Source organism: Muscardinus avellanarius (genome assembly GCF_963383645.1).
Source record: "Muscardinus avellanarius genome assembly, chromosome: 1".
NCBI lineage: Eukaryota > Metazoa > Chordata > Mammalia > Rodentia > Gliridae > Muscardinus > Muscardinus avellanarius.
The window spans coordinates 95,291,396-95,868,111 of NC_137786.1; the positions used below are offsets into that span (position 1 = coordinate 95,291,396).

At 37.8% G+C, this 576,716-nt stretch overlaps 1 protein-coding gene across 3 annotated transcripts; it reads left to right on the forward strand.

The window, feature by feature from the left end:
• Positions 1–49,604: 49,604 nt before the first annotated feature.
• On the forward strand, positions 49,605–447,719 carry FER (FER tyrosine kinase; the record flags this gene model as incomplete). Of its 3 annotated transcripts, none has more annotated exons than XM_080719602.1 (18): positions 49,605–49,811; positions 79,939–80,112; positions 80,720–80,819; positions 98,282–98,465; positions 103,739–103,876; positions 104,428–104,547; positions 122,175–122,297; positions 128,112–128,301; positions 176,277–176,390; positions 187,445–187,648; positions 197,399–197,521; positions 278,652–278,708; positions 285,053–285,168; positions 288,180–288,274; positions 343,338–343,461; positions 429,393–429,547; positions 446,154–446,276; positions 447,577–447,719. In XM_080719602.1, the coding sequence occupies 18 exons, from the start codon at positions 49,605–49,607 to the stop codon at positions 447,717–447,719; spliced, it is 2,490 nt and encodes an 829-aa protein (XP_080575728.1). The 3 variants fall into 3 exon arrangements, with proteins under 3 accessions (XP_080575728.1, XP_080575729.1, XP_080575730.1); XM_080719603.1 differs by having other exon boundaries at positions 176,277–176,369; XM_080719604.1 differs by lacking the exons at positions 49,605–49,811; positions 79,939–80,112; positions 80,720–80,819; ... (3 more) ...; positions 122,175–122,297; positions 128,112–128,301 and adding an exon at positions 154,000–154,131 and having other exon boundaries at positions 176,277–176,369.
• Positions 447,720–576,716: the final 128,997 nt, after the last annotated feature.

Genomic DNA, 576,716 nt, shown 5'->3' on the forward strand with positions numbered 1-576,716 from the left:
GGCTCTGACTGAGGCTGGGCATGGGGGAAACAAATGCATCTAGCTCTATCAATGCTCTACTTCTTGATCTGAATTGGTGATTACAGTTTTCCTAGTATAGTAATTCATGAAACTGCATCCTTATATTTTTATGCCACTTTCTAAAATGTTCTTCATTGAACAATGGAAAGAATTTTAAGTAAACTATAACAGGTTCCAAAAACTTCTCCTAAACTTTTAAACTAATATTTGAAAGATCCTCAAGAATTTTTAGTTTCAAGCTGGGAGCAATGGCATTTAGCTAAAATCACAGTACTTGGGAGGCTGACACAGAAGGAATGAGATTCCAGGTCAGGCTCAGCAACTTAGTGAGACCCTCAGAAACTCCGTTTCAAAATTATGAATTTTAAATAGGGCTAGGGGTGTAGTAGCTCAGAGGTAAAATACCCCTGGGCTTAATCCCCAATACTAAAATAAATAATAAGTAAATAAATAAATAAACAGATAAAGAACTTTTTAGTGTCAAAATGTCCTCATTTTAAAAGCTTTTTGAAAGCTAAAATATAAAAGAACATTTGGGAGGCTGAGACAGGAAGATCACAGTTCAAGGCAGCCTCAGCTACTTAGTGAGGACCTTTGCAGCTCATTGAAACTCTGTTTCAAAATAAAGAATTAAAAAAAAAAAATAGCTCAGAGGTAGAATGACCCTGGGTTTCGTCCCCAGTACCCCTCCACACACACAAAGCTAAAATGGTAAAAAAGGAAATCAACCAAATATATCCTATCTTTGCATAGAAACTTAGTTCATCAAAATCAGTCACCAAATTCACCAGTCCTAAAGGCGATCAATCAGTCCTAATTTTTTTTCATAATGTTACTATACCTTTGCTTTGAAATAACTTATGCTTTACTTGCTCAGTGCTAACTTTTAAATTTTAAACAATAAGGCCACAAACTGTGAGGAGAGTATATTATGAGAAAAATTCAATTTAGTTAGGTGGCATTATTTGAATTTAATAGTTGAAAATCCAATTCTTTAAAACTTCTTGTATTAATTAGATATTAACAACTTCTAAAACAAAATATAAAAAGGAAAAGAAATGTACTTACCATTGACTTTCTACTAGATATTAGATTGATATCAAGAAAAGAAAAATAACTAATATAACCTTAATATAATTCAGTGATTTTCAACCAGAGACAATTTTGTTCCCCAGGGAACACTTGGCAATGTCTAGAGACATTTTTGATTACCACAGTGGATATAGCGGTGATAGTAATGGCATCTAGTTGATAAAGTCCAAGAATTCTATTAAACATTCTATAATACATAGAAAAGCCAGCCTCATTGACGACAAAATTATTAAATAACACTTGTTTAAACGCAGTAAGGGAGAATTTTTCTAGGACCATTGCAATAGGTGTAGGGATCACTGCAATGGGATTTTGCAGTAGAGGAGAGACACTGCCAAAGAGTAATGTAGGGGTCAGTGAATGGAATGGAAAATTACCAAGAGGAAACTTCAAGGGAGAGGAGAATTCTTGCTAAACCAACCTAACAGGATTCTTGCTAAAGATAGGCCAAGGTAATCATAGATCATCTGGGGGACTGTGAAGGATGTCCTAAGCATAGGGAAAGTAAAGAAAGAGGAGAGAGAGAGAGAGAGAGAGAGAGAGAGAGAGAGAGAGAGAGAGAGAGAGAGAAAGAAAGAAACAGTCTGACTCAGTCTTTATCCTCAAGAAAATCTAACAAGTGTGGAATAACACAAACAACTCTTCATAATACAATGTGTTAAATAATCATAGATATATTCACAGGATATTATGGGAACAAAGAGGAAGAACTCTTAGTTAACCTAGGCATAGTACTAGCTTTCTATAGTACTATGCTTATGTTATCAAGATTATAAATTTCTTTTTTCATTCAGAATAAAATAATTGTTAAAGCAACTTTCTATTCATAAACAGGAAAGAAGAAAAAAAGTAATGGATATAAATACATAGTAGGTGCCTGAAATAAAATTGGGGTTCTGTGAACAGTACAAATAAAGAATAAGATATACAATCTTTTTTGAGGCAGCAAAGTGGTGGTGTGTGGGGGGGTGAAGCTGAGTCATCCTCAGCCCTGTTGTCTACAGTGGCATGATCTCCTGGGTCCTTGCTTCCCCAGAAAGGGTTCAAATGGAAAGCATGAAGACACACAAGAGATATATTTTATGAAATGGGTATATAGTTTAAGAGAAGGCTATGATAATAAAGTTACACTTCAGAGAAAGGGTCTGGAGTCCATTTTCTGGGAGTAGAAAAATGGCATGAGTCTTCCACATGGGGAGTCTTATATTTCCTCTGCTTTATATCTCCTTTTTTGTGTATATGCACTGGGGGTCCTTCCTTTATTCAGCCACAGCTTGTGCCTGTGCCAAATTCACCATGTTGGAAACTTTCCCATGAGTGTCTAAGTGGAAGGTGGTGTGTATGTGTGTGTGGGTGGGTGGGTGGGGGATGATGTTTAAAGCAACAATGTAAACATAACTGAACTTTGGGCCAGTTCAGAACATAGCCTCCTGACATCAGTTGGGTTCTCTGCCTGCAGCAGAGGAATCTCCCTATGTTCTTTCCTGAGGGTTTGCTTAACTTTCTTTCAGGTCCATCTTGATCTTGCTGTGACCTGCTCAATCCTATCTAGCTGCCTAACACTATTACCATCAGATGGTTCTTAAATGACTGTTGTCTACAGGGACGGGGAGGGGAAAGAGGAGATGAAGAGAATTGAGTGGAAGAAAAGGTATAAGTATCAACAATTTATAGGTTGGATTGGATAGGATTCACTTTTTTTTTTTTTTAGCCTAGGCATGTGTTTATTTGACCAGGCCAGTGTTTAGGTTTCTTTTTCTTTTTCTTTCTTTCTTTCTTTCTTTCTTTCTTTCTTTTTTTTTTTTTTTTTTTTTTGGTGGTACTGGGGTTCCTGGAAGCCCTTCTACCTCCGGGTTACACTCCCAGACCTATTTTTATATTTTTGAAACAGGGTCTCTTAAACCAGCGTGGCTGGCTTCGAACCTGCGCGATCTTCCTGTCTCCGCCTCCCAAGCGCGGGGTTACAAGCGTGCGCCACCACGCCCGGCTTGGTTTCTTTTTCTTTTAATCTCTGTGTTTTTATTTTTAACTTTTTTGGTAGATTCTTCTAGTTCACAAGTGTGCCCTCATTTAATCATTGCAAAGATTTAGAATAATAGTATTACTCTTTTAGGAAGTAGTTAAGGAATAAACACATTCTGGAGGGGGAGAGATACTTGGGAGACCAGGAATTGATGTGCTAAATGACAACACAACTGCTTCATCAAGTGCAATCAAAAGCTTTGAACCACTTATCAATTGTAAAATTAAGAAGAATAATGTAAGATCCCCAAAGAAGTTAACATCAACAAGAATCTAGAGAAGGTTGCAGCAGAGTAGAAGTTGGAATCAAATACAGATCTTTGGTTTGATAAAGAACATTTTAAGCAAATTAGTTATTTGTATTTAATTTACAAGCCAATGAGAGCCAATGGTAGATGATAGCATTTTCTTCATTTTGTTTTTCTACTGGGGATTGAAATCAGGGGAATTCTTCCTCTGAGGTACACCCCAACACTTTTTTTCAATTTTGAAAGTCTCACTAAATTGCTGAGGCTGGCTTATAACCTACAATTCTGTCTCAGCCTCCCAAGTACTGGGATTACAGACATGTGCCACCACGCCCAGCTTCAAAAGCATCTACTTTGATCAAAAGGAGTTAGGAATAATTTACAGGGGCGCTTGCTACATTGAAGGACCACTGGGACCAAAATTGGCCTCTTGGTCCTTCTAAAGGGGGCGAAGGGGAGAGAGATGAGCAAAGGGGAAGTGAATAACGTGTTAAGTTCCTCCAATGAAGTTCCTCTATTGGTGTTTACCAAATACTCCTTCTCATACATGCTATTACCTGGCCTGGAACACAAATTTGAGTCCATCGGCCTCATCTTTCGGGTCTCAGCAGAAATAGATCTTCCTCAGGTATGCCTTTCTCCTCACCCCCTCTCCCTCACCTCCATCCCTTTCCAATAGGGACGTCCTGGCTATAAGCTCCTAAGGAGCTAGCGAGTGAGCTAGCTAGCTAACTAGCTAGCTAACTAACTAACTAACTAACTAACTAACGTGTTCTGTAGTTAAGTCATTCACAGCCGGCCTCCTCTCCCAGGTCGTGGCCCTGCGGGCGTGGCTGACCCAGGCCTGGGTGTTCACCCAGCGCCTCGCAGCCCCCATGGCAGGCAGCGCGGGTGGCACTGGCTGCCTGGGGGGCTCCTGTGTTCGGTGATGCGCACAGGACGCCCCCAGCAATGACTGGGGTTCTCATGCTCTCATTTAATTTGGAAAACCCTCTGCCAGTACTCAGGCCCGCGGAGCTCCTGGCCGCTGCAGGAAGGAGGCTGCGGCGGGCGGGCCGCTCACCCCAGCCCGAGGCGGCGTCGGGGGCGCAGGTGCGCGCTCCCGCGGCCCGGCCCGCGCCCCGACCCAGCCCTGGCTGGCGGCACCAGCGAGGCGCCCGGGACCCTAGCCCGCCGCCCGCGCGCGCGCTCTAGGACGCCGCTCTAGGACGCCGGCGGCCGTCTCTCGGTGGTCGGGCTGGGCGGGCGGGAGGCCGGATCCCCAGCAACAAAACCTCCAGACGCCGGCCACCCGGCAAAGCGCGCACTCTCAAGGCTTCGGACAATGGCTCGGTTATATTATTATTGTTGTTGTTATTATTATTATTATTATTATTATTATTAATTATCCAAAATTCTATCGTTCTTTGCTGCGCGGCAATAGAAAACACACCACCACTTCTCGATTTTTATTGATTATCTTCCACTGATTTCTTGCGTGTTTCCTGTTTTGATTCGGCCTCTGGCGACCGACACCTTCCTGCGGCTGGCCGCAGCTTCCTACCTTCTGGGCAGAATGTGGTCAGGACTTCCCTTATTCTCCATACAGACATAACAGGGTCTCAATGGGATGGATAATCGATGCCTCCGTTACCTACACTGTAGCCAACGCAGCTAATTCAGAAAGTTATAATTACATAGCGACCATGAAGAGCGTGAGAAAGTTAGACTATAACTTTAGGACTAAAAACGTGAAAAATGAGTCATTCTTAGGACTGAAAGCACTGAAAGTGCAAGGAACCCTGTTGGATAACTCGTTACTTGAGTTACTCTGCATGGAAATGAAAATGGCAAGGGGAAAGGGCATGTATATTTCTAAATATACTGCCATCAATAAAAAGAAACTTTAATGGCTGGGTTTATTGCGGTTACACGCAATAATTCTTAAACGTTATCCAATTAGAAGTTTCTACATTATGAAGGCAATTTAGAGGATCATAGCAAGTGGTGAAGTATGACGCCTTCATGGGCTTATTCTTTATTCAGAAGCCTTTAGTGCTTCCCCAGGTCTTTAAAACGAAACCTTATTTCATTCATTTTTATATGACTAATCTTGTAAATACCATTTCCAAAATCAAATGTGTTCATCTAGATATAGGTAAAGCATTCTTGCAAGGGCAGAAAAGAGAAATGAAAATTTAGCTAAACAGAAAAAATATTTGATGTCTTTGACTAGTTGATAACCTGAAGGAATTCAGTTTGTCAGAAAAATCTTAGAGCCGTTTCAGAATTCTTATTAATGAGCTTATTATATAATCTATTTTAAGAATCTGCCTTGACAATCTTTTATTCTTAGTGGCTCCCTCTAATAACTTCCTCATTTTATTGCTGTATGCATAATGATGTTCTTTAGTATATCCAAGAGAGTTTTTGATGTTGGAATAGGCAATGACTCAAGTTTCACTCTAGCAGCTTGAAAGAGTGATAATGAGGTATTCTCCTTTTTACATTTATGCTCCCCTTCCAGGCGTATAATTTCATTTAAAACTTGATATTGTTCTTTTAGATTTTTTTATTCAATAATGAATGCAAAGCAATGATTGTTCCCCTAAGAACAACTTTTAAGTTTTCTGAGAGCTGTGATAAGAACTTCAGCAGCACACTCTCAAAGAATCATTTGGGAATTTTAGCACAATATGCTTGAAAGCCAGATAAAAGGGAAGGGTCTAAATTAAAATGTGTAGATGAAAATCTATTATCTGGTGTTAAGTCAGTAGTGATTTAGTGGGTGGCAAATAGAATTACAGAAAGAAATGTGAAGATCTGGTTACCTGAAGCTTGTATTAGTAGCACTCAACCCCAGCTCCAAATTTGTAGGAAGAAATACTTAGACCACAAAGACAGAAGGAAAAGGATATTTAAACTGGGCAAGGTGGTGCACGACTTTAATCCCAGTATTGGGGAGGCTGAGACAGGAGGATCACAGGTTTGCAGCCATCCTCAGCAACTTAGCAAGGCCCTCAGCAACCGAGTGAGACTGTGTTGCATAATGAAAAATAAAATAGGGTTGGGGTGTAGCTTAGAGGTAGAATGCCCCTGGGTTCAGTCACCAGTAACAAGCACACACTTGCACACACACACACACACACACACACACACACACACACACATTTGAGGATGCGAAGCACAAGAAGAATAAAATTACTAATACTATTACTACTACTACTACTACTATTACTACTAGCAAATAACATTTATTAAATGCCAAGAAGTACCCTGATAAATATTTACATGAGCTATGTCATTTAATCCTCACAACAACCCTATGAAGTTGGCTCTGGTAAGTAATTTCCCCAAAGCTATATAGCTGAGAAGTTGAGTAGCAAGTTTCCAAACTTAGGTTTGTCTGACTTTTAAAGTTATAAAGAGATTTTTTTATATTAGCTATTTTTTGAATTTGGAAGATCTGATCATTTTGTGTTGATGTTGGTCTTCCTTTCTTCAGAATCACTTTTCTACCTCTGAATCAACAGATCTAATTGACAAGGCAATATAGATAATGTGGCTTTGGTGTTTGATCATTCAGATTCAAATCTCCAATTACTATAATAAGCTGTGAGACTGTTAATCTCTTATTTAAACACTCTGTGCCATACTTTTTACATTTATAGGAATAATATTAATGCCTTACCCATAGGGTTTACATAAGACTTAAATGAGACATTGTCTATAGAAACACTCGTTACATATCTGAGTGTATAAGTTCTCAGTATATGTTGGTTATACTTATTAAGACCCAGTAGTGTATATGGTAAGATTTTCTGACTGGAGCCTATGAAGAAGATGAGCCCCAATTCCCATTTTCTATAGGCAAGTGCTCTACCACTGAGTTACATCCCCAGGTGATCTTTTATGATTTTAAGCTCTTTACACATATTGGTGAACTTCTTTTCAACACAACTCTGTGAAGTTCTTTGTATTTTTCTCATTTTATAGATGGTGCAATCGAAGTATACAGGTTATGTAATCTGAGTAAGATCACCCACCTATAAAATGACTGAGCAAGACTTCAACCCAAGCAGCCAGAGCTTTCACACCTAACCATTTCTTCCAGAAAAAGTTGCCTCATTGCATACATCTATATTAAGTAATTTTCCATACAATTTTGAGGCACTCAGACTCCCTGAAGTCCCACTATAAATCCTATGATAATCTGCTACAAACAGCTAATCTCTCTTGTGCATTTATAAATAGTGATTACAAAAATATAACTTATAAGCAATATTTTATTCTTTTTTATTGCTGAGTAGAATTCCAGTGTGTGTATTTCCCATAATTTTGTAATCCAGTCATCTGTTGATGGACACCTAGGTTGGTTCCATAGTTTGCCTATTGTGATTTGTGCTGCTATGAACATGGGTATGCATATGTTACTGTAGTTATCTGATTTCAGACCCTTTGGAAAAATACTCAGGAGTGGTATAGATGGAGTGTATGGTAGATCCATTCCCAGTTTTCTAAGGAGTCTCCATACTGATTTCCATAGTGGCTAAACTAGTTCGCAGTCCCACCAACAGTGTAGAAGAGTTCCTATTTCCCCACATCCTGGCCAACATTTGGTATTTGACTTCTTTATGGTTGCATTCTTATTAGGGTTAGATGGAATCTCAGTGTAGTTTTTGATTTGCATTTTCCTGATTATTAATGATGTTGAACATTTTTTGCATGTATCTGTTGGCCATTTGTATCTCTTCTGGCATTCACAAGAAGATGGAAAGACCTGGAGAACATTATCTTAAGTGAGAATAGCCAAGCACAGAAAGAGAAGGGACATATGTTTTCTCTAATATGCTCAAGTTAGGGAATATTTGGGATACCAAAGTGACTCCAGATAATGGAGGAGATCCTCAGTGGAGCCAGGGAGAAAGGGTGAGGGATGAAGAAGGCTAAGGTTCATTAATGGAAATGCTACCCATGGAAATGCAAATATCACATTGTTAACCTGGACACTTGGTATTGGGAGGGAGGGAAATGGGGAGGCAAGAGGTGGCACCAAGTACTTTGTGAATGTCTGCCATTGTCAACATGCTCTATATTAAAATGTGAGACTATAATGCACCAATAATAAAAAATCAATATTTTAGAAAAAAAATAAATGTAAAAGGGTTCTATGTTTTGAAGTAGAAAACACCATACAGAATTCTCACTATCTGTCCCCTGCTAGTAAGTCATTAGCAGTTTTGCTATAGCTGCTTGTAGTGAAATCTGTGTTATTGATTAGCACTACTTCTTTTGAAGAGTGCTTTTGTCCCATTTCAACTATGTGACTCCAGCAGAAGCTGCCATGTTCTTCCTGATTCTGGGATAGTATAGATACTTAATTGGTCTTGTAACTTGAAGGAGGAAAAAATCAGAGTCTTCTGAATGTTTCAAACTGGAATTGGTAAGATTTGTTCTCTCTTCCATAGTAGCAATTGTAAATTGTCCCATAGAGACAGTGAGTGTATTTATACATACATATAGGAAAAGAGAGAATAAGAAAAGGTAAAATAAGCTTGGTGTGGTAGCACATATTTGTAATCCCAGCATTTGGGAAAGGCTGAGACAGGAGGATTGTGGTTTGTGGCCAATCTCAGCTACTTAGTGAGGCCCTTTGCAAATCAGGGAGATTATGTTTAAAAGATGAGACTGGAGATGTAGCTTGGAGCTAAAATGCCCTTGGGTTCCATCTCCAGTACCACAAAAAAAAAAAAAAAAAAAAAAAAAGAGAGAGAGAGAGAGAGAGAACAGAGAGAAAACGAGTAAATCTTGGCTGCCCAGGCTCTGCTTGAGTTGTTTCTGCAGCCCTTTTGTTTGCCCTGTTTGCCTAAATTCCCTTGTGTTTGAGTCAGTGTCTGACCTTTGCCACCAGAAAATTTCTAACACACTTTTAAATTCATCACTGTAATGTTAAAATTGAGTCAGGTGGGGGGTTGCAAAGGAGGTAAACACCAGCCAAGTTATTAAAGGCCTCTTTAATCAACTGGCACCTTCGGGTGAGGTCTGCCGACCATGAAGGGACCGAAGACCAAGCCACAGAGCCATGAGGTCAGCAGAGTAATGGTCGGTCAGCAGAGTCATATGGTCAGAGAGGAAGTACGGATATTTATAGAGGGGGGGTGTCTTGGGGTAGAGCTAGCAGTGTGGGAATGACAATTCTTTGGTGACATATGGAGTCTCATGGCACTTGGCGTCTGTCTAGCAGTGTCTGTAGTCTTGCGACACCTAGAGTCTTGTGATATCACCACTTCTGGCTTTCGGGGTTCTGCCTCCTGTCCCTGCTACGGGGTCCCATGGGGGAAAGGAGGGACCCAAACTATCAATCACATTAAAATACCAATTACATATTATACTATAATTATAGTTACTATTTTATTATCATATTATGATAGGGAGAATTCTAAGATGACCTGTCCATCAGTTTACACATCTGATATAGTCTCCTCCCCTTGAGCATGGGTGGGATTTGTGACTATGATGGTATTGGGAGGGAGGGAAATCACTGCTATGATTACATTAACTTCTATGGCAGAGATGTAAATAGTGTCCCCAATCAGTTGACTTTGAGTTAAAAGAAAGGAAGATCATACTGAGTGGTCTGACCTAATTATACAAGCCATATAAACCTGAGTCTAGAGGTAAGAGACAAGGGAAATTAGAATTCATAGCTAGAGATTTGCTTTCTTGCTTCCTTTGAAGAAGAAGAAGACCACCAAGAATTCTACATCTACAAGGGACTGAATTTTGCCAACAATCAGAACTGAGTGTGGAAAAAATTCAGAGCCCAAAATGAGATTATCTCCCCAGAAGACCCTTTGATTGCACCATTGTGAGATCTACATAGCATAGTTATATTTTGCCTAAATTTTAGATCTGGAGTTACACCCCCAGCCCTTTTTACTTTTTGCTATGGAACAGGTACTTAAGAAGTTGCTGAGGCTGGCCTCGACCCTGAAATCCCCTGGTTTTAGCATCCCCAATACTGGGATTACAGGCATGTACCAATGTGCACAGTGCACGTTATATAATAACATTTAAGGCTTATTTACATAGCATATTTTTAAAATGTAAAGTTTCTTTTTCTTTTTTTATTTATTTTTTGTTTATGGTTCTGGGGATTGAACTCAAGGGCTCTCTACCACTAAGTTATACCCCAAGTCCTTTTTTAAAAATTTATTTTTATTTTATTTTTGCTGTACTGGGGATTGAACCCAGGGTCATTCTACCTCTGAGCTATTCCTCCAGAACCACTACCTGCTGTCTTACCTCTCCTCTAGTCCTCTGATACTGCTAGGTTTAGTGACCCCTGGATTTCAGAACTTTTTAGCTTACATGTAAGTAATAAGGCATTGGTTTTTGTTGCAGCTCAGGGAGTGGGTTTTTTTCATTGTATATAGAAAGGGGTGATAAAATAATTTTGGGGGGCTATTGAACCCAAGAGCATTCTACCTCTGAGCTACACCTCCAGCCCTATTTTTTATTTTTATTTATTTACTTTTTGCAGCACCTCCGAGTTACACCCCTCAACCTAATTTTTATTCTTTATTTTGAAACAGAGTCTCAGTAAGTTGAAGAGTACCTCACTAAGTAGTTGAGGCTGGTAATAAACCTGCAATCCTCCTATCCCAGCCTCTCAAGTACTGGGATTACAAGTGTGTTCCACTATGCCCAGATATTTTTTTAAATTATTAATAATAATATCATTATTATTTTTTGTGGTACTGGGGATTGAACCCAGAGGAATTCTACCTCTGAGCTACATCTCCAAACCTATTTTTTATTCTTTATTTTGGTTTTTTAAATTAATTAATTAATTAATTAATTTATTTTTAAAACTTATTTATTTATTTGTGATATTGGGGATAGAACCTAGGGACATTCTACTTCTGAGCTACATCCGCAGCCCTATTTTTCATTTTTGATTATTATTTATTTATTTTTTATTGGTGCACTGTATTCATACATCATAGTGGGATACAAACTTTTGTAGACATACATGCACACATCGCCCAGTCAGCCCCCACCCGATCCCCACCCCATTCTCTCCCCATCCCTCCCTCCCATGCTTGGCTTAGTGGTTGACATCTAGTATTATAGCAATTTATCCAAAATTAAAAATGATAATCTCACATAACAGTTTCATTTGTCTGATACCAAGCTTTTGATGACTTAAAGATAACATTTCAATATTTGTTTTTACTTTCTTTCTTACCAGAGAATTTTTTTTTCTATTTTTTTTAGGTGAAACTATCATATATTTATATATTTATTTTTCAGAAAAAATCTATCCTAATATGGAATATGGACTCTAGATACCCAAAATCTTGAAAAAGAACAAAGCTAGAAGATATATATTTTCTGATTTCAAACCATATAAAGCTATAATAATTGAAACAGTGTAGTACTATTCTAAAGGCAGATATATAAACCATTGGAGTTAAATAAAAGCCTAGAGCTAAATTCTTCCCTATATTGTCAAGTTATTTTTGACAAGGTTTCCACGAACATTTGGTGGTGGAAATAATAATCTTTTAACTAAATATTGTTGAAAAATAATAATTACATGGAAAAGAATAAAATTGGACCCTTACCTAATCCCATATACATATATTAACTCAAAATAGATAAAAGATCTAAATATAAATCTTAAGACTATAAACTTTTAGGAGAAAATCTGGGTCATAAAACCTCACAACATTGAAATTGGCAGTGATTTCTTGGATATGATTTCAATGGCGCAGGCAACAGAAGAGTATACAAACACCCTAAAAAATAATTTAAAAAATTGTATATCCAAAGACAATGTAAACAGAGTTAACAGTTACTAATAGAATGGGATAAAATATTTCCAAATGCTATATCTGAAGGTATATTAATATTCCAACTAGAAATCCTAAAAATTAACAACAATAAAGGCAAACAATACAATTTAGAGATAGGTAAAAGACTAACATAAATAATGAATCTCCACAGATAACCAATCTTAGTTGTGTGTTGGATGGAAACTCTTGTTTCTCTGGTTCTGGTGTGTGTTACCTATTTCTTCTTTGTAGTTAATCTCTGAGTATTTTCTCTAGCGCTGGTTTTGAAGACATAAATTCCTTCAGTTTCTGTTTGTCATGGAAGCTTCTTATTTTTCCATCTAATTTGATAGAAAGTTTTGCTGGGTAGGAAATTTTTGACTGGAAGTTGTTTTCTTTCAGAGTTTGGAATATGTTACTCCAAGCCCTTCTGGCTCTCATGACTTGGTTTGGGAAGTCTAGAGTGATTATAATTGGTTTGCCTCTGAATGTCACTTGGCCCTTTGTTTTTGTTGCCTTTAAGATTCTCTGCTTGGCTTCCACATTGGTCATTTTGACAATTATGTGGCATGGGGATCCTCTTCTCCGATCCTGTCTAAAGGGAGTTCTATAAGTTTCCTGGACCTGTGTATCAACCTCTTGCTCTATGTTTGGAAAATTTTCTGCTATTCCTTGAAGAGATTGTTGATCCCTTTAGTTTCACTTTTTTTTCCCTCCTCTATTCCAATTATTCTTAGGTTAGCTCTCTTAAAATGGGCCCATATTTCTCCAATATCAGATTCCTGCTGTTGGATATTTTTTTCTAGATTAGAAACTATGCGTTCATTTTTGGAATGATCATCTTCTAAGAGCGAGATTCTGTTCTCCATGTAGTCTAATCGGTTGTTTGTGCTTTGAATTGAGGCCTTGACTTCATTAATTGCATCCTTTATCTCTTTTTGGCTCTCTCTGAGTTCTTTTCGAAGCACCTCTATTATTTCTACAGTTATTTTCCTGATTTGATCTTCTAGAAATCTCTGATTTTCTGTTTTATCAGGTTCTGATGTGGTGGGATTGTGGGCATTCATTGCTCCATTGTTATTCCTCTTTCCCATGATTTCGGAAGTTTGTGCCTTCTCTGGGTTCTTCCCTTGGGTCACTATGACTTCACTTAAGGTGTCCTGGATCTCGAGTCAGTAGTATCTCAGACCCCACTACTCCTTTACTGGGTTGTATCATGGAGTCTCCGACCCAGAGAGTCGATAGAGGCTGCTTTAGACTGGGGGGGGGGTGCCAGGTTGCACGTTCTCCTATGGTGTGATATCTCTGCCACCACCACTCCCCCACTGGGTCAAGTCCCAGGGAGTACAGTACTGGGATTTCTCCTCTGTGGCCCACAATTTGACTCACTGTTCTTGAGTACGCAAATGTAGCTGTACTGGACTTGGTGAATTCGCTGCTGCTGCCGCCGCCGGTGGCAATATGGTGCCGCTGCTACACCCTCGGCCATGAGGCTGGCGTATTTCTTCTTGGTTTTGAGTTCCACTCTGAATCCCTGCAGCGTGTGCTGAGCTCAGCCACTGGGAGCTTTAGATGCTCCCTGTGCCGAGAAATCCCTCCTGGCTGTCCCGCAGCAGCTCACCTTGGCTTGCTGTAGCCGTCCGGTGAACTTGCTGCTGCTGCCGGCAGTAAAGCCCTGCTGCCACATCCTCGGGCGTGAGGCCGGTGTATCTCCTCTGTGGCTCTGAACTCTGTTCTCAGTCCGCTTTCTCTCTGGAGCCTGGTGATTTTTTTTGTTTTTCTGGTGATGGTGTTTTCTGGCTATGAAAGGCACTGATTTTGTGGTAATGGAGATTAGTTGTTAGCGGGGCTCTTAAGCCCCGCTTTTCTCGGTCGCCATCTTCCTGGAAGTTTCTTTATTCTTTATTTTGAAAGAGGGTTATCACGAAGTTGCAGAGGGCCTAAGTACCTGAGGCTAGTCATAAACCTGCAATCCTCCTGTCTCAGCCTCCCAAGCACTGGGATTGCAAGTGTGTGCTACCATGCCTGGCCTTTTTTAAATTCTGAAACAGGAACTCACTAAGTTGCCAAAGATGTTTTTGAATTTGTGGTCCTCCTGTCTTAGCCTCTGAAATAACTGGAATTGTGGAAGGTTTTAAGTTCTTTTTTTAAACAAAAATTTCCCCAGTGGTTAATAATTGCTTTATTTTCCATCTGCTTCATATTTTACATACTCACGCTTAAAGTCATTTCCAAATTGTCAGAACTCTAATAAACCTCTCTATGTGATGGCAAACATCAGGAAACTAATTGATGCTCTTATTTCCTGGGAGACATGAGTTCTGGAGACTTCTGCTCCCCTGTCACAATCTGTACTGGCTTTTGCTTAGTCCTGTTGTTCCGTTGTTACCCTGGAAATTTCTTTTGTTTTCATCCTGGGTACTCCCCTTCCCTTTCTCCAGTGTTGATTCCATGTCTCCATCTCTCTTATTCTAATCCCTCCTTTTACCTTCCTGAGAAACTAATCCACAGGAAGAAAACTGTTTAAGATATTGTATGTCTGAAAATATTTTTATTCTGCTCTTATGCTTATTTGATTGGTTGGCTTTATATGGAATTCTACATTATATCTAATCTCCCTTTGAAATGTAAAGATAATGCTCTATTTTCTTCTATCTTCCAGCATCACTATTAAAACGTCCAGTATCATTCTATATTCTCATGCCTGATCTTATCTGCAACTTGATATTTTATTTGAATTATTTAGGGAGACTTCTTTATTTCAACTGTTTGGATATTTTAGAATTAAGTGCTTTTGTTTGAGTAACTTTCATTTTATAAGGCACTTATTAGATCCTTTTCAGTTTATGAACTCAGGTCTTTCAATACTATGAAAATATCTCTACAATTCTTTCTAACTAACCCACCACCTTTACTTTTTCTTTAGGTCAGATGTTTGATCTGGGTTGATCTTGAGTTTTCTTTTCTCTCATTTTCAACTATTTCTTTGTTGTTGTTGTTTTGAATTTTTCTAAACTTCAATTTATCATCTGAGTTGAATTTTAAAATATATTTTTAATTTAAAAAAACTTTTTTTCTGTTTATTTCTTTAGAAAAATTATAACCTGTTTTGCATTCATCAATATCTTTCTTCTGTTTTAAGGAATATCACTCATAGTTCTTTGAAATTTTCTTCTTTTCTCTTTTTCTGTTTTCTGGTTCTGCTTTTCACACTGCAGGTTTACTCAAAATTGAGGTGATCTCTACATGTCCCTTCATATTTAAGAATGAGGGAAATGGTGGGCACCACGACACACCTCTGTACTCCCAGTATTTGGGAAGCTAAGACAGGAGAATCCCAGGTTTGAGGCCAGTCTCATCAACTTAGCAAGAACCTCAGCAACGAGCAACATCCTCTTTCAAAGTAGAAAACTAAAAGAGCTGGGGTATAGCTCAGAGAGAGAATACCTCTAGGTTCAATTCATAGTTGTTGTTTTTAAAGGGAAGCTAGCTGCATGATCGGAACTTAAGGATTGGCAGATCTCAATTTTATGTGATTAGGCAGAGAATCTGACCATTTTGGAAGACCTTCTCAGTAACTTTTAAAATATTTTTCCTCCAGCAAGTAAGTTTCCCTAGAAATACTCCCATGTCCTTTCTGAGTAATAAAAACCTAGAGACTTCATTATAGAAGTGGGTAGGAGAAGTCTCATGGTACAGTATATAGATCTTCACTTTTCTCCTTTACCTCAATATACAAGACACCTTACTCCTCTACTATCTGAGTATTCAGATATTTTGATGTCTTGAGACTAGAGGTTTTTAGTTCAACCAGCGACCACCATTACTGGATTGAGGTAAAACACTGTGTTACATAACTTTCTGGTGGACGAAATTACCTGAGTCTGGTCTACCTACTCCTTAGGTAAGTATATAGATTCCAAACTGTATCCAAATAATATAGATTTCCAACTATGTTATTTTCAGCCTCTCTTCTCACTCATGCCCTCAGGGATCCAGGAATCTAAGGGTCAGGACCTGTGTTTATATTGTGCCAAGGTGTTTGGAGAGGGAGCAGAGATAAAGCCTGAGTTCAGGACTCCTTGTTGACCAGATGCACTGATCTCATTCCAAAATATAGATTCTCTGAACTCTTTCCAGACTTTCCAAGGCAGACTCTTTGTAAGTGAACCTGGGACTCTGTATTTGTGAAAAGGTCCTCAGATGATTCTGATTATACCATATATGGAAGTCATTACTCTAGCACTCCCTAATGCATATTTGATGATTGTAATTGACTTTGTAGGCACAATGAATCAAGAACAAGGGAATAAGGGAAAGAGAAGGTGAATTTTGAGAAAAGAATGGCTTAAAAGGGGATAGGCCTTGGATGAACTGGGTGCATTTTGAGAGGACATATGTTGAAGAAGAGTGTGGTGGTAATATTTATCAGGCCAAGGAAGCAAAGGAACCAAGATTACAGTGCAAACACAGCCAGCCTCTGCTTGGAAGGGATGGCTGTGAGATGTTGATGAATTTGATATCTAGTTTGAAGGCAGAATAGATGTTTTCTTCTTTCATGTCTATTTCACCTTTCATCCTTCCTCTCCCCTTATTTTTTTTCTTATACATATTTGTAAAGTAAGAAAGTCATAACTATTTTGAAATTTGGAAGGTAAAAAAAAGTCCTGTAGGAAACTTCATACAAATATGACCTCTAGTAATAGTATTCATCTGAGAGAATAATTTTCAAAGAAATTTATATCTTCTAAAAGCAGACTCTGCAGTATGTATAAAGACAGACATGATTTCCATACTGCATGCCTCATCACTATCTGTTTTATGAGAGGTATGTGCAAATGGTTAGGTATGAATTGTGGATTAGAGAGCAGAGAGTTATAAATCAGAGGAGTTGGCAGAGGGGAAAAGAGAAGAAACATAGATCAATGACAAGGGAGGCATAAGCAAGGACTACTAAACTAAGAAGGCACAGAGCCAAGATTTCTCTCAAAGCCTGAGACATTTTTAGAATTTTTGTTTGATTTTGGCAGTGCTGAGGATTGAACCTCAGGGCCTTGTTCATGCTAGGCAGTAGGTGAGTGCTCTACCACTGAACTACAGCCCAGCCTGAAAAAAGTTTAAATAGGAAAATAAGGGAGGGAAAACATGGTATGAGGGATGCAACTCCTAACCAAAGAAAGTGCAAAACTTTAAAAATATTTTTTATTAATCACCTAGGTTTTATGTTCACATTATTGTATCCAATTGTCTAAGTAGGGAATGTCATTAAAACAGACATCATTTGCTATTTGGGAAAATGGAATATATACTGACGATTTATTTGCCTACAGCCAACATAGTACAATGGCATTTAAAAAATAATGGTAATGCCTGGTATAGATTTAAATTTTAGTGAAAGAAGACAGATCTATTAAATCTTATGTTAACAACTTCAGCAGAGATACATATTCTTCCAGACCCTGTGGGAATGGTTAGTATTTTATGAAGCCCATAGATCATCTAGACAGGAAATTATTTCCTTTCCTTCTTCCATATACTCCCTATATTTATAAAATGTAAGGACATTTTTTTACAACATTTTTGGAAGCAGGTGAAAAAAGTATGTTAAATATGTCACAATGCAAAGTGATAATTGGAAAATTTTAAACTAGATGTACTATAATTTTTCCCTCAGTTTCAAATATAGTGCAGAGATTTTTTTGCCACATTCATTTACTTCAAGTAAATTCATTAAAAAAATTTTAGCATGATGTTTGGCATATGGAAGACAATTTAAGTTTCTAGAGTGAATAGGTGTAAAAATGGAGATAGCTTATGGAACTGGAAATATTCTGTTTTCAGATAGAGTCCTTAAGTATGTGCAGTGGGTTCCTGAAAATATGTAAAAAGTAATTCTCCAGCCACATCCTTTTAGATTTATATTTTCTTTGTATAAAGGTAGGGAAATCCTAAGGTTTTGGGGAAAGGTATGCCTTGGTGAAACAAAACTCCAAAACTGTATTTAGCTTTCCCAAACCATTTAACACACAAACTTTTATTTATTTCATTCACACTGATATCACATATACCACATTTAATGTTTTCAGAAAATTAGCTTCTAAGCCAAGTGTGGTGGTGCATGCTTGTTAATCCCAGTACTTGAGAGGCTGAGACAGGAGGATCTGGGTTCGTGCTAGCCTCAGCTACTTCGTGAAGCCCTCTGCAACTTTGTGAGACCCTGTTTCAAAATGAAAACAATAAAAAATAGGCCTGGGGGTGTATCTTGGAGGTAGAATGCCCTTGGGTTAAATCTCCAGTACTGCACAAAAAAACAAGAAAAGAAAAAGAAAAGAAAATTAGCTTCTATTTTAAGAAGCTTTAGTACAGAGGCTTACTGTGTATGTGTGTGTGTGTGTGTGTATTCTACAAAATATATACCAAACATTACCCAGGTGTGGTGGCTGGTGCACGTCTATAATTCCAGTACTTGGGATGCTGAGACAGGAGGATTTCAGTTTTGAAGAGAGTGTTAGCAAGTAGTGAGACTCTCAGCAACCTAGTGAGACCCTGTTTCAAAATGAATGAATCAATGAATAAATAAATAGGGGTGGAGGTATAGCTTGGAGGTAGAATAATTCTGGGTTCAACCCCTAGTATATACATATCTAAATACATATATACATATATATATATATCACACATTAACTTTTTCATTTCTGATTCTACTAAAATTTATTTGTGGTTCAGCCATAGTGTATCATCTAATGTAAGAATGTTTTGGAAAATACATTAAAACAAACAAACAAACAAACAAACAAACAAACAAAGATTATATCCCTTAAGTTCATTGTCTCATATCTCAATATTCTGGGCATAGGTACTGTTGAGAAAATATAATTAAAAACAAAAAATTCCAAGCCAGAAATCTCATAAAAATAGAGGAAGCAGACACTTCTATCACAGAATAAGCATTAAGCCAGAATATGATTCATGTCATAAGCAATTTGCTAAGAGACTGTAAGGATAGAAAGATATCTCACCATTTGTACAGCAAAGCAGATTCTATACATATTTTGAACATAAACTGTAACCAGTCATCAAGTAAGAGAATTTAAAACAATTTCTCACATACTAATTATATTTACTGGATAGTTGGGGGTGACTGAGTTAATAAGCTCTATCCAGAGAAAAAACAAACTTCTTACATATTTGTAACAGGAGGTAGTTTCCAGCTTGAAGCAAGGAAGGAAAAGGAAGTTGGACAACTGAGGTCTTGGAAGCGCTGAGCTAGAAATGCTATCTCCCTGTGATATCTCCCTTGATGTTTGCAGTTATCTTAAAGAAATGGTTCCCATTTTCTTGGGAAAGACATTCCTAGATCTTACATCTGACAAAAAAAAAAAAAAAAAAAAAAAAAAAACCTATCTAGTCTTCATAAAGATATATATATATATCTTTATGAAGACTATCTATCTATATATATATAATTTCAAAGATGAGAAAGTACTTAATAGTTCATCGTTTTAAGGCAAATGCTGTGAGAAATAGAAAAGGGAAATCACACTCCCACTTTCAACAGAACAGCTTTCCAACCACAAGTGAGCTGGTAGAATTAAGCCTCTCCCCAATCCTCGCAGGCCAGTTTTATTTAGAGGCAGGGTCTTGATAAATTGCCAGAATTGGCATCAGATTTGTGATTCTTCTGCCTCAGCCTCCCCAGTAGCTTGGATTTATAGTCCTGCTTCACCAGCGGCCTACTAAGCATCTTAAATATTTGTTCTTACACCATGTTTTGGTTTTTTGGGCTTTGAAATAGTAGACAAAGGTTCAACTTAAAGTGTGTTTTTTTCTGTGTAGGGCTGTTCACTATAGTCAAATGAATAACCCTGTTTAGAAAAAAATATTCACCACTCTTCTTTGGCTCCCACATAACTCATACGTTTTTGAGGGAAAGGTTGGATACAGGGTTGACGTTAGATTTGCTCCAGGCGAATAATGTGGTTTCAACCCTTGAATGAGACAGAAAGCCTTAAAAAGCACTCTAAAATAACAAGGGAGGGTCACACCCTCAAACAGTGACGAGCACCTATCACACAGTTAAAGTTCACCTTGTAACCTTAGTTCCCATTTTACTCATTTTCCACCAAATTATTTTGGTGTCGTACGCTTGCTTCAGAAACAGCCTCACGGGAAGAGCAAGTCAGTCTGGTTTCTTCACGCATTCTAGACTCAGGAAGAGGTAAGGAAGGACTTACTTAGAGGGGACGGCTCCCAGGACCTGCGGTGCATTTTGGTAACTTCTCTAGACAGTCTCAGGCACTGGGAATGCTGGGATGAGGCACTGTTATTGCCCTCAGAATGGGCTCAGAATGCTTTGGGGGAAGCCGAAAACCATTTTAAAGGAATCCGTTACCAGAGATGCAAGTAAAATGTGGGAATGCACGGGGAAAAAGTGACTCGAGGGTGCAGGACGTTCTTTGGGTGCTGGCGGGCGGGCAGCGCAGGGCCGGGCGGGCCGGCTCCCGGGGCAGCAGCACCCCGCGGCCGCACTGCACGTTCTCGCCCCCGGCCCGGCCTCCGATTACTCCCCGGCGGGCGGCCCGCGGGTGGTCCCTTCCAGGCGGCCCCAGCTTATCACCCCCGGCCCAGCCACTTCCCGGCCCGGCCAGGAGCAACTTCCAAAGTTTCCTGTGACGCCTCTGTCCGCCTCCGGCCCCATCCCACCGCGGCAGCCCGGGTCCGGAGCGAGGAGGCGCGGCTTACGAGGCGGGACCCCGCCCGGCCGGGAGCGGGCAGGAGGGCGGCGGCTGCAACCCCACGCCCGCGCCCGCCACCGCCCGCGCGCCCAGCCGGGCTCCGCCCCCTCCGGGCCCTGGCCAATGGGCCGCGCCCGCCCCCTGGGAGGTGGGCGAGGAGGGGTCAGGGGCCCGGCGGCACCGCCCGCCCCCCGCGCTGGCCCATTGGCTGAGTCCTCGAGGGTGCCCGGAGACCGGAGTGCAACGGGATTGGCCACAGAGGTTCGTGACAGCGGCGCCTATTGGCTGCGGCAGCCCCCGTGACGCGGGGTGGCGACTGGCTCCCGGGTCTGAGGGGCTCCTGCTTGTCAGGTTCTAGGTAGGTGCATTTCACGCCGCGGGCGCCTGGCGCTGTTGCCCGGGGCAACGCCAGGGGCGGGGGGAAGGAGGCGGGAAGGCCAGCCCAGTGCGGGGGCAACAGACTCTGCCCGCAGGGGGGCGCCAGGATTCGGCCTTGGGGGCAGGGGCTTCGCCGAGGGTTCTTCCTCCGCCCTCGGCCACCCCCATCCCCGCCCCAGGCTGCGGGGCCACTCGCCCGCCCTCCTGCCCGTGGCCGAACATTCCTTCTTGGGGTTAGGACCTCTGCACGCCCGGCCCGCAGGCGCGCCCCTCCCACCCGCCCGGACCCCGGGCCGAGGGGGCGGGTGCGGGGCTCGGGCTGGGCGCGCGTGGCCCCGCCCCGTCGCGGGTCGGGGGCTGCGGGTGTGGGCGGCGCCGGGGGCCGCGCCCCTGCTCCCGGTACCCTCCATCCCGGCGACGCCTTCCAGTGGGCACCCGGCCCCGGGGAGTTGCCCCCACCCCTCTCACCGCGGGGCCCTGCAGTCTCCCTGCAGTCTCCCTGCAGCCCCCTTCGATCCTTCCTCGGCTCTGCTCCCCGGGCCGCTTCCCCCGCGTGTATCCTCCACCGCCCCTTTCTCCCGCATCTTGCTTGGAAGTGTCCTCCAGTCTAATCAAGTGATAGACCTAAGTGTGAAGTACCATCAGGGGTCATTTCTGTGCTCTGGGGCCATTTAGGGATGGGAGGTGTCTGGAGGCACCTTGGTGTCAACTGCCCCGCCTTAGAGTTTCCCTTAAGATCAACTTTCTGAAACAGTCATTAGGTTGGTGTTGGCGAAGCCCTGGCACTTATTGCACAAATTAAGGAATTTGTATGAGTTGATGGTTTTGTACACTTGTGATTTTACTGTCCACTGCAGTGCTCTCCAAAATACAGTAACGTGTTAAGGTTGGGGGGTAGCCTTTCATTCTTGTTCACCTTATGGTTTAGAAAAATAAGTCTTTAAATGTGTGTGTGTGTGTGTGTGTGTGTGTGTGTGTGTGTGTGTGTATGTGTGTGGTACAGGGGGTTGACTCCAGGGACATAGTACCTCTGAGCTACACCAGCAACCCTTTTTATTTCATAGTTTGGAACAAATTCTTGGTAGGTTGCTGAGAGCCTTGTCGGGATTATAGCCCTGTACCACCACACCCAGCTGAAACTTTAATCTTCTATATTAAGAAACAACTGCATATATTCATAGTGGTCTCAGTATCATTTTGACATAAGCCACTCTAAAGGCATACTGTTGTTTTTACTTTTTTCAGATATTTATATTAAAAATTTTAAGTGAAATCATGGTATATAAAAGTGTAATGGACAAATCAATGAGGATAGACAAGAACTATTTTAGTTATTAAAGAATAGAAAATACTTTTTAACCCACATGTGGAATGAGAACAGGATTTTATTCATTCATTCATTCATTCATTCGTTTATTCGGTAGTAGGGGAGAGAACCCAGGGGCATTGTACCTCTGAGCTACACCCCCAGCTCTATTTTTTAGACTTTCTGTTTTTTGAAAAAGGGTTTCACTGAGTTCTGAAGGGCGTCACTAAGTAGCTGAGACTGTCCCCAACAGCGACCCTCCTGTCTCTGCCTCCCGAATGCTGGGATTACATGCGTGGGCCACCATGCTCCACTGATAACAGGATTTTAAAAAGAAACTGTTGCAAGCAGGATGTGGATTCTAGTACTTCGAAGGCTAGGACAGGAGAATCACAGATTCAAGGCCAGCCTCAGCTAGTTAGTGAGACCTTGTTTCAAAATAAGAAAATAAAAAAAGGGGCTGAGATGTAATTTGGAAGCAGAACACTATTAGGTTCAATCCCCAGTACCAAACCAAACCAAAGTATTGCAAAATGTAATTATTGTGCAGAAATGTGTACTTGTAGTCTTGGTATACCTTTGTTGACTTTATGAAGACTTTTATTTTTAAGAGCTATAGGTCTGTTAGTCAATGCATAGGAAGGTTTAGTGTATCTTTTATACAGAAAAGTTTTTCTGCTAATACTTTGCATCATGAGATCTATGCTTCCCGAGGTATTGGGAATGTATTGAGAGTACATAGGCATACTTGGACACCCTTTTTTTGTTTTCTTCCATAAAACTTTTGGTGAAGATTTGTTTCTCTTCTGAACTGACTTGCTGATTTGGCAGCATTAAATATATACCATCTAAAGAGGATTGCCATGGCAGGCTTGTAATTTCAGTACTTGGGAGGCTGAGACAGGAGGATTGCAAGTTTGAGGTTGCCCTGCCATAGCTTAGTCATACCCTGTTTGAAACAACAACAACAACAACAACAACAACAACAACAACAACAACACACCAGAAAGAGGATGGTGATATAGTTCAGTGGTATAGATCCCTCTAGTTCAGTCCCTAGTCGCCCCCCCCCCCCGTGTGTGTGTGTGTGTGTGTGTGTGTGTGTGTGCACGCATTCTATGATTATTTAATGTCCAGTTAATGCAGCTTCTGCATTGCTTTAAAGGTAGATGTCATTAGTTTAAAAGAAATAATTCAGTCTTTTGGTAGACAAATAATTTTCTTTCTCCTTCCTTCCTTCCTTCCTTCCTTCCTTCCTTCCTTCCTTCCTCTCTCTCTGACTTTTCTTTCTTTCTTTCTTTCTTTCTTTCTTTCTTTCTTTCTTTCTTTCTTTCTTTCTTTCTTTCTTTCTTTCCTGGTCTGGGGATGGAACCCAGGAGCATTTGACCTATGGGCTATACCCCCTGTCCTATTTTTTATTCTTTAATTTGAAACAAGGTCTCACTAAGTTGCCAAGGGCCTCACTAAGTTGCTGAGGCTGTCCTGAACCATGATCCTCCTGTCTAAGACTACAAAATGCTGGGATTACAAGTGTGTGCCACTATGCCCAGCTTGGAAAATTATTTTCATCTTCAATATATATATATATATGTATATATGTATATATATATGTATATGTATATATGTATATATATGTATATTATATAACTGTTGTCTGTGAACATTTCAGATTCGTCAGTTTTTTTTCAGTATTTTAGAACAATTTGAAACTATGCAGCAAGCTGGGCGTGGTGGCACATGCTTATAATCCCAGCATTGCTGAGACCCGACGATCGTGGTTCGTGATCAGCCTCAGCTACTTAGTGAGGCCCTCTGCAACTTAGTGAGACCTGGTTTCAAAATAAAGAATAAGAAATGGGGCAGGGGGTGTAGTTCAGAGGTCGAATGCCCCTGGGTTCCATCCCCAGGGGCATAATAAATAAATAAATAAATTAATTAAATAAATAAAACTATGCAGCAAAATTGTAGTACCAGCAACTTATACAGCAATAATGTATTTACACAGTTGTTTAAGTAAGAGAAGAAATGAAATGGTGATCAAGTCAGAGAAATCAGCATAAATATATATCAAATGTATGGTGCTTATTTAGTGCTTATAAAAAGTATAGTGGTTTAATTACATCAAACTATTCAAAGCAATCTGTAAGTAAGTGGGAAGTTTTATTTGTAACCAAGGTTCAGATGAGTAAATTGCATTTTGGTAATCAGAAGAAAGGAAATCTAATGAAATTGTTATACAAATAAAAAATTTAACAGTGGACTCTTGTACTCATATGTTATATTTTTGTACTTGATTTATAAATCATCTTTTAGTGGAAGGCCAAGGGATTATCAGTTATACAGTGTTAAGGTAATATAACTTAAATTGGGTCAATCTTATGTAGTATTGGAGTAATGTATTTTTGTAATGGAGAAAAGTTTACAAATGTGAACTATTTTTAAAAAAATGTGAAGTACTTTTTAGTAAAATTACTTCATGGAGACTGGAGAAAGTAGAGCGATTTGTCAGTATTTTGATGACAACTCAGATTGTTGTCTCATGTTGATAAAGGAATACATTAATGTAGAACTGCAGTTTATAGTGAAGGAGTTTAAATGAAAATGGGCATAAATTCACATGTTTATGATATTTGTAAGTTTTTCATACTTAGGAAATTTCTGAACTCTTTATATATGTCAATTCTTTTCAGTTTCAGTAAATTTGTTTTCATACCTATTTCAGTTATATTTCTTAAATATTGAAATTAAGAGACTTATTTCAGAATTTATAGGTCCCTAGATTGCCTTAGCATGCATATGTATAGTTAACCTATCATGCAAGTGAGATATCAAAGTGAATAAGCCAGTTATAGTTTTGGAACATTAGTGGTAGGTTTAGTTATTCAGAAATAATGAGATGGTTAAATTAAAAAATAAAGAATAAAAGCTCCAGTTTTTTACCTGTCCCCTTCTTCCTTTCCTTTCTTATACCTTTTCCTTCCTATTTATTTGACTATATAAATAAAATGCTTTAAAGGCAATTGAAAAACTTTAGAAGAAAAGTCACCAATAATTCTACTATAGTTAATGTTTTGGAAAGTAACCAAAACTTTTACTCTTCTACCACACACTGTCAGTCATTGCAATTTATGGACTTCATTGTAGTGTATGTGCATTTGCATCTAAATTTTCAGGCCTTCCTGAATTTGAGGTTCAGTTATACTATATTAGAAGAGGGCTCTCCGAGGTCAAGGAAGAACAGAAAAGAGGACAGATGAGAGCTAGATCAAATAGGTCAGTATTAACCACATAAGTGTAAATATAATTATATTTTACCAAATGAAACTGCTGTATAGTTGAGAAAATGTGGGCCCTTTTCATTTTTTTCTCTGAAATTTAAAAAATATCTAGGTAATATAAAGTTTAATAAGTACTTTTCTATAAAATAGTCAGATTTCTTCATTTATTGGATGTTGTATTTTTACCTTTTAAAATTTGATGTTATGTGTGACTTGGAATTATTTCTTAAATATTCATATATAAGCTGGGCGTGATGGCGAAGACTTGCAATCCCAGGATTTGTGAGGCTGAGACAGGATGATCTGGGTTAGTGGCCAGCCTCAGTTACTTAGTAAGGCCCTCTGTAACTTAATGAGACCCTGTTTCAAAATAAAGAATAAAAAATAATGATGGGAATATAGCTCTGAGGTAGAATGCCCCTGAGTTCCATCCTCAGTACCGCAAAAATATATATTCATATATAATTATCAGTCTATGACTGATTTTCAGACTATATAATCAATTTTCACAATAAGCTTAATAAATGATCTCTTTCTTTACTAAGTATTAATTAAAAGATGGGGAATTCTAAGGTAGGTGTTCCTTGACTGGTTGGAAAGTACAGTGAGACAAAGATACACTTATTGGGGTCACATAACCTGGTTTCAGTCCCAATTTCTTTTTTATGAGATCTTGGGCCAATTTCTTAATCTCTTTAAATAACAATATCTCCATATATTAAATGGGCTTGATAAAAAATTTCCTTGTAAGGATGCTCTGTAGAACAAAAAGAGATGCTTTAGATAAAATGCCTAATTTTATTAAGTGCTAAAATTCTTTATTCAGTCTTTAAATGGTAGCATTAATTTTTTTCCCTGGCATTAATTATTTCACTCTCCTAAAAGCACTTCAGTTTAAGATACTGGGGATTAAAATAGTGTATATTGAATGACATTTGCATATGTACAAAAAGTTATAAATATCTCAGATGATGTGTTCTTTTAATAGTTCTGAGATTACTGTATCTCAGTAAGAATGATCAGAGATTTACTTTACATGGGTTTTGAGCCTAGGATACATCTTTTTGTTTGGATTCCTGATTTATTTTTCCTTCACTTAGATTATCATCTGTAGTTGGATGGTTGCCTTAAATTCTTTTCATTTAAGCCATGAGTATTTGCTTAAAAGTGGTACAAAAAAAACCTAAAGATTATTTTGTTAAAGATCAACCTAGGGCTTACCTTGACATTGAACCATATTAATCTGTTTAAAACCTAATTTTCAAATTTAATAATATTCTTAGTTGTATATTTTCTACCTCCTGATATATAGGATTTTTTTTAGAGATTTGTACCTCACACATATCCCTATATTAATATGTGCTGTGTAAGTATGTGTTAGAATTAGAATTCCTAAAAACAATTTAAATGTACAGACTAGTCTGAAGTTACTGGGTATTCTCAAGCAAGCATTGAACCGAGTTAAGAGTTAGTAGTTTAAACATCTAGTTCTTATTGGATCATCTAGCAATAAAAACTTGTGATCAAGTTAGTATTTCTCAATAATTTTTCCCCATCCAAGTACAAGGTATTTACATCTGTGACATACTCCAATGTGCAGCTTCCTAGCATGCTAACTATAATTTCATGCCTTCCTTCACCACTCAAGGAAGCATATCAGAATACAGGTGTTGAGAATAACATCAGCATAGGTAAAACTTAAATCTACTTTGACTTACTGAAGAATGTGAGTCTTTAAAAAAATGTGTTTACCTATTATTCGTAACAAATATTTGAACCATGCCTTACAATTCTATAGTTGAGACCCACCACTGTATCTCTCCAGTTTGAATGCCCCTCCAGTTTTTCCTATCATTCTTGTAATGCTATTGAAGAAAAGATTACACTAATTTTATGTAACTGATAATAAAGATTCCTACTTTTAAAATTAAAATATCTGAAACATTTAAAAATCTTTGAATAACAGCATACAGTTTTTATTGTAAACAATATAACACTAATTATTATAGGACCATTGAAATAAGTTTTGCAGTATAAGTTATTTCACTTGGAGAAAGATTTCATAGAGGGACTAATAGTTTTAGGAGATGGAGAAGTTCTTAATACTAGAGTTTTTATATTCTAGTCACTTAGTACGTAAAAATACTCTTTACATTGGCTCAGTCAGAAAAGTATCTTTAAAATTAAATTGTTTATAAGAGAATGCTTTTAAATCAGTGGTCCTATGTTGAAATACAGTTAGAAGTGAAAATTTTACAAAAATATGTTCAGTGGAACATTGATAGTTCCAAGTGTTTTTTCCTGAAACCTTTGTGAATCTAAGGATATAATAACCTTCATAAAATGCAGTCAAATTTAATGGATAAGTTTAAGTGATTCCTTCAAACTGTTAGAAGGTTCTGTCAATAGGACTCTAATCATTAAAGTTGTTAGATAGTTTTTTGCTTCTAAAATGAAGGCTGGAGAACTTTGTATTACATCATTAGCTCTACGCGCAAAGGATCTTATTCTTGAACCATGTGTCCTAGGGTTTGTGAACAAAAGAACATTTCTGGTTTACTTATAAAACTTCCTGCCTTGTCCTAATTCTGAAGATGAGTCCTTGGTCACTGTGATAACTCATCACTTGCTGTTGTTTCTTGATATGTTTTCTCTTGGAAGTCACTTTTGTAGGCTGTGTCCTTTTGCTCTTTGGATATCTTGTGCTTGGGAGGATTTCCCAAGCTTCTTCTGTCAGCTGGTGGGGGGTCCTCATATTAATTTACTTAACAGTACAACGAAAAGTACATTTGGCTTTTTTTTTTTTAAGCAGTACTCAGTTTTGTTAAGAAATGGGTTGATAGCCAGTCTAGTAGTTAAGCTACCTCTTGCACCATGAATATATTTATCCAGGGCATTGCTTTTCTTATAGATTTTATTTCCTTTCAAATCACATGCTTCCTATGTATAGGCATATACAGGTTAACCATCATTTTAAATTTCACTAAGGTTTCATAGATTTTGCTTTGCTAGAAGTGAAGGGATCTTTCTTTCTTTCTTTCTTTCTTTCTTTCTTTCTTTCTTTCTTTCTTTCTTTCTTTCTTTCTATTTTGGTGGTACTGGGGTTCTTAGAAGCCCTTCTACCTCCGGGCTACAGTCCCAGACCTATTTTATACTTCTTTTTTATTTGGAAAAAGAGTCTCTTAAGCCAGCACGGCTGGCTTCGAACCTGCGTGATCCTCCTGTCTCTGCCTCCCGAGCATGGGGATTACAAGCGTGCCCCGGCTTGAAGGGAACTTTCTTAAGCATCACCTTTTTGTTTGTTTGTTTGTTTCACTAAAGTCTACAGTATATGGTGCACTTCCTAAAGTGGCAGATCTATTAAGTGTCACATTTCATATCCATTCTGAATTTACTCCAAGTTTATATATTTTGGTTTAGTACCATCACTTTGTAATGCCTCTTTACTTTCTTTTTATTGAACAAATTGGCAGTAGTAGAGTATAATTAGGTATGTTAATCAATGTAGGTGTTTCAAATAATTATTAATGATAAATAACTTGACATAACTTTTAAAAATTATATATAAGCAGTTATATTGTCTGATGCATAAAAATCTTTATATTTACATACATTAATAAAAGCTTTATACCAAACAGGAGGCTGATTTTGATTTCTTCCTACATGCATACACACACACCCACACACATGGGTTTTTTGTTTTTTTCTTTCTTAGACATTTTAACTTCCAAGCTGCCAACAGTTTGTTAAAGTTTTAAAGTTACATAGATTCACATGTATAATAGAGGCTAGGCACTAATATTCTTTAGTGGTTGCTAAAAGTGCTAGGAACTTTTTGTACATTTCTTTCAATTTTTTTGGTAACCCTAAGAGTTGGATGGCTCATGAGTGTGTGTATGTTCTGAAACAAAACTTAGGTCATACCATTTGTTCAAGGATCTATAAAATGGATTTGAACTCAGATATTTCATATGCTAAACCTGTAATAGATGTAACTGGTGAAACTATATAACTATGGCCAGCTCTAAGCAGTCCTGGATTTAATGGTGGTTTTAACTGTTTGGGAGTGATAAAGTTCCATGTTGAAATATTTGCAGTGTTGCTGAGATCACTTCCTCCTGCTAGAAGTTAGACCTCAAGACCATGGCAGACTGTCAGTGACTACATCACACTTTGGCCTTATTCTCTCTTTGAGATTGCCCTATCCTATAACTTTCATGAAGTGATAAAGTGTTGTTTCTTTTTAAAAATATTCTCTCGATGAAGTACTCCAGCTGCTGTAAGAGAAGAGAAAGTAGAGGCCTAAGAAAAGTGGTGGATCTTAGCCAGAAAATAGACTTTTTTGAATAAGTTTCAAAATGTACTGTTGAATTCAGTGTCTTTGGTCTGAATATGAATCTACCACACCTTCTTGGGAAACAGAACTTAATTTGTAAAACATTTTCTTTGAGTGTTTCAGCTGTCTTAGAAATTCCCATGGTCTTTTTTTGGGTAGATTGTTTAAAAATATCAGAGATTTTATATTCATAAATCTTATCTTCTTTCCCTTTCTATCCTCAAAAATAATAAATGAAGGGGTTTATTAATAGATAATACTTTCTTTTTTGTAATAATGGGGATAGAACCCAGGGGCATTCTATCTCCAAGTTATACCCACAACCCTATTTTTTAAAATTCTTTTATTTTGAAACAGTGTCTCACTGAGTTGCAAAGGGCCTCACTAAGTAGCTGAGGTTATCCATGAATTTATCCTCCTTTCTCAGCCTCCCAAATGCTGGGATTACAAGGGTGTGCCACCACACTCAGCCAATAGATTATACTTTCTATAAATTAATATAATTTTCCACATATCTTTAAATATTAACATAAACAATAGTATCCTAACTTTGCATATGTGTATGTGAAAAAATATATATATTCACACACACACAACACACACACGCACACACTTTTTTTTTTTTGTATTGGGGATTTAACTCAGGAGTATTCTACCACTCCATACTCAATCTGATTTTATTTTGAAACAAGGTCTCCCTGAGTTGCTGAGGCTGTCCTTGAACCTTCAATTCTCCTTTCTCAGCCTTCCAAATTGGGATTATAGTCATGCAGCCATAGCCTCCAATGGGCTATGTGTGTCCTTTTCTGACAATTTCATAATTAGTTATAAGAGTTACTAGTTATTCCCAAGCTAGACCTTGGTAATGGCCTCTTTCTCAGGTTCTGACTTCTACTTGTATTTTGATCCTGTTTTACCTTGTAATGGAAATTGACATTCCAATTTCTAAATGCTTAGCTTAGCGATACTTAGCTATTACATACAGTAATATCATGATATTTGAAAGAGGATGGAAATGGTGAAGAAATGCACCTGCTCTTCAAAGTAGCCTATGTACAAAAAATGCAGATGTGTTTTATGTCAGACAAGAGGCAGGCTGTTACATAAATGGTACAGAAAACTGGAAGACACATGATTCTTCCATTTTTAGTCATTCTACAGATGTTCAAGACTACTCACTACATGTAGGAATTTAACTTACAGCTACCCATAACTCTTCCTAAGACAGAGTAGTAAAAAAAGCATAGGTGTTAAGCCAGACTTGCCTAGGATTTAATTTATGCTATTAGTAATAGTTATATGAAATAGTTATATGAAGCTAGCGTGAACCTGCGATTGTCCTGTCTCAGTCTCCCAAGTACTGAGATTTCAAAAGTGCACCCTCACGCCCAGGTTATATTTTTTTATACCATTCAGTTGCATGAGACCCAAACCCTATTCATACATATGGAACTGAGATATCCATAGTTTTCTCTTGTGTTAGATATACTCTCATGTAGGTGTGTTTTATTTGGAACTCTCTTGAAAAAAATTTTCTCACCTTACAGAATGCAAATCTTTCACTTACTATTAATGCATTTACTGTCTCTTTTCTAACAAAAACAACAAACAACCCAAGACTTTAAAAAAAATTCATCTTTAAATGTAGAATCACTGGGTAATTTCACTCAGTTCCATTTTAATAAACAGCCTCAGAGTCTAAGAAATAAGCAATAGGAAGAAAATAACATAAGGACAACCAAATCTCTTAATTGGAGAAAAAAGGGGAACAATTCAGAGATTTTTAGTCCATGATATATACATACTTCATGAGATAGGGGTGATAAGGACTTTTTGCTCTGGCAATGGAATAACATTTTTGGTTTGCCAACATGGCTATCTCTGGCTCTGCCACCTTCAAGAATCTTTGTTCTCTTTCCTCCTGATCATAACTAAGATAGATCCTGAAAGAGATTCCCGTACCGAAGACTTCACTGCATCAGTAGCCAGTTTTCTATTAATAAGGGATTGGGATCCAGAAAAGCATCTTTGGGAGCAAGTAGTAACAAGACTTTGTTGGAACTTAGGTAATTTAGCTCTTTTGTAAACTTAGTAAGTTTTTTATTTTTACTTGATCAACTTTTCCCAAGTAGCCAAAACTCACACCGTAGTCCCTCGATCAAGCCATTGATTGGTATGTATCTAATTAAACAACTTTGCCATTACCCAAAGCCAGTGATTCTCCAACAGGGGATAGCTTTTCTCAGGGGACTTCTGACAATATCTGGAGGCATCATAGTAGAAGGTATATGCAGGTGCTACTGGCATCTAGTAGAGCCACATATCCCACTAAACATCCTACGACAGACAAGATAGGCTTCCACAACCAACATTACCTGGTTGAAAACCTTGGTCACATTAAGGTTGAGCAACTGTGTGAACCTAGGCTTATCAGTCTTCATGTTGGCATCTGCCAGTGGGTCATTCAGAATAACTGCTTTAGGTGATGATATACATCTTATTTGTCCCTGTTTACAGGGCACTCCATTCTTGGATCGTCATTTCTAATGGACACATATCTTCTTTGCTAGGATTCAGGGGTAGGAGCCTGCAGCATTAGGCTATGTCTACCTCCCAGATTTAATTGGCATGCTATTTTTGTGTAGTTAAAGGCTCTAATTTTAATATAGGGATATTGAGTTTTCACCTTGTGAATTGCAAAGTTATCAGTCATTTTGGGCTTGTAGTGACAGAAAGGGTTTTCTTTTTAATAAGACTTGGCTCTAAGTGTTCCTCTTTTTTGAAGAAACATTGAAGCATAGAAGCCAGCATACCAATATCCTAAAATCTTTTACTAAGTAACATACAATCTTTTTCTTAATAGGCCCTTAATCTGATTTACATGAGCAGTAATTTACCAGCTGTTTTGCATATTAAGGATTACTGACTTCTCATCCTACAATAGAGGAATACCATGTTCTTTTCATTTTTTATCTTTTTTTTTGTGGCACTGGATATGGAATCCAGGGGCATTCTATCTCCTGGATACATGCCCAGCCCTATTTTATTTTTTATTTGGAAATAGGGCCTCACTAAGTTGCTGAGAGCCTCACTAAATTGCCGAGGATGGCCATGAAGCATGATCCTGCTGTCTTAGCCTCCCAAGTAGTGGGATTACAGGCATGTGCCACCACACCTGGTGTAATTTTCTATTATTGACTCAGTTCCACATGTTACTGTGATCACTAGTATCACCTGGTTTCTGACATAAATTTTTACATTGTCAGGCTTCCTTTGGAACTCAAAACATGACAGCAACCTCCATTAGAAAATAAAATCAGTCCTAGCCAGGCGTGGTGGCCCACATTGGTAATATTAGTGGCCTAGGAGGCTGAGGTAGGAGGACTGCAAATTGAGGCCCACCTGAGCAACCTCGTGAGACCCTGTCTCAAACCATAAAAAGTGCTGGGATATAGCTCAGTGGTAGAGTGCTCCCTGGTTCAACTCCAAGTACTACAAAACAAGCAAACAACAACAACTTTGTCCTCCTGTTTTTGTTCAAGCCCCAAACCTCAAAGTTCTCCTTCATTCTTTTCTCATACCATTCTTTAGCATATTGCTTGCTTCAACCAAATTCTGAAATCTAACTAGTTCTCACCACTCCTACTTTGGTCATCCTGGTTCAACATTATCTTTTTTCTCTTAGATAACTTCAAATAAAACTCAAAAAGTAACCTGTCATCCTTTTTAAAAGTAAAACATCACATTACTTCTTTGCTTAAAATCTTAGTGACTTCTTATGTAACTCGGAGTAAAAAGCCCAAGCCCTCAAAATAAGCTACAGGGTGTGGTTCTGGCCTCTCTCCTTCAGGCAGCATCTTTACCACGGTTCCTGTTCTCTCCACCACTCACCCCACAAAGGCCTCCTGCCTTGGCTTAAATAGCTGCTTTTGTATTCCTTTTTGTTTAGATATTGGAGATTGAACCTACATGCATTCTACCTCTTGAGTTATTCCCCAAGCCATTTTATTTTTTGTTTTGAAACAGAGTCTCTAATTTGCTGAGGCTGTCTTCAAAACTGTGATCTTACTGTCTCAGCCTTCCAAGTACTGGGATTACAGGCCTGCATCACCATGCCTGGCTGCTGGCACTTTTGTGCTTACTGTCCCCTCTGCTTGGAATGCTCTTCTTCCCTATAGGACTCATTTCCTTATCTCCTGATGGTCTTCTTTTTTTTCCCCTCCATGCTTATGACTTTTCTTTTTTCCAGTTTTTTGTTTGCTTCATTATGTTTATCACCACAGGACACAGTGTATTTTACATGTTTATTTTATATTTTGTTTCCCCGCTCTCACCTCCATGGAGGCAGGAATTTTTTATTGTTTTGTCATATAGGAAGTTGTATGGCATACATCTTAGTAGTGTCTCAGCAAGTATTTGTTGACTGAATTAATAAATAAGAAAAAACGGTGTTTCCTTCTGTGACCATAAAGTCTGAAATGGAGACATGCCTTGCTTGTAAGCTAACAAGTTAGCCTACCTTGGTTTTATATTCCTATACTAACACATGAGCCCTGGTTCAGAGACTGAGAGTTTCTTATAGCCAAAGCAGCAGCCAGAGAAAGATCTTGGCGCTAGTTCCAGATACCGGTCCCTATGACAGGCCAGTGTGATGAAGGCTAGATATTTACCTACATATGCAATGGCTTTGTCTCTTTGGAGTGGAGCCTTTCAATTAGGAGACTCTATGCTTACATAGGTTGCCCGCATATCTGCTATCTTCTATTGCAGGGAGAGAGATTATACATTAAACAAATCTCCATGGGAGAGGGGTAAGGTTTCTTTAGGTTTATTATCCTAGAATATAAGTAAATATCTAGTAAAGGAAAGGAGAGGGCTTAATTTCTCCAGAGCTTGTTGGAGGTCATCTCACCTGGGGGACTTCATTTGTAGCTTCCAAGTTTGACTTTTATGCAAATAGCCTTATAATAACCTTTGGTCAGAGGGCCCTGACTATAGGAAAAGAAGAAATCCAGAAAATTGTTCTTAAGCAGTAATTCTAAATTCTGTCAGCTACATTTGTTCACATTTGAACTCAGATTTCGGGGAAAACTTTGCAGAATTTTACCCATTTTTCTTTCCATCTTTGGCTTTCTCTGGGTTAGTCCATTATAAAATAGACATATAGGTTCTTTCAGTTTATCAACAGCAACTGAAAAAGAACTTTCCTTCCTGGTTAATTCCTGCAGAAATATGGCGGATATAGCTTAGTGGTAGAACACTTGCCCAGCATGTACAAGGTCTTAGGTTTCAGCCCCAGCATCTCAGAAAAAAAGTTGGGATCCAGTCCCCTCAGTCTTATCAGTCCAATTGGGGTCACAAACCCATTCCTGATCTACTGCCTGGGACAAGGAATGTGCTGCTTTTCCAGCTCAGGGTCCTTTACCTCCTGCAGGAACTTCAGAGTGCCAGTGATTAGTGCCACACTGAGGACATGGATAGAGGATAAGGGAAAGATGGTTTTAACAAGAGGGAATTGAGACGCTGCTGCTAAAAGAAAGGGAGATACATGCTTCAGAGTAAAAAACAACAGTATACATTTATTATTTATGTGCACCTGCAACTCATTTTGACAAATTTAGATTATTGTTGTATAGAAATTCTTGTCTATTTTTATATTATATTAGTTATGAACAAGAGATTTTCTTTGAAAATATGACTTTACATTAATGTAGAATCATATCTAAATTTATTATATTTTTAGATATTTGGTTTATCAGAATTGGAACTTGAAGAATAAAGGGGTAAAGGGGTATTGCAGAAGTAGGCAGAGTGGTTGTGGGAAAGAGAAATAGGGCTCCTGAGAACAGTACTCACTTTTAGAGCCTGTGTCATAGGGTGCCACTTGCATTCTCTTGAGAGGGTTTCTGTACATATCTATATCTGTATCTATATCCATTGATAGTCTTTTTTTTTTCAGTACTGGGGATGGAACCCAGGGGCATTCTACCTCTGAGCTACACCCCCAGCCTATTTTTTATTCTTTATTTTGGAACAGGGTCTTACCAATTTTCAGGGGGCCTCACTAACTAGCTGTGGCTGGCTATGAACCTGTGATCCTCCTGACTCAGCTTTCCAAGTACTGGGATTACAAACATACACCACCATGCCTAACTTTCCATAGGTTCTTTATTTGTCGATTCAACCAACCATGGATCAAAAATTGTCTTTAAAAAAACTATCTTTACTAAACATGCACAGACTTGTTTTTCTTGCCTTTACTCCCTAAACAATACAGTATAACTGATTTTATAGCATTTGCATTATATTAAGTATTATAAGCAATAAAGATAACAAAGAATATGAGATGATTTGTAGAGCATCATGTGTGTATATCATGTAGATGATGTGTATTTACTTATGTAAATAAAGTGACATTTTATATACATCATGTAGATCATGTATATATACATCATATAGATTATGTGTATTTACTTATGTAAATACAGTGCCATTTTATATGAGACCTCAAGCATCTACAGGAGTCCTTGAACATGGATACTGGGGGACAGGTATATATTTGACATCAGTGATGGAGAGCCAGTGAAGCTATGTACTGTGGCATGTAATCCCAGTACATGGGAAGCTGAGATAGGAGGATCAAAAATTTGAGGACAGCCTCAGCAACTTAGCGAGACCCTGCTGCAAATTATAAACTAAAAAAAAAAAAAATAGGCTTTGGTGTATAACTCAGAGGTTCAATCCCTAGTCTGTTCTCCCCCACAACACACACACACACACACACACACACACACACACACACACACACACTCCCTTCCCTCTCTCTCGCTCACAAAGAGAGCCAGTGACCAAGAAACCTCTATGAAGATCCCTCAACTTCAAGGACTGAGGGAGAAACAGCCAATTCAAGCACCATATTTTGGCATACTAAAGCATTTGAATCCTTTCCAAATCTTCTTCAGCATTTGACATTTTTTCTTACATACAATATTCTTTAGGCTGTAGTAATAATTTAAGAACCATAGTTTCTTGTTTCTTCTGATGTGCTTTAAACTTTAAGTTAGTTATATGTTGTGAAAATGGAGAAAAAACATGAATTACCACTTCGAAACTGGAGGAATAGTGTGGAGGAGAAGGTAAAAATACATTACACACTGGGGCAGTTGTAGAAAAAACAGGGAGAGACTAAGCAGTGGTAGACAAGTTAGGCAAATGTAGTATTATTTTTTCTTTAATTTGGTGAAAATGAACGGTCATAGAAAATTTTCAGTAATATCTGACTTATACTTCATGTTTACATTTTTACCTTTCTCATTAGTGAACAATTCTGACTCCTTCAATTTCTCCTTACAGCTCCTGTCTTTTGGCTGGACCTGTGACCATTCCTGTGAGGCTCCCTGTTTGTTTTCTCAAGTGTGTCTTCCTCATCCTTAGTGTGTAATGCCTCAGCACGGACCTGCTACTTTAGCTAAGACATGACCAGCAATGAATTGTAGTAAGGTAGGATCACTCTGCTGTTCTTAGTAAATTACTAAAAACATTTTGTTTTGGGTCCAACAGGGTAACAATTGTAACTGGGTAACAATTTTGACTTGTCTTGGTTTTATAATTGTTATTGATGTTAGCTTATTCTCCTACCTAAGCAAGCTATTATTATTTTATATGTGTTATTCTTTGCTTCTTATTTATCATAATGGATTTTATCTCATTTGTGATAGAGTTTCTTAACTAATACTTATAATTAGCAGAATCTCAATTCATATTACTTATTCAACCATTTTGTTCACAGTCCTATATTTTGAATTGCCTGGCACCAAACTCAATTTATCATATTTTTCTTCTTGAAAACTAGGTTTTCATTCTATTTTCTGTATTTCTGTAATTCCAAGTAGATTCTGAAATCCCATGAGATTAAACTCATAATTAATAAAATGTTATTGTATATAATTTAGGTTCAGGAGAAAAGGAAAATTATTAACTAGTACATATTATAATTTTGTCACATGCTGTATTTCCAGCACAAATAATATTTCAAGTAGTATAATTAAGTCCCCTTGGTAAAATAACCAATTCTATGGGAGTTTTCTAAAAGTTTTATGAAATAACTGGTTTGTACTTTTCTTTCCTTTTTGTTTCTTTTTGGGTGTGTTTCTGGGTGATTGAACCCAGTGGCATTCTATTTATGAGTATACCCCCAGCCTCATTTTATTTCTTATTTGAAAACAGGGTCTCACTAGGTTGCTAAAGGCCTCACTAAGTTGCTGAGGCTGACTTTGACCCGCAATCCTTTTGTCTCTGCCTCCCAAGTACTGGGATTATAGGTGGATGCCTCCATGCTTGGAGTGGTCTGTACTTTCACATGGAGTGTTAAGCCTCCTTTCCTTTGCTCTCTTTTAAAAAGAGATAATTCTTTTGATTAGTCTGAAGTCTTCCCAGGCCGTTATTCAAAGTTTTGGAAGGTAATTTTATTATTATTTTATTATGGAGACTTTCTAGCATCCTGTTTTTTTATGAATAATAATGTCATTCTTATTATATTAATGTATATTATATGAAGGTCATTTAAAAGTGTCTGATTTGTCTAAACTCCAAGGAAGTTTATTATCTTTTGGTTTTGTGGCTTCATCAGAGCATGCTTATATTCAGCCTTTTAGGTTTGATATTTTAGGTACAAACTAAAATTGAATAGATATTGAAATAAATATAACTCTGTCTTATTTGTTTATTCTAAATTAATGAGTACTCTTGGCTTTTTTTTTCTTCTCTGAAGAATTATTAAGATGTATTCTGGCTAGGTGTGAGATGTTGAGACAGAATTGCTGATTTGAAGCCAGCCTCAGCAAATGAGAGAGGCTCTCAGCAACTTAGTGAGACCCTGCTTAAAATATGAAATAAAAAGTGTTTGAAGTGTAGCTCTGAGGTAGAATGTGTCTATGTTCAGTTCCTAGTACCGCACATACAAAAACAAGTTTTCTCAAAGGAGACACGTCAATATTTATTATTTCTGCTTTATGTGAGAGGCCTTGGCTAGATGTTTTAAACCCTCTGAGTTTTTCTACTTTACTTGGATAAATTTTGAGTTTTAGAGCTGAGAGGTAGTACAATACTGGGATTTAACAGCTGGAAAGGACCAGGGAGACCATCTCTTTCCTCTCTTTCAGCTGGCACCTAATGAGATTCTGTGACCTGCCCAGGATCACTCAGCTGGTTTTTGTTATTTTGGAGATAGAGCTATTTCCCATGCTTCAGTCAAGCTGAAATCCTCCCATGCTTTCTACCTTCTCACCCATTCAAAGTTTCATTTTGACAACTACAGAAAAGTTGAAAATAGGCCAGGCGTGGTCACACATGCTTGTAATCCCAGCATTTGGGAGGCAGAGACTGGAGGATGGAGGTTCACAGACAGCCTCAGCTACTTAGTGAGGCCCTTTGCAACTCAGTGAGACCCTGTTTCAAAAACTAAAAATAAAACAAGTCTTAAAAAAAATAGGGCTGAGGGTGTAGCTTGGAGGTACAATGCCTCTGGGTTCCATCTCCAGTACTGCAAAAAGAAAAAAAAAAAGTTGAAAATATAAGATAAATGAACACCCTTGTTGGTTTTCATTTGGGTTTACTCAGTTAACATTTACCACACTTTCTATTTATTTATATATTTATATGTATTCAAAACCACTTGATGCCATATTAAAGACATGAAGATAACTTAGCATTTTTGGTATACAGATCCTGAGAAATGTATAATTTCCTGCATAGTCAAAATACTGGTATCATATATAAGAACATCAACTTAGAAATATTTTGTCATAGTCTGTTTGTGCTGCTGTAACAAGTTATTTTAAACTAGGTAATTTATAAACAACTGAAATTTACTTCTTACAGTACTGGAGCCTGGAAAATCCTAGATTGAGGTGCTGGCCGGTTTAATGAGAGCCTGTTCTTTGTAGATGGGTTGTCTAGGTGTCCTCACAGGGCAGAAGGGATGGAAGTGGGGTCGCTGTTCTCTAAAATCTCTTTTATTTATTTATTTTTGTGCTCTCTTAAGAGCATTAATACCATCCATGAAGGTGGAGACCTCATGGCTTAATCATCTCCCAAGGAGTTTACCTCTTACCATATTGCCTGAGTAGTTAAATTTCAACACATAAGTCTTAGCCATATATTCAAACTATAGCAATGTTTAATGTAATAGTCCATGTTCAGGTCTCTCTAGTTGTTATTAAACTTTTCAGTTGTTTTTGTTTTGTTTTCATGATGCTGAGGATTGAACCCAGGACCTCACAATGCTAGGCAAGTGTTCAACCACAGAGCTACATCCTTAGCCCCACCCTCTGCCCCCATTTTGGGGCTTTTTTGATCCAAGATTCAGTCAGGTACTATGCCTTGCATTTGGTTCTTACATCTCTTTATTCTCTTAGAGACTCAAACAATCCCCTGATTTCTTTGTTTGTTTATTTTTGTTGTTCATGATTGTATTTTTTTATATGAGATAGCATTTGTATATACTTAATGTCTCTTTTGGGAATTGCCTGGTCTCTTAGAACATTATTCATCCAAAACTTATTTGCAATTTGCTTTTTCCTTCCAATTCTCTTAGGTTGCTAGAGATAATATTGTCATTCCCAAGGTTTTCTTTTTTCTTTTTGAAATATAATTTCAACTTTAAATATACATTAGATAAAGTTTTTTTTTTTCATTTGGTTGCATTAAATTAAAGATAAGGAAACTAGGAGATTTATGTTTTATTTGATTCATTGGTGATAGTCAGCAATTGAAATTCAAATTAAAAAGAGAAGTCTACAAGAGTTCCCCCTCATTGCCCATCCCCACCTTCTAGCCATTTGGTTATATCTAGGAATATATATCTAGCCACTGTGAATATTGGAAAGGCTTTATCTTTGAAAAATTCACAGTTTGAAGTGAGAAATAGATTAAAATGCAAATGATGTATAAGCAAGTTAATAGAATCAGCTTGGCACACACAGTAAGACAAGATTTAAGCACCTTCTGTCTCTGGTACTTGTGTTGAGCTGTATTTTCTTTCATGCAGTAAGTATTTTCTTTCTTCCTTACTTGCTTTTGAGTCTCACAGATTTGGTTGGTTTTCTTTAATAATCATAAGATATTTAAGAACTAGTATACTTTTTTTAGTAGGAGGAGGGAAGTAACTTTTAAGCAGTATTTTTAAAGAGGGGAGAATCAAGCCTGGCATGGTCACACACACTTGTAATTCCAGCACTTGGGAGGCTGAGACAGGAGAATCATAGGTTCAGAGCCAATCTGGGCAACTTAGCAAGGCTCTCAGCAACCTAATGAGATCGTGTTTCCAAATTAAAAAAAGATTGGGCTGTGGGTATAGCTTGGAGGTAGAATGTCTTTTGGTTCTGTCTCCAGTCCAGAAAAAAAGGAGGGGGGGAGGTGGAGAATCAGGTGTTGGTTGAGAGGGGAGAAAATATTTCAGTGAGAAAGGGACTACGGTGGATGGTTTAGGGAGATCTGTGGAGCCTTCTCTCCCTTTGTTCCACTCAAGCTTGCATTATACTGCTAGTGTGCTTTTACTGCATCTTGTAGAGATTTCTTCCTTTACCAGTGATTGTTGTATATTAGAATTGCTTCTTCTCTTCTCAAATAAGCTCCCTGAGGTTGGGATCAGAACTTTTTTTTTTCTTTCTAGTGCTGGGAATAGAGCCCAGAAGCTCGCACATGCCAGGCAAATTCCCCTACCTGTAGCTCCAGTCCTGTGGCCAGTATATTTTTATCTCTGCGTATTCAGTATCGCAGAGTGTCTAGTATGTTTAGAAACTTAGTAGGTATTTATATGATGAATGTATGAACAAAAGTAAAAAAGAAAAAAATACCTTTGGTGAGCAACTATAATAATGATTGGTCTTGCAGTTAGATTGATTTATTACTGAGGTGCTCATTTAGAGCTGAATTAGTTGAGGGGCCTGGATTAAGAAGTAGGGCTGAAATTATTCCAGTTGAAGCTTGAAGCATTCTATTAGAGGGACAAAGATATCTATTATGGGAACACATAGCTATCATGATACAAATACATTTGCCAAGCTGGCATGGCGGTGCATCCCTGTAATTCCAGTACTTGGGAGGCTGAGACAGGAGGATCTCAGGTTTAAGACCAGTGTGCTGTAACTTAGTGAGACTCGGTCTAAAAATAAAATAAGCTGGGCATGGTGGCACACACTTGTAATCTCAGCATTCTGGAGGTTGAGACAGGAGGATCATACTTAGTAGACAGCCTCAGCTACTTAGTGAAATCCTTTGCAACTCAGTGAGACTCTGTTTTAAAATAAAAGACTAAAAATAGGGCAGGGAGTGTACCTTAGAGGTAGAATGCCCCGGGTTCCATCCCCAGTATTACAATAAATAAATAAATAAATAAATAAATAAATAAATAGCACTGGGTTTAACTCAATGGTAGAACATCCTTGGGCTCAGCCCCCAGTACCACAGCAAATAGTTGCCTCTGCCATTTTCTGAGTAAATGAATATATTTGAATGAGAAATAATTTTTAATGTTAAGTTCTCAATAATTAGAAATCTTTTTTTGTTTTTAGAATCATAAAAATGTTATCTAGGGGTTCTCTTAACATTAATTAGTGGAATTATAAATGTAGAGAAAAATTGAGACAGTAGTATAATTGTCCTGAAGAACCCATCACTCACCAAGTTTCAGCAATTTTGTTAATCATGTTTTATCTACAAGAATGAGGTATTCTCTGCCCTCCCCTGGTACTGAGAATTGGAAACCAGGAGCATTCTACCACTGAGCTATATCCCTAGCCCTTTATTTAATTTTTTTTGGTTTGTTTTTGGTGGTACTGGGGTTCCTGGAAGCCCTTCTTCCTAGGGGCTACACTCCCAGACCTATTTTATAATTTTTTATTTGGAAACAGGGTCTCTTAAGCCAGCGAGGCTGGCTCCAAACCAGCGCGATCCTCCTGTCTTGCCTCCCAAACATGGGGATTACAAGCGTGCGCCACCACGCCTGGTTTTTTTTTTTTTTTTTATTTTGAGACAGGATCTCCCTAAGGTGCTGGGGTTGGCCTTGATCTTGCAGTCTTCCTGCCTCAGTCTGAATCATTGGGATTACTGGTTTGTTTCATAGCATCCAGCTGGGACATTCTACCTCTGAGCTACACTCCCAACCCTCTTTATTTTTTATTTTGAAACAGGGTCATTCTACTTCCAAGCTACACTCCTATCCTTTTTTACTTTGAAACAGAGTCTTGCTAAGTTGTCCTGGTTGACCTTGTACCTACAAACCTCCTACCTCAGCTTCCCAAGTGGCTAGATTACTGGTATGGTTCACAGCACCCAGCTGGAGTTTATATACTTTGTTCCTGAACTATACCCGTAGCTCTTTTTATTTTTTTAATTTGAAATGGTCTGGGTAAGTTGCTGAGGCTGGCCTTGAACCTGAAATCCTCTTGTCTCAACCTCCCAGGTACTGGAATTACAGGTGTTTGCCACTGTGCTTGGTTTCTTTGTAGCATTTTTTACTTCATGATTTTATACTCAGTAGGGCTTTCCTTTGTGGAGCCTAGGAATGCTGTGCACCCTTCCTCAGTATCCCCAATGAGGTGTTTTTTTTTTTTTTTGTGGTACTGAAACCCAGGGGTATTCTACTGCAGAGCTACCCCCCAAGCCCTACTTCTTTTTTTATTCTTTATTTTGAAACAGGGTCTCATTAAAATGCAGAGGGCTTCACTAAGTGGCTGAGGCTGGTGGTGAACCTGTGATCCTCCTGTCTCAGCTTCCCAAGTATTGGGATTACAAGCGTGCGCCACCATGCCCAGCTCCCACTGAGTTTTAACCAGTTTGTATTTATGTATCTGTATTTATGTTCCAAATGCGGGATTACAAACTTGTGCCAACACTCCCAGCTTACTAAGTGACCTTTGAGCGAATTAATTGTATTATTACTGCCTGTTCACTTGGCTTCCCTCACTGTCAATTGTTTGGAGGCTATAGTTTGGAGGCAAATTTTATTTATCTTTATATTCCTAATAGTTATCTTAAATGGTTACCCAATACCTATTGGTTTATATCAATTCATTAAAGAAAATTTTCCTGTTAATAGTTCTTCTCTCCTTAGTTTTGAATGCCAGTTTTCAAATATAGTTTTAAAATAAAAATATTACAGTGAAAAGCAGACACATTGTTCATTTGTTCATAGAATTCCAAGGTTTTTGTTTGATGTTTCTCTCAGGGGAAGCTTGTCATCCATTAGTGTCATTCTCCTAGGCTGGCCAGGCCAGTGTTGTCTTACTTTTATTTAACTTTATTTAAATTGAGCTGGAAAAACTCTTTCAAATCAGGACGACATAGGAGGGATTTAAAATACGGTACTATGTCCATGAGGCAGCCAAGGTCAGTATGTATTAGTTGGTAATGAATGATAACTGTCTTCATAGCTAAGTGTTGGTGAATATTCATTCCTACATATTTAGGTGCTTCTGAAGAAATACTGCACTTTGTATTTATGTAAAGTCAGGTTTTCAGTTGTTGGTTGAGGTCATTGCTTGCTCAGTGGCTTTTGGATTTTGTTTCTGTCTTGCTGCTGGCAACTTAATATTTTGTTCAAACAGAGTCACTCTGTTTCTGACTTCTGTCAGTATTGAAGCATGTAAAAGGTAAGAAATACCTCCATATAATTAATTTCAGTCTTTTTACTGCTTAATGATTTTATAGTCTTTATCATTATGTAAGCATGTTCTGATAATGTAACTTGAACCATAAACTGATTTTTGATAGTTTTATTAGTCAAGGATTATAAATTCAGGTGCTGTTAAATTTTCTTCTATTTTGTGAGAATATCTTTTGGGGAAAGATTGAAGACATTCCTATTTTTATTATGTAGTTTTTGTTCACTTACTTGCTGATTTTTCCAAGTTAACAGACATTCAGTACTATACTTGAATCTCTTCATCAGTGTTAAATGCCTTAGCCTTCCAAGTACTGGAATTGCAGGCATGCACCACTGTGAGTGGCAATTATTGAAACATTTTTGTAAGAGTAGACTTAAAATCCTCATCAGATAATTCTGGCATCTGATTGATCTTGGTGCTGGCACCAATTGATTATCATTTGTCCTTCAAGTTATAATTTTTCTTTGTTCTTCAAATGATGACTTCTGATTAAATCCATGATAATTTATGTACTATGTTAGGAGACTTAAGGCCTATTTCACTCACCTTGTTTAGCTTAAACATTCTACTTTTGTGGGTCATAATTCCAGTGATGGTTTAATTTTTCACACTGTTGTTTTGGTTTGCTTTGTTTACCTGGTTACACTGGGACTCCCAGGGTCCTTGCTTATTTGATCAGAGAAAGTAAAAAACTCTTAGGTCAAACCATGGGATGTTTATCAGTGGAGAAAGAATGTCCTTACCATGCCATGTGGGACATGTCTTTGGGACAGGGAGGAGAGTCTTGGACCTATGGCTTTTGGGATTAGACTTTCTACAAAAGCTGGGTCCCTCTTGCCTGTCTGCCTTCCCTTGTGATGTCTCTGGGAGGGATGGAAACCTCTGGGCCTCTGAAGACAAAGAGGTGCCTTAGCTCTTCTTCCTCAGAATATCTTCTGGATCTGTTAGGGTGGTATTGGGCACCAGTGTTTTCTCTTTCTTTCCTTTAAAACTGTGCTGTGCAACTTAGGGCATTAAATTATTCTTTGTTTGCTTGATGGTATATTAGAATTTTTGTTTTTAAAACCCTTTTTAAAAAATATTAGTTATTGGTGGTAGGAGATTCTGAGAGACTATTTCATGAACCTTACTTTACCCAAAATTCTAATAAATACTTTCATCTATCACCTTTAAATTATTGACTCTCAAATTTGAATCTTTAGCCGTAATATTTTACTGAAGTGTTTATTTACAGTTGAAATAGTGGCTCCATAGTTTTATTCCTCTATTTCTATTGACAGCATCATCATTCTTTCTTACATTTTTTATTGTATTGTCTCTCTTTTGTTTCTTAATCTATTCACCAGGTTAAGACTGTTCTATCTTAATTCAGTTGCTAGTGTCAATTGTAGATCCTTGATTCTCAGTCTGTCTTGCTTCTTAACTTGCCTTTTTTCTGTCTCATTTTATCCCTTCAAGCTGTACTATACCCAGCTGTCAGATTAAATATATTTCTATGTCTTTCTCTCTCTTTTCATTGAAAATACCCATAGAAGAATGTACAAATCACAAGTGCTCAGCTTGATGAATTTTCACAAAATAGACATACTTGTGAAACTAGCACAGCAAATTTAACTTTTAAAAATACCAATTTCATGATGTGGACATTCTGTTGTAAAAGCCAGTTAACTCAAAGAGTTTGAGCTTTATTAGTTTCCTGAGCAAAGATATAGCAAGAGATCAATTGGCATGTAGTCTCCCACTGCCTGGCATATATAGCTTGACTTTGGAGACATTGCTTTCTTTTTCTTTTTTTTCACCACATCTGACTCTTTTGGACATTTTATAATCTAAATCATGGGTATTTTTTAAGTCTTAGCTCATATTTTGCCAATACTAGAAAATTTTCTGGAAAATTCCAGTTTAGGCCAATTTTATCTTTTTCTTAAATTTTTTTTATTTTTGAATAGGTGATATTAATATATTGCTTAGAATGCAATTCAGATGTACAAAATCATATACAGTAATGTTTACCTTCCACTCTAGTGTCCAGCTACAATGTGTTCTTTTAGAAATAGTTTATGTGTTTAACAAATGATATTGATGATCTAGAATTAGAGACAGAAAATATGTTTCTGAGCCAGGTGTAGTGGAGCATATTATAATCCCAGTAACATGGAAGCTGAGACAATAGGATCACAGGTTTGAGGTCAGCCTGGCCAATTTAGGGAGACACTGTCTCAAAATAATAAAAAGGATGGGTTGGGAATGTAGCTTAGTGGTAGGGGGCCTATTATGGTTAGATATAGAATATCCCCTGAAGGAGCTCATGTGTTGATGTTCAGAGTTGATACAACTGAGTCATGAGGGTTGTAATTTCCCCAGTGGACAAATCCATTGCTTAGATGGTGAGCTCAGCAGGGGAAAGTGTGGCTGGAGGCGGTGGGGCCCTAGGGTGTGGCCTCAGGGGCTGTGCCTGTATCCATGAATCCCCTTGCTTGTTTGTTCACTTATTTCCAGTCTCCACGAGGGGAGAGCAGAACACTTGCTCTCTCCCTTTCTGCCTCCAGCTGCCATGCCCTGAGCTTGGCAGGTATAACTTACTGATAGGGACCCATCCTTCCACTAACTTGTATGGTCAGGTTTCTTTGCTCATAGTAGTGAGAATGCTGATGGAGGGAGACAGTGCCCCTGGTTCATTCTCCAGTACAAGGATGAAATGAAGGAAGGAAGGAAGGGAGGAAGGAGAGGTGAGGAGGGGAAAGGAAGAAGGAAGGTCGTGTTTCTGAATTTCTTCTAATAGGATTCAAAAATTCATTGCTTGAAATTCTGGGAAACTAGAGAGCAAAATAAATTCCACCACAGTTTTAGGATTTATAGTCAGCAAGGAGGATATTTTAGGGAAGTTTATGATAATTCAGCTGTAGAAGTTATGTTGCCAAGATTTTTAAAACAATGTTTTTTTTTGAGTTAAACTATAGTTTACTGTAGTCTATTTACTGTTGCCAGTAACATAACGCCACAGGCTGGGTGACTTTATAATGAAAAGTAGTTTATTATGGCTCAGCATTCTGGAGGTTCAGGGTCAAGGGGCCATAAGTGGTGATGGCCTTCTTGCTGGCAGAGATCTGAGGTGGTTTATATTCTAGACTTTTCCTTCTTCTTATAAAGCCACCAGAATTCAATCATGGACGTTCCACCCTAATGACCCTATTTGATCCTGATCACCTTCCAAAGGTCCTAATCTTAGACAGCATAGTTGGATTAAATCTCCACCTTCTTAGAATCTCACAATGGTGATTAAATTTCAACATAGGAAGCCATGGGGGATACATTCAAACCATAGGCAAATGATAACATTCATGTACTAAAGAATTCACCCATTGAGACTGTATAGTTCAGTTGTTTTTAGTACATTCACAGAACTGAGCAGCTATTACGACAACCAATTTTAGAACGTTTTCAGCACCACAAAAGGAAATCTTAGCTGTCTTTCCCTGTTTGTCACCAAATTCGCCAGCCCTAGGCAGCCACTAATCTACTTCCAGTCTGTAGATTTGCCTATTTTGGACACTTCTTATGCACATAATTATACAATATGTGGTCTTTTGTGTCTGGCATCTTTCACTTAGCTATTTTCAAGGTTCATTTGCATTGTGGCCTGTATCAATACTTAATCCTTCTCTTTGCCAGATGATATTCTATTTTATGGATATCATCGTATTTCATTTATCCATTCATCAACTGACATATATTTGGGTTTTTCCTATTTGGTGGCTATTATAAATAATGTTGCTTCAAGCATTCATATACAAGTTTTTGTGTAGACATTTTTGGTTTTGATTTAGAGAATAGGACCTAGGGCCTTGCATTTGCTAAACACATGCTTTACTACTGAGCTACATCCCCAGTTTCTGTAGACATTATGTTTTTATTTCTCTTGGGTATACACCCAGAAATGGAATTTTCTGGGTCATATGGTATCTGTTTTCCTTTTGAAGAACTACAAACTATTTTCTATAGTGTTTGCATTATTTTACGTTTCTAACACTTGTTATTATATCTTTTTTATTACAAATCATACTTGAGATTCTTGACTTTCTTAACAGTATTAGCCTTTTCTATGTTTGAATATAATTTATTTAGGTCTTTGAATATTTCAACAATATTTAGTCATTTTAAGAGTGAAAGTTTTTTTATTTTTAAGTTTATTTTTCTAAAGTTTTTATTCTTTTATGATACTGCTATAAATAAAATTGTTTTTTAATTTTAATTTTGTATTGTCAGTGATTTATGGAAAGGCAACTGATTTTTGTATATTGATCCTATATTTTGTGATATTACTAAACTCATTTATTAGTTATAATTTTTATTGTATTCTTTAGAATTTATGTACAAGATGATGTCATCTACAAATAAAAACAGTTTTACTTCTTTCTTCCTAATCTTTTATTTTTTTATTCATTATAATGCCTGGATCCTCCAGTATAATGTTAATAGAAGTCAGCAACAGAGTAGGCACTCTCATCTTGTTCTTGATCTTAGGAGGAAGCATTTAGTTCTAGTGATTTTTTTTTTTACTCTAAAAAGAATGGATCATAACTTTGCTTTGAAGACTAATTTTCTTTTGATTTAAGATATTTTTCTTATGTTTACATACACAGATATGTGCTGATTAGAAGGCTCACTTGTGCAGTGTGGAGGATAAGCAGTGCCTTACAAAAATGGGTTTTGGGAGTGACCTGAAGAATTCACATGAAGCTGTATTAAAATTGCAAGACTGGGAATTACGATTACTGGAAACAGTGAAGAAATTTATGGCCCTGAGAATAAAAAGTGATAAAGAATATGCGTCTACTTTACAGAACCTTTGTAATCAAGTTGATAAGGAAAGTACTGTCCAAATGAATTATGTCAGCAATGTATCCAAGGTAAGAAGAATAATGGCATTTGTTATGTGTAGCACCACAGTTGCTCTTAACACAGCAGCTAGAACAGACTATTGAATGACCATACACATGTCAGCTTGTAGGGCTCTAAATTTTCTTTGAGTACAGGTTTAGCAGTATCCCAGGAATTTTTTTGGTACGAGGAATTGAACCTAGGGAATCTACCTCTGAGTTACACCCCCAACCTACTGGGATTATAGGTGTGTACAACCACGTCTGGCTTTATCCCAGAAACTATATATGCTTATTTTCATTTTTTTTCCAGTTCAGAGTACATTTTAATTTCTCTTTGATTTCTTTTTGACCCATGTTTTCTTTTAAAGTCTTTAATTTATAAGTTAAATAATAAAATAAGTGCCTTACAGAAATGAGTTTTTGAGAGTGACCTGAATAATTTACATGAAGAATTCCTATTTGTCTATTTTTTTGTCTTTTTTATACCAAATATATATTTGGTACTGGAAACCGGACCCAGGGGAATTTTATCTCTGAGCTATACCCCAGCCCTTTTTAATTTGTATTTTGAAATAGTGACTCACTAGGATGATGAGAGTCTCACTATTTTCTGAGGCTTTTCTCAAATGTGTGATCTTCTGTCTCAGACTCCCAAGGGGTGGAATTACAGACCACACCTGAATTCCAGATATTATTTTGTTATTGATTTTTAATTAGTTCCATTGTCTTCCAAAAGCCTATCTTGTATAATTTGCATGCTTTTAAATTTATGAATATTTGCTTTATGGGTCAAAATATGATCTGTCTTTTTCTGTTTGCTTTTTGATACTGGGTATTGAGGGACATTCTACTTCTGAGCTACACCCTCAGCCCTTTTTATTTTTTATTTTGAAATAGGGTCTCACTAAGTCACTGAGGCAGTGCTTGAACCTGTGATCCTTCCATCTCAGTCTCCCAAGCACTGGGATTACAAGTGTGAATCATCTATCTTGGCCTTGGTCTGTCTTGATAAATGTTTCTTGCACACTTGATAAGAATGCATATTATGTGTTGTTAGTTGTAGAATTTCATAGATGACAATAAGGTAAAGATGGTTGATGCTGGTGTTCAGGTCTTTTATTTCTGTGTTAGTTACAGATTTTCAGAGAAACAGAACCAATAGAATAGATATTTACATAGATGTTTGACAGGGAATTTATCATGCAGGATAGGTCCTATAAGCTGATCACCAGGAAAGGCAGTGATGTACCTCAGTCCATGTAGGAAGGCCAGTGAACCAGGGAGCTCATGTTGTACCTCTCAGTCTGAGGCCAAAGGCCTGAGAATCTAGGAAGGGATTAGTTAAGTCCTAGGGTACAGAGGCCCCAAACCTGGAGTTCTGGTATCAAGGGCAGAAGAAATTGGATTCATCAGCTCCAGAAGAGAGTAAATTTGCCCTTCCTCTTTCTTTGTTCTAGTCGGCCCTCTGAGGATTGAGTGATGTGCTCACACTGGTGAGGATGTACACTCTTTATTCACTTGATTGATCCCAATGTTCATCTCTTCCAGAAGTACCCTCGTGGACTGAGAAATAATGTCTTACCAGCCAGTGCCCCTTTTTGACCCAGTCAAATTGACACATAAAATTAACCATCTCAGTTTCTTTACTCAGTTTTATACACGTATTCTACCAGATTATTGGGAGAGGGGTTTTGAAATTCCTGATTGTAATTGTTAATTTGTTGGTTTCTATTTGCAGTTTAATCAGTTTTTCCTAATTTTTTTTTTTTTAAAAACACCAATTAACTCTCAGGTAATTGGGTGCATAAATGTTTAGAGTTTTTATGTCTTCTTTATAAACAAATTAATTTGTTTATTAGGTGAATAATCCTTAGGATTTTTCTTATGCATTCATTTCCTATATTATTGTGAAATTATCTTTCTTAATTTTTATAATATTCTTTGATATAAATCTATTCTGTCTGATATCAATATAATAACTCCAGCTTTCTTTTTGTTAATATTAGGATTGGATGTATGTTTGTTGCTGTGCTTAAAGTGGAGTCATATAAGTAGCATATAGTTGAGTCTTTGTTTCTTAATGGGACTCACTATCATTTAAATAGTGTGCTTAGATTATCTTTACTTAATGATATGGTTGGGTATTAATTTGTTTTCTCTTGTTTCTTTCTTTGTTCTTATTTCCCTTTTTCTCATTCTTTTGGATTAAAAAATTAAATTGAAATAAAATTTATTTTTAACTAATAAAAGTACAACAATTGTATATACTTATATGGGGCAACATGATTTTTTGATACACTTATACTTTGTACAGTGTTTATACCAGGTTAACCATATTTATTTCATCAACTGTATTTACTTGTTTCTTTATGGTGAAAACATTCAACAGTGTATCATCATCATGTGTAGTCACTCCCTTGCAGCAAAGCACTCCAGACCTCTTAATCTTTTCTAGCTGTAATTCTATATCTACTGGTCAAGCTTTTTGTCTCTCCCTCCTATGCTCCCCAGCCTCTGGTAACTACCATTCTACTCTCAACTTTTAGATTCCGCATATGAATATGATCAGGCAGTACATGTCTTTCTGTGTCTGGCCTTTTTCACTTAACAGTATGATCTTTAGTTCTATCCATGTCACACACGACATGATTTCATCTTTTTGTGGCTTAATAGTATTCTATTGTGTATATGTACCATGTTTTCTTTATTCATCAACTGGGTGGACCTCAGTTGACGCTCCTATTTCTTGGCTATTATGAATAGTGCTGTAATGAACATGGGAATGCAGATATCTCTTCAACATACTGATTTCATTTCCTTTGGATATATGCCTAGTAGAAGGAATGCTGGATCATACGGTATTTCTATTTTTAACTTTGTGTGTGTTTGTGTGTGTGTGTGTGTGTGTGTGTGTGTGTGCATGTGTGGTGCTGGGGATATTTTTTAGTTTGCAGATATTTTCTGCCATTTTGTACATTGTTTCTCTGATCTGTTTCCTTTTCTGTGCACAAGTTTTTAGTTAGATGTAAACCCATTTGTCAATTTTTAGCTTTGTTTTTTGTGCTTCTGGGTAAAAAATACCCCTCACCTGTTTTAATGTCTGGAAGCATTTCCCCATTCTTTTTGTAGTTTTCTAGTTTCTGATCCTACATTTAAGTCTTTAATCCATTTTGAGTTGATTTTTGTAGCTGGTACATGATGGGGGCCTAGTTTCATTCTGCATATGGATATCCAATTTTTCCAGCCCTATTTATTAAGGTGATGTCCATTTTCTACTTTGTGTCGTTGACATCTTTGTTTAAAATAAGTGTGCTACAGATGTGTTAGTTTACTTCTAGGGTCTCAGTTCTGTTCCATTTGTATTATTATTATTATTATTATTAATTATTATTATTATTTTGTATTGGAGGTTGAACCCAAAGGAATTCTACCTCTGAGCTACACCCATTCTCCTATTTTACTTATTTATTTTTATTTTGATATAGGGTCTCATTAAGTTGCTGGGGGACCTCACTATGTTCCTGAGGGTGGGCTCAGACCTATAATCCTTCAGTCCCAGCCTCTCAAGTACTGAGATTGCAGGAATGTGCCACTGTGCCTGGCTCTATGTCTATTTTTATGCCAAGACCATGCTATTTTGATTACTACAGCTTTCTACTCTATTTTCTAGTCAGGATATAATGCCTCTTCTTTGTTGTTTTTGCTCAAGATTGCTTTGGATGTTTGGATTTTTTGTAGTTCCATACAAATTTTGGGATTGTTTTGTCTAGTTCTGTGAAGAATGCCTTTGGTATTTTGGTAGGGATGGTGTTGAATGTATTTAAAAATTTTATTTCCCAGCGCTTGGGAGGCTGAGAGAGGAGGATCACACAGGTTCGAAGCCAGCCCCAGCCACTTAGTGAGCCTCTCAGCAACTTAGTGAGACCCTGTTTTCAAATAAAATATACAATAGGTCTGGGAGTATAGCCTGGAGGTATAAAAGCCCCTGGGTTCCACCCCCAGTACCACACACAGAAAAATTTCTGTCACCTTTGTTTCCTTGTTACCTATAACTTTATTATGCTAGATTAGTGGTTGCTTTAGGGATTATGGTATGTATCTCTCTTTTTCTTTTTTTCCTGCTGTACTGGGGATGGAACCCAGGGGCATTCTGCCTCCGAGCTACACTCACAACCCTATTTTATTCTTTTGAAACAGGGTCTCACTAAGTTGCAAAGGACTTCACTAAGTATGTATCATTTCTTCATCTTCTTGTACCTGAAAAACTTACCTTTTTTTTGGTCTTATGTCTGCTTTTTAAGGGGGGAGGGATTGGTGAACTTAAGGAAAAAGTAGTTTAGCCATTTCCAAGTTAAGCATGAGCAAGTCATAAATAACTCTAGTAATTCAATTTTAAATCTTTTTTATATCTTTCACATCTGAGCTCAGGGCCTTGGGTGTGCTAGGAAAATACTCTACCATGGTCCTGTATCCCAAACTCTTCTTGTTTTTATTCTGAAACAGGCTGAACTGGAAATTACGATCCTCCTGCCTAAGCCTCCCAAGTGGTTGAGATTATTGGCATGTGCACCCCACCCCAACATGAGTGCTTGTGTGTGTGTGTGTGTGTGTGTGTGTGTGTGTGTGTGTGTAATTTTTTTGTCCAGTTGTTAGTTTAGTCAGGAGGATAAATCAGTTCCCATTTCTTCAATGTGACTGGCAGTAGAAGTCTTTTAACTCGTGATTTTTATGTCTTTATTTAATAATTAAAACTTACTATACAATTTCAAGAATAAAACTCTTCTATGTCACCTTGATTCATCAGGTAACATTTTGTCATATTTGCCCTATGGTTCCCTTTAATCTCTCAGCATAAATACATAATAGTATTTTTTTCTAAGCCATTTATGAGTTAGTTGAGAATATCATGTCCCTTTGTTCCTGAATACCTGTGTATTTTCTAAGAAGATATGTACTATTTAATGATAAAACTATAAAAGGCTAACATTGTTACGTGTTATTATTAAAAATATATTGGCCAGGCGTCGTGGCGCACGCTTGTAATCCCCGCGCTTGGGAGGCGGAGACAGGAGGATCGCGCAGGTTCGAAGCCAGCCTCAGCTGCCTTAAGAGACCCTGTTTCCAAATAAAAATATAAAATAGGTCTGGGAGTGTAGCCCGGAGGTAGAAGGGCTTCCAGGAACCCCAGTACCACACACACACACACACACACATGCACACACACTGTGTATATGTATATATTATATCCAGTTTTTGTCAACTATCCTAGTAATGACTGCTTTTAACATTTTTCCCCCCATTTTGATCCAGGATGCAGTCTAGAAAGACTAAAAAGATTTACCTAATTTAGTTGTTCTTTTCTCCTCAGTATTCTTTATTTTAGAACACAAACATGAGAACTCACACTCTGTGATTTGGTCATTTTTATTCTTTTACTTCAAAGTATTTAAAGTGTGTACATCTGTCTTCAATCCTATGGCATGGTTTTTGTGTGGTTTTATTTCCCTTTTTGTTCTTGGTGTATGCTTCTGGAGGAAATATTGGTAGATGGAGACCTAGGTAGCATCTTTGTTCTCAGCTGCCTGAACTCTGTTTCCCATCATTCGTTGGGTACTTCTTACTTCTTAGCATGATAAATATTCTCGGTTCATCTTGAATGTTCCTTTTCATAGTGCTGGAATAAACTCCTTACCCTAGGAGATCTGGTTACATTTAGTTGAGGATATTTGAGTATTCAACCGATTTTCTATGTATGGAAATTTAGGTTTCACATATTTTGGAATTATAAGTAATGTAGTAAACGTCATCATGCAGATGTATTTTTGTATTATTATGGGTATCTTTAGGATAAATTCCTACAAATAGGATTTTTAGGTCAAAATGTAAATGTCCATGTAGTTCTGTTATGTATTTCCAACATAAATACAAAATTTTCTATAGATTTTGCACCATTTTGCATAGGCACTGGAACTATATGAGGGTGCCAGTTTCTGTTTAATCTAGGTAACAGTATTTGTTTCCAGATGAGTTTTTGTTTATTTGAGAGATGATAAATGATATCTACTGTGGTTTTCTATTTCTCTAAAAGTGAGCACAATTAAATACCTTTTCATATATAATTGTTATAATATGTAATATTATATACAAATGTATATGTAATGTATATATTTTTGTTTTAAAAATGTATATATTTTTGTTTTCAGTACTGGGATTTGAACCCAGTACCTTGTACATACTAGTAGGCAAGTGCTTTACAACTGAGTTACATCCCTCAGCTACCCAGCCTAGCCTCAACCTTGTGATCCTCCTACCTCATACTACACCAAGCAGCTAGGATTATAAACATAAACCACCCCTGGCTCTTTTCATATATTTAACAGCTGTTTTGAAGAATTTGTTTTATTTTATGCTGCAGATAATTTTTACTTTGTGTTTTCTTATTCATCTACAATTATACCTGTCCAAATATAGCTGATTCTGTTTTGAAACAGTACGTGATAAAGATCCTTGCATAACACAGTTTATTTGAAGGGTGATACTGCCTTACCTTTTAAATACAAAAGGGATGGAAATATTAGCAATACTCCTACCACGTAAGAATAGAAAGTAATGAAAATTTCCAAAGGTAGTGCTACATGCCTGTAATCCCAGTATTTGGGAGGTTAAGACATGAGGTTAAGACAGTAGATTTGAGGCTGGCACATTGTAATTTAGCATGACTCTGTTTCAAAATAAAAAAATGAAATAGACTGGGGATATAGCTCATCGGTACAACACCCTTGGGTTTAATACCTAGAAACCTTTCCTCACCCAAAAAGTAATGAAAATTGCTTTTTAGAGAACCAGACTTTTTTAGTAATCAGATAATATATATGACTTTAACTTGAGCCTGTAAAACTAAAGATTCACGTGTTATATATTAAGACAGCAATTCTCAAGCCTGGGTGTAGAGTTAATTTTTGTAAAATGCTTGATTTGAAGACATGAATTTATTCCTACAACTGATATGTTAGGGAATAATTTGAGCTTTATGGGAATTTTTCCTATTGTGAAACTATAGAAAGCATTAGTTGAATGCAGAAAACTATATCAACCAACCCAAGTTGCTCAGGAATAGTATCAGGAACATACCTCAGCTCTTCATGGGCTGCCCTTGTTTACTCCTTTGTTATGAGCTACACTCATCTACATGTGATACTGCAACTTTCTGTTCAATTACAGATAATTCTTTCTACCACTTTACAGTTATACAGTTATAAGTTGTAACTCTTCTAAAACCTACTTTGACAGCAAACTTCAGGTCTTTTCAAGGTAAAGTGCCATGTTTATTGGAGTTATGTATTTCTTAATCACTTAATGTGTGTGAAATTGCAAAGCTTTTATTAGGTTGCAGAGTTTTTTTTTGTGCATCCCTGATTTAATTTTTTTTTTGTACTGGGGATTCAACTCAGGGGCATTCTACTTCTGGGCTATGCATGAAGTCCTTTTTATTTTTTTATGTTTAAAATAGGGTCTCATTAAGTGACAGATGACCTTACCAAGTTGCTGAGGCTGACTTCTAACCTGCAACCCACCAGTCTTAGCTTCCCAAGTACTGAGATTACAGGCATGTGCTGCCATGCCTGGCCCCTGATTAATTTTTTGAGTGTTATGCTTCTATTCCTATTTTTTTACAAGCCCTGCAGCTTTTACTGCATGATTTTACACAACTTGGTGATTATTAAGGACATAAATATTCTGTTACTGCAGAACTTGTAACTTCTGTTACATTAGAATTACTTGGGAGTTTTAAAATATTGATGCCTGGACCCCAACAAAATCATATTAAATCTGAATTTCTGGTTATAAGGCTCAAGAACTAGTGTTTTAAAAAGGTTCTTAGGCCAGGCGTGGTGGCACATGCTTGTAATCCCCGCGCTTGGGAGGCAGAGACAGGAGGATCGCACAGCTTCGAAGCCAACCGTGCACACTGGCTTAGGAGACCCTGTTTCCAAATAAAAAATGTAAAAAAAAAATAGGTCTGGGAGTGTAGCCCGGAGGTAGAAGGGCTTCCAGGAACCCTAGTACCACCAAAAAAAAAAAAAAAGTTTCTTAGTAGCTTCTTATTAGCCGGATTTGTGACCCTTTGGAGTAGGGAGACCAGAAAGCTTTAGAAAAATGCAGAAAGAGAAATTCTTATAAATGGGGAGTATCTAAGGTTTTTCTTACACTTCTGGATAATATTTGAAAACCGTAGTTTTAGGGAAATTTAATTTGTTATTTTCTGGATTTCCACATGCCATCAGATTTCATTGACTCCAACATTTTTACATAATGACCAAAACCATTACTTTTATGTTATTGTATAGGGAAGAAACTATACATTTTACATGGAATTTTAATGCTGTGTTTTAAAAAAAATCAAGCAAAAAGAAAGAAAGCAAGTAGTTGGAGGATATGGTCTGTAGCAAAAAGTTATTTATGACAGCTATTATTTAGGTATTTTTCAAGCTTGAGTCATCTTGTTGATTATTTTCAATGCTTTACTATAATTATAGTGCTAGTAGTAGTTTGTTCTTTTACTCAGTGTTCCAGAATAAATACTTTTTGGCATAAGGAACTCAGAACACTTAAATTACTGCCTGTTTGGGGAAGACTGATTTACCTCACTACACATCATTTAGTTCAAAGGTAGAAGGCAAGAAAGGACATGATGTTCTTTTCTAAAAGATACATTTCCCCCTATATTTAGTTTTTCCTTCTTCAGAAATGGAGTACAGAGTTTACATTCTTTATATCATATATTTATTCAAGCTTAATGGGAAATATTGACCTCTATTGGTTTCCTAAGCATAAAATAGATATTTTACGTCTTTTATCAGCCAGGTGTGATGGTGCATGCTTCTGATCCCAGTACGTGGGAGGCTTAGACAGGAGGATCAAGGCTAGCTTCAGTAATGTGCAGACCTTTGCAACTTAGTGAGACCTCTGTCAAAATAAAGAATAAAACAGGGCTAGGGGTGTAGCCTGGAGGTAGAATGCTCCTAAATTCAATCCCCAGCACCAGACACAAAGAAAAAGAAAAGATTTATGTCAATTATTTTATAAAGTTGGGATTCTATATAGTATAGTAACAGCTATTTTGGGGGGGAGGAGATGGAGAGAACAGAATTTTTCAAAACTGAATTATTCATTTTTATCATGAAATAAAGGATACATTTATTTTGGCCAACAAAATAACAGCATGAATACATTACTTATCTGGGCAAGGTCGTATATGGCTGGGTCCTTAATCAACCTCACGTGAAGATAGGTGATTTACTTCTCAAGGATGACTCTGGCGAGTTTCCTTTCTGGTTTTATTCTTCCTCAGAAAAAGGTAGCCTTTAGGTTCAAAAAGAACAAATGTAATTGAGGACCACTGGGTCTAGGGAACTGAAAAAAAAGTATTGGGGAGTCGGGTGTGGTGGTGCACACTTGTAATCCCAGCATTTGGGAGGCCAAGACAGGAGGATTGTGGTTTGCTAACAGCCTCAGGTACTTTGTGAGGCCCTCTGCAATTTAGTGAGACCCTGTTTCAAAATAAACATAAAATAAAATAGGGCAAGTGGTGTAGCTCACAGATCAAATGCCCCTGGGATCTATCCCCAGACCCGCAAAAGAAAAAATATATATATAAAGAATTAAAAAAAATAGGCCTGAGGGTATCACTTGGAGGTAGAATGTCCCTGGGCTCCATTCCCAGTACTGTAAGAAAAAAGTATTGGGAAAGAAAAGGTATTATGATTTATTTTCTAGCCTGATCTGTGTTTAGATATTTAGGCTGTCTTAAGAAATAGCAGTAGTGGCTCTTACTTCTAAGATTGGGCAATGGCTGAGCTATGCCAGATCAGTGTATTTGGTACCATTCTTTAGAAATCAACTATTGAATTTGGTTTTATTTATTTAAAAACATTTATATAGGTATTTCTTGGTCCACATATAAAATTTTTTTCAGTACTGAGGATGGAACTCCGGGACATTCTACTTAAAAGCTATACCCCGATCCCTATTTTTCATTCTTTTTTTTTTTTTTTTTTTTTTTTTGAAATAGTTTCTCACTGAGTTGCAAAGGGCCTCACTAATTAGCTGAGGCTGTTTGCGAACCGCAATCCTCCTGTCTCAGCCTCCCAAATGCTGGGATTACAAGTATGCGCCACTATGTCCGGTTCACAAAGTATTTTTATTTAAATTCATTTTGGTTATTATGTTAGTATTTTATACTCTCTGAGTTTGCAGTATAGTACTGGAAATAAGGGGCTTACATTTCAACTTTTTGTTAGAAAGTCTTTACATAAGAAAGTGGAATTCTCCTAACACAAAAGGTCATTCTTAATTCAGATGTTTCATATCCCACCAAGTAACTTTAGTATTTTGGGTTTTTTGGGGGGAGGGCTAGGAGTCAAACCCAAGGGCTTCATTCATGCTAGACAAGAGCTAAGTTGTCCTGACTAGCCTGGAACTTGCAATTCTCCTGTTTCAGTCAACTTAGCTAGAATTAAAAGGGTTCAGTGGTACAGCTCTTACTTAGCCACCACGCCTAGCTATAGGTGAAATTTTGTAGTGTTTGTCTTTCTGTTTCTGGCTCTTTTACTTAGTACAGTGTCCTTTAGATTCACTTATATTGTCAAAATTCAAGATTTTAAAAATTTTTTTGTGGCTCAGTGATTTTTCATTCTCTACTGCATTTTTTTAATCCATTTGTTATTTGTTTCTGTGATTTGCCTGCTATGAATAAACACAAGATTAATATGAGAGTACAGACATCTCTTGAGCATACTGATTTATATATGCCCAGAATAGAGATTGGTACATTGTATGGCAGTTCCACTTATAATTTTTTGACAAAATTCTATACTGTTTTCCATGATGGATTTTCTCATTTACATTTTCACTAACAGTCTACAAGGGCTCTCTTTTCTTTACATCCTTGACAATATTTGATATCTTTAGTCCTTTTTATAATTGCGATTTTAACAGTTTGTGGCTTTGATTTTCATTTACTTGATGATTATTGATGTTGAGCACCTTTTCATATGACCTGTTGACCATTTGTGTATCTTCTTTGGAAAAATATGTATTTAGGTCCTTGGGACATTTTTAATCCAGCTATTTGGTCTTGTGATGTTGAGTTGCATGTATTTCTTATATATTTTGGATACTAATCTCTTATTGGATATAAGACTTGAAGATATTTTCTCCCGCCATGTAGGTTGCCTTTTCATTTTGTTTATTGTTTCACTTGTTGCATTGGAGTTTTTTTGCTTGATAAAGTTTCACTTGTTTAATCTACTTTGAGTTATTTGTTATGTGTGGTTGAAGGGTGTAATTTCATTCTCTTGCTTGTGGATATTCATTTTCCCCAGCACTGTTTACTGAGGAGACTATCTTTTATCCATTATATATTCTTGGTCCTCTTGTGAATGATTAGTTTTCAGTGCATGGGTGGATTTATTTATGGGTTTTCTGATTTTATCCGTTGGTTGTGTATGTCTGCTTTTATATTGGTATCATTTTGTTTTGATTAGTACAGCTTTGTAGTACAGTTTGAATTAAGAAAGTATAATGCCTCTAACTATTATTTCTCAAGATTGTTTTGGTTATATAGAGTGTTTTCTGGTGCCATATACATTTTGAGATTTCTATTTCTATTTCTGTGAAAAATTTGGTATTTTTGTAGGGATTGCAATGAATCTATAGATTGCTATGGAAGGTATGGACATTTTTCAAATCTGTGAAAACAGGATATCTTCCATTTATTTCTATTTATTTATGTTTTCTTTAATTTCTTCAGTATCTTACAGTTTTCAGTGTACAGATTTTTCACTGCCTCTTTTAGGCTTATTCATATTTTCCTGTGTGTGTGTGTGTGTGTGTGTGTGTGTGTGTGTGTGTTACTGGGACTGAACTCAGGGACATTCTACCTCCAAGCCACACATACCCCTAATTTTTTTATTTTTTTTAAACAGGATCTTACTAAAGTTGCTGAAAGTCTAAGTTGCTGAGGCTGTCCTTAAACCCATGACCCTCCTGTCTCAGCATCCCAAGTACTTAGATTATAGGGATGTGCCAGCATACCTGCCTCATATTTGACTATTTTTGTGCTACTTTAAATGGAATTGTTTCCTTAATTTCTCTTTTGAATACCTCATTGTTTATATATAGAAAGTCTACTGATTTTCATACTGAATTAATTTATTGATTCTAATATATATATATATATATTTTTTTTAATGAAGTCTTTAGGGTTTTCTGTATATAAGATTTTGTTAAAAGCCGAGCATGGTGGCGCATGCTTGTAATTCCAACATTTGAGAGGCTGAGACAGGAGGATCATGGTTCTCCGACAGCCTTGGATACTTAGTGAGGCCCTTTGCAACTCAGTGAGACCCTGTTTCAAAATAAGAAGAATAGCCAGACGTTGTGGTGATTGCTTGTAGTCCTAGCATTTGAGAGGCTGAGACAGGAGGATTGCTGTTCATGGCCAGCCTCAGCTATTTAGTGAGGTCTTCCGCAACTTAGTGAGATTCTGTTTCAAACATAAAAGAATAAAAAATAGGGCTGAGAGTTTAGCTCAAGGTAGAATGCCCATAGGTTCCATCCCCACTACTGCAAAATAAATAAATAAATAAATAAATAAATAAATAAATAAATAAATAAAAATAGGGCCAGGATTGTAGCTCAGAGGTAGAATGTCCCTGAGTTCCACCCCTAGTATTGAAAAAAAAAAAAAGAAAGAAAGAAAGAAAGGAAGGAAGGAAGAAAGAAAAAAAAAGAAAAAAGAAAAGATTTTGTTAACTGTGAACAGTCACAGTTTTACCTATTCCATTCTGATTTGGGCTTCTTTTATTTCTCTTTCTTGCATAGTCACTCTTAGACTTCCAGTACTGAACTGGTTAGATGTGGCAAGAGTTGGCCTCCTTGTCTTGTTCTTGATGTTAGAAGAAAAGCTTTCAGCTTTCCATTGTTGAGTATGATGTTAACTTGTCATGTTTGCTCTTTATTATTTTGAGGTACATTTCATATATACCCTATATGTTGAGAGTTTTTAATTATGAAAAGATGTTTGTTAACATTTATTTATTTATACATCTTGAGTCATCTTTGTATCAGAGATAAATTCCACTTCATCATGGTGTATGTCTGACCCTTCTAATGTGCTATTGAATTAAATATGTTAGTATTTTTGTGCGTGTGTGTTTATTAGGGATATTGGCTTGTACTTTTTTCTGGTAGCATCCTTGTCTGGCTTTGATATCAGGGTTATGCTGGTCTTTTTGAATGAATTTGAAAGTGTTGCTTTTTCTGCAGTGTCTTGGAAGAGTTTCAGAAGGTTTGGTGTTATTTTCCTGTAAGGATGTTATAGAATTTACACTGAAGCCATCTTGTCCTGGGTTTTGTTTGGGGGGAGCTGTTTGATTATTGATCCCATTTCTCTACTTGTTATTGGTCTCATCATTCAGTCTTGGTAGGCTGTATGTATCTTAGTTTACATATACTGTCTTCTAGTTGCATTATTTGTAGACTTTTAGCTCTGTCTCCTAATTTCAGTGTTATTCCTTGGCCCTTTAGTTTCTCAATGTCATCGTGGTTTTTAGGAACATTTTATTTCTATTCAAATTTTTGGAAATAATTTACATAGCACTAAAGTTTTCTGATTCATGAAAGTAAAGTTATTCTATAGCAAAGTATTTGAGTTTTTTGTTTTATTAAAATATTTGATTGATAATTGGTTTATGATAACCATGGACTCTATGGGTAATAGTTTCTGAATTTTCTATCTGTAAAATTTAGGATTCATCAGGAAAACAACCTATATTGCATATTTCAGTAGACAGAATTGGATTTGGGAAAAATGTTCAAAAGTTTTGTAAGAACCAAAGGCAAACCAGAAGGGGGGGAGAGAGAGAATCCACAGGAGAGTATGGGCCTTCATCCTACCCTTTAGCTCTCCTCATCAGAGGCCAGTTATCAAGAGAGCACACCGGGAAAGGGCTGAGAATTTCTTGGAGTATCAATTTTGGTTGTCTATATTTTTCTTTAAAAAAAGGTTATTCATTTCATTTATTCTTCCAGATTTTTTCTGTCAGAGTTCTTATAGTAATTTATTATGAATCTATGGTTATTTCCCAATTCTTAGACCTAATTTTAAATGTTTGTTTCTTTTCCTTTTTTCCTGTAGTTATATTTTCCTTTTTTTATGTTTTCAACACTATTATATATTCATTTTAATTGATAGTATTTTGCATCACATTGTGCTTTTTGTTTTATATTTTTGCTTAGAACTCAATTTTATATCATTTGAATGTAACAATTACTGTGTCATGTTCACATTTTTCTGTGAGAAATTACTTGTCTTTTTTTTCTTGCTGAACATTTAAAGGAGTTTATTAAAAAGAAATACAGAAGACTGTTACAGCCTCATACTATTCAGGAATAGCATGAGGGGGTGGTTCAAGCAAATTTACCGAAATACAAAATATGAATTTACCGAAATACAAAATACAAAACAGCCTTTTATAGATACTACATCCTCCCTCTTGCTCTCCTACATAATTCTGATGTAGGTAAAGTCCGTCCCTTAATTTTTCCTGCCTAACTCTTGGTTTACATCCAGGTTTCTCCTTTCAGGAAGGTCAGTTCCCTTCTCTGTCCTCTTAACTAGATATCAGTTATTATGTAAACCTGTCTTAAGAATGAGAAAGTCCTAGCTCCCACTCCTCTTTCCCCTTGCTAATTACTTTTAGTAAGGGTACTTTACATTATAATAGCTGCCTGATTCCTGGCAGTAACCAATTCCTGACTTGCCATTTCCTCTTACAACTCTGAGCTTCATCATCTTTAACCCTATTTTTTAAAATGTATTTATTAATAATCAGAGCTTCTTTCTCAAATCTTCCTAGGCTATTCCCAATACTGGTATATTACCTCCTCCTTCTAGTAATTTCCTGACACCTGTCAGGTCAAAGGTAAACATAGAAAATACATTTTGATTTTTACAATTCTTATTAACAATTTACATGAGCTTAATCCCCATCAATTTTTCCCCTATTTTACTACATACATGTACCTCTAGCAAAGGAATAAGGATTTCGAGTTGGTCTGGCTTCTTCAGGCTGAACAGGGGTGACATAGGCGGGGCCCAGGTTTAGGGTACATGTATGCAGTTTGGTGGTGAGGGAGTCATATGGGTGTGTGTCTTGTGTCACTACGGCCATCTAAAGGGCTTCGATGTTCTTGTTTGTAATACCATCTGAAGTTTGAAAGCTTCAAGCCTACAAGAAACAAAACTCACAATACAGTTTAGCAGGCATGGCCTAAAAAGCAAAATGACAAGGAGAATGAGGAGTTACAAAGGGCATAAGCCATGCCATCCATGATAAGCCATATATTAATCTTGGGATGGCTAGTAGCAGCAGCCTTGTAAACCTTTAGGGATGATGGAATAAGAAGAATTAAAACAGAAAACCGACCAGCCTAAGGGGAGATGTAAGTCTGATGCTGGGACTGGACTGTCTTTGCATTCAAGATTGCTTGGCACGGCTCCCATACACAAACAGTCTTGCAGGACAACTGAGGTTGGAATGGGATCTTCCACTCTTTGAACGTTACTCTTAGAATTATAACCATGAAAACTTAAAAATAATGTTGAATTAAGATTTGTCTTTTGATACCCTGTTCTGTTAGGCCGAAACCAATTAAATGAGAAGCTAAAACTTGTTTTGTTGACTTAGGCTAAAATACACAAAAGTGAGATGTATTTAGTTTATTTTGTGCCATGTGAATCCAGAAATTAGTACTGTGGAGACCTGAAATAGGCTTTACGGTAATTTGAATAAAGATTTTAAATTATTTGATTAGTACCAGGTCACCTGAACAAAACCTAAGTTTCCCCTCCCCCTCTGGCACTGATTGGAGTTTACTTAAAACTTGCTGGTACACTGGTACACTGCCAATCAGGTAACGTTGTTATCCAGGACTATGTCTCAGTCAAAAAAAAACAAAACAAAATCTAAAAGTTCCACCCGGCATATGAGTGAAACCAAGCTGCCAATCTTCACCTGGACATGTGCCTCTAGATTGCTTGCCTGGTGGACTTAACAAGCTATTTTGGAATTAATTTCAAGGCAAATTTCGCATCCCTATAAGATACGACTCCTTCTCCTATAACTGTTCTCCAGTAAACAACCTTGAAGCCAGTTTACAAGAGGTTGGCTTACTAGAAAATTACTTTCTTTTAATTAATAAAACCATCTTTAGATATGCAAACAAACATACCACAAATGTTTTACTATTTATTTTAACCCTCTGATTTTTATCCTGGTCCTTTCCTTTCCATTTTGTACAATCTTAGGATAAACCTTACAAAATGCTTTCTTATTCTTACAAAATTTCCTTTCTTTGTATCTACCAAAAACTTTACACCTGTACTCTTATTACATCTGTCTCTTGTTCTTACATACAAGCTAACCAAAAAGGAATACCATTTTATAATGTTGTTCATATATCAGCAATTTAAAAATCCATTTAAAAAGGTTTTTTAAAGTGTTACCTTAAACCTTATGAAGTTAAGAACATTTTAAAGCATTGCATTTTATATTTTCCCACCTTAATAAGTTGAATTGTAGATTACCATGAAAAATTGAGACATTAGGTAAATACCACTAGCACCTTTAAAACCTTAATTTTGCTAAAGGAATAAAATTAATGACAGTTCATATCACATTTGATCATTCAACTTAATATCTGTATTATAGATTACCACAGAAATACATGACATCATATAAGCATCACTAGTGTCTTAAAACATTAAATTTGTTAAAGAGAAAATAATTTTATTTAATCACATCTCACAGAGGTCTAATTGGACAGCTTTCTTAGAAGTTACCATTTTAGCTAAGACTGGTTGAAATAAAAAACTTGGAGCAGTAATTTTAGTGAAGCCAGCAAAAGAGAAAAAAACAGTTGGTTTCCTGACATTATATCTCCTTTTTAACAGAGGAGCTGGAATCTCTGGTATGGCTAAGAATGGGAGAATTGAAGGTGACCTGAGGAGGCAGCAGACTGAATGTTGAGTAAAGAGATGGTTTAGGGCTGGCCTGATAATGCCCCCCACCCTGAATAAACTTTTGGACCTTGGGCCTTAAATCTGGCCTTAGTCTGAGATCTCACTATGATTGCCTAAGCCTTTTTAGTCTTAACTCAGGTGGTGGGAACTTTACTGGGAACCTGGATCTGGGGACCCCAGGTCCCTCCAGACCTGGGGGTTCTCAGACTTTTAATGGTCCCCTTTGCACTTTGAGCAGGGTCTTGGAGGTCTCTTTTTGGCCTCGTGGTTGAGGGAATTTATTCCAGAGGTTACCTTGCTCTCTACACTTAAAATAGACTTGAGCTTATGCTTTTGTGTTCAGCCAGAATTCTTTTATGGCATTTGCCCTTCTGTCTCTCCCTTTTCAAGTCCCCATTATTGTAAACCGAATTGGCAGTTTGCAGTAGTGATTTTAGGTTACATTTATTTGGCTCCGACACCAGTTTGGGAGTTTTTCCTTTATATCTGGTTTGGACTAAGTTAAGACTTTGCGAATGGTCTTCCCTTCTACTGGGTAAAGAATTGACTAAGAATGCCAGCACTTATTGTTGAGTTAGTGATATAGCTTTAATCTCTGCGTAAGGACATGGATTGAACTCTAAACTCTCCTCCCAAGTTGGTACAAGGGGACCAGTAGGTAGAGCTTATTGTAGGCTAGTTTGGCAGCACTAAGACCCTGAGGATCCCAGGCTGCTGAAGCAGTACCTAGGATAATCTGGTTTTACTGTGGCTGGGTTTGAGTGACAAAAAACCTTTCCATTTTGGGACTAAAAGTTTCCCAATTTTGGAGAATGCCTGCAAGTGGAAATCTGGCTTCCACTTTGGATTGCTGGGATCCCATCTAAGAAAGAGAGAGTGCGTGATTGGAGAGTGCATGTAAGAACACCCTCCTCCCTTGAACTCCTACGAACTTTAGTGGCCCAGCCTGGGGTGTCTGGCTGGGTGCCTGTGTGCCTTGAGCATTGAAAGTGGCCTCACCGTCCACCAGAAAGGCCTCATGGGCATGGAATTTTGCCACTTTTTCTCCTGTCCTGCCTCTTGCCCTTCCTCCTGTGGGTCCCCCTCTCTATCTGGATGAGGTTTTCCAGATGAAAATATTGCCGTTCTCAAAAATCTTATTAATTTGTGCCTCTTAAAATGTTCCCCACCTTTGGTGGGCCTAAGGATCCCAAGCTGACAGGACATTGGGAGTGGCTCCCTCCTGAGCTCTTTCTTTCTTGAGGACTTTCTGATGCAAATAGAGCTGTCTCTGCCTGCTGAATACCATACAGACAATGCCTACTGGGTGTGGTACCTTCCACCTAGCAGGCCTGCCTGACTGTTATCTAGCAGAGACTATTAACCCACTGGCTTTTTCCTTGAGCTCTCAGAGATGCTTAGCCATTCAGGCTTCTAACTGCTGCTGGGGCACACAAACTGCCAGAGTTTACAGACCCATGGGGTGCACCCTGTCATCCTGTGAGCTGTTGGGATCTGTGTCTGTCTACTGAGTGCAGCTTGCAGGGTATGGCCACTAGAGGCTAGTAAGCTTGCTTGGCTTATTTCCTTACAGCCTGTTCCCAACTGCAGCTGCAGGGAAAAAAAAAACACTTCACTGCTGTTTAGAAATGGGTGCTGGCTGGCATCTCATGTTTGGGGAGTTTTCTGGAGGCGGGCTATGGCCATTTCTTTTTAGATTTAACAGTTTACAGGACTTTCTTTTAAAAGAGTGTCCCATCTTTGATGGGGGCAGAACGGACGGGCACTCATTGGGCCTACCAAGCTTACGCTATTTAAAGGATTTGCTTCCTGGAGGATATTTGACTATGGGCTAGTTCCTTGGCTGGAGGGTCCCCACAAACCAGAATTGCCTCCCAGATGCCAGATGATCCATGGTCATTCTGGGGGAACTCCTTGTCGCTCCAGGAAGGTAAATACCTTTTGGGGTGTAGTGGTTTTATCATAAATGGATGTTATTTTTTTTATAAAATGCTTTTTTAGCATCTATTGAAATCATCATGTGATTTTTTACTTTGGTTTCGTTTATATGATGAATTACATGGATTGATTTTCGTATGTTGAACCAGCCTTGCATCCCTGGGATGAAGCCTACCTGGTCATGGTGTATGATTTTCTTTATGTGGTTTTGAATGCATGCTGCTAGCATTTTGTTTGGCAGTTTTGCATCCAAGTTCATCAGAGATATAGGCCTGTAGTTTTCCTTCCTTGAACTGTCTTTATTTGGTTTTCGTATTAATGTGATTTTGGCTTCATAGAATGTATTTGATAGAATCTCGGTTTTTTTCTATTTCATGAAATACATTGAGGAGCATATGGATTAGCTCTTCTATAAAGGTTTTGTAAGAGTAATATCGAAGATGGTGACAGAGAGACGCAGCGTTTCTCACTAGCTGAAGCAAATTAAGTTCAACTACTTAGACAGAAGTGTCTTAATAAAGAAAAAATTAAACGTACGATCCAAAACAGACTTGGGGAGTATGGCAGAAAAAATCCAGCAACTGAACTGCAAGATTCACCACAACACAAAAAGAAAGCAGATAGTGTGCTGAAGACTTGGTGGCCGGTGGAGGGCAGGCGCAGGCGCAGTTGGCCTCAGCGCCACTGGCCCAAACGGGACTTTTGGGTCTTTAACATTCCCAGAGAAGCTCTAAAGTGTGAAAGTGACCAGAGAGTTCCAATACCTGAAGTTGCTAGCAAACTGGAGCTCCTAAGCTGCACTGTTCATCCAACAAAGGCGGCCCCGCAGACATGCCCGGAGATCAGCAGGGACCAGGAAGTGGACCTGCTCACCGCGGGAGCGAAAAGTCAGCAGGATACGGGAGAGCTGCCAGAGCTTCAGAGCCAAAGATTGGACTGCCAGCATGAATTCAGAGGAGCCACAGATCCGGCGAGCATGCAGTGAGTACGATATACGTGAGTGCCAGTATGCGCAAAGTGGGCCAATTCAACTCAGGGACCAAAGAAGAGCGCTTAAGGCACGATACCTGCACGGGGCCACAAGGGGACACTCCAAGCAAATACAAGATTCATCATATATCAGCAAAATAGTAGGACTATTAATTTCTTTTTCTTTTTCTTTTTTTTTTTTTTTTACTATTTTTCTATCCTTTTATATTTTATTTTTTACTATTGCGGTTTGGTATTGTTTGTTTTACTTTTTGGGTCTTTGGGTTTGTTTTGGTTTTTGGTTTTCTGGGGGAATAAATTTTTTTTCTGGGGGGGATAAGTCTTTTCTAAAGTCCGAATACAAAGACTGGGCTAAAAATAATACCCACTAATGATGGGAAGACAGCAGAAAAGCAGACCTGAGAACTTTGAAAATATGAGAACTAGGAATAATGGAGAAATGACAGAAATCACGAATACTGACCTACAAGAAATGCAAGAAGGGGAGTTCTGAATCTTGATCTACAATATGATGAAAGGATTTATTCATTTATTTTATTTATTATTATTATTATTATTATTATTATTATTTATTTTTTTTTTTTTTGGTGGTACTGGGGTTCCTGGAAGCCCTTCTACCTCCGGGCTATACTCCCAGACCTATTTTTACATTTTTATTTGGAAACAGGGTCTCCTAAGCCAGCGTGCGCGGCTGGCTTCGAACCTGTGTGATCCTCCTGTCTCTGCCTCCCAAGCGCGGGGATTACAAGCGTGCGCCACCACACCCGGCATGATGAAAGGATTTAAATCAAGTTGAGAGGAGATGAAAGATGAATTAGAAATGCTAAAAAAGAATCAGAAAGAAGTTTGGAATGAAATGAAAGAGTCAATAAATGAAATGAATTCAGCAATAGAAATAAATTCTGGAAGATTAGATGAAATGGAAAGTAGAATATCACTGTGAGAAGACAGTTCATCCAACACCGAAAACACAGTCAATAGTATGCAGAAGTCATTACAGCAACAAAACCTAAACATACAGCAAATTTGGGACAACATGAAACGCCCTAACTTATGGATAAAAGGCATTGAAGAAGGGATAGAGGTACAAACCAGGGGCATCCATAATCTCTTCACAGAAATAATTTCGGAGAATTTCCCAAAAATGGAATGAGAGATAGATCTTCATGTTCAAGAGACATACAGAACACCATTAAGACAAGATCAAAGAAGAACCTCCCCATGCAACATAATAGTCACAATGACTAACATAGAGGCCAAGGAAAAGATCTTAAAAGCAGTGAGAACAAAAGGTCGGGTGACATATAGAGGCAAAACAATAAGAATCACCCCAAACTATACAACCCAGGTCATGAATGCCAGGAGAGACTGGTATGATGTGATCCGGACCTTGGAAGAAAATAGCGTCCAACTGAAGCTGCTCTATCCAGCAAAACTACTATTCAAAGTCTACAGCGAAATAAAAGTGTGTCAAGATAAACAAAATCTCAAAAAAATTTATGAATTCAAAGCCAACACTAGAGAAAATACTTAAAGAAATAAACTATAAAGAAGAAAAGACTTCTGGGAAGATGGCGACCGAGAAAAGCGGGGCTTAAGAGCCCCGCTAACAACCAATCTCTATTACCACAAAATCAGCACCTTTCATAGCCAGAAAACACCATCACCAGAGAAACAAAAAAATCACCAGCCCCAGAGAGGAGGGGGTCTCATAACGGAGCTCAGAGCCACAGAGGAGATACGCCAGCCTCACGGCCGAGGACGCGACAGCAGCGCCTTACTGCCGGCGGCAGCTGCAAACTCACTGGACGGCTACGGCTACAGACCAACGCACTCAACAGCTCACCAGGCTCTAGAGAGGAGCGGCGGACAGCGAGCCGAGGTGAGCCACTGCGGAAGAGCCCGGATAGCGAGCCGAGGTGAGCCGCTGAGGAAGAGCCTGGCGGGATTCAGCAGATTTTCCAGTGCAGGTAGCATCTAAAGCTCCCAGTGGCTGGGCTCAGCACATGCTGCAGGGACTCAGAGCGGAGTTCAAAAACAGAGAAGAAATACACCAGCCTCACGGCCGAGGGCGTGACAGCGGCGCCATATTACCACCAGCGGCAGTGGCAGCAGCAGCGAATTCACCGAGTCCACTACGGCTCCATCTGCGTATTCAACAACAGTGAGTCAAATTGTGGGCCCCAGAGGAGAAATCCCAGTACTGACTCCCAGGGACTTGACCCAGTGGGGGAGTGGCAGTGGCAGAGATATCACACTATAGGAGAACGCGCAACCTGGCACCCCCCCCCCCCATAGTCTAAAGCAGCCTAGATTGACTCCCTGGGTCTGAGACTTTGAGATACAACCCAGTAAAGGAGTAGTGGTGACTGAGATACCACAGACTCGAGATCCAGAGCACCTTAAGTGAAGTCATAGTGACCCAAGGGAAGAACCCAGAGAAGGCACAAACTCCCGAAATCATGGGAAAGAGGAATAACAATGGAGCAATGAATGCCCACAATCCCACAACATCAGAACCTGATAAAACAGAAATTCAGAGATTTCTAGAAGATCAAATCAAGAAAATAACTTTAGAAATAATAGAGGTGTTTCGAAAAGAATTCAGAGAGAGCCAAAAAGAGATAAAGGATGCAATTAATGAAGTAAAGGCCTCAATTCAAAGTACAAACAACTGATTAGACCACATGGAGAATAGAATCTCGCTCTTAAAAGATGATCAATCCAAAAATGAACGCATAGTTTCTAATCTAGAAAAAAATATCCAACAGCAGGAATCTGACATTGAAGAAATATGGGCCCATTTTAAGAGAGCTAACCTAAAAATAATTGGAATAGAGGAGGGAAAAGAAGGTGAAACCAATGAGCGGCTATTTCCAAATAGGTGTAAAAGTACAAATATAGCAGGGTTAGCCTGGGTATTAATTATCGGGAGGGGGGAAAGGAAATGAGGGGAGGGAGAGGGCACCAAATAAAGATTAAATGTGTAACATTTACTTTCAATAAAAATAAATAAATAAATAAAGGTTTTGTAAAATTCACTTGGGAAACCATTTCATCCTGGGCTTTTCTTTGATGGTAAACTCTTTATTGCTGTGTCAATCTCGTTGATTGCTCTTGGTTGGTTTAAATTTCTTATATCTTCTTGATTCAGTTTAGGCAGGTTGTGTTTATCTAGAAAGTTGTCAGTTTCCTCCAGATTTTCCATTTTGTTGGAGTATACTTTTTCATAGTAGTTTCTTATAATCCTCTGGATTTCTACACTGTCAATAGTAATATCTCCATTTTCATCAATTATCTTTGTAATTTGGGTTGATTCTCTCTTTTTCTTGGTTAGTTTGGCTAGTGGTTTATTGATCTTGTTAAATTTTTTTTGAGAAACCAGCTTTTCGTTTTGTTGATTTTCTGTATTTAATTATTCTCTATTTCATTGATTTCTGCTCTGATTTTAATAATTTCCTGTCTTCTGCTGGCTTTGGGGTTAGATTGTTCCTGTTTTTCAAGAGCTTTTAGTTATTTCCTTAGGTTATTTATTTGATTATTTTCTGTTTTTCTTATGTGAGCACTCAGTGCTATGAATTTTCCTCTTAATACTGCCTTTAAAGTGTTCCAGTTGTTTTGATATATTGCATCTCTATTTTTGTTTGTTTCTAGAAATTTCTGGATGTCACGCCTTACTTCTTCTATGACCCATTCTTCATTCAGCAGTGTGGTGTTCAGTCTCCACATCTTTATGTGGTTTCTCTGGGTTTTCTTATAGTTGAGTACTAGTTTCATTCAATTATAGTCTGAAAAGACACACGGAAGTATGTCTTATTTTTTGAATTTGCCAGTGTTCACTTAGTGGCCCAGGATGTGATCTATTTTGTAAATGGTCCCTTAAGCAGCTGAGAAAAATGTTAACTCTGCTGTAATTGGGTGGAATATTCTATATGTGTTTGATTAATGGTGTTCTTTAGGTCTGAGGCATCTTTACTGACCTATAAGATTGGTCTAATGATGTGAGAGGTTTGTTGAAGTCTCCCTGCATCTGTATTGGGATTTATGTGTGACTTAATGTCACAAAGTTTGTTTTATGAAAGTAGCCGCACCTATTTTGGGGGGCATAACTGTTGATTATTGTTATTTCCTCTTGCTGGATCATTCCTTTTACCAGTAAAAAATGACTTTCTTTGTCTCTTCTAATAAACTTGGGCTTGAAAGTCTAAGTTGTCTGATATCATAGTTGCTATTCCTACTTGTTTTCGAGTTCCGTTGGCATGCATTACCTTGCTCCAGCCCTTTACCTTAAGTTTGTTACTATCTTTACTTGTAAGGTGTGTTTCTTGCAAGCAGCAGATAGATGGGTTCTGGCCATTTACATTCAGTGTGATTATTGAGAGATGATTTTTAATTCCTAACATGCTGAGATTTTACTTCTGTTTAAAATATTGTTTATTCTTCTTTGCTTAGTTGTCTGCTGGATGGAAATTCTTGTTTCTCTGGTTCTGGCATGTATTATTTATTTCTTCTTTGCAATTAATATATTTGAGTATTTTCTCTAATGCTAGCTTCAAAGATATAAATACTTTCAGCTTCTCTTTGTTGTGAAATATTTTTATTTCCCTGTTTAATTTGAGAGATAGTTTTTTTGGGTATGAAATTTTTGGCTGAAATTTGTTTTCTTTCAGAGTTTGGAAATATGTTACTCCAAGCCCTTCTTGCTTCCAGAACTTGGTTTGGGAAGTCTAGAGTGATTCTAATTGGTTTACCTCTGAAAGTCACTTGGTTTTTAAATTTTTTGCCTTTAATAATCTCTTGGCCTCTGCTTATCTTGTGTAAAGGGGTTTTTATAAGTATCCTGTACCTGTGTACACAATGTCTTGCTCTATGTTTGGAAAAATTTCTGCTATTACTTCTTTGGAAAGATTGTTGATCCCTTTGGTTTTACCTTCTTTTTTTTCCTCTTCTATGACAATTATTCTTAGGTTAGCTCTTGTAAATGTACTTAATACTTGATTTACAAACTTTTGAACTAAGTTTGTCATTGTACTCTTACGTTTGAAAAGTTAGGAAATAGACAAAATTTTTTCACCAGTCAGTAGTAGTTTTTATTAGTCTACTATAGTTGAATTGTTACTACTTTGACATTTTGTAGCTCTTTTTAAAAAATAGTTATGATAAAGCCGGGTGTGGTAGCACACGCTTATAATACCAACATTTGGGAGGTTGAGACAGAAGGATTGTAGTTCACGCTCAGCCTTAGTTACTTAGTGAGGTACTCTTCAACTCAGTGAGACCCTGTTTCAAAATAAAAAATAAAAGTTAAGGCTGGGTGTATAATATAATTTTATAATATAAAATATAAGGCTGGGCAGATGTAGAATGCCCCTGGGTTCCATCCCTGGTACCGCACACAAAAAGGATAGTTATGATATAAATTCTGTTTAGCAAATTTTACTGCAATGTTTTTTTAAAATTGTATAGCTATATTTATCTTTGATTATTTTTTTTTTTGGGACGGGCTATAAGAGTGATGTGTGAATGCTTGTTTCTACCATCTTGTACTCCATTAAGATATATAACTAATGCACCAATTAAAAAACATAAAAAACAAAATTAAATTTAGGACTTTTTTGATGCTAGGGATTGAACCGAGGGCCTTACACATATTAAGGACATACTCTACTACTGAATTATATCTCAGCCCCTAAACTTCAGCTTTTTTTACTTTTTAATATTTTTAACCTATATATAAATTTTAGTATATGTGAGTTTTACTATTGGTAAAATATAACTATAAGGTAAATTATTGGCAAGCAAGATTTTGTATAATAAAGCAATTTCAATATCTGGAGATGGTCTACAGTATGTTATTTAGTAGGCTACAAAGAAATATCTTCCAACAGTTTCCCTAAACAATAAAAAATTTATGCCATGGTCATCGCCATGACCATGGTATGAAAGAGTTGGTGTTGCAGTGCTACATGTCTTCAGCAAATATTGAAGTGTACAAACGACTATTGTTTGCTTCATTATTAACCATTCATTAACATTTTCTTTTTGAACAAATATTCTAGCCAATGATCTAATTTATGTAATATGTCACCCCAACATTTTCCTGTTCCTTTCCATCATTCTTTTTAGGTCCTTGTTTCCCTTGCATTGCGTACTTGTTTTATGAGTTGAACATAGACCCATTTGTTTTCTCTTCATTATTACAATACTATCTAATTATGGGTTAAAATTAAAACACATTTTTATGGCATATGTTTAGTTCATGGTTTTAATCTACTTTCCCTCTTCCTTCCCTTCTTTTCTTCCTCTAATGAATATTCAGTATCCACTGTTTGAGACATTACAGTAAATACCTGAAAAAGTGACCAAAGAGATATGATACTGCCCTCATGGAACTTCCATTCTATTTTGGGAGACATTCAAAATCCCTGACAAATATACATGTAGGTTTTTTTTCCCTGGTATTGAGGATTGAGAGTCAGTCTACCTCTATATCCCTAGTCCTTTTTTTTTTGTTTTGTTTTGAAATAGGATCTCACTAGGAGGCCATGATTTTTCTAAGTTGCTGAGGCTGGCTGTGAATCTATTCCTGTCTCAGCCTTTAGTAAAGTGAGAGAATATTAGGGGTTATTATTGTCGGGGTTTTTTGATGATATTGGTGATGTAACCCAGGGGCCTTCTACCTCTGGGCTACATCCCAGACCTATTTTTCTATTTTATTTTGAAACAGGGTCTCACTAATTTGCCGAGAGCCTGTTTGAACCTGCATGATCCTCCCGTAAATTGCTGAGAGCCCCTTTGAACCTGTGTGATCCTCCTGTCTCAGCCTCCCATGTACTGGGATTACAAGTGTGTGCTTCCACCCCAGCACTTATTAGGGATTATACTTACATGTAATTTAGGTGACTACTAAAGGAAGAGGTGAATCTTGCTATATGAAGGAGAGGAACAACTTTCAGGAAAGGATTGAAGCTTGTTATGTTCAGGAAACTGAAGAAAGATCAAAGCTCCTAGAATTTATTTAAATAGATAAAAATGACCAAAAAATGAAGCTACAAAGATAGAAAGAGGACAGGTAATGGGAGACATGATAGGTCATAGACAGTGATTGGATTTTTTTTTTAATGCAAAAGAAACTCAGTTTAGAGTTTTAAGCAAGACAGTAATATTAATTTCTTTTGCTATTTTAAGGGCAGTGGATTGGAATGAAACATGAGAGTACAGCATTTGGGAGGTATGGTAATAGTCTATGCCAGAGATAATTATAACCTCCAAAAGGGGTGATGATGGAGATGGAGAAAAGTGGTAGACTTGGGAGATAGCATCTCAAGACTTGCTGACAGATTACTCTTGTGTTGAGTTGTCCCAGTGTCAAGGGAGCAGGGACTTTTGCAGGAAGAGAGGGAATTTTAATAGCAGTGTTGGGGATGGATAGGGTCAGATTTTTCTTAAAGCTAGAAGATAAATGGAAAGTTTCAGTAAGAGGTATATGAAGGGTTTCCTAATCATAGAGCATGAGTTTTTGAGGGCACAGGATTCGGTAGACAGTGGCCAGGCTTGGATGAGGAGATACTGGGGACAAAATGGATTTGAGTCAGAGTGGTAATACTTGCTTCAGGATCTCTGGCTTCCTGGAGTGACTACAGTGAAAAGGACTATTAAGCAGGGTAGGATGTGCCCTTCTGGGAGAGCAGGGCAATCTGACCTAATTGTGTGTTTTTTAATGTTGGTTTCCAAGAAGGCTTCTTGTCTATGCTGCTAGGATTCCTGAATAGAATCACAAATGCTTATTGCTACAAAGTACTTAAAGAATATTTACTTTTTGAAGGTAGGGCAAGAACATTGACTTCTCTCACTTTTTTTTTTTAAATTGTAGCCATAACATTCTGTACACACCATAGATCATTTTCCCAATATCATATTTGTAAGGTGAAAATATTGGATAAAAAAGAAAAAAAACACAAGTTATTAAGACTATATTTTAAATCTGTGTTTGTATAGTTTTTATTATTTGCTTCTTTGTTAAATTTTAGATTTTAAGGGAAGGGCTGCATTAGTTTTAAATTGCCTTGTGGTATGAAGTAAATATGAGTTCATAGTCCACATTTTATGTTCCATATACATGATAGCATTTCACAACTAAAAAAGATCCCCCTACCTAAACAAATGTCTTTAAAAGTTGTTATTTATTTATTTTTAGCTTGTATTGCAGTAGATGAATATAAGACTATCAAGTTAAACCTGAATCAGGCTCTAAGAATTTGCTTTTTTTTAAGATTATAGCTTTAATTTAGATTCTTTTAAAATTTTGTTTTAGGATGAGCGTGGTGGCACATGCTTATAATCTCAGTAGTTGAGAAGCTGAGACAGGAGAATCACTGATGTGAGGATAGCCTCAGCAGTGTAATGAGACTTTCAGCAATCTAGCAAGATCCTGTTTCAAAACAAAAAATAAAAATGGGCTGGGGTGTAGCTTGGAGGTTAAGTGGCCCTGGGTTCAATCCTTGTTGCCAACAAAACAATATTTTGGGGGTTTAATATTCTATTGTAAAATTAACAGAAAGATAATAATTTTATTCTTTAATAGACAAAATAACAGTATAAAATTATCCTTTTAAATATCTGAACTCATATCCTACCCTTTTTATGTCTTTAATATGGGTCTTCTCTGACTCTGATAGATCTCTAGTAGTTGTTTCTGAATGGAATTTTGAAGGCCTATAATGAAGAACTTTCCTTTGTTACTTTTTCAGTATGTATAGGTTCCTAAGTCTAATAACAAATGATTTGTTCTGGTGTTCTTCATATGCCTACCTTCTCCAGACCTGCTATTATGTGTACTTTGTTATTGAGGCAATGTGTAGTGTCCCTTAGGTATATTTTGCTGCTGATATTTATCTTGTATTTATTAAGAAAAAATAAAGCTGAGCCAGGTGTGATTGTACACATCTGTATTTGGCTGACTGAGACCAGAAGTATTGAGGATTGGAGAACAGCAGCTCAGCAATGTAGCAAGACTCCCGGAAACCTAGCATGACCCTGTTCAAAATAAATAGAAAAAGACTGATGGTGTAGCTCAGAGGTGGAATGCCCTGGGTTCAGTCCCTAGTAAACACACACACACACACACACCACACACACACACACACACACACACACACACACATACACACACACACTCACTCTCTCTCTCTGTCTCTCTTACTAAAAAAAAAAGTTATAGATAGAAATTCATAGAATATGAGCATTTAAAACAAAGACAGCAAAAGAAGAACAGGTACCTGAGAAAGAAAATAAGGCTGGAATGCTGGGAGATAGGAAAGCAAGCTATGCAAGCCAAAAATATAACATTTTCGGGAAGAAGTGAGTCTCCAGGATCAGATGCCATGGAGAGGCAGGTTAAGATGAGATGGGAAAATGGTTGTTCATTCGACACTTAGGAATTGGTGACACTAAACTGGGGCATTTAAATGGTGTTAGCCAAACAGTACTTCAGTGTGTTGGAGGAAGTACAAATGTAGACTTTCAGAGTCCTTTAATCCTTTTCCTGGTATTCTATATAGTCTCTGGTTATTGAATTTTGAAGTATTTTTGGTTGAAGATGCTAAATATGAATTATTCATAGCTTATTGCACAACACCAATAACCCTGTAATTTACATTAATATAATAATTTATATAAAAGTAAATATGTAACATTTTTGGACAATTACTGCTAAGTGGGGCTGGGTGTGGTGGCACATGCCTGTAATCCCAGTGCTTGGGAAGGTGAGACAGGAGTATCACTGGTTTAAGTCCAACCTCAGCAATTTAGGGAGACCATTAAAAATTCAGTGAGACCCTGTTTCAAAAAATAAAAAATAAAAAGGGGCTGAGGAGTCAGGCATGATGGTGCATACTTATAATCTCAGTACTTGGGAGGCTGAGACAGGTGGATTGCAGGTTTGAAATCATCCTCAGCAATTTAGCAAGACTCTCAGCAACCTAGCAAGACCTCATTTCAAAACAAAACAAAACAAAAAAGATAGGGGGTGTAGTTTGCCTCTGAGTTCTGTACCTAGTACCAAACCAAACTAGACAAAAGAAACAAGTTAAATGGGAACCTTTACTAAAAATGCTAATTTTATTTATTTATCTTTTAAAGTCTTGGTTACTTATGATTCATCAGACGGAACAACTTAGTAGAATAATGAAGACACATGCAGAGGATCTAAACTCCGGACCCTTACACAGGCTCACCATGATGATCAAGGACAAGCAGCAGGTGAAGAAAAGTTATGTAGGGATTCATCAGCAGATAGAGGCAGAAATGATCAAGGTTTGTCTTTCCATATTGAATTTTTTCTTTAATTAAAAAAACAACTTGATGATATTTTATTGTTTGACTTATAAAATTTGTTTATTCATCATTTTCTGACAAATAGATATGGTGTCTAATAAGTGATATTTTGTTGCATATAAAATATATTTGATTATATGGTGTATTGTTACTTTATATATTCCTAAGGATAAAATGCTACCAATTAATAATGATACACTGCTTTTTTCATTACTTACAACATTTATTTTTATTAACTGAAATAGCTTTGAGCCTTTAAAAATATGAAATATGTGTCATGTACATTATGCGTAAATAACAAAGAGATAGGGAACATAACTTAGTTAAGGCTTTTCTAAATTTTTTTTACATCCAGAGTTTGTTTTTTGAGGACAGTTTTTAAAAACTATAATTGTGTTTTTTAATGGAAATTTGTAACCACACAAAAGAAGAGAGATTAGTTACATAAATTCCCACCTGCCTGTCACCCAGATACTTAGTTATTTCCCCTGTAGTTGTACCCACTTTTTCTTCTATATTATACGATTTAAAGAAAATCCCAGAAATCATTTTACCCATAAGTATTTTAATTTTATTTCTTTGACAGGTTACAAAGACAGAATTGGAGAAATTAAAATCCAGCTATAGACAATTAATAAAAGAAATGAATTCTGCCAAAGAGAAATATAAAGAAGCTTTAGCTAAAGGTATGGCAAAATTATTTAAAAAGTTTGTTTCAATGATGTCTATTTTTGCCATTTGGAAGTTATCTTTTTAAGTAGTGGGAATGATTTCATTTAGAGCAGTTTGAATATTAAAAGCCTCAAGATAAATCAAATAGTTGTCAAACCAGGTAGTAAATAAACAACACTAATTTTTGTGTTTTAAATGATTCCAAGTGAGCCGGGCGTGGTGGCGCACGCTTGTAATCCCCGCGCTTGGGAGGCAGAGACAGGAGGATCGCGCAGGTTCGAAGCCAGTCGCGCGTGCTGGTTTAGGAGACCCTGTTTCCAAATAAAAAAATGTAAAAATAGGTCTGGGAGTGTAGCCCGGAGGTAGAAGGGCTTCCAGGAACCCCAGTACCACCAAAAAAAAAAAAAAAAAAAAAAAAAAAAAAAAATGATTCCAAGTGTTTTTGAATAGTTCATATTATGAAATTATCTGGCATTTGTAATAGAATGCAAGGAATGTATAACATTTTCTTTCTAGCATTAGATTTCTTTATTTAATTACAGGATATTAAGAAAAAATAATGCTTTACTTGTTTAGAAGTTTAAAAAAATCTTTTTACTCATGGTATTTAAAATTCATTAAAGCCAAAAGAAATTTGTGTGTCCATGTTGTCATAGGCTTTTTATTTGAAGACTTAGAAATAAGTAGAAAGAGAAGCACGTTATTTATGTTTTAAAACAGATTTATGACTATGGTCTCTTATTAACTACTTTTATAATTCAATATCTAATTTTTAAGTCTTAGATTTTAGTAGAAATTAATAATAGATTATGAATAAAAGCTTTGCTATTTCTATAATTGAACAATATTTTTCTTCTGTTTAAATGTGCTACAAGTCTTCATATTTATAATTTTAGAAAATTATAAAAGATGATTTTTGTCATTAGAAAAAAATTCTTCCTAGCTAAATAAAAACTTTATTAGAAACTTTCCACCTTAGTTCTTACTTAGATTTTCTTTTTTACTAATACACTTTCCCTTTGCTTTTTATTTGTTATTTATTCTTTGTCATTTTGTAGAAATAAATGAAGTAAAGAACTCCATTTGGTATATCTTGCACAATGACATTAAGCTGTTCTTCCGATAGACTAGAACTAATAGGTCGGAGGTGTAGTTCTCCCATCTTCCCTCACTTTTCCTTTATTCCTTCTTTTCCCTACTCCTCCTGGATTACTTTTCCCTTAAATATTTGTTTTTGTTTTGCAATACTGGGGAATGAACCCAGCGCCTCAGGCATGCTAGGAAAGGATTTTACCACTGAGCTTTATCTTCACCCCTTTTTAATTTTATTTTGAGACAGGATCTCTCTAAGTTGGCCCAGTTGACCTTGAACTTTTGATCCTTTTGCCTCAGCTACCCTACTGCTGGCACTACAAGTGTGCACCACCATGCCTGGCTTCCTTTTTCTTCTTTTCTCTGTTTTTGTTTTGAAGTGTTGGACCTATGTCTTCTTCAAGGAACTTCAAGGTTTCTTGTCTGATTTCCAAGTCTTTGATTCATCTTGAATTGACTCTTGTGCAGGGTGACAAAGTAGGGCTTATTTCCATTTTTCTGCATATTGTTAATCAGTTTTGCTAACACCACTTGTTGAAGAGGTTATTTTTTTTCTCCAATGTTTGTTTTAGGCTCTTTGTCAAAAATCAGTTGGCTGTAAGTGTGCAGATTTGTTTCTGATCTTCTATTTTGCTCCATTGATCTATGTATCTGTTTTTCTGTGTCAATACCATGCTATCTTTATTACCATGGCTTTGTAGTATAGTTTGATGTCAGGTATTGTGAGGCCTCCTGCATGGTTCTTTTTATTGAGTGCTACTTTGGCTATTATGGGTTTTTCATTATTTCAAATGAATTTAAGGACTTTTTTTTTTCTATGTCCAAGGAATGACCTTGGTAATTTAATAGGTATTACATTGAATCTGTAGATCACTTTTGGAAGAATGGCCATTTTGATGATATTTATTCTCCCTATTAAGGAATATAGAAGATCTTTCCATCTCCCAAGACTTCTTCAATATTTTTTCAGTGTTTTTAAATTTTCTTTGTAGAGATCTTTTTCCTCCTTGGTTAGGTTATTTCTAAGTATTTTTTTTTAATTGTGGGATATCTTGAGTAGAAGTGTTTTTCTGGGTATTTTAAAGATTAAATTTATGTTTGGCATACAGGAAAGCTTCCAATTTTTTAAGATTGATTTTTATATCCAGATACTTTGCTGGATTTGTTGATCAGTTCTATAAGGTTTATGGTTGAGTTTGTTTGGTTTTCTAAGTAAAATATTATGTCATCTGCAAGTAGTGGTAGTTTTAGTTTTTCTTTTCTTATTTGTACTCCCTTCAAACCAACTAATAGCAATAAAAAAGATGGAAGTAGCAATAAAGAGCCTACTATCAAACAAAAGCCCAGCACCAGATGGTTTTCCAAGTGAATTTTATAATACCTGTATAGAAGAGCTAATCCCAATACTCCTCAATATATTTCATGAAATTCAAAGAAACTGGATTCTCCCAAATGCATTCTATGAAGCCAGTATCACATTGATACCAAAACCAAATAATGAGAGCTGAAGAAAAGAAAAAAACTCTAGGCCTATACCATTGATGAACTTAGGCACAAACTGCTAAACAAAAATTAGCAACTTGCATTCTAAATCACCTCAAGAAACTCAGACACCATGATCAAGTAGGGTTTATCCCAGGGATGTAAGGCTAGTTCAACATGAGAAAAACAATCCATGTAATGCATCAGAAACAAAGACAAAAATTACATGATCATTTCAATAGATGTTGAAAAAGCATTTAACAAAATCCAACACTGATTTATGCTAAAAGCCCTGCAGAGAACTGGAATACATGGAACATACCTTAACATCCTCAGGGCAATATACAATAGGCTCACATTCAACATCATATCAAATGGTAAAAAACTGTGAGAATTCCCCTAAAAACAGAAATAAGACAAAGATGTCTATTATCACCACTTCTTCAATATAGTAATAAAGTTTTAAATAGTTCTTATACCTTGTCCTTATAATTATTTTTATTAATTTAGATCCAAATTAGACACTATAGTAGGAAGACATTGAGTCTGAAGATGCTACTTTTAATTTGTTAAAAGAAATAAATTATTTCAGTCTTCTGCATTAAAGTATGTGAGTTTATATGTGTTTATCTTTCTAAAGTTATTAGCAATATTATTTTTCTACTTTCAAGATTTTGGTTTTTCTCATTAAATCTTGGAAGATACAGGCGTGTGTGTGTGTGTGTGTGTGTGTGTGTGTGTGTGTGTGTGATACTGGGGATGGAACCCAAGGGCATTCTACCTCCGAGTGACACTCCTAGCCCTACTTTTTATTCTTTATTTTGAAACAGGGTCTCAGTGAGTTGCAAAGGGCCTCACTAAGTAGCTGAGGCTGTCCGCGAACCATTATCCTCCTGTTTCAGCCTCCCAAATGTTGGGATTACAAACATGCACCACCACACCTGGCTAGATATAGTTATTTTTAAAATAAGTGCTTATATAACTTTTATACATGAGATATATGAATTTTTCTTTTTTAATCAAAACTATTTATACTCATAGTGAAATAAGTAAGAATTGAATTTTGTATTTGAAGCATTTGTTTATTTTTGTTATGGGGCTAGGGATGGAACTCAGGGCCTTGGGGATCCCAGGTAAGTGCATTACCACTGAGCTGCACTTTCAGCCCTGCTTTAGCTGCTTCTTAGTTTATGGAGATGGGTATCATTTTGTGGAGTTACTTACTTTTCATAAGGATGACTAACTGTGATGGTCAAATTTTTCAATATTTATAGACTGGATGTCAGAACTTCATTCAGGTAGGCCAAAATAGGCCACTGCTCGAATGAGCCCTAGAGACTGTTAGGAGCTAGGGATTTGGCATCCAGAGTCATTACTTTAGATATTAGGAGGCCTGGGTAAAGCTATTTATATACCTAGTCTGACATGGAGCATCAAGTGGGAAAAAACAAGGCCTTGAGAGTTAAGACCTGAAAGTAAATCCCTGTACTAGGAATAATTTATGGATTTGAATCAGAACTGGGTCGAAATCTAGGCCTTAGTTCTTACAACTGGGGATTCAGCAGCAGTAGTAGCTCAGCAAGTAGCTTGGGTTACTGTTCAAATACCAAACTCTTGACCTCTGTTGTACAGATTGCACTAAATATTTAACACTTTGGGTGTTAAATTTGTATTTAAAGGAATATTAATTTAATGTTCAATATAATGTAAAATGTAAATTCATTTGCAATATGAATGTTGTATTATATTATTTTAATTCCTTTTTTTTTTTTTGGTGATACTGGGGTTCCTGGAAACCCTTCTACCTCCCGGGTACACTCCCAGACCTATTTTTATATTTTTATTTGGAAACAGGGGTCTCTTAAGCCAGCAAGGCTGGTTTCGAATCAGCGTGATCCCCTGTCTCTGCCTCCCAAGCGCGGGGATTACAAGTGTGTGCCACCACGCCTGGCTTTCATTTTAATTCTTTTTTGGAAGAAACCCTAAACACATTATTTGAGGTGTGCTGTGGAGAGAGAGAGAGAGAGAGAGAGAGAGAGAGAGAGAGAGAGAGAGAAAGAGAGAGAGAGAGAGAGAAGGTATACACAGTATATAATATATACAATAATGTAGAAAATAATATATACAGTGTATATGTATTATATAGTCTTCAATTGCTTTGATCTACTTACTTCAAACATTAGTTTATTGATTATTATAGTGTATATAAAAATACCAATATAATGTTAGCATATTAGTCTGAAATGAATAGTTTAGAGTTGCCTCCCATTACATCAACATACATTTACTTTAGATACAAAGACTCTTTGATAGAAAGAAGGTGGTAAGTGGATTCCCTTAATTACTATCACCAGTACTACCAATTACACAAGTATTCATAGAGTTTTTCATGGCCTATGTCAGTATCTTTTCTCCTATAGTGAGAAAATCACTTCTTTGGAAGATTAATAAAAATCCATGTTCCTCTAAATGTACCTCAGAATGAATAAGAAGAGTGCATCAAACAGAAAGAGAATCGTGGGTGAAGGAGTATGGCTCCCACAAATCAGGTGATCAAAGTGAGTTGGGATGAACCACAAATGGAAAAAATCCTGGACAGGTGCAAATTTAAAAGTTAAGACGCCAAGTTAACATAGGTAGAAAGAGGATAATTGAAGAAGTTGAGGTAATTGAGATTAAGTGTCTCAGGCTAGTCTGGGAAGAGTGTTCTAAGGAGCAGAAAGGAATGAAAAGGACCTATCAACACCAAATAAGAAAAAGCAGTAACTCAGGAAGCAGAAGGTAGCAACTGTGGGAAATTCTCCTACCCTCTTCCCGAGGCCCAGGCTCTCAAAATATAGCAGTTAATCCAGTTCTTTTTCAGCACTGGCTTTGATTTATACAGATTGAAAAAACATCCTGCCCTAGTCCAACCCAGGATCCTATCCATTGTCATCCGTGCTCCTTTGTTTTAAGAGTTGCATGAGTTTATTCACATTGATATATTTGAGCTCACTATTTTTCCCAATTGTTCACATTGTAGGAAATATCCCTCATCTTTTCCTGCAGTCCTGCATGCAGGCACTTGTGTATATGCCATGTAGCACATTTTCCCAAAGTGAACAAAAAATTTAAAAGCAAATGTAATGGATGCTAATTTTACAAAATTCAAGCAATTCCATATTGAACCATATGGTATTGAACTAAGCGAATTTAAATATGGTTTTGCTTTGAAGTTTTATAGTTTACTTGAAAACATGCTCAAGTTTCACAAAGAAGTTTAATGTATTCTGATGTAGCCTACCTAATTGATTGTGTATGGCTAGAATTACATTAAGGTTATTTACCACACTGCAAGATATCTATGATATATGTCTGAGCCCCTTTTTGCATGAAAAGAAATGCAAATGCTTCTCTTTCATCATAAATTGCATTCAGGAAAAAGTAAAAAATTATACTTGTTCATGACAGTGAGTTTGGAGAAACTTGAAAGGAGCTCTCCTCATTCTGTCTTATAATAGGAGTGGGGAAACAAACTCTCTTCATTATTTTTCTTTTTCTATGAGAAACAAAAAAAAGTGTTAAGAGATTGGTAAAATCCGTTATAGTTTACAATCCCTTACCCTATGTAGACAGAGTAAGAGGTACTTGCTACCCTATGTAGACAGAGTAAGAGGTACTTGCTACTGGTACTGTGAGGATTCTAATTCAAAAGTAAATTTTTATGTAATTGGAAGGTATATTTTCTCCAAATTGCCTCTTCATTCATTATGAATAGCTCTATATTTTATAGCCAATTAAAATTGATTAGATCCTTTGAGTTGCCTCTTTAGAGTACTTTAATTATGAAAACCAGTTTGAAATGAGTCCATCTTTGAAAGAGATGGTTTAAGTTTATGTTTAAATAAATCCAAAACTTAAAAAATAAAGAACTTTTTAAAGGCTCTCCTAATTTCATCAATGTAAGTTCATTCAGAATGGCAGCTGTCCTTCTTATACAACAATTTAACCATCAGAATAAGGTATGGGTAGTGAGTGGAGGTCTTCTAGAAAATATTCAGGAATTTGAATTTATTTCTTGGTTCAACATATGGACAAAATGCATTTTGGAAATAGATGTTGCTAAAGGTCAAAGTAGAGTGCAAGCAATGGTTGTTGGCCCTCAGTCTATTGAAGTGACCTGTGAGTGAGAGGTTTTCTCTGTTTTTATATCTAGTCATTAATACATGATATACCAGCAGCTATCTTATGGCATGAATGCTTTTCACTTCAGGAAGCTTAATATGATTGGAACTTTGCAAGGTCATTAAGAGTATTGGTACTCTTAGTTTTTAATCTAATTTTCATTGGGTTAAAGCTGTGCAGAAACTGCAGACAGTTAAAATATCCTCAATAGATGCTGAAATATGAAGAATGGAACATGCTACCATATTGACTTATATTCTTTATATAAACTAAAAATAGAGTAAAAGTACAATAATTTCATTTGTCCCTACTTCACTTAACATTTGTTGAATTAGCAAATATAAGTTCCATGCAGAAATTAACTTAAGAGAAATTATATTCTTTTGCTGATTTTCTTTAACATTTTTAAAGTAAACTCCTTGGGAATAGTAGTCTTGGGCCTAATTATTAGAAAGATGATATCAGAAGGTAATATTGATGACATAAACAACATAACCTAAATAGCAGATAATGAAATTGTAATCTTTTCATAACTTTTAAGTTTTTAAAAATTATTTGTTTAAATTATGTTTAAAATAACATTTTAATTCATGCACTTAAGAGCTCTTTATTGGGATTTTGCTATGTGTAAATCATTATTTTTTGAACCAGGGAGTTGTAGATAATAAAACAAAATTCCTTCCTCCATGAGAATGACATTTTAGAGTAGAAGGTAACTAATTAAATTAATAAATGAAATATACAGTGTATTATGTGGTAATAAGTATGATAGATGGATAGGGTTGGGATGATAATCAAGTAAGCCTCTTTGAATAATAGTCATTTAAAGGAAGAATAAAGGAAGTAATGGAGTGAACCATGTGATTATTTGGGTCAAAGAGTACTCGAGGTGTAGGGAGTAGCTGCTTATGTGGAGAACTGAGTTGACTTGGAAAAAACATGGAGGGAAGAGATGAAAATTGGAGGAGCAATACCATGTTAACATGTGAGAGTTTTCCTTACAAGGTACTTATAATTACAAAGGAAAAGAAAATCCTAACTTTACTGTGTAGAGATCAGGCATTGTAATACTTGAGGCAATTAAATTGTAAGAAGAGAGTTTATTTAGCTCATGATTCTGGAGTTTCCAGGCCAGTAATAGGTAGCCTGATTGCTTTAGGCCTCTGGTGAAGGCACCGGATAGCAATGGTGGAGAGTGTGTGATGGAGCAAACCACTTACACCTTGAGCCAGAAGGGAAAAGACAACTCAAGTCCTGTAATCCCCTTCAAGAGTTGGCCCCCACCTCTCAAAAGTCCTACCACTTCTCTGGCCATCCAGCCTTTAACACATGGACCTTTAGGGGAATATCCCAGATTCAACTATAGCACTTAGATAATGCAGAAATGCATTTTTTTTTCTCATACTTAACTCAAATACAGAGGAGGGTTGTCTAGGGTTGGAGGACAGCTCAGCCATTTTCAATGGGTGGCTTCCATCTCTTTGTCCAAGGAAGTTGCTCTGTTTTCTTACCATCTCCCAATCTGGATATTGTATTTGTCTTCTAAAGTTGCCATAACAAAGAACCATTGTCTGGATGGCTTAAACAACAAATTTATTTTCTCATAGTTGTGGAGACTAGACATTCAAAGTGTCAGCAGGGTTGGTTTCTTCTGAGACCATTTCCATCTATATAGTATGCAGGTCCTCCTACAATCTTGCTTTTCTTAAAAAAACACTAGTGATATTGGATTAAGGCCATAGCATATGGTCATTTTAAAATGATAGTTTTCTAATTATATTATAGTTTTTGTTAATTAATTTTCTTTGGTGGTACTGGGGATAGAACCCTTATAACTCTGGGCTACACTCCCAGACCTATTTTATATTTTTATTTGAAAACAGGCTCTTTTAAGCCAAAGAGAAGCTGGCTTTGAACCTGCATGATACTCTGTCTCTGCCTCCCAAGTGTGGGGATTACAAGCATATACCACCAGGCCCAGCAGTTAATTTGTTTTTAATGTAAGGAAGTGCTTTTCTTTCTGATCTATTTTTAAATTCATAAAATACTTTACCATATCATTGTTAACTCATGAATTAATTTTATTCATACATTGCAAATCTTAACTAGAATTATATTATCATGCTTATATTTGGCCAATGGGGACCACTTCATTACTAGTTCCTCTGTCCAACTGATATGTTCCTATTGTTCGTCAAGTGTGTATTTTCTGGTTCATTTTATATTTATGCTGCTCCATTTCTTTAAGGAATTATATTTCTTTTAAGTGCAAAATGGTATTTAGGAAACAATATCTGGTGTCCTGAATATACTCATTGCTACTATTGTCTTTGTTGTAGGTCCTCTCAGTGGACAGAGCAAGGAAATTATCTAACATATACTCATGTATTTCTGTGCCTTTTTATTGACTTATTCATATTAGAAACGAAGGGTTCATATTGATACTTCCAATTGCATTCCAACATCATAAAATTCATTCCATCTTTTCCTTTTTACATAATTGCAACTTCTTCCTCTGACAGTGAGAAACACATTAGCTGTGATTTACAAAATATTTACTTACTGGCTCAATGCTAGAATCATAGAAAATAAGTTTAGTACTGTTAATCCATGCCTGTGAACAAGGGAACTTGGGTATTTTCTTAGGGCTCTGTTTCTCTTTAGTCTTCTATTGTAGTCAAATATTTTTTTCAAAAAACAAAAAATTCTTCCTTATATTAAAGCAAACTAATAAATGTAAAAAGAACCTTAGGATTAGAATGTTATAATTTTTCAAGTAGATTAGTTCTTTTTTCCTTACTCCTTTTAGTGTTCTTATGTTTTTTACTAGAAGTATATTTGCTTCTGTTGTATCCCATTTTACTGTTTCTCCCCTTCTCTTATCCTTGTTGATTTTATTTCTAAATAAAAATTTAAAAGTCAGAACTGTACAGAGTTTCTTGAGTTCTCTGTATATTCTAGATATTAGTCCTCTATCGGAGGAATAGTTGGCAAAAATTTTCTTCCATTCTCTCGGCTCTTTGTTGAGGTTCTTGATAGTGTCCTTTGGTGTATAGAAGCTCTTCAGTTTCATGCAGTCCCACATATTGATCTGCCTGTTAGTTTCTTGTGCCTTTGGGGTCTTGTTGAGAAAGTTCTTACCTGTTCTTATGTGTTGCAGTGTTGGGCCTATGCCCTCTTTAAGGAGCTGCAAGGTCTCTGGTCTGATTTCCAAGTCTTTGATCCATCTTGAATCAATTCTTGTGCAGGGTGAGAAAGTGGGGTTTATTTTTATTTTTCTACATACATATGGCTAACCAGTTTTGCCAGCACCATTTGTTGAAGAGGCTGTCTTTTTTTTCAGTGTCTGTTTTTGGCCCCTTTGTCAAAAATCAGTTGACTGTAAGTTTGCAGATTTGTTTCTGATCTTCTATTCTGCCCCACTGGTTTATGTATCTGCTTTTGTGCCAATATCATGCTGTTTTTATTACTATGGCTTTGTAGTATAGTTTGAAGTCAGGTATTGTGATGCCTTTTGCATGGTCCTTGTTGCTGAGAACTATTTACAAAATTATATAGAGATCTGTATCTTCTTTAATTATTTTCCTTAATTTCATAAACAATATTATCATTTTGATATTCTTTTACTTTGCTTTTCTGTTTAACAAGAGATAAAAATCACAGTATTTCATCACATAGTAACTTTCTTTTCTTTAATAGCTGCATAGCACCTCTTTGTAAGGTGCTGTGCAACCATGTTGCTATGTATAGACAGCTAGCTTTCTTTCTTTCTTTCTTTCTTTCTTTCTTTCTTTCTTTCTTTCTTTCTTTCTTTCTTTCTTTCTTTCTTTCTTTCTTTCCTTTTTTGTGGATCTTGGAATGGAACCCAGGGGCATTCAACCTCCGAGCTATACCCCTGCCGTATTTTTTATTCTTTATTTTGAAACCAGGTCTCACTGAGTTGCAGAGGGCCTCACTAAGTAGCTGAGGCTGTCCTCGAACTGCGATCTTCTGGTCTCAGCCTCCTGAATGCCGAGATTACAAGCATGTACCACCACACCTGGCTTAGACAGCTTATTTCTAATTTTTCAATTACAGATTTTCCTTAGTTTCTCATAGTATCATGTCTTGATAAGCCCATCATAAAATTAGACTCAAACGTGTCTTTCATACAACTGCCCTTCCAACATCATAGCTTAGAAACACAACACTTTGTAGAGTATCAGTTACTTATCCTCCTGGGTGAATCCTTCCCTCCCCCCAAACAGCCCTTGGTCTTTATGAGTGGGACAGTGAGAAATGGTTTACAGAGATTATTTTTCTACTCATTGGTAATGAGTAGAAAATTTAAGGGATATTTTCTGCCTTGTTATGTTGATGGTGTGGATTTTTAATTTTTGTTCTTTATTGTTTATGGATGACACATAGGAGCTTCAGAATTGGGTTGCTGTTAACCATCCTGGATACTTAGAATTTCCCCATTCACAGCTTTTTTACATTATAGAATATAGATTTGGACATAGTATATCATTTCTTTTAGAGGTTATTGAAAAAGTATAGGTTAATTGAATCTAGAAATTGCTATATCCGGGAAATGTTATTACCCTGATTTGGAGATCTTGCTTATTAAACTCACTTTATTTTGAATTCTATTATAAAATATTACTACTGTAGTCCCCCAAATGTTTAAAACCTGCAGTGAATGGTCAATAAATATTTATTGACTGAGTCATCAAATTTTTTATGCTGGGAAATTCACTAAAAATAGTGCTGGGAGTTGTGGTGCACACTTATAACCCCCGTGCCTAGGAGGCTGAGACTGGAGGATCACGCAGGTTCGAAGCCAGCCTCGCTGGCTTAAGAGACCTGTTTCCAAATAAAATATAAAAAATAGTTCTGGGATTGTAGCCTGGAGGTAGAAGCGTTCCACCCCCATTACCACCAAAACAAAAAATTTAAATTAAAAAATTTAAAAAATAAAAATAAAAATAAAAATAGCAAAGTATGACATACTCATTAAAAATTCTTTAAAAAGAGCTCATGAGCACAAAATTTGTTGTTATTGTTATTCTTCAAATTCTGTGCTTTAATTAGATTTTGTTATTAACTGAATTATAATTTTCAGCCATTTGATCTTCACCTTAACTTAATGAATTCGGAAGGAGAGATAATTTAACTCCTAGGTTTAAAAATTGGAGCCAAAATTTATATTAAATTACTTCTTTGGGGATACACAACTAATTATAGAAGCTGAGACTAAAATTAGTTTAATATTGTTTTTGTCAGAACATCATTATGTAACATAGGTAGCTATTTCATTGTTTTCACAGGTCATACTTGAATTTGACTTATATGGGAAATGACATAAATTGTATATTTAAGTCCAAGTAACTTAGTAGTTAAAATGAATTCCTGCTCATTTTCTTATTACTCAGTGTGCCTAGGATAGCAATTATAGAGTAATAAATACAATTTGTAAAATTGAGGAGGAATATTTCATAAGGAAGGAAAAATGTAAGATGGCAGAATGTTTAGTTATCTGGATCAAAGTAGATTCTACTGTAGGAAATAATCATTTTGTTTAAAAAAATTAATCACTTTTATTTATTATCAGGAGGGTTTTCTACAATGGTATTCAACAAATTATAAACACTTCAGAAGTTTGTAATAAAAATACTTGACTTTCTAGACTAGCTTAATGAGTAGTTTAGCCTGTCTCTTGTAAATGTCAAACTTACATAATTGAGTTTTGCTGGCTTTGTAACATTGTTTATGGCATGACATGTTGTATACACACTCTGTTATTATAAAACATTAAACAGATTTGTCAACAAGTGGTGGCAAAAAATTATAATTCAATCTCTGTCTGAATTTCATTATGTGGAGGAGGAAAAGTTGGATGTTTTCCTTTCTGTTAATTGACACATAGAACAATTCCATATCCTGCTTCATTGCCTCTCATCATCTAAGAAAAAGCATACAGCAACGACGATTCTTTGCCAGTAAGAATCTGCTCATGCTATGCACTTTGCGTTACCTTTAGCCGGACGTGATTGTGCATTCCTGTAATCCTAATACTTATGAGGATGAGATGGCAAGATTGCAGGTTTGACGCCATCCTTGGCAATTTAGCGAGACCCTGTTTCAAAATAAAAAATAAAATAAGACTGGGACTATATCTGAGAGATAGAACACCCTTGGTTTAAACCCCGGTACAGAAAGCAAAAAAAAAAAAAAAAGTATACTACTGATATGAGATATTCTGAACTAAATAGTTATAGGCCAAGAATTGTGTTAGAGAGAGTTCTACAAGAATTTTGTTAAGTTAAAGGAAATTTAAAGTTTAGATGAGGAATGTATCTCAGGAGGTAGAATACTCTTGGGCTTAAGCCCCAGACCAATTAAAAAAAAAAATATATATATATAACTGGTATATGTTGAACTAAATAGCTATAGACCAAGAATTGTGTTAGAGAGGTTTCTACAAGAACTTTGTTAAATTAAAGATATTTTAAATTTTATTTGTAACTTTGTTTTTCACATTAACATTTTTGGGATTTACTTATATAGTCTTCATTGGATCTTAAATATTTATTTTAAAACAAAGCAGAAAAAGGACAGAATCCTTTAACAAATTATGGCAAGTAAACATGTTTTAAAAACTCTGTTCATACCTTCAAAGGAAGAGGGAAGATAAATAAAGATAGATTGATAGGTAGTGAATGTCACATTATACCTGGCAACCAAATGCAAAAGTATTTAAACTGGACAGGACCTACCTTCTCTCCAGATCTTACTAAAACTTAACCTGAAATTTAGTTTTATACCTCAAGGTGTTTTTGAAGAATTTATTCTTATTTTTTATGTAATGGATTCTTCATTAGACTTTTTCAAATACTTTTTTCCCCTTTAAGTCTTATTGATAATTACCGATCAACTGTTGATAAGTAGATTTTGGCTACTTTTTGTTCAGTTTGTATCATATACTATGCATAACAAAGAGAAAAACTCTTTTCTTTTATTCTGTATTATAAAATCTTCGTGAGCTGAGTGTTGCATATTTAGTGAATCATTCTGCACCAGATAGTAAGACAGATGGGTAGTGTGCAGTTAAAAATCTGTGCAAATAGGAAGACAGATGGGTGGTTTAAGTGGCTTAACTGTCTCCATGAAAATATTTTTGTGGAGAGTATGACTCCTGAAGTTAGAATGAAAATTTTAAGGAATTAATTAGGAAAAGTTGAGTTCATATAAGAAAGCAAACGTTATTAAAGCATGACATTAAATATGGAATTCATTGCATTCCACTAGTCATGCCTTTGGAACTGCCAATAACAATTAACAAATTAGAACAGAGTAATCAAGTATTCTTGCCTGGCAAGTATTTGCTTTAATTTCTTACTATGAATATCTAGACTATAAGAAATATCCTTATTACTCAAAACTAATTTATTAGGATAATTGCACATGATCTTTTGAACTGATTTTTTTTGGCAGAAGTAATTTGTTTAATTTCAACTAACAGAAATAAACTAGTTTTAAATATAGTGATTCACAACAAAAGACAAAAACTTTCAACTGGGCTTCAGGAAAGGCAGTGATATGGCTACTCAGGCAGTTTCTGTACCAAGCCTTAGTGAACTTTAACTCTATTTCAGCCATCAGTATCATCTAGCTTCTAACCAAAAGATGGTCCCTATCTGTCCAGGTGTGCATCTTGGATCTTGAGTGTTAACTTCATATAGGAGTCTCCTGATTTGTGTAATGGGGGGAACAGAGAAGATCATTTTTAGAGGAAGACTTCAGGACTGGCTGTATATTTGACAGTTGTATAAACACTTGGGGACTTTTAATGAATAAATGTATTTCTGCAAGAATGCTAAGAATGCTAGCAATATGCATGGAGAAAAGGCTATATATTTAATTCTGTGAAAATTATTATAGCAACTGAACATGCAGGAGGCTATTTTCCACAGAATGTTAAAATCACTCATGATTAGACTTACTAAAGTGACTTATTATTTGCTAAGTTAATCAAATTATTCCAAGTGAATATGAGTTAAATTCCTCTAGAGATTTATATTAGCTAAGACAAAAAAATTCTTAGATTCTGATGAGCTTTCTTAGAAATTCAAAATTCAAATAAAATAGAATTGTTTAAAAAGTCTATTGGGCACACCACATAGTAAAACTTATTTCATATTGAAGTAATATATTTAAATATAGGATTATTATACAGACTCATAACATACAATGTATCATTCGGTGGGTTGCAATCAAAAAGTGTGGAAATTTATTTCTTGAGTAGCTAAAGTTTAGTTGTTTTCTGATTTCCTTTAGGTCCAAACTAAATTAAAATACTTGTTCCCTGTCTGCCACTCTAGTGTTAGGTAGAACTTGTTTCCATTCAGCAGTGAAAGAGGTTAGGAAAGATACTCTGGTAAAAGAATTATTTTCTCTTTGAGAAGTGCTCGATGGTATAAAGTGACATAGATCATCTAGGGCAACATTTTGTGAAGTATCTTGGGCAGTTATTAAACCCTGTATTTAGGAGCCAATTAGTAATAGACTGTGATTGAAGAATTATACTCTGATAAATAATTATGTCTATCTCCCTAGGAGAGGTCATATGGTTACAGTACTTGGAAACACTAGAATTTTTTTGGTAGAGACATATTAGTATGCTGGAAAGTTTGTTTTCTTTTATATATATGTAGTTCATATGCCTCAGAATTATTGGGGGGCAATGAGAAAGGCAATTCAAATGTTACTCTTCCATGGTCTGTTCTGGGGGCTCTGAAGCCTTCTCTCTGCAAAAATCCTTACTTTTTTTCTGCTTTTTTCCTGGGCTAAAGATACTCTCATATGGGTTATATGCAGATATTCAGCCTAAACAGAACAGTAGCAGTCTCTTCATGTAAAAAATTCTTTTTTCCCCCTTTGTTACTGAGATTAAACCCAGGGGCATTGTACATTTGAGCTATTGTTTTAGCCCTTTTTTATTTTTTATTTTGAAACAGACTCTCTCTCAGTTGCTGAGAGCCTAAGTTGCTTGCCATCCTGAGTCTCAGCCTCCCAAGTACTGGAATTACAGACATGCACCACCACACTCAGCTCTTGTGTATAAATTCATAGCATAATATTTATTTCTGAGGACTGGATTAATTTCTAGAACTTCCTTGGAAGGAATGTAGAAATCAAATATTTTAAAAAGTTCTTAAATCTAAATTGATTAGAACCATTGAGTTGATTTGTACCAGAAGTTTAAGATATGCTTAGCATTTTTATTTACATATTCATTCACTTATAGGGGCAATATATAAATTTTTCTAAATGTTTTCTTGTTAACAAACTATAAAGTTATTATCCATCTACATCAAGACTAAATTGCTCAGCTTGGTTTTCAAGTCATCCAGTACTTGGAATTGTACTTATCCAGACATTTCCCTCATTTCCTCAAAACTTGCGCTCTTTCTTTGCTTTGCCTCTATAGCATTGCTTATTCTTTCTATGTATTCACTCAATATTAACAATTTGCCAGATTCCATGTCAAGGTTTTTTTTCTTCCTACTGAGTGAGTTCTTAATGGTTAGCATAGTTTCTAATAGTGATCAGTTAATAATACTAATTGAGAGGGAGGACCTATTGTCTATTGTTTTGTTCCCACTTTTTCCATGCATGCCACTTTTTCTTTCTTTCTTTTCTTTTCTTTTTTTTTTTTTTTTTGTAATACTGGGGATGAAATCCAGGGACCTTCTACCTCCAGGCCACACCTCCTGACCTACTTTTTGTTTTATTATTTCTCATATGAGAGTCCTTTATTTTTTAATTTTTATTGAAGAACTGTATTCATACATCTTACTGGGATGCACAATGGTGAAGACATACATGCACACATCATCCAATTAGCCCTTACCCAGTTCCCACCCCATTCCCTCCCCCTCCCTCCTTCTCATGTTTGGCTTAGTGATTGACATTGGTATGTTTGTTAAAGTACATTATGTGCATTAGAGAGTTTCCCTCTTTTCCCTTCCCATCCCCTCAGTTAAGTGACCTAGTTTGCTCATCTATAGTATCTCCTTCTTTGTCAGAGTTCCTCCTATGCCCCATTTTCTCCCTAGCTTCCACATATTAGGGAGAGCATCTGATTTCTTATTTTTTGTGACTGACTGTTTAGAAACAGGGTCTCACTAAGTTGTTGAGAGCCTCACTAAGCTGCTGAGGCTGGCTTCAAACCTGTGCAATCCTCTTGTCTCAGCCTTCCAAGTATTGGGATTACAAGCATGCACCACCATGACTGGCTTACATGTCACATTTTTAAAGGTTGGTTCTCTCCACAAAGCTTCCTCAGACTACCTTTGTTTTTATTAACATGTCAAATATAGACCTCAAAATTTAACATTATCCACAGCATTTCTTGATTTTTTTGTTATGTAACTTCATGTGCATTGCTCTTCTGGTTTGGTATTAGCTCCTTGAAAGTGAGAAGTATCTTTATCTGTATTTTTTTGTGTTGTACATCTACTTTGATTTACCAAACATTTGGTGTACATCAGCCCCTTCATAGCAAACTCCTTGCTATGTATTTGCAAATAAATAGTACATTGTGTAAAGTTGAACACATAGACTGTAATTAGTAAACTTTTGTTGATTATTCATAAAATATGTGAAGTAATACAGTGGTAATCCAGATTGCCCATAGTAAAGTTGAAACCTCTTGTTTTATCTTTTTGCTAACTTTCTTCAATGTTTTCTCCAGGAAAGGAAACAGAAAAGGCCAAGGAACGGTATGATAAAGCCACGATGAAACTTCATGTGTTGCATAATCAGTATGTATTGGCATTGAAAGGGGCACAGCTTCATCAGAATCAGTATTATGATACCACGCTTCCTTTGCTTCTGGACTCCTTACAAAAGATGCAAGAAGAAATGATAAAAGCTCTGTAAGATGCATTTCCTATTCATCATAAAATCTCTTCAAAAGTTATTTCAATGTATTTTCTTTCTCAGTTAAGCTTTTGCTTTGTGAGCTTTGTCATTACCCAGTCCAATAGGTATCTCTGACCTGTTTTACCTTGGTTCTTCTTGATTTTCTTTTCCGATTCCTCAGTTTGTGCACAGATCCTAAAACCTACTAGCTAGCCCCAAGAATGGCCCTCACTTGTTTTTGTTTTATTCCAGTTAGTTGGATATTTAAATGAAAGAATAATCTATTAGTTGACAAGTGTTAAGAAATGAATAACTACCTCCACAGGTTTGAACATTTAAAAAATTTTTTATTTGTTTATTTTTTGGTGCATTGTAAACTTATATCATTGTGAGGTACAGGATGATAGAGGCACACATGTACACAGTACACATTGGATATTTTTATTTATTTATTTATTTATTTATTTATTTATTTATTTATTTATTTATGGTACTAGTGGTGAAGCCCAGGGGCTTTCTATCTCCAGGCTATACTCCCAGACCTATTTTATATTTTATTTGGAAACAGGGTCTCACTAAGTTGTTGAGAGCCTCACTAAGTAGCTGAGGCTGGCCTCAAACCTGTGCGATCCTCCTGTCTCAGCCTCCCAAGTGTGGGGATTAGAAGCATTCGCCACCATGCCTGGCTCCACCTTGGACATTTAAATCTTGAAATGAGAGGCTTTAAGGAGAGAATTGTTTTTAGAAAAGAATTTTTATGGTTTATTTGCCAGCTTATTCTTTTTTGTATGAAATTTAAAAAATGTTTATTGAGATCTTACTATATATAAATTATATTAGTTGGTGCTTTGGGATATAAAGATGTGCAAGCCACAGTTCTTGCTTTAAGGAGCTAACAATATACTTTAATCAGTAAGTACTCACACACACATTTACCCTATTAATTGATTTATGACAAAAGAAAAAGTTAAGTGCCACACTTTGATGGACTTAATCTCCTTTATTAGCTGTTTTAACACTTTCCTAATAATTATATTCAGTTTTCTTTTGCCTAAAATATGTATAGGGGGATTCTTTAATGTTAAGAGTTTATGTTCATTAGGAGTAGGATTAGAAAAGAGGAAAAGGAAATTGGATAATAACAAAAAAGGAGAAATACGTGATTAGGAATATCTCAGCTGGAGATAAAGTTCATAAATCATGGTGAATTATGAGAGCAGGAATTTGGGACAGTTAAGTGCAGGATTGTGTATTCTAGTTAATTTTTCTGTAATTATATGAGCTCTTAGGTTTAGTATGTTTTGAAATATAGCAGTAAATTAGTTTAAAGATGATTATGAACAATTTTAAATTTGATATGAGAAAGCCTAAGTAGTGAGCAAATTAATAGATGCTAAAGTATCAAGGTAGAATGATTTTAAAAAACACATTGTGCAATGTGTTGTAGTTTACAAAGCACTTTCACACGTACATTTGCTCATTTACACATTTTTCTGTGCAGTATCTTGAACATTTAAGAAGAACAGGTTATATTTAGTATATCCGTGAAAGATAAATCTGTCCTGTCACAGGATCACACAGCTCAAAGTTGTCAGGTATGGAACTTGAAGCTAGATCTTCTGATTAACTCGGCATTTTTTCTTTGAAAAAGATAAAGCAGTTGAATAATGTGCTCCCCAAATTCATGTGCACTTAAAATCTCAGTTTGACCATATTTGGAAGTAGATCTTTGCAGTTGTAGTAATTAACTAATGATCTGAAGATAAAATTGCCCTGGAAGTAGAGCATCCCCCAAATCCAACAACTAAAGTTGCGACAAGAAGCAGAGAGGACTCAGAGGGTTGCAAACATGGAAGGCTGTGTGAACCTGAGGCAGAGACTGGAGTTAGAATGCCCGAAGCCAAGGAACACTTGGTGTCTCCAAAAACTGGACATTTTTATCCTATTAGAAATGTTCTTTTATGTCAGACTTTCCAAGTTGTGCTGAACACTATATTTCTAATTTTAATAACTATATAGGAGACATGTTTAAATTTTTTCTTAATATATGATCAACTGATATTAATTAACCTTAATAAATGGCTTCATTGTTGCTTTGAAGGGCTTCCTATGCCATAACAGATTTAGTGCAGCTACTTATCCTTGTGTTATATTCTTCCATTTATATATAGATATTTCAGATAAAAGATATAGGTTCACAGTATTTCATAGGCAATGATGACTTCTAGAACCTCTGAAATTAGGAGATCCGATTTGTTCTTTGATGCCTTTCAGACTCTACTTGACTTACTTTTGCTTCTCTTTAAAAATATGAAGAAAACTACATTTATACACTTGATGTATAGGTAAGATTGAATTTTAGATAATCTCTATGTTCTTAACAAGGAAATGAAGTGTTTTTAGTCAACCTGAATATTTAAACTTCTCATTGTTAAAGTAGAGAAATAGCAACTTAAAATTATTTGCTAACAAATTTAGTTATTTCAACTTAATTTTGATTGAGGGAAATTTTATTTTTTACCATCATTTCATGAGTCATATTTTTCAAACCATTGACATGGATTTTCAATAACAGGGATTTTCATCATCACTATAACATTTTTTTTGAGAAAGTTTCTTATAGGATATTATCTTTACTTTTTTCTTTTGAGGTACTGGGCATGGAACCCAGGACATTCTACCTCTGAGCAACACCCCCAGCCCTATTTTTTATTCTTTTTTTTACAAGGTTTAACTGAGTTGCAAAGGGCATAAGTAGCTGAGGCTGTCCTCAAACTGTGATCCTCTTGTCTTAGCCCCCAAATGCTGGGATTACAAGCATGAGCCACCACACCTGGCATTATCTTTACTTTATAATACATTATTTTATATCTAGCATTTGAAAAATCTAAGTATGATGTCATCACTATAATTGAATCCCTTTGACAAGTACCCATTCCTATACTCTTGGGAGAGTTCATCCCTCCCCATTTGTTTTAAGGGTCAATATTAATGACTTTCTTGTCATAACAATATAATGCTTGCTTGCCTCACTATAATCATTTTAATCCCAGGGATATTAACTAAATCTGTATTTAAATTTTTCTGCATCTTCTTTTCTTCAAGTTGTGTTTGTCAGGTGATTTCTATAGTCATTTAAAACTAATATTGCTTGAAGTAGTTTAAATCTTTCTTTCTTTCTTTCTTTCTTTCTTTCTTTCTTTCTTTCTTTCTTTATTTCTTTCTCTAGTAGTGGAGATATTGAACCCAGGGGAATTCTACCTCCAAGCCATAACCCCAGCCTTATTATTTTATTCTTTTCTTTCTATATTTTTATTTATTTTTTAATTTTTAAATTTTAATTTGTATTTTTTTTTGTTTGTTTTGATGTGGATCTTATTGAAAATGCCATACATTCAGACAGTGCTTGGTGCTGTCCCCCACCCCATGCTTCCCATTTTACCCCCTCCCAACAATGAGTGTCCAGATTAACCATACTATATTCATACTTATACACATATTCAAATGTAGCTCCTCCATTAATCAACCTCAACCTTCTTCCTCTCCTACACTTCCATTCTATGTTCAACATCATTAGCCATCAGGGAGATGCAAATCAAAACTATGCTGAGATTCTATCTAACCCCAACCAGAGTGGCAAGCATAAAGAAGTCAAATAACAACAAATGCTGGTGAGGATGTGGGGAAAAAGGAACTCTTACACTGTTGGTGGGAGTGAAAACTAGTTCAGCCACTATGGAAATCAGTGTGGAGATTCCTTAGAAAACTGGGAATGGATCCACCATATGATACACTATACTTCTCCTGAGTATCTTTCCAAAGGGGTTGACATCAGAGGACTGCAGTAACATATGCATACCCATGTTCATAGCAGTACAATTTGTAATAGCCAAAATATGGAACCAACCTAGGTCTCCATCAGCAGATGAATGGATTGCAAAATTATAGAAAATACACACAATGGAATTCTACTCCTCAACAAAGAAGAACAAAATCATGTCATTTGCAAGAAGATGGAAAAACCTGGAGAACATTATGTTAAGTGAGATCAGCCAAGCACAGAAAGAGAAGGGACATATGTTTTCTCTAATATGCCCAAACTAGGGAGTATTAGGGATACCAGGGGGACTCTAGATAATAGAGGAGAAACCTCATCAAGTAATATTTTTCTATTCAAAATAGTTGAAGGGATTTTTGCAAGTAATGATTTTGATATATGAAAATGATTTTATTTAAAAATTTTTAAATTGGTGCATTATAATTATGCATAAGAGTAGAATTCATTTTTATATCAATGTACATGCATATGACATGATTGATAAATTTATGAATAATAATTTTAGATATGAAAAAGAAACCATGCTTTATTTTTATCTAGGTATATATAGGATAAGCTTATTTAGCCACACTTGCTGTTGAAGTCATTAATAACCAATGACACATTTTTATAGCATAGCATTTTTAAGAAGAGGACCTCAATTTTTTGACAGGATTTTTTTTCCTTTTGTACTTATTAGATCTTTTGCATTTATGAGGCTTATAACTTTGATGATATTTTTGCTACTGACTGGAGATCAGAAAAAGAAATTTAGATGTCATTGAATATATAGAACCAGTTGAACTAAATACTATATATAAAAAAGAACAAAGTTCCAGGAGCAAGAGAAGAACCAAGAAGTAGGGCATGTGAGGAATGTCAGACACTGGAAAGGAATATTAATGAGACAGAAGTTGTTCATAGTTCTCTCTATGGAATCTAATATTTCTATGAGAATGCTAAGAAGTAGATAGGTATCAACACTGGCTCTACATTTTTGGACCAGTCAAATACATATTTGAAAAAGTAGTTCCTGATTTTAATCACTTATAGTAATTATAGATATAACATATAGATAGCCAGTGTCTATAATTATATAAGCACTTTATTTTTATTTTTATTTATTTTTTTGGTGGTACTGGAGTTTCTGGAAACCCTTTTTCCTCTGGTCTGCACTCCCAGACCTATTTTTATAGTTTTTAATTTGGAAACAGGGTCTCCTAAGCCAGCACAGCTGACTTCGAACCTGCGTGATCCTCCTGTCTCCACCTCCCAAGCGCAGGGATTATAAGTGTGTGCCACCATACCCAGCTTAATCACTTTACTTTATTCTTCAGGTGAATGAAATAAGGTGGTTCTTGAAACCATTGTGTGTAAATTCTGATAGTATTTCTTATGTCTCTTGTTCTGAATCATTTTTGGGTCTATGTTTCTCTTGATAAAACTATAAAATGTAAATTTTTTTTCCAGAAAAGGCATATTTGATGAGTACAGCCATATTACCAGTCTTGTTACAGAAGAAATAGTGAATGTCCATAAAGAGATTGAAATGTCAGTTGAACGGATAGATCCTAGCACAGAATACAACAATTTCATAGAAGTTCACAGGTATGATATTTTCGTTCATGTTTAAATATATGAAGTACTATTTATTCTACCAAATAATTTGAACAAAATTAAAATAAGAAATAGCTAAGAGTTTACTAGGACATAGTTTATTTCAGATTAATTTGTCTGCTTTTAGCTTTCAAAGACTTTTCAAGGTTAATAACTATTTATATAATTATATTAAATTTTGTTAGTTACTATATCATTGCTTAAGTTCATATTTAGCCCATGAAATTATATTTTACATGAGTTTATATGTGCATTAAACTTTCTCAGGTACCAATTACTTTTTCCATGCATGCATCTCATTTTATTGGTATTAAAATTGTGACAGGGATAAAGCAGGTTAAAATCTGTATTCTGTAAATGAGGAAACTAAACCTCAAGTTACATGACTAGATCTTTGATGCCTTAGGGTGAATTTATATTATTTGTGTTTGCTTTGTTAGCATAACTTTGAATAAGAATCAATATTTTGCTCATGGTGTGTACTAAGATATATTTTGGTAGAATACTAATATTTATCAAAAATTTTTGGCATACTTTACTAGAACAACAGCTGCTAAAGAACAGGAAATTGAGTTTGATACTTCTTTATTAGAAGAAAATGAAAACCTTCAGGCAAATGAAATCATGTGGAATAATTTAACAGCAGAAAGTTTACAAGTAACGTAAGTACTTAGAAAATCTGTAAACTTAAGTATCAGTGTTATTGTTGCTTTTTAATTGTGCTTCATGAGATTTAAAATCCCCAATATTTTACAAGTAATTAAAAGTAAATTTGTTTGATCAGAGTGAAATATTTTGGGAAATATATCATTATTATTATTTTAGTAATTCTAAAAATAAAGTGTTGTGTAATGTTATGTTAATTTGTCTAATTATTGCTAATCTCTTATACTGGAACAATGCTTTTTTCTTTTTAAAACGTATGTTTTTCCCACAGTACTTGGACTGAACCTAGGGGTACGCTAACATTGAGCTACATCCTAGTTCTTTTTCTTTAATGTGTGTGTGTGTGTGGGGGGGTACTGGGGATGGAACCCAGGGGCTTTTCTACCTATGGACAGCATCTTACTAATTTTTCCAGACTGTCCTGAAACGTGTGATCGTTCTGCCTGAGCGTTCCAAGAAGAAGGGATTAGAGGTGTATGTCACTGTACCTGGCAAAATTTAGGTCTTTAATTCCATTTCATTGTCAATACTTACTGATAGAGCTGCTTTGGAAATGAAAACACAACATGCTAGACATAGGAGGAAAATAACATCAGAACATTTATTATTTATTTATTTATTTATTTATTTATTTATTTATTTACTGAGGATAGAACCCAGGGGCATTGTACCTCTGAATTACAACCCAAGTGCTATTTTTTAATCCTTTTATATTTGAAACAGGGTCTCACTGAGTTTCAAAGGGCCTCGCTAAGTAGCTGAGGCTGTCTGCGAATTGCCATCCTCTGGTCTCAACCTCCTGAATGCTAGGATTACAAGCAAGCGCCACAGTGCCCAGCTTATATCAGAACATTTAGTACATTTGACTTTGTAAATTCTCTTGAAGCATAGGTGTCTTTTATTATAGATTTAATTCAAACCCTCAAACCTGCAAACCTCCTCTCTCAGCCTCCCAAGTACTGGGATTACAGGTGTGTGTCACTGTGCCTAGCGTGTTTTACAAGTCTTTTGATGACCTCTACCAGGAGTGGTATCATGGTCTCTGTCTCTCTCTGTCTCACTCCCTCTCTCTCTCTCTTTTTTTTCTTTTTGGTGGTATTGGGCATTGAACCCAGGGGCATTCTACCTCTGAGCTACAACATAGCCCTATTTTTTTATTCTTTATTTGAAACAGGGTTCCACTAAGTTGCAGAAGGCCTCACTTAGTAGGTAAGGTTGGCTGTGAACCTGTGATCCTCCTTTCTCAGCTTTCCAAGTAATGAGAATAAAGCCTGTGCCCCTATGCCCAGCTTTATCATGGTCTCACTAACTATTGACTCTGACCATTAACATTTACTATGTCAATTATCTCTAAACTACTAGTTCTTACCTAGGCATATTTTATTTTTCATGGGACATTGGACAAAAATGTGTGGAAATTTTAGCACTGATGCTCCTAATCATCCTGTGCTGCAATGGACAGTCTCCCACAGCAAAGAATTGACTGGCAGTAGTATCAGTAGTGCCAAAGCTGAGAAACCCTGTTCTAAACAATAGAGTTGGGCTCATGTCACAAGATGGCTGGTAAAAAATTTTTTTTGGTGTGTGTGTATGTGGTGTTGGGGATTGAAACTAAGGGCATCCTACCTCTGAGATACACCCCTAGCCTCATTTTATTTTTTATTTGGAAACATTGTTTTGCTAAGTAGCTGAGAGCCTCACTATATTGATGAGTCTGGCTTTGAACCTGTGAACCTCCTGTTTCAGCCTTCCAAGTGCTGAGATCACAGGCATGGGCCACCACTCCCAGTTTTTCCTTAATTTTTAAAATCACTCTCTTGCTGCCAAATAACTTATTTATCAGAATAGTTTTACTGTATATTTAAAATTGTAAGCTTCAATAAGTTTATACTTAAAATTGATATTTTACTTTACTAAACTCCAAAAGAATGAACATATAAATAATACGATGTAACAGAGTAAAATTAAAAATAGCCACCTATTATAAGCTTATTTACAGTCAGAGATTTTGTAATCAAAGAATTTGTTTTATTGCTTTTTGGGCCATAATGAAAATAGAATTAGGCTAATAAATCACTTTTTCTTAATTATGGTGATAAAGCAAATAACAAAATATAAATTAAGATAATAAATCTTGATCATGTTATAGAAGATTTAATTGTTTACATTTTACTGAGGTAACATTTTAGCCTTATTTCATTGAGTACTGCCTGTATTCAGGATTAATTTAAGATTATGGTTTCACCAAGAATTTTATTTCAAGCAAGAATTATTAATTATATATCAGTATATCTGGTGGTGTTAAAATCTAAGATAATTCCATTAAAACTTGTATATAGTTTGAATGCAAGAGAGAAAGTAACACTTTCTTTTCACTATATAATTAGTACTTTTAAGGCTGTACCTTTTCTTCCTGAAGGCATTAGTATTGTTAATTTAGTTGTTGATTGTGTTGAAATACCATTTTAATAGATAAGACAAAGTTATATATAGTTCTTAGAAAATAAATACAAATGACTAATAATTCTATAAAAAATAACCTTGATGGTCAGTTAAACAGATGTTAATTCAAAAGAAGGAGGCCATTTTACTTACCATATTGACAAAGATTAAGTAAATGGGTAATATACTGTTTTGTGTAAGGCATGAAAAAAATCAGCCCTCCTATAAATTGTTGGTAGAAATGTGAATTGATATAACCTTTTTTGCCCCTAATTATCCTCCTTTGCCAAATTATTTTTATGAAACTGGAAAGATTACTTAACCCCTTTAATGATAGAAATCTAATGATATGTTGTACATGATAAAATTATTGTCTTTACCTATCTAAATATGTAACACAAAGCATTATATCATAATCTCATTATTTATACATCAGTTGTACTTATGTAGATGTTTAAAGTAGGAGAGTTAAATTCCTACTTAGAGGATTTTTTTTTGGACAATAATTTACTATGTGGTTAACACTGTCTCTCAGCTTCCAATAGCTATTAGCACTGGACATAAAAAATTATGTACTTCCTAACACACTTGCTTTTAGTTTGCATTACCTTTAGGCTTGAATGTGAGGTAGTTTTCTTGTTTTCTTTTCTATAACCACTCTTTTTCCCCTTCACCAGTCCTCTTTTTTGGATCTACCTTCTTGGCCTAATGCCAGAAAAGGTATTATATGTAAGGATGTACTATAAATAAGGATTGGTTTTTTAATCCCACATTTATTAAAATTATGTATGCAAATATTTCTTCTCATCTAACCACTACTTAATTGAATAATTTGGGACTCATTAATTTTAGTTTATTAAGTAACTTTAAAAAGTCAAGATATAAAAATTTGAGCATTAGAACAAATATTCAAGTACTTATTGCGTAATTTCTATTTTTTGTTAATTGGTGCATTGTAGTAATACATCTTAAGGGAGTATAAGATGGTAGAGGTATACATGAACATATCACTCATTTAGCCCTTCCCCAGTTGCCACCCCATTCCTCCCCTCCCTCTGCCTAATGTTTGATGTAGTGATTGATTTTGTTATGTTTGTGAATGTTCATCCTATGACTCATTTTTGTTCTTCTTAATGGCTGAGATAATTCCATTGTGTACATATACCATAATTTTGTAATCCATTCATCTGTTGATGGACATATTGGCTGTTTACATAGTTTGGCAATTTTGAATTGTAAGTATGTGAACATATATTAGTTTGGTATGAGAGGAATAGTTTGCAAAACTTTTCAGCCATTCAGTTGGCTCTCTGTTGAGGTTTTTGAAAGTTTCCTTTGCTGTACAGAAGCTCTTCAGTTTCATGCAATCTCACATATTGATCCTCCTTTAATTTCTTATGCCTTTGGGGTCTGTTGAGAAATGGATTACCTGTGCCTATGTGTTGAAGAGTTGGACCTGTTTTCTTCAAGGAGCTGCAAGGTCTCTGGTCTGATTTCTAATCCTTTGATTCATCTTGAATTGACTCTTGTGCAGGGTGAGAAAGTGGGTTTCATTTTTATTTTGCTGCATATGGTTAACCAGTTTTGCCAACACCACTTGTGGAAGAGGATATCTTTTTTCCAATGTCTGTTTTTGACTCTTTTGTCAAAAATCAATTGCCTATAAGTGTGTGGATTTGTATTCTGCTCCATTGGTATCTGTGTGTTTGTTTTTGTACCAATACCATGATGTGTGTGTGTGTGTGTGTGTGTGTGTGTGTGTGTGTGTGTGTGTGTTTTGCTGGAGATTGAACCCAGGAACATTGTACCTCTGAGAATCCCCAGCCCAATTGTTTATACTTTATTTTCAAACAGGGTCTCACTAAGTTGCAGAGGTTAGTCACGAACTTGAATTATCCTGTCTCAGCCTCCCAAGTACTGGCATTAAATGCATGCATTACCATGCCTAGAAATTATGCTGTTTTTATTTCTATGGTTTTGTAATATAGTTTGAAGTTAGATATTGTGATGCCTCCTGCATGGTTTTTGTTGCTGAGAACTACTTACAAAAATTTACAAAGACCTGTACCTTCTTTAATTATTTTCCTTAATATTATAAGCAATTAATATTGACATTAATTTTGATTAATTAATATCAAAATTAATTGATATTAATTTTGATAAATTTTTGATAAATTAATTGATTAATATCAATTAATATTGATATTAATTGATATTGATATAATTAATTTTGATATTCTTTTACTTTGGTTCTCTCTTTAACAAGAGATTGCATTTCTTTGTGTGGAAAAGTGATACTTGGATTCATAGTGCATGAGTGAACAATATCTATATAGCCTGAGAACCACATCTATCCTGTTGCCTATTTTTGAGCAGTTAATGAGTAAGAGTTTTCATTATTAAGTAATTAAAAACATCAAAATAATTTGTAACACATACAAATTATGTGAAATTTGAATATCAGAATATATGAGTAAAGATTTACTGGCACTCAGCCATGTTCATGCATTTACGCGTGGTCTGTTAGTGGCAGAGTGAAGCAGTTGTGTTGTGACAGCTTCCACATGTGGCCCTTGCTTGCTTTCACTTTGCTGCCTGGCACAATAGAAATCAGAGTGATATAGTTATAACAGCAACAAATGGATTGCCACAAATACGGATATACTGTAGCATTTTATTTACTTTCTATTTTCAGTACATGCCTATTGCATTAGAACAAGAAGAGAAAATGGATTATTTTAAGACACAGTAGATTGTTTTATTGTTTTTATTATTAGAGTGGGTTATTTTGTTTCTGAATTAAATGGCAAAGCATTGTGTTTATTTTGCAGTGACAGTGTGATGTGCTTAATATACTTAATTAAAATGATAGGCTCATGAATTGATATTAGCATTTGGTGGTAACAATCTCTATAGACATTTCCAAAGATGAGGTATATAAAATCTCATTAAATATTTGAGAGAATGTATAGTTGATTTTGATCATAAGTGCCTACTTTGAACTGCAATGAAGAGAAGTATTATCGTTAAATGATTTCCGTCTTTCTCGTCTGTACACTAACGTTACAATAACTTGTTTCTAATTATTATTATATTTTGAATTTACCAGTAAAATATTTGTGAATATTTATTTTCTGTTTTTATACATAATATAATTGATTTTGTTTCTTGGCGACAAAGCCTCAAACCTTTGATCTCTAAACCTTTATGGAGAATGTTGCCTTCTGTTACTGAGGATGACACCATCTTAGTCCATTCAGTTTTGTGAATCAATTTGTATCCCTGTTGGCCAATTTTTGCAATATTCTCTCACCTCTTAAAAAGAATCTTGATTTTACCAAGCTGTTTTTGGCTGTTATCACTTACAGTCTTAACTAAAGTTTGCCTCTGGTTGAATATTCACTAGAATTTTGGCAGGCTGTGTTCAGGTAATTCTTTAGAAATAAATAAGCTGAGAGATTTAGAAAAATGCAAAAGAATTAGAAGGTAGATGCCATTTTAGGAAGACAGCTTGAGGAAAATAAAGATGGTCTATTGAAGAAACAAATGGGGTTGTTGGAATAGAGATGGATTAGGCTGGGTATTTAGAGGTAATTGTATTTAACAGAAGCTCATAATTTAGCTTTCTTGATTAGGAGTCACCTGCTGTTTAATCTGTTGAAAAGCTCATAAAGATTTGTGTTATTGTATAGAAAGTCATCCATCAAGTGTTATGTCGCTGCCATTATATTTTAAGAAAGAGATGGCAAGAAATAGCTTATTTCTTCAACTTATGATGCAGTTATAAAGAAAAAGAGATACTAAAAAAGTTACTTGAGACAATTTTAACCCTTATTCCATTTTGTTTTTAATTAACCCAAATGTCAATTAAATTTACAGTATTGGATATTTTATTTAAGAAATATAAATGAGATAATTTGACAAGTCATTTATAATTTTTAGGATATTGTTTTAAAGAGTACTATAAAACTTAGATAATGATTATTGATGGTTAAAGGATAAAAATATTGTATAAATTCCAAAAACTTGTTATTATTCACAATAGATGCTTAGGCTTTTGCAGCTTTCAATAAAAGTACGTCTTTAAAAATTATTCAATTGAGAGCTGGGTGTGGTGGCACATGCTTGTAATCCCCGCGGGTGAGAGGCTGAGACAGGAGGATCGCACAGGTTCGAAGCCAGCCTCAGCTACTGAGTCCGGCTCTCAGCAACTTAGTGAAACCCTGTTTCCAAATAAAATATAAAATAGGTCTGGGAGTATAGCCCTGAGGTAGAAAGTCTCTGGGTTCCACACCCAGCACCACCCCCCCCACACACACACACTTACACACAAAGTTATTCAGTTGAGCTACAGTGAAGTCGTAGCTGAGTGGTAAAATGCCTGTCTAGCATTCACAAGGTCCTGGGTTCATCTCTTGCATAACAAGGAAATAAAATTCAGTTAATACATTGGAGATCATAAAATTTATAAAATTATTTGAAAGGATACAGAATTCTCCTTCTTTGTATAGACACCCTTATTGCTACCATGCAGGGTTAATTCATGAAAAAAGTTTATATATCTTTCCAGAATGTAGATATAAACAAAAGTGTTGGTCATCATGTAAATGAGAGTTATTCTATATAAACTCTTTTGTTTTTTGGTACTGATTTAAACCCAGAGACATTCTAAGTTGAACTCCATCCATTTTTGTTGTTTGTTTGTTTGTTTTGAAACAAGGTCTTGCCCAGTTTCTGAGGATGTCCTCAAACCTGTGTTCCTCTTATCTCAGTCTCTCAAGTACTGGGATTACTGGCATATGCCACAAAACCTGGAAGCACTCTTGATTTTAAATTTCTGAACATAAATAAAATTTTTTAATGGTGCACAGTGTTTTACTGCTTGCATGTTATATAACTTAATTAATTTGGCTATTTGTTGATGGACATTTAGGTTGGTTGCAGTTTTTTCCTTTTGCCAAGGGTAAATCCAGGTTTTGTGAGACCTGAAACTTGTAAAACTGAGGGAGAAAAGCATCATTAGCACCATATTTACTTTTGGCTATTGCGATTATAAGCAGTGCCTTAATAAATAGCTTACTGAGGCCCGGGTCGCGGGACCCTGGGCCCCGGGCCGAACTGCGCGTAGCACGCCAGACCCCTGGAGAAACCAGGCCCAGTAAGACACTGGGTTCTGGGCGGGGGTCGCGGGCGGGGCACGCCAGATGGGGCCCGGGTCTCGGGACTCTGGGCCCCGGCCGAACTGCACGTAGCACGCCAGACCCCTGGAGAAACCGGACCCAGTAAGACGCTGGGTTCTGGGCGGGGATCGCGGGCTGGGCACGCCAGATGGGGCCCGGGTCGCAGGACTCTGGGCCCCAGGCCGAACTGCGAGTAGCACGCCAGACCCCTGGAGAAACCAGGCCCAGTAAGAAGCTGGGTTCTGGGCGGGGGTCGAGCACAGGGCACGCCAGCTGGGGCCCGGATCGCGGGACTCTGGGTCCCGGCCGAACAGCGAGTAGCACGCCAGACCCCTGGAGAAACCGGGCCCAGAACAGAAAAAGATAAAGAAAAATATCGGAGAGGTGGTAAGAAAGCCGTTATGGATGCCAGGACACTGGAATGCAGACAAAACTTATCTAAATGCACTGGAACTTATGGAAAAATTCGCCGTGAAAGAGGACTGCTATTTCTCTATATTGTTAAGAATCTCAGACATCACATATAAGGAGAGAGTTTAGCGGAGACCAAGGAGAAATGCGGTGTTGAAAGAGTTCTTCGCGATGGTGGTGGAGACTTGTATTCAGGAGAAGCAGAAACCGGATCTTACCAACTTTATTTTTTTGGAGAAATTACACCAAATGTCGAATGCTACCATCACGCATGCTTAGGAACACTGGACAACATTCAGAGTGGAAAAAGAGCCTGGGAAGGATTTGAAACGGTGGAGGCAGTGGCAATGCCAGTGGCCAATATTCGGGGGAGGCAGAGATCTGATACATTACAACTGGAACCTTTGAAATAATAACCACAGAGACAGTGATCGGAACCTGCTGAGGGGTTAGGCGGGCGCCGGGGCCAGTGGCCGACATCGGAGCTTGCTGTGAGGCAAGGCCACTACTGAGGCCTCCGTGGCCGGGATTGGAACCTGCAGAGGGGTTAGACCGATGCTGGGGCCAGCAAGGCCGGCATTGGAGCCTGCCATGATGCAAAGCTTGTGCTAGGGCCTCCGAGGTCGGGTCCGGAACTTGCTGAGGGGTTAGGCTGGTGCTGGGGTCAGCAAGGCCGGCATCGGAGCCTGCCTTGAGGCAAGGCCGGTACTGGGGCCTCCGAGGCCAGGATAAGAGCCTGCCGAGGGGTTAGGCCGGTGCTGGGGCCAGCAAGGCCGGCATCAGAGCCTGCCTTGAGGCATGACCAGTGCTGGGGCCTCCAAGGCCGGGATCGGAGCCTGCCGAGGGGTTAGGCCGGTGCTGGGGCCAGCGAGGCCGGCATCGGAGCCTGCCGTGAGGCAAGGCCGGTACTGGGGCCTCCGAGGCCAGGATAAGAGCCTGCTGAGGGGTTAGGCCGGTGCTGGGGCCAGCGAGGCCGGCAGCGGAGCCTGCCATGAGGCAAGGCTGGTACTGGGGCCTCCAAGGCCAAGATAAGAGCTTGCCGAGGGGTTAGGCCGGTGCTGGGGCCAATGAGGCCGGCAGCGGAGCCTGCCTTGAGGCATGACCAGTGCTGGGGCCTCCGAGGCCGGGATCGGAGCCTGCCGAGGGGTTAGGCCGGTGCTGGGGCCAGCGAGGCTGGCATCGGAGCCTGCCGTGAGGCAAGGCCGGTACTGGGGCCTCCGAGGCCACGATAAGAGCCTGTCAAGTGGTTAGGCCGGTGCTGGGGCCAGTGAGGCCGGCATCGGAGCCTGCCGTGAGGCATTACCAGTGTTGGAGCCTCCGAGGCCGGGATTGGAATCCTGCCAAGGGGTTAGACCGGTGCAGGGGCCAGTGAGGCCGGCATTGGAGCCTGCCGTGAGGCATTACCAGTGTTGGAGCCTCCGAGGCCGGGATTGGAATCCTGCCAAGGGGTTAGACCAGTGCAGGGGCCAATGGCCAGCATCGGAGCCTGGCCTGAGGCAAGTTCACTCCTGCGGCCTCCAAGGTCAGGACCAAAGCCAGCTTAGGGGTTTGACCGGTTCAGGGGCCAGCGAGACCAGAACTGGGTCCTCCCATGAGGCAAGGCCGCTGCTTGAGCCAGCGAGGTCTGGATCAGTCCACTGAGTAGCCAGGCCACTACTGGGACCATCAAAAGTGGGATTGGTACTTGCAACGCAGCATGCACAGAGAAATATCGCAGAAAATATAAATCAGACGCTTCTCTTAATCAGCAATAACTAGGAGGAACAGGGCAACAGGAAGAGTTTGAGCTATAGAAAGGGCCCTATAGTGAAGCAACTAATGTGACCAATCAGAGGGTATGTAATACTGGAGGATGGAGCCTCTTTAAAACGCAGGAGGTACATAAACAAATGTATCAAAGTAAATCACCAAAGAAGTGTGGGATGGAGGGAGGGGGAGGGAATGGGACGGGGGCTGGAGGAGGGCTAATTGGATGATGTGTGCTTGTATATCCTCTCAAATCTTGTACTCCAATGTGATTGATATATGACTACAATGCACCAATTTAAAAAATAAATTAATTAAAAAAAAAGGAGAATAAAAAACCTCGTTACCTATTACGAACTACATATTGAACATTAGAAACCCAAAATAAATATTAACTTTAACATTATTTTTCTTTGTTATCAAAGACCAATAAGTAAATGTAAAATATATATTTCATATTTTTTCTCATTTAATTTTTTCTGCCTTTTTGTAATATAATCTCTAATTGGGCCAAATAAAAGAGGAGAAAAAAAGGAAAAAAAAATAAATAGCTTACTGATATTTTCTTTATTTTTTATTTTTGTATTTTTATTGTTACATTATAATTACATATAGTGTAATTCAAAGTGATACAAACATACATGCATATATCAGTTGGTGTATATGAGATAAGTTCTATGAGATGGAATTGCTTAAAACAGAGGATATAGCTGGGCATGGTGGTGCCCACTTGTAATTCCAATACTTGGGAGGCTAGGACAGAAGGATCAGTTTCACAGTAAGCCTCAGCTACTTAGTGAGGCCCTCCACAACTTAATAAGACCTTGTTTCCAAATGAAGAATAAAAAAAATAGAACTGGGGGTTATATCTCAGAGGTGGAGTACCCCTGGGTTCAGTCTGCAGTAACACACACACACACACACACACACACACACACACACACACACACAGGACTGGGGTTATATCTCAGTGGTGAAGTACCCCTGGGTTCAGTCTGCAGTAACACACACACAGACACACATACCCCAATACCCCCAAACAGAGGATATTTGTTAAGAGGGTAGACTCAGGATTGAAGGTGCTTGGGCTCTAATACCAGCCCTTCCATTTTTCCATCTCTATTACCTTGGCTCATATCCTTATTCTCTCTGTGCCTCAGTTATTCAGATAAAAAATAGTTTGTTGTAAAAGTTATATAAATTCTTAAATAGCTTAGTTATTATATAAATTATTTCAAATTCATTTTATAATATTTAACTGGTTTGTATTATAATACCATGAAATTTAAAAATGTAAAGAATAAGCCATTAGAACTGTTCTGTTGTATTTGCATATATATATATATATATATATATATATATATATATATATATACACAACGACAGTGCATAGTACTTTGAAATTTGCAAACTTCTTATATATGTTATCTATATGTAAAATATAATTACTGGGATATTTTTCTCTTCACTTAATCTACTGTAGTTTTTTTATTTTTAGGGGGAAGGATAGTGGTAAAAAAAAAAAAGAAAATTTATGTTTTTATACACCTTTATTCTTTTTTTTTTTTTTTTTTTGCTTTGGAGTCTATCCAATAGAATAAATTTCCTGAAAGCAAACTTGTTTAGTATTGTACCCAAGTGTCTAGCATAGTGACTAAGAGCATAAGGAATGTCCATGGTGAAGACTTGTTTAAATGAATAATTGAAGGCCTGAGAAGAGAGGTGAATGGAAAATAAACCAAGAAAAGAAGAGAATAAGAAAAAGTGGTATAGGAGAGAAACAAAAGATAGAACAGAGGAGAAGGTGATAAAGAGAGGAAAAGAGTTTCTTAATAAATTTGGCTCTGATGTAGCACAAGTAAGACAGCTGTGAGAAGCTGGTTCTTGGCTCTGTACTTCAGACGGGGTAATAGAAGGTGGCCATGGCAGGTTCTGAGGTAAGGGCCCTGTGTTCTACATGAGGATTAAATGAGCTAATATATAGGTAGCGTTTTAGGAACAGCAAAGTATTATTGATTCCGTTATATTCATCTAATAAGTAACTTAAAGCCTAGGTTGAAATGTAACTTTCTTGAGAATAATCTCATTTTAATATGGTAATACCTTCTTTGTCTGATAGTTACAATGTGAAATATTCTACACAAGTAAATTTTCCAATTAACTGAAGCCCATATCTCCATCATATTAAAATATAATTTTGCTAGATTTAATTGAAATATTATGTATATATGTGTGTGTATATATATGCATATATATACATATATATATGTATATATATATTAAAGGAAAGCTCTCATATATATTTGACCTTTCTCTGATAATTGTGGCCCATTATTATAAACATCATTGATTTTGCATTACTATAATATAGTAATGCCCTCAAAAACCTATTGATATTTATCATGTGGTTTAACTCCAAATAAACAACCTGGAATGTTTTTTTTTTAAATTAATTTGGTAGTCAGGAATTTAATCTAGAGGCTTCTACCTTTGAGCTATAACCCTAGTCCTATTTTATTTTTTATTTTGATACAGGATATCACTAAGGTGCTGTGGGCCTCACTGAGTTTCTGAGGCTGGCCTTGAATCTGTGATCCTCCTATCTTAGCCTCCCAAGGACTGGGATTATAGGCATGTCCCACTATGCCCAGTTCCAGTTGCTATATTTTGAATTCTTTTGATTATGTCTCATAGTTTTTCTGCTTGTATCATCTCTATTACATATTACTTAATAATTAAATAATTAAATTCATTATTATAGAGATTAAAACATTATAGATATACATAAACTGATAAAGGCTCTTTTGGCCTTAAGTCATTTCTTATCTAATCCCATACCCCTCAATTTGTTAAAATTTTATTTTGTGTTTATTTGGTTATTCTCCTATGCACTCAAACATGAACATACACCTAAATATATATACACATATAATGTTAGTCTACTTGGACTGCCATACATACTATCATATGCTGGGTGGCTTAAGCAAAATAAATTTATTTCTCAGAGTTATGAAGGTTGGGAAGTCCAAGGTGAAGCTGCCAACCTCTTCAGTTCCTAGGGAGGGTTTTTTTCCCCCTGACTTATAGACGGCTACATTCTTTCCTTGTGCTCCCATGAACCTCTTTTTTGTGTAAGTGGAGAGAGAGGGAGAGGGGAAAAAAGGAGGGGAAGAGGAGTGGGGGGAGGGAGGAGGGAAAAGAGGTCAGGAGGGAGAGAGGGAGAGGGAGGGAAGGAACAGAGAGGGAGAGAGGAGAATGGTTCTTTTTTTGTGTGTGGTTCTGAGGATGGAACTCAGGGACATTCTAACTCTGAGCTACACCCCAGCCTTAGTCTTTATTCTCTATTTTGAAACAAGGTCTTACTAATTTTCAGAGGACCTCACTAAGTTGCTGAGGTGGTCCACAAACCACAATCTTCTAGTCTCAGCCTCCAGAATGCTGGGATTACAAGTGTGCGCCACCATGCCTGACTGGTTCTTCTTATAAGGGCATTAATTCCATCATGAGGACTCCATCCTCCAGGCTGTATCTAATCATAATTACATGCCATAGACTTCATTTCTGAATACCGTCATCAAATTGGGAGTTTGGGCCTGAAAAGGTGAATTCTGGGGGGGGACACAGTTCAGACACATATACATATATAGGCACTTTATATATACTGGAACCAATATTGTTTTTTAATTTAAAACTGTGTCTTAGAAGAATCTTATATGTACCCCCTTTCTTTAGTGAATATGTGCTAGCAATTCTTTTTTTTATACATTTATTTATTTATTTTCAGAAAAAATCTATCCTAACATGAAATATGAACTTTAAACACCCAAAATAATCTAGAAAAAGAACACAGCTAGAAGATGTACATTTTCTGATTTCAAACCTTATAAAGCCACAATAATAGAAACAGTGTAGTGCTGCTATAAAGGCAGATATATAAACCAGTGGAGTAAAATAAAAAGCCTAGAAATAAATTCTTCCATATATGGTCAAGTTATTTTTGACAAGGTTTCCAAGAACATTTGGTGAAGGAAATAATAATCTTTTCAAAAATAATGTTGAAATATAATAGTTACAAGAAAAAGAATAAAATTGGACCCTTACCTAACACCATATATGAATATTAACTCAAAATAAATAAAAGACCTAAATGTAATCTTAAGACTATAAACTTAGAAGAAAACCTGGGTCATAAAACTTTACAACATTGAAATTGGCAGTGATTTCTTGGACATGATTCCAAAGGCACAGGCAACAAAAGAATAAACAAACTTAATAAAAAAAATATTGTACATCCAAAGACAATGTAAACAGAATTAAAAGTTACTGATAGAATGGGATAAAATATTTCCAAATGCTATATCTGAAGGTATATTAATATTCCAAATAGATATCCTAAAAATTAGCAACAATAAAAGCAAACAATAAAATTTAGAAATAGGTAAAAGACTAAAATAGATAATGAATCTCCAAAGATTTTTATATGACCAATAAACACACTCATTATTGAATATCACTCATTATTATCATAATATAACTAATCATTAAAGAAATACAAATAAAAACTCTAGTGAAATACTACTTCACATTTTTTAGAATGGCTATGTAAGATGAATTACCCTGTGCTCCAGCCATTCTCCTTGAGTTTGTTTCTATCTTTACTTGTAAGGTGTGTTTCTTGTAAACAGCAGATGGATGGATTCTGGTTTTTAATCCATTTTGCAACTTTATGTCTTTTTATTGGGGAATTGAGGCCATTTACATTCAGTGTGATTATTGAGAGATAACTTTTAATTCCTAACGTGTTAAGATTTTATTTCAGTTTGAAATACTGTTTATTCTTCTTTGCTTAGTTATCTGCTAAATGGAAAAAACTTGTTTCTCTGGTTCTGGTGTGTATTACCTATTTCTCCTTAATAGTTAATCGATTTGAGTATTTTCTCTAGCACTGGTTTTGAAGACATTAATTCCTCCAGTTTCTGTTTGTCATGGAAGCTTCTTATTTCCCCATCTAATTTGATAGATAGTTTTGCTGGGGAGGAAATTTTTGGCTGGAAGTTATTTTCTTTCAGAATTTTAAATATGTTACTCCAAGCCCTTCTGGCTTTCATGACTTGGTTTGGGAAGTCTGGAGTGACTCTAAGTGGTTTGCCTCTGTATGTCACTTGGCCTTTTGTTTTTGATGCCTTTAAGATTCTCTGTTTGGCTTCTACATTGGTCATTTTGACAGTTATGTGGTGTGGGGAACGTTTTCTCTGATCCTGTCTAAAGGGAGTTCTATAAGTTTCCTGGACCTGTGTATCGACCTCTTGCTCTATGTTTGGAAAATTTTCTGCTATTACTTCTTTGAGAAGATTATTGATTCCTTTGTTTTCACCTTCTTTTCCCTCCTCTATTCCAATTATTCTTAGGTTAACTCTCAAAATTGGCCCATATTTCTTCAGTGTCAGATTCCTGCTATCTGATTTTTTTTCTATGTTATAAATTATGTGTTCATTTTGGAGTGATCATCTTCTTGGAGTGAGATTTTATTCTCCATGTGGTCTAATTGATTGTTTATAGTTTGAATTAATGCCTTTACTTCAGTGATTGCATCCTTTATGTCTTTTAGACTCTCTCTAAATTCTTTTAGAAAGTCTTGTATTATTTCTACAGTTTTATTCCTGATTTGATCTTCTAGAGATCTCTGAATTTCTGTGTTATCAGGTTCTGATATTATGGGGTTGTGGACATTCATTGCTCTATTGTTGTTCCTCTTTCCCATGATTTCAGAAGTTTGTGCTTTCTCTGGGTTCTTCCCTGGTCACCACGACTTCACTTAGGGAGCTCTGCATCTCGAGTTTGTGGTAATCTCAGCTGCCATTACTCCTTTACTGGGTTGTATCACAATGTTTCAGATCTAGGGAGTTAATCGAGGCTGCACAAGACCGTGGGGGTGTTGGGCTGGGCGTTTTCCCACAGGGAGCTGCAACTAGGGTGTGGTATCTTTGCTACCACTTGCACCGTTGCAACAAAGCAATTGAAATCTCTACTTTAAAGATGATAAGATAGGCTTTCAAAGAATATTTTGAATCTAAGTTTAGTGGTACATGCCTGTAATTCTAGCCCTTGGGTGGCTGAGCCAGAAGTATTGCAGGTTCAAGACCATCCTCAGCAACTTATCACTAAGTTACACACACACTTATAACTTATCACTTATCACTCTCAAGAACCTAGTGAGACCCTATTTCAAAACAAAGAAGCCATAATAAAAAGGGCTAGGGGTATAGCCTGGAGGCCACAGTATTTCACACATACATACACATACATAAGCACAAAAATATTGAATATCTGAGAGACAGTTTCAAGGTGACTTTTGAAAAATATGTGTCAATTTTTTCATACCAACAGTGTATGAGTGTTTGTCTAATATAAATATCTTGTCCCTTCCTCCTTATCACCCCTCCTTTCCCTCCTCTCTCACTATATTGTGAATATTAGATATTATAAATATTTTTCATACTTGTCAATTTTATCAAGTGAATAATAATGTACTCTTTATTTAATCTGAAGGTATTCATTGTGGGTTACATCCTTAAATAATTCCATATATTTATCAATCATTCAAATATTTCTTGATGAACTTCTATTTGTGTTATCTATTTTCATGTTAGGTTATCTTCTAAGAGTTTTTCTGCAGTAAAAGGGCTTTTGCTTACAATTTGTCCTGCAAATATTATAGTGAAATTTCTAAGTTTGCCTTTCCCTTTTGACTTAATTTATGATCTCAAGTAAATTTTAATTTTTATAGCATTAGATAATCTTTTCAGGTTCACATCTTGCTTTGAAATGCTGAACATAAATATTTTACTGTGATATAATATTTGTGTGTTTTTATTTTGGAAATATTTTCATTAAGGATTGAATATATTTTATGCAACCATAAATTATTTAGTCTGTGAGTACATATTAAATTTGTGTATTAAATTATCTTCAGATCTATACAGAAAATACTTCTGAAGCATTATTATTATACATGGACATTGAAATAGCTCTCTATCAATTTAAAATGCCACACAAATGAGTTTCATAATACTATCTGCCTCATAAGATTATTATGAAAATTAAATGTGATAACACATGTAAATTATATACTAGCTACCATTTGCTCAATATCTACAAACTGCCAATCATTATAGTTCATTAGTGCATTTCATATTCTAGACAATGCTATGTGCCAGGTGTAATTATACCAAAATTACAAATGAAGAAGTAGATGCCATGGGTTTAAAAGTTTTCTTAGAATCTTGGAGAAGTGGCAAAGCTATAATGTGTACATATGTTTGTTTGAAAACAAAGAAACATGGTTCTCACTGTATACTTGTCTTCAGAAATGATATTAAATCTACTTAACTTTTCTTACTTTCTGGGTTTTTTTTTTTGTTGTTGTTGTTGTTGTTTTGGGGATGGGGATGGAACCATGGGGCATTTTACCTCCAAGCTATACCCCCTGCCCTATTTTTTATTCTTTATTTTGAAACAATGTCTCACTAAGTTGCAGAGGACCTCACTAAGTTTACTTTGTTTTTAATTTTCTTTTTGTATTTGAAAAAATTAGACTTTTTAGGCCAACATTGCCCCAAAACATTTACTATGAAAATGAAAATATTCAACAAGGTAACTAATGACCATACTTGAGTTTAGCACTTGAAACCTGGCTTATGCAACCAAGCAATGGAAATCTTTACTTTAAATTACATGTGGTTAATTTTTGAATATTATAACCTTAGACATATGAATGCTTTCTTGGTTTATATAAATTCACCTAATTTATGTGTTGATTAATAATGTTGACACTGTCATTCTAGGTTGAAAACATTAGCAGAAGAACTTATGCAGACACAGCAGATGCTTTTAAGTAAGGAAGAGGCTGTCCTGGAGCTAGAGCAAAGAATTGAGGAATCCTCTAAGACATGTGAAAAGAAATCTGAGTGAGTAAAAGAAGCAGTTTGAAGGAGGGAAGTTTAATTGATGCAGTTTTGCAAAAATACTTCAGTTACACAATATTATGGATAAATTTTCCAGAAATGTATAACTTTAATTTTTATTATAAAACTTTGCCTAGTTGAAATACTTTCTAGGACTCTAGGAGAGTGATTCTCTTTGGCCAGGCATGGGGATGCACACCTGGGACTTGAGAGGGTGAAATAGAAGGATATTAAATTTGAGTCCAGCCTGGGCAACTTACTGAGACCCTGTCTCGAAAAAATAAGAAGGGTTGAGACTATAGCTCTGTGGCACAGCGTACCTGAGTTAAATTCCCAGTACTACACACCACAGGCTCTCAGACACATATACATGAAAAGTCATTTTGTATTTTTGCAAATATGATGTGTCCTAGAAAAATGAAATTCTCTATTTTGTAGATATATTTGCACTGATTGTCTAAATTTTTAAACAATTTGAACTATTTTCTTCCATTTATGACTTCACTTCCCTCCTCATTCAACCTTCACTGTTGAATACAATACAACTTGCCCTTGGATATACCAGCTGACACCTTGAACTGTTTTCTGAAAATTTATTTTTTAGAAGATATCTTGCTGGGTGTAGTGGCACACACTTGTAATCTCAGCATTTGGGAGGCGGAGACAGGAAGATTGTGGTTTGTGGAAAGCCTCAGCTACTTAGTGAGGCCCTTTGCAAATCAGTGAGCCCCTGTTTCAAAATAAATAGAAAATAGGAGTGTAGCTCAGAGGTACAATGCCCCTGGGTTCTATTCCTAGTACTGGAAAAAAAAAATGAGAGACCAATATTATCTAGACATTGGCTTCTGTTGTGTTAGAAATAAGCAATCTTAGAAATTAGAAATTTATATTTTTAATTGAGTCAATTAATTAGAAAATAGTCATCTGCTTCATCTATAAAATCTCCTGAGATTTTCTATGCTGCTTTGTTGTACTCTTTTTTTGTCCTTCTGATTTCGGGTTTTGTAAATATTTTCTGGATCCTCTGCTTTTACTTATCTTGGTAGACTGTTACTGATTACACTGTATTTTTTCCTGCTTTCAATTTAAATTTTATCTAAAACTTACAGTTGCTTATCTGACCCTAAGTGGCATGCATCTCCTACGTTTGTAGGCATAGTTTCTGTAATGCTTACTGGACTGTAGCAATCTCTTGTGTCATACTCTCAGAGCCTGTTTGATTTATAAAGACTTGCAAAGAATTTGTCATGTAGTGGATTCCTCTGGTCTACTCTTGGCTCCTGCTTTCTGCACAACTTTTCAAATATTCTTTGCTTTTGTCAAATTCAAATTTCTGAATTTTCTTTCCTCATTGTAGTCAGCAGATGGACTTATAAATTGCATAAAAAATTAAATCATTAGGTGACAACTGCCTTACTTTGGGAAACTAGACAGCTAAACCTCTCCGCATTAGTACCTATTCTTTTTACTTAAGTCAAGATACTTTGTTTTAAGTACTTTTTTTATAATTTTTTATCTTATTATCTTTTACTTTCTTAAAAATTTTACATTTTTTGTACATTATGTTCACCTTTTTTTCTCAATTGGATCTTTGTGTTCACTCTGTGTGTGTGTGTGTGTGTGTGTGTGTGTGTGTGTGTGTGTGTGTTATTAGGGATTGAACTCAGGAGGATTCTACCTCACAGTTACTTCTGTAAGTCTTCAACTGAACCCAGGGCCTTGTACATACTAGGTCTACCATTGAATTATACCCTAATCCTTCAAATCCTTTTGTATGTATGTATGTATGTATGTATGTATGTATGTATATATGTATGTGTGTGTGTGTATATATATATATATATATATATATATATATATATATAGTACTGGGGGTGGGACCCAGGGCCTTTTCTACCTCAGGGCTATACTCCCAGACCTATTTTATACTTTATTTGGAAACAGGGTCTTAGTAAGTTGCTGAGAGCCTCACTAAGTAGCTGAGGCTGGCTTTGAACCTGTGTGATCCTCCTATCTCAGCCTCCCAAGCGCTGGAATTTCAAACATGCACCACCATGCCTGGCTCTGAATCCTTTTTTAATTTCTGTATTTTTCCCTAACTACAATTGGGCATTTTCTTTTTGTTGTCCATGTGTGTATGTCTCTATGTATATATTTAAATAAATATATAATCAAAAGCAGTTTTGATCTAGTTTTAAAATGGATTTAGAATTATCTTTACTTTGCAACAGTTTGCTTCATATATTATGTTTCTTCAAATGATAAAAAATAACACTATATTTCTTCACAAATACTGAAAATATTCAATTAAACATTCACATTTTAAAATTATTTCCAAGTTAATAGAATCATCCTGAATTTTTATTTCATCTAGAAATATAATCATTGGTTTTATCAAAATATTATAGTAAATAAAGTCAAATTCTTTAAATTTAAATTTACTATAAATATTTCCTAATATCTTTTAATATTGAAAACTCTTCAAGGAGAATAAACCAGGTTTATTCTCCAGACAGATTATTTAGTAACCCAAGGAGTATAAGATGATAAAAACATCACCTCACAGAGGAAACATTATATAGCATCAGTTATGTTTCTCCAAGTCTTGGTATCTTCCAAAACTGTAAAAATAATATCAAAATGCAGATACTGACATTGATACAATCAAGATACAAAGCATTTCTATGACAATAAGGTCCTTCCTGTACTTTTATGGCCATGCATTGCTCTCTCTTCCTACTTTCTTCTTAACCCTTGTCAACCACTAATCTAGTCCCCATTTCTACAGTTTGCCTTTTAGTAGTGTTATATTAAAGGAGTCATATTGCACTCAAGAGAAGACTTACTGCAGCAATGTGATACACACACACATACATATACACACACACCATATCATTAGAGAAAAACATTATTATTAGCAAAAACTAGAAGAATCCCCTTTCAGATTTCTTTACACTATCATCCTTTCCCTCTTCACCCAGCAATGATAATGCCATAACTTTCGTGTAATGTTGCTGCCCAGTGCTCCAAGACTTTATTTGGGAGCAGATCTAGGAACCTCTGTCCTAACATATATCAAATTTCCAGACACTCATCTGGGTGTGGTGGCTCCCACTTGTAATCCCAGTACTTGGAAGTTGAGACAGGAGGATTGCAGGTTCATGTCCAGCCTCAGATACTTAGTGAGGCCCTCTGCAACTTACTGAGAGCCTGTTTCAAAATAAAAAATAAAAAATAAGGCTGGGGTATAGCTTGGAGGTAGAATTCCCTTGGGTTCCATTCCCAGTACCGCAAAAAAAAAAAAAAAAAAAAAAAAGGAAGAAATTTCAAGATATTCAATTGATAATCAGATGCTCAGCGTATCCATACTATTTGCACAATCTATGTACAACAAAGCAGCCTTATCATTAGGGAGAAATGTGTCAATGTAAGGAACTGTTTTCCCTCCATGTTCCCAGCCTTGGGTCAATGTGGTATAAATAGGCCTTTCTAAAAACAGAAGTCTCAGGCCTGCTATGTTAACTCTTCAGAAAGTAGGTACATATTATCTTCCTGGAAGCAGGTGTTGTCATATAGTTTTGTAATCCAAAACCTTTCATAGAAGCAGTCATAGTGACTAGAATACTACATGAAAAAAATTAGCAGGGGGGAAACCCCCAAAGACGGCATATTCAGCATTCTCAGTGACTGCATATCCCCACAAACTTTTTGAGTATTTGTGTAAGTCACCAAATGTCTTAACAGCAGCAAGACCAAACCAACTGTAGAGGAAGCAAAGGGAAGGGGGGGAAATGACATGTAACAGTTCTAAGAACTGTATCTTGGATGGTTCTAAGAGCAGAAATAGTGTATGATCATCTTTTAAGGAAGAATCTCCACTTGTAGTGGAGGATCTCATGAGTAGATCTTAACAGTTAAAAATGGTAGATAGCTACTTGTTTTAATTTTGTTCTCAAAGAGGATGGGAAAATATTAAGTGTTCTAGTTTTAGGATCACAATATTAGTGATTTTCCTATTTATAGATAGATGTTTTAGGATTATTTTGGAAAATCCTATTATCCAGGGTAAGATAAAGGTGAAATAATAAGTAATGCATAAAAATTGGAAATACCTTTAGAAGTTACTTGTAAAAATAGAATTTCTTTGAAAATTATATAAAATATAGATTTGAATTTTTAAAAAATATTTCAACTTTCTGTAGTGGTTTAGTATTTTCTCCTAAATGAACTTTAAAAATATATGATCTCTTTGAAAGTTGCATTAATTTCCTCATAACAAATTGCCACAAATGTAGAAGATAATAAAAACAAAAATTTATTCACTTATAGATCTGGAGGCTAGTGTCTGAGTGAGTTTTATGGGCCTAAAACCAAGGCATTGAATGGGGAGGAGTGTGGTTAAGAAGCTATAAAGAAGAAACCATTAAGAAGCTTCATGTACATAGTGATGCAATCTTTCCTAGAATCTGGTCCTTATAAGTTTCTATTCATAAAATTGATTGTTTGAAAAATTAATTTCTCTAAAGGAATTCACTGAGAAATCAAAATGCCAATTTATTGTAGAAAAGCAATTACCAACTAATAAGCAAACCAGCATGAATTTGCCAAGAAATCTGTACAGATTAAAAAAATAGGTCATGGACTGTTGAATGATGATGATGATGCAAATGATAATTATCATTTATTGAATTCTACTTAGAGTAATCTGTCTTCTGGACATTTCTAGGTCTCTTACACATACTCATTAGTGTTATTTTCCCAGACTTGACTCTGTTCAGTATACTTTCCTGAAACTCACTGCGATACCAATATAATTGAGGACACTGTAGCTTTCTTTTGAGCCAGTCACTGATGTTGCACCCTCCAGTAAACTTAGAACTTAATTCCTGAAGCACAGAGAAGCAGAGTATTTATAAATAAATCTGATAGTGGAGTTCATCTGCCTACAAACAGTTTAAGTTTTGATACTTGTAAGTTTCAGTTTCAGAAGGTAACATTTTTTGACCTTGTCCAATTCAGAAATTTTCCTTAATTTATATTCTTTTGTGTCTTAATAATTTACCTTTGGCAGTGCATGACACTTTTTTATGATATTAATATGCCATACGTATGTGGTATTTGCAGAAATATTCCCCTCACATGTTTTTCTGTGGCTTTAATATGGGTAAATTAGTTTGAAATTCTCATTGAGGGCAGCCTTTAAGGGGTGGTACTCCAGAGGAAGGATAGGGAAATCTACCGTGTTTATGTTGGTAATACTTGAAAGATTTGTGGACTTAGTGATGCTCACTCCCTTCAATCACACTCAGCCCCCTTTTCTTGCTTATCATCTTTCCCTGACTCCAGTTGAAACATACACAAACATGGTGCCCAGGCTGTCACTTTAATTAGGTTGATTTTACCCTAGCCACATATCTGGTCCTAGTTTTATTACCTTTGAAAATTGAAATAAATTTAAGATTCTGCTTCTGTCATTTTCATTCATTTGTGTCCCTGCACTTCTGGACCTAAGCATCTATACTGTAAGAGGCAGATGGTTAAGAAAAAATGAGTACCATAGATCATTTGAAAGCATTGTATTTGAATGCATCTCAAATTTGGATTTTACTTCCACTTTCTTTTATTTTGTTATTGCTAACATTTAATAACTATTGTAGTAACTTAAAACCTGTTAGTTTCATATTTCTTATGATTCTTAAAAACTTATATAAAGAGAAAAATGAAAGTAAATAAAATATAATTTCTATTTAGTTTCCATTAATATCTTTACTTATTATGAGAATTAAAATAATTCATATATAATTTATTCTTTTTTAGTATTGTACTTCTACTAAGCCAAAAACAGACTCTTGAAGAGCTGAAACAATCAGTCCAGCAGCTGAAATGCACGGAGGCAAAGTTTGCAGCACAGAAAGAATTACTAGAGCAAAAAGTACAAGAAAATGATGGGAAAGAGCCGCCTCCAGTAGTAAATTATGAAGAAGATGCACGATCAGTCACATCTATGGTAAGATAAAGAGAAATCCAGTGAGAAGATTAAAGAGTAGAGTATAGGTAATAAGTGCATGCAAACATTCATTTTGGTTTGCTAAACAAATTATTACTCTTGTTAATATGCAGGTCCTATTAAACTTGTTTGTAAATGCAAAGTAGACTTGTCAGTCACCTCAGGTCACCTGGAGAGCACTTTCAGGAAGCACCTGTAGAGTCAGGCAAAAACCTCTTCTCTTGCCTTCAGAACTGAAAAGACTGTAATTGCTTTTATTCCTGGGAGACATCAGGAAGGTAGGGCATTATTCTTAAGATAGAAGTAAGAAATAAGGAGAAAGCTATTTATTAATTTTTTCTACTTAAGAACAGTAGAGTCTTATTTATCTCAGATTGATGGGGTGTTTATTATTTTTACCATACAAAATATAAATTTAGTTTAAAGATTTTTTTGGTCATAAATGATTACTAACGCATTTAAATTTACCTACTTGAAATTAAATTTTATTTTGTATACTTTTAAAACTATTTAATAATGCCTAGTGTAAGTTCCTTCTCTCTCCCTCCTTATACTCTCCCTCCCTTACTTTCTTCCTTCTTCCTTTTATCTACTATCTATCTATCTACCATCTATCATGCTGTTGGTTTTAACTGAGAGGTTATTTTGTTCAGTAGTTTAATAATGGTATCTCCAGACATTTTTTGTTGCAATAACTATAGGATGCTATTGGTATCTAGAGGCTGTTAAACATCCTAAGATGCACAGAACAGCCCCTCTATTCACATCGCCATTGAAAATTATCCATCCACAAATGTCAGTAGTGTCATGGTTGGAAAAGCTTGAGCTATAATCCTTATTTATTTGTTTTGTTTTTATTGTTGTTGGTATTTTAGTAATTTTTAGTTTATGGTTCTAAAAATATAATTTGATTATTAAATAGATTCAAATGTCTCCATAGGAAAGAAAGCTACATTTTAAACTGTGATAAATGTGGAAATGAATATTGAGTGTTTAAAATATTGTGGTTATTTTATTGCTATTTTTGTTATTAACTGAGCCATACTAATCTACACATCACTTTGTGAATTGTGATTCCTTGCTCTTCGGTACTGTCCTGCTTACAAAGATATTAGCAAATATATTAGGTTTTCTTTCTTGCTTAATGACTTTGTTTAACTATCTGGAATATACTATATTCTTTCAGAGGAGCTTCTAGAATATTTTTTTAACTTGGCTTTTGAACACCTTAAATATTTTGCTCTATGTGTGTTAAAATGTTTCCTTATCTTCATTTGGGTGTGGAATTGACTAGTTAGTTAGTCAATGGCTTGACTTAATGGCTAATTGGCTAATAATAACTAATTTATTTTCAGTAATTTTATGTCCAAGCTGGCATTATGATATAATAATAGATATTTAATATAACAATTAATTCTCCTTTTATTAAGAATGTTGTAGTTATATGATATTTAATCTTTCATGATCATTGAAGAAAAGCCTTGTTCACCAAATTAATTGAATAAAAAGTGTTTTAGAGAGAGTATATAATAAAGTTTAAGAGAACAATCCCTTTTTTTGTATCTTCAGGTTTTTCTCGTATACCCATTAAGTGGTGATAATACCTTGTTAATTTTTTACAAAATGGTAGCTCACACCTGCAGTTTCATTACTTAGGAGCCTGAGACAGAAGGATCACAGGTTTAAGGCCAACGTGCAGTAACTTAGCAAGACTTTGTTTCAAAATAAAAAATTAAGCTAGGTGTGATGGCATACACCTATAATCTCAGTCTTTGGGAGGCTGAGAAAGGAGAATGTAAAGTTCGAAGCCAGACTCAGCAATTTAGTGAGGTTTTCAGCCCTTTAGTGAAAGCCCGATTCCAAATTAAAAATAAAATAGATCTAGGTGTGTAGCTCAGAGGTGGGATGCCTCTGGGTTTAATCTCTAGCAACACACCCACACAAAAATAAATAAATGAAAAATTAAAAGGACTAGGGGTCAAGTGGCCCTTAGTTCAGTCCTCAATATTACAAAACCAAAGAAACAAAAAATTAAAGTGGTTCCTCATGTTTTAATTCACATAATTTGTTTTATATATTTGGAATATTAATTATAAGGATGTTAAAAGCATAATTCAGTAGAAAGGCAAAAAGTAATTGCTTGGGAAGGAAAGGAGGGAAGTTTCCAGAATAAATTCCTGAAGTGGGTGAGAGAGGATGTAATGTAGTAATGCAGTAGGTTGGCTTTAGTATTTGCACAGTAATTGCCTAGCATGATGGTGGTTCCTGATAGGTGGGCAAATGTGGTGGTGAAAAAGGTTTTATGAATGTTCTTTTCTGATTTCTTTGAATTCTAAGTGAAGTAGAAGTCAAGGTCATTGGCTAAGAGTGAAGGTGTAAGAAGAGGTATTGGATGTTTGAGGAACAAGAGAAGAGGTTAAAACCCTCTTCTAGGAGAATAGGAGAATGAATGAACTAGGACAATATAATGTAGTTGTGGTAGCAGACCACACTGAGGTTGTGGTCCTGCCCCATACAACCTAGAATGTATGGAGTACTGTGGACCACAGATTTAATGTGGGACTTGTCAGCATGGTTGTATTTTTTTTTTCTATCAAAAAAATTTTTAGCCAAACTGACATGATACAGAGTAGGCTGCCTCAAGAGTTGGATTTATTTAAGGCTGTATTTTTGCTATGTATGTAACATGAGTGAAGTAAGAAAGGACAAAGGAGGAAAGTTTCATGCAAGAAAGTGACTAATGATTGTCTCAAGAATTAAAGCTGTTTAAGGGAGAGGCAAAGTACTAAGAAGAGAGTGGTGGTTAAAAAAGTAGTAGGCTCAGACTGCTAAGACAACAGATTATAAACAGTTAAGTATAAACTTTAAATAGCAATATTTATCTTCCAGCTGTCACCTTAGAATTTAAGAAAAAGTATTTTCGGAAGATAGGTTGTTAAATCTTGTTAAATCATTTGGTGGTGACATGAGAGGTTAGATAGCTGGATCTTAAATTTTTATATTTACCATTGTTCTTCTCATCCTGAATCTATTAGCAGAGTCAATAATAAAAATTAAACACATACACCTGTAAGGGAAATATAATAAGCAATATTAACCTTATATCTGTCATAAGAATAAAAAATTGCCATTTTATAAATCATAAAATTAATAGTTTGGATTTGAGAGTATTTCTAAACCTTAAGATTAACCTAGAAAGATTAGTCCTTTCATTTATACTCTGAAGCTTATAGACTACTGGAAGAGACTAAACTCATTTGAACTTTGGCAATGCTTTATTAAATAGTACATTTAGAGAAAATGTCTTTGAGGCTTATTGCAAAAGGTAAGGTACAGTGATACTTTATGGAAGGTATTTTGAACTGTACTATTAATATTTATTTTGTTTGGCTGCCTGTAATACTGGTCTAAGAGTTTTGTCATATTGATTAGATCAATTAAATTAGATTTTTTTTAATTTTATATACATTTTTCTCATTTATTGGAGATCAAGAAGTATGCCAAGTAGACATGCACTCCAAAATGTGGAGCATGTTGAGTTAAACCTAAAGAAACAATACTACTGAATTCAGGGATTTTCTAACCATTAATATCAAATGCATAAAAGGGGAAATATTGTATGGAATTCAGTCTCTGAAAATATTGTCCTAACTCCCTTTCATAGAGCCTCCTGAAGGGACCACAGTGAAAAAAAAAATACTTTGGGAAATGCTGAGCTAGAAGATAAATCCTTTCTCATCAAATTGGGATAATGACAGATTAAATGTGCTGATAATTCTGAAGGCATTTTGAGTTGCTTAAGCATTCAATAAAGCCAAGGATTATTTTATATAATACTTCAAGTCTAGCTCTTGAGGGAAAGAAGGATCTGCCTTCTGAAGCAAGTTAGGAGGATGAATTCACTGTTGGCTTCCCTTAGATAGTGATGAAAATTTTCTAATTCCTCAGTAAACATTGTCTGTCTCTACACACACACACACACACACACACACACACACACACACACACACACACACACATTTCCAAAGCACTTTTATGTGTTTTTAGCTGGCTAGTTGTAAAAACATAGTATATTTGCATTCCGTTTTTGTTGAATTGAGAAATTGGTCTTCTTTTTTACTCCAGAATAATGTAGTTATTTTATCCTGGAAACAGCATGTGCTGTGGACCAAATATAATAATTTTCATTGGAAGAATCTCCCTTATTTGTCAAATATAATCAAATAGATTTGATGGCACCATATATGAGTTCTCATTTTAAAAATATGTTTAGCTATTCTATAAGCTAATTGCCTTTACTTTGATGTTTCTGAAATCGCACATTTTGTTTAAGTCCTTTTTCTAGATTACCTATATATTTATCTTCTCTTTATATCTTATTGAGTTAAGTTTACTTAGATGAATAGCAATAGCAATAAAGTCCTATTCTGTTACATTTTCGACCAGTGAAGTATCTGATTTGTTAAAAATCATCTGTCATTATGACTCAGTGTAATCCATTTTATGGTAGTATCTGATATTTCAGTTTTATGCTCTGAACACTAAATTAGACTAAAGTCAACCCAGACATAATATTGACAATGTCATTATAGCTTTATCTATTTTTATTAGGAGGTACATTTCTTTTTCTTTCAATATGTAATATAAATGTTAATTTTAGGCATTATTCACATAATGGCAACTCACTGAGAAAAGTATCAGCCCCAGATGTAGGAGACAGGAGTTGAGCTTTGTCTCTTCTGTGTAGCTGTGGTTAGGCTACTTAACCTGTCCTAGTTTACCTTTCTATAGAAGGAAGAAATGAATATTTTGCCTTGTTTGTCCTAGAGATTTCTGTGACACTGAATACCAGTTGAACTTCCTTAATATAAGAATATTTTAAGAAAAACTAAAGATTGTCCTGTGTGTTGAGTAAATGTTAATTTAAACCTTAAACTCATATTACATAACGAATAAATATCAGATATATTAAATACTCAAATATAAAAAATAAATTCAAAAGTTTTAAAAAGAAGTATATAAACAAAAATTAAACTTCTAGGAAGATGGCGACATAGAAAAGCTGTGTTTGCAAATCCCGCTAACACTTGATCTCTAATGCCACAAAATCAGTGCTTTTCATAGCCAAAAATATCTATCAGCAGAGAAATAGAAACTGTAAATACAAGGGACAGAGAAAAAGAAGACTAGAAGGACAATCAGAGACCGGAGAAGAAACCAGGCCGCATTGTGGCAGAGGAGCGGTGCTGGCACCATCTTGCCTCACAGCGCGAGGCTCCAGAGAAGAAAGGTAAACTAGGAGCTGAGGCAAGCAGCTGTGGATCATTTGAGTGTAGTTCAGCGGTTCGTTTACAGCAAAGAGCTACTAAAGCTCCCAGTGGCCAAGCTAATCACGCTCTCCAGGGACCCAGAGTGGAACTCAAAGTCAGAAAAGAAATATGCCAGCCTCACAGCCAAGGGTGTGGCAGCGGCACCATATTGCCAGCAGCTGCAGAGAGTTCACCCACTTGCACGACAGATTCAGATCAGTGCACACAACAACCGTAAGTGAAATTGCGGCCCCTACAGGACAACTCCCAGCACCTTACCCCCAGGGACTTGCACAGCTTTGATAATCTCCCTGGGTCTGAGATTTTGCAGTCCAACCCAGTGAAGGAGTAGCAGTGGCAGAGATACTACACCCTAGTCTCAGCTTCCCGTGGGAAAATGCCCAGCCTTGCACTTCTACAGTCTTGCGAAGCTTTGATTAACTCCCTGGGTCTGAGACATTGCGACACAACCCAGTAAAGGAGTAGTGGTGGCTGAGATTACCACAAACTCCAGATCCAGAGCACCCTAAGTGAAGTTGTGGTGACCTGGGGAAGAACCCAGAGAAGGCACAAACTTCTGAAATCATGGGAAAGAGGAACAATAATGGAGCAATGAACGCCCACAACCCCACAATATCAGAACCTGATAACACAGAAATACAGAGATCTTCAGAAGATCAAATCAAGAATATGACTTTAGAAATAATACAGGACTTTCGAAAAGAATTTAGAGTCTGAAAGAAATAAAGGATGTAATCACTGAAGTAAAGGCATCAATTCAAACTATAAACAATCAATTAGACCACACGGAGAATAGAATCTTGCTCCAAGAAGATGATCACTCCAAAATGAACACATAACTTATAACTTAGAAAAAAAAATCAGACAGCAGGAATTGACATTGAAGAAATATGGGCCCATTTTAAGAGAGCTAACCTAAGAATAATTGGAATAGAGGAGGGAAAAGAAGGTGAAAACAAAGGAATCAATAATCTTCTCAAAAAAGTAATAGCAGAAAATTTTCCAAACATAGAGCAAGAGGTCGATACACAGGTCCAGGAAACTTATAGAACTCCCTTTAGACAGGATCAGAGAAAACGTTCCCCACGCCACATAACTGTCAAAATGACCAATGTAGAAACCAAACAGAGAATCTTAAAGGCATCAAAAACAAAAGGCCAAGTGACATTCAGAGGCAACCCACTTAGAGTCACTCCAGACTTCCCAGACCAAGTCATGAAAGCTAGAAGGGCTTGGAGTAACATATTTCAAATTCTGAAAGAAAATAACTTCCAGCCAAAAATTTCCTCCCCAGCAAAACTATCTATCAAATTAGATGCAGAAATAAGAAGCTTCCATGACAAACAGAAACTGAAGGAATTAATGTCTTCAAAATCAGTGCTAGAGAAAATACTCAAATCGATTAACTACAAAGAAGAAATAGGTAATACACACCAGAACCAGAGAAACAAATTTTTCCATTTAGCAGATAACTAAGCAAAGAAGAATAAACAGTATCTCAAACTGAAATCTTAACATGTTAGGAATTAAAAATTATCTCTCAGTAATCACACTGAATGTAAATGGCCTCAATTCCCCCAATGAAAAAACATAAAGTTGCAAATGGATTAAAAACCAGAATCCATCCATTTGCTGTTTACAAGAAACACACAAATAAAGATAGGAACAAACTCAAGGAGAAGGGCTAGAGCAAGATAATCCATGCTAATGGAACTCGAAAGCAAGCAGGAATAGCAACTATGATATCAGACGAGTTAGACTTCAGACCCAAAATTATTAGAAGAAACAAAGAAGGTCATATTTTACTGGTAAAAGGAATAATCCAGAAAGAGGAAATAACAATAATCAACATCTATGCCCCAAACATAGGTGCAGATACTTTCATAAAACAAACTTTTTGTGACATTTAGTCACACATAATTCCCAATACAGTAGTGCTGGGAGACTTCAACACACCTCTCACAACACTAGACCAACCTTCCAGACAAAAGGTCAGTAAAGATGCCTCAGAACTAAATAACACCATTAATCAAATGGACCAGTTGGACAAATATAGAATATTTCACCCAACTACAACAGATTTTATTTTTTCTCAGCTGCTTACAGAACCTTCTCAAAAATATATCACATCCTGGGACACAAAATGAGCACTAGCAAATTCAAAAAATGTTACATACTGAAATTAAACTATAAGACGACCTAGAGAAACACACGAACATGTGGAAATTGAACACCACACTTCTGAATGAAGAATAGGTCATAGCAGATGTAAGAAGAGGTGAAATCAAGAAATTTCTAGAAACAAAGGAAAATAAAGTAAAGATATATCAAAACCTCTGGGACACTTTGAAGGCAGTATTAAGAGGAAAATTTTAGCAATCAGTGCTCACATAAGAAAAACAGAAAATCTTCAAATAAATTACCTAATGACACACCTCAAAGCCCTTGAAAAGCAGGAACAATTGAACCCTAAACCAGTAGAAGACAGTAAATTATTAAAATTAGAGCAGAAATTAATGAAATAATAAAAAAATACAGAAAATCAACAAAACTAAAAGCTGGTTTCTTGGAAAAATTAACAAGATAGATAAACCATTAGCCAATATAACTAAAAAAGAGAGAGAGAATCCACCCTAATTATGAACATACAAGATGAAAAAGGATATATTACTACTGTCAGTGTAGAAATCCAGAGGAGTATCAGAAACTACTTTGAAAAACTATACTCCAACAAAATGGAAAATCTGGAGGAAAATGAATACTTTCTAGATAAATACAACCTTCCTAAACTGAGTCAAGAAGATATGGAAAATTAAACCATCCAATAACAATCAAAGAGATTGAAACAGCAATAAAGAGCTTACCATCAAAGAAAAGCCCAGGACCAGATGGTTTCCCAAGTGAATTCTATAAAATCTTTATAGAAGAGCTAACCCCAGTACTCCTCAAGTTATTTCATTAAATAGAAAAAAGTGGGACTCTCCAAAATACATTCTATGAAGCCAACATCGCACTACTAATACCCAAACTGAATAAAGACAGCTTATGGAAGGGAAACTACAGGCCTATATCTCTGTTGAACTTGGATGCAAAACTATTAAACAAAATATTAGCAACACACATTCAAAACCACATAGAGAAAATCTTACACCATGGCCAGGTAGGATTCATCCCAGGGATGCAAGGCTGGTTCAACATACAAAAATCAATTCATGTAATTCATCATATAAACAGAATCAAACACAAAAATCACATGACCATTTCAATAGATGCTGAAAAGCATTTGATAAAATCCAACATCCATTTATGATAAAAAAAAAAACTGTAGAGAATTGGAATAGAAGGAACATATCTCAACATTATTAAGGCAATCTACAATAAGCCCACCACCAACATCATATTAGATGGGGAAAAATTCAGGAATTCTCCCTAAAAACAGGAACAAGACAATAATGCCCATTATCACCACTTCTCTTCACTAGAGTACTAGAGACTCTCGCCAGAGCAATAAGGCAAGAAAAGGAAATCAAAGGAATACATATAGGAAAAGAAGAACTCAACTTTTCACTATTTGCAGATGACATGATACTATATTTAGAAAACCCAACCAACTCTACCAAAAGGCTTATAGAACTGATCAACAAATTCAACAAAGTTTCTGAATACAAAATCAATCTTAAGAAATCAGAAGCTTTTCTGTACACCAACCATAAATCCATTGAAGAAGAAATACGGAAAACACTTCCCCCTCAGGATTTCCAAAAAAAAAATAAATAAAATACTTACGAATAAACTTAATCGAGGACATTAAAGATCTCTACAAAGAAAACTACAAAACATTGAAAAAAGAAATTGAAGAACATCTTAGAAGATGGAAAGATCTTCCATTTTCATGCATAGGCAAATCAATATCATTAAAATGGCCATCCCTCCAAAAGTGATCTACAGATTTAACGCAATGCCCATTAAACTACCAAGATCATTCCTCACAGACATAGAAAAATCAGTCCTTAAATTTATTTGGAATAACAAAAAGCCCAGAATAGCCAAAGTAATTCTCAGCAACCAAAACCATGCAGGAGGAATCACAATACCTGACTTTATACTACAAAGCCATTGTAATAAAAACAGCATAGTACTGGCACAAAAACAGATACATAGACCAATGGAGCAGTATAGAAGACCCAGAAACTAGCTCTCACACTTTCAGCCAGTTGATTTTTGACAAAGGGGCCAAAAACCTACACTGGAAAAAAGATAGCCTGTTCAACAAATGGTGTTGGCCAAACTGGTTAACCATGTGTAGAAAATTAGAAATTCATCCCACTTTCTCACCCTGTACAAGATTCAATTCAAGATGGATCAAAGATTTGGAACCAGAGACCTTGAAGCTCCTTGAAGAGGGCATAGGTCCAACACTGCAACACATAGGTACAGATAAACACTTTCTCTACAAGACCCCAAAGGCACAACAAATTAAAAGGCGAATCAATACGTGGGATCACATGAAACTGAAGAGCTTCTGTTCAGCAAAGGAAACTGTCAAGAACCTCAGTTGACCAAAAGAATGGGAGATTTTTGCCACCTACACCAACGATAGAGTACTAATATCTAGAATATACAGAGAACTCAAGAAACTCAATACTAAAAAAGAAATCATCCAATCTAAAAATGGGCAAGCGACCTAAATAGACACTTCATGAAAGCAGAAATTCAAATGGCCAATAAATGCATGAAAATATGCTCAACATCACTGGCAATCAGAGAGATGCAAATCAAAACTACCCTGAGTTTTCACCTTATTCTAACTAGAATAGCAATCATTCCAAAACAACAACAGATGCTGGCGAGGATGTGGAGAAGTGGCAACTCTAAAACATTGTTGTTGGGATTATAAATTAGTGCAACCACTTTGGAAAACAGTATGGAGAATCCTCAGAAGAATGGCCACAAATCTGCCATTTGATCCAGCAATACCACTTCTGGGTATCTACCCAAAAGAAAGGAAACAAAACTACCAAACTAATGCATGTGTATCTATGTTCATAGCTGCACAATTCACCATAGCCAAACTCTGGAACCAGCCAAGATGTCCATCAACAGATGAATGGATTACAAAAGTGTGGAATATGTACACAATAGACTTATTTAGCCATTAAAAAACTCAACTACATTATTTTCAGGGAAATGGATTGAACTGGAAGATATTATGCTAAGCGAGATTAGTCAGTCACAAAAAATAAGAAATCGGATGCTTTCCCTATTATGTGAAAGCTAAGGAGAAATGGGTCATAGGAGGAACTCTAGATGAAAAAGGAAATCCTATAGAGGAGCAAACAAGACAACCTAAATGAGGGGATGGGAGGTAAGAAGAAGGAAATTCTCTAACACACAAAAGTACTTAAACATATCAAAGTCAACCACTAAGCCAAGTATGGGAAGGAGGAATTGGGAGGGAATGGGGTGCTAATTGGGTCGGGTCTAAATGGGTGATGTGTACATGTATGTCCACACAAGTTTTTTACCTCAATATGATATATGAATATAATGTGCCAATAAAAATTAATTAAAAATAATAAAAAATCCACAAACTATTAAAAAGCAATATGTAAACATACTTCTATCAGAAAATAAACAACTACTATGAAGAATACAAACTAGGACTAATAAGTGCTGTAAATATAACAAAGTATTAATGTTGGTAAATATTTAAGGAGATCATGTAAATTAGTTTATAAAAAAAGTAATATGCCAATTCAAAGTGGCCAAATCATGAGTATTTCATAATAGAGTGATTAGAAACTTTAATAACAATATAAGAAATTCAACCTCACTAGTAATGAAGATAATGAGTAATAAGTACAAGTGAGAAATAATTAGGCATTTAACTTTTCTGTTGCTTTTCACAGTAGCCATTTTTCCAACCTTTCATCTATTCCAGTCAGGAAAAAGTAATTATTCAAAATTTAAAATCAGAGCAAATATGGTCGTATTGATCCCCACAAGATGGCCACAATGGATTTCTTAGTACATTTATGATAACATCAGATTTCTTTAAATAGCCTATCTAACAGCCCCTTCCATCCAGTTTGACAATCAGAATGGATTCTGGTCTCATACCACAGACATACCTCAAAAGCAAAACACAAATAACAGCAATATATAAGGGGGAAAGACCTGAGAGAAGTATTTGGGTCAGACTGTGGGGTGCTTTTCTTGATTCAGTTTAAGAGCAAGTGTACGTTTATGAGGAGTGTGGTCAGAACTCTCACAAGCAAAGCAGTTCTGACTGGTCAGGTCCAGGTTACAAATGGTGAACGGAGTTGCTAAAGTTGAACATGAAAGAACAGTGCTAGAAATGAGGACATACAAGGAACTTTGAGGCCTGAGGTAAGAACCATTCACAATAATGTCAGAGATTGAGAGAAAATAATCTCAAATCATTTGCCAAAGACATAAATCAGTGAAGGGAATTATCTGAGGGGCCAGTAGATAGATCCTATGAATGAAATTGCCCATTAATGGTTTAATTTATACTATTGTTATAAATACTTCATCTCAAAAATATTTTCTGTATTCAGTACTGTTTCTATTCTTATTGTTTAATATAATACCTGGCAGTATGTAGGTGCCAAATATTTTATGAGAGTGTCTGATGTTGTAATATAAAATCATGCATATTTAGATTTTAGTTTTTGTCAATTGCATGGTTTCTCTTTTACCTGTTCTTTGGTATATAAGAACTGAACCATACTAACCAACCAACCAACCAACCAACCAACCATCCAACCAAACAAACAATACATGTTTAGTTAATGTGGAGCTGGTTTTCTAGAATCTGCTTTATAAAGAATAAATTCCTTATAAAACTGATAGACAGTAAAGGATTCAGAGAGATAGCCTTGACTAACATAATCTTTATTTAATAGATATGCAAGGTAAATGTAATATACTGTGTTATTTAAGCAGGACCAGGATGAACTATGTCCTAAAATATCTTAACTATAGCTAGGTGTGGTAATGTATGCTTGTAATTCCAGCATTTGGAAGGCTGAGATAGGAGGATTGCGGTTCACAGCCAGCCTCATCTACTTAGTGAGACTGTTTGCAACTTGTTGAGACTCTGTTTTAAAATAAAGGAATAAAAATTAGGCCTGGGGGTGTATCTCAGAGGTAGAATTCCCCTGGGTTCCATCCCTAGTACCACCCCCTCCCCCAAAAATCTTAACTATAAAAACCACTTTGGAAAAACTTTTGCAACATCAACTAAAGAAGGAAATGCATACTCTGTGACTTGGTATATCTGCTCCTAGGTCTATGCATATACTATTAAGAAATGGACAAGAAGAATATTCTAACTAGTAGATATCAGGGTAGTGTCTACTCCTGGCAGATGAAGTTGCTTTTAAAACCACATTGGCCACTGTTATAGATATAAAATGTCCCTAAAGAGCTTATTTATTAATGTTTAGAGTTCATATCATTGAGTCTGAGGGCTGTAATTTCAGAAGTAGATAAATCCATTGTAATGGATTACTTGGGTAGTACCCCCTAGGCTGTTAAGGTGTGGCTGGAGGAGGTGGTCCCTGGGGGTGCAGCCTTGGAGGTTATATGCGTGGTTCCTCCTCCCTGGCTCCCTCTCTTGCTTCCAGCCTCCATGATGTGAGCACAGTCCATGTGTTCTCCCTTTCTCCCTTCTTGTAGCCCTATTCTGAGATCCGAGGTCCCTGGCCTCACATGGGCTGAACCCGAAACTATGAGAAAATAAATCTTCTTTCCTCTAAGTTATGTGATCAGTCTTTAGAGTATAGCTGCAAGAATATTGACAGATAAAAGCCACACTTTTCCCATCCCCCACTCCCTTCTATTTCTTTCATGGACCAGGGGCTTCTCCCTTTTTTTATACTAAGAAGCATTATTAAACATTAATTGCAACCAGGCATGGTGGCGCACACTTGTAATCCCAGCATTTGGGAGGCTGAGACAGGAGGATTGCAGTTCACAGCCAGCCTCGGCTACTTAGTGAGGCCCTTGCAACTTAGTGAGACCCTGTTTCAAAATAAAGAATATAAAAATAGTGCTGGGGTGTCCTTTGGAGGTAAATTGCCCCTGGGTTCCATCCCTAGTACCGCAAAAAAGGAAAAAAAAAAATACTATTTCTGATGAGAAAGCATTGTATCTTTCAGGTCTTTGAGAGCTGAAAAAGTTTCCTGGACTATAGGGTCAAATATTTTGTCTTAAAAAGCCCTATTAAATTATAAATGTCCTATGCAGAGATAGCATATTAAGCATCATCAGACATTAATCTGTACCTGGAATCAGGGGCATATGGAACTGAAGAGTAGAAATCATGTTGAGAGTGGGTAGAACAAATGTGTGAAGCACTAGTTTGAATGGTAGTCCTGATTCTGGATAGGCAGGTGGTGAGTGCTGTGGTGGTGGAGAGGGACGTGAGAGGTTGTGGCAGATGAATTTAGTCTATTTTAGTGAATTTAGTCACAATTGTGTGTAAGTCTGACTTTTCACTTCAAAATTAAGTTAGTTTGACAGAAGTATACAGAAAATATACTTAGAAGAGAATGCTGAGAAGCTTTTGAAATTTGAGAACTCTGTCTTTTCAGTAGTATAGCAAGGCATGGTGGGCATTACAGGCAGAAACCAGTGGACATAGGACAGGAGGATACAGGGTGGGTGTATAACTGGGTTGGTAGCTTAAAGTAGGAAATGGATTGTGATAGGCATCTGGTTTTGGAAGTTAGTGATCAAGGGACTAAGAAAAGGATTGGTAGAGGCAGAAATTCAGGCAGAGTCAAGTCACCAAAGTCATAGTTTTCCAAACAGAAACTTTCTGAAACTCTAGTAGTTAAATGGCTCTTGTTCCTTTATTTATTTACTTTCTAAAAAATTGGGCATAGGGGAGTGGTGAGTTGGTCTGGGCCACCCTCCCCCCCCATGCCATTTTGGCATGGGGCTGTAACTATTTTCTGTATTTCTATGTTTTTAATAAACTTCTTTAAATCTTCAAAATAATTTGGTATAAACCTGGCATGGTGGTCTATGCCTGTAGCCCCACCTATTCCAGAGGCTGAGGGAGGAAGATTGTGAATTTGTGTGTGTGTGTGTGTGTGTGTGTGTGTGAGATTATAGTATTTATGAAGTCAGGGCATTGTTCTTACTCTACAAAGGACTTTTCCGGGGATACATTGGATTGTCCTAATTAAAATTTGATTTTAGAGGGAATTTTTTTCTTCCTCCCAACCCTTTGTTTGTGAGGGCATTAAGGAAAGTCATTCATGGAAGAGGGAGAAGGAGACATATAACAGAGGAAAGACAGCAAAAGAAGAAGGTGAGGAAAGAAGAGTAATAGAGACACAGGAGGAAGAAGAAAGGTAAAGAACAGGAGAGAAAAAGAAAATATGGAAATAAAAGACAAGTTAAAAGTAAACATGAAAGGGCTAGGAAAAGGAGGGGAGAGGAGCGCATGTGACATCAGGCAGCTTCTTGTCCCCTCTTCTCTCACCACCTTCCCCCATGCCCTTGCTTGACTCAGGGAACCATCATATGACCCACTTCCCTCTTCTCTCCTCCTCTGCTCTCCAGGTTTCCATTTTTACTGACTTCTGACTTGAGAACTTTCCTCTGTTTCTTTTTTAAACTGGGACTGTACAAGGTAAGAATTTATAGGCAAAGGAATTGATTATATTGGCATTCTCATCTATAAGTATTTTAAACTAAAAATCTTATTGAACTAAGCAAATTGAAAGCTGTTAGACTTTTTCTTTATAGTTCAATAAGATGTAACATATAGTCACAATTTGTGCTTGAGATATTTAGGGAAATTTACTCTCATGTTTGATTCAAATTTTAGATTAAAAGCCAAATTATATATTTGAAAAAATTTGTTTCTGTAAAAGTATTCAGTTGACATCAAAATAATTTGTTGATTCCCAAAAGTTTTTTGGGGGGAGGTATTTAATAATATAAAATGAAAAGAGGGAATTTAGGTATTTACTCTAATAATTCAGACCTACAAACAGAAATGTTTATTGTAGTATTTTGGGGAGTAATGAGAGCCATGGATGAGTATATACATACATTATACATATAGTTACTTCAGTTTGCTATTAATTTTGTCATGGGTATTTACATTTAGCTTAGTAGTGTTCAATGAATACAAATATCTATACTTTTTGATATGGTAGGCCTTTCTTGATTTTATCACTTATAAGTCATTCATAGTCTTTTGCTACTTATTGGGCCCTAGTGTAGCTGTATTAGTAGAAAAGAAAATTGCTAGATAACTATCATGTTAACTCGTGATTAGATGACATAAGATGAAATTCAAATCATTATGACAACTCTTCCCAAGATTCAGTTTTGTTCTTCCTTTGTGTATAATAGAATTATATACAGTTTTTCTGTTACTGTAATCATTGAATATCACATTTGACCATATTTTCAAAGATTTAATTTCTATATTAAATATAATAGCATTAATTGAACATAAAAGTCTATATTTTGATTAGGTAGGATTTTCTTATATGCTACAATGAGTATTTAATATCATCTTTCATTTGTATAATTGTCACAGTCTAACAAAATGTATTTGATTAAAAAGATTATTTGCCAGCCTCTTTTGATAATAATGAAAATCCATGAGGGTTCTCTGTATTTCAAAGAAATATAAAATGATACAGATTGCTATACAGATATGATAATTCTGATTTTTCACTAGCAATTTAACTTACCAACAGAAATTAATGCCTTTGTACTTCTAGCATTTGATGATAGCATACAATTTAGAGGTCTCATTTTAATTTAGTGGTTTTCACTATAATTTTGAAAGTTGTGCTGCAGAATTAAATCATAATTGTTTCTACTTTGAAAGACATACCATGCTTTTAAGATGATGGTATAATTATAAATATAATTTAGGGGAATAAAGCAAGCATAGACTGGCCATACTATGAAAATACAATTTTCTCCCCATATGAAGATGAAACCTAATTTAATTTTTCTCTGTCATTCCTTATGGACTTCTTGGCTTATATTTTTGATGTTGCCTCTTTCCTAAATCAGAGACAGCTTTGACTTTGTGCCTACTAGCTGTGTAATTTGATTTTGTATTAGAACACAAGGAAATGTTCCTGTGTCCTAATTTTCCTTAAAGTCCATCAGCTGATTAGCTGAAAGCATGTAAAAGTACTCAGGATTGAAACTCCAGCTTAATCATTTTTAAGAAAAGCAACTCAGTGGAATGACCATATCAAAGGGGCTAAAGATGGCTGGGAGCATGTCATCAACTTGAGGTGAGCAGGCTTTTGTTTTAAATGACTAGTAGAAAAGACTGTCCTTGCCAGTCGTGGTGGCGCATGCTTGTAATCCCCGCGCTTGGGAGGCGGACACAAGACGATCCTGCAGGTTCAGAGCCAGTCCCGCTGGCTTAAGAGACCCTGTTTCCAAATAAAAAAGCATAAAATAGGTCTGGGAGTGTAGCCCAGAGGTAGAAAAGACTGTCCTAGATCTGGGAATATATAAATTATACATGGTAAGATCTGGGAATATATAAATTATACATGGTAAGACTTTTATATCATGATTCAGTATTTGCTCCTTTGCATGCTGAGTTCAGTCACTTTTTCGTTCATTTCTTGCCTTATTCCATACAGTATTTGAGGTTGCTAATGACAATAAAATTCAGCAAAATATAAAATAAAATTAGAACTAGGAAAAATATGAGTTATAATGGATTTTAAGAGCTAGAGAAAAACCATACTGACCATGGCATGTCTGTATAGCTACTCCTTCCAGAGATGTTATAATGTCTCTTAAGTTTCCTAAAAGTCAATATGAAAAGGGGAATAGTCATATGATAGTTTTAAATAAAAGAGAGATTATCACATTGCAGAGGAAGCAGTTTTTCATTGTATATAACTCTAGTCGATTTTATTTGTTTATTTATTTATTTATTTATTTATTTATTTATTTATTTATTGGTACTGGGGATGGAACCTGGAGGCATTCTACCTCTGAGCTACCCCCATCCCTGTTTTTTATTCTTTATTTTGAAACAGGGTCTTACTTAGTTGCAAAGGGCCTCACTAAATAGCTGAGGCTGTTTGCAAACTCAGATCCTCCTTTCTCAGCCTTCTAAATGCTGGGATTACAAGCGTGCACCACCACGACCAGCTTAGTAGATTTTCTTATTGACATTTTTAACATTGGCTTTTATGGTGACAGTGCCTTTGACAGTATCATCATAACTATAATAAGGAAGGAGATTTATATGGACACACCTTGTACAATCTATAATCCCTCAGTGGAAGTGGAGGCCTTGACATAAGAATGCAGCTGTCTATTAAGTGATTTTATTCAAGAATATAATGTAGACTTAGAATGAACTGGATTTTTAAAAATTTGGTACATTGTAATTTTATATTATTGGTGTATACAGTGTTAGAAAAATATATGCACACACTCTTGTTGCTCTCCACATTGTCCCCCACACCCCAGCCCACAAGTCTTTGAGGTTGGACTTGGCAATTTTGTATACGTTCATGATATTATATCTATTTTGGCGTTCTTTATGACTTCATCCCCCTGTCCCTTCCCTAATCACCCTCAGTCACTCTCCTGGAGTCTTTGCACATTTCTCTCATGTTTCCCTTATTGACAGATATCTCTCTAGCTTCCACATAAAAGAGAGAACATATATCTACTCATTTTTTGGAACTGAATGTACTCAGCATAATATTATCAAGTTTCATCCATTTTCCTGCAAATGGTGTAATTTTGTTTTTCTTTTGGCTGAGTAAATTCCATTGTATATGTATTTATGCTTTGTGATCCATTCATCCATTGATAGACATCTAGAATGATTCCATAATTTAACTATTGTAAATTATGATGCTGAGAACATGGATATGCCCATATAATTATAATATTCTGATTTCATTTTCTTTGGGAAGATGTCCAAGAACACTATTGCTGGTTCATATTGTTTTTTTAAAAAAATTTTAGAGCCGGGCATGGTGGCACACGCTTCTAATCCCCATGCTTGGGAAGGCAAGACAGGAGGATTGCGCAGGTTTGAAGCCAGCTGCACTCACTTAAGAGACCCTGTTGCCAAATGAAAATATAAAAATAGGTCTGGGAGGTAGAAGGGTTTCCAGGAACTCCAGTACCACCAAAAAAAAAAAAAAAAAAAAAATTAGTACTAGTTTTCTTAGCTGAAGTTTCAATATTAATGAATAATTGTATTTGATACAAATAGTTCTAAATTGCTGATATTCTATATTTGTTTGAGTATGGGTCTGTAAGATTAATACCATTTGCTAGTCAATTCATTAAAAAATTAAAGACCTGTCTTGTCTTTGAAAGTTGTTGAAAATCCTTTATATATTAAAAATAATTTTTGTATTTGTAGAAACACAATCTCTATAAAATTATTAAATTTTGTCACTTGTTAGGTATAAAAATATTAATGATGAATAAGAAATTAAAAATTTTTAACTTTTGCTTAAAATATTTGTGTTTTACTTATTGATATTTTTATGGAAAAGCATTTAATCCTACTAAAATAAAAAGAAATACAAATCAGAAACAATAGTGAACAAAATTTTTGCCTATCAGAATAGAAAATGTTTTTTAAAAATTTGGTATCCATTTTTCTTTTTTTTTTTTGCAGTACTGGGGATGGAACCCAGGGGCATTTTATCTCCAAGCTATATCCCAGCCCTATTTTTTATTCTTTATTTTGAAACCGGGTCTGACTGAATTGCAAAGAGCCTCACTAAGTAGCTGAGGCTGTATGAGAACCGCAATCCTCCTCTCTCAGCCTCCCTAATGCTGGGATTATAAGCATGAGCCACCACGCTCAGCTTATTCTTTTTTTTTTTTTTTTGCTACTGATTATTCTTAATTACACTTCATAGCTTTTTATTTATGTATAATCAATTTTTATATAAATTTTAAAGATAGTTTTTGAGTGTTGAAAGTTTTTCTATAGTTTGAAACATTTCATTTTGGCATTTTAGAGGTATGGTTTTTCATTTTTCTTTTCCTTTGGTATTAGGATTGAACCTGGAGACATTCTACCTCCAAGCTACACCCCCAGTCTGATTTTATTTCTTATTTGGAAACAGAGTTGCACTAGGTTGCTGAGAGCCTTGCTTAGTTGCAGAGGCTGGCTTTGAACCTGTGATCCTTTTGTCTTAATCTCCCAAATACTGTGATTACAGGTGTGTGTTACCATGCTTGGCTGAGGGAGGAGTTTTCTAAACAAATTTAGCTAGTATCTAATTAAATTCAATATTTAAGCAGGGTGTGGTGGTGCATGCTTGTACTCCCAGTACTTGGGAAGCTAAGACAGGAGGATGGCAGGTTTGCTGCCAGCCTCAGCTATTTAGTGAGGCCCTCCACAACTTAGTGAGGTTCTGTTTCAAAATAAAGAATTAAAAATAGGTATAAGGGTGTATCTCTGAGGTAGAATGCCCCTGGATACCAAAAAAATTTTTTTTCAAAATTTTAAATTTCAATTTGCAATTTGCAATTTAAAATTTCCCCAAAGACCATTCTTTGAGAGACACTTAATTTGTTTCATTAGCATTTGGTAGTACAAAGTCTCATATATTAGGTTGTGCTAATTTGTCATTTATGAAAAATTATCCAAAGAATGGAGCAAACTCTTAATTACTATTTACTATATATCACAAAATATGCTAGACATAAAACATATTATTTTATTTATTGTTGAAAATCTTGCATGGCGTTACCTTTGAGACAAGGACATTTAAACTTGAGAATATGAAGGAAATCAATCAGAATCAGAGTGGCAGATTCAAGCTCAAAATTATCTGATACTTAAATTTATATTTTATGTAAACATTGTTGTCTGGTTGCTAAACCAACAGAATCATAGTCAGAGAACCTTAATTAGAATCCTTCATGTTATTAACATATGACCATTGGAAAAGCTGTGTAACCTCTATGAGATGAATCCTTAGAGGGCTATTGTGGCCCAGGTTTGTAATCCCAGTATTTGGGAAGCAGAGACAGGAGGATCGCAGGTGTGCTGCCAGCCTCAGCTACTTAGTGAGGCCTTTTGTAACTTGGTGAGACCTTCGATGGCTCAGCTGGTAGAGAAGAGGATTGTAGAGTAAACAAAATAAAGAATAAAAAAAAGGGCTGGGAGTGTAGCTCTGAGGTAGAATGCCCCTGAGTTCAATCCCTAGTACCACGGGATTCCTTATGGATGAAAAGTGGCAAGTCCTAGGAACCTAAGGGAAGTATTTTGAAAATTGAGTAATGTTTGAAAATATATTTAGCAGTGCCTGGCATATAACTAAGCTCCATGAATGGTAGCTATAAAGAAAATGATATCCTGATGTCTCCTAAATGTGGTTTTTCAGTACTTTTTATATTGTAGACTACATTCTACTTTAACATTATTTTACTTTCTCTTAATAGTTTAATACCCAAAGGTAAGAAATTACCAGCAGGTGGAGCTCAGTGTCAGAAAAAGTCAAATTTCTGTAATTCAGGTATTCAATCACCTTATATTTTAAAAAGAAAACTTAACAAATATATATAGTTTTGAAATTTATATGCAAAAGTTTTCTATTTTTATCATGCCTACCAGAAGTTATCACCATGAAGCATAGTTCTTGAATATGTAGAAAGAATGTTTTATTTTTAAATTCTTTGTTGTATCTAGTGTCATATATAAGGTATCATAGTTTGTTTCCATGAATAAAGCACTTTTAATATGAATTTAACTTAGTGCATATATCCCTCCACCGTGTTATACTTCATTAAGATGTATGACTACAGTGCATCAATAAAAAAAAAGACTGGCTTAGAACTTGATTATTTTATTCAGCAAAGTAGTTGTACTGATGATCTTAAATTTAACTTGTTAAAAACCTTCAGATCTGCCACTCAGACTGTCTTCCACTTCTTAGTAAATGGCTTCACTGTCAACTGCTCAAGCCAGGATCTCCAGGATCATCTTTTGGTCCACTCTTACTCAGTTTGCTCATCTACCGCACCAGCAAGTTCTCTTGGTATTAGCTCTAAAATATACCCCTAAATTGACCTTTTGTCAGCGTCTCCATTGTGATCATCCCAGTAAAATCCCCCATAAATTGTGTTCAGAACTACTTCAGTTACTCTACCTGCTGGCTCTGCTGGCTCCTTTGCCCATCCTCCATTTTATTTTCTGTATAATTAGTATCCTTCGTGTGTCAATGAGATCTTCTGTTTTTCTTGTTTATGACCCTTCTTTTTTTTTTTTTTTTTTTTTGCGGGTGTGGGGATGGAACCCAGGGGCATTCAACCTCTGAGCTACACCCCCTGCCTTATTATTTTTTTATTTTTTCTTTCTTTCTTTTTATTTTTTTGGTGGTACTGGGGATGGAACCGTTCTACCTCTGCGCTACACTCCCAGACCTATTTTATATTTTTTTTATTTGGAAACAGAGTCTCTTAAGCCAGCAAGACTGGCTTCAAAGCTGTGCGATCCTCCTGTCTCCGCCTCCCAGGCATGGAGATTACAAACATGTGCCACCACACCTGGCTTTTTATTCTTTATTTTGAAACAGGGTCTCACTGTGTTGTAGAGAACCTCACTAAGTAGCTGAGGCTGTCCGTGAACCACCATCCTCTGGTTTCAGCCTCCTGAATGCTGGGATTACAAGCATGCGCCACCACGCCTGGCTTTTATGACCCTTTTGACCCTTCAATAACTAGGATAAAATTTGAATTTCTTACTATCACCTAAACTACTGGATCTTGTCTTTGTCCATCAGACCCCATCATCTTCCAGTTCTCATTTGACCACACATTAGCCATTTTGGTCTTATTATCCTTTGAGCACACCAAGCTTCTTTTCATCTCTATGTCTTTTGGTTTCCTCTTCCTTTAATACTCTTGCCCTGTTCTTTATGTCTTCTTTTCATCATTTTCATTTAAATGATGCTTTTTGAGATTTCTCTGACTACTCTGGCTATAAAGAGACCTTTTATGATCCCACATACTGCCATTATTATTCTTACTGCCTTTTTTCTTTTCTTACAAAGCACGTCTACAATCTTTACTATTACTACTTCTATGAAACTACTACTCTTTTGTTGGCTAACGTTACTTAAGGTCTAAGCACTTCCATGTGTTCAATACTAATGTGTGTTTCTTAGTATATTAACTCATTATGGTATTTGTTTTTATGTATGCATGCTTTTATTATCTACTTTCTTTTCTAACCACCCCTGCTTGCTCCCCAAACTAGTGCTAAGAAGATAGGCTTTTCCTTTTATGTTTACTGCTATTTTCTCTGACTTATATATTACTGCATAGAGGAGACGAAGCAATTAAATATTTTTTGAAATTTTGACAAGCTTTTTGAATTCATAATAATAACTTAAAGTCATCAAGTATTTTTATGAAATAATTTTCCAATGGAAAAGGGAGTATTTTCAATAGACAAAATCATGCCCAACCATTATTCCTAGTCTTTTTATATGAAGGTAATGGAGTATATAAATAATCTTCTTAGGTTTTAGAAAAGACTTTGATAATGTTCTTTATTAAAGGTTACTACTTGTTAAGTTACCATTAAATGAGAATTATGCTTTTTTTCATGGCCCAGAATAGATTTAAAATCAGACATCAAAGGGTAGGCATAAATGGGTATTTATTTGACTGTATGGGTGTAAAGATCAAGATGTCTCCATAATCAATTATCACATCTGGGGCTGGAGATATAGTTCAGTGCTAGAGCAGTTACCTAGCATCTGCATGGACTGAGTTCAATCCCCAGAACTACAATAAATAAACACATAAATAAACAAAATGGAATTTAAAGATCATATGTTATTGTTTGCATTGTATATCCCCAAAAAGATATCTTCAAGTTGTAATGTCTAGTACATGTGTATGGGACCTTGTTTGGAAATAAGTTCAGTCAGTACAGTGTGGTCAAGTTAACGTAAGGTTGTTGGGTTAAGCTCGAATACGATATGACTGGTGTCCATATAAGAAGAGAAGGGAACCTGAAGATGGTCATGTAAAAAGAGAGGTAGAGAATAAGTTCTGATGCCACAGCAAGAAAAGCCTAGCCCCACCAGGAGCTGTAGGAGGTAGGGGGAACAGAGCTTTGTCAGTACCGTGATCTCAGATTTCTAGCTTTCATAACTGAAGGAGAATAAGCTTCTAAGCCATTTGGTTTGTAGTACTCTGTTATAGCATCCCTTGGAACTAATATAGCATCCATTGTGATTATTGTTTTCATATTTGATCTGAAAGATAGACTGTCCAGTGATGTGTCCAGATAATATCACATCTTTCTAGCTACAAAGGGTAAAACCAGTGGGTATAGATGATGACAGGAGAAACACCAAAATTAGCTTTTCTTTGGGCTAGAGTACAAAGCAAGAAGCTGCTGTACACTTATACTCTTTGGCTATAAACATTAATTTTCATTCATTTTTTATCCAAGGTTGTGCTCAGACTTAAAGTTTTGCAATTTTATGATCCTAGGCAAGTGCCTGATACCTGGCAAACACCCAGTGAATATTGAAAGGATAAATAAATAAAGGTGCACTGAAAAAAAAACAAAGATAAGAAAATGGAAGTAAGTTTATTCAGCTATAAACTCTATCTTAGGTTTAAACTGAGCTAGAAGTAAGTGAGACCAATAAAGAATATTGAGAAGCAAAAGCATTATTTTCTCAGTTTATCAATACCTAAGCAGAAATACAGAATTGATATATTGTTAGTACACCTTTGGGGCCTTCTTTTTTTTTGGCAATAGGATGTCTTCGGTGAGATGGAGCAGGGACCTAACGCAAGAGGCAGAGTATAATAGTTATTGCATAGCTTCTGCTGCACAGTTGCTTAGATCTGAATCCTGCATCAGCCACTTATCGACTAATCTCAGGCAGGTTAGTTAACTTTATGTGCCTCAGTTTTCTTATCTATAAACTAGGTCTTGTATTAGAACCTATCTTAAAGGCTTATGAGCAGGAATTAGGTAATATAATCCACCTCAAATGCTGAGAACAATGTCTCCCTCATAAGAAACTTTCCACCTATGCTGCCTGTTACTGTTTTTTAAATATAAAATTTTTCTTAGAATGGGAGGCTGAGACAGATGGATTGCAAGTTCGAGGCCAGCCGGCAGTAATTGAGCAATGTCCTCAGAAACTTAATGAGACACTATTTTAAAATAAAAAAATAGGACTGGGGTTTAGCTCAGAGGTGGAATGCTTCTGGGTTCAATCTCCAGCACCACATATATAACAGTGAATGGTTGTTATAGACAAAACATAAAAATAGATACACAAAATGAAAAATAGTGGAAATTTTATAAAGTGGTATGGCTTAAAAAATTTAAATAGTCCATTTAATTGGAAAGGGAGCCAATGGACTTAAAAGAAGAAATTTTTATGTCAAGATTGTGATCCAGGAAAGTTTACTGAGTAAGACTTATCTAGTAGGTGTCATGTGCTCATTGTCTTCTCATTTGATTTTGTAAAGTTCCTTGAGCCTTGGTTCATTTGAAAGGATACTCTACAGTGCCAGAACAGAGTATCTGGTATCTACTACTTGCATAGTACTTTCTTTTTAAGAAATGAGTAAAAAAGCTGAGATTTATATAACAACAAATTATTATAGAACAGATTATTAAAACAGGAGCCTTCTTTCATATTAAACACTTATGGTTTTATTTATTCCAAATTTGATTTCTTTTTCTACCCTGCCATCTTATTGTCTGTTGTTAAGCTCAGTATATTCTTTCTGCAAGGAAATTTAAAATCTTTATTTAATTCATACCTTAGAGATTTTTTGAACATAATTTAGACTCTTTTCCTTCAAATAAATGAGAATTATAAAGTATTGAAAACTTATACCTCAAAAAATAGAAATTTCAAAGCATTTGATTTTAGAAAAGCTTCCTTGTACAGTTGGTTGTAAGATTCTGTTTCAAGAAGTACTTGAATGTTTGGTCTATTCTCAGAGATCCATGACCTAAAAGGGGAGATGTATTTATGTTGTATAGGAAGAAAATGTTATTTTATTTTAAAAGATCAATTATAAAAGATATATTTCTTAAATAGGGATCTTCACTTAACACACAAGGATTCCCTCTCCTTTGCTCAATAGACCAACAATGTGTTGGGTGTGGTTCCTTTAATCTAGAACAGACTGGTACACTTCCATACCAACAGGGGGAGACAGCATGAAGTAGGAGAGATAGGTCTTCGCCTCTTCTATTCTTGGCTTTTTTTTTCTTTCTTCTCTCAGACAGGAAGGTCTGTGGACAAAGTGACTTCTATAGGCACACTATTGGTAACTCTAACTTAGATTTGAGATGGAGCACAAAATGAAGTGTCCCAATTGTGATGAGAGTTGGCTGGAACTTAGTTCTGGCTTCCAGGCTTGTAAAACGTGTGCTTTAATGTCCAACTCTGAGGCATCCACTTCAGAAGTCCACAGAGATCAGGTAAGGGTACAGGCTGTTGCAGGTCTCCTTCAGTCAGACCCAGACATTATCCTAGACCAGAGGAGCACCTGTTTTATGTTGCTACTTTAAATGGGAATTTAACTTTAAATTTTTTTAACTTTGGAATCTGGTAGTAGAACAGAATCTGGCAGTAGAATGGAATCTGGTAGTAGAACAGCTTTGAATAATACTATCACTCAGATACCAGCTAGGGCCATTAAAAAAAAAAAAGAAGAAAAAAAAAGAAAAGGAAATGGTTTGTTTTTCATTTTTATTTGTTCCTTTATTCATTTTTCAGATTTGAGAAAAACACATGCTTTCCAAACCATGGGAAAATAACAAAGTAGAATTTTGCTGTATATTTGAAGGACAGAACATTGTTTAGTTTAACATTGGTATTGGTATTAAGGTTTCTATTTTCTAAATTTCAGTTTCTTTACTGGCTGGTGAGCTCAACTTAACCTTGTTTCCAACTTCTGTTACCAAAGGAAAGTGATAATATTTTTCTTGAACACAGTTATTAAATAATTAGTAATAATAACTGACAAAGCTTTTCATTATAATGTATAACTATATAGTTCTATACTAATTTCATAATCAATTCTTATAGTCTAATTTTGTAATAACACAGAATGCATTAATCCTTAATCTTTTAATATATAACATATAATTTTATGATTAATAGGAAGAGAGCCCTGTCTTTTAAATCTGTTGTGTTAGTAAAGAATTATATCTACATGTTATTTTTTAGCTTAAACTTAATTGCTTGCATTTTTCACGTCTCTTAATTTTTTGCCCCTGTAATTTAGGCTGTCTTCCAGATTAACTCAATTTCTGGCCTTCAAGGAAGAATGGAAATGCTACAAAACAATGTCTGATGATTATATCACTGCACATAATTTTTTCCTATCTTTGTTGAAAATCAAAATAGACATCTAAGTCCTGTTTTAGTGTTATGCAACTAAATATTTTGGTTATAGTGTTCTAAATATTTGTGTCTTATACTCAGTGTATAAATACTATTTGCAATATAAGGGTCATTATTTGTATGTACAAGTTTTGTGTTATCTTGATGTATAGATTCTTAAAAAGAGTGTATATGGAATATATGGGGATCATCTTATCCAGTTTATCACTTTATACATGTTTTTGAAGCCATACATAAGTTATTGACTCACATATTTAGTGACTTATACAGTTCACTTTTTTCCTTTTTTCCCTCCCTCACTCCCTTTCTCCCTCCCTCCCTCCCTTCGTGTGTGTGTGTGTGTGTGTGTGTGTGTGTGTGTGTATGTGTGTGTGTGTGTGTGTGTGTGTGTGTGTTTTACTGGAGACTGGCCCAGAGGCTACCTCTGAACTATACCCCTAGCTTTGTTTATTTTGAAACAAGATCTTGTTTCACCTTTCACTAGCCTTGAACCTGCAGTCCTCCTGTGTTAGCCTTCTAAGTACCAGGAATATAGTTGTGTGCCCTTGGCCCAGCTTTACATTTTCTTTAGCTTAAAAAAGTATCTTGCTTCCTTTTGAATCTTCATTTTTTAAATATTTTTGTGGTCCTTTTATATCTTGCTGTTTACATTTATGTTGTTTTTATATTATAGTCTCAAAATAATGTTCTTAGTGCTTGTTTTTGAAATTCTTTATCTGCTTAAATTATATTCATTTTTTCTTTTTATTTTATATTGGTTCTACTGTTTATGTTTAAGATAAATTGTAAATGAGTAAAATTATATTATTTCACTATTTAATATAAGTTTTATCTAGAGGAAAATGGGTGAGTTTTTGTGTTGATGGCTATTGGCCACCATCCTTAAAAAGATATTAATAAGAGAAGTGCACACTGACATGAATTTTAAAACAATTAAAGAAGTAAGTATTGACTAAACTCTCATATCTGTGAATTTCTATTCATAACGCTGAAAATTTATCTTTGGTTATTAGCTAATGCTGACCTAAATATAATGAGATTTTTGACTTAGGACAAATCTTACATACTGTTAAACAATGATCATCATCAGTCGCTCATTCAGATGTTGCTGTTGTCACTCATGTTTGGAGTCACACAAGGCTTATGTAGTGACTGCACTCCTAAGCTGATCATTGGAGGGCTTCCTTTTCTCTTAGAATCACTGTGTGTGTGTGTGTGTGTGTGTGTGTGTGTGTGTGTGTGTGTGTGTGTGTGTGTAGTACTGGGGATCGAATCTGGGCATTCTACCTCTGAGCTCTACTCTGAGTCTTTATTTTGAAACAGCGTCTCATTAAGTTGTGGACAGCCTCACTAAGTAGCTGAGGCTGTCAGAGAACCTGTGATCCTCCTGCTGTAGCCTCCCAAGTACTGGGACTACAAGTGTGTACCACTATGCCTGGATACTATTTTTTAATTTTTTCTTGTGGTACTAGGGATTCACTTGGATTCCCTTGCACCTGGGATCCCTCCAGGCCTAGTTTTCTTCCAGTGAACCTTAGCCCTCTTCTTCCACCTATGCTTCTGTTGCTGGCCACCAGCTCTCTTTCTAGTAGGATGACATATTGATTCTGTAGTAGATATGCCTCCATTTTTCAGTGGGCTCTTCCCTCTCTCATTTATCTCTTATAATTCCATGTCTTCTCAAAAAATTTTTTAAACCATGGAATTTTATTCTGGCAAGAAAATTTGCAAATTTCCTCTCCCAGAGAAGATTGCCCATTCTCCAATATTCTATATAACTTAGCATTGGAAAAAATGTCCTTAATTCTTTAGTATTCCTTCACCAGTGTGTGAACATCTCAGTTTCCAAGGCTTGTGGAGTTTGGTTGTGTGATATTGTTTTCACTGACGAGATTTTTCAAATTTCCGTTCATTCCTCTTTATTCATCTCTTTAGTATTCAGGTGGAAGACTTATTCAAAATCTTAATTTTCATGTTCATTGATCTATAAAAATGATATAAATTCTGGAGTGGTAGTTGGTAAGGAGATTTAGGTCAAGGTTCTTTTTTAAATTTTTATTATTTTTGTGTGTGTGTGGTATTGGGGATGGAACCCAGGAGCCTTCTACCTCCGGGCTATACTCCCAGACCTATTTTATATTTTATTTGGAAACAGGGTCTCTTAAACCAGCTGAGGCTGGCTTCGAACCTTCTTGATCCTCCTGTCTCAGCCTCTCAAGCGCTGGGGATTACGAGCTTGCGCCATCTCTCCCAGCTAAAAAAAAATTTTTTTATTCCCTTAAAGCTGGAAGAAAGCTCTTAGGCTCTTGTGGAGTAACTGGCACCAACCCTGATCTGCTTACTTTACAGATTTCTTATTTCATGAGAAATATGAAAGTCTTTGTTTGGGTAGGTTAATTTTAGACATTTTTGCCACATGTAACCTTAATCTTACCTAAGGAATAAATAAGATTTTGGTGAAAATAGATAAAATTCAGTACATTTTTACTGTTTTCACTATTAATTTGTGTGTATTAGAAGGTATTGGATCGCTGGGTGTGGGGATGCACCCTTGTAATCCCACTACTTGGGAGGCTGAGACAGGAGGATCCAGGTTCATGGACAGCTTCAGCTACTTAGAGAGGTTGTCTGTAACTTAGTGAGACCCAGTTTTAAAATAAAATAATAAAAATTCGGGCTAGGGATGTAGCTTGGAGTTAGAAATCCCCTGGGTTCAATCCCCAGCACTACAAAAAAAAATTGAAGAAGATATTGTCTATAGATATAGGATCTTGTGGTGGCACAAAGCTTATGATGGTAGAAGAGTTTTAGTATAAGTTTAGATCCTGTGGCAGATACTAGTATTTAAAAATATGGACCACATCTTGCCTTTGTAAATGTTTTCCTAATTGTTTTGACCTAATTGCCCCTACTGATTGGCAGCCAACTCACAAAATTTTTTAAAGTTGTACATATAATTCATTGTTTGCTGATATAATAATAGAATGTATGAGGGTGAATTAAATTGTTTACTGTAAGATTTAATATTTTTCATAAGAATAAAACATTTTAAGAAACTCATTTTAAGGGCTGTTATTGTCAGAGAAAACAACATATTTCTCTGTCCATCTCATATTTCAGATAGACCTTTCTAAGTATACAATTTAATATTATTGTTATAGATGCTCAATTTTAAATTATTCTCTAGCAGATTTATTCCAGCTATATTGCATCTCTCTTGAAAGTAAATCTACTTCTCTCTTTATATATACATATATTATAAACTAATTTTGCTCTTTTTTTTTACAAAAGAGAATGAAAATAGTAGAAAGTATGATCAAAGTTATAAAATAAACCAAAAGGATAAATGATAGGTAAATACTTTTGATTCTGTATCTATCTTTTACTCAAACCATCTTTTGGATCTTTTTAGTTTATTTTTATTAGCTTAAATTGGATATTGAGAATAGCTCTGCAGTGAACATGACAATGCACATTTGAAATTATTTATTGGAAATCTTTAATTACGAATTGACATCAGGGGAAATGTATACTGTATTAGTTTGTATAACAGTTACCAAATCAGATTAGATAAAGCAGGAAAGTTTATTCACTCTTATAATTAGATACATCCAAACTTTCAAACCACACCATCACCACTGGTCTGTTTTCATTTCTAGGCTCAACTGCTATAGTGACTTCTTTTTCAGGCGGGAGGTGACACTGTCCCACAGTATGGAAGTTTCTCTCAGAATAGCTGAGAGTAGGGCAAGCACTTAGAAGCAAATTTCTTTCTAAAATATATCTCCTGGCAGGATTGTATTTGTTGTTAAAGCAAGTACAATATAATGACTATCATAGTTCTTTGTTTAAAAATTGTTGTTTTCTATGCTTTTATTAAGTCTTAAAATTTTTTTAGGCTCTACGGTTTCTGATGCCATTCTAATAAATAAAATCTTGACTGAGGCCTTGAAACTCCAAATGTTCCCAGTTATTAGTTCTCCAGTAATAAAAGGAGCTCAGAACAGATAAGAAGATGATTAGTACATGTGCTGTACTAGGATTATAAATAACAAACCATCCAGGAAACATTTTAGATAAAGTTAGAAACTTTAAAACATTTACAAAAATGAAACGAATGTGTTCCTAGTAGTCTCTATAGTGTCTTTGTGAAGTTCTCTGTAAAAGATACAAAAACAATAAAATAATCCTTCCTACTACCCTCAAACAATCAAGAGGAAGAAAAACCAGAAATAAAAATTTTGAGACTCTGGCTTTTAATCTTTTAAATTACCATTTTAGGAATAAAGCCTTTAGTTGTATGGTAATTGGGTGCCAAAGAAAATGAAACCCCAAATCAAGTGTGTAACTTGGTAAATTAATGGCCTTTGTGTTAATGAAGACATTTAAAATGTTTCTTTGTGTTTTCTTGGTTTATAAATAAAGGTAAATAAAATGAGGACTGGTGGGTTACTTGTGTTCATAAAATACATATGAATTCCAGTTTGGATATAGAAATTGACAAGAGTTACCATTTCTTCCTAACAACCAAAGTAAGGCAGATAAAGTACAAAATAATGGTTTTTAATAAGCTTTTCAGAGAACCAAGGAAAAAAAGAAACTTATATGAACCTAAGTTCAAAAAGTGAGCAGTCTTTTATTGGAAAAAAACAGACTCCTGATTACTTCCTTCCATGGTATGAGATGAATACCAAAAATTTGTCTTGTGTTTGTGGTCCTGGGTATGGATCCAGGGCATTGTGCATCTAGGCAAGCACGCTGCCACTGAGCTCTACCCACAGCTCTCCCAACAAGTTCTTGGCAAACTTGTTATAACAACAGTGTACAGGCTGGTATGACAGGTTAGAATGCAGAGGAGCCCAATCCCAGAGCAAGGCATCATCCACCTACCAACTCTGACTCATGTGTTTTCACCAAGAGAAACAGGAAATCAGAGAAGGACGCTTGAGAGAGATTCCAAATGAAACACATCGAAAAGGTAGAGTAGTGTGCCCATGTGTGAGTGGCTTTTCCCCCAGGAGAAGAGTGGTTTTCAGCAGAAAACTGAGCACTCTGGCCTTTTACTTACAAAAAAAAAAAAAAAAAAAAAAAGTTAAGCCTTCCCAAGCATTCTGTTCAGGGTACTCTGGTAGTTTGTAGAGCGTGGGCAGTCATTTTGCAAAGGCTACAAATTGGGTACTAGGATTGAAAGATGTCTTCTTTAGTGCATGAATTACCCGGTGATAATTGGTTCAAATTAATACTGTAACAAAAAGCAGAGCCAACTTACTTTTTTTTTTTTTTTTTGGTACTGGAATTGAACTCAGGGGCTTTCAACCTCAGAGCTACACCCCAAGCCCTATTTTATTAACTATTTCTTTAACTTCAGCCTCCTGATGGGAAATATAGGGTGTGCCCAATCCTTGAGGTAAATATTATTTAATTCAGCCGCCTCTGTTATAGCTATTACAAAAATGCTGAGGAAACTAGTGCAAAGATGAAAAGGTGTATGAAAAAGATGGGGAATTTCAGCAGAGATATGGTTGCTACCAGAATAATATTGCTGGAACTGAAGAGCAGAGAAATTCATCAGATTGCCTTGTTAGTAAATAGACTGGACACTGAGAAGAAGAGATCAGTGAGAGGCGAAGACAGACTGATAGAAGATAATCTAAATTGAAACAAAAAGAAAAAAAGAGTGAAAAGTATAGCAAAGCATTAAAGATTATAAGATAATACCAAATGGTCCAACATACACATAATTAGAATTTAAGACAAGGAGATAGAGAGATAGGGTTAGAAAATATATTTGAAGAGTTAAGGGACAAGTACTTTCTAGCACTTTAATCTCACAGGTACATGATATTTAATCACTTTGGTAGGAATGTAAAACAGGACAGTTACTATGGAAAAGTTAAACATGGACTTACAATTGCTCTCCTAAAAGAGTTGAAAACAAGCATTGAAACAAGTACACATGCACACATGTTCTTAGCAGCATTATTCACAGTAGCTAAATGATGAGACAGCCGAAATGTCTTTGTCAATTTTAGTGAAGTCAAATAGTAATGACATTTATGAGTATTCATTATGCTAAGGCAGAGAGGGAAAGGCTCAGAAGGGAAAATGGGAGATAACGAAGGGAGAGAAAGGAGAGGTGAGAAGCTGCTCTGAGAAAACATGTGCAGTGAGGGACCAAGAAGTTTTTATTATTGTTTTTGTGATACTTTAGACTGAACTCAGGGTGTTCTACCTCTGAGCTATAACCCAAGCCCTTGATTTTTTTTTATTTTGAAGCAGGGTTCCACTAAGTTACTTTACACTGGCCTCAAACTTGTGATCCTCCTGTCACAGCCTCTCAAGTACTGAGATTACAGGTCATCTGCCTCAAAGAGGTTATTTTGGTTTTTTTAGTGGAGTAATGAGCTGAGGAGTAGGCTAGGAGTGGCTGAAGTAACTTGATTACTAGACATCAGGGCTTCTATGGAATATTTCTATTCCTATAGTATAATCCTTGTTTTATTAATGGTTTAAGGAAAATAAATAAATTTACCGCTTTATTATTATGTCCTGTAATTATTTAAACATGAAATCTCAGGCTGAATCTTGATAAGGCAATTTATAATAGTTTTAACTCTTTTAAATTTTATTTTTTTTATTTTTTTATGTGAATCATAATGAAAATGGCATACATTCAGACTGTGCTTGGTGCCTTTTCCCCCCTACTTCCCCTTCCCCCTCCCAACAATGGCTGTCCAAGTTAACCATGTTTCATTCAAACTTTTATACATATGTGAATATAGCTCCTCCATTAATCAACCTCAGCTTTCTTCCTCTCCTACCATTCCTTTCTAGCTTTGCTGAGATTTCCCCTCCATTATCTGAAGTCCCTCTGATATCCCTAATACTCCCTAGTTTGGGCATATTTTTTTTGTGTGTGTGTTATTGGGGGTGGAACCCAGGGACTTTTATACCTATGGGCTATACTCCTAGACCTATTTTATACTTTATTTGGAAACAGGGTCTCACAAAGTTGCTGAGAATCTCACTAAGTAGGTGGGGCTCACTTCGAACCTGTGCGATCTTTCTGTCTCAGCCTCCCAAATGTTGGGATTACAAGTGTGCGCCACCATGCCCAGCTTTAGTTTGGGCATATTAGAAAAAACACATGTCCCTTCTCTTTTTGTGCTTGGCTGATCTCATTTAACGTAATATTCTCCAGGTCTTTCTGTCTTCTTGGAATGACACGATTTTGTTTTTCAGCTGAGTAGAATTCCCTTGTGTTTATTTCCCATAATTTTGCAATCCATTCATCTGTTGATGGAGACCTAGATTGGTTCCATATTTTGGCTATTATGAATTGTGCTCCTGTGAACATGAGTATGCATATGTTACTGTAGTTCTCTGATTTTGACCCCTTTTGAAAGATACTCAGCAGTGGGATAGCCGGATCATATAGTAGATCCATTCCCAGTTTTCTAAGGAATCTCCACACTGAATTCCATAGTGACTAAACTAGTTTGCACTCACACCAGTAGTGGTAAAGAGTTTCTCTTTCCCCACATCCTTGCCAGCATTTTTTTTTTAAGTACTAATTATAATTCATCTCTTAGATTTTTTCTTTTTTTTGTTTTTTTTTTTGTTTTTTTTTTTTAAATTAATTTTTTTTTAATTTTATTTTATTGGTGCACTGTATTCATACATCTTACTGGGATACAAACTTTTGTAGATATACATGCACACATCGCCCAGTCAGCCCCCACCCAATCCCCACCCCATTCCCTCCCCATCCCTCCTTCCCATGCTTGGCTTAGTGGTTGACATCTAGTATTATAGCAATTTATCCAAAATTAAAAATGTTAATCTCACATAACAGTTTCATTTGTCTGATACCAAGCTTTTGATAACTTAAAGATAACATTTCAATATTTCTTTTTGCTTTCTTTCTTACCAGAGCATATATTTTTCTGTTTTTTTAGGTGAAACTATCATATATTAATATATTTATTTTTCAGAAAAAAAATCTATCCTAATATGGAATATGAATTCTAGATACCCAAAACGATCTTGAAAAAGAACAAAGCTAGCAGATATATATTTTCTGATTTCAAACCATATAAAGCTACAATAATTGAAACAGTGTAATACTGTTCTAAAGGCAGATATATAAACCATTGGAGTTAAATACAAGCCTTGAGCTAAATTCTTCCCTATATTGTCAAGTTATTTTTGACAAGGTTTCCACGAACATTTGGTGGTGGAAATAATAATCTTTTAACTAAATATTGTTGAAAAATAATAATTACATGGAAAAGAATAAAATTGGACCCTTACCTAAACCCACATACAAGTATTAACTCAAAATAGATAAGAGACCTAAATATAAATCTTAAGACTATAAACTTTTAGAAGAAAATCTGGGTCATAAAACCTCACAAAATTGAAATTGGCAGTGATTTCTTGGTTATGATTTCAATGGCACAGGCAACAGAAGAATATACAAACTCCCTAGGGAAAAAAAATATTGTATATCCAAAGACAATGTAAACAGAGTTAAAAGTTACTAATAGAATTGGATAAAATATTTCCAAATGCTATATCTGAAGGTATATTAATATTCCAACTAGAAATCCTAAAAATTAACAACAATAAAGGCAAACAATACCATTTAGAGATAGGTAAAGACTAACAAAAATAATGAATCTCCACAGATAACCAATCTTAGTTGTCTGTTGGATGGAAAATCTTGTTTCTCTGGTTCTGATGAGTGTTACCTATTTCTTCTTTGTAGTTAATCTCTTTGAGTATTTTCTCTAGCGCTGCTTTTGAAGACATAAATTCCTTCAGTTTCTGTTTGTCATGGAAGCTTCTTATTTCTCCATCTAATTTGATAGAAAGTTTTGCTGGATAGGAAATTTTTGGCTGGAAGTTGTTTTCTTTCAGAGTTTGGAATATGTTACTCCAAGCCCTTCTGGCTCTCATGACTTGGTTTGGGAAGTCTGGAGTGATTCTAATTGGTTTGCCTCTGAATGTCACTTGGCCCTTTGTTTTTGTTGCCTTTAAGATTCTCTGCTTGGCTTCCACATTGGTCATTTTGACAATTATGTGGCGTGGGGATCCTCTTCTCTGATCCTGTCTAAAGGGAGTTCTATAAGTTTCCTGGATCTGTGTATCGACCTCTTGCTCTATATTTGGAAAATTTTCTGCTATTACTTCCTTGAAGAGATTGTTGATCCCTTTGGTTTCACTTTCTTTTCCCTCCTCTATTCCAATTATTCTTAGGTTAGCTCTCTTAAGATGGGCCCATATTTCTTCCATGTCAGATTCCTGCTGTTGGATATTTTTTTCTAGATTAGAAAGTATGCGTTCATTTTTGGAATGATCATCTTCTAAGAGCGAGATTCTGTTCTCCATGTGTTCTAATCGGTTGTTTGTGCTTTGAATTGAGGCCTTTACTTCATTAATTGCATCCTTTATCTCTTTTTGGCTCTCTCTGAGTTCTTTTCGAAGCACCTCTATTATTTCTACAGTTATTTTCCTGATTTGATCTTCTAGAAATCTCTGATTTTCTGTTTTATCGGGTTCTGATGTTGTGGGGTTGTGCGCATTCATTACTCCAGTGTTATTCCTCTTTCCCATGATTTCGGAGGTTTGTGCCTTCTCTGGGTTCTTCCCTTAGGTCACTATGACTTCACTTAAGGTGCTCTGGATCTCGAGTCTGTATTATCTCAGACCCCACTACTCCTTTACTGGGTTGTATCACAGATTCTCCGACCCAGGGAGTCGATAGAGGCTGCTTTAAACTATGGGGGGTGCCAGGTTGCACGTTCTCCTATGGTGTGATATCTCTGCTACCACCACTCCCTCACTGGGTCAAGTCCCAGGAGGTACAGTACTGGGATTTCTCCTCTGTGGCCCGCAATTTGACTCACTGTTCTTGAGTACGCAGATGTAGCTGTACTGGACTCGGTGAATTCACTGCTGCTGCCGCCGCCGGTGGCAATATGGCGCCTCTGCCATGCCCTCGGCCGTGAGGCTGGCGTATTTTTTCTTCTCTGGTTTTGATTTCCACTCTGAATCCCTGCAGCGTGTGCTGAGCTCGGCCACTGGGAGCTTTAGACGCTCTCTGCGTGGAGAAATCCCGCCTGGCTGTTCTGCAGTGGCTCACCTCGGCTTGCTGTAGCCGTCCGTTGAGTTCGCCACTGCCGCCGGCAGTATGGCGCTGCTGCCGCGTCCTCGGGTGCGTGTGTCTCCTCTGTGGCCCTGAGCTCTGTTCTCAGTCCGCTTTCTCTCTGGAGCCTGGTGGTTTTTTTTTGTTTTTCTGGTGATGGTGTTTTCTGGCTATGAAAGGCGCTGGTTTTGTGGTAATGGAGATTGGTTGTTAGCGGGGCTCTTAAGCCCCGCTTTTCTCGGTCGCCATCTTCCCGGAAGTCCATTTGTTGTTATTTGACTTCTTTATGCTTGCCACTCTGATTGGGGTTAGATGGAATCTCAGCATAATTTTGATTTGCATCTCTCTGATGGCTAATGATATTGACCATCTTTTCATTTATCTATTGGCCATTTGTATTTCTTCGTGAAGTGTCTATTCAGTTCAGTTGCCCTTTTTTTTTTTTTTAACTAGGTTATTTGTTTTGCTAGTGTAGAGTCTTTTGTATATTCTGGATATTAGCCCTCTATCTGAGTGGTGGCTGCTAAAGAATGCTTATCTCATTCTGTAGGCTTTCTCTTTAGGTTCTTGATGGTTTCCTTTGATGAGAAGAAATGTTTTAGTTTGATGCCATCCCACTTATTAATTATTTCTTTAATTTCCTATGCTTTGGAGGTCTTGTTGAGGAAGTTATTGCTTGTGCCTATATGTTGGAGTGTTGAGCCCTATGCCCTCCTCTAATAACTTTACAGTCCCTGGTCTAATTTCTAAGTCTTTATCCATCTCGAATTGATTCCTGTGCATGGTGAGAGGTAAGGATTTAGTTTCATCTTTCTGCAAATGGATAGCCAGTTCTCCCAACACCATTTGTTGAGAAAGCTATCTTTTCTCCAGTGAATGAGTTTGGCCACTTTGTGAAAGATCAATTGACTGTAGGTGTGTGGGTTTGTTTTTATATATTCTATTCTGTTTCACTAGTCAGTCTGCCTGTTGTTGTGCCAATAACATGCTGTTTTTACTATGATTGCTCTATAGTATAATTTGAAGTCAGGGATTGTGATGCTTCCTACATGATTCTTATGGCTGAAAATTGCTTTGGCTATTCTGGGTCTTTTCTTTCTCTACATAAAATTCATGAGTAATTTTTCTAGGTCTTTAAAGAATGTCTTTGGTGTTTTGATAGGAATTGCATTGAATCTATAGATCACTTTTGGCAGAATGGCCATTGTGATGATATTTATTCTACCTATCCATGACTAAGGAATATCTTTCCATCTTCCAAGGTCGTCTTCAATTTCTTTCTTTAATGTTTTATAGTATTCATTGTAGAGATCTTTTACTTCTTTTGTTAGATTTATTTCTAGGTATTTTCTTGGTTTTGAGGTTATAGTGAATGGAATTCTTTTCTTTACTTCATTCATTGTAGATTCATTGCTGGCATATAGAAAAGCAAATGATTTCTTTATATTGATATTGTATCCTGCAATGTTGCTGAATTGGTTAATCAGCTTCAGTAGTCTTTATTTTTATTTTTATTTTTTTTTTTTGGTGGTACTGGGGTTCCTGGAAGCCCTTCTACCTCCGGGCTACACTCCCAGACCTATTTTTACATTTTTATTTGGAAACAGGGTCTCCTAAGCCAGCGCGCGTTGCTGGCTTCCAACCTGCGCGATCCTCCTGTCTATGCCTTCCAAGCACGCGGATTACAAGCGTGCGCCACCACGCCCGGCTTCAGTAGTCTTTTGGTTGAGTTCTTTGGGTCTTCTAGATAAAGGATCATGTAATCTGCAAATAGGATAGTTTTAATTCCTCTCTTCCTATGTGAATTTTTTGATTTATTTCTTTGGCTTATTGCTGTGACAAGAGTCTCGAGGACTATATTGAAAAGGAGTGGTGATAGTGGGCATCCTTGTCTTGATCCTAATTTTAGAGGAATTTTTTGCAGTTTTCCCCCATTCAATATGATGTTGGCTTTGGGTTTATTGTATATTACCTTAATGATGTTGAAATATGTTCCTTCTATTTCAGTTTTCTGCAGTGTTTTTAACATGAATGGGTGTTGGATTTTACCAAATGCTTTTTCAGCATCTATTGATATGATCATGTGGTTTTTGTTCTCAGTTCTATTTATTTGGTGTATTGATTTGCATATGTTGAACCAGGCTTGCTTTTCTGGGATGAAACCAACTTGGTTGTGGTGTACAATTGTCTTGATATTTTTTTTGTCTTGATATTGTTTTGAATGTGTATAGCTAGTATTTTTTTTTTTTTAGAAATTTTGCATCTATGTTCATCAAGAATATTGGTCTGTAATATTCTTTTCTTGAGGTATCTTTACTTGGTTTGGGGATTAATGTAATACTGGCCTCATAGAAGGAATTAGGAAGAATCCCATCTCTTTAAATTTTTCAGAACAAGTTGTGAAGTATTGGTATTAATTCTTCACTCAAGGTTTTGTAGAATTTAGCTAGAAACTCATCACACCCTGGCTTTTCTTTGTTGGCAGAATTTTTATTGCTGTTTCTATTTTTTTTTTTTTTTTTTGCTTGCTATTGGTTGGTTTAGGCTTGCTATGTCCTCTTGGTTCAATTTAGGTAAGTTATATGTGCTTAGAAATCTATCGATTTCTTTCATGTTTTATATTCTATTGGAATATAAATTTCAAAATAGTTTCTGATAATCCTTTGAATTTTCATACTGTTGTTATGTCTCCTTTTTTATTTCTGATTTTAATACTTTAAGTTGATTCTTACTGTCTTTTGGTTAGCTTGGTGAGGGATTTATTCATCTTATTAATCGTTTCAAAGAACTAGCTTTTTATTTTGTTTATTATTTGAAAAATTTTTAAATTTTGTTCTCTATTTCATTTATTTCTGCTCTGATTTTAATAATTTCTTTCCTTCTGCTGGCTTTGAGATTAGACTATTGCAGTCTTTCTAGGTCCTTAAGATGTGTTATTAGGTTGCTTACTTGGAGACTCTCTATTCTTATGTGGGCACTCAATTCTATAAACTTTTCTCTTAGCACCACCTTCAATGTGTCCCATAGATTTTAAGTTGTGTCTCTATTTTAATTTAATTCCAGACATTTCTTTATTTCTCCCCTTATTTCTGATCTTACCCACTCATCATTCAGTAGTTTATCATTCAATGTATGTGTATTTAAATAGTTTCTTTTGGGCCAGGCATGGTGGCGCACGCTTGTAATCCCCGTGCTTGGGAGGCAGAGACAGGAGTATCGTGCAGGTTCGAAGCCAGCCGTGCTGGCTTAAGAGATCCTGTTTCCACAAATAAAAAAGTATAAAATAGGTATGGGAGTGTAGTGCAGAGATAGAAGGGCTTCCAGGAACCCCAGGACCACCAAAAGAAAACAAAGTTTCTTTTGGTCTTCCTGTTGTTGATTTCTACTTTCATTCCATTGTGGTCTGAAAAGATGCAGGGAATTATATTACATCTTTTGAATTTCCTGGTGCTTGCTTTGTAGCCAGGATGTGATCTGTTTTGGAGAAGGTTCCATGGGCTGCTGAGAAGAATGTGCATTCTGCTGTTCCAGGTTGAAATATTCTGTATATGTCTATTAAGTCCATTTGGTTTATACTTTTCTTTAGTTCTGAAGAATTTTTACTCATCTTTTGCCTTGAAGATCTATTTAGTAGCATGAGAGGTGTGTTGAAGTCTCCTAATATTATTTTATTTGGTTCTATTTGAGATCTGATGTCCTGGATAGTTTATTTTACAAATGTGGGTGCACCCACATTTGGGACATAAACATTTACTATCTTTATATATTCTTGGTGGATTGTTCCTTTTAATAAAAGGCAGTATCCTGCTTTGTCTCTTCTGATGTTCTTTAGCTTAAAGTCTGTTTTATTGGATATCAGCATTGCTATCCCTGGCCATTTTTGGTCTCCATTTGCATTATATATCTTTTTCCATCCTTTTACTTTCAGTCTATGAATGTCATTGGCTGTAAGTGAGTTTCTTGCTAACAGCTTATATTCGGATTATGTTTTTTAATCCACATTGCCAGTCTGTGTCTTTCGATTGGTGAGTTAAGTCCTTTGACATTCAGAATTATTATTTAAATATGATTTTTGTTTCCTATTGTTTTGTATTCTACCTTCTGTTTGGTATAATGTTATTTCTTTTTTTCTTAGATGCCTTGTTGATCAACTTCATCTCTTCTCTGGTTCTGGAATTTGCTTCTTTTTTCTTCTTTATGGGTTATTTCTTTAAGTATTTTCTCTAATGTTGGCTTTGAATTCATGAATTTTTTCAGAATCTGCTTATCTTGAAAAACTTTTGTTTCTCCATCAATTTTGAATAATAATTTTACTGGATATAGCAGTTTTGATTGGAAGTTGTTTTCTTCCAGAGTCTGGATCACATCATATCAGTCTCTCCCAGCATTCATGACTTGGGTTGTAGTCTAGGATTATTTTTATTGTTTTGCCCCTATATATCATCCATTCTCTCTTTTTTAACTGCTTTTAAGTTTCTTTCCTTGGCCTCTATGTTGGTCATTTTGATTATTGCATGACATGGGGAGATGCTTCTTTGCTCTTGTCTTATCGGTGTTCTGTATGTCTCCTGAATGTATACGTCCAAGTCTCTTTCCATTTTTGGAAAATTCTCTGAAATTATTTCTCTGAAGAGTTTACAAATACCCTTGATCTGTAACTCTATTCCTTCTTCAATCCCTTTTATCCATAATTTAGGACTTTTCATATTGTCCCATAGTTGTTGGATGTTTAAGTTTTGTTGCTGTAATGCCTTCTATATTCTGTTGACTGTTCTTTCGGTTCTGAATGAACTGTCTTGTAACAGTGATATTCTATTTTCCATTTCATCTAATCTTCCAGAATTTCTTTCTATCGCTATCTTTATTTCATTTATTGACTCATTTCATTCCAGACCTCTTTCTCATTCTTTCTTAGTGTCTCCATTTTTTCTTTTATTTCCTGTATACTTGCTTTGAGGCCTTTCATCATATTGAAGATCAGGATTCAGAATTCTCCCTTTTATTTCTTGTAGGTCAGTATTCATGATTCTTTTTATTTCTTCACTCTTTCTAGTTCTTATATTTTTAAGGTTCTCAGACTTGTCTTTCTGATGTCTTAGCATCTTGTCTTTTTTGGGTACTTTGTCTGATCCAATCTTATTAGTAGGAATTTAGAGGTGTCAGCAGATAAGAGTGAGTTTTTTAATGGTGAGGGTCGGGTCATCGAGGAGGAGCTGGTGTGATGGGTACAGGAGTCAGGTAAAGTAGAGGATATGATTAGGTTGAGTAAGAATTTAAGTATAATAAGGTAGTATCTGATTGAGAATGAGAGGTTAGACAATAGGCCTCTTATACTCAGTAGAGTATTTAAGTATGGAAATATGAAATACATTGAATATAAAACAAGGAGATACAGTAAGGGAAAAAATAAAAGTTTTGAGAGAAGAGAGTAGATAGACTAGAGTGAGGAAGTTTGTATAAGGAATGGGAGGAAGGATCAACAAACATGAATAAAGTAACAACAAGTTATAAAAACTAACAATTACAAATCAAAAACCAAAAAAACCAACCAAATGAAAAAAAGGAATAAGAAAGAGAATAAAAGAAATTAAAAAATAAAGGACTAAAATAAAAAGAACTAGCAACAGTGTGAGACAAAAACAAAACAAACACACATTGCCCAATTACCCCTTACACAATTCTCACCCCATTTCCTTCTACTCCTTTCTTCTCATTGCTTGGCTTACTGATTGAGTTTGATATGTTTCTTAATGTGCATCCTGTACATTAGAGAATTTCTCTCTTACTCCCTCACATTCCCCTCATTTGAGTCACCTTATTTGCTCATCTATACTTTCTCCTTCTTTGTCTAGTTCCTCTAATGACCCATTTTCTCCCTAGCTTCTGCATATAAGGGAAAGCATCTGGTTTATAATTTTTGTGACTGACTTACTTAGCATAATTTCTCCAGTTCAACCCATTTCCCTGTAAATGATGTGATTTTGTTCTTCTTTATGGCTGGGTAAAATTTCACTTTGTACATATCTCATAGTTTTGTAATCCATAGTTTTGTAAAACATCTTGGCTGGTTCCATAGTTTGGCTATGGTGAATTGTGCAGTTATGAACACAGATACACATGCATTAGTTTGGTAGTTTGTTTTCCATTTGTTTGGGTAGATACCCAGAAGTAGTATTTCTGCATCATATGATAAGTTTGTTCCCATTGTTCTAAGGATCCTCCATACTTTTTTCCAAAGTGGTTGCACTAATTTGCAATCTTAAAAACAATGTTTTAGAGTTCCCACTTCTCCACATCCTCACCAACATTGTGTTTTGAATGATTGCCATTCTAGTTGGAGTTAGGTGCAAGTTTTATGCATTTATTGGCCATTTGAATTTCTGCTTTCTGGAAGTGTCTTATTAGTTCACTTGCCCAATTTTTGATTGGGTTATTTATTGTTTTAGTGCTGAATTTCTTGAGTTCTCTGTAAAATCTAGGTATTAGTCCTCTATCGAAGGAATAGGTGTTAAATTTTCCTTCCATTCTGTCAGTTCTCTGTTGAGCTTCTTGATAGTTTCTTTTGCTGTACAGAAGGTCTTTACTTTAATGCAATTTCATGTATTGATCTGCCTTTTAGTTTTTTGTGCCTTTGGGGTGTTGTTGAGAATGTTTTTATGTGTGCCTAAGTTTTGCAGTGTTGGACCTATGCCTTCTTCAAGAAGCATCAAGGTCTCTGGTCTGATTTTCAAGTCTTTGATCAATCTTGAGTTGACTCTTGTGCAGGGTGAGAAAGTGGGGCTTATTTTCATTTTTCTGCATATGGTTAACCAGTTTTTCCAACACCATATTTTGAACAGCCTATTTTTTTCCCAATGTATGTTTTTGGCCCCTTTGTCAAAATCAAGTGGCTGTGTTAAGATTTGTTTCTGAGTCTTCTGTTCTGCTCCATTGGTCTATGTATTTGGTTTTGTGCCAATACCATGCTCTTTTTATTATTATGGCTTTTTAATATAGTTTTAAGTTAAGGTATTCTGGTGTTTTCTGCATGATTTTTGTTGCTGAGAACTACTGTGGCTATTCTGTTTTTTTTTTTTTTTTTTTTTTTTTTGTTCCAGATGAATTTAAGGACTTATTTTTCTATGTCTGTGTGGTATGACCCTGTTAATTTAATAGAAATTATTCTTAAAATGGAAGCTGATGCTGCATTTAGAACTTTTCTTTCATGATAGTCTAGTAGTTTCACTTGCAGCATTTTGGGGGAGCATCTCACGTGAGTATTGCTTCATAAAATCAGGTTTCTTTTCTTAGCATTGGCTTGCTCTGTGCTCCTCCACTGGCCCTGACTTTCTCTACAGTGAGGAGATTTCCTTTTGCCAGAATTAATCCCTCTGTGTCCTTTATCTGGAGGCAGCTCTTTATCTTATCATTACTCAAGGTAGGTAAAATGACTATCATCTTCAACACTGGCAGGCCTACAGGCACTCTTAGGCACTGTGTCCATCCTGAGTGAAAGGAAGCTTTTTAAAATTACCATTTAATTCTTCCAAATAAATATCAACCTGTCCGTGAATTTGGCAGTCTGATATGTTATTATGTAGACTGTAATTTAAAGCTAATACTTAACATTACATAGATGAGAGCTTTGGCAAATTAATTTTATGTTTTATTTGGGGAATATGGGTGAGCTGAGAGTGGTTAAAATATTTTACAAACTTTACTTGCGTTTTGATTATTGCTGTATGAAATTCAAGGTGGTGGTGGTCGTTGCCATTGTCTTTGTTGTTGTAGTAGTAGTAGTAGTAGTAGTAGTAGTAGCAGTAGCAGTAGTAGTAGTAGTAGTAGTAGTAGTAGTAATATTTGTAGTCCTCAGGGACATTCTATCTCTGAGCGATACCATCAGTCATGTGTTATTATTATTTTTTTAAACAGGGTCCCACTAAGTTGCGATGTGTTGGCCTCAAACCTGCCATCTTCCTATCTCATATTCCCATGTATTGTGATTACAGATTAATAATATTTTTGTTATCAGTGCATTTTAAAATCAATCTACCTAAAAATACCTTTAAAGAAAAAGATGTTTTTACTAATTGCATCCTTTTAAACACATGCTATATAATGCTTTGTAACAATCACAATTTTAGGATTTAATTATCAGATAATTCTAATCCATTGGGTAATTCTAACATTAACCTTTTAAGAAAATTTTAAAGGGGTTTGAGGGAAAGAATTCTGTTCTCCTTTCCAGGGTTTGATGCCCAAGGTAAAACTTGAGAGTTAATGTTATCATCACAATGCTTATGATTCTTTCACATATAAATAAAATGCTTTCTAGTACTTAAAATTCTCTTCTGGGCCAGGCGTGGTGGCGCACGCTTGTAATCCCCGCGCTTGGGAGGCAGAGACAGGAGGATTGTGCTGGTTCGAAGCCAGCCGTGCTGGTTTAAGAGACCCTGTTTCCAAATAAAAATATAAAATAGGTCGGGGAGTGTAGCCCGGAGGTAGAAGGGCTTCCAGGAACCCCAGTACCACAAAAATAAAATAAAATAAAATTCTCTTCTGAGTTTTCTGTGTTTTTGCATAACCTCTCATGTAGTTTTCAGTTCTTTTTCCTTAATACTCTTAAGTAGGAATAATAGTCCCTCTGGTACCTTGAGAGAACTGACTTAGAGGAAAAGCCTGAAAGCACAGTAGAGGGTCTACTGCCTTCTCATGAAACTTTCACTACCAAACAGGGGAGAATAGCACTTTCATCTCATTTTTCTGTCAGTAGTTACAACAGCAAAATGGCCATTTCCACAACCACAGAGTTGTAGGGAAGTTGTAGAAAGAAATTTCCCAAAGGAATAAGCAAAGGGATAAATTGGACTGGGGATTGGAAAAACTATAGCTATGTCAGTTCTTTCTCATATGCCTTCCTCATCCCATCATATTATATTTCTCTATAAATCTAATTTCAGAAGTGGTGTATGGTTTACTCCCCATGTTTTCTTTCTCTATATCCTGGTTCTGTTTTGTTTTTTTTTTTTGCCAGTTTTTATTTTAGAAGACTTCTCAAACACCAGAAGTAGATATAAAACATATATATATATATATATTTTATATCTATCTATCTATCTACACAAAAAACAAACAAACAAACAAACAAACAATCCTCCCCCCATATAAGTTGAGGAGTGTGGGCATGCTTTGAAGAAAGGCCACTGCTTTGAGGCTGTCTTTCCTTCAGTCCTGGTTGGGGCTCAGTTATGGTGGTTTTTTTGTTTTTGTTTTTTTTTCCTTGCGGTACTGGGGATGGAACCCATGGGCATTCTACCTCAAGCTAAACCCACAGACATATTTTTAATTCTTTATTTTGAAACAATGTCTCATTGAGTTGCAAAGGGTCTAAGTAGTTGAGGCTGTTCATGAAACATGATCCTCCTGTCTCAGCTTCCCAAATGCTGGGATTACAATCGTGTACCACCATGCCCAGCTAGTTTTGGTGTTTTTAATAAAAAGTAAAATTGGCATTCACCTTGAATTTATACTGTAATTAAGGATGTAGTATGAGTGCTCATGCTTATATTCCTAAGGTGATGATTATTTTTACTATGATAAAGATATATTTTATAAAAGTATGTGAAAATTAAGTGCACTTTTAAAGTGTTAATTTTTAATGATTTATAGTAACTTAATTGTAAGACCCCTATGAAGATTTATATTTTTTATCCATTTTATACATGGCTAATGATTTACATAGTATCACAAGCAAATTAGCAATATGATAGCAAAAAAGAAGTTGGAATCATCTACTCTTTTAGAAAGGTTTTCCTGAGATTGCTTTAAATGATTGTGTATATGTGTATAGAATAATCGAGACTCTTATCACTACAACTGTTAAAAGGAATAGTAAATAAAGTAGTAGTAGGCAAGTGGAGAGGTAAAAGTTATAAGGTACTGTATCCTTATAATAAACATGCCCATATTTATTACTGCAGGAACTAACACTACAGGATAGAGGTTACGGGAACAAAAGGTATTATTTGTGACCTGCTTTAGTTCTTTTTCACAAATTTAAACTTCACTACTGATAGAAGACATATGGAAACATTGCACTTGACATGAGATCTCTTGTTCTTTTGCCTATTGCTGATTAACAGTTGAAATGTAGTTGTTATAGAGAAATTGACCAAGTCTTTCACTACGAACCCTTACATTTTCCTACTGTTCTCTTTACCTCCTACTTCTCAATTTTGTTTTTTTCCACCTTATTTCCTACCCTCTTCATATCCCATTCACCTGGGGTCTTAAAATAGATTTGAATATTTTAGAATTTTCAGGAAAATATTTTTAGTAGAGATAAATAATATTAAAAAATAGACATCTTGCAGCAAATAGCAAGCTAGATTGACTTTTTTCAGGTGTAATTCTGCGCCTGCCGCCTTCGTCTTCCAACCCCTCCATCTTGTAGTTGTCAATATCATCAACATCATTATCATCCTTATGTGAATCTTTGGGAAACTTACTTAGTTCTTAAGTGCAATTTACTTACATTAAAAAATGCTTATAGCTTATGTGTGTGTGGTTTTGGTGTGTGTGTACTTTTTTTTTTTTTTAACAGGTCTGGGGATGGAACCCAGGAGCATTTGACCTCTGAGGCACATCCCCTGCTCTATGTTTATTCTTTATTTTGAAACAGGGTCTCACTAAGTTGCGGAGGGCCTCACGAAGTAGCTGAGGCTGTCTGCAAACCGTGATCCTCCGGTTTCAACCTCCTGAATGCTGGGATTACAAGTGTGTGCCACCATACCCAGCTTACATGTTGTTTAATACTTGGTTTTTCTTGAATTTTCTATGCATTTCTTTTTTTCCATCTAATTGAAATCTATTTGAATTTTTCCAAATCCGTACATTTATTGAGGTATCAAGAAAGTAAAATTCTATAGAGTTTGTAATAATTGAGTAATTTTTTCCTTAATACTAGTAATTTTATATTTGATTTAAGTGAAAAAAATGATGGATAAGCTGTGGATAAATACCTAACTACAAAATGTGTATATATTGGATAGTTTATTATTGCTGAAGACTTCTTCTTAATTCCTCCAGGAAAGAAAGGAGAGACTATCCAAATTTGAATCTATTCGTCATTCAATTGCTGGGATAATTAGATCTCCAAAATCTGCACTTGGCTCTTCAGCAGTAAGTAGAATTAACTGTTATGTGCTATTGAAGATGATTATTGTCTTGCTTCTTTCTGATGTATATAAATTTATACTTAAATAGAAAATTAAGAGCATAATTCAACTTTTTGCATGCATATGAATCAGTTCTTACATGTATAGTAAAATATCATGTAATATTGATATAGGGAGGACAGAAATAATCTTGTGCAGTAGGTCCATCCCCTTTTCTGCAGAGGATGCATTTTTAAGACCCTCCTATCAGATGCCTGAAACTGTAGATAGTATTAAGCCCTATAGGTATTTTTTTCCTTTATATACTTAACTATCACAAAATTTACTAATTAGGCAAAAAAATTAATAATAATATTGAAACAATAATTATAGCAGTATATGTATATCTTATATACTATAACAACAATAATAACAATACTTATAATAATATAACAGTAGTTATGTTGATATAACAATAATTACAGCAATATAGTATATATTTTACTTAATGTATTCACTTTTCTTTTGTTATGGTGTGAAATGAAATAATGCCATACTTGACTCTGGATAACTGAAACTATGGACAGTAAAAAGATGAATAGGGCAGGACTACCGTGTCATAGGCTTCTTTTACTACATAAAAATAATCATGGGAATGGTTTATATTTATGTTCTCTGAAGTCATACTAGAAGAATAATATTTAAAACTTCTTTACTATTAAAACAACATTTTTATAATAGGGTTTAATGTGTATGTGCTTAAAAATTGTTAGTTTATGTGTTCATATTTTAAGAACATTTTTTTTTTTTTGGTGGTACTGGGGTTCCTGGAAACCCTTCTATCTCTGGGCTACACTCCCAGACCCATTTTTATATTTTTATTTGGAAACAGGGTCTCTTAAGCCAGCAAGGCTGGCTTCGAACCTGAGCGATCCTCCTGTCTCCGCCTCCCAAGCGCGGGGATTGCAAGCGTGCACCACCATGCCCAGCTATTTTAAGAACATTTTGATTATAAAATTAAAATGCTATATTCATCAAAACCTGGGTTGGGCATGTCACAGAGATACATAAAATATTAATTATCGCTAGTCACAGCAGTTTTGCCAACCAAGATATGCTAATGAATAAGTACATGGGTTTGTTTTTTTTCTATTTTTCTTTTTGGAACTGGGGATCAAACCCTGACCGCCACACCTGCAGAGCAGGTGCTTAGCCACTGAGCTACATCCCGACCCATGGAGCTATTTTTGTAAGCATTAACTTTCTATTTATTTGGAGGAGGCTTTCTCATCAAATACACAAGTAATCAAATTTGATTACACAAGTAATCAAAATCAATACTAATTAATACATTATTGTGAATGTGAATGTATTAAGCATAATAATCCAAGAAATCTAACAATCAGAATTTAAAAATTCCTTTTGCCATAATATAGTATTTTTCAGATTGTGTTAATACAGTTAAAGTAAAATAGATGAAAACTTTCAGTTATTTTATTTTTTTAATTTTTATTTTTTTTTGACACTGGGGGTTGAACACAGTAGCATTCTACTTCCAAGCTACACTACCAACCCTTTTCTATTTTTATATTATTCTTTATTTTTATTTTTTTGTGATACTGGGGGTGGAAACCAGGGGCCTTCTACCTCTGGGCTACACCCGAGACCTATTTTTAAATTTTATTTGGAAACAGGGTCTCACTAAATTTCTGAGAGCCTCACTAAGCTGCTGAGGCTGGCTTTAAACCTGCAATCCTCCTGTCTCAGCCTCCCAAGTACTGGGATTATAGGCATGTGAAACCTGCAATCCTCCTGTCTCAGCCTCACAAGTACTGGGATTATAGGCATGTGCCACGACACCTAACTCATTTGCTTAAAATGATTTTTACCTTATTAAAAAAAGCCTTAAGATATTTGCCAAATTAACATAGTTAAGGTATTTATTTATTTATTTATTTTTGCGGGTCTGGGGATGGAACACAGGAGCATTCGACCTTCAAGCTACACCTCTAAGCCCTATTTTTTTTTTCCTTTATTTTGAAACAGGGTCTCACTGAGTTGTGGAGGGCCTCACTAAGTAGCTGAGGCTGTCTGTGAACCGCGATCCTCTGGTCTCAGCCTCCCAAATGCTGGGATTATAAGTGTGCACTACCACCCCCTGGTCAGTTGTTCATTTTATTGCAATATGTGTATCCTTTAACACACACAATTTTATAATTTTGATGAACAACTTTTTTTCTTTGAATATGCTTTTAGTGTCATTACTGATAAACTCATTTTCCAGTCCAAGTTTATGTAGATATTTAAAATATTGAAAAAGCAACAACTATGACTCACTGTTTCTTTATTCAAATGAACATACAAACATTGGAACTTTAAAGCATTCTTTTAGATAAAAGAAACCATATGTGTTATACCTAGGAAAATGAAATTAGAATTAATAATAGTCTTCTTACTTGCTGTACCTATTTGTCTTAGTGTTTATAACAGTGTGGTTAACATGTGGAGCTACCTTTAAAGACTAGTGGAACACTTAGATCTTAATGGATGGAAGAATATAAGATAATTAGCTGGTAGCTATTTACTGTATATTGTGGCGTTTACTGTATATTGTGGCTGATATGTCAGATTTTTAATATCTATTGTTATTATTAGCGTAGCATTTTAATATGTTATTTCAGTTCAAGTGTGTGCTCTTCCATTCATTTTGCTAAAGTAGCTAATAACCTATCATTGGTATCTTAGAGCCCTGAGACCACTTCACATCCAGCATCTTTTAACCTTCAGAAGGCTAAAATTTTGCATTCAAAACTATTTCCCAGATATTTCTTCTGAAGCCAAGGCCAGAACATTTAGACAGTACTAATTGCACCTTTGGAAAGCGTACTGGCAATCATGAGGGTCCATTTCAATTGAAAGCCTTTCAAAAGGGATTATGTTTAATAAGATCTGTTCCAGTCTATTCAGGAATACTGCCCTTTCTCCAGGCCACCTCATTACTTGCAGAATGTCTGGGGTGATCAAGCAAACCTCTCATTCTATCTTCCAGCCACTTGTGAATACTGGTTGCTTCACAGTGCCCCTCCCATAGTAGCACTCCTTAAAAAATGTTCTTTTAAGCCAGATTAAAGCACATTTTGGTCCCAAAGATCTGGTCTTTAAATATCAAATGTATTAAATTATTCAACTTGGTCTTTTTAAAATTCGTATTTTTCGCTGGGTGTGGTGGCACATGCTTGTAATCCCCGCGCTTGGGAGGCGGAGACAGGAGGATCTTGCTGGTTCGAAGCCAGCAGCGCTGGCTTAAGAGACCCTGTTTCCACATAAAAATATAAAATAGGTCTGGGAGTGTAGCCGGAGGTAGAAGGGCTTCCAGAAACCCCAGTACCATCAAAAAAAAAAAATTGTATTTTTATATAGTCTATTGACATAGATATCTTAATCTTAGAACTACTTTGCACTAGAATTTATAAAATAAGAATGCTGCAAAATAAAAATATGCTTCTTTTAATAATAATAGCACAAGTAAGTTTTGCTTGGGTACTTTTTATAAAATTATAATTCAGCTATATAATGTCAGTGTTATAATGCTTGTCTTCTACCACTGGCAAAGAAAAATGTAGTTATTTTCAAACATAATATAAAGTGCTTGTATTTTGCAATGTTCAACTTTGAGTCAAACAGAGTAACTTTATGCTTAACATGACTATGTTAAGTTTGAGTTAAATATATATCAAAACTTTAGTTTTTTCAATTATTAAGTCAATCGACTTAATACTTTAAATATTAATTTACTTAATGACTTAATACTTTAAATACTTTAAATATTAATTTACTTCCCCAGCCAGTAAAATGTAAAGAAGTTGATAATAAAGGAAAAGGAAGTTATTTATGCATTATATCAAAATAATATACCATATTCTGCACAGTTAGTCAATTTAAGAATGTTAAATATTATTTTCTGAATTTTAAGTTTTGAATCACTTGTATTATCATATATAGTTTTCAAGAAAAGATTCTTGAAATTTATTTTCTATAATTTTTATTATAAGAGACCAAGTATATTCTTTTATATGTTTGCTCAAATGCTTAAAGGAGACAACACGGATCAGACTGATACTATGTTCCACACAGGCATTCCCAGCTTAATGATAAATGTTTAAATTTACTGAAATATGATTGCATTTTGAGTCATTGCAGTTATCTGGTAATAGTTTTAATTGAAATGTGTGATATGACTTTGGCACTGAATAGTTTATTGATAAAAATGTGTTGATATTGTGACATATTTTATACATAAAGTATGTGAACTTAAAAATATTTAATACCAAAAGAATAAGACTAGTAAAAATACCATGAAATGATGAGACAATGAGAGTCACAAGTACAATTGGAAAAAGTGCATGCACAAAAATAATAGAGAAAAGAATGTAATTTCTAAAAAAGGGAAGATGAGTAAAATAACTACAGAAGCCAAAGAAAAAAGAAGTCAGAGGAAACCAGGGGTATTGAAGGAAACAGAATTGTTAGATCAGATGAAAGTTTAGAAAAATATATATTTGGTAGAGATAGTGTCTCTTATTAGACACTCAAGAAAATTCACAAAAATGTGATCCCAAAAGTGAGAAGTTGTGGAAGTATAAGTTTATATTCAAATTTGGTTTAGTAGTCTTTGTTTAATAGAGTTTTAAATTTGCATATGAATGTTGATTTATGATTGGCATAAACTCTATATAGTCACTATCTAGAGAACAGTTTTGTTGTTAGCTGAAGACCAAACAAACTCAAATTCTCCAGTAGTATGAAAATTATCAATTAAGAAATTTATGAATAAGAGTTTTGTTGCTAGTTTCATTGTGGAAAGTAAACGTTTGATAAAGTATCTTTGTTTTGGTTAATGATATCAGCCTGTAAAAAATGACTAATTTTACTTTATCAGTAAACAAACATAGAATATGTAAATTACAGATAATCCTTAGTGCCAATCAAGACTGAATAACTGTTCTAACTAGTTTACATCCTGTTTATGCAGCCTGAATACAAATGACCTTGAAGACCAAATAGCCAGAATTTGTTTTATTGTCTTAAGAATTAACTCATTCGCCAGGTATAGTGACATATGCTTGTAATCCCCAGGCTTGGGAGGCTAAGACAGGAGGATCGCACAGATTTGAAGCCAGCCTCAACTACTTAGTGAGGCTCTCAGCAACTAAGTGAGACCCTGTTTCCAAGTAAAGTATAAAATAGGTCTGGGAGTATAGCCCAAAGGTAGAAAAGCCCCTGGGTTCCACCCTCAGTACACACACACAAAAAAAAAAAAAAAAAAAGAAAGAAAGAAAGAAAGAGAAAGAAAGAAAAGAAGAATTAACTCATTCAACAAATCCAAACTAACTATTTAGAAAATGAAAAAATATACTGGCAGGAAGAACATTGTTTCTTAAGTTTTAATTTTATAGTAAGGATTTTGTGTTGAACTATCAAACATTAAATGGTGTACAAAACACTTTTCCTATCTGTGGCCATATTTTGCTTTCAATGAAAATAGCATTTGCTGTTAGTGATGCATATTCCTATTCAGTAGGCCATGTAGTTCCCTCCAGGTGATTCCCTTTCTCCTGATGATGTGACATTTGATTTTATATCTTCTAAAATTTCCAAATGTTATATAACTTTAAAATTAAGAGGGTGTATCCGGGCATGGTGGTGCATGCTTATAATCCCAGTACTTGGGAGGCTGAAATAGGAGAATTGTGGTTCGTGGACAGCCTTAGCAACTTAGTGAGACCCTATTTCAAAATAAAGAATAAAAAATAGGGCTGTGGGTGTAGCCCAGAGGTAGAATGGGTCCCATCCCCAGTGCTGTTAAAAGAAAAATTTAAGAGAGTCCTAGGGAACTTTTGAAAATTATTTAGAATTATGTAAATTATTTGTAGTCACTCCAGGATATTAATAAACTTGATTTGTAATAATTTATTACCTAGGCTATTAAGTTAATTAAATTGATGTGAGAATAGAAAAGAATTAAATGTCATTTTATACTTATCAAAAATTTATATATACATATATATTTTTACAAAAGCAAGTGATTTATTTAAAGAAAAAGGTATAACATGAATCTGTCCCTAGAAGTTTGACTTTTGACTTTCAGACTCTACAGATGTCTTTCTGAACTCATGGTTATTTAATTCATGAACTTTTCTCCTTTTTTATATTTTTATTTTAAAATGTATTGATGTTTCATTTTTTCAAGCTCAGTAGGAGATTTACTTGATGATTTTCCATGCTGAGTTTTTTGTTTTGTTTTGTTTTGTTTTGTTTTGTTTTGTTTTGTTTTGTTTGTACTGGGGATTGAATTCAGGTACATTCTACCTTGGAGCCACATCTCCACCCTTTTTTATGTATTTTTATTTTGATATAGGATCTTGATGAGTTGCTCGGGTTCTGGCTACGTTTCTGAGACTGGCCTTAAGGCTTTGATCCTACAGTCTCAGGCTCCCAAGTCCTGGGATTACAGGACTGGGCTGTTCCCCCCTTTTGATGCTATATTTTGTTCTAGTTTTTAGTTTTTGTTTTTTTATGATGTTTTATTAGGGTGTTTAATTTTAATAGAACATAGAGTGTTTTGTTTTTGTTTTTGTTTTCAACACTTTGCTTTTGTCTTTTTAAAAGAAGCTCATCTTATGAGATAATGTCATTATAAGATAATGTCATAGAAATATTTATTATGAATTTGACAATTAGCCTGAGATAATGGTAAGGAGAAAAAAAATGGTCTCTTTTTTTTTTCCCCAAGGGAAAAATGTACTTTAATTTTCTAGTATTGCCTTCTCATGTAAATCAATCTATTTCATTAAACTGAATATATTTTTGATGGAATATTCTTTAAGAACCACAAGACCTGGAGAAAATAACCAACTAAATGGTTAGCCAAGTAAGTCAGGAAAATTTGTCTTATTAAGTATGATTTATTAAGAGTATTAGATTAAGCATACTTTTAAAAATGAGGCTTTCTGGCTCATTTTGGCAAAAAACTCTCATCAGATAACTTATAACCAAGGAAAAGTCTTTCCCCACTGAGGTTTAGTTTTTTTTTTTCTATTTATTTATTTATTTATTTATTTATTTATTTATTTATTGGTGGTACTGGGGTTCCTGGAAGCCCTTCTACCTCCAGGCTACACTCCCAGACCTATTTTGTATCTTTTTATTTGGAAACAGGGGTCTCCTAAGCCAGCGCAGCTGACTTAGAGCCCTGCATGATCCTCCTGTCTCTACCTCCCAAGCGTGGGGATTACAAGCCTGTGCCACCACGCCTGGCTCCCCACTGATGTTTAGGAAGATGAGCCAGTTGAGGTCAAAAGTCTCTTTCTTCCTGCCCATCGTGAGCACCCATAATGTTGGATTCTGTGGCTGATACGTTATACATTCTATCACTAGCAAGCCTACAAAATTGTATTAGAATTTCACTGCAGTTTTAATAAAAATGTCATTTCCCGTGTTTCTAGAGAAATCTTTGAAAGATCTGAAGACCCAGGTATAGGTGACTTTTCAGCATGTACGTTTATGCAAATGTTTATATAACACAGACTCACTTTAAATTAAAACTACATTTCACAATTGTGTTGTCAAGGGAATGAAGGAGAAACATCTCTGAGCTCCTTTTCTACCTTTACAAAACTAATAAACCTTAGGATTGAAGTATAATTTCTATAAGAGAGCAATGTGAGGTTTTTCCCACTTATATTTTAGAAAACTAAGAGTAAAGCACAAAACTTAGATATTTTCTCGGTTTGAATTTTTCCCAAACATATTAATCATCTTCAAAATTTTTTGTGAATTTCTTGAGTGTTAGCTGAGCTTTTGTACTTCAGACACCTTTCAGATTTAAATCTCCAAATTCTGCATCTCCCACTTCTAAATAAATGAAATGCAGCCGGGCATGGTGGCGCACTCTTGTAATCCCTACTCTTGGGAGGCGGAGACAGGAGGATTGCGCAGGTTCGAAGCCAGCCTTGCCGGCTTAAGAGACCCTGTTTCCAAATAAAAATATAAAAATGGGTCTGGGAGTGTAGCCCGGAGGTAGAAGGGTTTCCAGGAACCCCAGTACCACCCAATAAAATAAAAATAAAAAAATAAAAAATAGAATAAATAAATAATAAATAAATAAAATGCAGAATTGGGTTGGTAGTTTGCCTAAAACAAGAAACCAAGCACATGACATCCTGATGCTTTATTATTATGTAGATCTCTGTGAGAGAATGATAAAAACAAGTCCTTTGCAAAGATGTTACATTAAATTTCTCTTCACTTTTGCCATTTACAAAATATATCTATTATAGTAAACATTTTTATATTGATTATACTTATACGTATGGTGATACATTTTGGAAAATATTGATTACTTTCTTTGAGGATTATAAATTATTAGTATCAGTATGCAAGAAAGTTAATTTTGGGTGGATTATGCATTTATATGTAAAAGCAGTGTTCTTTTACATATAAGCAGTGTAGCTGGTTCATTACATAATTTTTTCATTAAATGCAGTTTGGAGAATACATTAAATTTTTTGAAATATTATCTTTATCATAATTAGTACTAAAAGAAAAAAGTTATTTTTCTTATAAAACCTTCCACGTACAGTCATATAATTTAAATATTTAAAAATGTTTAAATGTCTTAAGTGGAAGAAATCAAAACCAAAATGTACATTTTTCTTTAGGCCCATTTGGGACTTCTCATTTTCTTTTTTGTTATTAGTAGATTGAGTTTTGGATAATGTGAAATGGGGCTTGTCTAGTAAGTTTTGGGCCTTTTCAGTGGTAAAAAATAATGAAGGCTATGGTAAAAACTAGTTTTCATTTACTACAAAGTTACTGTTCTTTAGTCCTGCATAGAATTCATGATATCACCCTGTAAAATCTTGTATGTGAGCTGGGCATGGTGGCTTAGTCTTGTAATCCCAGCATTTGGGAGGCTGAGACCGGTGGATGGTGGTTTGCGGACAGCCTTAGCTACTTAGCAAGGCCCTTCCTTCACTGATAGAATGCCCCTAGGTTCCATCCTCACTACTGGGGAAAAAAAAAATCTCATGTGAGCCAGATGCCTATAAACCCAGTACTTGGGAGGTGGAGACAGAAGGATCACAGGCTCAAGGCTAGCTTCAGCAATTTTAGGAGACTCTCAGCAACTTAGCAAGATCCTGTTTCAAAATTTAAAAATAAAAATTTTTAAAAGGGCTGGGGATGTAGGTCAGAGACAGGCTGCTCCTGGGTTCAATCTCTAGTACCAAACAAAGAACAGAAAACCCACCTTATATGTGAATACTTGGCTTTTATTTGTTGTATTAGTCAGCTTTCTATCATGGTGACAAACTACACTGTGAAAAAAAAAAAAAAACTTATGAGAAGAAAAGGTTAATTTGGCTCATGATTTTAGAAGTTTTAGTCCATGGTTGGTTGACTTCATTGCCTTTGGCCTGTAGTGGTATAATGCATCCTTGTAGCAGTGCTTAGTAGAGATGTTCACTTCATATCAGCCAGGAAGCAGAGAAACAGGAAGTGCCTAAGTCCCAAGATCCCCAGTGACCTACTTCCTTCCTCTAGGCCCCACTCAAGATTAACAGCTGCTTGGAATGCTACAGGCTAAGGACCAAGCCTTCTAGTTAAAGGCCTTTGGTTGGCATTTCAGACTAAACTATGGCATTTACTATTGTTTCTGATTATTCCAGCTTATAAATTATATTCTCATGAGTCTTGATGTATATTGAATTTTGAAAACCTTAAGAGTTAATGCAAATTATTACACTTTACCCATCAAGTACTCTTACCATCTGGGGGCAGTTTAGTTCCGGTGGGTAATTAAAATATAACAGCAATGCTTTTTACTTATCATCAGAAAATGTGATTATATCTATTGTTAATTTAAAAAGTTAAGAGAATATAGTTAACTCTTAATTTTCTCTGCTGTTCATATTAGGATTTGACCTAAAATAAAAGGTAATTTGCTTTTGTTGCTTTGTTTATGGCTAATAATCTTTCCCTGGTTTTGCCACATGCTGGTAATTACATGTTGGTTATTTTCAGCAATGCTATTTCTCCCAGGGGTTTATCTGCCATTGCTTTGCCAAAGCAGGACCAGCCCTGTGGCAGAAGTATTGGTGAAGAAAGTTAGGTTAGTGAGGAAATGAACAGGAAGGCAGCTTCAAGTAAATCCTGAAATAGTGTTCCTGAAACACCTGATGTGGATAATCTATAGCTATGTGATCAAGAATTAGTTACATAAAAATAACTTAATTTAAATAAAAGTAAAGTTTTGTAATAAATTTCCTTGATATCACTTTTTATAAACTTGTTGATAAACTTTAATATATTTATGATATAGTGAAGATTATCAATGCTAACTCAAAATATTAATATTGTTTGTACTTATATATGATAACTAGAGTAAAACAAAGTATTGAAGGAGTATATTTGTGCTAAACTTCAACACTGGTACTTCAGAAAATATTTTTTCTTAAAATTATGAAAATCGCCGGGTGTGGTGGTGCACACTTTTAATCCCAGGATTCTGGAGGCTGGGACTGGAGGATCATGGTTCGTGGCTAGCCTCTGTTACTTAGTGAGGCCCTCTGCAAATTAGTTAGACTGTTTCAAAATAAAGAATAAAAAATAGGGTAGGGGTATAGCTCAGAGATCAAATGCCTCTGGGTTCCATTCCCCAGACCTGCAAAAATAAAAAATGAAAATTTCAAATCTTTATTTAACCATTTGTGTGTGAGAGAGATACTGGGGGTTGGGCCCAGGAGCAGTCTACCTCTGAACTACACCCCCAGGTCTTTATATATTTTGTTTTGAAACAGGGTCTCATTAGGTTGCTGAAAGTCTTACTGTTGCTGAGACTGTCCTTGAACCTGTGATCTTCCTGTCCTAACCTCCTAAGTATTGAGATTATAGGCATATGCCACTACACCTGGGTCTTATATAATTTTCAGTTGCTCAGTGAAAGAAACATATGTAAGAAGTACTTGTAAATTGCTATGAATTTTACCAGAAAAAAATCCTTATTTTCTCTAACTTTGTTTTTTAACAATATTTGTTCAGCTCTGTGATGTGATCTCCATAACTGAAAAGCCCTTGGCGGATCAGGACTGGTACCATGGTGCAATCCCCAGAATAGAAGCACAAGAACTGTTAAAACAGCAAGGAGACTTTCTGGTGCGAGAGAGTCATGGGAAGCCTGGTGAATACGTCCTTTCTGTATATTCTGATGGACAGAGGAGACACTTTATCATACAGTATGTTGATGTACGTTTCCAGTTTAGTTTATATGCATATTTTGATGTAGTTTATTGTGGTATAATTGTATTATAATGATGAATGGTTTATGCTAATTGCCTACAATACTTAAAAGTTGAGCACCTAATTTGTTTTTCTGAATTTCTTAAGTATAATGTTTTAAAATTGTCTGAGATCTTAAGTCTTAATTAGGCAAGCTGTGTTTTAAATATTTACATTAAAAATAATCCTTACTTGCTGAGGCTGCCTATGTGAGACTATATGCACCAATAAAGCATAAAAAAGTTTAATAATAACCTATGTAGATTAAATTTGAAAATAAATACTGTGTAATTCCCCTCCAAAATAAAAATAGTTCTTACAAATTTAAATTACATTTAGGTATGTAAGTATTTAAAATATATTAAATTTGAATACTAAAGGTATTTTTAATTAAAAATGAAAATAATGTGAATATTATTTTAAGGGAAATGACTATAAAATATATACTTTAAAATTATTATTATCATTATCATTATTATTATTGGTGCATTGTAATCATACATCATAATGAAGTTCAGAGTAATGGAAACATGCATGCACACAACATTTGGTGGAATGTATGCTGTTGTGACTGTCCCTTGAAATTGTTTTCAGAATAGTGCCATGAGAGAGTTTTAAGAAATATGTTATTGAATAGTGATAATGAGATTTTTTTCAAATACATAGGACAATGAGATGAATTTTTTATGATTAAGAACTAAGTTTTCCTCTTCATATATTGTGCTTGTTGATACTAATAAGCAAAAAGTAGAAAATAGTGAAAATTTAAACAAGAATCTATTTATAGCCAGGTATATACTCCTGTTATCTCAGTACTTGGGAAGCTCAAATAGGAGAATCCTAAGTTTGAGCCCAGCCTCAACAATTTAGTGAGGCTCTCAGCAACCTATTGAGATCCTGTTTTCAAATAAGATATAAAATGGTCTGAAGCTGGGTGGGGTGACAGACTCTTGTTGTCCCAGGACTTGGGAGGCTAAAACAGGAGGATCAGAGGATCACAGGTTCACACCCAGCCTCAGCTACTTAGTGAGGCCCTCAACAACTTAGCAAGACCTTGTTTCAAAATAAAGAATAAAAATAGGGCTGTGGGTGTAGCTTGGAGGTAGAATACCTCGAAAAAGTAGAAAGTTCTAAAGTGAAAATCTGACAGTGCATCTTAAGGAATTAGAAAAACAAGAACAAAATTATTAGAAGAAAGTAATAAAGGTCAAAGCAGAAGTAGGAAAGGTCTTAAACAAATAAAACCACAGATGAAATATATTACCACTGATCTTTAGAAATACAAATGATTGTTAAGAAACTATTATAAACAACTATACAACAACGAATTTAAAAAGTCTAGAAGAAATGGGCGAATTCCTGGACATATACAAACTACTAAAATTGAATCATAAAGAAATAGGAAACCTGAATGGACCAATAGTAAGCAATGAGATTAAACCAGTAATAAATGACTATTTTTGTTACTGAATATTAATAAAATTATTTTATTAATGAAATGATTATTTTACTAAAATGATAATTTGAATTAAAACATTATTATTTAAATTACTCCCCCCCCCCCAAAAAGCATTCCTAATTCAGTCAGGATTGCACACACCTGTACTCCTAGTACTTGGGAGTCTTAAACAGGAACATTGCAAGTTCAAGGCCAGCTTGGGAAGCTTAGTGAGACCCTGCCCCAAAATAAAAATAAAGCTGTGGTGTAGCTTAGTGGTAGGATGCTCTTGGGTTCAATCACCAGTCCAAAAAAAAAAAAAAAAAAAAAGACCAAAGGAAGCCCAGGATCTCATGGTTTCACTACAGAATTCTTCTAAACATTTAAAAAAGCATAATTACCAATTTTTCTCAAACTATTCAAAAGCATTGAAAAGGAGAGAAGCCTTTTATACTTAAGCTAATTTTAAGAGGCCAGCATTATCCTGATATTATACCAAATAACAACACATGGATGAGCATGGATGCAAAAATTCTCAACAAAACTTAGGACCTGCAACTGAATTCAATAGCATCTTAAAAAAAATCATTTACTATGATCAAGTGGAATTCATCTCTGGTATGCAAGGATATTTCAGCATATACAAGTTAATAAATATGATTCACCTAAGATATTAACAGAATCAAACAAAATAATCATAGATTATCTCAATAGATATATAAAAAGCTTTTGATAAAAATTCAGCATATTCCTTCAGGATTAAAAACTCAGCAGATTAGGTGTGGAAGGAACGTACTTCCACAAAGGAAGGCCATATATTGACAAACCCACAGCTAATGTCACATTGAAAGGGGAAATGGGAAGCTTTCCTCGAAGATCTAGAACATGACAAGGATACCCATTTTCACTACTTTTATTCAACATAGCATCAGAAGTCCTAGCCAGAGTGATTAGTCAAGAGAAAGAAAGAGTATATAAATTGGAAAGAGAAAGTCATATTGTCCTTGTTTGCTGACATGATTGTATATATAGAAAACTCTAAAGTCTGCTAAAAACCTGTGGTAATTAACAAATTCAGTGAGGTTTAAGAATGCAAAATCACACACAAAAATCACTTGCATTCCTATTTGCTAATTGTGAGCTATCTAAAAAAGAAACTCAGAGAACAATTCTGTTTACAATAGCTCCAAAAGCTCCTTCCCCCAAAACAATAACAAAGCACCCCAAAAAGTATATTTTAAAACAAAAGCAAGAACAATCTAGGAACTATTTTAACAAAGATGTTAAAGGTGTGTGTGTGTGTGTGTGTGTGTGTGTGTGTATGTGTGTGTGTTACTAGGGATTGAACCAGGGACTTTCTACCTGTGAGCCACCCCCCCCCAAACACACAAATCCAATTTACATATACTCATCCTGTATCAGCCTCTCAAGAACTGGGGTTACAGACATGCCACCATGTCTGGCTTGAACTATTTTTTAAGTTTATGCTATCAGTTTTAAGGGAGTCAGCAGCACTTTTTTTTTTTTTTTTTACATAAGAGTTAATTCCAAGTTGTGGCCTTATCTTTATTCTTAGAATTATTTTATATTATTCCTCCCTAACCATTCAGGCAATAAGAACTTAAAGTAAAAATAAAAGTTATATTTTTCTATATGCCTGACTTACAATTTCATATTAGATTTCTTTTTTAACAATAAGACAAAGCCATCCCCAAATCATATTAATATTATTTTCTAGGGGATACTAATTGAGTGAGTACTAGTTAAGGCCCAGGAATATAATGGCGATGCTGAGAGTCTAAGGAGTCATTCGTAAATCACACACTTTATGTAATTGCAAAATGTGCTATAAAGGAAAGCTTGCACTGCTAATAAAGTTCTTGACAGAGAAACTCAGGGAAATTAAGCCTAAGGCAACATCTACAGAATGAATTGGAGTTAATTGGGATAAACCATACCAAAAACTTATTATTCTCCAAACTTTCTAACAGTCCTCGTATACTGACTTAATTGGCTATTTATAATTAACAATTCCATTTTTATTTGAGAAAGTTAAGGTTTATGTTTTGTTAATTTTACTTTTAGGTATTTATTTAAAAAGGAATCTTTAGGCCTTTTAACATTTCAGTTTATACATTTTAGCCCCTTTCAGAAATGATTTTTTCTTTCATTTTTTCTTAAGCCTGCTTATTTCTAACTATAAATATTTATTCTTTTCAGGAAATCTCCTCAGGCATATTATTCCACATTACATATTCACAGAAACTGCTGCTCAGTTTTGAGTGCTTATTCTGTTTTGTCTGACTCCCTTGCATAATAATTTATCTGGAAATGTATATAGCAACAAATTTTGATTTTGTGTTTTATGTTTTTCATCTGCATGCATGATTGATTCTTGAATAGGACAGTGATAACTCAGAAAATAATTCTTGGTATACTAAATATTTTACCTATTTTATTTTATTTTGGGGATCTTGCTAAATTGTTCAAGCTAGCCTCAAACCTACCTCAGCCTTCCAAGTAGTTGGAATTACAGGCATGTGCCACCTCATCCAGCTTGTCATAACTGTTTAAAATCTAAGTAATACATGCTATTGGTAAAAGTTCAGTATATGTATCACGGAATCTGTGATTTATAATGATATCTCTGTATTTGTTCAGTAGAGTTCTTTCAGTTTTGGAATGTTTTAATCATATGTTTCTATATAATTTTTATTTTCCGAAAAGTGTCGTACTGTATTTTGTATTTATACTCCTTATTTACTGATATGCTACATGATATGTTTAAAATATAATATAAACAACAACAAAGTGATCAGTATAGATATCTATGGAAATTTTATAAGGTTTTCTCTTTATTGCTTTTGGAGGTCACATCAGAGATTAATAATAGCAACTATAGTGCAAAAGAGAAATCTTTTATTTAAAAGTTAGTCTGAAAAAAAGTAAAAATAGAAGTTAGTCTATAGTCCCAGCTATTGGGAGATTGAGCAGAAGGAACTAGAGGCCAGCCTCAACAACATAGCGAACCCTGTCTTTATTCTTTCTGTCATATTACTTTTAGAACAATGTAGACAACTTAAGGAAAATGCATCTGCAGATGAACCCAACCTCAGGTCAGCTGAGTTAGATGAAATTTATAGAGATCTGTACAAGGTCAAGTATAACTTATGAGCTGGGCATGGTGGCACAAGCTTATAATCCCAGAATTTGAGAGGCAGAGACTGGAAGATCTCAGTTCAGGGACAGCCTTAGCTACTTAGTGATGCCCTTTGCAATTCATTGAGACCCTGTTTCAAAACATATAAAGACTAAAAATAGGACTGGGTGTGTAGCTCATGGGTACAATGCCCCTGGGTTCCATCCCCAGTACTGCAAAAAAAAAAAAAAAAAAAAAAAAAGAGAGAGAACTTTAGATAGATAGATAGATAGGTAGATAGGTAGATGTGTGTATATGACATGTAAAACTTTGAGTGTATGAAGAAACAGATCCTTAACAGTTTCAGTGAATATTTTATTATTAATCTTCAGCTTGCTTAGATGAACTTCATAAACAGACAATATTTTTAGATTTACTACTGTATATTCATCTTTAAGAAAGTGATTTAATCAAATTTGCCCCGTTATCGCTCTTAGAACTTTACTCACATTAGAGTGATTGCTTTATTAAATAATTAAATTCAAAATTAGACATGTCCTTAAATTAAGAAAGAGAAACTGAATCTACTATTTTATTCAATAGTTTTCCACTTGTAGAGGTATATTAGAATTTCACATAAGACAGGATACCAAAGACTGATTTGAAATTTATTTCTCTGAGAACTTCATCTTATTACTTACTTTTATTAAACATTATATTTCAGTGTCTTAAGAATGTGTTTGTATATGAAATTTCCAGTCTGTTTTTCTAAGTTATCTTATTTGTCTCTTCAACTTCACAACCACTTTATTTGCATTGCATTTCATTCATCTCCATGTTTGTTGACACAGGTTTATATGTGCCATGTACCTTTCTGAACCATGGAGATGCTATCCTGAACAACCACAAGAAAGGATAAATTTGCAGAACGTGGTGGCACATACCTGTGATCCCAAAACTCGAGTGACCAAGACAGGAGGATCCTAGGTTCAAGGGTAGTCTCAGCAATTTAGCAAGGCCCTCCACAACTTAGTGAAGACCCTGTTTGAAAATAAAAAATAGAATAGTGATGTGGAGTAACTCAGAGGTAAAATGCCGCTGGATTCAACCTCCAATACCACCAAAATAAAAACAAAAAACAACAATAAAAAGGATAAATTTATCACCTAATGAGCCTACACTCTAGAGTGGGAGATAGACAATAAAAAGATAAATAAGTAAATATATATATGATAGAGTTAAGTAAATAGGTAAGTTCTAACGAGAAAAATTCAATAAGTAAAAGGTGGAAAGTTTAGTTGAGGCGAGAACCCGGAGATTGTACACTGTACTGCGTGGCTAGAGTAAACCTCAGTGGAAAGGTGACATTGAATGAAAGAGTGGAAGGGAGTTATATGGCTGCCAAAAGAATTAATGGAAGCAGGAAGGCAGCGAGTCTAAGGAAGGCAGATATATAGTGTTTTGCAGAATAAGAAGGAATTGAGTATTGTTGGAGGCGAGTTTGCCAAGAGGGGAAGTGGTAACAGATGAGATAAGAAAATAGGAGCTAGACATGGTGGCACGGGCCTATAATCTCAGTACTTGGGCGACTGAGAGAGGAGGTACAGGCTCAAGCCTCAGCAAGTTAGACCTTTAGCAACTTTGCAAGACCCTGTTTTAAAATAGAGAGAGAGACAGAGGGAGGGAGGGAGGGAGGGAGGGGGAGAGAGGGTGGGGAGGGAGGGAGGGAGGAAGAGAGAGAGAGAGAGAGAGAGAGAGAGAGAGAGAGAGAGAGAGAGAGAGAGAGAGCGCGCTCATGAGTGAGCCCTGAGGGTGTAGCTTTTTGGAGGTAGAGTGCTAGCTACTAGGCATAGATGATAGGGAAAAGATTATATGGGATCTTACAGACCATGGTAGACTTTGTCTTTTATTCTATGGGAGATGAGAATTTTGAACAAAATAATGGAATAGTTTTTTAAGACAGGACACCCTAGCTGCTTTGTTGTGAGTTGACTGAAGGAAAATGAAGGAAGAAATTGTGTATTTGGTTGAAATGTTGTGGTTGTTACTATTGTTCTTATTACGTTATACTTGTCTTCATTTCTTAATTTCATATGAGATTGCCCTTTGGTATAATTGGGTTCTTTACAGATAATCATTGCTTTTTGAGAAAATATATATTTATATTCTAGTGTTCTTCCAAAATGTTTTCTACATATATCCAGATTTAGAATAGTTTTAAATCTAAAGTTTATTATTTGTGTGGAGATTTAATAACTGAGAGTGTACTATGTACCATTTCTTGGGTAAAGTGGTTTACACCTTAATACTTAGTCTAGCCGGGCGTGGTGGCGCACACTTGTAATTCCCGCATGTGGGAGGCAGAGATAGGAGGGTCACATAGGTTCAAAGCCAGCAGTGCGCGCTGGCTTAAGAGACCCTGTTTCCAAATAAAAATATAAAAATAGGTCTGGGACTGTAGCCCAGAGATAGAAGGGCTTCCAGGAACCCCAGTAGCACCAAAACAAAACAAAACAAAAAAAAACAAAAAAAAAAACTTAGTCTACCTATTATTCTGAGAGGAGGTCCAAAGGTCATCTCTTTTACCATTAAATAATCTGAGACGCTGAGAGATTTTGCTTGGTATAATGAATATCTACAAATATACTAGTATCCTCCTTATAAAATACCCTTATGCATTAGTGCTAATATTATCACAGCTGGTGTGACTACTTTGTACAAAAGTTCTTCAGGCAATTTACTATAACACAAACTGCCTGAGTTTGGTTATATATAGTTAAATATTAAAATGAATTTAATGCTCTCCATCTCCTTAATGCATCCTCATTCTTTAACCAAGAAAACAATAGTGTTTATCTAAAAGATTGTATGTAAGTTAAGTTCTTGTAAATAGAATCTTACTTTAATACTATAGAAAAGGAGCTTTGAGTTTTTAAACAATTACCTGGGAGAATAATCTTCTACTAATGCAAATAATATCCAGATTTAGATAGTTTTTATGGTTCTGCTCCTTCCTTCCTTCCTTCCTTCCTTCCTTCCTTCCTTCCTTCCTTCCTTCCTTCCTTCCTTCTTCGTACAGTAACTACAATATACATTGTGTACTCAGACCAATTAGCATTTGCGTTTCCTTCAACATTTATCATTTTTGTATATTTTGGAAGCCTTTAAACTCTTCTAGTTCTTAATAAAATGTACAATAATTGTTGTAAACTATAGTTACCTTGCTGTGCTATAGAACAGTTGGACTTATTCTCTTATATAATTTATATCACTACCTGTTTTTGAATTTCCTTCTATTCCACCTCTACACCCACTTCCTAGTTTATTGTGACCACTATTCTACTCTCTACTTTTGTAAATAGGAAAGTTTCTGTTTCTTAGTAGTTTTCTTAAAAATAGTGCGTAGCCCTATCTGTATCTGTGCATATCTTCTGTGTGTACAGTTGAACTCTTTGTGAATAATCAGATGGAAACTTTTATTACATTTATGGCAGTGCTTCTTGGATTGAAAGCATGACAATTAGGACACTTTTACTTGCTATATTTAGTGCTATTAACTCATTCATTTAATGATTTGCCTACAGGCCTAATTTTTTTTTTTTCCAGTAATGGGGATGGAACCCAAGAGGCATTTTACTTCTGAGCTACACTCCCAGCCCTATTTTTTTATTCTTTATTTTTTGAAATAGGGTTTCATTGAGTTACAAAGGACCTCACTAGGTACTGAGGCTGGCCGAGAACTGCAGTCCTCCTGTCTCAGCCTCTCAAACTGAGATTATAAGAGTGTACCATCAGGCCCTGCTGGCTTACAGGCCTATTTAAATGTGAAGACAGAGGACAGTAATCTTGACAGGATTTAGGGAAATGCTAGTTTTTCTGGTGATATGAAATTTTAACCTGGACACTCAGTATTGGTAGGGAGGGAAAAGGGGAAGGGGGGGAACCAAGTAGTGTGTAAATATATACTGTTGTCAACATGATCCACATTATGATGTGAGACCATAGTGCACCAATTAAAAAAATAAAGTGCTTTAGAAAAATTTTAAAAACGTCTTAAGATTTTTAACATGTTGATTTCTGAAGTTTAATAATTGGTATGCTGTATTTCTTCATCAAAGATGTATAAATAGAGCAGGGTGTGTTGGCACACGCTTGTAATCCCAGCATTTAGGAGGCTGAGACAGGAGGATTGCGGTTTGTGGACAGCCTCAGCTACTTAGTGAGGCCCTCTGCAACTTACTGAGACCCTGTTTCAAAATAAAAAAAAAATAAGTCAGGGGGTGTAGCTCAGAGATGGAATGCCCCTGGGTTTCATCCTCAGACCCGCAAGGAAAAAATATATATATATATATATTTATATGTATATATATGTAAATGTTTTGGTAATAAATATTACATGAAAACCCTGGCATAGAAAAACCATTTAAGTACTATATTAATAAACAGAAAATATAAAGATAAGAGATATTTATTATTGTAGTGCTTATACGTCCTCAAACTTTTTTTTTTTTTTTTTGGTGGTACTTGGGATGGAACCCTTGTACCTCCAGACCTCCTATTTTATATTTTTTATTTGAAAACTGGGTCTCTTAAGACAGTAAGAGGTTGGCTTCGAACCTGTGAGATCCTCCGGTCTCCGTCTCCCAAGCGTGGGGATTAAAAGCCTGTGCCACCACGCCCGGCTTCCTCAAACTTTTGACATTGTTATTAGTAAGAGTAAAAGTTTTATCAAGTGAAACATATTTAAGAGAGAGAGAGAGGGGGAGAGAGAGAGACAGAGACAGAGACAGAGACATATTTTTTCTTTCTTACTTTGAAAGTGTCCCACACTTTGTTTCTTTTGGTTATCATTTTAACAAAATGTATCTTAAAAAATGATAGTTTTTTTTTATTCTCTTAACAATTTGAATTAGGTTTGCTCATTATGCAAATTAATTTATTTGTGTCAAGGTAAATTTTGAAGTTTTCTTATATTTTAATTTGTTTACCAGCTTAACCATTTTAAATGTATAGTTCAGTTGTGTTCAGTGTATTCACATTGTTGTGCAATGATAATTTTTCTTAAATGGAACTTATGATAAATGTGATCCTTATGAAACAATGCCTTCATGTTTATTGTATGTTATTGTTCTCTCTATAGAATCTGTATCGATTCGAAGGCACTGGGTTTTCAAATATCCCTCAGCTTATAGATCATCATTATACAACAAAACAAGTCATCACTAAGAAATCAGGTGTAGTTCTGCTGAATCCTGTTCCTAAGGTAAGTGCTGTGCATATACATGGCTTTTGTTTCTTTGTTTTAAAGGAATGGTGAGTTAATATCTCCCATTGTAGATAATATTCTTAGAACAAAAAATACTACTAATACAGTTAAAGTATGTATTTTTTATTTTATTAATTTTTTTTATTAATTTTATTTATATACATTGCCTTTTTTTAGTATTTGCTAGGATACACTGGTCTGACTTTTTATTCTTTCCCAGTTTTTCTTCTTGGACTTAAGGCTTTTCTTCATTTTATAAAGTTAATGCTTTGAAAGGTTTAGGTTGTAAAAGACTTTAAGATGTAGACCTCAAAGATGTCTAGCAATTAGGAGTCAATTAGAATTTTAATTTTGAATGCAAGACTTGCAATTTATTATAAGTTATTGGAACATTTAAAAGCTGCGCTACTCATCTCCAAGGAGGTAAATCATTATTTCTCTGTGTGAAGCCAGGGAGCTGGGTAAGAGATTGTTAAGTCATTTTTCTGCTAGGATCTATCAGGAAACAGGTTATTTTCATGTGCTTTACGAGATTGTGAGGTAAGGAATGGGTATGAGGAAGGGCTGTGTCTTTAAGACAAGACCTGTGGGGGCTGGACCCACCCGCACGACTGCTTCTGAGCACTTTCAGTGTATGACTGATTGGGTTGGAGTTGCAGGAGTTTTGTCCTTTGGGAGCTGTCTGATGTGAAGAACAGCATAGAAATGGGAAGGTCATAAAATGTGATGAGTAATATTTAAAACCCATCCAGGTCTATAAAATCAGTAAATTCAACCTAGGGATGGCTTCTACTTTGAAGGAAGTGGTAATACCAGAATGCTGGTGAATAACCCTGATTCAGCTAATTGGAAATTTAAAAAAATTGTTATAGTCTTTGTTGGTCTAGAAGATAATGTCCGTATTTGTACTTTTATTATTTTACTAAGTCTTCATTGAAGGTCTGAGTTTTAGTAGTCCTCTCACAGAAGATTTTGAAAGTTGCTAAACATTCCAATTATATAGCTAAGGAATTGGCCTTCTTGTGCAATTTTTTAAATTATGAAATTGTTTTATTATTTGTTAATGTTTTGCTGTTATTTTTTCTATCTTAATTATAGAAAACCCCATAAAAAAGCCAGGTGTGGTGGTGTACACTTGTAATCCCAGCATTTGGGAGGCTGAGACTGGAAGATCATGGTTTGCGGACAGCCTCAGCTACTTAGTAAGGTCCTCTGTAACTTAGTGAGACCCTGTTTCAAAATAAAGAATACACAATAGGGCAGGGTGTGTTGCTCAGAGTTTGAATGCGCCTGGGTTCCATCCCCAGAAACACACACACACACACACACACACACACACACACACACACACACAAAATAAATAAATAAATAAATAAATAAATAAATAAATAAATAAAAAAATAAAACCCCATAAAAATTCTCTAGTTGAAATAGGTGGTTACATTTTTATTTTTATTTTTATTTTTTTGCTGGAAAACAAAAAGTCTGCCAATATTTTCTCTTCTATATATAGATAAATGCTATATTGTTTTGTGGAATTCCAAGATCTTTTCTCTTTTCTTAGTCAATGATCTAGTCTCATGTCTTTATTTACTGTTTGTACATTAAAATTTCAAACTCAGATTTATCTTTCCCAAAACTCAGAATTTTTCTACTTTTTATCTCAAACTGAGTTTATCATCTTTACAGGACTTGTTCTTCCTTATTTATTTATTTATTTATTTATTTTTATTTTTTATTTTTTTGGTGGTACTGGGGGTGGAACCCAGAGGCTTTCTACCTCCGGGCTATACTCCCAGACCTTTTTTATATTTTATTTGGAAACAGGGTCTCACTAAGTTGCTGAGAGCCTCACTAAGTAGCTGAGGCTGGCTTCAAACCCATGCGATCCTCCTGTCTCAGCCTCCCAAGCGCAGGGATTACAAGCGTGCGTCACCACACCTGGCTGTTCTTCCTTATTTAGAAGTAGTACCACATAATATTTGTTTCTTAAAATCCATAAACCTAGGGTTTTAAGGATTTGTGACATCTCCATCTTCACCATTGCCAGCCTCCTTAAGTGACAAGAGTTTTATAAACTTACCTGTACATTTGAAAGTCTGAACTTCAATTCTAGTATATTCTAGTATGAATCAAATTCAGTACAGGAAGGTACTTTTTACTCATGTTAGGTTAAGAAGATATACAGCTAGATTTTCAGAGATACTGATGCCCCATTTTTTCAAGCCAACCAAATATTTTCATTGTCTGAAGGTTTAGCAAGGCCTGAGTTGAGAGGCCAAAGTCAATAATAGAAATAATGCATATCTGGGTATGGTTAGGAATATATACTTTGAAGTAAAAATGATAGCCCTCACTACATAAAATTTTCCATGAAATGAATGTAGATAATGGATTAGAGGCTCTGGATTATTACATGGTCAAATATCTTTCTGTCTAAACTCTAATGCTGTGAAATTGATTATATCATTATTTTATAGCCTTCGCTGTGAAAATAAATGTATGCTGGAAGCTATAGAAGAGTAAAGAGCTATATATGGTTGTTTTATGAGGTAGATACTTAGGGTTTTCTACCTGACTATAACCTCATCTAAAGTAATCGTATTTGCCAGGGCATTCCTTAAGTGGCAGTACTGATTACACATTGTCGACCATCTTTACAATTCATGTTCTCTTTTAGAAACAGCTCTTCCTAATTATATAATCATGCTATTAACTATGAGGGGTGTCAGTGGGCAATGTTCCATTTACTACAGAGGTCATAGAACAACTTCAAGTAGAAATTACTGCAGAATTGTAGGCCAATGAGCTATTGGTTTATAGCATAATTCTTAAAATTTTTCATTAAAGCCATTTATTTCTACTTAAAAAAGAAAGTGTTGTAATCAGGGTTTATTAATCACCTTAAATTAGCAAACACAATGGACATGCACATGGCCTGTTCTTTACTTAGTCCAGATTTTGCTTAAATATCACTAATCAGATGGGCCTTCTCTGACTGCCCTGTGTGAAATAGCACATTCTTCTTTTTTTGGCTTCCCCCTTTTTTTTAGTTTTCTTTTGCCATGGTTGTGTTTTTTACTATTATATCATATGATATATTTTTAATTATTTCTGCCAAGTGAGATGTAAATTGAGGCCAGGACTGTGTTTAACAATTAGTGCAGTTGTATCCCCAGTAGCAGAACACTGTACCAGAGTAGGTGTTCAATATATATTTGTAGAAATATTGAATCCACTGAACAATTGCAAGTACTTTTGATTTTTTCCTGTCAATTCACCCTCTTCCTCAATCTGTAAAGTTGGGGATTGAACCCAGGGCCTCCCTGTTACTTTTATCACAGAGCTACACCCCAGCCTCTTACTGAGCTTAATATGCATTATCTTTGTGAGCCTTCACATATGTCTATGAAATATTGTTTTAACCCCATGCAATATTATGGTTGCTCTTAACCTCATTTAATATTATGAATAAGGAACTAGCACTTAAAATAGTAAAGGACTTGGACAAGATAACTGCTAAAAGAGAGAGCACATTCATAACCACTGTCTAGATTGTAGAGTCTACATGTGGAGACTAGAATAAACTGTTTATTTTAGAAATATGAATGTGGGTGTAAGAAAAGGAAATATCTTTGATTTTATAAAATGGTATTTTAAATCTATAAGTCTCTATATTAGGAAAATTATAAAACTGTAATAATGGATGGAAGAGATAGGATTTGAATAAGTTTAGGGTTTGGCAAACTATAGGAAAAGAACAATTTCCAAATCTAACATTTGAATGGCACTATGGAAGTTATTTGCTTTCTTAAATTAGTATTTCTTCAGATTTGTCTGATTTTAAGAAAACTCTTTATTGAAAAGTAAAATAAAAGAAATGATAAAATGCAAGTCAGAGCTGTTAATTTGCACATTAGATGAATGACTTGCTTACCAGCTTGAATCAAGTATTTGTGGCTTTTTACCAAAATTTGGTATTGATTGCCAGAAATAGAGGCATAGTTTTGAGATGATATTAAACCACTCTGTGGCTAAAAGTACAAATTTGTCTTTTGTATTAATAACATCCATAATCAGATACATGCAGTCATAGAACAACTCATAAGAGAGGAAAACTGTCTTTAAATTAGGTGTTTTATTCATATATTTAGTTTCTTTTTTTTTTTTTTTTGCAGTACTATGGATGGAACCCAGAGGCATTCTATCTCCAAGCTATACCCCAGCCCTATTTTTTACTCTTTATTTTGAAATAGGGTCTCACTGAGTTGCAAAGGGCCTCACTAAGTAGCTGAGGCTGGACACGAACCAAGATCTTCTAGTTTCAAATGACATAAATTAGAGTACTTGTTTTACTTTGTATTTAATGAATTTTTCAATATTACTGCCTAGTGATTTTTATTTTATAGATACATAGGTATAGTTTTTGATATGCTAAGTCTTTTCAGTATAGCATTCTATGTAATTAGAGACCTCCTTTTCCTTAAGTCTACATCCATGTTTCTTAATTCATTAAGATCTATTGGGTGAATTTTAAGTAATTAAAATTTCAGCCGGGCGTGGTGGCGCATGCTTGTAATCCCCGCACTTGGGAGGCAGAGACAGGAGGATCGCGCAGGTTCGAAGCCAGCCCTGTATGCTGGCTTAGGAGACCCTGTTTCCAAATAAAAATGTAAAAATGGGTCTGGGAGTGTAGCCTGGAGGTAGAAGGGCTTCCAGGAACCCCAGTACCACCAAAAAAATAAATAAATAAAATTTCAATAAAGAGAAAAATGGAAAGCATATATGATTAAACAATTTTTATGTAGTAAATATTTCCATAGTACTCATCTTATGATGAGAGGTATTCTGTATTATGACAGAAATGCTACAGAAATGAAACGGGGCTAAGCAATAATGAGACGAGACCTGAGTATAACAAGGGTAAGAATTAGGTGATACATGTATTTGTGTGTAGGAGATAGGTACTATTATTAAACATTGCTATCAAAGAATTCATCCTAATTGTTTTTGATGAGAGATGTGAATCAAATCAAGGAGTTATTTATGTGGTTATATGCATGGGTGATCATAAAATGTTTTTAACTTACAGCATGGATAACAACTTATTGGAGCAGATACAGGTCAACTGTAAACAACTTGTAGAGCCATAGAAGTGTTTTCTGGGTGTGCATCGTCCATATGTATCTCGGGAAAGAGTTTACCTTAGTCTTCTGAAAAACTGAGGCTGGTGTGCCTGAAAAAGTGGTCAAGGAGATGGAAGGGAGATAAGCACAGATTTGGGTAAATTTAATAATCAAATGCATACTGTCTTAAAAAGTCTATTACTTATTATCTACATTTAAAAATTCACCTCATTTGAGAAGAACAGCATAAAATTTCATGAGTTTCCATAGTATATCTCTAAACAAAAATTTTATTTTTAATAATGTTAGTGAGTTTCAAAGGAATATGTTATAGTAAAATGAAATGTTATAGTAAATTCCATGTTTTTAACTTCTAAGAACTTTTTTCCAGTAATATTATTTTTGATAGCATCTAGCTATCTGTACTTGTATAATTAATCCTCTTATGCTGTCATTTGTATGGGATTTTTTAAAAGTGCTATGTGTTTAAAATTTGAAAAGAGATAATTTAATATCATGTCACATTACGTTTATATTTGTGCAAACCCACCATTTGGGAAAAATTTTGAACTAGACTATCCACTGTGAAGGTTTCTATTTAATTGGATCTTTTAGATCAATTAATTAGGTCTATTGAGAGTGACGGAGCACAAAAAATAGATATTATTATAAGGAAATTCATTAGAAATGTAGAAATCTCCATGTAGGTCTCAGATTTGAACAAAGACATCTAGTTTTAGATCCTACTTTCCTCCACAGTCAGCCACATGTCTCAGGCAAGTCAGCATCCTAAACAGTCATCTGCAGCCTACAATAGCTCCTTTTGCAATTGTAGAGGTCATGTGAGAAAAATGTCTGCAGATATATATGTATGTATATTTTCTTGTTTAAAATCTTTTTTCATTGGACAGATAAATCAGAAGGCAAATTTGAAAGATTTTAAACTGTGGAAAAAAATGGCTGTGTATTCTTTTTAGAATGCTCTGCTTCTCTTATTAAATCTTTTAAACAACTGTGAATTGAGTATTAATATTATGCTCATTATTAGGAAACTCAGAAGTTTGAATTTGCCCTGTGTTACATTTTTTATAAATTTCAGAATTTTTATCTGAAACTAATATTGATCTCTTGACCAACTTTATAACTGTGGACAGAATATAATTATGATATATAATAATATAGATAGAAATGATAATTATACTATAAGTTATACCATAAAATATAATTTTGTACTATATTAATTATATCAGTAGTTCAAAAATTTTTTCTCTACTCCAGTGTTCCAGCACTGTGATAGAACAGTGCATTTGTCAGCTATGGTCTTAATACTATGAAAGTCTAGCAGAGACTTTAGCCAAGTGTAGCCTACACTTAAGATAGTCTAGAAAGCCAAATTAAACTTGGATTTGGGGCTGATATACTATATCATATATATGTAAAAGAGCCCTGCCATAGCCCATGTTACATATAGACTGATTTTTAGTGTTTTAAAAATCTCAGCACTTGGAGGAAAGATTTTAGAGACTTAAATCTTTGTAGCATGAAACAAACAGAATTAAATAAATGAGTTAAACATCCAGCTAAAACAATGGGAAAAATCAAACCCCCAACTAAATCAAAGGAAAGCAGAAGAAAGGAATTAATAAAGATAAGAGCATAAAAAACTGAAGTAGAAGAATAAAAAATAGCTGCTTTTTAAAAAATCAATAAGTAATAATACTTGCTTATCTAACAGGAAAATTTTATTCCACAAGATGGCAGATTTTTTTTTTTTTCGTACTGGGGTTGAAACCCTGGGGTATTCTACCTCTGAACTACACCCCCAGACCTATTTTTTATTCTTTATTTTGAAACAGGGTCTCACTGAGTTTCAGAGGGTTTCACTAAGTAGCTGAGGCTGTCTATGAATCACGATCCTCCTGTCTCAGCCACAAATGCTGGGATTACAAGTGTGCACCACCACACCCGGCAACAGATTTCTTTAATGTACAATAAACTATTAGAAATAGATAAAATAAAGATAATTGAATAAAGTAATTAACAATGCATGTAAATGGGTAGTTCAAAAATTTAAAACACAAATTACTTTTTTCTTCATTTTTTTGTGGTACTGGGAATTGAACCCAGAGACATCCCACCTCTGAGCTATACCTCCAGCCCTATTTTATTATTTTAAAACAAGGTCTAGCCAAGTTTCTAAAGCTGTGGAATCTGTGATCCTCCTATTTCAACCTCCCAGGATATTACAGGTTTGTGTTACCATGCCTGGCTTTCAAGTGACTTTTAGCATATTAAATAAGATTCACCATTCTCAGACTAAAGGAAAATTAAAACTATATATATTTATCATATTAGCCTAAGTTCAAATATAATAACTCAATTTCTTGATAAACATGTAGAGAAGCACACTTTGATAAGTTGCTGTTGAGACTAAATTGGAAAAACTTTTCTGTGAACTCTATGTAGTTTTGACTCACACTCACGTTTTTTGTGAATATATGGAATTTGTGTCAAGGTAAAGTTAGTCACTATGGCATTGTTTTTAATATCAGGAGATTAAAAATAGTTGAAATCTGTTGTGGTGGGGTATTGGGGATTGAACTCATTGCCATTCTATCTCTGAGGTATATCCCCAACCCTATTTTTTTTTTTAATTTTGAAATGGTCTCACTAGGTTGATGAGAATCTCACTACTTTCTGCGGCTAGCCACGAATCTGAGGTCTTCCTGCCTTAGCCTCTCAAGTACTGAGATTATAGGCATGTGCCACCATGCCCTGCTAATAGTTAAAATCCTTACCAATAAATTATGGTCCTCTTTCCAATAAAGTACTTTTATGTCTATTTGCTGATTAGAGAGAGTTCCAAGATATATTGATAATAAAAGGAGCAAAGTTTATGTTATACTGCCTTTTATGTGAAAATGGTGGAAAGCATAGAATGATATCCCTAAATTTGCTTTTATATGATAAAGGGGATTTTAAAAAACCGAGAACAACTTATTTTTATTTTATAGGAAAAGTAACCAATTTTATGATTAGAAAGGAAGAAGGATTTCAGTTTGTTTAAAGTACTACTAGTAAGTTTTTAAGACATTCCTTTGGGACTTTAGATGAGAGTGTCCCCAACAACATTTCCGTCTAAGTTTAAGAGCACTTTTGTAGATTGTTGTTTTTTAGCACCCTTTAATGACATCCAAGAGCATAGTATTAAGATACAGCATAGTAAACAATATATTCTGCCTCAGCATTTTTCTCCATGCTCAATTTTTTCTTTTTGGTGGTACTGGGGATGGAACCCTTCTTCCTCCAGGCTACATTCCCAGACCTATTTTATATTTTATTTGGAAACAAGGTCTCTTAAGCCAGCGAGGCTGGCTTTCAACCTGCAGGATCCTCCTGTCTGTGCCTCCCAAGCGTGGGGATTACAAGCATGCACCACCATGCCCGGCTCTGTGTTCATTTTTTACTTAATAGAATAGTAAAATCTAGGACTTCAAAATTATGATCAAAATATCATTTTGATCACAATTATCAAAATTATCATTAAATATACTAAAGCTTAAACAGGAACCATAATAAGAGGATTATACTTATAACACTTGCATTATCTCACCTTAATTATATATCCAAAGAGTTTAAAATTTACCTAAGTTGGTAAAAATCCATTGCTTAGTGACAAAAACCTTAAGATGGATTGTGTTATTTTTATTGTTAAAGTATGTTTTTTTCACTCATACATTGTCCATGCATAAAACAATTAAGATATATTTTAAGTAATTTATTTCATTTTGTAAATGATCCGTTCTATCACACTTAGTTTAATGCAAGGCTACTATCTTTTTATAGGGTATTATTTTCAAATATATAATTTAGACATTGAGAACATAGTTGGCATTCTAAAAACCTCAGAGTACTGTGGACTTTAAGAGAGTGAGATACACAAAGCAAGAAAAGGCTCTACTGTGAAAAAAAAAAAAAAAAAGGAAGCCCATGCAGTGACACACACCTGTAATCCCAGTATTTGGGAGTCAGAGACAGGAGGATCACAGGTTAAAGGACAGGACACAGTAACTTAGCAAGACTCTGTTTTAAAATAAAAAAGTGCTAAGAATGTAGCATATGTAGCATAAAGGTAGAGCCTGGGCTTCAATCCCTAAAGTGGGGGGAGGGAGGGAGGGAGGGAGGGAGGGAGGGAGGGAGGGAGGGAGAGAGAGAGAGAGAGAGAGAGAGAGAGAGAGAGAGAGAGAGAGAGAGAAGGAAGAGGAGGAGGAGGAGGAGGAAGAGGGGGAGGAGGAGGAGGAGAAGGGATTCTGCTGTAGAATATCATTAATATTGGTACTTCTCTACAGTCAGGAGAGAAGTTGTCAGTAGTCTAGGAGGAGCAGGTGAGAGGTTAGGAGGGAAGGGTGGGTCAATAAGAAGTGGGAATGGAACAGAGAGGAGAGGGTACCTTTCCTGCCTCCGTTTTGAGTGGGCTATTCAGGCACATGCAGTGACTCCTCCTGTAGCCCACCAAAGCTTCTCAGGTGGAAGTTCTCTAATGGTAACACAATTTCCATTTACATTATTTGTTGACTTTATTTGACATACATATCCATAAAGCATTCCACAGACAGGTTTCCCTCTCAGCTCACATTGAGCCTCACAGTGATTATAGCACTTATTTCATTCACTGTTCTGTTACTGTTTTTTGTGTCTGTTATCCCCATTAGATAACAAGGTGTTTGAGAGCAGCAAGGGTAGTTTTATTCATCTTTGTGTATCTCACAGAATCTAAAACATAGTGAACAGTGAATATTTGATATTATTTTTGCAAAAAGATCAAGACATTTAATTAATGTTTGGTGTATTTGAAGGATATAAAAATCTTCCATAGTCTATTATCAGAGTAAAGTAGAAATCTTATCTTTAAAGTTTCCAAAGTAGATTTAGATTTACAAATGAGATTCCTTGCAACTTGGTGAGGCCCTTAGCAACTTATTGAGACCTTGTTTTAAAATAAAAATAAAATCAGGCTGGGGTTGTATCTCTAGTCTCAGTTTCATTTGTACAACAATTTATTTTCTGTTATCTTTTTCTTTTATTGCTTCATATTAAAAGTTACTTGGAGCCAGGCATGGTGGTGCACACTGTAATCCTGGTACTTAGGAGGCTGAGACAGGAGGATCTCAGGTTTGAGGCCAGCCTTAGCTACTTAGTGAGGCCCTCTGCAACTTAGTGAGACCTTGTTTCAAAATAAAGAATAAAAAATAGTATCTAGGTGTGGTGGCACATGCTTGTAATCACATCATTTGGGAGTCTGAGACAGGCCCTTTGCAACTAACAAGACCCTGTTTCAAAAAGAAAAAAGAATAAAAAATTGGGCTGGGGGTGTCGCTTGGAGGTAGAATGCCCCTGGGTTCCATCCCCAGTTCCACATCATCATCATCATCATCATCATCATCATCATCATCATCATCATCATGATGTTATGTTGATCTTAGCAAATAGGTAGAAACTATTTCGGTTATACTTGTATTTAGCTCTTTTATATTTTATTTTATTTTTTTCTGTTCTGGGCTTTGAACTGAAAAGCAATCTACCTCTGAACTACCCAGCCCTATTTTATTTTGAAATAGGGTCTTACTAAGTTGCCAAGGCTGGCCTTGAACCTGCAAGTATCTTCCTTCTTTCCTTCCTTTCTTCCTTCCTTCCTTCCTTCCTCCTTCCTTTCTTTTTTTTTTTGCAGTAATGGAGATGGAACCCAAGGACATCTACCTCCAAGCTACACCCCCAGCCCTATTTTTTATTCTTTATTTTGAAACAGGTTCTCACTAAGTTGTGGAGGCCTGGCTATGGACATGCAATTCTCCTGTCTCAGCTTCCCAAGTATGGGATTACAAGTAGGTGTCACCATCCATGGCTACATATGCATACATTAGACTACTGCATACTATATTTAATTGTTTCCATAAAATTTTGTATCTTGACAAGATTTCTCTCTGATGATAAGGCAGAAAAGCAATATTATATAACATTTAATATATATTTGCAAATTGCTGTCCTGTATTAACCTTTTAAAAAGTGAAAATGATATATGAGAAGAGGCATACTTTTTTTCACTTTTTAAAAGAACCATTGCTATTTCTTTACCATATTTAGTAAATTAGTGTTCACTTTCTGCTATGTAGGCCTTGAAGGGAACAATTTAATTGTAACGTAAAGCACTTGTCCCACATTCAATTTTACAAAGGCTAAACATGCAGGCTAAAAATTTTAATGACATCAAAACAATAGTATTTAAATTAAAATGTCAAGGATATTTAAAAGTTATCTTCAAGTGAGTTTTTAAAATAAAAAGCTTCAAGCCAAACATGGTGATGACACACTTTTAATCCCAGCACTCCTGAGGCTGAGAGAGGAAAATCATGGGTGGGTTCCAGACCGGTTTCAGCAATTTGGTAAGGCCTTTTATTACAAAATAAATTTAAGAAAATAAATAAAAGTAGTGCTTGGGGTATAGTTCAGAGGAAGAATGTCCCTGGATTCAATCTCTGGTATTACAGTAAATAAATACTGAAGTAAAATGGAAAACTTTATTCATCTGTAATCATAACCCTTAGATAAAATGAAACTTTGTATTCTTCCTTTTTTTGTTCATATAACAAGTTGTATATATTAAACTAAATCAAAAAAGATATTTCAAACAGGAATACCCATAAAGAGAAATTATAACACTCTAGGTATCATTGAATTTTGGCAGGAGGCTTGTTTGTAATACTGGGATTGAACCCAGAGACATTCTCCAATCTACACCCCTAGTCCTTTTAATTTTTTGTTTTGAAACACAATCTCACTAGGTTGTTGAGAATCTCCCTAAGTCACTGAGGTTGGTCTCAAACCCATAATCCTCCAGTCTCAGCTTTCTAAGTGTTAGGATTACAGGCACTTGTTACTGGCTTCCAGTTAAATTAATAGGAAACAGACTCAAGATCAGCCAGTGTCGATTGTCATTTTAATATGTCTTTTAGTAATAAAAGATGCTCAGGTTCAAAACCATAGTCCTCATTGTTTTGTAGTCTTATCATTGCTGTTTCCTAATGATGGCCTGTAAGAGGTATGATTTCCCAAATACTTTCTACTAAGGTTGTATTCTCTTTTAAATATTTAACTTAAATTCCTTTTTACTCATGAATCATTTCCATTAGAAACCATAACCATCATTTTTTAATGTTCATAATATTGGAGAGATAGTCAATAAAGTTTCCTGAATCTTCTCCAGAAAAAAACTTTTAAAAGACTTCTCAATTTCTATTGCTGTCTTCAAAGTAGGGTTTTTGGAAGGTCATGTGTTAATCTTAAATAAATAGATAAAAATTTCCCCGGAATACAACAGATTTTAAACATATGTCTTGTCTCTTCAGTTAGTATTCAAGAAATATATTTATTTGCTTTTATGTGATAGAACATATATTAGGAACTAAAGATACAGCAATGACCATGACAATCCTTGTCCTAAAAGCAATTAGAGTTTGGTTGGGAAGTCAGATAAGTAAGAATTATGACTGTGATGATAATCTCCATTCTGGAACAATTTTATGATACTTGGGCATACATAAGAAGAGCACATCTCCTTGACAGTTTTAGGATGGCTTCCAAGATGAGGTATCGATGGTCTTGGTGTTGGGTTGTCCTAGTGAAGGGCTAATGAAGTTGAGACAAGCCTCAGTAACTTAGGCAGACTCTCAACAGCTAGTGGGATCCTGTTTCAAAACAAAAAATGAAAAGGGCTGGGGGTATAGATTAGAAAGCTTCTGGGCTCAATCCCAGTACCACAATCAGCTAGTCAATCAATCAACCAGTCAGTAAATCAAGAGCATACTGTTTTAGGCAGAGCGGCTGTCTAATCTTGAGGTGACAATCCTGTGGCTTGTTTGAGTAATTATAAGGATGACAGTTTATGCACTGGAGTGAGGAATACAGTAGTAGTAGTAAGAGGAAGATGGTAGAAGGTGTGGGAGGTACAGTCATCCCCCTACCAGTATTTCCAGATCCCAATCCTGAGAACCTAGGAATATATTCTATTCCATAGCAAAAGGGACTTTGCAGATGGCATGATTATTCATGTAGCCCCATGGATACCACAGGGACCTTATTAAAATGACAGGGAGAGGCAGGGGGCTCAGAGTCAGATGAGGAGGTGTAACTATTAAGTAGGAGTGGAAGTAGCCTGGCCAAGACCCAAGGAATGAAGGCAGCTTCCAAAATCTGGAAAAGGCAGCAAGAAAGGGCTTTTCCTCCAGGGCCTCCAGAAGAACATTTTTCTGCTGACCCTTTATGTTAGCCCCAGGAAACCTATTGTATCCTGCTGACTTCCAGAATAAAATTGTGTTGGCTTAAGCCACTCCGTTCATGAAAATTTATACAGAAGCAATAGAAAACTGATGTTGGAGTTGAGATCCAAGAAGTTAAAAGGTGCAAAGTCTTAACTAGTGCTTCATGCTAAGAGGTTTAATCTTTGTCTTGGTGGGTGATAGGAAGCTCTGAATGGTTTTATCCTGTGAATAATTAGAATTGCATTTTATGAAGATTATTCATTGTGGAAGCCAGTTAGTGAATTGTGGATAGGTGAGAGATGGACATGACAGTGATGTAAAAAGGCAGATTTGGGATTTAGAGAATGAATATTTATTGAGGTGTTGATGGGTAAAATAGCAAATAGTTATCTGTTGGATTCAACAGTACTGGCAAAGGATGAGGTGAGCAAGAGAGAGATTTTTGTGTGTGTGTGGTACTGGGGTTCCTGGAAGCCCTTCTACTTCTGGGCTACACTCCCAGACCTACTTTTTATATTTTTATTTGGAAACAGGGTCTCCTAAGCCAGCACGGCTGGCTTTGAACCTGCGTTATCCTCCTGTCTCCGCCTCCCAAGCGCGGAGATTACAAGCGTGCGCCACCAGAGAGAGATTTTAAGGATTGCTTCGGGGTTTACAGTTTGAGCAGCTGGGTGATGATGTCATAGACAGTTCTGGTAGGAAACCAGGTTAAGGAAGAAATTTGCAACATGTCGTTTAGGTAAGTAACTCTTCTAAATAGATGTGATCTGTAGGGAGATGGATAGATGTTTCAAGGACTTCAGAACAATTTCTAGATCATAGATACATAGACTTGGGAGTCACCAAGTCACCAACATATAGGAGAATTCATGAAGGCTTGGAGTAAATATGGAAGCATTTATCATGAAGAACGCCTTGGACAGATAGCCTGGAGGAAGACAAAACTCCAGTGGTCTCCCTAACTCCTCCGCTCCACTGGAATTCATGCTTTGTCATTCTAAACCTATGTTGCTGTAACTTACTTACCTCTTTTTCCTTTAGAAATTTATTTTCCCTTTTTTGTCACTAAATTTATCCTTCTTTATTTTGTCATATCAGGTTGCTATGTAATAAACTTATGATACTTATTTTTGCTTTTTTAAGACAATGCAGGCTTTTTTGTCTATTCAAGACTTCTTCTTCCTTCCTTCCTTCCTTCCTTCCTTCCTTCCTTCCTTCCTTCCTTCCTGTCTTTCTTTCATCTTTGTGTATGTGTTTGAGTGGTACTGGGGATTGAACCCAGGGGCGTTCTATCTCCAAGTGAAACCTCCATCTCTATTTTACTTTTTATTTTGAAACAATGTCCCAATGAGGACCTTTATAAATTGCTAACACTGGGCTTGAACCTGTGATCTTCATTCCTCAGTCTCTCAAGTACTAGGATTACAGTCATGTGCCACCATGCCACGCTCTATTCTAGATTTTTAATAATAGGATCCATGTTCATTTAATCAACTTAGCCCTTTCTTGCTTGCCTCTTTAGTTCCCCTTAAATTCACCTTGTATGACTGTGAACTCATTGTATTGAGTCACTGCTCTATTTATTCAGTGGCCCTGCTTCTCAATCTTGGTCTTTGTTAAACAATATCCATTCCAGCATGTGAGCTATAGAAAAAATTAAAGCATTCATATATTTCTCCTTGTACCTTATTCCTCCCACAAAGTAAATGAATTACTGCAACTTGTACCTTATAAATGGCTTTGAAGTTTCTTACCTTCTTTCTATTCTTACTGATGCTAAATGTAGCTGAGTTCTCTTTGATGTGGATCTTAAGAATCTCCTGTTTTTCATGTTTGCCAATCAGTTGTCCTACTGATATGTTTAGATGTTTGAAACATCTAATGTGATAACTGATTGTATTTTTTGTTTGTTTATTTGTTTTTTGGTGGTGGTACTGGACATTGAACCCACGGACATTCTACCTTGGAACTACACCTTCAACCCTATTTAAGTTTTTATTTTGAAATAGGGTCTCACTAAGTTGCTAAATGCCTGGATAAGTTGCTGGGGCTGGCCTCTAACCTAATGGTCTTCCTCTTGTAGCCTCCCAAGTCCTGGGATTACCTACCATGCTTGACATGATCATATAATTTAAATGCTTAAATCCTCTAATGAATCTGTATTCCATATCGGTTAGGTAGAAATGGTCTAATATTTAAGGACCCTGCATCAACTAGTTTCTTTTAGCTTTTCCAATTGTTTCTTCTGCCAATTCTTCTCATGTCTGAAGTTGGTAATCTACCAAAGTCCCACTGACTTCTGAGGATATGGTCAGCTATTACCTTTTGATCTTGCTGTTTTTTTTCTCAGAATGTTTTTTGAGTAAATTTCTATTGAAAATCTATCTTAACCATATCAGTTCAAATTAGATCCTTTTTTCATGGAATTTTACACAAGCATGATTATACCACTTATTTTGTAGTATTAAAATTATCAACAAATATGAGTTGAAAAAATACTAAAGAACATAGGATGATATGTACTCTTAGTCTCAATTGTATATAAAAAGTAAAAAAATATCAATACATTAGCCAGATGTGGTGCATGTCTGTAATCTCAGTACTTGGGAGGCTAAGACAGGAGAATTGCAGGTTCCTTGTCATCCTCAGCTACTACTTAGTGAGGCCCTCCACAACTTAGTGAGACACTGTTTCAAAAATAAAGAATAGCTGGGCATAATGGTGCAAGCTTGTAATCCCAGCATTTGGGAGACTGAGATGGGAGGATCGCGGTTCATAGATAGCCTCAGCTACTTAATGAGACCCTTTGCAACTCAGTGAGACCCTGTTTCAAAATAAAAAAAATAGGGCTGGGTTTGCAGCTGGAAGGTAGAATGCCCCTGGGTTACATCCCCAGTAAAAAGGAAGAAAGGAAGGAAGGAAGGAAGGAAGAAAAAAAGAAAGGAAGGAAAGGAGGGAGGGAAAGGAAGAATGAAAGAAAGAAAAGAGAGAAAAAATAGGGCTGGGGTGTAGCTCAGATGTAGAATGTCCCTGGGTTCAATCCCCCAATAGTGTGCACACGCGCGTGGACACACACATACACACACACACACACACACACACACACACACACACACACAGTGTTATACAACCAGCAATAATTTTCTCAGGTATTTGGAGAGTCCCAAATCAAGCCTCTCTTGATTGATGGTAAGCTGAAATTTCTTTATTGATGCTTAGAAATCCTACTTTGAGATTTTAAACAATTAAAGCAATGTTCTTTCCTGGAAGATGCCCCCCATCCCATTATTTCCTGGAAGAGAGTAGGTAGAAGAGGCTGCACAGGGGCTGATTCAGCTTGACACCTTTGACACCAAATGAATCCTCATTATATTATTTGTTTACCTTGGGAGACTTTAGATAATATACTTAATCTCTTTGGGACCCAATTTCTCTTTCTATATCTAATTCACAGTGTTATGGGAAAGTCAAGATAGTGAAAGCATTTTGTAAACTCTCAAGTTCTTTAAAAATGTCACTTATTATCATATAGTTTGCAATAGGATTATAGCTAACTCAGTTGGAAAGTATAATGCATGTAGATTTGGGAAACTGTATTATCCATTAAGCTTAAGAAGCTTTGAAAATAAAGATATTTGGATAATAGATCTTATTTTTATTTATTTATTTTATTTATTTATTTAATTTTTTTTTTGGTGGTGGTACTGGGGTTCCTGGAAGCCCTTCTCCCTCCGGGATACACTCCCAGACCTATTTTTTTTTTATACTTTTTTATTTGGAAACAGGGTCTCATAAGCCAGCGCGCGTGGCTGGCTTCGAACCTGTGCGATTCTCCTGTCTCTGCCTCCCAAGCGCGGGGATTACAAGCGTGTGCCACCACGCCCGGCTAGATCTTATTTTTATAAAAACAAAATTCCTTAATATTCATTAGATTTCTTATATAGAAATATAAGTTCAATCCATATATTTAAAAAATATGGGCTGACAGTGTTGATCAAAAGACAGGGGAGATGATATATCATTGTGTGGCTTATAGATTGAACTAATGAGTTTTACTGTATTTGTTTTGAAAATATAAAAGAAGTTATGTGAGAAGTTATGGTGAGTTCTCTTATTCAATAAAGTTTGAGAAAATAGTGGAGATGGATATGAAAGTCATATTACAATAGGAAAGTAAGTAGAACAATAACTACCGAATGAATTTAAGAAATCAGCACTGGTAAGCTGTTGGCTGAGTGTCAGATGTGTTTTATATTTAAATAAATAAAATCAAGGAGTTTAAGAAATGTTATATAGCATTACTTTGAATAAAAATAAATACATAATTTAAGGAGAATAAACATTTTAAAAATTAATCGAGGTATTGATTTGCTATCATTATTTGTGGCATCTGATAATAACAATCATGTTCACACTTTTTTTGGTGAAAATAACTCATACTATCAGATAATTTGTATCTGCAGACTGAAGTCATGGAAGGCATTATCTCCTTCTTTGATGAACTCTTGTAATTGTTCTGATTGCTCTAACAGAAATCTTCCAAGCCCAAATACCATTTAATACCATTTTCCCAATGTTGCATTAGCTGAAGTATATAGAAGTGTAAAACCAAATCCTAAAATCCTAGATCAAGTATTAAAATATTTGAAATTGTTTTGAAATTTGTTGCTTTTTGAAGACATTTGGCAAAATCATGGGAAACATTTAGAAGTCACAGTGAAGAAACAATGTTTCTATGTTCAGATCAGTTTAAAAAGTGAATTTTCATACACCTTACAGAAGATTGAACATACTACTGTCACCTGATACCTCTAGCCCACAAGTGACCATTGAATGTCCTGTGTGCATTAACATTATTACGAAGAGATGTGAAGAAGCAAAAGAAATGGATGAACTTTGGCTTTGCTGTGTTTGTTTGTTGAGCAAGCGTGACAGGCAGCCTAGTAATTAAGATCTCTTAGTCAGGCATGATGGTGCACCTTGTAGTCCCAGTATTTGGGAGGCTAAGACAGGAGAATTGTAGATGTGAAGCTTGCCTCAGCAACTTAGTGATACTTGTTTCAAAAAAAAAAAAAAAAAAAAGGGTTCAACCTCCAGTACCAAAAAAAAAAAAAAAAAACCTTTTTCAGTTTGCTTAGATTTTAATAAGAACTAAATACATATATTTGTTAAAAGGGCAAGCTAATGACTTTTGCTAGTAGAACTTTTTTAGAGAAGGTTGCGTGAAGAGACTTGAATCATCATTTCATTTAAATACACAGAAAATACATAATTAATTTTGTCAAAAGCAATAAAGAATAGTTGAAGTCATATTCTAGTTCATAGTTGAAATTTAGAAATATATTTTAGTTCACTTCCATTGTTTAATAATTTTAGTATTTAAGCATAAAAAGTTAAAGATATATTTATTGGATGATTGATCTATTCATATATTACTTCATTTCAATAAAGGACTTGGAGATACTTCCAAAGATAGGTGTAATTAAACAGGCTAAAGATAAGGGAATGATGAAATTGTAGTGAAGAGAAAAAAGCATAATTATCTATTTAACAAAGGAATATGTAATATGTAAAAAATGTTAACCAGATGCTTCTTTAAAGTGGATATAGGCCAGAAATTCAGTTCTGAGTGAGTAAACAACAAAAAATGTAAAACACACACACACAAAAATAAGTTGCTCTAGAGAATAGTGTGGCATAGTCCTGAGATCCATAGAAAAGATTCTGTAAGTCTTTACTCAGGAGACTATATATATTACAAGTCACACATTGTTCTAAGTTCTTAACTAGTTTAATACGCTGCATCTCCAAGTGGGAGAGATGATGGAAGGTAATTCCATCTTTTATTATTGAGTTTTATGTAACTTACAGTCATCAATGATGCTAACTAAGGTCCAGTAAAACTGTGTTAATTCAGAAAATATAAGTACTTTCATACTTTTAGTTACAGATCTTCCTGTGGCTTAATTCCTAGACCAGTGGTTTTGAAAGTGCATACATTGAACCAGTAGGATCAACCTGGGAAATTGTAAGAAATGTAAGCTTTCTGGCCCCTCTTCAAATCTTAAGAATGAGAAACTCTGGGAGAGGTCCAGCTATTTGTGTTTTAACAAGCCCTCTAGGTGATTTTGATGTTTCTGACTGACTAAGAACCACTAGGGTAAACTGATCTGGGTATAAAGAAAATGTAATCCCAAACTTTTAAGTGCTCTTTAAAAGTTCTCTTTAAGTTCTCTTTATTACTTTATCTTTGTAATGCAGACTGGGAGAGTATAGTAGAACTCTGTAGTAAAACTATGTGCATTCTCCCTTGGAATTAAGAGAAAGAAAAAAAAGTCACATTTATCACAGAATAGTAATTACTTGAGGTGAAGCAATGACCTCTTTAAACTTTAATCTCACCCCAAAACATTCTAATGATCAGGAATCAGTGAAGCAGAAATACCTATTTTATGGCTTCCTGGAAAAATTGATGTTCTAAAATTGATTTTCTCAATCTCATCAGAATTCAAAAGACAGGTATCTAAAATAGTATTCTGTCAAGCATGATGGCACATGCTTGTAATCTCAGTACTTGGGAAGCTGAGATAGGAGGATTGCAGGTTTGAGGACAGCCTCGGCAAGGAGTAAGACTCTCATCAACCTAGCAAAATCCTATTTCAAAATAAAAATAAAATAGGGCTGGGGGTATATCAGTAGAATGCCTCTGATTTCAAATCCCATTACCAAAATAATTAAATTAAATTAAATAGTATTCTGTATGGACACATTTTTTTGGTATTCCCCTTTTGAGTAAGACTCTCATCAACCTAACAGAATCCTATTTCAAAATAAAAATAAAATAGGTCTGGGGGTATAGATCAGTAGAATGCCTCTGATTTCAAATCCCATTACCAAAATAATTAAATTAAATTAAATTAAATTAAATAGTATTCTGTATGAACACATTTTTTTTTTTGGTATTCCCCTTTTGGGCTGTGGATTCACTATAATCTTTCTGAAGTAATTCTAAAATTCTAATACAGAAGATGGTAATGTTTACAAATTTGAGAATTAAGCACTTTAGGGTGAGTACATTGTCACACACCTGCCATCACAGCTACTAGGGAGGCTGAAGTAGATAATCAGTTGTGTTCATGAGTTCAAGACTACACTGAGCAATGTCCTGAGACCCTTGTCTCATACAACAACAGAACTACCAATTTTGAGCCTACATTTGGTGTGCCAATTTTTGGTTGGCCAAGAAAGCTCAATTTTGAATATTGCTTCTGAGAATTTTTCCTGACTTAGAAAATATATATCTCATCATCTTCTTTAACTTCCTTCTCAATCTTTCTCTCTCTTTTTTTTTTTTTTTTTTTTTGGTGGTACTGGGGTTTCTGGAAACCCTTCTACCTCCAGGTTACACACCCAGACCTATTTTTATATTTTTTTATTTGGAAACAGGGTCTCTTAAGCCAGTGCGGCTGGCTTCGAACCTGTGTGATCCTCCTGTCTCCACCTCCCAAGCACGGGGATTACAAGCGTGCACCACCACACCCGGCTCTCATTTTTTATAATTACACATTTACCTGCATGACAGTATTTAAAACTCATTTCCTCATTCATAAAATGGCAATAATCTTATCACATTAGTTGCTACCTTAAACAAGGTAACGCATGCAAAGAACAGCTATCAGTTGTTTCTGATGTACTACTAATATGCCAATGTCATAAATCACTATACCCCCCATCCCATGATGGCAAGCACGTTACATACTTTGTATCATTGTGTTCCTGAGCCCTTAAGTTCTGTCAGCTTTTGAATCAGTGAATTGATGAGTTGAATGATTCAAATCCTCTTGAGATACTGTGGTGATGTGGAAGTAAATACAGGAACAAGAACATTGTAGAAATGATTCAGTATCACAATAAGCATTTCTGGGAAAGGAATTTCTAGCGCAAAATCACAAAACTAGTACTACCTCTTACCAAGAGTTATGCCCAGACCTCTTTCTGCTTTCTCCAAATCCCTAAGTCTCCTACTTTATTGTGTGCTTCCTTAAACTATGTTGGTGCTTTGGGTCTAAACCAAGTTGAAATCTAATTACATATATATGTATATGTTTAGACATATGTGTTTTCTTTTTGCAGTATGAGGGACTAAATCTAGCGATGTTCTCCCATTGAGTAACAACCCCAGATATATATATATATTTTTTTCTTTCTTTTTTTTTCCCCGGTACTGGGGGTAGAACCCAAGGACATTCTACCTCCGAGCTACACTTCCAGCCCTATATTTTAGTCTTTTTTGAAACAAGGTCTCACTGAGTTGCAAAGGGCCTGCCTAAGTAGCTGAGGCTGACAGTGAACCATGACCTTCTGATCTCTGCCTCCTGAATTCCTGAATGCTGGGATTACAAGCATGGGTACCTGACTTTTTTTGTTGTTGTTGTTTGCTTTTTTTTTTTTTGAAACAAGATTACACTAAGTTGCTAAGGGCTTCCCTACGCTATTGAGGCTGGCCTGGAAACTACCATCCTCCTGTTTCAGCCTCTCAAGGATTAGGATTACAGTTATGCACCAGCATACATAGTTTAATGTTATTTTCATGTAGAGTTGTTTTGGGGCTGATTCATAGTATTCGTCTAGGTATGAAATATATGTAAAGTAGTAAATTCATTTTTATTATTTTGTGACAGTGAACATTTTGACACAACAGTCGTTCTCAGTTTCATTAACACATTGAGCAGATGCGTGGTGTTTCTAAGCCATATGGGACTCCTAAATTGAGAGCACAGGGAACACTGGAGTTACTCATCTGGTGTCTTTCAGTAAAATTTGACTTCAGGCACTTTAGAATTTTAATAGCAGAATCAAGGTCACAGAGGAGCAAGAGACAAATAGTGTTTTTAAAATTCTTCTGCTTTCAATTCCTCTGGGTCAGCCAAAATGGGTTACCCAGACCCTTCCAAAATAAGTGGAATTGTGAGAAAACATAACCCACTCAAGAGGAGCTAACATACATACAAACCTGCATTCTCATGTTCATTTCTCTTTGCTTCACTTTCTGCCTGTCTGTCTCTGTCCTCTAGGTCTCTTTCATGCAATTAGCAAGTATGTATTGAGCATCTACAGCATCCCTGATATTGCTAATGCAAATCAAAAGTAAAATAGATGTGGTTGCTCCTTCTTGAAACATGCACCCTGGGAACTAGCCATACTACTACTTTTTTGTTCTCTCCAATGCTTACCTCACTTGTGAATATTTATCCACAAGTAAAGGTCCCTAAAAAGCTTAGAGCCCTGTACCTGATAGATTTTATTTCTTAAACATTTCTTGGTGGAGAGTTCTAACTTAGTAATGGTGAAAATCTAGAGGAACAAGGGACTTGGCAAATATTTGTAATCTCAGTAGTTGGCAGGCTGAGACAGGAGAATCACAGGTTCGAGAATAGCCTTATAAGGTACCTTAGCAAAGCCCTTAGTAATTTAGTTAGATCATGTTTCAAAATAAAAAATAAAATCAGGCTAGGGATGCAGCTCAGAGGTACAGTGCTTCTGACTTCAATCCCTAGTGCACCACCACCACCTTAGAACAACAAAAATATAGAAGAATATGCAAAAAGGAATTGAGAGTATGTTCAGAATTGCAGAAACTACTCAATCAGTCAAAATAGTAATACATTAGAAGATAGAAGTTTAAAAACTGGATAAAATATACCACTAAAACTAGGTACTTATATACATAAATGTAAGATCCTTAGGGATCAAAAGTAAAAAATGAAAACTCTTGAGTGAAATTTACTAAGCACTTAAAAATATAGGATGAAATGATCTGAGAGCTAAGTACTCATACTCCAAAACATTAATGGACAAATTCTGAGCTGACTATTTAAACAAAGGAATATAGAATGGCCAATTCAATATAACTATATTTGCAAACAAAGCTATAAACAGGTTTTTGTTTTCTTGTGGTACTGAGGATCAAACTCAGGGCCTTTCTGCAAAGCAGGTGCTCTACCACCAAGCCAACCACAGACCAAATTTGCCTCCCCACCCCCACCTTTTATATTTTTTGAGACAGGCTGACCTGAACTACTTGGATCAAGCAATTCCTTTGCCTCAGTTTTCCCAGTAGCTGGGACCATAGATGTGCCCTACCATATCCGAGTATATTTCATTATTTATTTATTTATTTTTATGCCCAAAATATTTTTTTTGAAATTTTATATTGGTACGTTGTATGCATACATCTTAATGGGATACAAGATGGTGGAGACATATATACACACATCACCCAATTAGCCTTTAACCAATTCCCACCCCATTTCCTCCACCACCCTCCTTAGCACACTTGGCTTAGTGATTGACTTTGATTTGTTTAAGTACATCATGTGCTTTAGAAAATTTCCCTCTTTCCCCTTCCCATCCCCTCAGTAAGGTCACCTTATTTGCTCAGCTATAGAATCTCATTCTTCATCTAGAGTTTCTCCTGTTAACCATTTCTCCCTAGCTTTTGCATATTAGGGAGAACATCCAATTTCTTATTTTTTTTTGTGACTGACTAATTTCATTTACCATAATGCCCTCAAGTTCTATCCATTTCTCTGTAAATGATGTAATTGTGTTTTTCTTTATGGCTGAGTAAAATTCCATTGTGCACATATCCCACAGTTTGTAATTCATTCATCTGTTGATGGACATCTTGGCTGGTTCCATAGTTTATGGCAATGGTAAATTATGCAGCTAAGAACATAGATACACATGCATTAGTTTGATAGTTTGGTTTCCTTTCTTTTGAGTAGATACTCAGATATGGTATTGTGGGATCATATTTTAAGTTCATTCCCATTCTTCTGAGGATCCTCCATACAGGTTTCCAAAGTGGTTGCATAAATTTGCCATCCCACCAACAATGTATTAGGGTTCCCACCTCTCCACATCCTTACCAGCATTTGTTGTTGTTTGTCTTTTGAATGATTACCATTCTAGTTGGAGTTCAGTGAAATCTCAGGGTAGTTTTTATTTGCATCTCTCTGATTACTAATGATGTTGAGCATTTTTTCATGCATTTATTGGCCATTTGAATTTCTACCTATGTGAAGCATCTATTTAATTCACTTGCCCACTGTTTTGATTCGGTTATTTGTTTTCTTAGTGCTGATTTTCTTGAGTTCTGTGTATATTCTAGATGTTAATCCTCTGTCAGAGGAGTAGTTTGCAAAAATTTTATTCCATTCTGTTGGCTCTCAATTAAGGTTCTTGATAGTCTCCTTTGCTATACAGAAGCTCTCCAGTTTAATGCAGTCTGATGTATTGATCCACCTTTTAGTTTCTTGTGCCATTGGGGTCTTGTTGAAAAAGTTTTAAACTGTGCCTATGTGTTGCAATCTTGGACATATGCCTTCTTCAAGGAGTGTCAAGGTCTCTGGTCTAATTTCCAAGTGTTTGATCCACCCTGAATTGACTCCTGTGCAGGGTGAGAAAGTGGGGCTTATTTCCAATTTTCTGCATATGGCTAACCAGTTTTGCCAACATCATTTGTTGAACAGTCTATCTTTTTTCCAGTGTTTCCAAAAAATTGGGTTTTTTGTTGTTCCAATTAAATTTATGGACTGATTTGTCTATGTCTGTAAGGAATAACCTTGGTAATTTAATGGGTATTGCGTTTGAATCTGTAGATTACATTTGTAATATGACCATTTTGATGATATTTATTCTGCCTATCCATGAACATGGAAGATTTTTTCCATCATCTAAGGTTTTTTTTTATTTCTTTAATGTCTTATAGTTTTCTTTTTAGAGGTCTTTTACCTCCTTGGTTAAGTTTATTCCTAAGTATTTTATTTTTTGTGGGAAATTCTGAGTGGAAGTGTTTGCTGGATTTCTTTTACAGTGGATTTATGGTTAGTGTACAGAAAAGCTTCTGATTTTTTATTATTGATTTTGTATCCAGATACTTTGCTGTATTTGTTGATCAATTCTATAAGCCTTTTTGTTAAGTTTCCTGTGTCTTCTTAGTATCATGTCATCTGCAAATAGTGAAAGTTTGAGTTCTTCTTTTGCTATTTGTACTCCTTTGATTTCCTTTTCTTGCCTTATTGCTCTGGCTGTGGGCTTATTGTAGATTGCCTTATGATGTTGAGATATGTTCCTCCTATTTGATTCTCTGCAGTGCTTTTATCATAAATGGATGTTAGATTTTATCAAATGATTTTTGGCATCTATTGAAATGATCCAGTGATTTTTGTCTTTCATTCTATTTATATGATTAATTACATGTATTGATTTTTAATAATCCCTGGGATTAACCCTACCTGGTCATGTTGTATGATTTTCTTGATGTGGTTTTGAATGTATGTTGCTAGTATTTTGTTTAACAGTTTTGCATCCAAGTTCATCAAAGATATAGACCTGTAGTTTTCCTTCCTGAACTGTCTTTATTTGGTTTTCATATTAATGTGATATTGGTTTCATAGAATGTATTTGGGAGAATCCTGTTTTTTTTAAATTATTATTTTACAAAATAGATTGAGGAGTATTGGAATTAGCTCTTCTATAAAGGTTTGTAAAATTCACTTGGGAAGCCATCTGGTCCTGAGATTTTCTTTGATGGTAAGCTCTTTATTGCTGTTTCCATCTCATGGATTGCTATTAGTTGGTTTAAATTTTCTATATCTTCTTGACCCAGTTTAGGCAGGTTATATTTATCTAGAAAGTTGTCAATTTCTTCCAGATTTTTTGTTCTGTTGGAGTATAGTTTTTCAAATTAGTTTCTGGTAATCCTCTGTATTTCTTCAGTGTCAGCAGTGATATCTCCTTTTTCATCTCTTTGTAATTTGGGTTGATTTTCTCTTTATCTTGGTTAGTTTGGGTAGTGGTGTATCTATCTTGTTAATTTTTTTGAGAAACTAGCTTTTGGTTTTGTTGATTTTCTGTATTTTTTATTCTCTATTTCATTGATTTTAATAATTTCCTGTCTTCTACTGGCTTTGTGTTTGAGTGTTTCTGTTTTTCAAGGGCTTTGAGGTGTGTCCCTAGGTTATTTATTTAATGATTTTCTGTTTTTCTTATGTGAGCACTCAGTGCTATGAATTTTCATCTTAATACTGCCTTCATAGTGTACCAGACATTTTGATATGTTGTATCTCTATTTTTGTTTGTTTCTAGAAATTTCTGGATGTCACCCCTTACCTCTTGTATTACCCATTCTTCATTTAGCAGTGTGGTGTTCAGTCTCCACATCTTTATGTGGTTTCTTTGAGTCTTCTTATATTTGATTTCTAGTTTTATTCCATTATTATCTGAAATGACACTGGGGGAAGTATCTCACATTTTTTTAATTTGCTAGTGCTCACTTTGTGGCCCAAGATGTGATCTATTTTGGAGAAGGTTCCGTGAGCAGCTGAGAAAAATATGAACTTTCCTGTAGTTGGGTGGAATATTCTACATGTATCTAACAGGTCCATTTGATTAATGTTGTTCTTTAGGTCTGAGGCATCTTTACTGACCTTTTGTCTAAAAGATTGGTCTAAGTGTGTAAGAGGGGTTTTAAAGTCTCCAGTATTATTATATTGGGATTTATGTGTGACTTAATGTCACAAAGAGTTTGTTTAATGAAAAGTAGCTGAACCTATGTTTATTTTTTAACAATTTTTTATTGAACATAAATAGTATACATTTAAACTATATTTGGTGGCCTCTCCCCCCCGCCCCCGTTTTCCCTTCCCCCCTCCCACCAATGGTTGTCCAGGTTAACCATGTCTTATTCATAATTTTACACATGTTCAGGTGTAGACCCTCATTAATCAAGATCAGCCTTCCTCCTCTCCTATCTTTCCATTCAAACTTAGCTAGTATTTCCCCTCCATTATCTGGAGTCCCACTGGTATCCTTTGTGTTTCCTAGTTTGGGCATATTAGAGGAAACATATGTATCTTCTCCTTCTGTGCTTGGCTGATCTCACTTAACATAATGTTCTCTAGGTCTTTCCATCTTCTTACAAATGATATAATTTTGTTCTTCTTTATGGCTGAATAGAATTCCTTTGTGTGTATTTCCCACAGTTTTGCTATCCATTCAACTGTTGATGGTGATCTGGGTTGGTTCCATATTTTGGCTATTACAAATTGTGCTGCTATGAACATAGGTATGCATATGTTGCTGTATTTCTCTGAATTCAACCCCTTTGGAAAGATACCCAGGAGTGGTATAGCTGGATCATATGGTGGATCTATTCCCACCTTTCTTAGGAATCTCCACACAGATCTTCATAGTGGTTGAACTAGATTGCATTCCCACCAACAGTGTAAAAGAGTTCCTCTTTCCCCACATCCTCGCCAGCATTTGTTGTTGTTTGATTTCTTTATGCTTGCCACTCTGACTGGGGTTAGATGGAATCTCAGTGTAGTTTTGATTTGCAACTCCCTGATGGCCAGTGATGAAGAACATCTTTTCATGTATCTATTGGCCCTTTGTATCTCTTCTTTTGTGAAGTGTCTATTTAGTTCATTTGCCCATTTCTTGATTGGGTTGTTTGTTTTGCTAGTGTAGAGTCTTTTGAGCTCTTTGTATATTCTGGATATTAGCCCCCTATCAGAATGGTGGCTGGTAAAGATCCTTTCCCATTCTGTAGGCTTCCTCTTTAGGTTATTGATAGTTTCCTTTGATGAGAAGAAACTTTTTAGTTTGATGTTATCCCACTTGTTTATTCTTGCTTTAATTTCCTGAGCTTTGGAGGTTTTGTTGAGAAAGTTACTGCCTGTGCCAATATGTTGTAGTGTTAAACCTATGCTCTCCTCTACTAACTTCACAGTCTCAGGTCTAATTTCTAAGTCTTTGATCCATCTTGAGTTGATTCCTGTGTTTGGTGAGATATAGGGGTTTAGATTCATCTTTTTACAAATGGTTAGCCATGAACCTATGTTTTGGGCATAAATGTTGACTATCATTATTTCCTCTTGCTGGATTATTCCTTTTACCAGTAAAAAATGACCTGCTTTGTCTGTTATAATAAGCTTAGGCTTGAAGTCTAATTTATCTGATATCATAGTTGCTACTCCTGCTTGTCTCTGAGTTCTGTTGGCATGGATTACATTGCTCCAGCCCTTTACCTTAAGTTTGTTAGTATTTTTGTTTGTAAGTTGTGTTTCTTGCAGGCAGCAGATAGATGGGTTCTGGTTTTTAATCCATTTTACCATTTTATGTCTTTTTATTGAGAAGTTGAGGCCATATACGTTCAGTGTGACTATTGAGAGATGATTTTTAATTCCTAACATGTTGAGATTTAACTTTTTTAAATAGCATTTGTTGTTCTTTGCTTAGTTGTTTGCTGGATGGAAATTCTTATTCCTTTGATTTTGGCATGTATTACTTATTTCTTCTTTGTAATTAATCTCTTTGAGTATTTTCTCTAGTGCTGGTTTTGAACAAATAAATTCCTTCAGCTTCTGTCGTGGAAAATTTTTATTTCCCCATCTAATTTGAGTGATAGATTTGCTGTGTGGGAAATTTTGGCTACAAGTTGTTTCCTTTCAGAGTTTGGAATATGCTACTCCAGGCCCTCTGTCTTTCATGACTTGGTTTGGAAAGTTTGTTCTAATTGGTTTGTCTCTGAATTTCACTTGGTCTTTTGTTTTTGTTGTCTTTAATATTCTCTCCTTGGCTTCTATATTTTTCAGTTTGATGATTATATGGTGTTTAGGAATCTTTTCTCTTATATTGTCTAACGGGGGTCTTATAAGTTTCCTGTATTTGTATATTAACCTCTTGCTCTATGTTTGGAAAATTTTCTGCTATTACTTTTTTGAAAAGATTGTTAATCTCTTTGATTTCACCTTTTTTTTGTTAACCTCATCTATGCCATTTATTCTTGGTTTAGCTCTTTTAAAATGGTTTCATATTTCTTCAATGTCTATTTCATTCTATCTAATTGTTTTTTCTAAGTTATACACTACGCATTCATTTTTGGAGTCATCATCTTCAAGGAGCAAGATTCTATTCTCCATATGGTCTAATTGATTTTTTTATAGTTTGAATTGATGCCTTCACTTCAATGATTGCATCTTTTATTACTTCCAGATTCTCTCTAAATTCTTTTTGGAAGTCTTGTATTATTTCTACAGTTACATTCCTCATTTAACCTTCTGGAGATCTCTGCAATTCTGTGTTATCAGGTTCTATTATTATGGGGTTGTGGGAGCTCATTACTTACTTGTTATTCCTTTTTCTCATGATTTTAGACATTTGTATCTGTTCCTTTTGGTAGATTTCTCTCAGTCTCTAGGTGTCAGCTGATATATCCAAGGGTAAGTTGTATTGTATTCAACAGTGAAGGGTTAGTGAGAAGGGAAGTGAAGTCATAGATGGAAGAATAGGGGAAAGCATCAGGATCAAATGAATGCGCGTATGCATTTGGTAAAGTAGTATATACTAGAGAATAAAGATAGTTAAAATGTAGTTGTATTCTAGTAACCAATGTAGAGTTTCTGGTATAGTGATATAGAGTAGATTTAATATAAGACAAGCAAGAGAGAAGAAGAGAGAAAAAAGAAAAAGGAAAAGGGATAGAAGAGAATATGTATGTACAAGGGAAGAAGTTTGGGAGAGGGTTTGGGAAGAAGGTTAAAAAAGTAGCCACACACACACACACACACACACACACACACACACACACGAACAAAAAAACAAAACCAAAACAACCTCAACAACAAATTAATGCAACTCCACAAATAAATGGATATTCAGCAGACTGGGCCTCTGCAGTCTCTCTCTATGCAGATACCAAGTACCACAGGCACTTGTACTCCTATAAGACTGGTTCTCTGAGTTTTTGTCTGTCTATGTGGATGGCAGGTATCAATGGAGCTGGATCTAGTGTTAAGCGCAGGTCATTCTCCATGCTTTCCACAGATGTGAAGTCTCAGGTTTTCCCTGCCTCTGTAGGTGATTTATGCCTCTGAGACTAAACTCAATGTACGAGTCTCTGTTATCCACAGCTAGGGCTGTGCTGGTCTGATTTCTCCCCATTCACCACAAATGGGTGGTCTGTGGTAATCCGGGAGATCCTACTACTTGGGTCTAGTGTTAAGCATAGGTCTCTCCCCACAATTTCCACTGATCAGAGCCCGAGTCTGCCAAGCCTTTGCTATACCCAACAACAGACTCTATCCCTATCTTCTCTGAATATAACTGCAAAGTCTCAGACCCAGGGAGTTTATAGTGGCTGCATGAGTTCCTGAGGGCCCCAGGCTGGGTATTCTTCCCCTGGAAACATGACTTCACTTATAGTGTTATTGAGCATAGCTCGAGATCTCTAGAGAGTGTCATAAGCTCAGCTGTGACTGCTGCAAGTTGTAGACTTTATCCCCTCCTTTGCTAGATTGAACTGCAAAGTCTTAGACCTAGGGAGTTTATCATAGCTGCTCAAGTCCCTGGGGGTGCAATGCTGGGTGTTCTTTTAGGGGACTGCAGCTTCACTACAGTTTTGGAGCACACTGGTCTGGATCTCTGGAGGGTGTAGTGGGTTTGGCCACCATTGCTGCAAGTTGTAGCTTGTGTTTGTACAGGAGTAAGCGATGACTCAAAATTTCAATGATCTGCAGTTGTTCACTTCAGGTCCTTGAATCTTTTCCTGATCATCTCTGGAGTCAGATGCTGTGACGCAAGATGGCACTGCCACCGCATCCTTGGCAGCGAGTTGGGTGGGTTTTTTTTTTTTCTGGTTTTGAGCTCCACTTTGGATCATTGGAGGGCGTGATAAGCTTGACTGCCACTGCTGGAAGTTGTAGCCTGTGTTAACGAAGGAAGAACTGATGGCTTACAATCCCAACGATCTTCAGCTGCTCACTTCAGGTTCTTGGTTGTTTTCCTTTTCATCTCTGGAATAGTGTGCTGTGAGGCAAGATGGTGCTGCCATGGTGCCTGCTGCCACAAGGCAGGCAGGTTTCTTTTCTGCTCTCTGATCTGTATTCTAATCTTTTTCCCTGTCTCTTGTATCTATTGTTTTTATTCCTCTACTGATAGTATTTTCTGGCTTTGTAGAATGTTGTTTTTGAGGCAGTGGTGATCAGGTATCAGCAAGACTAGTATGTGCTGCTTCCTTGGTCGTCCTCTTCCTATAAGTCCTCTATATTTCATTTCTTAAAAGTTGTTTTTAATGAAAATTAAGAAAAGAAGCTATAATGAAAGTAAATAGTAATATAAATTGTCCTACTTTGTGAAGTCTTAATGTTCCTACCAAAAATCAGTCCTAAAGAAATAATATTCAAATGGAAAAAATCTGGATGACCAGATTCATTCACCATGTTGTTATTTGTAATAGGGGAAAATCAGAACTAGTGGTTATAAGAAAATTATGGATGTTAATGAAGAATGGGTGGTGATGATTTGTTCTCTGTGGATTCTTTTATATATAGTGAAAACATTATAAAACCCTATTTTACAGTAATATTTAAGTTCAGTTGTTTTATATTATGCATAAATAAAAGTAACTAAAATATAAAGTTCTAAGCAAATATTTTATCTGTTAATTCAATGAAATATTGGCATTTATGAGCTTACTGACTATAAAATTCTAGGTCATTTAGTGAATTCTTTATATCTGGCTGTGAAACATCCCATCTTTTTTTAAAGATGAACTTAATTAATGGTAGATATTTATATTTTTAAATTGATCACATTCATATTAAATTTTTAGATCTTATATATGACTCTCACATTACATTTTGATGGTTAATATAAGTCCTTGAAAATATCTAAAAAACCAATTATGTAAATATAGTTACTATTTTCATTGTGTTTCCATTATAAAATCTATTTTTAGAATAAGCATGAGTATATAACCATTTAATATCAAAGAATTTCATGTGCTATGACTGGGCATTTAATACATTTCTGTTGATTTGAAGTTCATTTATACTCCATTCACAGAATTTGATTTAGTTATTTGTAAGCATTCACATTGTCTCTGTAATCAGTGTAGGGTCAAGGAGTTTGTCATAATTTTTGTGTCCCTATAGCATCTTGTACTTTCTAAGTACTCAGCATTTAAAGAGTTTATCTGGTTAGCTGTGTTACAGATACAATCTCTATTTTTTTCTATCACAGACATAAAAAAATAAGCAGCGTCTTAACAGTAGCTTATATTGTGAATAAAAAGTAATGTATTAAAAAATGAAATTAGATTTTAAAATAAAATATTGATGAAACTGAAAGTGAGCTAATACTTATAAAATTCCTTTAGAACAGATTATCAAAACAGGTAATAATAGAAGAAAAATATGATTTTGCTAATTTATTTAAACCTAGTGCTCATTTCAATTTTTCTTATATAGGTTTTGTAATCAAACTTTAATAAACATGGTTGATAGGTAATAAATGTCAAAATAATACTCAGGTGTTTATAAAAATATTGTATATGACCGTTTATATAGATTGATATTTCATCTTAGAGAACTAAGATCAAGAAAGTTACTGTGTTGGCGTTTGCATGTTTATATATGTGTGTGCCTCCCATCCTAACTGCCTTAACACAGTTTAGAAAAACACAAGTATAAAAGTAAGAAAATTTGAATAAAACTAATAAATGAGCAAATGAAAGAAATTGATAAATAAATAACAGAAGGCATGTTAACATTATACAAATAGTTGAGACATTTAATAGGAATGACATTTTTGGTAGTTGAAAGACATGATGGCCTTACAAAAAGCAGGCAACAGAAAATGTCTTTATTAGGCTAGAAATCAGAGAGAAAATGAAGAGAACATTTATTTAGTGAAATGAGAACTAAGTCATTTTCAGTAACATCTTTGAAATGAATTTTAAGTGAAATCAAGTGACCTAGATGATTAGAATTCTCAACAAAGGCTTATTTTGTGCCACATAACTTATATGCTAGAACCATAAATTCAATGAGAAATCCAGAAAACACTTCCACTCAGGATATCCCACAAAAAATACTTAGGAATATATTTTACCAGGGAGGTAAAAGACCTCTACAAAGAAATTTATAAAACATTGAAAAAAGCCGGGCGTGGTGGCGCACGCTTGTAATCCCTGCGCTTGGGAGGCGGAGACAGGAGGATCGCGCAGGTTCGAAGCCAGCCGCGCTGGCGTAAGAGACCCTGTTTCAAAAATATAAAATAGGTCTGGGAGTGTAGCCCAGAGGTAGAAGGGCTTCCAGGAACCCCAGTACCACCACAAAAAAAAAAAAAAAAAAAAAAAAACACTGAAAAAGGAAATCAAAGAAGACTTTAGAAGATGGAAAGCTCTTCTTGGATAGGCAGAATAAATAACATCAAAATGTCCATATTCCCAAAATTATCTACAGATTCAACACAATACCCATTAAATTGCCAAGGTCATTCCTTACAGACATAGAAAAATCAGTCCTTAAATTTATCTGAAACATCAAAAAACCCAGAATAGCCAAAGTAGTTCTCAGCAACAAAAACCATTCAGGAAAAATCACAATACCTGACTTTAAACTACACTACAAAGCCATAGTAATAAAAACAGCATGGTACTCACACAAAAACAGATACACAGACCGATGAAGCAGAATAGAAGACTCTGAAAGAAATCCACACACTTACAGGCAATTGATTTTTGACAAGGAGCCAAAAACTTACACTGGAAAAAAATTAGCCTGTTCAACAAATGATGTTGGCAAAACTGGTTAGCCATATGCAGAAAAATGGAAATAAGCCCCACTTTCTCACCCTGCACAAGAGTCAATTCAAGGTGGATTAAACACTTGGAAATTAGACCAGAGACCTTGACACTCCTTGAAGAAGGCATACATCCCACACTGCAACATATAGGCACAGGTTAAAACTTTCTCAAGACCCCAAAAGCACAAGAAACTAAAAGGAGAATCAATATGTCGGATTGCATTAAACTGGAGAGCTTCTGTACAGCAAAGGAGACTATCAAGAACCTCAACCAAGAGCCAACAGAATGGGAAAAGACTTTTGTAAACTACTCCTTTGATAGAGGATTAATATCTAGAATATACAGAGAACTTAAGAAATTCAGCACTAAGAAAATAAATAACCCAATCAAAAAAATGGGCAAGTGAATTAAATAGACACTTCACATAGGAAGAAATTCAAATGACCAATAAGTGCATGAAGAAATGCTCAACATCATTAGTAATCAGAGAGATGCAAATCAAAACTACCCTGAGATTTCACTGAAACCCAACTAGCATCACAGTTATTCTAAACACAAACAACAACAAATGCTGGCAAGAATGTGGAGAGGTGGGAACCCTAATACATTGTTGGTGGGATGGCAAATTCATGTAACCACTTTGGAAACCTGTATGGAGGGTCCGCAGAAGAATAGGAACAAACTTAAAATATGATCCAGCAATACCACTTCTGGGTGTCTACCCAAAAGAATGGATACCAAACTATCAAACTAATGCATGTGTATTTTGTTCATAGCTTCACAATTCACCATTGTCAAACTATGGAACTAGCCAAGATGTCCATCAACAGATGAATGAATTATAAAACAATGGGATATATACACAATGAAATTTTACTCAGCTATAAAGAAAACACAATTACATCATTTACATGGAAATGCATGAAACTGGAAAACATTATGCTAAATGAGATTAGTCAGTCACAAAAAAATAACAAATCTGATGCTCTTCCTAGTATGAGAAAACTAGGGAGAAAATGAATCATAGGAGGAACTCTAGATGAAGAAGGGTATACTATAGATGAGCAAATAATGTGCCCTAACTGAGGGGATGAGAGGGGGGAAGAGGGAAATTCTCTAATGTTCATGATGTACATTAATAAACATATCAAAGTCAATCACTAAACCAAGCATGAGATGGGGGAGATGGGGTGGGAATTAGGTAAGGGTTGGGTGATGTGTGCATGTATGCTTCCACCATCTTGTACTCCACTAATATGAATATAATGCACCAATAAAAAAATTTTTAAGAGTAGATAACTGAGACTATTTAACAGTGTTGGTATGAAAAATCATAAGTGGTAATCTAGAAGCACACTTTTTTCTGCAGTATACTTGAGTAGAGAATATCTGTGTTTCTTTATTTGATTTAAGCTTCATTTCAAAGATGTACATGAAAATATTCTGCTCTGTATTTTACTAAATAACTGCTCTCTTCATTTTGTCTCTTTATTTTTAGCCTTATAAAGACATATTTACCATTGTCATTGTGTCAATGAATTTGATATGAATATTTTATATTTATATATGCATATACCTAAATATCTTACATAATCATACTCTTATTGAGACAGTGTGACAGTAAGAAAATTGTTAGCAATACAAGACATAGGAGAATATGACAACATGGAGGTAAAGACTCATGTTTATAAAGCATGTCTACATTTTATGTATATATGCACATACATGTCTACGTGTGGGAAATGTATTTCATCTGGCTGCTCACTAACACAGTTGATTAGATTAACACAGAGATTACTTACCCAAGTTATTAGTAGAGCAAAGCAAAAAAAAAAAAGGTAGAGGAATATTTTATAATACTAAATGATAAAAGACAATGAGCTATCATGGCCCCTCTAAAAAAGATAAGATTTAAAATTCAAATTACCAAAAATTATTTGTTTACTTATTTTGGAGGCTTTCAATTTTAATGAAAATATATAGATTTAAAAGAAATAAGCTTTTTAGATAAATGGACCAACTGTTATTTTTTTTAGGTTAAACATACTTTTCAGGATTTCTACTTATGTCACATTTATGCAAAATTTGTACTTTGAAACTTATGAACTTCTTTTGTGTACTTTAAGATCTCCTTTGTTTTTATTCATTTGTTCATTTAGTACATTTTTATTAAGTGCTGATTGTTTTTATCACTTCTTTTTACTCTGAAAAAATTCTTTTAAGCAATTTAGAAGCTTTAAGGTATAACTTAGCCACAGAAAAAGTTAAATCATCTCAAAATTTTTTCTTTTCTTTGGCTGAATAATTTTGGTTCCATTTTCTCTTCATACATTTCAATTCAAGATGAGACTGTTCTTCTGAAATAACATAACAGTATAACATATTGCCCTAAATCCAACCTTATATGTATTTAATGTCAAACTTGAGACAATTTTGAAGGTGAATGAAAGGACATGATCTTTGAGCTTGATATTTGACATTTAAATATTATTTTGCACCTGCCCTGTATATAGATGTTTAATGCACAGTAAGCAGTAGTGACAATAAATAAGGTGAATGATATGAATTGAGGTAAAGATGCACTCACTAACAGATACCAAAGTTCTTAAGGAGGAAAAGTTAGTCCTGTCACTTTGGGGCCACCAGGTCACCTTTCCTGTGTCTCTTTGGGGCTTGGGTGTTGCTTCAGGTCTGGGGCAGTACAATTCTGTGACCGCACCTACCTTCAGAGGAAAGGCCTGGGGGAGAAGAAAGAGATGCCCGCTTTTCTCTCTTATTTGGGCCTTTTCACCTATTTCTTTGGCTAGAAAGGCAGGTTGTTGTTGTTGTTGTTGTTGTTGTTGTTGTTGTTAACTGTGGTTGTGGTGGTTGTTAATTTTTACCCTTTTCTGCTATGCACTTCCTATTTCCTGTTTGGGTTTCCCTTTGGATTAAAGTCAGGAGACAGTGGAGAAAAAATACTGAGTAAACTCTCACTTGCTAAAATTTTTTTTTAATATCTGCATCTCTTCTTTAAACTTCCTGCCATTGTTTTTCACTTCAGCTTTATTAAGAGCTATATAATTGACAATCAAAATTATAGATATTTACAATGTATAACATGATGTTTTAGTATCTGTAGACATTGCAAAATAATTAAACTAAGTTAGTGAACATATACACTACCTTACATATTTTATTATCTTTTTCTTACTGTCCTGGGGATTGAACCCAGAGGCATTCTGCCTTTGAACTGTACTCCTCCACTCTATTTTCTTTCTCTCTTTCTTTCTTTCTTTCTTTCTTTTCTTTCTTTCTTTCTTTTCTTTCTTTCTTTCTTTCTTATTGGTGGTACTGGGGTTCCTGGAAGCCTTTCTACCTCTGGGCTACACTCCCAGACCTATTTTTATATTTTTATTTGGAAACAGGGTCTCCTAAGCCAGTGCGCGCGGCTGGCTTCGAACCTGCGCAATCCTCCTGTCTCTGTCTCCCAAGCGCAGGGATTACAAGCATGCGCCACCACGCCCGGCTCTATTTTATTTCTTATCTAGAAACAGGATCTCACTAGGTTGATGAGAGTCTCACAACTTGCTGAAGCTGTCCTCAGACTGGTTATCTTCCTGTCTCAGTTTCCCACGCACTGGGATTGCAGGAGTGCACGATCACACCTGACTATATTTTATCTTTTTGTGGTGAGAAAATTAAAGATCTACTCTTGGGAATTTTTCAAGAATACATTATTATTAGCCATAGTTATGCCATACAATAGGTCTTTAGAACTTAACTCATTTTTAAATCTAAAACTTCGTATGATTTGACCCACATCTCTCTCTTTCCTCTTTTGCAGCAACACTCACTTCCTTTTGTTAGTCATTAAACCGCATTCTCCTCTCTTCTGGTAGTTAATGTTCTCAGGTTCCAGTTGTACGTGAGGTCACACAGTATGTGCCTGGCTTCTTTTACCTAGCACAATGTTTTCCAGTTCCTCTAGTGTTGTCACAATGACAAAATTTCCTTCTTCAGTCACACCATTTTCTAGTCCTAGTGTTAACCACTTCTTGGATTTACCTTTTCTTGAATTTTTATGCTATAACTATACTATCCTGTTTGTGCTGCCCATATTTGTTTATATGTTTAGCATTTGTTGAAAATTTTTTCAGTTTTTATGTGTTTATCATTCTCCAGCTCATCTTATATATTTAATGTTTAAAAATTATGTTTACTTATATTGATAGCATATCCCTGGTCCATTTATTTTAATTGGTTCTAATTTTAAATTAATTAAAATTTATAAAAATTTATAAAATTTACTTTTATGCGGTACTGGGGTTGGAACCCAAGGCCATTCTATGTCTGAGGGACACCTCCAGCCCTAATTATGTCTCCCTGTCTTTCTTTCCTTTCTTTCTTTCTTTCTTTCTTTCTTTCTTTCTTTCTTTCTTTCTTTCTTTCTTTCTTTCTTGGTGGTACTGGGGTTCCTGGAAACCCTTCTACTTTCGGACTACACTCCCAGGCCTACTTTTATACTTTTTATTTGGAAACAAGGTCCTCCTGCGTGATCCTCCTGTCTCCACCTCCCAAGCGCAGGGATTATAAGCGTGCCTCCACCACACCTAGCTATTTTTAATTTTTTATATAGGGTCTCACTGAGTTGCAAGGGGCCTCGCTGTAGCTGAGGCTGTCTGCGAACCAAGATCCTCCCGTCTCTGCCTCCTTAATGCTGAGATTACAAGCATGTACCACCACGCCCAGCTAAAATTTACTTTTAATGAAGTTTTTTTTTTTAAATTAAAATTTCAGTAGTCATATCTATTAATTATACATATTTTGAAGTATATATATAAACTGAAATATCCCATACTTCAAAATATGTATTAATATTATAGGTATTAATACATATTAATAAATTAATTAATAGATTAATAAAATAATTAATTTAATTAATTAAATATTAATAGATATGACTGCTGAAATGTATGCAAATTAGCCTAGGATAAAAGTATAAAAAATTAAGATTAACAGTTTCATGTTAAAATAAGACTTTATAAAAAAGCATCATGAATAGAATTTTTTTGTGTGGTAATGGAGCTTGAACACAGGGGCATTCTACCTCCAAGGTACACTTCCAGCCCTATTTTATTCTTTATTTTGAAACAAGATCTCACTAAGTTGAGGAGAGCCTCACAAATTGCTGAGGCTGGCTTCAGACCTGGGATCTTTCTGCCTCAGCCTCCCAAGTTCTAGGATTACAAGCGTGCACCTCCACGTCCAGCTAGTGAATACAATTTTTAAATGATTTGCCGTAGAAATGGCAGTCATTAGTTTTTCCATTATATGGAGTGCATTTATTCAAGGAAAAACTAATTCTGTAGTAGAAAAATAGGGAGAGCACTTCATTAAAGAAAAACAAATGCATAGAAACATATGAAAACATTTATCTCGAGCAGTGGAAGAAATATAAATTAGAAACAATTATACTTTTTCTTTTATTAGCAAGTTGGTATTTTATATTAATAGTAAATAACATTGCTAATGATGGTGAAGAGATGAACACTCTCATCCTCTGCTGATGAAAATGTAAATTGCTACAACTTTACTGGATGATAGACAGCTGGGCAGTAGGACTCCACAGATGTGCTGTGAAATACTAAGTAGCCACTAGCTACACTGGCTATTTAAATATTTTTTCTTCCATCTCATTAATCACATTTAAAGCATTCAGTGGCAGCATATAAGTAGTGGTGACATATACTGCACATAGCAGATATAGAACATTTTCTTAACCACAGAATATTTTATTGGATATCACTGAAATGCTCACATCTTTTTTTAATTGCCCTACTTTTGGGGATATATGGTAAAGAAATATCAGAAGCCTAAGATGCTTCATCCAAAGCATTGAAAAAGTATTGGAAAATGGTAATAATCCAATGTCCAAAGAGAAAGAACAGGAAAATGATTATAAATTCATATGAAAGTATATCATATACCTACTAAAATATATTTTGGGATTAATGTCAGAGTACCATGTACACGGGATGCTGCTAACTGCACAGATAGGCCACAATCTAGTGATCACAAATATACAGCATAATTATGTTTGTTTAATATATATGTTATATGTGTGTGTATATATATATGTGTGTGTGTATACATATATGCATATATGCATATATGCATATATACATATATATACATATATATATACATATACATATACATATACATATACATATACATATACATATATATATATATATATATATATATATTTCATGGTACTAGGGATTGAACTAAGAGGCATTCTACCCCTGAGCTACATAACCCCAGCTATATTTTATTTTATTTTGAATCAGTTACAAAGGGCCTAAGTTGCTGAGGCTGGCCAAGAACCTGGGATCCTCCAGTCTCAGCTTCCCAAGTACTGAGATTACAAGGATATACCACCACACCTAGCTAAATTGTTTTAAAATTTATTTTTGCAGTATATTCTGTCACACACATTTATTAATTTTATAGCCTCAAAGATAAAAATAAAAGTGTATTCTTCCAGCATCTCTTCAGTTTTGAATCTCACGAAGCAATCGGTATTTACACCTATTTAAAATGGTTGTTGATTTTACTTGGAATTTAATGCTTTTTGGCATGCTTATATATTCAGTGTCATATTGCCTATTTATAGTGATAGGCCTCCATGTATATATGTGTGTAAGTGAAGACCTGGTAGAAAAAGGAATTCAATTCAAATGGCTCACATGAAGATACATTTTTAAATAAAAGAACTACTAATAGAAGGCCTGGCAAGATTAATGGAATAAATGAGGGAATGGTTAGTTTCCCAGAAACTAGCCATAGTGGAAAGTCATTTCTGTCCCCAGGGATAAAGGAGAAGTGGAAATAGTTACCAGAGTCCAGTGTGTGCTAAAAATGTGTAGGTGAGCCTGGGCTGCCCAGCAGAAACTTCATAAAGAAACACGGCGGTCGCCAAAAATAAAGCTCCAAACAGGAAAGGGATAAGAGAGAAATCAGACCTATTTTCTTGTACCTTTGTGACTTACACTGATTGTGATGCTTATATGGTAGAAAGATCTTATCTTAACTAAGATAATAAAGGCAATATATAATTCTAAGCAAAATTTTAGAGTAATAGCTTTGGCAGAAGTTGTTTTTCTTTGTTTCTAAATTTATATAGCTTTGGTATTTAATGAAATTAAAAGACAGGATTCTATGGAGATTTTTTTAATAAATGAGCTATTCAGAAAAAAAATAAGGTTTAACTTTCTGATTTAGAAAGCAGTTTTAATTGTATGGTTTGTTGATATTTGTTCTGTGTTTTTAATAATACCTTTCATTTCAAAATACATGTGATATTAGCATTGCATTAATGTAGTGGTTCTATTATGTTTTGGCCAAAAATAGAAGACATAGGTCTTTGTAGTGTCATTTCATTTTGAAAAGACACTTTACATTGTTTTAGTCAGTCTTGTGGAGGAATAATTTTATACAGAGAAAATTAATTCATTTTATCATACTGCTCTAATGAGTTTAGACAAATGAATATAGTTGTTTAGCCACCATCACTAATGAATTATAGCAGAACTCCCATCACAACCTCAAATCTTCTGTCCCTTTCCAGTCAACCCAGCTGCCCAGCCCTTTGAACCTGATCAAGCGTGTCATTCAAAAGAAACCATACAGTATGTGACCTTTCAAGTTTGCTTATTTTCACTTAGCAAAGTACAATTAGGATTTTTCTGTTCATAAATAAATCAGTAATTTCCCTTTATTCTGAGTAACATTTCATTTTATAGATGGACTGGTTTTGTCTTTCATCTCTCAGTTGAAAGATATTTCTAGTTTTTGATGATTATGAATAAAACCATTATAAACATTCATTTGTAGAGTTTAGCATGAATATTAATTTTTTTATTAAATATATACTTGGGAATAGGGCCGGTAGTTTGTCTAGTAAGTATATGTCTAAATTTATGAGAAACTGCCAAGCTATTTTGCAATGTGACTGCCATTTTGTATTCCCAACAAAGAATGAAAATTCTACATACTCCATATTCTTACCAACTCTTGGTTTCTCTAGTTTTTTCATTTTCTTTATTTCTTTTACTTTTTGTAAAATTTGTTCTTTTTTATTTTTATATGGAACATATTAAAAATGGCATACGTTCAGATGGTGCTTGGAGCCCTCTCCCCCAACTTCCCCTTCCCCTCCTCTCAACAATGAGTGTCCAAGTTAACCATGCTATATTCATTCTTTTACACATATTTGAATGTAGCTCCTCCAATAATCAACCTCAGCCTTCTTCCTCTCCTATCCTTCCATACTAGCTTTGCTGAGGTTTACCCTCCATTATCTGGAGTCCCTCTGGTATTCCTAATACTCCCTAGTTTGGGAATTTTAGAGAGAACATATGTCTCTTCTCTTTCTGTGCCTGGCTGGTCTCATATAACATAATGTTCTCTAGGTCTTTCCATCTTCTTGAGAATGACATGATTTTGTTCTTCTTTATAGCTGAGTAGAATTTCATTGTATTTCCCATAATTTTGCAATCCATTCTTCTGTTGATGGAGACCTAGGTTGGTTCCATATTTTGGCTATTATAAATTATGCTGCTATGAACATGGGTATTCATATATTACTATAGTTCTCTAATTTCAAACCTTTTGGACAAATACCCAGGAGTGGTATAGCCGGATCATATGGTGGATCTATTCCCAATTTTCTTTTTTTTTAATTTTTTATTGGTGCATTATATTCATACATCCTATTGGGGTAAAAAACTTGTGTGTAGCCGGGTGTGGTGGCACACGCTTGTAGTCCCCGCGCTTGGGAGGCGGAGACAGGAGGATCGCGCAGGTTCGAAGCCAGCCGCTCGCTGGCTTAGGAGACCCTGTTTCCAAATAAAAATGTAAAAATAGGTCTGGGAGTGTAGCCCGGAGGTAGAAGGGCTTCCAGGAACCCCAGTACCAAAAAAAAAAACAAAAAACTTGTGTGTACATACATGTACACACCACTGATTTAACCCCTACCCAATTCCCACCCCATTCCCTCCCCATTCCTCCCTCCCTTGCTTGGCTTAGTGGTTGACTTCGGTATGTATAAGTACATTGTGTGTTTTAGAGATTTTCCTTCTTCCCCCCTCCTTTCTCCTCTTTTAGGTCATCTTGTTTGCTCCTCTATAGGATTTCCTTTTTCATCTAGACTTCCTCCTATGACCCATTTCTCCTTAGCTTTCACAGAATCTCCATACTGAGCTCCATAGCGGCTGAACTAGTTTGCACTCCCACCAAGAGTGTAAAAGAGTTCCTCTTACCCCACATTTTCACCAGCATTTGTTGTTATTTGATTTCTTTATGCTTACCACTCTGATTGGGGTTAGATGGAATCTCACCATAGTTTTGATTTGCATCTCCCTGATGGCTAATGATGTTGAACATCTTTTCATGTATCTATTAGCCATTTGTATCTCTTCTTTTGTGAAGCATCTATTCAGTTCAGTTGCCTATTTTTTGATTGGATTATTTGTTTTGCTAATGTAGATTCTTTTGACCTTTTTGTATATTCTGGTTACTAACCCTCTATCAGACTCTTTAGGTTCTTGATGGTTTCCTTTGATGGGAAGAAATGTTTTAGTTTGATGCCATCCCACTTGTTAATTCTTGCTTTAATTTCCTGTGCTTTGGAGGTCTTGTTGAGAAACTTACTGCCTGTGTCTGTATGTTGGAGTGTTGAGCCTATGCCCTCTTCTAATAACTTCACAGTTCCTGGTCGAATTTCTAAGTCTTTGATTCATCTCGAGTTATTTCCTGTTCATGGTGAGAGGTAAGGATTTAGTTCCATTTTTCTGTAGATAGATAGCCAGTTCTCCCTGCACCATTTGTTGAAAAGGCTGTCTTTTCTCCAGCATACAAATTTGGCCCCTTTGTCGAATATCAATTGACTATATATGTGTGGGTTTGTTTCTCTATCTTCCATTCTGTTCCACTGGTCAGTATGCCTGTTGTTGTGCCAATACCATGCTGTTTTTACTACTATTGCTCCATAATATAATTTAAAGTCTGGAATTGTGATGCCTCCTGCCCGGTTCCTATTGCAGAGGATTGCTTTGGCTATTCTCGGTCTTTTATTCCTTCATATAAAATTCATGACTGATTTTTCTCATAGACCTAAAACAATCTCTAGTTTTTTTTAAAAAAAGTAGGCCAGACATGATGGTGCATGCTTCTAATCCCAGCATTTGAGAGGTGGATACCGGAGGATTGAGGTTTGCTGATAGCATCAGCTATTTAGTGAGTCCCCTTGCAACTCAGTGAGACCCTGTTTCAAATATAAAGAATAAAAAATTAGGTGTTTATCAGAGGTAGAATGCCCCTGGGTTCCATCTCCAGTACTACAGGAAAGAGAGAGAGAGAGAGAGAGAGAGAGAGAGAGAGAGAGAGAGAGAGAGAGAGAGGTAGGTAGGTTATGTTTAGTCATTTCCATAGGTATATAGTAGTCCATCATTATGGTTTTAATTTTTATTTGCTAATGACTACTAATGTTTGGCATTATTTCATGTGCTTATTTGTATTTTGTTCATATTTCATTTGTGGTCATTTTACTTATGACAACCATAAAATTATAATCCTACATTCATGGAAGAAATGAAGTGTGTCTTTTTATTCTTATACTACTTAGTTTATTATTACATGAAATTGATAAATATAGCCTGTCTCATGATCTATTTAAATTTATGACTCAATGGCATTCTCCCCACTACAATTCATGTTATTAAAGAAGTTCGTTCAACTTGTTTTTTTTTTAATTTGTGCATTGTAGTGATATATCTCAATGGGGTACAAGATGGTAGAGACATATATGCCCACGTAGCACATTTTTCCCTTCCCCACTTCCCACCCCATTCCCTCTCCTCCCTCCTTCTCATGTGTGGATATCAAACAGGCTACTCCAGTTCTTATTTTTTTCTTTGTGGTACTGGAGATTGAGCCCAGGTTCACTCTACCTCTACTATATCCTCAGCCCTTTTTCTTTCTTTCTTTTTTTCTTTCTTTCTTTCTTTCTTTCTTTCTTTCTTTCTTTCTTTCTTTCTTTCTTTTTTGAGATGCTCCCCTTTTTTTAACTTTTGAGACAGGGTCTCACTAACTTGCTGAGGCTACCTTGAAAGTGAGATCCTCCTTCCTCAGTTCCTCTAGTCTCTGGGATTACAGGCATTCCCTTGAGACATATAGATTAGGGAGAAAAACAAAATTCAGTGAGATTTTGAGAATATGTAACTAGCAGTAAGTTAAAAATCAGAGGTGTGTGTAGTAAAAGGCATGCACGGTCAAAGCAGGACCTCTAATATTAGCACCAGAGAAAAAGCAAATTCAAGATGTAAAGAATTGAGATAGGTAGTTTCTGGTATTGTCTTAATTTTCAGTGTTAACTCCAGTTTGTTTCTTGTCTGGCCCAGATACCCTTCTGCTCACTCCTTTTCTTATCCCTGATTGTCATTGTCCTGCCATTTGTTATGTTTCCAGGTCTTGGACTTGCTGCACTAGCCCTTCTCTAAGTTTCCCCCCAGGTTCCTTGAAGATGCTCCCCCAAGGCATTCTTCCTCTCTTTTTTGCATACCATTTACCCCTTTCATAGTCTTAGGGCTTTATCTTTCTTTCATTTCTTTGAATATAATTATATCTGCATGCATTCAGGATAAGTTCTGCTTTTCCTCCTTGTTTCAGATGAAACTAAACTCAGTAAACCTATGCACCTGCACAGATTCAGAGCTGTTTTCTCTCTTATCTCTTTTTGTAAAAATAGCGTATCTACTTCCAGAGCAATAAGGAATGGATACAATTTCCTTTGGCTATGGAAATCTGGGGCTGCTCGTGTTTCTAACTACAATCACAGCCCTCTTCAAGTCTCTGGTCACTACTAAAATTCATGCTTCGGTTATTTTTCTTGTGCTGCTTTCTCTTGGGCTATTGCCCTCTCCCCCTCTCTTTTCTACCCAGTAAAACCCACTTCTCTGCTGAGATCCCTTTAGCCCTGAGCCACAAATTTAATTTACCTACATTCTCAGCACTTAATTTATAACATTTATTTTATTGTATTTGCTCATGAGGATGCCTGTGGTTGCGAGAGTGTTGAAGGTAGTGACCATGAATTATGTTAGCCACATCTCAGGTTTGCTAAAAAATGTTTAGAAAATTAAGTAAGTAAAGATAGTAATTACAACAAAGATAATGTTCATGTGCAGCTCAGTACAACTCAGCTGGTTTCATGTGGAGAATCTGGCCATAAAAAATTGGTGAGTTTCATGTTTCGTTTGCTTTTCATAGCAGGGGTGGCAACATGGCTTCAACTGACTGGCACATTTTATATGTGCCAATTAAAGTTATATATACCTATTTTGAGGCTAAATCTGAAATCACACTGCTAAGTTTGTTATTTTCAGAAGATTCTTATCTTCCCCTCTCCACCTTTCTATTCATTTATATCAACCCATAGAACCTTAAAAAAAATGTTTTATTCATGTGACATGAGTCCAGAAAGTCTTTCCCAAAATTTGAGTACTGGGTAGTGTTGTCTGCATATCAGCAGTATATGTAGAACATGCTATTAGATTTGTCCAAAGAAATGTGATTTGTCTTGATAGGAGTTTAAGTGAATATACAGCTGTGGCTTAAAATAACTGCTAGTTACAGTTTCCTTTAAGTTATGAATTGTTTCTTTTGTTTTATCTTTTTTCTTAATTTTGCTAAAATGAAAAATGAGAATATAATGAATACCGCAGTAAAAATGGCGAACTACAGGTCTTACTTAACAGACTTAAAATGACAAAAATATGGGACATAAGAAGTAAATTTTTAGTGCACACTTAACTCGCTTAATTCTTAGTTTGCCAAACATGCAAAGTAGAATTACCTGTTATTAGAATAGTGATGGAGTATTAACTGCATTTTCTGACTTTAATGATATTTTTGTTTTTAAAGTTATCTTTGTAAGTGTTGATTTCTAAAGGACATTTTATTCTAAATGTCTCTGTAGGTGTTAATGTGAAAGTATGATGTTTGTGTCTCCAGAAATAATAGCAGACTCAATCCTGTTACAGGAGTTGTTTTTGTGCTTTTAGTTACATGTATTTTAATTTCTTATATATGATTTTATAGGCTCTTTGGTTCTAAAACATATCAGTACAGCATTTTTATCAAAGCAACATCTGCTAGGCCCTTTACAGTTGTCACAGTAGTATCATTTCCATTTACAAGTTTTTGCTATCAGTGTTTTTTTTTTAAACTGAGCTGTTTTAATTTCTTTTGTAGTAAAACTAGAAATATCAGTTCTTGGCATCAAATGACTTTATTTATTTATTTGTTTGTTTGTTTATTTATTTATTTGCGGGTCTGGGATGGAACCCAGGAGCATTCTACCTCCAACCTACACTTCCAGCCCTATTTTTTATTTCTTTTTTTGAAATAGGATCTCACTGATTTGCAAAGGTCCTCACTAAGTAGCTGAGGCTGGCTGTGAACCCTGATCCTCCTGTCTCAGCTTCCCAAATGCTGGGATTGGCTTTTTAAGATAAATTTAAAATGGTTATAATATAGCTAAAGAGGAACATGTTTGATTTTTTTTTAAAGTAGTTGGAGGGAGCATATATTCCTCCATCTGTGCCACATCAATTGTATGCCTGGTATGTGACTGATTCTTGGTAAACTCCTGAGCTGTAATGGTGACTGAGATATAGTCTCTGTCCTTAGGGAGCTCCCAGTCTATCAGGGGAGCCTGACAGGAGACAGACTGGGTAATTTATGGTGACTGGTGACATAAGCGTGAACAACACTGAAAGCACGTGGACAGGATCAGCCCATCATGCTTGGAGGAGGCAGGGAATAGTGTTATAATATGGTCATTCAACATGAGATGGGATCATGAACAGTATTAAGCAGAAGTGTAGTTTTTTTATTCTAAACTAAGTTCCTTTTTTGCCAATTTTTAGTTTTGAACGAGGGGCCATTTATAAATCGACTTTTTCCTCCATTGTCAACATTGAATGCCTTTTTACCTTCTCACTCCCTTCTGTACTCCCAAGACCACCCCCATTCCCTACAAAATGCCTTTACTATTTGAATCACTGAGTCATATTATGTCTGTGATTTACCTTCTGTGGCTTTGGGTGCTCCTGAACGGGAGGACTAGATCACATTCAGTTTACAGAACTTAGTGGAGGAGAACCCGCACTATGAGCTGAGAACCCTCCTTTGTAGGAGACTTTCCTCTATGCTTGTGCTAAGTTTACCACCTCCTCAGTGGTCATGAATTTGTTTCATGAGATCGCTGTGCATACCATGGTGATCTCTGCAGAGAAGCATACAAAATATTGTAGATTTTGGACCACTTTATCCATTCCAATAATAAAATTATAATAAACTTGAGGATGATATGATTAGATGACAGCTTGTTGGAGGAATAACTTCTGAGTAGATCAATATTATCTTTGCTGATTAAAAATTTATTTTGCTCAGCCACTCTGATTTGGACCTGTATAGAGAATTAATAACAATAAAATATGTGAGCAAGTGCAAGGTGAAGTTTCAAGAAAAGTTGTAAAACTAGTTTTATTTGACCAAAGACAACTTAAAGTTCATATAGCTATATATTTTTTGATGTCTCTGATCACATCAATTTTTTTACCCACTGACAAAACTGATTATGAATGTAAATCAGATGACCTATTTGTAGGTCATTTCTTTTCAGACAAAACTTTATTGTTTCAAAAAATAGCAAGACTTTAAAATATGTAATTTTGCATTTAATGTTTACAATTGTTCTTTACTTGAGAAATATGCATATATTTTTTCTCAAGATTATTCTAGTTTTTCACCATGTTCCATGGACTGAATTGTGTCCCCTTCCCAGCTCATATGTTGAAGCCCTAAACCCCAATGTTACTGTGTATGTAAATCAGGCTTTTATTATATAGTTAAGGTTAGATGGCACTAAAAGACTGGACTTCTAATCCAATAGAATTGTTGCCCCTTATGCCCTGAGAGGAAAGTGGGGAGGGTTCATTCACTATGCATTATGCATAGTGCACCTAACAAAGGTCACCTGAGGCCACGGTAGGAAGGTGACATTTTGTGTCTAGCAAAAGAGGCCTCATCAGGAACTGAATTGGCTGGCCCTTGATCTTGGACTTCCAAGCCTGCAGAGCTATAAGAAAATATTTCTGTGGGTTTTTTTTTTTTAAGTGCTGATACATGGTATTTTGTTATGTCAGCCTGAACAAACAAATACACCATGTAATAAATGTGCCTTTTTATACTCTTAGTAGTCATTTTAAGAATATTGCATTGCATGCCTTTTACTAAAAGGAGATAATTATATGCCATCCTTCAAGGTGTGAGCTTGAGAAGATTGCAGGGCCAGTAAGGGAATAGAAAGAAAAATATTCCCAAGTTTATTCATATTTGTCAGAAAGATGTTAAGTAAATTTTGCAAATAAAAAGTTGTTAGTAAATACTAGATGGTTATTACAAATTTAAGATATCTTATTTCACAGATTCCAACTGCAAAACATAATGTTCCAAGATTTAAATTGTTTTGAAGAAAATGTCGGATAAATACTCTATTCATGTTTATCAAGGGAATACACAAAGAATATAGTGACATTATCATGCCTTATGAATAAGTCTTGTATTTTCACAAATATTCTTTTATCCATTTTGAACTGTTTGTCTTAAATGTAACTCAAGAAAAGATAAAATTTGACTGAGAAGCTTTAGCTCTTTTAGCTTTATTCGAAATACAAACAGTCCATTTAGATATAATTTTGTTGGCCAATTTTGAAGGATATGTATCATTGTCCTGATCTTTATTATAGTTATACTCATGCATTTTTTCTTGATGTAAGTATTTATGTCCAACAAAAAAGAAAAGAAAAATAATCACTAGTCTAATTTGAGGTATTTATTGAAACCCTTCAAAAGCTGATATAAGACTCAAAGTTTACATTCCTACTATTACATTTTTATCACATAGTGGTGAAATAATAGAAATTGGGGAGTGGATGACCACACCCTGCAGTTTCTCCCAATGGCCCCTGGGCCTCGGAAGCATTCTCATGGCACCCTAGGTAACTAACTGCTTAGCACCAAATTACCAGCTGGTTTGAAAATGTGGCTCTAAGCTAGGGGAGAGCATAAAAGCCAGTTAGGCTGGGTGTTTTCACTCCTTGCTACCTTCAAAAGTAACCAAGCTTGAAAAAATGAGGACTTTTAAAAATAGTGCAAAAATTGAAATATAATTGTATTCAGTGGGATGAAGTTTATGAAATCCAAAGTATGTGGGTTGAGCTTTCTGGAGTTCCTGTGTTCCACCTCACTGATAACTCACAAATGGGGGAGTTTTGTCAATAAGGCTCAGTGGGACCCAGTGCTGAGAATAGAAAGGAATTAACATTTTTTGGATTGTACAATGTAACAAGCCTGGGGCTGGGAAGTTTTCACAGATGGGTGAGATAAGTCTTGAGAGAAGGTCTTAAATACTACACTAGAGGACAAAGCAGAGATTCTGAAAGTGGAGAGAGTGGCCTCTACTTAGAATAGATGAACAAAGGTTATGGAATCAAAGGCCAACAAAGGTCAAAACAGAATGGGAAGCAGTGGTAGTAAATGCAGGTGAATTGGGCCAATTTGGGGATAAATCTTGCAAAAGTAGTCTGTATACTGTAATGTGCTCTTATGCTTAGCTGAAACCAGAGTGGTGCCTCTAAAGCAGTGGAACGAAGCCTGCTGCTGTCCTGGTCTTTACACACAACCCATTCTCGCCACCCTTCCCTGGCTGGAGTCCTTGGGTTTCCTGGGAGCACCATTACTAATTGCCATGAGACCAGAGGATGAGCTTGGTGGCCAGGTTCCTGGCAATGCTTGATGTAGGACTATTTCACCTGCTCCTATATGCACTAGGTATCTAGGATATGTCATTTGTTTCTCCATCCTGTTCTGTGGGACAGCTTGGAAGAGGATAGAGCACAACGGGCTCATGAAGAGCCTGTGCTCTGGACTTCCATCATGTCTCTGCCACTCACTGACGACAATCTCAGGGCTTCTTACTCTATTCCTAACTCAGAGTTCTCCCCTGGAAGATAGAAATAATATTCAGTTCATAGATTGTTGTAAATTTTAATGAGTTGATATTATTAAACAGTATGTAATTAGCAATTAATATATGTAACCTGTTATTAATAAGGTAAGTTACTTCTGGGCTCATCATCTGAAGCACCTGTAAAACACAAGATGTTAATGTGTGTACAAACTTAGTGGGCCTTGGAAGTTGTCTACCAAGCTGTTATAGAACTATGTGATATGGATGTGAAAAGCTTTAAGTCGCCTATCCAAATGAGATCGATGGAGATATATATATATATATTACACTTGTTCTCAACTGAGGGTGTATTTCTCATCAAGAAAGCCACAAAATCTGCTAGATTTTCCTCAAACATGAGAACCAAGACAATGTTGAGAGTCACTATCCTTTTTATTTGAAACCGGGCCCACTAAGTTGCTGAGGGTTTCACTCAATTGCTGAGGCTGTCCTCTAACCTGCAATCCTCCTGTCTCAGCCTCTCAAGTACTGGGATTACAGGCATGTACCACTGTGCCCTGTTGACAGTCGCTATTCATTTTACTTTTTGGCAACTTCCATTTGATGGTTGATGACAACCAGTCATGCATCATGATTGAAACCTTCATACCTACTGTAATGAACACCATGGTTTCATTTTCACTCTAGATATCCTGGGTGAGGGGGGGAATCCTGTTTTCTAGCATCTTTATAGGAGTAAAGAAAGAATATCAGGTATATATTTTTGTATGAAACACCCTCCAGCAGCTCCTACAAGAAGGACTCAACAGATTTGGAAAGACCTGCATATATAGTCAACCCCACCCAGTGTTGATTATAATGCTAGTGGAATGGCTTCATATTTTAGATTTTTCTCTGATAATTGTGAAGTTTTAGTTCAATAAGAGATATATGAGGATAAAAACAAGACTAAAATAATAAGTTGTATCCACAGATATTCCACAGAGATCACTTATACTGACCAGAAAACTTTGGGTGGTAATTATTTTAGTTAATAGTTTTGCTTTATCTTGCTCATTTAGAAACAGGTGTCTTTAACAATTGATCATATAAAGTGAGATTTTGTATTGATAATCAATAACTCGGTATGACTTTAATATGGTATAATATCCTTGGAATTACACATGTAAAAATATTTGGATAACTTAAGTTTTTATATCTTTTTAAAAACTTAACTTTGATTTTCACAATTTTCTATATAGTTTAGTGGTAATCAATAGTATTTAGAATCCAAATTGCCCCATAATAGTGCAGATGTATGGAATGGGTAAATTACTTAATCTAGGTTTTCATTTCCTTATCTGTAAACTGGAATTATGGCTGTACAGCAGGTTGTGTAAATTTTAATGGAATTTAATGAAATCACATGAATCATGTATATATAAACATTATGGTGGTCAGATATGATAACCTTTTAAATGTCATAGCTATAATAATTATTTCCCACAACCTTGTTAAGGATTCATCATGTTCTCTAAGCAAAATGTGAACTTTTCTTTAGAAACAACTTGAGAGTTATATTTCCCCCACATTTTCTGCTTATCTAAATTCCTTAGCCGTTGGTTGGTCAAATAATGGGAAAAATGCAAAATAGGATGTGAAACCTTGATGTTTGTGAGTAATACTGCTGTTGAACCATTTAACTATGACAATCCACTTATGGAACATGAAGGTTGAATTATAAAAGCCGATTCATGTGAGTAATAGATACTTTATAACACCAAAATGTTCTAATAATTGAAAAGATACGAGCAGAAACCAGACACAAATGTATTTATTTCTAGTCATTGGATATAGCTTTAAAAAATATCCCTTTCTCCATATTTGGGTAAGCTTTGGCTTTAGATTAACAGACAAGATCCAAACAGCATATGCCATTTTGATTTTGGGGGGTTTTTCAGTCTCCTACTTTATAATTTTATTAAAAATGTATGTGCCTCATATTCTCCAATTAGCCATGCCTTCATAAATTCTCAACATATAAGTTTATTTATAATACACAATTAGAAAATTAGTTATATCTTGCTGAAAATATTTATAAATAGGTCCTGCACGGTAACTTCTTCTCAACCCAATACTATAGTGTTATTAGTATTGTCAAAATGTCCTCTCCAGACTGGTAGTATCAACCTTATCTGGGAACTTATTAGAAATGCAAATTCCTGGGACCTATTCCAGATTTCCTGAGTCAGAAATTCAGGGTATGAGACTATTAATCTTGTTTTGCAAAGCCCTGCAGATAATTCTGATGCAGGGGAAAGTCTGAGAAGCACGATATTCATAACTGTACAAGGAAATGCTGTAGAGCACATTCGTTACTTCTGGCATTCTTCCCTGCAGTCACAGAAGAAAAGTGAGTTAGAAGGCTTTGGATATTTATTTACTTTCCAAACGTAGCCCATTTTACATATAGATAGATGTCTATATGTAAATATGTCTATAGAGTTTTAAGACCATTTTTTTTAAACTGGTGATAATAGAACAAACATTATCAAGATCATCTTGGAGAAAAATGAGTTCTAACAAAATCGATTTTTATATTAATTTTTTGAATTGGCCTCAAGGTAACTTTTCAACTAACAAAATATGTCTTTGTACTCTGCAGTCAACTGTTTCTCATCAAATATGACTATCCACCATATCCACCAGATTTGACTCATAATAATAAGTTTTCTGAAAATTAAATGTACATTTATAGATTGATAATCTGCTGATTGGAAATAGTCTTAAATTATTTGGACACTGTTTTGGTGCATTATAGTCTCACATAATAGACAGTTTTTAAAAGGGATTCCTGATGGGTATGGTGGCACAAGGCTTATAATTCCAGTATTTGAGAGGCTGAGACCGGAGGATTGTGGGTTTGCAGCTAGCCTCAGCTACTTAGTGAGGCTCTCAGCATGAGACCCTGTTTCAAGCTGAAGAATAAAATATAGGTTTGGGAGTGTAGCTCAGATGTACAATGCCCCTGGGCTCAATGCCGAATACCTCAAAAATAAAATAAAAGGGATTCCCAAAGTTGTTTTGATCAAGACCATTGTTTGTAGAATAAGTTTGATTTGTGCTTTATAATAAAAATTAGTAATACTTATTTATACATAATGTAGCATAAATTTACTTATGCTCTGGTCTCTACTACAGTTCTAGAAAACCAATCTTTATATAAATCTTTCATAGAATAACTTTTAAAAAAGGCCAGGAGTATTGATACTTGTCTAAAATCCTAGTACTTTGGAGGATGAGACAGAGATCACAGATTTAAGTCCAACTTCAGTAATTAATTGAGACCCTGTTTCAAAATAAAGAAAGAATAAAAAGGGCTGAGGATGTATCTTAGAGGTAGAGTGCCTCAGTATCAAAAACAAAACAAAACAAAAAAAACCTCACACAACATTCCTTTTATTCTTTTGTATATAATAAAAAGAAGTGTTCCATGCAGTCATTTATGTGTTACATCAGAAATAAACAGCATTGTTATAACTCTATTTGTATTTCTTTTTTTTCCTTTATGAATTGGAGAATTTCAGTTATGGAATTTGGCTTGCTATAAATATTTCCTGAGTATAGAACTTGATGTATGAAAAAGATTAATTATGTTTTACCCAACTATAACATCCCCTTGTGAGTTTATGGCTGAGACTTTGTTCCCTAGGTTTGCTTTATGACTTTGTTTTTCTAGCCAGCACTTCAAAAGTAGAAATTGCATTTTGGCTTTCAAGACAACTCTAAAGAAACCTCAAAATTAGTTTTTTGCCAGTTTGCCAAGCAAAAATCCTTTTTCCTGATGAATTATTTTAGTTTGTTTATTTTAATTGTCAAACTGTCATGTATTGTCTCAATAGTTTTGACATTTTCTTTATTTCTTAGAACACATGATTGGATACTAGAGTAGGTTAAGATGGCCTTTTTAAATTTTTCTTTCTAAAAAATGAGGCATTTTGTTGAACACATACAGCATACAGAACATCACATTATTAGAATAGTCATAACCAGGCATTCAGGAGTCATTTTACCTTTGTCCTCCTTAAACTCAAGCGAAGCATTTGCTTCATATTAAGTAAAATAATTTTAGTATAGCTACTTTATACATTCATTTTAACAAATGTCAAAAGAGGCTGGAGTTGTAGCCCCATAGTAGCTCATGTACCGCCCTGGATTCAATTCCTTGCACCTCAAAACAACAAAGCACAAATCTCTCTCCTCTCCCTTCCTCCCTTTCCCTCTCCCCTCCTCTCTCCATCTCTCTCCTCTCTCTCTCCTCTCCTCTCTCTCTTCTCTTTCCTCTCTTAAACACACACACACACACACACACACACACACACACACACACACACACACACTCACACATATACAGTTTGAGAAACAGCATGCTTACATGCATGATAATTACACTTACTGAAATTAAGAACACTGAAAGAAATTTAACTTTTTGAAGAGATAGAAAGTGAGAGTTTCTTAGTGAACTTGGTTTGAGGTGCTGGTAGTCATTCAACTTGAGATTTCAAGTAGACACTTGAATACTCATATATGTAAGTTTAGAACTCAGGGAATCAATATGGGTTCTCTTCCTTGAACACCATACTCTTCTATGTCTCAGAGGTTTTGTTCTAGTTAGACCTTCTTTCTGGGATATTTTTTCCTGTCAGTCTATTCAGATGGTTCTTATTTCCTGCGTTCTTATTTTCTTCACTAGCTCAATATTCATGTTCTTTTGCATTTGCAAACTTCCCTTTTTCCTTCAAGAAGGACTTTGCTTCACATGTCTAGCAACGGGTAGCATGATGCCTACCACTTAATAGATACTCACTAAATACTTTGTTGAATGAATGAACAGAATCATGGTTTGCTTACAAGGAAAGACAAGGACCAACAGAATGCCCACCCTGTGTATTCCTTAAAGAAAGGACAGTGACTCCTTCCTCACAAGGCTGCCACCCTACACAAAGTACAGTGAGAAGAGAAGGAGAGAGAGGTCTCTTTGTAGATAGGTGTCCTTGCTAGTAGATAATGGGGAGGGAGCCAAACCTGCCTGACAGAGGCCCTGTCTTCCTGATGGCCAGAGTTTGTGGATGGGAGGGGAATAGGGAGGAATGGAGTGAATGTTAAGATTAAAAGGAAAAATCTAAGAGTCCCATCTTTTTTTTTTCATTAACAATAAAAGTACTGTTTAATCCTCCCTTCTTTCTCCTAATCTTACTGGAAAATACACTTCTGAGAACAGAAACTATATTTTGCGTTCATTTTAATGAACCCTTAGGCCTATCATATTGTGTGGTTAAACTGAATTCATCAACAAAATGATCAATCTATGATGTAGTATTTATGAGTGAATAATAATAAGATGTGTCTTGTAGGAATTTCTTAGATCCTATTGAACATGCACGTTCTGGGAGCTGGTTATTATTAGTCATGGTAGGCTTCTTCCTTTGGAGGACATAACTTGATTCTAAGAGTTTTAGTCTACAGTTAAGATGAATGAAAACAAGTTAAAATTATAAGTGTATGTACAAAAAGTTACACAGGCTTTTTGTGTCTGTGTGTATGTGTAGTACTGGAAATTGAACTACCAGGGACATCTACTTCCAAGCTATACCCAAAGCCCTTTTTTATTTTGAAACAGGGTCTCACTAAGTCTCTAAGGGTCTCACTAAATTGCTGAGGCTAACCTTTAACCTGTGCTTCTCCTATCTCAGTCTCTCAGGTACTGGGATTACAGGTGTGTGCCACCATGCCCAGTTTTATATAACCTTTTGTTCAGTTATTCTGTACTAATGTAAAAAAGTTCATTATAGAAGTCAGAAAATTGAGTAGTCATTATTTTAAAATATAAATAAAATTGTTTCTATAAAAACTGGATAAAAATAAAACATATACATACAAGAACTGTTTTCTAAAGCTGCAAAAGCAATAAATTATTTTTAAGGTGGTCATGTGTGTTTCTTAAATAAGAATAATTTGGGAAGAACATATTTTGGTATTATTTAGAATTAATTATTAAAGCATTTAAACAAGTATTCAATTACTAAAAAGCTTCTCAGATTGATTGCAGACCAGTGGACTATTTTGCATACTTGTCAGTAAGGATATTTTTCCTCTAAAGCAACTCTGATAACATTAATGACAAAGCTGATCAAATTCTGAATAATCCTCGGACTCTAAAATTATGCTGTGGCTGAGATTTTGAGTGGAACAAATGAGCTAAGCAGGCTAAGCAGGTAATGAAGCAAGCTGACTGAAATCCTGTGTATAAAGGAAAACTGGAGATAGCAATTATTTCTCAGTATGAATAGTAGAAAAATTACAGTCTCTGACAATCACTTTATGTTTTATATTGCAGTGTTTTGTTAATTATTCCCTCTAAGGATTACATATTGGGCTGTGCCTTCAAAATAAAAGCTCTAAAATCTCTTGTTGATATGTTTAAAAATTCAACTGTTTCAGATGTCCATTCTTTGTTGTGAGACAATTTTTTATAGTCTGTATTTAAATGTTGCTCTTTCTGTTCTTTCTTTCTTCAATTATTATGCTGGATGATAGTTACCACCCATTTGACCAGGGGCATTGGCAAAAGTCTTATTTCCAGTAACTGAATTCTCAATGTGGACCTTCATTACATTGGCACTTTTGTTGTACATAAGTTATCTTGCATTTAGGGCAGAAGTAATGATGAAAACAAAGGTTTAAAAATGAAAATGTTGCACACATATAGACACATCGTAGTCTATATGGAAGAAAGAACTCTTGTTTGAATTTTCAGTGTTGGGAAGATATTCAAGAATGTATTAAGGTTATTTTCAACACGTTAGTTCTTTAGGCTGTAGTCTTCCTGGAGAATGAATGTGAATAAAGGTAAGGTGTGTATTTAAATCACATTCCTAATCACTGATTTTGCTTGAGTTTTAATTTCAAATATGTCCCTCTACTCTGTAAAGCCCTTTAAAAAGATAACTTTAGGAAGAAATGTACAGCATCCCAAAGAGATTTGGCAGCAGTTGATTGGCATAATAAATAATGGCCATCTGCACCCTGTGGCAGTCCACCAAGAAGCACGATTAGTCCCCTGCGGCCTGGGCAGACGGCAGGCTGGTTGTCTTCAGCCCATGAACAAAGGAGTTACTATTTGTTTATTTCTTTGTTCACTTTATTTTAAATGGCAAGTTTTGTGAAACAAAAATTAATTCCAAGACTTAGGTTGTAACATTTTTAAGCTATAATTAGGTTTTATTTCCAGTTGTTTTATAGCTTTTTACCTACTTTTATACCTACTCATGTGCAAAGATTAAGGATTTACTAGAACATAATGTTTTCACAAAAGTAGAAAATACTATAATAATGGCTTGATTCTGGAGATTCTTTTTTTTAAATTATTTGCTTATATTCTGTAGGAAAATTGGCAGAATTACTGTAGGAAAAGGGAATATTTATCATACATTTCTAGTGAAAATAAATGATATGGGGGCTGAAGAATGAGTCATTTTTTTCAGGTTATAAATTATATAAAGGTGATACAAAATTGATTCGCAATTCTTCCAGCTATAGAAAGACATTTTTCTTGATTACAACTTGAAAATTTTTATTGTGATTTTGTTTTTTGACACAACTGTGAATATGCAAAATGTAAACCTTTAAATTAGTCTATAATCTAATAAAACCAGAGCATGTAGAGCTATCTAGAATTGATTTTAGTATCAGTGATCTGAAACAAAGAATATAAATCATTAGAAGTAGAAAAACATCTGTTAGGACTAGAACTTGAATTTAAAAACTTGAAATAGAATATATAACCCATTGTCTTAGTTCATTAAAATTGAAGATTGTATGATACTCTCTGAATCTGGAAGGTTATGCAGTCTTTAAATAAATTATTTTAGGAGGAAGTTAATTTGCTAGTAAGGACACAAGTTTTCAAGTTGGACAGCTACAGGTCCAAACCTTATTTCTTCCCCTTGGTGCCAGGGTAACCACTGTCTCATAACCTCAAAGCCCTCAAAGAGTGTCAGTGGTCCCATGACTATCACTAATTCATTGGGAAGACTCACATAATTTAATATAAAACTGTACTTAAGACTAGAATGTATTATAGAAGAGAATTCATGCAGAAACAGTAGGAACAGTAAAATTTGAGCCAGGACACAGGCTTTCTGTATGAGCTTGTCTTTCTACCTATAAACCACAGGGACAGGTATGATGTCATTGTTCAGGAAAAGCCACTTGAGTCTCGCAGTCTTAAAGTTCTCCCCGGGGAGCTAATCACCTCGCTGCTATATGGATATCCATGATGAAGACCCCGATATGCAGGAATCTTCATGTTTGTTTGAAGCATGATGATAGCCTGGTTCATTGTGGCCACTGCTTCAGCAGTATGGACTGATATTACCCCGTAAGTTTTGAATTACAGTAGTTTAGTTCTGTTTGACCAAGAATCATCAACATGAATACAGAGATCAACAGAAACTGAATGAAAAACTCCTGCTCTGTCACTTCCTTCTGTCACAGATACTCTAGAAGTTAAACAGGTATAATGGTCCCACAAACCTCTTTTATTATGACTCCTCCATCCTGGTTAACATTCTGACTATCTGCATTGTAATATCTGGAAAACACAAAGCAGTTCCCTGGAACAGCAGAACATGACATCAGAATGCTGGGGTTTGTTTCTGTCCACATCCTTTTAGGTTTCCTTCATCTACAGTGTCTTCATTTTCCCTTCATTCTGGAAAGGTAGTTTTGCCACACATAGTATTTTCAGTTGGCAGGATTTTTAAAATATATACACTTGAAAATATTCTGTCATTTCCTCCAAACTCCATATTTTTTAGAGGAGCAATCTGTAACTTGGATTGGTTTTCTGCCATAGGTAATGTGCCTTTTTTTCTCTGGCTGTTTGTAAGACCTGTTTTGGGTATGATGAATCTTGCCTTAAATTTATTTGAGTTTATCCTATTTAAGGCGATGCTAGCTTCCTGGAGTTGTAGATTTGTAATTTTTGCCAAATTTAGGGAGTTTCAGCCATTATTTCTTTGGATGCTCTTGGAGTTCTACTAACCCATGGGAGCTCTGATGATACAAATGTTGGATCTTTTGTTTGTTCCACGGGTCACTGAGGCTCTTCATTTTTTCCCTCTCCTATCTATTTTCTCCCCTTTGTTCAGAATGAGTGAATTCTATTAACCAGTCCTCAAGTTATTGGTTCTACCCTCTTGTTACATTCAATTTACTATTAAGCCCATTCAATTAATTTTTTAAATTCCAGTTTTATTCTTTTAGTTCAATAATTCCTACTTGGTTGTTTGTAATAACTATTTAAAAAACCTATTTCCATGGCTGAAGTAACCTTTGTTTTCCTTTTTCTAAAGATAATTTTTAAGTAATTGCTGTGATTACCTGTGGTTGCTTTAAAATTCTTGCTAGATAACTCCAACATCTGATCTGTCTCAGTGTTGTTGTCAGTTGTCTTTCTCATTCCGATTGTGATTTTTCTTGATTCTGGATTAAAAATCATGCCTGAGAGCACTTAATCTATTGTTTGGAGATGTTGGGTCCTAGTTACATCTTTTATGTTTGCAGATCAGTCACCTTGTTTAGATTTTGCATTCAGATCCTGCCCTGATTTGCTGGACTATGGTTTCAGTGATGACTTAATTTTCAGAGACTTTGTGCTGTTGCTTTGTTTTGCTGGTTTATTTGGTGGTACTAGGCTTTCAACTTGTTTCTTTTAGTGCTGCTTGGGGAGATGCTTGGAGTTGCCCAGGCTGATCTGCTGGGCATTTCTCCTTTTCAGGGAGGGAGTCTCAGGCCTAAAGGTTGTTTGGTGTTTTGCTTGTTTGGTAGAATTCCCCTGACAGTGGGAACAGGGAGCACTTCCTGGGCTGGGTGCTTGTTGTGGTTGGGTTTTCTCTAACAGTGTCCCCCACCTCTCCTGATGTCTGGGACAAGGAAGGGAGCCTCAGGTCCACAGATACAAAGAGCCTTCCCAGGTTGGGCTGCATTTTGCCAGTATATTTGCCTCCTAGATATGTCTTGGTCCTGAGGAGAGATAACAGGTCCACAGGAACAAAGATCTCAGGCTTCAATCATTATAGGGCTGGGGTCCTCTTCTGGGCTTGTGGGTGGTAGGGACTCAGTGCAGCTGAGAAAGAGAGTGCTCCCCCTGGCTTCCTATTGTTTGCTGGACTCCCACTGGTCCCTTGCTGGTGTTAGACTCACCTGATGTTGTAGAGGACTTTAACCCAGGAGAAGAAAGGACCTATCTTTTCAGCCTTCTGTTACTTGGTTAGGAATCAAGCTTTCTCTGTTGTGAGGGTAGAACATTAGACATCCAGCTATAGTGTCATTCCTGGGGTTCCAAACCAGTTTTCCTTTTACTTACCACCTTTCAGAGTTTTTTGTTTTTTTTTTTTGTTTTTTTTTTTTTTTTGGTTGCCTCTTGCATTATTTCCAGGTATTTATTTCCTGCAGAAAGGAACAAGGAAAATTCCTGTTCATACAACTTATCCAATGGCCATATCATTTTAATATTTTTGTTTTTGAGGATTCTGTAAACTATACATTATATATTGATATATTTAAACAAATGCTTATATTTTTAAACATTAAAGGAATAAACAACAAAGATAATTTGGAGACCCCTGGCCATCTACAAGTTTAAGTGAATACTTGAGTGCTTGACTAAGCACAGTGCAGTTGTTTAGAATGTATATTTCTAGTTTCTCACCCCCACTTCCCTTTAAGAAATCTCTGTTTCTACCATATTGGTGTATTCACTCTACCTAGAAGATCCCACTTATTTGTATGCCTTTGAAAAATTATTTTCTCCTTTTAGATTATAAAGTCAGATTGCCATGTGAGGCTTATCTCAAATACCGCTTCTTTGAAACTTTTTTCTGACTTCTAGTACAGTGTAGCTTTGTTTTCCTCTGAACTCCTTTATTATCTGTTACATTAGTCATGGAACACTTTAACATGTTGAGCAGAATGAAGTCTATCTTTTGTTTCGCTTACTTATTTGAAGATGTTATTTCCTAGAGAAGTAATGTTTGATGTCTGGGTTCTTAAATATATGTATAATGTATCCAGTGTATGGATCATAACCACCATTTCACCAGGGTCTGATAAAATACTTCCCTTCGCACTGAGAGTTCCATCTTAAAGTCCCTAATTATTTTTTCTTTGTTTGTTTTCTGTTTTTCTCCCCAGCCTCCTGCCTCTTCATCTCTGGTGTAGTTGTAACATTGAGTTCCATGGGAGTGGTGGCTTCTGTACCTCTGGTACAGAGACTGCTGAGTGGTAGCCTGGGAGGAAGTTTGTTGAATGTGTTTAGGGAGAAATTAGGGAAAAGAGAGCTGGTATTGGTAGAATAATGACAGTCACCAACTATAGGCTAAAAAAAACACACAGATATCCTCATCCCCCCCACCCTTGCACATGCACACATTCTTGGATCATCACACAGCTTTTATGTAACCCTTTCCTTTCCTTGTGGGGACCCAGGAAGTGTCATAGCTGTTTTCTTTCTATAGAGCTAGATTGTATTTCTCACCACCTACAGCAAGAACTCTTAGTTCAGTAGCTTTTAGAAAGTAAAGGGAAAGCCAGGTATGGTGTTACATGCTAGTAATCCCAGCATTTGGAAGGCTGAAACAGGAGGATCGAGATTCAGACAGCCTCAGCTACTTAGACTCTTTGCAACTCAGTGAGACCCTGTTTCAAAATAAAGAATAAAAGGATGGCCCATAAAGGGCTTTTGCCTAAGAAAGAACAGACCTTGGAGAGTATCGATAATTAAGTTTCTAAATTTTAAACTATAATTTTTTTCTTCTTTCTTTCTAGTTTGACTCCTTTTTACTTTTGTTATTACATTCCCCACTGGTTTTTGTTACTCATAAAACAGATCTTTGGTTTATGCTGTATCTTGGTCTTTCATAATGGTCAGATTACTATATTGAGGTTGGAGTACCATTAATTTTATTGCCTGTATGCACTTTTTGAATGTATGTATGTATGTATGTATGTATGTATGTATGTATGTGTATACACACACACACACATATCTCCAGCCAGACAGTTCTTGAGACAAGGTCCAGTGAGCATGGTTAGGCAGACTACTAGCTCAGGGCCTAAAAAGAACAAAAAGATATGGAAGCCATTCGTGTAACCTTGTCTATAGAATACCCTGTACTATACCTGACTTATTGGCATAAAACCAACATTTTTAAGAATAAACAGACCCTCCCTTTTTAACTTTCTGACACCCATCAGGCCAAAGGGAATGGAGATTAAGAAAGTCAATTGAGAGCTACTTCTATGCTGAGAGAGGTTGAAGTGGGGTCGTGTCCTTGAGCCTGTGAGGAAGTTACTTGTTGGGTTAGATCAGCCAATGTTTCAGTTGTCCAAGGCTGTCACAATAGCCCATCTGTCTTGTCCTTTCTTTTTTTTAAATTTTTTTTATTTTTTATTTTTTATTTTTTTATTGGTGCACTGTATTCATACATCATAGTGGCATACAAACTTTTGTAGACATACATGCACATATCGCCCAGTCAGCCCCCACCCGATCCCCACCCCATTCTCTCCCCATCCCTCCCTCCCATGCTTGGCTTAGTGGTTGACATCTAGTATTCTTAGGATACAATAGGCCCATACTTTTAAAATCATAATGGCCTATCTCCCCACCTGAAATTCCCATGATTTGTGGTAGACAAAGGATCCCTCCCAAGAGTCTGACCTTAGGTTAAGCCTACTTATCACCCAGCACCCCATGACCTCAAACCCCACATGACTAAGTAGCAAGACAGCACGGCCCTGCATACTGGACAAGCTAACTGCAAGTTTCTGCATCTGTAAACCTGCTTGCTTATTTTAGCATAATAGATGAATCACACCTTGTAATTTTCTCCCTAATAAACCCCTACCCCTGGCAAGTCAGTGTGCCCCTTCTAGTCAGATTTCTAGACTGAGGGTACTGCCACTGGCCAGCTAATAAGTGCTTCAATTGGCACATTAAAAAAAAAGAAAGAAAAAGAAAGAATAAAAAATAGGGCTGGGGGGTGTAGCTCAGAGATGTTCCATTTCCAATACCAAAAATAAGTAAAGGGAAAATTATTCTTAGAAATTTCAGAAACCTTTCAACTTCTTCTGTGAAGCTATTTTAACTGTCCTGGTAATATTGACCACTTGTATCTCAGCATCCCAGCCTTATTTTGTACATAATTCTTTTTTACTCTTATTCTTTATATGCTTATATCAAAGCCCTTGAAAATAAGTACCACGTTTATGTTTGAATTCAGATATCTTTGAACTTCTAGCACAGTTAGGTACATACACATACTTTATACAGTAAGATATATCTAGAAGCCAGATATAGTGGCCTATATCTGTAATCCCAGTACTTTGGAGGTTGAATCAGGAGGACTGCAGGGTTGAAGCCAATCTCAACAACTTAGCAAAACCCTCAGCAAATTAGTAAAATCCTGTTTCAAAATAAATAAATAAATAAATAAATAAATAAATAAATAAATAAAATGGCAGAGTCCAATCCCTAGTGCCAAAATGAGGAGTAGAGAGTGTTTGGAGCTAAGCTGTGAGCTGTCTTTGTTTTCTTTTATTTTGGGGGGGGGGGTCAAGCATGCCTTTTCACTGTTAACCTGTCTTTTAGTAAGATTTCAGAGTCTGATCTATTCTATAATGCTTCATTTCTTTTATTAATTTGTAGCTCAAAAATGGGTCCTGGAAGATTGTTTTCTAATATTTTCTCACCCTATCGAGAGCCCATTTGTGCATATTATGTAGGCCTGATTCAACTTCTTGGCCACTTGCTTCAGGGGTCCTCTTTTCTCCCAAAAGGAAATGAAATTCCATTTATTAGCTGCTTCCTCTAGAGAGAACAGGCTGGGTTTGAACATTATCTTAAGCTATTTCGATTCTTCACTTTTCTGTTTACCAAGTAACCATGCAAGTTCTTATTTGCATTCTTTTCAAAAGAGAAAAAGAAAATGTAGAAATAAATATCAAATCAATTAATTTTATTTGCAGTTCTAGGGCTAAATGGAAGGTGTTTGAGGCTTAAAGTATAATGAATCTTTTTTTATTTTTTGTGGTGGTACTGAGGTTCCTGGAAACCCTTCTACCTCTGGGCTACACTCCCAGACCTATTTTATATATTTTTTAAATTTGGAAACAGGGTCTCTTAAGTCATCAAGGTTGGCTTCGAACCAATGTGATCCTCCTGTCTCCGCCTCCCAAGCGCGGGGATTACAAGCGTGCGCTGCCACTCCTGGCTGTATAATGAATCTTTGGAATAAATTTTCAAGTTTCTGTTAAATAAATTTATGTGAATTAAATATGTTCTCTTCATGATAGTACTTATTGTGGTGTGTGTGTGTGTGTGTGTGTGTGTGTGTGTGTGTGTATAATTTTGAGACTGTAAGGAATATTGATATGCAAAATTTTGTTCTAATGTAAGGAATTAATTTGGAAATTACCTGATGTCTTAGTTATGAATTTCAGGTATCAGTTCTGTTTGAGGAATGCTTTCCCTTTAATTTACTTTGAAAGACATTTTAATCAATACTAATTTATATCTAAGCATCTTCTTTTAACTTTTGCTTATATTAAGTAGCTAATTTCTGAAAGCCAAGAGTTTTTCTGAGGAATAAGAAACAAGGATTACCGGGCATGGTGGCACACACTTGTAATCCCCACGCTTGGGAGGCGGAGACAGGAGGATCGCGCAGGTTCGAAGCCAGCCATGCTGGCATAAGAGACCCTGTTTCAAAAATATAAAATAGGTCTGGGAGTGTAGCCCGGTGGTAGAAGGGCTTCCAGGAACCTCAGTACTACCAAGAAAAAAAGAAAAAAAAAGGAACAAGGATTGAGTTGGCAAATAGAATTTTCATGGTGTTCTCCTGTAGAATATGTGTTAAGGTGGGAGTAACTGTTAAGGGACCTTCTAATCCTCTATGTTGCTTTCTTTAGCTGCGTGTGCTGGTGCACACTTGTAATCCCAGAATTTGGGAGGCTGAGACAGGAGCCTCAGCTACTTAGTGAGGCCATTTGCAACTCAGCAAGACCCTGTTTCAAAATAAGGAATAGAAAAATAGGGCTGGGAGGTGTAGCTCGGAGGTAGAATGCTCCTGGGTTCCATCCACAGTACCAAAAAAAAAAAAACTTTCATTCTTCCTTTTACTTTGAAATTTTTGTGTAAAGTGTGAAAAATACTCCAAATTAATTCATTTCTTATTGCTGAATTTGAAAAAATATTACTCATATTTTATTATATAATTATCATTTTTCCTGAAACTGTATAATTTATGTAGATTTATTGTATTCATAAATGTAATTTTATCTTGGGACTAAAATCATCACTTCTAAGAAAATGGAATTAATGAGAATATCAAATTTAATTGATCAAATTTCACATATTGGCAACTTTTAGGTGTTCTGAGTATTTAAGCAGTTCATTATTATAAATCTATTACCTCTATATCATTTTTATGAAATATTAAAAGTTTTCCAGCATAATTTTTAATTGTGATTTTTATTTTGCATATGGTAAGATTTCAGTCATCTACTTAGAAATTGTTATCAGGTGCATTTTAATGGGTTTTTGCAAAAAATTAAAAAGTCAATTTATTCTGATAGTATTGTTTATTTAAAAACAAGAGCCGGGCATGGTGGCAAATGCTTGTAATCCCTGGGCTTGGGAGGTGGAGACAGGAGGATTGCACTGGTTTGAAGCCAGCCTCTCTGGCTTAGGAGACCCTGTTTCCAAATATTAAAAAAAAAACTATAAAATAGGTATGGAAGTGTAGCCCGGAGGTAGAAGGGTTTCCAGGAACCCCAGTTCCACCAATAAATAAATAAATAAATAAATAAATAAATAAATAAATAAATAAATAAATAAATAAATACACTATGAAAATAGTAATATTGCTAGAGTACATTGGAGTACTTGCATCTTCCAGTGATGTACCTCTGTTTGTAACATAGGCAAATTCCAGATGTGAAATTGCAGTCAGAATTAAAGGTACTGGAAGCATAGCATACATACACTGCAAAATAATACACAAAGAATTCAGGGTGAAGTCAGTAACAAGAAAACTCACATTAAACATTAGCTAAATTAAAAATTATAAAACTCAAATGTTTATTTGGCTTAGCTGACTATTATAATTGTTCATTGCTTCTTTTCTTAAAGTAGGTATAACTTGTGTCACCTTTGAAATTTAAACAAATTTTCCCCTGTGTTCAGTGAGTAGTTTGGACTCTACATACTAGTGCATATGAAAAAGGCTTTGTGTGCAGGTAGAAAGAGGAAAGAGCTTTGTGTTTTGGTGAAAATAGGATTTAGTAGGCCAAGAGGGACAGAGGTCTAGAGAAAAGGACCGGTAGGACCGGACTTCTTCAGGAAGATCAGCGTACTGCAGTGACACAGGGCTGTGGCAGATGCCATCAGTGCACTGCACACATCCTTCTAGCCTTCCCTGTACCCCGCCAACTTCTACTTGAAAATGTTTTCATCTATGACCTGGTTTTGGTGTTGTTGAACTAGTCTAGAAAATACTTATCTGCCCATACCTACTATACAAATTGCCAGGGATGAACACTCCTCCTGTCCTCTGATGATATTCAAGAGCTCCCATATAAATACCCACTAGATAGGCTAATTCTGAGGCAAGTTAAGTGGCTGGTGTCATTTTCCAGAGTCTGTCTCTCACTCAGGTTGTTGACTTCATAGAATACCTTTTATTTACTTACTTTTATTCATTTGTACATTTACATGTGTTTATCAGCTTCTCTCTCTTACCTTTCTACTTCCTTGCTTCGAATTACATTAATGACTTGCATCTGAATCTTTGTCTCAAGGCAAGGCCAGCTTCTAGAAGAGCCCAAATTAAGAAAGAGCCAGTGTTTCTTCACATCCAGCAGTTACTGGAACCAGGTTCAGCTGTCTTAGCCAGATCCCCACAGGGCAATGGATCTATCTCACCCATTTGTTTCATGTTTTGGTCTTGTTTCCAATTCAGCTAATATGATTAAATATTATTTAGAGAGGCCAATAGAAGGTACATTGTGATTTCTTGTCTTCACATGGCCACCAAAATCTTTAATCTTCTACCAACTTCTTTTAATTTATTTAAAATCACATAATTTCAAACTCTTGAGTATCTCTAAATTTGTTTCTGGGCATTTTTATTATTAACACCATTTTAGATTCCTATGTCATTATTAATTACTTTGTTCCTATAGTCAACTTAGTTACTTTCTGTTTAAGGATGTGAAAATGAGTGGTTTATAAAATATTAAGTATAAGATTATTAACCTATACAATTTAGAAGTACTTTTGCTCTCCAGAATAAGAAAATTTCAATCATATATTCAGTGGTACAAAAGTGTAAGAAACTATAAAACAGAGTAAGAATCCATAAAGAATGCTTTTATGTTTTTATTTCTTGTATTCTGATTTCTTAAGCCCACTGGTAATACAATGATTTATTGACTTATTTTAATGCAACACTAAAATATATATCATTAAAGTAATAGTCATGCAATTTCTATTTTTTACCAGGCTCTAAGGCTTTAAAGATTCTTATTATGTTAACAATGTTTATGTAGATTATCTGTGCTTCATATTTTATCATTATGAAGCAATGTTTGAAAAAGTTGTAAGACTCTTTTGATGGATTATTATGGGTGTATGGTTGCTATTCCTTATGATTTCTATATTTGAACTGTAGTTTTGACCAGTAACCTTCATTACATCATGTTTATTAATTTGTAAAAATTAAAATATCAATATTAATATTTTTTCTATTGCAGCTGAATCTTCTACTTTTCCTAACACTAACAAGATTTATCAAAAATGCCTTCAACACAGTTTTTCATAAAAATAAAACCCAAAACACCTCAGTTTCTCAAACTTCTCTCCTAAAACTTGAAATGTACTACTTAAAAGATCAATGGAATGCTAACTTCTTTTTTTTATTATTTAGTTAGGAATGTCTATGCCCTGCCAGTAGTCTTTCTAGAAAATTACTATTTTTCATTAATAATGGCCAAATGAGAAGGGGATGGTAGAGCACAAAGTTAATTTATTAACCTGTCAAAGAATATGTAAATTTTATTGCAATATGTAAATGTTATCTTTTTACTATTTATTTTAAATTTCATGTGCTTTTATTGGTACTTTATAGTCTAACATCATACTGTAAATCACATTAATAATGACATACAGACACAGAGTGCTTGGTGCCCCTCCTCCTGCTTCCCTACTTCCCTCTCTTCCAATAGAGTACCAAGATTGATATTGGTATATTTACATGTATGCCTATAGTTGATGGTAGTCTTTCCACTAATGGACCTGATTCTTCCTCCTCCCCTACCCTTATATGTCCTCCCTGGCTCCACTAAGGTTTCTACTCCATTATCTGGATTTCCTCTTGTAGCCCAATTACTTTCTATTCTGCTAGCATATTACAAAAAACATATGACCCTTCACTCTGTGACTAGCTAATCTCACTTAACATAATTTTCCTCAGGCCCTTCCATTTTCTTGAAAATGATATAATTTTGTTCTGTATTGCTGAGTATAATTCCATATTGTGTGTTTCCCGTAATTTTTAAATCCATCCATAATTTTTAAATCCATGCATCTGTTGATGGACACCTGGATTGGTTCCATAATTTGGCTCCTGTGAGTTGTGCTGCTATGAAAATGGGTATGCAAACATTACTGTAGTTCTCTGGTTTCATCCCATTGGAAAGATATGCAGCAGTGGTATATCCAGATTATAAAATGGATCCATCCCCAGTTTTCTAAGGAATCTCCACACTGATCTCCATAGCAGCTGAACTATGCAATCTCACCAACAGCGTAGAAGAGTTTCCATTTTCCCATATCCTCACCAACATGCTTTCATTCTTCTTTATGCTTTTCATTCTGATTAGGGTCTATTAAATTCAGTATCCATTTCTTTTTTTCTTTGTAATTATTTTATTGGTGCATTGTAATTATATATCATAATTATATAGAAACATACATGTACACAGTACTTCTTTTGTTTTCTTCTGGGTTCCTCCCCTCCCCATATGTAATATTTTTTTTTTTTTGGTGGTACAGGGGGTGGAACACAGGGGCTTTCTACCTCTGGGCTATACTCCCAGACCTATTTTATATTTTATTTGGAAACAGGGTCTCACTAAATTGCTGAGAGCCTCACTAAGTAGCTGAGGCTGGCTTCAAACCTGTGCGATCCTCCTGTATCAGCCTCCCAAGCTTGGGGATTACAAGCATGCACCACCACTCCTGCCTTAATTTTTTTATTGGTGCATTGTAGTCATACATCTTAATGGGATAAAAGATGGTGGCCAGTTAGTCCTTACCCAATTCCCACCCCATTCCCTCTCCCTCCCTCTGTCCCATGCTTAGCTTAGTGATTAGCATGTTTGTTTAAGTACATTATGTGCTTTAGAGAATTTCCCTCTATCTCCCTCCCATCCCCTCAGGTTGCTTATTTGCTATAGAATCTCCTTCTTCATCTAGAGTTCCTCCTGTTACCATTTCTTCTTAGCTTTCACATATTAGGGAAAGCATTCAATTTCTTATTTTTTGTGACTGACTAATCTCACTTAGCATAATGTCCTCCAGTTCTATCCATTTCCCTGTAAATGATGTAATAGTGTTTTTCTTTATGGCTGAGTAAAATTCCATTGTGTACAGTGTCCATTTCTTGATTGGTTTATTTGTTTTTCTAGTGAAAAGTATTTTAAGTTCTTTTTAAATTCTAGATATTAGTCTTCATATTAGTCCTCTGTCAGAGGGATAGCTGGTAATGATCTTCTCTCATTCCATAGGCTTTCTTTTTAGACCCTTGATTATTTCCTTTGATAAGCAGAAACTTTTTAGTTTGCTGACATCCCACTTATTAATTCTTGCTTTAATTTCCTGAGCTTTGGAGGTCTTGCTGAGGGAGTTTCTACCTGTGCCTATATACTGTAATGTTGAACCTATGCCCTTTAATTCTAGTATTAGATGGGCTGAGACAAGAGATTCTCAGGTTCAAAGCCTGCCTCCGTAAATTAGAAAAACACCTCAGAAACTTAGTGAGACCCTGTTTCAAAATAAAAAATTTAAAAGGGTTAGGGATATGTTTCAGAGGTAGAAGTCCTCTGCAATCAACTTCATACAAAAGCAAACAAACAACAACAAAATAAAGATGAAATGAGTTGTTAAATTTTAGAAAAAAAAGTTTTTGTGTTCCCCAGAACATAATTAGTAATTCAATTAATATACTGGGATAAGATATATTAGTAAAGGATTTTTATGTTACTAAGTAATTAAATAAATTTTTTTGTGTGTGGTACTAGGGTTCCTGGAAACCCTTCTACCTTTGGGCTACACTCCCAGACCTATTTTTATACTTTTTTTTTTTTTTGAAACAGGGTCTCTTAAACCAACACTGCTGGCTTCAAACCTGCAAGATCCTCCTGTTTCCACCTCCCAAGCGTGGGGATTACAAGTGTAATTAAACAAAATTTGATGATTATAATAACACTTTCATTACTGGATGGAACATGTAAACAAAGTTGGAATAACTTATACATGTATTTTAGCTCATCAATCACAACATATTGTTACTTGCTATAAATTTACCATATACAGATATATTTAGTGCCCACTATATGTATTTCAGAAATATTTGGAAAGAACTGCACGTGAAAAACAATACAAGGAATGGTAAACATTTAACCTTAGAAAACCTGGCCTTCAGAGGATGTTTTTCCTCAAATATCTGATATGCTGTTATGTAGTAGCTAGAGGAGACGAATCCTTTGTATCCCTAGTACTAGAACCCACTGAGAAAGTTAGAATAAAAAGCCTTGTGAGAATTGGAACAATTCACCCTAACTTTGCTGATGAAATAGCATGTTCCCCATCACAGATGTTTTAGTGATTTTTAGATTACTTGAAGTCACGATTCTCCTCTGGTGGGAAAATCGGATAGCAGTGTTCAATAATGGTTTATGAAATGAGGGGATGGATGATGGCTGTTAGGACAAGGGGTCGGGCTCTCTGCAGCCATTTCCTCCGCAGGTTTCTCTGGTGCTTTTATTCCAGTAGAGTCAGAAGAATGGGCTCAGTGACAGAGAGCTCAAGGGAGAGGTCAGTATGTCTAGCAGAGACAGGCAAGTATTCAAAGGGTTAAAATACATCTATGATTGTGGTGAGGTTTTATGATGCTGATGGCAACCAGATAGGGCTAGGACTCCTGAGAAACATTGTTTTCATAATTTCAAGAAGCCTTCTTTTGAATTTTTATCTGTTAATTATATTAAATAGTCTCATAGTTTAGCTTACATAACTTTTAAGTTAAAATTGTCCTTGTTTCTTATCTTTATTAAGGTGTAAGTGTAACTGATGCTACCTTTTGAAATTCAACCAAATGTCTTCCTACCTGCAGTGGGTAGTTTGTACCCTGAAGTTTATTTTATAACTCATTTATGGAGGCTACAAGATTTTCAGGAATAGAATACAAGTAAATATGACATATCTTAAAGCCGTGACTGAGATATGTTGCCATGACAACCATGTCTTAAAATCATATTTGAAATTACCCATGGAAATAAATGATGATCTACTCTCCTAATAAGGCTTCTACCTGGGACTTGGACAACTACTTATGAACATGGTTGAAGAGTGAGTTGAAATTCTGGGAGGCATGGAAGCTAAAATCAATCTTATTGTCACCAAGGCTGTTGAGAGGAGTTAGATTATTGAGGATTATGTGGGCCATGCTTTAGGCAGTATTTTCATATTTCCGAGCCTGAGTGGATTCCAGCCCTTCTATTCTTTGCTCAGTATGATTCAATTATCAGAGCTTCTACATTGACCTTCCGGTTCCATAATCCAATGAGAAAACCATTTTGGAATCCATTTTATATTAAATACAACAGTCATATATCTAAATGGAAGTTTAGATATGTGAAAAATTTCACCTCTAGGGTAACTCTGCAATTTGCCATGAATTGACTTTCTGGAAATATGATACTCATTTTTCATATGTTGTAGATGAAAATCCAGGATGAAAAAGTACATGATATTCAGGCCACAGATACATGTTCTCTTGTTAGATTCTCCTCTTCAGTTACTTGATATAGTATTCCTATGTATACAATTTAGCTTGAGAAAATTATTGCATTGTTTTATGTGTAATAAAAGCACAGCATTCTGTTAGAATGCCAGAGTAGGAAACAAAATCAGGTTATTATCCCAGCTCTGTCTCTTAGGATCCTGTGACCATGAGCAAAATTTTAACTTCTCCAAGTCTTGATTTTCCCATCTGCAAAATAGAGATAAGAATGCCTTTCCTGAAAATATAATGGGGATTTTTCCTAGATTCCACAAGCAGGCATATGTGGGAATATGTTAAAGGCATGTCCTCAAGCCAGACGTGGTGGCGCATGCTTGTAATTCTAGCATTCAGGAGGCTGAGACAGGAGGATTGCAGTTTGCGACCAGCCTTAGCTACTTAGGCCCTTTGCAACTCAGTGAGACTCTGTTTCAAAATAAAGAATAAAAAATAGGTCTGAGGGTTTATCTCAGAGGTAGAATGTCCCTGGGTTCCATGACCAGTACCCCCCCCACACACACACACACAAATGTCCTCGACCAGTCATGGTGGCACACACCTGTAATCCCAGTACTTGGGAAGCTGAAAGAGGAGTACAGATTCAAGGACAGCCTCAGCAACATAGGAAGACTCTCTGAAACCTAGTAAGTCCCTGTTTCAAAACAACAAATAAATTAACAAGTTAATTAATAATAAGTGAGTCTGTGGAGTTAGCTCAGAATGTCCCTGGGGTTGACTCCTCAGTACCATAAAAACAAAAACAAAACAACTATGTCCCCAACTAAATTTTGAAATTTGGATTTAGACAAGTAAAAATATTTGCCTTTGTCTCTACTATAGGCTGACTTCATGCTTTTAGCAATTCTAAAAATTATTTTGTTTAGTTGAAGAAATGTAGAAATGAGTAGGTTTCTAATACATATATATTCAGATCTTAGCATTGTCCTCCATTCTTTCCTTTAAAACCCCATTTAAGACCAAAGAATCTAATATTTCAATATATGTATTTTGGGGAGGTTTAGAGAGAATTGATTAATAGGAAAGTAGTTATTGATTTATTTTACCATGATAATGATGCATTATTCATGAGTTAACATATGGAATGGAATCATAACATTAAGGACATCAGGACTCTGTCGATTCTGTTGTACTTTCAATACCAGGCAAGTTTAATTGTCTAAACTTTTGAACATATGGCTTTGCATGGTACAAATCACTAGCAGACAGATGGTCTGAACTACCTAGTTTTCATTGTCAAAAGTGAAAGAGCTCTCAAAATCAAATACTTCTCCTGCTGCCAGACTACTTTTTTTTTTTTTAAGTACTGGGATGGAACCCAGGGATATTCTACCTCCAAGATACAACCACATCTCTATTTTTTATTCTTTAGTTTGAAACAGGGTATCACTAAGTTTTGGAGAGCCTCACTAAGTAGCTGAGGTTGGCTGTGAACCTGCAATCCTCCAGTCTCACCCTCCTAAATACTGAGATTACAAGCTTGTGTCACCATACCCGGACAGACTACATTTTTTGATAAATAACATTTGATAATATATGGGTGGGGGTAGGTAGAATTAAACCAAGAAGTGCTACTAGTTTTTCATTTGAAAAAATAATACATATATAATTTATATACATTAAAATTTTTAATAAGGTTTAAATTCAGTTTAATTAAAAGCAAGAAATGGAAGCCGGGTATGGTGGCTCACACTTGTAATCCCAGCATTCGAGAGGCTGAGACTGGAGGATTGCAGTTTGCGGCAGCCTCAGCTACTTAGTGAGGCCCTTCGCAACTCTGTGAGATACTGTTTTTAGAAAATGTTATTGACTGCCAGCAAGTGTAAAGATATTCAGAGCTACTGCAAGAAGTTGACAGCTGTTATTCCATTTTGTGGCCCAGACTCCATCTTATGCTGTAGTAGCCACTCTATGAGCCAACATGCCAAAGAAAGTTATTTTGCTGATAGAAAACAGCATGAGAATTGTATAAATTGGGACTTCCGGGAAGATGGCGACCGAGAAAAGCGGGGCTTAAGAGCCCCGCTAACAACTAATCTCCTTACCACAAAATCAGCGCCTTTCATAGCCAGAAAACACCATCACCAGAGAAACAAAAAAAATCACCAGGCTCCAGAGACAAAGCAGACTGAGAACAGAGCTCAGAGACACAGAGGAGATACACCGGCCTCACGCCCGAGGCCACGGCAGCAGCGCCATACTGCCGGCGGCAGCGGCGAATTCACCAGACGGCTACAGCAAGCGGAGGTGAGCCACTGCGGAACAGCCAGGCGGGATTTCTCGCTGCAGGTAAAATCTAAAGCTCCCAGTGGCTGAGCTCAGCACACGCTGCAGGGATTCAGAGTGGAAATCAAAACCAAGAAGAAATACGCCAGCATCACGGCCGAGGGCGTAGCAGCGACGCCATATTGCCACCGGCAGCAGCAGCAGAGAATTCACCGAATCCAGTACAGCTACATCTGCGTACTCAAGAACACTGAGTCAAATTGCGGGCCACAGAGGAGAAATCCCAGTACTGTACTCCCTGGGACTTGACCCAGTGGGGGAGGGGCGGTGGCAGAGATATTATACCATAGAAGAACGTGCAACCTGACACCCCCCACAGTCTAAAGCAGCCTCTATCGACTCCCTGGGTCGGAGACTCTGTGATACAACCCAGTAAAGGAGTAGTGGGGTCTGAGATACTACAGACTCGAGATCCAGAACACCTTAAGTGAAGTCATAGTGACATAAGGGAAGAACCCAGAGAAAGCACAAACATCCGAAATCATGGGAAAGAGGAATAATACTGGAACAATGAATGCCCACAACCCCACAACATCAGAACCCAATAAAACAGAAAATCAGAGATTTCTAGAAGATCAAATCAGGAAAATAACTGTAGAAATAATAGAGGTGCTTCGAAAAGAACTCAGAGAGAGCCAAAAAGAGATAAAGGATGCAATTAATGAAGTAAAGGCCTCAATTCAAAGCACAAACAACCGATTAGACCACATGGAGAACAGAATCTCGCTTTTAGAAGATGATCAATCCAAAAATGAACGCATAGTTTCTAATCTAGAAAAAAATATCCGACAGCAGGAATCTGATATTGAAGAAATATGGGCCCATTTTAAGAGAGCTAACCTAAGAATAATTGGAATAGAGGAGGGAAAAGAAAGTGAAACCAAAGGGATCAACAATCTCTTCAAGGAAGTAATAGCAGAAAAATTTCCAAACATAGAGCAAGAGGTTGATATACAGGTCCAGGAAACTTATAGAACTCCCTTTAGACAGGATCAGAGAAGAGGATCTCCTCGCCACATAATTGTCAAAATGACCAATGTGGAAGCCAAGCAGAGAATCTTAAAGGCAACAAAAACAAAGGGACAAGTGACATTCAGAGGCAAACCAATTAGAATCACTCCAGACTTCCCAAACCAAGTCATGAGAGCCAGAAGGGCTTGGAGTAACATATTCCAAACTCTGAAAGAAAACAACTTCCAGCCAAAAATTTCCTACCCAGCAAAACTTTCTATCAAATTAGATGGAGAAATAAGAAGCTTCCATGACAAACAGAAACTGAAGGAATTTATGTCTTCAAAACCAGCACTAGAGAAAATACTCAAAGAGATTAACTACAAAGAAGAAATAGGTAACGCACACCAGAACCAGAGAAACAAGAGTTTCCATCCAACAGACAACTAAGATTGGTTATCTGTGGAGATTCATTATTTATGTTAGTCTTTTACCTATCTCTAAATGGTATTGTTTACCTTTATTGTTGTTAATTTTTAGGATTTCTAGTTGGAATATTAATATACCTTCAGATATAGCATTTGGAAATATTTTATCCCATTCTATTAGTAACTGTTAACTCTGTTTACATTGTCTTTGGATATACAATATTTTTTTATTATTTTTTATGGAGTTTGTATACTCTTCTGTTGCCTGTGCCATTGAAATCATAACCAAGAAATCACTGCCAATTTCAATGTTGTGAGGTTTAATGACCCAGATTTTCTTCTAAAAGTTTATAGTCTTAAGATTTATATTTAGGTCTTTTATCTATTTTGAGTTAATATTTGTATATGGGATTAGGTAAGGGTCCAATTTTATTCTTTTCCATGTAATTATTATGTTTCAACAATATCTAGTTAAAAGATTATTATTTCCACCACCAAATGTTTGTGGAAACCTTGTCAAAAATAACTTGACAATATAGGGAAGAATTTAGCTCTAGGCTTTTATTTAACTCCAATGGTTTATATATCTGCCTTTAGAATAATACTACACTGTTTCAATTATTATAGCTTTATATGGTTTAAAATCAGAAAATATATATCTTCTAGCTTTGTTCTTTTTCAAGATTGTTTTGGGTATCTAGAGTCCATTTTCCATATTAGGATAGATTTTTTTTCTGAAAAATAAGTATATAAATATAAAAAAATGTATAAATTGAACTATGTTTAAGATTATCTGTGCTTGACTTATAATCTATACAAGTAAGTTTGTCTTCCAGTCATAATTCTTGATAAACAACCTATGTAACTAACTTAAACTTTTCATTTTTTATCCTTAAATTGATTGTGAGAACCCCTTCCTAACAAGACACGTTCTAGTTTCTGCTAGAATTTGTTGTTACTGAATTACAATTCTAATATTTCAAATAGCCATCATTTGTACTGAAAAAAATTTAAAAATGAAAAAGGCTAAAAAATAGGACTAGGGGTATAGCTTGGAGGTAGAACACCCCTGGGTTCCATCCTCAGTGCCAGAAAGAAAGAATGAAAGAACAAAAGAACGAAGGAAGAAAGGAAGGAAGCAAAGAAAGAAAGAAAGAAAGAAAGAAAGAAAGAAAGAAAGAAAGAAAGAAAGAAAGAAGGGGGAGGGAGGGAGGGAGAAAGGGCTAAGAGAAGCTAAGTAGTAGAGCGCGCTATGCCCTACGTTCAAATTTGAAAATTTCCATGATCCCCAAAGTTTCTTTTTCCCCTTTGCAATCAACCCTACCTAGCCATTGCTTTGATTTCTAGCACTATAGTTATCCTTCTTCAACGTTTCATTTAAACAGAATCATTATGTATGTAGAGTATGCCTGGCTTTATTAGCCCAGAAAAACGTTTTTCAAATGTTCTGTTGTTGGATATATCTGTAATAAGTTCCTTTTCATTGTCCAGTAGTATTGTTTTCTGTCCTGTCAAAATTTGCTTAATAAGTATACTTTTGATGGATACATTTTTTTTTTTTTGGCTATTGTAAATAAGCTGCTTCAAACATTTTTGTGGGCACTGGGGGTCAAACCCAGAGGTGGTATACCTCTGAACTACACCTCAGCCCTTTTTATTTTTTGTTTTGAAATGGTGTCTTGCTAGGTTGCTGGTAGTCTCACTACATTGCTAAGGCTGTCCTTCGACCTGCATTCCTCCTGTTTCAGCCTCCCAAGTACTGAAATTACCAGTGTAACACCATGCCCAACCCACTTCAATTTTTCCCCCTTTAGAGACATAGAGATTTTATGTCTTTTAAAAGATATTTTATGTCTTTTATTATTAAGGAAAGTTATAAATACACATTTTAAGGGAGAATTCAAGGTACCTCAAAGAAGAAAGGCCTTCAGACATTTTTATAAGTTTTTTATTGTAGATTTTTTCATTTCTATTGGATTAATACCTAGGAATATAATCTGAGTCACAAATTAAGTATGTGTTTAATTTTATAAGAAAATTCCAAAATGTTTTACAAAATGGCCATACCTTTTTGTATTCTCACCAGCTATATTTATGAGAGCTCTAGTCGTCTACATCCTTACAATCTTATAATGATAATATTTTTAATTTTAGTATTCTGGGCTGGGGGTATAGGTCAAGGGTGGAGCACTTGTCTAGCATACGCAAGCCCTGGGTTCCATCTCCAGCACCACAGACACACATCGATAATCATTATTTTAGTATTCTAATGGGTACAGAGTGCTATCACATTGTGTTTTTAATTTGTATGTTGCTGGTGACTAGCAATATTAAACATCTTTGGATGTGCTTATTGACTATCCATCCTTTGTTTTTTACACAATTTCTTAAAATTAGGTTCTTTTGTTACTGAGATCAGAGTTTCTGTATGTTCTGCATAGAAATTTGTTATGAGATATAAGTATTCAAAAATTCTTCTCCCATATTGTAGATTGCCTTTTCATTTTTAAATGATGCTTTTGGAAGAATAAATGTTTGTAATTTTTTATTAAGTCTAATTTTCATTTTCCTCTTTTATAGTGAGTGCTTTTTGTGCCTAAGAAGTCTTTGCTTACTCATTTGGTTGTAAATATCCTCTCCTATGTTTTCTTCTGGATCTTTATAGCTATCTGGATCTATATAGTTAATATATTATAGTTATACATATAACTATATATGTATATTTAGTTATATATAATATAGCTTAACCTAATATTTAGTTTGAATGATTATGCTCATAAACTCATATATCTATATAGATAGATTATTTTGTGTGTGTGTGGTACTGGGAAAGGAACCAGGGGCATCCTACCTCCGAGATACATCTCCAGCCCTAGTTTTTAGTCTTTGTATTTTTTAAACAAGGTCTCACTGAACTATGAAGAGACTCACTAAATAACTGAGACTGTCTGCAAACCATGATCCCCTGGTCTCAGCCCCCCAAATGCTGGGATTACAAGCATGCACCACCATGCCCAGCAAACTCTTAGATTTTTAAAAAAGTGTTCTCCCTTTGTTGACCCATTCATCAGAAAATGTTAGTAGAGTGTTTGCTACGTGATGTTTCGGGCAATAGAGTCCTTCAAGTGGCTGTCCAGGACATTTAAACTATAGTTATGGTGGATTTTTACTTCAAGGTTTTTAATTACTTGTTATAACTCACACTATAGATTTAATTATATTCCAGTCTGTGTTAATAATGAGGGAAAATTATATTCCAGTAACAAACCTAATCCATTAACAAAATATTTCATATTAGTTTTCTTTTTCCTCCTTCCTCCCCCTCTCCTTTTATTTCCAGTTATCACCCTGCCTTTGTTCCCATTCCCTCTTCTCCTTTTTTCTTGCTGATTATTTTTCCTCCTTTAAAAAAAAAATCAGTTTACTTTTCTAACATTATGTTATTGTGTACTTCAATAGCTGAGACTTTTTATATGCTAAAATATTTCCTAATTAGTAATCAGTTCTTGAGATCAGATAATGGATGCACTTTCATAATGGCATATTTGAATCACTAGTCTTATGTATCTAGTGGTATTGTAATTGATTGTTGGTGCTTTATTATACCACAGGAAATTACTAGGGAATGATAGAAGACTACATGCAAGGTCACAGAAAGCTGTAACTCATGAATGGTTTATATGTTTTTTAAAAATTAGGCCTTAGAAATAGTATGTATAGAAAAATAATTATCAGATTAAGTGAAAATTGGAAATAGTGTATTGTAAAAATCAAACTCCTTCATGTTATGACAAAACTTTTTTTAAAAAAATAAGGAATACCATAGAGCCAAAGCTTTACAGTAGGTAAAGTGTGCATACTGCATTCTTGTTGCAAGGACACTATCATTTTGAAGCTTGAGATTTCTGATAGAAATTTGCTGTAATATAGATTTTAATATCCTATTGTGTAATAACATTTCTTAAATCTGTTTGTAGCATCTTGAGGTTATAACTTCTTAGTGGGCTGTTGATTGGTTTGAATGAAATACTCCTTTAGGTCTATTTTCCACTGCCTCAAACGCTTCTTACAGGAAATGTACTTTCTTTTTTGCCATAGGATAAGAAATGGATTCTCAATCATGAAGATGTCACCCTGGGAGAATTACTAGGCAAGGTATGTAATCAACTGACCTAAATAACCCAAAATCTTTATATTTACTGTGAACACTTTATATATTTTTTCTTCAAAACTTTTCTTATATTCTAGCACACAGCAAGGGACATTACACATTAATCTGAAGAACTCAATACTACATCTATTATAAACACAGTCGTGTTCGCTGAAATAGAGGTGTGAAAATTTTTAAAGGGTTTACAGATGATTTTTCTCTTTTAAAAATAGTATATGTATGTTTTCCTCTGGAAGAACCAAAAGCCATAATGATTGTATTACACTGTAGTAAAACCTAAACTATTGAGCTGAGATTTGAAAAGAAACTTTAAGGTAATAAAAGCTTAAATAAACACCTAATGGTCTCATTTTGTTTCTGGTTTTATGTGATAGTTCAGAAAAAGTAAGGTTGGGATTTTATTGCTCCTTAGGTTTTAGGACTATTTATAGAATTATAGTATATAACACATTAAGCATAGTATTTCAGTAAAAATCAATGTGGACAAGACATATTTCAGTCTAAATATCCACTTTGTAACTAGCTCTATTAGTGGTCAGAGAGGGCAGCTCTATATAATGAAAGTTCCTTTTCTTCCAATCGAGTTGGCAGTTTCTTCTAACTCATAGGCCATATTAAAGTATATTATATTAACAATAAAAACAGATATTTGATAGTTAATAAAATATACTATTTGAAAGTTTTTAAAATAATGGATTTATTTATAATTGAGTTCTGATGGTAACCTTCGATTTCTTTGTCAATGACTTAATTGATGACACTTCCATATGAAAATTTGAGTTCAGTTTTGCTTCTGATATACTTGAAAAAGAGTGTAAAATCCAGATATTTTTTAAAAACTATCATGCATAATTTATTAATGATCAGTATTAGACTCAATTCAGGCACAAAATTTTAGGTAAATAAATTATTATCCATTATTTTTGTTGTTGTTTGAGTGTAGACTTAATGAATTGATTGTTTTCCCCTATTTTTAAAATTTACTTTATTAGTACATTGTAATTATACATCATAGTGAAAGTCACTGTGATAAAAATATGTGCACAGTACATAGCTCTTTGTGTATTTGCCTTCTACATTCCATCCTTCTCCCTCCTTACCCCTGTTAGTTAAATTGGTAGCAATACCTTCACATAATGCCAAAGTATTATTGGAACTGTCGTCTTCTCCAATCTTTCCTCTTTCCTTCCCTCTCTTCCTCAATCCCATCCCACATTCTATAGGTCTTTCACCACATTATTTACAGTTCCTTGTACTTCCTGTTTCCTCTCTAACTTCCACATATTATTAAAAAAAAAAAAAACCTTGACTTCCTGAGACTGGCTGATCTCACTTAGCATAATATTCTGTAGTTCCATTCTACAAATGACATAATTTCTTCCTTATGGCTGGGTAGAATTTCATTGTGTAGATATACCTCATTTTCTTTATCCATTCATTTATTGATGGACACCTGGGTTGGTTCCATAATTTGGCTGTTATGAATAGTGCTGCTATAAACATGGATATGTATGTATAATATTCTGACTTTAATTCTTTTGGAAATATACTGAAGAGTGGTATAGCTGGATCATTATGGTAGTTCCATTCCTAATCTTTTGAGAAACCTCCATACTGATCTCCATAGTGGTTGTACTAATTTACAATTTCACCAACAGTATATAAGAGCTCCTATTTCTCCACCTCCTCACCAGCATTTATTATTGTTTGTATTCTTGATGATTTCCGTGTGTGTATGCGTGCGCGCGCACACGTGCACGCGTGCTTCTGAGGATTGAACCCCAAGGGCATTCTATCTCTGATCTAGAATCTCACCCTATTTTACTTTTTATTTTGGAACAGGATCTCACTAAGTTGTAGAGGGCGTCACTAAGTTGCTAAAATGGGCTGTGAAGCTGTAATCCCCCTGTCTCAGCCTACTGAGTACTGAGATTACAAACCACTGAACCTGATGATTGCCATTCTAACTAAAGTTAGGTGGAATCTAAATGTAATTCAGATTTTCATCTTCCTGATTGCAAGTGATACTGAACACTTTTTCATATATTTATTGGCCAATTGTATTTCTTTTGAGACGCATCTATTCAGTTCAATTTCTCACTTGTATTGAGGGTTTTTTTGTATTAAGTGTTTTTGGTTCTTTGTGTATTCTAGACATTATTCTCCATCAGAGGAGTAGCTGGCAAAGATTTTATCCCATTCTGTAGGTTCTCTTTAGTCTCTTGATTGTTTTGTTTGCTGTTCAGGAAGTAAAACCAAGAATTGATATGGCATCAAATCCCCCCTCCATTCTCTTAAATCACTGAAACAGTAAATACTTACTGGTGATCTACTTCTCAGGATTTTCATCACATATTATTTTATCACATGGTGATTCACACTTGTCATCCCAGCGTTTGGAAGACTGAGACAGGGGGATGGCAAGTTCATAGCCAGCCTCAGAAATTTAGTGAGGCCCTCTGCAACTTAGTGAGACTCTGTTTCAAAATAAAGAATAAAATAGGACAGGGGAATACAGCTCTATGATAGAATGCCTCTGGGTTCAACCCCTAGTACTACAAAACACAAAGATTATATATATATAGGTGAGAGGGAGATGGTAGTGGCAGCAACAATTAGTTAAAAAAATTTCAAGTAAGCCTTATTAAAATGGTTACTTTTAAACAAGTACTTGAAGGAAATGAGCATTTTACTATGTAGATCTTTGAGGAAGAGGGTTCTGACCAAATGGAATAGCCAGTGCAAGTTTCCTTTGAGGAACAAGTGACAGTTTGGTTGTACTGAAGTAAACAAGGGAAAAAAAATATGAGAGGAAATAAAGTCAATAAAGTAATGGGGGTATGGATCATTTGGGTCTTATAGGCCATTGTGCTGACTTCAGCTTTGATAATGGTAGGCTGGCAAATGATTTTGAGTGGAGTGGTAGCATAATCTTTTTATAAAGGTCATACTGACTATTAAAATAGGCTGATGAGTTAGAAGGTTAGGACAGTTACACTTACTAAAAGATGATGCTGGAACCGGAGTGGCCAGGAGGTGGTGAGAAGTGGTGATTTCTATATGTGTTCAAATGTATATCAATATAATTGAATATCCTAATGGCTTCTATGTCAGTATTAAGAGAAAAAAGAAGTGTACCAGGCTTCAGAGAATAAAATTAGGTGTTTAGTTTTTGATATATTGAGATTTTCTGTTAGATAGCTTTCTATGTGGAAATGATAAAAGACATCAGGCTGTGATGTCTGGAGTTTGAAATGTCTGTATCAAAGGTACAAATTCATAGTTTAATCATGAGTAAAATGGGGAGCTGACAAATGATTTTTAGTGGAGTAGTATAGGTGGAATAATATAGGTGATATTTAAAACCACAAGATTAGGCTAGGGGTGTAGCTCAGTTATAGTCCTTGTCTAGTAGGTGTCAGGCCCTAGGTTCAATATTCAGCAGTGAGATAGATAGATGGTAGGTAGGTAGATAGATAGATAGACAGACAAACAGATAGAAAGACATATAGAAATGAAACCAAGGTAGCAGTGGGATCATATTGGTGAGTTGGGAGTATCATCTTTTAAATTTTGAGAACTAAGAAAAGCTCATCACCATTTGAGTATCCTCAGTCAAAAGCTAAGATTCTGTTAGAAGAAAGAAGAAAGTAATGGGAGTGATCAAAGAGTAGATTGAAGATTAAGTTTTGATGATGATAGACTGGATCCCAGAAGGCATAATGGAAGTTAAGTATAGAAAAGTAAGGAGAACTCTAGATACCCAAAACAATCTCGAAGCAAAAACAAAGCTAGAAGATGTATATTTTCTGATTTCAAACCATATAAAGCTACAATAATTGAAACAGTGTAGTACTGTTCTAAAGGCAGATATATAGACCATTGGAGTTAAATACAAGCCTAGAGCTAACTTCTTCCCTATATTGTCAAGTTATTTTTGACAAGGTTTCCACAAAGATTTGGTGGTGGAAATAATAATCTTTTAACTAAATATTGTTGAAAAATAATAATTACATGTAAAAGAATAAAATTGGACCCTTACCTAATCCCACATATAAGTATTAACTCAAACTAGATAAAAGACCTAAATATAAATCTTAAGACTATAAACTTTTAGGAGAAAATCTGGGTCATAAAACCTCACAACATTGAAATTGGCAGTGATTTCTTGGATATGATTTCAATGGCACAGGCAACAGAAGAATATACAAACTCCCTAAAAAATAAAAGAAAATATTGTATATCCAAGGACAATGTAAACAGAGTTAAAAGTTACTAATAGAATTGGATAAAATATTTCCAAATGCTATATCTGAATGTATATTAATATTCCAACTAGAAATCCTAAAAATTAACAACAATAAAGGCAAACAATACAATTTAGAGATAGGTAAAAGACTAACATAAATAATGAATCTCCACAGATAACCAATCTTAGTTGTCTGTTGGATGGAAACTCTTGTTTCTCTGGTTCTGGTGAGTATCTAGAGTCCATATTCCATATCAGGATAGATTTTTTTCTGAAAAATAAATATATGATAGTTTCACCTAAAAAAAAGAAAAAAATATTCTCTGGTAAGAAAGAAAGCAAAAAGAAATATTGAAATGTTATCTTTAAGACATCAAAAGCTTGGTATCAGACAAATGAAACTGTTATGTGAGATTATCATTTTTAATTTTGGATAAATTGCTATAATACTAGATGTCAACCACTAAGCCAAGCATGGGAGGGAGGGATGGGGAGAGAATGGGGTGGGGATCGGGTGGGGGCTGACTGGGCGATGTGTGCATGTATGTCTACAAAAGTTTGTATCCCACTATGATGTATGAATACAGTGCACCAATAAAATAAAATTTAAAAAAAAAAAAAGAAGGGAAAAAAAAAAAAAAAAAAAAAGAAAAGTAAGGAGAATTGATTAGAAGTGTATAAAATCTTATGAGAGATAGTTGAAGTGTTACATACCTGTAATCCCAGTTCTTGATAGGGTAAGACAGGAGTATTTCTAGTTCCTGGACAGCCTCAGCAATGTGGTAAGACTCTCAGCAACCTAGAGAGATCCTGTTTCAAAACAGACAAGAATAAATAAGTAAAAAGGGCTCTGGGTATAGCTCAGAAGTAGGATACCCTTGGGTTTAATCTCTAGTACCCCCCCATTAGGTAGGTAGGTAGGTAGGTAGGTACATAGGTAGATGATAGATCGATAGATAGATACATGGATAGATAATAAGAATAGGTAGGGAAAGATGAGATTCACCTAGAACCATAATCTTATGATGACTAATATAAACATAGACAAGCATAGTACAATTTGCCCCCATGGACAGAAGGCCAATAGCAGAAATGAAATTTTGTCTGTCAAATAGGAGGAATTTTTGGCTGTCCTATACTTCTTCCTGACCTCTTTGGATGGAGAAAGAGTGGCCTGTGGAGGCACAATCATTTTATCAGTGTTTGGATAATCTCTGTTTGACCACCATTGAAAGAGTTGAAGTTCTCTGGTTAATGGTTGTCAAATGAATGTTTTAAAAAATTTCAAATGACCAGTATGAATCAAGACCTTTTATATGATGTGGAAACTGTTGGAAATGAGCAATGGAGTGATGAGTGTTTAGGAATGGGAGACATAGTTTGGAGAAGAACAAGAAAGTTTTCATGAAGGAGGAAGCATTATAAATGGACTTATATTAGGTATCCTTTTCTATTATTGAGGTAGGTGTTTTTCTTAGAGGAAGAAAATGTAGAAAACCCATGGCACATACTTTGTGATCACTAAGTATTTGAGTCAAGAGCATATGTAACATTTGGAAATTAAAATATGGAGCTAGACAGAGGCTAATACATTAATGGTAACTGAAAAATATTGATCAAAACAGTAGTACATTAAACGTTTTGTGCCAAAGATTAACCAGGCAGTGTGGGGTACATGGATTGGAAGGGTGGCCAACTGAAGATGAAAACATTAGGTGAGAAATTGGGATCCTGAATGAGGGAAGCCTTTCTGAGACACCAGAGAAAGACAAAAGGTATTGTGGAGATAGGAATAGAGAACAATAGGTCTAGTAGCTGATAAAAGTAATGTAATTAGTAAGAATTGAGCTAAAAGTGCTTTAGAATCATTAAGGTGGAGACTCCTTAGCAACAACGTATATTGTTCAGTCCTATCTGATATAATAGTCTGTCAATTGTGTAGATAAATACCCTTGAGAATAATAGTAAATAAATATAACAGAGGCATTTGTCTCAACACAATCACGTGATTTCCTGCTGTCTGGCAAAGATTTACATGCCATCATGCATCCTCCCTAATAAATGCATTTGTATTTTCAGGGAAATTTTGGTGAAGTATATAAGGGAACATTAAAGGATAAAACTTCTGTTGCTGTTAAAACATGTAAAGAAGATCTCCCTCAGGAATTGAAAATAAAATTTTTACAAGAAGCCAAGTGAGTTCTCTAAATAATACCAAATATATATTTATAATTCACTTATAATGCATTTATTATTTGTTATTCACTATGATATACTAAAATTAGTATACAAATTGAAAAATATCTTAATGGTTATTTGTTAAAATAAAAGTATACATGTTCAGAATCCTCATAGGTAAGCACTTTTACAATGCTGATGCAAAAAGTTGGTGTTTTTGAGATAGACTGTTGATCAATTAGGCAATCATAATAATAATCAGTTATTAAAAAGCCAGGAGTATTCTCTAAGTCTTTAAAAATACTGCAATAGTTTTGCTTTTACCACACATATGTATACATATTTTATATGTAGTGTTGTGATTATTGTTATAACAAAAACATCACTATATATAAAATAGTAATCTTATATATGTACATACTTAAATATAACAATTATATACTTCCTATTCTCTTTGAATATTATAACTATAGTTTGCTTTTCCCAGTTATTAGCTTTCTTTTCTTAGACTCTCAGATTTCTCCAGTGTCTGGTATTTGTTAAAAATTTGCATATTATTTACTTTCTAACTGATAATTTTCTTCCCTTTTCTATGATTAGCTAAAATATAATGTACCTCCTTGCTTTGTTATCCTTTTATTGCAGATAGTTAAAGCTATTCAGTTAGTGGTAAAATAGAATATATACAACAAAACACAAAACAAGTGGAAAGGTACTTTGGATAGAGTAAGATGGATGGAAACTTGGATGAGAAATGTATGAAATGCATGGATGGATGGTGAATGTAATGGATAAGAAAGGAGGATAACATAGACCACAAATTTTGTGGTATCAAGAGAAAGTTCCATGGGAGAATAGAGGACACAGAAATGAACCAAGCCCCAGGGCACAGATCATTTTGATGTACATTTTTCCATTCATCATCTAAAAAAGTATTTATAGCAATGTATTAAAAGAGTTGAATGCATTTATTAAATATTATTAATTGAATAAGGTTGGGAAGCATTGTAATAATATAGCTTGATGGTAGAGCGCTGCCTAGCATTCATGATGCCCTCAGTTCAAGGCCCAGCCCTGCAAAATAAATAAATAACCAATCCTTAAGCTGGCATGGTGAAGCCCACCTGTAAACCTAATACTTAGGAGGCTGAGACAGGAGGCCTCAGCAACTTAGCAAGACCTGTTTCAAAATAAAAAACAAAGTGTTGGGGGTATAGCTTAGAGGTAGAATGTTCCTGGCTTCAATCCCCAGTACTAAAAACCAAACAGAAAACAAAGAAAAGAAAATTAAAGGTTGGAAATCTTTTTCATACATATTAGAAATTCAGAAAAAAATTTTGATAAGAGATTACTGTCATAATTGAAATTCATAGCCTCATTAGTTTATGATTATTCATTGTTTTATGGTAAAAGCCTGTTCTAACATTATTTTCAGAAGTATTTAAATTTCTTGCCTACTAGCTTGTGATTTCTTTCAGAGTTTAAGTTCCTCTTTTTAAATGAAGTTAGGAAGTTTAGTGTTAAAAATAAAATTTATTCAAACTTCTTCTAAGTGTCTCTTAGGAGGCTCTAGAACTGTATATCAGAGTTCAAGTTGGCTATTTGGTGCAATTTTTTTTTTTTTTTTTTTTTTTTTGGTGGTACTGGGATCCTGGAAACCCTTCTGCCTCTGGACTATGCTCCCAGACCTATTTTTATATTTTTATTTTCGGAAACAGGGTCTCTTAAGCCAGTGTAGCTGGCTTTGAACCTGCGCGATCCTCCTGTCTCTGCCTCCCAAGTGCAGGGATTATAAGCGTGCACCACCACTCCCGGCTGTACAATTTCTTTACTAAGTAACTCCAACCTAAGAAATGACATTTGGATTAAAATCAATATTCTTGAAACTTCCCTTTTTAATCCTAATAAAACTTGTGAGCTCAAAGTTAGTGACAGAATAGTTTCCTTTCCCTCTTGAATTCATATCTATCATTTATAAATTATATATTTTAAATCTAAAATGTGTTTCCTTCTTTAGCTGTACATGTACAAAACATATGTTTTTTTCCTCTTTCTCCAGGTTTTTTTCCCCCTTTAATTCTCTTAGAAAAGAATACCACAGTTTCCAAATAAAAGTGAATTTATAACTATGCCAATAGAATAGAACTAAAATTTGAGCCAGGCGTGGTGGCACACACTTTTTAATCCCAGTACTTGGGAGGCTGAGGCAGAAGATCACAGGTTCGCAGTCAGCCTCAGCTACTTATTGAGGCCCTCTGCAACTTAGCAAGACCCTGTTTCAAAAATAAAGAATAAAAAGTATATATAGGGCTTGAAAATGTAGCTCTGAGATAGAATGCCCCTGGGTTCAATCCCCCAGTAATGAAACAATAGCAACCTTGATATTAGAAATAATTAGGGAATCTAATCTATTTTTAGTTCAAGCTTGTTTGGAATCCTATAGTGACTTGATACTACTTTTGAAGGTTTGTCTTTAGCCATATTAAGTCTCCTCTGCTTTAGCCTATGTTGGAACTATGCTACTATGTTACTCAACTGTTTTTAACTTTTTGTTTAATTTCTCAAATCTTTGGGGTTTCTGCCATTTTGTAATTGATTATGATCATTCAGAAAGTATTTGACTATTATTAAATCTCATTATGTGATCTCTATAGCATTTACCAGTATGAGATGATTTCTATGGTGGTAGATGAAGCCATATACTTTGAAGGAAGTTATATATTTTTGTTTGTTTCATTTTAAATGAATTATATTATTCCAATTTAGCACAGTTGTTGATAATTGAGAGTATATAATTTTAAATGAATATTTAACTTAATTAAGGATAATTAACCCATTTGCACCTTTATCATGTTGTCAGCTTACCACTGCTTGTTTATATACATCACATTTATCATAACTTGGGGTGATACTAGTATTTTAAAAATGAAAATGTTTAAAACAATCTACTTGCATATATCATTCTTTGTCATAAATTTACGCTTGATTATTTTTATTCAAATAATAATTATTATTTTTTCCCATCCAGAATTCTCAAGCAATACGATCATCCCAATATTGTCAAACTGATAGGAGTTTGCACACAAAGACAGCCTGTCTACATCATTATGGAACTGGTTCCAGGTAATATGGTTTGATAGGTCTCTGTGATGATGATATTTTAATGTCATGTTTTACTACTTCTTTATGTTTAGTCTTTGATTTCTCCTTGTAAACTTTCCAAGGATTTTGTGTAACATTTTCTTTTTAACAAAGAGCTTGTATATATATTCAGTATTTTATGGTATAACACTTTTCTGTTTCCTATAAAATGTCAGCCAACATTTTTTGAGACAGATTTATTAGAGTCTAGTTACACATGGAATTCAGTTATATGTTTATGTGTAAAAAGCTATTTAGAAGAAGTGGGTCTTAGTGTGACTTTATAAATGTGATAGAACTATCTTATATTTAATTTTTGTATATCATTGTCTAAGTACATCTTCACATATTTTCTTTTGACTATTATATATAATCTCATAGTGCATAGGGTTATTTATAAACTATGAACTTATTTTATATGTAAACACACAAAGGGGTAATCTATCTAGGAATTTCTCCTGATATTTTCTGGTGACTTTCAGTTTCTCTGGATCTTTTGGTTAGCACCTGTGACAATAAGAAAGGACAACCTCATACTGATATGGTATATTTTTAGGTTTTTCTCATTGTCCATCTGTTTGTGGTAGGAAGTACAAAGGTAAAATTTAATCTTCATAAACTTTACAAATAAAATATTTAAAAGCCAAAAAGTATTTGTTCTACCTTTTAGTTTCTAAAACTTATTTTGAAAGAAGAAATTGAAAGCAAAATAAAAAACTTTTTGTAACTTGAATTAAAGTATATTAATCAAGCCTAATATAGATTGCCCATTAAATACTGTGTATGTAAGTGTTCTGCTACTTAGCATGATAGGTCCTGTTTTGTTTTTTTTAATAATCGCTTTGCTATTGTTCCTAGTATTGTCATATACCTGAAGAATATGTAAATCATCATAGCCTTAGCTGGAAGCTCTGAGGTGGGTTTGACTGGGTTCTCTGCTCAGTATCTCAGGAAGCCAAAATCACATGGTCTCTGCATCTTTCATTACATAGTTAAAAGCTTATAAGTATATCATCATGAAAAGTAGTGGAAAATAAATAGGCTTGATTGAAAAACTACAGTGTCTCACCGGGTGTGGTCATGCATGCTTGTAATCCTAGTACTTGGGAGGCTGAGACAGGAGGATCCGGGTTCATGGCCAGCCTCAGCTACTTAGTGAGGTTCTCCACAACTTAATGAGATCCTGTTTGAAAATAATGAAAAATAGGGGTGGAGAAACCTCAGAAGTAGGATGACCATGGGTTTAATCCCCACTACCACAAAAAAAAGAAAGAAAATTCTATAGTATCTCTATCTCCTTTCCTTTTTCTCCTTGGTTCCTTCTTTCCCCCAATTGCACCTGGTAGTTGAAAGGCAGTGATGAAAAAGAGTGGTGCTAAGAACCTGAGCTCAAAAAGTGTTAGAGACAAGGAAAAAACAGAACATTCATATATTTCTGGTAAAATATACAATGATACGGCCATTTTAGAAAAGAATTTCACTCGCCAGGCGTGGTGGCGCATGCTTGTAATCCCTGTGCTTGGGAGGCAGAGGCAGGAGGATTGAGGCCAGCCGCGCTGGTTTAAGAGACCCTGTTTCAAAAATACAGAAAATAGGTCTGGGAGTGTAGCCCAGAGGTAGAAGGGCTTCCAGGAACCCCAGTACCACCAAAAAAAAAAAAAAAAAGAAAAGAATTTCAGTTTGTCAAAAAGTTAAACATAAATCTTCTATATGACCTGACAATTCCACTCCCGGGTAACTATTCAAGAGAAATTAAAACATATTTCCATGCTAATGCTTGTAAGCAATTTATTTATAATAGCCTAAAAGCAGAAACAACTCAAATGTTCACCAAGAGATGAATGGATAGTCAAAATATAAAATATCCACACAGTAGATGCTACTACACAATAAAGAGAAATGACTGCTAATAAATGCTACAATATAGGTGAACTTAAACTTATTGTTAAATGAAAGAAGCCAGATGCAAAAGACTTCATTTCATATAATTTAATTTATATAAAATACCCAGAAAAAAACAAATATTTTGAAAAAGAAAGTAGCTCATGATTTCTTGATCCTGGGGTGAAAATGAGGATTGATGATAGGCAGCCATAAGGTGGTGTGAAAATATTCTAAGTGAAGAAAATATTGTAAGTTAATCAAAATTCACTAAATTGCACAGTAAACTGGGTCAATTTTATGTGAACTAAACTTTAGTATAGTGCTTGAGAAAAAACAAAACTCCAGAGTTAGGCAGTCTTGACTGAAAGCTTGACCCACTCATAAGTTATATGACCTTACTCAGCTTACTTTTAACTTCTCTGTATCTTATTTTTCTTTATGTGTAAAATAAGAATAATATGTTGCTGTAAGAATTAATGTAGTATGACTATTGTCTATCACACATACATACACATATACATAAAAATCTTAAAATGGAATGCTTGGCACAAAAGAAGCACTTTTTATGTGTGTTCTCATCATAGCAATTACTGTTGTTGTATCTTTAGCAGAGAAAATGATCAATTAAAATTACTGCTCTAATTCAGCCTGAACTTGGACCCTGACTGCCCCTGCCTCTAACTCTTATCCTACTCTTTGGCTCCTGTAGCTAAGACTGACTTGAGAACACACTGGGAAGCATGAAGTTTGTCTTCCATTCTTCCTTTCTAGCTATTGCTTGTTATTGTTTTGTCTGCATATTTTAATTTTTAGCCTTCAAGGTGTCACTTTTGTAGTATTTCCAATTGAAGTGACCAGAATTAAATGTTCATTCAATTATATATAGTTAAAGTCTATATTTGTAAAAAATTTTTCTTAAATTTGAATCTTCTCATTACAAATTCTCAGAATACTTCAGAATATTATTTTTCTGTCCTTTCTTTTTATAAAAGGCATACTAGAGAAACAGCCAGATAGTCTTTATTCTTATATAATTAGAGCAGTAATATATCACATATTTACATAATATTTTACAGCTGTCAGGTTCTTTAATTAACATTGCCTTTTGTTCTACCAAACATTATCTCCATTTGCAAATAAACTAAATGAGGTTCAGAGAGAGAACTTAAAGTGACTTGTCATCAGTTAAACTGAAAGTGAGGGGGAAATAGTACTCTTTCTATTCCTACTATTATGTTACTAGATAGATAAGTAGGTCAAAAATATATGTATAAAGTGAAAATTTAAGTGCCCGCTCTGTGGGTGAATACATACATTTCTCTTTCCATAATTTCTCAACCTTGTACACAGATAAGTAAATATCTATTTTCAGCAAACAGGAACCTTTTTGTTTGAGATACTTTTCTCTCTACTGGGGATCAAGCTGTAGATTGATGATTTAGAAAACTGGTAAGTTAAAAGAAAGATTTAATAACTGCTTAGTGTCTAATATGCAAGCCATTTCTAAAAAGTATTATGCAACGATTTAATATGTTCCTGTTCTTCTCAGATAACTGCACCCTTTGGAATCATAAATCCAAAATATATTTTAACCAGAGTAATGTTTGAGGAGATTATAAGCATTTGAGAATTCAAGTTTGGAGTGAATACTCCTGAGATGATACTGTCTTTATCTGAATCATTTCTTGAAATAAGAATATAAGGAATGCTTGATAGCTTACTTGCTTACCTTTTGCTAAGTACATAAAATCAACCAAAACTCAGTTGTAAGTGGCAATGGGAAATACCAAAGACAAAAACATAAAAATGTTAATATTCTGTGAGTTAAGCCTTTAGTTTACAGTCAAATTATTTATTGTTTAGTAACTCAAACGAATAGAGGAGTTTTTAGAAACAAAAAGGCCAGACTTAAATAAATATTTATGCTCCAAGAAACTGTCATTTGTTTTTAACTGTATGGTTAAACTAGGGCTGCCACAGGTACTATAGTGGATAGGAGACTAAGCACCTTACCCTCAAAATACAACAATGTCTGTGCAGACCCTGGGTAGAATTGATTGATTTTAGCAAGCAGTTTCCACTCTGTTTCAATAGAGATTTTTAATACCCCTTCTTTTTGATGGGGATATTCTTCTTGAGTGAGTTCAGATCTTCTTGGAACTAATTAAGTGTTACATGGTGTGGTACATTTCTCAGTTAACGTAGGTGCATGGCCCTTGGCAATTCTAAACTCATCTTAATTTTAAAATGAGTTATAGGCAGGTGTGGTGGCACTGTAACCCAGTACTTGGGAGGCTGAGATAGGAGGATTGCAAGTTAGTGGCCATCCCAGGGTAAATTAAAGAGAGCCTGTTTAAAATTAAAAAATAAAATAGGGCTGGATTGTAATTCAGGGGTAGAACACTCCTGGATTTGATCCCCAGTGCCATAAAATAAAATGAAGTATAGCTTTGAAGCTTAGAATTATTGAAGAGTTTTCACTGGGTTGTAAACATAATCAAAATACATTTCACCTCTATAATGTGACATGTGATTGAAAAAAGGAAATTTAACTCATTCAGTTTATATTGTTTAGAGACTTTGGACTTTGAAATTCAGACATGGTTATAAATGTTCTTCTCATAAATATCTTAAAATTTTTGTAGAAATCTTTTTTATTGGTGTATTGTAGTTATACATCATAAAGGGGTACAAGATGGTAGAGGCCTACAAACATACATCACTCATTTATCCCTGACCCAATTCCCACCCCATTTTCTCTGCCCTACTTCCTTCTCATGTTCAGCTTTGTGATTGATTTTGTTATGTTTGTGAATGTATGTCATGTGCATTTGGGAGTTTCCATCTTCCCCTCTCCAATCTCCCTCAATTAGGTTGCCTTATTTACTCATCTATGGTGTCTCCTTTTTCGAGAGCCACTCTTATGACCCATTTTCTCCCTAGCTTCTGAATATTAGGGCGAGCATCTGATTTTGTTATTTTTGTCACCAATTAATTTCACTTAGCATAATGTTCTTCAGTTCTATCCATTTCCCTGCAAATGACATAATTTTGTTCTATATGGTTGAGTAAAATTACATTGTGTACATATCCCATAGTTTTGTAATCCATTTATGAGTTGATAGGCATCTTGACTGGTTCCATACTTTGGCTTTTGATTGCCAGAATTCCTCTTACTTTAATTATTCATTTGCATTTTTAATTTCTATAGTCAATTTCACATCTTTTGCCAGTTTTAATTTGTTTAAAGAGTAAACATTTCACTCCTCCCATTCATTATAAAATTTTGTGTTTTATGTGATTTCAACAATCAGTTTCAATCATGTGACATCACAGCTATAGATTATTGTTAGACACTAGAGATGACAGTTCTAGTTTCTTTGGTCACAAAATCCACTTCTTTGTCTCTGGATACTTGCCTATCATTTGTTTATTTCACTTCTGATAAATGTAGAAAGAATAAATCAAGCCAATAAAGGATTAAGAAGTATGGCTCCTGGCACTCACTGAAAAAGAGCCCTCCAAATCTGAACTGGCACCTTGCTATACATAAATTTAAAAATTGAGAGTTGTATAAATATATCAATTCAGAGTAGTCAATTTTGATGTCAAGAAAAAGGGCAACAAAATAATTCTCAAATTAGTATTTTATAGAAAAATTTTTATAGTAAAATATTTTATAGAAAATATTTAACAACTCTGGCTGAATTTTTAAATGTAACAAATTACTTTAAAAATCAATTCTTTTTTATTAGATATAAAATAGTATTTTTTTAAATTTTTTATTGGTGCATTGTAGTCATACATCTTAATGGAGTACAAGATGGTAGACGCCTACATGCACACATCACCCAATTTAGCCCTTACCCAATTCCCACCCCATTTCCTTTCCCCTCCCTCCTCATGTTTGGCTTAGTGATTGACTTTGATATGTTTGTTAATGTAAGTCATGTACATTAGAGAATTTCCCTCTTTTCCCCTCCCATTCTCCTCAGTTAGGTCACCTTATTTACTCATATACAGTATCTTCTTCTTTGTCTAGAGTTCCTCCTATGACCAATTTTTTCCCTAGCTTCCACATATTAGGGAGAACATTTGACCAAAGGCACAAGAAACTAAAAGGTGAATCAATATATGGGGTTTCATTAAACTGAAGAGCTTCTGTACATCAAAGGAAACTATCAAGAAGCTCAACAGAGAGCTGACAGAATAGGAGAAGAATTTTGCCACCTACTCCTCTGATAGAGGACTAATATCTAGAATATACAGAGAACTCAGGAAACTCAGCACTAAGAAATTTTAACCCAATCAGAAAATGGGCAAGTGAACTAAATAGACACATTACAAAAGAAAGAATTCAAATGGCCAATAAATACATGAAAAAATGCTTAACATCATTAGCAATCAGAGATTCAAATCAAAAAATTCTAATTCTATAGAATTTATTGAGTTTTTATGTTTGGAGAAAATAGAATATATATTTTTAAACAATTTTGAAACTAAGCACAGTGCCACTTGCTTGTAATCCCAGCAGTTTTGGAGACTGATGCAAAAGGATCACAAGTTTGTGTCCAGCCTTGGCACCTCAGCAAGACTATTTCAAAATAAAAAGGGTAAGCGATATAGCTCAGTGGTAGAACCCATCTTGATTCAGTTCCAGTTACCATACCATACCATACCACACACCACACACACACACACACACACACACACACACACACACACACACCAAAAAACTTTGATCAGATCTAGATGAATATAATTATAAATTAGTATACTGTCAATTTCAATTTGAGAGAATCACTAACTTTTTATATGCTCTGACATTATAATATCTAGTTAGACATGTCTTTGTTTTATAATTAAAACATATTCTGTTAATGAAAATGAAATAAATGTTCTCAATTGCTGTTTATATCACAGATAATACTTTTAATCTAATGTGAAACATTTCTAAAACAACATTTAGAAAGATAGCATCTTTAAATTGATGTTTCTTTCTGAGCCCCATTTGCTGCTTAATATCCCACAGCAAATACAAATAAAATAGTGTATCATTTGAAGTTAGAGTTACATTATTTAATTTATATGTGAAATAAGTTGATAACCTGTTGGTATGCCACATATGTGGTATTTATCTATTCTTTTTCTGGCAGACCTTATAAAGCAAGCCATTCAACTTATTTTCCAGAGGTTGAGTTAAATGCTAAAGATATTAACCCAGAAGAATAAGAGAAATTAAGCCAAAGTCTAAATTTATTGTATTTATCACCTCTCTCAAAAGTGATTTTAGAGAAGAATATACAATTTGTTTTTTCCTATCAATGAGTAAATGTTGATGTGTTGTGATGAACATTAGGATTTTGTGGTACATTTAAGCCATAGATCTTTGTATACACATGAGCAACAGTTACTCATATTTTTTTTGCATTCTGAATTTGTATATGTGTGTGCATGTGTGTGCGCATACACGTGCATGCCCAGGATCCAGCCCAGTCCTTTGGTCCCTTGCACACATGCTAGCAAGCCCTTTGCTACTGCACTAGAACCTACTACAGAGATGACCTGATGTGCGGGGCAAGCATGCTCTGAAACATACTCACTCGTAGGTCCTCTTTTTTTTTAAATATCGTATATTTTGAAATTATTTTTAGGGGGGAACACTACTGGGGATTTAACTCAGGACCTTATGCATGCTAGACATGCACTCAACCCTGAGCTGTTCCCCCAGTCTCCCTGTGTTTGTTTTAATCTTTTTAAATGATAAGCATTTAAATAATGTTATCTTTATTTTATCTTTTTAATAATTTTATTGTTACACTATAATTATACCTCATAGTGATGTTCAATGTGATGAAAACATACATGTACACAGTTCTTTACTTACTTCCTTCCTTCTACCTCCTACCCTGAAACCCCCTTGTCCCTTCCCATACATTAGTGAAATTGGTAGTAATGCCTTCGTGTATTGCTGTAGGATTATTTAAACCATTTCTTTTCTCAATCTTTTATTCCCCTGACTCCCTCTCTTCCACTGTTCTGCAGGTGTCTCATTGCATTAGAGTCTCTTTTGTTTCTTTTCTCTCTAGCTTTCATTTATGAGAGAAAGCATACAATCCTTGACCTTCTGAGACTTTCTAATCTCACTTAGCATATTTCTTAAAATTACATAATTTTGTTTTTTATGACAGAGTATAATTCCATTGTGGATATATACCACATTTCCTTTATCCATTCATCTACTGGTGGACACCTAGATTGGTCCTATAATTTGGCTATTGTTAATTATGCTGCTATAAACATGAATATGCATATATTACTATGGTATTCTGATGACCAGAATTAATATTCTTAGAATGTAGTACTTATTAGAACATAGAATTTTATAATCAAATTTTAAAAAGCTATTCATTAAAATAGCTGAGGGTCCATTTTTCCATGATTAAAAGACAAGTGGAAGTCATTTGAATCAAAGTTTTTAGAAAACGCTTATTGAATCATTATGAAAGTAGAAAATGAATATAAATATTACATTTTATGGTTTTATATTTGCATTAAAGTCTTGTAAGTATTTAGACTCTACTATTAGCTAAAGATATTGTAATGCTGTATTTTAAATTTTTGGTAGAATCATTTTTTATTCAGAAAACAACAAATGTCCATCTTCCAAATGAAATTTTTTTTCAATAATACACAGGAGGGACATGGGTAGTGAAAGATATCTGTCTATCTAACCTTAGCCACATCCACGTGGTTTTGGTAGGGGTAATCTCCCCCAAACTCAAAATGGCATGTGTGTATATGTGAGAAGGAGGAGATGCAAAAGCTGTGGGACATGGCAGGGACAGATGAAGTCAGCACTGGCCACATGGCAGGTAGAAGGCCATTTCAGTGACATTTCTTCTTGAAAAACCTCCATGAACACCTTCTCAGGAGGAGACAGGTATCTTAGCAATCATAATAACAATGACATCGAAGGTGCCCTTTGCTGGTGCTCTTGATACAAAGACCCATGGTAAATTCTCTATTCTGCAGCAGTGAGTTCTGATCACAGAATGTTTCTGGCCCCCAACTGTTAGCTGGTTCATGAAAAACTTGATGAGTCTTTGACAACCAGGCTGCTAACATCAGCTGGCATGATGCTGACTAAGGTCTTCCCAGGAATGGCAGCAGAGACAGAGGACAAATCCTGTGGCCCATGCTGGCTCTGTTCCAACAGGCTTTGTCTGCATGAAGTTCTGAGTCTAAGCTCATATGGGCACTCTATCCAGCCACAGTGCTGCTGCTGGGTGGGGTTGAGGCTGGCAGGTGGGGAAGTGAAGAGTTTCTGTTCTGTATTTGTAAATTTTATCCCTTTCTAGGTACAAATAAGCCTATTAGAAATAATAGCAGGTATTTATTGTGTTTTTCCAGATGCTGCCTCCAGGCACAGAAAAAGAAGGGACATATGTTTTCTCTAATATGCCCAAACTATGGAGTATTAAGAATACCAGAGGGACTCCAGATAATGGAGGGGAAACCTCAGCAAAGCTAGAATAGAAGGATAGGAGAGGAAGAAGGCTGAGGTTGATTAATGGACACACTACATCCAAATATGTGAAAAGTATGAATATAGCATAGTCAACCTGGACACTCATTGTTGGGAGTTGGAGGGGAAACATGGAGGGAGGGCACCAAGCACAGTCTGAATGTATGCCATTTTTGATATGTTCCACATAAAAATAAAAATAAATTCAAAAATAAAAGAAAAAAATTAACTTTAAAAAAGAAATAATAGCAGGTAGAATCTAGACCTAAGTTTGTAGAAGAAATGAACCTTATATATTGGCATTTAAGAAGATAAGTCACTCCACTCAGAGATACTAATAGTCCTTTGATACAATTTTACTTAAATATTATTTAATACTAGCAATTATTTTGGGTTTTTCATTCACTTATTCAAAAGTTATTAAATGTTTGCTGTCTATGCAAGATGCTGGGGTCCAGCAGTGAAGAAAACTGACCAAAAGACCTTTGCAAAATGCTAGAATATAAACCTGTTCTTGTGGAGCTGACATTCTAGTGAGAGAAAACTTATGTTAGATTAATAGGTAAAGTATGTAGTAGGTTCCATGGGGTAAAAAATAAAGGATAGAGTGGAGAGTTTAGCAATTACTGGAATAAGTAGAAGTTGGAATTTTAGAGGGAGTGAGCAAATGCCTAATGACAGTGAGGGATCTAGCTCTGTGGATGTCAGGAGGCTGAGCATCCCACGCCCATGGAATAGCAGGAGGAGAGTGGGATAAAGGGAGAGTATAAAGGGCTCAGAGGGGAGAGAGGGGCTCAAATTATGCACAGCCTGGAAGATCATAGTAATGGTCTATTTTGGTTTGAGTTATCTTGTGGTGATCACTCTGAACCTCACATGCTAGATTCCTGCTGTCCTTATCAGCCTTCAAGAATAAATAATGTAGACAGAGCCTACATTTATGACAAATTTAATAGAAAATACTGAATATCTTTTCAGCTCTACAGACCCAAGAGTCTGTTTTGTTGTGCCAACTAGACAGGGATGTGTGGTCCCGCCCTCAACCCCATTCTTTTCCTTCCTCTTTGTAAATTTGAATAAACTTTTTTAAGGTTAAAAATCAATCTTCTATTTGCTAAATCCTCATTTTATAATCAGTAAAATTAATTACTTCTGAAAAGTCATTATACATTTTTTCTTTTCTCATTTCTTCACCATCTTTCTGGTCATATTTAATATCTTTCTCATTTAGGTACTCCTTTTTCCCTTTACGGGTTTTCAGATGCTATATTACATAAAACCTCTTCACAAATTCATCGTGAGAGATTGGACTTTATATTAAGCATTGTTTGCCTTCTTGTTATTTAACATAATATTAGGAGCCGGGCGTGGTGGCGCACGCTTGTAATCCCCGTGCTTGGGAGGCAGAGGCAGGAGGATCGTGCAGGCTCGAAGCCAGCCGTGCTGGCGTAAGAGACCCTGTTTCAAAAATATATAAAATAGGTCTGGGAGTGTAGCCTGGAGGTAAGAGGGCTTCCAGGAACCCCAGTACCACCACTAATAATAATAATAATAATAATAATAATAACAACAACAACAACAACAACAACATAATATTAGGAACTGTCATTATAACAAGATTTTGTGTATGTGGAACTTTCCTTTTCATTATTGGATTTCATTACCTTTTTCTGTAAAACCAAAGGTATACATTTCCGTTGCAGAGAGAATAGGATCCAGTACCCAACACAGCTGTGCCTGAGACTGAGCTCCTAAGAAATACACATAGACATTGTAGCCTTTTCTTGAAAGAATAAAATTGCCCACACTCTTCTGTGTCAAACTTGAGAAAATATCTACCTTCAAAGTGGAAGGTTTTACAAAGCATAGTGAAAGTAATTAAAGCAACTTTCTTTTAGCTCCTTTAATAATTTCATAATATTATGGTTTATATATGCTAAATATTTTCAAGTTACTACCTGTTTTTAAAGACTTTTTCCTCCTCTTGCATGCTAATCTATGGGGGACATTTTCCAGATTACTGAAAAATACTTCCAAATGAATTTATCTTATATCATATATTATATATTAAATATTTGCTACTAGCAAGTGGTATAATTTCTATATTTTATTTCTTGGCTCTTACAAATTAAAAAAGAAACTTCTTATAATTAACAGCTGTAATGAGCTCATGTCATTTGTTGAACAGGATAAAAAACTCAGATGCACATATTTTTGAGAATTATTTTTACATCTTTAAATGTGCTTTTTTGGCCAGGCATTGGTGGGGCACACGTGTAATATTTGGGAGGTTGAGACAGGAGGATAACAGATTCAAGGGCAGCCTCAACAACTTAGTGAGGCTTTCAACACCCTAGAGAGACAACTAAAACTGAGCTAGGATATAGCCCAGAGGTAGAAAGCTCCTGGGTTCCATCCCCAGGACCACAAAATAGGAGGAGGGCTTTTTAAAAATAATTTTTATGTATGTAATAGTATATGACAAGCCAAAAGTGCACGCTTGTAATCCCAGCATTCGGGAGCCTGAGACAGGAGGATCAGGGTTCGAAGACAGCCTCAGCTACTTAGTGAGGTCCATTGCAACTCAGTGAGACCCTGTTTCAAAATAAAGAATAAAAAAAATAGGGCTGGAGGTGCAGCTTGGAGGTCGAATGCCATTGGGTTCCATCTCCAGTACTGCAAAAAAAAAATATATATATATATGTATATATATATATATACATATATATATATATATATTTACTTTTAAGAGTCAAATTTGTATTCTTAAATTATTTCTTAATTTAGTAGAATTTCTAAACTAATAAGGCTGTAATTTGATGAAACTTAGATATTTAAAACTATTCTCAACTAATTTTGGAAAAAATAAACCCAGGAAATGTAATGACTAATTTATTTTTATTAGAATCACATATATCAGCCTTTATTTAAGTACCATTGAAATTCAGAAGTATGTATTTTTCTTTAAGACTTTCATTTTTTATAAATTTTTCTTGTGAGATTTGGATTGATTACTTACTTGATAAATACTTATTGAATACCAGCTGTGTTTCATGCAAAGAGCATTTGGTGAAAAATATAGCTGTAATCTTTTTCCTCAAAGAATTGTAGCATAGTAGGAGAGATGCATATTTAATACTTATTACAAATAAATTATTCAAATTTGCTATGAAAAGAGTACTGTGCAGAGAGATGGTAATAGGGGCATTAAGAAATGTCTATGGAGAAAGTGCCATTTGCTTTAGGATCTGAAAGATAAAAATAATCCACCTTTGCAAAGAACGAACAGGCTTTTGTATTTGAGGTGAAGGAGGATCAATAGAATGACTGAGGCATAATGAGTTTGGAAGAAACCAGCATGGCCCAGGTTGGCAAGATAAAAAGGATAGAGTGATGCAACGTCTTTGAGGTCAGGGTGAGCAATCTGGTTTTATTCCAAATGCACTTGTGGTTTAATCAGTGGAATGACTTTTCTTCTTAATTTTCATTTATAACAAAGGAAACACAATGAAAAGCTATCTTTTAGTCCCTAACCCCAGTTTTCTTGGTTGCTTGGTTGCTTGCTTGCTTGCTTGCTTGCTTGCTTTTTAACTAGCTCTTTGTGGAATTTTATTGTTGTTACTTATTTTTGTTGTTTTAATTTTGGTTTTATTCTTTCAGAGCTTTTCTGTGCCAATAAGAAATATAAATATATCATTTTACTTTATAACACATATGATAGTTTATTATAACATGACTCTACCCTTGTATTTTTGTATTTATTTAAAATATGTCTTTCTATTCTTTCACATTAGTATATATAGATTTAATTTATTACTTAAAATTGCATGGTTCCCAGTTCCCATTTATACCCTACTTATTATCTTTTTATAATCATCTACTACCACAGATGGTAATAGATGGTAAAGATTTTTCTATATCTCTATTTGCTCTCATGTATATAGAGAAACCCTTTTAGATTAAATAATGCTCTCCTGAAATCTAAGTAAATATGGTAATGGTAAAGAAAAGAATCATGAGCATTGTTCAGAATTTATTCCTGTAGAATAATAAACATTTTAGGAGATAATTGGATTCTAACTGTAGAGATTTCTAGAAAAAAAATAATGACTACCTATGGAGCCTGTGCTTCCTGAAGCTTTTACGGTGTCTTGTATAAAAATAGATACATATCAAAGTTGAGTTTATAGATGACCAAGCAATTTCTGTAGCCAGTAATGAACATAATAGTAATTTAACTCTGTGAATAACAATATCAGAAAAGATTCTCTCTAACCTCTGTGTAATTTTCCTTTTGACCAAATTTATTTTATCCCAGAGTATTTCATAATAGAATCAGAATTTCTTAAGAAAACTGAGAAATTCCAGTGGGGGAAGATAGCCCCTCCCAACGCATTTGCATCTACTCCCCTTGTCATGTGTGATACTCTGCTGGTACTAACTTTAACACTTACAAAAAGAGATGCTCAGTGAATTAAAAATGTGCTAAAATTCTTATTTGTAAGGTAACATATTTGTGAGTGCAGTGCCCTGTGGGTGTAAACATGACTACTATGGCTTAGGAGCTATGCATGGGTTGAAGTTCCCATTCTACTACTTACAGCCATGTGACTTTCGGCCTATTCTTTAATCTTAACATCTTTACTTATAAAATAGTGGAAAAAAAATAAAGTCTCAAGGATTAAATGAAAGAATATATGTAAACAGTTTGGCACCATTAACACATTTTAAGTTCTTAGTAAATACTAGCTATTGGGTTTGGAAAATTACAGTTCACAGGCTCAGAAATTCATAGCTGAAAATAGACAAATCAAGGTTAGAGGAGTGGATAAAGGGTAGGTGGTTTGGAGGACGAGAGATCTTTAGAGAGCTCAAAAACTATCAGAGTTAGGTAAGAATGAACTGAATAATAATTTCTGAAATGTGCTGCAATGTACTGGAAACTAGCCTATGTAAGACAGGGTTAAATGATAAAATTATTTGACTGAACTGTCTTCACCCCCTGAGTATACTGAAGATAGATTTATGAACAGTTTAATTTTTAACAGTTGAGGTGGGAAATTATTAAACTATGAAGGGTAGTTTTGAGTCCAAGTTAGGATGGGTTCTGGCTGTGTTCCAGGTAAAATGACAGGGTGGTTGCCAAGAGGAGGGAAGATGTTGATGTCAGTGATCTTTCAATATGCCCTTTTATTGAGGGAGGTTATGCAGGGTTTCTATTTCAGAAAGATGAGCCGCAGGGTGGAGTTTTTTTTGTTTTGTTGTGTTTCGTTTCTATTTAAATACTGCCTAAATATAAATAAAAATTTCAAATGTGATAGGAGAAAGATTTTATCCATTTTACTTTATTTTTAGATATCTATAATTTTAAATATAGAGCAAATATTAAAGTTTTATCTAATCCACTGGCAGGCATAAACCTAAGCTTTTCAACAATTTAAGACCATACTTGTATAATTTTTTACAGTAGCTGACATTAAACCTCAGGATTTGCATATTCTTGTTAAGTGTAAATTGGGCTTATTGTCAATCTCTGTGCTTATTTTTATTTATTTATTTTTTTTTGGTCAGTGTCAGGTGATACCTTTTTGTCAGAAAGATGGAGTTTTTACCTCCTTAAACATATCCCCTCTGACACAGAAATAGCATTTAAGTAAAGCTGGAAATAGACTATTTTCAAAATGAGTAAAAAGAATATAGCAAACATATTTTACTAGAGCATATAAATGGAGAAACAAAAATATGCCACACTTTTTCAGACTTAAGGAAGGTCTATCTAGTTTGTTAAAGAGTTGAACTAAAATGTTTGAATATGAGTATTCATATATCCCCTTAGAAGATACTTAACTTTATAAATATTAATGAAAAAGAAGACATGATATTTATGGGTTCCCTGTAATAGATAAAGTGATAATGAAAAATATATATGTTATTATTATATATAGTATGATATATAATATATATATATATATATATATATATATATATCATACTTTTTTGCTAGACAACTAATGATAAGGAAAACAAGGTTTACAAACAGGTTAAATGAATTACAAGGTCACTCTGCTGATGAGCTGTAGAGAAGAAATTCAACTCTAGACTTCTAGTTGCTGTGAGTTAGCCTCAATATTTGAGAAAAAATATACAGTAGGGAAATAGTAAATTAACTAAAAGAAAATCACAGTATTGGTAAGGTTAAAGAACAGATTTAGAAATATGAGAAGGAACAAATAATTCAATACAATTTCATGATTATTTTCAGTGGAGAGACATTTTATCATAATTCTTGGAGTTGATTTAATATACATTCATAATTATAGTCCTCCCTGGGTATTCATAGGTGATTGGTTCCAGGACCCCAAGGATGCCCATGTCCCTTATGTAAAATGGTACACTATTTGCATATAACCTATGCACACCCTTTCATTTGCTTTAAATCTTCCCTTGATACTTATAATATCTAATATTATAAATGCTATATAAATCCTTCTGTGTGTTATTCAGTTCAGAAACCATTTTTAATATTTTCAATCCACAGTTAGAATTAGTGGATATGAAACCTGCAGATAAAGTTGAATGAATTTTAGTGTAGCTCAGAGTAAGCATTAAATTGTTACATTAATATTTATCATTCATCCATCCATTGACCAACAAACACACATCAAGTACATAATATGTGACAGTTTTTATGTATCTGATATTTACGAAAAATTCAAAATTATATTTTCTATAAATGCTGATATTTAAAATTTGTACATGTCTATATCCTATTGAAAATATTAGTAAATCCATATTCAAGCCAAACTTCATGTTGGAAATGGAATTCTCTTTTTTTAGTTAATTTTTCTCCTTTCTTTATGGTACTAGGGATGGAACTGAGGGACATTCTACCTCTGAGCTACATCCCCATCCCTATTTTTTATTCTTTATTTTGAAATGGTCTCACTGAGTTGCAAAGGGCATCACTAAGTAGCTGAGGTTGTCCGTGAACTGTGATCCTCCTGTCTCAGGCTCTTGAATGCTGGGATTACGAATGTAAGCCACCACACCTGGCTTAATTTTCTCTTTCTGTTCTAGGTTACAACAAAGGGCACTACATTGCAGTTAGTTGTCATATCTCATCAGTCTCCTTTTGTTTATGAGTTTCTTAGTTTTCTTTTTTCATGATATTAGAAATCTCTGGGGGGATATATGGCTTTTTAAAAATTTTTTATTGGTGAAGTGTAGTCATACATCTTAATGGGGTACAAAATAGTAGAGGCATACATACATGCACACATCACTCATTTAGCCCTTACCCAATTCCACATCATTCCCTTCCCCCTCTCTCCCTCTCATATTTGACTTAGTGATTGACTTTGATATGTCTGTGAACATACATTATGTACATTAGGGAATTTTTCTCTTTCCCCCTCCCATTTTTCTCTACGATATGGTTATTCTCTGTTCTCTGTTATGTCTTTATCACCCTTTGATACTAACTTTAAAAACTGTGTCTACTACCCTACTGTTGATCTACTTGTAGATCATCAATATGGAGTTGCGGTTACTCTGTGGTTCCTTCTGCCCACTGATATGGTGGCATTGACAGCTTTCAGGTGTTAAGGTCAGGTCTTCTGTCTGTCACCTCCTTTTACAGGGAATTGGCTCAGAGGTGTGAACAGAACTGTTTGTGAACTATGCATTTTTAAACCTCATTGTGTGGGTTGTTTGGCATTTCCTTTTGCCAGGTGTGGTTAGTTTGTCCTTGGCTATGGACTGCTCCCACATCTCTGCTGTGTTTGGCAGCAACCTCCAACCTGAACTCCTCAAGGGTGGACCTCAAAGTCTCAGACCCTGTGAGTCTATTGCTTGCCACTCAAGTCCCTGTGGCCATGCTGGGTGGTTTCCAATTGAGCACACAGTTAACTTATTGTTGAGCACCAGTGTGTGTCCCTAGAGGGCAAAGAGGGCTGCGTATCACCACTGCCAAAGGCTCTGGCCAGTCATCCAGGTTATTGGATCTCTGTCAAACCTGGAGCGAGAGTCTGGCCACTTAAGATGCTCAAGATCTGTAGCCACTTAACTTTATATCAAGTCATTGGGTTTTTTGCTGAGGATCTCTGGAGGCCACAGTGGTAGCATTCGCAGCTCAGAGCAGATAGGCCAAGATGGTACAGTCAGCTGCCCTGGCGGTATTCCCGGGTGAGATTCACATGAGGCACTTTGCTGTCCCCTGACTTGTCTTTTGGATTTTGTCCCTTTGCAGTTCAGTTTTTTTGTGCCTTAATTGACTTTTCACTGCTTTTTTTTTTTTTCTCTTGTCAAAGAGCTGCCTTTACAGTGTTTGAATTTCAAGTGTTACAGAGACTGAGATGTGCTGCCTCCCATAGTCACCATCTTGCCAAATACAGATATATGGCTTTTATTTAATATATTTTTATTGGTACATTTTATTTATACATCATAATAAAGTTCAGAGTGATAGGAACATACATACACACAGTACTTTGTGTGTTTCCCTCAGGATCCCACCTCTCTTCCTCCTCATCCCAGTATATGTTATTGAGATTGGTATTATAGTATTTTATTTGTACATAGCATTATTTGAACTATTTCCTTCATCAGGTCTCCTCCTCTACTTCCTCGAAACCCCTTTCATTGTTCACCTGGAGTCTCTCTTTCTTTATCTGAAGTTCCTTTTGTTAGCCAATTTCCCTCTAGCGACCACAAATAGAAAAAAAGTATACAATGGTTCACTTTCTAAGACTGGCTAATCTCAGCATAATATTCTCTAGTTTCATTCATTTTCCTGCAAATGACATAATTTTATTTTTCTTTAAATCTGTGTAAAATTCCATTGTGTATATACACCACAGTTTTATAATGCATTTATCAATTGATAGATATCTAGGCTGGTTCCATAATTTGGCTATTGTAAATTGTGTTTGTAGAAACTTGGCTATATATTTATCATTATTATATTGTAACTTCCATTCGTTTGGAAAGATACTGAGGAGTGGTATGTCTGAGTAATATGATGGTTCCATTTGTATTCTTTTGAGGAACCTCCATACTGATCTCCAAAGTAATTATAATAATTTATAATCCAACCAACAGTGTATAGAGGTTCTTACTTTTCCTCATCCTCACCAGCATTTATTATTGTTCAAATTCTTGATAATTGTCATTCTATCTGGTGTTAAATAGAATCTCAGTGTAGTTTTGATTTGCATTTTCTGATTGTTAATGATTTTGAACATTTTTTCATGTATTTGTTGACCAGTTGTATTTTTTCCTTTAAGAAATATTCACTTTAATTGCTCATTTCTGTTTTAGATTATTTGGGTTTTTAAAAAGTGTTAAGTTTAAGTTCTTTGTATATTCTAGATATTAGTCCTCTATCAGAGGAGTCACTGCCAAAGATCTCCCATTCTGTAGGTTTTCTCTTAAGCCTCTTCATGTTTTCTTTTATTACAAAGAAGCTTTTTAATTTAATGCCATCCCTTTTATTAATATTTTAATTATATGAGCTTTGAGGGTCATAATGAGGAAGTTTTAACCGATGCCTGTATGTTAAAGCATTGTTCCTGTGCCCTCTGCTAGTAATTGCAAAGTCTCTGGTATAATTTCTAAGTCTTTGAACCATCTTGAGGTGATTCTTGTGCAGGGTGAGAGGTTGGGATTTAATTCCATTCTTCTACAAAAGAATAACCAGTTTACTGAACATATTCTTTTTAAGAGGCTGTCTTTTCTCTAATATATGTTTTTTACACCTTTATAAAAAATCAGCTAGTAAAAGTGTGAGGATTTATTTGTGTGTGTCTTCTATTGTGTTCCACTGGTCTATTTGTCTATTTTTATGTAAATATCTTACTGCTTTTACTACTATACCTCTGTAGTATAATCTGAAATCAGGTATTGTGATGCCTCTAGCATTTTTTTTTTCCAGTACGGGAGATGGAACCCAGGAACATTCTACCTCTGAGCTACACCTCCAGCCCTAGCCCTATTTTTTAATTCTTTATTTTGAAACAGGGTCTGTTGAGTTGCAAAGGGCCTCACTAAGTAGCTGAGGATCTTCATGAACAGCGATCCTCTTGTCTCAGCCTCCCAAATTCTAGGATTACAAGTGTGTGCCACCACACCTGGCTTTCTAGCATTGTTCTTATTTCTGAGAATTGCTTTAGATATTCTGTGTCTTTTTGTTTTTCCATATGAATTTTAGGGCTGTTTTTTCTAGATCTGTAAAGAATGATATTGGAATTCAGTAGAGATTGCATTTAATCTATAGATCACCTTTGGTAAAATACCTATTTTATGATATTTATTCTGTCTATTCAAGAGCACAGGAGATCATTCCATCTTATAAGATCTTCAGTTTCTTTTATTATTATTTTTATTATATTATTACTATCATACTGGGGATGGAATTCAGGGACATTCTACCTCCAAGCTACACCCCAGCCCTATTTTTTATTCTTTATTTTGAAACATGGTCTCATGGATTTGCAAAGGTCCTCACTAAGTAGTAACTAAGGCTGTCGGCAAACTGTGATCCTCCTGTTTCAGCCTCCCAAGTGCGCCCTATTTTTTTTTAATTTAATTATTTTTTTTAATTGGTGCATTATATTCATACAACTTATTGGGGTAAAAAACTTGTGTGTACAAACATGTATTCATTGCTGATTTAACCCCTACCCAAATACCACCCCATTCCCTCCCCGTCCCTCCCTTCCTTGCTTGGCTTAGTGATTGATTTCGATATGTTTAAGTACATTGTGTACTTTAGAGATTTTTCTCTTCCCCCTCCTTTCTCTTCCTTTAGGTTATCTTGTTTGCTCCTCTTTTCTCCCTAACTCTCACATATTAGGGAAAGCATCTGATTTCTTATTTTTTTGTGTCTGACTAATTTCACTTAACATAATGTCCTCCAGTTCCATACATTTCCCTAAAAATGATGTAATTGAGTTTTTTTTGATGGCTGAGTAAAATTCCATTGTGTACATATCCCACAGTTTTGTAATTCATTCATCTGTTGATGGACATCTTGGCTGGTTCCATAGTTCGGCTATGGTGAATTGTGCAGCTATGAACATAGATACACATGCATTAGTTTGGTAGTTTGGTTTCTTTTCTTTTGGGTAGATACCCAACAGTGGTATTGCTGGATCAAATGGTAGGTGTGTTCCCATTCTTCTGAGGATTCTCCATACTGTTTTCCAAAGTGGTTGCACTAATTTGCAATCCCACCAACAATGTCTTAGAGTTCCCACTTCTCCACATCCTCGCCAGCATCTGTTGTTGTTTGTGTTTTGAATGATTGCCATTCTAGTTGGAGTTAGGTGAAATCTCAGGGTAGTTTTGATTTGCATCTCTCTGATTGCCAGTGATGTTGAGCATTTTTTCATGCATATATTGGCCATTTGAATTTCTTCTTTTGTGAAGTGTCTATTTAGTTCATTTGCCCATTTTGTTATTGGATGCTTTGTTTTCTTAGTGTTGAGTTTCTTGAGTTCTCTGTATATTCTAGATATTAGTCCTCTATCGGAGGGGTAGGTGGCAAAAATCTTCTCCCATTCTGTTGGCTCTCGATTGAGGTTCTTGATAGTTTCCTTTGCTGAACAGAAGCTCTTCAGTTTCATGCAATCCCATGTATTGATTCTCCTTTTAATTTGTTGTGCCTTTGGGGTCTTATTGAGGAAATGTTTGTCTGTGCCTATGTGTTGTAGTGTTGGACCTATGCCCTCTTCAAGGAGCTTCAAAGTCTCTGGTTTAATTTCCAAGTCTTTGATCCATCGTGAGTTGACTTTTGTACAGGGTGAAAATGTGGGATTAACATCCAATTTTCTGCATATAGTTAACCAGTTTTGCCAAAACCATTTGTTCGCGCCGTGGCTCTGACTTCTCTGTGCTGCGGCTCTGGCCGCTCCGACTCCTCCGGCCGCTCCGCGCCGCGGCGGGCACGGCCCTTCGGGCTGGTTTTTTTCTGGTGTCTTGTTTTTCCAGCCCTTTTTCTCTGTCCCTTGTATTTACCGTTTTTATTTCTTTGCTGGTCGTGTTTTCTGGCTCTGAAAGGCGCTGGTTTTGTGGTAATAGAGTTCGATTGTTAGCGGGACTTGTAAGTGCCGCTTTCCTCGGTCGCCATCTTACCGGAAGTCCCTATTTTTTATTCTTTATTTTGAAACACGGTCTCATGGAGTTGCAAAGGTCCTCACTAAGTAGTAACTAAGGCTGTCGGCAAACTGTGATCCTCCTGTTTCAGCCTCCCAAGTGCTGGAATTACAAGTATGCACTGCCATGCCCAGCTGATGTTTTATTATTTTTATTGTAGAGGTTTTTTTCCCCCTCCTTGGTTAAATGTATTCCTAAGTATTTTTACTTAGGCTACTGTGGATAGAATTGTTTTCCAGATTTCTCTTCTAGGGAACTAATGATTGGTGTTTAGAAATACTAATGACTTCTGTGATGTTGGCAATCTTGATGAACTAGCTGTATATCTTTTTTAATTAGGTATTTTGTAATTTTACATCATATTGGGGTACAGAGTTTCCAAGAATTACATGCACACAACTGTTGTTGCCTTCTCCACTGGGTTCCCCACACACACACACACATTATTCTGCAAATCTTTTGAGATTGGAGTTGGTACTCTTTTAACTGTCTCATTTTTTTTCTCCTTATGGTTAGATTTAATTTACTAGTTTGGGGAAAAATAGATATAAAATTCCCTTTTCATTATCCTATGAGGAACTATGTGATGGTCACAGGACATCATGGTGATGCTAACCTTCCTCACTTCAGTAAACCATTTATTAGATGCCTTTGATTTCATCTCTATGCAGGTCAGATTTTTCCTATATTGCCGTATTGTGCCTGAGAATATATAAAGATCCTAGAATAGGAATTCATTTAAAATATACCATGCCCTCAGATAAGTTTGTACCTTTATATAGACTAGTTTTTTTAAAAATACAATAAAAGTTTGAGGTTTACTTTTTTAAATCCCTCCAATTAAAAAAGAAAAGAAAAAGAGTCAGAAAACTTTTATTATGTTTTATTGGTAATGTAAAATAATTCTATAAGACACATATAATTGACAATCTGGACATGGAATGTCCCCCCATCCAATTTTTAACTAACACATTCATTAAGCATAAAATTACTGTATGAATTGAAAACCTGAAAAAATATCCATTAACCACGGAAGCTCTTACATAGCAATGTTTGTATGATTCTCTCCTAAGGGAATTTCTCTTCTGAAAATTTGCTAGGGATCTGGAATGCTTTTGAGCTTCCATGGTCTAAGTAGAAACCAAGTTCTGAGTCTATGAATTATTTAAAGAGCCTAATTTGTCAGCATTATAAATGAGGAAGACAGTTGAGGTTCACATTTTTCTTATATAATTAAGGCCAAGATGACATGCACATTATACTAATGTTTAATACATATAATTTAGATATAACTGTATATTCTAGAAAATTTGTTTATAAAATTTTCTGCTTCCAAGTATGCTTATTTTTCTTCTGCTACCTGAGTATAGTCAAAAACAAAAGGGGGGGGCCTTTTATTGTATTTATTGTATGCTAGAGAATGAAAACTGTAAAACAATGTACAAGTTGACATATGTTTCAGAAGGTAGCCTACAGTATTTTTTGGAGTAATTAATCCCTCTGGATTTGCTCACAGGACTTTGAGCCCTCAGATTTTTTGGTATTTTCTTTTGGTTGTTGTTACAACAAATTCACAAAAATGAAATCATATGTGTCTATCAAGGCGTCACAGAAAAAGTAGTAATCTCAGGATATTGTCTCCCGTTAATTAAGTTTTAAGGTGGTAGTGTTAGAGCCATATAGCTGTTTTCATTCTTCAACTGTCAGACTCAGGAAAAACACAGCCTGTAATGAAGTCTCCTAGGAAATGGTGTGATACACCCTAAACTCATTTACTAAATTGCTGAAACAAAGCACCACAAATCCCGTGGTTTAAAACAACAGAAATTCATTCTCCCACAGTTCTGGAGACTACAAGCTAAAAATCAAGGCATCGAGGGGTGAGGCTGGTGCCTGGGCCAGCGAGGCCAGGATTGGGGCCTACTGTGAGGCAAGGCTGGTGCTGTGGCCTCTGAGGCCAGGATCAGGGCCTGCCAAGGGGTGAGGCCAGTGTCAGGGCCAGCAAGGCCGGGAACAGAGCCTGCCATGAGGCAGGACCGTTGCTGGGGCCTCATAGACAGAAATCGGAGCCTGCAGTGGGGTGAGGCCCATGTTAGGGCCAGCAAGGCCGGGATCAGAGTATGCTGTGAGGCAGAACCATTGCTGGAGCCTCAGAGGCAGAGATTGGAGCCTGCCGAAGGGTGAGGTTGGTGCCAGGGCCAGTGAGGCCAGTATCTGAGTCTGCTGTAAGGCAAAGCCGGTGCCGGGGCCTCGGAGGCTGGGATTGGAGCCTGCCAAGGGGGGAGGCCGGTGCTGGGGTCAGCATGGCTAAGATCGGTGCCTGCCATTTGGTGAGGCTGGAGCTGGAGCCAGCGAGGCCAAGATAGGAGCTAGCCTAAAGACAAGGTTGGTGCTGGGACCCCTGAGTCTGGGATCAGAGCCTTCCACGAGACAAAACTGGGAGCAAAGTCTACTGGGTGGCCAGGCTGGTGCTGGGGCCTTCTGAATGGGATTGGAATTTGCAAAGCAACACACACACACACACACACACACACACACACACACAAATCACAGAAAAAAAAAATCAGATGCTCTCCCTAATATGCAAAACTAGGAAGAAATGGGTAATAGGAGGGAATCTAATGGAAGAAGGGGCCCTATGGAGGAGCAATTAAGGTGACCAATCAGAGGGGATGGGATGGGGGAGGATGGAATCTCTTTAAAGCACATGATGTACGTAAATAAATATATCAGTGTTAAACACTAAATCAAGCATGGGATTGAGGGAGGGGGAGGGAGTGGGATGGGGATTGGATAAAGGTTGATTGGACAATGTATACTTGGCTATCCTAACAAGTCTTGTATTCCATTGTGATGTTTGACTACAATGCACCAATAAAAATATATTTTTAAGAATTTTTTCTTTTATTCATTTCCATCAATATTAACTTTTTTAATTTACTTTTTATTGGTGCATTGTAATCATACATCACATTGGAATATAAGACTTGAGAGGATATACAAGCACACATATTCAGTCAGCCCTCATTCACTCCCCATCCCATTCCCTCCCGGATCCCATGCTTGTTTGGTGATTAACTTTGATACATTTGTTTATGTACCTCCTGAGTTTTAAAGAGGCTCCATCCTCCCCTATCCCATACCCTCTGATTGGTCACCTTAATTGCTTCGCTATAGGGCCCTTTCTATACCTCGACCTTTTCCTGTTACCCGTTTCCTCCTAGTTATTGCTGATTAGGGGAAGCATCTGGTTTTTATTTTCTGCGATATTTCTCTGTGCAAGTACCGATCCCACGCTTGATGGCCCCAGTAGTGGCCTGGCTGCCCAGTGGAAAAAATAAAAATAAATTTAAAAAAAAGGCATCAACAGGGCCAGGCAGTGTCCAGTGGTTTTGGAGAGGAATCCTTCTCACCTCTTCCTAGCTCTGAGTGGTTGCCAAGCAATCCTTGACATTTCTTAGTTTGTAACTCTAACTTTGGTCTCTGCCTGTGTCTTCCTGTCTCTATCTCTGTATCAAAATTTCTCTCTTTTTCTCATAAATATACCAGTCATTGGTTTTAGGGCCTACTCTATTCTAAGCTGATCACATCTTAATTAGTTTTATCTTCAAAAGAACTATTTCCAAATAAGATAACATTCTGAGGTCCTACGTGGACATGAATTATTGAGGGAGCAGGGTTAATGGGGGTTAAGCCTAGGAGCAGTCTACCTTCAGGCTACAGTCCTAGCTCTTTTTTATATTTATTTTAAAATGAGGTCTTTTAAGTTGCTGAGTCTCACTAAATTGCTTAGGTTAGCCTCAAACGTGTGATCCTTCCGTCTTAGCCTCCCAAGTATTGGGATTTCAAAGGTGCACCACCATGCTCAGCTAATGAATTTTTGAGGAAAACTATTCACACTGGTAAAGACCCTTAGTTATTTTTCTATTTTAATTAATTGACTTATGACATTCATTATTATTTGTAATGTAAAGTTTATATTAGAAAATAATTATAAGGTGAGCATGGTGATACACTTTTAAAATCCCAGTATTTGGAAGGCTGAGACCAAACAATTGCAGGTTTGAGGTGAGTCTCAGAAACTTAGTGAGATCCTCTTTCAAATGAAAAATAAAAAGGCTGAGGTTATATCTCAGAGGGAGAACACCCCTGAGTTCAGTCCCAAGTACTAATATTATTATTATTATTATTAGTAGTAGTAGTAGTAGTAGTAGCAGTAGTAATAGTAGTAGTAGCAGCAGTAGTAGTAATAGTAGTAGTAGTAGCAGTAGTATTATATTCTTATTATGAGATGGGAATTTATATTCTGCTAGGTCCATGATACATAGGGGTATGTCAGAAATCTAGAAGTTATGATACCCAACTCAGCTTTTCAGCAAGAGCTAATCTTACTCTTGAATGTGGTTGTTAGTTAGAGCACCAATAACCATTTCTATCATCATGACTCATGCAGTGTAGTTCTTCATAATATATTGAAGGATAGGAATATAAGCTTATACAATTAAGAAAGTGAAGAACTGAAGAATGGAAGAAAATATTTGCCAACTTTTCATCCAGTAAGGGATTAATATCCAGACCGTAAAAGAAACTCAAAATCTTAACCGTGAAAAAAAAATAATAATCTGACTCAAAAATGGGTAAATGACCCAAATAGACATTTCTCAAAAGAAGATACTCAAATGACTAACAGCTAAATAAAAAATGTCAATATCACTAATCATCATGGAAACAAAAATCACAATAAGATGCCATCTCACCCCAGTTACAATAACGATAATGAAAAAAACACAATGCTGGCAAGGTTGTAGAGAAAGGGGAATTCTCTAGCTATCCCATCACTGGGTATACATCCAAAGGAAACGAAATTTGTATACCAAGGAGATTTCTGTCCTCCCATGTTCATTCCATCACCATTCATTATCACCAAGACATAAAACCATCTGAAGTATTGATCAACTGAAGAATAATGTGTGTACATACATGCATATATACATTATACATACACACATGTGTCATGGAATATTCAGCCATAAAAAGAGAAATCTTGTCATTTGTAGGAAAAATGGAACTAGAGGACATTATATTAAATTAAGTTGGGCTCAGAAGACAAATGTTACATATTTTCAAATATAGAATCTAACAAGGTTAATTTCATTGAATTAAATAGTAGAATAGTGATCACTATGGTTAGAGGGAGGGGGATACAAGATGGTTGAACCAAAACATAGACAATAGGAATATCTTCTAGTGTTCTACAGTATAGTGGAGTGGATATAGTTTATAATAATTTATTATATATTTTATAAAAATTAGAACTCAAGAGGTCCATGGTACCCAGTACATAGAAATGATAAATTTTTCCATAGAAATGCTAATTATCCTGATCTGATCATCATACATTTTATACATATACTGAATTATGATTGTATTCCATATTATGCACAATTATTATTAATTAAAAATCAAATATGAGCTATGAGCCTGGCTTTAAAGTGTGAATCATTCACAGAGTGAAAGGCTAGCTAAGGACCAGAATCTGCAACTTTGTGTTTGCTTTGCTCTGTTTATTTCTCATCATCATAAATATGTGTGTGTGTGTATGTGTGTGTGTGTGTGTGTGTGTGTGTGTGTGTGTATTGGTGGCACTGGGAGTGGAACCCAGGTGCTTTTCTACCTCCGGGCTATACTCCAAGACCCTTTTTATACTTTATTTGGAAACAGGGTCTCACTGAGTTGCTGAGAGAGCCTCACTAAGTAGCTGAGGCTGGCTTCAAACCTGTGCAGAGTTGCCAGAATGGCCCACAGATAAATTTCTGAAATTCCTAGAAGTAAATAAAAGGTAGAAATCTAATGAAATCTTACTAGATTCAGTGACCTCAAAACTTAAAACATGCCCAATGCCTGGTACCCATGTTATACTTCCTCTAAAGGCTGAAATAACAGATATATGGAGTTCCATTCTACAGTACAGTTAATGCAGTAGTGAGTGTTACAGCTACCTCACAGAGTATAACCTGGAGGTAAGAAGGGAACTCATGAGCCCTAAGCTCATAAAAGCATCAGAATGCTTTTATAGGAGTAGAAGATTTTCATGGCAATCTTTGGAACTGAGGTTTTGCTCACAGTTGGGAAGCTGCACTATTTTTCAGATATAATATAGTATAATGAGATAATAGGAAATGGGAGTAAATTTTAATTGTCCATGATAAGCATTCATTAATATTAATATTCAACTTCATTTAAAGGTAGCTGACTTTCTGGAAGTATAAATAGAAATAAAAGTAATAAATTGGTGATTTGTTTTTAGTATTATGTAATATACATATGTATGTATATTATATATCAAATTAAACTCATGTCTGTACCAAGTACTGCTAATTATACTAAAATAAGTTTTTAAGCATCAAAATTCTGTGTATATGATTAGCATTCTAACTTCTCCCATGTCTTTTCTGTAAGGTTCCCCTCCCAGATTCTTTCTCTTAACTACTCTCAGTTGTCTTTCCATGATTTTTTCTTTTTTTTCTTTTTTTTGGTGGTACTGGGGTTCCTGGAAGCCCTTATACCTCCGGTCTACACTTCCAGACCTATTTTATATTTTTGAAACAGGGTCTCTTACGCCAGTGCGGCTGGCTTCGAACCTGCGCGATCCTCCTGTCTCCGCCTCCCAAGCGCGGGGATTACAAGCGTGCGACACCACGCCCGGCGATTTTTTCTAATTATTAGTTTCAAAGACTCTAACTAGTTAAGACTTAGGACAAAATTAAGGTAAGAAAAATATAGCTATTCCAGTAACACCATTGCTCGCTATTTTTGTATCTGTATGAAAGTGTACTCTCTTAATTATACCTTGCTGTAAAACGAATCCATAAATCACATAACTTTTTAATATTACTGTCTGCATTGTTCTTTCACTAAAAATATCCCACTAGTGGCATTTTCTTAGTTTTTTTAACATGCACCCATCTAGCACCTAAAAAAAAAAAAAGTCGAAACTAACCAAATTAATCATGGTTAAAACTTATTATAGTTAGAGCTTGCTATAAATATATTTGTATTAAGAAGGAATATTATCTTTATCAGTTTGAAATGTTGCTTCCTTTCTACATAATAATTATCTGGGTCTCTACATTTGAGTAGCAGGTATATCTACAAGCATAATAAAGCATATGAATACTTTATTTTTATAATGTACTTTAGAAAAGAATAGAAAAATAAATCTGAAGCTTAGGGATACACACTCTTTAACATTATCTGTTTTTTCAGTCTATAATTTTCCAAAGATTAACTTTTCCAATTGGAAATTTACATGCATTTTTATTAACTATATGTAGATTTATTTTTATGGCTACTTTTTTTTTTTAAGTACTGGGGATGGAACTCAGGGGCATTATACCTTGAGCTATACCCCAGCCCTATTTTTTATTCTTTATTTTGAAACAGGGTCTCACTGAGTTGCAAAGGACCTCACTAAGTAGTAGCTGAGGCTGTCCACTAACTCGGATCCTCCTGTCTCAGACTCCCAAATGCTGGGATTACAAGTGTGTTCCACCACACCTGGCTATTTATGGCTACTTTTTTAAAGAATTTTTATCATTACAAAAGCCAGGTTGCCCATGAAAAGATGATACCAAGAAAACTGGCAGAGAACAGAGCTCAAAACAAGAAATCAACAAAATTTCTGAAATGAGACATTCACTTATTTTCAATCATGTATCAAAATAGTGACAGACCTATTTTTGTGATATTACCAATATCTCTATAATAAACTGAAGGAAAACTTTACTAGTATGTTCTAATTGAAGTAAATTTTTCTTATTTTCTCTTAATCTCGTAGCATCAGCTTTCTGTGGTCAATATATTGCTCATTCCAAAAGACAGGCTTCTGTCTACCTGAAAATTAGTGGACTCACACACTTCTTACAACATTCTGCAATAACACTGTTTTCCACCTGGAAGTCTGGTCAAGTTCATATAATAGCAGTAACAATATAGTAACAGCTACAGTAAGAGCAAAGATTCCTTGTATTTTTTTAAAGCTTTCTATGTGTCAGACACTATGCTAAATGCTTTAGGTCGAACACCCTGTGAGGTGGTTAGTAATGCGCCACTGAGCCTGAGGCCTTGCAGTGGTTAGTGCTGTGCCCAAGCCACTGTCCAGAGCCAGCACACAATCTCAGATGGTCAGACACTGTGGACTTCATCACAGTGAGCCTCTGAATGGGATATGCTAGCCTTTTCACGTGTCTTGTGTCTGCTTTTTATACACTGTCCTGAATAGCGGCTACCTTCTCTGCTTTTTATATACTGTCTTTAATATTGCCTAGGTTATTAAAAGCAATAATGGGGTTGCATAGTACAATTCTTTAACAATAGTGCTAAAATGAAAAATGTTGAGTCATTGTGGAATGAATGTTAGTGAATCACTCTGTCAGAGTATGAGTCATCACAGGAAGCTATTCCAAGAGTAATCATTTTAGAACATATGAATAGTTATAATGAAGTTTGCTTATATTTTTATACCATCATGACTTCTCCTTACTGTATAAATTAATTCCCAAATCAGGTTACACTGACCATTTAACCAAAACTCTTTTTAAAAATACCTTGAAGTAAGATAAGCAACTACTGCATTCAGAATAATCTTTTAAATAATCCTTTAAAATGATCTTTTAATATATATATCTTATTAATGAAAATTGCTAGCTGAATGCAGACAATGGAATTTAATTTTTCAGAGTTGGTATTTCTCACTTAGCACTTATTTTAAAAGATAATATCAATTTGTTATAGCCCATTAACATTTTCAGGCCTTGGTAAACTGTCATTAAACCTACTTTTTACATTAGATACTCCTCCTCCTCATGGTTTTCTGGCTTCTTCCAGGCAGCCCAAGAGCTCCTTTTAATTACTTATATTTCTTACTCTTCCATAAATTTCACTCCCTGTCTTTAAAGTACTTACTTTACTTCACCTAACCCCAGTAGTCACTGTGCACATCACTTGGCTCGCTAAAAACTCACAAACAAAAGAGCATTGACTCCCTAAAAAATAAAAAAAATATTGTATATCCAAAGACAATGTAAACAGAGTTAACAGTTACTAATAGAATGGGATAAAATATTTCCATATCTGAAGGTATATTAATATTCCAACTAGAAATCCTAAAAATTAACAACAATAAAGGCAAACAATACCATTTAGAGATAGGTAAAAGACTAACATAAATAATGAATCTCCACAGATAACCAATCTTAGTTGTCTGTTGGATGGAAAATCTTGTTTCTCTAGTTCTGGAGTGTGTTACCTATTTCTTCTTTGTAGTTAATCTCTTTGAGTATTTTCTCTAGTGCTGGTTTTGAAGACATAAATTCCTTCAGTTTCTGTTTGTCATGGAAGCTTCTTATTTCTCCATCTAATTTGATAGAAAGTTTTGCTGGGTAGGAAATTTTTGGCTGGAAGTTGTTTTCTTTCAGAGTTTGGAATATGTTACTCCAAGCCCTTCTGGCTCTCATAACTTGGTTTGGGAAGTCTGGAGTGATTCTGATTGGTTTGCCTCTGAATGTCACTTGGCCCTTTGCTTTTGTTGCCTTTAAGATTCTCTGCTTGGCTTCCACATTGGTCATTTTGACAATTATGTGGCGTGGGGTTGCCTGTGCCATTGAAATCATAACCAAGAAATCACTGCCAATTTCAATGTTGTGAGGTTTAATTATCCAGATTTTCTCCTAAAAGTTTATAGTCTTAAGATTTATATTTAGGTCTATTATCTATTTTGAGTTAATATTTGTATATGGGATTAGGTAAGGGTCCAATTTTATTCTTTTCCATGTAATTATTATTTTTTAACAATATTTAGTTAAAAGATTAATATTTCCACCACCAAATGTTTGTGGAAACCTTGTCAAAAATAACTTGACAATATAGGGAAGAATTTAGCTCTAGTCTTTTATTTAACTCCAATGGTTTATATATCTGCCTTTAGAATAGTACTACACTGTTTCAATTATTGTAGCTTTATATGGTTTGAAATCAGAAAATATATATCTTCTAGCTTTGTTCTTTTTCAAGATTGTTTTGGGTACCTAGAGTCCATATTCCATATTAGAATAGATTTTTTTCTGAAAAATAAATATATAAATATATGATAGTTTCACCTAAAAAATAGAAAAAAATATTCTCTGGTAAGAAAGAAAGCAAAAAGAAATATTGAAATGTTATCTTTAAGTCATCAAAAGCTTGGTATCAGACAAATGAAACTGTTATGTGAGATTATCATTTTTAATTTTGGATAAATTGCCATAATACTAGATGTCAACTACTAAGCCAAGCATGGGAGGGAGGGATAGGGAGAGAATGGGGTGGGGATTGGGTGGGGGCTGACTGGGAAAAGTGTGCATGTATGTCTACAAAAGTATGTATCCTACTATGATGTATGAATACAGTGCACCAATAAAAAAAAAAAGAGCATTGACAATGAAACGGATCTCATACAATTGACGTTATGACTGTGTCTTTAAAAGTGTTTTTCTAGTTTGGCAAAGGGCTTTAGTTTATAAGGAACTTTCAAACACATATAATGTGTGTCATCCTACACACACACACACACACACACACACACACACAGATCATTTTGTGTAAGGTTAAAGATTCAAACATTTCTGAAATAAATTTAGTAGCACTATTATTAGCTATCATCAATTTTCCCAAGAGGTTGTAAAAAATCCAAGGATGGATAGGTCTAAGAAGTATTTACGAGTTCACCAAAGTGGTTCAAAAACAGCTGTGCAAAAAACACCCACTTGAAAATAGTGTTTGTAGATAATCAAGTGACTTATTAGTTAATTATTACTAATAAATTTTAAACTCTTAATTATCAAGAAGGCAATTAAAATTTGTACTACTGACTTAATGTTACATTACTTACATGTTCCCATCTCAGGGTAAATTATCAGTATCCATCTAGAAATGTATAGATATATCAGTTTTCTTCATTTTACTCTGTCAAACTGGGTAGATCTGGAGAATTGAGCCTTCTGCTCATATGCTTTTCTCTTGAGAAACATGCCTCTGATTGAGTCTGTTTACTGAGTCTCTCCTACTTGTACATCATCTAAGAAATTAGTATTAGAAGCTTATAGGTTCTTTAGTATAGACAACTTTTGTAGTAACTAGTTTTACATGCATTAAGTATTTACTAAGTGATTTATATGATGGAAATAGTCACACATTAGGAATATAAAAGAACATAAACTTTACCTTCTAGGTGTTTATTTACTACCTTCAAATAATTTACACCTAGAAAATTTTTCCACCTACATATTTGTATAGAAGCTCCACATTATTTTCTAGTACTTGAATACTGTCAAAGATGTTCTGCTTAGAAATTGTGTTTTAAGCCAGGCATGGTGGTGCACGCTTGTAATCCCTGCGCTTGGGAGGTGGAGACAGAAGGATCGCGCAGGTTCGAAGCCAGACGTGCTGGCTTAAGAGACCCTGTTTCCAAATTTTAAAAAGTATAAAAGTAGGTCTGGGAGCGAAGCCTGGAGGTAGAAAGGTTTCCAGGAACCCCAGCACCACCACCAAAAAAAAAAAAAAAAAAAAAAAAATGTGTTTTAAAGTACAGCTACCAGGTAAAATTGTTTGCCAGAATTCTTATCTAGTGTTTGAGATGGAAAGAGGGAACATGAGATTGCATTTATTTTTTTTCTTGTTCCCATCTATTTTCAGACCATATTTGAGATTCTAGGTTTTACCATAATCATACCTACCCAGTTCAATGCCAGATTGATTGGATAAAAGGGGACTTTAAAGATAAATTTGTATAAATTCTTCTTGTCTTTTTTTTCCCAGTGGTAGAGTTCCAAGAATGAGAACAGTATTTATCAGACCTAGCTTATCTTATTAGTTGAATAGCAGAAACCTCTAAAGATCAACTTGATAAGATGCTGTGGTTATGGAAATTGATAACCACTAGTATAGCTGGAGAGCAAGAAAAAACTGCATAAAGATGAAGGAAAGCTTCCACAAGGATTGAAACTTATAAAACACACCTTCCTCTCTCTCAGAAAGGGCAAAGATACTGAGAAGTTGTTGAAGGCTCTTTTGGTGTATGGTAACTTCAGACCAGTGCTCTAAAGTGTGGAACAAGCCGGCATGGTAGTACACTCTTGTAATCTCAGCATTTGGGAGGCTGACACAGAAAGATCGTGGTTCACGGACAGCCTCAGCTACTTAGTGAGGCCCTTTGCAACTCAGTGAGACCCTGTTTCAAAATAAAGAATAAAAAATAGGGCTAGGGGTATAACTTGGAGGTAGACTGCCCCTGGCTTCTATTTCCAGTAACTGGAAAAAAAAAAAAAAAAAGAAGTGAAATGTTAATTCTAGTGAAGCATGAGGCTTGATGGCACACACTTGTAATCCCAGCACTTGGAAGGCTGAGACAGGAGAATCATGGGTTTGAGGCCAGCCTCAGATACTTAATGAGGCCCTCCGCAACATAGTGAAACCCTGTTTCAAAATAAAGAATAAAAAAATGGAGCTAGGGGATAGCTCAGAAGTAGAGTGCCCCTGTGTTTAATCCCAGTAAAAAGAAAAAATGTTAATTCTTTGATCTAAGTCTGACTGTCTTATGGTGCAGTATTTACTGTATGATTGAATAAAAAAACATAACAGTGATTTTAGTTTTTTCTTAGCATTAACAAATTCTTTCCCTCTGCATTTACAGTTAGAAGTTAAATAAATGTTCAGATTATAAAAGGAAGACAGATCAGTATAGATGCCCGAACCCCTAAATATGATTATGATTTGAGGGCCTTGTAGCTAGATTTAAAAAAAAAAAAGATACCCAGGAAAGGTTAGAGTTACCTCAGAGAAATGTTCAGAACAGGTGTCATATCATATTAACTTCTGCAATTTTAAAGAAGTCTATCCCTACATAGCCTGCCCTGCAGTGTAACTGTTAGACCCCATGGCAGAGCTACTGGAAACCTGGTAGTTATCACCTAATAATGACCCTATTTCCAGACTCATTGCTAATATCTACTTTGAGCACTTTATGGCAATTCATGAGTTATTTAAGAAAATCATTTCCCTTTGCCTTTCTATCTGCATTGTATGAATGGATCATGACCTTAGCATCCTTTGCATTGAAAGTTTAGGGTTAGGTATTTAATAAAATGGCTATATTTCTGATAAGCACAATTATTTTTCTTTTGTGTTGAATGAATAAAGTATATCTAAAGTGAAAAGGTCCCACTAATTACAAGGCATTTTTCTATCTTCTTACTCATTAAGTTTATATTCATGTCACAAATAAAAATAATCAAAACATGACTAACAATACCTTGAAAGGAATGTCACTATACTCTAAATTCTTTGGATAGTCTTTCCCTGGCATTTAACTTATCATTGTGTGTGTGTGTGTGTGTGTGTGTGTGTGTGTGTGTGTGCGCGCGCGCGCTAGCACACTACTGTAGAACCCAGGGGCTTTTCTACCTCTATGCTCCCAGACCTATTTTATACTTTATTTGGAAACAATGAAAACAATTTTAGTTGCTTATCTGTATTTGGTTATATGCAAAGTGACTTATTATCCTGAGCTTCCTGGGGAGTCTGAGGAAAGACCTGAAATGAAATGTATATGAGTGAATGAAAAAAATCACATAGGTTATAAATTAATAAAAATAATATAAAGAGTTAATGAAACATTTTTATAAAAATAAAGCTATATTAGGATTGATATTAATGACTTAATTCAAGTTTGAATGAAATGAGCTAGGTCCATCTTTTTTTCTGCCCCTTCCATCATGTGAAGACACATGCTTATCCTCCTGGGAGAAACAGCATTTAAGACAGCATCTAAGAAACAGAGACCCTGCCCTTATCAGAGTCTGATCCTGCTGGGAGCCTGAGATTGAATTTCTAGCCTCCAGAACTATGAGAAACACATTTCTATTCTTTAGAACTTGCCCATTATTATATATATTGTTATAGTGGGACTAACAGATTAAGACAGGACCTATGTAAACATAAGAACTGAAACTATAAAACTTCTAGGGGAAAATAGACAACATAATGACCTCTGAGTGGACATTGACTCCTCAATATGAGACCAAAACCATAGGTAACTGTTATAAAGAATTAATAGCCATAATAAATAAAGAATATCTTCAACAGTGATAACTTACCTCAGTTTAAAACTGGACAAAGGTCTTGAATAGATATTTTTCCAAAAATGATACACAAATGTTAGATAAAAAGCATAGGTGATACTCAATATAACTAATCACCAAGGAAATATGAATCAAAATTGCAACAAGATATTACTTCACATCTATTAGTATGGCCTCTATCAAAATAATAGAAGATAGTATTGGTGATGATATGAAGAAAATGGAACCATGTATACTGTTGATGCGATTGTTTTTGGTTTTTGGTTTTTGGCTTTTTTGGTGTAACTGGGGTTCCTGGAAACCGTTCTACCCCTGGACTACACTCCCAGACCTATTTTTTATATTTTTATTTGAAAACAGGGTCTCTTAAGCCAGCGAAGCTTGCTTAGAACCTGCGCGATCCTCTTGTCTCCGCCTCCCAAGTGTGGGGATTACAAGTGTGCACCACCACACCCGGTGATGGGATTGTTTTAAAACAGAAAAGTTGCTATGTTTAAAACAAAGTTTAAAATTAAAAACAAAAATACTAGGTGATTCAGCCATCCACTTCTGGTTATATATTTATAAAGATTGGAACAGAACTGTGAAGACACATTTTTATACCTATTTTAAATTTCAGCATGATTTACAATAGCCAGGATGGAGAACCAACCTAAATATGTGTAGATGGATGAATGGATAAAGAAAATATGGCCTGTACATAAAAGGAAATATTTTTTTTATTTTTTATTGGTGCACTGTATTCATACATCATAGTGGGATACAAACTTTTGTAGACATACATGCACACATCACCCAGTCAGCCCCCACCCATCCCCACCCCATTCTCTCCCCATCCCTCCTTCCCATGCTTGGCTTAGTGGTTGACTTCTAGTATTATAGCAATTTATCCAAAATTAACAATGATAATCTCACATAACAGTTTCATTTGTCTGATACCAAGCTTTTGATGACTTAAAGATAACATTTCAATATTTCTTTTTGCTTTCTTTCTTACCAGAGAATATGTTTTCTATTTTTTTAGGTGAAACTATCATATATTTATATATTTATTTTTCAGAAAAAAGTCTATCCTAATATGGAATATGGATTCTATATCCCCAAAACAATCTTGAAAAAGAACAAAGCTAGAAGATATATATTTTCTGATTTCAAACCATATAAAGCTATAATAATTGAAACAATGTGGTACTGTTCTAAAGGCAGATATATGAACCATTGGAGTTAAATACATGCCTAGAGCTAAATTCTTCCCTATATTGTCAGGTTATTTTTGACAAGGTTTCCACAAACATTTGGTGCTAGAAATAATAATCTTTTAACTAAATATTGTTGAAAAATAATAATTACATGGAAAAGAATAAAATTGGACCCTTATCTAATCCCATATACATGTACTAACTCAAAATAGATAAAAGACCTAAATATAAATCTTAAGACTATAAACTTTTAGGAGAAAATATGGGTCATAAAACCTCACAACATTGAAATTAGCAGTGATTTCTTGGATATGATTTCAATGGCACAGGCAACAGAAGAGTATACAAACTCCCTAAAAAATAAAAGAAAATATTGTATATCCAAAGACAATGTAAACAGAGTTAAAAGTTACTAATAGAATTGGATAAAATATTTCCAAATGCTATATCTGAAGGTATATTATTATTCCAACTAGAAATCCTAAAAATTAACAACAATAAAGGCAAACAATACCATTTAGAGATAGGTAAAAGACTAACATAAATAATGAATCTCCACAGATAACCAATCTTAGTTGTTTGTTGGATGGAAAATCTTGTTTGTCTGGTTCTGGTGTGTGTTACCTATTTCTTCTTTGTAGTTAATCTCTGAGTATTTTCTCTAGCGCTGGTTTTGAAGACATAAATTCCTTCAGTTTCTGTTTGTCATGGAAGCTTCTTATTTCTCCATCTAATTTGATAGAAAGTTTTGCTGGGTAGGAAATTTTTGGCTGGAAGTTGTTTTCTTTCAAAATTGGGAATATGTTACTCCAAGCCCATCTGACTCTCATAACTTGGTTTGGGAAGTCTGGAGTGATTCTAATTGGTTTGCCTCTGAATGTCACTTGGCCCTTTGTTTTTGTTGCCTTTAAGATTCTCTGCTTGGCTTCCACATTGGTCATTTTGACAATTATGTGGCGTGGGGATCCTCTTCTCCGATCCTGTCTAAAGGGAGTTCTATAAGTTTCCTGGATCTGTGTATCAACCTCTTGCTCTATGTTTGGAAATTTTTCTGCTATTACTTCCTTGAAGAGATTGTTGATCCCTTTGGTTTCACTTTCTTTTCCCTCCTCTATTCCATTATTCTGAGGTTAGCTCTCTTAACATGGGCCCATATTTCTTCAATGTCAGATTCCTGCTGTTGGATATTTTTTTCTAGATTAGAAACTATGCGTTCATTTTTGGAATGATCATCTTCTAAGAGCGAGATTCTGTTCTCCATGTGGTCTAATTGGTTGTTTGTGCTTTGAATTGAGGCCTTTACTTCATTAATTGCATCCTTTATCTCTTTTTGGCTCTCTCTGAGTTCTTTTCGAAGCACCTCTATTATTTCTACAGTTATTTTCCTGATTTGATCTTCTAGAAATCTCTGATTTTCTGTTTTATCGGGTTCTGATGTTGTGGGGTTGTGGGCATTCATTGCTCTAGTGTTATTCCTCTTTCCCATGATTTCGGAAGTTTGTGCCTTCTCTGGGTTCTTCCCTTGGGCCACTATGATTTCACTTAAGGTGTTCTGGATCTCGAGTCAGTAGTATCTCAGACCCCACTACTCCTTTACTGGGTTGTATCACAGAGTCTCCAACCCAGAGAGTCGATAGAGGCTGCTTTAGACTGTGGGGGGTGCCAGGTTGCATGTTCTCCTATGGTGTGATATCTCTGCCACCGCCCCTCCCCCACTGGGTCAAATCCCAGGGAGTACAGTACTGGGATTTCCCTTAGGGCCCGCAATTTGACTCACTGTTCTTGAGTTCGCAGATGTAGCTGTATTGGACTCGGTGAATTCGCTGCCGCTGCCGCTGGTGGCAATATGGCGCCGCTGCTATGCCCTTGGCCGTGAGGCTGGCTTATTCTTGGTTTTGAGTTCCACTCTGAATCCCTGCAGCGTGTGCTGAGCTCAGCCACTGGGAGCTTTAGATGCTCCCTGCGCTGAAAAATCCCACCTGGCTGTTCCGCAGCGACTCACCTCTGCTTGCTTTAGCCATCCGGTGAACTCACCGCTTCCGCCGGCAGTATGGCGCTGCTGCCACCCTCGGGCTTGAGGCCGGTGTATCTCCTCTGTGATTCTGAACTCTATTCTCAGTCTGCTTTCTCTCTGGAGCCTGGTGATTTTTTTGTTTCTCTGGTGATGGTGTTTTCTGGCTATGAAAGGCGCTGATTTTGTGGTAATGGAGATTGGTTGTTAGCGGGGCTCTTAAGCCCCGCTTTTCTTGGTCGCCATCTTCCCGGAAGTTCATAAAAGGAAATATTATTCAGCCTCAAAAAAGAAAATATCCTGACATATGCATGACATGAATGAACTTTGAGGACATTACACTACACAGAATATCAATCATGGAAAGACAAGACATGACTCTACTTATATGAGATTTTTAGAGCAATCAGATGAATAGAAACAACGATACAGCTGTATGTTTCTAAGTATTTCAAATAATAAGATGCTGTAGCATTTCTTATAAAGCAGTCACTGATGTCATTTATTTGGGGACCTTAATTTCCCTAAAATATGTAGGCTATGATAAGTTTAATCAAAAAATCTTAAAATATTTTAGCTATTATAACCATTTTTATCCTTTTTAAATTTAAATGTACTTTTTGATGTCTTTTAATTCTCTGTCTCTTTAAAAATCTAAGGAAGCTTGAGTTGGTACCTTCTTTTTTTCTCTGCAGGCTTTCAGCGTAGTACACAGATATGAAAATGAACACTCCATTGATTTTATTTTATATATATATTCAAAAGGTGCCATTGTAGCATCTAAGTATTTGAAGGGCATCCTCCAGGCTTTAAAGCTATAATACCTTACATACCTGATTTTCTCATCCATTTCTGTCTTTATACTTCTATAACAAAATCAGCCTTGAGGGAGGATATAAAGTAAAAAGCCACAGAATACAAAAGTCAGTATTCTGGCACCAAAGTAGGGAAAGGAGGTAAAGTTCTTGGCCTTGGAACTAACAACTTGTTGTGAATTAGGGGGTGGCATGATATTGATGGTCTCGGTGTATATGTCTATTTGTTATAAAAGTGTATATTAGAACACAAATATTCATTGGGGAATCTGTCTTTTCAAGCTTTGTATTTTTTATAATTATAAAGTACTGAAGCCAAGTGTGGTGGTATACATTAGTCATCCCAGTACTTGAGAGGGTGAGACAAGATCTGAAGTTCTAAGCCAGGCTTCAGCAACCTAGGAGAGCCTGTTTCAGAATAAAAAATAAAAAAGGCTGGGGTACGAGTGCCCCTAGGTTCAAACCCTAGTACCACACACACACACACACACACACACACACACACACACAGAGCCCTAGTTCAAAAAATGAAGAGTAAAAATTAAAATGTTCATTGAAATTAGATAAAGCAAATGTAGCAATCATTTCAACAAAAGGAGCTGTAATTATATGGAGTACCAACAAATACTTTAGAACAGTGGTCAAAAAATAATGGTCAAGGCTAGGTAATAAAATGTTTAGGCCTTATAAGCCATACAGTCTCTATTATAACCATGCATTGTATCATAAAAGCAGCAACATATGAAGGGATGAATTTGTTTCCCAAAAAAATTTTATTAGCAAGAACAGGAAAAGGGCTCGATTTGGCTACAGATCTTAGTTTGCAAACACCTACTTACCTTAGGATTTCAATATCACCAAACACCACCTTAAAAATATAAGTTAGATATATTTAGTTCCCTCAGTTACAATATGGAAGGATTGTTTTGATTATCTTTAAAGTTCTTTCTAGTCCTGGTATTCTAGAGTTTGTGTAAGTTGACTGTGGCATCTCTCATGGCAGTTTATGTCATGTCTGTCAAGGTCATGGCTGTCTTCTCTTCAACTAGAAATTTAAAAATAGTTGGAAATGTACTCTGTTATTTCATAGAATTGTTATCATAACTGCTGGTAGGTTATGTTCTCAACAATCATCTACATAGGGGAAACTCCAGAAGTTTCTGCTATTCTGCAGTGTTAGCAGTGTGTGGCCATTAAGGAACCTCCGACTAGACTGTTGACAAAGTTGGGAAACCTAACAAGTTGTTAGTTCCAAGGCCAAGAACTTTACCTCCTTTCCCTACTTTGGTGCCAGAATACTGACTTTTGTATTCTGTGGCTTTTTACTTTTTATCCTCCCTCAAGGCTGCATGTTTTGGCTATCTGATTCTGCTACCTAGCTTGGTGAGCAAGCTGGTCAGTAAGTGCTTTCTTAAAAAGATGAAAACAGAATCAGGGAAGCCAATAGATTATTGGAGTCAGTTTTAGTTTGTCAGTGTCTATTCTTCCTCATCTCCCCCCTCATACTGACTGATCCATTTGTAGCTATCGCTGAGTCTTTGCAGATCTAATGTTCTAGTCTATTTCTGTGGATTGTTTTAGAGTTAACCCTCATCACCTTGCTCAACTAAAGCAGCCCTGGCTAATCATTTCTCAAAAACACACCCTCCACATCGCAGCCACTGTCCTCTACTTCACTGTTAATACTGTTTTATTATTTATTCATTTTTAGCTTATATCTTAGTATGTAAAAAATATTGGTTTCATGAAGTATAAGTTGATTCAGCATTCATTGTTTATGCTTATCAAATGGATTTTCTTTCCTTATTTTTGATGGACAATCTAATAGCCATAGTTCTTATCACTACTGGCTAAAGTGCAAAACTTTTAAAAGTGAGAATTTTGAACAGTTACTTATATGGAGCTCCCCAAATAACTTTCTCTATTTAACATTTGCTTTGAGTACTAGCTTATTTTTAAATGTATAATTGAAACAACTAAACCAAACAAACTTCTCAGGGAGAAAATTAATATCCTAAAAACAAGGGTGATGAATTATACATTTTATATATCACTGGGGATTGGTATCTGTTAATTTAATAAACTTTGAAGTTGTTTGAAGATAAATTAAGATCTTTCTATAATTTCATGACAAGAAGTCATTAATAGTATTGCCCTGATGGTCCCTTTTCTCCACTTACAAACTGATAAATTAATATTCTTGTTTACATAATAATCTTTCTGAGTTTATATTAAGTATGATCAGTCCCTCAGAGCCCCATTAATAATTACTGAAATAACAGGTTAAGATAAAATTTTCATAGCATGGTATAATAGAAATCCTTGGGAAAGAGCCAATGAAAATACCATAGCTTGGGTACAGTGGTTTATGCTTATAATCTCAGTATTTAGAAGGCTCTAGATAGGAGGATCTCAGGTTCAAGACTAGCCTCAGCAATTTAGACTCTATTTCAAAATAAAAAATAAAAAGGGATTGGGATGTAGCCCAGAGGTAAAATGTCCCTGGGTTCAATCCTTTTTTTTTTTTAAACAGAAATCAGGGAAGCCAGTAGATTATTGGAGTCATTTTCAGTTTGTCAGTGTCTATTCTTTCTCATCTCCCTCCACATACTGAATGACCCATTTGTAGCTATCACTGAGTCTTACATGAAGGGGAAAAATGCAAGGGAAGGAAGGAGGAGACCAGTCTTCTATCTTCTTAAAGTTGTTTTCAAACTATAAGCACTTCTCTTTTATCAAGTTCCCTACATGTCCCAGAAATACAATGGACATGTATGTTTTTAATCCTCAAACTAATCTTATGATATGAATATTATTTGTAGCCACTAAATGTCTTTGAGTTGTTCATGCAATTGAAAAACTTAGAGGGAGGTCATGCTTTAGGCAGTATGTTACACAGTAACTCCAATGTGAACAAAGCTAGTCTTTTTTCTTCACACTATTATACTTTCTGTTAAAAATCTCTGTGTGTCTTAGCTACTTTCATTCCGAGACTGCCAATCCTTGGGTTACTACATTTTGTCTTGTTTGTTTCTAATTGCATTTCTTTTACCCTAAGCCTCTCCTTTGGTGGCTTAAAATAAGCCATGCACATATTCCCAAACCAATCAGTTAGATGAGGGAATGTACTTCATGAGTTGGGTTAAGATAACCTAGTATCACCCTCATCCTTGAGTTTGAAGTTAATACCTCTAAAGTTGGAGAGTGTTAATTCTCTAAGGTAAATTGCAGTGATTGAGGGAAAACTAGGTGGTCTGTAGTAGTCCCTGCTACACTTCTTCCTCATTTTTAGTGCATAATAACTTCAACAATAGTAAGTAGTGGGGTGTATTACATGATAGGCACATGCTTAGTCCTATAGATATGTTTTATTTTTTTTTCTTATTTCAACAATTTTATTAAATCTTTGGATAGTTTACAATTTTTACTCAAAGATGCCGAAATTAGGGTTTGTTTACAGATGGTTTATATGCAAGAGAAACCACTAAGATTTCATTTTAGTATACTTGTGTTTTCACTTCTAACTTTTATGTTAATCACTGATAATACATCATATATTTTTATTTATTTATTTTTTTTAATTAATTTATTTTTTAAATTGGTGCATTGTAGTCATATATCAATCACATTGGAGTACAAGACTTGAGAGGATATACAAGCACACATCATCCAATTAGCCCTCCTCCAGCCCCCATCCCATTCCCTCCCCCTCCCTCCATCCCACACTTCTTTGGTGATTTACTTTGATACATTTGTTTATGTACCTCCTGCGTTTTAAAGAGGCTCCGTCCTCCAGTATTACATACCCTCTGATTGGTCACATTAGTTGCTTCACTATAGGGCCCTTTCTATAGCTCAACCTCTTCCTGTTGCCCTTTTCCTCCTAGTTATTGCTGATTAAGAGAAGCGTCTGATCTATATTTTCTGCGATATTTCTCTGTGCATGCTGCGTTGCAAGTACCAATCCCACTCTTGATGGTCCCAGTAGTGGCCTGGCTACTCAGTGGACTGATCCAGACCTCGCTGGCTCAAGCAGCGGCCTTGCCTCATGGGAGGACCCAGTTCTGGTCTTGCTGGCCCCTGAACCGGTCAAACCCCTAAGCTGGCTTTGGTCCTGACCTTGGAGGCCGCAGGAGTGAACTTGCCTCACGCCAGGCTCCGATGCTGGTCATTGGCCCCTGCACCGGTCTAACCCCTTGGCAGGATTCCAATCCCGGCCTCGGAGGCCCCAACACTGGTAATGCCTCACGGCAGGCTCCGATGCCGGCCTCACTGGCCCCAGCACCAGCCTAACCCCTTGACAGGCTCTTATCCTGGCCTCTGAGGCCCCAGTACTGGCCTTGCCTCAAGGCAGGCTCCGATGCCGGCCTCGCTGGCCCCAGCACCGGCCTAACCCCTCGGCATGCTCCGATCCCGGCCTCGGAGGCCCCAGCACTGGTAATGCCTCACGGCAGGCTCCGCTGCCGGCCTCGTTGGCCCCAGCACCGGCCTAACCCCTCGGCAAGCTCTTATCCTGGCCTTGGAGGCCCCAGTACCGGCCTTGCCTCACGGCAGGCTCCGATGCCGGCCTCGCTGGCCCCAGCACCGGCCTAACCCCTCGGCAGGCTCTTATCCTGGCCTAGAGGCCCCAGTACCGGCCTTGCCTCAAGGCAGGCTTCGATGCCGGCCTCACTGGCCCCAGCACTGGCCTAACCCCTCGGCAGGCTCTTATCCTGGCCTCGGAGGCCCCAGTACCGGCCTTGCCTCACGGCAGGCTCCGATGCCGGCCTCACTGGCCCCAGCACCGGCCTAACCCCTCGGCAGGCTCTTATCCTGGCCTCGAGGCCCCAGTACCGGCCTTGCCTCAAGGCAGGCTCCGATGCCAGCCTCGCTGGCCCAAGCACCGGCCTAACCCCTCGGCAGGCTCTTATCCTGGCCTCGGAGGCCCCAGTACCGGCCTTGCCTTACGGCAGGCTCCGATGCCAGCCTCTTTGGCCCCAGCACCGGCCTAACCCCTCGGCAAGCTCTTATCCTGGACTTGGAGGCCCCAGTACCGGCCTTGCCTCATGGCAGGCTCCGATGCCGGCCTCGCTGGCCCCAGCACCGGCCTAACCCCTCGGCAGGCTCCGATCCCGGCCTCGGAGGCCCCAGCACTGGTCATGCCTCAAGGCAGGCTCCGATGCCGGCCTCGCTGGCCCCAGTACCGGCCTAACCCCTTGGCAGGCTCTTATCCTGGCCTCGGAGGCCCCAGTACCGGCCTTGCCTCACGGCAGGCTCCGATGCCGGCCTCGCTGGCCCCAGCACCAGCCTAACCCCTTGGCATGCTCCGATCCCGGCCTCGGAGGCCCCAGCACTGGTCATGCCTCACGGCAGGCTCCGCTGCCAGCCTCGTTGGCCCCAGCACCGGCCTAACCCCTTGGCAGGCTCCGATCCCGGATTTGGAGGCCCCAGCACTGGTCATGCATCAAGGCAGGCTCCGATGCCGGCCTCGCTGGCCCCAGCACCGGCCTAACCCCTCAGCAGGCTCTTATCCTGGCTTCGGAGGCCCCAGTAGCGGCCTTGCCTCACGGCAGGCTCCGATGCCGGCCTCCCTGGCCCCAGCACCGGCCTAACCCCTCGGCAGGCTCTTGTCCTGGCCTCGGAGGCCCCAGTACCGGCCTTGCCTCAAGGCACGCTCCGATGCCGGCCTCGCTGGCCCCAACACCGGCCTAACCCCTCGGCATGCTCCGATCCCGGCCTCGGAGGCCCCAGCACTGGTCATGCCTCAAGGCAGGCTCCGATGCCGGCCTCGCTGGCCCCAGCACCGGCCTAACCCCTCAGCAGGCTCTTATCCTGGCCTCGGAGGCCCCAGTACCGGCCTTGCCTCAAGGCAGGCTCCGATGCCGGCCTTGCTGGCCCCAGCACCGGCCTAACCCCTCAGCAGGCTCTTATCCTGGCCTCGGAGACCCAAGTACCGGCCTTGCCTCATGGCAGGCTCTGATGCCAGCCTCTCTGGCCCCAACACCGGCCTAACCCCTCAGCAGGCTCCGGTCCCATCCTCGGGGGCCCCAACACTGGCCTTGCCTCACGGCAGGCGCCGATGCCGGCCTCGCTGACCCCAGCACCGGCCTAACCCCTCAGCAAGTTCCGGACCCGACCTCGGAGGCCCTAGCACAAGCCTTGCATCATGGCAGGCTCCAATGCCGGCCTCGCTGGCCCCAGCATCGGTCTAACCCCTCTGCAGGTTCCAATCCCGGCCACGGAGGCCTCAGTAGTGGCCTTGCCTCACAGCAAGCTCCAATGTCGGCCACTGGCCCCGGCACCCGCCTAACCCCTCAGCAGGTTCCGATCACTGTCTCTGTGGTTATTATTTCAAAGGTTCTAGTTGTAATGTATCAGATCTCTGCCTCCCCCGAATATTGGCCACTGGCATTGCCACTGCCTCCACCGTTTCAAATCCTTCCCAGGCTCTTTTTCCACTCTGAATGTTGTCCAGTGTTCCTAAGCATGCGTGATGGTAGCATTCGACATTTGGTGTAATTTCTCCAAAAAAATAAAGTTGGTAAGATCCGGTTTCTGCTTCTCCTGAATACAAGTCTCCACCACCATCGCGAAGAACTCTTTCAACACCGCATTTCTCCTTGGTCTCCGCTAAACTCTCTCCTTATATGTGATGTCTGAGATTCTTAACAATATAGAGAAATAGCAGTCCTCTTTCACGGCGAATTTTTCCATAAGTTCCAGTGCATTTAGATAAGTTTTGTCTGCATTCCAGTGTCCTGGCATCCATAACGGCTTTCTTACCACCTCTCCGATATTTTTCTTTATCTTTTTCTGTTCTGGGCCCGGTTTCTCCAGGGGTCTGGCGTGCTACTCGCTGTTCGGCCGGGACCCAGAGTCCCGCGATCCGGGCCCCAGCTGGCGTGCCCTGTGCTCGACCCCCGCCCAGAACCCAGTGTCTTACTGGGCCTGGTTTCTCCAGGGGTCTGGCGTGCTATGCGCAGTTTGGCCTGGGGCCCAGAGTCCCGCGACCCGGGCCCCATCTGGCGTGCCCAGCCCGCGACCCCCGCCCAGAACCCAGCGTCTTACTGGGTCTGGTTTCTCCAGGGGTCTGGCGTGCTATGCGCAGTTTGGCCTGGGGCCCAGAGTCCGGAGACCCGGGCCCCATCTGGCGTGCCCCGCCCGCGACCCCCGCCCAGAACCCAGCGTCTTACTGGGCCTGGTTTCTCCAGGGGTCTGGCGTGCTACGCGCAGTTCGGCCCGGGGCCCAGGGTCCCGCAACCCCGGCCCCGGCTTTTGTGCGCCGCGCGCGACCCCTGCCCAGAACCCAGCGTCTTACTGGGCCTGGTTTCTCCAGGGGTCTGGCGTGCTATGCGCAGTTCGGCCTGGGGCCCAGAGTCCCGCGACCCGGGCCCCATCTGGCGTGCCCATCCCGCGACCCCCGCCCAGAACCCAGCGTCTTACTGGACCTGGTTTCTCCAGGGGTCTGGCGTGCTATGCGCAGTTCGGCCTGGGGCCCAGAGTCCCGCGACCCGGGCCCCATCTGGCGTGCCCAGCCCGCGACCCCCGCCCAGAACCCAGTGTCTTACTGGGTCTGGTTTCTCCAGGGGTCTGGCGTGCTATTATAGATATGTTTTAACTTTCAAACAATCTTGAGAAATAAATGTTATACCATTTCTGGTTTATAAAAGTTTAGCAAGATATAACAAATACCATGGTTAATCAGACCAAGTCAGTCTGACTTGATGCTCTTTTTAGCCATGCTGTGCTGTCTCCACAGTAACCCAAAAGTTGGCTATTAAAAACATATTAAGTATTGTCTTAGAAATTCATCATTTCTCTAGAGATCTATAAAATAATCTGTCCTATCTTGACTTAATGTACAGTATACCCCTTCAGAAATAAACCTTGTCAGGGCAGAGTTCTAAGGGAAAGTTACCTTCTTTTGGTCAGTTTGAGCACAAGATCTTTACTGCAGTGAACAAGTTAGGGTCCTGTCTGTAATATGCACACACACACACACACAAACACACACACACACACACACACCTGTTTGCTTTTTGTATGAGTATTGTATCTATAACAAATTCCAAAGAGATTTTAACATGAAACTCAGTAAAAATAACAGAACAAGTTGAAAGGCAAAGGCTCTATGAATTCATCAAGGATTCTAAACCAAGTACTAGTGATACTCATTCAAAACCATATCAGGAAAATTGTACACCATGACCAAATTGGTTTCATTTCAAGGAGACAAGGCTGGTATAACATATGCAAATCAATACATGTCATTCATTACATAAATAAAACTAAGAAGAAAAATCACATGATATTAGATGCTAAACCATTGATGCTAAATCATCTATGATAATAGATGAAAACCCATTTGAAAAAATTTGCATACATTCATTTTTAAAAAAAACACTGCAGAAAACTGAATTAGAAAGAACTTATCTCAATATCATAAAGGTAGTATATAATAAATAAAAAGCCAACATCCTATTGAATGGGGAAAAACTGTAATAATTCTCTTTAAAATCAAGAGCAAGACAAGGATGCCTACTATCACCACTCCTTCTTAATATAGTCCTTAAGATTCCAGCCAAAGTGATAAGGCAAGAGAAGGAAATCAAAGAAATACAAATAGGAAAAGAAATCTAACCAAAGAGATCAAAGACATCTACAATAAAAATATAAAACACTAAAGAAATAAATTGAAGATCTCAGAAGGTAGATCTCCCATGCTCTCTTAGATAGGCAGAATAAGTACTATCAAAATGGCCATTCTACAAAAAGTTATCTACAAAGTCCATGCAATTCCTATCAAAATAGCAGTGTCAAGCCGGGCGTGGTGGCGCACGCTTGTAATCCCCGCGCTTGGGAGGCAGAGACAGGAGGATCGCACAGGTTCGAAGCCAGCCGCGCGCGCTGGCTTAGGAGACCCTGTTTCCAAATAAAAATGTAAAAATAGGTCTGGGAGTGTAGCCCGGAGGTAGAAGGGCTTCCAGGAACCCCAGTACCACCCAAAAAACAAACAAACAAACAAACAAAATAGCAGTGTCAGAATGTGTGCATGTATGTCATTCTCAACATGATTTACATTATGATGAGACTATAATATTCCAATAAAAGAACAAAAAGTAAAAGAAAAAGAAAATTTAAAAAATACCAATGTCATTCTTCACAGACCTAGAAGAATAAGTCCTAAATTTCATATGGAGAAACAAAAGATACAGAAGAGTCAAAGCCATTGTCAGCAAAGAGCCATGCAGGAGGCATGCCAATTCCTGACAACAAATTATACTATAGAGCTATAATAATAAAAACAGCATGGTATTGGTACAAAAATAGACACATAAACCAGTGTAACAGAATAAAAGACAGAACCAAATTCACACACTTATAGCCAAATGATTTTTGACAAAGGTGCCAAACACCTATGTTGGAGGAAAGTTAGCCTTTCAACAAATGCTGTTGGGAAATTGGTTATCTATTTGTAGTAAAATAGAATTAAATCCCTACTTCTCACACTGCTTAGGAGTCAACTCAAAATGGATCAAAGGCTTGGAAATTAGACCAGAGACTTTTAAATTATTAGAGAAGAACATTGGCTCAATACTCCAACATATAGGCACAAGTAGAAACTTCCTTAATAAACCCCTAAAGGTCAAGAAATTAAAACAAGAATTAGTGGATGTCATTAAAATTAAGTTTGAGCCCATCAAAAGAAACCATCAAGAATCTAAAGAGAGAGCCTACAGAATGGGAGATCTTTGGCAGCTATTCCTCTCATAGAGAACTAATATCTGGAATATACAAATTAAAATTTTAACACAAAAAGAAAAAGTAATAATCCATTCAAGAAATGGGCAATTGAACTAAATAGACACTTCACAAAAGAAGAAATACAAATGGTCAATACATATATGAAAAATATTCAACATCGTTAGCAGTCAGTGAAAGGCAAATTAAAACTACACTGAGAGTCCATCTAACCCCAGTTAGAATGGCAATCTTCAAGAAGTCAAATAACAATAAATGCTGGCAAGAATGCGGGAAAATAGGAGCTCTTCTACACTGTTGATGGGATTGGAAATTAGTGCAGCTGCTAAGGAGATTAGTGTAGAGATTCCACAATTAATTAAGAATGGTTCCACCGTATGATCCATACCACTCCTGGGTATTTTTACAAAGGGAGTGAAATCAGAATATTATGGTAATACATGCATAACCATGTTTATAGCAGTGCAATTCATAATAGGCAAATTATGGAACCAACTTGAGATGTTCATCAACAGATGAATGGATTACAAAATTATGGGATATAAAAACAATGAAATTCTACTTGGCAATAAAGAAAAACAAAATTATGTTATATGCAAGAAAATGGATGGACCTGGAAGGGTCATATATTTTCTCTCATATGCAGAAGCTAGGGAGTAATTGGGATACAAGAGGGACTTGAGATAATGGAGGAGAAACTCCAGTGGGGCAAGTGAGGTGGTTTTGGGGAGAAAGTGGGGAGTGTGAGAATTAATGAAGAAAACACTTAAACTAACATTATAAACATATGAGAATACCATTATCAATCTCAATATTTGGCTTGGGGAAGGAGAAATAGGGAAGAAGCCGGGCGAAAGTTCACCAAGTGCTGTGTACATGTATGTCACTATCACTATAAACTATAATATAATAATGCACCATTAAAAATATTTTTTAAAAAAGAAAAAGCAAAGGTACAGGCTCTGCCTTCTAAACTAACTTCACAGTGAATACTAAAAACTGTATCATCTATCAGTCTCTAGTTTTTCTTCATTTAACAATGGAAATCGAATATTGTGCCTCAAGGAATGTTTTCAGTCCCATCTGAATTATTTTCTGGTTATTGCAGCTTTAGTCCCACACTCTGCCGCCAGGCAGTTTACTTCTTGCTTCAGCATTCTTAATGCTCACACTTGCACAAGACACAGGCTTTCAAGACTGAATCATGATTATCTAATTGTTACTGAAGGCCTTGCTTTCATCTAGTTTTCTGCAAGAAGCTGACTATACATATACATGTGGAATTATGCAAATATGCTCCTTTACTTAAGATCACCCTGCCTGTGGCTTGAATAACTATAAATAGGTAACATAGTTAAAATTTACTTTCATAGCCTTAATGATTTTTAAGCAAGAATTTGTTCAATGGCAGAAATATTGTTGGATTACTATAGGACAGTTAGAAATCCCTCTGAATCACTGACTATGTCTCAGTATTTGGAAACAGCTGTTTGTAGCCCTGACATTCTAGCACTTAATGAATAGACATTACTTTTCAGCCACTTTCTAATGCTATTTTAAAAAGTGTTATCCTTGTTTATGAATAATTATGTATTATTAAACAGTATTGTTTGATAATTTGTTGAATAACAGTTTTTTTAAAATAACTTATTAAGTAACAAATGTAGAACAATAAAGGTACAATTCTTTTGTAGAGTTCATGGCCTTGGGTGGCAGGTGGAGAGTACAAGGAGGACTATGTGAAGAAGGAAAAACCATAGATGAGCATATAAGGCGACTTGATGGGGATGGAGGGCAGACGAGGGAAATTCTCTAATGTCCATGATGTACATTCACAAACATATCAAAGTCAATCACTAAGCCAAAACATGAGAAGGAGGAAGGGTGAGGGAATAGAGTAGGAATCGGGGAAGAGCTAAATGAGTGATGTGTGCATGTATGCCTCTACCATCTTGTACTCCATTAAGATGTGTGACTACAGTGCACCAATAAAAAATAAAAACGAAGTAAATTTAAAAAGGGCAGCAAGTAGATGAAAAAGTGATGAATATGAGCTAACATTGGAAAGGCATAATATTAGAATTCCACAGAATACCAGGATTTGTCATATGCTGTTTATAAATCCAATTGCAGAAAAGATCTTTAGCTTGAAAGTAATTCAAAAGCCTAAGCAGAGTGCTTTATGGTTTCAAGACCAGAAAGGTACACTCATTCTAAAACAGCCCAACATATATCTTCACCAAAGTCCATTTAAATAACATTTTTGGTATCTATGAAAGTTGAAAAGTTAGTGATAATTTTTTGTGGTTTACTACTGAAATAATATATTTTACTCAGATTTTATGTTTGGCTTGTCAGAAACTATTTTATTAATCATCCTAGTAATTTAACATATTTGGTATTCTCCTAAAATGAAAAGAAAATGTTAAATTGTCTGATATCATTACATTTTTAAGACAAAAAGCTTATTGGTTTTGTAAATGGCCCACCCAAATTTGTATTACATTTGATTTGTGAGGAAATAGGTTAGAAAAAGAATATTTTAAGATTTGGGCAGGTGTTTATTTTCCAGTTACTCTTTGAAGAAAAAGCCATTAATTCTTTACCTCTTGAGCTTTTCTATTCAAGAAAGCTTAGATCCCTGGTGAAGAGGACATAAAACTTCAGGAAATGGCAATTAATATGCAAATCTCCCTTGCAAACTTGTGGTTTAATATCTGGGGCCTAATAGAGAAACTTTGAAGGATTTTTTTTAGAGAACATGTATTGCAACATACTTTAACTTTGGGGGGTTACTGCAGGTTGAATCCAGAGAAATTCTATCTCTGAGCTACACCTCCAGGCCTATTTTATTTTTTATTTTGAAACAGGGTCTTGCTAAGTTACTGAGGCTGACCTTGAATCTGTGATCCTCCTGTCTCAGCCTCCCAGGTACTGAAATTATAGGTGTGTGTCACCACACCTGGCTTAACTTTTTAAAGTATAGTGCAATAAACTATATTAATTAACCAATTAAAAATGGAAATAACCAAGCCATGACTTTTAATGGTATATTAAGGCTGAGAGCAGCTGGGCGTGGTGGCACACGCTTGTAATCCCCACGCTTGGGAGGCTGAAACAGGAGGATCGCGCAGGTTCGAAGCCAGCCTCAGCTACTTAGTGAGACTCTCAGCAATTTAGTGAGACCCTGTTTCCAAATAAAATATAAAATGGATCTGGGAGTATAGCCCGGAGGTAGAAAGCCTCTGGGTTCCAACCCCAGTACCACCAAAAAAAAAAAAAAGAATGAGTGTAACCTGCATGGTGGTACACATCTGTAATTGTAATACTGGCGAGGCTGAGACAGGAGGATTGCAAGTTCAAGACCAGCTGCAGCAACTTAGCAAGATCCTTTCAAAATAAAAGATAAGAAGAAAGGCTGGGGTTACAGCTCAGTGGTTGAGTGCCCTTGGGTTCCATCCCTAGTACCAAAAAAAAAAAAAAAAAAAAGGATTTCAATACTCAAGGTTGCACTATTCAATATGGTAGTCACTGGCTCTTGAAATGTGGTTAGTGCTTCTAAAAAGAACTGAATTTTTAACTTAATTTTAATTGATTTAAATTTTTCACTGTCTTGCTTTAATAAAAGTAAAATCAATAGTTGATTCAGTTTTTGGAAATTTTAAGCATGTTTGGAATTACATAAGTATGTGAATTGATTTTTAATTTTTGTTTATTTTTAAAAATGTTTTTTATTGGTGCATTGTACTCATACATCTTAATGGAGTGCAAGATGGTAGAGGCATACATGCACACATCATTCATTTAACCCTTCCCCAGTTCCCACCCCATTCCCTCCCTCCTCTCCCCTTCTCATGTTTGGCTTACTGGTTGACTTTGATATGCTTGTGAATATACATCATGTACGTTATGGAATTTCCCTTTGTCCCCTTCCATCCCCCTCAGTTAGTTGTGTGGCTATGAACATAGATACCCATTAGATACCCATGCTTTTTATTTTATTATATATATATATATATTTTTTTTTTTTTTTGGTACTGGGGTTCCTGGAAACCCTTCTACCTTTGGGCTACACTCCCAGACCTATTTTATACTTTTTTTTTTTTTGAAACAGGGTCTCTTAAAGCCAGCAAGGCTGGCTTCGAACCTGTGCAATCCTCCTGTCTCCTTAATTTGGTAGTTTGGTTTCCAATTTTTGGGGTTGATACCCAGAAGAAATATTACTAGATCACAGGGTATTTATTCCCATTCTTTTGAGGATTGTCCATACTGTTTTCCAAAGTTGTTGTACTGATTTGCAATCCCACCAACAATTTATTAGAGTTCTCACTTCTCCACATCCTTGCCAGAATTTATTGTTGTTTGTATTTTGAATGATTGCCATTCTAATTGGAGTTAGATGAAATCTCAAGGTAGTTTTAATTTGCATATCTCTTATTGCTAATGATGTTGAACATTTTTTCATATGTTTATTGGTCATTTGAATTTCTTCTTTTGTGAAGTGTCTATTTAGTTCACTTGCCCATTTTTATTGGGTTATTTTTCTTTTCTTTTGCATAAATGGAGGTTGAACCCAAGGATATTCTACCTCCATACTATGCCCCCAGCCCTATTTTTTTATTCCTAATTTTGAAACAGGGTCTCATTAAGTTGCTGAGCCTCACTAAGTAGCTGAGGCTAGCTGCGAACCTAAGTGCTCCTGTCTCAGCCTCCCAAGTACTGGGATTACAAGCTTACACCACCACATCCAACTTGACTGGATTATTTTTTATTTTTCAAATGTTATGAAATCTAAATATAGATCAAATACTTCAGATTAAAATTTACACCTAAGTTGAGATGAACCCTAAGTGAAAAATATAGTAATTCAAAGGCTTAGCAAAATAAAAATTTAAGACATCTTAACCATAATTTTTATATTAAAGCATGTTTATATAATATTTGGGATATATTGGGATAAATTAAATAGTGGTAAAATCAATTTTTCCTTTTCCAAACTTCTTAAAATGTGGCCAACAGTAAACTTTGAATTATCTGTATCATATTTGTACAAAAATGCAATCTGGATTAGTGACTAAATGTCATCTGTCATATAACTTATTTTTTTTGTTTTTGACATTATAGATATGGATGTGTAGTTTTAATTTTTAATCAATCAATTGATCTAGTAACTAATTCAATATTGTTTACTTTTCTGATCAACTCATAATAATTATAGGCTTTTATTTGGTATTAGAGAAAATCAAATTCCTTAGAAGATTTTAGTGAAACAAATTGGTGAAAAGTGACAGAAACATGCATGGCTTTACATGAACATTGTTATGCCACAGATGATACACAGTGTGAAGCGCTTAAACTACTTAAACTGGATCTAGAAAATCTTAAGGCTCCTGCTTCCTAATACAGTGTATTTTTATCTACACTTCAAACAAATAAGGTTGAAATCTTCACCAAATGTGTAATGCTTTTTGACCTGTCAGGTGTTCCTAATAGGCTGTACATGTAACTTTCATCATAATTTTGTCTTACTGTTCATCTAGGAGGTGATTTCCTCTCCTTCCTGAGAAAGAAGAAGGATGAACTGAAACCCAAACAGTTAGTGAAGTTTTCTTTAGATGCTGCTGCTGGAATGTTGTATCTCGAGAGTAAAAACTGTATACACAGGTAAGAACATTTTTTGAGCACTTTCCACTCTTATTAATAGGATGCTAGAAAACTGATATATATTTGCTACAAAAAGTAGTACATTTTTTCATAGAACGTATTTTCTTGTTTTATATATTTTGTGTAAAAGCATTCTTTGCTAGTTGCTTATATAGTTTGCAGAAATGGTTGTTTTCCTTCTTACTTCAGTTAGTACTGACCTAGACAGTGACTTGCTTTCTAATGTAATTTATCTTAGTTGTAAGTAACAGTGGCATGCATGTATATACTGCAGTTTAATGATAAACTGCAGCCTTATAATTTAAAGAAATTGTCTCCTGTGTTGCCTATTCTCATTTTACAAAAATCTTGGAAGAGCACAATAATACAGTAGTAATTCATGACAATGAATCTGGGCAAGAGTAAAAGCATTTAGCAACAAAGTATTTCAAAGGAGATTTTAGAAACTTTCTCTGACTCTACATAGTGCCCTGTTATTTTATTGAGAATGGGTTTAGTTGTTTGCAGCTGAAAGTGTTCTTTGCTGCTAAATGTTGGTGCAACTTTAGGGTTGTTGTAGACTTCATGTGAGATCTTAAATAGGACTGAGTGCATATAAGTAAAAAGAAATTGAGAACTGGTGAGGTTTATATTTATTTAAATCAGTATATTATACTACATAGCCCTGGAACAGGGTTCATTGTCAGACTGAGCTGTTTTAGACTTTATCCAAGCTGAATTCATTATTGAAGTATACTTTTTTTCTGAATTTTTTATTGTGTAGCCTTTGACTTGACATTGTGGGGAGGATATGTAATTATAGCCAAACAAAGTTATCTTCAGCTTTGCCATACATTTATTTGATCTCAATGGATAGTTTTAATTTAATTTTCCCAAAACATTTTTGCTTACTATTCAGTTTTACTCTGTAACTAAACTTATTTACTAAAATATACTACAAATATTTTAGAATACATTTTTTGTCAAGGATACTATCTTTCTGGAAATTAAGGCAACTAAAACTAAGCCACTGTTATCTTATTTCCATTTCACTTTCTATAAATATAAATCAAATCACATTATAAGAGAGTTTATTTTATTTTTATTTATTTATTTATTTTTTAAACAAAATTTTTATTGAACATAAATGGTATACATTTAAACTATATTTGGTGCCCTCTCCCCCCGCCCCCATTTTCCCTTCCCCCCTCCCACCAATGGTTGTCCAGGTTAACCATGTCATATTCATAATTTTACACATATTCAGATGTAGACCTTCATTAATCAAAATCAGCCTTCCTCCTCTCCTATCTTTCCATTCAAACTTTGCTGATATTTCCCCTTCATTATCTGGAGTCCCACTGACCTCTGTGTTTCCTACTTTGGGCATATTAGAGGAAACATATGTATCTTCTCCTTCTGTGCTTGGCTGATCTCAACATAATGTTCTCTAGGGATTTCCATCTTCTTGCAAATGATATAATTTTGTTCTTCTTTATGGCTGAATAGAATTCCATTGTGTGTATTTCCCAAAGTTTTGCTATCCATTCATCTGTTGATGGAGATCTGGGTTGGTTCCATATTTTGGCTATTACAAATTGTGCTGCTATGAACATAGGTATGCATATGTTGCTGTATTTCTCTGAATTCAACCCCTTTGGAAAGATACCCAGGAGAGTTTTTTGAAGTCTTAAAAAGCAGTGGAGTTTTGACAAGAATTGCATTTTAATTAATTTTGTTAAAGATACTTTTTGTATTAAGTATATTAATATAAAAGGGTTTGCCCTTAATTTAAATAAAGTAGATAATTTTATTTGAGGGGTTGAGGTCTTTATGTATCAAATACTCCATTTAATTCCATACTACAGTTATTTATTCATCTGAGATTCTTTTTCTTTTCAAATTATAGACTATCTATGGCTTTAAGCCATAATAGCCATAACATTATTGAAATTTTATTTTTCAGTTGCCAATGATTTTTAATTTTTGGAGTACTATAGTTGAGCGAATTGGGTCAATTTCTTGCTACTTATAGTGACTACTTTCTTCACAAACAGGTGACTGTTATCATCAGAATTTAAATCATTGTAGATTGTAGATGACTGTTAGCTTATAAAATTTACCCCTCTCTTCAAATCATAACATTATCTACTATGATGTTATTTTCCCACTTTGCTTTTTGAAACAATTTTTCATGCATTTGCAAATTTTTAAAAACCCTTGCTTGACCACATATGCTAGCAGGTTGTGCAAAGTGGCAGTCTTGGGCCCTTACCTGCTGGGAAGGTTTTCCACTGAGCATCTAAACAATGTCACTAGCGCAGGCTTGACAATACATGTCAGTATTAATGCCGGCTCTCAGTGGTTGGTAGTTGCTCTCTGTACTTTGTGTGGAGAAGGATTCTAGAATCAGCTACAAAGAGTCAATAATCAATTTGTTACATCTTACAGGAATTAACACAAACTGCAGTCTTATCCTGGGCATAGAGTATCTTCTCTAGTCTTCATTCTCATATTTCTTCTTCTTCTTCTTCTTTTTTTTTTTTTTGGTGGTACTGGGGTTCCTGGAAGCCCTTCTACCTCCCGGCTACACTCCCAGATCTATTTTATACTTTTTGATTTTTGGAAACAGGGTCTCTTAAGCCAGCATGTCTGGCTTCGAACCTGTGCGATCCTCTTGTCTCCGCCTCCCAAGCACAGGGATTACAAGCGTGCGCCACCACGCCCGGTGCATTCTCATATTTCTAATTTTGTGTTTCACATGAGTTTTTACTTGCCATAATAACATAATCATATAATATTTTTGTTTTTTTTCATTGAATTCTTATAAACCATATGCTTCCTTATTTCCCTTGTCAATCATGAATACTAGATGAATTTTTGATGTCTCTAGTCAGCAGTATTTAGATTATTTTAAAATTTACATAACTTCTCTTTTGCATGAATTTGTATTTCTTTTCATTTTTGTATTTTAATACATGGCATTGAATTGAGAAAATAGAGCAGTCTCTGTGTGGAATTTTTATAGTAGTGAATTATGCTGTAGAAGCCTGTTCGGTGCCCCAGCCTGTGGAACTATTTCTTTTGGAGCAGTTGTAATTACAATAGAAGTTTACTTCATTTATAGTTTAAAGACACATTCAAGCCAGACAAGGTGGGCACACCTATAATCCAAGTGCTTGGGAGGCTGAGACAGGTGGATCTCAGTTTGAGTACAGCAATATAGCAAGACCCTATTTCAAAATAAAAAATAAAAAGGGCTAAGGTTGTAGCTCAGAGGTAGAATGCTCCTGGGTTCAATCCTTGGTACCACAGGGGGGAAAAAATGTACATTCAAGAAACATTATTAAGAAAATATACAATGCTTTCTATGGTGAAATTTTTTTCTCTCTTTGGAAAAATTTCTAATGAGGTATTTCAAAAATTAATTAAAATAATGGGAACAAGTAATTGAAAGCTTCTTTTAGTTTTTCATGTAATAAGCAAAGTAACTGATCCCCCATTTTGACATCTCAAAATACTGCTAACAGAAATGCATGCATATCTATGAATTGTAAAGTTTATATCCGTCAAATACAAGCAGAAATTTAAAATATGGTTTAAGTTTTATATGAATTTATAAACTTTTTTCCTGCAAACCAATTAGAGGCCTCTGGAATGTATTACTTGAAAATATGTCTATCACCAAAAATAGTCTCTTTAACTTTTGAAGGATACATTTAATTTCTTTAGCTTTATTTTACTATTTTTACTACTATAAGAGCAGGGCAGTGTTTTCTTATAGAAAAACAACTGAGAGCTATAAAATGGAAATAAGTAATTGCATTAAGAAATGACTTGCATTAAGAGAATGTTCTTGTAATTTCCATGTCCAGGAGCATTCTCTAGACACTCTAGGTTTCTGATTATAAGGGTTTCTGCTTGTAGTTTGTTAATTGCTGCTTAACTTGCATTTGGGCTTAGTTTCATCAGCTACATTTTCTTTAGGACTATTCTGTAGTATAGACCATTGTATGATTTTCTTTTCTGTTCATACCTTATATGACTCTCTGAAGTAGCCTGATAAACTACAGTATATGTGTGTTACAGTGGCATGCTATTAGATCCTTAGATGTCACTCTATAAAGGACATTTAACCTGATTAATAATAAAGTTATGTGGACTGAAAGTTAGCATTAAACAGATATAAATAGTAATGTCATTTATGAGTTTATTAATGATGACTATTGTAAGCTTTATTTTTATTTGCATTTACTTCTAAAAGTTGGATTATGCTATTGTTCTTTGCTTTGATGTCTGTGGATACTTCTGGTCCCTAACAGATAAAGGGTACCCAATATGACCAGTCTCCTACTCTGCACCAGGGGAATACCAATGTGGAAATCATGTTGCCTGTCCTCAGAAGTACATAACAAAATAATAATTATACAAAGAGATAATCAGTTGTGTGATAGTATACATAAAATTCTTTGGGAGTAACATATACAATGTCTAATGGACCTTTTAATATGGGAGCTATAGAGGGAACAATCATAGAAAACTTTGTAGAGGACACTGAGTGAGACTTTGATGCATGAGTATGTTGTTGGATACGAGAAAGAATACTCAAGGCAAAGGAAAGTTATAATATTTTATATGAGAGAACATGATTTAACCAAGGAACTTCAAAGAGCTCAGTATTATCTGGAAGAGAATTCCAAAAGAAATAAGTTGAGCCAGATAAACAGTGTTATTTTCACCAAGAGCTTTGTATATTGCTGGACATGGTGGCTTTCCTAAGCTTTGAATATTAGAGGTATTTTGTATTCAGTAATTTAAATGGTAGCATAAATAAAAGATAAGTGAATATAAAACAAATAAAATGTGCATATAAAAGTAAACTAAACAAGATATAATTTCTTTGGTGGTTTTGAACTGTTCATCATTTCTCTCAGGATCTATTGTATACACAATTGAAAGTACCTTAAAATACCCTTTACGTAAATGAAGCCAAGAGAGATTAAATAGAGATCACCCAGACAATTAGTGGCAGAGCCACTGCTAGGTATAGAGGTGCTTACTCTATTCCAACATATCCCTGGCATTAGAATGTCATGTTTTACTGTTTCCTTTAAGAATTAGTTCAAGTTGAGAATCCCTTCTCCGAAATACATAGATCCAGGAGTGTCAGAGACTTTCAGACTTAAGATTATTTACATATACACAATAAGCTATCCTGTAGATGAACCCAAATCTAAACATGGAATTTGTTTATTTCATGTGCAATTTATACACATTGCCTGAAGGTAGTTTTACACATTATTTTTAGCACACCTGTGCTTTGACACACATCACATGAGGTCAAGTGTGGAATTTTCTACTTAGGTTGTCAGATTGGTACTTACTAATGAAGTTTCGGGTTTTGGAGCATTTCAGATTTTAGATTTTTAGATTAGGTATGCTCTACCTGAATCCTAACAGCTGCAATTATTCAGGGCCTGCTGAGTGCTAGATGGTGTAATTGTTGCTTTAGATACAAAGTCTGAGAAGGTAAGCTTCATGAGGGCAGTTAGTTTTACTCCTCTTCTCCGCTGTTGTTTCTAAAAGCCTGGAACATCACATGACACTTAGAGTTAAATGAATAAACTTTCAAAACAATTATTCAACAAATAATTATTAAGTTCATTTCCCACATAAGGATATTTGCAGCTACTAAATTTGAGTCTTTTACCCAAGATGTTAAAAGAAAGCGGCTGATCCCGGATGTGAATCTCAGTCCTCTGGATCTGTTATAGAGCCCACACCCTGAATTGTTACATTAGACTCCACTGCCTTCCACAATAAAGACATCTTCTGACCAGTTAGGAGACAGAGCAGAAGACCTGGTAGTACTTGGTGTGATGGTTCTGCTTGTACTCTACATCTGGACTCTTTATGATCATGAGTAAAAACAGAATGCTGAAGCCCATGAAATATAATTTTACAAACACATACCAAGGTGTTCTTGTTTTTAATGAACAATTGCTGAAAGGTAGTAGTATTTTGTTATTGAAACTTTAATTAGAGCATAAAATTATTTTCATTATTTATATACTATTGTTTAGATACCCTCTTTTGCTTTATCTGCTAATTAAAAGCACAGAATTAGCATAGAGATATTGTAATCTCAGTTGACTAAACATTTGTGACTTATTTTCTTGTTCTAACATTTGATTACAGTTCTAAATATGTTAAACTATATTTTATATTTAGTATGTAAACCAGCTTTATTATAATTCAGAGAAGGCCACTAGTCAATTCTAAATGGATAAAAAATATATGGTCTTTCTGCAGTTTAACCTATTTTTTCCCAGTGCAATTTGGTATTTGTATATTCAGTGTGATTATCACACAACAAAGATCCTATGAACCTCTTTGTAAGAGTTATTTATCCTGCTACTTTATTCAGTGTGTGAGTTTCCAACAACTAGTTTCACTCCTTTAATTAAGGGATTATCCCTTAAAGTCACTTAAATATTTTCAGGAATGAAAAGGAGGCCTTTTTCATATATATATATATATTAGCTTGGGTTCAATATACCAAAGTATCTAGCTGCTTCCTTAGAAACAAAGGTAAGAGATTGTATTTTGTTTTTTTGCTTTTTGTTTATTTGTTTGTTTTGTTTGGGGTTTTTTGTTTTTTTGTTTTTGTTTTTTGTTTTGTTTTGCTTTTTTTGGGTGGTGGTACTGGGATTCCTGGAAACCCTTCTACCTCTGGGCTACACTCCCAGACCTATTTTTTTATATTTTTATTTTGGAAACAGGGTCTCTTAAGCCAGCAAGGCTGGCTTCGAACCTGTGCGATCCTCCTGTCTCTGCCTCCCAAGCGCGGGGATTACAAGCGTGCGCCACCACGCCCAGCAAGGTGAGAGATTTGTAGTAAAGGGTCAGAGGACAGATAAGTTTTGATTTGTGGGTATTGGCAGTATATGTATAAGATATTGGTCAGGAATCCAAGACAATCCAGTGAACAGACTGAAAGACCTTGAGGGTGAGCGGAGAAGAAATGGGAGGGGAGTGCTTTAAAGCTATTTCATAGTTTGGTGAGGGTTAACCGGGTTTTTTGGTAGCAGAAATGATAGGAGAGAAAATTAGCCAATACCTCATACTGCTCGTTATTTCTCAATTTTATTCAGTCAAGTACAGTTATTATATTTTGGATTTAGAATGTCAAAAAAGTGTTCTTTTACATTAAACAATTACTATAGATAGCTAAAGTTACAATTTTTCTCTTAAGCCATGTTTGATTTCAGGGAACAGAACTAAGATAAGCTATAGGAGATTCATTTTAAGAAAACAGGGTTATTTTATAGAACTCAAGGGCAGAAAACTCAGCCAGCTTGGGAGCTTGGGAGCCCCTAAAACTAAGAACTGGGATGCAGTGGTGGGCCAGGTCAGCATCTCTCTTCTCTTTCCCTTTGTTCCTTTGGACTTCTATTATTTTTTCTTGCTGTCTTGTTCTTTGGTTTCCTCTTGCTTTAAAAACTATATTCTTCTTCCCCATTTGCAAAGAAATCCCAAATGACATTTGAGTCAATATAACCTTCAACACTCTGTAGTGTTGCTGGTTAATAATGCCAACAGATCATGCTAATCCTAGGAGAATTAATGCTATCTGAAGAACTAAAGCAACGTGGAAGAGATGCCATCACTTACTTTAACATTTAGAACACATAAGACCATTTCCTTTTAAAGGAATACTATAAAGTAAAACAACTTTTAATATAACTAATGTTATTTTATAAAACAGCTTAGAATATTTTCTGAAGTACAGAAACTAGACTTGGGGGGAGGAAGGGAAGCTTTCAGAAAAATTGGTATAAAAACATCTTCCTGGTCACTGGCTGTAGGGTTAACCTGGACAGTCATTGTTGGGAGTGGAAAGGGGAAGGAGGGAGATAGGGTACCAAGCATAGTCTGAATGTATGCCATTTTCAATATGTTCCACATAAAAATAAAAAATAAATTTACTATTTACTATCAATGAAAAAAAGAAATACTTAAGGTTAAGAAAAGTACATGAAAAATAATCTTTAGTATTTATTTCTACATATATGCTTGGAAAGTTAGTTAATTTGCCTCTATCTTTATTAAATACGCAATTTCAAAAATTACTTTTAATCTATCATAGTTTTACCGTTAATCCAAAAGTAACACTGTAATAATGTCCATTTAACTAATTACTTAAGTTACCAATGTGATGATTTAGTGCTTCATTTAAACTCTCACATTATATCAGCATTGGTAACACTATGGTCCCATAAGTAACATCGATAACTGGAAAAAAATGACAAAAATATATTTTCATTGCATTCAAAAATTTCTCTAATTTTGTCCTAGGGAACTTACCAATAGGAAAAAGAAATTTGTAAAAGTGCCATTCATAGAAGGAAACCTATTGTTTAAGAAATTTTTCTTAAAGAAGAAATTCAGGACAATAATTAAATTTTTTCTTTAGATTCTAACTATTATAATCATTATTTTAATTATTATAATGATTAGAACTCCCAGTTATGTTAGAAATAACATAGCAGTGATATATGTAAACAAAGACTACAGCTGGGTGCTGTTTACTAATAGAATTTAACAATGGACATGCCTCACTTTTTTCATATCTCAAGACATACATATTGGTTTACATAAAATAGAGATATTTTCCTAATTTTTCTATGACAAAAACAAAGACAAAAGTCATGCAAAAGCAGGGTATTTCTTAATACCTAAAGATATTTCTGAACCCTTATCTATTAAGAGTTAGCAATGCCTACCTTTGTTCAGTGGTTGTAAGAGTAAATTAAAATAAGAGACATAAAATTCTTTGAGAAAACCAAATGACAGTACAAATTAAAATAGCATTTCATTACTTTCCAGTTATAGAGAAAGAAAGAGTTGGACATCAAAGAATATTAGGAGATGGAAAGAAAATCAAGACAGATGGAGGGATAAATGGGTTAAAGAAAGCACTAGTTTAAAAAATGAGATAAAAGCAAATAGTGATCATAATTCTCTATCAAGAACATGGTCTGTGTGTAGAAACTGCAAAGGCCCACCATGAAGCCATAGTAGAGCCAAGGCAAGTTACCCTTGGCAGCCAGTATGGTATGGCAGCCAGCATTTCCTGCCTGCTGCTCCCCAGCAGGTCCTGGGAGAGATCACTATTCCCAGGGTTTTTTGGCTGCATGTATTATCATTCTTATTTTTATATTTCCACTTGCAGGGCTTTGTTTACTTAGAAAAAAAGACTACAATGTTGAGAAAGTTTTACCTGATGTGTTTGTACCTGCTGGTGTTCTTTATGAGAAAGGAGAGAAATTTGCTTTTCCCCAACCTTTATTAAATCCCCTTTTTATCTTAATTGAACTCATCATATAAAAAATTGAATATTGCTTTAAAAGAAACATCTAGAAGGGTAGAAAGGTCATTAGTTTCAATAGTGCTTGTTCTTATTTCCTGTCCATCATGATTCTGTTCCTATCTCACTAAGAAGACTGCACAGCCAGTTTTCTGATCTGATGTATCAGATATATTGATGTGGCAGATATATTGATCCTCTCAATAGTATGAACCTTTCATATTTTCATAGATATCTGTAGCCATTCTTTCATGTTTATCATTCTTGATTTGTCTGCTTGTCCTATCATCCTTCTCAACATAAGAAAACATAGTCATGGTCTAAATCCCCTAGATTTTGAAAAAAATAAGAATAGTCTCCTATCAGTAGTGAATCTAGAACCATCCTGGTGGCAACAGAATACAATATTCATCTTCCACAGTCTCTGCTAACAGTTGCAGAGGTAATGATATGAGAGGGGCTTGTTAGATCTTTGTTGGAATGAAAACTGTTTTTCCTTTTTGGTCTTGATCTGCCCTAGGATCCTCTAAATAATGTGCCTATGACTTGAGGATATCAGGAGTCCTCTATTAAGTAAGAAGAAATGATATAGAAAAAGTGTGGATTATAGTTTCCTAGTCAGACCTCTCTATATATTATTAATAATTAACATATTATATGTAATATAATAAAAGAATATATATTCTTAATATATGTATTAAGAAGCAAGGGAATAAGAGGCTTTGGCTATTTCAGGAACTTTATATTATCCAACAGAAAAGTGTTGAGAATTTCTACTTTCAAACAGTATCTATTGAAGTAAATTCTCATTTCACCTCTTGGAGCAATACAGATTTACTTAAATATTTCATTTGAAACTCTTTGATATGTTGAATTCTTTTTAAGTTGTTTGAATATTGCTGCTTTATAGACATATACAGGCATAGCATAAGCTGGATTCATGAGGGGTGCAGCCATATTGTATTCATGTCAAGAGCCTGTTCCCACTACCTAGCACAGTGACTGGCCTATAGTAAAACCGAGTAACTCTTACATTATAACTTACCCTGAGAAGACTTCCGGGAAGATGGCGACCGAGAAAAGCGGGGTTTAAGAGCCCCGCTAACAACAAATCTCCATTACCACAAAATCAGCACCAGAGAAACAAAAAAAATCACCAGGCTCCAGAGAGAAAGCGGATTGAGAACAGAGACACAGAGGAGATCCTCACGCCCGAGGATGCGGCAGACGCGGCAGCAGTGCCATACTGCTGGCGGCACCGGCGAATTCACGGGACGGCCACAGCAAGCCGAGGGGAGCCGCTGCGGAACAGCCAGGCGGGATTTCTCGGCGCAGAGGACATCTAAAGCTCCCAGTGGCTGAGCTCAGCACACGCTGCAGGGATTCAGAGTGGAAATCAAAACCAAGAAGAAATACGCCAGCATCACGGCCGAGGGCGTGGCAGTGGCGCCATATTGCCACCAGCAGCAGCAGCAGCAGCAGAGAATTCACCAAGTTCAGTACGGCTACATCTGCGTACTCAAGAACAGTGAGTCAAATTGCGGGCCACAGAGGAGAAATCCCAGTACTGTACTCCCTGGGACTTGACCCAGTGGGGGAGTGGGGTGGCAGAGATATCACACCATAGGAGAACATGCAACCTCGCAACCCCCACAGTCCAAAGCAGCCTCTATTGACTCTCTGGGTCGGAGACTCTGTGATACAACCCAGTAAAGGAGTAGTGGGGTCTGAGATAATACAGACTCGAGATCCAGAACACCTTAAGTGAAGTCATAGTGACCCAAGGGAAGAACCCAGAGAAGGCACAAACTTCCGAAAGCATGGGAAAGAGGAATAATACTGGAGCAATGAATGCCCACAACCCCACAACATCAGAACCCGATAAAACAGAAAATCAGAGATTTCTAGAAGATCAAATCAGGAAAATAACTGTAGAAATAATAGAGGTGCTTCGAAAAGAACTCAGAGAGAGCCAAAAAGAGATAAAGGATGCAATTAATGAAGTAAAGGCCTCAATTCAAAGCATGAACAACCAATTAGACCACATGGAGAACAGAATCTCGCTCTTAGAAAATGATCATTCCAAAAATGAATGCATAGTTTCTAATCTAGGAAAAAATATCCGACAGCAGGAATCTGATATTGAAGAAATATTGGTCCATTTTAAGAGAACTAACCTAAGAATAATTGGAATAGAGGAGGGAAAAGAAAGTGAAACCAAAGGGATCAACAATCTCTTCAAGGAAGTAATAGCAGAAAATTTTCCAGACATAGAGCAAGAGGTCGATACACAGGTCCAGGAAACATATAGAACTCCCTTTAGACAGGATCGGAGAAGAGGATCTCCACGCCACATAATTGTCAAAATGACCAATGTGGAAGCCAAGCAGAGAATCTTAAAGGCAACAAAAGCAAAGGGCCAAGTGACATTCAGAGGCAAACCAATTAGAATCACTCCAGACTTCCCAAACCAAGTTATGAGAGTCAGATGGGCTTGGAGTAACATATTCCCAATTTTGAAAGAAAACAACTTCCAGCCAAAAATTTCCTACCCAGCAAAACTTTCTATCAAATTAGATGGAGAAATAAGAAGCTTCCATGACAAACAGAAACTGAAGGAATTTATGTCTTCAAAACCAGCACTAGAGAAAATACTCAAAGAGATTAACTACAAAGAAGAAATAGGTAACACACATCAGAACTAGAGAAACAAGATTTTCCATCCAACAGACAACTAAGATTGGTTATCTGTGGAGATTCATTATTTATGTTAGTCTTTTACCTATCTCTAAAGGGTATTGTTTGCCTTTATTGTTGTTAATTTTTAGGATTTCTAGTTGGAATATTAATATACCTTCAGATATAGCATTTGGAAATATTTTATCCCATTCTATTAGTAACTGTTAACTCTGTTTACATTGTCTTTGGATATACAATATGTTTTTTATTTTTTAGGGAGTTTGTATACTCTTCTGTTGCCTGTGCCATTGAAATCATAACCAAGAAATCACTGCCAATTTCAATGTTGTGAGGTTTTATGACCCAGATTTTCTCCTAAAAGTTTATAGTCTTAAGATTTATATTTAGGTCTTTTATCTATTTTGAGTTAATATTTGTATATGGGATTAGGTAAGGGTCCAATTTTATTCTTTTCCATGTAATTATTATTTTTCAACAATATTTAGTTAAAAGATTATTATTTCTACCATCAAATGTTCGTGGAAACCTTGTCAAAAATAACTTGACAATATAGGGAAGAATTTAGGTCTAGGCTTTTATTTAACTCCAGTGGTTTATATATCTGCCTTTAGAATAGTACTACACTGTTTCAATTATTGTAGCTTTATATGGTTTGAAATCAGAGAATATATATCTTCTGGCTTTGTTCTTTTTCAAGATCGTTGTGGGTACCTAGTGTCCATATTCCATATTAGGATAGATTTTTTTTCTGAAAAATAAATATATAAATATAAGATAGTTTCACCTAAAAAATAGAAAAAATAGATTCTCTGGTAAGAAAGTAAGCAAAAAGAAATATTGAAATGTTATCTTTAAGACATCAAAAGCTTGGTATCAGACAAATGAAACTGTTATGTGAGATTATCATTTTTAATTTTTGATAAATTGCTATAACACTAGATGTCAATCACTAAGCCAAGCATGGGAGGGGGGGATAGGGAGAGAACGGGGTGGGGATCGGGTGGGGGCTGACTGGGCAATGTGATCATGTATGTCTACAAAAGTATGTATCCCACTATGATGTATGAATACAGTGCACCAATTAAAAATAAAATAAAAATATATCTTAAAAAAAAATAACTTACCCTGAATGCCAGTGGTGATCATGGCATATAGAGAACTAAGGCTAAGATGACTTATTTCTCTTAAGGTTCCCAATAGCTATCAATTATTGATTTGGCGTTTATTACTTCCCAGTTATGCAGTACTTCTTTTTTCTTTCTGGATTCCTTCTTTCCTTTCTAACTCTCTTTACCTCACTCTTCATCAGTTCTTAATAGATAAGCCAGGAGAGATTTGTTGCTAGTCATAAAGTTGGTTTTAAGTGCCATCATATGACATTTTCTAAGTGTAATTATTTTAATTCCTAAGGTCTTAGCATGACAGTCATCAAATGATTATTGCTAATTTAATCTTAATTTTTTAACATTTTGTTGTGAAATTTTTAAACACCCAAGATCAGGGAGATCCATGAGGCAAAAGTATGAGAAAGACCTATTCAGAGATGGAAAATTATAGGTCATCTAATAGGTAGAATCAATATGATTTATTGAGAAATTGGCCATGATTGAAAAGGGCTTGCATGGCAGAGCAAAATAAGTGGAAATACCAACAGATTATCTCTACATCTCTGAGATTCTTTGAGATTTGTTATAATAATGATTTTATTACCCTTAGGCTATTCAATTTAAAATTATCAAAATAGCTCAAGTTATTTCTAGACATTTCTATCCATAAGCTTTCTGTTAGTACTCTGCCAGATAGATTTTGGGGCTTGGGGTGTGGTTGGTTGTGTGTGTGTGTGTGTGTGTGTGTGTGTGTGTGTGTGTGTGTGTGTCTAGGGATGGAACCCAGGGGCATTCGACCTCTGAGCTACACCTCTTGCCCTATTTTATATTCTTTATTTTGAAACAGTGCCTCACTAAGTAGCTGAGGGTGTCTGCGAACCGCAATCCACCAGTCTCAGGCTCTTCTTTGAATGCTGCAGTTACAAGCCTGCGCCACCACACCCAGTGTTTGGTTGGTTTTTGTTTTGGTAATTTTCTACTTTCAGTGACTTTCTGCGGTTTGTGATCTCCTTATTCTTACATTTCACAGTTAGATGTTTTTTCTTTGTTATTCAAAATAATAAAAATTTACCTTACAAAAATATTATTGTAAACATCTTCCTTTTATTCTCATATGCCTTTTTGTACACTGTTAGTTCTGACAGAAAATTTTGTAATAAATTTTAAAAAACTCTTTCCATCAAGAGGAATTTTAGATAAAAGTAGATATGAGGCTATGGAGACTTATGAGAAAGCCAAGAATAGAGATAGAGCAGGTGGTTTGCATTGAAAACCATTACTTTTTCTCTCTTTCTTTTCTTCCATTTTTTTGGGGGGGGCGGGTCTGGGGATGGAACCCAGGGGCATTTGACCTCCAAGCCATACTCCCTGCCCTATTTTTAATCTTTATTTTGAAACAGGGTCTCACTGAGTTGCAGAGGGCCTCACTAAGTAGCTGAGGCTGTCCGCGAACTGCAATCCTCCCATCTCAGCCTCCCAAATGCTGGGATTACAAGCCTGTGCCACCACGCCTGGGTTTTTCTTTTCTTTTTTATTGATACATTGTAGTCATACATCTTAATGGGGTACAAGATGGTAGAGGCATTCATGCACAGGTCACTCATTTAGCCCTTCCCCAATGCTTACTCCATTCCTCCCTACTTTCTCCTTCCCATGTTTGGCTTAGTGATTGACTTTGATATGTTTATGATTGTCCATTATGTGCATTAGGGAACTTCCCTCTTCCCCCTCCCATTCTTCTCAGTTAAGTTCCCTTATTTGCTCATCTATGGCTTCTCCTTCATCTAGAGTTCCTCCTATGACCCATTTTCTCCCTAGCTTCTGCATATGAGTGAAAGTACGGGTTTTTTTTTTTTTTTTTTTTTTTTTTTTTTACTTTTTGCAACTGACTAATCTCACTTAGCATAATATTCTCCAGTTCTATCCATTTCCTTGCAAATGACATAATTTTGTTCCTTTTTATGGCTGAGTAAAATTCCATTGTGTACATATCCCAGAGTTTTATAATCATTACTTTCAATAGGCCACATAAAAAAGCAAGTGGGTGTCTGTGAGAGCCCTGTGAGAGTTATACTATCTGTGCTCCGAGGATTGTCCCAGCCTAATAGTAATGGTGACCTGAAGAGGTCGCCACACTGCTAGAAATGTTCAACCCACACCAGGGAGATGGAAACCTATGAAATGATTTTTGCCAGTTTTCTTTACTGATAGATGTTGACAAGCAATATAATAGTACTGATGACAGATATCAGTTATAATGGAATTATTTTATCTATAGTACTGGTTTAAAAGCTTTGACTGCTTCTGTTGCTTCATGGGTTTTCCTTTTTCCCCTTTTTAAAGAAAATACTGTCAGATGATCTAAACAAAATAACAGTGTCAGTGGATTGCTTTATTTCTGTTTAATTTGACAGAGTGTTTATCATCTGTGAAATGTTAAGAAATGAGTTAGTCTTCTAGTCCTAAAACATACCGGATGAATTAAGCCAGATCTGCATCAAGTTATTTGTTTAAAATGTTGCTATTTCATTTTACTCCAAGAAACAAATGGGTATTTACATTCTGTTGCAGTGATGTCCATGATTGTAGGCTGCCACCCTATTTCAAGATAATTGTTATGGTTGCAGCCTGCCTCCGTGCACATGAGACAATTGTATGCATTCTGCCTTTAGGATGTCACACTTTGTAAGGAAAGACAAGCACATAGTTTGAGTGAAGACAAATGGCATTTTTAAGCATAATGTTATTTTCTACTTCTTGTATGAGAAATGATTTGACAGTTCAGAGTCAAGATTAAAGTGAAGTGAATAACACAAAAAATACATCTGTATGTGATTATGCTTTTTCAAAGAGGGCAGAGAACATAAGACAAATGGAATTTCTAGGTTTATGATAAAAGATTTTGCTACTTTCTGTCATAATCAGACTCTTGGAAGGAAACCTATTGTGAGATAAATTGTCCAGGCTTTTAGCTTTCCATTTCATCCTTCCTGTGGGATTGATTTTACCTCTATTTTAAGGAACTTTGTTGGCATTACTTTTTCTTAGTGATAGTGTAACTCTATAATGTTCATAATGTTACAATTCAGAAAAGTTCTCTTTTCTCCAGATTATATTCTAGAATGGTAGAAAGGTTTAATGATCTTTATCACTAAATATCAAGTCCATTTATAAATATAGTGAATGAGAGTGTATGCAATTCTGGGGGTCAGATTGTATGTAATTCTATGGATCAGAGATCCCTTTACCTTACAAAATAATGTGTCTCTAATCCTGTGCACCTTGTGATTCACCCATTTCATGCCAAACGATGAAATACTAAGCTCTTATAAACTGTATGGACCAGATAGTATACTTTTAGTATTTCATGGCAAAATCATGTCTTATGTAAAATGGAGTTCCTGGAAATAAGATTTTAGATGCCTGAGGTTTTGTTATAATTTGCTATGTATTATTCAGATGTCCTTCATAAACTGTATAATTTTATAATAGCTCTGCCTTTCATTTAGTAAGATATTTCTCACAGAATAGCAATCTACCAAATGTTTGTTAACTAAAAGATAATGTAATAATATATATAAAAATATAAAAGTTGTAAACTACATAAACAACATTTTAATTATAGAGGATCAGACCTAATCATTTGAAGTAAAAAATGGAAAATCATAGTATTATATACTCTTTCTAAGATATGTATTAATCCTAAAATATCCAAGTATACCAACAGTTCTTATGAAAAATTACGCTTTAAATATTTTTGTTACTACTTATTAGCCTTGCATTCACATTAGCTTTTTAAATTAAAAGTTGCACTCTAAAAAAATTGAAGTCTCTCTAAAACAAGTGGATGCCAGGAAAAAAAATGTGAATTTTCATTTTCATTTTCATTTTTTTTTAAGTTTCATGAACTTTTTATTTATTTATTTATTTTTATTTTATTTTTTAATTTTTATTGGTGCATTATATTCATACATCATATTGGGGTAAAAAAAAAACTTGTGTGTAGAGACATGCACACATCACTGATTTAACCCCTACCCAATTCCCACCGCATTTCCTTCCCATCCCTCCCTCCCTTGCTCGGCTTAGTGGTTGACTTTGATATGTTTAAGTACATTTTCATCACTACTGCTTTTAGCTAGAGAACATTTGCACCTGTCTACTAAATATCTCAGTCAGTATCTGGTTCCACTCCTGAGCTTATGTTAGCAATGATAAGGCAAGAAACATTTAAAGGACAGAAAACCTAGATGCTGGGCAGTTTTTTATTGTTGTAATAATCAATTGGAAGGCTTTAAGAATCAAATAAAATGGAAAATTTTTGGCAGTATTTTTCTATTCAGTGGCTTGTACTTTGTGAACTGCTGAGATGGTAGTTTTTCATTAAGCCCCTGTATCCATTCCTCCAAGTCAGTTTGTTGGTCCGCTTCTTACTCAGTGCTCAGAAAGGCATCCAGGGTTCTGGGACACAGCACCTCTTAGCAACAAGATTCTCTTTATCCTCTCTTAATGGTTTTCACTTCTACCTTTTCTGATGGACAGCAGCCTTAAACTGAAATCTCAAAACTGACACTAAGCCCATTACTTCATGTCTTGCAAGAGAAAAGCAATTAATAGGAAATATAAGATTTAGAAATGAATATTCAAGACTGACTGCTAGTCAGTAGAGAAAGTTGTAATGCAACTAATTTTTCTTTCACTAAACTTACTGTTAGGATCTCAAGATCCTAACACCTCTGGATTTAAAGATTGAAATTTGCTATCTATATTTGAGGAAAATATAGATATTATGTATATTAAAATTCTTTACAAGTCATTGTCTGGTTGATTATATAACCAGAAAATTATAATCACTGTGAAAATTAATTGTGATTTAAACTTTTTATGAGCTTATATAAATTATTTTACATAAATAATTTTACTAAATTTTTAGAAATGCATTTTCTTTTTTAAAAAAACTATGAAAACATCTGTAACTAAATTTCCTGTTTCTTTCTACTATGGTTAGATTTGTGGGGGGGGGGTTCTGGGGATGGAACCCAGGTTTATTTGACCTCCAACCTACACCCCCTACCCGATTTTGTATTCTTTATTTTGAAACAGGGTCTCACTACCTTGCAGAGGGCCTCACTAAGTAGCTGAGGCTGTCCATGAACCACAATCCTCCAGTCTCAGCCTCCCAAATTCTGGGATTACAGGCATGTGCCATCACCCCAGCTAGATTTTTTTTTTAGTGGTGGTACTGGGGTTCCTGGAAACCCTTTTACCTACAGGTTATACTCCCAGACCTATTTTTATATTTTTATTTGGAAACAGGGTCTCTTAAGCCAGAGAGGCTGGCTTCGAACCAGCGCAATCCTCCTGTCTCTGCCTCCCAAGCACGGGGATTACAAGCGTGTACCACCATTTTTCCCCTTCCCAAAACTCATGCATAACACAGACTGTAAAATTAAGATAATAATAGCACTTAAATAATATTGGAGAAGATTAATTGTAAAGTGTTGAACACAGTGCCTAGAACATTTTAATCACTTCATAATAATTACTGTATAAATGTGAGCTAGTCTTAGTAGCAATATTTCTGAAATGTTAAAGTAATAGAAGACTGGATTTTTTTTTCTCTCTCTCTTTATATACTCCTCCTAAAAACCTAATACTTCAAGCATTTTATATTGCAAATCATTTCCTGGAAGACTGTTACCTAGAAGGAGGAGTTAAAGAGTAACAGCATTTTTCAAGTTGTCCTTTCTCTGTTCCTAAGTGGAAATCCTTAGGCTTTGCTTGTCTTCTCTAGGACACCTTGTTCTTATGACTTGTCAGGAAGGATAAGACAGTGATGGCTAGGGCTGCTACATCCTGGGATGGTTCTGTATTTCTCAGTGCTCAGATCTCAAGTACCCAACTGTTTCTTCTTGTCTGATTCAGCCAGTAATTAGCTAGATTTCCTGGCCTTTATTGGATTCTCCATTATCATATAATTTGTAGTTATATACTTGGAAATAATTGCAATTATTTTAAAAATATTTAAAAATACTTCTAACCACTGTTATTGTGGTCTGGGATAGCTGCTTAGACCAACGGGCACTCCTATTCCTCCTCCCTTGCACCTTTCATCCCATCACTTTGCCTGTTGTGTGTGTGCTTGGAGGTGAGGGCCCTGCGGTTGCCAGCTCGGTTTCTGGAAGCAGTGGAGCTTTTATTCCTCTCAGAAGGGCTGAAGCAATGGGAGTAACACTGCCTGGTTGATCTTTCTGTTTACTTATTCTCCTTATCCATTATCTATGAAGCCACTATACAGAAGGTACTCAGAAGAAAGGGAACTTGAAGTCTGATTTTGGAGCTATTCTCATTAAAATCCAAGTGTGCATACCAGGAAAGTTTGGGAAATAAAATTGAGGTTAAAAGGGACTGATTTATACATAATAATTTATTGTCTACTCTTTTTTCTGGATATGAACTACAGTGCATAAAGATAAACCTTTTCAGACCTAATCTCTACTTTTTTCATTCATTTAGCAGATACTTATTGGATGGTGTATTTTGTGCTAGGTACTGGCTATGTCACTAATTATCATCATATAGCCTATAATCAAGTAGAGGAGGTAGATGAGCAAAGTAAAGAAACAAGTAAGGGCGTATTCCTAAGTTATGACAGATGCCATAATGAAAGCCAAGGGTGCCCTGAGAAGAACCCCTGGGGAGGATGGGGCAGCCTACTTACAAGGGAGTCAAGAAGACAGGAGAAGCCCACGCTGTGGTTAGAACCTGAAGAGTTAGCTTGTGAAGACAGGGGAAGAGGTTTCCAAGTTCTGCTGAAAGGTCCCTGGGGGGTTCACCAGCAACAGAAAAGACTATGGTAGCTTCTTATCCCTGCCTTTCAGGAAATCTCAAATTCCCAACACAGACACTAAGGGCTGTGTTCTTGTATTAGGAAAGCTTTAAGATTATTTTTCACAATATTTAAAATAGTATATGCCCTTTCCTCTAATCCTCGGTTACCTTTCACTATAAAATCATTTGGGGAAAGCAATAGAGCTTTGTCATATATTTATATTGAATAATAACACAAAAATCCAAACATGAATTATTTTAAAACTATCCAACTATCTCAGTATTTGGGAGACTGAGACAGGAGAATCACAGGTTCAAGGCCAGCATACCATAATTTAGTGAGGCTCTGTTTCAAAATAAAAAATAAAATATGGCTGATGGTGTAGTTCAGAGATAGAAGGCCCCTGAGTTTGATCCCAGGTACTAAAAAGAAACAAAACAAAAACAAAAAATAAATAAATAAACACTGTCTACATTTAGGGATTATCCACACTACTGTTTGATTAGAATTCATGAAAAATAGTTCTTATAAAGATTATGCCTTTATTACCTAATATAAGAATAATTTATCTTATTAATCCATACAAAACGTGATTCAACACCATTTACATTTTGTTGTTGTTGTTGTTGTTGTTGTTGTTGTATTGGGGGTGGAACCCAGGGACTTTCTACCTCCAAGGCCACACTCCCAGACCTATTTTATATTTTATTTGGAAACAGGGTCTCATTAAGGTACTGATAGCCTCACTAAACTGCTGAGGCTGGCTTCGAACCAGCATGAAGCATTGGGATTACAAGCGTGCACCACTACACCCAGCTTGCATTTTTATTTTTGAAGATCATTATTTTAAGAAAGACATTTCTAATTAACTATATTAGGAGTCATAAGAAAGTGAAAATATCCCTTGTGTTTTTACATTCAAACTTAATTTTTACATCTTCGTGGGACACATGCTCAGCCTATACTTTAAAAAGTAGGCCTCTCGATGCATTTTTTCTCTAATAGTTGTTGTCTTGCATGTAACAGTGAAATTCTAATTTATATTCTTGGAATTATTTTCTTGCCCTCATTTTCAACATTTGGTCTTTACTTGTAGTATACATTAACTGGTAACTATCATGTTAGAGATATTCATCATTCATTGAATACATAAGCCCCTACTGTGTACAAGGAATCATTAAATGCTGAAGGTACAGATACTGAAATAATTCATGTGTGGTACCAGTCTATTGCTATTTTTCCTTGAGTATACTGGGTACACACTAGTGTCAGGTGACTGTAAAACAAGCATATTGCTCATGCATTTGTTGTTCCTATGAATTATTAATCACTTTATATGTGACTGTGTCTTGAAGGGTCATTGCTGTAAGAAATAACAGTTTATGCACACCAACCATTTCATCTTCCTCTCTCTCCCGCTCTTCTCCTTTTTACAGTACTATTTCATTTGTGTTTGATTTTAACTTTTCCCATTTTTATTGAAAACTGTAAATCAGAAGTTTTATAAGCCTCTGAGTTAGCATTTATACTGATGTGTGGAATATAAAAGTGGCTTACAGGTACAGTTTTGAAGGTTAAATTTATCCTAGCATGGATAGGGACATAATTTCCTTCATCTTCACCTTCCTCTCCCACTTACTGATCACACAAATCTTTATCATACCTGTATGAGTTATATAAGAAATTTTTTAATGAGAGAAATACTATAAATAATTTCTTAATAATGAAGTAGTATTCTTTAAGTGCCCAGATACTTAAAGTAAATTTTATATGTAATCATGAATTTTGGCATATTATTAATGTCTATGACTATTTTATATAGTCAATTTGGGAGACATAAAGGAAATCATCTAAACAAGGCACAGTGAACACTTTTAATATCAATATGTGATTTTTTAGTCTGTTCCCTTAGTCTCATTAATAATGTAGAAATTTTCTGATTCATATTTGAGAGTTAAAAACGTTGAAAAATGCAGTTTGGAGTTGGTCATCATTCTGGTGTTTGCTGTCCAGGGGCATGCCCTTTCACATGTATCTAAGCTCCAGTGGGCCAATGCAGAGTGGGAATTTTATGTTTAAGATGCCGTGCAAATAAGTGAATTAAGGACAGATTTCTAGAATATGAAGATGTCAGTGTTATTAAGATAAGTTTACATATTACATGAATTACTATGAGTTGTAATTTTTATTTTAATATATAGGGCATACCTATATTTTCTAGCACAATCCAAATAAAGTTATGGTTTGCATACTTTAAAAATTGATCTAATGTATGGAAAAGTAAATATGATGCAAAAAAGCAAACTTTGGAAAACAGAAGTATGAAGAATAATTTTCCCATTTATATGTTTTTTGTTTTGTTTTATTTTGTTTTGTTGCAGTATCAGGATGGAACCCAGGGGATTGTACCTCTGAGCTACACCCCCCAGCCCTATATTTTAGTCTTAAAAAAAAAAAAACAAAAAAAAAACAGTCTCACTGAGTTGCAAAGGGGCCTTGCTAAGTAGCTGAGGCCATCCTTGAACCAATCCTCTGGTCTTCGCCTCCCAAATGCTGGGATTATAAGAATGCTCCACCACACTCAGCCTCCATTTATATGTTTAAACCTTTTATAAAGCTACAGTAATTCAATCATGTAGAGGTACATGCATATAAAATATTGGTGGAAACAAAATATAATGTGAAGAAATAGACTAACACATGGGTAACGATTTATAAAACAATAGAAGTTTTTTTCTGTTTGTTTTGTTGTTGTTGTTGTTGTTGTTGTTGTTGTTGTTGTTGTTTGTGGTACCAGGGATGGAACCCAGGGACATTCTACATCCAAGCTACACCTTCAGCCCTCTTTTTTATTCTTATTTTTTTTTTTTTGGTGCATTGTAGTCATACATCTTAATAGGATAAAAGACCTGTGGAGACATACATGCACACATCACCCAATTAGCCCTTACCGATCCCCATTCAATTCCATCCCATCCCTCCTACTCATGCTTGGCTTAGTGATTGACTTTAATATGTTTAAGTACATCATGTGCTTTAGAGAGTTTCCCTATTCCCCCCACCCATCCCCTCAGCTAGGTCACCTTATTTGCTCCTGTATAGGATCTCCTTCATCTAGAGTTACCCATTTCTCCCTAGCTTTCACATATTAGAGAAAGCATCTGATTTCTTCTTCTTTTTTTTTTTTTTTTTTGAAACAGGGTCTCACTGAGTTGCAAAGGGCCTCACTAAGTAGCTGAGGCTGTCCGAGAACCAAGATCCTCCTGTCTCAGCCTCCCAAATGCTGGGATTACAAGTGTGTGCCACCACGCCCAGCAAATACCAATACTTTATATGAGGTTATAGTCAGGTAGAAAACTTTAAGTTTCTATCTCATAAAACAACCATATGTAGCTATTCACTCTTCTATAGTTTCTAGTACACATTTATTTTCACAGCTACTGCTATAAAATGGTGAGATAATCAATTTCACAATGTTAGCAGTTAGACAGAAAGATAATATTTGACCATGTAATAGTCCCGATCCTCTAATCCATTACCCACAATTATTTCATGGAAAATTTTATGTAGTGAGGGTTATCATTTTTACTTGAAAGTATATATTCCTACCCATACCCAGATATGCATTGCTATTTCTATTATTGACTTTGGCCTCTCAACTCAGGCCTTGCCAAGCCTTCAGATGATGAAAATATTTGGTTGGCTTGTAAAAATGGGGCATCAATATGTCTGAAGACCTAGCTGTATATCTTCTTAACCTAACACAAGTAAAAGTACCATCCTGTACTGAATTTCATTCATACTATAATATACTAGAATACTAGTATATACTAGAATATACTAGTAGGTGAGGCTCTCCACAAACCGTGATCCTCCTGTCTCAGCCTCCCAAAAGCTGGGATTACAAGTGTCCGACACCAAGCCCAGCTAGAAGTAGTATGTTATGTAAGTGAGAAAACAGCTATTTTAATAAATGTTTTTTGGAGAGTTAGCTGACTCTTGGTGATAGGGCCAGGGCAAGAGTAGGTGAATGAAGTCAAATACTCATACCTAATCAACTCATTTTTAAGCTGTCCCAGTTCCTAAAATGTCCTCAGTTCATTATATTTTTCAAAAATAGACTGATAATTATAGTCTGTAACATTAGATGTGGCATTTGGCTTAGTATCAGCACCTATTTTGATTTTGGGGTCTTTGGTCATTTTTAAGTTTTTGAAGATGCCCAGAGTTTGGTTTCCAGTGTTGATAGCAGCAGGCTTGTTTTATTCTTCAGATAATATTTAATAATAGTAGTAGTATTCAGGATAATAAATAATTATTGAAAATTGCTATGAACATATGTTTTAGGTACATTTATACCAGTTCTTGCAATAACTTTATAAAGTTGGTAACATATCAAGGATTTTAATACACTTGATAAGTAGCAAAGCCTGGATTTGAATTGGATCTTTCCAACAGCAGAGATGTCTTAATATTTGTCTGGCTACTCTAATTAGCAATATCCATGTTAACATGGCTCAACAATGATTCCTAAGCCTGGACCTAAAATAAAACTATTAGGGATGATCACATCAGAAAATAAGTATAGACTGTTTCCTGCTCTTAGCAGCTAACTAACACCATATTGGCATAAGATGGCTGCTTAGTTATTATCAACAAACTAAAAGCACTAGTGTGATTTATTCACTTATATGAGGAAACATCTTTCCTTATAATCCTCCCAAATAAAAACATCTTCTCTCTCTTTCTTTTTCTTTTCTTGTGGTGCTGGGGATGGAACGCAGGCTCTTATCTATTCTAGGCATGCCCTAGACCAATGGGCCTTCAGCCCCTGATCTCATCTTTTCAATTAGAAAAAAATAATTCCATGACATAAGTTTTAAAAGTTAGTGTTTTATAATTTGGGAAAAAAGTTTAAGGAAAATATAGTATCATTACTATTGCTAAAGCTCACTGTATGATTAATGCTGACCAACTATTGTCTGTCTTCACTGAAGATCACAGAGAAAAAGTCTTGTTACAACATGGGATTATTAAGATTGACAGGGAAGAACTCTGTAGCTATAAAATTTATTCAATACAGGACAAGGTTATATTAAGTAAGGCTGCTGAATCTCTAACCCTTAGAGATCTTTAAAAAGAAAATCAGCAGTCAGCCATTTTGAATGACTTTAGCTAAAGCTCCAATAAATGAAGAGCTGAGCCCTTCAATTTCTATTGCTATATAATCTTTAACTCTATAACTTTGGCCTTGTGAGACTTAATATGTACTATTTCAAGAGACTGATTTACTAGAAAAAAGTTTTTTGGAGTAAAAAATTAAATTAGCTTCTTTCTTCTCCCCTAACTCTCGTATAACAAGCATATTATGTATCTACGATGTTAGGGATATAAAACTGAATAAAATATGATTACTATCTTGAGAAGCAGAGTTTAATTCAAGAGATAGCACATAAATGAAAAGTACAACCAAGAAAGTGCTACCAATTAGGAATAAAAAGAAACTCTATTTGGGGAAACAGATTTAGATGTTTAAAATGCTTATTAAATCCCAGGCACTGCATTAGACATAGAGGGTGTGTGTGTGTGTGTGTGTGTGTGTGTGTGTGTGTGTGTGTGTAAGTGAAAAAGATCCCTGGTGTTCAGAGAGCTTTAGTCATTAATAATGCTGAGCTGTTTGGTATGACAGATACAGACCACATATGACTACTGAGCCCCTGGCAACATGGCCAGCTCAAATTGAGATGTGTTTATTTAAGTGACAAATACACACTGGATTCTAAAAAATTGTATGAAAAAGCATGTAAAATAGCACAATTCATATTAATTACCTGTTAAATGGTATATTTTATATATTAATAAGCTATTTCAATAAAATTAAATTTTAGCTATAAAATTCAATAAAATTTAATTTTACCTATCCATTTTTATGTGGCTACTAGATATTTTAAAGTTTTATTTGTGGTACATATTACTTAACTACTGAACACAGGTAATAGAAGACACAGATAAATCAACAGAGGACTATGCTATACTATCTTTGGTAAGTGCTATCATAATATAGTACAGAGAGAAAAAAATAAAAAAATAAACTTTCCAGAAAAACTGATTTCTCTTAAGCATTACAATGTGAAAGAAAATCAGATGAAACTCAGTTTTATATAAGGTATACTAAATTTCAAACATAAGCAGATATCTTTTAACTGTGTTACTGTGGTGAAGTCTTGAATCAGTTTCTTACTTTTATTTTTTATTTATTTATTTTTGTCTGTGGTACTGGGGGTGGAACCCAAGGGCTTTTCTACCTCCAGGCTATACTCCCAGACCTATTTTATACTCCATTTGGAAACAGGGCCTCACTAAGTTGCTGAGAGCCTCACCAAGTAGCTGAGGCTGGTTCGAACCTGTACGATCCTCCTGTCTCAGCCTCCCAAGCGCTGGGATTACAAGTGTGTGCCACCATGCCTGGCTCTTATTTTTAAATATAGGTATTTTTAAATTATAAACATAATAAATTATAAAGACAGGTCTGCTCTGAATAATTATGAAAACATTATCAGTATTAAAAACTATCCACACTTATTAATACATTAATATATTCCCTTCTAAAATATTTATGTATAAATACTGGGATTTAATTTTTTTATAAAAACAGGTTATACTATACCTGTTATTAGGTATTCTGATTATTTCTATCAGTTAAAGTAAGGTCCCATACATGATGAGATATAGTACATTCCCTCAAACTTGTCATTATAAACAATGATATGATGAACAACTAAAAATGTATATATTTGATGTCTTCTTTGATAACTGCCTTGAGGTAAATTTTTAAGAACTGAATTGTATGTCAATGGAAATGTATTTTAAAATATGTTTTGTACATTTAAATACCTACAATGCAAATCACTTATACCAATTTATATCTCTGTCCAAGAGCATTTAAGAGTATGCACTAATAATGAGAAAAAGATTTGTAAAATCTTCACCAACTGGCTAAATAAAAAATGGTAGGAAACACAACAAAAGTTGTTGCATATGCATATAGCAATGAATTACTTTGAATCTCACTAGGATATATAACTATAATACACCAATAAAAATTAAAGATGGGAAATTATATATACATATATATATACAAATAGAAAATATATACACACAAAAGAGAATGGTAGGCCATTGTTCTTAATTTGGATATTTTCATTTCCAGATGTTTAGCTAACCTGATGTTCATGTTCTACATTAGCTGCTTGTTCATGTCTTTTACCCATTTTTCGGTTTGCTTTTAAAGTACTTTGTAAAAGTTCTTCACATGTGTTTAGAATATTAACATTTAGTTTATCAGCTGATTTTTAAGCAGTTTAAGTAAGAGACCCATTTATTCATTTAATCTGTTGAGTGCTTGCCATTGTGGCAACATTTATTCTGGAAACTTGGAATAAACCATTGAACAAAACAATAATCCTTGCCTTATAGTCTTTCCAGTGAAATTTATATTTCTGAATTTCAGAAATATTTCAGGCTCTGCTTCGAGTTCAGGATGGTAGAAGAGTAAGCTAGAAACAACCAGAGCCAGGAAAGGAAGTCAGTCCTACTTTGACTTTAAAAGTTAAGTCCCCAGACAAGAAGCCATCGTGCCAGAATTCATTATCCAGTGTCTGGGGAGACAGGAATACCTATGTCCAGTTCAGGTTGATGTTTCAATCCAAGGGGCCTCAGTTGATCCCTAGGGAAAGCCTGTAAAGATCTCTGGGTAGGGGTTGGAGTGGGGAGGGGATGGCCTGGTGCAAAAGAACAATGACAACTTTAAAGACAGCCCAGATGGTAACACCTGGTGAAAGGGGACCGCCAAATCACCTCCCATTCCAGTTGAGGGTAGATGCCAGGCTCCTAATAGGGAACTAAAATAAAGAACAAACCACAAACAGAGACTGAACATGGAGTCGTAGAGAAAAGGGCAGCAGTCGGATAGAATGGGACTTCTGTGGAGGGAAGCCAGAGCTTGTGTACTCACACTTAATTTCACAAATGATTTGTATTTGGCATAGAGAAGATGTTAATGGTATTTTAGTTGGAATTCTTTTGTACGGTAACTTTCAATTTTGTTACAAAGGAATGGTGTATTTTTTGGGAAAAGGTTTTCTAGCTTCATTAAATGCCAGTCAAAAATTACTAAGTTTGGAATTTAGGAATTTAAGTTGGGACCGTAGGACAGAATGAAATCAATAATTCCCTTGCCTTTGTTAGAGTTTTCTGTTTGAAGAGAATACCATTATCATGAAGATATCTAAACAGTGCTGCATAATTAGCAAGCTCTTGAGAACAGTTACTAATACCTCTCTGAGGTTAAAAAAATAAGTAAAAAAAAAAAGCACTCAGTATCTTCAATTACTTGATAAATTGAAGCAAGACCTTGTTAAGAACATCTGTGCAATTTTTATCTTCTGTTTATTTGATGATTGTTTCCTAGGTCCAGATTTGTATAGCAGAATATATTCTATATATTTCCATCAGTTAATTGGTTTCTCTTTAGTGGTTGCTGTTTCCAGCATCTTATAAAGACTTTGAAAAAAATTTAGTATAAAAGATTGCATCAATTGTACCTCAGAGATGGTCACTTTTTAAAATACATTTCAACTCTGGTCTTTTTTTTTTTTTAAAGACTAGTATTTAAATCACAGATAGATTTTTAGTTGTGCATAGTGACATTGGAATCCCAACTGTTTTGGGAATTAAAAACAGGAGATCGCAGGTTAGAGGCCAGTTTGAGCAAGATAGTGAGACCCTGTCTCAAAAAAATAGATATAAAAGTATTTAGATTCTTAGTGGTGGTAACTTGAGGAGTGACATCACAATTAATTTTTCTCTCTTCCTAAATTGTTATGATAAATTTTCTATTTTAAAAAGTACATCAACTCATGAGTATCTTGTTTCTTGCATTTGAAATAATATTTCATATCCTCTCTCTCTCTCTCTCTCTCTCTCTCTCTCTCTCTCTCTCTTTCTGTGTGTGTGTGTGTGTGTGTGTGTGTGTGTGTGTGTGTGTGCATATATATATCTTTGCAGTACCAGGGATGAAACTCAGGGCCATTCTACCTCTGAGTTACACCCCCAGCCCTCTTTTTTATTCTTTTTTTTTTTTTAAACAGGGTCTCACTGGGTTGCAAAGGGCCTCACTAAGTAGCTGAGGCTGTCTGTGAACCGTAATCCTCCTGTCTCAGCCTCCCGAATGCTGGAACTAAAAGTGTGCACTTCCACACCCGGGTGATATTTTCTTATGTTGTTGAAACCATGGTTTTATTTTAAATGTGAGAACTGATTTCTGCACAAAGTTTAGTAATTGGTTCACCAGCACTACCAGATAGTGACTGATGGTGCTTCCATTGAGGGCAGTTTAGCTAGGAATCTCTTCTCAACACTAGAGTCACTGAGAAGAGGAATATAGTCTGGAGGTGTTCACACTCTAAAAGGAGATACCACATGTAAATGCACCATTGAAAAAAGTACAATTGTACTATAAAGGTATGTTAACAGAAACAGGATTAATACACAGAGAAAGAGATTCACCTCACTGACAGCTCTGTAGGGTATGTGGCTCAGGGTCAGAGTCTTAATATCTTAATAATGTGTGGTCAGCAGCAGTCTTTAGACAGTGAAGATTCTCTCATTAGATGGTGAATTTCATAAAGGCAAAACATACACATTTTGTTCACCACTTTTCCTTTAGAGGCTAGCATAATAGCACCCAGAAATGCATTGCTGAATAAACCAGGAGAAGACTGGAAAGGGCATACAAGGCAGAAAAGTAATAATCCATACTAGATAGATGTTCAGGAGACAATTATTGGTACCATTGGAACACAGTCAGCAAAGGCAGAGGAATCACTGGAGATAAAACTGGACATGATAATATTGAGAAATATTTATGTGGTTTTTACTTTACCATGTAGTGGGGTTTTTTTGTTGTTTTTTGGTTTTGTTTTGTTTTTTCTGGTGTACCGGGGATGGAACCCTTCTACCTTCAGGCTACACTCTCAGACCTATTTTATATTTTATTTGGAAATAGGGTCTCTGATCCTCCTGTCTCCGCTTCCCAAGCGCGGGGATTACAAGCGTGCGCCACCATGCCCAGCTATCTTGTAGTGTTTTAAGAACCCTAAGCATATTCATTTGCTTAATGCTCACAAAATCCTTTAAGTACATGTTATTATTATCCCTCCATTTTTATGGGTGAGGAAACAGGTATTGACAGGTTAAGGATTTCCCCACATCATAAAACTAGGGCAGAACCAGCGTTTAACGCAGAAAGTTTGGTTCCAAATTTATACTCTTCATGGTGTGGGACTTTCTTATTTAGCTGAGGTATACATAATTGCAATTTTTCAAAAATAGTTAAATATTGGTAGTTTCAAGCAGTTCAAACTAACATTTTACAAAAGAATGTGGATATTATAGCTAGAATCCTTGAAGGGATTTGAGCAAGGGAAACAAGGTGAGATTTATTTTGAGCAATGAACTATAAAATCCCTAAGTCACCAAAAACCAAGTAGAGAAGGACACGGTAGAGCTGTTCTCCAGCATTATGCAGGACCCCTACTTCAGGCCTGACTTAACCCATTTCTTTTTAAATTGACCTGATTCCTCACCCTTTGGCCTAGTTCCTTTGGCTTCAGCTGTTGCATGGCTTTAGCTGATGCCTTGGTTTTTCTGGTGATTTCTGCCACTACAAGTAAGGTAATAACCAATACTCTAAAATGGAAAAGAATGCAATCCCACCCCGTGTAAAGCTCTCCTTTATGAACTGCTTTCTTCTGCTTGGCCTGGGTCATCCCACATCCACCTATAAAGCATATTGATATAGAATTAGGTAATTACAAGCAGAAGAGCAATTTTTTAAGTTGGAATACATACATACACTTTTACTGAGTCTTTTTTGGTTCTGAGTTTTGGAGTTGTCTTGAAATATAATTAACACATGTAAGTCATATACAAAATAATGTAGCAATATTTCTCACAACTATTGTCTAAACCATATTTAGGAATATAATCTTGAGAATAATACCAATTAAATTTATTTAGCTAGTTATAATTTACAATTTATTTTCATATGGAGATTTGCATTTGATTCTCACAGGAGCCAATGGAGGTATGTTGTTATCACTTTTTAGATGAAAGAATGGAAGTTTAGTGAGGTTACATGTGTTTCCAGAACATCAGTCGAAACTTTCTACCTTCTAATCTAAACCTTTGTCTTTACTATAATACAAAGCTGGTTCACATTTATAAGCTTCCTTTCTATATCACAATCATATTTAGTTAAGATCAGGTAATACTGGAAACACATGTGTCTGTAGTCCCAGCTGTAACTCATTTACCTCTGTGGCATTTGTAAAAAACTGATACTGTTCAACTGTGATGTTTATTAAGGTAACCTGAAGTATGTTTTATGGTCATAAAGGTAATTTTAATATCAATAGGAAGTAAAGAAGCCTCATCTTAGGCTATACAATTTGTATGTTTAATGTTATAAACTAAAAGAGCATTTCCTAATGTTTCTATGAGAGGAAATTTTGTAATTGTCCTAATTATAACAGCGGATTTTATAAACTAGTTACTTAGTGGATGAGTAGGGATCTTACTCAGCTCTATAAGGGAACTGAAAGATGGAGGAAGCCTCCAACCAATCATAAAGGGATGTTTTCTATACAGTAAAATCTCAGATCCTTCTTCAATACTTCACCAGTGGTTTGCAGAAGAAAAGGAGATGCACCAGAGGCTTGCCCTTCCTTTCCTCAACCACACACCACACATGAGCCCATGCACCATGTAGCCGCCAACTCTTCCTTAGGGTTTATCAGACTTGTATGGTTCTGCCATGTTTATTCCTGACCAGTTTTCATGCCACCTCTTTTCCTCTGTCTAGATATCTCCAAAACCTTTCCTAGAGTGCCCACTTGGTCTTGCATTTAGGAACGTAGGGAAGGGTCAGAGGTTGGGCAAGACTGACTTCTAAATATAAAAGAACAGAGTCTCTGGAAGAACCCAGGAACTGTGAGGTGGAATCTAGTTCATGAATCACAAAGCAATCCAATGAGCTTCCCATTCACAGGCACTGGAGAAAAAGAACTCATGCTTGATGGAAAAGTGCCACAAACAGAGCTGGAAAGATGGGTGGCGGGAGGGAGTGAGAGGTCCATGGAAGATGGGCAGCATTCTACAGTGCCACTGTGGCTTCAACCCTGAGGGGAAAGGAATAGCTAAAGACACCAGAACCACCTCTCAGTCTACTTGAGCCTTCTGCCAGGCTGGGTCTAATCTTCTTGTGGCCTTGGCTCCAGGCAGTTTGCTAATGGTCTCACTTAACTTGGAAAGGATGCTGTGACTTATTTTTCCCTCCCAGGATGTATTGGGCCTACTCTCAGCCCCAGCCCAGACCATGGTTCAGTCTTCCCAGTCTCCTGCATTCTTTCTGTTCCATTGAAACTAGAGGGTTTTCTTCTTCAGAGAGTGTGGAAGAGGAGGCCAGATGTGGGGCTAGAACAGAGCACGAGCAAGAAAGGGGAGCAGCAACATAAACTCCACCTTTCTGTTCAATAAAAGAGGAAAATACTTCGTCTCTTTAAAGTACCGATGGGATGCTTGCAGGTCTTTCATCATTCACATTATCCAGTATTACTTGTAGGTTTCTTATAGTGGGCTTATCAAAGACAATAAAGAGATGTTAGAAGAGAAATCCAGGCATGAAGAAGTGGGGGTATGTTGTTTAAAGGGAACAACTCTCATTTATAAGGCAAAAATGTTCTGGGGATTAAGGTACAGCATGGGAAATGATGGCTATGTTAACAGTTTGATTGTGGTAGTCACTATGTGATGTATATGTATATAAACCACCATGCATACACCTTGAATATATTCTGTCTTTATTTGTCAAATATTTTTAAAAGTCAGAAGGAGAAAAAGTAGAGAGCTCAGTGTCAGCTAAAAGCCTTAGACTTACTCTCACTCCCTAAAAATTTTATTTTCTTGTTTAAGCAATACCGTTGCCTCAAAAACTTTTCATTTTCCCAGTTCTTCCCGCTATTTCAGGAAGCAGACTTCTGTTCCTGGTTTCCATCTAATGTTTCCTATGTTAGGGCTGTGAAGTCATCTGCTCTCTCTAAGCATCTAGGAGACCATTGTGTTTGTCCTTGAAAGATATGGCAAGATTCTGGCCTATAACAGGTACAGTTTAAGCACCAAGGTAGAATGTGTTGAACTCAGGGCATTTTGCAGAGATACTTAAGTAAATTAAATTAGTGATGAGATAAAGTGAAATAGAAAAGTCAAAGATGTTGAAAGGAAATTTCTAACAAGGGTGGGAGGCCCATAGCAATCTATTAAATAAAGGGTCAGCAACAGGTTTTGGAGGGATTTTATATATATGTATATATGTGTGTGTGTGTGTGTGTGTGTGTATATATATATATATATATTGGGGGCCTTGTAGTTTGAGGTACCTGTTAGAACATCAGGCTTCGCCGGGCGTGGTGGCACATGCGTGTAATCCCCGCGCTTGGGAGGCGGAGACAAGAGGATCCTGCAGGTTCGAAGCCAGCCTCGCTGGCTTAAGAGACCCTGTTTCCAAATAAAATATAAAATAGGTCTGGGAGTGGAGCCCGGAGCCCGGAAGTAGAAGGGTTTCATCCCCAGTACCACCAAGAAAGAAAAGAAAGAAAGAAAGAGAGAGAGAGAGAGAGAGAGAGAGAGAGAGAGAGAGAAAGAAATCAGGCTCAAGAGAAATATTAAAAAATCAGGTGGGCCGGGTGTGGTGGCGCATGCTCCTAATCCCCGCGCTTGGGAGGTGGAGACAGGAGGATCACACAGGTTCGAAGCCAGCTGTGCTGGCTTAAGAGACCACGTTTCCAAATTTTAAAAAGGTATAAAAATAGGTCTGGTAGTGTAGCTCAGAGGCAGAAGGGTTTCCAGGAACCCCAATACCACCAAAAAAAAAAAAAAAAAAAATCAGGGTGGTTTCTATAAAAATGAGATCCATTGATGCCTATGTGATCACTGGAGCCACAGGAGAGAATGGAGTAGTCCAAGGAGAGTGGAGAGAACGGGGCAGAGGCCAGAGCTGCATTTAAGGAGGAGGAGGAGAGCCACGAAGGAGACTCAAGCACAAAGGGCCAGATGAGATGGGAGAAGAGATGAGCCTCAGGTCTTTCCATTAACATTGTCTATGAAAGTCTCTTCCCTGCCTCCCATAGATTTCTTCTCCAATCTTCATCTTTGTTTCAGCCTTGGAGCAGACTCCTACCTGCACCACTAGAGGATAGGGCCTGACTTTTCATTCTTCAAAACCTAGGACCTTGCTTTTAAGTTGTTCCTATTGAACATTACCAAGGGAGTATTTTTAAGGAAATACCATTTGACTGTCACTTCATTTTCAGATGTCAGAATTGGTTTTTATTGCTCCATTAAGATTTAGAGGTTTTCTGGTAAGTCAGCATAAAAATTTTAGTAACTACATGCCATGTTATGAAAGCAAGCCTCCATTTTTCTTTTGGATATGATGTGTTGTTACGGGAACACACATTTTGCTGACATTTTCTAAAGCTTAGTATTTTGATAAATTGACCTGAGAATAAGGATTGATCGAAAACTTCTTTGTTTCACAATGGATGGAGTAAGTATCAGTTAGGAAGATGGGCAGCCAAGTCCCTGACAGCATCTACACAGTGCTAGATGAATTTCAATACAAATATCGAATTAAAGAGAGAATACTGCTATCAATACTAGGTGGCTAGTAAGTATGTAATTGAATCATATCAAAAATAAAGGCCAAAGCATTTTTCTCTGACTCATCAAAAACTCAAATTGCAAATACCTTTAGTGCATAGTAAGCAAAACAACTTTATACAATGTGAAGTAATATAGTAGATGAAGAAAATGTTTGTTTTGCTACTGCATTATAAGCCGATATTTTATTCTGTGCACACAAAAAACCATATGCATATTACATTAAATTTAAAAGTAATGGATAATTTTAGTGGCTCTTAATGTTCCAAATAAAGCCTTAATGTAAAAGAATGAGTTGAAGTAGAACACAATTGTAGCTATAATAAGCTAAAGTCGCATATCCCTTTCCATTATCTTGGATAATTATACAAATACAAATAAAGAAACATTGCAGAATTTAATTTTTCTGAAACACATTCAAGGCATCTTGAACTGGACAGCTGGTCATTCCATTCCTATAAGATAGATCATCTCCTGCTTAATTTGGCCGATTTTTTAAATCCAAATTCCATGGAAAGAGTTTGGCTCTCATTTTTAAGAGTATGATGAGTAGTATTTTACTATGAGTGCAGAAAATAGAAAAACAATTATCTTGAAAGACTTATACACTTAGACAATATGGCTCTTTAAAATTTTTACCAGAAAAGCTATTAATGACTATTGAGAGAGCAGGAAATAATATATACTAAAACCTATTAAAATGATTTTGGTGTTTGATAATGTACCTCATGAAAGTCTGGTCCTTCAAATGCATTTTCATTTAATACTGCTGCTAGTGATAGAAAAACTGTTAAAGCGTTTTATCTTATAACTTGAGTCATTAAGTAATATACTGAAAGTGACTTTCTTGATCTGAGTTATCTGATAGTAAGATGTATATTTAAATTATCATGAATTTGAGGTGAAGGGATTTTTATGTGGTGGACACAGAAATCCTTCATCACTTCTGTAAGTAGAGAATTTGAGAATAGAGCAGTCTCATCATGTATTATTATTATTGCCCTCAACTTATAAATTGCCAGGGTCCATGAGGAAGTCTTTTAGAATGGATCTTTGGAGCTGTGGTCCATGGGAGTTCCTCTTCTTCCACATCTCTTAAGCATATCATGTTCCAGAAACTTAGAGAAGTTGTAGGAACTAGTAGCTAATGGGGGTAGCTCTAAGATCTATATTCAGTAATAAAACTTAATGGGTAACTCCAGAGGACATAAAAGGTGGCCCCTCTTATTTTGTACAGCAAGCATGAATAAGTCTACATGGCACTAGGGAGCACCTTTTTCATTAGTGAACAGAGATCATATTTTGCAAATAAAAATTCATTTTTCTATTTTTTCACAAGTCATGTGACTAATGTCCTACTCTGTCATAAATATCAGAAAATATTCATTAGGAATGAGAAACAGACACAAAAGTTTCAAGTAATGATAAAAATACTTGAAGATAAAGATGGCATTGTGTCCTCTGCCTGAACTTGACTGATTGTTCTCTACACTGCAAAACCGCATTGGGGACCTGGGAATAACTGCTGTGTCTCCATGTTCCCGCCACCCCAGAAGGCAGGACAAGTTTGCCTTCAGTATCAGTTAGGATAGGCCAGATCATGATGCAGGGAATCAACATGAGACTTTTAGGACTTTAAAACAGCTAAATGTATTTGTCACTGTCTGCCACTATGTATCAGGAAAAAAAAAAACTTTGTTCACAGTAGTTATTCAGGGCACAAGAAGATCTAAAGTCTGCTGCTTCCATAATCACATAGGCAGACAACTTGCCAAGCCATGCACTGGTTCTTAAGACATGGATTTTTCTGCTTCATAAAAGTGATAGTCATCACTTCCGCCCAGTTTTCTCTAAGTCAGGTCACATAGCCATGCCTGAGTTCAATGTAGGAAGGATGTATAATCCTCCTGCAGGGAGAAAGACCATCTGTGTGTGACCAGTGGTAAAGCTACCACACTTCCCAGTCTCTCTGTTGTGCCAATGAAATGTACGTTCCAGACAATTTCTTGGTGTATTGTGGCTTTAAAACCACCAGTGTTAATGTCTATAGACACTCAAGTAGGAGGCCCCATTCTTCCTAGCATGGCTACCAAAGTGTGGATATTTTTCTTAGTTATTAGCACCAGTACATTTTCCATGAAAACTGTCACCTCCTCCATGGATTTTATATAGGAGCTTTGGGTGCAGAAGGGAAAGCATTCACAATCAATTTCGTCTAGGAGACTGGAGATAGTGTGGGGAGAAGAATACAAGATATTACAATAAAACCTGTTTACCATCTGTAATGTACGTAATGGGGCTTCTGTGGGGGCTGGGTATTCCTTTTTATATGGGTTATAAAATATTAAAACATGAGAACATTTGAAAACTCTGTTTCACTTCTTTTGTTCTGGAAAGACCCTGACCCTGACTCCCTCCTCTGTTTTTATTATATAAATGACAAGAGTGGGTGTATTGTTCAAATGGTGAGCCAATGAGTATGTGTGGGTATTAAAAACAAGCAAGGTCCAATCGGAAAAGTTTTCATAGAAAGAATAGGGTTATAGGGACTACAAAGCTTACTTTAAACATTAAAATAAAGCCTGGCATAGTGGCACACGCTTGTAATCCCCACTCTTAGGAGGCTGAGACAGGAGGATTACACAGTCTGAAGCCAGTCTCAGCTACTTAGTGAGGCTCTCAGCAACTTAGTGAGACCTTGTTTCCAAATAAAATATAAAATAGGTCTGAGAGTATAGCCCGGAGGGAGAAAGCCCCTGGGTTCCACCCTCAGTACCACACACACAAAAGAAAAGTTAAAATAAAGCTAGGTGGTAGCACATGTTTATAATCCCAGCACTTGGGAGGCTGACCGGAGGATCATGGTTCGCTGACAGCCTCAGCTACTTAGCAAGGCCCTTCACAACTCAATGAGACCCTGTTCCAAAATAAAAAATAGGGCTGGGGGTGTAGCTCGGAGGTATAATGTCTCTGGGTTCCATCCGCAGTACCGCAAAAAAATATAATAATAATAATGATAATAATAATAATAATAATAATAATAATAATAATAAGAAGAAGAAGAAGAAGAAGAAGAAGAAGAAGAAGAAGAAGAAGAAGCGCTTGGTGGCACACACTTGTAATCTCAGCATTCGGGAAGCTGATACAGGAGGATTGTGGTTCACGTACAGCCTCAGCTACTTAGTGAGGTCCTTTGCAACTCAGTGAGACCCTGTTTTGAAAGAAAGAAAGAGAAAAAGAGAAAGAGAGAAAGAGAAAAAGAAAGATGGCTGGGGGTGTAGCTCAGAGGTAGAATGTCCCTGGGTTCCAGCCCCAGTACCACAAAAAAAAAAAAAATAATGCTTGAGAGAAATAAAAAGTTTGGCTTGCCCTTGGATGGAGCATTTATTGAACAACTACTATGTAACTGATTCTATTTTAGATGCCAAGGATCCACAAAAGAATAAGAGAATTCTCTTTCTTGGAAGTAATTTACAAAAGAACATACACACCATGTTATGGTTTAGGGGAAGTTTAGAGGAAAATAAATTCAACTAACAAAAGAGGAGAGGACAGTTTGAAGAACAGAGTAAGAGGAAGTGGCAGGGCTTTCAGTACTAATGATTGCATATATATTAGCTCTGACCTCCTTTTATGCTCCACAGCTGACCTCTTCTGGGAAATCTAGTGTTTTGTATAAAAGTGAGAAATGTAGAGTATTGGAATTGCAGATTGTATTCTAGTTGCAGATACTGAGGGAGCCTGAAAACTTTACCTCTTCAATGTTAGAGAGATTGATAGCCAGCCAGTGACAAATGGGTCTCTTGATTTTTTTTTCTGGGGGGGGGGGGGGGGATGAGTCTTGTCACTGGAGATGGAATGTGATTCCTTTATGACAAAAGCAGCAACCTTGCATCCCTTCTGGCCACTCTAATTTAGGTAGGAAACCATCTGTGTTGAGTGATATGTTCTCGTTTCATTAGGAAGAGGTTCAGGGTCAGCGAGAAACGTGAGCAGCTATGTCATTCCATTAAGTACCTTGGGCAGGCTGAGTCAGCACTTGCAGAAGGCTGGGAGCTTCAGGAAGAGTTATATTAGGAAGAAGACACTGTGCTACTGTAGCCAAATCCACTTACAGGGCACAAAAAAGTGCTTATTTTATACAATAAAGTGCTTGATGATGGACACATAAATTTGTTCTCTTGCCAACTGAAGAGATAGATTGTCTAATCAGCCTGAGTATTAAGTTAAAGAAAGAACAGGCAAAAAACATGTTGGGAGAAACAGGGCCCTAATAAGTGTCCAGTGTGAATAAATTTTTCTTTTTCTTGACACATTTTATCTCAGACCTTTCTAACCATCCCAATTGCAACTCAGACTTCAGAATTCAGAAGTATTCTTTTAATTCAAACATCATCTTGTCAAAGGCTTTATCAGTCTACCTTATCTCCCTTATACTCTATCTGCATACCTCCTCTGTTTTTACTAACACCTCTAATGATAAAAATTACATTAATTTTTAGGTTTTGTTTCTCTCCAACTTTTTTTTACTGGTACACATTAATTATACAGAAGAGTAAGTTCCATTGTGCATACATGCACATAGCATAATTTAATCATTTTCATTCCCCAGGATTCTGTTACCTTCTCCTCCTTCTTTCCCCTGACCATCTTCCTCTACCCTACTGGTCTCACTTCTGCTTTCTTTCATGACATACATATTTTTGCCTTTTCTTTCTACTAGCTACAACATAGAAGAAAAAACATACACTTTTCTTTCTCAGTCTGGCTGACTGTGCTTAACATAATGTTCTCCAGTTCCATCCATTTCCCTACAAATGACACTTTTTTATGTCTCAATAAAACTCTATTGATAGGTAGATAGATCACTTTTTCTTTATCCATTTATCTGTTGATGGAAACTTAGGCTGATTTCATAACTTGGTCATTGTTAATTATGCTTCAAAAAACATGAGTATGTATATATATATATATCTAATGTATGCTAACTTTAATTCTTTTGTATAAATACCAAGTAGGTGTATAGCTAGATCATATGTAGTTCTATTTTTAGTTTTTTGTTCGTCTTGTGGTAGGTACTAGGGATCAAACTCAGGGACATTCTACCTCTGAACTATACCCTTAGCCCTATTTTTTATTCTTTATTTTGAAACAGGGTCTCACTAAGTTGTGGAGGGCCACACTAAATAGCTGAGGCTAGCCGAGAACCTGCAATTCTCCTGTCTCAGCAACAAGAGAATATAAGAATTCTTTTTTCCCAGCATCCTCGCCAGCACTTATTGCTATATGTGCCCTCGCTGGTTGCCAATCTGTGACTGGGTTGAGACTGAATCTCAATATGGTTTTGATTTGCATTTTGCTAATGGCTAAAGATATTGAAAGTTTTCATACTTGTTGGCTTTTGTACTTATTCTTTTGAGAAGTTATGTTCGGTTCATTTTTGCATTTACTGAGTGGGTTGTTTTATTGGTGTTACATTTTTTGAGTTATGTAGACATTCCTAATATTCATCCTCTGTTTGAAGAGTGGCTGGCAAAGATTTTCTCCTATTCTGTAGGCTCTCTTCACTTAACACTGTTGCTTTCTTTGCTGTGAAGGTTTCTAATTTGGTGCTTCTCATTTATTAAATGTTGGTATTATTTTCTGAGCTTTTAGGAATCCTGTTGCCTATGCCTGTATGTTGAAGTGTTTCCCCTATTTTCTTTTCTTCTAACAACTTCAAAGTTTCTAGTCTTATACCTGGATGTTTAATCTATTTTGAGTGGACTTTTGTACAGAGTGAGATAGGGATCTAGTGTCATTTTTTTTACATATGGATATCCAGTTTTCCCACCAATCATTTGTTAAGAAGGCTTTCTTTCTCCAGTTTTTGGTAACTTTGTCAAAAATCATGTGACTATAGCTATGTGGGTTTGTCTCTGTGTCTTCTATTCCATTGGTCTACATGTCTCTTTTTATGCCATGCTGTTTTTGTTACTATGTCTCTATGGGGTAATTTGGAATCAGGTGTAGTGATGCCTCCAGCATTGCTCTATTGCTTGGGATTGTTTGGGCCATTGCGGGTCTTTTGTGCCTCTATATGAATTTTGGTATTTTTTTTCTTATTCTGTAAAAAATTGTCAGTTGTATTTTAATGGGGATTACATTGAATCTGTAGAACTTTTGATAATATGGCTATTTTAACAATATTAATTCTACCTATTCGTGAACAATATCTTCTACAACAACATATGAGACAACACAGGAAAAAATAAAAAACAAATATGAAAAGGCTAAAAGTCCTTCTGGCTGAGGTGTTTAACATGAAGATACTTTTCTCAGATGCTTCCTATTTTGAAGTCTGCTGGGTGACGGGGGCATGGCTAAGAGGCAGCGACACATCCACTAGCCCCGCATTGGATGGAGGGCTATATATCGACTTGTTCTCAGGTCTAAATCAGTCTCTTCAAACATTACACAGAGCTCAGCCCTATACCACACCCACCCAGTCTTCACTCCATCCTCCCCCAACAGGGAGACTAGATGGCTCTAGATATGTGGACCTCTGAGCCAGTGGCCCCCAGGGGACTGTGCTAGCCACATCCTACCCTGGCATGGGTGGCAGTTTTGTGTGTTTGTTGGGACCTCTTGGTGCATGGGGAGTACTGCAGGCCCAAGGAGTCACAAAGGCTTTGCCATGCCCTCCACAGATGTGGACCTTGGCAGCTCTGGGACTTACTCCATGGCTGGCCTGGGAACCTGTGGGCCCCTTTATATTGCAGAGGAGCTGGTGCCAGGGTGTCCTTTGTCCAGCAGGCCAAATCCTCTTTCAGGGTGTGTGTGGGCACTTTGTGTGAACCCAGAGTCTGGGAGTCTGGCAGTGTGGGGTGCTCTTTGGTGTACAGGAAGAGTGCTGTGTGCTTGGGCAGTGGAGTGGGCCCAGCTTCCTTCCCTCTGCCTGCCAGTGGGTTTGGCTGGCTTCATCCTCGCAGCAGTCTATGTGAGTTATTCAGACAGCTGGTTCCTGGGTTGTTTCTCTGTGGTGTGGGCTTAGGCGTGACCCCAAAACAATGGCACCCCACCATGGTTCTCCACTTAGAAATTGAGAAAAGCAGAGCACTTCTCATGCAGCAGCCTGCTGTGCAGTTCTTGGCTCAGATAAATTCAGATTGATTTTCTCTCCTGCCACTGTTTCTGTAACAGTTTTGTCAGGTATGCCTCTCTTCCTCTCCCTTTGTATGACCCTCTCCACCTTGACCTGTCCTGGTGCCACAGGCGCAGTGTCAGATCTGATCAGCTCTTTCTCGCTCCCTGTTTCAGTAACTGAGTCTCTAATCCTGGTCTTCTGTGCATCCTCTCAGTCCACCTGCCTTATTCAGCAGTTGTTCTGAAGCTATTTTAATTCTAAACCATTGAGTTGCTAGACCATGCAGCCTGCTTCTCTGCCACCATCTTGTCTCTCTCTCTCTTTAGCTTTTAACCTTCATGAGAAAAGGTATTTATTCTATTAATTGTTGCATCTCAATAAGTATTTTCAATTTAAATGTTAAAGCCATTACCCACCATGTAAGTATGATTCAAGAGCATTTTTTTCCTGGAGAGGCATTTCACATAGCTAAATGCAGCCAGGCATGGTGATACACACTTGTAATCTAGTACTTGGGATGCTGACACAGGATAATCGCAGGTTCATGGCCAGCCTCAGCTACTTAGTGAGTCCCTCTGCAATTTAGTGAGACCCTGTTTCAAAAATCAACAATTAAAATATAGGGGTGGAGGTACAGCTCAGAGGTAGAATGCCTCTAAGTTCAATCCCCAATACTGTAAAAAAAATAAAATTAAATTAATATATATTAATTAATGAAAATACATATATGGGTTGGGGCAGGGCGCTCCCTGGACTCTAAATCCTGTTTTATTCATTCTTTTATTTATTTTTATAATAGCTTTCTTTTTTATTTTTACTGATAATTACTTTAGTAGAGGTAAACAATTTTAAAATATTGATAACATCAAACTGAATATAAATGTAGCTCCTGTTTCTCAGAAGCTGTATGGTGATTTTTTTTTTTTTTTTTTTTTTTTGTGGTACTGGGGGTGGAACCCAGAGGCTTTCTACCTCCGGGCTATACTCCCAGACTATTTTATATTTTATTTGGAAACAGGGTCTCACTAAGTTGCTGAGAACCTCACTAAGTAGCTGAGGCTGGCTTTGAACCCATGCGATCCTCCTGTCTCAGCCTCCCAAGCACAGGGATTACAAGCATATGCCACCACAACCAGCTGGTGATATATTTTTGTTTATTTTTTCTTTCTTGGTGCTAGGGATTGAACCCAGGGGCATGTACCTCCAACCTACACCCTCAGTGCTTTTTATTTATTTTTTGAAAGAGAGTCTCTCTAAGTTGCGAAAGCTGACCTCAAACCTGCGGTTCTTCTTTCTCAGCCTCCCAAGTACTGAGATTATAGTTGTGCACCACTGTACTCACCTTGAATGGTGAGTACACTTCCTTAAGAAGTACCCACTACAAGTCAACATATGTGCATTATAGACCTGTAGGCGCCTCTGCCAGCCATTGGGTTCTGGCTTCCTTGGAGATGAGTCTTCTTAAGGAAAACAAGGCTAGAGTGGTCCTTTGAGAGCTTCCCACTCTGCAGCATGCTAATTCTGATTAACTACATACACCTAGGTCATCTTTCTCACCTTTAGTCAGAGCCTTACAAATAAGAATATGAGCCGGGCGTGGTGGTGCACACTTGTTATCCCAGCATTTGGGAGGCTGAGACAGGAGGATCGCGGTTCGTGGACAGCCTCAGCTACTTAGTGAGGCCCTCTGCAACTCAGTGAGACCCTGTTTCAAAATAAAGAATAAAAAACAGGGCAGGGGGTATAGCTCAGAGGTCAAATGCCCCCCTGGGTTCCATCCCCAGACCCGCAAAAAAAAAAAAAAAAAAAGAAGTAAGAATATATGAGACATGGAATTTTTTTAGGGTTTTTTTTCTTATTGCTAAGATAACCAGAATATGAGTCTTCTATATTAGTTATTATTTTAACTCTCCAGGGGCATAATGTGATAATTTTACACACACACACACACACACACACACACACACACACGCACACACACACAGTGTATAATGATCAGATCAGGGTGGTTAGCATTTTCATACACTTAAACATTTTGTTAAAATTTATGATTAAGGTCAGGCATAGTGACACACACTTCTAATCTTAGTACTTGGGAGGCTGAGACAGAAAGATTGCAGGTTTGCTACTTATTTACTCAGCTACTTAGTGAGGCCCTCTGCAACTTATGATTAACGTGTAGTCATTATATGTATTTATGAAGTAAAGTATGATATTTCACATTTGTAAATATCATAACAACAAAAATTGTAAATATGATATATCACATTTGTAAAATACATATGGGCCACATAAAATCAGGGCAGTTAGCATTCTGTCATTACTTACCCTTGCTTTGTGTTTGGAGCACCTTTCTTTTAGATCTCAATAAAATATAGAATAGGGTACTGTGGTCCAAAGGCATTCCTACTGTGTTGTATAACACCAGAAATTATTTCATACCTGTTTTTATACCTGTTATCCAGCCTCCTTTTATCGACCTTTTTCTACCCTTCTCAGCCTCTAATAATCACTTTTATGCATCCAGATCAACTTTTTAAAAACCTATGTTTGTGAGAATATGAAGCATTTATTCTTGTGTCTTTGTCTCTGACTTATTTGTCTGAAGTCTTCCAGTTCCATCCATTTGCTACAAATGATAGGATATTCCTTTTGTGGCTGAATAATATTCAATTAGACATATATGTATATATGCATAAATAAATTTTTATTATATAAGTTTTCTTTATCCATTTGTTCATCTATGGGCATCTAGATTATTTCCGTATCTTAGCTTCTATGAATAGTGCCATAACAATGGGGTTATATCAAACTAAGAAACTACACAGCAAAGTGAAGAGACAACCTAAAAGATGGAGAAAATACAAACTGTTCTTCGACAAAAGATAAATAACTAGAATGTATTAAGAGAATTTTAGAAATCTAATAATAAAAGCTCCCCAAATAGTTCAGTTAAATTAAAAATTGGCAAATATATGAATAGACACATCTCAAAAGACCAAAGTGATATGGCCAAAAAAATTATGAAAAAATATGCTCAATTTTATTAGCTATCATGGAAATGCAAGTCAAAACAGCAATAAGATATCTCCCCCCAGTTATAACTAGGTGTGGTGGTGCACACTCGTAATCCCAGTACTTGAGAGGCTGAGACAGGAGGATTGCAGGTTCATAGCCAGCCTCAACAACTTGGCAAGGCCCTCTGCAACTTAGTAAGACTGTTTCAAAATAAAAAATAAAAGGCCGGGCGTGGTGGCGCACGCTTGTAATCCCCGCGCTTGGGAGGCGGAGACAGGAGGATCGCACGGGTTTGAAGCCAGCCTCTCTGGCTTCAGAGACCCTGTTTCCAAATTAAAAAATATAAGAATAGGTCTGGGAGTGTAGCCAATAAATAAATAAATAAATAAATAAATAAATAAATAGGGTTAGGGTGTAGCTTAGAGATAGAATGCCCCCTTGGTTCAATCTCCTGCACCACACACACAGAAAAGATATATCACCGCATTGAGAATGGTTGTTAGAAAAAAAATATGAATGCTGAGGAGAATTTCTTAATTTCTTATTGTTCTGGGGGTAGCTAAAGGCCAGATATTTTACCATGTGATAACAAATGTTTTTTGGATATTCTTAGGACACAGCACTTCTTTCAGTGATTTCCTTATCTGTAGCTCCAGAAAGGAGGCCTTAATAGATATGAGAACAAATGCAAATAACTATTGTGTTGATTCTAATTCCCAATAAAGAATATTGGATAATATGGTATTTAATCTTAATGGTTTTTCATTTGTTTTCTCCTCTATGAGTAATCCTGAAGTTGTAATGAAACAAATGCTTCTCCTTTTCTGCTTTCCTCCTCCTTTTTGGTTTTTTTAGGGTGCTCAAAAAATCTATTTCATTTCCTTATTTAAATTTTTTCTTTATTGATACTTATTATTTTTCCAAAACTATGGGTATTATTGTGATATGTCCAGTGTGTGTGTGTGTGTGTGTGTGTGTGTGTGTGTGTGGTACTGGGGATAGAACCCAGAGGAATTCTACCTCAGAGCTACATTCCCAGCCCTATTTTTTATTTTATTCTTTATTTGGAAACAGGATTTCACTAAGTAGCAAAGAGTCTCACTAAGTATCTGAGGCTGGCTGAAAACCTGCAATCCTCCTATCTCAGTCTCCCGGGTACTGGGATTACAAATGTGTGCTACCACACCCGGCTATATCCATTTCAAAAGAACAAATTTCTTTTTTAAGAAAAACATAGTTATGCTTTTACTGTGTAAATTTCTTCAAATTAAAAATATGTATTTTTAATTATGTATGGCAAACTCGGCTATAGGAAGATTTGGTAATGAAGTTCCATCCCTTCCTTAATTGTAAACTTTCTAATAACTTCAGGGTTACATATGCATAAAGTCACTAACTACCTAGAATGTGGCACAGAACAGTGGCCCTTCCTAGGGCTTGCATGGCCAGAACAGACAGCAACTGTCTCCTCAAAGAAAATACTCTCTGAAATCTCTCTGCTTCACAATAGCAAAGCCCTTCCCTTTGTAGAGCTTTTATAACTAACATGAAGAAGAAAACAGAACATTTAAAGAAACTGTTATGTCATTTTACACAGTTAGCTTTACCTTCAAATGATGTGCTTTACCTCCGGTGCTTTATGCTTAATCCCAATGAGTTATAAAGAGTTTGCCTCCCCCCATGCACGACCCCCGCCTCCCAGCTTCCTGTGTAAATCACCCATCTGTGCTGTGCATTGCTTGGTGTCAGTGGGTATCTTCCAATGTGGGCAGATGGGATGGCATCCTAATTTCTAGCAACATCTAACATTCAAATACCAAGAATTTTTTAGGAGATCTTTTATTCAGTGAGGTAAAACATTTTCTGAGATTATCCAGAAGGGTTGAGATTTATGGAAAGGAGACTGTATACATATAAAATGTTATTATTGGAACTTTATTATAACAATGATGTTGCACTTCTCAGGAAAGTATTCTAATGTGTTTCTACTTGCTTTTTTTTAAGGCCTGGAGTTAGGTGGGCTGAATATTGAAGCTGTTTACCTGCCTAGAAAGTAGACCTTACAATTTATAACCACATGTTATTACATTAAAAAAATACAGTAATCTCTCACAACTCTGTGTAAGTAACAGAGAAATAGAGAAACTAAGGTGATTTGCATCTTGTATTTAGTTTTTAAGACAAGACATATTACCATACTAGGTAATCAGTAAGAACTCAGAAGATTTAAACATCACAGAGGTAATACTATGGAATTATGGAATTTTGCAGCAAAAAAAAAACCTTACTGATTTTTTTTCTTTTTTCTTTTTCTTTTCTTTCTTTCTTTCTTTCTTTCTTTCTTTCTTTCTTTTTTTTTGTGGTACTGAGGGTGGAATCCAAGAGCTTTCTACCTCTGGGCTATATTCCAAGACATATTTTATATTTTATTTGGAAACGGGGTCTCACTAAGTTTCTGAGAGCCTCACTAAGTAGCTGAGGCTGTCTCGAACCTGTGCGATCCTCCTGTCTCAACCTCCCAAGAGCAGGGAAACAAGCACATGCCACTACACCCAGCTCTTTTTTTTAATCAATTTTTTTTACTGATAATCTCTCATGCCACATAATACAAAATAATGCTCTTATAAACTGTGGCATATTGTATTATGACTAATTTAGCATCAAGAATGTGTCCATTGACTAATATTAGAACTTTTACTTATTAGAACTAATAGCTAATATGGTAGTATTCATAAAAGCTCCAATACGATTAATATTTATTTAATCAGTCTTAAATCTCCTTATTTTCAGTGGCTTTAAATTTCAAACAAAGGGAAATATTGTATTGTTTTTCCAAATATTAAATGTGTGATATGCTTACATTTTTATGCTAACAAAATAGAGGTGCTTTGCAGATATGTATTCTTATGGTTAGTGAAACTAAAATAAACACTTCAAAATATCTGTCAGTTTAAAAGTTATTTATTTTGGAGCAGCAATACTAATATAATATTTCTTCAGATGAAATCAAGAATGGTTGGTGAAAATTTTATAAGGGATAATTTTCAAGTATTTCTTAGAAATTATGTTGAGGCCCAGGCTTTTCACACCTCACAAACACAGTTAGGAAACTGTGATCTAATATTTAAGGAGTTAAATATCTGTATTATATTTAAAGAGTTAAATATCTGTATCATAAGGTTACCAAATTAGTAATATTATTGACTACTAATCTTTATGGTTATATCCACAATTACATTCCTCCTTTGATCAAATTATTTTAGCTGGCTTGTTGTTTCCTTCTATAGGCAGTAACACTTCCTTGTGTGTTCTAGATTATGATTTTGTGATGTACCCATGTATTCAACAGGTGTGACTTACTTAGGATTATAAATGTTATGTGCATTATATAATTACTAATGCCTCACGAAAACCATAGTCTCCCCTAAAATTGACACGTGGATTTAAATAATGTAAAAATCCTTGTGTCATAGATTCAGTAGTGACAGAATGAACCATGGAGTTTAAAATGTTGGTCCATATGATAGGATGGCATTGGCAAGACTTAACTTGCCATTTCATATGCGTCATCACCTCAGAGCTGATGGAGTGGGAGAAGTTAAGAAGCAAAAAAAAAAAAAAGTAGGGAACCTTAGAAAACCTATCAAGTATTTAATAATAGAATAATAGAACAATTAAGAGACAATAGACATTTTAAATGTTGGAGAAATATCATACACACATATGTTATATATACAGATTTCATTCATAAACATTATTTATAAATTCATAAGTAAAAAGTATGCAGCCCTTCTGGGCATGGTAGTACATGCCAGTCATCCCAGTACTTGGGAGGTTGAGACAGGAGGATCTCAGGTTTGAGAATAGTGCATGGTAATTTAGTGAGGCCCAGTTTCAAAATAATAATTGAAATAGGACTAGGGGTATAGCTTGGAGGTAGAAAACCTCTAGGTTCCAATTTCCATACCACCACCACCACCACCACCACCACCCCACCCCACCCCCCATTTAATATAAAATACTAAAGTTAACCAGAAATTAGAAACCCAGCAAATGAATCCACAAAACAGCATACAGGTTGCTGGCTGATTCTTAGAAGAGGAACTAAATAATTATTCTAAAATGGTCTTCCTGAACAGAAAATTATTGTAACTGACTGAATGATGCTTTCCTGCTGTGTTATACCAGTTCTAATGGAAATGTCAGATTTTTTTAACTTTATTTTTGTATTTTTCTGTATTGTGAGTGTTGGGGTAATATTTTACACACACCACTTTGAGATGCAAAAACTGTAATCATAAGATTAAATATAGTCAAATTGAGCTGGTGGCAAGACTACTCAATGCAAGTGAAAATTATGGTGTTGTTTTACATGCCCTCTACTGAATGATAGTTTAGTATACTCCAAAGACCATAAAAGAAAAGCATACTTAATAAGAAAATACAGAGCTGAGTGTGTTGGTGCACACTTGTAATCCCGGTATTTTCGAGGCTGAGACAGGAGTATCGTGGTTCGCAGACAGCCTCATCTACCTAGTGAGGCCCTTTGCAACTCAGTGAGACCCTGTTTCAAAATAAGGAATAAAAATTAGGGCTGGGGGTATAGCTTGGAGGTAGAATGCCCCTAGGTTCAAACCCCAGGAAAGAAGTAAGGAAGGAAGGACAGAAGGAAGGAAGGAAGGAAAGAAAGAAAGAAAGGAAGGAAAGAAGGAAGGAAGGAAGGAAGAAAGGAAGGATACAAAAATTACTAAATTTACAAACTGGTACAAAAACTATAGGCATACATTTATCTGAGGTAAAAGATGAAAATAATATTCAGAAAAAAAAACTGTTAGACCCATTAAACTACCAAGATCATTCCTCACAGACATAGAAAAATCAGTCCTTAAATTTATCTGGAGACTTCTGGGAAGATGGCGACTGAGAAAAGCGGGGCTTAAGAGCCCCGCTAACAACCAGTCACCATTACCACAAAATCAGCACCTTTCATAGCCAGAAAACACCATCACCAGAGAAACAAAAAAATCACCAGGCTCCAGAGAGAAAGCTGACTGAGAACAAAGCTCAGAGCCACAGAGGAGATACACCGGCTTCATGCCCGAGGACGCAGCAGCAGCGCCATACTGCCGGCGGCAGCAGCAAATTCGCCGGACGGCTACAGCAAGCCGAGGTTAGCCACTGCGGAACAGCCAGGCGGGATTTCTCACCACAGGTAAAATCTAAAGCTCCCAGTAGCTGAGCTCAGCACACGCTGCAGGGATTCAGAGTGGAAATCAAAACCAAGAAGAAATACGACAGCCTCACGGCCGAGGGCGTGGCAGCGGCGCCATATTGCCACTGGCGGCAGCAGCAGAGAATTTACCGAATCCAGTACAGCTACATCTGCGTACTCAAGAACAGTGAGTCAAATTGCAGGCCACAGAGGAGAAATCCCAGTACTGTACTCCCTGGGACTTGACCCAGTGGGGGAGGGGCGGTGGCAGAGATATCACACCATAGGAGAACATGCAACCTGGCACCCCCCACAGTCTAAAGCAGCCTCTATCGACTCTCTGGGTTGGAGACTCTGTGATACAACCCAGTAAAGGAGTAGTGGGGTCTGAGATACTACTGACTCGAGATCCAGAACACCTTAAGTGAAGTCATAGTGACCCAAGGGAAGAACCCAGAGAAGGCACAAACTTCCGAAATCATGGGAAAGAGGAATAACACTGGAGCAATGAATGCCCACAACCCCACAACATCAGAACCCGATAAAACAGAAAATCAGAGATTTCTAGAAGATCAAATCAGGAAAATAACTGTAGAAATAACAGAGGTGCTTCGAAAAGAACTCAGAGAGAGCCAAAAAGAGATAAAGGATGCAATTAATGAAGTAAAGGCCTCAATTCAAAGCACAAACAACCGATTAGACCACATGGAGAACAGAATCTCACTCTTAGAAGATGATCATTCCAAAAATGAACGCATAGTTTCTAATCTAGAAAAAAATATCCGACAGCAGGAATCTGACATTGAAGAAAGATGGGCCCATTTTAAGAGAGCTAACCTAAGAATAATTGGAATAGAGGAGGGAAAAGAAAGTGAAACCAAAGGGATCAACAATCTCTTCAAGGAAGTAATAGCAGAAAATTTTCCAAACATAGAGCAAGAGGTCGATACACAGGTCCAGGAAACATATAGAACTCCCTTTAGACAGGATCAGAGAAGAGGATCTCCACGCCACATAATTGTCAAAATGACCAATGTGGAAGCCAAGCAGAGAATCTTAAAGGCAACAAAAACAAAGGACCAAGTGACATTCAGAGGCAAACCAATTAGAATCACTCCAGACTTGCCAAACCAAGTCATGAGAGCCAGAAGGGCTTGGAGTAACATATTCCAAACTCTGAAAGAAAACAACTTCCAGCCAAAAATTTCCTACCCAGCAAAACTTTCTATCAAATTAGATGGAGAAATAAGAAGCTTCCATGACAAACAGAAACTGAAGGAATTTATGTCTTCAAAACCAGCGCTAGAGAAAATACTCAAAGAGATTAACTACAAAGAAGAAATAGGTAACATACACCAGAACCAGAGAAACAAGATTTTCCATCCAACAGTCAACTAAGATTGGTTATCTGTGGAGATTCATTACTTATGTTAGTCTTTTACCTATCTCTAAATGGTATTGTTTGCCTTTATTGTTGTTAATTTTTAGGATTTCTAGTTGGAATATTAATATACCTTCAGATATAGCATTTGGAAATATTTTATCCCATTCTATTAGTAACTGTTAACTCTGTTTACATTGTCTTTGGATATACATTTTTTTTAGGGAGTTTGTATACTCTTCTGTTGCCTGTGCCATTGAAATCATATCCAAGAAATCACTGCCAATTTCAATGTCGTGAGGTTTTATGACCCAGATTTTCTCCTAAAAGTTTATAGTCTTAAGATTTATATTTAGGTCTTTTATCTATTTTGAGTTAATACTTGTATATGGGATTAGGTAAGGGTCCCAATTTATTCTTTTCCATGTAATTATTATGTTTCAACAATATTTAGTTAAAAGATTATTATTTCCACCACCAAATGTTTGTGGAAACCTTGTCAAAAATAACTTGACAATATAGGGAATAATTTAGCTCTAGGCTTTTATTTAACTCCAATGGTTTATATATCTGCCTTTAGAATAGTACTACACTGTTTCAATTATTGTAGTTTTATATGGTTTGAAATCAGAAAATATATATCTTCTAGCTCTGTTCTTTTTCAAGATCGTTTTGGGTATCTAGAATCCATATTCCATATTAGGATAGATTTTTTTTTCTGAAAAATAAATATATAAATATATGATAGTTTCACCTAAAAAAATAGAAAAAAAAATATTCTCTGGTAAGAAAGAAAGCAAAAAGAAATATTGAAATGTTATCTTTAAGTCATCAAAAGCTTGGTATCAGACAAATGAAACTGTTATGTGAGATTATCATTTTTAATTTTGGATAAATTGCTATAATACTAGATGTCAACCACTAAGCCAAGCATGGGAGGGAGGGATAGGGAGAGAATGGGGTGGGGATCGGGTGGGGGCTGACTGGGGGATGTGTGCATGTATGTCTACAAAAGTTTGTATCCCACTATGATGTATGAATACAGTGCACCAATAAAAAGAAAAAAAAATTTATCTGGTATAACAAAAAGCCCAGAATAGCCAAGGTAGTTCTCAGCAACAAAAACCACGCAGGAGGAATCACAATACCTGACTTTAAACTATACTACAAAGCCATTGTAATAAAAACAGCATGGTACTGGCAAAAGAACAGATATATAGACCAATGGAGCAGAATAGAAGACCCAGAAACAAGTCCACACACTTTCAGCCAATTGATTTTTGACAAAGGGGCCAAAAACATACACTGGAAAAAAGATAGCCTCTTCAACAAATGGTGTTGGCAAAACTGGTTAACCATATGCAGAAAATTGGATGTTAATCCCACTTTTTCACCCTGTACAAAAGTCAACTCACGATGGATCAAAGACTTGGAAATTAAACCAGAGACTTTGAAGCTCCTTGAAGAGGGCATAGGTCCAACACTACAACACATAGGCACAGACAAACATTTCCTCAACAAGACCCCAAAGGCACAACAAATTTAAAGGAGAATCAATACATGGGATTGCATGAAACTGAAGAGCTTCTGTTCAGCAAAGGAAACTATCAAGAACCTCAATCGAGAGCCAACAGAATGGGAGAAGTTTTTTGCCACCTACACCACTGATAGAGGACTAATATCTACAACATACAGAGAACTCAAGAAACTCAACACTAAGAAGACAAAGCATCCAATAACAAAATGGACAAATGAACTAAATAGACACTTCACAAAAGAAGAAATTCAAATGGCCAATAAATGCATGAAAAAATGCTCAACATCACTGGCAATCAGAGAGATGCAAATCAAAACTACCCTGACATTTCACCTAACTCCAACTAGAATGGCCATCATTCAAAACACAAACAACAACAGATGCTGGCGAGGATGTGGAGAAGTGGGAACTCTAAGACATTGTTGGTGGGATTGCAAATTAGTGCAACCACTTTGGAAAACAGTATGGAGAATCCTCAGAAGAATGGGAACACACCTACCATTTGATCCAGCAATACCACTGTTGGGTATCTACCCAAAAGAAAAGAAACCAAACTACCAAACTAATGCATGTGTATCTATGTTCATAGATGCACACAATTCACCGTAGCCAAACTATAGAACCAGCCAAGATGTCCATCAACAGATGAATGGATTACAAAACTGTGGGATATGTACACAATGGAATTTTACTCAGCCATCAAAAAAAACTCAATTACATCATTTTCAGGGAAATGTATGGAACTGGAGGACATTATGTTAAGTGAAATTAGTCAGACACAAAAAATAAGAAATCAGATGCTTTCCCTAATATGTGAGAGTTAGGGAGAAAAGAGGAGCAAACAAGACAACCTAAAGGAAGAGAAAGGAGGGGAGAAGAGGAAAATCTCTAAAGCACACAATGTACTTAAACATATCGAAATCAATCACTAAGCCAAGCAAGGCAGGGAGGGATGGGGAGGGAATGGTGTGGGATTTGGGTAGGGGTTAAATCAGCGATGAGTACATGTTTGTACACACAAGTTTTTTACCCCAATAAGTTGTATTAATATAATGCACCTATTAAAAAAATAAATTAAAAAATAAAAATAAAAAAATAAAAAACTGTTAGAATGTGTGATTTTCTTTTGTTTTTGTTAGTGGTACATATTTTCCTTCATTGATAAATTAGGACATTTTATGTGGCAGAAATTACTTAGAACTTCAGAAGAAATTGCTTAAGCAAAGAAATTTTAGAAATTGATCGTTATCATTACAATAACAACTACTGTCATCTTTAAGATGCCACCACGACCATTGTTAAAGCATAATCTGATAGCAGCCCAACACCTCAAAAAGTTTCACCCTTCTGGTATCTTAGAGGCAGTCCCGTAGACAAGCTCACAGCCATTCAAGAAGGAGTTCTGAGTCTCATCCCATATTTAACTTGCAAAACCAGAAAGCAAATGACCGCATTATTTTTAAGATCCTTACAGATGTTTCTTTGTGGAGTGATGGTGTACGTGCTACCTCTTGCTCTTGGGCAGAATCGGTGTAAGAATTATTGCTTTATACAGCAATTCTAATACTTTTAGGGAAGTATAATTTATAGCTCTTGAAATTTGTCAAGATCTTTTATTCTGTGGGGTCAATTATATTTCCACATGATTTTATCTCCAGGAAAGTTGCTTATACAGCTTCTTAAACTATAAAACAAAAATCAGTGCCTGAATGTAATAAATCTGCTAAATCATTAATTCCTTCTTCCATTTAAGATTAGTTCTTTTTTAAATCTCTATTACTCTACTAGAGTCATCAGTATATTAATGTAGTTTGTTTACCATTCTAGGGGATGTATGTGTCATTCTAGGGAAATACATGTGTCCAGCAATCATTTGCCCACAGAGGGGAGCACCCTTTTGAATTATCACAAAGGCAGCATAAGGCTAGAGGTGCTGCCAACACTATAGGCCCGTTTGACTCAGAAGGATATAAGTCATTAGTAAATATAAATACCAGGTTTAGGGCCCTTGTAGTCCTCCAAAATGATTTAACTATGGTTTTTGTCAGAAAAGAAAAAATATCAACAGAAGCCTCTGATTTATGTGTGTATAAATTGCATAAAGCATAATTCAGATACATACTGAATTGCAAGCATTTGTAAAATAATTTCATTGTATTTCATTTGTAAAATAATTATGAAATTGTATTGTATTTATGGCTACTTTTTTTTAATTGTGTTTAAGGAAGCACAACCTTTTCAGTGATTATATCTGTGTCAGGGAAGCATTATTCACTGTAAGTCTTTTATTACCACCATTTTAATAAAAATTGCATTCTGAAATTAAGAATGTACAGTTTGGGAGATTTTATTTTTATAGTGTTGAGCTTTAAGAACATTTATGTTATGATGGGAGTGGTGGCACACACTTGTAATCCCAGTACTTTGGAGGCTGATACAGGAGGATTGCACAGGTTCAAAGCCAGCCTCAGGTACTTAGTAAGGCTCTCAGAACTTAGTAAGACCCTGTTTCCAAATAAAATATAAATAGGTCTGGGAGTGTAACCCGGAGGTAGAAGGCCCCTGGGTTCCATCTCCAGTACCACACACACACAAGAAAAAGAACACTTATGTTGTCTTTTAAAAACAGATTAACAATGGATTAACAAAATACAGATTCAAAATAAAGAATATATCAAAAATGCAGAAGATACCATAGATTTATATTTATATACAGGTACATCCAAATGATTTATTATTTAAAATTTGGAAAATGTGTTAAATAGCCACAGAGTCAAAATGAAGAAAAGCATGAACTCTCTATGATCTCAAGAAGCAAAGAAAATTCCATTATTCTATATTGGTACTGTTTCTCAGGTGAACTATTAAACCAGAATTTTATCTTAAATAAATTCTAATGTCCATTTAATTGTATCAGAAAGTTTCATTATACTATGACTAATAACATTATTTAGACACATAGGGAGATATTCTGAATATGGGACTTGATGTGTTTTTTTTCTTTGTGTTTTCCTATTATTGCTTGACTATCTATCAAAAATATACCTTAATTTATGAAAACAAAAAGTTATTTCAAAAATTAGAGCAAAAGTTTGGCTTATGTTTGTATTTTCAATAGTAAAGTATGCTGTAAATCAAGTATATTGTATCTAGCTTAACAAGCTCGGGTGGCTAGTAGAAAGCACCAGATTCACTTCTGTGGAGCTGGGGATAGCATTCTACCTCTGAATGTCACCCTCAGCCCTATTTTTTTTATTTTGAAACTGGGTCTCACCAAGTTTCAGAGGACTTCACTAAGTTTCTGAGGCTGACCTCGAACCCAGTATCGTCCTGCCTCGGCCTCCCAAGGACTGGAATTACAACGCATGTGCCACCGTGCCAGGCACCAGATTCACTTTTTATTCTAACTCTCACATGAATTCACTGCATAACACAATAGTGCTAAATGTTTATGTAGTGGGTCTTACCATCATCTAGGACCTGTTCTAAATTTCACTGATTTAATCCTCACTATAAAGCAAATAATGTTACTATCTCGGTTTTGCAGACATGGAAAATGAAACCCAAAGCTGTACACTTTGGTAAAGTGGTCAAGTCTGACATTGAACCTAGGCTCTAGAATCCTTACTTTAACTATCACAACATACTGTCTCATCTTAGAAAAGGCATTTCAACAATCACTACCTCTGTTTTCATCTAAAAAATAAAAGTACTGACTTCAGAATGTTCTGAAAAGTTTCCCTAGAAACAATTGAAGAACCAAGTAGCAGGGAGCAGTGAGTGGCCACATTCTGGTGACCTTTCCCTTGGTGATCTTTCTTGCTGACTTCCACAAATGTTTTCTGTAAGCATTGTCTAAATGTTTTCTTAAAAGTCTCTAGGTTTGCAGAAACTAGCAGGCATCCAATTAATACTAATACTTATGTTTGGGGAATGTACAAAAATCACATACTCCTTCAGTAGTGGGTTTACCCTGAACCAGAGCATGATCCTGGGATATAAATGATGTTTTGTCATTATACTTCTTCCCAACAGGTGCCAGTGATAGCAGTAATAGTTATGAACCTTTTTCTAAATGGCTGAAAACTGAAGGAATAGTGGGGGAGAAAAAAAAACCCTTCAGAGTCTGCTGTGTTTATCTTCCTGCTGCTAGAACATGTCATCGCTCTGGGAATATCAAGTGCAAGCTGGTTGTTATGGTGTAAACAGGGAAAGGCTTCATTTCTGTGTTCCAAGTTATTGATTTCTGCATTCCAATTTATTGGTGAAGATAGAATAAGCACTCCAGAAATAGGAGATGAAAAGAAACCATTTTATAGGAAGTAAAAGAGAAGAGAAATCCATGCCTATAAAAGAAAAAAGTAGAACACAGAGAAGGAATTTTCATCCAGTAGCCCTCAACCATTAACATTTGGATAAAGATGAAAGGAAAGAGGAACCTAAACCAGGCGTGGTGACACATGCCTATAATCCCAGTACTTGGGAGTCTGAGACAGGAGGATCTCGGCCAGCCTCAGCTGCTTAGTGAGGCCTTCTACAACTTAGTGAGACCCTGTTTCAAAATAAAGAATAAAATATAGGGCTGGGGGTATATCTTAGAGATAGAATGCCCTTGGGTTGCATCCCAAGTACCACAAAAAATTTAAAAAAAGAGGAACCTAATTTAAGACATATTTGTGAAATCTATACTCTAGAAAGTCATTGTCAAAGTGTCCAGAGAAAACAAAAGTACTGCTCAACATCTGGATTACTTTTCTATTGCTGCTATTACATATTAGCACAAACTTAATGGCTCAAAACAGCACGAATTTATTGTTTCAGTTCTGGAAGTCAGGCTTCAGATGAGTCTCACGAGGCTAAGCACGCGGTGGCAGCTGTTTTCCTTCTGGATGCCTCTGAGGAGGATCCGTTTCTTTGCCTTAGCCAATCCCTAAAGGCCACCTGCGTTCCTTAGCTCGTGGACCCTTCTATCTCTAGTGATCACTTCAACCTCTGCTCTCTTTGTCACATTTCTTGACCTTGAAGTTACGGCTTTCTTATGAAGGATGCTTGTTATAATATTGGAACTGTTTAGGTAATCCGCATCCTCAAATCCCAACCCTTTTGCCATATAAGGCAGCAGTTCATTGATTCCAGGTATTAGGACATAGGAGGAATTGGCTTGGCTAAATTATTCAACATCTCACAGAATCTTAAAAGCCACAGAATGAAAAAATGACCCAATTGGAATGGAAACCATTAAACGCTGAAATTTTTAAATAGTGGTAAAAGATCTTGATTAGCTGAGAAGTGTTAAGCTATTCTTCAGTAACACTACCTCTTAATGGGCTTAATGTATAAAACAGTATCTCTTGCTTATAAAAAATCTACTGTAGGTCCTACAACACTGTAGACACCTCCCTTCCAGACAGTGACTCAGAAATCCAGGGTGATGCGGTTGTACATGTCTTCTCAGTATGGCTCTATAGTCGCCAGGTCACTCCCTTCACTCAACATGACACGCATCACGCATTCACATTTGTTTGCGTTATGGCCCACTTAACTGTAAGGCGGCAAAGAAGGGCAGTCGTCCATGCGCTCTGGCATAAAAGAACCAGATGTTGATGTCTCTTAAATAACTGATACATTACTGCTTAAGATCCTCTCCAGGGAGAAACTCTATGAGCAGAGCATTAGCAGTTAACAACCAAAATAAGCTGAGGTTACACCGGGCGTGGTGGCACACACTTGTAATCCCAGCGCTTGGGAGGCTGAGACAGGAGGATTGCACAGGTTCGAAGCCAGCCTCAGCTACTTAGTGAGACCCTGTTTCCAAATAAAAATATAAAATAGGTCTGGGAGTATAGCCTGGAGGTAGAAAGCCCCTGGGTTCCACCCCAGTACCACCAAAAAAAAAAAAAAAAAAAAAAAAAAAATGAAGCTGAGGTTACTGACAAATAGGAATAGTTAAAAGGGGAGAGGGGCATTTGGGGAAGGTAGTGGTCAAACTAGGAAGAATCCAGCACTTGGAAAAAATGTGGCCATGATTAATAATAACAGTCCAAGGAGGGCCAGAAGAGACATTGCTAACGAGGCCCTTGGAGTTGAGGAGTCGTGAGGAGAGTAGAAGAAGAACAGGTTTCCTGGCTTAGGAAAATTGTAGCACAGAGTGAAAGAAACCTGCTCAAGAGAGGGCTGAGCTGCTGGTGCAACTCAAAGACTGGAGAGCCGGAGAGTCTGCAGTTACTGTCCTGATTTGTCCTAAAGTCAAGCATGGGTTCTGAGACCTTTCTGCCACTGAGCTTGATTGATAACACTCTTGCAAAATTCTAAAATGGATCATTTACTAGATTGTGAGTCCAAAGCACACACGTGATGGTTAATAGAAGCATCAGGACACTCTGTTCTTTTTTTTTTTTTTTTTTTTTTTTGTGTGTGTGTGTGTGTGTGTGTGTGTGATACTGGGGGTGGAACCCAGAGGCTTTTCTACCTCCGGGCTATACTCCCAGACCTATTTTATATTTTATTTGGAAACAGGGTCTCACTGAGTTGCCAAGAGCCTCATTAAGTAGCTAAGGCTGGCTTTGAAACTGTGTGATCCTCCTGTCTCAGCCTCCCAAGCTCGGCGATTAAAAGTGTGCACCACCACACCCAGCCTCTGTTCATTTTTTGACAGTGCCTACATTTGTGTATATTAGAGAAGTGCTGTGGTTATATCTGGATTTCACCAATGTGTGTGCCAAAGTTTCTCGTTATATTACTCTGGACCAGATGAGGAAATAGTTTATAACAAACAGTAGTACTAAATAGACTTATAATAAAAGGGAAATAAGAAATATTTTTTAAAAGTAAAAAAATAGATAACTAAATTAGACCCACATCACTAAAAGCTATTTAAAATGATGTGGAGTTTGTTTTTTTTTTAAAAAGGAAAAATCTGAATTTCTTAAGATCATCACATATTCAGATTTGCATTCTAGAAATATCACTATTTCTGCAGTGCAGACGACAGAATAAAGGAGGCTAGCACTAGAGACAAGCCATAGGTAAGAGGTGGGCTAAAGTAAGAGAATGCCAGAGGTCTAGATCTGTGAGTCATGAGTATGTAGATGATAGAGCCATAGATGTGTACAAAATCATCCGAAATGAAAAGAACCCCTAGAACCCAACCTCAGGGAACATTGATGTTCAAGGAATTCATGGGCAGAAGAAACCAAGAGGGATTAGTCAAACGTGGCCTGGTATCTTAAAAGCTAAAGGAAAAGTTTCCAAGAGGCCTTGGTCAGTAGAGCCCAGTGCTACTGAAAGACCAAGAAAAACAAGGCCACTAGTGTGCTTAGCGCACAGCCATAGGGGGTACTACCAATAAGTTGACAGGGGAAAAATCAAATTATAGTAAGCCAAGAAAGGAGGTGAAGCAATAGAAATAGAGGGGAGAGAGAGGGGTTGATATTTGGGGGGGAATTCGACTTTTGGTAAGGATTTCATATTCAGATGCTAATGGAAAGGGTTATTGGAGAAGTGAGCTAGAAGACACTTGGTAGGTAAGTAAATTTTACTAAACTGAGACTCAGCCAGTAATTTTTCCCCAGGCCATTTCACCTAGAAATACAGTGTTTTTTGAGAACTTGTAAGCTCTGTGCATGTGTACTGGTCACATGGTGATGAAGCTTGGTGTCGCTCTTTACTCTGCATGAGCCTGTTAAGGACTATGAACCTACTATTTTTCAATCAATTGGAAACAGATACACAATTAGATTGAATCGGGTCTTCATTATCTTCTGAGAGATACCATTGTGTTTTAAAATCTGTCAGCAATTCAGCACTATACAGATTTTCATAGTGACGGTTTCTATGAAAATACTTTAAAATGAAATTTACTGCTGTGACCAGCAGTAGGGAATGGCTGTAAAATTTCCACTGTTCTAAATTCTATTCCCCTTGATCTGTCTTGCTTGGACTGTAATTTTTGGCAAATCATTTATCTTCTTGTTGAAATTTTCTGCTGGAGTGTATGTTGCTAGTGGTTTTATTTGATCACTGGCAATAAGTTCTGATATTCTTTTTCTGATATTGGACATTTCAAACAGTTCCCTAATGAGTATGCTCCAGTGTTGTTAACTCTGATAGATTTCCCGTTGTGAGAATAGGCTTCCAAAAATAATTGACTTATTTTCCTTGGTGACTCTCTGTTTTTATGGAATTTCATTATCTCTAAAATTACAGATTTTAGTTTGCCTACCCAGAACTCCTCTAGCATAAGTTTAGCTTTCCAATTTAAATGGCATTTGAATACTGAGGCTTTGGGGACTCGTGCAGTTACCTAGCAAACAAGCAATGAGAACTGCTCTGCAGCACGTACCTAGGCATTGGGGTCCCAGACTCTTGCAAGAGGTTCTGCAGGAAGCTGACATTTGAGACAGTCAGACAAGTCTGTGGGCATCATTTGGTGAGACACGTGCTAAATTGTGCTGTGGTAACACAGTCAGAAAAGCCTTCCAGAGTTAGTGATGCTTGCATTAGGTTTTGAAGAATGAGTAGGATTTAACTAGAGAAAGAAGGGTAGTAAGATCTAATTTAAAAGAAAAAAGTTCTCTTTATTAGCCTGTATTTTTATATAAAGAATCATAGGAATCTGTGATACAGGTGAATTAGAAAAAGACGATGGCAGGTAGAATGCTTCACATAAAAGCACCCATCTCCTCCTCCAATTATGGCCTCTGATCTGTCCTCAGTCCACCATGTACTTTTGCTTCAATCTTATTATAAACCTCAGCTCTCTTCCTAATGCCTCTCTTGAGAAGTCTTGAGTGGCTCAGCGTCGCCTTCTGATGACAGCTGGTATCGAGGCTCTCTAGAGGCTGGCTTGAGTGTCCCGAGCTTAGGGCCAACTGAGCCTCAAAAATAGAGGCGCTCCCTGCTCCTGGAGCCCACCTCTCACTTTTCTATCTACGTGCTTTGCTCGCTCCACTCTCCACTTAGAATGCACTTCCATCCCTTGACCCTCCCGTCCCTGTCATAGCTCACCTGGCCAAAATCCTGCATACCCTTAAAAGCAACAATATCTGAAATATTAGTGCTTCTTTGAATACCAATAAAGCCTTTGAAAATAATTATACTCTCATTAAAATAATTTTAAATTAGCCGGGCCTGGTGGGGCACATTTGTAATCCCCGTGCTTGGGAGGCTGAGACAGGAGGATTGCACAGGTTCGAAGCCAGCCTCAGCTACTTAGTGAGGCTTTCAGCAACTTAGTGAGACCCTGTTTCTAAATAAAGTATAAAATAGGTCTCGGAGTGTAACCCGGAGGTAGAAAGCCTCTGGGTTCCACCCCCAGTTCCACACACCAAAAAAAATAATAATAATTTTAAATTATAATTTTGTGGGATGAATGATTATTATGAAAATGTAATGCTTTATACTTGATTTTAAATGTTTTTTAAAAGATAAAATGTAGCTGGGTGTGGTGGTGCACGCTTGTAATCCCAGCATTCAGGAAGCTGAGATTAGAGGATGGCAGTTTGCAGACAGCCTCAGCTACTTAGCGAGGCCCTTCACAAGTCAGTGAGACCCTGTTTAAAAAAATGTAGAGACTGAAAAATAGGGATGAGGGTGTAGCTCGGAGGTAGAATGCCCCTGGGTTCCATCCTCAGTACCACACACACAAAAGATAAAATGCAGAGCAAACACCTTTAGGTGTATTCAATATGGTACTAATAGTTATTATCTCTGCCTTGTTGGATTATAGCTATCCTTTTTTCCTCCCTCATTTGGCCTATATTTTCAATTTTTTCCTAGCATTAAACATGTAGAGCTTTTACAATAAGAGCAAAGTAAAAGATGTTGTTTTCAACTTTTTAAAGTTTTCAAAACTCTACTCTCCCTTCAAGAAGGTCAATGTATTCCTTCCTTCAGAGCGTCTGCTCCTTACCAATTAGAAATGATCTTTACTTTCTTTCTGCTGCCATCACATTTTTGTTTTTCCCTAATGTACCATATCTTGTGACACATTCTGCCATATGTTTTAATGACGTGCTATAACGCCATAGAAACCAACCAGTGCTTATGAGCAGAGATCACTCTGTTAAATAAGTGAGCGAATGAGTAGATGCTAATAGCAATTCAAAGTAGAGGGTTCTCTTTAATGGGCTTAAAACCTTAGTAGGGAGACAAAACATGTTAAGAAAGCATTAGAGTTAACTTCTAAGGCAATAGGATGACAGTTGTCAAGAAGTGAGTGTGTAAACGTGGAGTGTGTGGTACGTTAAGTGCTAGAGCGATTCTATAAACAGTTGATACCTGTTTCCCAGAATGAGATTCAGAGATTATGGTCCAGATAGGCAGGTGCCACAAGGAAGCACATATATGTAGGAACACACTTCAGGGACAGTTGAAGGTCAACATTACGAATGCATAGTTACAGACTAGAGGCTCTCATACTGGCTGTGCACAAAAACAGAGCAGAGCTCGGGAATCTACAAAGCAGATCATCTATACTATGACAGGCCGTTGACTTGTCTTAATTTACCTGCCTTTCTCTTTTCCTAGTGGTGGTTATTAAAGTGATATTTTGTTGTGATATTTTGTTTTCATTTCTGTTGCCTGCTGTTTCATTTCTGTTGATCTGCGTTGTGATATTTTGTTTTCATTTCTGTTGCCTCTTTTTTGTCTAACTTAAAAATGTCCAAAGCAGCACCCCAAGCCTTCTCTGAGAGTGTGTGTGCGTGTGCGTGTGCGTGTGTGTGTGTGTGTCTCCTGTCTGGGTCACAGAAGAAAATGGGATAAAACTTCAGGACCATCCTAGTTGTGTAATTATAAAAACATACTAAGAATTTTTCTATCTACACTCTGAATTTGAGTTAAAAATAGACATCTAGTACCTGAACTTTCTCTTGGGAATCTGGCAGACCAATGGATGCTGCCTTTGGGAACTGGAGGTGGTGGGGATCACACCTTAATGTATTGTTTTATTCCTTGCTACTCTGAGCAGTGGGGCCTTTTTTGAATTCTGGCTCTCCATGGTGCATTAAAGACTTCAGGGTATTTGTCCTACATAAACATCAAGTGCAAAGATCAAGAGCAAAATAAATGTGCAAGATTAAAACCAGAAAAAATAGGATAAATTGCTTAATGCAAGTATGATACCGAACATTGTTAATGCATTCTGCTTCCAATCCATGGTTTATAAGAGATTCATTTCTTGTTTAATCATCTTTTTCTAATAGTTTCTATAGGATGCTTTTATACTTTTTTAAAAAATTAAACATACTTTTATATTTTATTGTAATTATACATTATAATGATATTCAGAGTGATAGAAACATACATGAACACAGCACTCGGTGTGTCCCTCCAGGTCTTACCTCGCTCTAGATTGGTATTGTTAACTGCATATATGTACACAGCATTATTTGAACTGTTTCCTTCATCAGGTTTCTTTTTTCCTCTCCCCACTTTCCTTCCTTAGTTGACCTTCCAGTATTTTGCCATTTTGTCTCCCCATTTATCTGAAATACCATTTGTTTCCCAGTTTCTCTCTAGCTTCTACATATGTCAGGTAACATACCACCATTTATTTTCTGGGACTGGCTAATCTCAGCATAATGTTCTCGAGTTTCATCGATTTTCTTGAAATGACATAACTTTATTCTTTATGGTTGACTAAATTTTATTGTATATATATGCATGTATATATTGCATTTTCATAATCTATTCATCTACTGAGAGATACCTTAGCTTGGTTCCATAATTTGTCTATTGTAAATTGTATTGCTATAAACCTATACGTGGGTATATACGTGTGTGTGTGTGTATGTGTGTGATACTGGGATGGAACCCAGGGGCTTTCTGCCTCTGGGCTATACTCCCAGACCTATTTTTATACTTTATTTGGAAACAGGGTCTCACTAAGTTGCTGAGAGCCTCACTAAGTAGCTGAGGCTGTCTTCAAACCTATGTGATCCTCCTGTCTCAGCCTCCCAAGTGCTGGGATTACAAACATGCACCACCACGCCTGGCTAGCATCTGTACTAATTTTTAATCCAACCAAAAGTATGTAAGAATTTCTATTTATCCATATCCTTACCAGCATTTATTACTGTTTGTATCTTTGATGATTGCTATTCTAACTGATTTAGTCACTTTTTTGTAGAAGGGTAACACTGACATTTCTTCCTTGGGTCATGTTAACCATGGTTTCCATAACTGCATAATCACCCTAGCAAAGGAATAATTCCTAAGCAAGGCTCTACTCAATCAGGAAACACTTTTTTAGTGTTCAAACTTAATGTTTTATTGAATTTTTTTACCCCTTTTGATCTGCCTTTTCTCCAAGAACAACATTCCGCAGGATATCCAGGTTCCTCTGGTTGTTTTCTTTATATTTTTTCTAGTTTTAGGCTTTTATGAAGCAGAGTTCCCTTCAGTACTCTTCACCCTGTGAATGGGGAGGAAAGAATAGCTCCATGCCTGGAACCACTGCTGATGACTGAACCCTACCAGGACTGATAGGTGCTGTTAGAAGCCGTTAGGAAACAAATTTAGACTTCAAAACTCATTATGTGCCCTCTGTATATCTTCTTTGAAGCCTTGTATACTCTTCAAATGAAACATTTTGTATATGTAGTACCTGGGTTTGTTTTGTCTTGTTTTGTTTTGTGGTACTGGGGATGGAACCCAGGGGCAATTTTACCTCAGAGCTACACTCCCAGCCCTATATTTTATTCTTTTATTTTGAAACAAGGTCTCACTGAGTTCCAGAGGGCCCCAGTAAGTAGCTGAGACTGTCCACAAACCAGCAATGCTCTTGTCTCAGCCTCTCAAGTACTGGGATCACAAACGTGGGCCACCATGCCTGATTAGCACCTGTTTTTTTGTTTTCAGTACCAGGAACCATTTCTGATTATCCTTCCTCTGCCTGTTTTCTGTTTTGACCTCTATTATCTCTTCTTACTTCTACTTTTTAAGACCAATTTTTACTTCCATAGGGTTAATCTCTTAAATCATAGGGTTATGGAACTTAGTCTTTTCTAAAATGATGCAGTTCTTGCTACATATTTTATACATATTAGGAAATACTTGCTGAATCAGTAACCTTGTGCTCTCTTCTACATTGCCAGGGTGCTCAAATAAGGGGGCCTACCTGGGTGTGATGGGAGGGGAAAGAGGGAAACTCCCCTATGTTTATTCACATACATATCAATGTCAATCACTAAGCCAAACATGAGGAGGAGGGAAGGGGAGGGACTGGGGTGGGAATCGGGTAAGGGCCAAAGTGATGTGTGCATTTATGCCTCTAACATCTTGTGTTCCATTATGATGTATGACTACAATGCAACAATAAAAAAAATATTTAAAAAAAACATTTCCAGGAAAGAAGGATCCTTCGTCTCCCTACATGCTAAAATGCTAAAAATTCTTATGAGCAGAAGTCTGCTATCTCATCTTCTACGTTATATAGACCTACTTTCTTCAGAATTATATTATTTTTCTTAATCATTGCCTTGGTTCATGCTGCTAAAGCAAAGTACCATAGACTTGAATGCTTATAAACAATAGAAATTGATTTCTCACAGTTTTAAAGAATGAGAAGTCCAAGATGAGGGTACTAGCAGGTCTGATACCTGGTGAGAGCCTTCTTTCTGGTATGCAGACAGCCACATTCTTATTATATCTTCACATGGCAGAGCAGAGAGAAAGCCAGCCCTCCTGTCCTTTTATAAGGGCACGAATTCATTCATCAGGGTTCCACCCTCATGAACTATCTCCCAAAGGCCCCCCTCCTGTACCATCACATGGAGGGTTAGGATAGCGACATTTGAATTTAGGTGGGAGACACAAATATTTAGCTCATAGCAATAGTAATCTTATTGTATTAAATATTTAATTATCCATTGACTGTCTTTTTTAACACTATTGGCATTTATAACCCAGTATTGCTTTTGACTTTTTAGTAAATGATGATCACTTCTTTGAGTTTGGACTTTTTTCTGTCTGCCATATATTCTTAGGAACAGGAAGATTTTTCTTTTTGTGAAAAGAACCATTACTCATCTTACTGAGTCATAACTAGTTCATCATATGTGGAATTATTTGTTATTGCTGGAAAAAGATTGATAAGCAATTTTTAGAAGAGACAATTTGGATATTGGTATAAAAATAAGCATCTGCTCTTTCACTACTATTAGGAGAAAGAATAAAATCACTTTTATTACACAAATTCAAATTTACTTAAAAATATTCAACATTTATTTTAAAATATTACTGCTGCTAAGCATATTTTTAATAACCTTACATATGTATAATCTTGAATATAAGAAAATTCTTTATAGACTACTCTGCCTGATAAGGTTTTAGAATATTATTTCATGACAGTTTATGTTTACAATGTATATTGCATAGTCAGTATAATGGATTATAGAAACATTCAGATAATAAAGCCAGTTCCTTATCTGTATAATAGTTGTTTTGCTTGTTGTTATATTAAAAGTCAGTCACCAAAACACCTAAGCTACATAAACTTAAACTAGTTAGCCTTTAAAAATATTGGTTCTAAGATTAAAGCTGGGAAGACTAGTAAAAGACATGCCCATTCTTTCTCAAAGACACTCCCAATAATGTGTTCCCAGAGGCCCTGATCAGCCTTGCTTCAAATAAGCTGATCAGGGAGACAGGGGAGCTCCAACGAAAATGACATCCCTGCCCAGCTCGTAGTCACACACACACTGGGTGGTGGGAGTCCACAATTCTTCTGATTGTTTCTACATGGATTAAATTTGAGTGACCCTTTCTTCCATCAGTGATTTTATCATTATAATACTCAAAGGTGGCCTCCATTTTTCTTTATTAGTGTTAGTTAAGTTGTTGCTTGCTTAGAAGGCAGGCCTTCTGGTCACCGGCATTTGCTTCTGATGCCATTTTACCCATCCGTGCTAAGATTGCTGACATACCTCTGTTATGTGGCTTAGGCAGCACCCCTCCTGGACCAGCTCTGGGGCCTGGGCTGGGCTGTGCTGCCTCTGTTCTTTCCCTGAATGCAGAATGGGTCTAGATTCCCTGTTTTTACCTTTGCTGTTTGTACCACTTACTGTCAATAACATCTCTCTGGTGAGTTCTACTTCTAAGAAATATACAGCAGTTCTTTCTCTTTTTCTTTCTTTCTTTCCTTCCTTCCTTCCTTCACTTCCTTCACTTCCTTCCTTCTTTTCTTTGCTACTGAGGATTGAATCCAAGGGCTTTCTACCTCCGAGCTCCTGTCCCTTTTTATTTCTTGTTTTAAAACAGTGTCTCACTGGGTTGCTGAGAGTCTAAGTAAGTTTCGAGCCTGCCATCCTATCTCAGCCTCCCAAGTGCTAGAATTTCTGGTGTGTACCACCACACCTACCCTCATACTTCTTATTCTAGTGGATACTCTTGTCCCTCAAATTCTGCTTTCTGACAGCAATCTTACCACACCTGCTGATTGTTGAGTGTGCCTTTTGTACCCTCTGCTTTACCTCTCTTGTTCTCTTCCATGTGAGTCAGCTAACAACTGTAGTGTGTCAGCCGCCCTCCTCTCCACCTCCGCCCTCCTCTCCACCTCCGCCCTCCTCTCCACCGCCGCCCTTCCACTAAGCTTGTGGAAGTCATCTAGGGTGTTGTCTCCATTGCCTAAGCAGGTGAATCACCCAGTAAATAGATGTTAATTGTCTCCTGTTTGCTCTTCCTGTTGCTCTCCTCCCCTTCCCCTCTCTTCTCCTCTACTTTCTCTTTTCATTACATAGAATGTGTCCTAGAGTAATACTTTTAGATAGGTGATATTAAGTAATGTCATAGAACTACTCCCCACCAGAAGAATTAAGTTGCATGAGGACATGAATATTGTCTTTTGTTTCCTTCCTGACCTAGAATAGCACTTGCCAAAAATTCCAAGTGCTACACACAGATTTTCAAAGGAATAAAATCAATTTGCTTCTTGCAGCTGGGCACAGTGGCACATGCCAGGAATCCCAGTACTTGGGAGGCTGGGACAGGAGCATTGCAGGTTTAAGGCCAGCCTCAGAAACTTAATGAGACCCTATTTCAAAATAAAAAGGGCTTGCCAGGAGTGGTGGCGCACACTTGTAATCCCCGCACTTGGGAGGCGGAGACAGGAGAATCGCGCAGGTTTGAAGTCAGCCGTGCTGGCTTAAGAGACCCTGTTTCAAAATAAAATATAAAATAGGTCTGGGAGTGTATCCCGGAAGTATAAGGGTTTCCAGGAACCCCAGTACCACCAAAAACAATAAAAATTAAAAAAAATAAAAAGGGCTGGAGTATAATGAGGTAGAATGCTCCTGGATTCAATTCCCAGTACAGTGTGTGTGTGTGTGTGTGTGTGTGTGTGTGTGTGTGTGTGTGTGCATGCACGTAATTACATATATAATATATCATGTATATTACTTGACTTTCCCCAACTTTAAATTATTTCTATAGAAATAATTATGTCTGTTTTCTTGCTTTCTGACAGCAAGTATACCTCCAGAGTAGATAACCCTTATTGATGACTCAGGGTCATTGTTTATCTCTTATTATGATTTTCTTTAATCTGATATCAAACTTCCCAGAATCCTCTCAGGGAATTCTACTCATAAATTAGTTAGCTTCAAGATATAGGTGTTTCATTCTTTTTCTCTTTATACCAGGCTGTAAGTGGTAATGCGGAACTCTGGAACAGAAGAGCCCTGTGAGAGCATCGTTTCCCAGAGGCAGAGCTGTTCCAAGAATTAGTCTAGAAGCGACTTCAAATTAAGTGGCCTGACAGATATTAGTGCAAAAAAGTCCTGAAAGAGCAAAAATTCTTTCCCTAATATAATAAAGTCATATAAGAAAACAGGTTCAAGGTTGAAGATGAGAAGCCATGCCCAGAGGAAGCATTGTACCACTGAGAAGGTGCCTGCGGCAGCTTCCTATCAGATATGGATGAGGAAACAGTTGTTCTGGGCTCCTCATGGACAGTGATTTTTTTTTAAATCTTTAGCCCCCAATTCTGTCCTGCCCATGTTTCCTGTCAATTTCTCATTCTCGCAGCTGTTAATAACTGCTATACCAGTTATTCATCACTACAGACAATCCCACCCCACAACATAGAGGCAGCAATGGTTTCTTACAGTGTTCTGTCGGTTTGAGTCAGCAGTTGGAGCCGGGCTTGGGTGAGTGGTTTCCGTCTACCTACGTTTTCCCGGTCGCTACAGCTTCAGTAGCACAAGTAGGGCTGAAGAGTATACTATAACCTCCTTCATTCAGTATGCCTGGGCCTTTGTGCTGGCCCTAGGTTGGGTTGGTCTCTCTCTCTCTCTCTCTCTCTCTCTCTCTCTCTCTCTCTCTCTCTCTCTTTCCTCACCTGGGCTTCATCACATGGTATCAGGAGTGTTTCAGAAAGACAAAAATGGAAGCTGCGAGGTCACCTGGGGGTCACAAAGTAACTCTGGAACTTTGTAATACCACTTGTGCTGTGTTCTGCTGCTTAAAGTTAAAGGTTCTCCTAAAGCCAAGGGGTGGAAAAGTACAAGTTATTATGGCCATGTGTCTCCTACCATAGCAGCCTCTGAGAGTCTGCCTCAGCATTGCCTTCAAGCTTGTGACTCTACTATTGAAATGTGGGTGCTCACATAACTCTTTCTTGCAGAAGTAAATTCCTTGAGAGAAGACTTAAGTTATTACCATTATCTGCAACAATATAGCAGAGGACTAGGTACTAGTAAGACCTCAGTAAGTGAATGTTGAACCCATGGTGGACTAATTGCTTGGTATGTACATAAAGATACATGTATGGATACTCTGTTTTATGTACTTTTAGTGGATAAATTATGAATAGTACTCTTCAAAAGGTACAAATTTAAAGTTTCTTTTCATTTTAAAGCAGTAATAATTATTTTTGTATTTATCTGTGTATTTCAAGCAGTAACCATAAAAGGCAGTGTTCTTAGAACCTACAAACTCCTCCAAATAATAGAGATTAAGTAGTATTTCTTTCATAATTTCTCTGGCCAGACAACCAGAAGTGATTTCATCTCTTTCTCCAACTTCATTGTTATTAAACGTATCCTATCTCAGTTTCTGTGCTGTCTAATGGCATGCATTTTAAAATGTCAGATTCATGACCACTCATGCTAGGTCTTAGTAAGGAAAACTCAATTTTCAAATATGCTCCTAATTATTTTGCTTTTAACTTTAATCTAACATGGCCCAAATCAGTTGGTAGCACTAAAATGATGACCTGATAACACCCAGAATCTCAAAACCCTGTGTCCTGGTTAAGTTCTCTTCTACTCAGTCCTCCTGGAATCGCTTCAGGTGTCTGTGGTCATGGCTGCAGGTGTCTCCATTGCTGGGCATTTGCAGAATGCCATCAAGAAGCCGTTACCTTTTCCTCTTGTGGTTTGGAGATCACTAAATTTGCTGAAATTCTTGGAAATCCTTTAGACATTTTAAGCCTTATATACACTATTGTCTACCTTGAGTCTTTCTGACATTTTTGTTTCATGTAACCATAGCCTGCAAGTTGGCAAAAGCCAGTTTCACTGAGAGACCAAAAGGACATATGTATATGCACAGTTAGTATTTGCTGTGATAGGTAATCCTTCCTGAACACAGCATGTAGACTTTGAGTGGAAGACATCAAAGAATCACAGAATGAGCAGCAAGTAATCATAGAAGGGCATTTGGAGAATAGTTCCGATAAAAATTTTTAAAACTTTTCTTGTAGAACTGTAAGAGGAAAAAAGCTCTATATACAAAATCAAGTCTTAATACCTCAGAAATGAAATATTTCCAAACATAATGCAGAATTAAAATGGAATGAAGATAAAGCAAGCTTCTAGACTGGAAAGAAAATATACAGAGATGGAAAAGAAATTGACTTTCAGATCTTTGTTTCAAGATAAAAATGCATTATTATAAAGCAGGTCTGTATTCATAACTTAGACTTCCCTGTTTGGGTTTCATATACTGCAATCATCATAGGACTGAAAGAAAATTTATTATAAAGTCACCTGGGAGATCACTTCATAAACAGAAAACAACATTAGAAATCGAAATAGGAATAATGCAGATTTTATTTTGAAATAATATAAATGTGAAGCAAGGAAAGAACTGCTGCAATACATGAAAATCATTACTTTTCTTGATTCCTATAAATACAAAAAAAGTGTTTCCTTTACCAGGACATTACTAGTACCACAATAAATATGATTAGATGCCTCCCCTCTATACATTAGGAGCCAATACTGTCCTAAGACAGTATTGGTGAGCAGGATGAGGCTGCCTTCCCACCTGTCCCTCAGGAGGATGCCTAGCAGTCTATTAGGCATCACCAAGCCAGAGGGACAGGTGCAAGTTGGCCATGTAACTCTGGCTGGAGAATTGGGGGCAAGAAAGTTTGGGGAGGTAGTTCATTATTGACCCTCTCAGGTGAAGGGCAGAGTCAGTGGCATCCTTTGCACAAAGAAAATAAACCAGCAGTGAGCTAAGCACCGCATGATCTACAGATCGCTCAGTGTCTGGATCTAGGTGCACTCCACCACAATTAGAATATATTTGTTCATTAGTAGCTGAACATTTTGCAAACTATAAAAATTTAAATGATCCTGAGGCTCATTATGGCACCTTGTGCATCACAGATTACATGGTTGTTCTGTGCCTTTATGGGCCTTTTATATCTTACTTTAGTCCCCAGTGTGACTATGTATATTACTTTGTGAAAGTATAAACCATAACGAATGATTATGGAGGAATTGTTATGTGCCTTTGTACAGAATGGAAAATAGAACAGAAAAAAATGATACATATTTAGTCCTTTCTATATACTCTCTATTCTGCGGCCTAAGCACGGGATCAGAGGTTCTATTTCTTTAAACTTAAATGGGAAAGAAAACAAGTCTCAGGAACAAAATAGCAGAAACCTATGTATGTAGGGATTGAAGAATATAACTTTTGTCAAGATAAAATGAGCAGTATTTCAAATAAACCAAGAGAACACAGCCCTGTGGAAAACAAAAAGAACATAGGCTTTAGAGCAAGGCAGATGTCAGACTGACCCACTTACCCCACTCCGTGATCTTGGAAAAGTTAATCTCTGAGCCTCGGTTTCTTTATCTGTGTGATAGAGTTAGACTTGTGAGTGATTATTAGGATTGGGAATGATAGGTAAAGTTTCTGGTGTCCTGTTTGACACATAATAGATATTCAACAAAAGGTTCCTGTTGTTCTTATAGGGTTGGGAAGTTTGTCTCCTTAGTTGTGCCTCATAGTTATCCAGTGGAGGCAAGCCACAGGATACCCATCTTGTGATCGTTTGGCTTATGCCTGAGTGGGACTGTTTGCCACATGAAGAAGCTGGCTCTAGTGTAACTTAGCCAGCACGTGTGGCTTGGATTCATTAGCTGCCGGAACACATTATTGCACTGAAAACATGGAAACGCTTCACTAGGGCTTTCTACCACTATCCTGTGGCTAGATTCATCTGGCCAGTTACAGGAAGACAACACTGCGAACCTGGAGCATATCGAATGTAAGTTTAAAGGCCCATATGCTGGTCAGCTAGTGTGCTTCAGGCCCCCAAGTTCCTTAAGTTATTGCAAGTGTTCTCAATCTGCATGAAGGATCATCTGAGATAGAATAATATCCTGCATAACTATAGGCCATAGTGTTTGTCTCTTGTGATTACTAGATTACAAATTCTTTCAGAACGCTGTTGAATTCCTAGTAGTTTTTCATGATGTTCTATTTTTACTGTCAACCATTATAAAATGTATGGTTCTCACACTGGGGTGGATGTGCAGTGGAAAAGGCTTGTGAACTTGTTTAACATTATATGGCAGCCCTCATCAAGAACTAGAATTCTCATTTTCCAGGTACAGGAAAATGAGGTATAATGTATAATCATATACAGCTTTTTTAAGGACAATACTGGATGAGAACTCCGGTATCTAAATTCCTAGTCTGCACCTCCAACATAGAGAGTTTGTATCATTGCTTCTGGGGGGAAAAAAACTGGGAAGTGTATAGATTAGTATGCATGAAGTTGAGTATTGACAGAAAATGGACCGTTGCAGTAGCACCTGGCACACATGAAGCCCTCCGTAAGCGGTAGCTGTTGCCATGATGGCTGTTTAGTTAGGAGTAGTTTTGTCACTTTTGTCAGTCTGTGCTCAGAGTACTTATTGCAACCAAGAGTAACATTTTAAGCTGTATTATTTGTCACTCAAGCAAGTGGTTTCTGCTTTCACTTATACTCTCAGAATAGCAGTGAGTAGATATTTTTAAAATCTCCCTTCCAGAAGTCTTTTAGGAAAAGAAGCTCTCTCCACGAGTGCTGAAATTAACCATGGAGTCAGTCCTGGCAGTGTATTTGACTCCAGTCTTAAATGGATATTGATCTCTAATGCATATGTGTAAGACAGAGCTCAGTTTTGTAGTTGACATTTATTTCTTTAAACTAAAGTGACTTAGACATTTATTTTCCATTACTGTTTTTAATCTCTTCTCTCACTTTCTCTAGACTAGACTCTTTATTAAAGGGCTTAATAATAGATCCATGTTATTTAAAGTGTGTGCCCAGAGATAGTCTCTAAGTTAGAGCTAGCATCTCATCTCACACTGTGGCCTACAGGTGATAGGAGGAAGCACTGGCTGAGAGAGTTGTATCTGATTGTACAACTAGAGTACCCATTTAATAAAGCTGAAAACCATCAGGTTAGCCACAGTAATTAAATACAAAGAAAAGTCCCCTTGACTCTTTTTGTACATTTAGGCATTTAGGACTGAAGAGTCATTGTCATGTGTATTTTTTAATAAGCACATTTAGTATGAATTCCCACTAAATAACTATGTAGAATATGATCTAAGCTAAGGGAAGGAGTGAGTGGAGCTTGCACTTGTGCATGTCCAGCTCGAATTCTCTTGTCACTCAAGGAAAAGAGCCAAGTGAAGTGAGCGCTGGAGCTAGATGACTGACGTGTCGTCCACCAGTCACCTCCGTCCCCCAGCTCTCAGGTGAGGACTTGGTTGTTTTGTGTCACAGGTATTGGGCAGGAACCACCCTGGAAGAAGTCACTGAAAGCCTTTTTGTCCAGCATGTACAGCACAGTATGGATCTCCCTCTGCTGTTGAGAAGAGGATAATTGGGTGTAGAATAAGTACATTAAGGGCTGATCCTGTCTGTACTTTCTAGAAGTCATCTCTGCATTATTACCCCCACCCAAAGCTTTATGACACCTTTGTAACTCCCCCAGTACCCAAATGGACTTTTCCATTGGAGCCTACCTACGGATGCCTTACCCAGTGTCCTGTACTGTTCAATTTTCCTTTTCCCTTTCTTTTTTCCCCACTGTCAGGATATATCCACTCTGTCATCCCCTTTTTGGAAGACTTCATCTGATATCTATTCAATTTTCTGTGCAGATAATTTATGCCAAAATATGATTGATAGTACCTTCTCCCCACATAACATATATGCATTTTAGCAGCTTTAAGTAAATTAAGAGAGTCCATGCTTTGCATTCCGAGTATCCTGACAGGCCGCAGGAGAGATCTTTCTGGAGCATGTCCTCTGGCTCTCTCTGTTGTGCTGCTAGGAGCAGGCCTGAGCGGGAGCACTCTCCAGCCGCACGCCACACCTAGCATCCCAGGCAGCATGTCGTTTCCATCCTCCCAGAACTCTGTGGCATGAGGACACTTGATCAAAGAAAGAAAATAGGCATGCTTTAATAATGGGACTAATTTTCACAACTTTCCAACTGGGGCTTCCTTTGGGGCCTTGATTAGAATAAGTGCCCCATTAACTGTGGGCCCAGAACTTGCCAGGGAGAGGTATGCAGTGCTAGAAAGGCAACAGAGGAGAATTGAGAACTCAGAGTAAAACAGTGGAATCAAGTGCACTATAAATAAGAAATGGAACCAGGCATGGTGGCGCAGGCTTGTAATCTCCATACTTGGGAGGCAGAGACAGGAGGATCGTGCAGGTTCAAAGCCAGCTGCACTGGCTTAAGAGACCCTATTTCCAAATAAAAAAGTATTAAAAAAAAAGGTCTGGGAGTGTAGCCCAGAGGTAGAAGGGTTTCCAGGAATCCCAGTACCACCAAAAAAAAAAAAAAAAAAGAAAGAAAGAAAGAAAAAGAAAAGAAATGGTGGGAGATTTTTATATTTACATGTATTTTATTCAAAGGAGAGACAAAAGGTGAGCATGGTGACACACACCTGTAATCCCAGTACCTAGGAGGCTGAGACAGGATAATCACAGTCTCAGCAAGTAGTGATACTCTCATCAACCTCACGAGACCTTTATTCACTGCGGATGTGGCTCTGAGGTAGAATGCACCTGGGTTCAATCCCCAGTACCACAGGGGGGAAAAAGGGAACGATAAGGTACATTCTGAAGTAGAAACAAGCAGCATCCAAGTTGCAGAAGAATCTCTCAGGCTGGACACCTCTGTATTGGCCAATCTCCAGTCTCATCCATCACTTTCAGATAAAGAGTGGCTTTGGTATTGACCAATAAAAAAAATGACCCCAAAATGCCACATTCTGCTGCCAAAGACAACCCATCTTGCCCAACCTCAGTTTTCTGGTGTGTTCTAAAAATAGTTTATGGCTTTGTTTCTATTGTTTTGTGCAAAATTTTATAACAAGAAACAGGCGGTCTTACTCTCCTTCTGTTGCTGTGTTGGTGAAAGCCATGGATGACACTTGTCTTCTTCAGAAAACAAGTATTTCATGTGCTGGTTATATAGGTCGTCTCTTTATCTGATGGGAGGGAGTTAACATGTATGACCTTGGGCAAATCACCTACCTCCCTTGGTCTCGGTTTCATCATACAGTCTGGAAGTGCGGAGTCAAATACCAGCCCCAACCACAGCGTACAATTTGTCACTTTCTAGAATACCTCTTTATACAGCTAGTAATTCTCTAATGGAATTTAATCAAACCACACACCACTTAATCCATAGCCAATGGCTATGACTTTTAAAGTTTAGCTAAGGAAAGCCAACATTAGTTATTTTAAGAAAGAAGATGACTTTGTAAAGCGGTAGCTACAGGTCACAAATGCCAGTTGGGCAAATCAACACTCAGCGGAGCAACTGGCCTCTCAGCGATTCCTGGCTTACTGTAGAACTCGCTGTGAGAGTGACCACGGCTCGGAACAAGATGTCCACAGTTATGCTTTTCAGACAGCAAAGAAAATGCACTTGTCTCCATCACCTGCTGGTGTTTGGTTTCCTGTAATTGCTCTGTGTCCTCATGTGATCCTTAATTAGCTTGTCTGCGATTGTGTATGACATGTAAGACACCTCTGGTACACACTTAGAAGTTGGAATCTTCATATAAGATTACTTGGCAGACATGAGTGGAACATTTCCACATCCTTTTGGCAGTGAGCAGCATTTGCCGCTATATTCCTCTGCATGTGCTGAGATACAGCTATCTGAATATCTCCTGTGAACACCACCAGCAGCCCATTATGAGATTTCTCATCTCTGCATTCCTGTGAGCCTGCAGTCTGTAACACTCAAGCTCATGTCTGCTTGTTCTCTGCAATTTTGTGTGTAAAGAAGCAGAGAGCACTCGAGTGTCCTACAGGGTCTGACTCAGGACTGGGCAACAGTAGGCTTTATAAAGAGGGGGACAGAAAGAAAAGGAGAAGAAAAGTATGTGTCTGCCTTATTTCCCAATTAGATTGTCAGCTTCCTAGCACACAGGCCATATCTTTTTTCTTATCACCTTTAATACTTTTTTAAATATTAGGCAAACAGTAAGCACTTGCAAGCTTATTGTCTGACAACCTACAATTTTAATTCAAATAGTTAAGCTATGTGTGCATTCACTTGAACTTGATGCAGTCCAAAGGAAGTAGCGGGTTCTATAAATGCTACTGAAATTTTATTTACATTGACTTGAAGGTATCTCTAAATTAGTTTTAGACTGACCCTTCACACAACTGCACTCCTCATCTCAGAGGACAAACCTCCAAGCTGGTAAGACAATGACAGTAGCTATGAAACAGTCATGTGTGCCATTATGCTACAGCACAGGTATTGTTTTGAGGAAGCACTAATAGGGGAGTCCCATAAGTGACTAAAATGCTGCAGTGAATAAAATCTCACTCTGATCAAGAATAATGGCATTTGGCACCTTAACTAGGGCCTGGGAGTCGCATGCTATGGCACCATTGTACAACTGTCAAAATAGAATTTAACTATAAATGTGTGGACCTATTGCTGGATCTTATCTCTGTTCTGTCAATTGTGCTGATATCAAACTAATTGGTAACTGTAGCTTTATGATATATATAACTTTTAATCCAGTTTGATAAGTTAATTGACTTTGTTCACCTTCAAATTATTTTATTATAGAATCTTTGCATTCCTACATTTATTTTAGAATCAGCTTTTCCATTTCTGTTAAGATACCTGCTAAAAGTTTTGTTGGAAGTGCATTAAATGTATAGATTAATTTGGAAATAATTATCATTTTATTGATACTGACTCTTCCACTTCATGATTATGAAACAATTTTATTTATTTAGATACTTGATTGTTTATAGTCAAGTTTTGAGTATAAAAGGACTAAGGTAGGACATACATTTAGGCATTTGCTTTATTGGTGTTACCGTAAATGGAATTCATTTTCCAATTGTTTGCTGCTAGCATACAGGAATACTTTTTTGTATACTATCCTTTTATCTTACACCCTTGCTAAACTCATTTATTAGTTCTGGTCATGTAAATTCAGATACTTTTACATAACATTATATCTGCAAACAGTTTTACTACTTTTCTGACAACTAGAGTTTTATTTTGTTTTTATGTCTTACTGTAAAGAATTGGACTGGGCACGGTGGCACATGCTTGTTATCCCAGCATTTGGGAGGCTGAGACAGGATTGCACAGGTTTGAAGCCAGCCTCAGCTACTTAGTGAGGCCCTCTGCAACTCAGTGAGACCCAGTTTCAAAATAAAGAATAAAAAATAGGGCTTTGGGTGTCGCTCAGAGGTAGAATGCCTCTGAGTTCCATGTCTATACCAGAGAGAGAGAGAGAGAGAGAGAGAGAGAGAGAGAGAGAGAGAGAGAGACTGAGAGAGAGACTGAGAGGAGAGGAGAGGAGAGGAGAGGAGAGGAGAGGAGAGGAGAGGAGAGGAAAGAAAGAAAGAAAGAAAGAAAGAAAGAAAGAAAGAAAGAAAGAAAGAAAGAGAGGAAGAGAAAGGGAAAGAGTTGGACCTCCAGAACAGAGATCCTTTGGAAAATAAGGGACAAAAGTAGATGACTTTGCCTTAATCTCAGGGGAAGGTAGCTTAATCCTTTACCATTAAGTAGGATACTATTGAATCAGTCTTTTGAACTTGCCCTTTGCAGGTTGAGAAGGTTCTTCATTATTTGCTTTGCCGAGAGTTTTATCATAAGCGGAATTTGAGTTTGGTCTATTCTTTTTCTATATCAATTGGAACCATCATTCTTCCTCCTCTTTATTCAAGCAGTAATCCCCCCTTTATTCAACTAATCTAGTAAGTAGCATTACTTTTCAAATGCTAACCCAACCTTATTTAAGAGGATAAACCCTACTTGGTCATTGATTACTTATCTTTTTACATATAGATGGATTTGATTTGCTAATATTTTGTTATTCATATTTGGCTCTGCTTTCACATGAGATATTTTTCTGTATTTTACCAGGTTTTATGTTAAGAGGTATATTAGCTTCATAAAATGAGTTAGGCAGTGATCCTTTATATTTTGAAATAATTTACATAATAGTATATTTCTTCCATGAATGTTTGATAGAACTTACTAGTGGAGCCATTTGAATTGTTTACTTTTGGAGGAAGTTATAATACCAAATTTATCTTCCTTAGTAGTTATAGAGCCATTCACGGTTTTTGTTTTTGTTTTTATTTTTGGTAAATTGTAGAAATGTGTCTATTTCATCTACGCTATCAGGTTTTGTTGGCATGAAGATTTTCATTATGTTTTACTTACTTCTTTTACTGTCTGTAGAAACATAGTAATAGTCCCTTTTCATTCTCCAAATATATTTTCTGCCCCATTCTTGTTCCTCTCATTCTCTCTAGGAAAATGTATTTGCTGTTTGCTTTGTGTTCCTCAGTTTGGATATTTTATATTTATCTTCCAGTTTGTTACTGTCATCACCAGTCTGCTATCGAGCCTGTCAATTGAAGTTTTTAAGTTCTGATATTTCTAGGCTTTTTAAGTGTTTTTCTAAATTTCAACTGAAAATTTATTCCTTCCCATTTATTGCAAGCATTGTCTTTTGTGGGCTATAGTTTTAATGGATGATTCTGGTATCTGGTTATCAGGAATTTGGCATTTGTTGGTTGCATTTCCCTTTAGAATTTGTCCCATTTTTCTTTTTTGTTATTTATTTATTTATTTATTTTTGGAGATTAAATTCGGGCCCTTGAACATGCTATGCATACACTCTACCAATGAATATCCCTAGCCACATTTTCCTTCCTCTTTGTTAAGCAATTTTGATACTGAAAGGCTGAGTGTTAGGTTGGCTCTAAGTCCCTGTTACATTCCTCTGGAAATTCTGCACTAAAACAAAATTGTTAACTGGTAACTTGGTTAGGTGCAGACTACAAACTTTGCCCTTGTGTTTAGCACTCAACCCTGTTATAGACTTGGCCAGTGATTTGAATTTCAGTTTAGTTCTCCAAAGCAGATGTGGGCCTGGATCTGCCCCACACTGGTATAGCACGGAGCTGAGACATGCACATTCACAAGTGAACCCAGAGGAGCTTCTCTGCCTCCTTCCTCTCCAGTCCCCACTTTCTGACTCACAGATACCTCTTTTTCATGATCCTCTGGGAAGGAAGCCATGATTTCTGTTGGAGATTTATTCACTAGTTTCTTTGTTCCTTCCTTGTACAACTCTTTAACTGGAGCCTAAATTCAGGAAGAAACTGCGAGAGAAATGAGAAGGGGGAACAGGAGACTCCCACATTAGTTGCCTTCGCAAGTTTTTTCCTGCATCCAGAATTTGCCTGGATTTACCTTGAAAAATCTTCAAGTAGCTATATTTTGTAGTTCATCTGGAGGCTTTAGTTATGGTCACAGGAGCTACAGAAGGTAGATTTTGAATAGTGATGCAATCTAGAACTAAAGAAATATGCCCTGTTGCTGATCCTCTTCAAAAGCTTTTTAAAAACATATGTGATGTTAGATAAAATAGATTACTCTCTAAAATTATCCCTATCAATTTTTGTTTATTTACTAATAATAGATTTAATGTTGAATAACCCCCTTGGGAAAATATTAAAGTTTTTCTTTACTCTCCTAGGACAGGGTAGAAAATAAAGGAGAGAGGTCCATAAATGTAACTTACACAGAAAACAAAGAGCTTAATTTGAAATTGGTCAGTCAACAGGCACCAGTGTCTTTCTGTATCCTGTTTTATACATGGTGATGAAATACACATAGAAAGAAAATAATCTACTGGAAAATCCACATACCTAAATGTAGAGAAGTTCATTTCTTAAGGCAAATGAACCCAGTCTCCCCAAAGATGGAGGCCTTAATTATTTTTAATGGAAATTCAAGAGTGTAATGTAGAAATGGCTAGCATTCAGCTACTTCATCTTTTACTATGAAATTCTCAACATGTAACTATTATTGATTCCATCTTTGGAAGCAGATTTTACAAACCTATCTTTTTGTGGCCCTCAGTTTGCAGGTGCTGGCAACTTTTTCTGTGTGATTATGACACAGTCTTAAAGGTTTATTTTGAAAACCTCTTGTAGCAGCAGCAGCAACAGCAGTAGTACTATACAAATAATAGAAATAAATAATATCAGTAGCTTATTGAAGACTTATTTTGAGCCACACATTATATCTGGTACTTAATCCTGCTAAGTTGTATTTTTTAGATGAGTTAAATGAAGCTAACTATGCAAAGGATACACACGATATATGCCAGAGCTAGGATTATTATGTCAGCTGTGCCATAAGTGGACTTGGAATTCCTGAGCCAGCATGGATAGCTCCTTCCTACAGATTAAGATAAGTGAATGCATGAGCCAGCCTTTCACTATCATTTACTTTGTTACTAAACTCTTCCAATGGGAGCTCATGACGGTCTGCTCCATTTTAAAACTGGGAAGTGAGTCAGAGATTCCATTTTAAACTTGGACTTCTTCTAAGGTTCCACATTGTGAGACTTGATCTAATGAATAAAACCAAGCTTAGCAAATTAGTAAGGCAGAATAGTTCACATTCCTCTCTGATTGGCTTTGGGTACTACCTCCCAGGTTCCCTAGTAGAATATAAAAATATATCAATTACGTTTGGTAATTCTAAGGTTAAGTTAATACCCTTCGGAAACTCCCGTCACCCCCAGTCAGCTGTTTGCATGTCAGTCGCTCAAGGTACTTCCCGTGTGGCAAGGCCAGTGATATAAATGTATTGGATGCCCCGAGTTCTGTTGAGAGAGCCATTCTGGAGATAAACCATATCGGTTAATTATTCCTCAGTTAATTATATTAATAATCAGTTAATTATTAATAATCAGTTAATTATTCCTCAGGAAAAAAATTTAAAACAGAAGGATTAAATAGATAACTTGGCATCAGCAGGGAGCATTTCTAGGATAAGAGTCATGAATTTATTCATTGAGAATTTACTGAGCACCTAATACCTGCCACCGACTCTGCTAGGCATCAGGAATTTACCTTGAAAAGCACAGAGAGATCTCATCACCTCTTGTATCCCCAGGGCTTTACATCTGCAGTTATCATTCTTCCCTCCTGAATTTAGTTTTGCTCTCTCTGCCATTTTATTCCCATCTACATGTATAGTAGAACATCCCCCATATTAGAAAAAAATAAATTCCTTTCACTATAATCCCCTCCAGTTGCTTCCATACCTCTTTGCTCCCCTTTACAGAAAATGTACTTAAAGAGGCATCAAAACCCAGCAGTCTGCTTCTTCTTCTCATTCTATGTGTTCATATTCCATATATGCCTTTGAACCCACCAGGTCACCTAAACTGCCCCGTCAGTGTCTCCTTAAAGTTCATGTTGCCAAATCCAGGGGTCAGTTCAGGCTTCATGTTGGCCTTCCCGGCAATAGTTGGCAGAGTTGATGACCATTACTCCTTGAAAGCTTTTCCTAGCCTAGACTTAGGTTATCATGCTCACCATTGGTTTCCCTCCTGTCGTTCTTTACCCCTCTCTAAAGTGTGGTGTGGCCTCATCCTTGCAGACCTTCTCTTCTCTCTCTATGCCCACTCTCTAGGTGAAAGCATTTCTCCATCCCATAGTTTCAGATGCCATCTGAAAGTTACAACTCTCAGACCTCTCTTCTGACTCCCAGACATATACCCAGCTGCTCACTTAACATCTTCTCTTGGATATGTAATAGACATCTCACTCAATGGGTCCAAAGTCAGATCCACCCCCAAGCTGGATTAGTTCTGACTGCCTATAACAAAACATACACAAAAAATAAAAATATGAGAAAAATTAAGACATGAGAACTGAATGACAGAAATAGCTCTCATATTTTAAAAAAATAGTAAGTTCAAGGTATAGAAGTAGGCATTAAGAACATGTCCAGCATGAGAAGGAGGAAATGGGGTAGGAATTGGGGAAGAGCTAAAGAGTGATGTGTGCATGTATGCCTCTACCATCTTGTATTCCATTAAGATGTAAGACTACAATGCAACAATAAAAATTTTTTAAAAAGAACATGTCCAGAAATCCCAGTACTTGGAAGGCTGAAACAGGAGGATCACAGGTTCACAGCCAGCCTCAGCTACTTTTTGAGGCCCTCATAACTTAGTGAGACTCTGTTTCTAAATAAAAATAAAATGGGGCTGGGTGTGTAGCTTGGAAGTAGAATGCCCCTGGGTACCATCCCCAGTACCACAAAAGGAAGAACATGTCCAGCAGCTCATAGGGAACCCAGGTCCCTGACTTCTTGCCTCTTTTCCATTGTTGGTCTGTTTCTTCTTTGTACAGGATGTCTGCTCACACCTCCCAGCCTGTTCACACTTAGGTTAGCTGGAAGGAGAAGTGTGATGATCCTTGTGCTTGCTTTCAAAGAAACTGCCTAGAAATCCCAGACAACCCTTATGCTTACTTTTCACTGGCCAGGACTTAGATCATGTCCACACTTAGCTACAGGAAAGACTGAGAAGTGTAGCATTTTGAAACTGCATGGCAAAATATTATGCTAAAATAGGGTTCTTGCAAAATAAATAGATGTAGGGCGGCATCTGGTTGTCTTTACCACATTCCCTTAAGGTGACCTCCCTGCCCTGCTTTAGGTCTTTTATCCAGTATCACATTATCAGAAATCTTCCTCTAGAATAGAGGAGGACCAGTCTTCAGTCAAGAGTATATAAGTAGCTGGGCTCCCCTGCTAGAACCTCCAAACAAGCTCTCTAGGTCCACTTGCAGAATGTAGAGTAGTCAAGCTTCCAAGACTCCAGATACATCCAAATGAGGCGCTGCACGTGGCAATCTGCCTTTCTTTTAAATTAACTATTTAATTAAATCTAGCCTACCTAAACTAGGATTCCCTCACGTAAATTTCTTCCTCCTTATATAGCTTATTTCTTCCTGTCACGGCATGGTATGACTTGATTTTTCTCTGTGTGTCTATATATATTCTCTCTCATATATTCAGATGTGAATTTGATAATTGAGCATCCTCCACACTAGTGTGTGTGGTTCTGGGGATTGAACCTAGCGGCATTCTACCTCTAAGCTACACCCCTGGAACTTCATTCCATTTTTTCTTTTTGAAACAGTGTCTCATTAGGTTGTTGAGAGTCTTCCTATGTTTCTGAGGTCGACCTCAAACCTGTGATCCTCCTGTCTCAGCTTTCCAATTACTGAGATTGCAGGTGTGTACCACCACACCAAGCTCCCCACTAGAATTAGAGAAGTGACTCATTCACCTCTGTCTTCCCTGTCAGATAAGGCTGGTCAGGAGGTACCTCTCCGAAGAGAGAGCATTTGAAGGAAGGATGAATGAGGAGCAGCCAGCTGTGCAAAAGCACTCAAGGAAAACTACGGCAAAGGGCAAAGCTAAGTGCAAGGCCCTGTAGTTAGTAGAAAGAGGCTGGCTGCATTTAGAGAAAATTTTCAGTTTGGAGATGAAAGAAAAGATCAGTAGGGCTGAGATGTAGTAAACAGGGGCAAGATTGGAATAAGGTGAGGTGGGCTTGGGATGCTGAAACAGGAGGATCGCAGGATCGAGGCCAGCCTCAACAACTTAGCCAGACACTGTTTCAAAAATAAAAAAAATTTTAAGAAGGGAAAGGTGGGAGAGAGGGGCAAGACAGATCATTGTGTAGGTTTTGCCTGTGCCAGACACAGTAGAAAGAATTGGCAACCTCAAGCCATTTCCCAGTCTTTGGGAACCTCTAGGGACAATCTGTTAAGAGCTACTCAGCTACTAGCCAATGCTGCCATTTAAGAGACTGAAAGTATGTCAAATGACAAATTATTTTTCATTCGCACTAGCCACATTGCAAGTGTTTAGTGTCCACACATGGCTCGTGGCTGCCTCTTTCATCACAAAACGTTGTGATGGACAGTGTTGCCCTAAGAATAGTCCAAGGAGAAAAAAATAGCAAGTTTGCGTAGCCTCTCTGCTGTGGTTTTTCTCTCTTAACCCTGGTTGGTGATTTTCTATTTAAATGGAAATATGTGTGGTGCCTAGAAAACTAGCATGTGGCCTGTTCCATATGCAAATGCTCTTCAGGATGATTTTTACCTATGACAGAAAAGATGGGAAGGACTGGTAAATCACAGGCATTCTTAACCTCATTATAAATACATTGCAAATGTAAAAATGCAAAGTATGGAAGTCATAAATGTGAAAGCGCCTTTCAATTTGTTTTAATAGGTGTTTTCTGTGTCTTATTATAACCTAGGGACCTTGCTGCAAGAAACTGCCTGGTAGGTGAAAATAATGTTCTAAAAATCAGTGACTTTGGAATGTCTCGTCAAGAGGATGGTGGAGTGTATTCATCTTCTGGCTTAAAGCAGATTCCCATTAAATGGACAGCACCGGAAGCCCTTAATTATGGTAAGAATACACTCTTTTCCTTTTTGGTGGTAAAAATGGACTGTATCAGCACTGAACATTCACAAGCAATATTACAGGGGTTCTAACAGAATCCACATTATAATGATTTGAGGAGCAACACAAATAATAAATATTCATAGATTGCACTTCTTAGATATGAGCACAAACCAATTTGTTGAAATTATTGATAAGATTTATACATATAAGATTGATAGAATATCTAAAAATATTTTTTTATTTTAATAGAGTATACATAGGATATGCCGTGGCTCTGGACATTTCTTTGAATATCTTATAACTGGCCCAATAACTTCATCTAATGTTAGGTTCCTAAAATATTAAGTCACTCAATTCTTTAGTTTCTCATTCTGAAATTGACATGATTCCTTAGCATTTTAGTCCCTGGAACTTACATAAATCTTGAGAAGAAAGGGAGATGTCAATGAAACTTTAAAACAGCAGGGATTTTTTTTTTCACTTGAATTTTTATGTGTCATTATAATTGGAAATAAATATAGCTTGCATTCTCTGTGGTTAGAATGAACTGGGCCATGACAAGATGGGTAACAGCTCAAAAATTTAAAAATACAACAGTGTGCTTTAAATGAAATTAGAAATTACATTTTCATCAAGGGAAGCAGCATATAAGCCATGGATTGGTGAATGGGTACAATATGTTCTGAATAAAAATGTCATAAAGTGATTCTTCATCGACTGAAAAAATTACTTAATAATGAAAATTAAACACTCATAAATGCCTTATTTTAATGTATAAAGCCAGATAATACTTTTTTAAAAATAGAGGTGACATTCACATAACATGAAGTTAGCGACACCCAATCCTACTTTTTATTTTTATTTATTTATTTATTTATTTGTTTTGTTTTGGTTTGGTTTTGGTGGTACTGGGGTTCCTGGAAGCCCTTCTACTGCCGGGCTACACTCCCAAACCTATTTTATATTTTTTTATTTGGAAACAGGGTCTCTTAAGCCAGGATCTCTTAAACTGGCTCCGAACCAGTGTGATCCTCCTGTCTCCGCCTCCCAAGCGCAGGGATTACAAGCGTGCGCTACCATGCCCGGCTTTATTTATTTATTTATTTATTGTGGTCCTGGGGATGGGACCTAGGGGCCTCTACCTCCGGGCTACACCCCCAAACTATTTTATATTTTATTTTGAAACAGGGTCTCACTAAGTTGCTGAGAGCCTCACTAAGTAGCTAAGGCTGGCTTTGAACCTGTGCGATCTTCCGGTCTCAGCCTCCCAAGTACTGGGATTACAAGCGTGCGCCACCATGCCCAAAGGAAATTAACTATTTTAAAGTCAGTTTTATGGCATGTAGTACAATTCATCATGTTGAGCAACCTATACCTCTTTCTAGTTTCAAAACACTTTCATCACTTTAAAAATAAAACTGTGCCGCCTGTTGAACATTTTCTCATTTTCCTACCACCACACCCTTGACAATTACTAATCTACTTTTGTTTCTGTGGATTTACCGCTTTTGGATATTTCATATAAATTGAATCATATTGTGACATTCATGTACACAACGCTTAATGAGCTTTCCCCCAGGTTTCTCCCCACTCCTCCTTTTACATGTGAGACTATAATGCACCAGTATGAGTTAAAATATAATTGAATGTTTTAAACTTAAAAAAATAATCAAATTGAATCATATAATATGTGACCTTTTGTATCTATTTTTTGTATAGTGTAATGTTTTTAAGTTTCATCTATATCATAGCACTTAACAGTACATCATTCCTTTTTAAGACTGAGCAATATTTCATTCTGTGGATATTCTGTTCATTCACCCATTCATGTGTATTTGGGCATTCTTCACCTTTGGCTATTATAAATAGTACTATACTTGTGTACAAGGATTTAAGTACCTGTATTTAGCTATTTAGGGTATTACTAACATGGTAATTCTTTGACTTTTGGAGAAACTACCAAATGTTTTACAGATAAAGCTTTTGAATGTCACTTTTGTGAAGCTGATTGGGCTAATCCACACACCAGACACTAATCCTCATCCTTAGTTGTCTATGAGCCTCCCAAAAAGGCTTCTGTAAGCTTTCTAGCAACTGCAAACCAATCCAATGTTCCTCAGAAGCCAGAGAAAATGGCAGCCCTGCTATTTTTAATAATGGTTCTTATCTGTGACTGGGACAGATGGTTGTTATTACTCTAGGGTTTTATTATTAATGGGAATCACAGGATGAAAGACAAGACTAACACTTGTATTTACACGGAGTTCTTTTTTGTTGTTTTTGTTTTTTGTTTTTTGGTGGTACTAGGGTTCCTGGAAGCCCTTCTACCTCCCGGTTACGCTCCCAGACATATTTTATATTTTTATTTGGAAACAGGGTCTCTTAAGCCAGCACAGCTGCTTCAAACCTGTGCGATCCTCCTGTCTCTGCCTCCTCCCAAGCGTGGGATTACAAGTATGCGCCACCACACCCGGCTGAGTTCTTTTTTTTTTTTTTTTTTTTTTAGAGGGCAAAACATACCAAGGAAATGGTCAAGGGACTGTGGAGGTCCTACAGGTTTCCCAGTAAAATACAGTTTTCCTGAATTTGTTAACCCTCTTTGCCAGATTCTCTACCTAGCCTATAAAAGTCCTCTTAATACTAAGGGATTCTGCTTCATAATTCTTCCTCTTGATCCCAGTATATTTTAGGTGAATTGCTACCTGATTAAAGTATTTACAAATCTAAAAGCCATACCTAAAGCATTTTAAGTAATCAGAATGAGTGTGAAGACCTTCAATATCAACTTTATAAGATGCAAAACAATTCAGATGATGGGTAAGAAGATTTAGAAGTAGATGAGGAAGAAGTTCATAGTATTTATTACCCAATCCAAAGAAGAAATTCCTAAGTCTACAGGCATCATGACAGCCCTGGACAATTGTGTTACTTCTTATAGGCTTTAAATTACTGAAGGTTGTCTCTAAATACTTATACTTTTTAAAAAAAATTTTTAGGTTCTTTTGAATGTTTTTAATTAGTTTTATTGTACACGTATTTTTATAGATTCATTTTTAGGTAGTTTATGTTATTGATGATAAATAGTTCTTTTTTTATTTTTTTTATTTTTTTTATTGGTGCATTATATTCATACAACTTATTGGGGTAAAAAACTTGTGTGTACAAACATGTACTCATCGCTGATTTAACCCCTACCCAAATCCCACACCATTCCCTCCCCGTCCCTCCCTCCCTTGCTTGGCTTAGTGATTGACTTTGATATGTTTAAGTACATTGTGAGCTTTAGAGATTTTCCTCTTCCCCCCTCATTTCTCCTCCTTTAGGTTGACTTGTTTGCTCCTCTTTTCTCCCTAACTCTCACATATTAGGGAAAGCATCTGATTTCTTATTTTTTGTGCCTGACTAATCTCACTTAGCATAATGTCCTCCAGTTCCATCCATTTCCCTGAAAATGATGTAATTGAGTTTTTTTTGATGGCTGAGTAAAATTCCATTGTGTATATATCCCACAGTTTTGTAATCCATTCATCTGTTGATGGACATCTTGGCTGGTTCCATAGTTTGGCTATGGTGAATTGTGCAGCTATGAACATAGATACACATGCATTAGTTTGGTAGTTTGGTTTCTTTTCTTTTGGGTAGATACCCAACAGTGGTATTGCTGGATCAAATGGTAGGTTTGTTCCCATTCTTCTGAGGATTCTCCATACTGTTTTCCAAAGTGGTTGCACTAATTTGCAATCCCACCAACAATGTCTTAGAGTTCCCACTTCTCCACATCCTCGCCAGCATCTGTTGTTGTTTGTGTTTTGAATGATGGCCATTCTAGTTGGAGTTAGGTGAAATCTCAGGGTAGTTTTGATTTGCATCTCTGATTGCCAGTGATGTTGAGCATTTTTTCTTGCATTTATTGGCCATTTGAATTTCTTCTTTTGTGAAGTGTCTTTTTAGTTCATTTGCCCATTTTGTTATTGGATGCTTTGTTTTCTTAGTGTTGAGTTTCTTGAGTTCTCTGTATATTCTAGATATTAGTCCTCTATCAGTGGTGTAGGTGGCAAAAATCTTCTCCCATTCTGTTGGCTCTCGATTGAGATTCTTGATAATTTCCTTTGCTGAACAGAAGCTCTTCAGTTTCATGCAATCCCATGTATTGATTCTCCTTTTAATTTATTGTGCCTTTGGGGTCTTGTTGAGGAAATGTTTGTCTGTGCCTATGTGTTGTAGTGTTGGACCTATGCCCTCTTCAAGGAGCTTCAAAGTCTCTGGTTTAATTTCCAAGTCTTTGATCCATCATGAGTTGACTTTTGTACAGGGTGAAAAAGTGGGATTAACATCCAATTTTCTGCATATGGTTAACCAGTTTTGCCAACACCATTTGTTGAAGAGGCTATCTTTTTTCCAGTGTATGTTTTTGGCCCCTTTGTCAAAAATCAATTGGCTGAAAGTGTGTGGACTTGTTTCTGGGTCTTCTATTCTGCTCCATTGGTCTATATATCTGTTCTTTTGCCAGTACCATGCTGTTTTTATTACAATGGCTTTGTAGTATAGTTTAAAGTCAGGTATTTTGATTCTTCCTGCGTGGTTTTTGTTGCTGAGAACTACCTTGGCTATTCTGGGCTTTTTGTTATTCCAGATAAATTTAAGGACTGATTTTTCTATGTCTGTGAGGAATGATCTTGGTAGTTTAATGGGCATTGCATTAAATCTGTAGATCACTTTTGGGAGGATGGCCATTTTAATGATATTTATTCTGCCAATCCATGAACATGGAAGGTCTTTCCATCTTCTAAGATCTTCTTCGATTTCTTTTTTCAGTGTTTTATAATTTTCTTTGTAGAGATCTTTTACCTCCTTGGTCAAGTTTATTCCTAGGTATTTTATTTTTTTGTGGGAGATCCTGAGTGGAAGTGTTTTCTGAATTTCTTTTTCAGTGGATCTATGGTTAGTGTACAGGAAAGCTTCTGATTTTTTAAGATTGATTTTGTATCCAGATACCTTGCTGAATTTGTTGATCAGTTCTATAAGCCTTTTGGTTGAGTTTGTTGGGTTTTCTAAATATAGTATCATGTCATCTGCAAATAGTGAAAGCTTAAGTTCTTCTTTTCCTATTTGTACTCCTTTGATTTCCTTTTCTTGCCTTATTGCTCTGGCTAGAGTCTCTAGTACTATATTGAAGAGAAGTGGTGATAGTGGACATCCTTGTCTCGTTCCAGTTTTTAGGGGAAATTCTTGAAGTTTTTCCCCATTTAATATGATGTTGGCAGTGGGCTTATTGTAGATTGCCTTAATAATGTTGAGATATGTTCCTTCTATTCCAATTCTCTGCAGTGTTTTTATCATAAATGGATGTTGAATTTTATCAAATGCTTTTTCAGCATCTATTGAGATGATCATGTGGTTTTTGTCTTTGATTCTGTTTATATGATGAATTACATGGATTGATTTTCGTATATTGAACCAGCCTTGCATCCCTGGGATGAACCCTACCTGGTCATGGTGAATGATTTTCTTGATGTGGTTTTGAATGCGTGTTGCTAGTATTTTGTTTAATAGTTTTGCATCCAAGTTCATCAGAGATATAGGCCTGTAGTTTTCCTTCCTTGAACTGTCTTTATTCGGTTTGGGTATTAGTGTGATGTTGGCTTCATAGAATGTATTTGGGAGAGTCCCGGTTTTTTCTATTTCCCGAAATAGTTTGAGTAGTATTGGGATTAGTTCTCCTATAAAGGTTTTATAGAATTCACTTGGGAAACCATCTGGTCCTGGGCTTTTCTTTGATGGTAAGCTCTTTATTGCTATTTCAATCTCTTTGATTGTTATTGGTTGGTTTAAGTGTTCTATATCTTCTTGACTCAGTTTAGGAAGGTTGTATTTATCTAGGAAGTTGTCGATTTCCTCCAGATTTTCCATTTTGTTGGAGTATAGTTTTTCAAAGTAGTTTCTGATAATCCTCTGGATTTATACGCTGTCAGTTGTAATGTCTCCTTTTTCATCCCTTATCTTCATAATTTGGGTTGATTCTCTCTTTTTTTTAGTTAGGTTGGCTAGTGGTTTATCAATCTTGTTAATTTTTTCAAGAAACCAGCTTTTGGTTTTGTTGATTTTCTGTATTGTTTTTTTAGTCTCTATTTCATTAATTTCTGCTCTAATTTTAATAATTTCCCATCTTCTGCTGGCTTTGGGGTTCAATTGTTCCTGCTTTTCAAGGGCTTTGAGGTGTGTCATAAGGCTATTTATTTGAAGATTTTCTGTTTTTCTTATGTGAGCACTCAGTGCTATTAATTTTCCTCTTAATACTGCCTTCAAAGTGTCCCAGAGGTTTTGATATGTTGTTTCTTTATTTTCATTTGTTTCTAGAAATTTCTTGACTTCACCTCTTACATCTTCTATGACCCATTCTTCATTCAAAACTGTGGTGTTCAGTCTCCACATGTTTATGTTGTTTCTCTGGGTCTTCTTATAGTTGATTTCTAGTTTCATTCCATTATGGTCTGAAATGACACAGGGAAGTATGTAACATTTTTTAAATTTGCTAGTGATCATTTTGTGTCCCAGGATGTGATCTATTTTGGAGAAGGTTCCATGAGCAGCTGAGAAAAATGTAAACTCTGCTGTAGTTGGGTGAAATATTCTATGTGTCCAACAGGTCCATTTGGTTAATGGTGTTCTTTAGTTCTGAGACATCTTTACTGACCCTTTGTCTGGAAGATCGGTCTAGTATTGTGAGAGGTGTGTTGAAGTCTCCCAGTATTATTGTGTTGGGATTTATTTGTGACTTCATATCACAAAGAGTTTGATTTATGAAAGTAGCTGCCCCTATGTTTGGGGCATAGATGTTGATTATTGTTATTTCCTCTTGCTGGACTATTCCTTTTACCAGTAAAATGTGACCTTCTTTGTCTCTTCTAATAAGTTTGGGTTTGAAGTCTAACTTGTCTGATATCATAGTTGCTACTCCTGCTTGTCTTCAAGTACCATTAGCATGGATTACCTTGCTCCAGCCCTTTACCTTGAGTTTGTTCCTATCTTTACGTGTAAGGTGTGTTTCTTGTAAGCAGCAGATGGATGGATTCTGGCTTTTAATCCATTTTGCCACTTTATGTCTTTTTATTGGGGAGTTGAGGCCGTTTACATTCAGTGTGATTATAGAGAGATAATTTTTAATTCCCAACATGTTAAGATCTTATTTCTGTTTGAGATACTGTTTATTCTTCTTTGCTTAGTTGTCTGCTGGATGGAAATTCTTGTTTCTTTGGTTCTGGCGTGTATTACCCATTTCCTCTTTGCAGTTAATCTCCTTGAGTATTTTCTCTAGCGCTGGTTTTGAAGACATAAATTCCTTCAGTTGCTGTTTGTCATGGAAGCTTCTTATTTCCCCATCTAATTTGATGGATAGTTTTGCTGGGTAGGAAATTTTTGGCTGGAAGTTGTTTTCTTTCAAAGTTTGGAATATGTTACTCCAAGCCCTTCTGGCTTTCATAACTTGGTTTGGGAAGTCTGGAGTGATTCTAATTGGTTTGCCTCTGAATGTCACATGGCCTTTTGTTTTTGTTGCCTTTAAGATTCTCTCCTTGGCTTCCACATTAGTCATTTTGACAATTAGGTGACGTGGGGATCCTCTTCTCTGATCCTGTCTAAAGGGAGTTCTATAAGTTTCCTGGACCTGAGTATCGACTTCTTGCTCTATGTTTGGAAAATTTTCTGCTATTACTTCCTTGAAGAGATTGTTGATCCCTTTGGTTTCACCTTCTTTTCCCTCCTCTATTCCAATTATTCTTAGGTTAGCTCTCTTGAAATGGGCCCATATTTCTTCAATGTCAGATTCCTGCTGTCGGATTTTTTTTTCTAAATTAGAAACTATGCGTTCATTTTTAGAATGATCATCTTCAAGAAGTGAGATTCTATTCTCCATGTGGTCTAATCTGTTGTTTATACTTTGAATTGAAGCCTTTACTTCATTAATTGCATCCTTTATCTCTTTTTGACTCTCTCTAAATTCTTTTCGAAAGTCCTCTATTATTTCTAAAGTTATTTTCCTAATTTGATCTTCTAGAGATCTTTGGATTTCTGTGTTATCAGATTCTGATGTTGTGGGGTTGTTGGCATTCACTGCTCCATTGTTATTTCTCTTTCCCATGATTTTGGAAGTTTCCCATGATTTTGGAACCTTCTCTGGGTTCTTCCCTGAGTCACTACGAGTTCACTTAAGATGCTCTGGATCTCGTGTCTGTGGTATCTCAGTCACCACTACTCCTTTACTGGATTGTATCACAAACTCTCAGACCCAGGGAGTCAATCAAGGCTGCTTAGACCGTGGGGGGGTGCCAAGTTGGGCGTTCTCCAGTGGAGAGTTATGACTATGGTATGATATCTCTGCCACTGCCACTCCCCCACTGGGCTGCACTGCTAAAATCTCCGACCCAGGGAGACTATCTGCGCAAATCCCTGGGAGTGCAGTACTGGGATTTCTCCCCTAGGGGCCGCAATTTGACTCACGGTTGTTGAGTGCGCTGATGGAGCTGTAGTGAACTCGGTGGATTTGCTGCTGCCACCACTGGCAATATGGCACCACTGCTATGCCCTCAGCCGTGATGTGGCATATTTCTTCTCTGGTTTTGAACTCTGCTCTGAGTCCTTGCCAGTTGTGCTGTGCCCGGCCCTTGGGAGCTTTAGATGTTCCCTGCACCAACAAAACTGCTGACTGCCGCCCGGCTGTTCAGCACCTGCTCACCTCGGCTCACTGTCCACCCCTCCTCTCAGGCACCTGGTGGCTGGTTGAGTGGGTTGGTCTAGGGCCGTCCGGTGAACTCACCGCTGCCGCCAGCAGTAAGACGCTGCTTCTGCATCCTAGGCCGCGAGGCCAGAGTACCTCCTCTCTGGATTTGAGCTCTGTTTTGAGTCTCCCTCCTCTCTGGAGCCTGGTGCTGCTAGGGGAGATGTAGGCCGCGCCGCTCCAGCCGCTCTGCGCCACGGCTCTGTCTGCTCCTCACCACGGCTCTGGCCGCTCCGGCTGCTCCGGCCACTCTGCACCGCGGCTCTGGCTGTTCTGCACTGCGGGTCTGGCCACTCCAGCCGTTCCGCGACGTGGCTCTGGCTGCTCTGGCCGCTCTGCTCGGCTGCTCTGACTGCTCCGCTCAGCTGTTCTGGCCGCTCCGCTCCGGCTGCTCCAGCCGCTCCACTCCGCGGCTCCAGCCACTCCGCGCCGCCGCTCCAGCCAATCCGCGCTGCGGCTGTGGCTGCTCCGGCTGTTCTGGCCGCTCCGCTCGGCTGCTCTGGCCGCTCTGCTCAGCTGCTCTGAACCGCGGCTTCGGCTGCTCTGCACCGCGGGTCTGGCCACTCCGGCCGCTCTGGCGGTTCCGTGACGCGGCTCTGGCTGCTCCGGCTGCTCAGGCCGCTCCGCTCCGTGGCTCCCCCCAATCTGCGCTGCGGCTCTGGCCACTCCGGCTGCTCTGGCCACCCAGCTCCGCGGCTCCCCCAAATCTGCGCTGCGGCTCTGGCCGCTCCGCGCCGCGCGGGCGCGGCACTTCGGGCTGGTTTTTTTTCCGGTGTCTTGATTTTCCAGCCCTTTTTCTCTGTCCCTTGTATTTACCGTTTTTATTTCTTTGCTGGTGGTGTTTTCTGGCTCTGAAAGGCGCTGGTTTTGTGGTAGTAGAGTTGGATTGTTAGCGGGACTTGTAAGTGCCGCTTTCCTCCGTCGCCATCTTCCCAGAAGTCCTTAAATTTATTTTTATTGGTGCATTGTAATTATACATCATATTGGAATACCAGACTTGAGAGGATATACAAGCACACATATCCAGTCAGCCCTCATTCACTTCCCATCCCATTCCCTCCTGGATCCCATGCTTGTTTGGTGATTAACTTTGATACATTTGTTTATATACCTCCTGCATTTTAAAGAGGCTCCATCCTCCCCTATTCCATACCCTCTGATTGGTCATGTTAATTGCTTCACTATAGAGCCCTTTCTATGACTCGACCTCTTCCTGTTGCCCCTTTCCTCCTAGTTATTGCTGATTAGGGGAAGCATCTGGTTTTTATTTTCTGCGATATTTCTCTGTGCATGCCGTGTTGCAAGTACCGATCCCACTCTTGACGGCCCCAGTAGTGGCATGGGTAGCCGGTGGACTGATCCAGACCTTGCTGGTTCAAGCAGCGGCCTTGCCTCATGGGAGGCCCCGATTCTGGTCTCGCTGGCTGCAACACCGGCCTAAACCCTTGGCTGGCTCCGATCCTGGCCTCGGTGGCCACAGCACCAGCCTAGCCTCAAGGCAGGCTCCATCCCAGCCTCACTGACCCTGGCACCAGCCTAACCCCTCGGCTGACTCCTCTCCTGGCCTCGGAGTCCCCATACTGGCCTTGCCTCATGGCAGGTTCAGATTCCCGGCTCGCTGACCCCAGCACCGGCCTAACCCCTCGGCAGGTTCCGTTCCCGGCCTCAGAGGCCCTAGCGCCGGCCTTGCCTCACGGCAGGCTCCAATCCCGGCCTCGCTGGCCTCAGCACTGGCCTAACCCCTCGGTAGGTTCCGATCCCTGCCTCGGAGGTCTCAGTAGCGGCCTTGCCTCACGGAAGGCTCCAGTGCCGGCCACTGGCCCCGGCACCAGCCTAACCTCTTGGCAGGCTCTGATCCCAGCCTCGGAGGCCCTGCACTGGCCTTGCCTCATGGCAGGCTCCGATGCTGGCCACTGGACCTGTCATGGCCTAACCACTGGGCAGGCTCCAATCCCGGCCTCGGAGGTCCCAGTAGCAGCCTTGCCTCATGGCAGATTCCGATGCCGGCCATTGGCCCCGGCACCAGCCTAACCCCTCGGCAGGCTCCAATCCCAGCTTCGGAGGCCCCAGCACTCGCCTTGCCTCATGGCAGGCTCCAATCCCAGCCTTGCTGACCCCAGCACCGGCCTAACCCTTCAGCAGGTTCCGATCCCGGCCTCGGAGGCCCCAGTACCGGCCTTGCCTCATGGCAGGCTTCAATCCCAGCCTCGCTGGCCCCGGCACCGGCCTAACCCCTTGGCAGGTTCTGATCCCAGCCTTGGAGGCCCCAGCACCGGCCTTGCCTCACGGCAGGCTCTGATCCCAGCCTTGCTGGCCCCGGCATCAGCCTAACCACTCGGCAGGCTCCGATCCCGGCCTATGAGGCCCCAGCACTGGCCTTGCCTCATGGAAGGCTCCGATGCCAGCCATTGGCCCCAGCACCAGCCTAACCGCTCGGCAGGCTCCGATCCCGGCCTCAAAGGCCCTAGCACCAGCCTTGCCTCATGACAGTCTCCTATCATGGCCTAGCTGGTCCCAGCACCGGCCTAACCCCGCGGCAGGCTCCGATCCCAGCCTCGAAGGTCCCAGCACCGGCCTTGCCTCACGGTAGGCTCCGATCCTGGCCTCACTGGCAGCACCGGCCTAACCCCTCGACAGGCTCCAATCCCGGCCTCGGAGGCCCCAGCACTGGCCTTGCCTCACGGCAGGCTCCAATCCCAGCCTCACTGGCCCCGGCACTGGCCTAACCCCTCAGCAGCCTCCGATCCTGGCCTTGGAGGCCTCATTAGCAGCCATGCCTCAAAGAAGGCTCCGATGCCGGCCACTGGCCCCGGCACCGGCCTAACCCCTCGGCAGGCTCTGATCCTGGCCTTGGAGGCCCCAGCACTGGCCTTGCCTCAAGGCAGGCTCCGATCCTGGCCTCGTTGGCCCCGGCATCGGCCCAACCCCCCAGGAGGCTCCGATCCTGGCCTCAGAGGCCCAGCAGCAGCCTTGCCTCACAGAAGGCTCTGATGCTGGCCATTAGCCCCGGCACTGGCCCAACCCCTCAGCAGGCTCCAATCCCGGCCTCGGAGGCCCCAGTAATAGCCTTGCCTCACGGCAGGCTCCGATGCCAGCCATTGACCCCAGCACCGGCCTAACCCTTCGGCAGGCTTTAATCCGAGCACCCTCTTCGCCCAGCCATTTGTCCCACATTCTCGAGGGTGTGTGGTGGTAGCATTCTGCCTCTGGGGTTATTACTTCAAAGTTCCACGTGTAATGCATCAGATCTCTGCCTCCTCTGAGTACTGGCCACTGCCATTGCCACTGCCTCCACCATTTCAAATCTTTCCCAAGCTCCTTTTCCCCTCTGAATGTTGTCCAGTGTTCCTGAGCATGTGCGACGGTAGCATTCGACGTTTGGTGTAATTTCTCCAATAAATAAGGTTGGTAGGATCCGATTTCTGTTTCTCCTGAACACAAGTCTCCCCCGCCATCGTAGAGACCACTTCCAACACCGCCTTTCTCCTAGGTCTCCACTAAACTGTCTCCTTACAGGTGATGTCCAGTATTCTTAAGACTGTAGAGAAGAAGCAGTCCTCCTTTGCGGGAAATTTTTCCAAAAGTTCCAGATCGTTTGGATAAGTTTTGTCTTTATCTCCAGTATACTGGCATCTGCCATGGCCTTCTTGACCCCTCTCCAATATTTTTCTTTTTTCTTTTTCGTTTCCTTTTTTTTTTTTTTTTTTTCCTAATAAGAGAAGACAGTATGTTTGGTTTGAGGAGGTTGTGGGATCAGGTACTCAGTAGCACTGTGACCCGGGCCTGGTGTCCCCCGGGGTCCAGTGTGCTTCACATGACTCCGCCTGGGCCCCAGAGTCCTGCGACCCGGGCCCATCTCCTCCGGTCTCCGGCGTACCCCGCCTGACCCCTGCCCAGGACCCAGGGCCATGCGATCCGGCCCGGTTTCTCCAAGGGTCTGGCGTGGTCCAGCCGATGGGGGGTGCGGGGGGGGGGGGCAGAGTCCTGCGACCCAGGCCCTTCTCTTCCGGGCTCCGGCATGCCCCGCCTGACCCCTGCCCGGGACCCAGGGCCATGCAACCCAGCCCGGTTTCTCCAGGGGTCTGGCGGGCACCGCGCAGTCCGTTCCAGGGGGCCCAGAGTCCTGCGACCCGGGCCCGTCTCTTCCGGGCTCCGGCATGCCCCGCCTGACCCCTGCCCGGGACCCAGGGCCATGCAACCCAGCCCGGTTTCTCCAGGGGTCTGGCGGGCACCGCGCAGTCCGTTCCAGGGGGCCCAGAGTCCTGCGACCCGGGCCCGTCTCTTCCGGGCTCCGGCATGCCCCGCCTGACCCCTGCCCAGGACCCAGGGCCATGCGACCCAGCCCAGTTTCTCCAGGGATCTGGCGTGCTTCCCGCGGTCTGGCCAGGGGAGCCCAGAGTCCTCTAAATACTTACACTTTTTAACAAGAGATAATATATAGCTTATGAAAATCTTATTTCTTCTTACTAATAAATATCATTTTTTGTTGTGTGGTAAAGATTTGCCTCTTCCCCTAGGGCCCCTTTTCACTCTTTCCTCAAAATGGGGAAATTCTACCCAAATCTGTCACAAAATATAGGGGTGGAGCATATATGAAAAAAAAAAATTCTAGTCTAAAGAACCTATTGAAACTTCAGCTTAGGGTTGTGGAATTGAACCAATTTTTACTATTTCTTTGTTAGCATTATTTAATTTTTGGAAAGATTATATGTCTATACATACATATATATATATATATATGTATATATATATATATATATATATACTTTTTAAAAATAAATAATACTAAAGTGCCTACAAGGAAATATAAGTTCCTCTCTTACCTTTTTTTTTTTTTTTTTTTTTTTTTTGCGATACTAGGAATGAAACCTAGGGGCATTGTGCCTTCACGCTACACCCCCGGCCCTTTTTTGTTATTGTTTATTTTTTTTTGAAACAGGGTCTTACTGAGTTACAAAGGGCCTTGCTTAAGTAGCTGAGGCTGTCTATGAACCCTAATCTTCTGGTCTGAGCTTCCCAAATGCTGGGATTACACGAGTGTGCTACCACACTAGGCTTCCTCTTATCCTTAGCTACATAATTTCCTCCTCCTCCTCCTTCTTTTTTTTTTTTTTTTTTTTTAATTTTCCAGTACTGGGGATGGAATCCAGGGGCATTCTACCTCTGAGCTGTGGATAATTCAGGTAGAAGGCCTTAGCAGGCCGTCAGCCAGCAGGGCTCCATGTCCAGTAGGAAGCCAGAGAACAAGGCTTGGGAATGGGAAGAAAGCCAGGGTGTTCTGGATAGCTGGAGGTAGGACTTCAGCACCGCTGTCCTGGAAGGAATGGCCTCTGCTGTTGCTTCTGTACTTCAGGACTTGGTCCTGGGAGAGAGGGCCCAGCAGAACAAATTGAGGTTTATGGATTCCTGGGTTCTGCAGTGAGAGGTGGGTACTTAAAATTACTTTTACCATCAGTTCCACACCAAAACCTCAAGTGGAAATGGAGCATTTCTTCTAGAGAAAATCAGGGTACTTTTAGGAAAGGAGCATGAGTAATGGGGCCCTCCTGCAAAAAAGGGAAAAAAAAGAAAAATTTTTTATTACTAGTCCAAGCTCACAGCCTCATTTAGATGTAACTGCAGGAATTTGACCTACGTGTGTCGACCAGTGCACATGTATCAGATTGGGGAGTTTGGAAAAACATTTTGTTTAGACTCGGTTTTCAGTTAAAGGGCAACCATTAATGCTTTTCATAGAAAAGAGGACACTGATCTGTAAAGAAAAATAAAAATCAATTAATCAGTTATTGAAAAGAAAGCTTTCTATTTGTCACCTGGTTATTTGGGGCTGATAGTGCTCTGCTGATTTGATTAATGCAATACAGCTAAGTTTGCTCTGAAATGCAAGGCCTCCTGGAGAGTCCAGATCAGTACCATTGTCGCTGCATGACCTTGGCAAGCATTCATTCAGTTACTCTGCACCTGTGTTTTCTGATTTGTAAGATGACACATCAGTGCCTTTTCTCTACCAAGGTATTAGAAGGGTCAGATGGGAGAGGAGGAGGCAGTGCTATACTGTGGCAACTTGCTCTCAGCCTGTTAGAGTTACCCAGCAAAACTGGGGTTCAGAAGTCAAAGCGAGGCTGTAAGCTTTCATTCTGTAATGTGAGCTCGAGCTACATATAATATACCTTTTTTGATCATTGCCCAGATATTATTTTACAAAATAAGACATTTTATTCTGCCTACCTTTCTTTTTTTGGGGGGGTGTGGAACCCAGGGGCTTTCTACCCCCAGGCTACACTCCCAGACCTATTTTTTTATTTTATTTGGAAACAGGGTCTCTCACTAAGTTGCTGAGAGCCTCACTAAGAAGCTGAGGCTGGCTCCAAACCTGTGCGATCCTCTTGTCTCAGCCTCCCAAGCAAGGGTGTGCCACCACGCCCGGCTCTACCTTTTTAAAAAAAAAAAATTAGACAACTTGTAGCCACTGAATGAGTTTTATGAAGAGAGTTGATATGCAGACAAGAAAACTAATGTTCTACATAGCAGAGTGAATGTCCATAATTACTGTCTACTAAGAAGAAAGCTAATGTACACAGCTGGAGCTCATAGTAAGTCTACTGCAAACTCAGAGCAGTTACAGTGCAGGCATACTCTCCTTTTCATTTTGCTTTCCTCAAGAAAAGCAAGAAAGAAAAGAGCCTATTCGAAAGTTAACACAGTATTTCTAGAGAGGGGCATTTATAAATCCTTGAGTGTTAGCATTAAGGCAAGAAGCTACAAGCAGGATGGAAAGTGAAATTATTTAAGAAACCTTCAATACCACTAAAAATAGAGTATAGTAAAATTAAATAAAAACAAATATGTTGGGTGAGTCTTGGGACCTCTTAGCCTCTTGGAGATGGGAAGGCATTTTTCTACTGCCTTTCCTTGACTTCCCATCCACCTCCAGAGGACATCCTGTTTTGGCTTTTATCTCTGTGTTTCTCCTAAAGGCTGCCAGAAATTCCTTAATTGCTTAGCACCACCAGCATGGTGGTGCATATCTGTCATCCCAGTTCTTGGGAGGTTGAGACAGGAGGATCTCAGGTTTGAGTGATACCCTGCTTCAAAATATAAAAGGGGCTGAGGATATAGCACAAATGTAGAAAGCCTCTTTGTACAATACTCAATACAAAAAAAATAAGAATTTAGCTCATACAGCTCAGTAAAACAGGTGCACCAAGATATTTTGACAAAACAAAGCACCATGTAATTTTAAGTTGTTTTTATCAGCTAGCCATGTTAATTTCCAGTCTATTCAAAACACATAGAAAAATATATTTACCATAAATGAAACTATCAGTGGAGAAAATGAGACCTTGAAGCTTGTAAGAATATCTGTAAACAGTGATGAGTAAAAAAAATTGAAGTTAAGAAACTTTCCTTATTGCTTTAAGTTTGTTTGTAATTTTAGTGGAAAGAAAATGAGGCAGGCAAAAGACAAGATTGCAGGAATCCAACTTATTTAATCTTCTAGCCATTGATGTGTACAAATTTATACTTTTTTATATAAATCATCCATCTCCTTCAAATACCACAGCAAAAGCACTTGCATGCTGGCTGAATATTTGTTCTTGCTTGGGGGTGGGGGCAGCAACCAAGCTGATTAAACTAGCAACCTGAAGACTATTTCATTGGTAACATTAGTAGTCCTGGAATGTGAAACCAGTAAAGAGAATAGGATCACAGCTACTGAGCTCCTTCGGTACCTGTTGTTAATGTATGACTGTCATGCACAGATTTAAAGTAACCAGAACAGTAACCCGCTCACCCCCTGGCCTCACGGGCTTACTGTTTGCTCGTCTCTTGCAGGAAGATACAGTTCTGAGAGTGACGTGTGGAGCTTTGGCATCCTCCTCTGGGAGACCTTCAGCTTAGGGGTCTGTCCTTACCCTGGAATGACTAATCAGCAAGCTCGCGAGCAAGTGGAAAGAGGTAAACCAGAGGCGCGGGGTGGCGAGGGGGCAGCTCCTGGAGTATCTACTGGCTAGGATGCCTGCTGCTGGGGAGGATACATAGGCAGAAAGCACAGATGTTAGGGGATTCTGCTTTTGAACACCATGGAGGATGCCACTTTTATACAACAAAAACTCTTTTTTGGGGGGTCTGGAGATGGAACCCAGGGGCATTCAACCTCCGAGCTATACCCCTGCCCTGTTTTTTTTTATTCTTTACTTTTTTGAAACCGGGTCTCACTGAGTTGCGGAGGGCCTCACTAAGTAGCTGAGGCTATACGCGAACCACGGTCCTCTGGTCTCAGCCTCCCGAATGCTGGGATTACAAGCGTGCACCACCAAGCCCGGCTACAAACACTTTTAAAACAGAGAGCTATAAGCTTCTCCTCGTCCCCGCTGCAAGGCCGCTGCAGCACTGTGTCCTTCACTGGCTGCAAGGGAAGGAGTGGAGTCTTCCTCAACCTATTTTTTTCTTCCATACCAAATAAATCCCCATAATAACATTACAAATTGAGGTGCTGTTTATCCTCAGGAGGAAATTTTTGAGAATATCGTAATGCTTCTGAAGACACCCAGTGAGGTTCTCAAGTTGGAGATGGGAATAGCTGGGTTCTGGTGGCAACAGCGTGTATTTGTGTATTGCCCGGCTTTCAACCAAAGGATGCCCTTGATGAGATGGCAGCACCTGAGCATCAGCCTCGGAGATGGTGTAGGAGGAGGCCTTCCTCCCTCCAACCCCCTCTCACACACATCCTACTTCTTGACACACACTAGTACATGCGTGTGACTGTGACACTGCCAACAAAGGCCTTCCTCCCTCCAACCCCCTCTCACACACATCCTACTTCTTGACACACACTAGTACATGCGTGTGACTGTGACACTGCCAACAAAGGCCTGCAGAAGAGCACGCTTATGCTCATTTGTGCTTCACTAATGAATTAGTGATCACGAAAACATCTTTCTTCATCCTCAAGAACCCAGGTTGTAAACTTTTTAAAGTGTCTATTTCTAGTATCTAATTCTAGAAGCAAATATTTGAAGCAACAATGGGATATTTCTTACTTCAGACCTTCTGAAAAAATGAACAAATGGTTTTTGAACTAAGTATATGGTTCTATAATATTGAATTCTGCATCACATGGGAGAAATGTACCCTGGAATGGGTTTTGTCCCTATTACACCTGTACTATAAGGTACTAAAATTTGCAAGCTGCATATCACCCTGTGTTCACATTTTTATCTTGACTCCATTCTCGCTTCTTTTCTTTGATCTTCAGGATACCGGATGTCAGCCCCTCAACAATGTCCAGAGGATATTGCTAAAATTATGATGAAGTGTTGGGATTATAAGCCTGAAAACCGCCCTAAATTCAGTGACCTTCAGAAAGAGCTTGCTATGATCAAGAAGAAAATCACATAGTCACAAAACTGTGCCAAGCCAGCCTCCAGGGCTCTTGCAGCAGATCAATACTGTTGTTCTTGTTAACAATGAGTTTATACCACGTTACCTGCAACCGTCCTCTAAGGTTATTTTTCTATTAACTGGGGATTTAAAAAACATGTTTTACTTTAAAATATGTCAAAGGCAAATTTATTCAAGAAACAAGTCTACCAAGGGCTTTATTAGCTACCATAGCAATCTTACCATTTCAGGCCACTGTAAATAGAAAAGCACAGGCTCTGAATGTGTGAAAGATAAGAGATCTATCCTTTTCACACCTAGGACCATTGATGTTTCTCAAAGGTTTTCTACTTCAGGCACAGCTGTGGGCTGCTGTCCAGTGCCACAGACCCTACTCAGTTGGTGCTATCAATTCCATTGGTAATGCATGTTTGCAGGACACATTCAAACCACAGTTGGATTTCTATGAGGCCAAGCTGAGATTATACCTGTACATATCATCTGGTTTGGGGGCTCCCAGGGTTTTTCTTTTTTCTTGCCAGAAATCAGCCCAGTGAGGATCATCATGCTCCTGCGTTACTGTGAGAGTTGTTGTTTCCCTATGTAGTCTGGGCATCAGGAAATGACGCGTGGACTGTCCTCTGTTAAGAGTTAAGGCAGCTGCTTTTAAAGGCTGTTGTGGAGAGCGGGGGCCACAAGCGTGACCAGGAGAGTAGTGTAAGCAAAGGGCAGCTCGAGCCATGACCAAAGCAGAGGGAAAAAGGAAAACATAAAATTGGCCTTTCTAAGAGTTATGCCTCTATAATCACACACACACACACACACACACACACACACACACACACACACACACATAAAATCATGTCCTTCTTATGTTGTGCTCTGAATTCACCACAAAGGTCCTACAAAGCGTTTCAGGGGCTCATAGATAGGAAACTCTAAAGGCAATAGAAATTATTTTAAATAACCTACAGTGTACACGCCCACAGAAATCATAGCTACTACTGGCTACATTTCTTCATCTTACAGGATGCACCTCGCAATGTAATTCCCACTCAGTTTCCAGAGCTATCAGAATTCATGATTCTGGTTCACACACACTACTGAAGTGCAAAGCAGGTGTGAATTAAATAGATGGTTCAGAGTCAAGTAAATATTAATAAGGAAAGAGATAGGAACAAACCTCCTATTTCTGTTTCCCTTCATTTACCTTGATAATGCTACCTGGAGATCCCTATCAATAGCTGACAGGTCTGCAAGCACAGTGCTGAAGACGTTTCATGTGAACAAAATGCAACACAGAGTGAGTTAAAACTAAGCTTCTTCCGAGTCTACCCTTAGCTGTATCCAGGAAACGTACCCTGTGGTCTATGTAGGGTTGCTGCTCAGGGTAAATGCTCTCTGCAAGCCTGGTTTAAGTTCTGAGGCCTGTGTCCAGAAAAAAAAAAAAATCTCCCTGGGTATCATTTGGTCTGTGTTCATTGGAAAGAACTTAAGGGATAGAAAATTCTTCCTTCCCGCTCTCTCTGTCTGCTGCCTGCGAATGTCATTCAGCAGAACTTGCCAGTTCTGTAAAGGGCATGAAGAAAGACACCGAAGAGAAAAATGGCTTTGTCTGTCATTCCGATATTCTTGTGAATTTTGTGCACATTTAATGACTAGTTCATTCAGACCAAAATGAAAGCATAATAAATGTGCCCTCAAAAGCATATTGCAGTATACAAAGCAGCTTCTTTTTAAGCAGCACTTTTTAAGTATTCCCTGAGGTCACGTATCATAAATAAATGGACCTTTCTTCTGCTGATCAAAGCACAGAGCCATGATGAAGATCATCAGCCGTGGTCTTCAGGCACTTGCTAGCCTTCAAAAGTAAGGATAACATATTCCCATCCCGTTCAGTATTTCCAAGTGAATCTCTCCATTTGTAATATGCTTTGTGTGCTTAAAAACAAACAGAGAAGAAAAAAAAAACAGCCTCTCATCACTCAGTGGTTCTCAGCAAGGAGAGAGTGATGGTTCTGGCTTTAATTTTGTGAACAAGACCTGAAGCCTAATCCTTGCATTCTGTTGTTAAGAACGAACATGGCATTGATATTTCACTCACCCAGGCTGTAAGAATTTGTAATTCACATCATAACTCTGTGCTTAAATTAAAAAAGCTTTTCAAAACATCATGACATCTGCAGCATTTAAATTCTATTTTATTCCTTGTCCCAAAGCAGGCTGTGGTACAGTTTAAGATTAATAACTCATTGGGAGTCTTTCAGAATCATATCAGTTGTATAGAATATTAAATTTAATATAGGCACATGCATTAAGAAAAGCTTATGCAAACCAATTTTTACTGTTAATTTTGTTATGCTTGAAGCATAATTTATTCATCCCTTCTGTCACTGATAATTATTGGAATTATGTACTTTAGGAGGCTAATCCATACCCAAAAAGCACACATATAAATACTGTTCTGAATTTGCAAGTTGATGCAGGGAAAAGAGACTCCAAAAATTCACAGAATCCTTTGAATTGTTTAGTAAGAAAAGAGTTGTAACCACAATTGCCATTGGTGTGGAGATAATTGAGTCTGGCATAAATATTTGTGTTATTAATGGATTATCCATGAATAGAATATATCGCTACTATATAGCTACATTCTTAATTCCTTAAATTTATTAATGCTGGGGTGGGGAGTAGTAAACACAGGTAGTCTTATTTTCACCTGCATTTTTCTGCGGGGAATCACCAATGAGCCTTTATTGAAAATATTTAGGCAGATCATTATTTTTCAAGAAAATAATTTTAAATGTCAATTAACATTTACTACCAATGTGTGAAATCTAAAATTAATTTTGTATTCTATGTAATCTAAGGTCGCTTCTCAAAAACAACAGTCTTTTTCTTCCAGGAAAATAATAAAGGATTATCAGGTTTTATGTAAGCTGTCAGAAACGGAGGCCTCATTTCAGCTTCTCCTGTCATAGGTCCCCTGTGAAAAGTCTCACGTAATTGTTTCTCTTATCCCCCAAATTTAATATGGGCGATCTTCCCCATCCATAACTCACCATTTTCTCACAAATACAACTTTATCAGCACATTCACTAGCAGCTCAGTATAGCCGAGCAGCCTAATTGTTTTAAGTATCGTTCCAGTACGCATTTCACAATTGCTTTTCATTTTAGGGTTATTTAGAAAAGAAAATGAAATGCTTTCATTGAAATAGTTCTAATTTCCTTTAAACTACAGAATGGTTTTTCTTTCTATATTTATTTCAGTTTTACCATATATAATTGCATACTTTTTGGCTATCCCCACTAAAATAACTATAGCTTCACAGTAATGGTATTAGGATATATCAAGAACAGAGTGTTTTAGTTGCAATATATACCACACACTTAGTATCTTTTACACAGATAAACAAAATCAGAATGGATATACATCTGTATTGTACATCACTATTGTTCATGGTTATCGAGTCACACCATGTATTAATCTTGTGAGTCATTGAATGTTTTAAGAGTATACCTAGAGCCAGGCGTGGTGGTGCACACTTGTAATCCCAGCATTCAGGAGGCTGAGACCTGAGGATCGCGGTTCGCGGACAGCCTCAGCTACTTAAGCCCTCTGCAACTTAGTGAGACACTGTTTCAAAATAAAGAATAAAAAATAGGGCAAGGGGTGTAGCTCGGAGGTCAAATGCCCCTGAGTTCCATCCCCAAACCCGCAAAAAAAAAAAAAAAAAAAAAAAAGAGTATACCTAGAAACCTTTCCTAGTGTATTTTGTGCACACTATCTTCTTCTGACCATATGTCCTTTGAAATAAGATCAATCTCTTCAGAGAAGGGGTTGCTAAAGGCCTCTTTTTACACACACACACACCATTTGCCACACCATTAAGATTTTAGATGTTTCTTATCAACAGAATCAGTTGTCCATAAATAGTGTTCTACGTCATGAAAAGACTGATGTGTAGGAAGTCAGAGCCCCCACACAAACAGAACACTGCAGAATTTAAAAAGGACAACAGAGACAGACAGTTGAAGAAGACATTTTTATGTATTTTCTTAATTAAATAGAATAAAAGATTTAATGTGAAAATGAGTTTATATTGCATTTCCATTATACTACTAAGTTAGCATGATAATTTACCATTAAAATAAAGTGTTACCTCTTATTAGCTCATTTGCTTATATACATCAGAATTGTTTTATTAAATATTTTAATTTTATTTTTCTCTGGTTAGTTTCACAGCAAGTCTAAATACCATATTATTTGGGGAAAATTTAGAAGTGCTTGTTCATTTCTACAGAAGAACATGTTCCAATCTAAAATGTTAGGATTTCAGGTACCAAGATTACCTTCTTAAAGGAGTTATTGGTGCAGACCTAAATTCCCATAAAATTATCCTTTAAAAACTAATGTTGTAATACAGAAGGTGTATAAACTATAGATCTTAGCCATAGATCAACTTAAGAAATTTAGTACCCCTTGAAAACCATCCTGCTTCCTCAAACAGATTCAGAGATTAAATTCTGAATTGTTAAGTATAGGCATTAAGAATCACTTAGCTACCTAATAAGGACTGAAATTGTTGGATGGTAGAAAAATCCTGCTGTGCTAAATTCTTAGTCACTTTAAATTGTACAGGGTAATAAGCACAGGCTGCAGTCTATCTGTTAATAAGGTGCAGAGGCAAACAGATAAAAAGGCAAGAGAGGGGAAAAACGGGTCCCTCTACACAGGATGAGACAGCCCTTCAGAGAGTGCCAGGATTGCAGTAGAACAGAGGCTGCATGGACAGTATCCCCAGGGAGCCCAAGGAAGACAGTGCCTGAGACCAGACCTCCAGAGACAAAAGAGGTCATCTGCAAGTGTGGGGCCTCAGTGCAAGCCCCCAGGTAACCTCACCCTTGCATTTGGAGCAGGCTTGCGTTCCCAGCTCAGAGATCATGCTGTGCCAGTGACTCTTGCCCCTCTGTTCTCCCCCTTCATGGGTTTGGTCATGTGTTCAAGCTTCTCAAAGAGGTCCCCAAAGTCTCTACATTTGCCTTAGTTGACTTTCATCCAAATTACCATCGCTGATTATTCATACTTTATTATTATCATTTGCAGTGGAGCTTAACCCAGTCTAGAGTCTTCTAAACAGTAGCACAGTCCCATTGGTCCCACTTCACCTTTTAACCAATGTTAACAAAGCAGCTCCTACAGTCACCTAGAGAGGAGCCCTACTGTGCCGAGGGAGATGTAAAATACCAGTTAATAGCCATATTCCTTTTGTTTATACTAATAACATTTGGGTGAAAGGAATCTTAGAAACCTTTAACACTAGTCAGTCTTGAGACAGAGAAAGAGACATCAAGAAAGGAAGGTTGAGAGGCAATGGGGCACACTGGGAAAGCAGCAGTGTGTTGAAGGACTGGAAGGTGGACCTCTCAGCAAGTAACTGTAGTAGCAGTGAGGGGAGCTGACCCAGGGGGTGGGAGCTTCCATCTGCATGTTATGAAGTATTGCATGGCTCCCAAGTCTCTGCAACACTTTCTTAATGTGCATAGTTGGGATATTTTATTTTCTCTGTGCTCCCTGTTTCTCTGTGTGGCTACAGACACTGTCCTTCAGCCCATTCCCTAGACAGTGCGAAGCTAATCACACACACATACACATAAACACACATCCAGGGTAGCCAGCATTGTGGGAAAATTCCTAAGAAAGTTCTTATTTTTCATTTTATTAATGAAAGAATTACCTTCTAAGTGTCCCTTGTGACATAACAGACTTAGCTTCCCTCTTTGCCAGCAAACTTGTAAGAACCCCAAAATGTGAATGTTTGGAAGTCATTCAAAAGAGATTCATGAGTCTAGTTCATCTTGGGTTTATAAACTATCTTGCTAAATATTATCATGGAGGCCAGCAAGTTACATGTGTCTACAAATTAATACAACATTGAGTGATAGTAGTGACCCTGGAGGCTGAATGTTTTGTTCACCTCAGCTTTACTCACTGGGGAACTTTCTTGAGCACCCAGCCTCTCGGGTGCAGGGACCCCTAGGAGGTGCTGGTTTTTCTGTTATTTGTTTTGGGTCTTTTTCTGTTTCTGTGTCTCAATATTTTGCTTTATTAAAGTAGAAAATACTTTATCCTCAGCTTGTATTGAATAATATCACAATTGGCCTCAACCAAAGAGTTTCTCCTCAGGTGCTCAGGAGGCGCCTGCCCTAGAAGGAATTCCCAGGCATCTCTGTGCCAAGCCGCTTGCACACTTGGTGTGTGAGTGGTCCCATCATAGATGCAACTGAGAATACAAAGGTGACCTGACTGCAGCCCTTGTTGGGGTAACAGGATGGTTAGGTGGCAGGTGTGTTGTTTGAGTGGCACTATCAGTAGGGGCTCTCAGGAGATTTCCTCAGGACAGCAGCATTATTGTGAGTGGTGTGTCCAGGGACACCTCTTGCTTGTCGACTTGGCTAAGTCAGCTAATCAGATGATTCTCCCAACCCCCAAATAAAGTTGAAACACTAACAGCAATCACCTTAAACCCCTGCACATAGTCAATCTTTCATTCCACTATTATATGGCAGTATTTTTATTGTTTTCTTTGCACTCTTCTTATATGCAGGTATCTGAAAGCATTTTAGTTGTGTAAAGCTAAATGATTTTTTATAGCTTCAGGAAGAGGGGAGAAAATATAGACTTAAGTCTGAAACAAGCCAATCTACTTGCATAGACCCAAAGGCCATTGTATCAAAACATCAACTCTACTCAGTGCTTCCCAAAAAGCCAAACAGCATACCTTTCCCCTAATTACTGAGAACATCTTTAATATCAGAATAGGAACATTCTAACTGCCACCCAAAGCAGAATTTAAAATGACATAGAAGCAGATTTCAAACTGTACTGCAGCAGGCAACAGAAACACCACTTAACTCCTGTGTTGTCAGTTAAAATACCCCTGCAGAACTATAACCACTTAGGCAATTCACCCCATCACAGGACACCACACCTTATTTTGAATGCTTAGGCCAGATGTCAATAGGAAATGTTAGTGTTCTCAGCAAGACAGGATAAACTGAAGATGGCCATGAGAAAGAAATTCTCATTCCCACATTCAAGCAACAAAAATCTAAGTATAATACAAGAAATCAAATATGAGTCCAAACTCTATTAATATTTTCTTCATGTAGGTTTTGTCAAATGATACAGTCTCGGAGTATTAGGTAACTTTAGAGTCAATGATTCGTTTGCTTGCTTGTTTATGGTACTGAGGATTGAACCCTTGGAGTGTTCTACCTCTGAGCTACACAGCCCTACTTTATTTTTTTACTTTGAAACATGGCCTTGCTGAGCTGTGGAGGTGGCCTCAAACTCGTGATCCTCCTGCCTTAGCCTCCCAAGTACTGAGATTATAGGCATGTGCCACCACACCTAACTTAAAACACTCTTTATAAAGCCAGAAACTAAATTTTACCCAATGAAGACGAAGATGTCCAAATGCCTGGGATTCGACCTTTTAAGAGCCAAGAGGGCATCTGCAATCTGTGACACTGGTATCCTGTGTGAGGAGGACATTCATTCTGGCAGTCTTCATCAACTCACCAGTCCATGCTTTTATTTTTAATCCCAGAAGGAAAACCAGTATCCCCCTCCCAAATGCTGGGATTACACGTGTGCTCCACCATGCCCGACATCAAATACCTTTTTACGTTGGAATTTTTCTCTTACAAATCATTTAACTTGTTGGAGTTAAACTTTCCTGCTTACTCTTAAGAAATCCCAGACGAGCGTACATAAATGTGAGGTCAAGGTGCCAATAGCCGTGCTTGCTGTGAGTGCGTGTTTCTGCTAACCCAGAGTCCAGCAGCCTTTGTACTGGTTACTGGATGCTGTGGAGCGCACCGCACCCCTGCCTGTGACCGGTGCTGTGCTTCAGCCACCCTCGGAAGACCAATTCCAGAAATAGTCAATTCCTCCCCAGGCTCTACATGTCAGTGTACAGAACATACACCCTAAAGGAATTTGCTATTTGGGGCTTTGTTAAAGAAATTGGTTCTAGAAGATTCACCTGTTTTCCCAAAACAAGTCTACTTATGTATTTCTTTTTTTTTTTTTTTTTTTTTTTTTTGGTGGTACTGGGGTTCCTGGAAACCCTTCTACCTCTGGACTACACTCCCAGACCTATTTTTATACTTTTTTTACGTAAAAACAGGGTCTCTTAAGCCAGTGCGGCTGGCTTCGAACCTGCGCGATCCTCCTGTCTCTGCCTCCCAAGCGCGGGGATTACAAGCATGCGCCACCATGCCCGGCCTACTTATATATTTCTAAAGCCAACCCCAAACTGAGCATGCCAGCACATGCCTGTAATCCCAGTACTTGGGAGGCTAAGACAGAAGGATCACAGATTCAAGGCTAGCCTCAATAGTTTAGAGAAGCCCTCAGCAATTTATTGAGACCCTGTTTCAAATTTTAAAAATAAAAGATCTGGAGAGTTGAGGCCATTTATGTTCAGTGTGATACTGAGAGATGATTTTAATTAAAAAATAAAATAGCTGGGGTGTAACTCAGACATAGAATCCCCCTGAGTTCAATCCCAATACCAAAAAATAAAAAAACCAAATCCCAGATACATATTCTGAATATCAAATCAAAATGAAAGGTAAATAAAACTGTTATTTCAAATTCATGACCAAAGTGACCAAAGGCATGAAACTCCCGCTCACTTGCTGAACATTTCCTCGACTACTCGGAATGTCAGTTCTCCCATTTCATCCTGTGACGTGATGGAGCTCTCGCAGTGGCCAGGAATGTGGTTCTCATGGCCATTCCTGCCAGTCATTCTCTTCACAGACCTTTGAGATTTCTCGCCGAACCAGCTTCTTTAGTCAGACACCTGTAGATTTTATGTTTAATGTATGTTTGAAGATATTGCATTAGATGACCTGTTGAGCAAGGGAGCACAGTGGGTTAGTGGCAGTGCACATTCTGCTGACTTGGTTACGGTTTCTGTGTCTCTTTGGGTTTGGCCTGGCTTCTCATGAGTGCCCTGAAAGAAAAAAGAAAAAAAAATTCTCTGAAGCCATAGCCTTTTAACTACATAGGATTAAGAAAAGCCATATAAATACAAGAGAGTAGACTCAAGTTGTCAAAGTTCTACAAACAGCCCTGACTTGTTTAGGAACCCAAGCAAAATGAAAGCAAAGAGAAAAGAGACAAATGATAGCCATGCCATTTGACAGCGGAGGCCCATGGCAGTGGTCTTGGAAATGTGATTTCCTGAGTTGCTTTCTCTTCCCTTTAACAGGAGATGGACTGGGGGTGATGGGGTAGGAGGGTCTGGCCTCGGCCACCTGTGGCATGGAGGTCCCATCTGAAAGCAGCATTTTGAGCAAAGGACTCCTGTGGTTTACAAAGTTTTCTTTTAGTGCCAATATATGGTCATCTTAGTGTCAGGTTTAAAGCACCTTTAGTCTTTTGTGTTGTTTTAAAATAATATATTTGTGAAGTGGACAAAAGAAACACTGGAAATAGGGTGCTTCTGGAAAGTTCAAGTGTTGTAAAACATACAGACAAGGTCTTCGGTGATTTATCTGGCTTTGTAAACAAATCTGAAAATGAAAGAGAGCTAAATATATAGTGCAATTAGTTGACTATCATTTTAACTCAGATCTGTATTTAACGCTTATTTATTTGTTAGTTTTTACATTCAGAAGAAATACACTTTGGGTTTTGGCTAACATTGTAGGATGTTTTTAAATTGTTTTCTATATTTTTAAAGCATGATTTCATCATTTTTGTAAACTTTGACCATTTTTGAATGGCTTCCTTTTCTTTTCCAATAGACCAATTACCACTCATGGGTCTGCAGACCCTCTTTTTACTGTATTCTTATAATAAATGTAAAATATTTGTAGCAAACTGTGCCTTGTCTTGTTTAATCTTCCTCTCCTGTTTATATTTCTCTTCCTTTTCCATATAAATATGCTCTAAGTAGGAGAAAAGGCAGGCAAGATTTCCATGGTAACCAGCCTCCCAGGGATGTAATAGTACATAAAAATTATTAGCTTTCCATTTCTCTGTAATTAAGCTTATGAGTTCCGATGATAATGGCTGTGTGCTGTGTAGAGTCCAACCACCGCTTTCTCCGTTTAGAAATCAAAACTGAAAAAGAAAAATCAAAACTGCAGTGTAGTCCAAGTCCCAGTTCTCTGTGTGGACTGGCTGCTGGCCAGGTTTTCTCATATTTGTGTTTTGGGCGTTTGGTTTTGTTTTGCATAATAGGGTTTGTTTGGATCTAACACAGGATTTAGGAGAAAAGTGGCTGAGGTGGATGTTTGAAGACAACTAGATCCCGAGTGTGGGTATGGAGCAGTGGAGGTGTGCAGGGCTCCGCTGGTCACGGGGCTTGACTTGTGGGCACCTTCCAGTCAGAAAATCAGTGCCCTTCCTAAACTGCATGCTGTGGTTGGCACAGGTTTGGGGTGACATACCAGACTTTCTCATGTATTTGCTTTCCCTGCATTGAACCAAGCTCTCCCCTCAGCCCTGGTCTTAGATTAGGAAAGTCAACCCCACACCAGGCACAAGTGTTGAGTGTTTCTGCGACAGCCACAAGTTTCTTAGGACAAGAAGAATGAACCCATACTGTGTTCTCGGACCTCCTGCTTCTGCAACTCCCTGACCTGTGTGTGTGCGTGTGTGTGTGTGTGTGTGTGTGTGTGTGTGTGCACGCGCATGCGTGTGTCTGGGCTACTGGTGAATCCCTTCTCACTGAAGCTCTTGTCTATCTGGGCTTACACTCTCTTCTCCAGCAGATCTGATTTGTGGCACAGAGTCCCAGACAACCTGTACTCTTACTGACTTAGTTAGGACCAGGTGCATCTATCACCAAGGAAGTTTGGCTGACTGACTGAAACCCCATTTCCTGGGATGGGCGAACAGCATTCTCAAAGTTCCCTGGAGTTTGTGGGATATTGAAAGTCCTGCTCCTCACTGTGGTCACCCTCAAGCTGGTGATTCTTCAGGTGGACAGTGCTGACGGTGCTTGCAGAAAACGGAGGTAAGGCCTACTTTCTATGAAAAGCATTAATGGTTGCCCTTTAACTGAAAACCGAGTCTAAACAAAATGTTTTTCCAAACTCCCCAACCTGATACATGTGCACTGGTCGACACACGTAGGTCAAATTCCTGCAGTTACATCCAAATGAGGCTGTGAGCTTGGACTAGTAATAAAAAATTTTTCTTTTTTTCCCTTTTTTGCAGGAGGGCCCCATTACTCATGCTCCTTTCCTAAAAGTACCCTGATTTTCTCTAGAAGAAATGCTCCATTTCCACTTGAGGTTTTGGTGTGGAACTGATGGTAAAAGTAATTTTAAGTACCCACCTCTCACTGCAGAACCCAGGAATCCATAAACCTCAATTTGTTCTGCTGGGCCCTCTCTCCCGGAACCAATTCCTGAATTACAGAAGCAACAGCAGAGGCCATTCCTTCCAGGACAGCGGTGCTGAAGTCCTACCACCAGCTATCCAGAACACCCTGGCTTTCTTCCCATTCCCAAGCCTTGTTCTCTGGCTTCCTACTGGACATGGAGCCCTGCTGGCTGACGGCCTGCTAAGGCCTTCTACCTGAGTTATCCACAGCCTCTATCCTGTTTTTCTTGCCTGCAGAAACAGTGATCGCTGAGGCCCCTTCCAGCCCTGAGATACTGTGATCACCCAGGTCTCTGGTCATTTTATACCTGAACACCAGCACGGTGCAGGGTGGGTTTTTTCCTTGGCTTAATGTAGTAGAGTATTGGTCAGTTTTTAGTTACTGTGACAAAATACCTGAGGTGATCAACTTAAAGAAAGGTTTACCTGGGCTCATGGTTTCAGAGGGGTTGGCTCGCAGCTGCTTGGCCCTGTTGCTTTGGGCCTGTGGTGTCACGGGTCGTCATGACAGGAAGGCATGGAAGAGGAGGCCTCTTCACCTTGGGGTGGCCAAAAAGCAGAGAGATGAGGAGCTGGGGGGTCCCAATATCCCATCCAAGGGCATGTCTCCAATAACCTAACTTCCTTCCAGTAGACTCCACCTCCTAATGGTTTCACCACCTCTCAACAGAGCCACCAGTGGAGAGCAAGGCTACAACACATGAGCCCATGGCTACATTTACGATCAAAGCTGTAGTAAGTGGGCTGTCAAAATTCAAGCATAATGAGAAAAAGGACGGCTCCCTAAGGGCTCAGCCATCCAATATGCTGCTGATCATCTCCACTAAGCGTTTTAATGGGTCCCCAGCTCAGGGCTTAGGTAATTCAAAATTATAAATGTTTCTTTTGCAAACTCCCTGTGGTGACCAGTGGCACCATAGATAGTTAAGTGATAAGGTCAATGGACTAGACATTGTGAGAGGCTAATTGATCTATCCCAGTAATATAAATGCCAAGAATTAATAGAAAAATAAATGTCACAGGGAGTTGAGGATTGACAGCCTTGGAAGCTACTCCCATCAACCTCGCCCTCCCAGCCTCCAGCAGGGCCTGGCCTGTGCACACCCAGGAGGGCTCTCCCTTTCCTAGGGCAAACAAACAAAACCCACCAAATGTTCTCCTCTAGATGTGAGTCAAAGCCCATGAATAATTTAAGCCTGTTGGGTTTTTATCTCATGCTTATTTGCCAGCCAACCCCTGGAGGCCCTTCCCCTGTCTGCCAGTCTCTTGGTCCCCCTGCCCAGGATCATGGAGACTGTGACGCAGCACTGTGGCACAGCGGGACTCTGAGGACATGCTCAGGATGCGTGTGCCTTACAAATGGCCTGAGTGGGGCCAGAGAGGGTGTGCTTGCCTGCGTCCCATGCAGGCCCACCACCTCAGGGACTGTGAGCAGTGAAGACCCTGTGTGGCCAGCCCCAACCCCAGAAACCAGCCTTTCTCCACCTCAGGACCCCATACCTCATCATTTCTCTAAGGGATACCACGTAGAGATGGAACCACTTCGTGGTTATAGTTGAACTGTTACTTTTCATCTCATTCAAGTAGAGAGAAGGACTGTTCTCTTCCCCACCCAGGTTAACCCCTGAGCTGTTGTTGGTGTTGGTGTTGTTGTTGTTGTTGTTGTTGTTGTTGTTGGTGGTGGTGGTGGTGGTGGTGGTGTGTGTGTGTGTGTGTGTGTGTGTGTGTGTGTGCGCACGCGTGTGTTTTAATCAAACTAAATCTGGCCTCTCCCCTTCGTAGCTCTGATACACACAGGACCTTGGAAAAGGAGAAACGAGCAGTTATCCCACCGTTCCGTCCATCTCTGCTTCACTGATCTCCTCACATGCCTCCTTTATATACACCCTTTTCTAATGGTCTGAAATGAGAGCCCTCGACCAGTATACACCACCATTTCTTACCCCCAAAGCAGATGTGCCATGAATAGAATCATGAGTCTATTTTAACTATGTATTCCTTACATGCTATTTTGGGAACACCAGAGGTCATTTACAAGATCAACCATAAGGCAAAATGGAAACAAATAGAAAAAAAATCAAATTATAAAGGGCAAGAGAAGGAAAGGAAATCAAATATCTGAAATTTGCTAATTACTGCAATTAGGTAATACATTTCACTGAACTTCCTGACAACCAAAATGAAAAACAAAAAGCTGGGCTTATATTAGAAAATGAAAGAAAAAAGACTGAAAATTCATGAGCTAAGATTTCAACTCACTACACTGGGCTGGTGGGGGGAAGGTGATTCTAGGACACCACCTTTTTTCAGATGCAACATAAAATCATGGCAGTGGATCTTAAATGGAAACAATTCTGATTCCCAAGGGACATTTGACAATGTGTGTGGGCATTTTGGGTGGTCACACTGGGGAGTGATACTGGCTGGCATCTAGTGGGCAGAGTCCAGGGATGTTGTTAAATATCCCAGAACACATGGAGTAGACTCTGGCTCAAAATGCCAGCAGCGCCATTGCTGAGAAGCCCTGGGTCGTGGCCCCATCTGAATCTTCGTCCAGGAGCACTGGGGGCATTCTTGCCTGGACACATTTTAAAGAAACAGTGGAGGACAAAAATTTTTTAAATGTATTTTTGTTCATTTCCCATAGTTGTCAGGTTTGACATACAACTTCTTATTCAGAAACATCTATAGGATCAACAAAGCCAACAGTTGGTTCTTTAAAATGACCCTTTGATATTTACCAAGAAATAAAAAGCATGAACTATATGAATGAAAACATAGACAGAAATATGGAAACAGCAATAATTTAAAAAGGAAATTGGTGAATACTATGAACTTTATGCTACATATTAAAAAATTAAACAGAATTTTTAATCCTGTAAAATTTTTGGTCCTATAAAAATATTAATGTTCAAAAGAAAACTTAGGAATAAACAAATACAGGCATAGAGGTACAGAGTATAGAGATATAGGGTATCGAGGTGGCTCAACAAGCTTTCAAGGAATTGATAATTCCTAATGTAATCTTTTCCAGGGAGAAGAAAAAAAAAGAAGCGAGACATTTCTCCAGTCAATTTAATTAGATAATATGACTGCAAACAAAGAGCAAAAAAAAGTATAAGAAAAGAAAATGACAAGTTAATTTTAATCAAGAATATAGATGAATCTTTCCCAAAGTAAAGATGCACTAAATCCAGCAATGAATAAAAGATAAAAATATATAATATAAAATTTTAATTAGTTTTATTCTAAGAATAAAAAAGTCTCAGTTTTATAAGATCTATTCATATAAATTTTTACATTAAGAGATCAAAAAGAAAAAAAACACATGAAATTCTTTTAGGCAGTCAGAAGCTTAGAAAACATAGGGGATGATATATAACTTCTCAAAAATCCTAAAGGAAACTGCAAAAAACCTGCAGCAAACATTGAACTTTAACAATCCCTTTAAAACTATGGAAATGGATCCACCATATGATCCAGCTGTCATATGATACCTAGGTATCTGTCCAAAGGAACTGAAATCAGAGTATTCTAGTAATTCATGCCTATCCATGTTGATAGCACAATTCACAATAGCCAAATTATGGAACCAACCTAGCTGTCCACCCACAGATGAATGGATTACAAAGATATGGAATATACAAACAATGGAATTCTACTCAGTAATAAAGAACAAAATAATGTCATTTTCAGGAAAATGTATGGACCCGGAGAACATTATGTTAAGTGAGATTAGCCAGTCACAGAAAGGGAAGGGTCATCTGTTTTCTCTCATATGCAGAAGCGAGGGAGTAATCGAGAGACAAGAGAGACTTCAGATAAATGAAAAGAAACTCCAGAGGAACAGGGAGGTGGTCTTGAGGAGGGTGGAGGCAGAGAGACAATTAATGAAAACGCTTTCGCTGACATTATGTGTGTACCTAAGGATGTCGGTGTCAATCTGGACTTCCTCTATGGGGAAGGGAGGAGCGCCAAGGGAGACGGGAGCCCACCAAGTGCTGTGCGCATGTGTGCCACCGTCACTGTGAACTACTTTATGATGTGAGACGAAAATGCACCAATTGAAGCATAAAATAAAATCAGAAGTAAGAAAAGAAAAAGGAATGTTTGCCATGGCTTCTATTCAACCTTGTACTAGAGGACAGAAAGGCAGGAAAACTAAATACACGATCTCATCATTGAAAAGAAAAAATAAAATGATTAATTGCAAATGAGATGAGTCTTTACATTTTGTATCCAAATAAAGTTACCGACAAAGTATTAGAGCGAGTAAGAGACTTTAGCCACATTTTTATATATGAGGTTTACATGAAATCCATTACATTTCCATTCACTAAAGGGCAGAAATTACTAATATCTTTTAAATACCACTGCAATATTTTTTTTTTTCAAAATGGCGACTGAGGGACACAGCACCTCTCAGTAGCTGAAGTAAATAAAGTTTAAATACTGAGAAAGCAGTGTCTAAATCAACAAAACAAATACATACCAGGAACCAAAACACATCCTGTACCTCGGCGGAACCCTGAACTTGAACAAGAAGAACAAAGATCGGACACGGGACCTGCTCAGATACAATCTGACCGCGGACCGGAACGCTGAGCCGCGGGCTGCTTTGGCAGCTGTCCAAGGAGCTGCCTGCCCGATATTTCCACGGCAAGATAATCCGGGAATAAAAACGGACTTAGGACCGCATCCTAAGCAGCGAGCAGCACCCACCAGAACTCTGTCTGCCCACCAGCGACCGGATCACATCGGCACAGAGACTCACACGGATTCCTGCACCAAGACAGGTACCTGAGGGCGCCCTAGTAACTGGGGTCCTAGCGTGTGCGGAGTCGCAGTCTCAAACCCCCACCACGGGCTCAAGCCTCAGAGCACTCTCCTCGCGCATCCTGCCTGTCCCCTACTAGTAATCAGTGCCTGTACACTGCCCTCCTAAATTGGAGCCTGCTTCTGTGGCTAACCCCTGCCACCTTGCCAGAGCCTACCCTCCAGGCTGCAAAAGCACTGGGAGACCCGGAAATCTCCTTGGGGCACCCCCAGCCTCTACGTCCCGCGGGACGCAGAGACCATTGCTGGACACCGCACACTGGACCCTTGAGCACCTACCCTGCACCCCTGGCCCACCGCGGGGTATTCCCAACCTCCTGGTAGCCAGATGCTTAGTTCTAAGTGAGAACACAGCTCAATACACCTTGGAAGAACATACCAGCAGCAATAGACAGCTGCACCCACTCTCACTAGGGTCCAGTATTAACAGGGCATCCAGCCTGCACTCTTGGAATAGGCAGAGCTCTGGCAGTAAGTGTGGCCACCCAGGAACCAGCATTCATTTGCCCAGGGCACATCTTGGGACCACACCTGGCTAGCCCAGCTGGAATTTCCAGAGACACAAGAAAATCCATCGGGCCACAAAATCTGCTCAGGACCTCAGGGGGAAGTGCCAATTACACTTTAGTCACTCTCCACCCCTGCTGTAGGGAAGCACAGGCTGGAGGCGAGGGTGGTGAGTGCAGATGTGCTGACCACAGGTTAGAATTTCGCAGAATCTGTGAACTGTACAGAATCAAATAACAGTGAAACCAGACACCCGGACACATAAACCTAAAGCAGCTAAAGGAGAAAAAGGTGTCCAAACACCCAGAGTGACTTAAGAAGATAAAAATAGAGTACAAAGAAAACTAAGAGACATTGGACGGTATCCTGAAAGCTACCAAGCAATCAGATACACACATATTATATGGACCTGACCCCATATGCGTAAATAAGTAGGACTGTTTGTTTTACTTTTAATGTGGATGTTATGTTTTCTTTTGCTTTTAAAGTGCTTTTGTTTTAGTATGGTTATTGCTGTTTTCTTTTTTTTTCTTTTTTTTTCTTTTTTTTTTCTTCTTTTAATCCAAACTTCTCTTACTTTAACTTGTTGTTTTATATATATATACATTGGATAGTTTGCCTTATTTTTTTATTTCACACGGCTGCTAGTTCCTTTTATTTTATTCCTCTTCCTTTTTCCTCTTTCTTCCCTTTTCCTTCCTTTTCTTTCATTCTCCTCCTTTGATTGGTTTACCTTCCTTTTTCTTGGATTACATAATAGTCTTGGTATCTTGAGGGGATTCTTTTTTTTTTTTTTTTTTTTTTTTTTTTTTTATGTCTGTCTGCTCCTACCAGCATCCCTATTTACAAACCTTCCCACACTAACCTACATACATTTCTCCCCCAAAACTTTTCCCCATAATATACCTCATGGTTTAAAACTCAAAGTATTTTTTATATCCATAACTACTCTACTAACAACAAGAGTCCTAGTAGTTAACTCTCTCTCATTCATAGCAAGTTATTACTTTATCATACTTAAAGTCCTTCTCAACCTAACATATCCTCCACCTAATCTGACTCCTTTACCCATCACCCCAGCTCCTCCCACATCACCCACTTTCAACACTGGAAAGGCTCTGCTGACTGGCCGATACTCCTAAACTCCTAATATTAAGATTTGACTAAACACATTACTCACGAACGATGGGTAGAAATCAGAAAAACAGGACAGAGAACACTATAAATATGAGAACCAGGAGTTATGAAGAGACAGCAGAAATCACGAATACTGACCTACTAGAAATGCAAGAAGGGGAGTTCAGAATCTTATTGTTCAATATGATGAAAGGTTTTAGAACAAGTATAGAGGAGGTTAAAGGTGAAATAGAAACACTAAAAAAGAATCAGAAAGAGGTCTGGAATGAAATGAAAGAGGCAATAAGTGAAATGAAGACAGCAATAGAAAGAAACTCTGGAAGATTAGATGAAATGGAAAACAGAATATCAATATTAGAAGACAGTACATCCCAAACCGAAAACACAGTCAGCGATATACAGAAATCTTTACAGCAACAAAACCTAAACATCCAGCAATTATGGGATAATATGAAGCGCCCTAATTTACGGATAATAGGCATTGAGGAAGGGATAGAGGTACAGACCAAGGGCATATGTAATATCTTCAAGGAAATAATCTCAGAGAATTTTCCAAATATGGAAAGAGACTTGAATCTTCAAGTACAGGAGGCATACAGAACTCCACTGAGACAGGACCAAAGAAAAACCACTCCACGCCACATAATAACCAAATTGACCAGCATAGAGGCCAAGGAAGGAATCTTAAAAGCAGTGAGAACAAAAGGACAGGTGACATATAGAGGCAAAACAATAAGAATCACCCCAGACTATACAACCCAGGTCAGGAATGCTAGGAGAGACTGGTATGACGTGATTCAGACCCTGGAAGAACATAACTTCCAGCCCAAATTAATCTACCCAGCAAAACTACTATTCAAGATCAATGGGGAAGTCAAAGTCTTTCAGGATAAACAGAATCTCAAAAAATTCATGAATTCAAAGCCAACACTAGAGAAAATTCTTAAAGAAATAAATCATAAGGAAGAAAAAAGAAGCAGACTCCAGAATCAGAGAAGCGAGGAAGTTAATAAGTGGGCCATTTAAGTAAAGAAGAAAGATCACAACACCCAAGAGTAGACAGAACACAAAATGGCAGAAAACAAAAAGCATATTTCAATAATATCACTTAATGTCAAAGGACTTAACTCACCAATCAAAAGACATAGACTGGCAATGTGGATTAGGAAACATAATCCAAACATATGCTGTCTGCAAGAAACTCACCTCACAGCCAAAGACATTCACAGGTTGAAGGTGAAAGGATGGAAAAAGATATACCATGCCACCAGTGACCGAAAAAGAGCAGGGGTAGCAACCCTGATATCCAACAAAACAGACTTTAAAATAAAACACATCAAAAGAGACAAATCAGGGCACTTCCTTTTATTAAAAGGAACAATACACCAAGAAGATATAATGATAGTAAATATTTATGCCCCAAATGTGGGTGCAACCACATTCGTAAAACAAACCCTTCTGGACATAAGATCCCAAGTAGACCCAAATACAATAATTCTGGGAGACTTTAATACGCCTCTCACACCACTGGATCGATCTTCGAGGCAAAAGATGAGTAAAGATGCTTTAGAACTAAAGGAAACCATAAACCAAATGGACCTAATAGACGTTTTCAGAGTATTTCAACCAGGAACTACAGAATACACTTTCTTCTCAGCAGCCCATGGAACCTTCTCCAAAATAGATCACATCCTGGGACACAAAGAAAATACCAGCAAATTCAAAAAATGTAATATAATCCCATGCATCTTTTCAGACCACAATGGAATAAAAGTAGAAATCAACAACAGGAAACTCGAAAGAAAGTATTCAAATTCATGGAGAATGAATGATACACTACTAAATGACGAATGGGTAAGAGCAGAAATTAGGGAAGAAATAAAGAAATTTATGGAAACAAACGAAAACAGAGACACAACCCACCAAAACCTATGGGACACCATGAAGGCAGTACTAAGAGGAAAGTTTATCGCATTGAGTGCCCACATAAAAAGGATGGAGAACCACCAAGTAAAGAACCTAATGAAACAACTCAAGGATCTAGAAATTCTGCAACAATCCATTCCCAAAGCCAGCAGAAGACGAGAAATCATCAAAATTAGAGCAGAAATAAATGAAATAGAGAACAAAAAAACAATTCAAAGAATCAATAAAACAAAAAGTTGGTTCTTTGAAAAGATTAATAGAATTGATAAACCCCTGGCCAACCTAACCAAAAGAAAAAGAGAATCAACTCAAATTACCAAAATTAGAAATGAAAAAGGAGATATCACCACTGATAGTGAAGAAATTCAAAACATTATCAGAAACTACTTTAAAAATTTATACTCCAATAGATTTGAAAACCTGGATGAAATTGACAGATTTCTAAACACAGTTAACCTTCCTACACTCAACCAAGAGGACATAGCAAGCCTAAACCAACCAATAACAACCAAAGAAATAGAAACGGCAATAAAAATTCTTCCACCAAAGAAAAGCCCAGGCCCAGATGGGTTCCCAGCTGAATTCTACAAAACCTTCAGTGAACAACTAATACCAATACTTCATAACACGTTCCGGGAAATTGAAAGAGATGGAACTCTTCCAAATTCCTTCTATGAGGCCAGTATCACATTAATCCCCAAACCAAATAAAGATACCTCAAGAAAGGAAAACTACAGACCAATATCCTTAATGAACATAGATGCAAAAATTCTAAACAAAATACTAGCTATACGCATTCAAAACTATATCAAGAGAATAATTCATCACGACCAAGTCGGTTTCATCCCAGAAAAACAAGGCTGGTTCAACATACGCAAATCAATACATGTTATTCACCACATAAATAGAACCAAGAACAAAAACCACATCATCATAGCAATAGATGCTGAAAAAGCATTCGACAAAATCCAACACCCATTTATGTTAAAAACACTGCAAAAAATTGGGATAGAAGGAAAGTACTTCAACATCATCAAGGCAATATACTGCAAACCCAAAGCCAACATTATATTGAATGGGGAAAAACTGCAAGAATTTCCGCTACAGTCAGGAACAAGACAAGGATGCCCACTTTCACCTCTCCTTTTCAATATAGTCCTTGAGACTCTTGCTGCAGCAATCAGACAAGAGAAGGAAATCAAAGGAATCCACATAGGAAGAGAGGAAGTGAAATTATCCTTATTCGCAGATGACATGATCCTTTACCTGGAAGACCCAAAGAACTCAACCAAAAGACTTCTGGAGCTGATCGACAAATTCGGCAAAGTCGCAGGTTACAAAATCAACCTAAAGAAATCAGTGGCCTTTCTTTATGCCAACAACGAATCCACAATGAAGGAAACAAAAACAACAATTCCATTCACTATAACCTCAAAACCAATAAAATACCTAGGAATAAACCTAACCCAAGATGTAAAAGACCTCTACAACAAAAACTATAAAACATTAAAAAAAGAAATAGAAGAAGACCTTGGAAGATGGAAAGATCTCCCGTGCTCATGGATAGGCAGAATAAATATCATCAAAATGGCCATTCTGCCAAAACTGATCTATAGGTTCAATGCAATTCCCATTAAAATACCAGTGACATTCTTCAGAGACCTAGAAAAATCAATCATGAACTTCATATGGAGAAAGAAAAGACCTAGAATAGTCAAAGCAATTCTCAATAACAAGAAACACGCAGGAGGCATTACAATCCCAGACTTCAAACTATACTATAGAGCAATAGTAGTAAAAACAGCATGGTACTGGCACAAAAACAGATATACTGACCAGTGGATTAGAATAGAAGATACAGAAACAAACCCACACATCTTTAGTCAATTAATCTTTGACAAAGGGGCCAAACACATACGCTGGAGAAAAGACAGCCTTTTCAACAAGTGGTGCTGGGAGAACTGGCTAGCCATTTGTAAAAAGATGAAGCTAAACCCCTATATCTCACCTAACACAGGAATCAACTCAAGATGGATCAAAGACTTAGAAATTAGACCTGAGACGGTGAAGTTAGTAGAGGAGAACATAGGTTCAACACTACAACATATTGGCACAGGCAGTAACTTTCTCAACAAAACCTCCAAAGCTCAGGAAATTAAAGCAAGAATAAACAAGTGGGATACCATTAAACTAAAAAGTTTCTTCTCATCAAAGGAAACTATCAATAACCTAAAGAGGAAGCCTACAGAATGGGAAAGGATCTTTACCAGCCACCATTCTGATAGGGGGCTAATATCCAGAGTATACAAAGAGCTCAAAAGGCTCTACACCAACAAAACAAACAACCCAATCAAGAAATGGGCAAATGAACTAAATAGACACTTCACAAAAGAAGAGATACAAAGGGCTAATAGATACATGAAAAGATGTTCTTCATCACTGGCCATCAGGGAGATGCAAATCAAAACTACACTGAGATTCCATCTAACCCCAGTGAGAGTAGCAAGCATAAAGAAATCAAACAACAACAAATGCTGGCGAGGATGTGGGGAAAGAGGAACTCTTTTACACTGTTGGTGGGAGTGCAAACTAGTTCAGCCACTATGGAGATCTGTGTGGAGATTCCTAAGAAAGGTGGGAATAGATCCACCATATGATCCAGCTATACCACTCCTGGGTATCTTTCCAAAAGGGTTGAATTCAGAGAAATACAGCAACATATGCATACCTATGTTCATAGCAGCACAATTTGTAATAGCCAAAATATGGATCCAACCCAGATCACCATCAACAGATGAATGGATAGCAAAACTGTGGGAAATACACACAATGGAATTCTATTCAGCCATAAAGAAGAACAAAATTTTATCATTTGCAAGAAGATGGAAAGCCCTGGAAAGCATCATGTTAAGTGAGATCAGCCAAGCACAGAAGGAGAAGATACACATGTTTCCTCTAATATGCCCAAACTAGAAAACACAAAGGATACCAGTAGGACCCCAGATATTAGAGGGGAAATACTAGCTAAGTTTTAATGGAAAGATAGGAGAGGAGAAAGGCCGATCTTGATTAAGGAGCATCTTCACCTGAACATGTGTAAAATTATGAATAAGACATGGTTAACCTGGCCAACCATTGGTGGGGGGGGGGAGAAAACGGGGGCGGGGGGAGAGGGCACCAAATATAGTGTAAATGTATACTATTTATGTTCAATAAAAAAAATTGTTAAAAAAAAAAAAATAAATAAATAAATAAATAAATAAATACCACTGCAATAGCAACAAAATTATAAAGTCCTCAGGAATGAACAAATGTAATATGTGTTAAGCTCTTTAGGGAAAGGAATTGTGAGACATTCTTACAGTGAATACTATATAGTTAAAATTAAAGAGATGCATTCACTAGTGTTAATATGAATGAATCTCAAAAAACAAAACTTTTTCTTACCTGTAGAAAACCACAAGAAAATTTCACTATTACCCTAAAACAATGAGAAAGAACTGAATAATCTACAAAATCATAAAACTATAAGCCAGAAAGCTCTCTTCATAAGATAACCAAGTAGTTTAAACTACAAAGAGTAATGAGTCTTTTGAGAAGAGATGAGGCACACAAACATTTTCACCTTTGGCAGAGCAAGAAAGAAGAGATAACCGCAGGAAATGAAGTTAAACAGAAAACAACTAAAAGTATAACAAAGACAGAGGCAGAGCGTGAAGTAACATGACAGCGTCAGCGCCCCGGGCACGGGGCATCGAACCCACTCGCAGTCATTTCTCCAGTGGTGTCTGCCAAGGGCTCATGAGGACCTAAGAGACCCTCGGTGACCTAAGAGAGCCCTCCTGGGTGGCACAGGCATGAAGAGACTTTAACAGAGGAGCAAGGATGCCAGCAGAGGCCCACCTCACTCTCAGCCCAGCAGGAGCACAAGGTCGTGTCTGATTGCTGCTAGAGCACCTACAAGAAACCTGTCTACGCCTAGACTACAAGCATTTCTGTGATAAGAAATCAAACCCATCCGCCATTAATTACATGCCTGTAATTCCAGTACTTGGGAGGCTGAGATGGAAGGTCTGCAAGTGCAAGCCTAGCCTAGGCAACTTAGGGAGAGCTCATTTCAAATTAAAAAATAAAAAGGGCTGAGAGTGTAGCTCAGTGCTAGAGTGCCCCTGGGTTCAGTATTTAGTACTGCCGAAAGCACAAAGACAAAAATCAATAAACAAACACATATGAATAAGAAGAAGAAATAAAAAAAAACAATTTTATACACTGTTGGTGGGGCTGTGCATAACCACTGTGGAGATCAGAATGGAAGTTCCTCAAAAGACTAGGAAGGTAACCACCATATGACCCAGCTGTACCACTCCTCATATCTTTCAAAAAAAATTAAAGTTAAAATACCGTGCTGATAGATACATACCCATGTTTATAACAGAGCAACCAGCCTGGGTGTCTATTTATAGATGAATGGATAACAAAAATGTGATACACACACACACACACACACACACACACTTGCTCTCTCTCTCTCTCTCTCTCTCTCTCTCTCTCTCTCTCTCTCTCTGCTTCTGGCCTCCACTATGTGAGAGAGGAGCTTTTCACTCCCCCCTGCCCACTTCACACATCCATGCCTTGAACCCCAGAGACACTGGACTCACATGGACTGAACCCTCAGATCTCTAAAAACTGTAAGTAGCCAGGCGTGGTGCCACATGCTTGTAATCCCAGCATTTTGACAGGCTGAGACAGTAAGATCATGGTTTGCGGCCAGCATCAGTTACTTCAGGAGGCCCTCTGCAACTCAGTGAGACCCTGTTTCAAAATAAAGAATAAAAAATAGGGCTGGGGGTATAGCTTGGAGGTAGAATGCCCCTGGGTTCCATTCCAGTACACCAGTACACACACACACACACACACACACACACACACACACACACACACAAAACAACACTGTGAGTCAGGCATGGTGGCGCACGTTTGTAATTCCCACGCTTGGGAGACAAAGACAGGAGGATCATGCAGGTTCAAAGCCAACCATGCTGGCTTAAGAGACCCTGTTTCCAAATAAAAATATAAAATAGGCCTGGAAGTGTAGCCTGGAGGTAGAAGGCCCCTGGCTTCCATCCCCAGTACCACCAAAACAAAAACAAACAAACAAACAAACAAACAAACAACACACTGAGCAAATAAATCTTCCTTCCCCTAAGTTGTATGGTTAGTCTCTTTGGATTATATCAGTTAAAATGTTGATAGAGACACTCAGAAAACTTCATTCTTAAATACAAAGACAATGGAAACAAAAATTCTGTTGGAGCTGAGTATGTTTATAATCCCAGGACTTGGGAGGCTGAGATCAGGAGGATCACAGGTCTGTGGCCAGCTTCATCTACTTAGTGATGCTCTGTGCAGCTTAGTGAGGCCTTGTTTCAAAATAAGAAATAAATCCCCGCGCTTGGGAGGAGGAGACAGGAGGATCGCGCAGGTTCAAAGCCAGCCACACGCGCTGGCTTGGGAGACCCTGTTTCCAAATAAAAAATGTAAAAATAGGTCTGGGAGTGTAGCCCGGAGGTAGAGGGGCTTCCAGGAACCCCAGTACCACCAAAAAAAAAAAAAAAGAAAAAGAAAAAAAAAGAAATAAAAAGTAGGGCTGGGGGTATAGTTCAGGGTATAATGCCCCTGGGTTCCATCCCCCTCCAAAAAAAATCTGCTGGATACATCTAAAGCAGTGTCTGTAGCAAAATTCATAGTAATCAATACTTATACTAAAAAAAAGTCAAGATTTCAAACAAACGACCTAAGTAAGTTATAAAGAGAATTAAGCCTAACTTATATAGCACATGGAAGGAAGTAAATAATATAGAGCCAAACTCAGTGAAACAGATAATAGAAAAGAATCAGTGAGACTAAATTTTAATTTCTTAAAAAGTTCAATATATGTAACAAAAGTCTATCAGATGGAGCAAGGAAAAAAAAGAAGAAAAGATTACCAATATCAGAAATAAAATACGAGGATAACCTAGACATAAGGGACACAAAGGAAATATTATGCACTTCATGTCAATGAATTTGTCAACTTACATAAACCCCACAAATTTCTTAAAAGACACAAACTGCAAAATCTCAGTCCAAAAGAAATAAATAAAATAGCTCTTTATTAAGTAAAATTATGGTTAAAACCCTTCCCACAAGCTGGGCATGGTGGCACATGCTTGTAACGCCAGTATTTGGGAGGCTGAGACAAGAGGATCACAGGTTTGCAGCCAGACTCAGCTACTTAGAGAAGTCCTCTGCAACCTAGTGAAAACTTGTTTCAAAATAAAGAATGAAAAATAGGGCTGGAGGTGTAGCTTGGAGGTATAATGCCCCCAGGTTCAATCCCCAGTACCAAACAGACACACACAAAAAAATAAAAAACCTTTCTAACAAAGAAAACTTCAGGCTACATGGCTTCCCTGAAAAATCTAATAAACACTGATGGAAGAAATAGTAACAGTATAACATAAACACTTATTTATTTATTTATTTATTTATTTATTCATTTATTTTGCTTTACTGAGAATGGAACCCAGGGCCATTCTACCTCTAAGCTACACCCCCAGCCCTATTTTTTTTATTCTTTACTTTGAAACAGGGTCTCACTGAGTTGCAAGGAACCTCACTAAGCAGCTGAGGCTGTCTGTGAACTACAATCCTCCTACCTCAGCCTCCCAAATGCTGGGATTACAAGTGTGTGCCACCAGCCCTGGCATAATATAAACAATTCTGAAGTAGGAAAAATCATTTCAAGAGGCCAACATTATGCTAATATCAAAACCAGCAAGGGTTATTTCAGGAAAACACCAAATCAACATCACCCACAAATATGGATACAAAAAAATTCTTCACAGAAAAATTAAATCATGAACAGATGGGTTTTACCCCAGAACTATGAGGCTGATTCAGCAATCAAAAATAAATATAAAAGAAAAGGAATTATAGTGAAGGGATGCAGGAAGAGGAGTCTTCCCCAGCATGAGCGTTTAGTTGGGAAGAATTTCTCTCCTAATGAGGATGAGGTGTGAAATAAGATATTGACAATATTAGTGTATGGAACCTATTAGAAATAAGAAAGTAGGATATTAGAATTAAAGTAGGACCCTTGTAGAAGTAAGAGAGTAAAATATAGAATTGAAATATAGAAGTAAGGTAAGAGTGGAAGCAGAATTAAGATCTGTGAGCCCCTGTCCCCTCCGCGCCCAATATCTCTCCCTCCCTCCCAGCCTCTGGAACAAGATAATACTAACTTAACCTCCAGGCAGATTCCTCAGCGCAGAAGTCAGCCTGGCCTAGCCGAGGTGAGGGGGAAAATGCAGCCCCCCCTCGGACTGGGATTTTCCAGTCCAGGTTTGGAGAGGTCCTCCTCCATCCTCCCAACCCTGGGGTGCCAGGGCCGGGGCCAGGACCCAAGCCCAGACCCTCGGGAGGGATCTGGGTGCGAAGGCCTGTGTGGGCAACGGCAGGGATACCGAGTATTCCTGACTCACAGGAACAGAGTCTAGACCCCGGCTAAAGGGCAAGTCTGAGGGGTCAGGAAGAGAAGGGCAGAAGGAAAGGGCCAGACGGGTCTAGGACAGCAGGCCTAGCCCAGGGAGTGGAGCAGGCTGCGGGTCAGGACAGCCTGGCCTCGCCCTTCCACTACTCCTCTGATGGTACAAGGCAGGGACCCCTGTGGTCCACCATGGGCCACTGCCTCGGACCTGACCCCTGATTTCTGGCCAGGCTTCCCTGGTATTGTTAAGAATGGCTTTAGAGAATTAAGACATTGGGATTTAGGAATGTTCAGCAGGTCCCCCACAGGTCCCCGCGGGAAGGCCCCAGCATGCACGGCCCTGTGCGGGGACAGAGCGGCTCCCGACCGGGCCCAGGGTGGCCGCATGGCAGTATGCTGATGCTGGGAATACACAGGAGGCCACATGTGGGCCTTCCTCGCCCGCTCTCATTGTAACTTGTAAGTCCCGGTCTTTCTTTAATAACTGCCCGCTCAAGTTCTGACTTCTGTACAACTGCTTATGTGCATGTTCAACATTTGTTAGGTAGTAGTCTTTCTCGTTTCAAACTGGCTTGGTGTTTAAAGAATATTAAAACTTGCTTTTTAGGAAAAGTAGTTCTTCCTAAATTACAAACCTATACCTGCCTGGAAACATCTGCATTCCACACAATTGGCCAGAGGCGCTCCTAGCGAAGGAGCACATACCATAAGGGAGATAAGCAGTCTCTGGCGGGCTCGGACTCTGAGCGGGCTTCGACTTCTGACTTCTGGTGGGCTCAACATTATTGGTTGTACTTGTTTGTCCTTGTATCTGATTGGTTGTACTCTAAGGCTGGCGGGCTCTGACGGGGGTGGATGCATGTTTCAAAATTATTGGTTGTACTTGTTTGTCCTTGTACCTGATTGGTTGTATTCTAAGTTTGGTGGGCTCTGGTGGGTGTATCCACTCCCTCCTGGGGCTATAAAGCCAGACCCCGAAGTGAGCCCTGGGTCGAATTCCGACCCACTTTCCTTGCTGTCTACTGAGGTTAACGCTAGCTCGCTAGCTCGGCCAGAGCAGTCTTGCTCTGGTAGCCGCTGGGCAATTCCTTGATTGACAGTCAGGCTAGTGGAGGAATTTCGATCACTGGCTAGCCAGTAAAGAGCTGCAGCACAATAAAACTCTGCCTGTGTATTGCATCCTTGGTGCGTTCTTCGTTATTTGGGCAAGAGGGGGCGCATCTCAGACCCTAACAATAGGATTAGCTCAAAACTAAAAAAGAAAATCTATATTCCATCTCATTAGATGCAGAAAAAATATTTGACAAAATTTAATATCTCCTGATGACAAAAATCCTCATAAACTAAGAATAAAAGAAATATTCTCAACTGAAAAAGTACATCTATAAATTATCAACAGTTAATATGATATTTAATGTTTTAAAAATGAGTATATTTCTCACTAGATAAGAATAAATCAACGATGTCCACTTTCACCAGCTTTCTTTCTCTTTCTTTCTTTTCTTTCTTTCTTCTTTCTTCTTCCTTTCTCCTTTTTTTCTGTCTCTTTCTTCTGGGGATTAAACTCAGGGCCATGCTAGGCAGGTACTCTAACACTGAGTTTTATCCCCAGCCTCTCACCATTTTCACTTGTCATTGCACTAGAGATCAGCCAGCACAAGAATACAAGAAAATAAAGCAACAAAATCTGAGAAAAGGCTGCACGTGGCGCACGCTTGAAAACACAGCATTTGGGAGGCGGAGAGCAGAGGACTGTGGTTCGTGGACTTAGCGAGGCCCTTCGCAACTTAGTGTGACCCTTTTTCAAAAAATAGACTAAAAACTAGGGCTGGGAGTGTAGCCTGGAGGTACAATGCCCCTGGGTTCTATCCCCAGTACCCCCCAAAAAAATTAAATCTGAGAAAAGCTGTAAAATCATCTTTATTTATAGCATCATGATCCTCCATGTGAAATATACTAAGGAATTACAAAAAGACAACTAGAATTCACTAATAGGTTGAGCAAGGTCACAGGTTGAAATGTCACATACAAAATCAACCAGATTCTATACACTAGCAGCAACATACTGGAAACTGAAAATTCAAAAAGATTTACAATAGCATCAAAACCACTGAGTTTAAATTTAATAAAAATTTTATTTTACAAGTTAAAAACTACACTAAAATTATACAATTGCAAAGAGAAATTAATAGAGATATCCGGCTCATAGTTAAAATCCCAAAGATAGTAATTTTAGTCAAATGATCTATAGATTTAATGCAACCCCAATCAGAATCCCAGCAGGCCACTTTTAGGTATTGTTCAGCTGATCCTATAATTTCTATGTAAAGGCAATGGGCCTAAAATAGTCAAAAGTTTTGAAAAAGAAGAAAGAAGTCTTCTACTATGTAATTTATAATAAAAGTACAGTAACCAAAAGAAGTGTAATAGCTGCTTAAACATAGACACACAAATCAATGTAACCAAATTGTAGTTTCAAAATAGGTCCACACACAGTATACAGATCAATTGATCATGACACCAAAATAACAGAATATCTCAAGGCAAATACCATGGCCATTTGCCATGGAATCTTTGCCATTACTTCTTACCAAATAAAGATTAATATTAAATGAATTGCAAGCATTAATATAAAAATGTTATTAAAAACTCTAAAAGAATATGTAGAAGAAAATTCTTCTGACTTAGGGCTAGGCCAAAAGAATTTATTTATTTATTTATTTTATTTATTTATTTATTTATTTTTGCGGTACTGCGGATGGAACCCAGGGACATTCTACTTCCGAGCTACACCCCCAGCCCTCTTTTTTATTCTTTATTTGGAAACCGGGTCTCACTGAGTTGCAGAGGGCCTCACTAAGTATCTGAGGCTGTCTGCGAACTGCAATCCTCCAGTCTCAGCCTCCCAAATGCTGGGATTACAAGTGTGTGCCACCAGGCCTGGCTCAAAAGAATTTAAATATAAAAAAATACAAACCATGAGAGAAAAGAAATGATAAACTGGACTTTCTTCATATTTAAACCTTTCTCTCTCTCTTTTTTTTTGTTATGTTTTGGATTTTTTGGTACTGGGATCTTTTTCTCTTTGAAACAAACTTTCAATTAAATGAAAAATCAAATTATAGAATGGGTGAAAATACAAAATGTATTTTGTAAAGGTGAAGCAGGACTGTACCTCAGTGTAATAAAGGCTACACATGACAAATCCATAGCTAATGTCATAACAAATGGGGAAGAGCTGAAAATCTTTCCTGTAATATCTGGAAAAGGTCAAGGGTGTCCACTCTCACCATTCTTATTCATTATGGTTCTGGAAGCTTAGGCCAGAGCAATGAGGCAAGAAAAAGAGAAAAAAGGCATATATGGAAGAGAAGTCAAATTGTTTCTGCTTGCAAATGATATGGTTCTATATGTGGGAAAACCAAATGGCTCTACCAAAGACTATTAGAACTAATACATCAATTCAATAAAACTAGGATACAAATAACATACAAAAGTAAATAGCTGTGTTATAGACTAAAAACAAACTTGTTGAGATAGAAATTATTAAAGCAATCTTATTAACAGTATCTACACAAAAAGTAAAACACCTAGTAATGAACTTAACCCAGGAAATAAAAGACCTCAACAATAAAAATTATAAAACTCTAATGAAAGATATTGAAGACACATGAAAATGGAAAGACTTCTCATGTTCATGGAGGAAAATTACTAGTCTCCATAATACCCAAATAAATTTACAAATTCAATGCAATCTCCATCAAAATTCCAATGACATTCTTCACCTCCCCAAAAAAATCCAAAATTTGATGAAACCACAAAAAACTCCAAACAGGCAAAAAAATTCTTGAAAAAATAACAGAGCTGGAGGCATCACAATAACCAATTCCAAGATGTACTACAGTCACTGTGACCAAAAACAGTATAGTGCTGGCATAAAACAAACACAAAGACCAATGGAATACAACAGAACCCAGAACAAACTCCCACATCTGTGACCAACTGATTCTCAATAGAGATGGCAAACACATACATGAGACCAAGGGCCGCCTCTTCAATAAATGGTGCTGTGAAAGTTGGATCCATATGTAAAAGACGGAAACTCGATTCTTATCTCTCACCCTGTACAAAACTCAACTCAAAATGGATCAAATACCAAATGTTGGACCGGAAACTCTAAGACTACTAGAAAAACAGACACAAACAATCATGCAAGACAAAGCAATCAGAAAATACAATGATTTTTTTAAATGATTCCAAAAGCATGGGGAATAAAATTAAAATAGACACATGGGATTCTATCAAACTAAGAAGTTTTTGCACGGCAAAGGAAACAATCTGCAGCATGACAAGACAGCCTATGGTGTAGGGAAAAATATTTGTCCCTATTCATCTAACAAAGGACTAATATTCAGAATATATAAGGAATTCAAAAACTTTAACAAAAAATAATTGATCCAATTAAAAATGGGCAAATTTATCTAAATAGGCATTTCTCGCCGGGCGTGGTGGCGCGCGCTTGTAATCCCCGCGCTTGGGAGGCGGAGACAGGAGGATCGCGCAGGTTCGAAGCCAGCCACGCTGGTGTAAGAGACTCTGTTTCAAAAATATAAAACAGGTCTGGGAGTGTAGCCAGGAGGTAGAAGGGCTTCCAGGAACACCAGTACCACCAAATAAATAAATAAATAAATAAATAAATAAATAAATAGGCATTTCTCAGAAGAAGAAATATAAGTGAACAATAAATAAATAGGAAAATGCTCAAAGTAATTAGCTAGAGAAATGTAGAGATTCACATGATATATTATCTCTCTCTAATAAGAATGGCTATCAAAAACAACAAAAAATAACTAGTGCTAGTGAGGATGTGGAATAAAGGAAACTCTTACACTTGTCAGGAATATAAATAGCACATCTGTATGGAAAACAATGCAAACTTTCCACAAAAAAAGCTCAAATATATATCTACCATATTATTTAGTTACCCCTCTTCTGGATATATATTGAAAGGAAATCAGAAAATTGAAGAAATATGTACACTCCCATGTTTTTGTGGCACTACTCATAATATCTAAGACTTTAGAACAATCTAGCTGTCTACAGATTAATGGATGTATTAGTCAGCTTTCTGTTGCTGTGACAGAATACCTGAGAAAATCAACTTAAAAAGAGGAATGCTTTTATTTGGCTCATGACCTCAGAGGTTTCAACCCATGGTCATTTGGCTCCATTGCTTTGGGCGCGTGGTGAGGCGGAATGTCCAGGTGGGGAGTAGTGGTGGAGCAATGCTACTCAGGTCATGGTGGCCAGGAGCCAAAGAGAGAGGACTGAAGGCATCAGGATCCCCAAACACTTCCAAGGGCATGCTCCTGTGGCCTACCTGCCTTCCACTGGGCCCCACGTCCTAAAGGCTTCCTCACCAAGCTCTTCCCATATGGGCCTGTGAGGGACAGTTAAGACACAAACCATAACAAGGGCTGGAGAAAAGGTGCTATTATATGTACATGTTGAAATGTTATACAGCTACAAAAAGAAAAAGAATCTTATTGTTTGCAGCAAATCAAATGGAAATGAAAGACATGGTGTTAAGCGAAATAAGGCAGATGAAAAAGACAAGTCCTTTGTGTTCTTTCATATATGGAAACTAATACAAGTCAACTTGGAGGTGGAAGTGGGGAGGGAGGGAGAAAAGGACATTGGATAATGAGTCCAACACAGAGAAAGAAAGATTAGGCTCAGTGTTCCACAGCACAGAGGGATAATGAGAATTCACAACAACCTCGAGTATCTCTTAGGAAGGCGTAGAGAAGAGGAGCTCGAAGGTGCCGCTCCTAAGGAAATGATTGCATATAGTATGAGATAATTTACATAAAGACCAAAACATTATATAAAATTAGCAATATCACTTTGGAATACATAAATATTCATTTAACACTGGAATATAAGCAAGGAAATAACACAATTCTAAATTTGGGGGTTTTCTTGGGGGAAGAGGAGATGAATATGATAGAGAAAATTAGAGTCTTTAAAAGTGTTCCTAATCCTAAGAAAGCGGTCTCCTATAATGGTACCTATAATAATATCTTTTATTTCTTACCTAATATATTCTTTTGTATGTCTAAAATATTTTATAATAAAATGGGAAATAATACGAAAGCAAAAAATAAGTTGGGTTATAAATTTATGTGTTGGAACTTTACCTGTACTAAATGAACTAAAGAGGTTCTTTTTATCAGTTTCCTTATATAACATAATAAATATTTATTGGCTTAACATTTCTCCTATAAGGAGACAATGACTGTAGTACTCATTTCTCTAATAAGAGTCTCATATCTGCAGTCAGCAGAATTTTCTACCGAAATAGGAGGCCCATGGAAGGACATGTTCTATTTCTAAAATGTCTTTCAGGGACCCGTCTCAAGACTGCCACCCATGTCAAGGAGCATTGTCTTTATGTGGCGGGCCTGAAGAACAGATAGGACTTGGAAGGTCGGACCTCTGTGTGAAAATAATTTCAACTCCTTGTTTTATCTCACCAATTTCAGAACTTTGTTGCAACAGCTCGGTTCAAGGTGTTAAGCACGACACTTTAATGGCACTTTGTTGGCCTTTATTCCCCAGCTGAGGCTGTTTGGTATTCAGTTGTCCTGTACCAAGCCAATCAGAGAGCCCAAAGAGCCCACAGGAGAGTGTGCAGAGACCCGGGAGTACTAAGCGAGTGTCCCAGTTCCAGCAGCTCACAGGGGTGTGTTTGGTGTGTGGCTTCCCTCGCCACCTTCAGATTTCCTGCACCAAAGTCTAGACCTGTGTCATCTGCCAGATACCCTGGGTTCCATCATCTTTCCACATTTATTCTAACACTGCCTATTTGCTGAGCTGCACACAGCACCCTTTTTTTTTTTTTTTTTTTTTTTTGCAAACGTGGGTGAGTGTGGTGGAAGTAGTGAAGATGGCTCAGTGGCCGCGGGGTGCAGGCATGGGAGCCGGCAGCGCTGGTCCTCGCAGGAGTACTCCTCAGCTGGGACTGTGCCTGACCCCCATTCTCTACAGCATTAGTTACCATGGCTAGAAAGTGCTCAGTGCTCAAACTCATATCTAATAAGAGACATGAAAACAAAAACAGCTCCAAAGCACCATTCTTGCTTACTAGATTGACAAAATTCCACAATTAAAAAAAAATTTAAAAACCAAAAATAGCTGTGGGAGTGTTGGTACATGCCTGTAATACCTGTACTTGGGAGGCTGAGATAGGAGAATCACAGGTTCAAAGCCAGCCATAGCAACTTAGTGAGGCCCTCAGTGACTTAGACCCTGTTTCCAAATAAAATAGAGCTCGGGGTATAACTTAGAGGTAGAATGCCCCTTGATTCAGTCCCTAGCATCATAACACACACACACACACACACACACACACACACACACACACACACACAGCATATTTTGTAGGATATATTAAAATTTAAAGGACCCAAAATATCCAAAGCAATCCTTCAGAAGAACAAAGTAGGAGGCATAGGATTAAGAAATGTATAAGCAGAAATAGTGGAGCACAGAAATTGACCCACTCATATACCCAACTGATTTTTGGCCAAGTCACCAAGTAATACCGCAGGGAAAGGAAAATCTTTTTCATGAACAGCCCTGAAACAAAGGCATTTTGGAAAACAAAGAAAAAAAAAAAAACCTTGATTCCCAATTCATATAACACTTCATTGAGATGATTCATACTCCTAACGTAATAGCTAAAACCACAAAAATTTTAGAGAAAAACATGAATTTGTGACTCAGGGAATAGTCAAAAATCTTCTAGAAAAACAAAAATTGTTAATATTAAAAAGTTGACTAGTTCTGGGTGTCTACCCAAAAGAAAGGAAACCAAACTACCAACCTAATGCATGTGTATCCATGTTCATAGCTGCACAATTCACCATAACCAAACTATGGAACCAGCCAAGATGTCCATCAACAGATGAATGGATTACAAAACTGTGGGATATGTACACAATGGAATTTTACTCAGCCATAAAGAAAAACATAATTACATCATTTACAGGGAACTGGAGGACATTATGCTAAGTGAGATTAGTCAGTCACAAAAAATAAGAAATCAAATGTTTTCCCTAATATGCGAAAACTAGGGAGAAATGGGTAACAGGAAGAACTCTAGATGAAGAAGGAGATTCTATAGAGGAGCAAATAAGGTCACCTAACTGAGGGGATGAAAGGGGGGAAGAGGGAAACTCTCTAAAGCATATCATGTACTTAAACAAAACTTATCAAAATACTTTTGTACTTTTTTGTACTTATCAAAGTCAATCACTAAGCCAAGCATGGGAAGGAGGGATGGGGAGGGAATGGGGTGAGGACTGGGTGAGGATTGGGTAATGAGGTGATGTGTGTGTGTATGTCTACACAAGTGTTTTTATCCCATTAAGATGTATGACTACAATGCACCAATAAAAAATTTTTTTAATTAAAAAAATTAAAAGTCAACTAGTTGATTTCATCAAATTTAAAAATTTCACTCATCAGGCCGGGCGTGGTGGCGCACGCTTGTAATCCCTGTGCTTGGGAGGCGGAGACAGGAGGATCGCGCAGGTTCGAAGCCAGCCGTGGCGCGCTGGCTTAGGAGACCCTGTTTCCAAATAAAAATGTAAAAATAGGTCTGGGAGTGTAGCCCGAATATAGAAGGGCTTTCAGGAACCCCCGTGCCACCAAAAATAAAAAATATCACTCATCAAAAGATAATGAAGAGGCAATGACAAATTGAGAAAAGCAATGATAAGACATTTATCTCACAAGTAACTGATACGCAAGGTGAGTTGAAGGAAAGGAAGAAGTGCTATGACTTAATAATAAAAGACAACCCCATTTTTTCAAGCGGTCAAAAGGTCTGAACAGATACAAAGAAAGACACACGTGAAGGGTGCACCACACTGCAGAGGCACCGGGTATCACTGTTCATCAAGGGAATGCAAAATAAGGTCTCAGTTAAACTCTACCACACCCCAGATGGCTAAAATTAAAGCCTGACTGTAACAAGTGTTCACAAAGGTGTGAAGCAACTGGAACTTTCACTGCTATTGGGAATATGAAATGGTACAAGTACTTTCCAAAACACCCAGCAGTTTTGAATAAGAGTAGATATGTGCTTGCACTACAGACCAGCAAGTCCCTCACAGATGTCTACCCAAGAGAACAAGAATGGCAACGACAGATATAGCATTTGTAGGATGTTATTCATAATATCCCAAACTGGAGACTGTGTCTATCAAGAGGAGAATGAATAAACTAGCATATGAACAGTATGGTAAGCATATGGGTAGTGGCATATTAAGGATCCCCTTATAATTAGATTCTATTCAGCAATAAAGAAAATTAATTATTAACTTACATGACAAGATGAATGGATCTCAAAAGCTCTATACTAGTGAAAAAGCCTCATATATAATTCCATTTTTATGAAATTAGGCAAAAGTGCTCTGTTGTGGAAAAATTTAGCACAGTGGCTAGAGTTTTGAATAGGGGATAAAAAATACAGGAACACTGTAAGGAAATCATAATGTTTCACATGGGGCTGTTGTTGTTTACTGTACTAAGACTTGAACCCAGGGCCATCCTATCACTATTTTATTATATTTTTTAAATTTAAAAATTTTTTTTAAAATTTTAAAAAAATTTTTAAATTTTTTAATTATATTTTTTAAATTTTGAAACAGGGTCTCACTAAATTGAAGACTCTGGCCTCCGACTGCCATCCTCCTGTCTCAGCCTCTCAAGTACTGGGATTACAAGTGTGTACCACTGTCCCTGCTTTTAATCCTCATAAGGGTTTAGGTTTCATACAGGCATCCATTTGTTACAATCAGTGATTGCACACCTAAGATGTATACATTTTATTGTTTGTGAATTTTACGGAAAGAAAAGTAAAGCCAGGCGTGGTGGCGCAGGCTTGTAATCCCAGCATTTGAGAAGCTGATACAGGAGGATCCAGGTTTGTGGACAGCCTCAGCTACTCAGTGCGGCCCTCTGCAACTCATTGAGATCCTGTTTCAAAATAAAAAGTAAAAGAAAAAAAAATAGGGCTGGAGGTATAGCTTGGAGGTAGAATGTCCCCTGGGTTCCATCCCCAGTACTGCAAAAAAAAAAAAAAAAAAAAAAAAAGTAAATGTATATTGAATCCCAAACTTGGCATGCTAAACTATCTAGGAGTGAGTATGATGTCTCTAACTTATTCTGAAATCCACCAAAAAGGGGAAGGAAGTAAAATGACAGAAAGATAAAGGAATGGAAAATGAGTAGGTATATAAAACAAGTACAGAAAGATGTTAATTATAAAATATACATGGAGGGCATATGATTGATCTCTGTTGAAATATTCCATCTGTTTTATTTGTTTGAAATTTGTCATAATAAATGTCCTTTTAGAAAATCAAAGCGCAGAACTGTCATTTCATCTTTTATTTAAGAGCATATGCTTATCTTTTGCTTACTTTTGTCTAGACAAACACTGAAGAGCTAACACAAGGGCAGGAGTCAGTGGGGCTGTGTCAGCAGACTCTGTCAATATTATTTTGCCCTCTGAACTAGTCGAGTATATAACCTACTTAAAACAATTTTGTTTTATATATACTGGGAGTTGAATCCAGGGACACTCTTGAGTACCAGTGAGCTACACTCCTGCCCTATTTTATTTTTTATTTTGAGGCACAGTCTCACTAAGTTGCCAGAGCTGGCCTTGAACCTGTGATCCTCTTGCCTCACTCAGCCTTGCAAGTACTAAGAATACACAAATTTCTGACATACTTAGGCTTTAAAAAATCTAGGAGACCAATTAATTTCTCCTGCCCTTCATGTTTGAAATCCATTCATCCCTAGCTCTTTCAAAGGAAACAAAAGGCAGATGGATTACTGTTTGAAGCACTGAAATCTAACATCAAAGCTTCCTCCCTCTCTCTAAGCTAATGAATTCAAAATGGGTCTCTCTCTCTCTCTCTCTCTCTCTCTCTCTCTCTCTCTCTCTCTCTCTCTCTCTTCTCTCTCTCTCTCTCTCTCTCTCTCTCCCTCTCCCTCTCCCTCTCCCTCTCCCTCTCCCTCTCTCAGCCCTCCTGTTCTACTCACACACTCACACACACAGTACTGTGCACAAATAACCCCAAAGCCACCTCTGCAGTGTCCCTGCGGCCTTCAGGGGCAAGGTTCCTCAGCCGGGTACACAAAATGGCAGTGGCCCTGTGTGTCTTCCTGTCAACAGCCCCAGCCCACCTCTTCCCATTTCCCAGGCGAGGATCCTCCCTAAGAGAGCTATTCTGAGACATTTTGCTCAGAAATGTGTCTGAGCTGCAGAGATAGCGCGATGCTGGGGACGGGGAGTCATCGCCCTTGCCAGGAGCTCTCCCAGGGCTCAGCACCCTGAGGCTGACAGCGCCCGTTTTACCTGTGCCCTGCCACACAGTCGCGGGCTTCCCAAAGGCCCTCACCCAGCTGCAGCCGGCCCAGACCCAGCAGACAGCCTCACGCCAGAGCTGCCTGCTGTGTGGCCACCAAAGAGGAGATGAAAGAATTTATGAAAGGGGCAGGGCTATCTGGAGACAGGAGAGCATGCATTTTTCTCAGGTAGCTAGGATGCCTGCTCTGACGGCTGGCTCTGGGGAAAGGCTAAGGAAGGGCAAAGACATTGACCTCAGAGCTAAAAATTAGAGCTCTGAACAGCAGCCAAGAAAACCCAGCTGATTACGCCGCCTCCAAAGGAGAAACATCAAAGGAGAGATTAAATTAGAGCAGCGAATTTCAAATCGCGGACGGGCTGTCTGTCTTTATCAGCTCGCATCACTAATGAAATCCGAATCTCTGCGGAAAGCAGCGAGGAAAATACAGAAATAGAAAGGATGTTAAGAGGAGGCTGGGTTTGGAAACGAGCGTCCTGGGAGAGGCAAGATGTTTCAAATTAATCAGCGGCCCTTGCCACAACCATCCGTGCTTTGATTCCCGTTTCCTGGTACGGAGCCGGGCCCCTGGGAGAGCCAGGGCCTCGGTGGGCAAGATCTGGGGAAGAGAAATCACTGGAAGGAAGGAAGTGGATTAAAGAATGCACGCTAAAATAAGGAGGGCTGCCCTGGAGATCATTTTACACACATTATGTGACCGTCCTAGGTGCTGTGGGACAAAACCACTCGCTGGTGCCCGACGCCACACATCCTCGCCCCCAAACCCCACAAGGCCGGTGTTTGCCCCTCTGGCTGTCGGCCCGCGAGGCGCCTGTAGAGGGCGCACTATCCAGTTCTTGGCCCCCTGTCATCTGGACCAGGAAGGCCCCTCCTCTCCAGAAAGCACAGCCAACTCAGTGGCGGCTCTGGAAAGATGTGCCAGGAGACGTGGGCAGCAGCCCTTCCCACTTGGCACTCATGAACCCCTCACCCAAGCCCTAGGAGAGAGCCACGGTGACTCTTTCCATCTTTTGGCAACGCACGCTTCCAGCGAAGTTCAGCTGTCAGTTATCCTCGCCTCAAGATAAGTGGGACAGTAGGGTGTGATAAGTGTCTGAGCTTCAGAATCAAACAGATCTGAGTTCGAATCCTGACCACCACACTCTGGATAGCACTGAACAGATAACACAGTGCCCACCCCTGAGCCCAGGGTCTTCCACCTGCAAAGTAAGGCTAATCCCTGCTCTCCTGAGGTGCAGCGCGTGGAGGAGTGCCTAACAGCCCCGAGCACCTCCGAATGCTCCACAAACATTCCCGTTCCCCTTCCTCAACTTTCCTCGGAGAGTTCCACTTCAAAATGCTCTACGCGTGATGCATTTAACTGTGGTCAATGAACTGAAGCATCAGTAACGAATGAGTTTTCTTCAAAATGCTCTTCTATTACAAAAATGAAGGGCGGCAGACTAACAGACTTTGGGCTGTGTATCTGGTAACCTTTAAGCAAAATTCTACCCGTGTTTGCATTGGATTCTAAGTAGGCTTTTAAATTTTGAGTTTGATTGAGCTTAGGTAGACTCTATACTAAGTATAATACTTGTCTCCTTACACTCCTTTACCTAATTACTCAGGGCATCTGACAAAGGTGCCTTTGGTCATCCCCTCTCTCCTGTTGCCCTGTCTTTGTTTTCACCCTGAGGCCACTACAGTCTGGGTGGCCATTACTGTGGAAGGTTGAGAATTGTACTTCAATTTCTATCATGGGCTGATTCTGCCCCTCATATGTAAAAGTCCCCCAGTATCTCAAAATGTAAGTGTATTTGGAGACAGTGTCTTTAAAAAGGCAACTGAGTTAGGCTGGGTGTGGTCGTGCACACTTGTAATCCCTTTGCTTGGGAGGCAGAGACAGGAGGATTGTGCAGGTTCGAAGCCAGCCTCACTGGCTTAAGAGACCCTATTTAAAAAAAAAAAAAAATATATATATATATATATATATATATATATATATATATATTTATATAGTAGGTCTGGGAGTATAGCCCGGGGACAGAAGGGTTTCCAGGAACCCCAGTACCACCAAAATAAACAAACAAATAAATAAATAAATAAAGGCAACTGAGTTAAAAAGAGGCCATTAGGCTATGCCTTGATCCAACCTGACCAGTGTCCTAAAGCCAGAGGAAATCTGGATGAAGTCCTGCAGGGAGGGAGGCAGGACTCAGGAGAAACCAGCCATGCTCACAGATAGATCCTGGACTACTGGTCCCCAGAATGGTGAGAAAATAAATTTCTGTTGTTTAAATAATCCAGGCTGTGGCACCTGGTATGGTAGCCCTAGCAGACTAGTAAAGTGCCCACAGCTGGGAGGTGGCGAAGCAGATTCCTTGGGTAGAGGCGGGAGCCCTGTGTTGAACATGGCTGAGCTGGTCTCCAACCCGAGGAGACTCCTCTGTACTCAAGGACTTAAGCAAGGGAGAGCTGAATTCATGCCTCTGTATTGGGACCTTTCTTTTTTTCAGTACTAAGGATGGAACTCAGGGGCATTCTACCTCGGAGCTACCTCCCCAGCCCTATTTTTTATTCTTTATTTACAAACAGGGTCTCACTGAGTTGCAAAGGGCCTCACTAAGTAGCTGAGGCTGTCCACGAACTCGGATCCTCCTTTCTCAGCCTCCTGAATGCTGGGATGACAAGCCTGCGCCACTGTGCCGGGCTTGGGATCTTTCCATTATGGCAGGGCAGCCTGCATTTGGACTACTCTGACCAATCTCCCTCTAGTGGAGGGACCCTATAGTCCCCGGGTCTAGAAATGCCCGACTGTGGGGTGGCAGACAGCACCAGTGCTGTGCTCTAGTGGTGCGCTCCCACAGGTCAGCTAGCCGGAGCCCCAGGACCCCAGGAGCCTTGGTGACCCTCTGGGTTCACTTCCCCCTGAGGCAGGTAGTGAACCCCCATTTTTAAATGTTGGGACTAAGCAAAGAGAAGGCTTCTGTATTATTTTTTCATTGGTGCCTAACAAATTCTCATAAACTAAGAGGCATTAAATAACACACACAGCCGGGTGTGGTGGTGCACGCTTGTAATCCCAGTACTTGGGAGGCCGAGACAGGAGGACTGCAGGTTTGCAGCCAGCCTCAGCTACCTAGTGAGGCCCTCTGCAACTTAACGAGACCCTGTTTCAAAATAAAAAGGTCTGGGGGTCTAGCTCAGTGGTAGAACACCCCTGGGTTCAATCCCCAGTACCTCACATAATAAATAAATAAATAAATAAATAAATAAATAAAATAAATAAATAAATGGTGGCCTGGTTCTGAGGTTTTCTGGGTTGTGGGCAGAGAACAGCTGCGAGCTTCTACCTGGCCATCAGGAGTGTCTCTTTATGGTCTCTGAGGACAGTCTCACATGAAGAGAAACGGCGTGGCAGAAGAAGTAACCGAGGAAGTGATATCCCATCCTCTGTCATACTCAGGTCACAGCCTCTGCCTGCACAGTCACCGAGAAGGTAACTACAAAAAGGCCTGGCTCTTACTGGTGGTCACCTCAGGTGGTATTTGCTAGGGCTGTACAAACAGTGCCATGTTCTCCTCAAATGCTCTGTCAGGCAAACCGTGCCCAGTGTGCCCACCATCGTCTACGGGGAAGGGCTCCCACTCCTTGCTCAACCCTCCCCACTGGCCTGAGAAGACGTTTGCTCTGGAAAGGAACGGGACGATGCTATCTTTGCTGTGTAGAGAAGAGGGGTCCCGTGAAAGTGCCAAGGACATATTGGAGCCACTGTTTCCATGTGGCAGGGCTCACGTTCCTGGATCAGCCCTCTGCTGGCCCGAGACACTTAAATTCTACAAATTCTTTTGAACAATTTCTATCACCTAGACCCTCCTCTGCCCTTGATTGGGGACAAGGAGGAAGGAAAATCCTTCTTTATGGTCCCTGAACACAGCTCCCACTTCAGTTCTGGCTCCATCGCTGGAATCCATTCAGGGACACTCAGCCCATTCCCAGCCTGCGTCTCCATCTACACTAGGAGGCTGCCATTCCCTGGGAGTGCTGTGGTTGTCTACCTAATACAGGGGTGGCCAAGAGCAACTGACCCTGGGAAGAAAGGCAAGGAAGAGACAGAGGCGGGCACAGGGAGCGCGTGTGTCGAGAAGTCAGGATCAGGGGCTGTGGGTCTCTTTGTGTGTGTGTTTCTGGACCCTAGAGAACTCAGAACACAGGTTTCTTCATGCTTACACAGATGGGGTGGTCTGATCCAGTTAATGCTAAACTTCCTACAATTAGAAACCCATGTGTAGTATCCCAACACAATATTTTGAAAGACTTTCTATTCAAATCGGCTGCATGTACTTTCAAAAGTAGTCAACTGGTTTTCCCAGGAAATCAACAATGTCATACTTACGTTGATATGATTCCAGGAAAACACTAATGCTAATGGGTTTTGGCAAGCTCAGGCAGCCAGGTGGTTTACAACTAAATGCAAGACATTTAAGAATTGAAAAAAGCTCATGCCACCTAGTACTGTTGCTGTGGCCTTCTGGGCATACTTAAGATTTCCCCAAACTGGTATGTGAGCTACGAGGTAATCCTAAAGATGATTTTAGTGGTACATCATTGTTATAGGTATGCATTTATTTTAATATGTAGTAATAAAAAATTGCAACTAGCCCATCAAACCAATGAGGTAATTTCCATTTAAAATAAACAAATGAAGTTCTTTTATTAGAGTAAATAAATAGTAAGCCCGTTGATGTGTGGCTATGACAACACTGTCAGGGCCAAATGCAAATGACTGGCATTTGGGCAATTCTGGACTCCATTCTCCTGCGATGCTGTGTGAACACACTCCCTCCATGGTCAAGCCACACACATACCACCTGGACTCCTCTTGATTCTACAGTGGACAGGGCTCAGAATAGCCAAACTGCTTAACCGGTTCTGGCTTTCTAAGCTTGACTTGCTGATCAGGTATTTATTTAATAAGAGCCCTAGCTTTCTCTTAGAATCTGCTGTCAAGTGTCAGCCTGTAAATTAAAACAAGAAAAAGGTCAGGAACATTTTGTCCTGAGGTTTCAAAGCAATGATTTTGTTCTCCCTAAGCATCAAACAAGGCTGTTTCGCTCAGAGGCACACGGAGCACCGCGGTGCAGTGCCTCAGTGCAGCTCCTGATGCTCCTCCAGATGAATCATCACGTATTTGTTTTAAAAATCTTTTTCTTCTTTCTTTTCATGTCCCCAGGATTCTTCCTGGAAAGAATGTGACAGTGAAAAAATAATGCAAAATGAGCCCAGAACCTTGACACTGGAGATAGCTTGGCAGCAAATGAGATCTGTGTGTCTTGTGCATGTCCATGGGTCCCCTTGTCAGCTCAGCACCGTCCCTGGGCCCTGAGCTAACACATCCTCCACTCTCTTGATTTATTTGCACTCACTATACTCTTCTGAAGCATATTTTTTAAAGGAAGGAAATTGGTATTTTTATATCTCTTAGATGGGATACTTTCTCCCTATCTGTAATAGTTTGGAAATACTTTTTAACAACTCAGATGATGAGGTTAAAAAAAAATAAATCTTTCTTTTGGCCTTGGAGTTCCTCCAAGAGACTAGGAATAAATGAGGGCCCCGCTGCATGGCTAGAAAAGCAGCCCAATTTCACCTGTCCAGAAGGATGGTGTGACCCCATTACTGCAGTTACCTGTCCATGAGGCAAGGAGGAGCGAGAGAAGGGTTTGCTGGAGGCCAACCTCCTCAGACTTAGCCAAAGTGCAGAGAATCAGGACGTGAGGGAGGTTTACATGGTGCAAAAGCAAACACTCTGAGAATGGCTTGTAGCATGGGAGCAACTGTCCTCTGCTTTTTTTTTTTTTTTTTTATCACAGAGCAAAATATGTTCCAGGTCTGAGGAAAATGGCGTGTACAGCAGAAAAGCTGTCCACTTCAGTTCTCTGAAAAACGACGACCATTTTCACCTCTTCTGCTGGTGAATGTCATGCTAGAAATTTGTCATACCCCCTCTTCTCTCAACGCAGCCCTTCTAGAATTCGCTGTGGGCCGCCCCAAACACACAGCTCAAGCAGCAGCCCTGGCTTCTGTTATCTGTCAGCCTCCTGATGTGACTCAGGAGGGTGGGCGTGCTGCTCCTCCTTTGCCTGTAGCCTCCGCATCCCTCCCAGTGCTCCATGCTCCACGCGGGGGAAGAGGAGGAGCACAGCTCACAGTTGGAATTCTCAAAGTCCTTGGAGGAGGGAGAAGAGAGGAGACAGGAGAAAGAGGTCAACAAACACACTTTCCTTGGGAGCCTGTTCTTTGATTTATATCACTTGAAATTTCCCAAAGCATGTTCACCTTATGAATATACTTCAAGCTTTGTATGCTGGTCATAAGAATAACAGTCAGTGGGGATATTTTATAGCAGTGTAGCTTGAGTCAAATTTCAGGGACCCATCCCTTGGTGCTTCCTTGTACACCACACACAGGACATTCTCAGTAGCCTGTCTTGCCTGCCAGTCTACAAAAAGGTGGTATGGATGGACAGAACCTATAGCTGGCAGGGGTTTAACCTGTAGGATTTGGGCATTTGCTCTAGTTTAAACTGTGTCCGTGGAAGAATGAAAGGACTGTGGGACGATCCTGTGGGAGGTTCCAGGACAGGAGGATGGATTGGTTTCAAGTGCTCGGAGTTTTAGTGAAATGATCCCTAACTAATACAGCAATTCTAGGCAGGCCAAGTTAGATGCCTATGTCTTTGCTTTTTTTTTTTTAATTGTTTTTGTTTGTGTGTGTGTGTGTGTGGTACTGGAAATAGAACCCAGAGACATTCTACTCTGAGCCATACTTTTTATTTTTCTATTTTTGAAATTGAGTCTTGCCAAATTGCCTAAGCTGGCCTCAAACCTGTGATCCTCCTATCGCATCTTCCCAAGTACTAGGATTACAGGCATGCATCCTCATGCTGGGCTTTCTACTTCTCTTTTTAAGAATACCAATTCCATGGCAGTGAGGAAGATAGATTGGAATAAGGAACCAGAGGAAGTGAGACCAGCCTGCCGTCCTTACACCTCCCTTTCTGGGCACCAAGTTAGCTCTAGACTCTTGGAATGGCTGACATTTCCATCAGTTACTCCTTCATTAAACCAACAGCTACAGCCACTCAACATCAGCCAAGGACTGTTCTAGGTGCTAAGAAATAGACTACAAAATGAGACAAAAATCCTCATCATTAAGAAAACTTCACTACTGAGTGATAAAACCAACATTGATTATCAACTGTGAGAAATATCAGAGAAAACACAGGACCTTGGAAGCAGCTGAGGGGTCACTAAACCAGAGGAGTGCAGGAAGACATCCTATGCAGGACCTTGTACATTTTGTGCAAACCCTGGGGTCTGAGGAACTGGGAGGAGATAGTAAGGGGAAAATGGAAAACTAGCCCATAAAGAGCACTATGCATGAATGATGCACAGAAAGCTCACACGGGTTGCTCCAAGCAGCTCCATAGATCTGGAGCAAGGGCCCCTGTGAAGGAGAGGCAGTGAGACCAGAAGGCAGGTGCTGCCAAGACAACCAGGGGCTGTGAGGGGTGGGAAGTTCCACGATATTGATTTGGATTTTCCAGAGAAAGAGATTGTGTGCTCATGTGCATACATCTACATACACATAATAGGAAATACGAAAGGTTTTCTCTCTCTACATATATATGTATATGTACTTATATTTTTATATATAAATATAAATCTCTAAGTCTTTACTTCCTAAAGATTGGTAGTTGGCAAGATGGAGAACCAGGAGGGCCACTGGTATAGCTCCAATTTAAGCCCAAAGGCCTGAAACCAGAAGAGCCTATGATGTAAGTTCCAATGTGAGTCCAAGTCCACAGGTAGAAGATAATGTCTCAGCCATGACTGCCAGTCGTGTACAGAGAAGGAATTCTTCCTCATTCGGCTGCCTTTTCAATGGATTGGGTGATGCCCACTCACCCTGGGAGGGGCAGTCTGCTTCACTCAGTCTACTGAGTAAACCTCACACACTCGCCTAGAGATATCGTTCTGCCAAATATCTCGGCATCCATGGCTCACTCAAGTTGATGCACAAAATTACCCATAGCATCATCTGAATTTGAAGAATCTGAAGCAGGGGATGGGGGTGGGGTTACACCAGACTTGTTGGGGGAAATACTTGATGGAAGAAAACTTATCAAGAAACCATTGTTCCATGTGAGGACCCAACTGTTCAAGTCTCACAGGACAGAAGGGAGAGGACAACACGAATTCCAGGCATCGTTAAAGGTACATTCTTCAGGATTAAGTATTGAAAAGGTGAAAAGAAGCAGGGGATGACACGGGTGCCCCCCATGTGGAGACCAGTGGGACAGCAGGAGTCACCAGGAGAGGTAACCAGGCAGGGGGAGCAGGCTGAGGAGGAAGGACGTCAGGCAGGAATGCTGAGTAGGAGTGGGGCGTGTGGGTCAGCACGGAGGAGGGAGATCTGAGGTGGGGATTTGCTTCTTGGTAGTAGCCAAAGCTATGGGCTCGGGTGAGGGTACCCAGAGAGCAGGGGTGTGGAGTGAGAAGAACAGGAGGTGGAGGACAGAGCCCAGGACTTACTGATGCCTAAGGGAGAAGAAAGGAATAAAAGCCTTGAGGAAAAGCTCAAAGGAGGGAACCCGGAAACAACACGAGTTCCAATGTCAAAAGGACAAGGAAGTCAAGAAGTCTGTTTGTCAGATGTTACCAAGATGCCGAATAGGAGCAGCATATACAGTGTAGATTGTATTAGGGAACATAGAGATAGGCTTTAGTGGTGAAGAGCCCTGCAAGGCTGCAAGGAGCTGAGGAGGGGATGGGAGGGAAGAAAAGAAGAATGAAGTGTAAGCCAGGTGTGTTGGGGCACACCTGTAATCCCAGTACTTAGCAGGCTGAGAAAGGAGGATTGCAGGTTCAAGGCCAGCCTCAACAACTTAGCAAGACTGTGTTTCAAAATAAAAAATCAAAAGAGCTGAGGTTGTAGCTTGGAGGTAGAATACCCTTGGGTTCAATCTTCAGTACCCTTTCCCAAAAAAATGAATAAAGTGTAGACATGTCTTTGAAGAGGCTTGCTAGTGAAAAGCAGGAGGAAGAACAGTAGCTGGAGAGGTGGAAGAGTGTTTGTTGTTTTTAACTGGAAGCACTTTGATCATGTTGGTATGAGGACGGGGAAGCCAGAAGAGAAGGGCTGATTGATGCAGTAGGTGCCTGTGGAGACGGGGAACTGGAGATTTGCCTTATGAAGGGCAGGGAACCAGAACTCTCCTGAGACTAAGGGAAGGTACAAAGAGTATAATGCTAAGTCGGGAACAAGAGAGTCTAAGATTCTCTTCTGAGTGCAGATTAACAAGTTAGCCTATCACATTTCACAAACAGTGGCAGAAAATGAAAGGTTGCTTTTTTTTTTTTGTCAAGGACAAAAAACTAAAAATAAACCCAGTTTACTCCTCTCAGTATTAACAGCAGAGTAACATCTTGTACTGGTTCCCCACATCCAGGCCCCACAGGGCCATGTGAATCAGCTGGGTGTCCCTGCACATACAGTGGGGGTGCCCGATGAGCAAGGGACCCTGAGATTAGGAGGCCCCCTCTCACATGAGGAGTCCTGGAGAGCCTGCCCATCCTACCTTCCAGGAAAAGATGTTTCGTTGTCAACCAGGAACATCAGCAGGTCTGCTCTGCGAGGGGGGAGATATCTCTATTTATAGTAACCTGATATGTAAGATTCATCTCTATCTTTCCATGTCTGCTTGCATATACAAATGATTCTTGAAAATAGTCCAGATGAAATTGGCTGTTAATGCTTACATGTCTACTAACCTGAGTCATGGACGCCTATCCCAGTGAGCCTGTGGCTGGCTGAGGGAAGAGCCCAGAGCGTCATCATCTCCATAGTCTCAATTCTCCTTTACAGTGAAGTACCAAGAAACATCTGAGAAGAAAGGGTACTGGGCTTGGCATGGGTGGGTGGGACTGAGGGGACTAAGAAGATTTTTTGTGTGTGTGATACTGGGGATTGAACCCAGGGGCATTCTGCCTCTGAGCTACACTCCCAGCCCTGCTTTTTATTTTTTATTTTGAAACAGGGTCTCACTGAGTTGCAAAGGGCTTCCCTAAGTAGCTAAGGCTGTCCGCAAACCGAGATCCTACTGTCTCAGCCTCCTGAATGCTGGGATTACAAACATGAGCCGCCACGCCCATCTATTTTTTATTCTTTATTTTGAAACAGGGTCTCACTGAGTTGCAGAGGGCCTTGCTAAGTAGCTGAGGCTGGCCATGAATCTGTGATCCATCTCCCCCAGCCTCCCAAGTACTGGGATGATAAGCAGGTGCTACCACGCCTGACAAGATGAAATTTTTAAAGGGAATAAGTATACAAAAATAAGGAGAGTGTACAAAGTAGCTGGCTAAGACCCAGAGAAGGCTTTTCCGGCACCAAGAGCCATCTGAGGTTGGCGGCCATGGCTTTGTGTGGTGGCCACATGAAGAGTGGTACACTGAGCAGGGCTCAGTGGAAGGGCAGTAGTGAAGATATGTGGCTGACAAGGGCAGGTGTAATGGGAACAGTGAGGGAGGGGGAGTGCAAAGGCTGGGGGTTGCTGGGCATGATCGTGCATGCTGGTGATACCACTACTTGGGAGGCTAAAACAGGAGGATTGTAGGTTCAAGGCCAGCCTCAGTGACTTAGTGAGGCCCTCCACAATTTAGTGAGACCCTGATTCAAAATAAAAGATAAAAAGAGCTGGGAGTGTAGCTCAGAGGTACAATACCCCTGAGTTCAATCCCCAGTGCCAAAAAAGAAAAGAAAGCTGGAGGGTTTGGAGTGATGCCCATGGGCCCCGGGCAGCATTTCCATAGGGGCAGGGAGGGAGAGGTGGTAAATGGAGACCGCTTTCAGTTGTAAGGGACTGGCCCGGGGGCCAGCTACCCTGGGAATTAAAGCTATCTATTCCTTCTTCAAGACACTTTGGAAAGAAATACAGGGGCTAGAGCCACATTATATTTGCTAAAATTTTGTTAAGGAATTTTGTGTCTCTAATGAGGAATATTGACTTTAGTTTCCTCTCTCTTATGATGTCTTAATAACTTTTTAAAATCAGGCTAATATTGGCCTCATTTAATGAGTTGGGAAGCATCCCATCCTCTTCTATTCTGGAAGAGCCTGTTTACAATCAAGGATGACATTGCTAAATGTCACCGGTGAAACCATGTGGACCTGAGGTTTTTCTTTGTATGAAGGTTTCAAACTAGAGGTTCAATTTCCTTAGCAGATATAGGGCTTTAGATTCAATACCAGTTCAATCAAAATCCCAACAGGATGTTTTTGGTAAAGATGTACAGGTTGAGAATAAAATTTGTATGCAAAAGCAAAGGACTTACAATAGTAGAAATAATCTAGAGAAAAAAGAACAAAGTTGGAACGTTCTCTCCATGTGGTTTCAAGTCCTGTTATGAAGCTACAGTAATAAAGACTATGTAAGTTGAGTATAAAGATCAATGGAATTGAGTCCAGGAATAGGTCCACACATACACGGGCAGTTGATTTTTCAATGATAGTGGTACGGTAATTCATTGTAGAAAGAATCACGTATTCAGTAAATGATGCTGGCAATAATTGGATATTTACTCGCAAACAAACAAAACCCCCCAAAACCTTGATCATATCTCACACCATTTCCAAAAATCAACCTAAAATGGACCATATCTATAAATGTAAAATTTTAAACCATAAGATTCTGGCAGAAAACATAAGAAACAGGGAGAAATATTTGTGGAATGCCTGATACAGGACTTAATTCAAAATATGAAAATTACTTCTAATAATTTTATAATAAAAATACACTATAGAAACAAGTAAAAGATTTGGAGAGGTATTTCACTAATGAAGGGATGCATGAAAAGGTGTTCAGCATCCTTAGTCATTAGGGAAATGAGGTGAACTACATACCCAACTAGTGGGTAAAAAATGCCCTCCCAGAAAAAAACTTCACAAGATTAAGTGCTGGTGAGAATGTGTAACAATTCAAACTTACAGATATTGCTTGTGAGAGGGAAAAAACAGTATATCACACTGGAAAACATTTTCATAATGTTAAACATACACTTACCATAATACCTGGCAATTTTACTCCTAGCTATTTACTGGAGAGAAATGAAAATATACATTTCCACAAAGGCTGGTAGTCAAGAGTCATGCACTTGTGCTCATAATAGACTAAAACTGGAAACAACTGAAATGTCCATCCAAAGATGAATGGATACATTGAAAACCACCCATACAATGGTTTTCAGCACTAGAACGCAATGGACTATTAACACGTAGGAAGCACGGATGAATCTCCAACCCATTATGCTGAGTGAGAGCAAGGCGCAGACAGCTGAGCACCACATTTCACTCACCAGACATTCAGAAAAGGCAAAACTACAGGCTCTGAGCAGGGAGGAGGGGACCAACTGCCGAGCGACATGAGGAAAACCTCTGGAATGATGGACGATTCTATTTCTTTGTGTGCGCGTGTATGTGGTATTGGGGGTGGAACCCAGGGGCTTTTCTACCTCCGGGCTATACTCCCAGACCTATTTTATACTTTATTTGGAAACAGGGTCTCACTAAGTTGCTGAGAGCTTCACTAAGTAGCTGAAGCTGGCTTCAAACCTGTGCGATCCTCCTGTCTCAGCCTCCCAAGAACGGGGATTACAAGTGTGTGCCACCATGCCCGCTAAGATTCTATTTCTTTTTTTCTTTTTTTTCTTTTTTTTTGGTGGTACTGGGGTTCCTGGAAACCTACCTCCAGGATACACTCCCAGACCTATTTTATATACCTTTTTTTAAAATTTGGAAACAGGGTCTCTTAGGGTTCATAACCTGTCTCTGCCTCCCAAGTGTGGGGATTACAAGCGTGCGTGCGTGTGTGTGTGTGTGTGTGTGTGTGTGTGTGTGTGTATATATATATATATATATATGGCGGGGGGGGTAGGGGAGATTCTATTTCTTGATTGAGGTGATGGCTACATAACTGCATGCACTTGTCAAAATTCATTACACTGAACACCCAAGAAAGGAAAATTGTGCTGTGTGTAAATTGTACCTTCACATACCTGACAGAGAAATAAATCATTTTTTAAAAAAAATAAGGATGATCTAAATAAATGGGGAGAGATATGATGCTCACAGATTGGAAAAATCAACATGGTTAAGATGCCAGTGCTTTTCAGTGGAGTACAGGTTCTATTCTCAGTGTGGGAGGAAAGCATGTAAGGGTTTTAAGCGGGAGTAGAATACATGTATTTTATATATGTCATGACTTCTGCATGGAGATGGCATAATTCTATGCTGTGTAGACAGGAAGCAAGGAGCTCATTGGGAAAACGTCTGCAGGTGGGCCTTGGTGGGGGCATGGCTTAGGAGGCGGGAGTGCGGTTCTGAAGGCGTAGCTGTCAGGACTCACTGGCTTGACTGATTGCTAACAAATCCAGAGGCTGCTGCTCCACCCCCTCCTACATATCAGAGCTCCTCCAGGTCAGGGCCTCTCCTCTCTTCTCTCCTGATGTCACTTCCTCAGTGCACAGGTTCCTGGGGCACGGCTGGCTCATGAAGGCACTCAGACCCAGGCTCCTCTGCTCACCCATCTTTGTGTGCATGTATGTGAGGGGGAGTAGGGGAGACTAAATCCAAGGTGGTACCTGGTGGTGCGCCTTGGGATTAGTTCCTCCTCCCCCTGCTCTCTCTCTTGTTCTGGCCTCCAGGATGTGAACACAGCCCAGGAGCATCTCTCTCTCTCTCTCTCTCTCTCTCTCTCTCTCTCTCTCTCTCTCTCTCTCTCTCTCTCTCCATGCCAAAATTTGTAGTCCCTAGCTTCACAGGGACTGAGCCTGTGTAAGAAAATAAATCTTCTTTGAGTTATGTGGTCAGATATTTAGAGTACGGCTGCAAGCGTGCTGAGGAACACACTCTAGAGGCCCGGGACATCACCTGCATATCCCTGGCTGTGGACGGCAGTGATCGTGCTCATCTCTTTATACCCTTCCTTAGAGTCTGTCTCTACAGCTAGAATGAAAAATCGACCTTATCTGCATCATACACCTTAGTCCTTCAAAATAGCAGTATGATCATCAGAATTCTAAGGTGTTCCCAGAGGATGCTCAGCCCCCGGAGCTCACAGTCAGTTAGAAAAAAAAAGGTACTGCCGTAAAAAGGATTTTTTTTTTTTTTTTTTTTTTTTTGCGGTACTGGGAATGGAACTCAGGGGCATTCTACCTCTCAGCGACACCCACAGCCCTATTTTGAAACAGGGTCTCACCGAGTTGCAGAGGACCTCACTAAGTAGCTGAGGCTGTCTGCAAACCGCAATTCCCCTATCTCAGCGTCCTGAATGCTGGGATTACAAGTGTGTGCCACCATGCTTGGCTTGTAAAATGGATCTTGAAGATGCAGTTGAGATTCTAAATGAACTGGCTTTAAAATAGGGCATTGTTGAACCAGCCAGGCATGCTGGCACATGCTTGTAATCACAGTACTTGGGAGGCTGAGACAGGAGGATCGCAGGTTCAAAGCCAGCCTCAGCAGCTTGGTATGCCTCAGCAACTTAGCAAGACCCTGTTTCTAAATAAAATATAAAATAGGCCTGGGTATAGCCCAGAGAGAGACAGAAGGCTCCTGGGTTCCATCCATTTATTTATATAAATAAATATTTATATGTATTTATATAAATAATATTTATTTATAATTTATTTATTTATAAATTTATTTATTTATAAATAAATATTTATTTATATAAATATAAATAAATAAATAAATAGGACCAATCTAATCATAGCAAGCATTGAAGCAGAGAGTTTTCTTCAGCTGGTTGCAGATGAAGTCAAGATTTAAAGCTTGAAGATGGAGGAGGCCACGTAGCGAGGAATGCGAGCGGCCTATAGGCTCCTAGTGTGATGACTGGCTGACAGCCAACAAGAAAACGGGGACCTCAGTCCTGCAGCCACAGGAACTGCACTGTGCCAACAAGAATGAATTGAGAAGCATATTTTTCCCCAGAGTCTCCAGGGGCAAAAACTCATCCCAGTCATCCAACACCTCAATTTCGGTCTTGTAACACCCAGAGCACAGACTCCAACTCTGAGATGTCAGACACCAAGCGTGAGAGGGGCGGCATCTCTCCTACAGCAATAGGAAACTAATACAAGTGTCCATGATGGTGCCTTCCATTTACAAGGGGCTCGTTCCACATCTATTGAGTAATTGTAGGAATTGTTAAATTACTTGTCATGCTTTTCTATGCTTTGTGCCATATATCTGTTCATGGAGCTGGGCGTGGTGGCGCACGCTTGTAATCCCCGCGCTTGGGAGGCTGAGACAGGAGGATCACACAGGTTCAAAGCCAGCCTCAGCTACTTAGTGAGGCTCTCAGCAACTTAGTGACACCCTGTTTCCAAATAAAATATAAAATAGGTCTGGGAGTATAGCATGGAGGTAGAAAGCCCCTGGGTTCCACCCCTAGTACCACCAAAAAATAAAAAAATAAAACATATATCTGTTCATGGGCACAACAGCTTTTTCTGAATGCCAATGTGATTATTAAGTGATTATTATAGCATCTATTAATAAAGTATAGCCCACAGACCATTTTTATTTCAAGCCCTTATTTTGCCATTTGGCAGAAACTTACCACAGCTAACTTTGGGGGTGAAAGTGGTTTTGGAGAAGCTCCTAGGTGCTGGGGTGGGGACAGGAGTACCCGGCCCTCGGATGTTCATGCACCAGGCCACATGCCACCTGCCTGTGCATGCTGGCCACCAGTTCTGGAATACGTGACAATGCCCCTCTTGTTCTCATCTGAAAAGCCACCTCCAGGTCCCCTCAGTGCCCCGGCTGGACTCCTGAGCCTGTGGGGCAAAGGGCCTCTGGTTTATGTGGGTCTCTGCCATGGTGGGTCTTGTAGAGGGGCTCCCACCAGTGTGTTCACACCAGCTACTCTTCCTGCTCCCCTTCACCAGGGCTGAGGATGTTGTCTTTGCTCGCCACACACTACACTCTGGCCTATGTTTTTATCTTCTGATTGTCCAGCCTTTTGAGACTTGAAAAACAACTTTTGAGGGTTTTTTTTCCTCTGTGTTTCTGCCTTAATAACCCTTCTCTGAGGCAAAGACTCTCCAGTGGTCCAGCTGCTGTCTGAGTGGGTGGCGCATGCCTGTAATCCCAGTACTTGAAGGCTGAGACAGGAGGATTGTGGGTCCATAGCCAGCCCCAGTTACTTAGTGAGGCTCTCCACAACTTAGACCCTTTTTCAAAATAAAGTAGGGCTGGGGTATAGCTCCGAGTTAGAAAGCCCTGGGTTCAGTGGTTCAATCCCAGTATCACCGCAGAGAGAGAGAGAGAGAGAGAGAGAGAGAGAGAGAGAGAGAGAGAGAGAGAGAGAGAGAGAGAATATCCCACTATGTTATCCAACCCACATGGCACAAAGTCTGGCATTTAGCAGGGGTGAAGTAACTCTAAGACCCAGCTTCTTTCTGATCCTCTTTCAATCTGAACTTCTTTCCAGATCTAACATTGCCTGTTCCTCTGAAACAGGTACCTCACTCCCTGAGGTTACAACTCTAGCAAATTGCACCTCTCCCTCCTCCCTCCTCCCTCCTCTTCTGTTCTCCTTCTGGTCCCAGCCAGTGGCTGCCCAGGGACTCTGCACAGGACTCTTACATGAGAACATAGATCAGTGGAAAATTCTTCTCTCCCTGTAGCCAATCAACCACCACTACTACACCATCTTTCTTTTTTTTAACTTAACCACCCATTGTATTACCAAATTCTGGGCTTAAGTTCTTAGGTGGGTCCCCTGAATAAATCTTAACAAAACCCTGGGGGAAAAACACTGATCTCAAGATGATGCCTTTGCTGAGCAAAGCAGCTTGTCAATGCCATTCAGCTTCTTGTTCACTGAGAAAAAACCCCATTGGGTTCTTACTGTCTGCCCAGTGGGAAGCCGCGGCTGTCCTAGCTGGATACCACTCTCTGAGCACTTCATTTGTGAATCCAATCTCTCCTCCTTAGAATTCTTCATCAGTTTCTGAAATGCTGGCACGGGTTCAAATTTTGAGAGACTAATTTCTTTGAAGAGTATTATTCAGGGATCGCTCTATATTCAGCAATTTTCCAACTTGACCTTTACGCCTTGTATGCTTTTCTAACTGATACAATAACCAGGCGCCCAAGAAGTAGCATTCCGCCAAGAAGCATTGGGCATGGGGGTCAGCACAAGTGGTAGTTCTGAATGTTTATCTCTGCATAAGAAAGCTATGAGACACGGAATTGGTAAGCTATGAATCCGAGAGCCTGGGAGCACGTTACAGCTTGCAGAGGGTTTCCCTGTGTGTCCAGTTCCTCCAGCATGGGTAGTGTCATTCTAGAAAGCAGGCTGAGCAGGGGCCACAGTTCCGTTCTCAGCTCTGCCCCTGGAAGTCACTAATTGGAGCTGAGAGCCAGCGTCCCGATCCCAACCCCGTGGGTACAGACAAAGCTGGCTCTCTCTGTCACTTTACTTGAGAAAGTGTGGGTTCCTGGGTCGGAGCCCTCTCGTGGCCTCAGAATGTTTTAAGATTTCTCCCTGGCCCCTCCTGCTCCCCAGAGGAAATAGCTGATAGGGTGGCTTTTTCATAAGTCATTTTGAAGGGCAGAAGCCTGACCAGATGACCCTCCTAACTGCCTGCCCCGGAAGCCTTTGAGGGTGCCTCCGTTACCCACCGCGCTGTTCACCTGGCCATGCACTGTGAGTGAACTGTGCAAGAGCAGGTAAGGAAGCCAGGGATCTTTTCTGCTTTGGAAAATGTTCAACTTGTCATCCATCTAACATGTTTGAAAAACGAACGCCATGGGGCCTGAAACAAATATGCTCAAAAGCTTCCAGGGTCACAGAGGGAGACGAGGCCCAGCAGGCCAGAGTGTGTTCATAATCGCCCTCGTCTGCCCTCCCAGCAACGCAGGCCTCAACACTCGGTGTTACCACAAGAGCCTCTTCAGGGGCCACCTCTTCCAGGGAAGCTCTCAAGAACAGTGGCTGGCCTCGTGGATGCCCAATGGAGGATGTAAATGACCCCTGGCCCTCGCAGATGTGGGGTGCCAAGCCAAACCCCACCATACCATCCACCAGTGCGGTGTGGGCTCCGGCTTCTCCTTACCCCTATGACCAAGTGGCCCTGTAGCCTGAAGCCATGCATAGATTGGTATCAGTGTCCCAGCACCCACTGCAGTACCCAGGAGGCTCGTGGGGCCATAGGGGCCAGCCAGAGACTGCAGAGAAATCCGCCTGACCCTGAGGAAAGAAACATTTTAGCTTGAACTGCCGGTCTTCTTCCATGCTTAAACCTTTCGCCTTTCTCTCAGATGCCTCGAGGGTCCAGAAACCCAAGTGCTGACTCTAGCTTTGCAGTGTATTGGCTGCTAGTTTGATGCTTCTTCCTCCCGATTAAACACAAACCTTTTTTATAATGACCAATTGATTTTTTTTGCTCACTCTAAAAGTACTTTACCTACACTTAGGATGGTGACTTCACTACTAGCATTCTGGTTAAATTTCCCCTCCAAGAGCGAGAAGCAGGAATGGGAGCACCTCACCCTTTTCTGCCAATTCCCAGTATTTCAGGATAGACAGTCGCTGTCAAAGCGTTTCTTGGAATTGTTGAGATGCCATAATGTAGTTTTGTTACCCAAGGTGATCTCAGAACATTTACAAGAGATGGTTTTCCTCTCACCCCTTTGGGAAATGGTAATGTGAGCTCTCCCCATAAAGGGATTTGTATATTTGTGTATCTGCAAAATGCTGCCATGCCCAAGCAGGCAGTGATCTGTAGCCTTTCATTTCCAAAGTCACTATGCCAGGGAAGGGAGACACACTTGCATTCGTTTGCAGAATGGAAAAGGAGCTACTATGAATGGAGCTGGAAATGGACACAGACCCACAGGGGAATGTGGACCCTGGGGGTCTCACCTACCGCAAGAAATAGACTTGAGTTATCTGCCTCTCAAACCCCACAAGTACCTGGTCTGAAGTAGTGAACTCCCCAAGAACAAATATGGTTCAAAAAATGTACAAATAACTCAAGCTTCTTGCATGAAGCAATGATTTTAAGTGCTTCTCCTACCTTGGACTATTCAAGCAGATAAGGGAAGGACAGAGGCCACAAACAGGGAGAGCCCCGAATACCAAGTCTTGATAATTAATTTGGGAGACACTAGGAGTCAGGAAGGCAGTTCCCAAAATGTGTTGCCATGGCTCCATCCAGCGGAACCGTGCGGTTGTGTGCGCACCTCTTGGAAAGAGAGGAGGATGCAGTCGTGGTCCTGCAGAACACTGGCCGTCCTTGAGCACTCCCTGGCTCAGAACCTCAGGACACAGCACTGGGTCCACTCTGGCCTCCGAAGTGCCTGATCCAAGGAAATGATCCCAGGGATGCTCTGAAGACTCCTTGGGCAAGTACTGCTTGGAGGACATAGCAGCCTGCTGGGGATTCTTGTTTTTTGTGGGGCTAACGGTCCTTCCTCTTCCTCCTCCCCCTTACTCATCACTTTCTCTTATTATGTTGCTGTTGATGGTGTAATTCCTAGTTGGCAGGTTGACTTGCAAGCTCAGCGCTCAGGCCTGGCTCAGGAGATTTATTTTCTCACAGCCCTGGCCTGGCTATTCCAGGTGTGGATTCAACATCTCTAGGATGACGTCAGAGAAGACCACTAAGCAATTGTCAGGTACAGGCAAGGGTAATTTTGAGGTAGAATGGTGGTTTCCAAAACTCAAATCAAATTACTAAAATAACCAAGTATGAGAATTGCTAATCCTTTAAAAAGTAAGCACAGCTATCGTGTCCCAGACTTCCTGAACATCCCTATCGCATCTATTCACCTAAAAATCCACAAAAGGGTCCCAACCACTCTCCGTATCCTCTGCCTCTTCCCCAGCATTTTTTTTTCTTATCAACCTTGCAGATCCAGCCACATTAGCCAATGCTGACTTTCCAAGGAAAGTAAGAGGGTACAGTACTGATCAATTGTACTCAATTCAACTCCGTTAGCTACCCATAAAGTACTTGTGCTTGTGATGTGTTGAATGAGTCACATCCAGGCATCACTTAAATTTGTTCTCTTTCCATTGTCCCCATCCTGCTTGGGTCGAGCTGACCTTCTGGAGGAGTCAGGACAGTAAGAAACAAACAAATGTGTAACTTGATGCTTTTTATTTGATGATTGCCTGGCACAATCTTACTAATTCCTGAACTATATTTTTTTCTTCTTGGAACTGAACACTTTGATTTAATAGGGCATATTATGAAATCCTTATATTCCTTATAAAGGCAGCATTTTCTAAGGAATTTCTTTGTATATTTTGACTCACTCTGAGCACCGGCAGTGGCCAGAAAGGGAAACCTAAGGCTCCATGGAGAGACAAGTAGTGGTTGAGATCATGTAAACCCATATTCGGGTGGAAGAGTTATATGCATTCTACCATATACAAAGACACAATTTATGAATGACATAGTGACATGCTGATACAAATGACAGATTTCTTACTGAAAAGAACTAAAATCCAGCCCAGAGCAGGTGGGATTCTGCATCAGGGCTCACCCTAGGCTCTGTTTCATTTGCTCTACAACCTTACTCATTAGCTTCTCTGTGCCCCTGCTGCTTCCATCCATCCTGAAAAGGCTTGAGAGGATGTGTTTTTGCTGCAGGTTCCTGCTAATGCAAGATGCACACAACTCCAGATGCATTTGAGAGTGTGATGTGCTAACTTCAAGGGAGCTTTTGCATTCCTCCCATGTACTCTGTTGAGAACTGATACTGGTCCTTATACCCCATAGTCCCAGTGTTGATTCCCCTAAATAGCAAAGTCCCTCTTGCTATTTAGATAGTTTGTTTTATAAAGCAACCTTCCTTTTTGGCATCAGAGGTAAAGGCCCTCTTGATATTGGGCAGATGTTCACCCTAAAGCTGTAACGTTTAACAACTTCCCAACAGCACCATCCTGTGTGATTAGGCTGTGGTTTCAGAAACTCCCAATGCAGTGACATAAACAATACAGAAACTTATTTTTCTTTTACAAGTCTGAAATTATGTGGACCAGAACTTATGAAATTATGAGGCCTCAGCCAAGCAGGAACCGAGGATCACTAGCTTGGCTGTGTAGCTTCTGTCCCAAGGTCACTGTCTAGCTGTCACACTTCAGAAAGAAGGAAGAAAGGCAAGGATAAGGTCACGCCCTACCCTATAGTGATGATTCTTGGGAAGGGCACACACCATGCTGCTTACAAGTCACTGGCTAGAACTTTGTCTCATGGCCACGCCAGCTTCGAGAGGGTAGGAAATGTTTCTTTTGTGGTTTAGAACAGGCAGTAGTGCTTGCTGTTCAATCTCAGTTCCATTCCCCACAGCACACATACTTTTATATTCCGTTTTATATGATTCTCAATCACTCTACTTCTCAAATCCATCTCAGATGCTGCTGAGAGATCCCAAAACTTTAGGTTAATTTGGATCAGAATATCTTGAAACATCTGTGGCTAGCACTAGACTTCCTATGAAACCCACTGACCCCCCTTCATCATATAACACTCTGGTTTATACCATCTTGATTCACACAACAGAAAGACAGCCACATCGGCTCCCAAATTTCTTGTCTTTTCATTCATCCAGAAAAAAATAAAGATAATCACAGATGTTGTTCATTGACAGAAGCCCTGTGGCTTTATGTTTCAACCAGAAGGCAGTAATTTTCCAATCTCCTGTTTAAGAAGAGACAGAGGGCCCTTCCCCAGACAAGAATCACCAGAGCTGTGTGCCTTGACACCTTTGAGCTATGTAAAAATAAGATGTTCCTATTCTTTTTAAGGAAAATTGCTTTTCTTAATCATAAAAGTAACATTTTAGAACATGGTAAAAATGGTTAAAAGAACATTTAATATGTATTATCTATACTCCCATACTCTATCACAAACACGGTGGTCATGGGGACAATTCTCTCCCAGCCACTTTTCAAATAAGAGTAATTTTACAAAACATTCAGATACCTTTGACATTATTTCCTACCCTTTTTCATTTTTCTATACTAGTTTTTCAATGTAACCATTATTTTAATAATTACATAATGGAGTGTATATCATACTTTCTGTAATTATTCTGTTGTCGACTTGTGGGTTGCATACAATTCTCTTTTCCTCAAATAATAAACAACAGGAATGCCTTATTTAGTGTATATTTAGAATCACAGTGATTCAGAGTTTTATTTTTTAGATAAATATTTTAAAACTAGTTTTCTTTTATCATACAAGTAATACATTCACAAGTTTTTTAAAAATTCATTTGTAGAGTAGGCCATAAAATGATTTCTCTTCGGTGTTATGTTTCTGTTTTTATTCCTCTGGTGACCTTTCAACATAACTTTAAACAATATTTATGTGGCTTTAAATATTTACATCTATGAGCTGGTGACTCCTGAATTTATATTGTCCTCTTGAGTGAGGAGTCTATGTACATCAAGGTCTAATGGATTCTTTTTTATTTACTTTCTCTAGCTTTATCCGCATACCCTGGCTTATATTCAGTTCTCTTCATCTCTTATTTTGCACTGTCCAAATTTTCTTTTTCTTTTTTTTCTTTTTTTTTTTTTTTGGTGGTACTGGGGTTCCTGGAAGCCCTTCTATCTCTGGGCTACACTCCCAGACCTATTTTTTATATATATTTTTATTTGGAAACAGGGTCTCTTAAGCCAGCGCGGCTGGCTTCGAACCTGCACGATCCTCCTGTCTCTGCCTCCCAAGCGCGGAGATTACAAGCGTGCGCCACCACACCTGGCCTTAATTTTCTAAACTTCTTTCTTGCATTCTTCTGGAATACCACTTCAAACAATATTTTCAAATGACTGTATGAGGGGAGAAGTAGAGTTTATAAGTGTTTTTTGGTTCAATAATTCTCCCCCTCCTAAACACACACAGACACACACACACTACTGATAGTTCAGCTGGGCATAGAACTAACTCTAGGACTAATTTTCCTTGAGACTTTGAAGAGAATCTTGTAAAAACACATCTAACACTGATGCTGAAAACTCTGAGGTGCTTCAGTCCAATTCTTTTTCCTTAAGATCCAAGGGACTTACTTTAGAGCAGAGTTTCACAACTTTGGCCCTACTGACATTTTAGTTCCATAATTCTTTGCAGTGGGTCTGTCCTGGACATTGTGGAATGTTTAACAGTACTGCAGTCCTCAAACTAGTAGATACCAGGAGCACCCTCTTCATTTGTGGAAACCAGAATTGTCTCCAGACTTTGTCACATATCCCCTGGTGAACAAATTGTCCTCAGTTGAGAACTACTGCTTTATAACAAAGAGAGGGCAGAAATGATGCTGTGATAGGCTGAATCATGGTCCCCCTAAGATTTCCACATCCTGGAACCTGTGAATATATTAGTTTATATGCCAAAGGGACTTTGTGATTAAGGATTTTAGGATGGGAAGGTGATTCTGAACTGTCTGGTAGGCCCAAAATAATTACAAGGGTTCTTTTTTTTTCTTTTCTTTTTTTTTTTTTTTTTTTGGTGGTACTGGAGATGAAACCCTTCTACCTCCAGGCTACACTCCAAGACCTATTTTTATATTTTATTTGGAAACAGGGTTTCTTAATCCAGCAAGGCTGGCTTCGAACCTATGTAATCCTCCTGTCTCCGCCTCCCAAGCGCGGGGATTACGAGCATGCGCCACCACGCCCGGCTAATTACAAGGGTTCTTATAAGACAACATAACCACAAAAGCAGAGAGACAAATCAAAAGCCTTGAAGATTTTGTGTCGTCAGCTTGAAGCAGAGAAAGGGACCATGAGCCAAATAACACGCGCAGCCCCTGGAAAGGGCAAATAATCTCCCTGGCAGGAACATGGTCCTGAGTAGATTTCTGATTTCTAGGAGTCCAAGGTAATAAATTCATGTTGTTTTAAGTTTGTATAATGTGTTATAACAGCAACAGGAAATCAACACAGAGTCTATGACCAAAGAACCTGCTGGTTGTATTAACCTGCTGTACCTAAAATGTCAGCTTGGAGGCAATGCTCTGCAAGGATGGGTTATTGTCCTTCAGCAGGCTGTGCATTAAATCAAAGACTTCACAAGGATACTCTGTCCCCAACAGCAAGACTGTATGTGTCCAGAAACCAAGAGGTAGAATAAAGTGACTAACAGGGAAGTCTGTGCTCCCCATCTCTGCCACTCTGGGTTCTGCAAGGTAATATGTTCCGGTCCCCAAAGGGGACACATTCTCAGGAAGATAGGAAGAGTCCCATGAACTATTAGCTACAGCTGCCATGTGGGCACATTGTACTTCTGTGTCTAGGGCCCAGCAGGCAAGAAAAGGAATTACTACTTTGGCAGGAATAAGTGGCCCTAGGAAGCAGGGTTGGGATGCAGTGAGAGCAGGGAGAAATGCCTCTGGCTCCCAGGTGGCTCTCCTGACTTCCCTCTCCATTCTCCCTAGTCAACTGTGAGTGTTAATGGGCAGGGGGATCCACCCTGGCCTGGGAAGCACATGGTTTCCAGTATGAAGATTGGTGTCACACCACGGGCAAGTCCTGAGGCTCATCGAGGGCAAGAACCCTGAGTGGAGACGGGTGTCGGCGAGTATATATTGTGCAGCAACAAGGCTGTCTGTCTAGCTAATCTCTCTCTCCTCTTTCCCCTCTTGAAAAGAGGGCCATTGAAAAGTGGGAGGTGGGGGTCCTGCTGTCCACATTTATATAGAGTGTGGACATGGGTAGCTCCAGAAGTCAACTATGCTGAACATTGAGATGAGCCACCAGGAGCTCAGGAAGAACAACAGGATGTGAAGGGCGCTCGAGTGTAGGACCAGAGGGGCTATCTAGGTGGACACGCTGATCTCTGACTTGGGGAGGGGATTGCCTCACCAAGTCACTACAGACAGACCATTCACCAGCTCCCCGCGGCACTGTAGAGCTGGAAAATATCAAGAGCCAAGAGAAAACACATCTGATAGAATGAAGAAAAGTGAAGAGAGTCTCAAGAGCTCTTTTTAGTCCCTTCTTGCATTCTTGTAAATTTTCTAATATAAATGTAAATTTTTTTAGCAAGAGAAAGTATGTGTGGGGTGCTCTGACTAATTGAATCAGCATGTATTAATTATGCATTAGTGAAGATTATTCTACAATTCATTATAGTCCCCACAATCAGTCTTCAACCAGATGGCAAGTATGGAATACAACGCTTCATGATAATAATATCTATCAAGAAAAGGCATCCTCAGCACCGCTCTGGTTATAAATCTAATCAGGATTAATATACTTGACAAACTGTCTGCTGGGGGTTGACAGACAGCCACTCGATGTCCAAACACCATGGATGTACAGAGACGAGCTTCAAGCAACATATTCAAAGGATCCTAAAGGCCTGGGGCCCAGAGCTCATGACTTTTCCAGAAACACATTCTTCAACCTCTCTGCAACTGGGGTTTCTCATCTACAAGGCTGGTGTTAGAGCAGTCTCCACTGTAGTCATATACATCAAATAAGATAATGCACATAAATAGCTGGCCTTTGGAGGTTCTAGAAATGGGGTATTGTTTTGACCATCTATTTTGATAAAGTGGGAACTATTCTAAGGGTTTCTGCTTCCTTACCTAAAAAACAAATTTTGCTCCACGGGGGGAGAGCCAATATCGGGATAGACCCACCAGATGTATTGTGAAATGGACATGGATGGACACATAAACTTACAACAAATCATCATTTTCAGCAGATCTCTGCACTGACTGGTAGACCAACCTAAGAGCCCGAATTCAGTAATTCTGTAAGTGGCTGGGCATTTCCCTCTTGCAGTGGATAGCTGCCTTTGTGAATGGCTGCAAGTCTCTTAGAAGAAAGAAATGTTAGGGCATCTTGTAATTTTATCATTGGGTCCTTGCTTAAGTATATGTCACATCTTTCTACTCAAGATCTGTAAACCATCTTTGGCTTAGGAATTGGTGAGGGACCTTGACCCTGTAACTGATCATTTCGGTCATCCCTCAGTTTGGGAGACACAGAGCTTTCTCACTACAGAACCCAGCAATGTCTTAGTGGACTGTCCATCTTTAGCCTGAGGGATACTGTGGCCAATAAGCACTGACAAGACGCTGAAGGTCAAACATTCAATATCCCATGTGGCCATCTGCCCACGCTGGAGACCATGGCAGCTTTAACTCTCATAAGTAAGTGCTATGTTTTGGCCTCCATCACTTGGGAAACTAAGAAGGCCACTTCAATGGTAGTATCCCCCCTATTCAAGTCTGCCCACAGAGGAAGATATGAGCAGTTGGAGTTCAGGCGACCTACAAGCAGAGCCTGAACAGGTTCATTTGTGAAACTGGTTTACTGAGGAGTGCCCAGAGGAGGAGTGGAGCAAGGAAACAGGCAGAGCAAGGGAAGAAAGCTAACAAGGATGTGGTCTTGGCTGGGCACTAGCTTCGACCTCTTCCCTGGAGAGTGATGAAGCAGGAATTATACCATAGGGCTGGGGCCAGTTTGAGGCGGGGGCCTAGACTTGGACACCTCGTGATGTCCATCACCTGGGGTGACGGTCTTTGGCCTCTGCCAAGAAAGCGAGGGGAGAGGTGGCATCTTTCAGGTGAGTGGCTCCCATTGTGGTGGAAGGAAGTCTATGAAAAAGGCACAAGCCACCTCCCAGAGCAGCCAGGCAGTAAGGGTTCTGGCCTCGTGAAGGGGGTCTTGACACAGCGCCAACAAATGTGCCATAAGAATAGCCTCTTGCCCAACTATTGCTCCCTGCTGTGGTGAAGCAGTGTCCTCTGGACTCTCTCAAGGGACATAGCATATGATAAAGATACTCTAACACTCCTTCATATATATATATATATATATATATATATATATATATATATATATACACACACACACACACACATATATATATATATACACACACATATATATATATATCCTAAAGCTTTGGAGTCCTCCTCTGTACTACAAAGAAGTCTTGACCTCTCACCTTTGGTTATTGTAGACTACCACATTAAATAGGAGAGGAAAATGAATTCCTAGCAAGAAAAACAGTGCTGGTACAATACTCAGAGACCCAACACAGATGAGTTCAAGGACCGGGAAGAAGACCGGCATGACCAGTTCATGGGAGGGCTGGAGGGAGACAAAGTTAGAGCAGGAGAGCCCACATCATATGGGGGCCAGAGGCATGAATTAAAAGGCAGACTTTATACAGAGGGGAGAGGGATTCGTTCAGGGCTTTTGACCACAGAAACAGTGTGATTAACACTATTTTAAGAAATCTCGACTTCCGGGAAGATGGCGACCAAGAAAAGCGGGGCTTAAGAGTCCCGCTAACAACCAATCTCCATTACCACAAAAAGAGCGCCTTTCATAGCCAGAAAACACCATCACCAGAAAAACAAAAAAAACCACCAGGCTCCAGAGAGAAAGCGGACTGAGAACAGAGCTCAGGGCCACAGAGGAGACACACACGCCCGAGGACGCGGCAGCAGCGCCATACTGCCGGCGGCAGCGGCGAACTCAATGGACGGCTACAGCAAGCCAGGTGAGCCGCTGCGGAACAGCCAGGCGGGATCTTTCGGCGCAGACAGCATTTAAAGCTCCCAGTGGCTGAGTTCAGCACACGCTGCAGGGATTCAGAGTGGAAATCAAAACCAGAGAAGAAAAAATACGCCAGCCTCATGGCCGAGGGCGTGGCAGAGGCGCCATATTGCCACCGGCGGCGGCAGCAGCAGTGAATTCACCGAGTCCAGTACAGCTACATCTGCGTACTCAAGAACAGTGAGTCAAATTGCGGGCCACAGAGGAGAAATCGCAGTATTGGGCCTCCTGGGACTTGACCCAGTGAGGGAGTGGTGGTGGCAGAGATATCACACCATAGGAGAACGTGCAACCTGGCACCCCCCATAGTTTAAAGCAGCCTCTATCGACTCCCTGGGTCGGAGACTCTGTGATACAACCCAGTAAAGGAGTAGTGGGGTCTGAGATAATACAGACTCGAGATCCAGAGCACCTTAAGTGAAGCCATAGTGACCCAAGGGAAGAACCCAGAGAAGGCACAAACCTCCGAAATCATGGGAAAGAGGAATAACACTGGAGTAATGAATGTGCACAACCCCACAACATCAGAACCTGATAAAACAGAAAATCAGAGATTTCTAGAAGATCAAATCAGGAAAATAACTGTAGAAATAATAGAGGTGCTTCGAAAAGAACTCAGAGAGAGCCAAAAAGAGATAAAGGATGCAATTAATGAAGTAAAGGCCTCAATTCAAAGCACAAACAACCGATTAGACCACATGGAGAACAGAATCTCGCTCTTAGAAGATGAGCAATCCAAAAATGAATGCATAGTTTCTAATCTAGAAAAAAATATCCAACAGCAGGAATCTGACATTGAAGAAATATGGGCCCATTTTAAGAGAGCTAACCTAAGAATAATTGGAATAGAGGAGGGAAAAGAAAGTGAAACCAAAGGGATCAACAATCTCTTCAAGGAAGTAATAGCAGAAAATTTTCCAAATATAGAGCAAGAGGTTGATACACAGATCCAGGAAACTTATAGAACTCCCTTTAGACAGGATCCGAGAAGAGGATCCCCATGCCATATAATTGTCAAAATGACCAATGTGGAAGCCAAGCAGAGAATCTTAAAGGCAACAAAAACAAAGGGCCAAGTGACATTCAGAGGCAAACCAATTAGAATCACTCCAGACTTCCCAAACCAAGTCATGAGAGCCAGAAGGGCTTGGAGTAACATATTCCAAACTCTGAAAGAAAACAACTTCCAGCCAAAAATTTCCTACCCAGCAAAACTTTCTATCAAATTAGATGGAGAAATAAGAAGCTTCCATGACAAACAGAAACTGAAGGAATTTATGTCTTCAAAACCAGCGCTAGAGAAAATACTCAAAGAGATTAACTACAAAGAAGAAATAGGTAACACTCACCAGAACCAGAGAAACAAGAGTTTCCATCCAACAGACAACTAAGATTGGTTATCTGTGGAGATTCATTATTTATGTTAGTCTTTTACCTATCTCTAAGTTGTATTGTTTGCCTTTATTGTTGTTAATTTTTAGGATTTCTAGTTGGAATATTAATATACCTTCAGATATAGCATTTGGAAATATTTTATCCAATTCTATTAGTAACTTTTAACTCTGTTTACATTGTCTTTGGATATACAATATTTTCTTTTATTTTTTAGGGAGTTTGTATATTCTTCTGTTGCCTGTGCCATTGAAATCATATCCAAGAAATCACTGCCAATTTCAATGTTGTGAGGTTTTATGACCCAGATTTTCTCCTAAAAGTTTATAGTCTTAAGATTTATATTTAGGTCTTTTATCTATTTTGAGTTAATACTTGTATATGGGATTAGGTAAAGGTCCAATTTTATTCTTTTCCATGTAATTATTATTTTTCAACAATATTTAGTTAAAAGATTATTATTTCCACCACCAAATGTTCGTGGAAACCTTGTCAAAAATAACTTGACAATATTGGGAAGAATTTAGCTCTAGGCTTTTATTTAACTCCAATGGTCTATATATCTGCCTTTAGAACAGTACTACACTGTTTCAATTATTGTAGCTTTATATGGTTTGAAATCAGAAAATATATATCTGCTAGCTTTGTTCTTTTTCAAGATCGTTTTGGGTATCTAGAATTCATATTCCATATTAGGATAGATTTTTTTCTGAAAAATAAGTATATAAATATATGATAGTTTCACCTAAAAAAACAGAAAAAAATATGCTCTAGTAAGAAAGAAAGCAAAAAGAAATATTGAAATGCTATCTTTAAATCATCAAACACTTGGTATCAGACAAATGAAACTGTTATGTGAGATTATCATTTTTAATTTTGGATAAATTGCTATAATACTAGATGTCAACCACTAAGCCAAGCATGGGAAGGAGGGATGGGGAGAGAATGGGGTGGGGATCGGGTGGGGGCTGACTGGGCGATGTGTGCATGTATGTCTACAAAAGTTTGTATCCCACTATGATGTATGAATACAGTGCACCAATAAAATAAAATAAAATTAAATTAAAAAAAAAAAAGAAATCTCAGTTACTGCTGAGAGTGGCTTGAAGGACAGTAAGAATGACCAGGGGCAACGAATGAGGAAGACACTGTGGTCATCCAGGCAAAAGCGGGCTGCCGGCCCGAGAGATGGCAGTGAGCATGAAGAGAAGAGATTTGACCCAAGCGATCATTAAGGATGTCTTTTCAAGCTATGGCGTCTTGACCCATTAGTGGGCTTGACATTTATTTATTGAGTCATGACTAGGATGTCTTTAATGAAATAGAACTAAATAAAAACTACCCAAAGGCATGGGACCTAGGAGGGGCATTGCTTCATGAAACGTTTGTTTCAGGTGTGTGTGTGTGTGTGTGTGTGTGTGTGTGTGTTGCAGGCTGTTGGTATATAATGTACTTTCTCTCCTAAGTCACACAAAGGGTTTGAACTGTGGCTACAGGGCTGAGACCCACAGAGTTGAATGGCTGAGGGAGGCCTCAGGTGGCCTCTAGACGGCCCTTAGATGGCAGGCTCCTCACTGGTGCTGGCAGTCACATGGAGGTAGGAGCAGATGCTAAAGGAGGAGGGTTAGGACAGCTGCTGCTCCTTTATAATTGTAGGTGGACTGACATAGGTTCACACCAGTGTGGGGAAGGCAGGTTGGGACAGCCAGGCCTGTCCAGGGGCCTCAGGTGGGCGGGAGTGAGTGCAGCTCCTCCCCAGCACTCCTGCCCCACAGGAGAGGTGCCCACTGGGAGCTGCCTCTCCTGGGGGCCTGGCGGGGGCTCTGTTGCCCCTCTCTCCTCTCACCAGCTCTGGCTCCAGTGCGGGGATCATAACTCACACTGAGCCTGGGGTGATGGATGGGCCCCACGGAGCTCGCCATTGATCTTGGTCCTGGCTGAAAAGTAAAACAACTGCGGCGGCTGCATTTACATCGGAGCTGACAGGCGCTGCATTGCGGCAGGAGGCCCCGGGGACCCGCCGCCATCTGCCTTGTCAGCTCATGGCTCAATTCCTCCTGCTCAGGCCCTTGGTAAATTGCCTTTGTCAGCTTCTCCGAGCGGAAGCTGCTCTTTCATCAATCAGAACCAATGGCCTGTTCCAAGGAAAGATTCCCCTTCTCAGCCTGCAGAAGTTTCAGGCTTGAGCATTCCCTCTTTGCCCTGGGACAGCCAGCTGCCCAAGCTCTCCCACACCTGGTGCTGGGCCGTCTGCCCTTCCCCACTCACCTGCACACCTGCGCACCTGTCCGTGCTCTGCGCCCCTGGAACCAAGAGGTCATCTCCTACCAGGCAGCCTTTGGTGACTGAGCAGAATTCAGACTCTCATCTATTGTAGGAATTCTCAACTGCCCAACTTCTAATCATAATAAAGACAATACCACTAAGTGTGTTTAACATTTGATGTATCCATTAAATCTTTCATTGGGCCCTTTATGAAGTGCACATAAAATGCCTAGTTTCCATAGGCAGGAGAGTCGAGGCAGCTTCAGATGTATTATCTCACAAGGAGACACCTAGGTTAGGAAAGGAGACCCTGGGACCCCACTGCCCAGGATCTGATTCTGCTTCTGTGAAACCTGGCTTGCTGCACAGCGTGGGCAAGTAAGCCATCTAGCCTTGTCTTTTCTTCTGTAAATCAAGGGCTACGTGGATACCTACAACATATGACTGATAGGAGGAAACAGAAACCGGGCCTGGCCTGGGGTGAGCGTTGTGGAGGTGATACAAATCAATACCATCATCTTTATCAGAACTTGATTAAACTGGCCAAACAGGAAGATTATGTCCACTTTATAGATGGAGGAACTGGGTCTCACAGGCTAGAAGATGCCAAATCTTTAACCTTCAGACCCCAAGTCAGCAATGGGCATAGCCAGACTTAAACATAGATGTGCCAACTCCAAGCTCCTACTTTTCCCACCTAGTGACATAGTTCTATAGTATTAAGAAGGGATTTTTTTCTTCCTATGTCATTTGAATTAAAATAAGTCATCTAAAATTTTTACCAAATTATCTATCCAGCCTCCTCTCCTCTGTGGACCATCTTCTCCCTATGGGCAGGTTAAAAGAAAATTAAAAAAAAAAAAACTCTTAGGGCACCTCCAAGGACATGGCTTTCACAAATGCTTATGTCCCTTGAAGGGAAGGCGAGGGGGACACAGGAAGGGTTGCTGTCCTGAGTATCACCTGTGCACAAGTGTGTCCTGGGAAAGGGAGGCTCAGAGAGCAAGTTGCAAGCACTTTCCCACATGGCTGATGAAATACAACACGGCATCTGCCCTGCCTTCCTGCCACTGGCACAGTGCTGGTGTCTAGCCTTGTGACAAAGCAGGTCACACTGGCCCACGGCTGGGGGCTCGTGTGCTTTGGATGCTGCCTTCAGCTCTGCTGGGCTGGGAGGGCGGTGTGAGTCCAGGTGGCTCTTTGGACTAGAGGGAAGTGTTGGGCCGGGCTCATGACCGACACCAGGCTCCTAGGTCCTCCTCCTCCTCCCTGTGGTAATCTGCTCCCATGTTCTGTCCTCTTGGACATTTTGAGACATCCTGACTCTTCCTAACACGACTCACCTGACTGTTACCTCCCTTCCTCTTCCACTCTGAATTGGTTCCAAGCACCACAGTGGCCTGACCCAGCGAGCTAGCCACTGCTGCAGGAAGGACAAATCTTCTTCCCTCAGGCCAGTCCCCAACCGCACTGAACGCCAAGTGGCCTTGGAGCTGGCTTCTGCCTGCGGCTTCCCTCTGCTGCCATGGGCCATCCATTTCCCTTTGTGCCACCCTCCTGAGTGACAGAGCTAATCAGTCTTTACTAGCTAACCTCAGAGGCATTAACACAGTTGATGGCCTTCTGATAATAGCTAGCAGAAATAGCTGAGCCTCTTGTTACAGGGTGGGGCAAAGGTTTCTGTAAACAGAAGCTGGAAATTTTCACTTAGGAGAGAACCAGCAGCCAGTATGGAAAGTTAATGTGCAAGCACTTATGCATATTCATCATTTATAACTTCCTGACCTCTACACCATTTTCACATAAAAAATTTCTAAGGACTGTTATGCCCCATGCTTCTAGAATATTCAATAGGACAAATGAAAAACAGTAACAACTGAAACAAGGAAAAAGCATTTGCTTCCATCTACACTCGCTGCTGTGAGGTGCACATGAATTATCTTGTTTTGTGCTTGGGAAGGCTAGACCCACAGAGAGTGGTGGTTCCTTCACCCGATGCCAAAGAACACTTAGATAAGTCTCAGGAGCGAGTGCGCAGTCTCTTCAAGGTGAGTGAGGATGTCCATGGAGAGCATTTTGCTTATTATTGAAGGTAAAAGAAGCCAGAAAGCCTAGTGTGTTGTGAATTCAGCACTGTTGTGGCGTGACTGCTCAGCACTTGTATTTCCACGCGGCCCACTGGGGTTTGGGAGCTGAATTTGGTGGTAGCTGTGGTAGGCAGGGCCATGGCTGCTTGTCACCCAAGGGTTACCTCCCTGAGCACAGCTAGACAACCACACACTCTGGCGTAGGCTGGATGCTTGGCACTGTCTCCCTGAGTGCAGGCCAAATGTCCACGTGTCTTGGATTAAAAAAAAAAATCTGGACAAGCAATGGTGTAGGAAAGGAAAACACTAACTTCTTTTGTGGTTTGGATGTGGTTTGTTTCTCAATCATTCATATGTTGACATTTAATCCCCATCGTAAGGTATTAAGATAGTGCAAACAACCAGACTATAGTGTTTAGAGGTAAAGATTCTGGGAAGTGTTTAGGATTAGATAAAGTTATCAGGCAGAGATGCCAGGATTGAATACCGGTGGCTTTAGAGAAGAAGCACACACACACACACACACACACACACACACACACTCCTTGTTCCCGCCATGTGATGCCCTGCGCCCTTGAACAAGAACACCAGCACCCAGGAGCAGGTGGGCGCAGGCCTTTGTACCTCCAAGACCACCAGAAAATCAACCTCTTTTCTTTATAAAGTTACCCAGCCTCATTTTGTTTTAGTAATGCAAAACAGACTATTACAACTACTGACTTGAGACTTATGAATACTAAGAACTTATTGATCCAGGAATTTTATAAGTTCTCTTCTCAATTCTCTCCTAGCTGCATTCAAATAAGGAAGTCCTTTATTGCGAAAAAACATATTTTACATGTAATGGGTTTTGCTGTGGTGGCATTAAACTCACAAAGAAACAACCTAGTTAAGTTCCCGATTAACCTTTGTATTTATTTTCTATTTTCTTTATCTCAAATGTCCTAGTAGAATAAATTGTTATTGTTTTAGGAGCTGCCTCTGCTCTCAAACTAATTCTGTTTTTATTGTGATGAGATGGAAGTCACAAGATACCAAGATAGACACAAAGAGCCGTCCGTACTCTGCATTCCCTATCAAACGCAACAAAACATCCAGAGGGTATCCACACCGCTCCATCCCTGCCAAGAGTGGAATTCTTTGCCCTCTACACAGAGCCAAACTCCCACAGCAGTAGGTGGGTGGTGGGAGACACTCCCAGCGCGTGGCCCACCTCCCCACGCCCCAGCAGATCTCAGTGGCTCTAAGGGACAACTTCTCTTAGTTCTCTCAGGTTTCAGTTGTTGGCCCGTAGTGATTTTCAGTCCAACTCTAGCCATCTTTCCTACAAAGAAGCGTGGGTTTCTCCTACTCTTTAATAGAAAGTCAGAAAGTAACTAGTTGTGACTTCAAACCAAGGCACCAAGACTGGGGTTAGCAGAGGCTACGCGTTCTCTCATACTGCAGATAGGACAGAACATGTAGCTTCTTCAGGAGGGAGACTCACCAGCACAGTTTTTTTGCTTCACAACAACCGTGTAGACTCCCAGTGTGGGTACCATCTGCTTCCCAGAGGGGAAAAGCCATGACCTGCTGACCTGCTGTCTCACGGGGTCTGTTATGCAGGGGATCATCCTGGAGCACAGAAGGGCTTGTCCTGGAGCACAGGAGGGCTTATCCTGGAGCACAGGAGGGCTCGTCCTGGAGCACAGGAGGGATCGTCCTGGAGCACAGGAGGGCTCGTCCTGGAGCACAGGAGGGTTCGTCCTGGAGCACAGGAGGGCTCGTCCTAGAGCACAGGAGGGTTCGTCCTGGAGCACAGGAGGGGTCGTCCTGGAGCACAGGAGGTCTTATCCTGGAGCACAGGAGGGATCGTCCTGGAGCACAGGAGGGCTTATCCTGGAGCACAGGAGGGATCGTCCTGGAGCACAGGAGGTCTTATCCTGGAGCACAGGAAGGATCGTCCTGGAGCACAGGAGGGCTCGTCCTGGAGCACAGGAGGGATCGTCCTGGAGCACAGGAGGGGTCGTCCTAGAGCACAGGAGGGTTCGTCCTGGAGCACAGGAGGGGTCGTCCTGGAGCACAGGAGGTCTTATCCTGGAGCACAGGAGGGATCATCCTAGAGCACAGGAGGGCTCGTCCTGGAGCATAGGAGGGATCATCCTGGAGCACAGGAGGGTTCGTCCTGGAGCACAGGAGGGATCATCCTGGAGCACAGGAGGGATCGTCCTGGAGCACAGGAGGGTTCGTCCTGGAGCACAGGAGGGTTCGTCCTGGAGCACAGGAGGGATCGTCCCGGAGCACAGGAGGGATCGTCCTGGAGCACAGGAAGGATCGTCCTGGAGCACAGGAGGGCTTATCCTGGAGCACAGGAGGGATCGTCCTGGAGGGATCGTCCTGGAGCACAGGAGGGATCATCCTGGAGCACAGGAGGGCTTGTCCTGGAGCACAGGAGGGTTCGTCCTGGAGCACAGGAGGGATCATCCTGGAGCACAGGAGGGATCGTCCTGGAGCACAGGAGGGCTTGTCCTGGAGCACAGGAGGGATCATCCTGGAGCACAGGAGGAATCGTCCTGGAGCACGAGGAGGGCTTGCCAGGGGCATCTTGGTACAAGCAAGGCTCCCTTTCCTTGCACGTTTGGCCACAACAGAAGTCATTTCAGAGCCAAACAAGGAGACCTAAATCCCACATTGGACCTCCAGCTTAAAACCACATTGGATTCTGCCATAGGATGTTCAAGTGCGAGAGAAGCTCTTCCTTTGAGAGGGAAATTCTGCTCCTTTTCCCCCAGTTTCCCTGAAACAATAGGGAAGAAAGGCTCTTTACTCAGAAACACTTTTCCTTGCTCTATGGCTCTTCCCTGGGCTCTTTTCTGTCCCCTTATTGGAGACCAGAAGCAACGTCGCATTTAAAACCAACCAGTGATTTATTGACACCGAGAAGGTTAATCAAGTCAAACTTTTTCCTTTCTTGATCAATAGATATCTGGCTTGTCCTGCTAATAGGCAGTTACCCAATTACCTGTTCTCTAATCGCAGCCTCCACAACCTTTAAAAATTCTGTGTGTTTCATTGATTCAGATAACAGCTAAATTGGCACCCAGCCTCTCACAGAACAGATTTAATCTGGCCCGAGTTTGATTAAAACGCCTAGCTAAGACCAACACCAGATGTAATTTTCTCCCTCTTTACGGTGCCTTCAGAAGTCAGCCTAGTCTAGCCTGCGACCAGGCCCAAGGCAGGGAAACGCCAGTTACACATTCATTCACCAGTCCTTGGGGGCTGCTGGGATGGATTAGTCCCTTAACATCTAATTGCTGGTTGAGAATGGGATAGATGCGTCCTATACACATCTAATTGTGGTTCTCACCTTCTTGAGATACCTAGTAATGGAATTCCTAGGGTGGGGGGCATTTCCTTAACACATCTGGGGATTCCCAGTGGTTGTGAAACAAAATAGGTGAGAATATAAATGTCAGCAAAATACAACTATGGGAGGAATAAAAAAACCAATGTTCCTCTTGCAAGTTTATTTAATAAAAGGTAATTTTCTTAAGAATCCCAGGGTGATATAGTAATCATCTTATGGAAACTTTAAAAACAATTCCTATGTCCTCGAGCATTTACATTGTTGATATTTGTTTAACAAACCTCTCATAGTGTGAAAAAAATTAATTAAAATGGAACTGTAGACTGCAACTCACTCACACAGAGTAATCGCTTACCCTGTCCTTGGAGATTAAATAATAAAGCTAAAGGCTTTCTAATTACCAAGCCAAAAGGAAAAAAAGGAAAAAACCCAACTCTGCTATGTCATTAGTTTTCACCTCAACCTTGCAAAAGGGGAAAATGTAATTTAATTTATTTGCAATAATAATTCTGAACACTTGTAAGAAAAAATTAAAAATAATGTCCAACACTTTTATAATGTATAAGAGATATGTGATGTAAATATAAATTATGTATAAGTAGGTTATGTTATATATACAGCAGAGGAACAATAACATCCTTGTCTAGTGTAATGCAAATGGGGAACAAGATGATATAACTCACTGTAAGAAGCCTCAGAAGCCATAGGAACAGCTACTGTGAGAGGCCCTGGCTTCATCCAGACCACAAAGGGGAGCTGAACCCAAACTCTACCCTCCAAAGTACATAAAAGAAGAGAATAAGCCGGGCGTGGTGGCACATATTTGTAATCCCAGCTTTGGGGAGGCTGAGACAGGAGGATCGCGGTTTGTGGACAGCCTCAGCTATTTAGTGAGGCCCTTTGCAACCTATTGAGACCCTGTTTCAAAATAAAGAATAAAAATTAAGGCAGGGGGTGTATCTCAGAGGTTTCATCCCCAGTACTGCAAAAAGAATGAAAAAGAAAAAGAAAAAGCTTGGTGTGGTGGCACACACCTGTAATCCCAGTGCTTGGGAGGCTGAGATAGGAGGATCACAAGTTCAAGGGCAGCCTCAGCAACTTAGCAACATCCTCAGCAAATAATGAGATGATGTTTCAAAAAAAAAAAAAAAAAGTAAAAAGAACTGGGGATGTACCTTGGAGAAACAATGTCCTTCAGTTCATTTCCAACACCAAGAAAAAAACCAGAAAGAGATAATAGAAAATAAGGCTTGTTATAAAATAATGTTTTATACTTTTTTTTTTTTTTTTGGTGGTACCCGGGGTGGAACCCAGAGGCTTTCTACCTCTGGGCTATACTCCCAGACCTTTTTTATATTTTATTTGGAAACAGGGTCTCACTAAGTTGCTGAGAGCCTCACTAAGTAGCCGAGGCTGGCCTCGAACCTGTGTGATCCTCCTGTCTCAGCCTCCCAAGTGCGGGGATTACAAGCGTGCGCCACCACGCCCGGCTATTTTATACGTTTTAAAATCTTGTTTAAATCTTGTCTTCATAGGTTTAATATAGTGATATTAGAGTTGGATTCAGATGCAATTATTATCTTTCCCACCTGAAATATAAGTATACAGTCTAAAGTTTTATTTACAAAAAAATTAGGTGACTATTTTTTTCTTATGAAAGTTGGTATTATAAAATAGAATTGAGGCAGATGTAAGGTCAAGAGGTAATCTACATGAATGATAACACATGGAGTTTCCAGGTTTTATCTTTCTAAATCAGTCATACTACTTTGAGAAAAAGATCCTAAATAGCAGACATTAGTGCTTCACAGAAGAGGAAAAAAATAAGAAAGCTTCAGATTGCTTGGGCAATCCCATGCTTTTCTGGCTATATCTCAGATACCAAAACAGCTCCCTGGCCTGCTGGGTTCAGTGAGATCCACAGGGCTTGTAATTTCACAGGACACAGTATGAAGTTCATTGCTAGATGGAGCTTTCCCAGAAGCCCTGGGTACCACTCCAGTGTCCTGGAGAGAGCTCTGACCATCCATCCCTCAAAAGAAAAAGACGTGCAGCGATAGCTGACCCAGAGAGCATTCATTATTTCATTACTGCATTATTTGATAATCGCAGTGAGGTTCGTGGTGATTTGTCTCTACTTTACAGGTGAGATAACAGAGTCATTGAGAGGTTCGGAATCTAGCCCATGGCTCACACCTAGGAATCACTCAAGTAAGGAATCAGACTTGGAGCTGAGAGGCAAATTAACGTTGGTTTGATTTTTATAGAAAACTCAGCAAGATAATTTTTGAGGGGGTGCAAAGGAATTTTTTGAAAAGAAAGGCATTCTTTACATGTAATAAAGTGTCTCGACTTGAGTGTCCTTTGAATAATTTTGGTCATTGCATTTTTTGTGTGTGTGTGTGTGTGTGGGTCTGGGGATGGAACCCAGGGGCACTTGACCTCCGAGCTACACCCCCTGTCCTGTTTTTTATTCTTTATTTTGAAACAGGGTCTCACTAAGTTACAGAGGGCTTCACTAAGTAGCTGAGGCTGTCCACAATCCGTGATCCTCTGGTCACAGCCTCCCAAATGCCGGGATTACAAGCATGCGCCACCATGCCCCGCTGGCCATTGCATTTAATTGCATGTCACACAGCCAAAACACAGAATAGTTCTTGCCTCCTAATATTTTGCCTTCTGGCCTTTGACATTGATCCTATTCTTCCATCCCTATCATAGTAAACGCTGATCTGATTCTGTCATTATAGTTTTGCCTGATCTGTAATTTTGTAAAAATGACTCATAAGTTTGTAGTTGTGTGTGTGTGTGTGTGTGTGTGTGTGTGTGTGTGTGTGTGTACTGAAGACTGAGCCTAAAGGCACTCTAGCTCTGAGCCACAGCCCAGCCCTTTTTATTTTGAAGCAGGATCTCTCCAAGTTACCAGTCTCTGGCCTTGAGTCCATGATCCTCCTGGATTACAGTCCTGTGCCACCATGCCAAGCCGTGGTTGACTGCATTTGACTTCTTTCACTTAGCATGATGGTTTTGAGACACATTAATATTGTTATATGCATTAATCCCTTGTGCCTTTTTACAGTTTAGTGATTCACAGTATGGATATACATGAATACATCTATATACATAGATGGATATACACAAGTATCTGTCCACTTATCATTTGACAGTATTTCAGTTCTTACCAGTTTCTGCTATTATAAATAATGCTTTCACTAATATTCAGTTAGATATCTTTATGGATACATATTTTTGTTTCTCTTGAACAATTACGTAGGTGAACTTGTTATGTTGTGTGGTAAGGTTATGTTTAAAAGATGCTGGCAACTGGTTTACAAGATGATTTATCTTTACACATCCATACCAGCAGGGTATGAGAGTTCTAGTTGCTCTATGTCCTTGCCAACATTTTTATTATCATTTTTAACTATTAATTTTACTGTATTCATAAAAATAAAAATCATACACACTAATGGGTACCATGTAATATTTTCATACATGTACACACTGTATAATGTTTAAATCAGGTTGAACAGATCTATCTCCTCAAACATTTATTATATTTTATGATGAAAACATTCAAAATCTAGTCTTAGATTTTTGAAATATATAGTAGATTATTAAATTATTATTTGTGTTTGTGGTACTAGACATTCAAACCAGGGGCATTCTATGTCCGAGCTATACTTCCAGCCCTTTCTTCATTTTAAAATAGGGTCTAAGTTGTTAAAGGTCTAAGTTTCTGAGGCTGGCCTATAAACTCTGATCCTTCTTGCTTCCACCTCCAAATACCAGGAACAGGTGTGTGCCACCACACTGGGCTACGTTTTTGTTATTTACTGTCCCTCTACTGTGCAATAGCACACCAAAACTTCATGCCTCTATCTTGGTATAGCTCAGTACCCCTTGATCAAATTTCCCAGTGTATGGTCAGTCCTTTCAACTTTAGCCATTCTAAGAAAAATGTAAAATCACCCCATTACGGTTTTGTTTTCTACTTAGTGATAATTTTACTAGTGATATGTTTACTAATTTTGACTATAGATGTGGAACATCATTTCATTTACTTGTTGACCAGTTATGTATTTTATTTGGTGCCTGTTTAATTCTTTAGCCCATTAAAAAAACACTTGGCTGTTTTTTTTTCCTTATAATTGTGTTTTATTTAAGTTTGCATGGTGTGAATATCTGACTCTTTTTCCTACAGAGTTTGTCTGTTTCTGTTCCCTCTGCTGTCTCCACACATCTCCCATGTTTGTGTACACCCAAGTTGTACAGTTGCTTTCTGTAGTATGTTTTTCTGGCTCAACTTTTGTCTGTCACACCTGAAAGCAAAAGCAGTTTGTGCCTCAATACAACAGGAGGGAGAACAAATTCAAGGAAGGCCACATTGAGGTCCATCCCAACCGTTGAAAGCCAAAGCTAATGAGCGAACCTTAGCTGGGCATGGTGGTACACGCCTGTGATCTGAGCTACCCCAGGAGTCTTGCAAATTCAAGGTTAGCCTGGGCAACTTAGCAAGACCCTGTCTCAAAGTTAAGAAGAAAAAAAAAGTTGAGGGTGGAGATAAATAGTAAAGTATCCCTGAGTTCAATCCCTAGTATTGCAAACAAACAAACAAATAAAACAAGCACACCAAAAAATCTTGAGAGAGCAGCAAGAAAAGAAAAAGACAACTACAGAAAGAGGAACAATAATCTAGTTAGTGGCTGAGTTCTTATCAGAAACCATAGAAGACAGAACAGAAACCAAACTGCAAGCCTATAATTCCATATCCAGTGGATTTTTAAACATGTGCTGTGCATGTACTTGGAGTAGGGCCAAAATTTCAATAGAGGTGATGTGGTGGTTCTCTGGGTACTTGATGAGGTCTGTCAAGGTGGGAACGTGGAATCCATAATTCCTGAATGTACAGGAATTAAGCAACAACAGATGGTGACACTACCAGCCGTGGCTTCACCCAAAACTCCCTCTTGGTATTGGCTCAGTTAGAGCCAAGCAGGCTGGTTGTGTTTTAAAATGAACTTTCAACATTAGCTGCCAGTACTTTCCCCAGGCAGTCAGGTATAAGGAACCTTGTGCTCTTGGTGAACACCTGACTTCTTTGGGGACTTGGTGATCAGCCTTGATGTGCTATTGTCAATTTTCCAGCCAGATGGACTAAGTTTCAAGGGTCATGAGACAAACAACACATTTTGGTCTCAACTTAAAAATGTCTTAAGCATCATCTTTTTCATCAAACAGTTCAGTAAGAACTCCAGTGACATCATGGCATAATAGAGTCTCTTGCCTGAAGTTTGAGCTGAGACACAGATGCACCTTTTGTATCAGAGAAAGGGCTCAGCATAAGTGCACAGCCCAATCACACAGGATTCTTGGAGAGGAGATAGCAAGGATGCTCGCCAGCATTTGTTGTTGTTTGTGTTTTGAATGATTGCCATTCTAGTTGGAGTTAGGTGAAATCTCAGGGTAGTTTTGATTTGCATCTCTCTGATTGCCAATGATGTTGAGCATTTCTTCGTGCATGGAAGCTATCACCACCTTCCGGCACAAAGAACAAGTCCCTGACACGAGCTGCCCCTTCCCCTCAGGAGGGCAGTCGTGAGTTCCTGACTTAGCCTCCCTGAAGAAAGAGCAAATTATCAGGAGCACAGGACTGAGTCTCAGGAGTCTCCCAGAAAGAAGTACAAAGCTGAGACAGACCAGGGAGTCTATGACACACACATGGATTAGTGCTAGTAAACATTTGAAGACAATAAGAAATATGAAAAATTCAAGGTGATATAATACCATCAAAATAATACAACAGTCTCCTAGTAGCTGACCATAAAGAAGCAGAAATATATGTACTGCTTAACTGCCGAGGCTAGGAAACCCCTGGGAAGTGGAGTCCCGTTGTTTTAAAATCCTGGAGTCATGAACATTGTTAGCTTTATGTGAGAAGCATCTGCTAGAACCTCAGCCAGTCTGGAGTGGTTTATTTTTCTATTTTCTTCTTTTTTTAAAATTGCAGTACTGGAGACGAAACCCAGGGGCATCCTACCTCTGAGCTACATCCCCAGCCCTACTTTTTATTCTTTTTTTTTTTTTTTTTTTGTACAGGTTGAGGGATGGAACCCAGAGGCATTTGACCTCCAAGCTACACCCCTCTGCCCAATTTTTTATTTTTTTATTTTGAAACAGGGTCTCACTGAGTTGTGAAGGGTCTCACTAAGTAGCTGAGGCTATCCACAAACCGCAACCCTCCGGTCTCAGCCTCCCAAATGCTGGGATTACAAGCGTGCGACACCACGCCCAGCTTATTTTTTATTCTTTATTTTGAAACGGTCTCACTGAGTTGCAAAGAGCCTTACTAAGTAGCTGAGGTTGTCCGCGAATCGTGATCCTCCTGCCTCAGCCTCCCAAATGCTGGGATTACCAGCATGCGCCACCATGCCCGGCTCTGTTTTTTTTTTTTTTTTCTTCCAGAAATACATAAGTATGTTCTCTTAATTAAAAAAAAAAAAAAAAAAGAGCCAGGCCCAATGGCACAGGCCTGTAATCCCAGTTCTTGGGAGACTGAGACTAGATGATCGCAGGTTCGAGGCCTGGGTAATTTAATGAGACTGTGTTTCAAAATGGGAAAATAAAAATGAAAAAAAATGAGGGTATATCTTGGAGGGAGAACTCCCCTGTGTGTAGTCCCCCACACCAAAAGAAAAAGAACATACCTGAATGATGCCTCTCACTCTGTTTTTAATAGTGACTTTTCAAACAGCCAGGTAGATATCTAGTGGGCTCCCTTTCTTCCTGTTCCCAGGCCATCCCCACTGCTCCCTCCTGCTTCCATCTCCTCTCATGATAAGAGGACTTGCTGAGGACTTAGTCCCTACCCTCAGTACCTCAGTTTTCCTCAGGTGACAAATGTGCAAGTTCTAACACACTGTGTGTGTGTGTGTGTGTGTGTGTGTGTGTGTGTGTGTGTGTGGCACTGGGGATTAAAACCAGGGGCATTCTACCTCCTAGCTACACCCCCAGTCCTGTTTTCTTTTCTTTTTTCGCTACGGAATCTTTGACTTGCCTTTAGCTCTTGCTTTCTGAGGGAACAAAATAGCCTTTTTTCCATTCTTGTCATAACTGAGTGATGTTGAGACCTTTGTTTCGAAATACTAAATGACACTATCTTTCAAGATTGTTGACGCCTTCGAGCTGTAAGTGGGAACACTTGTGTTTTTGCCTTAATTGCTCCAAGTCCCCAGGTTGACAGATACACTGAGATTCTTTTATGGAAAGAAAACGTTTTGTGGCGGTTACTCTGAGACAAAATAAAGGTAATTTACATGAGGGAAGTGTTTCCTGCTAGTTAGCAACTGGATTTGGGTTTGCCACAGTCACACTGGCCTATGCCTGAGACAGAGCTGAGTGTTTGCCTAAAGACTCCAGCCCGTGCTCAGGCTTTCACTGCTGACCTAATCAGCATCACCCAGTGGGGAATCTAGAAGTTGGTGGTGGCCACAGACACAGATTAGTTTATTCAATAATATCTGAAACAGTCTATTGACTTACAAGGTACTATTGGTGAACTCTGAGAATTTTCTTCATTTTCTTCCTCCTAATGCCATAACCACTTCCTTTTTTTCTGTTTCTACTTTGCTCTAGTTCATTTCTCATCCCAAACTTGCTTGCTCCTCCTCCTTTTTCCTAATACAGCCAAAGAATCATAGATTAGAAGAGAAAAAAAGGCATTAGCTACTTTCCACCCCATTTTACTGATAAAGAAATTGAGGATCAGTCAAGTTGCATGACTAGCTCAAGGTCACAGAAGTAGTAAGTCATATTTGTTAGAGCTTATGTGGATTGAGTATTTACTGCGTTCCAGACACTGTTAAAGTGACTTCCAAGTATCAGTTCTTACAATGATTGATGATGCTGGCACTTGTGATTTTTTTTTTTTAATGTGTCACTTGACTAACCCAGAGTCTTCAAGTGTTTAGTCAAATGCGAATGTTGGGGAACTGACAAGACAACTGCATCACAGGAGTCTCCAGGCCTGGGGCTCCTCCCAGCAGCTGACCAGACAGCCCCTAGAGACTCAAGCTCAAGCCCCCTCCTGCCCCAGATCATTCAATGTAGGCAGCCCCAGAATCACAGGGGGCTGATCCACCCCTGAGGTCTCAATCAACAGGTGCACTCCAGTGGCTCTAGATAGCAGCCCCACCTACTGCTAAACCAGGTTCAGGTCAGACTGCCAACTAACTGTGCCAAACATACTACTCAAAATCTTTAGATGCACTGAAAGATCAAAGACTTTTCTGGGCAAAGCCAATCTACAAAGACTACAATAAATTTCTGTGTTTTCAAATGTGCTGATAGACACATTTGAAGACAATAAGAAATATGAAAATTCAAGGTGATATAATACCATCAAAATAATACAACAGTCTCCTAGTAGCTGACCATAAAGAAGCAGAAATATATGTACTGCTTAACAAGGTGTTATAAATGATAATTAAATTAAAGAAGCTCAGTGAGTTAAGGAAATTTAGAGAATTCAATAAAATCAGGAAAAGAAATGGCCCAAATTATAAATTTAACAGATTGAAATTACGTCTTAAAAATCAAGCAAATTCTGGAGCTGAAAAAACACCACAAATAAAAAGTGCAATAGAGAACATCAGTAGCAGAATTGATCAAGCAGAACAAAGAATCTATGTATTTAAAGACAGGCTATTTGAAAATAGGATCAGAGGAGAGAAAAAAAGAAATAAAGAAACCTTAAGAGATTTATGGGACACTATAAAAAGAGCAAATATTCAAGTTATAGGAGTTCAAAAAGGCCAAGAAAGAAAAAAATTGAAAGCTTGCTTAAGATGAAATAAGAGTAGAAAACTTTCCAAGTCTGAAGAAAGTTATAAATAGCCAAGTTTAGGAAAGTCTAAGGTCTCCAAACAGATTCAGTCTGAACAAGATTACACCTAGACATGTTACAATCCAAATGTCAAAAATTGAAGAAAAAGAAAAAAAATCTTAAAATGACAAGAAAAAGAATCATGTACACAAGTTTCTATAGGGCTATCAGCATATTTCTAAGCAGAAACTTTATAGAACAGGAAAGAGAGGGGGATGATATGTTCATGAAACTGATGGAAAAAACTCACAATGCAGAATATAGTAGCAGCAAAACTGTCCCTCAGAAAGGAAGGAGAAAGACTGTCACAGAAGAACAAGAGCTTGGAGCAGAGAGGGGAGGGGACATTACTGCCAACTTATTTTACAAGACATGCTGAAGGGAATCTAGAAGCAGAAAGAAAAAAAACACTAATTAGTAACATAGAAACATAAAAGAGACAGCCAAGCGTGGTGGCCCATGCTTGTAATCCCCACACTTGGGAGGCAGAGACAGGAGGATCGCACAGGTTCGAAGCCAGCCGCGGGCTTAAGAGACCCTGTTTCCAAAAAAAAATAATAAAATAGTTCTGGGAGTGTAGCCCGGAGAAGGCGAAACAGGGGGTTTCTTGAGAAGAAACTCGGCGTTTCCTTACCGGGTTCTTGTCTAAGGTGAGCAAAGAATGACACCTGCAGACCTCAGGAAGGGGAGTAAAAGGTTTATTGAATGCCTTCAGTTGCAATCTGCTTTTTCCCAAAGTCCACGCGATCTGCCAAAAAGGAATAGGGAAAAGTGTCAGAACACCCCTAAGGGGCTGTCTGAACTCTGATGTCCAGCAGCTGCCTTCAGGACAATACTTGAGGGTATCCCAAGCCAAATGCCTTCAGTTGCAAGCTGCTTTCTCCCAGAGTCCACTCGATCTGCCAGAAAGGAAGTGCAGGTCACCCTTAGGGGCCCTGGTCGGCCTTGATGTCCAGTGAAGGCCTTCAGGTCACTACCTGAGTGTAGCCCGGGCCAAGTGCCTTCAATTGCACCCCACCTTCTCTCAAAGCTAACACGACCTGCAAGAGAGAGAGAAAAGCTCCCCAATGGGGAGGGGTTCCCAGAGTGGGTAACCGTCCTGGTGACTGCGCTAGGGGGTTATATATGTCTGCATGTCCTCTATTGCTTGGAGTTTGGGATTCTGGGAAGCAGCTCTCAGAATCTGCATAGGATATTTGCATGTCCTTTGAGTGGTCTCCTTTCAGTAGGAGTGTCAGACTTGCTCCAGTGATGTCTCCTGGGTTTGTTGATTAGTAAACAGATGGTTTTGTGAAGCTTTGGTCGTTCTTATCTCTGACCCTTGAAAGAGCTGACATTCCTCGCCCCTCAGGAAATTAAGATTTTTCTACTGAAGCCTCTTCCCTATCTGCCTATTTCCTTCTACCTCCTCAAAGGGTTTCCAGGAACCCCAGTACCACCAAAAAGAAAAGAAAAGAAAAGAAAAGAAAAGAAAAGAAAAGAAAAGAAAAGAAAAGATAAAAGAATCACTTCAAGATACTGGTGCAGGTAATGATTTTCTAGGTAGGACCCCAAAAGCACAGAAAACAAGCAAACATTGATAAATGGAATCAGATCAAACCAGAATGCTTTTGCACAGCAAAGAAAACAACAGAGTGTAAAGGCAACTGGGTGAGAAAAAGATACTTTGCAACTATTCATCTGATAGGGGGTTAATATCTAGAATATATACAGAATTCAAAAATTTTAACAAGCAATTCAATTTTAAAAATGGGCAAAGGAAGTGGGTGTGGTGGCACATGCTTGTAATCTCAGTACTTGGGAAGCTGTGTGAAAAAGTTGAATTGCAGGCTCAAGCATCCTAGTGAGAGAGACCCTGTTTCAAAATAAAAAATAAAAAGTGCTGGTAGGGCAAAGGAGCTGAATATCACTTCTCAAAAGTAATACAAATAGCCAATAAATATGTTAAATGTCCAACATTATTAACCATTAGGGAAATGCAAATCAAAACCCACAATGAGATACTATCTGACCTCAAATAAAATGACTAGTATAATTTTCACACTTAAGTACATATACACTGAAAGAAAGGGAGAAAATAGTGTATGGAAATGGAACCCAAAAAAGCAAAAGTAATTGTGCGAATATCAGATTTTAAGTAAAAAATTGTAAAACAAGACATAAAGGTCATTACATAGTGATAAACTAGTCAGTTCAACAAGAGGACATCTCAATTGTTAATATATATATGCATCCACTGTTGAAGGATCTAAATATATGAAGTAAATTCAATAGATGCGAAGGGAGAGATGGATTGTAATACAGTTAATTATAGGGGATTTGAATACCCTTCTTTCACCAATAAACAGCTAACCCATACAGAAACTCTTCAGACTTCAACTACACTGCAAACCAAATGGACTTGACATATGGGACATTTCATCCTGCAGCAGCAGAACACACATTTTTCTCACGTGAACATGGAATATTTTCCAGGCTAGTTCATATGGCAGGCCGCAAAACAAATCTTAACAAACTTAAGAAGACTAAAATTATATCAAATATCTTTCCCAAGCATAATTGTGTAAAATTAAGCAGGAGTAGTGTTGGAAAACCCCAGTACACGGATTTTTTTTTTTTTTGCAAGTCTGGGAGTGGAACCCAGGGGCATTTGACCTCTGAGCTACACCCCTTGCCCATTTTTTATTTTTTATTTTGAAACCGGGTCTCACTGAGTTGCAGAGGGCCTCACTAAGTAGCTGAAGCTGTCCGCAAACCGCGATCCTCCAGGTCTCAGCCTCCGGAATGCTGGGATTACAAGCGTGCGCCACCACGCCCAGCTTCGAGTACACAGATTTTAAACATGGTCCTGAACAACAAAAGAGTCAATGGATAAATTAAAAGTGAAATTAAAAAATATCTCGTGATAAATAAAAATGGAAACATAACATACCAAAACTTAAGAGATCAGCTAAAGCAGCTCTAAGAGGAATATTTATAAACATCTGAATAAAAAAGAAGAAAGATTTAAAACAACCTAATGTTATAACAAACAAGAAGAAAAGAAAAATCCCAAAGTTAGTAGAAAAAATACAATCAAAGCAGAAAAAAGGAAATAGAGACTAGAAAAAAATAATCAAGTTAATTTTTTTTTTTTTTTTGGGTGGTACTGGGGTTCCTGGAAACCCTTCTACCTCTGGGCTACACTACCAGACATATTTTATACTTTTATTTGGAAACAAGGTCTCTTAAGCCAGCAAGGCTGGCTTCGAAACAGCACGATTTTTCTGTCTCCGCCTCCGAAGTACGGGGATTACAAGCGTGCGCCACCACGCTGGGCTTAAAAGTTAATTTTTTTATAAACAAAATTAACAAAACTTTAATTAGATTGAGGTAAAAAGAGAAGACTAAAAATCATAAAGCAAGAGTAAGTATCACAACTGGTAGCACAAATATGGAAAGGATCACAAGAGACTATTATGAACAAGGATACACCAACCAACTGGGCAACCTAGGAGAAATGGGTAAATTCCAAGACTGAATAGAAAATCTGAACAGCCCAATAATTAGAAAGAAGATTAAATCAGTAAAGTCTCTCATCAAAGAAAAGTTCAGGACCTGATAGCCTCACTCCTTCACCCTACCAAGCATTTAAAGAAGAAATGATTTAATGTAAATCAATCCAGTTTTTCCTAAAATTGAAGAACAGGAAATTATCTCAAAATTATTTCATTTGGGAAATATTACCCTTACAAAAAACCAGACAAGGACCCTATAAGAAAAGAAAACTGCAGACCAATTATTCTGATGTATCTAGATGCAAAAGTCTTCCACAAAATACTAGCAGACAAAATTCAACAACACGGGGAAAAGATTACTCAGCAATATCAAGAGGGACTTATGCCCAGGAAGTAAGAATTGTTCAACATATGCAAATCTATAAATGTTTTACACTGCATTACTAGAAAGAGAAAAATCCTTATGACACAGAAAAAGTAACTATTACAGAAAAAACATTTGATAAAATTTAATATCTTCTCTTTAGAAAAAATTTGAAAAACATAGAGGCCTTACATAACAGACCCACAGCTAACCTCATACTCAAGGGTGAAGTCAGAAGCTTTTCTTCTAAGATCTGATGGATGACCCCCCCCACCCTTGCCACTTCTCTTCCTCCTAGTATCAAAGTTCAAGCCAAAACAATTAGAGAGAAAACAAACAAACAAACTCATCCAGATTGGAAAGAAAAGTTAGGTTGTCCCTTTGTTGATTACAGACTCTTATATATAGAAAACTTGAAAGACTCTACTGAACAACTTTCAGAATAAACATAGTATATTTACACAGTATGAAATCTACATACACAAATCAGTAGCTTTTCTATGTAGTAGTAATGAACTATCTGAAAAAGAAATCAAGAAAATAATTCATTCACAACAGTCACAAAAAATACTTAGGAATAAATTTAAGCAGAAGGTAAAAGACCCATATACTAAAAACTATAAAATATTGGCCAAAGAAATTGAAAAAGCCACAGATATGTGGAAATGTATCTCATGCTGTCATTTGACTATGATTTGAGCATTTCCCATAAGGGTTTAGATGCTGGAAGCTTGGTTCCCAAGGTGGCAACGTTGAGAACCTGCTGCCCTTGGTAAGGGTCAATATAATTCTGCAGTCACCCTGATTAGTGAGTTATTATAAAGTGAGGCTGCCCCTTGCACTTGGTCCCTTCTGCACTTGGTCAATTCTCTGTCCATTTTTCTGCCAGGTTGTACTGCAGCCAATGGGGCCCTTGCCAGAGGTTGAAGAGGCCATCTAATCCTACACTTTCAGGTTATAAAAGTGAAGCTCAGTAAGCCTCTTTTCTTTACAAATTGCTTAGCCTCAGGCATTTTGTTATAACAACATAAAAGAACGAATATATCCAATGGGGTTGAATTCATATTCGTGGGTTGAATATTATTAAAATGCCCATACTATGCAAAGAAATCAAAGATTAAATATAATCCCTATCAGAATTTTGAGTTTTTTTCAAAGAAATAGGAAAAAATTGTAAAACTTATATGGAACAATAAAAGACCAAAGCAATCTTGAGAAAAAAACAGATAAAAAGCATCACACTATCTCACTTCAATATATGCTACAAACATATCATAATAAAAAAATACTATGGTGCCAGCATAAAAACAGGCACATAGACTAAAGGAATAGAATACATGCTACAGAAATTAACTCATTATTTATAATCAATTGAATTTCAACAATGGTGCCAGGAATACACAATGGGGAAAGAGAGTCTCTCAATAAATGATGTTGAGGAAATTGGTATCCATATGCTCATCATATAGAAAAATCAAAATTAGGGCAAGGGGTTGGGTTTGGGGTTGAGGTACCAAAAAACATAGAGGAAAACCTCTGTGATACTGGCGTGAATGTGTGTGTGTGTGTGTGTGTGTGTGTGTGTGTGTGTGTGTGGTGTTGTTGTTGGTGGTGGTGGTATAGGGATTGAACCTAGGGGTATTCTACCTCCAAGCTACCCAGCCCCAGCTCTATTTTTTATTTTGAAACAGGGTCTCACTAAGTTGCCGAGGGCCTTGCTAAGTTGCTGAGGCTGGCTGTGAGCCTATGATCCTCCTGTCTCAGCCTCCTAAGGACAGGGATTACAGGCATGTCCCACCACACCTGGCGTGTGTATGTTTTGAATGACTCCAAAAGTGCAGGCAACAAAAGCAAAAAGAGAAGTAGGATTATGCAAAACTAAAAAGTTAATGCGCAGCAAAGGAAGCAGGCAGCGGAGTGATGAGACAAACTACACAATAGAAGAAAACATTTACAAGCCATTTCTCTGACAAGTGGCAGATATTCAAAATATATAAAGAACTCACACAATTGTAAGAGAAAAGGTTTTCAATTAAAAACCAATGGGTGCCGGGTGTGGTGGTACACGCGTGTAATCCCCAGGCTTGGGAAGCGGAGACAGCAGAATCGCATAGGATCTCAGCCAGCAAGGCTGGCTGAAGAAACCCTGTTTCCAAATTTAAAGAATATAAAAATAGGTCTGGGATTGTAGCCCGGAGGTAGAAGGGTTTCCAGGAACCCCCCAGGACCAACAAAAAAAACAAACAAACAACAACAAAAAAAAACCAATGGGTGTCCCGGAGTGGTAGCGCAGCCTTGTAATCCTGGAGCTTGGGAGGTGAGACAGGAGGATTGCACAGGTTCGAAGCCAGCCTCAGCTACTTAGTGAGGCTCTCAGCAATTTAGTGAGACCCTATTTCCAAATAAAGTATAAAATAGGTCTGGGAGTATAGTCCAGAGGTAGAAAGCCTCTGGGTTCCACCCCCAATACCACCAAAAACAAACAAAAAAAGGGTGACATACATGCACACATATTAAGATCTATGACTACAATGCACCAATAAAATTTTTTTTTTATTGTTGCACTGTATTCATACATCATAGTGGGATACAAACTTTTGTAGACATACATGCACACATCCCCCAGTCAGCCCCCACCCGATCCCCACCCCATTCTCTCCCCATCCCTCCCTCCCATGCTTGGCTTAGTGGTTGACATCTAGTATTATAGCAATTTATCCAAAATTAAAAATGATCATCTCACATAACAGTTTCATTTGTCTGATACCAAGCTTTTGATGACTTAAAGATAACATTTCAATATTTCTTTTTGCTTTCTTTCTTACCAGAGAATATTTTTTTTTCTATTTTTTAGGTGAAACTATCATATATTTATATATTTATTTTTCAGAAAAAAATCTATCCTAATATGGAATATGGATTATAGATACCCAAAATGATCTCAAAAAAAAAACAAAGCTAGAAGATATATATTTTCTGATTTCAAACCATATAAAGCTACAATAATTGAAACAGTGTAGTACTGTTCTAAAGGCAGATATATAAACCATTGGAGTTAAATACAAGCCTAGAGCTAAATTCTTCCCTATATTGTCAAGTTATTTTTGACAAGGTTTCCACGAACATTTGGTGGTAGAAATAATAATCTTTTAACTAAATATTGTTAAAAAATAATAACTACATGGAAAATAATAAAAGTGGACCCTTACCTAATCCCATATACAAATATTAACTCAAAATAGATAAAAGACCTAAATATAAATCTTAAGACTATAAACTTTTAGAAGAAAATCTGGTTCATAAAACCTCACAACATTGAAATTGGCAGTGATTTCTTGGATATGATTTCAATGGCACAGGCAACAGAAGAGTATACAAACTCCCTAAAAAATAAAAAAAAATTGTATATCCAAAGACAATGTAAACAGAGTTAAAAGTTACTAATAGAATGGGATAAAATATTTCCAATTGCAATATCTGAAGGTATATTAATATTCCAACTAGAAATCCTAAAAATTAACAACAATAAAGGCAAACAATACAATTTAGAGATAGGTAAAAGACTAACATAAATAATGAATCTCCACAGATAACCAATCTTAGTTGTCTGTTGGATGGAAAATCTTGTTTCTCTGGTTCTGGTGTGTGTTACCTATTTCTTCTTTGTAGTTAATCTCTTTGAGTATTTTCTCTAGTGCTGGTTTTGAAGACATAAATTCCTTCAGTTTCTGTTTGTCATGAAAGCTTCTTATTTCTCCATCTAATTTGATAGAAAGTTTTGCTGGGTAGGAAATTTTTGGCTGGAAGTTGTTTTCTTTCAGAGTTTGGAATATGTTACTCCAAGCCCTTCTGGCTCTCATAACTTGGTTTGGGAAGTCTGGAGTGATTCTAATTGGTTTGCCTCTGAATGTCACTTGGCCCTTTGTTTTTGTTGCCTTTAAGATTCTCTGCTTGGCTTCCACATTGGTCATTTTGACAATTATGTGGCGTGGGGATCCTCTTCTCCGATCCTGTCTAAAGGGAGTTCTATAAGTTTCCTGGACCTGTGTATCGACCTCTTGCTCTATGTTTGGAAAATTTTCTGCTATTACTTCCTTGAAGAGATTGTTGATCCCTTTGGTTTCACTTTCTTTTCCCTCCTCTACTCCAATTATTCTTAGGTTAGCTCTCTTAAAATGGGCCCATATTTCTTCAATGTCAGATTCCTGCTGTTGGATATTTTTTTTCTAGATTAGAAACTATGCATTCATTTTTGGAATGATCATCTTCTAAGAGCGAGATTCTGTTCTCCATGTGGTCTAATCGGTTGCTCATGCTTTGAATTGAGGCCTTTACTTCATTAATTGCATCCTTTATCTCTTTTTGGCTCTCTCTGAATTCTTTACGAAGCACCTCTATTATTTCTACAGTTATTTTCCTGATTTGATCTTCTAGAAATCTCTGATTTTCTGTTTTATTGGGTTCTGATGTTGTGGGGTTGTGGGCATTCATTGCTCCAGTGTTATTCCTCTTTCCCATGATTTCGGAAGTTTGTGCCTTCTCTGGGTTCTTCCCTGGGTCACTACGGTTTCACTTAAGGTGCTCTGAATCTCGAGTCTGTAGTATCTCAGACCCCACTACTCCTTTACTGGGTTGTATCACAGAATCTCCGACCCAGGGAGTCCATAGAGGCTGCTTTAAACTATGGGGGGTGCCAGGTTGCATGTTCTCCTATGGTGTGATATCTCTGCCACCGCCACTCTCCCACTGGGTCAAGTTCCAAGGAGTACAGTACTGGGATTTCTCCTCTGTGGCCCGCAATTTGACTCACTGTTCTTGAGTACGCAGATGTAGCTGTACTGGCCTCGCTGAATTCGGTGCTGCTGCCGCCGGTGGCAATATGGCGCCTCTGCTACGCCCTCGGCCATGAGGCTGGCTTATTTCTTCTTGGTTTTGAGTTCCACGTTGAGTCCCTGCAGCGTGTGCTGAGCTCAGCCACTGGGAGCTTTAGATGCTCCCTGCGCTGAAAAATCCCACCTGGCTGTTCCGCAGTGGCTCACCTCGGCTTGCTGTAGCCGTCCAGTGAACTCGCCGCTGCCGCCAGCAGTATGGCGCTGCTGCCGCGTCTTCAGGCGTGAGGCCGGTGTATCTCCTCTGTGGCTCTGAGCTCTGTTCTCAGTCCGCTTTCTCTCTGGAGTCTGGTGATTTTTTTGTTTCTCTGGTGATGGTGTTTTCTGGCTATGAAAGGCGCTGATTTTGTGGTAATGGAGATTGGTTGTTAGCGGGGCTCTTAAGCCCCGCTTTTCTCGGTCGCCATCTTCCCGGAAGTCCTCCCAATAAAAATTTTAAAAATAAAACTTACAGCACTTTACCTTCTTTTACATAAGAGCTTTGAACTAAATAATCTCTAAATTCTCTTTTTTTTCAATTAGTGCATTGTAATCATTCAATTGCAAAAAAATATTTCTTCAATCCTATGCATCTTGTTTTTATCACAGTACTGTTTACGAGAGCTAAAAGACAAAATTTTTATTTAGCAAATAATAAACATTCTACTGAGCACTTTGGAAATACTAACTTCATTGTCATAAGAGACAAATGAGGTAGGTGCCACCCTTTTTACAGAAAGAGAAACTGAGATGTAGTGATGTAAAATAATTTGTCTACAGTTTACACCTGGTCAAACCTTCATTCAAACCCAGAAAGAAAAGTCTGACCAGGTCTCCGATGTCAACCACTAACACACCCTGCCTCCAATAAGTAGAACGACTCGAAGCAGCTGAGAGAACATGGCAGTTGTATGTGTGAAGTATTTGTAAACGCGATTTCTTCCACACCTTAGATCGCTGTATTGATGGGACGCTCCCAGTACAACCAGGACTTCACAAGGGATGGGGTGGGAGTGGAAGTCGGAGCTGGGGACCAGAATGGGATGTACTGCTTCCCTATGAATTAGGACTCAAGAAATATTTTATCAGCACAGCCTGGAGAAGGAAGAGTGCTCATTCTTTCTAATAAATCATTTTTAATTAAAAAAATAAAATAAGCCGGGCATGGTGGTGCATGCATATAATCCCCATGCTTGGGAGACTGGAGGATCGCGCAGGTTGGAAGCCAGCCTCGCTGGTTTAAGAGACCCTGTTTCCAAATAAAATGTATAAAAATAGGTCTGAGAGTGTAGCCCGGAGGTAGAAGGGTTTCCAGCAACCCCAGTACCACCCAAATAATAAATAAATACATAAATACAAATAAAAATTAAAAAACAATGGGAGAGCCTGGTGTGGTGGTGAAAGGCTCCATTTAGAAGAAAAAATCATAAGCCCCTAGCAGCCAACTAATAGTTAAAAAGAAAAGTATATTTTACTGCAGCTTACAGCTTAGGAATGTAAAATATGCGATAAGCCCACCCCATCTTATCTATACTGACTGGGTCAGAGCGCCTTGACCCGGGAGCTTACTGACTACACTTGGTATCTTATCTAACACCTGACTACAGAATGTACTTTTCAAATGATTCTGTAATTTTCTGTAAACGCATGCAATCTGGCCCAAACACCTATCCCCCCCAACTGGTGGTCTTTTCCCTATAAATATCCATACTTTCAGTTGCTCGGGGCCGAACTCCTATACGAGTCGGCCCCAGTGCACTGGCTCCTTAATAAACCTTTTTGCTCATTGCATCAAGGACGTAGTCTCTCGTGGTACTTGACGTCGCTTATCCCGAGGTTGATTGAGGGTCTCCCCTCGGCGGGGGTCTTACAGTGACTGCGCTTGTAATCCCAGCATTCGGGAGACGGAGACTGGAGGACCTCAGTTGGCGGACAGCCTCAGCTGCTTAAAGACCCTTCAGAACTCAGTGCTGGCGTAGTTCAGAGGCACAGTGCCCCTGGGTTCCATCCCTAGTACTGCAAAAACAAAACAAAACAAAACAAAAACAGTGGGCGGCCTGGCATGGTGGCTCACGCATGTAATGCTTGTAATCCCAGCATTCCAGAGGCGAGAGCGGGAATCTCAGTTCAGGGACATACTCAGTTACTTAGGGAGGCCCATGCAACTCAGTGAGACCCTGCTTCCAAAAAAAAGACTAAAAAATAGGGCTCGGAGTGTAGCTCAGAGGTACAATGCCCCTGGGTTCCAACCCAGTACTAGAAAGAAAAAAAAAAAAAAAAAAAAAAAAAAAACCAGGCAAGGAATCTGTCAGAAATTTCTCGAAAGGCCGGGCGTGGTGGCGCACGCTTGTAATCCCCGCGCTTGGGAGGCGGAGACAGGAGTATCGCGCAGGTTCCAAGCCAGCCACGCGCGCTGGCTTAGGAGACCCTGTTTCCAAATAAAAATGTAAAAATAGGTCTGGGAGTGTAGCCCGGAGATAGAAGGGCTTCCAGGAACCCCAGTACCACCAAAAAAAAAAAAAAAAAGAAAGAAAAGAAAAGAAAAGAAAAGAAATTTCTCGAAAGAAGATACAAATTTCCAACAGGTATAAGAAAAAAAATCACTCAGTGATGCTAATCAGAGCCATGCAAACTGAAAGCACAATAAACTACTCACTCCTTATAGAATTGCTAATATCAGAAAAACAATGTATTGGTGAGAATGTGGCAAAGGAGAACCCTTGTACACAGAAGTAGGGATGTGAATTAGTACAGCCATTATGGAAAACATCATAGAGGTTCCTCAAAAAAATTAAAACTAATATGAACCAGCAACCTACTACTGTGTATTTACTCACAGGAAATGAAATCCTATCAAAGAGACATCTGCTTTCCAATGTTCACTGCAGCATTATTCACAATAGCTAAGACATGAAATGTAGCTAAATGTTCATCAGCAGATGAGTGGTAAAGAAAATGTACACAGAGAGAGAGAAAGAAAGAAAGAGACAGACAGACAGAGACAGAGAGAGAAAGAGTATTCAGCTTTTTAAAATGAGGAAATCCACTTCCGGGAGGCTGAGACTGGAGGATCGTGGTTCACGGACAGCCTCAGCTACTTAGGCCCTTTGCAACTCAGTGAGACCTGGTTCCAAAATAAAGAACAAATAATAGGGCAGAGGGTGTAGCTCAGAGGTAGAATGTCCCTGGCTTCCATCCCCAGACCCACAAAATGAATAAATAAATAAATAAATAAATAAATAAATAAATATGAGGAAATCCTATCATCTATAACAGCATGGATGACCATGGAGGACATTATGTGAAGCAAAATCAGCCAGACACATAAATACCCACCATATGTGGAATCTAAAATAGTTGATCTCATAGGTAGAGAGGAGATTGGTGGTTACCAGGAGCTTGGCAGGATGTTAAAGGGTGAGGTTGGGGAAATACTGGTCAAAGGGGACAAAATTTTAGTTAGATAGGAAGTAAGTTTCAAGAAATCTATTGAACGAGTTGGTGACTATAACAATGTATTGTATTTATTTTCACTTATTTCATTTGTAGTTTAAAAAAATTTATTTATTAGTGTATTATATTCCTGAAAATTGCTGAGAGATTTTTTAGTGTTCTCATCACAAAAAGTGTTCTGTGAGGTAATGCATATGTGAATTAGCTCAACTGAGCCACTCCACAATGCATACATATTTTAAAATATCATGTTTTTACATGATAAATATATAATTTTGTTAATTAATAAAAAGAAAAAATGCCAGTCTGGGCTGTGAAGATATTTTGTGATGTGATCAAAGTCCATAATCAGTTGTCCTTAGTAATGTAGACTGGCCTACATGATCTTCATGGACCTTAGAGGCCAAGCTAAGGGCCAGAGAGGGAGAAGGAGGGGAAATTCCAACTGGAATAGCAACTATGGGTTTCCAGTTGATCGCCAGTCACCACAGATGCCTAAGCTAATTTCAGCGAATGAATCTTACTATCTCTATCTCTTGTTGGTTCTAGTTAAATCTGAACAGGTACAGCACCACTGTTATTGGGCCCATTGTACATGTGGAGAAACTAAGGAAATGGAAACATTGGTATGTCCAAGTCACACAGCTAAATGGTAGCGTCAGGATTCACAGCTAAGCATCCTGATTCCACATCTTGGGTCTTACCCATGGCTGCCTCTCTAGGCCATAAGCCATTCTTTTCCTCCCAGCCCAGGAATTTTGCACACAAGTACTTTGTTAGTTACACATTAGAACAGTAAACATAGAAGGCAAGATGGCCTGAGTTCAGCAGCTGAGCAAGATGAACAGAATGGCTCTTTGGGGGAAGAGAGAAACCAACCATGACTCCCTTCTGCTTTCTACTTGGAGCTGGCCCAAGCCCAGCATGGGGAGATGCCTCAATTTGGAATCGAGTTCATATTTTTCATTATTACAGGGTACTGAGCTTGTAATTTATGAGCAAACGCTGTGCTGAAATTTAAAATAACTGGAAGATTTTTTATTATATAAATGCGACTAGAAAATTCATGAGATGCTGAACTTGTCCTCCATGGAAGAAATTAACCCTGCCAAAAAACTATAAATGGAAAGTAAAGCCAAAACAAACAAAAACAAAGTACTTCTTAAGTACAATGACACAACTGCATAAGGCAAGCCTGTTCTGTACACCACTTATACTAGTTGTAACACTTCAGAAATGTAGTGCCAACCTGAAGACCCTTCTCCAGACAATAGAGCACTGTTGTATTTTGGCGAAGTCTTTCTAGCTGAAGTGCCTAGAATTGCAAGTTCAAAGACACCTGCTTTTTTCTTTGAAACTACTCATCATTCTGTGAGTGACTACCGATTGTGGATATAAAAAGAAAAAATGCAAGCAAGCAAATGACTTATTTTTCTATATCCCCTCTACTTTCAGCAAATTATGAGCCTTCGGGCATTCTTCAGCCATCAAGTGTCTCCACCAAGGTGACATCCTAAGCCTGTAAATTTCAAATGGCATTTTGTGATGCCCGATTCTGAAGTCAGTACTTTTCTACCCTGCGGGAATTAGCATCTCAGTGAGTCTTGATGTATATTATTTTTACTGTGTTCTGTGAGGAGATAAGAAAATGGGACTTGTTATTGTTATCTTAATATACTTTTATTGGTGCATTGTAATCGTACATCATAATGAGTTGAGGCTCAGAGTGGGAGAAACATAAGCGCACACAGCACTTGTTGTGTTTCCTTCTGGATCCCGCCCTCCACGCTTCCCCTTCCCACCAGTGTCACTGAGATTGGAGTAGATAATTTCATTCATCATTAACAGCTCATTATTTGAATTCTTTCCTTTTTCAAGCTTTATTGTTATTTTTTAATCAGCACACATGGGCTGATGGGAGCAAATTCTTACGAATTTGTACCCAAACACAAAAGAACGTGAAGGAAGAATGCTCTCCCCCGAATCTGTAACTTCAAGTATAATTTCTTCATAGACATTGCTCATAGGTTTGTCTCATCTCCCTCAATTTTTTATTTTTTATTTTAAAACAGGGTTTCAGCCAGGCGTGGTGGCACACGCTTGTAATCCCTGCGTTTGGGAGGCTGAGACAGGAGGGTCACAGTTCGTGGATAGACTCAGCTACTACTTAGTGAGGACCTTTGCAACTCAGTGAGACCTTGTTTCAAAATAAATAAAAAAAAAAATAGGGCTGACGATGTAGCTCAGAGGTAGTAGGGCCCTGGGTTCCATCCCCAGGACCGCAAAAATGAATAAATGAATGAATGAATGAATGAATGAATGAAATAAAACAGGGTCTTACTGAGTTGCAAAGGGCAGCTGAGGCTGGCCCTGAATCTCGATCCTCCTGTCTCAGCCTCCCAAATGCTGGGATTACAAGCGTGCACCACCACACCTAGCAGGAAAGCTACTACTTATTGAGGCCCTTTGCAACTCAGTGAGACTCTTTCAAAATAAAGAATAAAAAAAATAGGACTGGTGGTGTAGCTTGAAGGTAGAATACCCCTGGGTTCCATCCCAAGTACTGCAAAATAATAATAATAATAATAATAATAATAATAATAATAATAATAATAATAGGACTGGAAGTGTAGCTTGCAGGTAGAATGTTCCTGGGTTTTATCTCCAGTACCACACACACACACACACACACACACACACAAAATTGTCCTTTCCTTTCTTTCCTCCTCTTCCTCCTTCTGCCCTTTCTTTTAAATTTATTTTTAAATTGTGATAAACAAAACCAAAACATCCCACAAACACATAAAATTTACCATCATAATCATTTTTAACTGTGTGACGCAGTGGTATTAAGTACATTCACCTTGTTGTGAAGCAGATCTCCAGAACTTTCTCACCTTGCAAACTGAAACGCCATTGAAGCATTACTAAGAACTCTGCATTCCTCACTCTTCCCAGTCCCTGGTAAACACCATCCTACTGTCTCCATGGATTCAACTACTTCAACTACTTCAAATAAATAGAATCGCTTGGTATTTGCGTTTTCAAGACTGGCTTATTTCACTCAGCATAATGACCTCAAGTTTTGCCCTTGTTGTAGCGCACAACAGCACTTCGTGCCTTTTTAAGGTGAAATAGCTCCCTGTGTGCATGGCATGTTTTGTTTGTCCGTTTGTCTGTCAGTGGAGGAAGAAACTGTTCCAGCAGCCTTCCTCAGATGGCCCAGGCCTGTCCCTGCTTGGCCTCCAACCTCCTTCCCATCCCTACACTGTTAATAAAGCAAATTTATTAAGGTTATTTTGCATATAGAAAATCCAATGCTTTTTAGATTCAGTTGAACAAATTCTGAAGAACTTGTACAGCTGAGTAACTGCCACAATAATCACAATACGGAATGTTTCCATCACCCGGTAAAGCTTCTTCCTTCCCTTCTGTGATTAACCCAACCCCTATTATTCCCAGCCCTGGCAAACGTGGGTCTGTTTTCTATATCTAGAACTTTCTTGTCTCATAATTTCATATAAATAGAATTAGGATTGCGTGCATGGCTTCTTTTACTTAACAAAATGACATTATGATCCATGCATGCTGTTGTATCCAAGAGTATCTTTTTCTTTCCTGTTACTGAGTAGTGTTCCATTGCATAGAGATGTTCCACAATTTTCTTATCGTTTTATAATCAATTAACATTTTCGACCTTTCCAGCTTGGGGAGATTATGAGTAAGGTTGCTATACAGATCTTTCTGTGGGTCATACTGAGTTTCTTAGGTAATAGCTAGGTATGGGATTGCTTGGTCATATGGCAAGTGTGAAGTTTATGAAAACTTGCTAGTTGGCTTCCAAAATGGCTGTGCCATTGTGCACTCCCACCAGCAGTGTAAGAGTTTTGATTGCTTCACACCCTTGCTGGCATGTGATACTGTTTATTTAAAAATATTAGCCATGCAAGGGAGTTTACAGTGGTACTGTATTGATTTAAATTTCAGTTTCCTTTTCAATAATGATGTCGAACATCTTTTCACATGCTTGTCATCCATGTGCCTTCTTTGGAGAGGTTATGCTCAAATGGTTTCTGCCTTTGCATTGGGTTAGTAATTTTACTGAGTTGTCAGTTTTCACTTAAATCACTGGAAGTCAGCCTTAAATAGGGACTCCGAGTCTGTGGGAAGCAAGTAGGGTGTGAGACCACTGCTTCCTGACAGCAGCATGTGTCCCAGCTCAGGAGTTTGTGGGGTCCTGGCCGGAGGATGAGGCTGAGCTTTCTACCTGGAGCCCCATCCTCAGAGCAGGGCATCTCATACCTGCTGATGGTGACGCCCTGCCCACTAGACCCGGGAGGAGCTATCCTTGGTGGCCTGGGCAGCTCTAGATGGTCCTCACCCTCCTAGCACACACAGCTAGGGAGTTCACTTTGGAATTTTGATTTCTGTGGGGTATTTTGGTTTGTTCATTTTGTTTTCTTTGATCCTGGGTATTAACCCAGGGGCATTCAGCTTCTAAGCTATACCCTAGCTCTTCTAATTTTTTTATCTTAAAATAGGGTCTGCGTTACTGAGGCTGGCCCAAAACCTGTAATCCTCCGGTCTCAGCTCCCAAGTGCGGGGACTGTATATGCGCACCACCACGCCTGGCTCCAGACTGTTCATTTTGATGTGTATCCTGGTGCCTCATCCGCATGCCTCACCCTGACCTGGTTTCCCAGTCACATACACTGACAAGACCAAAGGCATCAGGATGATCCCGGAGGGTGTCTGGAGGCAGAGATTCCACATTTTTACTCATTTCATTTTAGGTCTTTTTCTTTTTTTAACTTTCTAAAAAGTAAATTTGCTTCTCATCTCTACCTGAAATCCCTCCCCTGTCCCCCAGTGACCCAATCCCGCCATCACTTCAGGCCTGGTTCTAATCTCTTTTACTCTGGGAAGTCACCCTGATCCCCCTACATCCCCAGCAAGTACTTGCCAGCTCTTCAGCACTCCAGAAGTTGCATGTGTATGTGTGTGTGTGTGTGTGTGTGTGTGTGTGTGTGTGTGTGTACATGCACTCTCTCTCCTCTTTGATCTTAGTAAGCTTATTTCTTAAAATCCATCCTTGCCTCCAATAGAGGACTTGGGCATCTTAAGCTAATGTTGTTGTCTTATCTATTTAATAGGAAACTCCTTAAAAGAGGGCAACAATAAGCAGGGCGTGGTGGTGCACACTTGTAATTCCAGCATTTGGGAGGCTGACACAGGAGGATCGTGGTTCACAGACAGCCTCAGCTACTTAGTGAGGACCTCCGCAACTCAATGAGACTCTGCTTCAAAATGAAGAATAAAAAATAGAGCTGGAGGTGTAGCTTTGACACAGAATGCCCCTGGGTTCCATCCTCAGTACCGTAAAAAAAAAAATGGGGGGACAACAGTATCACCATACCACACCTGCCACACAGGGCTTTGCACATGGTAAGTGCTCACTTGTTGTTTATATTTCTTCCAGGCTAGATTATTTTTTGTATTTTTAACTGATACAAAAATCATACATATTAGTGGGGTACCATGTGGTGTTTCAATACATGTACATATCGTGTAGCCAGGTTGGACCTCTATCCTCAAATGTTCAGAATCTAGGTGATTCACAGAGCATACAGTGGTTATCTAGTCATCCACCGTGCAATCGCACACCAGCACTTCTCACTCCCACGACAGCAACTTTATACTCGTTGGTTTTGTGTTCAATCAAATTCTGTGTGTTTGAAGATTCTTCTTTGTGCTGTGGCCATGGGACGCTCACAGGTGTGAAGGGAGGGGGACACAGTGGAGGGAGAGGGGAACGGGGAGAGCCCTTTTCATTTTGTGTAATTCCTTCAGGGCCTTTGTCTTCACTTGGGAACCTAGTTCTATTCATCGGATGACCCATGATATATAGTCAGTTCCTGCCCACCAAGCCTGGCATCACTTCTGTGCAAAGCTAACTAACTGATAGCCAATGCCCACCACTCTTTCTCTGTGCACAGGGCCCGCTGGAAGTGCAAGCCTATGGAGTTAATGCTTATGGAAGAGCCCATGACTGATGGCTATGGGGAGCAGATAGATCAATATTGCAGCTTCCTTGCTAACTCCCTTCCGAGGTGGGCTCACTCTGATGTGCTGAACAGTCTCCCAGAGCTCCCTGGGAGGACTGAGACCCAATCGCTGTGAAGCTAACAGTCTTTCAGGCGCCCTTGATTGGCTTCCTCTCCTCCTCTTTTGCTTTCCTACTTCCCTACCAGACTTCCTGAGTCAAACTCCAAATAAACTATGTGTACTGAGCTCTTTGTCTCGGGGCCAGCTCCTGCAAGAGCATGAATCAGGACATTTGCTTTGTGTTCTTTTGGTCATCTTTCCCCAAATGTCTAAAACACAAGTCAAATCCTGGAAACTTGTCTAAAAAAGCCCTGGTCAACAGAGGTAGAGGGGCTGATCCTAGCACCTGAGGCCGTCTTTCTTAGACTCACATTAGTAGCCACTCAGAGCACTCCAGCTGTCTCCCACCCAGTATGTTTCCAGCAGGCTCTAGGTCTAAAATTCAGAACTGAAGAGCTGGGTGTGGTGGCGCACACTTGTAATCTCAGCACTTGGGAGGCTGAGACAGGAGGATCACGCAGATTTGAAGCCAGCCTCAGCTACTTAGTGAGGCTCTCAGCAACTTAGTGAGACCCTGTTTCTAAATAAAATATAAAAAATAGGTCTGGGAGTGTAGTCTGGAGGTAGAAGGCCCTTGAATTTCATCCCCAGAACCACAAAAAAATAAAAATAAAAATAAAAAATAAAATTCAAAGGTGTATACAATGGCACTAAGAGAGAATTCACCGGGTCTGGCATGATGGCCCCCACAAATCCAGGCAGCTTCCAATTGTCTGACATGAGTGGCCATAGATAGACCACATTTTGATGAAATTATTGGAGACTTCCACTAAAGTGCAAACCAAAGCAATTGTTCACATACGTAAGATTTCACTTTCCTAAATGAAATAGCTAGGAATATTTCACCTAACTGACTGGAAGAATGCCTTCAGAAAATTTGAAAGTGTTCTTGCAATAAGAGTCAGTGTACTATCTGATGAAACAAATTCTGAAGCATCTACTTTATAAACTCTAAGGGTTTTTTTTTTTTTTTTTTGCATAGCCTCACACATGCTATGCAGGCACTCTACCACTGAGTTACATCCCCTGACCCCCTCTCCACTTTAAAGAGAATAGAATTTCTTTCTTTACTGGCTCATATCATGTTGAACCCATAAAGCAACATGACACAACTTTGACATTATTTGAAGATACAAAATCATGGTGCTCTGGAAAGAATTACAGATGCTTCACTGAACTTTAATAGAAAGTCTTCTCTTAAAAAACCTGGGGCTTCCGAGGCCGGGATCAGAGCCTGCCAGGATGCAAGGCCAGTGCTGGAGCCAGCGAGGCCGGGATCAGAGTCTGACGGGTAGCCAGGCTGGTGCCGGGACCTTCAAGAGTGGGATCAGAACTTGCAATGTGGCATACACAGAGAAATATCATAGAAAATAAAAAATCAGATTCTCTCCCTAATATGCAAAAACTAGGAAGAAATGGGTAATAGGAGAGAATCTAATGGAAGAAAGGGCCTTATGGAGGAGCAATTAAGGTGACCAATCAGAGGGGATGGGATGGGGGAAGATGGAATCTCTTTAAAGCACATGATATACATAGACAAATATATCAATGTTAAACACTAAATCAAGCATGGGATTGAGGGAGGGGGAGGGAGTGGGATGGGGATTGGATAAAGGCTAATTGGATGATGTGTACTTGGATATCCTAACAAGTCTTGTATTCCATTGTGATGTTTGACTACAATGCACCAATAAAATATATTTTTAGCCGGGCGTGGTGGCGCACGCTTGTAATCCCCGCGCTTGGGAGGCAGAGACAGGAGGATCTCGCAGGTTCGAAGCTAGCCGCGTGCGCTGGTTTAGGAGACCCTGTTTCCAAATAAAAATGTAAAAATAGGTCTGGGAGTGTAGCCCGGAGATAGAAGGGCTTCCAGGAACCCCAGTACCACCACCAATATATATATATATATATATATATATATATATATATATATATATATATATATATATATTTTTTTTTTTTTTTTTTAAATCAGCCGGGCGTGGTGGTGCATGCTTGTAATCCCCGCACTTGGGAGGCTGAGACAGGAGGATAGCACAGGTTCAAAACCAGCCTCAGCTGGCTTAAGAGACCCTGTTTCCAAATAAAATATAAAATAGGTCTGGGAGTGTAGCCCAGAGGTAGAATGCCCCTGGGTTCCATCCCCAGTACCATCAAAAAATAAAAAAATAAAAATCAATGTCTAGTGTAACATGTATCATGCTTATAAATAAGGCAGATTGTGTATAAGTGGCAGAAACTTGCCTAAAACAACAAGCTGAGTGCATTCAACTTTGCCACTGCTATTACTAACAGCACTGACGCCGGCTCTCACCAGAAGGCAACATTAGAAACGCTGGGTCCATGGGGCAGTGAGAACCACAGACGACACTCTCCGTGCTAGATCAATGGCTGGCTGTCCTTGCCATTTGGCAGGCTCTAACATTAATATTGTATACATTATCACCAAGGAGTTACTGAGAACACATGGTCCACCATGAACACCATGAGCCTCTTGTAGGCTGCTCTAGGGGTCTCTCTTGTTGCTGTTGTTCAGAGTCTGTTGGCATTCATCTGTATACCAAGAGGGCCCTTGTTATCTTCATTGTGAGCCTCCTTCCTCATTTGCAGAACAGTCTCAGCTTCTGCTGAAGCTGTTGGTCAGAATTCACTGTGGTATAGACTCCTCTTACTTGACTGCTGAGAATATCCTAGCTTCCATCACCGATGTGCAAAATACCACTTTGGCTCTGGTTTCTGCTAGTCAGAGATGAATCCTCTCGAAATCACACAGAGTTCTGAGTTTAGGTCAAGCTAATTTATGCCTTGGTAAATGTCTTGCTTTGAGATGAAGCTTGTTTTTAAAACAATTAAAGGCAAAGTAAATGCAATGAATCTTTAGAGGGAAAAAGTTCCCAGGATAATGAAAGTCAATTGGATAATGTTAATGTGGAAATGACTTTCAGAAATGGTTAGAGTCATTTATCATAATATTAGTTGCAGACCTCGGAGGACATTAAGAAAATGTTACACTCATATTAGAGCACAGGGAGTCTTTTCACAGTCATATAACTTTAGATGCAGATGACCTTTCATCTGATGAAATGATGTCATTTCTCTTAGATTTGTTTAATGGCTCCAGGGCTTGGGATCGTACTTACAGATGGTGCTTAAGCTTTTTGAATGCGAAGGAGGAGCCAGGAACATTTCCCTGGACTTGTTTGCTGAACCTCAGCAATAGGCCAAAAGGCCAGGCCAAAGTCGTTTATCATCTTGTATTAAAATCCCAACTGGGATCAGGACCTCATGCTAGTAACTGTTCCTCTCCTCCTGTGTCATCAACCCAGCCTTGCAAATGGCTCCTTTTCATTAATATCTAAACATACCTATAGTCCTTCTGCCTAAAAATTTCCAAATCATCTGCTTTCTTCCCTTCTTTTTATAGTTAACCTTCTTACACTTGCTGGCTTCTGTCCGTTCCCTCTCATTCATTTCTCAAGCCCAGATGCAGCCTGACATGCCGTCACTGTTCTTGCCTTGGTTTCAAACTGCTCAAACAGACACCTTTCCATCTAAATCTCCCTGGCCTCCTGGAAACATTGGTTGTTGTTAATCTGTTGTTAATCCTCCCGCCCCCAGAATTCCACTGGGATGGGCAGAAGCTGGCAGGTCAAGGGACAGCTCCCTGTGACCCTGAATGCCTTACACCCTTGTTAATCTATTTGTGTGCACCAAGACATGGGAGCCATGACTTCTATTCAGCTAGCTTTCCATGGTGCCTGTGGAACTGCAGTCATGAATTTTCTTTGTTTTTTTTTTAATTTTTTTTTTTATTTTTACTATTTTCTGTTCTTACTTCCAAGACAGAGTACCTGGCATGTAGACCGATGAGGCCATCAGCAGTGTTCTTTATGACCTCCATCCTGTTCTGTCCTCGACACTTCAGGTAGCAATTTTGCAAATAGCCTTTTTCTGGCCTAGTGCCAATTCTCCTACTGGCATCCAGACTGCTGTTCTTGAACAGTTCTCTATGCCAGAAAGCTCTTCAAGCACACAGTGGTGCTTAATAAATATTTTGGTTGAATCCCAAATCTTCCCTACTCCAATAGCTTTCATTTGTTCTTTCCTTAGCCTGCTCTCTCAGGTTACCCAAAGCACCTGTGCCTTCCATGAGAACAGGGTGTGCTCTGCAGGGCGCTATTCAATGAGTGCGGATGTCATGCCTCATTTAGGGCACCACCTCAAGGAACATACCCTTTTTCTTTTATAGTAAGGAAAAGTCAAACCCCCCAAATATTTATAAGGTCCTTGAGGCCTGACTCCCTGATACTCTCCACAACCTTCCAGTTGTTTTATCCTCGGGCGGCTCTACAGCCACACGGGCCGTCTTCCCCCACATATCCCGGGCCCTCTCCTGCCCAGCACCTTGGTTCTCCTTCCCTAAGTCCCACTGGGATCATTCTCTACCTCCATTCAGTGTCAGCCAGGCCTCAGCATGATGCACATTCTATCTCAGAATTTCTGATATCTAAAGTTCTTGTTCTATTCTTTTACCCATAGCAAGTATTATTTTCTTACTTCCTAAGTTTCTGGACTATTGTCTGTCTCCCTTTTGCCTCTCCACAAACACAGAGATCTGAGTCTCCTCACTAAGCCTCCCAACCATGGAGAAAATGTTAGGTCTACTACAGGTACTCAACTTATACATTATTGTATGAATAAATGAACAAAAGGTAGAGGTAAATTTCAACTGGCTGTCTTTTCCTGATAAAGTACCTCTAGCACTTTTTACTCTCATCAGGGTTTTCAAAGTTGAAGAGGTTCAACTGCCAGAAACCATAACTGTGGCAGAAGGTCATGGGCAGGGTGGGTTTGGAACAGAGAGGTTGGTGGTAACACAGGTAGAAAAGTTCACCAAGTGGTCTAGACTCAGGGGACAGTGACGGGGAGGTGGCAGGATGGCACACAGACCTACTGAACAGCTTGACAAAGGGGGAGGTCAGTCCAATGCTTTTATAGACTCCAAACAGGGAAGGTGGCGGCAGGTACTACAATTAGGTTGTATTACATGGATTTTCATCCTGTGAAAAGAACCAGAGCAAGAAGACCAGAGCATTTTGCAAATTGTCAGGGTCCAGAGAACAGATGCCTTGGGGAAGATTAGATTGTATGTATGTATGTATGTATGTATGTATGTATGTATTTTGCGGTACTGGGGATGGAACCGAGGGGCATTGTTCCTCCAAGATATACCCCCAACCCTATTTTTTTTTCTTTTTATTTTTTGAAACAGGATTTCACAGGCTGTCTGCGAACTGTGATCCTCCGATCTCAGCCTCCCAAATGCTGGGATGACAAGAGTGAGCCACCATGCCAGGCTTTTTAAAAAATTTTTTTATTTAGGTCACTATAGTCTCACATCTTAATGTGAATCATGTTGACACTGGCATATATTCACACAGTACTTGGTGACCTCCCCACACCCCTGCTTCTCCTTTATCCTCCTTCCCAATACTGAGTATCCAGATTAACAATGTTATATTCATATATACACACATATTTGAATGTAGCTTTTCCATTAATTAACCTCAGGCTTCTTCCTGAACTACACTTCCTTTCTGGCTTTGCTGAGGTTTCCCCTCCATTATCTGGATTCCCTCTGGTCTCCCTAATACTCCCTAGTTTGGGCATATTAGAGAAAACATATGTCCCTTCTCTTTCTGTGCCTGGCTGATCTCACTTAACATAATGTTCTCCAGGTCTTTCCATCTTTTTACAAATGATATTATGTTCTTCTTTATTGTTGAGTAGAATTTCATTGTGTGTATTTCCCATAATTTTGTAAACCATTCATCTGAAGATGAATGTTCCATATTTTGGCTATTATGAATTGTGCTGCTATGAACATGGGTATGCATATGTTACTGTAGTTCTCTGATTTCAGCCCCTTTGAAAAGATGCCCAGTAGTGATATAGCCAGATTATATGGTGGATCTATTCCCAATTTTCTAAGGAATCTCCACACTGATCTCCACAGAGGCTGAACTAGTTTGCACTCCCACCAACAGTGTAAAAGAGTTCCTATTTCCCTACTTCATCACCAACATTTGTTGTTATTTGATTTCTTTATGATTACCACTCTGATTAAATGAAATATCAGCGTAGTTTTGATTTGCATCTCCCTGGTGACTAATGATGTTGAACATCTTTTCATGTATCTATTGCCTTTTGTATCTCTTCTTTCGTGAAGTGTCTGTTCAATTCAATTGCCCATTTCTTGATTAAGTTATTTGTTTTGCTAGTGTAAAGTCTTTGAAGGGCAAGCCTTTCTTTCTTTCTTTCTTTCTTTTTTTATTCAGTACTGGGGATTGAACCCAGGGGCATTCTACCTCTGAGCTATAGCCCCAGTCCTATTTTTTATTCTTTATTTTGAAACCAGGTCTCATGGAGTTGCAAAAGGCCTCACTGAGTAGTAGCTGAGGCTGTCCTTGAACCGTGATCCTCCTATCTCAGCCTTCTGAATGCTGGGATTACAAATGTGCACCACCATTCCTGGCTCAGGAAAATTTCCATAGAGGAAATGGCAAGTAAGCAAAATAGGAGAATAGGTAGACATTTAATAGGATGTGGGAGATTCATTCCTGGCCAAGAAAAGTACATGGGCAAAGACATGGAAATCCTAGAAACAGAAAATATGGTAGCTCTTCCATTTTGTAAAATACATGGCTGGTGTCCGTGAAGAACAGTGGAGAGAGATAAAGACAGAAAAAAAAAAAAAAAAAAAGTCGTGTTCTAAGTGGGGAGGATCCCAAAGGCCAGACTCAGAGATGAGTTTTATTTTGGCAGCAATGACAAATCTCCAGACATTTATGAGCAAGCATTCAAATGGCTTAGAGAACAGTTGTCCTTTAGATATTGAGAAGTGAGGATTAAGAGGAGCCCATTTGGAAGGAGGCTACACAGTTCTGAATTATCCTTAGTCCCAGCTACCATGATGTACACTGGACACCTGATAGTGAAACTGGATATTAGAGAAGCCCAGGAGGCTGCTGCCTCTTCTCCAAGTTTTGGGTCATGTCCTGGCCTCTCTGGACTTCTCAAAGGCAGATGATCACAGGCCAGAGATGAAGAAAGTATATCCCAGCCCAGGAGAAACAGAAGTATATCTGAAATTTATGTTCTCTGATTAGGTTTCCTACCTCAAATTGTTCCTGCTAACTTGTCAATTTATTTCTCTGGTTTTACATTAAGTTGAGTGTTTTTTTTAAATAAAAAAAATACAACCTTTAAAAGGAAACATAATAAATATACTGAGTGAAAAATAAGCCAAAGTGAGCTGTAAATCATATTTCCGAAAGTATTAAGATGGAATGATCACACCCGCTTGAAAATCGTGGTCAAAAAGCATTATCTAATATCTGATTAGATGTGCCTCTTCAGCAAATAAATATAGACGATGACAACTTAGCTGCTCTCTGGATGTGTCACCATAGGCCTGACTTCCTCCCAGGTTACAAGGGCACCCGAAGAAAAATTGCTTTAAAAATAATCCTCTATCATTTTTCAATTTCCAAACAAAATTGGTTATTTGTCTCAGAAAGTGCTGTGTGAAAGATGAATCATTCTTAAGAAACACTGAACTGCTATTAAGTTTTTTTCTTTATGTGGTAGACAGTCTCACTTTAAAAATAAATATATACTTTAGGAATTAAAGTATAGCAAGAACATTTGTTCTACTCAAGTTGACAAGAAAACATGTTTAAGGGAACATGCCATCTGTTTCCCCGGCCCAGCGCTGACATTTCCCTGTTCCTTCACATGTACCTACATGCCTCGATGTGTACTGTGTGTTAATAGTAGATAGTGCAGCAGATGCTCCCATCTCAGCTGCCTGTGGAAACATGTAACAGATTGCAGTTAGCGATTCCATGATTATATTGTCTCACACCGAACAACCACCTAGACTCAGGCAGCTCTGCAAGTAGCCAGAGCTAAGCACCAGCCCGTGTTTTTGTTATTTAAGGGGACTGGCTGGGAAGCTATATTTTAAAAACATGAAGGTACAGAAGCCTTCCCAGGCCTTCTCCAACTTCTTTGTTCTCTCTTTTCTACCAGGTAACTCTGGCCTTCACAGGCATTTAGTATTTTTAAATTTTTGATATATTTTGATTATTTGCCACATAGCCAGATTTTTTTATGTACTGGGGATTGAATCAAGGGGTGTTCTGTCTTTGAGCTCCACCCCCAGCCTTGTTTTATTTTGAAAGAGGGTCTCACTAAGTTTCTGGGAGCCTCACTAAGTCGCTGAGGCTGACTTTGAACTTGTAATCCTCCAGTTTCAGTCTCCCAACAACTAGAATTGCAGGTATGCACCACCATGCTTGACCAGAAATATTTTCTTATTAATTCAAATAAAATATGCCACACATATGTGCGCATACTCCCCCACCCATACACACCTTCATGTTGAGATTGAATTTTTTTTTTTCCCTTAAAGATGTTTAGCTTGCTGGGTGTGGTGGTGCACGCTTGTAATCCCAGCATTTGGGAGACTGAGACAGGAGGAGTGCAGGTTTGCGGCCAGCCTCAGCTACTTAGTGAGGCCCTTTGCAACTCAGTGAGACCCTTTTTCAAAATAAAGAATAAAGCTTGGCATGGTGGCGCATGCCTGTAATCCCCGTGCTTTGGAGGCAGAGACAGGAGGATCACACAGGTTTGAAGCCAGCCGCGCTGGCTTAAGAGACCCTGTTTCCAAATAAAAAGTTTAAGATAGGTCTGGGAATGTAGCCTGGAGGTAGAAGGGCTTCCAGGAACTTCAGTACCACCAAAAAAAAAAAAAAAGAATAAAAATTATGGCTGGGGGTGCCACTTGGAGGTAGAATGCCAGAATGCTCCTAGGTTCCATCCCTAGCACCACAGAGGGGAAAAAAAAAAAAAAAGATGTTTAGCTAAAGCCGGGCATGGCCCATGTTTGTAATCCCAGCATTTGGGAGGCGGAGACAGGAGGATCTTGGTTCATGGCTAGCCTCCACTACCATTTAGTGAGGCCCTTTGCAACTCAGTGAGATCCTGTTTCAAATCAAGAATTAAAAATAGGGCTGGGGTGTAGATTGGAGATAGAATGCACCTGGATTCCACCCCAGTATTGAAAAAAAAAAAGAAGAAAAGAAAGGAAAAAAGAAAAAAGAAAAGAAAAAGGTATTTAGCTAAAGTATCCAGAGCCACGCCAGCCAGCACTTGAGTTCAGTTGCACTGTCTCTACATTTGTTTGAGTTGCTGTACTCAGTTCCACTTACGCACTTATTTGCCTTTTCATAGTGTGCCTTTGGAGTCTTTATACTTAGTTAGAAAGCCATGCTAATAATCATTTTTTTAAATATAGTCTGCAGGTAGAAGAACAATATGTGTCCCTTGGTGAGAATTTATAGACCTGTCTTGACAGCTCTACTCCGCCACAATGTGTAGGACACATTTATGTCATTGAGTTCAGGTTTCTAATGTCACATGAGTGAATTTATTAGCTTACATCAAGGGTTCTGTTTGCATGCAATCATGATTTTTATTTTACCTTTTTGTATAAACACCTTCAGTGAACACACCATCTTCTACAGCTATGTGTCATTTTCCCTGCTTGGCCTTCACCTTGTCTGACCTTCTACATGTTTATTGAGTACTTTTCTATAGTGGGACTAGGACAACCAGTCCCATGACATAAATCTAATCAGGTGTGTCTTAGAGAAAGTGGAAATATTGATGTCCGTGTTCAAGGAAGAACAGGGTGGTTCAGGAAGTTGGAGAGGAATTCAGGAATACAAGCCATTCTGAGGTGTGGGTGTTTCTAGAAAAATATCCAAATAACTTCTAAGTTACACAACAAACATGGCCTCTAGGAGATCCTATTTTAGATACTCTTCATCATTCTGAATAGTGTCCAGAAACTCTGCCATAGAAAGAGAGGGAAAAGAACTGAGCAGCCTTCCTTTGTTTTTATCTCCAGCTGCAAATATTAAATAAATAAATAAATAAAGACTAAAACACTAAAAGAGAAAGAAAACTGGCCCTGTGTTGTTTCTGGGAAGCAGTTAGGATCCAAGCCGGGAAGTGTAAAGGGGCTGGTTTTAGCATGATTGTGACAGCTGCAAGCTGTCAGAAGAGTTGCCCACTAGCAGGAGAAGGGCCTTGGGAACTCTGTGGCTGTAATGTATCCATGGGGGATCCTGGATATCAGGGATATCTTATGTTTTGGAGAATGAAGTTGGCCTAGGATAGTGGTTCTTGAGGTTGACTGCAGTTTAGAATGATTTCAAAAATTTCTTTGAAGATTCCTGGACCCCACATCAGACTTAATCAGAATATTCAAGATGGGGAGCCTAAATATTTCCTTTTATAAACTCCCCAGGTGATTCAGATGTGCAACAATGGGGACTACTTATAAGGTAGAATTAATTCTAAAATGCCAAAATCCAGGCTGGGGACGTAGCTCAGTGGTAGAATATCTGCCTAGCATATGCAAGACTCTGGGTTTGATTCCCAACACCACAGAGTGAGTGAGTGAGTAAGTAAGTAAACTGCCAAAACCACAAATCAGACATCTATTCTAGACTCCTACAACAATCACAGTAACGCTAACAAAAACACCTTTGTCATCAGGCATCTATTTGTTTCCCTAAAGCCTGAGCTTTGCTTTCCTTGGTTTGGGCTTGATTTTCAGCCAGATTTCTCCTAGGTGTGGTCTCAATTCCTCCAATGAACAGTATGAGATAAAAACAAGATTTGTTTAGATGTAAAGACAAATCCCTTACCACAAAAGGATGTCATACTCAACTACATCATCTGGCAGATGCAAACATTCCCTCTCATGATTTCTAGAAACGATTTGGTTTCTATGGGCTCAAGAGGACTAAGACCAAGTCAGGCGTGGTACTTGGGAGGCAGAGACCAGAGGATGGCAGGTTTGAGACCAGTCTCGGAAATTTAGGCAGACCCTTAGAAACCTAGTAAGACCTACTGAGGTGTAGCTCACAGGTTGAATACCTCTGGGTTCAACCCCCAGTACATTACCGCTTCCAAATAAAGGACTTAGTCCTCTCTTTAGGTCAGATGCTAAATTCTATATTAACTACAGTCTCTCACCCCCAAGCACCTGCAATTCAGTGTTTTCTCAGGTCCTTGCTCCACATCTCTCTAGGACAGGGTGAGTCTGTATCAGGCAGCAACAGTTGTAATAGAGGTGACTGTCCAGCGTGTGGTCTTAATTTTCACAAAGAAACTTCACTCTTGCTGTTTTTCTTTGAAGTCAGGGAATAGAAAGGCGACTAGTCTTTTGGATTTGTTTTTACATTCATTTGTTATCCAAATTTCTCCCTCCACAATGAGAGAGAAGTTAAATGACTGATTCGATCACTTGAATTACTTGATTGATTCGAGAATGGACCTTCAATTCCTAGAAATTTGAGTTAATCAGGAAAATAATTGGCTTGAAAGCTGGGAAGGGAAAGGGGGATCCATGACCACCTAGTGTGTTCTTCTCCCTTTCTTTGCAGAGACCTTGAGTATGGAGTGAATGGAGCCTCATCTGGCCGACTGTAGGTCCCCACCTCACCAGAGTGAAGTACACAGGAGGGGATGCTGTGTGAGCTGTGCCTGCATGGGAGAGGGGTCCTTTAGTTCAGAAGCAACAAACTAAGCTATGGGCACCCGAACACTCTCTCAGCAAGAAGCTGGGAAGGTGGTGGGGAAGAGAGGATGCCGCAGCTGGTGCAAAGTGGGGAGGGCTGGTTACTCACTACATAGAATAACTAGGTGCTCCAGGATGTGCCCAGAGGCTCCATGTTGTCAATCAGGGGGCTGAAAATAGGTTGTCACTAAGCTGCTTTCTTGCAATATAACTCCCAGGCCAATCAATCAGATGCCTGTGTCTCCTCCTTCACTCTTCTTTGGACATACCAATGCTACAAATGAAAAATATTTTATAGCTTTTTTTGTGTGTGTGTGGTAGTACTGGGGTTCCTGGAAGCCCTTCTACCTCCGCGCTATACTCCCAGACCTATTCTTATATTTTTATTTGGAAACAGGGTCTCTTAAGCCAGCAAGGTTGCCTTAGAACCTGCCTGATTCTCCTGTCTCCGCCTCCCAAGTGCGGGGATTACAAGCATGTGCCACCATGCCCGGCTATATAGCTTTCTTTTATAGAAATCCCAATTCACTGAACTTACTTGGTCTTCCCCAACACTGTACTTGACAGGATGTCCTGTCTTCATGGGAATCAATTACAAGTGATTGAGGTGGTACCCCGTGTGCCAGGAGGGGGTGGCTTGGAACACTATAGCATGCCCTGTCTTTTTTTGAGAGCTACTAGTTGGTCCTGACTACGAAAGTAAAAAAGACTTTTTTTTAGGTTCAACAGTCTACACTTCACAACTTAAACAAGAGACAATAGAATGAATTTGAATTTTTTTCCTACCTAAGATTTCTATTGCCACCCACCATCTAAACATGACAGACCAAGTCTTCTGAAGAGTTTTCGACAACCACAGACTGAAAAACCAGAGTGTGTGTGTGTGTGTGTGTGGGGTACTCTTGCACAATATACACTTTCAAAAGTATTTTTAGTTTTCTCCTTGAAGTGACATTTTGTTTTACTCTTGTTAAAAACATTTAACTGTCAGCAATGGTTCGTATCTGCTAAGTTCTGCAATTCCTATGAACAAGTTGCTGAGTTCCTCAAGACAACGAACAGCCTCATCTGAATTTGTGTGCCCAAATCAGAGAGACAATTTAAGCTTACCATGGGAATGGTGGCCTCAGCTCTCCTATGACAGAGTTCAAGTCCCAACTGATAATCGGATGCATTTAGAGCTATCCAATGTGTTACGTTGCTGAACATGGTATATATGACATATGTCAGTATGGAGTGGGGAATAAGAGATCCAAACTGTGTTACCTGAGCAGAGTTTTAAAAATGGGTTATTATGATGGGCAGTTTGGGAAATTCCTATGTCCAGCAGCAACAGAGAGCCACCATCTCCTATTAATCTAATGCTGTCATAAGCTGGAAGGCAAGGCAGACAGCTGCTGAAGCCTCCTACAGCGGCACAGAGCGGGGAGGATCCTAGGACATGTGGGAATTGCGGCAAATGAGGAGGTCCGAGGGAGACTGGTGATCACTTGAATGCCTATTCAGCTTTGTTCATCCTTCCCTCTGCAAACATGCACTCATTCAACACTTCTATAAACGAAGCACCGTGAGAAACACAGGTGAACAATGATAAATGGTCCCTTGTCTCCAGGAGCTCTTAATTGAAGGGGGATGGGGGAAATAGGCATAGGTGTGTGGAACTCCAAAGTAAAAGCTAAACTGTGTGTGGGAGAGTGTGAGCACAACTGGGGTGCAGAGGAGGGAGCAGTTGGTGGGCGTGAGGGGTGTAGAAGAGAAACATAACAGGCCAGGCTAGGAGTAGCAGGAGAGTCCTGGTGTCTCCCAGTTCCTACCTCGGCACCTCTGTGGAATCACAGGCTGGACTAACGATATATCAGTGACTTCTGGGCCGTACACAAACTTTATTTTGTTTTGTTTTGAGTGTACACAAACTTTAAATCCATGTATCACTTCTCATTGAATACTTACCACATATCAGGCATTTCATGCATACTTCATTGATGCTGCTGAGATGGCTATGATGTTCCACATTTTAGGATAAAAAGAAAATTCCAAGAGGTGGCTTATCTTATCTAAGGTCACATATCTACTGGAGGAAGAGCCAGGATTAAAAGTCATGTATGCCGGGCGTGGTGGCATGCTTGTAATCCCCACGCTTGGGAGGCTGAGACAGGAGGATCGTGCAGGCCAGCCTCAGCTACTTAGTGAGGCTTTCAGCAACTTAGTGAGACCTTGTTTCCAAATAAAGTATAAAAAAGGGTGGGAGTATAGCCCGGAGGTAGAAAGCCTATTGGTTCCACCCCTAGTACCACACACACACACAAAAGTCATGTATAACTGACATCAAAAGTCATGTGTAACTGACACCAAATTCCAAGCCTTTTTTTTTTTGAAGATTTAAAGAAGTTTATTAAAAACATAGAAATACAGAAAATAGAAATACAGAAAATAGTTACAAAATGGCATGAGGGGGGAAGGTGGCCCAGGCCAACTCACCACTCCCCAAATTCCAAGCCTTTTTAAGAATAATCAAGGTGTTGGCTAGGTGTGATGGTACATGCCTGTAAGTACAGTACATGCATGTACTTGGGAGGCTGAGACAGGAGGATCAAAGGTTCCAGGCCAGCCTCAGCAACTTAGCAAGATCCTCAGAAACTTAGAGAGACTCTATTTTAAAACAAACAAAGAAAGCTGGGCAAGGTGGCACATTTTGGAATCCCAGCATTTGGGAGGCTGAGACAGGCAGATCATGGTTCGCGAACACCCTCTGCAAATTAGTGAAACCCTGTATCAAAATGAAGAATAAATAAAATAGGGCAAGGGGTGTAGCTTGGATGTCAAATGCCCCTGGGTTCCATCCCCAGACCCGCAACAAAACAAAAACAAAACAAACAAACAAAAAAACCAGAGCCGGGTATGGTGGCATACACTTGTAATCCCAGCATTTGGGAGGCTGAGACAGGAGGATCGTGGTTCACTGACACCCTCAGCTACTTAGTGAGGCCCTCTGCAACTTAGTAAAACCCTGTCTCAAAATAAAGAATAAATAAGCTGGGCATGGTGGCACACACTTGTAATCCCAGCATTCAGGAGGCTGAGACCTAGAGGATCATGGTTTGCGGACAGCCTCAGCTACTTAATGAGGCCCTCTGCAACTCAGTGAGACCCAGTTTCAAAATAAAGAATAAAAAATAAGGCAGGGGGTGTAGCTCAGAGGTCGAATACCCCTGGGTTCCATCCCCGACCCACAAAAAATAAAATGAAATAAAAAAATAAAGAATAAATAAAATAGGGTAGGGGATGTAGCTCGGTGGTCAAATGCCCCTGCGTTCCATCCCCACACCCGCAACACAAAACAAAACAAAAAAACAGAGCCAGGTATGGTGGTGCATGCTTGTAATCCCAGCATTCAGGAGGTAAACAGAGGATCATGGTTTGCGGACAGCCTCACCTACTTAGCGAGGCCCTCCACAACTTAGACTAAATATTAGGGTTGGGTGTGTAGCTCAGAGGTACAGTGACCCTGAGTTCCAGCCCCGGTACCACAAAAAACCAACCAACCAAACAAACAAACAAACAGAGATGGGGTTTAGCTCAGAGGTTCAATCCGCAGTACAAAAAAAAAAAAAAAAAAGAAAAAGAAAAAAAAAGAAAAAAAAAAGGAAAGGAAAAAAGAAGGAGGAGGAGGAAGAAGAAGGGTCTGAGCGACGATCTGCTTTGGATTTAAACATATTTCTTATTGATATCCTTATGTGTTCTCAGATAACTGGTAGCAAGAACTTTCTCCCCATTTTAAGAAGCTACCTGACTCAAATTGGCCATGTTCTCAACAGTCACTGCCTTACTTAGGCATAGCATTTGCATATGAGAAAGTCTGTACGGTTAACTCTTTGTATTGCCCCTGGCTGAAGTCCTCTAATGACTTCTATTGTACTTAGTATTAATTCCATGAACTATATGGACAAATGACCTGCCCCTCCTAATAAGAGTTCTCTTATTAGCTCTAATTTTCTCATTCTGTTCTAGCCACAGTGAATTTATCTCTGTTCCTTGAAAAACTTCTTCTTGATTCATAGGGTTTTTTTTCCTACTTTTATTTTCAATCTTTGCAGTGATTAAGTATATTGATTTATTATCCAAATATAAGTGGAAAGTGACAATTTAATTTTATTTGTCATATTAGTCATTGAATGGACAATATTTAAGTTTCATTGGTTTTGATAGTTAACATTTCTTTAGTATTAACTCATTAGTTGTATAAATTAATGGGTTTGACTACGACATTTCCACACATGCATACATCACACGTTGATTGCTTCCACCCTTCCTATTATGTCCTTTCTTCCTCCTTCCCCCCTCCCCCCTTCTCTAATAGACCCTCCTCTTTTTTCAGGCTTTTTTAAAGTTTCTCCATAGGGAAGAAAAAACATCCTGGTTTCTTTGCCCTAGATGTTTCCTCTGCCTATAAAGCTCTCTCTTCAGATTTCACAAACTGTCTTTCTTTATTATTCAGTCTCAACAGAACGTTCGAGTCCTTCTCTGACCACATCCTACAATGGGTCCTAGTCCAACTGCAAAGCATATGTTTGTTTTATATCACTGTATACTCATCACTACATGACATTTCGTGTTTACTCTGTCTGTATAAGAATTGAACACTTTCAATATTTTATGCAATACAACACTGGGGATATAGTTCCATGGTAGAGTGCTTGCCTTCATGCACAGAGACCTGATTTCAATCCCCAGCCCCTCCAAAGAAATATTTTATGAAATGCTAGATAACTGCATGCCTTGAGTGATAAGTAAAATAAAAAATTAATGCGAGTAAAATAAAAATAATGTGAGTATGGCGGAGTGTGAAAAACACAAGAGAGGTCCGGTACACATGGCATGTAAAGTTTTAATGGCACGGCTCTCCCGGGGATCAGGGCGAGGCACCGTGGGGCCCGCGCGCCTGTCCGAAGCTTGAGGACGCGGGCTCTCCTTTTCAAGGTATGCATCTCACGAGATGGGGGTCTACTCACGGGAACGCCCAATTCTCGTGGGGGTTTCAGCCCCTCCCTTGCCCTAAAGAGGTCATGTGACACAAAGTCACATGAGTGCAGGACTCAACTTATCATCCCGGCCTTTTGATGGTAGGGATAACAGATGACGATTGGACCCTCTAGCTTCTTCCTGCTGTGAAGGGGCATCGTCAGGGGCTCCAGGCCGGGAGGAGTCGGGAGTCCAGTCCCCCAGAAGGGGGTGCAGGTGGGTGCATAGCTGCAGCGCGAATTGGAGGTTACCCTGGATAGCTTAGTGATGTGCGCTTGAGGAGGCTTGAACAGGCAAGGGCTATTAAAGAAAAAGAAAACAACAAATCATGAGATTGAGCAGGCGACCAAAAAGGAGACTGGCTTACTCAGTACCTGGAGAGCTACCCTGAGCTGGCAAAGAGGATGGAGGTTGAGGGATCCAGGAGCCGTCAGTCTTCAGCCAGGCTGAGTAGGGCCAGCGGCAGGGCCTGGTCTGGAAAGGTGCTCCCCCTGTGTTGAGGCACCTGGGGCTCATCCTTTTCCAAGGGCACTGTTCCAGTGGCCCTCCTGGCCACACGCCGGGAACAGTCTGATTGGTGGGCGTGGCTTCACCCCACTTCAGGCAGGCTCCTGGAGGTAGTCGTCGTTGCAGTCCTCCACACCTAGGTGGCGCTCCAGAGGGCTGAGCCGCCACCGCCAGCTGAAGGGCAGCTACCAGGGATCTGCCTTTTGGCAAAGTTGTAGTGTACACTCCATCTCTGCCTGTTTCTCTCTGGAATTAAAACTTAGATGCCATGTTAAGGTTCTGTCAGCTGCGACGGACCTATACTCACAAAGAGCGTGTCCTGGGGCTGGTGTCCGGCGAGAATGGCAACGCAGACTCCCCATGGGCAGAGGGTGTCGCCCCAGTCCCAGCCTGGCATTTCCCGCAGCACCTAGGGCGCGCCCGAGCAGGCCGCCCAGCAAAATTGCAGTCTGGCGCGGGCCAAGATGGCGACTGTGACATCACCAGGCAGCGACTACGCGCCATCACAAAATGGCAGCTGGCGGGAAAATAAATGGAAGCTGATGGGGGAGAGCATTTGGAGGGATACCAGACTGCTTACAAAAGTTCCTAACTATTCCTGGGCCACCACAACCCATATCCTAACTCGTATCAAGGCAGACAGGCTCTCAGGGCATCTGCTAGTATAAAGGTTCGACTTCCCATAATTGGTTCGCAGGCAGAAACGAAGAACAGGAAATGGGCGTCCCCGATTTCCCTGCTCAATCGTTCGGAAACGGAGGTTAAGAGATAGAGAAGAACGTCTTTATCCCTTCTCCAAACTGGAAGATGACCTGGTCATCCGGAGGGTGGTCCCAGTGGACCAGGGGACAATGGGTCACCAAGCGCTTGGATTTTGGGGTCCCAGTGGACCGGAAGACCCAAGTCCGGAACCCGCTAACCAAGGGAAGGAGGCAGTTTACCGGAGTGAAGTGTTGCCAGCCAGCGCTGGCTGCGATAGAAGCGCTGAGAGCTGCTGGGGGCGCGGTGGAGCTGGGGCGCGCAGATGCTGGTGGCTGGTGTGGACGGCACTGGCGGCTGGCACAGGCGGGATCAAATGGTGGCATGCAGGCGGCATGGCTTGCCCAGTTTGCGGCGTGGAGACAAAATGGCTTCCAGGCATGCGGCAGTTGCGGAGGCTGGGCCCCGAGGAGCATCACCAGTGAGCCTGGCTTAGGCGGGCAAAACGGAGCAGCCGCAGCGAGTAGAGCTATGCCTGGCGTGGGTGACTATGGCGGACACCGAAGCCGGCTGTGCACTGCCCAATGAGCCTGGCTCGGGGCGGGCAGGGCAAACTGGCCAGAGGTCCCGGCGGTGGCTGGAGCGCCGAGCTGGAATGGCGGTTTTAGGAGGTCCAAGCGGCAGGCAGAAGTCCTGGCCCGTGCAGTAGGTCGGCAGGCAGAGCAGGTGCCAGCATCACCCAAGGAGCCTGGCTCGGGGCGGGTGGAACTGGCAGCCTGGCGGCCAGCAGAGCCTACACGCCCCGGTGGTGGCGGCCATGGCTGTGGTGGGAGTGGAAGATGGCCGTCGGCGCTCCGGAAGAGAGCACGTGGGCAGGAAAAGATGGCCACTGGCTCTCAGCAGAGCTCGGGGCTGGAAAGATGGCCGCAGACTCTCAGCAGAGCGCGGGATCAGAAAGATGGCCACTGGCTCTCAGCAGAGCGCGGGGCCGAAAAGATGGCCGCGAGCTCTCAGCAGAGCTCGGGGCTGGAAAGATGGCTGCAGACTCTCAGCGGAGCCTGGGGCGGGAAGAAGGCTGCCGGCTCTCCTGGAGAGCGCGGGGTTGGGGAAGAAGGCTTATGGTCCGGGCAGGCACAGGGCAGCAGCGGTGGGAACAACGCCTACAAGCGGAGCGCTGGTGTGGGACCTCACAGTCGAGCTGCTGGAGGGTCGGAGATTCCAGGGCTCAAAAAGAGAGTAAGAATAAAAAGAGAGAAAAAGAAAAAAAAAAGAAAAAAAAACGGGGGAGGGACCCAAGAGTTCTCCCGGTTCGGCACCAAATGATAAGTAAAATAAAAAATTAATGTGAGTAAAATAAAAATAAGTGAGTACGGTGGAGTGTGAAAAACACGAGAGAGGTCCAGTACACGTGGCATGTAAAGTTTTAATGGCACGGCTCTCCCAGGGATCAGGGCGAGGCACTGTGGGGCCCGCGTGTCTGTCCGAAGCTTGAAGACGCGGGCTCTCCTTTTCAAGGTATGCATCTCGCGAGATGGGGGTTCAGCCCTTCCCTTGCCCTGCAGAGGTCATGTGACACAAAGTCACATGAGTGCAGGACCCAACTTATTGAGTAGTGCCTGGCTCCTTAAATGTTTGCCAAAGAAATGAATGAACCCTGATTCAGAAAGAAAATGACAATGAAAAACTTTGCCATCACCCATCTCTCAAGTATTATTATTATCACTTTTTTTTTGTGGTCCTTGGTATTGAACCCAGGGGCATTCTACTTCTGAGCTATATCCTCAGACCTATTTTTTATTCTTTATTTTAAAACAGGGTCTCATTAAATTGCTGAGGTCTCACTAAGTAGCTGATGCTGGCCTTGAACCTGTGATCCTCCTTGTCTAAGCCTCCCAAGTACTGGAATTACAAGCATGTGACACCATGCCTGGATCAAGTATTATTATTGTTTTGTTTTGTTTGTTTGTTTGTTTGTTTGTTTTGGTACCGGGGATGAAACCCAGGGGCTTTTCTACCTCCGGGTTATACTCCCAGACCTATTTTATACTTTATTTGGAAACAGGGTCTCACTAAGTTGCTGAGAGGCTCACTAAGTAGCTGAGTCTGGCTTCGAACCTGTGCAATCCTCCTATTTCAGCCTGCTAAGCACTGAGATTACAAGCGTGCACCACCACGCCCAGCCTCCCATATTATTTTGATTTCTATTTCCAGATGAGAAAAGTGAAGTTCAGAGTTGCCACAGCCGTGTAGCCCACAGAGAGGATTACAGCACATATCTGCCGACTCTAGGTTTGCTGGGCTTTCAAATCTACTGCTGCTTATATGATTTATGGCTGTGATAACAAGGCCCCCAAGTACAGTGGCTTAAGTAAAATAAATGATCTCCGACTCTTGTATATTAGTACAGAAGTGTATGTTGCCATTTCCTAGCTAGTAGAAAGGGGACAGGGGCAGGGGCTGACACTTAATGAGACAGATCAGGAAGTTGGTACACTGCCTTCACTAGAGCTAATTAAGAGACACTGGCAAATGTCAGGGCTGGTTTAGGGAATATGTGTCAATTAAAACTGGGCAAATTTTATTACTAAAAGGAAGAAAGGGAGACTGGAAGCAGGGGACAACAAGCAGTCTTTGGCTTTATAAAACTCCATTAGATAGAAATTGTTAATATCTTCATTTTACATACTGCCAAAGAAACTGGAAAGCCTCAGGACTCACCAACATTCCTTTCACCATCAATGAAAGCTCAGAGCTCATGGCAAGACTGCCTTGCAGTTCCACATTTCACCATTAATTTCTTGGTCTGTACTGAACGCGCACGGCTTCTGGTGTTCCGTGCCCAGATGGTGTTGTAATAGTGTCACTGCCAGAATCTACAAGAACTGACCATACAACTTAGAGAAAGGGAGATTTATTGGCTCATGGTTTCCTTGGGGATTCGGGGTTCCGTTCATGTGAGGCCAGGAACTGCAGACCTCAGGGCATGGTGGCAGCGGGAGGTGGAGAGAAGGAGAGTGTGTTGAGCCAGAAGCAAGAGAGAACAGAAGCAAGGGGAGCCAAAGACACAGGCGCAGTTCCAGGGGCCGCGGCCTCAGAGACCCAGCTTCTCCAGCCACACCCTACAGTCCTAAGTTTCCACCCAGATAAACTCATCACAAGGTTTCCTGGTGATGAGATTGTAAGTCACGTGACTTAACTATGTCAACCCTGAGCTTCATACATGAGCGCTTTCGGGCATTCTATATGGTTAACCATCTGTTCGTGGTTAGCAGTGACAGGTGGGCTCAACTTCACTTACATCCTCAGCTTCTCACGCAGCCTTGATGTCTTTAGAGACATTCTAACCAATGACAGAAAGTATATATGAGTATGCAGAGGGCTGAGCCCCTGTCTAGCCCTCTGACAGCACGGCTACCTTTGTAAGAGTATTGAGAGGGCCATCCCATTCCCCTTATTAAATTAGGAATATAAGAGTATTGAGAAGGCCATCCCATTCCCCTTACAAAATTAAATTATAGAAGTAAGTTAAAGTGTCTGGAACTTGTTTTCCTGTTTTCCTGTTAAGAATGTTTCCAAAATGTTTTTGTCTTTTAAGAATGTTTCCAAAGTACCTGGAACTTGTTAAGAATGTTTCCAAAGTGTGTTTCTGTTAAGAATGTTGCAAAGAACAAGATGGCTGCACTTGTTTACTCTGTAAAACTATTGGCTGGCTGCAAAGAAAGAACAAGATGGCTGCAAAGAACAAAATGGCTGCCGAGAACAAGATGGCTGTACTTGTTTACTCTGTAAAACTATTGGCTGGCTGCAAAGAACAAGATGGCTGCACTTGTAAACCTATTGGCTGTATCCCAATGTGAACGTCCCTTCTGGAACTATAAAAGTAAGGTCTGTTTTGGTTGAGCTCCGACCACTTGCTTACTGTCTTAAGAGGCTGAACGTTAGCCCGGCGAGAAGGAATCATTCCTCTAGTAGCTGCTGGACAATTCCTCTGAATGACAGGTTTGTGAAGGAGACTTGACCCTGGCTTGCCAGTAAGAGCTGCAGCACAATAAACCCTGCTTGGTTTTACATCTCTTGTGAGTCCTTCGTTATTTGGGTTGGTGGGCGATTCTTGGACCCTTTACCTTCTCCAGTGTGCTCTGGGCTACTGGGGCCATGTGTGCTACTGCAGTAGAACCTGGGTCTCAGGTGGAGAGGATTGTGTTTACACCAGGGTGTGTGTGAATAATGAGTCAGGATTCCTGACTGCTGATTAACAATAAGGGGTTATCTGTAGTCTGGTGGCTACATGTCCTTGCTGAGATAATCTTTGCTTGCAACTCTTTGTCACAGTGCAAATATTAGTGTCCCCATTTAGATAAGTTATATGGGCACCCTACCTCCAAGCCTATGTTCCCACTGTACTCAGCCTCAAAAACATTGAGACAAAAAGAATGGAGGTGTTTAAAAGCTAACTGAGCAGGAGAGGTGCATAAATACCAGTCTCTGAACTTGATGGTTCTGGTAAATTCCCAGTGAGAAATTACTTACTACTTCCCAGTTCAAAGGAACAGTAGCTCTCTTCTGAGGGAAAACTCTTAAGAGTCTAGTTACACAGGTTAATTTGATAGTCTATTCTCAGATGACCAAACAGCATAAAAACGCCTTAGATGGTGTTTTGTACTGCAGAGTCATAAATGATTAAAATATCTGGAAACAGAAGCATGCACAAATTATTCAAACCACGTAAGACTTTATAAAATTCTATCTCTAAAAGACATTCGATAAATAACCTACAATTCATCTGTTTCATGTCCATGTCTTTGGTTTCAGCAGCATTTTCATTTTTCAAAAACAATATTGAGTTATACCACACATGGAGTTTCAGAAAAGTTCTTCCTGGTTAATCAAAATTTGCTCAATTTGTAGCACAACGATCTATTCCCAGGGGTCACCATTGACACATATCTATGAACCTGACCAAAAGAATCCTGGGGGGGAAAATTTGGGAAAAAGACAGTTCTCAAGAAACTTTGCAAATTGGAATCAGAAAGACATAATTAGAGATCAACACGTAAAAAAGTACCTGCTTCTTGAAGTTAGAATGAAATGTAGGATGTATTCATTATCTGGGGATAATGAGCAAAAGAAAAAGAAAGCTACTTCAAGTGAATCCACTTAAATAGCAACCAGGATATCACTGTAAATGATGGAAACAAAAAAATGTTTGGTAGGATTTTATGAAAATAAAAACTGCAGACTTTGGTATAAAAGTGGGCTTCAGCATAAATTGTATTTTTCTTGATGCTTGATTTTTATAACATGACTATAATGAAAATCATTTAACAAATATATTTCAGGCTTTATTGACCTCCTCAAAGAATTCTCTTAAACCTCTTTACGTCTAGGTATTCTACTGAAGTTCTTCATGTCTCGGGTTCTGGCCCTTCTGTCCTATAAGCTGTTCATTGGTCTAACTTCATTTTCCATTTAACAAAGTCTGAGTGTGCATGAGTTTGAGAAGTTTTCTGGCATTACTTCCATCGACCTCATGAAATTCTGCCTCTTTCTCAAGATTTACACTTTCATCTTGCAATCAGTTTGCATTGTGTTAACAGTGCGTTGTTGGATGTTCCAAACCACCAATAATCCTGAAGTTTAAACAATGATATTAATGTAAGTGGTGGGAAATAGACATGAATGAAGAATATTTGAATGGGGAGTAATTTTATGACTGGCCCATTAGATAATGTCTTTCTTTCAGCACTACCCTCCCCCATGTCAACAAGCAATAGCAGCAGCGCTTTGCTGGTAATAGACACTGGGGTACTGAGGAAGCCCCCACAATTCAGGCTTGAGTCCTAATTCTACCAACCTATACTATCGTCTTTAGCAATTCACTTTGTCCTGCAAAACCGATAAACTGGAATTACTATTCTGAGACCCAAAGTACTCTGTATATATATGTATCCATGTGCTTTCTTAGGGAGTATGATCATACATTTGCTCAAATTATTAAGAGTCCAAACCTCAAATCTCAGTCATCTCACATGGCTTCTAAAGCTGTATTCAGATCCAGAGCTCACATTCTGACTCCCGATTTGATTTGGGTCAGATTCCCCACAGAGACTATCAGTAGAATACTAAATTAGACTAGGGGGGAAGACTGTAAACGATTACTTAAACTAGTGTGGACCCATCATCCATCTGTTCTAACAGACAACCTACAGACCTTGAAACTTGTTTTGAGAAAAACTAGAGATTATATGAGCATATTTCAGGAGAGTCAAAATGCTACGTAAAAGGCTTAGTGACACGTGTGTGACTGGGAGTCACTGGAGAAATCCTGGGCACTCAGCTGAATCCATGGCTAAGGATCTGAACCGGCACTAAGTAACTGCTAGCCTACATTAGTAATTAATTATGACTAACATCACTGCAAATATCAGAGCTAGGGAGCCAGAAAATGACATGCATTGTGGGCAGAGAAAGGAGGCTTCCAGAAAATAGAAGTAACTGTACCTCATCCATGGAGATTCCAAACCCTGATGTTACCACAACTATAATTTATTATATTCTAAGTGCTAAATAGAATCTAAAGACACTTCAATGTGATATTCCTAAAATAAATACAAGAATGGAAGAAAAGCCTGGGTGTGGTGGCGCACGCTTGTAATCCCAGCATTTGGGAGGCTGAGACCAGAGTATCGCGGTTCGTGGACAGCCTCAGCTACTTAGTTCAGCTCTCCGCAACTTAGTGAGACCCTGTTTTAAAATAAAGAATAAAAATAGGGCAGGGGGTGTAGCTCAGAGGTCGAATGTCCCTGAGTTCCATTCCCAATACCGAAAAAAAAAAAAAAAAGAATGGAAGAAAAATTAATTTGATGGATCAGCTCCATCTTTTTAAATTTTTTTTTTCCTGTGGTACTGGAGCTGAACTCAGGAGCATTACTTACAAGCGACACTGTCAGCCCTATTTTATTTTTTATTTGGAAACAGGGTCTTGCTAAATTTCTGAGAGCCTTGTTAAGTTACAGAAGCAGGCTCTGAACTTTCTATTCTCCAGTCTCAACCTCCCAAGTACTGGGATTACAGGCATGTGCCACCACACCCATCTCAGCCCCACTTTTAAGGCTCTTCAGAATTTTCTTTGATAGACTTAAAAGAACTGAATCTTATTTGTTTATCAGAAATGGAAGACACTTGATATATAGAAATCTGATATAATCGTAATGCACTTGGACATATCTAAACTCATAAATTTTTTAAAAACTTTTATTGGTGCATTGTAGTCATACATCTTAATGGAATAAAAGATGGTGGAGACATACATGCACACATCACCCAAGTAGCCCTTACCCAATTCCTGCCCCATTTCCTCCTTCTCCCTCCTTCCCATGTCATGAAATCTTCAGTGACAATATTCAACAGTGCATAGGCAAGGATATCAATAAACTTACATTGTTTTAAAATCTTAACATTTACATCCAAATGGAATCCTTTTCTTGCTGTGGGATTTGAGAAGTTTGTGGAAAAATTCAAAGAAAGTTATAGAGACCAAGTTAAATTTGAATAGTATCAGAGGACAGAATATGGAAAATTCATAAAGTTGTCTGCTGAGCTGATTTCTCATCATTTTTGGAAATTTAAATGGCTCTGAGAGTCAACATTTGTTGGAAACCTGATCAGACCATACTTCCTAACAGATAAGACATACTGGCAATTACTGAATGTGTTAAGAAAAGCAAAAGCATAGTTAACCCTTCAAGTATACGTCAGTATTTAGATTAAAACTGAACATTAACATTGAGTAATTGACAATAGGAAGGAGTTATTTTCTACTGCTGAAATGAGCTTATTAAAATCAGATATTTTCAAGTCAGGTATAGTGGTACATGCCTATATTTAGGCCTACACAGGTAACTGTGGGTTCAAGGCCAATGCACGGTAACTTAGCAAGACTGTTTCAAAATAAAATAGGGGCATATAGCTCAGAGGTAGAATGATACTGAGTTTAACCCTCATTTAAAAAAAAGACTTTCAATTGGGCGTGGTGGCGCATACTTGTAATCCCAGCATTTGGGAGGCTGAGACAGGAGAATTACAGATCAAAGACAGCCTCAGCTACTTAGTGAGGCCCTCCGCAATTTAGTGAGACCCTGTTTCAAAAAGAGAATAAAAAATAGGGCAGGAGGTGCAGCTTGGAGGTTGAATGTCTCTGGGTTCCAGCCCCAGACCTGCAAAAAAAAAAAAAAAAAAAAAAATTCAAAAATTGTACCACAGTAAAAGTAAATTAAGAATCTCAGAAGAGATTTACAGGCTCTTATAATCATGTAAGGATAGACTTTTTTTTTTTTTTTTTTTGCAGTTTTAAGGATGGAACCCATGGGAATTC